A 522,114-nucleotide genomic window follows, 5' to 3' on the forward strand; every position below is an offset into this window, starting at 1 on the left:
TATTGTTATGGTTAAAATGACTGAACATTTTAGAGTTAATCAATATAATTATAGTGGCTTAACGAAAAAAAAATGTCTGATTAAAAAAAAAACTAAAAACATATAGGCTATGCTACTTGACAATAAAAAGCATTGCTTATTTAAAGTTCATGCTCCGGCGTTTCAAAAGGGGCAAACTTATAATTTGGAGATCATTTACCCCAAATAACATTTGTCAGCAGTGGTTTCTAGCCAACTGTTTACCTTCCGCGCGCCGCAGAAAGACCCTTCAGCTGCGCCTGTAGCGCGCGCGCTGCGTCACCCACCTGACCGCGAGCCATATGCAAATCTGCCCCGTCCTCGAACGCCATTGGCTCTCTCTCACTCATTTATTCCCTGTCAACGCGCATCACATGGCCGCTCTCCCACTAACTTTTCAAGCCCACTGCCTAAAGTAGCTCAAAGACAATTCTGCACTGGATGTGAAAATCACCCCGAGAGGAAGTTAGAACAAAACAAAAAGGGAGACGAGAAGCCGCAAAGTTACTCTCTGTCCTCAGTCTGGATTGTACCGATCCTGTTCCAGTGGCCTCTTTTGTTATTAAGAGGTTCTGCACGTGTGTGCCTGCCAGGGAACGGGGACGCGTGAATGTTTCTGTGTGTGAGTTGAGTTAGTTAAAGCCAGGTGAATGTATAGCATGATGATGGAAACGGACTTGCATTCCCCAGGACTCCAGACTAACACAAACACGGGCCACACGGGACCCAACGGAGGCAGCAAAGTTAACCAAGACCGCGTCAAGAGACCCATGAACGCGTTTATGGTGTGGTCTCGGGGTCAGCGCAGAAAAATGGCTCAGGAGAACCCAAAGATGCACAACTCGGAGATCAGCAAGCGCCTCGGAGCGGAGTGGAAAGTCATGTCCGAGGCGGAAAAACGACCCTTCATTGACGAGGCGAAAAGACTGCGCGCCATGCACATGAAGGAGCATCCGGATTACAAGTACCGACCCCGGAGGAAGACTAAGACGCTGCTCAAGAAGGACAAGTATTCTTTGGCCGGTGGCCTGCTCGCCGGATCCGGTGGCGGAGGCGGCGTGGGTCTAGGAATGGGTGCGGCTGGGGTCGGCCAAAGGTTGGAGAGTCCGGTGGGTCACGGCGGCGGCACCGCGGCGAGCTACGCGCACATGAACGGCTGGACCAACGGCGCGTACTCGGCCGCGGCTGCAGCCGCGATGATGCAGGAGGCTCAGCTCGCCTACAGCCAGCACCCAGGCACCGGAGCGCATCACCACCACGGCCACCACCACCATCCGCACAATCCCCAGCCTATGCACCGCTACGAAATGACGGCTCTCCAGTACAGCCCCATCTCAAACTCTCAGAGCTACATGAGCGCCTCGCCGTCAGGCTATGGGGGAATATCCTACGCGCAACACCAAAACTCCAGCGTGGCTTCATCTGGGGCCATCGGCGCGCTGGGCTCGTTGGTGAAATCAGAGCCGAGCGTAAGTCCTCCCGTTACAGCTCACTCTCGAGCCCCTTGTCCCGGAGACTTGCGAGAGATGATAAGCATGTATTTACCGGCGGCGGAGGCAGGGGACCCGTCAGTTCAGAGCAGACTTCACGCTGTACCGCAGCACTATCAAAGTTCCGCGACGAGCGTAAACGGAACCGTTCCACTGACACACATATGAACAGATTTCGTATTCAGACTCAAATAACCAAATATTTACCTCTTTTAGAGCATAACTACCTTTTTTTGTCCAGAATGTCAGTTCTTGTAATTTTTGAAGGTGATATTATTTAAATATAATACTTAAACTAAAGGGATGTTGTCTGAATAATTTATCCGAAATTACACAAAATGCGTGAGCTTTACACATTTGCGAGGGATTCATTCTTCTTTTGTGTGTGTTTGTGTGTAAGAGAGAGAAAGCGAGTGAGAGAGACTGTGTTTAAGACATGAAAAAGAGTGGGTGCTTCAGTGTAAAATATAGTCAAATGACAATGTTTTTAAAGTTTTCTACGATTTTTTCTCGATCCCACTTTAATTTGACAACACGTGAGTTACTGTATTTGATCTATTCCTTATTTGTTTGTTGTATTTTTCCTTGTACATTGTGAATATATTACAGAGAAAGATTGATACACATTTGTAAATATAATTCAGATTTGACGGATAAGAAGAAAACGTTTTTGTGTTGATGTGAGAATAATAAATTTCACTGCTTTTGCTCTGAATCTGGAAAGTTAGTTTGCTGTTTTTTTTGTTTGTTTGTTTTTTATCCCACGAGACTCACGATTAAGCAGATAGAAACAGAGTTAATGTCCCACTGTGAAAACACGAAACAAATGTTTAAAAAGGAAACATGTTGAGCAGATGATTATTTTAATTTTATAGGTGTAAATATAACTATGTATTTTAGCATGCAGTCAGAAATAAAATATAAAAATATAACCAAATACAGAAACTGAACTATCTATGTCAGATCTGCTGGAAATCCTATCAGTCGAGTTAACACTTATATATATATTGTTATTATTATTATTATCATTATAAATCACGTTTATAATTTCCCATTATTACGTTGCAAAAACATTTACGTTAGCAAATTATTTAGATTATACATTTAACGTTTTTAAAGAACATTTACAGTAATCGGGTAGAAAGCCTAATGTATAAAATATTTTATTTGATTGATGGTCTCTTTAAATGAGTTTACACTTAAGAGCTCTCCACTCAGGCTTGAAGCTCGTGGTTCTGTCTGTCTAAATGAAACTACTTCAGACCGCTGGATAATTACTGTTTATTTGATGCCACTGTTTTTGTTAAGCATGATCAGCTGCTTTAATCGCGGTAAAGCACAAGGCTATTTTACAGTAATGAATCCTTCTGTATTTTTCTCAAATTAGGAAGCCTTCCGTGACGTTGCTGTGTCTTGATGCATGATGGAGGTCAAAGTTCAAGACCTCTCAAAATAAAGAGTGTCCAATGAAAAACGACAAACAGCAAATAAAGAGCGAACAACATTATTCATTGTTCAATGGACCAACCCCTGTTTTTTTCTTCGTGAGCCCCGGATTGTGCAGACATATGCTTTAAATCCGCTCCACTTCAACTAAATCCGGCTGGGTATCCCGCGAGCCACTCATGACTATATTTACCGGATATAGAATAATTGCGTTCTAAACCCATTAATGGGATTAAAAATGTTTCTATTTCCACTTTTGATATGCAGTTTAAGCAGAATTATATTTTTTCGCCTTCTGGCTTATTATTTATTATAATTTTTTTTTTTTTTTTTTTACTAAAATAGACAACATAATTTTCTTATAATTGAATCACTGGTGGGTCATAAAGCAATGTTGCTCGTATCCTCCGTGGGGTGTCAGTGGGATTAAGATGAACGCAGAGTGCGTGGCAGAGAGTGCTTTGTGTCAGAGAGAGGGGAGGATTAAACAACCCTAAAAGCTGAACCCCCGGGTCAGCGACAAGTCTCTTTCTTATTACAATGACACCCGGAAGAGTGACGTGACGCGGGAGCTTTCTCGCAACAAGCAGGATTCAGGGAGGTCTTTGAGGTTTCTTTTTTTTTTACTTCGCTGATGACCGTGAGAATTGTCGACGAAGTTTCACGTGCATGTTTTTTTTTTCGTTTTCTTTTTTTTTAAAATCAAAAACAGGTTCGTTTAAGAACAAATAACGCAACTCGCTTATTCTATTTGCGCACTATTTGCTTGTTTTTAGCTGTTTAAGTTACGGTTAAGGCGACACATTACATACTTTTATACACATTTTCCCCTATATGCAAACAAATTGTTATCACATACAATTTATATATAATGCTATCACATTATATATACTAAACCCTATTTTCGCATCACAAGGATAGGGCAATACACAACATTGCTCTTTATAGCAACGCGGATTTGCATTCAGAAACAAAAAGAGTGAGCCCAGCATGGGCACCCGTCCAGCAGCAGACTGGCAAACCTCAACCTATTCACCTCCACCGTCTCCTGGCAGAAGAAAAAGAATACATCCGTAAATCTCACCAATAAATCTGTAACAGCCAGACAGAACTTTATCACATTTACACCACGATGTTCTAAAGTAAAATTGTCTAAATGGGCTTGTATTTTGTCATTTGTAAAACTGGCGATACTTTGCACTCACTGTCCTAAATGTTGCTAATTAGCATCAGGTTTATCATACCCCTGCATATTTTCTTGCCTCCTCAGAAAAAAAGCTGGTTGCCGTTCTGCTACGGAAGATTACAGAGACAGATTGCAGAGGACGAATGTGCGGCGCCAGATTAGCGGGGAATAGAAAAAGCAACTGGGCCAATAAATTCCTTGCGCAGGCCTTATCGTGCAATTACACGTTGACATGTTTAACAATCTCGTGTTTTTTTCCCCCTAATCCACAAACCCTCCAAGAGACACGAGACGTTATGCGCTACAGTCGTTTCAGACGTGGTTAAATGTTTACTGAATAAAACCTGAAAACTGTGCTAACACGTTCCACAAAATATCATATTTTTGGGGACCGTTTTATTTTCAACATTCTTCTCTCACGTTTAGATAACCAGAAACTAAAATGTATTATTTTTCGTCTGCTTTATCACAACATCTTCGTGTTTGTCAAAGCAATGTGCTGTTTACTATATGTGTATAGTTGCAACTTGCGATTGCTGCTTTTTAAGATAATCTTTCGTAGATCATTGAAAAATATACAACATGAGATTGTCGTGATCTAAACCTGACATCGGGGAGAAAGATGATGATGACATTAACACACTCTCGCTCAAATTTCCTTTGTTATGTAACATAGGCCTATCCCAATTTAGGCTATTAAGCCGGTCTGCATAATACTTTCGTTTGTCATGTTTGTAAAAGCTGTTTTAACCAACTCCTAAATTGGCTTTGCAGTTTGTAATGACTGAAAAATGAGCTAAATGCATAATTTATTAAGTGTGTCTTTGTTTCGGACAAATTGAACGCAAGGCGAAGGAACTCTTTAAGTACGTAATGGGTTAACGAGTGGTCCGAGGCCCTGGTTAATTTACGAACGCATTTACGTCCTATGATGCTCGTAAAGGAAACGTGCAGAAGAGATTGAGTCGGCCATACGTCTGACTAAAGTTCTGCTCTGCGCATTTGGGAAGCCCGTGCATTGGTAGTTAACGAGTTATCTCTTTCTCTCGGTCTCTTTTCCCGCATGCACACACTCTTACTTTCCCCTGTTACCAGTGTCCGCCTGTGCGGGGGCCTGCGGCGAAGTGATTGTGAGAGACTCTGTTGGAATTTGGCAGCGTGGCGGCTTTGGAACGGCGCCCCACACTGACTGTCATTCAGCGGGCCTGCGCGACTCACTGTGCCGCTGGGAAGTGTCGCTCATCCGTGCACTCATTGGCCTTACAAAGCTGATTACAAGCATCAGCGAATTCCTGAAGGCAATGAGAGGCGATGCAGGTGCACGAGAGGGTAAGTTCTGGGTTGGAAAATTCGCGGATGATGCCGAAAGTTGTGAATACCCAAAACAGCCTCACCCAGTAAGACTTTGATAAGTAGTCCATAAGAGGCGCTAAAATACTAAACATTTAGACTACGATTTCTGAAATGAACTTCTTTCTCTCTCTCTTTATTAAGAGACTTACAATAGCCTACTGGAGAAAGAGCATTGTAGCATCGACAGTCTGTTTTTGTTATATGTTATATTGAATTAGGAATATTTAGTTCAACCTCGGTTTGAAAATGCTTTGAAGTTTAAAGGGGTTTTTTTTGTATGAATATTTTTCCTGAGATTGTTGATACAAATCTCAATAAAATGCTGGAAATTTTGAAATAAATAGTTTCATAAATAAAAAATAGTCATGTTTGAAAAACGTTTGTACATGTGGTGTACATGTAGAAAAACATTTTAATATTACTTGACAACCGAAAATAAATAAATAAATATAATCAAAAGTCTTAATTATTTTGTGAAGGTCATGTATTTTTATTTTATAAGAAAATGTGGGCTACGTTTTGATCAGATCACATCGAGTAACCCAAGAAAACCTTAGGTTATTGTGACTCAAAAATATTTGACCTTGAAAAATATGTTTGGAAAGTTTGAGAAAGATAACTTTTTTAGAACTTGTTACACGTGTTTTATATAATTAGATTTAATAGGTTATATCTCTTTTTTATTATCATCTCAGTCATCCTTAGTTCAAAATATGGATTTCTCAAACCACAAGCCAAGGTCTAAATAGCCTCATGTCTTTAGTAGGCTAATTATTTTGCATCTACCCCACTTTTCAAGAGCTGACAGCAGTGTTGTACTGCTACTTATGTCCACAATTATGTGCGTGTGGGTTAAAATCTATTATGATTTTAAAACGTTTTCAGAACAGAATTAGATAAACCGAGAGCGATCACTATGTCATTGATATCTCTCGACGTCTCCACTACATCACGTTCCTTAAAAGGAGACCCGTCACCTGAGAGTTGTCACCCAACTGTCACTTGCTGTTTAACGGACAAAAGAGGTCTCCCTGACGGTCTATGGCAGCTAGTCAACCAGAACGGACTATGCAAATAGCCCGGAGAAGGCGAGAAGATGGCGAACAGTGCTCTCAATTGTTCTTTGGATTTCACCGCTTTCCGCGCGCAGCTGCATCTCTGTAGTTACCCAGGATACTATTTTGCATTCGCGAGCTGAAGCCTCAAAGGTCTCAACTAAACAGGCATCTTAAACAGTTGAGCTTAAGAAAGTGGAAAGATTAAGATATACATAAACGTGAAAAGTGCAAGAGATTAAAGCAACACGAAACTTTACAATGTCATACCGAGCAATAATCAGTAAGTGCGCGCCTGGAGCTGTCCAGGTGCTGAAATCCATCATGCTGAAAGGTGTGGCTTACAAATGTGTCAACTTTAATACATTACTAATATGCTTTTAGTCTAGCTGCAGAATATGATACAGAGTGACCAGAATATACATATTTCAAATGTCAGCTCAAACGGTGATTTAGAACAGGCAGCCCCTGTCTCAACTCTTTCCACTTGTCAGGGTCCACCTTATTTTCAACGTAAGAGCGGGCACGGGCCATTTGTGTCATTCTCTTCCACTTATATTAAATGTACCAACCTGATCTCATGAATGCGCGTTTAAATATCACGATTTTCTGTTTTTATTTGGCTTACTATGTATACTAAGAAGTGGACTCTGGCGTGCATATGATACGCAATTGGTAGGCTTAAGGGTCTAGGGTAGGTGCTTATTATATGCACGTCAAACACATGCGTATCGCATGCCAAAGTCAGTTTCTGCGTATAAATCGTGCTATAGATAGGCACATTCTTACAAAATAGCTTACTTCCATGTTGTAGAATGGAAACAATATTTTTGTTCTGAATTGAATCAATATATATATATATATATATATATATATATATATATATATATATATATATATATATATTGTTGTTGTTGTAAGGGTTAGGGCTTAAAATCAAGTAATTCTGTACACACAATATGCAATTAAAGGATGTCAGCCTTTTTCTTTGGTGCTGAACAAAGGGCAACCTGAAGTTATATTTGTAAGTTTTCCATTCACCATTTATTTATTTATTTATTTATTTATTTATAAGTGCTCACCTTTCCTACATTTTACAATTGACTGCAATTTGCTGTTGGCCAGTGGCTAAAACCTCACCTCTTCTAGCTCTTTGCTTTGGTTGGTCAAAGCTGCCAAAAAATAAAAGGCTGTAAATTAGGCCAATTTTATGATGTCTAGCGTAATTCTGTGGTGCTTCCCATGAAGTGCCAGCGGGTGAGGATACAAAAAAACAGACAGAACATTCTGTTGCCTTGTGGGGCAGTTAACCTCTTAATCATCAGATGAATGTGTAGTGCCATTTGGTGCTTTCTTGGTTGGGATGGAGTTTAGGGTGGCACACACCCCACTGTGGCCAATGGGCATTACATGAGTATTTGTGTGGGTGTAGTTGTGTGCATGTTTCTTGAATTTTTCATGGGGTTTCTACAGTATATGTAAATTCTCAGCTTGGATTTACTTAACCACATGCATGTTATTGACACGGCCAATATTGGGCAAAGTGAAATGAATCTAAACTGATGTTATAGATTCAAACCTGCAAGTTGATTAAGTTTTTGGATAAAAAACAGATTCAAGCCAAATTAGTAATATTTAGTGAATTAGTTAACTGGTTCAATCTACCAATTCATAGTATTAAACATAATTTAAGGAAAAATAAAAGAAGATGCGCTAGTTAAATCTAGATGCTGCTATAGTTCTTATCGCTAATGTTTAAGCAGTGAAAAATGTTCAAGACCTAACTAAAATGAACCAACATTCATATTGTAAAACACTCAAAACATACTGACTGAACTGATGAAATATGATGTTTTAAATGTGTTTCTTCATCTAATGGGTGAATTAAAAGTTTATGTTTTTGCATCCAATTGGTAAGCATTGCTAAAATGGTTTGTGTGGGGATTAAGCAGAACTGGAGGAGATGAGGGAAGCTTGATGACTTTTCAAGACCATCGAAAATTTTTTCAACAAAGGCAAATGGAGGAGAGAAAAAGGGAAGAGTGTTAAAAGAGTGTACATGACCTAGGAATAGTAAAAGTAAATAGCAAAAATAAATAAACAGACAGGTTGGGATTGACAGAAAATTGACAGAAGTCTCATATTCTCTCCAAGGCTGCATTTATTTAATAAAAAAATGCAGTGGAAACAGTAATATTGTGAAATATTATTACAATTTAAATGATCATTTTGAATTTGAATATATCTGGAAATTAAATAATTCCCGTGATGGCAAACCTACATTTTCAGCAGCAGTTAATCCAGTCTTTAGTGTAACATTCCATCTTTGTGGAAATCATGATACACAAGTTTGAAGTCATTAAAATGTTCATAATAATAATACTTTTATTTAGCAAGGACACAATAAATTGAATAAAAAACACAGTGAATGCATTTATAATGCTACAAAAGATTTCTATTTCAAATAAATGCTGTTCTTTTGAACTTTGTGTTCATCAAAGAATGTCACCCTTTCTACAAAAAAATATGAAGCAGTAAAAACATTTTTTAATAGTGATGATAAAACAACCTTTGTTAATATTTGAGCACCAATAATAAGTGATAACAATTGAGCACCAAATCAGCATATTAGGATGATTTCTGAAGAGTCATATGACACCGAAGACTGGATGTAAATATTTCACAATATTACTGTATAACTACATTACTGTAAATGCATCCACCCTTGAAAAGCTTAAGAAATGTCTTTCAAAACATTAAAAAATTATAGTTATTCCAAAATTGTCACCGTTATTGTATAGGCATACAAAAAATGTATGATGTAAATAACGTTCTACATGCATGGCACTGACTTTCTGACCCTCATACATAGCATTTAGAGGGATTTGCAATCATGAAGCTTTAAAGGGATGTTCAGGGCACACACACACACACACATACATACAAGTGACAGTTTATCCCTGATCTGGGGTCAAGACTCAATCTGTCTTTGATTCTTTAAACCCCAAACCTGGGGTCTTGTTTCAGACTAGTGGAACCATATCTGTGCTGCTTGACACAATGAACTTGACAGACAACCAGATTTCCCTACCAAGGGTCTGGTTAGGGTTACTCTATTCTTATTATGCTGTCTGAAAGAGAACAGGTAATGGAGTCTGATGCAAGGTGGAGGACCGCAGATTGTGCCTTTTATTCAGCTCTACCTTGATTACCTGAAACTCAGGTAATTGCGGTGGCTCTATTTCAGACGCTGTTTACCCCTTCAGAAATAATCATCTGATCAGTCTGCCCTCACCTGGGGCAGAAAGAGCACTGAGCCGGCACAACCCCACTCCCCTATCATTGTCACTGCTCCACTGACTGTTTCACCACACCAGAACTACTGCAATACTAATATACGTCCATACACCTGCCTCAGTATAACGCCAAGCTTCCGCCTCAAAACAATGATTGACATCTCTAAAATCTGCAACAATCTGCAATTTGCCAAAGACTAAGTGCTGTTACAGTATGTTTTATCTGATCAGGGGGCCGGGAGAGAGAGGGAAGGAGGGATGAGGAAAGCAAAAGAATACCCTCTTCTAGCCCATGGGGATAGCAGACCTCTTGTATTCTTGATCAGTATGCCTCTATTTGACTGGAACTATTTCCAGACCTCCTGCCTGCTTGGTTTGCCTATAGTGCAGGCCGAGCCACAATAGCGTCCCGCCGTGCTGCTCTGGCTGCCTCCATGCTTTCAGGCAGAGCAGAGCCTCGCTGCCGTGGTGATTCATTATTCTGTTGCCCCCAGTGACCGGGAGCAGGCCAAGCCCCCTCCTGCCAAACAGGCCACTAAGTGGCAAGAAATGAAATGAGTGACATTTCCTAAAAGTTCTGACCTTTGTTTTCCCATTGAGTCAGCTGCCATGTTGGAGAAAAAGTAGTGCACTCTGAAAGTAGAGTGCGCACACACGTTTTAAAGCCGTTTGTTTTGCTACTGTTTTTTTTTTTTTTAGTTAAAACACCTGTTAGCCTGGAATAATATATTGATATTTAAGGTAGTGAAGGCATAAGGAAATAAGTATTTCAAGACAAAAATTTTTTTAATGTGTCTTACAGTAAATTATTAAATAGAAATAAAATAATTATTAAAATAATATTTATGGCACTAATAGTCTTAATTTGTTTTCAGTATTTAATGTGGAATATTTAAACATTCTTTTTACTTTTTTTGAAGCCATGATTCCATAAAAAAAGAAACATTATTGGAACCTCTCCATTGAAAATAAAAGGTTATTTTTAGTGGAAAATGTTTCTTCAGATTATGAAATCTTCACAGTGAGAAAAAATATATATATTTTAAGAACTGTTCAATGAAAGGTTTTGGGGGGGAACCAAAAATGGCTCATTACTGCCAAAACTTCCTTTTGGAACCTTTTTGATTTTTTTTTTGCAGTGGTCATAGAATAACCATTTTTGGTTCCCCAAAGAACTTTTCAGTGCACAGTTCTTGAAACAACCATTTTAGAAAAATGCAGATTTTGACACGAGCTTTTGTTCTCAGAAGTCACGCGGTATTGGACCTGCGTGCGCGAGAGTCCACATTTGTCGCACATTATAAATGGCGTTGATCTCGCGTTCACCGCACCGCTGCGCGCGTCTCGAATCTAAACCACGGTCGCCACTTTAAGCTGCTGACTCCAGACCTCGATAATAACATCCTGACTGCCCACCGGAGCCCCAGAAATCAAGCTGACTACGGACGCTAGCGCTGTAACGGCTGCTCGGCGAGACCTGTCGGTCACACAGCGCTGCGCTCGGACCAGCGCTAATTGGTTGACTAATTGAACCCTGCGTGCGGCTGCCCTCCGTTCTCGGTAATCAACTTGTGTTTCAGGCGGTGGAAGATTTCTCAAACTTCGGCTATTATTTTTTATGGCCATTTCATATTCTTGACTTTTAATGTTCAGACACTAATAGGCTATTCATATTCATATTATTTAAATATCTATACTTGAAAAGACTTTTACAGCCTGTTGATTGTTCTCTGCTTGTTTATTGGTTTACTGGTCAGCTCTAATGCATCAAAATATACCTTATCACCTTCAGCAAATACATGCAAACAGCATATTTTTCAGCCAGATTTCTCAGAAACCCTCTATTATTAAAGTTAAATGTTCTTAAAATGTTAAACTCCTAATTATTTCTTAGAAAATTCTGCATGTTTTAAAGATAATGTTGTTCACAGACCCCCTGGAGAAGTTGATGGGTCCCTCTGGTTAAAAACTCTGGATCAAGACAGAAACATAAAGCCTATGATTTTCTTTAGAAGAGCTGATATGTCTTTCATGAGCTGGTATGTTCTATTTGTCACACACTGGTGCTGTGTTTGCACACTGTAGCATCAAAAATGAGATCATATTAATATCTCTATTAATTTGTTTCTTCTATACAGCAATTAGATTAGTATACAGTGTAAATGGACAGTTTAGCTTTCGCCTTCTGACTTTTAGTGATCCCACGTTTCTAAATGTTCAGAAGAGGTCTCAAGCACACAGACACATACACACACACACACACACACACACACACACAGAGAGTGCTTTTCTTAAGTGATGTAAGTAGAAAAAAAATCTGACAAAATTAAGGTCTAGATTTATTCTAACTGTAAACTATTGAGTGAGCTTTGGAAGTGCAACCTCAGAATAACACCATTTAGAGATCCAAACACACACAGTCTCGGTCTCTCTTCACTCCTCACCTGTCTCTATTTTTCTCTTTCAGCTCTTTCTTTCTCTTCTTCTTGGCTTCCCTTATTCTCTCTTCTGTGGTTTGGCATCTCTCCATAGAAGAGGATTCGGGAAGTTTGGCTGGCTGCGAAACCATTTCATATGCCTGTTTTACAGGGAAAGCAGTATTAGTCTTTGTGTGACAGACAGTCACCGTAGTCTCCGCACAAAATCCTCTGTCTACATCCGACCCTGACCTCTCTGTCACCCATGTGATTCACCAGGTGCTGTACTGCATGAGTGGAGGAATCCAACCACTGTGCTCAAACTTGAAGATGGATGTTGTAGCAAATATCATTATTTCTGTGGTTAGACATTAGCATCTTCACAATTTAATTTGTCCTGTACTGTTTGTGATAAGAAACTAACGGCATTGACTTAAGGAGAAATGGGTTTTAAATCATGTGACACTGGAAAAAAAATCAGGAATAAATATATATATTTAAATATATTAAAATAGAAATCAGTTCTTTTGATCTGTAATAACAATCCACAATATTACTGTTTTAAGTTACTTTAAGAACGTTGGTGCAGTCAAGTTGAGTGTTTAACAATCTACAAGGTCCTTTGAAAAGCACTGTTGAGAGCAAAGTACTGCTGTATTGATGTTACAAGAGCAAATTGCTTTTGGTTGCTGAAAGGATCGACATACAGTTCACCATCTTTCAAAAACTAAATTAATAAAAAACAAAACATTCTCAGCCTACTTTCTGTCTTTTTGCTCTGACCAGTGGATATGCTGAAGCAGAAGAAGGACTCTGAAGAACTTATATACACTACAGTATACTGATTGATTTTGTACTACATGCACGGTCCTCACTAACACTCAAATCAACATCTTCTCATATCAGGATTTCTGTCTATTTAAAAAATTTAATATCTGAAAAGTCCTTTTATTAGATGTGAATGTCCATTAGTCTAATAAAGAAAGCAGGGCTTAAAATTTCCCTACACTGATTTTTCACCTAAAAAAAAAAGCAGGTTTGAGACATTGATGGGTTTTTTTCTTTAGTTGTAGCAGTCAGGTACACTGAGGGAGGCTAATTACCTCTATAACAATAGGAAATAACTAAATGGACTCATAATGACTTACATTCAAAGTAAAGACAATGACCTGAACCTAATTATCCAATCTAACCATATACTGTAGAGCAAGATGAGAGATACCACAATTCAACCATCTGCCCAATCGGATCAGAGCAATCAGCTTCCTAAACCACTCGCTCATTTGGCTGAGGCACATTTCCTACAGTACCTTTTAACCTCTCCTTGCTCCCCAGGCTTGGCTTTTAGTATGACAGACAAAGTGTGTAGGGAGTATCTAATGGAATGGACCCAGCGGGGTGTAGGCTGCTTTTGGGACTGAGCCGGGGCCTAATGTCAGGTGAACAGGAATATGCAGTAAGGTAGAGATTGAACGACCTGGGTTACTCTGCTCTTAGTGAGGAAAAAACATCTGAGGAGACAAAAAAATAAATAAAATATAATTTAAAAAGTGCTACAATATCAATTTCTTAGCAACTTCTCATGCTTTTCTTCCTTTTTTTAATCTACCACCATTTTTAATCTTCATTCCTTCCTTCCATCTGCTCTGCTCTCTTTCTCTTTATTTGGGGTCAATAAGATTTCTTAATGCTTTTGAAAATAGTCTCTTATGTTCACAAAGGCTGCATGTATTTGATCAAAATGTCGTAAAAACATTAAAGGTCCCGTTCTTCGTGATCCCATGTTTTAAACTTTAGTTAGTGTGTAATGTTGTTGTTAGAGTATAAATAATATCTGTAAAATTATAAAGCTCAAAGTTCAATGCCAAGCGAGATATTTTATTTAACAGAATTCGCCGACAAAAAACGACCTGTTTGGACTATATCCCTCTAGCAGTAATGACGTCACTAGAACAGTTTTTGACTAACCTCCGCCCACTTGAATACGCAAAAAGGGGGGCGTGGTCTTGTTGCGCTCCGGCGGAGAAGAGGAAGAGTTGCGTTTGTGTTTGTCGCCATGTCGTCTAAACTGAAAGTTATTTTCATCTCGGAGTCCAATCATCTTTGTTGGGCTTCCCAGGGATGCTGTACTTGGAGATTAATGGTTACAATTTATGTTTAACTCGGTTCCCGAAAATTATAATTGACATGTAAAACTATGTGCAGCACATTTTGCTGAGGACAGCTTCCTCAATCTCAATCAGTTTAATGCCGGATTCGCACAAAGATTATTCCTGAAAGATGGAGCAGTTCCCTCTTTGTCTGGAGAAGGCGTTGTTTATGGACCACAACCGATAAGTGTATTTCATTATTGAAGTTGGTGCGTTTAACAGTTTGTGTAACTTATTACACAAAGGGCAACTCTGTTTAGCTTTGTTAACTAGATGTTAGGGCTGTGCAAAAAAATCGAATACGATTTTCCTGCGCATCTCGTCAGTAAAAACGCTCCTGTGATTATAAGTACATCTCCAGAACATGCTCCTGCTCACTTGCTTCTCAAAACTAGCCCAATCGCGTTTCCAGGAGGGAAGCCTGCGCTCAGCTGCTGTCGAATCACAACACAGGAACCGGTGGCCCAATCAGAACTCGTCACGTATTTCTGAAAGAGGGACTTTATAGAACAAGGAAGACATCAGCCTGTTTTTATTACAGTGAAAACAGCGGTATACAGATAGGTGAATTGTGTGAAAAATGTTTTTTTTACACGCGAAACATTTACATGTTATATTACACACTGTAAACACAATCAAAGCTTCAAAAAAAGCACGAAAAACGGGACCTTTAATATTGTTAAATATTATTACAGTTTAAAATAACTTATTTGTATATATTTTAAAATGTAATTATGTAATTTATTCTTGTGATATAAAGCTGAATTTTCAGCATCATTGCTCCCGTCTTGAGTGTCACATGATTCTTCAGAAATGGTTTGATTTGCTGTTTAAGAAACATTTCTTATTCTTATTATAAATAATGTGGAAAACAGTTGTACTGCATAATATTTTTGTGGGAACTCAACGGTGATGTTTTATCTATCTATCTATCTATCTATCTATCTATCTATCTATCTATCTATCTATCTATCTATCTATCTATCTATCTATCTATCTATCTATCTATCATCTTTTATGAATATTTACAGGTGAATCTCAATAAATTAGAATGTCATTGAAAAGTTCATTTATGCTGGCAGCCATATCAACCTGGAGCCCAAGACCGGTTGGCCACTGAAGCTAAGCAAGGCTGAGCCTGGTCAGTACTTGGATGGTAGACCTCCTGAGAAAACTAGGTTGCTGCTGGAAAAGGTGCTAGTGAGGCCAGAAGGGGGTGCTCACCCTGAGGTCTGTGTGGGTCCTAGCGCCCCAGTGTAGTGATGGGGACACTATACTGTCAACAAGCACCATCCTTCAGATGAGACGTTAAACCGAGGTCCTGACTCTCTGTGGTCATTAAAAATCCCAGGATGTCTTTCGAAAAGAGTAGAGGTGTGACCTTGGCTTCCCGGCTAAATTCACCCATTGGCCTCTGACTATCATGGCCTCCTAACAATCCCCATATCCGCTGATTGGCTTCATCACTCTGTCTACTCTCCACCAGTAAGCCGGTGTGTGGTGGCCGTTCTGGCGCACTATGGCTGCCATCGCATCATCCAGGTGGATGCTACCCCCCTGACAATGTAAAAGCGCTTTGAGTTCCTAGAAAAGCGCTATATAAATGTAAGGAATTATAATTATTATTATTATTTCAGTAATTCAACTCAAATTGAGAAACTCGTGTATTAAATTCAATGCACAAAGACTGAAGTAGTCTAAGTCTTTGGTTCTTTTAGTTGTGATGATTTTGGCTCACATTTAACAAAAACCCACCAATTCACTATCTCAACAAATTAGAATACTTCATAAGACCAATAAAAAAAGTCCTTCTGGAAAGTATGTTTATTTACTGTACATGTACTCAATACTTGGTAGGGGCTACTTTTCCTTTAATTACTGCCTCAATTCGGCGTGGCATGGAGGTGATCAGTTTGTGGCACTGCTGAGGTGGTGGAAGCCCAGGTTTCTTTGACAGTGGCCTTCAGCTCATCTGCATTTTTTAGTCTCTTGTTTCTCATTTTCCTCTTGACAATACTCCATAGATTCTCTATGGGGTTCAGGTCTGGTGAGTTTGCTGGCCAGTCAAGCACACCAACACCATGGTCATTTTAACCAACTTTTGGTGCTTTTGGCAGTGTGGGTAGGTGCCAAATCCTGCTGGAAAATGAAATCAGCATCTTCAAAAAGCTGGTCAGCAGAAGGAAGCATGAAGTGCTCTAAGATTTCTTGGTAAACGGGTGCAAAAACACAATGGACCAACACCAGCAGATAACTGCACCCCAAATCATCACAGACTGTGGAAACTTAACACTGAACTTCAAGCAACTTGGGCTATGAGCTTCTCCACCCTTCCTCCAGACTCTAGGACCTTGGTTTCCAAATGAAATACAAAACTTGCTATCATCTGAAAAGAGGACTTTGGACCACTAGAAACAGTACAGTTCTTCTTCTCCTTAGCCCAGGCAAGGGCATTGTCTGTGGTTCAGCAAATTCCTTGACACGTCTGTGTGTGGTGGATCTTGATGCCTTGACCCCAGCCTCAGTCCATTCCCTGTGAAGGTCACTCAAATTCTTGAATCGATTTTGCTTGACAATCCTCATAAGGCTGGTTCTCTCGGTTGGTTGTGCATCTTTTTGCATCTTGTCTTCCCCATGATTGTGTAGCCTAGTGAACCAAACTGAGAGCCCATTTTGAAGGCTCAGGAAACCTTTGCTGGTGTTTTGAGTTGATTAGCTGATTTGCATGTCACTATATTCTAATTTGTTGAGATTGTTTTTGTTAAATGTGAGCCAAAATCATCACAATTAAAAGAACCAAAGACTTAAACTACTTCAGTCTGTGTGCACTATTTAATACATGAGTTTCACAATTTGAGTTGAATTACTGAAATAAATGAACTTTTCCACGACATTCTTATTGAGATTGCACCTGTAGTTCCAAAATAAATAACACATATCTATACTTTCACTTTTGATCAATTTAATTTCAATGCTAAATAAAAGTATTAATTTATTTTCAGTTTATGAAATAATTATTTTGAATAATGTAAATTAAAATGTGATAATCATAATTTAAAAGGAAGCATTTTTTCAAGCATTTTTAAGCAATCAAGTGTAGTTCAGGCCTGTTTTCATTATACACTTTTTATTCTTTCAGATCATTATTTTCAGAACTGTCCGATCTTCCAGTTTGAAAATGAAGCTGAACATTGATTTCAAATATTGTAAAGCAATGTTTTTTTTCCTCCATGAAGTCTTTTTGTAGACTATCATAGTGCATAGCTGTTACCTGAGAAGTGCTAAATGAACTATTCCTCTTTTCAATTTTTATTCTCAGCATGACTAAAATGATCATCTAAAACTAGGAGGATGGAACCAGCCGTTCTTATTTTGTTAACAAAATGTACTTAATGGCTGTTGTGGAATCATATTTTAATAGCTGAAGTGATTGGCCTGATATTAGAAACCATTATATTACACAAATGTTTATAGAAGTGATTTTAATTTGTAATTCAGAAAGCTCCCTGATAATTCTCTGTAATCTGGAATGCAGTAACAGTGCCCCCTTTTGAGTGGAGAGGCCCTTGATCTGTAACCTCAAAATAGACCATGAGTCTGTGGGTGAGTGTGTGTGTGCTCCTATAGTTTCTCTAAGGTTTTTTTTATGAATACCAACCAGTGAGGAATGCTTGGACCAGCTCACTTTTCTTTCACTGTATAAGCTGCTACATTTAAAATCATTACAAAATGAAAATATTATTTGAAGTGAAATGCAATAAAAGTCTTCATTTACAGATCGTATCTGTTGTACAGTAAAGTGCACATTAAAATCTACTTTGCTACTTGCAAATGATTGTGTTTGGCAAACCAGCTGAGCAATCCGCGACTCCACATCGACAGGTGATACTAACAGTGGCACTAACAAATAAAAACATCACATATACCTGGGTACCTGGGGCCTGTACTATGAAGGTAGCTGAACAAACTCTGGGTTACAGGATTGGTTTTGAGTCGACAAAACCAAACCGATGCAATCAGGCTTTATTGGTACCATGACGCAGCTCATCAACTTTCTCTGTCAACTCAGGCTTTGATCCTTAAACTATGATTAATCCACGTGCGCGTGCACATAAAAGAGTGACGTCGACACTGAACAACCAATCGCGTTCGATATAGAGCGAGAACTATATATTTTTCCGCGCAGGAGCAAGAGATAATTTTTCAGAAATATGAAGCATATAGAAGTATTTTTCAAGCACGCAGTAACACTCTATCTGCTGCCGAAGCAAGAGAACAATCTTGGAGGAATATTGCTGATTGCGTTAATGCATAGGTTAAACAATTAATGTACATTTAATCATATAAAAAATGTATTAAATGCTAAAATGAAAATGTATTCGTGTTGATATATATATATATATATATATATATATATATATATATATATATATATACACATACATACATACGTACGTGTGTGTAGATGTAAAATGTGAATGTATAGGCTATTACATCCTAAGAAAGATTGATATTCATTGATTTTTAGATGCAACCCCAACTCCAAACGTTCTTGGCAGCAGATCAAGACAAAATATAAAAATATAATTCAAAGTGGTGAGTATTTACCATAACCTTTTATTCTTTTTTTGAACATGTAATCACAAACACTTATTTGCAGCAAACAGAAAAAAATGTGAAATGAGGAAAACTGGGGGAGGGCCACCTCCTCAAGATTACACTGTGGCGGAGGAGTTGGCGCTGAGCAACAATAAGGGGCGGCCGATTATGGATGGGATTGGAAGTGCTGTACAGTCTGACCCTGGTACTGGCTCCTCGAAGCAAGTGACACTGGGTATGTGTGTACAATGCATTACTAATGTTTTTTTTTTAAAGTTAAATATGGCTGACTCTGTTCTGCAGTAGAGGGAAATACAGTGTCCCTGTTGAAGCCAGCACACATGCACACAGTCTCCCACACAGAGGTCAGTATGCAGCAGACATAACACCAAACATAACCTGCTTTATAACAGTTATATTTATTAGGGTGAACCAAACGATGAAGACACTCTGTCTGTGTGTTCTGATACAGTTGCTGAGGTGAATGCACTGAGCTTTTTATTATGGAACACATTTAAATGTCATAATTAAGTGACCCCATACACAAAAGAAATATATTTGAAATCTATTTTCAGTTTATATTTTGGAATATATGCAAATATTTGAAATTGGCCCAATAAATATATTTCACACTTAACATCATATATTTTTTTATATTTCAGAATATATTTCAATGTACTTGGAATATATGACACATATTTTTGACACTTTTGGGGACCCATACAGAAAAAAATACATTGAAATATAACAAAAATACATTATGTTAAGTGTGAAATATATTTATTGGGCCAATTTCAAATATTTGCATATATTCCAAAACATTCTGAAAATATTTCAAATATATTTCTTTTGTGTATGGGACTGGCCCTTACACATCTCTTTTGTAGGATTTTTCACAACCTGCCCCAGAAACTGGAGGCCTCTACCTCAATGGGCTATAGAAGGAATGTGAACAGGGTAATGCTTTAAACCCTTGACATAAATTACAGTAAGTCCTGTGTTTGTAGAAAGACAAGCCACTTTTTGTGATTTGATCAACCTCCAGAAAACGTGTAATGATTGTTTGTGGTGGAATTGTTTTAGGTGGAAACAGACTCAGTCAGGGCCCTTTACAAAAGGAGTCTAGAACTAGACTGCACACTGAAGGAGCTGGACTGTGAGCTGAGGAGGCTTCAAATTAAAAAAATTAAATTGGAGATCAAACAGCTGGAAAAAACAGATCTCAGTATGTGAACTTTTTTTAACCAAGTAACCCTTTAGTATGAACACTATGAATGTTTATTAATGTCATTTTTCTTGCTCTCTTTCTTCCCCCCTAACCACATGATGACCAATAAAACAGTTTGAGACATATCTGCAGTGTCAGTGTGCATTTATTAAGTAAAATATTGTGTTGTGATTGCATCTCTGACAGCTGCGCCAGCTGGGTGGTCAAGTGTGATGGGGTCAATTTCATCAGGGAGAAGCTGGTTTTGTGGTGGTACTCGCTCCTTTCTGATAGTGGCTATATTATGCAGAATGGCACATGCAGCCACTATCTGTGATGCCCGCTCTGGTGACACTCTTAAATGACTAAGGCAGTTGAAACGTGCCTTTAGGATGCCAAAGGTCATCTCGATCTTGACCCTGGTTTTACTGAGGGCCACATCGAAGCGGTTTTGTGGCCCTGTCTGAGGGTCAGGATAGGGGGTTAGCAAAAACCTCTGGCATGCATAACCTCGATCTCCAACCAACAGGCCATCAAAAAGCCCTGTCATAGAACAGAAAAGGGGAAAATTGTGTAAGTTTTGCTATTAAAATTAAAACTTTAAAGTGTACTGTACCAAATTTAACCTGCCTTCCTCAAAGCGCTGACACAAAATAGACTCACGGTAAATTCATGAGTCATGCACAGAGCCAGGCCATTTGGCATCAAAACTTGTGATCATGCATTCATGATCACAAGTCATCTGCAGATGAAATGTACAGTAAATAATTGTCCTATCTGTTAGTTACTATTTATTTAAAGATTGATCTCAATGCAAAAAAAAAAAATAATTTCACATAGGCTATATAGTAGCCCTACCTGAACATTAAGGCTGTGAAAGGACTTTCTGTTCACATAATCTGCCTCATGTTCTCAGAGAGCTGTGGAGATTACAACATGTGTTCAGTCTATTGCTCCTTGAGCTATTGCTATTGACTCTAGGGAATCCTATCATAGGAATTAAAAATATATTTTAAATCATTCTTAACAGGTAGCTTCTGCATAACTTCTGTATAATAGATTTCTAAGTGTGAAATATGCTTTTTTGAAGATGAAAAAAAATGAGTGTGAAATGTTAAATTTGTTCATGTGATGTCACCCTATCAAGATATCTTACCGGCAATTTTATAAAAGCCCTCTTTTATGGACATGGTCGATAGATGTCCAGGGAACACAATGAAGCTGTTTATGTACCCCTGCAGAGCGAGGACCACCTTTCGAATGGTTCGACAGACCGTGTTTTTCCCTAGATTCTCTGCATCCCGACCGCATACAAGTATGTACCACTTGCAAAAAAACGCAACGCAATACATACCATTTGCGGTACAGTAAGAGCATGGCTTCGACGAATCACATTTGTTATGTGCGGCTCAAGAAGTTCACAAAGATAAGACATTCCTTCCGCGGAAAATCTGTATCTCTCATGCAAGTAAGTATCAGGAAAGTCAAATGGATTTTGTCTGTCCCTAAAAACTATTTCTCTACGAAGTGCTCATCTAACAATTTGCGCGGAGATGTCCACAGGATTTGGGAGAAAAGGTGAAGCCATTGCAACAGTGAACAGATGCTGGGAATTAGTTACGTCACCTATATGTTTCTTTGCTCACAGCTGATTGGTCAAACTTCAGTCTGAGATCTTGAATCCAAAACATAACCTGCCCCGGAGCAGGTTAGCAGTGCAGCGTAAGATACCATGGCAACGAACACCGATTAAAGCCGAGCTACTTTTATAGTACCTAAAACCCAGGGTTGGCGGAAACTAAGCTGAAACATAGTTGGCTAGCCACCTAATCCGGCTTCATGGTACAGGCCCCTGAGATATGTGACAAGTCACTAGCCAAAGCATCCCAGAATTCTTAGGATTTTGGGAGTCTGCCAAAAGATGTCAATCATCTGTAAACCAATCCAACATGAGAGTAGGAGGGCTCCAGGGATCATGTTCTGGTTGTTATAGGATCTATGGATCAGCACAGCACCTAGCGTCAGTGATTACTGAAGTCAAACATCAACCATCTCACGTTAACTCACCTCTGATGAAACCGATAAAACCTTTCAGGAAGGCAATAACGAGAAAATGCAACCAGGAGAGCCACTTTTTTATATAATTCCACCTGTGTTGATGGGTCTGACTAATTTAAAGTGCTGGATTGTCTTTTTGAAGTCTCACAACATTCTTCGAAACATGTCTTTGACAAACTGTAATACGCATCCAATCACAATCACAGGTTTCAATTACGACAGCAATGGAAATGTTCTGTCTGCAGGTGACCTAATTGAAATCTCTTGAGTCGATGTGTATCTGATGCGATATGATGTACCTCAGGGAGGGTACTTGAAGAGAGAAGAGTATCTCATAGATCAGAGATACCACTGATCCCGTAATAATCCCATGATAATCGAACTGTGAGACAGCACTTAATCATCCGGTTTGTAATGTGATATGGATTAGGCCATTAGCTGTCAGCATGGACACTAGACTCACACGCTTTAGGCTTTAATACAGCCATGGCTTGAGCCATTGACACAAAACTGAGCTCAGTCAAACCACCTTTCTCAACGCACTATATAGTAAGTCACTGTTAACATGCCTCTCTTAAAACATTCTCTAAATGTTAATACAGATTAGGTTAACGAAAGTACTCAAACTGGAGGTGAGATCAAATACTGCTGATTACAGTATATTAAGTACCATTTTATAGTTTGAAAGTCTTTTATGTTCACCAAGGCTGCATTTATTTGATCAGCAAATCAGTTAAAACAGTAATATTGCGAAATATTTTTTACAACTGAAAGCAAATGGTTTTCATTTTTTTTTATATAATGCGTTTTGAGAAATGTAATTTATTCCTGCGATGGCAAAGCAGAATTTTCAGTATCACTGCTGTAGTTTTCAGTGTCACATGACCCTTCAGAAATATGCTGATTTTGGTTAATCATAAATGTTATGTTAATAACAGATGTGCTGTTTTCATTTTCAAAAAGTGATACACTTTTGAGACGCATTGAATGGAAAGTTCAAAAAGAAGCATTATTCTGTAACATAAGTGGTTTTATTGTCTCTTTCGATCTGTTTAATGCACACTTGCTGCAAAAACTTGATGTTAATTTCTTTAAAACATCTTGCTGATCCTGAGCTTTTGAACGGTAGCCACAGTGAATGAGCCATACAAACAAATTCTTAAATTATTACTGTTTTCACACAATATTAATTAAAAATTTACTTAAAATGCAATTATCTATTGACACAACATAAACCATAATTTTATAAAAATTTGAATTAAAATATCATTTAATAATTTCTACCAGTTGGTGATACTCTCAAAATAGCCAAATAATGTCTGATTAATCAGCCTGGCCAACATATCAGTCCATCTTTATTAACTGATTCCATAAATGATATTTTTCTGGTATGTACTACGCATTGTCCATGAATACGCACTCCAGATATCCCTAAACAGGTTTGTGTGTGCATATCAGTGACTCCCTGAAGTAAAAGCCTTAAATTTTGACCTGTATTGTTTCTTTAATTCACTATACCTTCACACTAGCCTGAGCGTCCCTTTCTTCCTGTCTGTCACACAGCCAAAGGGCAACTTTCACCCCGGATCCAGTGACTGAGTAAAGCTTCATTATCATTAATGATCTCTGCAGCAGAGGAAGCCATGAGTTGATCCTGCACAAACAAACAAACACATTTAAACTCAATAACATACGATTCATATGTTTTTCCCCTGCACATATAGAGAAAATTTGAGAAAAAAAAAGAAATCATGGTGCAATCACAATATAATGCAAGGACACTGGTTTCCACAGATATCGTCCCATGTTTGTGGAAATCCATTCTTCTGCTCACCTTTAAACACCTGACCCACAGCTGTATTCAGTGGACTGATACAAAAGACTTCCTCAGGTTCTTCAGAATAGTTCTTATTATGAGATACAGTGAGATCAGAGAGACGTCTGTGAGAAAAGGAGAGTTTGTATCCTAATGACTTTGCACTGTGGTGATCTCTGGCAACAGAGCTCAAATACATAAATTCGACATATTGAAATAATGAATTGAGTTTGTCTTTAAAGAGCAAACCCGGTCGATAGTAGTCATCCGCACCATGGCCTGAATGGCGCTCAAGGCTACGTTCCTGCTCCAAATGAGAACAAGAAGTTGATAGGGTCAATGCGCAAACATATTTCTTTATGTATGTGGTGCGAGATATGTGTGTGTCGCTGTGAGACTATACTTCTTTTCACCTAAAGAGGAACCTCAGCCTTGTGCAATCTTCACTCTTTTGATTTGAGAGCAAGATATTCCCGAACAAAGAAAACTGTCACCCATTTTCTCTATTAGAATCCTGCAGTGAAAATGAGGCTTTGACTGAGAAGACATCCTTCAAACTAAAAACAAACGGCAGAATTTGCAAGGTTAACAGACCTGGAGAGGAAAAGAGACACTTTATACTGAAAGCCCAATTTACTTGGAATGTGTCTCTTTTTCTGAAAGGAGTGCATGCACCGGTTTGATTTCAAGGCGATGACACTAACAATAAGCTTTGGGACTGTAAACAAAAAAAAGGTCACGGCCTGAGGAATTGTAACGGAGTATTAATTTTCCCAGTAAACGGGAATATGTTCCTCTATTTCTCAAGTCAACACACACACACACACAGCATCAGATGGTCATGTGGGATGTTCAAGGAGCTCCGAGTGCTATCCTGTTTACACTTTTTTTCAGATGGGACCCCGAGCACCTGGTAATTAAAATTGCTAATCATGCACAATTACCCATCCAAGCTCCCCACTCTGAAAGTGGCCTCTCACACTCTCTCCAAGTGTGGGGTAAAGGGGAAGAATGTTAGTCATCTTTTGATTAGCGTTCTGTGGCAGGAGCACCTCTCACCACAGTTTTGTCTTGCGGAGCAGCCACCGCGAAGTCATCGACAAAAGAAAGGAGAACATCTGCTAGAGGTTGTCCAATGTTGCCAAGACCACCAGGCCAGGTGCAGATTTTACTGAGAGAGCTCGTTCCAGGGGAAAGAAGCACGTGGCGGCACCCTTGCAGGGCAAACATCCCGACGCTGTCACCTGTTTCTTTGTGCGTCACCAGCTGAGCGTGCAGGATCCACAGCTGCCTCCAGCCCAAATCCCCTTCTTGTGTTTGTTTTGTTTCCAAAACGAGTCACCTGTTTTAAGTTGGTCACCTCAGGGCCTGTTTGTTATAGAAACCATTATTTGAACACAAAACATACAAGCAAACATCACTTCTGCTCATCATTTTGTAGTTAATAAAATCAGTAAATATATTTTAATGGGGGAAATAGTAAATAAATGATCTAATTATCTGATGGGTTTCAAAGAGTTTTTGCAGTAATTTCCAGGGTGCACTTGTTAGCAGTTAACTAACATTAAGTACATAATTTTTAATTATAATTATTAATTTGGGATAAGTAATGACAGTACTTATATTTTATCTTTTTTATTTAAGCATCTATTTTACATCTGAGTTTTATGGTTACGCTTTTATGAATATATACAGTCCTGGCTAGTAACTGATTACACGTAATCTGGAATAAAAAAAGTACTTGTAATTGGATTATACAACGTTTAGAAATGCACACAATCAGATTACAGTTACTTTTTATGAATTCTATGATTAAATTTTATTCAGAAAATGCAAGTAAATAATTAATAAATTGTGTGTGTGTGTGTATGTGTATATATATATATATATATATATATATATATATATAGCATCTATTTTGCACATTTTAGTTTTGTGGTTATGCTTTTATGAATACATTTGTAATATTGCACAAAACATATTTCAAATAAATCTTTATACACACTCACCCACCCACACAGATATATGAATGCATACTTAATGTAAACATAAATGCATAGTTTAAAGACTCCTAACCTTTCATTCTGATTTCCTTTTGGGGAGGTTCAAGCTTTAATTACGGGGTCAGCAGAGCCCTTCAGAATGCATCCAGGTTAGGGGCAGTCCACGGAGTAATTAGCAAGCTAGTTGGGGAGGGCAGCGGAAAACAATCGCCCCCGCTGTTTGCTCGAGCTCGCGCCCGTTGAACCGACTTAATTGACCGTGTAATAATGTCGACCTGAGGAGGGCTTGCGTGAAAGTGCTGTCCCGGTTGCCACAAACCCCGAGGCCAGCGCCAATCTAGGCCCGTGCTGAAACACCGACGGGTCGGGGAGAAGCGAAGTGAAGGCTTCCGCCGTTAATTAGGCGCGCCCTGTTGCCATGGCCACACACGGCCCAGCAGGCCCGCTGCGCGCGTTCACGCGGAGCACCGAGGGGAGTCAAACTCAGACCGGCCGCTGATTAGGGTATTGTTCCCGTGTTTATCATCGGGGATGTTAAATACTTCGACGAATGATCGTTTTTAATGAATGAATGAATTTCAATTGGACTTTGTTTCGCTCATATTAGGCTTAAATGCGTAGCATCGAAGGTGCAGCGGCGCCCTACAGTTCTGTCAGTAATTAGAGGACTGGTTTATATGCGCACAAGAAACACAATTAGGTCAGTTAATTTGGGTGAACCAAACCGGATACAATTAGAAGACGTTGTATTTAATTTTATGTTTAATAAATATCGTTACTGTAAATGTGTCCACCTCCATCTGCTATCATGCATAAGTATGCATGATTCAAAAACACACTCCATTCAGACGTGATGTTGGCTGGATGATAAATGATTAAAAAAAAGATTACTTTAAATTGTATAAAAATAAAAAATAATTGAATTTCATTATCTGAAATGATGACATCAGTTTCAACAGCCTGTCCTCGTGTGATTGCGTTATAATAGTGGCCATCAATATTGTGAGCAATCGGTCTTTCTTTCTTTCTTTTTTTTTTCTTTGCTAAAATAAACATTTTAATAAGAAATCACAACAAACAAAGGTTTCCCGTCTTTCTGTTCATATGTAGCACACTGCATGTCTCTCAGGCTGGAGTGGTTGTCAGGAGCAGAGCGTCCTCCTCTGGCAATGAAGGAAAACATTTGACTGAAGAGAGAAACCATCTCGGTTACGTTTGTAACCACGGTTCCCTGAATAGGGAAGGAGATGCTGCGGTGACGTCACCGTATGGGAACACCTCTCGGTGTGATGAATGTCTGAAGCCCTATACCATCCCGCCAATCCTATTGGCCAAATAGCGCTTGGCATCGCCCTACGCATGAGTACGCATCATATACCTGAGTGCCGCGTGCTATTTCGCTCAGATTTCATGAACTGAAGAAATTCAGGGAACCGTGGTTACATATGTAACCAAGATGTTCCCTTTCATAGGTCACTTCGATGCTGAGGTGACGTCACCATATGTGAACCCTGTACCATAACGCCTGACGTACCTGATAGTTGGAATCCAAGGAAAGCATCTGCTCAAGCGGACAGAACCCAGGAGCCAGGAGCCATCCTCACATCCAGACTGTAAAACTTAACAATAGTGCTCGGTGAGAAACATCCTGCCGCAGCACAGACATCATATATAGAAGAACCACTGAGAAAGCTTGTGATGAAGCCACTGCTCTTTTGGAATGAGCTCCTAAGGGCGAAGCGAGTCCGCGCGCCTCATAGGCTAAAGATATAGTCTCCACCAGCCAATGGGACATGCGCTGCTTTGTGACAGCATGGCCTCTATTTTGTGTCCTAACAGACAAAGCTGGTCGGACTCACGCCATGGAGCTGTTCGATCAACATAAGTCTTCAGCACTCTGACAGGGCAAAGACTCAGATCTCCTGACCCCGCTTCTGCAGGGGGTAAAGCCTCCAAGACCACTTGTTGAAAGTGAAAAGGGTTCGAAGCGACCTTAGGGACATAGTTAGGCCTCGGTCGCAGCAATACTTTCACAGAGCCTGGTGCAAAATCCATGCACGAGGGCGAAACAGAAAAAGGCTGTAAATCCCCAACTCTCTTGAGGAAGGATAAAGCCTCAAGACAACTGTCTTTAAAGTCAGGATTTTATCCGGTATAGTTTCAAAGGGCTCAAACGGATGCCCTGATAAACCTTGCAACACAATCGATAAATCCCATGAAGGAACTCGCACAGGGCGGAAAGGCCTCAGCCGTCGCGCACCCTGTATAAAACGAGAGACCAGCGGAAGACGGCCCACTGAAGCACCATCTATATATACGTGGTTAGCTGAAACGGCTGTCACGTAAACTTTCAGAGTGGCTGGCGTTACTCCATCAGGGAAACGGTCTTGAAGGAACTCCAGTACTGAAGCCACTGGGCAGTAAACCGGATCCAATTACGAATTCCACACCAGGTCGTAAACAGTTTCCATTTGAAAGCATATTTGCGTCACACGGCTGTGTGGGCCACCATGGAGCCACCAGCAGCAGCTGCTCCACTCTGTCCAGCCGAATCCTGGATAACACCGCTGGAATTAGACAAATCGGGGGAAAAGCATACAAGCTGGTTCTGGGCCAATTGTGAGCTAACGCATCCAAGCCTAGGGGCGATGGAGGGCATAGGGAGAACCACAGCGGGCAATGCGTAGTCATGTTCGACGCGAATTAGTCCACTCTTGCTTCTCCAAATATTTGCCATAAAAGGCTCACCGTTTGGGGGTGCAACCTCCATTCCCCCTGCTCCAGAGTCTGTCTGGATAGCAAATACACTCCGAAGTTCAAACGTCCGGGGACATGAACCGCTCAGATCAACAGAAATCTGTTCTGAGACCAAAGAAGAATATTTCTTGCCAGCCTGCACAGGGGGCGAGAGCGTAATCCTCCTTGATGATTCAGATATGACACAACTGCTATGTTGTCTGACCTGAGTAGTACATGACGGCCGATCAGCAGATTCGAGAAATACTGGAGAGCTAGAAAAACCGCCAGTAATTCCAACCTGTTTATATGCCAACTGCGTTGTGTCGCCGTCCATACTCCGTGAGCTGGACACCCTTGACAAACAGCTCCCCAACCGGTCAAAGACGCGTCCGTCGTGACAGTCTCTCGGGAAGCACAAATCCCCAGCCGAACTCCAGCTAGAAGGAATTTGGTTGACATCCATTGTCTTATTGACATAACACACCTCCGTGTCACCGAAATCGTACGATGCGGAAGACAACGGGGTGAAATGTTCCGGCCTGTCGTCCACCACTGAAAAGGGCGCATATGAAGTAAGCCCAGACGGATTACAGGGGATGCCGCTGCCATTAGACCTAAAAGTCTGAGGCACAAACTCACCATCACTGTGCGACCCACTTTGAAGTGAAGCACGCATGACACGAAAGACTGAGCGCGCGGGAGAGACAGTCTTGCTGTCATCGCGCTAGAGTCCAAGTTTATTCCCAGAAGGTTATCCTATGGGAGTGTGCTTGAGTTTGCAATTGTGCTAACACCAGCCAATCGTCCAGGCAATTCAATACACGAACGCCCTGGAGCCTCAATGGGACCTGAACTGCGTCCATGCATTTCGAAAATACTCGATGAGCCGAGGCTAAGCCGAAAGAAGAACACAGTATTGATACGCTTTGCCCTCTAAAGCGAATCTGAGGAACTTCCTGTGTCTCTTGATGATCTGAATATGAAAATATGCATCCTTCAGATCGATCGTGACAAACCAACTGTTTGGTTGAATCTGAGACAGAATTTACTTTACCGCTATCTTGAGTGCAAGATTCAAACGGCGTAAATCGTCACTTTTATTATTTTACCAAAATAGCGGCTGTAAAACCTGACTCCATCTGAGAGGAGTCTACTTTTATAGCCCCTATTGGAGACTGCTATTGGAGATTTCAACGGCAAAAAGGCGGGCCTTTCTGAACTGAATGATGTCTCCGTGAAGAATTGTGCATAACATCCATAGTGAAAATGCCAGGCAAGTGCTACCCTGCGGCACCATTAAAGCAAGGAAAGCGCATCTGTAAAAGTCACTACGTTTCGTTGTGTCTAATCCTGAAGCGTATCCACGGCAGAATTAAATCCAACAAAATGAACATCGAGCCACGCCGCTAGCGTGATTACGGCAGCTGTGTGAGCCTTCATAAACAGGCCGTCTTAGTCAGCCTCTTGTGCCGTCCCTCAAACTCTGAAGGCTGGATTGTGCAGCGTGTCTGAGGGGGCGCTCAAGTGATAGCTCGATCCAATGATGCTCGAAGTGCCTTTGCTGCGAGACAGTCTGTGTTAGAGTATGGGGACTGCAGTGAGAGGGTTGGATGTGCATTAGAGGTCCAACAGCGCTCTCTAATGGAGGGCACAGTCCCTGACGAACAGGAAGAGAAGAGTATGCGTCAAAGTCGCTGCGTCTCGTTGTGTATAATCCTGAAGCGTATCCACGGCAGGATTTAATCCAACAAGATAAACATCGGGCCACGCCGCTAGCGAGAACGCGGCAGCTGTGTGAGCCGTCATAAACTGGCTGTCTTTGTCAGCCTCTTGTGCCGTCCCTCAAACTCTGAAGGCTGGATTGTGCAGAGTGTCTGAGGGGGCGCTCAAGTGATAGCTCATTCCAATGATGCTCGAGATGCCTTTGCTGCGAGACAGTCAATGTTAGAGCGTGGGGACTGCAGTGAGAGGATTGGATGTGCATTAGCAGTCCAACAGCACTCTCTAGTGGAGGGCACAGTCCCTGACGAACAGGAAGGGAAGAGTATGCGTCAAAATCGCTGTGTTTCGTTGTGTGTAATCCTGAAGCGTATCCACGGCAGGATTTAATCCAACAAGATAAACATCGGGCCACGCCGCTAGCGAGAACGCGGCAGCTGTGTGAGCCATCATAAACTGGCTGTCTTAGTCAGCCTCTTGTCCCGTCCCTCAAACTCTGAAGACTGGATTGTGCAGAGTGTCTGAGGGGGCGCTCAAGTAATAGCTCAATCCAATGATGCTCGAGATGCCTTTGCTGCGAGACAGTCAATGTTAGAGCGTGGGGATTGAGGACCAGAGGCTTTTGCCGTCCAACTCAGGTTTTGTAATGTCGGCGATATTAGCCAAGGTGGCGCTCGACCGTTAACATCCCCGTATAGAACGGTTCTCTGCTTGGGCAGTATGTTTGGTAGCACTTAGTGCCAAATCTGTTGCCCCCGCAGCTTTTTCACAGCCTCCTGTTGTAATATCTTTCTCGTTAAGAATCGCCATAAAGTGAAGTAAATTTGCAGAGATTAGACGCGACTCGACACGCCTTCGACGAGACTTAGGCTGCGGCCGAGTTCAGCGCGATCCGTTCGGCTAGAGAGTTCGGCTAGAGAGTTCGTCCACAGCGGCATCGCTGTATAACAGCAGTCCGCCATGTCATCAATGGTGGCGAAACCCGCGGTGTTCGTGACGTGCGCTGATTAAGGCTGCTTCCAGGACCTCGAAACCTCTTGGTGGAGGTCCGTGAAGAAGGGTAGCGGCTCACGGGGGGGATAGTTTATCCACCACGTGGGTAACCACATTCAACAGCTCACTGAGTGCCTCCCCGTGATAAAGCCATTATACGGCTCTTACCTTTCATTGACTCATCACGTCCGCGAAGAGGAGTTGAACACTGCTCGAAGAAAAAAACGCTGAGAACGCGAGATGGTTTCCTTAGGGCACAGATGAAAAACGAAATTTAAATTAGAAAAAAGAAATTTTAATTAAAGAAAAAACGAAATTTAAATAAAGAAAAAACGAAATTTAAATAAAGAAAAAACGAAATTTAAATTAAAGAAAAAACGAAATTTAAATAAAGAAAAAACGAAATTTAGTTAAATTAAAAAAGAGATTTAGATTAATAATAACGGGTAAAAATGCTAATACATTTTGTTTCTATTATTCTATTTTCAATGTCAAAGCAAAAAAACACAAGCTTAGACATGCACTTCGGTCCATACAAACTCCGCTGTTCTGCGCTCTAGTCAGAGAACACTCCCGTTGCTGGAACACGCGTCGGTTCTATTTCTAGCATGCACGCGTTTTCCGCGTGGCTCGAGCGCGCCTGAGACGCGTGTCTCAGTGTGCAAACTCCAACCTGTTAAATAGGAGCCGAAATAAAAACGGACATGCCACGCAGCTGAGACGCTCACAAGGGGGAATGAGAACTGTTTCGCGGGGGATCCCAGGTGTGCAAAAAAAATAAAATAATAATAATAATATTCGAATGTCAAATTTTCAAATCGAACGAATATTCGGGTCCGTTCCATATTTATTTATTTTTAAATCTAACGAGAAAAAAAAGCAAATGAGGCAAACAGGCACAGCATTTCTAACAGTAGGCACTATGAATACATACTTATCAGTCCATTCTTCATTAAAACTACGGTTCTCTGAATCAACTTTTAGCTTAAGGCTCTTTGAGAGTGCCATTTTTCCATTTAAATATATTCAGAAGGCCTTTCTTCTAGTGTTCTACACAAACTACGACCTGCATGTGACAGTGATGGACAGCTTGACAGCCTCACAAATATGAAGCATAAAATATCGCTATCGCCCCCTGGTGGCTCGCTGCAGTACAGGTAATATGTAAAAAAATAACATAAATTTGGAATTAGAATTAGTATATCAAATAATAACATATTAGGATACAATTCGAATTTTATTTTATATTACGGGTATCTGGCCCCTTGCAGTGTCTGCAGAGAAAAATTCTGGCCCTTTGACAAATATAGTTGATGACCCCTGGTATAGGGCTTCAGACATTCGTCACACCGAGAGGTGTTCCCATACGGTGACGTCAACGCAGCATCGAAGTGACCTATGAAAGGAAATGGCTGTTAGTTCAATAGTTTTACAGATCAATAACAGGTAATTATGCGTTATATAATGCAGCCTGTAGCTCATGTAGGCCTGTGTCTCTCGCGAGTGCATATTCATTCAGAACACTGTCAACACAGATTGTTATTGACAAACCCAGCAGATTTAAATACAGCCATCTGTCAAAAATAAAATCCATTTTATTAGGACTTTGAAAGAGTAAACGTTATATCATACAGAGTCTGTGTCAATTAAAAGAGCCAGAACAACCAGTTTTAGCCCATAGACTTGTTCTTTTTATTTGCAGGCCTATAATATTTCTCCAGCTTGATTTAATTTTCTATATTGGTCTTTAAAAACACCTACATGTTTTGGCCCTTTAATATGATTGATATAATAAAGCATGTTTTTCTTTTGATATTAAATCTTCTGAAGTCTGCTTATGTAAATAGTGGCTTTCAAATCAAGATGGCTTTCAACTTGATCCATCCTTGCTTTTGAAAGTGATGTCTGTAATCCTCTCATTTAATTTATTGCCATACATGCACGTCTCTCTTTTCATCAGAAGAGAACTTGTGGACACTCTTTAGAGAGACACCAAATGAATGTCTCTGATAAAGCAGTTTAAAGGTGGTTTATATAGAAAACTTTGCATAAATCAGTAGTGCATGTGCACATGTATTTTACAGTTCTTTAGATGACCAAGTCCAGTTTTACCTCCAGTATTCTAGATAGGCTGGATGTAATCATGAATGATTCATATGAAGTAGCCCATTAATGTAGAAAGATTATATGTGATAAAAGTATTTTCAATAACTTTTAGAAATCCTAAAGTTTAATGGCTCACAAGCATAAATATTTATATGAATATGAAATTTGTATAGGCCAGCAGTGGATTTGTTTTACTGGTGTTATGTGCAATATATAAATATATTTTTAAATGACTTAGAGCACCTTTAACATGATCTACCATTTCTATAGACTGCAGCGTTGTGGCCATAATTTATGTTGAGCTTTAAGAGTATAACAAGTATCAATGAGCTCATTCAGCATCTCCATCAGTGGACTTCAAAATTAACGAGAGAAATTTAGGAACGCTATCAAATGAAATTTCAGAGCAATTTGTTCTTTTATAATAAGAGGTTAAGAGGGGACCGTTTGACGACTCACTTGCCCTTTCTCTCATTTTTTCTCGCTCCTTCGCTTTGCTCTCTGCTGCATTCATTGCTCAAGGTCAGTGCTGGAGGCAACTGTGAGGTTACGACTGTGACGGCAAGGTCAAAATCTTCACTGTCGCTTGACATGCTTTCTGTCACGGAAATGTAGAGGTGAAGATGGGGCGAGTGGAATGAGCCTGCTGCATGTAACCTGACATTTTTAAATAGGTATGAAGAATATTTTCACAGTCCTTGACTTTCTTTGCATTCAAAGCATTCTTACCAATGGCCTTATTGTGTACCATATATGCTATGTACACACATACATACATACAGTATGTGTGTGTGTGCGCATATATATATATATATATACACACACACACACACACACACAGTATATGGTGTTGTCCTCAGAAGGGAGATTGTAAATCAACAGAGAAAGAGCTTTGTTTAAAATCCATTCACCAATAAATTGGATGAAAGTTTTTGCAAATTGTAAACCTTTACCAAAATTCCCTTCCAGAAGCCATGGTGGTCTCCAGTCAAATCGAACAGAAGTGTCATCACATTGTAGACATCCAACTCAAATCAAGTAAGAGGTCTTTAGCAGCACCTCAATGTGTTCTGGACTGTTGAAAGACATTTTAAATCAATAATGAACCAAACCATCTAGCGTTGCCAGAGAGAGAGAGAGGGCTCAGAAAGTTAAATGACTCATAAATAATCTTAGCAAATAACAGCAATTTCAGATCTAATAGAGCGATTTCACAAGTCGATGAGCATGGCCACACACACACACAAACACAAACACACACACATCTAAGAACACATAAATGTACACTCCATTAAACATTTTAGATGAAGACTTAGAGGATTGAAACGTCAAGATATCTCCAGCAGTGTCTGTGGGCCAATCTTTATTTATCCTGATTGATTTTAATTTAATGAAATGGTCAGTTATGCTATTTTGACACTTACCTGTTGAGTGTTGACTAGACTAAATATACAGTATCAGCATGATATACGAAAATATTATTATAACCTGGTTTTAATACTTTAAATTTCATACAATTCATATAAAGAGTATAGTCTTCTCTGCCAAAGTAAACGAAGTTAAACTACCTGAAGCCAAAGGATCAAATTTGTGTACTGCCATGTAATGCAGTGTAAATTCTTACATTTGCTTACAGTTTGTGCCAGAAAACGCAGATACTTCTACTTTTTTTCAACATCATTATGGCTTAAAGGGGGTATTTAAATATATATACATTTCTTACGTTTACTTTATAATGATAATCTGAAAAGAGCTGGTTGTTTTTAGATAATTAATTGTTGAAGCAACCGTAATGCTACACTTTGCTGCCATCTTGAGGTCATATACACGTTGTGCCATTGGGTTTTCTTCATTATTATTCCATGGTGAGCAAACACTTTAGCACCAGAAGAATTTGCCTCTTAATGTGAGGTACAAATCTAGTTGCTGTGATATTTCATCGACAATCTCTTCTGTCACAAGGAAAGAGAAAAGTCCTAAGGCTTTCAAACATTTAAATCTCTTTCTTTATTTACAAGCATGTTTACTTTTTCTTGCCGTTAATAGCTACAGAAAAAAAAAACGGGCAAAAATTCACATATCTACAGATACTTTATCAACTTTTTAAAAACTTTATACAAAAGGAGCCCAAACTGTACATGAATATTACTACATACGTATATGCTGTAAAGTGTACAGTAGTATACATATATATTGTATATATAATAAATTTATGAGCAACATCACACTTTGTGCAGATAAAACAATAAAAGCTTTAGATATTTAGTTAATCTGAATAGGCTGGCACAGATGAAGCCCCACTACAGGCAATAAAGCCTTCAGTTATAGCAGTAGACATCTAATCAGATATTTGGTCACACCTGCTTTAAAAACAGTGAGTGGATTTCCTACAGTCAGTGTGAGCAATGACCATGCATCATTTTTAAAACTAACTCAAAAATATTTAAAATCATCAAACAAAAATAACAGACTGTTAAAGCTATTTTTTTACATTTTAATCTTTACTGAAGTGGACATCTCCCATGACCTTACATTTGGTTGTTTTAGAACTGAACCGTAACATTCTTACTCTGTAACTGTAAGTAGATCTCTTCATCCTCTAGATACAAAAGTAGCAAAAAGATTTGTTTTTTTTCACAAGATATACAAAATACCTATTTCATATAGCCTTTTTAGACAGAATACAGTGTTTGCCAGTGCCTGAACGCACCCCTGAGGCAGATAGCGTTCAGTTATCAAATTATTCCTACATTACAAAAAAATTGTTCTGATTTAAAACAACAGTTTGTTAGAAACAAGAAGAAAAAACATTTGTGAAGGGACATTTGTTCTAGAACCACCTTCTTTTAGCTATGGTAGTTTGTACTTGTCATTCACGGCTATCCAATTAACGCTATGCGATTTTTGTTTAGTGCACAATAGCGGCTTTTTTCTTTGTTACATTCAGGAAGCCAGAAAGAACTGTAAAAGTGAACAAAAACAGGAAATACAGTAGAATGCAAAACAAAAATAACAGTAAAAAACATGAAATGAACTAGTTTACTCCTATTTTATTCATCTAGGCTACTTAAAAATCATAATTTGAGAATCTAAGTATAAGCACATTCTTGTTTTGTTTCAGATTTGCCAGCATTGATTAGTACTCGTTATCGTAGATTTGAATCTCTTGGACTAGACTGAAAATGTGAACCAAAATTATTAAAGTGTTTTTTATAAATGAAAATATGACTCAAATGCTTGATAAAGCTCAGTGGTTGGTCCTACGGCATCACACGGCATGCAAAGTTCAGACCTCGATAAACAATAAAATAGACAGTATTTGACAGATTTTACATTCATACAAATAAAATAATACACTTTTGGACCAGAAACAAAGTTATTCAGTCGACATGTTAGGCAATTATGTCATTCATTCATCCACTCAGCCTTTGTAAACCTTGACATCAATATACTCATCAATATATTCTATATATAGATATAATGTGTGCATGAAAAAGGACATTCTGTTTTTACTATTCTGTGACATTTCATCAACATTAACCCCCCAAAATCACCTTAAACCTTTTAACAAACTATCTATACCCATAACGCCATTTTTCAATCTGACATTCTCCGTTGCAGGCCGACTGACGGGCAATGAAAACACATGTATGTGTACGCTTCACTGAACTGAACGCATGAACATACATTGAGGTTAAAAAGCACCAGAAGGCACCTACCCACAAGAAGCTTGGATAACCATCAAAACAGTGGTCTTGATAGTCTTTGACATCACCTGCTTTCTCTCTCTGTCATGGATGATGGTTAAAATGGTGAAATGGGTGACTGGCATCATCACGAGAACTGAATGACAGGGTGAGCGAAGGACACACATGCAAGGAAAGAAGTCGAGATGAAGAGATGAGGCTCCAGGAAAGCAACCAGAATGAATGTGAGAAGAAACAAAATGAGAAAAAAAAATGCCATGGAATGTGAAGGACAGTTGAAAAAGAGTCATGCAGACAAACGGATGTAGTTTTGATGATCAAATGGCCTGATTTTTAGTTTAGTTTAGTTCCATATCTGTTCCAATGTTATAAACATAAATGCATTCACACTCAATTCAAATCAGTGTGAATTTGAATTCATTCAGTGGACATAGATAGAAATTACCGTATTTCTCAAATTTGTTTATAAGAATGCTACATTAAACAGGTAAGTTATCTGGTGTTCAGTCTGTTACAGTGTTACATCTGGAATTTAAACTGAATTGCATTCACACTCAATTCAAATCAATGTGAATTTGTAAATTCATTGACAGGACAGAGATGGAACTGAACATACTTCACAGTATTTTTATGAGAATGAGATATTAAACAGATAAGTCATCAGGTGTTCATTTAATTTATAATAGTTTTTTGGAATTTAAATTGAATTGCATTCACACTAGTGGCCAAAATAGGACGTCTGTGATGCTGACTTTGATTGGGCTTTTAGTTAAATGAGTTGTTCGTGAACAGTATCACAGGCTAATTTAATCTGACTTATGTCAGATCATAAATTAGTAATGTGGAGCAAAAAAATTATAGCAACCCAGCACAGGGCTCCAACAGTTACATTAATACAGACAAATGGCTTTGGGAACAGTCAAATAGGACATTACAATCATGAAAGTATGCCGATGAGAAAGTTAATTTTTCTACTTTTTGTTAACTGCACAAAGATTTTTATACCAACTGAACTGTTAAATTTCCTTGGTTTATCTTCAGGAACCCTGGGCTGTGTTGGTGGCACTAGACAATGTTGAATACTACTTTTATCAGCCTCCATTCTCAGCTGGTGCAATGTCAACTTAAGGCAGTGTGGTGGGGTTCTTCTAATGCCATCAAACACATTCCCTCTATTTCTGTTTGAGCATAAGGCAACTAACACACATTTAAATACTCCGTATTTCACAACCTTTGGTTCCAAACTGTGGTGTAAAAGATGGGAAATGTTTGCATTAAGGCAGAACAGTCTAGCTAAGTTGGCTAGCTTAGCCTTTAGCATTCTGTATCTGGTTCTACACTAAAAAACTAAAGGACTGATTATACATAAGGAACTACAGAATTTTAAAGCAAATCGTCAAGCAGCTATAAGAGTAACTGGTTGTCATAATGACACAAGTCAATGATTTTACAAACTTTGGAAAAGTAGAACATGAGTGAATTCCCACCTTTTTGAAAGTTAAAGGGTGAAACATAATGACAGTCCAGTTACAATTTGTCTTCTTGTAGTTGTTCTAACAAAGGCCTACTTTCACACTCGCTCGCACACACACATGCACATACACACCGAGTTCGCTCTAGTACAGTGCAGCAACAAAAATGGCCAAATTTAGCCACTTACAATGCAATCGGACAAAGACAATTGCAGCCTATGGAGTGTTCCTCGATAACAGGTTTGCACAAAAGCAACACCAGTTTGTTCTATAATAAAGAAGCACAAGAAAAGAGAAGGAGCACAGAACAAAAAAAGGGAAAGGGAGACGATAGAGAACAAAGAAAAGAAGAAGAAAAAAACAGGACTGTCAGTTTTGAGAGCATCCAAGACCATTTTAACTGTCATCCACATTTACATATAGTGGTAGGGGTTGTGTCTGAGATGGAAAGGTTTGTGCTAACTACTGCCCAGTGTAGGTTTCAAGTCACTTTTCACATGAAGGATTTACAAGGGTAGGTCAGCGAACACATAAACCCACAGTGTAAAGGGAACACACTCTCACATTTAAACGTACACACAAAGAAAACAAGGTAAATAGGTCCCAAGGCCACTAAGCACAGTACGCCACAAACGCAAATGGTGCAGCCAATTTAGATTGGCCTTCCTCCAGCTTCTAAATTAACACACAGCATCCCCAGCCCATTAGCGTATACCATAAGAACGCCTTTCAGTGCTTTTGTTTCAGATAAAGGGTAACAAGCCAAGATTGTGTCCCAATCTGGACTCTGGAATAATCGAGGGCTAATTTGATTGGATAAGTAGACTATTTCTTTCATACGGCCCCAGACTGTCATACGGACGTCTCGGGTCCCGGTGTGCTGTAGGCGTAAGCTGCCCCAGAAAATCTTGTGTTTTCTCCAATTCGGAGTAAGGAGCTGAAGGTGCAGTAGTCAGACCTGCCCCCCCAGTAGGTACACATCAGTTTATTGGGAGGGGAGGAGTCAGACCTGCGATGGGTGTGGTTCTGGTTTTCGTTGCCTTGTCTGTCGTGTTTCCGCACAGGTGGAGCATGGAGGGAGGACAGGGGGGTGAACTCGGACAGGTGGCCCTTATATAACTTATCGGCATTCTGGAGAAAACAATGAGGAAACAGTGAGAAAGAGAGTGAATTAGCAGACAGCATTGTTTACTGGCATGTAAATGCAAGCACTGGTCACATCACAAGCTAAAACAACACAAATCCAAAGCCCCAGCAAAGCAGCAATGAAAAAAACAAAATGTTGCATACAAAATCACAGATCCAATGTTTACCACATGCACAAGTCCAGTCCCAGAAGATGCTAAACTCATTGATTGAGAGACTGTTACAGGATAAACTGCTGAGATAAATTTAGCAGAATGAAACATTCACCCCAAAATCAAAAGAAACAAAGTTACATTTACGTTTAAATAAAATTTTTGGGTTGGGGAAATTTGTAATGTTTCTGAAAGAATTCTAATGGGCTCTGCAAGGTTCATATTTATTTGATAGAAATACAGTAAAAACTGTAATATTGTGAAGTATTATTAAAATTTAAAAGATCTGTTCTCTTTTTTAATATATTGTAAAATGTAATTTATTCATGTGATGCAAAGCTGAATTTTCAGCAGGCATTACATACAAATGTACTGTAAAAATGTAATAAGTACATTTTCTTTTTTTTTTTACTTTTCACTTAATTTTCTTTAATAAAGCATAAATATAGTTTCTTGTTATTGTCTTTTAAGCTTGCAGTGAAACATCAGGACAAGTTCACAAAATTTGTGAGATTCACCATTCATAAGCACATTCTAGGAATGGACATTAAAAGGTGGACACAATTATTTTTGTAATATATGACAATCTTTTCACTGATTTAGACACAATATGAAAAAAGGATTTAAGAACAGAAAAAATACCCATGCATGTCAAAGTGTTAGATGTTAAACTGTATGTCAAGCCTGCTGTGTGCATTTGTGTATGTGTCAGAAGAACCCATAGTCCCCATGTCCTTTTAGCTGCATATACTGCACACCCCAAACCACAATCCATTAACTTCATTCTGAAGCTTTCAAACCAAACCAAACCAAACCAGTCTGTACAGTAGGTTTCACACCAAACAACAGACCCACACAGGTGCACCAAAGGCATTTTTATCCAGTTCGCTTTCACTGGACAGAGCCAATTTGCAGGATTCTGGAATTCTCAGATTGATTCTAGAACTGCACACATCATCTGAGAACTCTAGAGCTCCTCTTGTGTTAAGTGTGGATTAGTTTTTTTCTGGCTTTAGTCTTCAACTTCACATTCTCGTTACCATAGAGCTGCTAGGCCTCAGTGGTGTTCTGAACGCCATCTAGCAGTGAATCATGAATGTTTGTCTCAACCCTTTCAAAGATCCTGTCAGCCCTCATTCTCTGTGAAACATCACACACACAAACAGACCCATGACTCAAATGTGGCATAACAGACCCATGTGCACAGTATTTTCTAGACTTTGTCTTGACTTTGAAGTCTCTTGCTGAAACTGAAAGTATGGCAGCAGAAAATGCATTAAACAACTTCATATGGGCAACATAAAATTCACATGTACAAACATAAACATGCACACTTCATGCATGCATGCAGACATGTAAAGTGACGTAATAAAAGGCTTAGAATGTAAAGAGAGACACCACAGGGTTCTGCAACACTTGTTATTGGCATGTGAGCCTCAATGTTCAGTAGGCCTGTCATACTCGTGACCCTGTTGTGTCCTCACTCACTGATACACACACACACACACACATGCAGAGAGAGTGTGTAGGTTCACCTCCGGCTCAGTTCAGAAACTGACACTGCTGGAGGTCTGGGAGAGCATAAAGATGGTGGACTGCTCAGCAGTGAGACACTGCCGCTTTGTCTGCCATTACCACAGGTCAAGGGTTAAACACACAGGGGAAGGGGAAGGTCAAGCATCAGAGAGGAAGAGAGAAAGAAAGATGGAAGAGGAATAAAAAAAGAAAGGGTTTAGAAAGGTGAACAACCTGTCTAATCCTCTGAGATTAATAAAGGAACTTCAGCAGCTTTCAAAGCATTCAAAGTTTCTGGAAGTGCAAGTGTTAGATTTAGCATTTTCAAGGTTCTCTTTAAGAATTATTAGTAAAACTTAACAATAATGTTTAACTCGTTTACCATGTTATCCTGATTTGTTATTGTTAACTAAAACGTAAACTGTTAAAAATAACTGAAATAAAGATGAAATTAAGATGTAAAAAGTATTCAAATCTGTCCCAAAAATTAGAAAAAAAGTTTTAAGTACTAAAATTACTAGAACTAAAACTCAAAGACAAGTGCACAAAACAAAACGACTAAAACAAACTAAAATTAAAATGTAAGCAGAAAAATAAATGGTAATTATAAATATTAATGTGTACAATAAGAGTATCTTAATAAAACTAAATTAACACTGTCAATAACATTCATTATGTTATTGACAGTGTTTATGGCATTTATTAATCTAGTTTAATGATAATTTATAAATTAACAATTTATTAATTCATGTTCATTCATAATACGTTAATATTAATTTATTCAAGATAACATTATAAAAAAAAATAGAAACATATTTGAAAAATATAGAGTTACTGTACATTAACCAAGGTAAATTCTGTATTTTTTAAATATACATTTAATGACATTTCATAACATTAGCATTCTGGAGTTTAATAGGGAAGATGAGTGAAAGGAAAAGCATCACACGGGTTAAACCAGTGGTAAGGCAGTGCACACACTCTAAATTTCCTCCTGAAATGTTTCGTAACATAGTATGATAACATACTATGTGTGCACACATAGTGAAATTCCTCAGTATTCATTGTGTCATATACTGTTTGACAAAGAGTCGACAGGTCAAATAAAAGCATTGAATGTCTCAAAGAGTCATCCAACGCAAAGCAAAATCGACAGATGAAGAGAATCGTGAACAGCATCCAGAATCCACTTACATCAAGCACACTGGGAACCAGTCCGATGCAAGTGTAAATCTGAAGACCAGTTAGTAGCAATGATCAAACTAGAGCACTACTGAGCTGCTTCACGTCAACAATTATTTGATTGAAAATAACACTAATATTTCTTTTAAATTGCTGTATTCATGCAGAAGGAATTAATCTTAGTTGGGTTAGACAACATTTTAGGTTGATTCAGAAGTTGATGAGAATTAAAACAAAGCTGCAGTCAATTAGAAAATATCCTGAAATCATAGATTTTTTTGAATTATATGTATATAATATAATTTCTTTTAAATGGCTGTCTATTACTGCAACGAAATACAGACACATTTTTATAGATATGACATGTGAGCTACTATCTTTTCATCTCTATGCATATGTAGATAGTGAGCGCTGTGCAGTCGTACCTGTATTCTCTCTGTGGTGGTGGGCCAAAGAGCTCTACACAACACTTTCTTCACCACATCAGGCAGAAGACTGACTATAATCAGCAGAATGATACTGAGCCATGCAGGACCGCTGGACAACATCTGCATGAACACATAGTACATCCTCTGATAGTTCAGGAAAGGCCTATAAAAGAACAGGAGGACAGCAGAGGAATCATGTTAGATTCAAATGTATTTGGATTAGTGAGATTAAGTGTGTAACGGGGCAGGCCGTACCAAATGATGCCTCCCCACAGGAGGGAGAAGATGACATAGAAAAGCAGTGACCCCCATATGACAAAGTGGTTGATCCACGTCCAGTAATGTGTGTCCAGGGCAAGCTAAAGCATGTAGACACAGTGAGAAACAGGAAGATACAGTTGGTGAAGTTGACACCACCAGTTGGCAACATAACACATGTGTGTTGGATGCAGTACCTTTAGTGTGACCGTGAACACCAGGACAGTGAATACCAGTGTTCCAAAGGTCCAGTTTCCAAACATCTGGAACAGAGAAATTTTGAAAAAGGCAAAAAGAGATTGACGCTAATGCATGAACAACCACTGGAATGGGTGTTAGTGCGCAGCTCACACTCTCATCAAGTTAATGCATGTTAAAAACTTATGTGCCTTTATTTGTACAATTCAGTAGCACTTGGTAGATTTGCTTGAATTACCTGGTAAAGGTATATAATATATTAATAACAAAAATAATTCTTCTGTGTTTTTTTTTTCATGATACAGAAAATACTTGACAAGAAATGCAAGAATTGTTTTATATAAAAAATAAAAAAAAAACATTTTTCTGGAAAGAATGTCCAGATTTCATTATTTTATGTAGGAATTTATATATATAAATTCATATATATATATATATATATATAATACAACATGAGCCGAAAAATTGTAGACCCTGTACAATTTAATAAAAGAACCTAATAAATTATTAATATACTGTAATTATTTATAATTTTATATATATATATATATATATATATATATATATATATATATATATATATATATATATATATATAAAATGACTGTTACCAGATATAATTCATATTTAACATTTTATATTTATATAATAAATCAATACACAAAACATATTTTAGTATCTGCATTTTTATACTAATGGTTGACTACCAATTTTAATTTGACATATGATAGCAGTTTTTCACGAAATAAAACTTGTTCATCATTGCAGAAATCAAAGAAGCATGTAAAAACCCATCAAACGTGCCTTTAAAAATCTTTTGAATCTACTGCTTGTGAATAATTTCCAAGAAATAGTAGCATTATATTATTTTAACGGTTCTGTAAATGAAAGCACTTTTGTGTCATCCTACTTTGTTTTAAAGAGTTTATTAATGATGTCTGGAGCACGGTGATGTCATGTGCATTTTAGATTTTGTCCATAAAAGCCTCATAAATAAAAAGTGAGCTTAGATTGTGCCTTAAAATGTAATAATGGATTCAGTTTTACAGATTGGCTCGATAAACCTTGGATGCTAGAAGCTTCTCTGTGTGATAGTGTTTGTATCTTTTAGGAGGATTTGTTCCCTCATTGTTTACGGTCTTGGCAAAGGGCTGAATTTAGACACAATGGATTCTCTTCTAGAACCTTCCCCTGTCTGTGGACCGGCCACACTGTTGATGGCACAATGCAAAACAACATCAACACTATAAAGAGAGCTCTTTATAAAATCACTGCATGTTTACCTTTAAAAATGAATCACAATCAAAGTCAACAAGCCACAGCAAAACACAAGCAGGTCAAAGACTTAGTGACCAGTATAATGTTGATGAGTTACCAGTTTAAAAAAACAAGGACACACAATACAGTAAATGTCAACGAGTTTGAGGAAAATGCATTAACTTACCTTAATGAGCAATCAAAATTAAGTTTAGTGTTAAAAAACACAAACATGTCAAGGGCAAATGATGTTTAAAGAAGCTGAAAGATTTTTCAAAATGTTGAATCTGATATTTCAGCAGTTTTGCAATTGTTGATTCTTCTGTTAATGATAGAGTTTTGCCACTTTCCACAAATAGAGAAAAAACAGTTTGAAGTTCTTTTATTTCTTTATTATTATTCAACAAATGGTCAGCTTAAGCATGTTAATCGCCAATATCAGGGGCTCAAACTAAATGCTACATGAGCTTTGGTAATTTTACAACTCTTTTGAATTTAAAACTATGATTTGTGTGATTTTACTATTTCTCTAGAATTTAATAAATATTAAAACTAAATAGATAAAATGTATAATGATAAAATAACAATAAAAATAAAATAATAATAATTTAGATTCAGTGTTTTTTTAAATAAAATATTTTATTATTTTTTTGTTACTTGCAATAAAGACATTATTAAATGCTATGCATTATTTGTATATATAATGCATTACAAGAAGAAAGAGAGACCCTGTGCAATGCAACAAATGTACTTAATAGATTATTAATATATTTAATCAATATATTAAAACAATTATATTAATAGAATTCATAAACTCAAAACATAGATTTTTTGTATCTTTTTAGCAGTAAATAAATAACTAACAAGTATGATCAAAATGATAACAACCCTGATATAATAATAATTTATATCAAATATAAAAACATTAGTTTATCCTTTTTTCATACAAATACTTAGCATAAAGACATTAAGGGCCAGATTTACTATCACCTTGCATCAGTGCAAACCCTCATTTGGTGTTAAAAAAACTACTGTCAGGACTTACTAAATACACGCAGTGGGAAATTAGCGGTGAAAAGGCGTGCGACCCACCTCATTGAATATCCATTTGTAGGATCTTTAAATTTATGATAGGAGAATATTTAAATGATAGCTATAGATAGAATATCACCAATGTGATACTAAGATTTGCGCTAGTCAATTCACTGGTATTTGCGGCATTATTTAACGCCCCAAAAAAAGCAGGCGGAAGTAATTGCGCTGCTATTGGTAGATTGCGCTGGTCATTATGGAAATTAGATGTTGCGTCTGTGTGCATCTTGTCATTAAATCAGCTTGCAGCCTGCAAATGGTTTTCCTCCCATCTGTGCTTTAATGAAATTTACCCTGTTTAGTAAATCTGGCCCTAAATGTTAAACGCATTAAATCTTATACATCATCTTATATACTTTTCACAAATAAAGTGAAATATTGAAAAAAAATGTTAATGAGTCACTAATGTATACCCTATATGTGGAAAAAGCCTCCAGCATCCCTTTGAATTAAAAGTTTCTGAATAGATTCTCTTCCATGCAACACGTACTGTACCAAACAAAGTGAAATGTTGAATCCTCTTGCTCATTCATTTGCCCTTGCAGTGAGTCATGAGAGGATGCATGTGTATCCTTCAGGCCGATGAGGATGAGTATGACGACAACACCCCTCCAAATTGGGGGTTTGCAAAAAACACAGTCGCAACGTGACACACGGGACGGACACAAACTCCTACTCGAACACAAGATGACAGACAGAGGAAGATGAACGGGGGGCTTGCTACTCTATACCTACAGTGGCTGGTCCTCGGTACAGGGGACACTGGGATGCCGTACGGTACTGTTTGAGAGCTATGATGGCAGTGTACGGTTAGTGTTAGTAGACACTATGTGAGTGGGAGTGGCTTTAGGGTGAGGGGAGGGGCTGAGGAGGGTACAGTAAAACTAGAACTAAAAATAGGATGAGAAACAGATAGGGACAGGCTTACCATCTGTGTGTTGGTGGCCATTAGCTGAGGAAAGGAAGAGAAGCAGAAAAGAAAAGAAAGGCAAAAGGGGGGCAGGTAAAAGGAGGAAAAGATAGAGGGAGAGATAGAGAAAGAGAGAAAGAGAAGAAAACGAAAGGGGACAGGGAGCAAGAAAGTAAAGAAAAAATTAGGATGTTATAACTGAAAGTAAATCAAACAGGTAAAAAAGCAATCCAAAAAGTTTACTATGATTTAACTTAATGGTACAGAGAAAGATGTCTGGTCTGACTGATTAACCAGCATGCTTTGTGTCGCATAAATGAATGGAGAAGCACCTGTAATGACTTCAAACATACGCAAAGGAGGTTGGATCAAGACCGCAGTTAAACCACAAGTACTGTATGTACATTACAAACCACTTTAACCACAAAATAACTCACTCAACAAGCATCGGCCCCCCAATCAATCTGTATGCGACTGCTTTATTTGACTGAGAAAAACAATGAGCTCAAGAAATAAAAACGTCTGGTTAAGTTGATCAAATAAAACACACACAGAAAAACTTGAAAAGGAATTCCTGGTTTAGACCGTGACTGCATTACCTGTCCATTGCTGGTGAAGGTTGTGTTGTCGAAAAGGAAGAAAGCACCAAAGAAGAAGACCAAGGCATCAAAAACCCCCAGAAATGTCCAGTAGATGAAGGTGGGCCATCTCAGGAGGGAATTCTTGGCAATATCTCTGTAAAAAAGAAAGATATTAAAAATTAAAAAATAAAGATAAACCACATATTGTTTGCAAAACCACACTGTAATGTAACGGTTACACTTTACAGACCTTTAACCAATGTACATTTAACATACAAGTGCATTTCAAAATCATGTTTAGGGTTCTTATCAATAATTAAACTGACTAAAACTAAACTAACTATTAAAAATATTGTTCGTTGAAATAAAGCTAAAATGAAAACTCTGTTTAGTCTCAAGCCACACTTGAGTTGGGAAGGATCATTTCAAATGACAGTGAAATTGGGGTCAAAAATAAAATAAGCATAACTTCTGCTTACATAAATATATCAGATCAGCACTTTTATTAGTGAGAATGTCCTTGATAGCTACAAGTGCCACACTGTGTCAGTAGTAAACACTATATACTGAACAAGCAATGCAGAAAAAAAAATGCAGTGTCAGGACATTTGGTGATTAAATGTAGAGCTGTTCTAACGGTATTTCTGCAAAGTGTAGTGCGTAAACTGAGTTTAGTGCAAGGGTCTGTGCAGCTATGTTTGCCAAAGGCTGATGGAACAATTATAGCAGCTTCGTATTTGGAAGCAGCATGTTCATGTGATTAAGTGAGAAAACCTGGAAGCTCACAATCAGAACGAACATTTTATTAAAGGGGAAAATATAGAGAGTTAGACTGGGCTACATCAGGCATTTCATATACAAAAATGATGCAAGGAAAATAAAAGTTTTCAAAAATCCAGATTATTTTAATTGTAATTGAATCAGCATATTAACTGGTCCTTGAATGGGCCAGTGCTGTGCTGTCACTATGACTGGCATTGGTTAAATATATATATATATATATATATATATATATATATATATATATATATGCGTTTTAATTCCTTGAAGTGGGAAAAGCAAAAAAAAATAAAAACACTTCCACTTAAGTATTTCAAAAGTGCTTTATGAATATGCTATGAAGTCTCAGGGACAACAAATCTTAGGACAAGAAATAATGAGTGTTTTGAGTCTCAGCGAACCAACAGTCGTGCAAAAACAAGGCCAAAGTGAGTATAAATAGCCAGTGTTGACAGGGATTTATCAGTAGGTCTCACAGAGGGACCCAGAAATAGAATAGTCAACAGTACCAAAATACCTCCCCATGTACACGTGATGACACGTACCACATATCATGTATCAGTCAACAATAAATCCTAAACTCAAACCTAACTCCATTCTGGCTTTCCATTTTGGGTGAATTGTTTCTCATTGTTGAAACATATGCTTTACATTTACATGTGTGCATTTAGCAGTGCATTCTGGCTATACTGTTTTTTTTTTTTTACCAGTATGTGTGTTCCCTGGGAATCGAACCCACAAACTTTTGTGCTGCTAATGCAATGATCTACCACTGAGTCACATGAACTCAATTAAGCTTTAAGTTTAAAGTATAATTATCGCATCACATTCAGAACATAGGTGTAGATAAAGGTGAAACCCAAACGCTCCTCACACCTATAGAGAGTAGGGTCCCGTTTGAGGATGTCCATGTTGATGTGCTGCTCCATCAGACTGTAGAGGAGGATGGGTAATGAGGTGAAGCTTATATTGTACAAGGTCAGATATGCCGTGTCATAGAGTGGCTGCAGAGGGACAAAAACAATTACACCAGTGTGCTATAGTTGAGTCAAATCAACCATTAGGTTCAGTTTAAGCACAGAAGAGAAATCGGTTTGTCTTTTAACTACATGCACTTTCATATTCCATCTCTTTCAAATGTAGTCTAATAGTGATAGACCTTTAAGACACTTTTAGGTACAGTGTGCGTTTACCTGCTGAGAGAAGCCACAGAAGAACTGATAGAGAAACTGAGGGAAGATGAAGCACACATTCTGTGGAGAGAAAACAGACCCTTTAGGGGGATTGCATGTGTGTGAATTGTTTGCTATAAATAGCGCTGCATTAGAATTGCATTTTCAACACGATAGTTCAGTGGTTTAGTCAAAACTCCTGGGAAAAAGTAGCACCCACACATATTAAGCAACTTTTTTTCCTGTGTTTACAACTGCAGGCAATGTTGTTTGTGTTGTGTCAGCCAGCATTCAGCTATTTTGCTTGAGATTATCTTTTTTATTTTATGTGTCTGCACATTTTGTTTGTTTGAGTATACCTTATAGAAGAAGTACTGGACCAGCTCAGCGATCCTGATGTAGTAGTAGTGTCCGTGTACCAGCAGCATCTTCTTCAGATGTTTGAATTTGGTAATTGCATAGTCGCTGTTACGGGCCGCCTGACGCCCCTCTTTACCCATGATCCCTAGCGGCAGATTAACCAGTCAACATGCATGCAAGAGACTGCTGATAGTTGTTAAACGGAAGCCTATCAGAGATTTACTTCCTGGAGAAAGGAAAACTTCTAAAATAATTAGTTTTTGTATGCAAGCATGAAATCACCTATGCCCACGTGAGCTTCCAGAATCATGCTGACGTCATTGGCTCCGTCCCCGATGGCCAGTGTGATGGGGCGTTCTTTTGATGTTTTTATCATCTTAACAATCTGAAAGAATGGTTTATTTTCCACAGGTCAAATCAGAACGACTGAGAGATTAGATTTTTAATCAGGGTTTTTGGCTGCACATGTGACTGAGGCGATGGGACAATATGATCCTATCTCACACGAAATGACTATTTAATTTGGCTTTTGGTACACATGAATTGCATGTGATTTTACTGTTCGTTTCACATCGATAATTGTCTTGTAATGCTGTGACTTCTCCCACTTCCTGACTTTACAGGCTCTGGCTTTCCCAGCAGCCAAAGAGAATGAGTGACAGGTTTAGAGTGCAGTAAATGACCAGAGCCTCTTTAGATTGCGCTGTGTAACTCACAAGCTGAGAGATTACAATAAGGGAATGAGGACAACCTGGCAGGTTAGCTGTTTTTGGCAACCTTTTCTGGCAGGTAGCTGTTTTTGTGTGAGTCAGGTTTTATCATCATTGTGGGGACTAAATGTACGCAAATAGACACCAAGACCTTTAGTCCCCCTTAGTCAATGGAACCCACAAGGAAAATGGCTTAAAATACAAAATATATAAGAAACATTTTTATTCAGCAAGGATGCATTTAAGTGATGCATCAAAAGTGACAGTAAAGCCTTTTCCATTGCAACAAAAATACATTAAAAATATATGCTGCTCTATTAAATAAAAAAAATAAAATAGAACTGTGATTATAAGAAATGTTTCTTGAACACCAAATCACCAAATCGCTGCTGAAATTTCAGCTTTGCCATCACAGGAATAAATAAATGAAATTTAAAACATTTAAATATATAATACAATCCAAAAAACTTTTTTTGAATGATTTTAAATTATATACTGTTTCACAATATTACTCTTTTTACTGTTTTTCAAAACAGTTCATTCAAAAACCTTACATCTTACCCCAATCAGTCGAATGTTAGTGTATACTCTTTGAGACTGAAGTGCTGTAGTACCTGTGCTTTTTGTAAGGGTGCCATGCGGCAGCAGAGAACAGCACTGCAGTTCCTGCAGATTTCCAGGAAAATCTCCTTATAGTTCCCTCCGTTGCTGGTTCCTTCCTGTGGTGGCTTCAGAACAGCTGAGAGTGTCGCCCCATCGATTATCAGACCATAGTCTTGGTAATCACCTGAGAGCCTGTGGGGATCATTGTATGTGTGAAGGTGTGTGAGCATCAATGTGTGCATGTAAATGTATTCTACTGTACCTACCCTGAGAAAGTGTCCCTGGTCATGCTGCCATGCTGTCTCAAGACAGTTCTGCTCAGATCGAACAGGACGTCATGGAGACTCTGCTCCTCTGTCCGCTTGGTTGTCAGTTCCAGGATTTGTGTATTGCGATGGAACAACTTGCTAGCATAACATGTGGCTGCTGCCGTCTCCATTTTGTCCCCTGTGAGGACCCAAACCTTCATACCAGCCTTGTGCAGGGACTCAATGGTGTCGGCTGCTTTATCCTGCAGCCTGAAACATCAAATGACAACCAAGATTATTTTAAAAGCAGTTCATGCACACAGTTAACACAATGTCGATATAATGAACCAGTTGGGGTGCCTATTTACCACCGAATCGTCACTTAACCAATGCCCAATCCAACCTTAGCAAAGGTTGACAATCACCATATTACCTTTCTTATGCAAGTTCACGGAAGTCCTGAGTGTTTGGATAGTTTTAAATGCAATTTTAAAGAAACTTACAGTTTGAAAAGTTTTTAAATCACATTCCATTCCTGTGTAATTTAATGTTTTACACAATCTTTAAAAAGTCTGAAGTTAATATGTCACACTCTGGCATAAATAGTAGCCAAAGAACAAGATCAAATATACAAAGTGACAATTACACAGTTGTTGCTTTGACAGCCCAATCGTCTCAATTGCATAGTAGAAGCAGAAAGATTTGGCATAGTATATAGCAATCCTGTGTACTTTATTCTTTGCGCAGTGCTGGAGTGAAAGTTAATGGACAGTGCTCTGCATGGCTCGGTGGCAGAGAGGTCTTCTACTGCAGTGTGATGTCGCAGCCCACTTAGCTCAGTAATTAAGCAGCCCAGCAGTCAGGATTCACAGTGCCACCGTTGCCAGATAATTAAGACTCCACCCCCCACTGCACCTCACTCACATCCCAGCCACGCAGGAAGTGACATTCTCACACAGACTCCCGGGAAGAAACCACAAGACGTTCTACTACACTACCTATTAAACATTCTAATAACATGAATCACATTTCACTTAACAACATTTTATTGAAGCCAAACAAATTCCCCAAGTTAAGGAACATCCTAGTTGTGTCATAACATTCTTTCTGACTTCCCCAACATCCTATTTGGCTTTGTATTTTAAAATCTTGGCTTAAAGTTGACAGAAAATCTGATTTTATGTTATATGCTTCCTTAAATACACTTTGCTTCTTGTGCACAATTAATCCACTGTCTTCATGATAACATGTTCTGTCTCTAAAATGGCTTTTCTTTGCAAATGATGTCACCTAGGCCAAGGGGGCGGGAAAACTAATGTAACCCAATAGACAAATAGCTATTTAAGGCATTGTATTACAATTAACAGTTAACACTAGTTTAACAGTAATTAAATGCTGAATAACTTTATTGTAACATTGATTATATCCTACAATCCACAGCAGTCTTACATTCAAGTCAGGCTATATTCTCTATAAAAATCACATTCCCAATAGATAAAAATAAAGTCTCACCCTTCTTTTTTACTTGTTGAATAACCCTTAAGGGCGCAGTGACATTTACAGAATTTTTTCGGTGAAATCCATTCATTTCTGTCACTTCATTAACACAGATTTTGCAACATGTTTAAGTTGGTCATGTGAACATACCATATTGACCAACATAAAGCTTTTTGATTTGAATCTGACTTCTGTGTGATCTGTGCATCATACATAGCTAAAAAACTGACGATGGATAATGGACCTTTTAACTAACAAAAACTTAACTACATTTATAGAAGTAAAATCTGTTGACACTGCCATTTTCGACTTGAGTGTTTCAGGGATTATTAGCTTCCTGTATATTGGACTATAACACCTCTTAAAGAATCAAACAGGCTGATGCCTACAGGGCACTGATTGCATCTAATCAACACAGCCTGACAAAATAAGTTCCCGTCCAGTAATCACTATTTGTTTGCTCTGTCATATTCATTAAGACGGCCAACATGGATTGATGTATTTATTTATAACGTTGGGTTAGATGGCGTCCATAAGTGCATAAGCCAAAACAGTAGTTTATCAAAACTGTGTCTGCCGGCCCCTGATTGATTCAAGAGGGGGTCTAATTATGTTAGCTGCTCATTATCAGGACACTGGAGCCTAACGGATGGACACTATTGATTGCCTGTGCAATTAACGTTTACTCACGCTGGTTCTGTCAGGGCCGGGGATGCTCATGTGAGCTTCAAATAGACACTGGGCCTGTAACTCTTCCATTCAGTTGTTGGGCCGATCGGAAAACATTGGCATTCAGCCAGTTAACAATCTAATATTGCTAATGCACATCCATCCTCCATTTCAGTTCAGGGAAATGCACCTTGTTTATTGAGGCAAATGTATAATGCACTTCATGGAACATAAGCTATTATTAACATGCTTATTTTTTTAGAGCAACATGCAACTTGGAAAGCAATATCGGACTAGCTCAGAAATGCAATGGACGTCATGGTTCCATATTTCAACACTATGGATTTTATGATGGCATAGTTGGCAGGAGCGAGAGGGAATGAGGCCCTTAGTACTGAATGGTAATCTACATTAAGATGAAAGACTTAAAGTGACACTACCATAAAAAAAACTGAAAAATAAACAGTGTTTCCCTGATTCTCTATAGTTACTCCTGTGTAGCCACAAACTTGTAAACTGCTGGGAATGTACTCCACAGTGGAGTCCAAATGTTTTGACTGTAATAAAACATTCAAATTAAACACTCTCTGATGTTTTAGGAACATAATCAAATCACCCTGCATAACAATACTTAAATATTTCTCTCAAGTTATTCACACATATTTTGTAATAAAATAAAATAATAACAATAAAAATAAAAATCTCTGGATAACAATAAATTTTTTTTCGATTTCCACTGTTGATCCCACTGTCTCTAGTGTACCTTTAAGTGACAGAGTAATTTGCATTTTTGAATTTGACAAAGGAATACTGAATATGAAATGGTTTGGATTCCACTCTGTTAGCTTCTTCCAAGTTGAAATCGAAAGTTTGATTCACTTCAGTACAGGAATTTTTAAACGCTTCAATCAAACCTATATGGTATTTGAAGTATTTGGTAAATGTTAATCAGGTTGACTGTGAGTCAGAAGGCAGTGATTCACCTATCTTCCACAGCCGTGGCTCCAAGCAGGATGAAATCCTTTTCAATGACATCATAAGCTTCAGCCAGTTTCTTGTCGCGATCCTGCAAAGCTAGTTTAGCTCTGTTGAGGAGATGGCACGTTTCCACATACTCCTCATGAGTCAGCTTCTTATAAGCAACACAAAGAGTCCGTAAGCCCTCCTACAGAAGAAAGATTTGAAACAAAAGTGTCAGCTTAGCCTGCCCACCTTCATTTACAAAAAGAGCCCAAATTCAACTCCAGAATTCATTCTTTTTTCTAAAAACAGCATTAATCTTGGACATAAATATAAGTTTAACTAAGAATAAACATAATATAAAGGGAAGAACAATACCTTTGCTAAGAAAAATGATAATCTTAGCATTATTTATATTTACATACCCTTGTATTTTTCCAAACCAGTGACTTACTTTATTCTGTGGTACAACAAACGGAGATATTTTAAAGAATGCTCATGCTGCTCTTTTCAATAGAATGAATCATGTGGTGACCACAGGCTGCCAAGATCCTAAAAAGTATGGAAGCTTATTTCCACCGCCACACGGAATAAAAAAAAAAAATAGGTAACTGCGACTCAAAATCTCACAATTCTTAAAAAAATAAAATAAAAACTGAATTGTGAGATAAAAAGTTGCAATTTTCACATTTCTTTTTATTCTGTGGTGGAAATAGGCTTCCATAAAATCCACATAAAAATACCCTTATGACTTCAAACATCCCATTTTACATTTTATGCACACAATGTTATTTTTATTGTGACATTTCTGTCTTATTTGATCTAATTTTGCTGTATGCAAAAGAGCAGTGTGAACATTTTGCAAAACATTTCATTTTGTGTTCCATGTAAAAAACTGACACATACTGGTTTAGAACGGCATGGGGGTGAGTAAATAACAACACAATTATCATTTGTTGGTGAGCTATCCCTTTAAAATGTAGATTCTTAAATAACAAAAATGCTCTAGTAGAAAAATTTCCATTATCACTATTAATAAAACACTACTGTCCTGCAGACAGTCTAGAAAACAAAGATTCAATTCTGTCTGTCTCTACAGAAACCATTTCACTATGGCTACCGAAATCATGAATCAGCATAGACACCAGTGCAACCAAAACCCTTTCTAAAGTGAGGTCATTCATTCCTGACCCAGATCTGTGAGTAACACAATGTGTTAGGATCCATTCCTCCTGCATGTGACCATAATTATATTATTTTTTCTGCAAATGACTCCATATATTTGTCAAGTTAAAGATCATTTTATTCATTAGATTATTAAGAGCAAAAAGTTCAAATGACTTCTGGGTGCTACAGAGACATTAAACTAAGAACTCTTATGAAAGCTAATGAGATCAGAGCTGGGCCAAAGAGTGAGAACACATAAATATAAAGACAATAGACAAATTGTCTTCACTCGGTTTCATTTTCAGTGATGTTATGTTTTAGTGATGTAGCTACGTTCCTCTTTCAGCTCTCTTTGAGGATGAGGTTCATGCTAAACAAAAGCTGCATAAGCAAACACATTTGAGAGGAGCTTTTTCCATCAAGATCTAGGAAGGTGCTTTTGTGGCTTATAAATAGCTCTGCTAAAATAAGAAAGAAGAGGAAGATGTTTCCGATTTCTGCTCACCACAGCATTTTGCTCTACTCGCGCTCTGACCTGCTCCACCTTTCCAGAAACCACCCGTGGGAAAACAGAAGAATCCGCCCCTTTACAGAACAAATAGTACTCTCCTAGAACAAACAAACATCAACACAAATAAAGTGTTAAAAGCTACAAGAAAGAAACTGCACAACCACCAGTATGTCATGCTTTCAATGCATTAATAATAGGTAAAGCAATATTTTTCTGTAATTCGTGGAATCAAACTAACCTATTTGTCTCTGAGATTTTTTTTTTCTCTGTTCCCCTCTGAAATGCATCATAATATTATAGTAAAATAGGTCACAAATATTGTTACATGTTGACTTTAAATTAGCACATTAGTTATGCTGCCAGGCTTTCAATGCATTCAAGAATATCCTAATTGCTTTTTATATTAGAAGATAAGTTATCAGTATGTAACTAAATGTATTCAGGAATCATACAGATGTCTAAATCTTGCTCTCATTTGTATGCTAGTAGCACATTGACCCACTTGCATTAACTGGTCCCTTAATTCGGGCACATATAGTGACTCAGAGACTTTCAGTATAATGTGTAACAGTCACAGTACATGTGTGTGTTTACTCAGCTATGCTTTGAGGACAAAATTATCCCCACACATTAGCTAAATCCCTTTGGGGATGTTCTCAGACGGGAAAATCATTCATAAATAAAGTGAATAATTAGGGCTGCCAATCTCTAAAATTGTAATCAGTTGATTACATGACATGCAGATTATTCAAATCAAATCACAAACAACTGCACATATCAATATTTCCAGAGATCATTCAAAAACATATTATTGTGGCAAAATAAAACAACGAACAGACATGAATGTTGATTTATTAGTCCTATATTTGTATTATTTCTATTTCATTAAACATAACTCAACATCACTAACCTCAATAAATGAATGAATGAATGTTAATTAAAATTAATTAATAAAAAAATGTAATTATCATACTGCTCAAAAGGCATGATTAACTGTAGTATTTTTTTTAGCACATTTTAAATACTTAAATAAAACAAAATTAAACGTGTTATAATGACAAAAGTTTTCTTTAGGCCAGGAATTAATTATACAGTACATAATTACACATGAATTATGTGTAATAATTATAATCAGCTTTACATGTCCTCATTTAGATTGCCAAATAAATATATATATGTTTGTGTGTGTGTGTGTGTGCCTACTTAATTTTGAGGATACATTTGTACCCAGAAGTCAGCTGAATCTAACAATGTGAAGTAAAAAATAAAAAAAAACTGTTAAATTATCGAATGTCTCCATTTAGATAAAGTAAAAATTGTGTGTGTTCATCATACCTGAGCTTGATCTTACGATAACACTCATTCTCCTCCTCACTGAATCAAAGTTCAGCACTTCCAACAGCTCAAATCTGTGAAGAATAAACACAAAAAGACAATGTTTAGAAAGTGTTTAAATTCAAAAGGTTAACAGATCTACTATTACTAACTAACTACATTTATGAACACATAAATCAGTTGAATATGTAACATTGACTGAGTCCTTTGGGATATATCTCTATCACAGACAGAGTTTTTATGTGACTGCGCTCCGTGCTGACCCTCGTGTTCTCAGCTGTAGGACAGTGTGTAGCTGCACTAATTATGGCTGGTCCCTGTCCTTCAAGGACGGACGGACACACACACACACACACACACACACACTCAATCTCACAAACAGTGGCCCTTTTACAACACTTCCTAAACAGGGAAACTTTGCTTCCCACAATATACTGTATAACGGTGTTATCTTAATAAACACACAATGACATTTATATGACAACCTGCTGAGTAAATACACAGATGATTACAGATTAGGCTGAGCAAACTGTTCCTTTGCTGAGGTTTCTTTCTCACACAGCATGTGGCAAAATACATAGCATGACAAGAAAATTAAAGCTGCAGTCACCACAGGGGGTGTAAGCAGCCCTGCTCATGGTTTGGTATGAAGCTAAATGCTTGTTTAGTGGATGAAAATACTGTAAAATGCATAAACGTTTATATATCTTGGATTCATTTTTTTTTTACTTTTACATTATTCTATTTATTTTACTATTATTTAAAATTTCATTTAAAATGATTTATGGCAATAATCTGTATTTAACATATAACGTAAGATTGTGGGTAAAACCACTTTCTCAGACTGATAGACTGTCCAGAAGCATCCAAATGCTGCTAGTTTCCTGTTGGTCATTGCGCTCATGCTGTTTTCCAGATGGCTCACCTCTCCATCTCATCCTCTCTGTTGAGGATCTCCATGTGACTGTCCTTCAGACGGAGATAGGTGAAGCCCAACCTGAACAGGTGAGAGAAAAGGAAGGCAAAATTAGTGTGCTATTGTATTGTAGAGTTACAGTGAGACGTAACAGTATGCACAGCAAATGTAGGCTTCAGGAAAAGGACAGAAAATGGTCATAAAAATGTTTGGACTGTTTAGGGTTATGCAATCACGAAGTGAGACAGTATGTCATAACCTGGAGACTAGAGTATAAATTAGTGTGGGTCCGTGTGAGTGCATGTTTGTACAGTATGCATCTTGCCTTTTCATGCCCTCCACCAGTGCAACCTCGTCTGGAGAGGAGGAGATGTAGAAGGAGGTGGATTTGCCCTGATGGATTCCTCTCTTAATGCCATCCACCGTCTCCTCCTCCTTCACCTGGACTGTGTGACAGAGGCACAATGCACGGAAAAACAGCTCCTCTCGCTCCTGATGAGACATACACATACACACGTTTGCACTGAAATACTGCACACCAAACTGCTGCTTCATTCTTAAAGCAAAAAAACTTTTTAAAACATATCTTTTAATAATAGTGTGTAATGGCATGAGGCAATTCAGGCATCACACACACACACACTATTTCCCTTTACTTAAGAGTGAGTCATCTCAGTGGAACAGAATCATTCATCTGTTTCCCCACATACCAGATGAAAGGAAGACTAGCAAAAAGAGATTAAGTGACAGAGACAGAGAGATAAAAGGAGAGAGAGAGGCTATCTGTGTCTAACTCTGAACAAAATGCAGTCAATACTCATGTATCCAGTAAATATTTGGATACATTTGATACAAGGCATTCAAAATCTCAACAACAGTGAACTCTGATATTTCACTTTATTATGCACATGCACACAATATAATTCTAACAGAAACCATTTTGAGTTTATCCAAACTGTTATTCATAAAAACCACATTCAAAAACACAACTGACAAGAGATGTGATGGGAAATTTAACAAGTTAACAAATTCAATGGTTTAGCTAATCTACTGAATTAATGTCACGTTGCTCTAAGCTCATTTATCAAAGATAAAATTAGAATCCATCCATCTTTCCACTCATTCACAGTTAAAATATTCATGCAAAAACTTGCCTTACGATAATACGGATTGATCTGTGCAATGAAACATAACTCGCCGCTCACAATAATATGTTCATTCTCTCATTTTACAGAAGTTTTTATAGCTTCCTTCCTTATCAAATGTCTATCAAGTGGTCCAAAATGTATCTGCATAATTAAGTCACACTCAACAAAAATAATGAAATGTCATGATATTAGATTTAAAAATACATAATGCACTTGTTTTGAGTAAAGATGGGGAAACTTGAAGTAATCTGACTTCATATGTTCACTAAGAATCACGTCAGGTTTATTAGATATGATTTGTTTTATTACTTTACTTATGTATCTACTGCAAAAATCGAAATATTAAATTTGTGTTTTCTATTTCAATATATTTTAAAAAGCAATTTTTTTTGCTGCTCAAGAAACATTTCTTCTTATCATTGTTGAAAACAGTTGTGCTACTAAAATTTTTTTTGAAACCATGACACATTGTACATTTATTTTATTTTGTAACAGTGTTACTTGCAAAATAAAAACACACATATATACATATACATATACATATATATATATATATATATATATATATATATATACACACACTTTAACTTCAAATACCCACTGAACTATGATTTTTCAACAGTTATGGAAACCAAGAAAAACAGAAGACAAGCTCACCTTTCCATCTACGCCTGGAGAGGAGTCGATCATATCCATTTCGGCAGCTCCAGGTAAGATCTGCCCGTTACAGATGGCATGTGGCACATAAACATGCCCATCCACACAACACTCCCTCAACTCCATGTTATTTTCTGTCAAAGTACCAGTCTTGTCTGTGAAGACATATTCTACCTGTGATGAAGAAAGAACAGAAACAGTGAACCAATCATGACCCAGGGAGCAGTTTTGGAGTGGACTCAAGGGGTTTCCTACCTGTCCAAGTTCCTCGTTGAGATCTGAGGTATTGACGAGCGGTCCCTCTCCGAGCTCCTCGTCAAACATGTCATCGTCCCACAGGATGAAGTACGAGCCAAGGAACTTCTGCATCTCCACAGTCACATACATGGACACAGGAATGATGTAGTTGAACAGAACCATGAAGGCGAGGAAGTCTGTGAATGCCCGGATTAACTGAAGGTACAAAATACAGGGGATTAAATAAGCGCTTTGATTGTGTTAATGACATGAAAGCATAAAATATATATAATGGAGGCCATAATTTGGAATAATTAAGATTTTTAATGTTTTTGAAAGAAGAAAAAAGATACAAAATTATAATAAACTGTAATAAATTATTAAAAAGGTTAAATGAAAAATTAATAAAAATAAACATCTAATAATAAAAATAAGCATTATTTTATAGCACGTACTACATGCCGTTGCCTCTCAGTCTCAGTTTTCTGGTTGTACCAGGGCTCATCTCGGTTTGGGTTGGCCTGCCAGGCATACTTCAGGACAGTATTGATCAGAGCTTTACTGATCAGAATGCAGAGGTACACGATCAGGTAGGCGTTCATAGACCTGCAGGAAAAAAAGATGAGATGATCCAAGACACACAGTATGAGCATAATCAGTTTTGGACCTAATGGCAAAGAGGCATATCATACATCAGGGTGACAAGATCTAACTGCAGGAACTTTCCCTGAGGGTCTCAGAGTTTAATATCACCCTTTATTCACAAAAAAATCTCTGAATGACATCTACAATTTTAAATAAAGTAAAAAAAAATTACATTTATTTGATTGAAAAAGTCAATGTTATCCAAAATCTGAAAGGAGATCTCTGAAAGTACACCTGCTTATTCAATAAAAACATATTTTACGTGTTTTCCTAATGGCTGCATCTATCTGTCTGACAAAATTGTTAGCAAGACACATGTGAGTGCAACTTGATACAAATTGTGACATCAAATACAGAAGCCAGCAATTTGCTTTACAAACAGCTCACTAAATGCATTACCCTGTACATGCTGACAGCAAGATAAACTGATCGAAAGCCTATCACCGTGTCTTACTTTTCAACAGCAGAGCGTTTCTGAGACTTGGACTGGTAGTTGAGGGCCATCTTGGTTTCCATGCCCGTATAGATGGCCACAGCTAGAGAAACAAGAGAGGATGAAGAGCATTTTGAGATCATAATTCCCCACTGTGACTGTCTCTGTACAGCCTCTTTGATGCTATGATAAAGTAAAAGCCATTGTTACATAACTGAGCTCTTTTTGTCCTACCGTATGGTGCCATTACGTCATAATGCCTCGGCTGGAACAAAGTTAAACATTTTGAGCGCTTGCCCTGCTCTTAGAATCCTCACGTGTATAATGTGACATTCATCTCCCTCTCTCGCCCTTTCTCTCTCTCTCTAGCAATTAAGAACTTCTTTCTGATCTCACAAGCCTCAGTGACTCATTTAATTACAGTGGGAATGAAGTGACAGAACGACTCAATCAACAACTCTCCTCTCTTGTTCTCCTGCCCTTCCTATTGCCTAAAAGAAATCCCATTAGCATTGTGCCAGATTATAGTGATGGATCTTATCATAGACATCAATACAATTAGACAGAGTGCAAACAGTGTTCCTAAGGAACACACAAACTAATACATGCAGTATATACCTTGAATCGACTGCAAATATAATTAATGTGTATGTGCACAAATGAAACATAAATATGTAGTGTTGTTTTTTAATACCATGTACGTATTCTGTGTTTTTCAGTGTGGCTCCACGTAGCAGCAGGTTCTCAGAACCCAGGGGTCTAAAATAATTAAACAGATCAAATGCAGCATTACAAACATGATTATTCAACAAAATTATGCTCACATCTTTTAACAGTGTGTATGTGTTGTACTGCAAATTCATTTGTCACATTGCAGGGCTATTTTTAATAAATAAATAAATAAATATGTAAAATATTTTTTTTTTTAATGTTAAATGGAAACGGTAAATTAAAAGAAATGGTGACCAGTTTAAACAATGAAAATATGAACTGCATATACCTTATAAAAATGAACACATAAAAGAGTCATGCTATGTATAAACTATCCTAATATAAGTTAATTAAATGTACTAAATATGAAAATAAATATTTGTGAAGTACCCTAAATAAACCTTGTTGATATTACTACTACTTACCGTATTTTCCGGACTATAAGTCGCACTTTTTTTCATAGTTTGGCTGGTCCTGCGACTTCTAGTCAGGTGCGACTTATTTATCAAAATTAATTTGACATGAACCAAGAGAAATGAACTAAGAGACATGAACCAGGAGAAAACATTACCGTCTACAACCGCGAGAGGGCGCTCTAATGCTGCTCAGTGCTCCTGTAGTGTACACTGAGCAGCATAGAGCGCCCTCTTGCGGCTGTAGACGGTAATGTTTCCACTTGGTTCTGAATAAATGCGACTTATATATGTTTTTTCCCTCATCATGACGTACTTTTGGACTGATGCGACTTATACTCAGGTGCGACTTATAGTCCGAAAAATACGGTATATTATATTATAAATTAACAAATTTTATCATCTTATTCATTTTAAATACTCTATTTATTCAGATTTATTAACATATTTGCATATGTGCAATTTACCAATATTTCAATATTTGCTGTATTTTATTATAAGAAATGCAATATTTATATTACATATAATATTAAATATTTTTTATTTATTTAATTTCAATACTGTATGCGTTCATATTCATTTCCATAATTGTACCAAATACAACATAGAATATTCTTAATTAAACTTAAGAATCAAGATTGTTCAATGAAAATGATAAAGTGTCCCCCTTGAATTCAATCGTTCACACACTGGCCCTTTAATTAAGAGTCAATTTCCTGAGTATAGATTTACCTTGCGATGGGCTCTTCTCGATCCAAATAAATATTGATGCGTCCCACAAATCTACAGAAGCAGAAGAAGCAAAGACAGAAATAATTATAGTCTGGGCTCTGTGTCAATGTGTGTGTGTGTGTGTGTGTGTGTGAGGATATTTGCGTGGGGTATCTGGAGTGTGTGGCATGCTGTTGTGCCAGTCCAACAGTAGTTCTATGCACATTCAGTGTCTGTAAGAGAAAGCGAGGGTTTGTTTATGTGTTTTCTGCTGATATATGTGTGTATCACTCACTTGTACAGGTCTGGCTGGGGTTGTTCACATTCTATAGTAGCGTGTAGTGTGTCCACCTCCTCCGCTGTGTTGAATGCCTTTGTGTCCTGAACTGCATAATAGGTCTTTGTATAGAGAGGAGAGCACGAGAGAAACCAGTTGGCATTCCAAGGTCAAAAACTCTCACACACATTTCTACCATCTCCCATCTAATATGAATTACTGCCAGTGGGCCTTATAGTGCAGTCAAAACATTTCAGTCACAATGTATAGAATTATGTTTCAAAAAAAGACCTAATGTTAGGTTTTAGGACTAATAACAGTAACATGTTTGCCTTTCTATAAAACGACCAATCACCTTATGGCTGGACTCTCCATCTAAGCTGGCTGTCGTGACGAAACATGTTCCATCTTCTCTACTGGTGGAGAGCAGTATGAGGTCACATGGAAATGTCTCATTCTCTTTAACCTGGACAATATCACCCACCTGAAAGGTCAAAGAGCAAAAAAGGGACATTTACAGTAACGGTCTGAATCAAATAACAACCTGAAGATAAGTGAGAATATTTTACATTGTGTTGTACTTTTAGGAGTAGGAAAAAGTAATGGTAAAGAGTGTAATTTTTATGCCAATGGCAACATTATAACTAACTGAAAAAATGATGTTATCCCAAACAGTCTCCAGTAACCATTATTTGGACAAAACCAGTAATCCTGGATCAAACTCAACTTTGTTGAGCAAATGTTGATATATGTGAAGACACCGAAACACACTGTGACTTTAAGAACAGGTCATCCAGTGTTCATTTCTTGGTCATTTTATCATCTAAATATACTTCTGGAGTGACCTAAATACTATTATAATTTTTTCAGTATGTTCCGTGACAGAGTGCTTGAATAAAGTGAGATATACTAAAGCTGAGTGACATCAATATCAACGAATCAACTATAGAAAATGAGTTGCCACTTACATAACAGTGGAATAATAAAAAATCATACTCATAGATCTACATAAATGAAAATTCTGTTCCTGGTTGTTGTTCCCACTGGCCTTTCTGCATGTGTTGCGTAATGGATTACAGATGCTGACCGGATTATCAGTAGGCAACGCTGTAATGTAAGTATCCAAGCACATTCTCTCTCTTTCATCACAGCTTCCAGTGCCTGTGCCTTTCAAGTTTTATATACAATTTTATATTCTATATTGATAGAGAGAGAGAGAGCAATAGTTTCAAAATTAAATAACAAAGGATTCCCACTGCATTGTGGGTAATGTGGGCACACTGTCATTCTGCTTGTTGACAGGCCAACATTCTGTTTCCAAACAGCAAGCTGGCTGTGTAAGCAGAAAGCTGGTTAGTAGAGCGAAACTTTGTTGATTTATTTCTCTGAGAATAAAAAAAAAAAAAAAAATTCAGAGTTGAATTGTGCAATTTTTTGCTTTTTTTTATTTATTTATTTATTTATTTTTACCTATCCCAGCTTAATTTGTATACATGCTAAGCCATTTACAAGTTTATTTCCCGAAAAATGCAAACACCACGGGGCTTTCAAAACACTGCCGTCCTGACCAGCCCAAACAAAGGTATGAGTTTGTTTCACCAATGGACTGTTCAGGGAAACCTGTCTGAAAACAGTCATGTTTTTTTCAAATCCATGTGGTGGCACTAACGGCACAATTCACGAATCTATATGTTGTCAGCTCCAGATTTTATACTCATTCTATGTGATTACGCACCCGTAACCTTTGACTCTGTTTGCGTACAACTTTGCCATGCTGGATGACGTGGACTGGACATTGGTTTATAGCGTTGTCCGCTTTGTGCCTGATCCAGTCCTCATAGCCCTGCAGAGAAATAGAGGGCCAAAAGAGACCAGTGAAGGAGTGACGTTACAATTATGACACATATTTTAGAGGAAAGTTAAGGGTCTTTTCTCACCTGTTTAATGGCTGTGACAGTGATGACAAAGAAAAGAGGCAGACCGCTGGTCGTAGGACTGGTAGGTGTGTCAATGATCAGCTACAGAGAGAGATGGTGAGAGGGGAAATATCACACATCATGCTGTCACAGAAAGGTCAGCTCATGCTAATAGGACAATTTCCATAAACGACACCATCACAAACCTGCACTAGAAAGATGATCAGAAAATAGAAATTGGCGATTCTTCTGAACTGCTCAAAGAGATTCTTCGGTATAAAATTCCAGAAAGTATACTGTGGAGAAAATTAGATATGTTTAAAAAAAAAAAAAAAAAAAAAAAAAAAAAAAACAGCTTTATGCTTAAAACAAGCAAAAACCAACGCTGTAAAAAAATGTAATTTAATATATATTTTCTAATGCAAATGCAGCTATTATCTTAAACAATTTTACATCTCGGGTTGTTTTGCATATTTTATTTTTTATAAAATGTTATATATTCAACTTTTTTTTTTAAATGTGTTCATCAGTAGTAATGGTGACAACAAGACCACCTGACCATGTCCTCTTGATCATGCTTTCTGTGTTTATTTTTCTATCATGACCAGATGACTGTACATCATCCCTTGCATATCGTCTTTGATTCAGATAGCTGTTTGGCCGTGAAGCACATCTGACCTTTGAGGATACAATTCTGTTGTCAGGAAATCTCTGTGGAATGTATGCTTCTGTTCCTGGTGGAGGCTCTTTCTGTCCAATATAAACTGTCCTGCTGTCCACCCAGCTCTCCTCCCCTGTACACTGAAACAAAGAGATTTTAATTGAGATTTATACATAGATATGCATGCATCATCCATCCAGTGAGACTGCTTCCTGCTGGAAAACACACTCTTTAAATCAGTATTGACACGGCTGGCTGGCCTGACTTGAGTGCACAGGTCAGATCCACCCATAGGAGAAAACAGCTGCACAAATGAGGAACCAACTTTGAGCTTCAACTATAGAGTTTTGCTCTGATGAGAAAGAGAACAGATACAGAATGTATGGGTCCTGTCATGCTTGATTTGACTTTCAAAGGCAGGGGAACATAGTTTCATAACAAAGAACAAGATAGAGAGAGAGATAGAGAGAGAGAGAGAGAGAGAGAGAGAGAGAGAGAGAGAGAGAGAGAGAGAGAGAGAGAGAGAGATATGTGTGGCTTCTAGTGTAACCTATTTTATCACCCACCTGGCAAAAATGACAAAACTGCATAATTTAAGATATTATTCATCTACATTTAATGTTACACCGAAGTTTAAAGAAAATGTTGACCCAAAAATGAAATTGCAGTCATCATTTACTCATGTTGTTCCAAACCGAGGTTTTCTTTAACTAAAACTAAAACTATTTAAAAACTAAAATTTTGTAATACAGCTGAAATAAAAAATATTATAAATATTAAATGAAAAACTTAAACTCAACATAAATTAACAACTAACTGAAGAGTTGAATCACTAAAAAAATTACTAAATAGAAATAAATAGAAACTCAAAAATAAATGAACCTAAATTGTAATATGAAAAAAATTACAAAAGCACATTAATACATTTTCTAAAAGTTCAACTAAAATGAAACCTAAAAAACATAAAAACAAAGGCTATTTCTACTAATAAATATTATATTTAAATAATATTATAAATAACACTTAACACTATTTCAAACCTGTATGATATTTTGAAAATATATAAACAACACTGGACTGTATAACAGGTCTGAAACAACATAAAGCTGATAAAAAGATGACATACAAATGAACTATCCCTTTAATACATACAATAGGGGTTAATATGAGAAATACTGTAATAGTGATGAAAGTAAGCAGCAATAATAACAATATGACTGACAGAAAATAGTACAGGAGGATGCCCACTACTACTGTCCTTTGCATTCATTTCCCATACTACGTTAAGTAAAAGCAAAAAGCGGAAAACTATGTGACAAAACCAACAGCGTGAAATATTAATCCTAGCAGGTTTGCACACATCTTAACTTCTCTCTTCATTTTTCGTTACTCATACTTCACTCAACATGTGCTACTCTGAAGCATCTGCTCTTGCTACTGCTGCTGACTTCACGCCAGCTTTAATAGGTTTGGATTATGCAAGGAAAGCTGATCTTAGATCAGGGTGAAGGGAGTCACCTAATATCGTGTCTTTACATTGCAGCACAACAAGTAACCAGTCTGCAACCGCAGCAAGTGTCAACGACCGTGACGGCAATGGCTGCAATGTGACTCCGCCTTTCTCTCTCCGTCAGGGCGGGGTGGATTAAATCTGGACGAGCCTCTTAAGCGATTACGTAAATTGAGAAATATGAGCTATTACCAACTTCAAAGAATGCCTTATCCAGCACTACATGCAACAGGACATGCATGAGGATTTCTGTCACATAAAGGACACTGAGAACATGCTGAATGTTCTTGTGTTTGGCTTTAAGCATTTAGGTTTTGGCAGGGATTTAAACACATATGAGGTCATGGTCAACTGTTGACAACATCAATTATACAAATGATATCCTTTAGCATTCTGACTGACGTCACGGTTTTACCGCAATGTCAAATTCTTCACATCACCTTGTTCATCATGGAAAATCCTAAGAGACCCACAGGAAGTCAGTCTGAAGTTTCTCTATGTGACTCATGCATCTCGATGCCTCTATGTATTTGTGTGTGTGTGTGTGACCTTGCAGAGTAAGCTCAGACACCATCCACCCTACACAAATTACTCAAAATGTCTTTCAGCTCCTCTAAAACCAACACACATTCAAAAGAAAACAAATTCAAGGATAAATCGCACAAAACACTTGCAAAAAAAAACGAAACAAAAAAAACAATCAAACAAAAAACAATATATTATGATTTTAACAGAAAAGGAAGCATAGCTAGAAAATAATTCAATTTTTTAATAGTGACATTATTTTATGAACAAATAAGCATTTTTCTTACAACAGTAATAATAAAATCTTTACTGTAATGTGAAGTGTTATATTATAATTTATATAATAATATTTAAAAGTATTTAAAGTTCATCATCTATTTCTTACTTGGTGTACTTCAAATGAAATATCACTTAAGACTTACTAGATAAAATGAACATCATTAAACTTTATTTGGAGTATTTCTTTATTGCACAATGCACATTTCTTAATATTATGCCTAAAAAGTGTTTAAATATCACAATTAATAAGGATTGTATTGTATTAGGATTGTAAAGATTAGGAATGTATTGCATTATCCCTTTATATCAGTCTTTAAATGCAAGATATATAAAGTGTACTTTTTACTAGGGTACTTGCACTGGAAATATTGGGAATAACAAAAGAAAAAAATGAAAAAATATATGGTAGTGGTCATAGTTATGGTCAAATTCAGAAAGTTTACTTAATTTTCAAGAAAAAATACAATATAAAATGAAAAAAATACAAACAAAAGGCTATATTTTTGCATTTTTAAATGCAAAACAATGTATGTCTTTAAAAAAGAATGTATTTTATTTTATTTTAATTGTAGGGTAAATGTGCCCCTGGGCTTATTTTTGATTAAATTCACCCTTAAATCTGAGGCTGCTTCACAGAATGTGCTAGAAGTGAGGTCAGAGAGAAAATTTCACTATAAACAGGCTTAAACATAAATAATTCTTCTGATTTCCTCTCACTCTGTATTTTCTCTGTGTTAGAGAGGTGGCTTTAAGCAGACGGCACTGAGCAGCTGGTCAAAGGCTCAGTGAACCCTGAGCCCCATAATCACACCTAATCCACTCACACACACACACACACACACACAATGAACGAGCCTGGTCTGTGTTCTTCCAGGCACCTGATGGGTCTGGGATGACCTATATAAACTCAACATCCACCAAACTAGCTAGCTAGCAGGCTAACACTAGCTAGCTAACACAAAAAACAAACAGTTTATTCAGGGATGAATTATGGTATATTTAATGTTAACAGTTTGCCCTTTATCTAGTGCTCATCAAGCTGGGATTTTTTTTTTAGTAAAAATTTCAGGCTACTATTACATAGAAAAAATATCATAATGTAAGTTTAGAATGCCATGAGGTCAAGTAAATGATGGCAAATGTTATTTTGGGGTGAACTATTAGCTTGAACTAAGATGGCTTGTTCTGATTAATAAGAGAAATCCGACCAAAATCACTTCTTAAGCTCCTATGACAACCAAGAACACAAGCTCATAACTGAGAAGCAAACAGTGACACAGGAATGAGAGGTGGCAGTAGTCTGGTCACTAGTCAAAGGGATTACTGTATATCGATACAAAAATACAAAAACTGATCCTAGATCAGCACTTTCCATGCCACCACAGGTCATACCGACTGAAATGTAATGCTCCTCCCCATGACGACATTTTTATCGAATAATTAGAGCAGAACGAATATTCGACTATCCGTGCACACCCCTAATAATAATATGAAAAAATTTCAATCTTATTACAGTAACGCAAAAAAATAAAATTAAAAAATGTATAGTGTACATCATATTATACGGCTTTCATTTATTTAAAAACATTTTATTATTTAAAGAATTTGCACATTTTAAAAAAATCCCAGAGTGAGTTTATCATAACAATAAGATCCATATAGTTAATGTGAGTTTGTGTAAGATAAAAAGGCAAGAAGAACTGGGTTTTCTGTAAAATATGAACTTATGACTACAACCCCTACTTTTACAACTACCAAACTGATCTCAACACACACTCTCAGAGTGCTTCAGGCCATCACTGAAGTTACATGGCTAAAAATAGCACTGCATGATTCCTGTAACTTAATGCAGTGCTGCCTGACAGACTGTCGTATGTGAAACACGATACAAACAATTAAATAGAAGACAGGAACTCAAAACACTGATGGATCTCACAAACTGACTTAGGAAATGATTTTGTAGCAAAATGTATCTATAAACAAGTTAAGTAGTTATAATCGAATAGAGGCATATTCAGCGATAACTCAAGCTGTCATCACATTACATCTAGGTCAGGGTTTTAATGACTCTTGTTTAGTGTGACATTAGGGTCACATGCCTGAGAGGAGGAAGATAAGAAGGGAAATGCAGGAACGCAGAAGCACGTGTGAGTGTGTACTTGTTTTCCATATATCAAAATTATTTTTTAATCATTCGTTTTCAAAGTTATTAATTGAACACATTATTTGATCAGGACAAGAAAAGTAATGTCATTGACCACTTATTTTCAGAAGAATACATCTTATTTTAATACAAAATCATCCCGAGCAATCTATTGTAACAAAAAATAGAATGCGATTACCATGTTAATCACAGAACAGGCTTTACTAATGAAATGTGTATGACAATCGCATTCGATTTTATGCACGGCCCTACTGAAAAGTGAAGTGGAGCCGAATCTGAATTAGGAAGGTGTACGTTCACACCTCTCTGATCTGGATCTGGTTTGTTTGAGCTCATTTTTCACCCTCGTTCTCTTGATCTTTCCGTACCAGCGTTTCCATGACCCCAGCTCAACCTGGTAATGAGTGAAACCAGTAAACCGTGGCCTACTGCCCAAGTATCTCTGTCCTATTGTTTGGTCACATAGGTGTCGGCTTCCCATCCAAAAGTCCTGTTGTTTCTGTACAACTCACAAACAAAAAAAACTGAAGAAACAAAAGGAGAACAGAGAGGGGGGGAATTCCTCCCTTAAGCAAAAATAAACAACTGCTGTTTATAAAAAGGAAATGTTCTATCAACAGAGGAAAAACATTAAGTGTTTAAGGACGTTTTCTATTTTTCAGAAATAATTGGAGCCTTGAGAGTTTTAAAAGGACAAACAGCCACTGACTTCTCCTCTAAACAAAGTCGGACAACATTTGTTTGCATTTCAAATAATCTGTTGGAGGACTGTCATTTTGCCTCCTCCTCTCTCCCTCTTCCTTTCTTACTCATTCTACATGAAGGCAACCTGTTGTCTTAACTGAAAGCCAGAAATAAACACCCACACAAAAATTGTGCCTGGTAGCCTTTTCACTCCACCCTACACACACACACACACACACACACATACACACACACACACACACACACACACAAGTACACAATCTTATACATCCACTCCACAGGGGAAAGCATGCCCTTCCAGGAAAATAGCAGCATAAAAACCTTTTTCATAGGTGTAACTGGCTGGTAAGAAGGAAGAAAAAATGTTTAACTTAGAGTTGTAAATGACTATAATTGCATGTTTAATGCTTTGCTGACTTTGAACTCAAAAGCATTTCAATGCCTACCTGACAAGATCATCAGAACCAACAAAAATCAAATACTATGCAAAGCCAGGTTAGCCTCGCAGAGACTGACTTTTGAAAATCCAGTCAATTTTGCATCTTATTTGATTTACAAACCATTTTAAAGGGATAATTCACCCCAAAATAAAGATTCTGTCATATTAATCCAAACTTGTATTACTTTTCTTTCTTTAGTGGAATACAAAAAAGAAAGATTATGTGTTTGGGATCGGTAAAATGTATTTATTAAGGGAAAAAATCCCTTATGCTCGTCATAGCTGCATTTTTTTGATCAGAAGTATAGCAAAGTCAGTAAAAATGTGAAATAAACAGTGAAATATTATTACAAATTGAAATAACTGCTTTATATTTTAATATATTTTAAAATGCTATTTATTCCTGTGATGCAATGCTGAATTTTCAGCAGCCAAATATTCTGTACTCTAAGCGGTCTGCAGTGTCACATGATCCTTTAAATATCATTCCACTTCACTCATTTGGTGCTCGAAATGACATACTGGCCTCTTAAATAAGTTGCTGACATGTAAACAGCCTATAAAGGTTTTCATTGTTTTTTTATTGTTTGGCTTACATGGCGTTAGGGGGTGTAAATATGAAATCGATATCTACTATAACAGTGTGCCCTAAAGAAGTAGCTCATTCAAAATAGACTGAATTGTCGTCCTCAGACTGAAGGAAACACAATAATTGCATAGTATACAATATATATTGGTATGTGAATGATTCATGGGGGGGGGGTCCTTCTGGAGCCAAGAACAATACTGAAGAAAAGAAGCAGAAATTGGACATCAGTGTTTAGCATGATAAAAGTGTAGACATTTCACATTCAGGATGATTTAAGGCTCTGAGAGAAGGTGGTTCAGACAGATGTTTAATTTTAAGAGTAGCAAACAGCTGGTGAATCATCTTATCTATAACAGATTAACTGTAAGGTTAAGACGCATGCTAATGCTAAGGGTACGCCACTTATAGAAACTAGTAGTCCAACAAAACCAAGCAGGCAGGAAGAGTGAGAGTGGGACAATGCTTTCTCTGTGTGAAAGTGTGAGACTGAAAGAATGACATAAAGAACACACGGCTGAAATAGCAGCACAGTTGATTGATGCTATTCTGTTTCCACAGAGAAATCACTAGGAGAATCAGAAAGATAAAAAAATAAAGAAAACAGCAGAAGAAAAAGATTTTACCAATACCAGAAGATTCTGTACAGACTGTGTGTAACCCAAAGCACATCATTGTAAACACAGAGATCTGTCATTCAAAGCATCTGCTGTGTCTTGTTTTGATGATGCAACCTGTCCTTCAAATCAGCTATTTTAAAACAAAACAGAGATTAAACTGCCCCAGCACTTCATACCAAACCTCAACCTTCAGCGTGGCTTCTTTTTTCCTGGATAAACTACAAATGATGCAAATTTGGGTCAGTATGTCTGTGCAAGTCTTAAAGGAACACTCCACTTTTTTTGAAAATAGGGCCATTTTCCAACTCCCCTAGAGTTAAACAGTTGAGTTTTACCTTTTTCTAGCCGATCTCTGGGTCTGGCATTAGCACTTTTAGCTTACCATGGTAACATACTATGTGTGCAGCAGGCGCAATGATATTACGCAGTGCCTGAAAATAGTCCCCCTGCACACATGGGAAACAAAGTTCCTTGATTATTAGGCCAGAATGAGAGTCTAATACCTAGACATACTGGCCTAGAAAATCGCAACTTTTAATTTTCCGTCGGTCTTTGTACACAATGTAACTACAGAAGATTCAAGTTTTAAATAGGACAAATATAGAAACTCTTTGGTCACTTTTGTGCAAGATGCTAACTGTCTAATCAGATTCAATGATCTATGCCAGCGGCTCCCAAACTTTTTTTCCCCACTTAAAAAAAAAACGCAACAAAGCTTTCTTTTATCGCTATATAAAGAGTCATGTTTAATCATGCGCAAATAACCAGCACGCATGACAATAAAAACATCAACAAAGTTTCAATATAATGCAACAAAGCTACGCACAAGCTTCCACTTTTAAAGGGACGAGTGACAGACACAGGCTCAGTAACAGGAAGCACGGTTATTTTCAGCCGCGTAAAAGAAAAATTGCAGCTGTAGGCTAGGCCTATTAAATGACCATGGAGCTAGCAGCAGCATCATCTCAACCCGCGGCCCGTCACGAATTCAAATGCGGCCCACCATGCTGAATACAATTAATTATTATTAATTTTTTCAGTTTTACAATTAAGTTTTTTTTACATTAATTTAAAAATGTACTGAAGAAATATAAGCTATAGCCTAATGTTTTTTATGTTAAATTGTTTTGTGTTTCATATATTATTTTCAGACATGAGCAGACCTACTCACGTAACATTATGCATTTAACCAACACATACAAGTGCCCACTTTGGCAGAATTCAATTCAAATAGTCATCAACAGCCATTAGTTCGGTAAAATTGAGCATCAGAATGGACAAATTTGTTTTTAAGGGAGAAAAAAAAGAAATGTGGAAAATGCCAGCGAATGAACACACAGAAAAAAAGAATAGTCGCTGTATCAGTAGTGAAGGAGTGTGCTGGATTTTCGGAAGACAGCATCTGTCTTCTACGTTTCCATCGAAAACTAATAAATTATAGTTTTTTATTTAAAATAAAAGTGATTACAAACGAAATGTTTACTGTTCATGTTTTTTTTTTATTGTATGGAAAAATCCCGCTTAAAAAAAACAGAACGCCATTACATTTTTCCTCTCGCGCACCCCCTGGTGGCAGCTCGCGTACCCCTGGGGGTGTGCGCACCACACTTTGGGAATCCCTGATCTATGCTAAGCTAAGATAAAAGAGCTACCACCAGATCCGGAGATCGACTGAATGGATTAGAAAACGGTAAAACTCAACTGTTTAACTCTAGGGGAGTCGTAAAATGAGCCTATTTATTAAAAAAAAGTGGAGTGTTACTTTAATAATAGAGCTGCACGGTTAATCGTTAAAAAGATCGCGATCTTGATTCAGACACCCACGCAATCTCATTTCTAAATGACAACGATTCTCTGAGTCTATTATATGTTTGACAAAGTCTTACCGCTGACACGGAGAGAGCCCTTATCATGTTTGATTAAGAAACATCTTCACAAACTGTACTCAGTATTATTTCTGTCTTACATTTTGCATCAAACATCTCAACGACTGCCTAAAATGTTCCTGGGTCAGGTTTGCTTTGTAGTAAGGTTTTTGTAAATACTTGAAATTCTCAAAAAAATCTGCCCTGTGGACACGGATTCTTCAACCTAATGAATTTACACACAATTTTAAAGTGACAGTTCACCCAAAAAATAAAACTTTATTTTCCCCTCCATTTGCTCCAAAGCTGTTTGATTTAATTTTTTTTTGTGCAACACAAAATAAGATACATTACCCTTTCAAAAGTTTGGGGTCGGTAAGATGTTCTTGAAAGGAGTCACTTATGTTCGCCAAAGTGGCAATTTATTTGATAAAAAATACAGTAAAACTAATAATTTTGTAAAATACTAGAATTTATTATTAGAATTATTACAATTTCCTCTTAGAATTTCTATTAGAAAAGACACGATGGATGTCACTTTTACCAATTTAATGCATCCTTGCATAGTAGAAGTATTAAATTCTTTCAAATAAATAAATAAATGTATCTGAACATTTGAACTTGGGCCGCCGTAGTACAATGATGCTATATGTTAGCGTGCTACCCACAAGGCTATAGATTCCCTGCCGACTGAATTTCTTTTTCAATTTATATCCTTTCAATAGGGAAAAGGATATTATTTGTCTCTTCGGTTTACAACAAAAAAGAAAAAAGTATTTAAAAATCATAAAACAAATGCAAATACTTGATGTAAAATGAATAATCCAATAAAAGCATTGAGCTGTTGCAGTGCAATACTGGTTAAAAGTTAACTGCTTAAAAGAGAGCAGTTACTGTCATTTTAATGTTTATGTGGCATGGCAACAATATTTTATGAGTGGAATAAAAGCAGACAGCAGGTATCCACAGTGCAGTTTGGTGTGGATTTTAACAACTTGATTGAACATTACATGCTACTCTGACCAGTGGAGCACACAGCAAATTATATAACCTAGAATATCTGTCAGATTAAATTACATGATCAATTAATCAGAAAGACACTACACCAACAGACAGTGTTTATCAATGCATAAAACACTATTAACATAGCATAGCATACCATATAAAAATGCAAGACATGCATTAATTGAGACTAAAAGCTTAATATTCCTCTAGCATTTACAGACAGTAAAACCAATGTAGTTCATTGCAATTAAGTATTGTTAAAGAGTATTGCCATTTGATCAGATTTTAGCTTTTAAATATGTCTGGACTGAAGAGTGCATTACAGAGTTGTCTGTGTGTGATCACATTAAACCTATTTCTAATCCTGATCTGTTTTATAAAATCAGTTATTGGATTGTACAACAAGGATATAATTGGTTTTTAGAGTGGTAAAAGCGTAGGGTTGGTTTCCAGAGGGTGCCTGGTTTGAATCCTTTAAGGACTGAACACTTAACCCCAGATTGCACCAGTAGGACTGTCACTTAGAAAGACAGCAACAATGTCTCCTAAATTAATTCTCACTGGAAAGTATTTAGATAAAGGAAAACCACAGAAAGGAAGAATCATGTGGTTTTTTCCATTGGGATCATTATTATTGTCTAAAGAATTATAAGCACATCATTTATGCCTGAATCATGGGAAACTATTATATTACTGTATGTGTGGAAAAATGACACCTTCATAGTAACACTTGTGTATTAATGTTCCTTATCTATCCAATGCATACTGCATAAGAAATACACAATACATATTTTATATAAATAGAGCTTGTGTGAGTGCTGCCCATGTGAGTGAAAAAATCCAATATATCCTTTCTTATCTTTTATTATCATTGTCTTTGCCAACTGAAAGAACCAGGAATATAGTGTTTGTATCCATCAGTCCACATTTGTACATTCTCTGCATGTAAGAGTGCACAGAGACAATCCAGATAGCTTCACCAGTTATATAAGAAAGAGACAGAGATGCTTTTAGCCTCTGTAAAGTAAAGTAAAGTAATATAAAGACAGAAGGATAGATGACATAATACATTATTTAATGATTGATATGAGTCAGTAGACTGCACTATGGCAGATGTTCCTATCCTCCTGGTCACCAGAGACAAGGGGGTCATGGAGGATATCTATGAATTTTATGGCAGAAATTTTAATTGTGGCCTATGCAGTTAAGCTGATAATTATTTTCATACTATGTCTGATAACCGATTAATGACTGATATTGAAATGTTTTACTTAAAAAAAAAAAAAAAAAAAGACTACATTAACTTAGGGGTGGGCGATATCTCGATATTGAAAATATATCAAGATATTTTTTAAACACGATATGGATTTTGACATATCGTATATATCGATATATTGTTTATATTTAATTCTGATTCCGCCACTTTGCTTGTTTGCCTTCTCTGGAGATACTTCGGTTTTAAGACGTCGGGCGAACAGCAGGCAGATGTCTACTGTAGGGCCCTATGATTTCCACGATGCAGAAAACGCGGACGGAATTGCGGAATCCAGTCATAAAAATTTACAGTTTAACATGGAATGTCATGGAATTTGTCACATTTTGAATGAATAAATCAAAAGTAGCTCATTGCACTTAAATCAAATCGCGATATGGACTAATTTCTGCAAATATTAAGCCGGAAAAGTCTATTTAAATATGAATCCTGCATGTTCTGCGTGTTTTTGTTAATGAATGGCGCAGAAGCGCATCTTCGTCTATTACACACACCGGAGCGCGCGTCTTTTGTCTAACTAAATAAAGACGTGAACACATGAGGAACATCTCCAGAACTGCTCTGAGAGTCACTTCATGAGCTTTTGACCGTTTGATTTGAGTAAAACTAGCGTCATATATCACATCATAGACTGTAGTATCACATACACAGAACTGTAATGGTAAACCAGTCAAAATAAAAGTATTTGCCAGAAATCTAAATTGTTTTTAAAGATTAACTTTAAGTGTGCTACAGTGAAATGTAAAAATGGGGACGGTAAAATACATAATAAAAAATGTAATAATAATACAAAATAACAGCATACAATTAAATGTCCAATATTATTTAATAATTATAAATAGTGCGTCCCTAGATCTAAAAGTAACATTTACATAAGATTAACAAAGGTCAAAGTCATTCGTTTACTTCTCAAAATCCATCTACAAAGTGAAGGGCTTTTCATCTGTAATTTCAGCATGAATACAGTAAACAAACAAACTCAAAATGAAAGTGAAATGCTTTCGTTGTGGTTGTGTTGATGGTGTAGGGAAGGATTCAGGTATAAGAGTATGTTCTTGAATCAGCTCTTAACCAAACCACAAAAAAACAGAGCTGCACGTATTTTATCTCACCCACTGATAAGCAAAGCGAGGATGACTGAAATACAGCCGTTCTAACACAACCCACACACATCATGGCTATTGATGCAGTGGTAGCTCTGGTAACATTTGCTAAACACTTGTGTATAATTCATGGATTGTCCACATTGTAGCTAGCGATAAGAGCTATCACGCTTGTCCAGTCAACTTGTCCTTAAGGTTAACAACATTTTACATCACAAAAGGCGTTTTAAAAATAGTTTGTTGGGGAAGGCGGACAGGCCTGTACAGGACTGAGATTAATAGGGTTGTCAACAGGCCAAACAATCAGCCCCTAGCCAAGAACCAGGGCAACAGGGAGAGAATGTGTGCGGAAAAAAACTCCAGGATGCTGTAAGATGCTATAGAAAAATGCTACCCAAATTGTTATAGCTTCTCAGTCTGTTGCTGAATTTTCTGCTTCTGATTACTCATAACACTTTTTAAATAATTTTTTTTCCTGGCAACATAATGTAGTTTTGTACAACCATTTTCTCTGACCCTTAAAATAAAAGGCTGTTTTGTGTTGATGTACCTTTAATTAAGACACTCCCACTGTATTTCTATGATTTTTCCAGTCTTTTGGATAAGCACTTTTTTTATGCAAATCAGTTTGCTAATGAATCATACACCATTTTCCAAACCAATTTGACTGATTCATTGGGTGTGGGGGTATTCATAAGTATAAATGTTTCATTAGGAAATATACAAGAAAGACTGTCAAGCCAATGTATAGAAATCTGCAAAAAACAACAACACTGGCCATCTGTGGCGATCATGCTACGCTCACTCGCTGACCGGGGTTCACGCTGTTGCTGATGGAGCTGTATCTATGGTAAACGCTACACTTGCTCTCAAATATGCTCCATCTGTTAGCTACTTCCGCCCCTGAAAGAGAGCAGAGAGGTCTGGAAGCTTCTAGACTTGAATGCCATAATGTTTTTCTCTCATCAAGCTTAATCTCAACTGTCTTTGCTAGACCCCCATTGCCATTTAAAGATTAGGACTACTTCGCTGGTCTATGCTATCTCAGGTGGGAACGCCAGGCCAATGTGCTACATGTGCACATAAAATATTTAGAGGCCTGGAGTTAGTATCCATTAGTGTAAAGTGTACCTGTCCTTGTGTATCACCATATTTTACAGTAAATGGAAAGCAGAAAATGACCCAAAAAAGTATAATTGTGTTAGTTTAAGGTACTTTGATAACAACAATTATTATTGTTGTTGTTGTTGGAAACTTGCAATAGGATAAGCAAATAAAATAAGCAAATAAATACAACAATAAATAACAATAACAAAAATTGAATTAATTATATATACAGTATATCATAATTCTAGTTGACAATGATAGTTATTATCCGGAACAAACTATTATTCGGACACAAAAATGTATAAATAAATAAATAAAATGTTGTTAGATGATGGACTGTTTAATTATTATTGGAAGAAAACTATAATTCAAAAAAATATATATATAATAATAATAATAAACAATAATAATTTTCCTTACATATTCCACTAGAAATATTTAACAAACACATTACGAGACCATACACAAGAGAATTAAAAATTGGAGCCCATGTCTATGGAAGCATATGGGTAGCAATATTCAATTTGGAATGTAATATGCAAAAGGACAATGCAATATGTAAAATGGCAATGCATTTCTATATTTACATTTACATTTTCCAATACATTTGTGCAACGTTTGGTGCAAAATGAAAATGAAAATTAAATTACATAATTTTCATTTGCCATTTCATACACTAGTTTTAATATGTAAAATGAATACTAATTTTAACGCATTATAAGTTGCAAAATTAAAATGCATGAAAATGCAATAGTAAGTGTAAAATAGCATTTGAATGATAATTTTGCCACAGTTTTTGCTTGAACATGTTACACATATAATCATTTCTGTAATACATTTTCATTTTAATTTTGCAACTTAGAAAGCATTAAAGTTAGTATTCATTTTACATATTAAAACTAGTGTATGAAATGGCAAATGAAAATTATGTATAATAATTTAATTTTCATTTTCATTTTGCACCAAATGTTGCACAAATGTATTGGAAAATGTAAATGTAAATACAGAAATGCATTGCCATTTTACATATTGCATTGTCATTTTGCATATTACATTCCAAATTGAATATTGCTACCCATATGCTTCCATACATGTCCAAGGCCATCTATTTGACACGCATTGGTCATAACCCATGATCCATCAATGGCCAAGCGTGGCAAATCACAGTGGGAGTGGGTCATCTTTGTGTCAACAGATGTTTAGAGCCCCTTACAGCAGCCAGCAGCTTAGACCAGATGTGCGGCACTCTCTTGAGTAGTCAGCAGTATAAGAACCGGTGAGAATAAACAGCTAGCGCCTTCCAGAATTATATAAGAATGATCACTTAAACACTCAAACCACCGCCCCTCTCTCGACCCCATACAATAACCAATCTTACTAGCATGTGACCAGCCTCAGGACGTGAGCCACGTGAACTCAAACTCACTCCAATCTGTCACGTTTGTATAATGTGACCAGGAGGTGTGGCTGAAACACACATATGATCACATGATGGTTGTTATTATTGTACCCAGGATCTATAGATTGATGTCATAGTACTTGCCAAAACAAATCAATAAACGTTAATGCATTGTCTGTCTGGCAATTTCATTTAAAACACAATGAAGCATAAAGCCATATAGATTTCAAGGATATGTCGAGAAATAAAATGAAAATCACTCTTGTAAATATAGATAATGTAGATTGACTTATTGTATATATCATATTGTTTTGATGACCAGAAAAAAGTTTTTCTTTCACAAATAAACTCGGGTAATAAACTAAATAAACTAAGGACAGGAGGGACCCTTTCTTGAGGAATTGAATGTATAGGATATACAGTCTCTCAGGGTGTTCACAAGCTCTCGGTGGTCCTGACAAGCACTTTTATCATTAACCTCACATTAAAACACATGTTTGCTCTTTTTTAGTGGGTCACTCTAATTAACCCACTTACCAAATGAGTCACATAGAAGCTCTGCTAAGCTTCACTTCTTTGCCGTATAATGACTTTACACACACTAATTCACACAATCACAAAGTTCTACAGCCATAGAGCCTTAAAGATCATAGTGTGTATTTTCTGTATACTGTATTCTACAACTAATGGATTCTGATGGAAAAGAGAAAACGGGAAATGAACAAAATATGACTAACTATTTTATACTTCTTTTTATGAATTTCAGTCATCCACCTGATGTCCTCTTTTCTCAACTGATCATTTAGTATTAAAAAGCAACACTCAAGTGTCCTTGTTCAATCATCTTCACTTATACAAGCTTCCTGAGAATTCAAGCAATTCCAACTAACAAATAGTCATGAATAAATGTATTTACTTATTAAATAATACATTTATGTGAGGGTGTGTTGGACCAAAAGGTTACTGTGTTTAAAGTGTAACTGAAGCACAAAGAACATACTGATGTTTTTTTTTAGATGCAAACAAGATTCAGACAAGGATCAATGTTCAGCTTATCTCCGCCAGGGATCCAGCATTCCAGCTAATTGAAAAATGGAGCCATAGGTTTGTAATTGACAGCACACTGCAGAGGAATATTTCACTCTTGCCCCCACTGTGAACCCAGAGGAAGAACAGATGAAAGGAAGGTTGAGAGAGTAAACTGGATTTGTCGATTCACTGGTTGAGAAATCTTTTCACCAGTGCATACTGAAAACTTCTACACAAATCTACACAGTTATATCTGTGAAAAATATATTCTTCAACAATTAACAGTTAAGTTCTTAACTTAACACTACATATAACACATATTTTAGAATAACACTTGTTATTACTTTGTCTTAAGTTTTGATGCAACTAATTGAGGCATTAAATCCTCATTCCAAGAAGAATATTGTAGTTTCAAACTTTAAACAAATTTCAAACTCTACATTGTCAACCCTGACACTTATTTCAAGTCACATTAATAATATTCCTTGAAATGATCTTGAAATGAAACGGAAAGAGCAACTTAGTAATTTCTGATTAAAAACAAATGATATGTCTGACAATAAAATAAATTGCTTTAAAAATCTCCTTATCAAAAGGTGTGAGTTTCATAGAATGATCCTATTGTAAACAGGACAGAGCAGTTGACTACAATACCACCACAAATCTGATTATCATTTCTTTCTGTTTATTCACATATTATGCACTCTAATGGGGTTTTCATGAACATTTGATGAATATGCTCCCTTAGGCCTCAGCATAAACACTTCCTGCATAAATATAAAATGAGCTGTTGCATAAAGTTATATTTTCACATCACTGCCTACAGTCAGGTAACACACAATTGAGCTTGCTCAGCTTCATCCCATTTAATTCCCATGCAATCAGTGATATAGCTTCAGCTTTTATCTTCCTGCAAAAATGAGTGTTATATAATCCGTCTGCCCCCTTCTCCTGTCAGTGATTTTCAGTAAACTCAGCATATGGCAGAAATCGACCATTACATAGCAGTGTTTAACATGGACTGCCGCAGAATGTTCTCATGTGTCCATATGCTGATAACAGATATATAACTTACAGAATGTAAGAATGGTCAGTGCATCGGCACCAGGCCACTGAATAAAATATAAGATGTCCAATTTAAGACTGTGTAAAAAAAAAAAAAAAAACAGTTCTGAAAGTCATAGGAAGACATTACATAAGCAGAACATGCACCTTTATAGAAGAGTAAAGGAAAAGTAAAGGAAAGCTGAGAAGACTTTAAGATATCAGTTATACACCCTCAAGCCATCTGATTCCTAAAGTCAGAGCTCTTGTATTTGAACTGTTGTATAAAACTCCTACTCGTGCTGATGGTCAGCAGTCTAGCTCGTGAGTATACCATTTTTAGCTCATAAATGTTCCAGTGGTTCTTAATGAATTTATATATGGCAATTAATATGGCAAGTTACAACATTTTAAACTGTTAACAAAAACAAAAGTTCTTGACAAAGATGCCATAGAGGAACCATTTTTGGTTCAACAAAGAATCATTCAGTCATTCACTCTTCCTTACTTTTTTTTTTTTAATCTTAAGAATCTCACATTTGTGATACAAAAAGGTTCTTCAGATGTAGAGGTTCTTTAAGGAACCATTTAGACAAAAAAGGTTCTTCTATTACATTGTGAAGCACCTTTATTTTTAAGAGCATACTATATAATAGGAGTAGTACTCCTCTAAGAGAATCACTACTGTTATTATGTAGACTTTTATACTGTTATAGTTTCCCATTATTCTCATTATACTACAGAGCCTTCGATGGAACTCACCCGTACTATGTAACACAATGAAGGGCAATTTCTACTCTCAGACTAACATTAATAAAGTGGCTTAATCCTCCATTTCACAATGAAACCACTATAAATCCTCTCAACCTGTTAGTCAGTTCGAAAAAAAAATTCTTATTTCACATGCTTTATCATCCAAAGAACCAAAGCTTGTGGGGTCTTATGAGGTCCTGGCTGTGCCTATTAATGTCTTTTCCCTGTGTGAGTTTAATGTTACACAACGTTTGATTCAGCTGTCGCTTCAACCAGCCTATTTGTTCGTCTTCAGCTCACACAGTTCAGTTAATTCTGCCTAAGAAGAGATACAGAGTGAAAGAGTTGAGACTTTCCTGTGCGAGATACAAGAGCGCTTGATTATCCACTAGAAGATGTGCAAGCAAATATCCAAGAGTGTTACCATCTCTAGCTATCTTTTAGCCTTCAAATTCCCCTTGGGAAGAAAAAATAGGTCAATAGAACAAGATTCTGCTAAGCCTTAAATGTTCAGGATACCTGTTCATACATATGAATATTTTCAACAATATAGACCTACTCCTAAAAATTAGAGTTTTTTTGCAACTATGACATAGATTAATCATTTTTGGTTCCTCAAAAGTTGAACAGCGGACAGTTCTTAAAAGAACCATTTATTTAGTATAAGGAACAATTTAATTATCTACAGAACCATTTTCACTACAAAGAACCTTTCGTCCATGGATCCAAAAAATTATTTACGGAACCACAGATGCCAAGAAAGAAACTTTATTCTCAGAAATAACTGAAATAACTAGGTAAGCTAATATGGATCTGGATCTGAAATCTTGACTCAAACATGTTTTGGCAAAATTGGCAAAATGAGCTGAGATAGTGTTGACAATAAGGAACCAGTTTATTCAGCTAACTATAAAACCCTTAAGATGTACAGCCTTTAGTGTTGTCTATGTCTAAAGTGTAAATTGGGTCAGATGGGTCCAGGATAGTAAATGTGATGATCATGACCCTGTACACATCTACCCACCAGCATTAGTAGTCAAAACAATAAATGGCCACTCAAAACAATGGATTGTGTTCATAAGGAACTGCAACATGGTATCAAATAATCCATGGAGGAATAAGACAGATGGCATCATCATATGCAACACCACCAGTTAATCATGAGTAATTCTGGAGTCTAAAACAGCACATTCTCTTGGCGTCACTGAGAGTCACAGACAGCATCGACTATTATCACTGTATTCATTAATGTGCCATGCTGGCAAATGGAGCAGCCGAAAAAAGCCAGGTGCTCTCATGAGGTTTGGTTTAATTTGCAAACTCTTTTTTTTTTTTTTTTTGATTCTTTATTTCTTAAACAATTTAGATTTATAACTTTGCAACAAAGCCCAAGATCCGCCCACATTCATAAGATACAGAGATAAGTAGAAAAAAAGGAAAATAATAATAATAATAAAAAAATAATAATAATAATAAAAAAAATAAAATAAAATAAAAATTAAAAAGAGAGAGAGAGAGAGAGGGGAATCATTGTTTAGAGGTATAACCAATACCTCTCAAGATTTCAAGAGGTCTGATAAAGTCTCAACAAGGTCCAACCAAAACTGTATTGTCCTTCTGGTGGCTCCATGCACTTTAGCTGTGGTACACTCCAAAAGAGCAATGTCCAGCAGATAGGACATCCAAGTAGACGTAGCTGGGATAGATGACTCAAACCAAAGTTTCAGGATAACTTTTTTAGCAGCAGTGAGGGCAGCAGACAAAATCCTCATCTGATTGACAGACAGTGATAACGAGGAATCATCCAACAAAAGAAAGAGCACTGGATCCTTTTGGATCTGAGTCTTTAGAAGATCAGTCAATATGTCCTGCACCGAGGACCAACACATCTCAATTCTAGAACAGTCCCAGAACATATGCATATATGTACCTTGACTTGCACTGCTGCATAGGTGACATAAGGGGTCAGGCTTTCTTTTAATTTTATATAATAAACAGGGGGTGGCATACGCCTTATAGATTAACTTATAATGAATCATTTGATGTGCTGGGTTCTTTGAGGTAGCAAAACAATTTCTCCAGACAATGTCCCAGTCAATCAGAGTGTTAAGTTCTCTCTCCCAGAAGCTCTCAATCGGAATATTTGAGTACTGTCGCACCACAAGCGATTTATAAATTATACTCACAATACATCTAGAATCCATACTAGAATCTATCAAGTTTATTATAGGATGAGGAGATAGTTTAGTCGACCAGGGTACACCATATGCTTTCAATGCAGATCTCAATCTTAAATACAAGAAAAAGGAGAATCCTGGGAGAGAGAATTCATCTTTTAGAATCTGAAATCTTGAGCCCATAATCATTGTATAGATCTTTTAAAGTGCAAATACCACATTCAACCCAGCATTTAGAAACGAACGGTTTGTTACCAGTACAAAGATTATTATTATGCCATATGGGGGTAGATTCACAGTAGAGATTTGAAACTCCCATAATCTTTTCTGCTGCTTTCCAGATTTTAATAGAATTACTTATAATTGGGCCAAACTTTTCCAGCTCTTTCTTCGATACATTAGTAAAGGATAAATCTTGTAGACGTAATGGGTAAATAATATTAGCTTCAAGGGCCCGCCATGGCACAGGGGAGTCAGCATCCATCCAAGTCCTAAGCAGCCTCATTTGGTATGCTAGATAATAGGAACAAAAATCTGGTAGGGATAAACCACCATGAGGTTTTAGCCGGTGCATAGATTTAAGTCGAATTCTAGGCCTTTTATTATTCCATAAGAATTTTGTTACTGCTGTATTAAGCTTTTTGAAATAATCAATAGGTGGTGCCTGAGGTAACACTGAAAATAAAAAACTTACCCTTGGAAGTATGTTCATCTTAATAGTGGCTATCCTACCATGCAGCGCCAAGCAGAGTGGAGACCAACAGAGAAGATTACTCGTGATCTTATCAAGGAGAGACTGATAGTTCCATTTGAAGATGCAAGATAATGAAGGAAAAACTCTAATTCCAAGATAATTAAACTGGTCACTAACAGGAATCATAATAGGTAAGGCCTGAATCTCTGATTTGGGAGCTAGATTGAGTGGCAGAAGTACTGATTTGCTCCAGTTAATTTTATAATTAAGTCTGGGAAGAAAAGCAGCGGCGTTCCCATATGAAGAATTTGTCCAGCGGCACGAGCATCATTCAGGATCGCATTCCGATCTTGATAATGTAGCAACTTGAAGATGAATGTACGAAGGGTTGTTTTTTGCCGTTCGCCACTATATATATGGTGGGCTTTTTCAATCTCCATTACTTTGCTGGCAAGGGAGGGAATCCATTTAGGGAGCTGATTTTGTATAAATCGCAGAGGGTCATCTCCTTCAAAACCCTCTTTTAGCCCTACAAGACGCATATTGGACTGGCGACTTTTATCTTCAATTCTTGCCAACTTTTCCTGAAGGTAGTCCACCGCTAGCTTAATCTCCACGGTGTCTTTTTTTGCGTTACAGAGGGCTGCCTGCATGTTGTCAAAATTATTTCTTATCCGACGAACGTCCTCTTCCAGACCTCCAAGCCTCTCCGCAATCGGGGCGAATTCTTCTTTAAACAGCTCTCTAATTAAGCTGAGGTGCATCTTTAGCTCGTCAGCAACAATGGCGCGAAGTTCCCCTCAGGAACACAATTAGGGTCTTTAACTCGCTTTTTCTCCGGGGAAGCCAGTGTTAATTGACGTTTTGCCATCCTTATTCGTTGCCCCGTTAGCAAAGTAATCAAAAACAAATCAAACGTTGGTGGTTTACTGAGAACAGATAGATTCAGGATACCGAGTCTGAGAGCAATCAAACTACACCGCCATTGCTATCGGTGGGTCACGTGACTCCAATTTGCCAACTCTTAATAAAGCAATGCTCCTGTTTCCTGTGAGCGCCTTTGAATAAATGGCCCACTGTCACAGCGTGTACTCAAATGAGGTGAATTAAAAGTAAATGTAAGGAAAGGATGGAAGCATTTTCCTTCAGACCTTCTTATCCAGCAGTATTTATAGTTTAAGTAAGTGGTGCTCCTACAAGTGCAAATATGTCTTTACAAGACTTGATTCATAATGAAAGATCTGGCAACAGTGGTTGTCTACAATAGTAAATTCACTTTCTATCTCTGCTTGTGTACCAAAATATAAATCTTATTTTCCATGCCACTTTCTAAACAGCTGCTGGTCCAGCAACTGTTTGGTTTGGTTTTATGCTCAACATAAGAAAGTAAGTCAGATAGAAAGTCATACAGGTTTGGAACAAGGGTGAGTAAATGATGACAGAAATGTTCATTTTTGGGTGAACTATACAGTAGGTAACCGCCCTTATTTTCAACTTCAACAGCAATCTTTATAATTCTATAATCTAATTTACTATGCAAATTGCAACAAGTGAGGCTCTGCGATCACTAAATAAACTTTTCCTGGCTGTAGAGAGCTCATAGGCAGCATGGCGCACAGCTAATTAGCCTGTGCTCATGAAGTAGCCCCCTCACAGGGAGTACTAATCTTGTGATCATCATGAGTCCTGGGCATGTTAATAACATGACTTCATCTGTGACTTTGATCTCATACATAATTAAACAAACCAGCAGGAGGACAGACAAACATGTTAGTCTTCATAATCCACCCAGATAGGTAATGAAATTTACAGGAACTGCCATGTTTATATGTAACACTGCTTCTAGAACAACAAATGCAGTGGGTTGGATTGGCATAGTGGTAAAAATTTAGACACTGAACTTTACACTGAAAACATAAAATAGCAATGCATCCATGCATTCATGTATAAAAAGCCTATCATCTATCTATCTGTCTATCTATTTGTCTGTCTATCTGTCCACTGTCTATCAGTCCACTGTCTTCTGTAATCGGCGGCAATAACAAGCAGCTTATCATACTATATATATTATAAATATATTTACATACATACAATAAATAAATATATAAATACAAACAAATGATACATGTGTATAGTAATTGGGTAAATCTTTAAGTTCCCTGGTTAGCCAAATGAGAAAACTTTAGCCACTGCCTTGAATTTTTAAATCACAAGACTAAAAATTGCTTTCTGACAATATAGCACTTTAAATGTCACTCTGACGTAAAGAAAGAACCTATTACTGTAGCTTACTACAGATGCAGTCCGTGAGTGTGTTGACATGTGATAGTCTTTGCATGAGTGATTGAGCACAGTTGGCCTGTTTGGCTGTGGTGTTACTGTTATCTACTTTCCTATTTTTCTTGCACCTGGCCTGCATAAAGCAGGCAGTACATCATCAGAACATGTGGAGAGTCACTTGGGAATATTGTGTTACAAAGTGTGACGTTTTGTTTCCTTTCTCATTATCGGAAGATATAGCACAGGTCTATGGGGAACTGGAAGTCACTGGGACACACTGATATTGGCCGTCCACAGGCCTGTCGCAATAATCAATATATCAACTTATCGCGCAATATATGTACATGACCTCAATAATTTTTGGTGACGCAATATATCGTCCATTATATTCACTTAAAAATGAATGTCACCTTGTTTTTTACATTCCACTTCCGCCTGTGTCTTTTGCAGCTTCTCGTACATAATGTGTAGTCGTGAGGTGCTAGCCTAGTTCAAATGTAAAAAATGCTTCTACAAAAAAAACACTGCAACGCCATGTTGTAGAGATGCTGTGTGTTTCCTTGTGAAAGCGAAGCTACTTTTGGCCTACCAAAAGAGAACACGACTAGAAATCAGTGGTAAAATTGTATTTACAACACTGTTTCGGAACAATTCAACCCACATATTCAGATGTGTGCAGCACATTTTTTGGAGGACAAGGACTGTTTCCAGTGAGAGCAACCTACAATGCTGGTGTCTGGCGCTTCTGAGTTCTGACCATAGGTGGAAATCGTGGGGGGTCGGGGGGGTCCGGACCCCCCCTATCTGAGGGTTGTCCCCCCCTAAAATATATTTTAAATATGTGTATTGTAAATAATATAATGATATATAGATAAACTAATTGTGCAAGTAGTAAAACAATACAAATGCAAACGGAGAAACAACAAAAAAAGTTTGAAACATCTCGAGTTCCCCCTGCTTTGCCTCACAATGCTTTGGTCCACTGCCTGCTCCCCTTTTACTTCACCACCACCGGCACCGACACACACATTCCGGTGTGAGAAAACATCGTGTTTCAGTAGTTGTGGAACTAGTCAAGCTTACTTTATTCACATTAAATATCGGATGACGTGATTATTTTCTCTTTAATATAGATGATGCTGAGTCATTAATAAATCATTTCCAAAAAATATTATTGTGTACCAATTTACTTTTGTCACCGATGTAGTCTGCGCTGTTAGCGATTATAACATTTACCCATGTTTTATACAGGCGTACACCTAGTTTTTTTAATAAAATCTTACACACACCCATAGTGTACGCATATACAATGCTTGTACATTAGATTAGACTAGTGCGGGTGCGCAATTATATTTTCCCGCGTTCAGTATGATTTAGTCGGTTACAGTGGCGGCTCGTCGGGTGAGGTAAGGGAGGCACAGTTTCCCCCAAATTTTAAGGTGAAAATGAGCAAGATTTAATGTAAATAAAATTTACTATTAGTTTCAGTTTATGTCTCAGAATGTGTATATTTTTGTTTGTAATTTCACAGTTGTAATACCATTACATGAAAGCTCTGCTTTTCTATTGCGGATGTGCCAAATCTGCTGATGTAATTACAACCGCTAAGTGAAAGAGAAGGGGAGGCCAGGGGAACCAATCAGCATCGAGTGTTCACTTTCAGCGCTGAGGAGTGCTGAGAAAAGTAACATCATCTATTTTAAAATCCACGAGCCATTTATTTCATTTACTATAGTTAATCTAATATAACATACTAAGAGTGCAGTTGTTCTCCAGATATTAGCATAATTAATGTGATTTTGATTTTTATACAAATTTTATCAACAAGAAGTTAATATTAAGTGCATTTTAGACACCATTTTAGCTCTATTTCACCAACGACTGATTCAAACACGAGTTTTGAGAAGTGTAGATTAACTGTTAGAGGTTGCTGTTTGTCGTTTCTCTGATCACAAATGCAGACATGGTTTTATGTTTACGCAGCGCGATATGCAACACATAAAAAGACAGTACAAGTCATTATAATCAATAATTATGCCCCCACTGGATTCAACTGGTTTTGTCTCATCGTGCCGGGTCACAGCATCACAGTGTTAAGGGTCGTACCATTTCCGTCACACACTTGGATAGCTGGCCAATCACAACACACTGGATAGCTGGCCAATCACTTTTCAGAACGATGAGCTTTGTAAAAATCAACACATTTCAGAAAGGCGGGGCATAGAGGATAAACAATAATGTACAGTATGTGGAAAATAACGTATTTTTTAACCTTAAACCACATAAACACATTGCATTACACCAAATACACAAAATAATGTTCTCTTTAGCAACGTCATATGACCCCATAAATATAAATATCCAAAATTCCTATTCCAATAAATCTCTCTGTGCCTTCCTGGCCTGGTTTTTACCACCTGGGGCCTTATGATATCAGACAGGGATGAGGTCACATGACCAGAAGTTTTGGCAGCTCCCTCCACTGAACTCTCCTGTTAATCTCATTTAGAGCATTCAATGTTTTTAGTGATGGTTCCATGGGATGAAAAGAAAAAGTGAACGAGGACTGGTGAAGGTTAGAAAGTCTTTGATAGATTAAGGTATGTATTAAAACACTCTTTAATGCTTTATGTTCATGAAACTTCCATCTGGGCATCTGTGAAAAGCCAAAGGCCCATTATATGCTAAAAATAGCTCTTTTATAGGCCAAGTTCATTTCAGCAAAAAATCATTATTGTTAATTCCAGGCTATTGGTTCAAAAATGGACCTTTAAAGATTATAAATGTAAAGTCAGCCCTAAAAATAAATTATTACTATTGTCTCAAAAAATAAATAAATAAATAAAACCCAAAAAACCAGGCCTATAGAAATGCTGTAATCAGGATTCTATAACCAAAATATTTCATTTCACAGTGATCTGGGAGTAGTTTGTCCATCCTTTACCTAAAACTGTGATCAGACAGACTGTTAAACTCATCTCAGGTCAGCAAAGAAACAAGTGCAATGTGAATTTCCATTCCCAGAAGGCAGGGACACCTGGATTTAAGCAGCTGAGCTCCTGTAAATGCTTCCATCGATCTGTGGGTAGTACACTGCTTAAACTCAACGACCCTTTAATACAAAGACAGTCTTACTCAGCAAAGAAAATGTCTGTGGAATAACTTAAACCAAACATCATTATATTTCTACATCTTTTGTTGGAGCATGCAGGATGTCTTGAGAAGCGCTGGCAGATTTCAAAACCATCCTTTCTTACCTACTCCACTCCCCCATCTTAAAGCTAAATGTAATGCCCAAAGTCCTCTTTCAAATAAATACCTGCCCATTCAATGGCATTCAGACTTCCCTATTTCTATCGAGTGTTCTTTTGACAAGCACAATTCAATTTCACAGCCATCAAAAGGCCATTATTCCAGTGGCTCTTTCCTCTGACTGTTGCATTAAGAGTGTGGTAAGCCCTCAAGAGCTACAGTACTTTATATGAAAGCAGAAGGTCTACAACAAGTTCTTATCATAAAGGGCATTTGCAGTGGCTTCGAACAGCGGTACGATTAGCCTGTCCTTATCCTGATTTACAGTAGACATCGACATGCATGAAGAAAGCTTCAAGAATCTCAGTGAACATAAAAAGAACTTTGAAAATTCATCAGCTAATATTACTACATAAATCTAATATTACTTAGGAAAATCATTAAAACCCTCCCTAGAAAAAAGGAAAAATTCCCATACTAATGAATGAACAACATTCTCTGCTTGTCGGAGCATGTTGGTTCTTCTAAGGACAGCTGAAGTGAGCCTAAACAGGGTTACACCAAAAACTCCAAACTCAAGGCTTTCTCTCACAAATATAATTGTATCTACACTATAGTTTTGGGCTGAAATGTTTAACTTTTAAGACATGTCCATGGTATATTTCACCATATATATTGTTTTGTTTTGGGCGGAATATGCTGTAGGAACTTAAAAAAAAAAATTGTGAAGTTGTGCCAGACAAAGAAAAAACTAAACAAAAGCGTGTCTGTTATGTTGTGCTAAATGCATCACTCTGTGAATCGCACTATTTTCTGCTTGAGAGAGGAGAGATAAGTTGATATTTTATATTTTTATGGAAGGTGACAATGCTGTCAAAACATTACCATGCCTTTCTGACCTTTAAGTTTTCTTAAAAGGGGTAAAAATTAAACTGTCACTCTCACACACAGCCATGTTTCTATCCTGAAGCTATGTCTACAATTACTTCCCCTCCCCTCAGTTTTTTCTTTACTGAACGCAAATCCAGTAAAAAATACACTTGGGAACAAACATCAGCATTATTACATCAGGTTTGACCACAGCACCAGTCATTAGATCATTCTACTTAGAAAAGAATCACATGGTGCTGCTGTTTGACAGACCCTGAGGGACCAGGATTCGGCTGACAGTGTGCTGTCACTTATCAGCTGCTCAGAATGGAATGCAGCAGGCCGCTCGAATGGAAAGTCTAAATAAGTTTGTGAGAACACATTTAGCTTTGTATGGGAAAATTCTTCTAGTCGTTTCCTAACACAGCTCTCAACTCTGTAAATTCAGGCGCAGACCATGAACTTCAGTTGAACTATGGTGAACATGTCAAGCGTGAGGATAATGATTATCATTTCATCACCCATATTGATTACCAGCAAATCCTTCTAGGATATGGTTCACGGGTCAGCGTCTGCTGTCTATGGGATGAATGGTGAACATGCGTATGTGCCTGCACGAGTATCCCGCAGTCCACACAAAAATTCAATTCTGCCACTATGGAAGAAAAAAAGTCATACTGGTTCGATATGAAGTGATGACAGAATGTTCATTTCCATGAACTGTTCCTTTAGCAACATCACCCTGATCTGCTGCTGTTAGCTTTATTAAACCAACGTGATCCATCATAAGAGACACATACAGTTAATATATCCACATATGGTCTGCTCAGATTTGTTGTGGGTGTTACTATCCAGCCAAAGGCACAAACAATTACATAAGCTAAGACTATTTAAGTAAAACTGATGGTTGTCTTAATGATATAGTTTTATATCTCGTTGCTTGGTCAGCGAGTTGCTGGCACTTAATGTGTTGGATGATGTGCTCTAAAGTGTTGCATTAGGTGAGATTTATCGATAAAATATGTGTTGCTTGTACCATTAAACTCCATTAATGCTAATCATGTAAACATGTTTTAAATCAATGCAATATGTTATTATGGTTGACATAACTGGCAAGCTTACTGCATAGTTTTAAAATATTATGTGAAACGAAACATTATGCAACAACAGTATGTTTACACTGTTGTCACATGTTTGCCTCGTTACAATTTTGATTTTGTGATTTATTTACAGTCATCTTAGTAGATAAAAACTTAGGTAAACATATCTTAGTTTACACTCTAAGTAAAGTTCATTAAAGGGTTTCAAAGGTGTTCCCCATGTATTTTGAATTACAAATTGCATTGTGCTATGTTTTAGGGTTAAAGTATCATAAAGTATGATCAGTACTTTATGCATTTTCTACTGTCTTTTTTTTCTTCTTACAATGCACATCGGATCAATTTATACGTTCAGAAAGATTTTCAAAAGAAAAGAGAAATCACAACAAATAATACTTCTGGTTACTTTGTGCATAGAAATTACACATACAACAGAAATAAGAATTGTATGGTAGTATGTTATTCCTATGTTATTATTACATAATCCTAACAATAGTTTTACTCCTAGACTTGACTTACACTCTTTGTAAGAAAAGTGTTTTTGGCCACTAGCTTTGTAGATGCGTGTCACACATTACATGAACACATTACTTGCACGTTCTTGCCTTTGACTACAATGAATTTGAAGTAGTGCTTATATCTCCACCTTGAAAATGCCAACTTTTCATCGGATTGCTCCTGACTCGCCATTTCTCCTGCTGCTGCGAATCTGTGTAGCTGTTGCGTGTGTGTGACTGTGTGTGTTTGGCGCCGCTGGCGCGTGTGTGTAAAAACACTGGCTCTGATTGGCTACCATGAAACACATGACTCTGCCTTAGCCAATCATAATCGCTTATCTCGTTATTAACCCACCTGCTCACTGGCTGTGTGAGCCAGGGGTGCGTTCAGATTGCATATTAAATCAATGCATAGTAGCGCACCGCATTTGACGTTCAGTAACGTTAGCGGCGTTGTAACGACGGGAAAAGTAATTCGTTAGATTACCCCGTTACTGAAAAAATAACGTCGTTACCTAACGCCGTTCTTTTAAACGCCGTTATTCCAAACAGGATGGCTGGGAATTGCGTTTTTGTGCAGTAATAAAGCACTGGAAACCTGTTCTGTAATGTTAATAATTGTAATGTAAAGACAATTTTTCTGCATTATGAAATTTAAAAATCAGTTAAAAACTGTACATTTGCTATATTCGGATTAGTATAATATGCATACAATATACTGCAGTAATGCAGTAATATTTTTTTTTCAAAATCGCAGTATTAAAGAGCTACGGTTTTTTTTATAATTTTTAATATTTCTTTCTTGATAACTGCCAAAATTCAACTAAAAACATATGTTAACTTTTTTGTGGAATAATGCATAATATTAATTAAATAGTAAGACATTACTTAATTCAATGATTGTTTAAACACGATCTCTGTCTGTGATTGGTTGATCAAAAAGAAAACCCCGCCCTAAACCACTGGTTAATAATGTTGCTATGTTTTATGTATTTTATGTATGAAGTATTTTAAGAATTTGAATACTGAAAAAACATCAACAACAACACACACCTCACCTTAAAATAAAACCTTAAATAAGAATGCGCACATTGGGATTGCAACCGATAATTTTTACATGCTTACTATGAATTCTAAAATAATCTATTCTCTCTTAAACAGGAAACATTCTTCCAGACTTCAAAGCAGACAATAGTGTCCATATTTCCAACTAATTCTAGCTGAACTAAAAATGATGAGCTTTGCATATTAAAAGAAGTTTCAGATTTCCATTTCATATTTATCATCCTGCAGTGGAAATGCCAATTCAGCAGACAGACAGACTCTGGAAGTGAGCGCTGCTACAGGTGGAAGCAAATCATTCCACTGTCACTTCCTTTGTAGCCTGAGCCAGTCAAATGCGCACAGGGACTTCTCATCTCATCTCATCTCATTCTCATCTCTTCTGACCCATCTCATTCTCCATCCTTCTCTCGCTCTATCTCTCTTCCTCTCTCGTCTACCCGGTACTCTCATTTGCCTTTCTTCTTTCACTCTGCCAACCTGCATTACCATGCATTAGATCAAAGAGCAGTGGGGTGGACTGTGCTTTTCACACACACACACACACACACACACACACATTCATGTGACTAACACACTCACTGGTCTCATGACACAGCTCTCTCTTAATGATCAGTTAGGGTGGGATAAACAAACTGCCTGTTTCCCAGCAAAACTGACATCCATTTAACTTTCACAAAAGTTTAAACCTTTCCTCAGGATAAATTCATTTCAAAGTTTGATTTTCTTGCTTTGCATTTCAAATGAAGCATTGTTCTCAAACCTGAATGATGCAAATATGATTTTGAAGGTTTAACGTGTATGGTTGCTATAATGTGTGCAGAGCTCAACAATAAAATGTTTATTTTAATAGTCACATCATTTTTTAACTGGTCAAAATATCTCTGTAAGAAATGAAAACCCATTAATATGATCAACAATTGAAATATTTGAGTTATTTATTAAAAATAAAATTAAAACCTTAATTTAATTTAGCTTGTTGACAAAGCAACATTTCTATTTTTTCATTTAGCCTACTTTATGTACTACAATAACCACAAGTAAAACTGCTATAAAAATGAATAATAACTACATAGACATATTTAATAAAAATTACAAAAACAACCACTACATTACTAACTCAGAACTCATTCAAATCTAAATTTAAATCTACAAACTAATTCAAAATGATTCTAGTATCTCAGTGATAATAAAATAACACTGAAGCGATCGATCATCAGGGCGCCCTTATTGTTGAGCCCTTTGTGTTACATGGTTTACCGTAAAACCTGAGCAAACAAAACACAAACCTACAGACAGACAGGTGAGAGGTGTTTGCGACATGACACAACCACTACTACTCACGTCATGTTTATCACACACTTTTCATCAGGTTTTCTACAGACTGTCTAGACAGCGCAAGAGATTTTGCTCATCTGTTTACATGTCAGCTTGATACAGTGACAGACTACAGAATAACAGATTCATATGGCATTAAGTGATGAGAACTGAATACTCATGCAGATTTTTCAAAGGCTTTTTCAGCTACCAACCAACAAACACAACATAAACCACTGAAATATTGTTCAAACATATTTATTATGAAAATTTTGAATTGTTTTGCATTGTTTTCTCTTGTATAATCTCCTTAACCTTACATGCCTGGCTGTTTAACCCACTAAGGAATCCTGAAGACACTATTTGATTAATTTAAGGAGCTAATCTCTTTCTCTAACCACCAACAGCTTGGACAGTTGGTTTATCATATACTCTTGCCTACTGTACACTGAATGCTAAGTGGTTTAAAAGCAGGTCTAATCTGTGTAGTAATGACATACAGTAACCTATTGACTGAACACGTCTATGAAAACGATTGGATTATATAATATAACCATGTAGAGCAACAATGTTTCTTTGTTTCTAATGGAATTTGATTTTTTTTAAATGACGCACAAAACAACATGCATTTCAGCCTTTAAGCCACTTTCAATTAAAAGAGTAGAAAATCATTTTTATACTTTTGAATGATTTTTCCTTTAGTAAACTAATAATAAAAGAAGTCAAACTAAATTATATATCACACAAAACAAATAAATAAAACATTTATTCAAAATTCAGCTGGATAAGCAAGTATGGGAGCAAACACTGTTTAGTAGTTCATGATACAGTTATATTTCCCACAAATAACAGAAAAATAGGCATGAGATCGTAGTTTTACAGTAACCTAACTAGCAAGGTTATTACTACCAGCTGATCTTGACTAAAATATTATAAATTGCCAAAAACCGTGATTTTTATACAAAAATATTAATAATGATAATACTAAATAATGTCTGATTTTATAGTAAGATAATTTATCTATGTTCTCTAACAGTTCTTAATAACCAAAACATGGTATTTGGGGATTACATGGGGTGCTTCTAATGCTTAAAATGAAGAAGAAGAAAAAAAAACTTATACTGAAGAGTGTGCAATACTAAACTATTCACATTTTTTGTATTCATTTATCCACCTGCCATCCGCGCGTGCGCATTACCTTTTAATTCATTGAGGCTTATTCCCAGTTTTGATATTTAATAACACACTCGGTGAATCTCAGTCATGAGCTCAACCGGCGTCATGATCATTAGGCATGAAAACACAACATCAGTGAGTACATTTTGAGAATCAGGTCACAGTCAGACGGAACGGAAACGCTGTGATAACTTCTTTACGAACGCCTGAGATTAGTAACAGTAGGGTTGTGTCCATATTTCTATCTCCAACGCCTTACAAACGGTCACACGATTATAAAACGTGTCATTTTAGCTTTAAAGTACAAACGTGAACCCTCCAAGCAGCGCAGCTCCTCGGAACCAGACCAACAAGTTGAGAGAGAGAGAGAGAGATCGCTGTAACGTTACTCACGTATCGAGTGATGAGCTTCCTGATGCTGCTCAAATCCATCCTGCTCCAGGTGCGCTGTCTTCGCTTTCTCCTCTGATCTTGAAGAATGGGTGCACAAGACGCTAGCTGATCACTGTATCAAGTCTCTGATCCATGACGGTCTTCTACGGCTTCTTTTTCTACAAGGCTTGACGACTGACAGTCCTACGCGACTGCTGTGGTTATGATATCTAACGTTACCGAGCAGCGCCTGTTACTGAGATGATGAAGAAGAAGGCTACTGTGTGAAATCCAAACGTTGTCATAGTGACATGTTTCAAATACAAACACATTCACCGACTGAGGAGAAAAACAAGCAGCTCTCGTTTCCCCAGGTTTTGTCTTAATATATTAAGGGACTGGCCACTTCTTCCTCGTCCAGCGTCCCTCTGGTGTTCTGCCGCTCTCGCTCTACTTCTTCTCGGTGTGTAGTAGAGCACTCCGTCGGTTAGCACCGGAACGTCACGAGCACCGTGAGCGCACGCGCACTCCTCGGCTACACCCACCCGCCCACGGGGATAGTTCAGCCCGCCCTCCGGTGTCCGTTAACTCCCCGACCCCGTCCAGTTACTGCCAATCAGTCCCCAGAAATAAACCGGTGTAAGGTGATGACATGGCCTCTTAAGACTATAAGAGATACTATTAGAACAAATAACTAACAACAACGGTAATAAAACGAACATTTACCTTCACATTTGGACATTCAGCAGACGCTTTTATGCAAAGAGACTTAGGCTACAAATGAGGACAATAGGAAAGCAATCAAAATCAACAAAAGAGAGGAAAAAAAGAAGAAAAAAAGAGCAACAGTAAGCAAGTTCTGTGACAAGTCTCTAACACAGTACACGTAGCAAGGTTTTAGTTTAGTTTAACTTTTTTTGTTAGTTATATAGCCTAATAGATAAAAAGAAAACAGATCTATAGGATAGAATAGAGGATAGAAAAAAGCTAGTGTTAGAGGAGTGTTTTTTTTATAAAAAAAGAAATCAAATAGTTGAAACAGAATTTGAATACATAAATAAGCATAATAAGTAAATTATAATTATCATACTAAATATTACCTTAGTTAACAATAAAAAAGTATCTATTGCACATATGGATTGTTATGATTTAATTATTATAATGTAATCAATATAACAATAATAAATATGATGTATGTTCTATGTTTAAATAATAAAATCAAATAATTACTGATAATATTATATAATAATGATTAATCTAACTTTTTGGGTTGTTATAATGAATTGATATAAATATTAAGAAAATATCAAATTAGTTAAATTATTGAAATTGTTAACTAATTACTGTTCATAAAAACAGTTTTTGTTATTAATACAGTCAAATATATGTCTCAGTGCAAATATTTCAGCAAACCTAATTCTACTTGACACTTTTGTAGTAGTAATAGTAATCATAATCATCATAATCATCATTAATACATAGAATAAAAAAATAAAAATGTAATAATATAACACAATTTATAGCCTAATTATTCAGATAAATTATTGTGCTTTTTTTATTCTGGTTATTTCATTTTATATATATATATATATATTCTTTCATTAATTATTTTCATTGATGGACTTGTTTATAATATTGTGCACAATTCATACACGTTTCAAAGCTGATTAGTAAGTAACCCCTTTACAGTTTTTAGTAAAAGACAATTTTTATTAATAATAGATTTAATCAATCAATTATTTTATTATTATTATTATTATTATTATTATTATTATTCAACTAATTTAATTATGCTTTGCGTAACGTTTGTCGGGAGGAACGATTTCCCGGGTCTCATATCCCAGCCGGCTGTTTTCCCGCTGCGCACCGCTGCTGTGTTTTCCATAGACAGTTGAGCGCTTTTCGGCGGGTTCCGTTAAAATGGCGCTGCTGTTGCCAGGAGCTGAACCCCAACAGACGAAGTGACAGCGGTTAAAAACACACCGTGGACCGTTCCGCAAGCACGGAAGGTACTATGTACGAGAACAATGGCGACGCTTGATCAGAAATCCCCCAACGTGCTTCTGCAGAATCTGTGCTGTAAGATTACGGGCAAGAGTGAAGGTAAACACACACATTTCATCTGCCATACAGCTGCTAAAACATGATTAGTGTTGCAGTGGTGGACTAGGCTGTGTGTTTCGATGAAAACAGACAATGTGATGTCATATGTTAATGTTTGTGACTGCTGCTGTCATGTCTCAAATAAGAGACCGATATTTCACATTACTGTTGGACAAGACATTTTAGAAACAACAGACATACCAGAATATGATCCCTGCTTTCAGTTTCCTGAAAAGGAGTTAACTTAATGTCTTATGTATGTGTAATCAGATACCAATTTCACTCTATGGATTCTGACATTAATAGCAAGTAGATCTGAGCTGAAATGTGTCTTCATCTTTTCAGCTCCAGCTCTTTAGATTGTTTATAATGTGGTATGTGTTCATGAAATCCATCTGTTGTTTGTGCATCCTCCGTCAGCTGATGTAGCTCTTCAGTTCCAGTATGCCGTGAGGGTCATCGGAAGTAATTACGCACCCACAATTGAACGGGATGAGTTTTTGGTGTCTGAGAAGATTAAAAAAGAATGTGAGTAATCTGAAACCCTGTCCTTACTTTATTCAAGTGCAATTATACATGCATGAGGCTGCTCTACAGGGCTTAACACTAAGGATTTTTATTTATATATTTAAGACTTTTTGGTGGATCAGTGTAGTAGTTCCAGTTTATACTTGGCCTGCCAATACAAATATGAGATTTGATTTGTAAAACATATTTTTTTTGTGTGTTTGTAAGAAATATGTTTAACATTAAACATTCATGTCTGTCAAAAAAAAGAAACAAATTTGCTATAATAACTGGAAATTAAGCACATTAATAACTCACTTCGGCTGAAAAAATGATGGCATATGCTGATTAGCTTCATTTTCTATTCCATGCTTCCAAAAGAAACCTTTCTCAAAGATTCAATAAAACCCCATCTAAGTAAGGCTTTTACCAGATCAGTTTTACTCATTTGACCCACAGAAACAGAAATGCCACTGTATTTAACTTTTAACTAGATCATAACCAGACTTGTTTAAAAGTTTCTAAAATTAATTTCACTATAAATTGTCGTTAATTAATTCATTGTCTCTGTAGGATGATCACAATAACCCAGTTAGTATAAGTTTGGTGCTAACATTTTATGGGGCAAAACACACTTTTTTTAATGCATTAAACACGTTTAAAATGTTTGTCATGTAACAGTCAGAGCATTGATTAGATGTGCATGTCATTTGCTGTCAGATTGTAGCAGACGTGCTATCAGCAGGCATTTCATAATCTGGACTGACAAAAATATTAATAATTTTAATAACCTCATTTGAAATGGAATATCATGTTTATTTGCTGTTTTGTTATATTTCTGACAATGTATAATTATTCCAGTGAACTACTTGTCTTTACTCTTTAGCCTAATAAACAATGCTTAAAGCTTAATTATAAACTGTAGTTTAAAATGAATTATTACATTTTTGTAAAGTTGGTAGACCTACTTTATCATTTATGTTTTCTATTTGAAGACATAAGAATTTGTCAGTTTATTTTGCCTGTTGTTGGTTTAGTTGCTGCTGCTGCTATTAAATCAATTTAATAACTAGGATATGTTTTGGGTCAAATGACAGTAATGGACATGTTTTAAAACATTTTTCCTGAGAAAATATTGTGAAAGATGCTGTATTTTTATTTATTTTATATTTTGTTAATATTGTTGTATATTGTTTGCTGACATGGCATAAAATGGTAAAAAAATAAATAGCAGTTCTATAAAAAAAAAAAACAGAAATAAAACATGTTGCATATCTGTTATCGGACATATAAGCATACAAAAAAATCGGGTTAAAAATACTGGTTAATCTGTATTACAATACTGGCCCAATAATGCTAGTGACTGTTCTATCAACAGCACCTAATCTCATTAGGCTATCCCTCAATGTTTCTGGTTTATTCAAATAAGATGCAAAAATAAAAAGGTTTTCTTTCTTTTCTTATTTATTGTAGTGCTGAAACAAAGACGGGAAGCAGATGCTGCCCTTTTCTCAGAGTTGCACAGAAAGCTTCAGACCCAGGTCTGTATTCAGCTCAGTTATGCATGATACATATAGATTAGATATAATGGACAGCACGTGATATGGTTAAATATGCTGATTGATTTGTTTCTGGTGAACAGGGTGTACTGAAACATAGATGGTCCATCTTATACCTCCTGCTAAGCCTCTGTGAGGACCCAAGGAAGCCGTCTAACCGTGTTCCTGTATGTTCCTGAGATGTTTCTCCAGTTTTTCTACAGATACTACACCATAATGTGGTAAAAATTATTTTACATTGTTGTTCTTTCCCCTTCACAGGTGTGTAGTTATGGAGCTCTGCTTGCCCAGGGTTTGCCTCGTGATGTCCACTCCACCCCGTTTTACTACGCCCGTCCCCAGAGCCTCCTGCTCAGCTACCCAGAGCGCTCAGCCACTGCCCATAACTCCAGCATGGCTACCAGTGGCATCGGCAGTATGGGAGCATTCTTGATCAATGGGCCTGGGCCGACCCCTCCATCTCTGCTCACTGGGTGAGTGACCGTGATGGACTGACTAGTGAAGGTTGTTTTCCATACAGTGGCCATGGGCTCTCAAGCTCAAAAAGGACAAAATAAGAGCCATAAAAGTCACATGTTGCACCAACTTAGGTGTCAGTAATGCCAGACAACACTGATACATTTATCATGTGATTATGTGAAAATAAACTTTAATTTTTCAGTTTTAGATTTCTTGGCTGTTGTCTGTAGGCTATGTGATAATTCTTGTAAAATAACTAAATTATTCTTCAGATTTTCCATCGATCGATCATACAAGTTTGAGCATTATTTAAAATGATGACAGAATTTTCATTTTTGAGGTGAACTATCTTCTCTTTGAACATTTTCTTTATGAATTTTTTTTTTACATTGGCACAAAAACAAAACACATTCCAATACAAATTTTTTACACTTATACAAATCCTAATTTAACAATGGATTTTAACATGGTAATGATATATGGAAAAGGAAAAAGAAGAAGAAGAAGGGGGGGGGGGTTTGCTTGCATTAGGGTTCAACTATTGCTTTCTTATTAAAATAAATAATAATAGACTTCCATGCTGCATAAAAAATTTTTGTTTTCTTTTTAAGGGAAACTATGATCTTTTCAAGTTGTAGGACATAGAATTTTTAATCACTGACAAGCAGTGGAGTGGATCTTTCTGTTTCCAGTTGAGGAAAAACAGTCTATGTGCTAAGAGTGTAATGAATCTAATTATTATATGCTGTTTTTTAGACAACTAATTGTCATGTTGAACGGCTGCATTTAAAGACTGCATTTATTTGACCAAAAATACATTAAAAACAATAATATTGTAAAATATTACAACTTTAAATGAAAACTGTTTTCTGATTTAATGTTTTGAATATAATGTGTTCCTGTGATGGAAAATCAGAATTTTCAGCAGCCATTACTCCAATCTTCAGTGATGTGATCAGAAATCATTGTAAAATTTCTGAACACAGAGAGGTTTGGCTGATGTAGCATTTTGAGGTCAATGTCTGTTTATAGGTAGTATTTTATTGCAGTCTGTTAAAAATGGTTCCATTTCTTTGTTTCTCTAGTTTATTTCAACAGATATTTACAGACTTTTCAGTAATTGTGTTTTGTCTACAGGGAAAATAATCATGTCTCATGTAAAGAGGTTTTCACTTTGTGTGCTTACTAAACATTCGCAAAAAATGTCTTTAAAAAGTGAAGCTGTTTCTATGAATAAAATAAATCTAGCAAAATTTGTTTGCATGTGCTATTGGTTTGATGTTTTGTTTTAGCACAATGTCTACACCCATCATGACTAATATTGCTCGCATTATATTCATTGAAATGCATATATGCATCACATTGAAATGCACGCTATGTTTCATAAGTGTTATTTATTTTCGATTGCTTTATTGTGCTTCATATAGTACTTTAGCCCAGCAACAGCCTATGACACATCATATGGGTTTTTTCTTCTCTCCTTCTTTTTTCTTGTTCAGTAATGCAGCTGTTGTATTTGTAGCATGTTTAATTAAACTGCTGTACACTCATCTATTAAAGCAGCTGTCTAGCACCTGCAGCACTTAAGATATTTTAAATACGGCCATGTACTCCAAGCCCTGAATAAATTGATTAATATATCCAGTTCACAGTAAATCTGTCGAACCAACGATGGGTGTACGAGTTTCAAGAAAATGGGGTTTGAGATGAAAATTCATGTAGCAAAAAGGCAATGCAAACATTTTAGTATTTTATTTAATTTTTATTTTTTTTGACCCCCTGTAGTAGAGTTTGGCTATTAAATGATGAAATGCAGAGGTTTTCAGATTAACTTGAGTGTATTTATATGAAAATTCTGCCACTTTTGTAATTTTCAGACCTGGACCCCAAGCTGTCGCTGAGTCTATGAGAGGGTCTCATCTACCATGGACTCTCCCGGTCTCCAGTTCACCTTCTGGGGCAGCTGCTGCCCCTCGTCCCCCGAGTGGACCCTCTTCCAGTCCAGCACCCAGACTCCCGCAGAGACCAAGACGGGATGGAGATGGCAGTGGTGAGTGTCTAAAGGGAATAGTCAGGATGTGTCTGGAGACAACTGGGTGATTATATTCTAAAATAAAGACAGTATTTTAAAACTACAAATAGAAATCACTGTTTAAAATATGTGCAGAACACCAGTGACGGGTGTCTGGGAGTTTTATGCTGTAGATGCCATAAATATTTCACTCTGAATACAAACTCTTGACTAGTTAATTTACATTTGATTCTTATCCTTTAGGTGAAAAGATATTCCCTCCGTAAGAGAGAACGTTTTCAGAGGTGTTAATGATGCACTCGGCCACATGGCATCTTTCTCTGTGACAGATATATATGAGTGTGACCTTTACAGCACTTTAATTAAAATTCTCCCTTTTCACTGTATTTTTCTGTCTCCTCTGGCCCAGCTGACATCGGGGAGGCTACTCTCGTCCGAGACATTCTTTATGTTTTCCAGGGAATAGATGGAAAGTTCATCAAGATGTGCAGCCCAGAAAACTGCTACAAAATTGATTCAAAGGTGATTCTTTATTAGCTGTATTTTCCTTTCATTCTGGTTTTGTCTTTCTCTTGATTTTTGTTCATTCGCTCACATGCAGACTATTTAACTATAGTAATTAGGCTGTTTATGATTGCTGTGAACCATAAAGGAACAATCAAATGACATTTTTTGAAAGGTGCTTGTCACATTTCAATATAACGGTTGGAATATAGGTATATTTGAAAAATTCTAAATGTGCACTACCGTTCAAAGTAGTGAATCCTTTTAAGAGATGCATTAAATTGATCAAAAGTGAAAGGAAAGACATTTATATGTTACAAAAGGTTTCTTTTTCAAATCAATTCTATTTCAGAAAGTTGAAATTGGTTCATTAAAGAATCCTAAAAAAATACTGCATTTCCCACTAAAATATTTAGCAGCACAACTGTTTGTAACATTGATAATAAGAAAAGAATTTCAGCATATTAATAATAATTTCTGGAGGATCGTATGACACTGAAGACTGGTGTAATGATGTTAAACATTCAGCTTTGCATCACAGGAATAAATTACATTTTAAAATATCTTAAATTAGAAAATATGTTTGATCAAATAAAAGCAGTCTTGGTGAGCTTCAGAGACTTCAAAAACGTTTTTAAACAAAAAGTATACCAACCTCAAAGTTTTCAAAAGTAGTGTACATTAGCATAAAATGATAAATAAAGAAATAATGTTGCAAGGTTATTGTATAAAAAAATATGAATGTAGTCACAAGAATATAATCAAACATTAGCTTGCTCTGTTATAGTAAAGCAGATTTATAATGAACTCTCTCTTAAATGGCACCACAAATAAAAAGCTTCTGAAAGTTTATTTAATCATAATGTACAGCCAATTGAAATCACTCAGCCATTCATAATGACTGTATTGTGAAGAAAATTAACAAAGGGCTTTTTACTAGCTTTTTATGTTCTTCATTTATTTACTCATCACTTCTGCTATGGTACAAACACTTCAGATGTCAGACTGAGATTCTGGGAAGTAATTATGAGCAGAATGTTCTAATGTTGCACTTCTTATAAAAGTACTTGTAACATGAGTTCTTATTAAACAAACTTAAGTAGGAGCACCTGTAGACAATTATGTAAGTGCATAATGGGAAAAATAGAAGCATTGATCTCAGCTGCTTCTGTCTGGCTACAACTCACGTGGCCTCTTCCTTTTTCTTTTCTTTTTTTTAAATTCCTGGCAGACGTTGACCCTGAATCAGAGTTAATCGATCAGGTGTCTTTTTTTAAGTGACACTTTTACAATGGTGCATCTATTTGTTTAAAAAAGAACAATGTGCTTCTTATGCCCAGTGAGGTATGCTGGATAAATAGACACTTTGATGGGCCAGAGCTGTTTGTGTTTGTTCTGAACGTGACGCATATATAGTAATCAAACCATTAGACCACAGATGGAGATGAATGCCTACAAAACCGAGTTTCCAGTAATCTATGGATTACTGTTTTAAGAAACTCATTTTTGGCATGTTTCCTTATAGTTCTGTGAGAATCTGTAAGAAATGAACTCTTCCTTATGGTATTCAGAGATTTGCTGTAGCTGCTTTGTCTTCGTCTCACTCTTGGGGGGAAAAGTAAAAGAACTGGTTGTCTGTTTGGTAACCGTCTGCTTTAAAGGAATCTTGGTGACCTTTACAAGTGAACACTTAACCAAAGGCTTAAATAAGCCTTTTATTAAAAGTTATTAAAGAGCTTTTGTGTTGAATGGAACAGATGTTGCTCACAGAGTCTCAAAACAAGTGAAAGTCAAGAGATTAGCTAAAGCCGTTTCTTCAAACTGATGAGATGTCTTTGCCACTGTGTCCAAAGGGCAGATTACATCCTGGCCAGTTCACAGGCAGCCTACACTAAACTCACTTTCATTTTCCACACTTTCCCACTCCTTTCCTACAGCAGATATTTCAGTTTAATTTTAAAAAAACAAACACATTCTAGTCATTTTACCTATGGTCTGTTATTATGGGATCTTAAACTCCTGCTCTGCATGTTGTGAGAGACTAAATAACTGTATGTTTTGTCTATAGGTGCCTCTATGTAAGTCTCTAAGAGACACTAGCAGCAGGCTAGCAGAGCTCGGCTGGCTCCACAATAAGATTAGAAAATATACAGATTCCCACAGCCTGGATCGAGCCTTTGGCCTAGTCGGGCAGGTAGGAAATGTGACATGAAGGGAAATGAACATATCTATCATATGTAACCCTAACCCCTAATGCAAGGTTATACTTTTTTATTTTTATTTTTTAAGAAATTATTTACTTTTATTCAGCAAAGATGCATTAAGATGATCAAAAGTAAGAGTAAAGACGACTATATTTTTACCATATATTTCTATTTTAAATAAATTGTTCTTTTGATCTCTTTTTTATCAAACAATGACAATAAACAATGTTAATAAAATGTTTTGGTAACACTTTCTATGAAGCCTGTATTTATAAAACATAAGGGTATTAAGGCATTATAATGAATGCATTATAAAAACCTTATAATATCTTATAGCAACTCATAAAGAATCATAACAACAATTATGATGCATTATAATACTTATGTATTTGTGATTATAAGTTTGAGTGTGATTATTTATAACACAATGAACACTATTTTAAACGTACTTCATTTACAGTATTATGGACTGTATCATATCTTGACATTGTTTAAGATCTGCACAGTATCTTACTACAGCTGAGAGTGGTTAGATGTTGAGTGTTATTTGAGTGTTTCCTATGCAGCTAATGTTAATGAATTGATGTGAGTTTAATACCCCAACTGAAAAAAATTCAATGTTTAATATGGTTACATTTGACTTTAACGGTCCACTTAATCAATCGACTATACGCAACTTTGCAACTACATGCCAACTAACTTTCATTAGAGTATGAGTATGCTTAAGAATGGTTGAATCTAGTATGGTAGAATTAGTCCACATACTTGCAAAGACACTTATAGCTGGTTGATCATCATATTAAAGTGTTAGCATATATTTACAGTAGCACACATACTAATACTCCAATAACCGCTAGTTGACATGTGGTTGCACAGTTACTTATCAACAGCTGTCTCAAGGGTACCATCAAAATAATCAAACTGATATTACAATAAAAATAGTTCAAAGCAAACGTGTCATATTACACATTCATCTGATCTGATATCTGATTTTATGGCTGTTTGAGAGATTTATTATTATTATTATTATTATTATTATTATTATTACTACTACTACTACTACTTATAAGTGGTCTTTGACCGCTTTAAGTAAAGTAGCATCAGAAAAATGGCAACATAAGAGATTTATAATACATTTAGAGCTGAAACAACGAATCGATTTAATCGATTAAAATCGATTATTAAAATAGTTGTCAACTAATTTAGTCATCGATTCGTTGCTAAATAATTTATTTGCCGTAAGCGGCTTATTTCGTGCATATTTCAGATCTGCGGTGACCAAAGTGTGGCAGTAATGAGCCACCGGAGGATTTACTCAGCCAGTACAACAGGAGAAGTAGCGAATAGCCAATAGCTGGCCTCGTTTTATGTCACGTGCTTCCCGAACGGCGTCTCTGCAGCATTCAGCAGGATGTGGGAGTACTTTATTTTGAGCCTTCAAAAAAGAAGATTAACCTGTAAACTCTGCACTACTGAACTGTTTAAGGGACCGTTCACATATCGCGTCTTTTGCGCGCTCATGTTCGTTATTTCCAATGTAGGCGCGCAGTATGCGCGCCCATAATGGAAGCGACGCGGTCGCGACGCACCCGTTTTTCCAGGCGCGTGCACACCGCATCGAGTTAAAAACATTTCAACTTTTCAGAATGCAGCAAGCGCACCGCGGGTCATGTGACAAGAACTAAATAATCAGCTTCATCCTTTCCCGTAACAACTTTTAAAGCTCAGCCAAGATGAAGGAACAGCTGATCATAGCTGTATATGGATTCCCATTTTGAAATAAATTTAGTAGCAGAGCTACTGCAAGCGATTTTTAGAGCTGCAAATCCATTTATCCTTTGCTGAAATTTCCGCTTCTTTCAAGGAGAGAGCACGTCATGGTTGCTTAGCAAAGGCAGACGCCTCAGGGGCGCTTCTGCACGAGCGCTTTGGAAAGGAGGAGAAAGCGGTGCGCACAGTCTATGGGTGCGCCTAGCGTTTCAGGCACGATATGTGAACGGCCCCTAAGCCTTTTATTTGTGCAGATTCTCCAGTACAATGTTGTTTGCAAATGTTTAGTTGTAAAAGCTGATAACATTGCTTTTTAACAGTTAACATTTAAAGCTTTACAAACATGTTCTGTGATCAGTTTGTCGTTTACCAGTTCATAATTCAGTCGTGCAGCCTAATTATGACTGAATGAGAGAGGTAAATGTTTAAAGATATTTGAAATGCACTTTTTTTTTCTAAGTATTCACTGCTCTTTTTCACACAGCAGGTTTTTTGTGTGTCCGTTTTTTCTGGACAACCTTCTGATGGATTTTACTTTAAATTGTGAGTTCCATTCAGGTTTCATGCCATTGGCACTTTATTTGAAGGATTGTTTACAATTTCACAGCATAAGCTATAAAGCTGTTTCCCAGTAAATAATAAAATACAACGCACTGCAATCTTATTCTGTTTTATCCTTATTCTTCGTGAAAATATGTTCTGAAAGATTCCTTAATAAGCTTTGTTCGGGATGTTAAACTACTTTAGGAGCTCTAAGGACTGCCATGGTGAAAACATTATTTGAAATCTCCTTGTGAAATTTGATAGAGTATGGGTCAGTGTTTTGATTGCAGAAGAGTTTGACAAGGGATCACTAACACATAATAAAACAACTCCAGGTATATTTGTGATGAGGATATGACAATGCAAAATTATTAAAATCTCTTAAAAATCTATGCTGAATGATAAAGACCCTTTATTAATAATTTACTTTGGGGGAAAAATGGAAAAAACTAAAATATAAGTACATAAATCGATTAATCGTAAAAATAATCGACAGATTAATCGATTATCAAAATAATCGTTAGTTGCAGCCCTAAATACATTATAACTATGAGAAATATAATCCATTCTAAAAGTGGATGCAATGTGTTCATTGTGTTATAAATCATCATACTCTTAAAAGCTATAACCACAAATAAGTATATTATTATAATAAATATTATAATATATTAAAACTGTTCTTATGAATATTCATGAGATGATACAACATATTATAAGGTTTTTTATAATGCATTATGCATTCATTATAATGCCTTAAGAATACACTTAAAATGTATTATAAATACGGGCTTCATAGAAAGTTTTACCAATGTTTTTTAACAGCAAATCAGCACATTAGAATGATTTCTGTAGAATCAGACACTGAAGACTGGAGTAATGGTGCTAAAAATTCAGCTTTGCATCACAAGAATAAATTATATATTTAAAATATGTAAAATTATAAAGTAGTTATTTTAAATTTGAATGATATTTTACAATATTACTGATTTTATTGTATTTTTAAATCAATAAATAAAAATATTTAAAAATATATATATTTTTGAACAGTTGATTGTAGTCAAGAATAATTCAGGAATTTCACACACTATAATTTCAGCCTTTTGCTTCCTGTTTTTATCTTTAGAGTTTTTGTGCTGCATTGCATCAAGAGCTGAAGGAGTACTACAGATTGTTGTCTGTACTTCATGCACAGGTGAGTCTGGGACACCACTTAATGCGCAGGGGAAAATGTGTGTTTGACCCTGAAACATTCGTTTGCTCAAGCCTGAATTTTCCGCCGCTGGTTCCTACCTGGAACAATCTGCTGGATAATAAAGTAGAGCCTTTTCCAATTTATGTACCCTGTCTTAAATAACCCTGTTGCATCAAAAGCAGCTTGTGAAAAGCACAATGAAACCACCAAGCATGAGAACCAGCACCATTTCAGCGGGAAGCGGTAACTGACGTGTATGTTTTTAGCTCCAGGTGGAAGACGATCAGGGTGTAAACATGAGTGTGGATAACAGTCTGACTCTAAAGAGACTGCTGGTGTGGACCTACGACCCCAAGGTTCGGCTGAAAACACTAGCCGCACTGGTGGACTACTGCCAAGGTTAGTGGTGGTTAGTGCTGGGCGGTAAACCGGTTCATACCGAAAACCGGTGTATATTTTCGTTACGATGTTAATTTTGAATATACCGCCATACCGGTGTATTTAATTACTCAGCGTTCGGAACGAACGTTATGCTGCACCGCGACACTGTTTCAGATGGACCCTTTACAATGTAGCACTTCTAAGCAGTGACTGCAAGGCGTGGTGAGGGTACACACAGCAGTGCTCTGGTGTTACGTTATAACGCCTGTTTCACACACACCCATGTTAACGGATTCCAGCGTTCATACTGCACAAGGTTGCGGTCTGTCAGTGCGTTCAAGGAGCATTGCGTCTGCAGCAGTGCAGCGATTTTTAACGTACTGAGTCTATTTTTGCTGTGCTGCAGGCCCTGAATTAAAGTGAAAGCGCATTGTTCGCGGGAAAAATGAATGAATGAGGGATACTGCTGAAGCTTCACGTGTTTTGGGCCTGTCTGCAGGGTTCCTAGATCATCCCTTTCTCATCCCTTCCCTTTATTATTGTTTTAATAGTCTTCACTTAATGGCATGATTTTTGTGAGAATAGATAAAAAAAGGGGAAAGAATCTATAACAACAACAAAAAAACTTCACCCATTCTTCCTGCACATATTACATTTTATATGCTACCTTATTCTTACTGTATACATACATAATACACACACAAACACTTAAAGCCAAGTATAATTATAAACGCAGGGCTCTATACACTTATATTTTTGAAGGAGCACTTACACAGCACTTAGAAATTGCATAAATAATCGTATGAGGCTAATGTATCAAATATAAAATTTGGAATACAGAAATATGAAATTATGAAAAAAATTAGAATGGTACTTTGCCACTAGGTGGCGGCATGCCACTGCGTGAGTGAGTCGGTCAGTCATTTAATCAAAGGATTCATTTGAAAACTGATGATTCATTCAGAAAAAAAGTAAGCAACTGTTTTTATGAATGGGTCAGTAAACACCGCTGTGTGTTGCTGCAGAGCACAACAACATGCTTTGTTTGGAACCATTTCCTTTGCGAAATATGTCTTTTTTTTATTATCTTGTTTATTGAATTGTTGCCCTGACACGAAAAGTCTGCCACAGACCGTGCTAACCAAACATTATAACCGCTCTGTGTGTGTGTGTGTGTGTGTGTGTGTGTGTGTGTGTCCTAAAGACTGTGCTGCGCAGATGTTAGATGTTCAAAATGTAACATTAAATCAGACACAATTTAAAACCGAAAAAGAAATATAATACTATGATTAAAAGTTACAGATACCTGAAGCTGTTGTATCTTGGCGTTCAAGTGTTGGCTGGGGGTGTTTTACTTCCTGAAGAATTTTTAAATATCCATTTTAATTTTCAAATAAATTGATCTAGTAAAATACTACATGCCAACAAACCGCCTGGCTCCTAAAGATCTCATTTCATTGGCTGGATCGTACAGACGCTCATCGATGGTTGGCTAGTTTACATGTCAGTCAGAAGCACTAGACTCAGTGGGCGGTTTTCGTCAGGTGTGAATGACAACGCGTAAATTGACAGACACTGTAGACGTGAGAGTCGAGAGATATTTATTTATTTATTACCTATATATTACCTTTCCACTGCATTTCATTGCTGTCATTAAAGAACCTGCTGAGCTCATTTCAGTAATCGTCTTGTTAACTCAGGTGAGAATGTTGACGAGCACAAGGCTGGAGATAGAATGGCAGACTTGACATGTTAAACGGAGGGTGATGCTTGAAATCATTGTTCTTCCATTGTTAACCATGGTGACCTGCAAAGAAACGCATGCAGCCATCATTGCGTTGCATAAAAATGGCTACACAGGCAAGGATATTGTGGCTACTAAGATTGCACCTAAATCAACAATTTATAGGATCATCAAGAACTTCAAGGAAAGAGGTTCAATTCTTGTAAAGAAGGCTTCAGGGTGTCCAAGAAAGTCCAGCAAGCGTCAGGATCGTCTCCTAAAGAGGATTCAGCTGCAGGATCGGAGTGCCACCAGTGCAGAGCTTGCTCAGGAATGGCATCAGGCAGGTGTGAGCGCATCTGCACGCACAGTGAGGCCAAGACTTCTGGAAGATGGCCTGGTGTCAAGAAGGGCAGCAAAGAAGCCACTTCTCTCCAAAAAAAACATCAGGGACAGATCTGATCTTCTGCAGAAAGTATGGTGAATGGACTGCTGAGGACTGGGGCAAAGTCATATTCTCCAATGAAGCCCCCGGAGAAGAAAAGGTGAGCGCTACCATCAGTCCTGTGTCATGCCAACAGTAAAGCATCCTGACACCATTCATGTGTGGGGTTGCTTCTCATCCAAGGGAGTGGGCTCACTCACAATTCTGCCCAAAAACACAGCCATGAATAAAGAATGGTACCAAAACACCCTCCAACAGCAACTTCTTCCAACAATCCTACAACAGTTTGGTGAAGAACAATGTTTTTTCCAGCACGATGGAGCACCGTGCCATAAGGCAAAAGTGATAACTAAGTGGCTCGGGGACCAGAATGTTGAAATTTTGGGTCCATGGCCTGGAAACTCCCCAGATCTTAATCCCATTGAGAATTTGTGGTCAATCCTCAAGAGGTGGGTGAACAAACAAAAACCCACTAATTCTGACAAACTCCAAGAAGTGATTATGAAAGAATGGGTTGCTATCAGTCAGGATTTGGCCCAGAAGTTGATTGAGAGCATGCCCAGTCGAATTGCAGAGGTCCTGAAAAAGAAGGGCCAACACTGCAAATACTGACTCTTTGCATAAATGTCATGTAATTGTCGATAAAAGCCTTTGAAACGTATGAAGTGCTTGTAATTATATTTCAGTCTAAAAGCAGTTTAGCAGCAAACTTTTTGAAAACTAATATTTATGTAATTCTCAAAACTTTTGGCCACGACTGTTTATCTATATAATATTATTATTATTATATAATATATATTTTTTTATTTTTTTACATGATATAAAAACAAAACAATGAACAAATGTTGTGTTTGTGGACTAAACCGACGCGGATCAGTAGCGGACTGCAAACACGTCCTGTGTGAAAGCACAATGAGTCCGTGCTGCGGACTGCATATGCACTGCAGGCAGATTATGCATATATAATATCCATTTTATGCAAGTGCTGTCGGGCTAAAATTGTCATCCAAAGGCGACAACACGAGCAATTTGCTCCAGCACCTTAGCCGCAAGCACGTCTTGGAATATCAACCAGCAGAAAATGCATTTTACACCTGATAATGCATGGAAAAAAAAAAACTATCATAAACCGGAAAACCGGTATAATAAAAAAAAAAAAAAAAAAAAGGTATATACATTTTTGGTCAAACCGCCCAGCACTAGTGGTGGTACATCTCATTGATAAGATACAATCTGCAGCACAATACATTTAAAATGTAGTCAGCATTAAAGGAGTAGTTCACTTCCAGAACAAAAATGTACAGATAATGTACTCACTAGTGGTCGACCGATATTGTTTTTTTTGACAGCTGATGCCTATATCTAGGAAAGCAGTGGGGCCTTTATAATTATTATTATTACTATTTTTTTTATATATAAGAAATTTGAAATCATTTGACAATAGATTACAGATACGTGTAAAATAAACACATACTTTAGATGACAAAGTATTTTTCACAAATAAATATTTAATAAAAATATAATTAAAAACTAAACACTGTAATCAACAGGGCACTCAGTATTCTGGGAAGTTTGTGTGCATTGGGAATCATATTTTTCAAATAAAGCAAGGGTAACACTCATTTTACATACAGCACACAGTGAAAATGACACGAATATGACAGTGGGCAAATCCATAAATAATTTTCATAATTTGAAATCACGAGTTTAAAGTTTAAAGCATTCACTTCACACGGACCGACTGTCACACAGAGAACACACGATAATGCTGGATAAAAATGCACAATTCACAAGATTTAACTGTTAAGTTTGCAAGGTTTGTGATATTAAATGTTCAATAGTCATGCAAAGATTTGTTTAAATGATATAAATGCATATTTGCTTAATGCTGACGGCAAAAGAAAAAGTATTATAATGTTTACCTTTCTATTACTAATAATATAAAAGCAATCGTTATAATACTTTTTGTATACATTAATTCCTTTGTTTAACTGTTCTATATGACTATTACACAGACTTCTATCCATATTAGACAGAACTGTTAACGACGACAGTGAACAAGAGTGAGAATGTGAGCTGTGTGTGCTCAGGCAACGTCAAAATAAAAGTCCCGCCTTAAACACATCGGTCAAGCAGAAAAATCTATCGGCTAATGCTGATATTTGAAAAATATCGGTATCGATATATCGGTCGACCACTAGTATTCACCCCCTTGTCATCGAAGATGTTCATGTCTTTCTTTCGAACAAAGCATTTCAGGAATTTTCCTATATGGTGCCCACGAGTCTTAATCAAAGGGCTCTAAAAAACAAATCCCAGCCAAAGAAGAAGTGTCTTATCTAGCGAACCAATCTGTTATTTTCTAAAAAAAAAAATTTTTTACAATTTATGTACTCTATAAACTCAAACGCTCATCTTGTCTAGCTCTGTGTGAACTTTGTTTTTTCCGGTTCATGACAGTTGAGGGTATGTCGAAAAACTACCATTTCATTGTCTCCTCCAACTTCAAAATCGTCCTACAATTATTTTTATTTTTATTTATTTTTTTATTTTTTTATTTTTTTTGCTAGACAAGACACTTCTTCCTTGTCTGGGATTGTTAAGAGCCCTTTGATGCTGCATTTAAACTGCATTTTGGACGTTTAAACTCGTGGGCACCATAGAAGTCCACTATATGGAGAAAATTCCTGAAATGTTTTGCTCAAAAACAATTTCTTTACAACTGAAGAAAGAAAGACATGAACATCTTGGATGAAGTTTTTGTTCTGGATGTGAACTACTCCTTTAATGTCAAACTCCTGATCATATTTCACAGTAATAAGGTGCATTTAGTGCAAAGATTTGATTTCAGATAACTCTCTCAGGGCGTAAAGGAGGAGAGTTGGCCTCAGCTGTACATGCTTATGAAAAGACGGGTGACCCTCACATGAGAGCATTGATCCAGCACATCCTTGGTCTGGTGTCCCACCCCATTCTTAACTTCCTGTATCGCTGGATCTACGACGGGGAGCTGGAGGATACGTACCATGAGGTCAGGACTCATGACACACTGCTTGTTTTTGCAAATTCACTCCCAGATATCCTTGTTAGAACTTTCTGTTTTTGTCCAGACTGTAATTCATTTCTTGAGCAGTTACTTTAAAGTCAGCACACTGCAAAACTATGTACTCAACAGCATGGTATGAGGGTCCATGCCAAAGTTGGTAACAGTGCCACCTATGGATCGCGAGATATGAAAAATTGCTATTTTGGCTTATAACTTTTGAACTGTTAGTCAGAAGGGGGATCATCAACACCACAGGTACCAAGTTTGAACACCACCTAGTGTTCCAGAGATATAATGACTTTTGCAAAAATGCTTATGACTTTTGAAATTTTATTTGTTACATCCTTTCATTCCCTGGGTTATGCCAATTCTGACAATGTCTTATTTGTCATTTTCTATCAGTGTATCTGTCCACCATATTGAAGTAAATGATAAACAGTTTTTTTGCTGCTACTCCTTCAAATTTTGCCCAGTTTTGTCCAAAATCTGGTCATATGATCTTTGGACCAAGCCACACAGAAATTACTGAAAAATTACTTTAATATCCAGATCCGCACTGAGTAAATCTTTATTGCTCATGGATTATACATAAAATCTTCGGCGTGTCTATATACACTTAGTGCAAATAGCCCACCTTGTTGGCTGAAGCTATTTACACTAACTCTGCCCACCAACATGTGATTCTGATAGACAACACTACAAAAGACAACTAAAAGTCGTCAGCTCCAGTGGCGCAGATGGTAAAACATGTGATGCATTCATTTTGACGCAATCGACCTGGGTTAGAATCTGTCTTTTGGCGAACTTTTTTCTCCCTTTTCAAATTTCACATAACATCAGAAAAGCATTTTTTTATTTTATATTTTTTTCAATGAAAATGAAGAATATAATAAAAAGTTGAAAATAAATATCAGGTAGGGTTACGGTAGGTGTAGGGCGGGCTTTATTGTCCCAATAAGGTGGCATCCATTAATTTAAATTTAAATTTACACTCAATAAGTTAATATTGCCTACCGAGGTGCAGATAATTGCCACTATTTGCAATAAGTAGTAAAATTTTAACATAGTGTAAATAGAATCTATAGATATTTGCACTTAGTGTACATAGCATCCATTGTCATTTACACTTATAAATAACCGCTGCCTTAATTTGCTGTCTCCATCGACTTCAAACAGCTGTAGCTCAGTCATTTTTCATCTGATTCCAGCAAATCATACATTATTTTGAATAAATAGAGAAATAAAATGTAAAAAGATTTACTCGTTTTTGAAAATTTGCTCATCGTGACTCATTTTACCAAAACAGGTCACATATATTGTTCCTTTAGTTAATTTAGTGTAGAAAACATAAAACATGCCTTTTAATATTTTTACCTTCATTTTTACACTTTTTTTTTCTTCTTCTTGTTCTTAAATTATATATTTTGTAACTACTTGGATGAGTTGTAAATACCACTTAATCAATACAAAGTTAATATATAAAAAATAAAAATAAATCTTTGTTCCACCATATAATGGAAGCCAAGCTCGGGCCAGTGTCCTCAAATTAACTCTGTTGACCTGTGCACTGTTGTGTGTCTGAGAAAACAGCTGCACTTGAGTGTGATTTAGTGTTCCAGACACAGTGAACCACAGTCTCCTACACACAGATGAGGGTGCACTAATGGGCTCGTCTCCTTCCACTGCCTCTATGGCCTTCTGTCTCTCTTTCCCTCCACTATCTCTATCACATTTACTTCTCCTTGTCCTCCACCATTACCAAATAGTGTCAATGAATCTGTCGCTACTTAGTCTATGCCCATTCAACTAAGTCTGAAATCGTCGGGCGTAGAAGAGTTATCAACTCTCCGCTTCCCCTCAACACTGGCACCAATCAGAGGCTCCTGCCTATTATCACAGGATTTAATCTCGCCCTCGCTGAAGTGTAACAGGCTTTTTCACAGTGTAAGCAGTGTTGAGGGTGGAGGTGATGGAGAGGGTTATATATTAATGTACCCATCGAAGCTGTACTCCTCCTGGGCCAAGGGTTTACGAGCTCTTTGTTTCGCTCGCCATCGTTATTCTTGGCAATAGTCATTTTAATAGTTGCCGTGATGAAAGTACTGATGAGCTCTTCTATGTTCGTTCCCTCCATCTGTGTAATTACCACAGAAGGTCATTTGTAGTGTTACAGCAATAGATGACCAGTCCATGAAAGTCATTTATTTGTCTTTGAGCTGCAGTGGTGTGTGGGTGTGTTTTGTTTTGTTTTTTTGACAGGTCATAGCATAATAAATTTCCTAAAAAAAAATCATTAAGATCTCCATCTGACTATCGAAACCTGTGTTCAGTTCTTTGTAGCCTCAGACCCAGCGGTGAAGACAGACAGACTGTGGCATGACAAGTACTCTCTGAGGAAGAGTATGATCCCCTCCTTCATCACCATGGATCAAGCCAGGAAGGTACAGCACTTACATCATGAGAGTGCATCGTGTACTTTCATTCCATAGTACATCGTGTACTTTACATTGGATTACTTTGAGTTAAAATCTGTCATGGCAATTGTAGATGTTATTGATCTATGAACAAGACCTACACTAATCAGTGGCTTCATAGTTGCTTATCAGGACCAGTCAAAAGAGTCTATAAAATGTTATCTAGAAGATTCTGATCCTTAAAAATGGCTTGGGACCTCCATCAATATAAATCTTAGGGACATATATGGAACATAAAATGAGCATACACAAAAAAAGGTGAGTGAGTAAATGAGCACGCAAATAATATTTGTTATAAAAAAATTAATACACTAAAACGCTTTTACATGTCAAATATGATCTATATTACCTTTATTATTCATGTAAAATATGCATTATTTTGAACTAGTTCGACCTCAAGCCTGTGGTCAAAATATATTTATGAGTACAGAAAATATTATAATATAACAATATTATATAATACAATAGTGTAACCAAAAAAATTATAATTTATATTATAAAAAGCACAGTAAATAATACACTTATAATACATATACAATACAATACATATACAATATGATGTATAATATTTTTTATGTGTATAAAATATACATTATTATATTTTAATATATTTCTTATATTATCCATTATAATTATACCACATTTACAAAAACACAATGTAAAAGTGTACACATGTATTTATTTTTATAAATATATTATTAGTAATAAAAGTATTATTATTATAATTCTCAGTTTGTTGCTCTCCAGGTAAAATGTGTGGAATAAATTATATAATATCACACGTATATAATATTGACCTAACCTATTATCAGCCACCCAGTACAGACTAGGAAGGATGTGTTTCGTGCAGCCAAGCAATTCTCATACTTTCTTCTGATTTGGTTGTTTAATGCAAGACAATAACTAATAGAGTCATTTTCAGACCGAAATAAGCCTATAAAGATGTGTTTTCTTCTCTTCTGTCCTTCTCCAGGTTCTACTCATTGGCAAATCCATCAACTTCCTGCATCAGGTATGCCACGACAGGACGCCGCCGGGAAAGATCATGCCTGCCTCCAAATCCACCGACTCTCCCAAAGATGGTGAGCTAGCGCTAATGCAGCCGCTTAAAATAGCTGCGTTTATGCTAGCTAATGCAATATCTGTGGCTATAATGCCAGCTAATAGTTAAATAACCTGCTGAAAGCGAGGGATGGAGAAAAAAGGAGAGAGAAGGATTGATCTGTTGTGGTGGAAAGTGCCGTTTTATGACCGCCTGTCTGTGGTGCAGTTGTCAATATCGATGCAGGCTGTATTTAACATCTTTTCTAACATGGCTAATCAATGCTCTTAGCCTCCAGCGTACATCTCTGTCCTTCAATGTGATTCCAGAAGGTTCTATATTTTCTGCTGTTTTGTCCTTCTTTCTTCCTCTGCATTGACATTGTGTTTTACTTTTTCTGGCCTTAAAGCCATATAACCTTGCAAAAACGTAATTTTTTTTGGCAATGATCTTTCATGTTTACCATAATTTTGTAATACTTTTATAACACAGTCATGGTGATTATAGTTTCTAACTTATTTTATTGTTTTTCAAATTTACTTTAAATCTAAGCTTGGTTTTAGTTGGTTTCAGGGGTTTTAATAGTTAAAGTTTATTCTTTCAGTTTTCAGTGTGTCAGTTAGGGGTGGGCGGTATACCGGTAGACACGACTAACTAGTAGAAATTTGTCAACCGGTAGAGATTTTGTACTATTTTCTCTATCGTGGTTACACACTCACATGACATTGCAGTGCTACATGGTCACAAAAACGTATTATTTGCACGCATTTTTGAGCATTGCAGTTTAAAAACAAGTCATTTAAACCACTGAAAAGCAATCGGCAGTGCAAGAGAACTCATTTTGTATTATGCACGTGCTGTCTGAGCGTATAGTGACGATGGTGCTTGTAGAGCATGGAAGAATTGAGAAGTTGTTTTTGCCACTTTATAGGCCTTGAACTTAGTTAAATACTAAGTTAAATACACACACTTGAATCTGTCAAAATGGAAGTCTTCGCAAGTATCCTCATAAACACAGTAATTTAGGTCTTGAGTGAAGGCAAACTTCACAAAAAAAATGCATGTGTAACAATATTGGATCTGGGCAGCTCTTAAAGTGACAGCAGTATTAATATTTCTGCTGTCTGTCATTCATGATAATCAAACAACAAAAGAGAGAAAATTTATCACTGCTCTTGACTAAATCACCTTTGTAACTGTTGTAAATATATATTTAATTTACACAGTAAAGAATATGCAGTGTTTTTATTACTGGGTAAAAAAAATAGATTTTTAAAATGTGGTCGATTCAAAATCGATTCTCAAAGGCCACGAATCAAATTTTTTTTTTGTCATATTTCCGCAAACATTGAACGCAAGATTAACGTTAATCTAATAACTAGTCTTCTCCACTAGATGTCACCCTCTTATTTTCCTTGTACGATGTTACCAAAGAGCGAGAGTCGAACCTCTCATTTATTAATTCAGTGCTTATAATGGCGGTTTCGGGTGCTTTGTTGACGTTGATGCCGCCTTCACATAAAAAATCAGTATGGAAGCATCGGTATGGAAGCATTTTAGATTTCGCAAGACGACGACGATAGTGTTGTGGAAAAGAACAAAGCTGTTTGCGTGATTTGTAATGCAGAGGTGAAACGTTGTAGCAATACTACAAATCAGAATTTATTCATCATGTATGAATTTCTTTGTTCTGTTGAACACAAAAGTTGACCTTCATAATATTGAAAAAAATAAAGTCATTTTGAGACCAAAAACTGTTTGGTTCCCCATATTTTTTTAAATATCATCTTTTTTTTATGTTCAGCAGAAGAAATTATTATACATGATGAATAATACATACATACAGTAAATGATGACATTTTTTTTATTTTGGGGTGGGACTTTTTTCAGCATACATTTTTCATCTTGCATCAAAATTGTTTTGTATTTAACACAATCATATGCATTTGAAAATTAGAGATGGGTTCTGTTTTAATGTACCCAAGTGTACCTAAGATAAAAGAGTTTAATATACAGGTTTGTGGCTCTTAATTTCATTTTATTAATTACCCACTTGTAAACTTATGTTCACTGTTCTTTTTTATAAATATAGTATTTGTATTAAATCTATATTGATTGAGTTGAATCGAGAATCGAGTATAGAAAATAATTTTACTGTAGTTTTTTGCCCTATTTTTTGTAGTTAGTTTCTTATGCTTATTTAATCGCTGACTGTTCATTTGTCTTCGGTGAGCTTGTTAGTTTGAGTTGAGTTTGACATTATTTAAAGCAAAAGTAACTATATTTTGACTAGGGCTGAAACGATTCCTCGAGTAACGCGAGTAACTCGATTACAAAAAATGATCGAGGCAAATTCCTCTGCCTCGAAACCTCTTTTAATTTATTTTAAATCTCACGTCAGGTTCTTTCGCAATGATTTTTTTAATGTGACACAACGCGTTTACGTCACCCACAAAGCGGAAGGAGACACAAGCGCTGCATCCGAAATCGCATACTGCAAGGAGTCAGCAGTGTTTTGATTTGAGGGCGCGGGCAAACGTAAAGAGAACATCGTGGCGTGTGTCCATTGCAAGATAGAGCTGGCATACCACAACTAGGGCCCTATGATTTCTGCGATGCAGAAAACACGGAGGTAATTGCGGAATCCAGTCATAAAAACGGAATTTACAGTTTAATGCGGAATGACATGGAATTTGCCAAATTTTGAATGAATTAATCAAAAATAGGTCATTGCACTTACATAAAATCACAATATAGACTAATATCTGTAAATATTAAGCCAGAACAGTCTATTTAAATTTGAATCCTTTATGTTCTGCTTGTCTCTTTTAATGAATGGAGCAGAAGCGCGTCTTCCTTTATTAACACACTGAAGCGCGCGTGACGCTCGCGGTGATTTCAGCGTTCTACTGTCTCACTAAATAAGACGTGAACAAATGAACAACATCTCCAGAACTGAACTGACAGTCACTTCATGAACATTTGACCATTTGATTTGAGTAAAACTAGCGTCACATCACATACACAGAACTGTAAAGGTACGCCAGCCCGTCAAAATAAAAGTCCGGTTAAAGACTATTGTTCTGCAGAATGTACATAGCCTAGTACTAAAAAAAATATTTATTTTTTTAAGATTTAATCATACAACATTTCTTCCATGTTTTATTTTTAATAGTAAATCCCCTTTGTTTACCAAAAAGTGAAGTTAATTTTCAATAATTAAAAGATAAATTAAATGAATGTTTTATTTGTTTAATGTTTAATGTGCATCTCAGAAAATGCTTTATTTAAACCCCCAACTGAATGCCACTTAAATGCACTTAATTCATCTTTGTCATTGTTCACAGTACAAGTACAGACAGAGAAACAATGGGTAATAATTAAATGTTTATTTCTGATGTATGCATTGCATTCTATCCATTTAAAAAATAAAAATATTTTTTTCTAAAAAAGGAAACTAAGTTGTTAATTTTAAGAGACCTAGGAGTCTTATTTTCTCTTGCATTATTAATATTGCACTTTAAGCAAAAACACATTTTATCCGATTAATCGATGGAATTTTTGGTAGAATACTCGATTACTAAAATATTCGATAGCTACAGCCCTAATTTTGACATTGTTACCGTGGAATAAAATTACTTTTATCGTACATAATTTCTTAAATAATAAAATTTTGGTTATTATCTCCCACCCCTACTGTCAATTAAGTGATTCTTTAACTATTGTATTCACATATAAAATTAGAAATCTTTTTTAATTTATGTATACAAAAACCACACCTAAAGGAATAATTTGCTGCTTGGTGGTTAGAAAAACAAGATGCTGAATGCATGTTAACTACAAAAAGATTTCAGTTTCACAATTTGTGTTGCTTATTTTATGTGTTAGTGTTTCAACCCCTCTTTTTAGTTTGATTTAATCCCCCCCCCCCCATTATTTGTTTATGAGTTTTGTCTTTGTTCTACTTTTGTTTATCGTAACCCTGGTCACTGCTTATTTGCATGTGAAATGTCAGCTTGCAGTAAATTTCTGGCAATGTTTGCCATAAGTATTTACCAGAATAGTTTATTTTAATTTTGTCCTTTTTTTTCTTCCTTTGCCTCACTTTTCCTCTTCACTTTTTCTTCATTTACCACTTTTCTTTCCACTTGTCGTGTTTTCTCTCTCTCTCTATCTCTCTCGTCTTAGTTTTTGCTTTTATTTAACACCCTGTGTATCTTGTTTTCAGCGGCAGTGTTGTTCACTGATCTGGAAGGGGCCTTTCAGAGTAAGATTGATGCTGCATATTTTGAGACCAGTAAGTATCTGTTGGATGTGTTGAATAAAAACTACCAGCTGCTGGAGCATCTTCAGGCCATGAGGAGATACCTGCTGCTGGGCCAGGGAGACTTCATCCGACACCTCATGGACCTCCTCAAGTAAGTTTGTGTGTGTGCTCATGGGTGATCTCTCTGTTTCAGCTTGATGTGAGACTGCTTGATTTTATTGCTGATTTATAACAGAAGCCTTTTTTTTCTTGGAGTCATCAGTCTCCCTTTATCTCTCGCTCTCTCTCAGGCCAGAGTTGGCAAGGGCTGCCACCACTCTTTACCAACACAATCTAACCGGTATCCTGGAGACTGCTGTCAGAGCAACCAATGCCCAGTTTGACAGTCCGGAGATACTGAAGAGGCTTGATGTCCGGCTACTAGAGGTATTTAGAAAAATAAAATGCAGGCTGATGGTAAATTTAAGTGCATAATTGTGCATCACTGAATGTGGATCTTATGTCCTGTTTTGTCCAGGTTTCTCCTGGAGACACTGGTTGGGATGTCTTCAGTTTGGATTATCATGTAGAGGGGCCCATTGCCACAGTAAATAAACTCTTTTGGCATAAGCCTAAAGTTAACTTTGTTTATCCAAGTTCTGTCCTTTAACTCTGAAATTGTTCATGATGTATTTTTCCTCACCAGCAGAATGACGAAGTCCACACACAGTCCTGCATGCAACATGATTTTTCTGTTCACTTAAGGTTGATCCTTACTGTTAACCCTTAACACATTTGGTTTTTTTGACCTGGGAGAGATTTAAATATTATGCAAAAACATTTTTAAAAATGCATTGTTTTTAGTGGTCTAGTCAGATGGGAGTCTAAGACTAGATCACTTGAGACTAGGATCCAGACCAAGGGCTGTCAAAGGTGTCAGTCCAAGAGCCAAGCAGTAAATTTCAGTGAGCCAAGGTGTTGGATTAACTGTAGCATTCATCTATAATGTTGAACACATATTAATGTGAAGTTATTCATCATAATTTATTTTGTTGAAAAATATCAAGTTATGACTATTTTATAAGCTTATTTTCCACCGGGTCAAAAATGACCCAGAATGCGAAAATTGTTTGCAGTTGTTGTTTTGTTGTTCTTGTTTTTGTAATGTAATCTGTGAATTATGCATACATTGTTAGGTTGGGATGCCTAAATTCACTTGTAGTTTTTAAAATGACTGATTTTAGTTTTTAGTGTTTATTTCTAATTTTAGTCTGTGAAAAAAGAAAAAGTGACATTTAAGGTAAAATACATGCAGCCGTGGTTGCCAGGACTTCGCCATAAAAATGGTAGCAATATGGTTGCAACATTTAGGTTTTACAGACTTAACTTAATTCACAGTAAAAAAAAAAATCATTTCATTTACTGATATAATGTTTACAGTTATTTCAATGAAAAACCATCAAATATGAGGTGTCATTCAGGGAATAATTCACTGTACAGTCGTGGCCAAAAGTTTTGAGAATTACATAAATATTAGTTTTCAAAAAGTTTGCTGCTAAACTGCTTTTAGATCTTTGTTTCATCTCTGTGATGTACTGAAATATAATTACAAGCACTTCATACGTTTCAAAGGCTTTTATCGACAATTACATGACATTTATGCAAAGAGTCAGTATTTGCAGTGTTGGCCCTTCTTTTTCAGGACCTCTGCAATTCGACTGGGCACGCTCTGACTGATAGCAACCCATTCTTTCATAATCACTTCTTGGAGTTTGTCAGAATTAGTGGGTTTTTGTTGTTTGTCCACCCGCCTCTTGAGGGTTGACCACAAGTTCTCAATGGGATTAAGATCTGGGGAGTTTCCAGGCCATGGACCCAAAATTTCAACATTCTGGTCCCCGAGCCACTTAGTTATCACTTTTGCCTTATGGCACGGTGCTCCATCGTGCTGAAAAATGCATTGTTCTTCACCAAACTGTTGTTGGATTGTTGGAAGAAGTTGCTGTTGGAGGGTGTTTTGGTACCATTCTTTATTCTTGGCTGTGTTTTTGGGCAGAATTGTTTTTTTTTTGGAGAGAAGTGGCTTCTTTGCTGCCCTTCTTGACACCAGGCCATCTTCCAAAAGTCTTGGCCTGGAGAGGAGAGGACGCTGGCGCTGGCTGTTCGCCGCTTCTCTGCAAATTCGCGCAAATCCGCTCTACCGTACTATTCTTATTGTAGTTACTGAAATCGCTACAGCAATTGACGGATATTTTTTTTTTTTTTTTTTTTGCACTCAGTAGCCAACTGATTGCTACGTGAAGTGTTACCTGGCACATACCTGTTACTAAGCTGAAACCGGCAAAGTCACAGTGTATTCTCCACTCTTTGGCTTCAAATCCCTGAACCAACTTCGGGTTCTGCAATCGCCTCTGCCTTCAAGCGGATGTCTGCACGTGGAATACCATCTTTGTGGATGGTCACATGTCATACCTGTGTCAGGTGTTCACCCGTGAGTGCATGAGCCACTACCTGCGAGTGTTTAACTTCCTGTGGAGGGCTAAAAGAATGGAGTACATCCTCACAGATATATGGAAGGGTCAAATGTGTAACTCCAAACTGTTGAAGAGCATGCCGGGTGAGCGCAGCATTCATTGGATTAGATGAACTTAAACTTTTGTGAGATTTAGCTTTCTATGCAGACGGATAAGATGTGTGATGTGTATTTGCACAGAGCTCTCCGGTGTGCTGCACCAATGTCACCTTCTCGCTTCCGAGATGGTTCACTTCATCCATCAGATGCAGTATTACATCACATTTGAGGTACGTCCCTCTGTATATATTGCCACCTGTTTCTCCTTCTATTATTTATCGTATTGTGTTTGTGTCACACTAGGTGTTGGAGTGCTCTTGGGATGAGCTGTGGAATAAGGTCCACCAGGCTCAGGATCTGGATCACATTATAGCAGCTCATGACGTTTTCCTGGACACCATCATTTCTCGCTGCCTGCTGGATGTGAACAACAGGGTATGATGCATTTACACAGGGTAATTGTGTACCGGTGCTGATCCCTCATGCTTGTCCTCCTGGTGTGTTTGCAGTCTCTGTTGAATCAGTTGCGCGCGGTGTTTGATCAGATCATTGAGTTCCAGAATGCTCAGGACACTCTGTACCGCTCAGCTCTAGAAGAGTTGCAACTGCGCATCCAATTCGAGGACAAGAAGAGACAGAGGGAAGAAATGGTATGTATAGACAGTAAATCAAATCAGTGCTTTTCCACACATCTAGTGTTAGTATAAAATGAATAGGTAATAATATTACAGTCATTATGTTTTCATCCTGCAGTCCAAAAAATATTTTAGCATATCTGACAGGTGAAATGATTTATCAGCTATAGATATTTTATTCATCTCCACATTAGAATTTGATTTATTTAAAATTGGTGCTGTTTATTCCTTGCATACTTGTGCCAGACAATCACAGCATCACTTTGCTTGCAGCATCATGAGATGAACTAGTCTGTCTCCAGTTCAGTATAACTGCATTATGTTAACTTTACAGCTCAAATAATGCACATCTTTAATGGAAAAATAAATGAAGTGCTTGACCAAAAATATGACCTTCATATACTTTTAAAATCTCCACAATGTCTTGGCCCATAGATATAGAAAAATATTGCTTATAGCTGAAGGAGGAATTTTTTTTAATGCATCATATGGTGTAAGATCGCTTTCAAAAAGATGTATGCACAACTTTAAACATTTATAATCGTATTTTTAAATATTTGTGCGTAAATTAACTTAAGCACGCAAAATTAAGTTTTCATACACGTGAGTCAATACAATTACATTTGTGTTTTTATGTAAGTGTGATTCTAGAAGCTATGACTGTAAACATTCATGAGTACAACTCTGATTTCTACGACTACGAATTCTTCATTATGAACACAAATTCAAGTTTGTGGGGACGAGTAAAGAACAGTTGAAATGACGTCACTGCCGGCACAGGGCAGGTAATCGAACCTTGATTCCATCTAAAGCGCATGCGTCAAAGGTGAAAGATGGCTAACAACAGACCTGAGGCTGCTAGCCCAGGCTCAGCATCACAGGTAAAGTAGATAACGTGTTTATTCAACAGTTTATACGATTTTACTATTTTTATAGCACTTTATAATTATAGAAATTTCTGCAACTCAGACGTTATTGCTTTTGCTTGCAACCTAACGGTATTTACTCGCTGTTAACTAGTGCTAGGCGATGTTAGCGTTGATGAAGTGCTCTGTGTAAAAAGTAACATTATAGTTAGTAATGTTAGAACTTGACCTGTTTCGCCGATTGACACTGCATGAACTGCAATAAACTTAACTGCTATCATATGTTTAGCAATGTCGACCAGAGGAATAATGAGTAATGAAAACTGAGCCAGACAAAGTAATTGCTTTAGCTTGCAAAATAATGATAACGTTAACTTAGCTACGCCTATTAGATTGCAAACATTCTTCAGTTGTAATGTTTTGAATGTCTATTTAGCCTAACGTTACATAACGTTACGTTATTGCTTTTGCTTGCAACCCAGCGGTATTTACTCGCTGTTAACTAGTGCTAGGCGATGTTAACGTTGATGAAGTGCTCTGTGTAAAAAGTAACGTTATAGTTAGTGATTTTAGAACTAAACTGCACTGTTATGATATGTTTAACCATGACGACCAAATCAGTAATGTTAACAACTGAGCCAGATATGATGAGATAACGTCAACCAGCAAGTCATTGTAATGTTAATGAGCATAATGGGCTAATACAAACTTTTGACTCAGTGGTTCAGTATCTGCTTTTTATTCACGACCACAGAACCTGAACGATTGAGGGTAATAAATTAACTTATTAATAAGCAATGCAACATTTGTTTAAAACCAGTCATTCAAGGTCATCAGTACATTCATGTATTCCTTTTAGCAAGGCAGAGTCAGTTGCTGGAGACCAGCTGCAGGTTCGGACGAGCTTGCTTTCTAGTCTGAATGTGGACCAAGACCCGGGCGTTGACAAGCCCTACTATGATTAATGTGTTTTGCAGGTGTTCTGTGTAATACTAAAAATACCTATGGCTATAACATTTGGCATTTAGTTATTGTCTTTCTTATTACTCAGGGCCAATTAACAGACATCTTAAGTGCAGCCCAAAACCTGGTGTTGCTATTGAGAAACAGTGCACCGGCAAATGTCATGCCAGTCAGTCAGGGCAGTACAGGAGAAGCTGCTGTTGGACAGGGAGCGCAGTCAGTGAGGCCTCAGCGCAATGACTCTGGACAGTCTGTCAAACAAGAAATGGCTCGGTAGGATACATGGGTCATTTGTCTGCATTCATTTTGTTACTGTACACCCAGTGTAGGTACTTTTAGACAAACTAGGCCCCGATTCTAATGTAAGCAAAACATAACATAATCAATAGTCATTGAGAATGTAGATATATTTTAAGTTAGGTTGTTTTGTGTTGATGGATGACAACATAAGAGAATAATAGTTTGCCATCTTATATGTTTAGGTCTTTTCCTGGATTTTTCCGAAAGGAGGCAAGAGGCAAGAAGCGTTTTGCACCATATACACCAACACAACCTGGGAAGAGCTTTTTGGTGAACTTTTTTCTTCTTGAAAAGCAACGTGAAAAAACACCAAATGGAGAAGAGGAACTGCAGCTTATACTGGCTGGCCTTGGAAAACGTTCATTAACCCTTAATGAAAACATCACACATTCAGAGGTATGTAATCATTAATTAACTGCCTTGCCTAAAGTAATATCTAAATATTAAAAACACCCATCTTACAATTCATATTAATGCTTGATGTAATAAATATTAGTATGACAAAATAAAAATCATTTTACATTTTACAGTTATAATCCTGCTTCTGTCATTTTAGTTTTCAGATTTGCTTTTGAGCACATATCCAAGACTGGCAAATATCTGTGGAGGCTGGTTGCTGCACAAGTCCACAGGTATGTAGGCATATACAGTGTATTAATGTCAATGGTTTCAAATTGTGTTTCAATGTACTCCCTAGATGAGTAATTGCTGTATATTCAGATTGGCTATATTTAGTATCTACAACTGTTAAATTTTAGGTGGGGGTGGGCAGCGGAGATTGGCTGTTATCCCTCCAGATTTAAATGGATACACTGGCCAGCAGCTAAAAGCAGTGAGCGGGAATGGAAAATATACAATGTACATTGCTCCTTTACAAGAAGAACTGGATACAATTCCTTTACCACCAGAAGCAAAGGAATTTGAGAAGATGCCCAAAGCCCAGTGTACAACCTGCAAAAAAATGGTTCCGCTTCAGATTCTTCCAGGACACATAAAGGAATGCAAGAAACAACTTGTAGATTTGTGTGATTCTGCTGAAGAAGTATGTTAAAGCTTGGTCTTTTAGGCATTATTTCAGAATTTATTGGATTGAAAAATTACATGTTTTTATTGTGTACAGCACTGAAAAGTGTTGTTATTGTGTTTCATCCACAGGAAAGCTGCAAGGAAGAACATGATGAAAGCTGCAAGGAAGAACAATGCTCAGCTGCACTTTGCTACGAGAAAAGCAAGGTAAGATACTTTTTGCTGTTATTTTTAAGTTTATTTTACAAATGCCATTTATTAGCACTCACAAATATATGTAAAAACAGCATTGTAACTTGTAATTGGTCATTTCCAAGGTATATATTCTTTGCACCAATTGAAGGTCATGATGTTATACATGTCACTTTGCTGGTGCTAGAATTTGGGCTCTACAAGTGTTGTTTAAGTTTCTTTAGCTTAGATATGTTTTCTTATATTTCAAGAGTAGTGTGATGCTTTATTCTCATGCATTATACATTAATTTGTTAGACCGCTGAGTGTCCTGTGTGCGGAAATGCATTTCATCCTGAAATCATTGAGTTCCATGCAGCCAGTTGCGGATTACGGTAATGTTGGTTTCAGTGCTAGTTTTTTATGTTGAATGTTGATTTGACAATAAATTAGATGTAAGGAGATTTCCTGCCAAATTTTTAATGTAGTTGTTTATTGTTAATTCAGGACAATCTGTTTTCTTTGTGTGCAGAACTTCAGATGATGATGGCCATGAGTCAAGTGATCCAATCAGTACCTTTCAAAGGTAAAATTGTATATTAGGGAATTATGGTGGTGAATGATGTTATCTGAACAATAAACCCTTAAAGAGATACAGCTTTTTCCTGTTGAAAGTGATGTTATGTGTGGTCATAGAGCAATCTAGTAATCCAGAAACATGGTATGTTTGTGATATTTTGCCCGTTCTGACTTGCATTGAGGCCTCACCTCACTCCTGAGAGCGTCACCAGTATAGGAGGATGTGCGAGTATTGTACCAGGCCTAACGACCACCCTGAGAAACAGTAGCAAACACCTATGAAATCATAAAAACCACATAGATTTAGTTGTGATTCAAATGTTAAATGTCTTTTTTTCAGTTCTGAGGACATCTTGAATTGGATTGGTAATCAGGTTGATGAGACAAACACATTTTCCATCTGTGTGTCACGAACTGATCTCTACAACAGAGGCATGCAACAGTGGCAACGGCAGAAGAAGACCTCACCCAAATGTAGACTTAAGGTCACATTCTTTGCCGAGGCAGGCATTGATACTGGTGCCCTTTCCAAAGAATTCCTCACAGGTACAGGTGTATGTCCATATTTGTTAAATCAGACGCATGTGTCAACAGGGGGCCTCTGGTGGTGCAATGGGCTCAAATGCTGATTGGATGAAAAAAATGAACATTGAAGAGACCTTTTGAATTTCATGTATTTGTTGTTTTCCAGAAATGCTGGTAGAAATAGAAAAAAGACTATTTGTTGAAGGTCCAGATAAGAAAGGGAAGAATCCTGTTTACTGCCTTAACAGTTTGGACTGTAACTTCTTCAGGTGTGTAATTAAGTTCTTTTTGCATGTTGTCTTTAAGCATATTAATTGCAGTACTACTTTAGTTTATATCCTGTTTCAATCGTTTAATTCTTCCATTTATTAGGACTGCAGGAGAAGTCATGGCAGCTAGTCTGGCACAAGGCGGACCTTGCCCTAACTTCCTGCGTGAATGGTGCTTCAGATATCTCTGCTCTGGTGACTCTGACAGCATTCAAGTGTCTGCCAGTGATGTCACAGATTTGGAACTGTCACAGCTAATTGTAAAGGTAAGTCCAATTTTATCACGGTCAATAATAGTATTAACTTCATTATGACATGGATTGCACAAATCTAATGAGTTGCTTGTTTGACCGTAGAGCACAATTATGCAATGAGAACAACTTTCACTTAACACCAATCGACTTTCAGATAAACAACGCCAGTGATGACAACATCAGTGACCTGATTGGTGACATTGTGACCTGCGGATACACTGGAATCGTGTCTGAGGATAAAAGGGACAGCATAATAAGGTATATTTACATTTTTGGTTTTCATTATAGAAAGGGAGTACAAGGAATAGTACAACAATTTGTGACTTGATTTGGAATTTCTTCTTGCAACGCTATGTTGTGAAACCACTTTTAAATGTCACAATTATAATTTAACAATTATATATTTTTTCCTACTGTAAACAGTTTTACTACAAATGTTGAATCTCCTGATGAAACACTTTTATATTGTCTGATAGAGCTGTTATACTTCACTCCAGCATGAGACTCACCCCGATGCTTGACCAGCTCAGAAAAGGCCTGCAGCTCTATGAACTACCAACGATCATGAAGACCCATCAAGAGCTTTGCCAACCACTGATGATAAGGTACATTTTGTCTCAACCACTCTTAGGCCAGACCTGATTTTGTGGTCAACTTAGAGAAGTCACTTTACATCTTAGGGCTTACGGTACCTTGGGAGGTTGCCGTTGGGGAATCATATGAATGGAAAAGCCAGTAGTACAACGAGCTAGCAGCCGAGGCAGTGCTGTCCTGCAGTAATTTATACAGCACAGTGGAAATGGCTAGCTATGAATTTACACACTCCAATAAATTCACAAGCCTTAACGTTTCTTTTGCAGAATCTTGATTTTAAATGTGATATTTAATATTATGACCTCTAGAATAAGTGCTTCATGAAATTTTACACACAGACAGGGCTTTTAACACCCCTTGCTCCCAACCTAAAAAGGGGCTATGCTTAACATGTTAATCTGATTTAATTGAGGAATCTTATTAACTAATTGTATTAAGTTGAAAAACAATTAAAAAGATGCTGCCTTCCTTTATTTATCCAGACTTACATTTAATCTCTTTTTTTTAAGAACAAGATGGCCCAAGCAACAACAACATTGCTCCAGAAAGTTTGACTGTTGGAAGAATCATGCAGTGGCTCACTGGACAGGGACACAAGCCCCTTCTGCCTAGTGAAAAGAAGGACTTTGTCATAAATGTGAGATTCCACCATGACTGTGACACACAGCACACTGTTTGTTTTCCTATTGTCAGCGCCTGCAGTCGTACAATAACATTTCCCTCAGTGCACCTGAAAACATTCAGTGAATTCAAAAACATTATGACATTAGCCATATGCCATGGGCAAACCTTTGACAGGGTGTAACAACTCACTCCAAGGGAAAACTAAAGTAACTGCATAAGTCAAAATAGGCATTGAATTGTTTTGTTTTATTGACATTTTATTTGACATTTTCTTGTTTCTGTGAATAACTTTATTCATGGTTACAAAACCTTTTTTTCCTGTTATAAATGGTTCACTTTAAAACCAAAATGAATGAGGAGTTAGTTTTTTACCTCACTGTTGCTCCCATGATAAAATGAAGTAATGTCACAGCAAGCCTTTTGTAACTGGCAGTCTGTTTGCAAATGTTCAACATTCCATTAAATCTTTTGTAAGGACTGCTTATATCTTAAGTGTTTCTTTGTGTCACACATAGACTTTCAATGCACTGAACCATTGATATATAAATGTCTCTGCCAAATGATTCTGATGATGCAGAGGGATTGATCATGGACTGTACAGTTTCCATACTAGCTGGAGTCAGGGGGCACTCAATTTCTGGGACTTCAACTCCATAAGGTTCTTCAGGCACACCATCAAACATCTCCCAGTCAGTTCCAAACAGCTCCATGTTCTGAAAATAGTGTTATTTTGTATGAAACAACATTTAGAAATATTTGAAAACACTGCCAAGCACACATTGACGTACAAAGGCCTAATGCAGTGACAAAAGAAAATCTATCAAATCAAGCTCAGTTATTTGTCTAATTGTGTGCTTAAGTGAAACAACACACTACTCTTACATACTTCTATATTATTATTCAATAACCTTCTTCTAGAGTTATTTACACCATTCAAAAATTTAATTTCAGCTTTTTTTATATAAGTCTAAATCGATACTTTCAGGTTGAAAACATTTTATCTGCATTTTGTAACTGCACTTTTGAGAGATTGCTTCAACAAACCTGCAAATCTTCATCTGTGTTACAAGGGTTCTGCATGTGACCCATAACCCAGAGTTGGTTAGGTGTGAGTCCACCTTCAGATCGTAACGGATGGTTGTCCCAGCCCTCTGTGAATGTGTGAAGGGCCTCTGCCAGACGCGGTAGGAACACATAATGGGCACAAAACAGATGGACAGCATCTGACAAATCCAACAGGCCATCTTCTTCTAGACTGTGAAGAACTTCATAGTACAGATGAGTGACAGAGGTCCAGACATCTCGCCATAGGCGTTCAATCCTAAATAAGAAATAACAGGCCTTACTCAACTCAAAAGTAATCATTCACATAGTCTTACTTAAAACACTTTCCAACAATGATTTAACATTCTCACTATGAATATACTGTAGATTATCATTTTAACCTTTGGTTGTGTACACTTCGCCCAGCGATGAAGCTCCCTCTTCCGGTGCCTTTAACACTGAACATGGTTTCAGCAATTGCAACATTTTCAACGCCTTCATCGCCCCTGACCCTGGAAAATGAATAGGGGAAATGCTCAGTTATAATTATCACAACAAAATATTCCATTGAACATTACTTAAAATGATCAACAAGAGCACAGAAACAGTAGCACAAGATATCACTATTTACCTAGAAGGCCAGCCAAAGTTTTCCACTGCCTTAAGGAAAAATGAAAGGGCAGTGTTTGAGCAGTTATTTGTTGCTGGTTCCAGATACAGTATCTATACAGATAAGAGTTTCATATAGTGAATCTGCAAACATTTAAATATACTCACATTGCCTACTGCACACACAATAATAACTTAGGGTAAAGTATATTACCAAATGTAATGCACCAAAAAATTTGCTAATTAAACGTGACTTTTGCTGTGCACATGGATAAATGCACAATATTAAACTGCATGTAATCAACTACTGTTGTCCTTTATTTTGATATATTTACTTTTACTTCCGGGTCATCTGACCCACCGGTCTTGTTTTTCTTAATGTCTTAATTCAGTGGAGAAACGAAAAAATGAATTTGCAAAAAAACTAAATCAGACTGTCATTTGAATTTGGTTTTGTCATTATACGTTTTGGATTTAAATAAAAATAATAATAAATAATAATAATAATAATACGGACGGAACCTTATGCAGTCTATCAACAGTGAATACATGAACACAAAAATATGCAGGAAAAGTAAATCACTATAATAAAAGTAGTAAAAAAAAAAAAAAGTGATGCACCTTTCTGGAGTAACCATCTATTGCTCCAAATATGACAATGTTGTACCTTGAAATCAAAAGGATGAGATGACAATGAGCAGTTAATGAAAAGAGCTGCATTAACTCAACACCCATAATAAATTACATAAATAAATGAATATTTTACCTTATGAGCTTATGGTTAGTGTCCACGTGCACTAATGACAAAGGCCGCTGTACGAAGTATGTCCTCCTGACGATGCAACCAAGCTGTGTCATTCTTTCCAAAATTCCTGGAGCATCAACTCTGTGCATGGACTCCTTGATGCAATTCCACTGAACTCTATGTCCATTTGCTTGGAGGCAACCTTTAACCATTCTGTATCCTGCATTTGGGATCCTGGTTTTTATGGAGATGACAGCATCATCCAGATCACTGTCAGATAAACTGCTGTATGTAAGTCTTGTGGACAACCTGAGTTCATGCATACGCCGGAAAATTGTACTTTGGCTGACACCCAGCAGGTTGGCGATACAAGACACTGGTAAGGGCATGTCAATAAGCCTGGACAGCAGCTCCTCAGAAAAACTCAATTTTGGTCGGCCGAGTCCTCCTTCTCTAATAAAAACACAGGGACTCACTTGTGAAAGAGCTGCGTGAATCATTCTTTGAAGGGATAAAAGACACTCCACAATTTCAGCTGGGATGTTTAAAATGCTAGATGCAGATGTCAGAATAAAGGCTTCCTGATTTACAACGTACTGGAAGTAGTCCCAATTAAAGTATGGTTGACTTAACGAGTCAGTGATCCTTGATTCCAGACGCTGCAGTAACTGAGTAGCCAGTGGTCCCTGTAAATGACAAAATACATATTAGATGCAATACATGGTACCGTTAACTTAGCCTTACCATTTCAACTTTATGTAACGTTAGGCTAAATAGACATTCAAAACATTACAACTGAAGAATGTTTGCAATCTAATAGGCGTAGCTAAGTTAACGTTATCATTATTTTGCAAGCTAAAGCAATTACTTTGGCTCAGTTTTCATTACTCATTATTCCTCTGGTCGACATTGCTAAACATATGATAGCAGTTAAGTTTATTGCAGTTCATGCAGTGTCAATCGGCGAAACAGGTCAAGTTCTAACATTACTAACTATAATGTTACTTTTTACACAGAGCACTTCATCAACGCTAACATCGCCTAGCACTAGTTAACAGCGAGTAAATACCGTTAGGTTGCAAGCAAAAGCAATAACGTCTGAGTTGCAGAAATTTCTATAATTATAAAGTGCTATAAAAATAGTAAAATCGTATAAACTGTTGAATAAACACGTTATCTACTTTACCTGTGATGCTGAGCCTGGGCTAGCAGCCTCAGGTCTGTTGTTAGCCATCTTTCACCTTTGACGCATGCGCTTTAGATGGAATCAAGGTTCGATTACCTGCCCTGTGCCGGCAGTGACGTCATTTCAACTGTTCTTTACTCGTCCCCACAAACTTGAATTTGTGTTCATAATGAAGAATTCGTAGTCGTAGAAATCAGAGTTGTACTAGTGAATGTTTACAGTCATAGCTTCTAGAATCACACTTACATAAAAACACAAATGTAATTGTATTGACTCACGTGTATGAAAACTTAATTTTGCGTGCCTAAGTTAATTTACGCACAAATATTTAAAAATACGATTATAAATGTTTAAAGTTGTGCATACATCTTTTTGAAAGCGATCTTACACCATAGCATCACTGTTTCCACAAAAATTTTAGTGTGAGTGAGTGAGTGAAAAAGGTGAGTGAAGTGACATTCAGCCAAGTATGGTGACCCATACTCAGAATTTGTGCTCTGCATTTAACCCATCCGAAGTGCACACACACAGAGCAGTGAACACACACACTGTGAGCACACACCCGGAGCAGTGGGCAGCCATTTATGCTGCGGCGCCCGGGGAGCAGTTGGGGGTTCGGTGCCTTGCTCAAGGGCACCTTAGTCGTGGTATTGAAGGTGGAGAGAGAACTTTACATGCACTCCCCCCACCCACAATTCCTGCCGGCCCGGGACTCGAACTCACAACCTTTCGATTGGGAGTCCGACTCTCTAACCATTAGGCCACGACTTCCCTAAAATTTTAAGCATCACAGCAGTTTTACTGATAATAATGGCACTGATAAAGATAAGAAATTAGCAGCAAATCAGCATATCAGAATGATTTCTGAAGGATCATGTGACAATAAAGACTGGAGTAATGATGCTGAAAATTCAGCTTTGCATCACAGGAATACATTACATTTTAAAATATATTAAAATAGAAAAGTTAATTTAATTGCAATAATATTTCACAATATTTTGATCAAATAAATGCAGCTTGGTGAGCTTAAGAGACCTAAAAAATAAAAAGATCTTACCAAATTAATTGCTATAACCAGAAGTTCAAAGAAAGCAAGACTTCTTATAGGCCAGAACATTTCTAATGGTTAAGTCACATGTTCAGAGGGTCCATCGCTGTAAAGGTGTCTGATTATATCCACACAAAGAGAATTATGTTCCACTCCTTTATTTGACTCTGGAAAGTGGCCATTAGCAAATTTATAGGCCAAAAACGAAAGCGGCTGCTCTTTTTATGGGGATAGTATTGGTTTTCTATTGCCATCGATTTTTTTTTTCTCTCTCTTCTTCCCTCTTGTCAGCTAAATTGCTGTAAACAAATGTGTGTTCGTGTGTGTCTTTTTTTTTGTGTTTGTTTATAGCTCTGCTTCTATGTTTCAGGGCGAGTGGGGTGTAACAGCAGAGCAGGAGGCCGAGGAGAACAGACGTGTGCAGGAGTTTAAAGACACCATACCAAAAATGTGCTCTCAGCTCAGATTACTCACACACTTCTATCAGGTACCCTACACACCCTTTCATACACTTTAATATGCTCACCCAATAAAACTTAATTTATTTTAAGCATGCATAAAAAAAGTGCTGAACCAGCAGATATCTGCGCGAGAGAACATGCTTAATGGTGTTCAGTAGGGCGTTTTATCCTGATCCAGACATTACGTCTGCTACAGTCAAACACTTAATGTGAATCTTATACAATTACAGCAGAACGTGGTGTATACCTGCCACATATCATCTCTGATAATAATGTAGAATGAACATTGATCATATTTATATGTACAATTTTCTGATTAAAGCCCATATTATCGTTAACTCTTTATTCTGGGAAGACATTTATGTTTTAGAGCTAACTGAATATTCTTGTCATATAAATGTATTCAGTATATTTGGAAAAAACGAAGACGTGAAAATACTGGAGATATTAAATGCATAATTGGAATGTGTCCAAATTTCATTATGAATCAGAACTCTGAATTCTAGAGTCCAGTTAGCTCAAGATTTTGTACAAACAAGCAGCTGAAGCTCATCTAACCCTGAGATGGTTGTTTCTGTTTAGGGCATAGTGCAGGAGTTCCTGTGGCTGCTAATGACCTGCTCTGATGAGAGTCTTCAGTTCCTCAGTTTCCGTCTGGACTTCAACGAGCATTATAAGGCCCGTGATCCGCGCCTGCGGCCCTCGCTAGGGGCCACTAGAGGGAGACGAAGCTCCAACATCTGACCTTGCAGACTTTGGGAAAGTTGATCTTAAGTGGTTGCTGTCAAGAGACTGTTTATTAATAGAGCTACTCAGAACTTTTCTGGTGCTCTGTAAGAAACTCATATAACAGGGAAACTGTTTATAGAAAATCCTATTCTAGTGTCATAACCCCAATAATTTCAGTCACACACAACCGACTGTCTAGTGGATTTACAGGCCGCAGGTCTGTTGTGGGTTTTTTGTTTGTTTTCTTCAGTTAATGTGTGAATATTAGTTTCAGTTTTGTTAAGATTTGTGTTTATGTTTACATTTTTGGTAATATTTAAGTCTATTTGTTATTTACGATTCTTGATTTTCTTCTAATGCCCTTTCTTTTTTCACTTCAAAGTGAGTTTGCTTGTCTTAAAGTCTCCTGATGTGGGAAAACAAAATGTCCATTTTCATGATTACATATATATATATATATATATATACACATATATATATATACACATATATATATATACACATATATATATATATATATATATATATATACACACATATACATACACATATATATATATACACATATATTATTTATTTTTTTATTCTACAGGCTGTGACCTTTGTATTGCGTGTAAAAAAACAGAAACATTAAATGTCAATCAGTTCTTTAATTTATATGGATGGACCTGTTAAAATGACATGCACTACAATGAACTACATGACCTCTGTAAGATCCTGTAAACTCACCTCATTTCGTACATGCAAAATCAATTACCCAAAATGCTGTGTGATCTTATCGAGCCTCAGGTTGATACTGTGAGGACAAAGTTACTATTCTGAAGTATTGGATCATTATGGACAAGATTATAGATTACTGTTGTAGTGTTTACCCCTCCCTTGTCTTTCCCATGTTCATGAAATGTATTGATGGAAGTGGTCTGGTAAAGCTGGTGAAAATGCATCTTGCCCTCCTCTCCCGCAGTGCGCACTTCTGTGGTGAAGATGAAAACTGACTGAAGAATTCCTTTTGCCCTTGGGTTCAGTGGAAAAGAAGTGTCACTGCAAGTGTTTTTATAGGTCTTTTAATGTGCTGTAGGGATTTGAGAGTGAAGCAAAGTAAAATGATTGTTCATTAAAGGGTGAAAACTCCATTAAATTGAAACTCTTTCTGCACTGTATAGCACATGTGTACAAAGCAGAATTCAAAATGAGCAAACACCCTGTCATTCTTTTCTCGAACAAATAAACCTTTTTATATAAAATAAAAATGGGGTCACTTTCCTTTTGGTTTTAAAGGCAAAGTCAAAGTGCTAGTGTAAATAAAGATGTGGTTTATAATTAAACCAGATTTTATCACTTCAAAAAGTTTTTAGATTTTAATATTGAAGATCGTTAACTATTGAACCACAGAATTGTGATATTTCACTGAAAGCTTTTGTGAGGTCGGTTCTGATTTTATTGCCTTGTAATTATAGCTACAATGAAACGTTCAGCTACACAAACTATACAGCTGAAAAGATAATTGTAATGAAAAGCTTGGTTAGTTGTAATGGATTGTAAATTTTATGTAGTATTTTGCATATATTACAGTGTGAGTGAGTGAGAACCCTATGTTATGGGGTTACAATATCCCCACAAAGATGGTAATATCTGAAGTCCTTGTGGGGACCTTTTTTGATCCCCATGAAGAAAGTTTCTAAGTCATATAGAATTAAGTTTTTGGAAACTGTAACTATTCACCAGAACACACGCACACACACACACTGAATTGTTTATGAGGACACATATATGTATAATGACATGGGTACTACACCGTAGTACAAAAGGCTTAAAAAACATACTAAATGGTTTTATGAAAATTAAAAAAACTGGCAGTGGTTTTCTGTAATGGGTTGTTGTAGGGCGATTGAAAATACAGTTTGTACAGTATAAAAACCATTACACTCCCTGTAATTCACAAATGCGCGTGTGTGTCTATATGTGTGTGACACTTATAGCCATATTTGATCAACTATCATAGATCTATCTATCATAAAAACTGCTCCATCATGTTAAAATGGTAATTTTTGGCCTGTCCCAAATTGGCCTCGTCCTTGGCATTGTCTTGACTTTTTTTTTTTTTTTCAAGAAAATTTTTATTTTCTTTTAGCCTATTAAGCTATGTACTGCACAAATTAAACAGTGCTTAATTTATACGGTTTTTATCCCTGCACTGCGTGGTCAGATATTTTTGGATTCATTTTGTATATTTTTGTAAAAATATGTAGGACTTTCCATAGCAAGATCTACTTTTCAAGCTGTAACGCAAGTTAATGTGCCCCTCTTAATGGATTTCTGAAAACTACCTTTCATGTAGTGTGTAACACCGCTCTACGTGAATGAAAACACCCAGCAAAGTTTTAAATATGAAAGTGCAGACTGTATAAAGTTATTCTCTCAAAAGAAAGAGTCGACTCTGAATCGTTTTTTAAACGAATCCCAAACTGCTTCATGTTGACTTCAATATGAAACATTAGCATATTGGCCGCCCACTTGTTTGTCTTTTCTCGTTGGTCGAGGAGCCTGAATGAAAATTCTAATTTATTTTTTGCCACTAGATGCCGCTTTTGGAGCGGTAAAAATATCTGTTTCCCCGGTAACCGCTGTAAACAAAGGAACACTTCTGCTTTATCAGGAATTACCATAGACAGTAAAAGAAATTACAGGCAAAATGAAATTAAAATGAGACCACTTGGACCAATCACCGCAGATTAGCGTCATGCAAATGAGGGTTTTGGAAAAATGTATCATTGAGCAAATTGTTTGGGAGCAAGTAAGGTAAAAAATAAAAATGCATATAATAAGACAATGAAAGTGTTTTTTGACCTTGCATTTATGTCAACCTGTTGGGGACACCCAAAACCAAAATTTGAACCTTTCATTACTCATAATAGGGGCACTTTAAAATCCGTGTGGCGCCATCTTCATGTGTAAGAGTTAAAATGAACGTTACTGGCTTTTAGTGAAAGACAATTGTTAAGCTAAATATATTATTTAGACCACATCTTATTAACGTGGATTGTTGATTAGTTGTACTTTATTAATCAATAGTGTTGCAGCTAATAGTCTTGATGCTAGTTAACGTTAGGTTATATCTTGAAGCGGAGTATTTTCTAATCGGAAACTGTTAATCTCAAGCAGTTTATATACAGAGTAAATGGCCGCGTCATAAACTGCGAATCATCTGTTGCGGTTTATTATACAATAGTGGCTTTACTTTCAGTTGTTGTTTTTTTTTTTTTTTTTTTTGGGCAAACTTACAGTTTGTTTTGACCAAATCGTTAGTCTCTACGTAACACAAAGTCATGGCATCTTGTAATTCTGCTTCTCGACCGCAAGGTGTCGCCATGTTGAACAAGCACAGAGTATCTCTGGGCTCTGCTCCTCTCGAGAACATAATACTGCAGCACTACACCCATCCATGGTACACGTATGCAGTTATTAGCTTTAACAGTAGGGAAAACATTAAGCTATTTAATATTTATGAAAACATACTCACAACATACCAGAATCAAAAATATCAGAATTTACCCCTGCACGAACCTAAATGTCCTTTCTTGACCTTGATGGTAATTTCTAAACCAGTTGCATTTATATATCAGATGTAATTTCAGTGCAGTTATTTTCTCAGACTGTGTTCTAGCTGTTAGAGAAGATAATAAATGTATATGACATATAACACACTGTTATGCATGAATGCTGATGAGTACATGCATGTTTTTAGGTCACAGACTGTTTATGTGCAGCATGCATTGCTGTCATTGGTGAGAATACAATATAGTGACCTTAACATCATTTATAACTGCATACTTGTGTTGTGTTGTGTTGTGTGTGTGTGTGTGTGTGTGTGTGTGTGCTGACTCTGCCTGACTGATGCAGAACATGAGTGTATGTGTGTCAGTGTGTTGCTGTCTCATCCTTGCTGCTTTGCTGAGGCACCCCCCCCCCCCCCTCTCTCTTTCTCTCCAGCATCTGTTGCGGCAGGCTTCCTCTCTCCCCTCAGCAGATTCCCTTTCTTCTGAGCAGCAGCACAGTGTGTCTCCGCTGCTCCTGGCTCTCTGCGTCCTGCTCATCATGATCCTGTGGGTGAAGATGGGAGAGGACTCTCTGGAAGAGCTCGTCAGACGACTTACTGTTATCATACATAAAATCGGTAGGAGGAGCTATGACTGTGTGTGTGTCTGTGAATCAGTAGTATTGGGAGAAATATATGGGAACTGTAGCTCAGGGTTGTTTGCAGCTTCTGTTTGTTTTTGCTTCAGTAAATATTTGAGAATGTGTTGTGCTGATTTTACCTCTGAATAAATTAATCGTTCCGACCCATGCAACCACAACAGCTGTTACATTTAGATCTTTATATTTAGTTGCTCAAAATTGTTGCTGTTGATGACATCACTTATAAGCCTGAAACTGAATTCCATCTGAATTAGAACTTCTTTTTTTAATTATCAGTTAACTAAACTAAAAATTTGAATTTGAAACTGGTATTTTGGAAAAGTTTTCTAATTAGAAATAAAAACTTTTAAAATACAAATTGTAATTCTAATGTTGAAATTTAAACTTCAATTAGAATTTGAAATGGGTATTTTGAATGTGATTTAATATATATATATATATATATATATATATATATATATATATATATATATATATATATATATGTAAATAGAATTTAATTCTAATTAAATAATTGTGGTAAAAATGCCACCCTCAAAATCTAATTCTATTTTGAAACTAGAATTTTAAATTCCAAATGGTATTTTGAAGGTAAATTGAAGGAGAATTTTATTTGAAATGTGAACTTCACTTAAAATTTAAATAGTTTGAATGTGATTTTTTAAATTCGAAATATAATATAATTATAGAATTTAATTTAACTTAAGAAATTCTTAAAATACCATTTTAAAATTCTAATTCTAAATTTGAAATTTGAACTTCAATTAGAATTTGAAATTGTTATTTTGAATGTGATTTAAAAAATATAAACCAGAGTCTAAAAATCAGAGTTAAAAATTCTAAATTCTAATTAAGCCTGGCCGCAAACTAGATGATTTTAATCCCGATTTGGGGGTGTGGTCCATTTCACGGCTTTTCACAAGCCATTTTTTTGTTCTAAAAATCCTCATTACATTTAACTGCTCTCGATCTGGACGGAGCGTCCCCAAACTCAACTCAACTCAACTCTTGATTGGACTGCCTCTGAGGTGATACTTTGTGGCCAGCCTAAAATGGAATTAAAGTAAATTAGAAGTTTTGAACTAGACATTGGATTTTGAATATGAATTAAATTTAAAATTAGAATTAAGAAGTTATTTTTGAATTGAACTTAGAATTTTGATCTGTAGATCCTCTTCTCTTGCTCTTTCTCACTGTGGGTAACCCTAGCTGTGTTGTTATTCTCCCTCCTCTCATTCTCTGAGGTGTTCAGTTTGTCCTATTTTCCTACATCAGAGCTGTCTGCCACTGGCAATGAGCTAAAAACACACACAAGCACAATGAAACCGCAAACAGGCAAAGTGTAGAAACATCCTTTCTTACATTAAGTCTTTCAAAAACATTATATGTCTGTAAATGGGTCATCCTTTAGTCTGGAGGTTTTGGCCTTTAGCGTTCTGGTGTATGAAGATACATGTTACTGTTTACACTGTGGTGAATTTACGCTCAACCTGCTCATTTTCCCACACTCACTTATTTGCTGAAGCATTACTAAATGAGATATCATTTCAGTAGTTTCTTCTCATATGATTTCCAGATGATCATGATTTTAAGCACAAAATCAGCACATTAAAATGATTTATGAAAGATCATGTGACACTGAAGATTGGACTAATGACAGTTAAAGTATATTTAAAATATTTGTAATATTTAACAATAATTTTTTTTATCAAATAAATGCTACCTTTGTGAACAAGAGAGACCTTAAAAGCAGTAAAAAAAATTATACTGACCTCAAACCTTTGAAAATATTGTTTATTGAGTCTAATCAGACCCAAATATTAATGTATAAATATTAGGGGTGTAAATCGGAAGGTTCATCACAATATGATACGATATCGATTCTCATACCCAGCGATACAATATTGTTGATACCTCAAACAAATTCTACAATACGATTACAATTCGATTCAATACAGGAGTATATCGATTAATATATCAATATTTTGATAATATACAGTACAGACCAAAAGTTTGGACACACCTTCTCATTCAAAGAGTTTTCTTTATTTTCATGACTATGAAAGTTGTAGAGTCACACTGAAGGCATCAAGGGCTATTTGACCAAGAAGGAGAGTGATGACCTGGCCTCCACAGTCACCGGACCTGAACCCAATCGAGATGGTTTAGGGGTGAGCTGGACCGCAGACAGAAGGCAAAAGGGCCAACAAGTGCTAAGCATCTCTCGGGGAACTCCTTCAAGACTGTTGGAAGACCATTTCAGGTGACTACCTCTTGAAGCTCATCAAGAGAATGCCAAGAGTGTGCAAAGCAGTAATCAAAGCAAAAGGTGGCTACTTTGAAGAACCTACAATATGACATATTTTCAGTTGTTTCACACTTTTTTGTTATGTATATAACTCCATATATAATTCCACATGTGTTAATTCATAGTTTTGATGCCTTCAGTGTGAATCTACAATTTTCATAGTCATGAAAATAAAGAAAACTCTTTGAATGAGAAGGTGTGTCCAAACTTTTGGTCTGTACTGTATATCTATTTTAAACAACCATCTACATTTTCATTACTGTAACTCACAAAAGCAAACAAAATATAAAACAAGAAAATTTAGATGAAATGTTAACATTCTGTACCCCAGTTGGGACATTCACAACAAAAAAAAGATAGGCCTACATATTTTTTTCCCAACGCGTTTTTTATGCTCACCTTGTGCCTTCGGCAGTCCTTATATTGAGGTCTGATACGTGAGTTTGAGCGAGAATGCACGTGTTCGCGGTAATGCATAGACGGACATGTGGACAGTGCCAAATAAGATGCCTATTTATACTACTGATATCTATATTTTATGTGTGACACCGATGCATTGTATCGTCAGACATTGTATCGACGTATCGATCCATATCGGTGAATTATCATACTCCTAATAAATATAAATTTTTATCAGCTGGAAAAAGAGCATCAGAAGACCTGTTGTGTTTTTTAATAAGAAATTTTAGCCATGTTGTGGGGACTAATTGAAAACATCTCAATTGTTCATTTATGAGAATCTATAAATTCAGAAAGGTTCATGTGAAGTTCAATGTAATGTTCCCACCATCACAGAAAAAGAACCCAGCTGGTTTGTGATGACCTTTACTGTTGAAATGTGGTTAAAATTGTAAATATGTAAGCTGTTGTTTCAGTGTCTAAAAAAAAAAAGTTATGTACAAAATGGAAGATGTTGGAACAACGCTGCAGTATCAGCACTAATGTTGATTAAATGCAGATTGGGAATATGTGTGTGAGTTTTAATGTGACCATGCTAGCAATTTTGTCCTCTATGTTGACCTGAGGCTGTGTCTCTCATGCAGTATGCTGCATTATGTGTCTTAAAAACTTCAAGCAGAACGTGCAGGTGTTTATTGGGTGTTAAAAACTCTGTCTAGGCAAAGAGCTAATGCTGGCCTACAGCTGTCTGCTCATGTTCACAATCTCTCTCTCACACACTCACACATGACATAACGTCTGCACTCATAATGTCACCTTTTGTGCAAATCTGGCTTATCGCATCTCCCAGATAGTTAGATGTGATAATAATAATAAAGACAAATCTTTGATAAATTCTCATAAATCTTTACAACTGGCCTCATAAAAACTGCAGCGATCTGACTTTTAAAGGATAGTTTCTCTAAAAATGAAAATTCTGAAATTGGACTAAATCAACCTTCAAATCTCAAGCGTTTAAAACTATATCAGGACAGGCTTTGACAGGTATGTCAACTTTATCTGTCTGGTTGTTTGATTTTTATTGTACTGTTTTACCAGTGACATTAATTTTGGAAATCTCTGAAAAAAATAATTCCCAGCTCAGGATATCCAGTAGCAGAAGAGTATGTACAATACTGATACAAATAGCAAATTTGTTATGCGTTTTATACACTTTCACCTCTGTTTAGCACAGATTATTATAATAAGAATCTAAATACCATACAGTTTCTGTGGGTTGCTGTGGTAATGAGTTCTGCGATCTTTCAAGACGAGGCTGTTTTCTTCTGTAGGGTTAGTTCCACCGAGGAAATAGGATGAGAACTAGAGGGCTAAATTACATGCTGTGAAGGCCTTTGCCCAAACCCTGGCAGGCAGTTTTTCTCTTTCTCCTCTTTTATCTGTGTTCTCTGAAGACGACAGTGCCAAGGGTGAAACAGGGAGAGACTCAGAGCAAAGAGTGAAACAGAGAGTGACTGTGTGTGAGAGAGAACGAGACAGACAGAACTTCTTTCAGATAGCGAATAACTGTGACCTGTCATATATGGTAGTTGTGAACTGTGTGTGTGTGTGTGTGTGTGTGTAAACTTCATTTGAAAATATAAGCACTGCTTGACCTTGCAAAATAATGTGTTGTATTAGCTAGGGCATTGCAAGGTCTAACCAGGACAATTAGGTCTCTGTGGAGCCATCCACATGCAAATATTTTTTTAAAGTGCATGATAAAATAGACCTAGTTAATGAAAGGGTGTATTTTATATATGGTCATTTAATTGCATACACTGTAGTTATACAATCCCACTTATAAAGAAGAATGCTAGTTGTAGTCCCATGCATGCATTATTTAGTGTGTGTATCTCTGCAGTCAGTGCTTTGGTGTGTTTGGGTGAATGTAAGTGACTGCAAGAGGTGTGCAGGTGCTCCATACTAACCTTAAGATGGCTTATCCTGCTCTTCATCATCTCCTCATCTGACTCCTCATCACACACATGCACATACATTGCTTTTTTCTATTATTGTAAAGACTTTGCATGGACTTCTATTTGAGTTTGTTTATTCCCTAACTCTGTTCCTTTATGCATTTTTATATTTCCATTCTAAATATTTAGTATGTTTTTTAATCTTTCTTAGAATTTTTTTTTTGAGCATGTTTTGTTTTAGGATATTTTATCATTTAAAAGGATATTGTAAAATTTCTCATTGAATGATTTCTAAAAAAAGGTTAAAATTAATGTAAGCTTTTGTATCTGTTTAGAGAAAGTTAGTCAGTTTGGCCCCTAAGTGGCGCACAAGAATGCTGGTGATTAGTGTCTGTGATTGTGTGTGTGTGTGTGTAATTACCAGAGCAGAAGGGGATTTGTGCTAAAACTCTCCCTCCCCTCTCCTCCACTCTTCTTTTCTCCTCTGCAAGAATACGTGTGTTTATTGCGACAGCGTGCTTGAATGCCGGGTTGTTTCCTTACAAACAGGAGGTTCGAGATGCATCTGCATGCAGCCTCTCTCTGCGAGTCGCATCTGACAGCGGAAGCCCTCTGAGACCAGGACTGGGCTGCTGTAGTCTTCCCATCATTCTCTTGGATCAGATCATCCTGGCTTGGGATTTCATTGGTTTGGTTTGGTTCAGATTGCCCTGGTGTGGTCAGGACCGGTTTTGGGCTGGTTTCGAGACATCAGGTCAAGCCGAGGCCAGACAAGACTGGTTTAGGTACATGTGGGAACCAGTTTAAATGTCTCTGCATGAGTTTCTATGGGAGAGCCAGGACGCCCCACAGCGGATCCTGTCCCGACTGACCCAGCTCCTCTACAACCTATCAGCTACAGTCTTACAGGGGGTCCCCTTCTCTCCTTTCACAACCTTCAACCGCAAGAGCTCCTGGAGGGACTGGAACGGTGAGAGACCAGAATATGTGTGTGTGTGTGTGTGTGTGGTGTAGTTGTTTTGAGATGGTTTTGCTGAGGAAACAGGATGGACATTGCTGACTGCCTCTGTTAGATTCTGAGTCATTCAATTTTAGGGTACTATGTGAGCGGTTAAAGGAATAGTTCAACCAAAAATTTAACTTCTGGCAACATTTACTTACCCTCAAGTTATCCCAAACTCATATAACTTTCCTTCTTCTGAGGAACTGCAACATTTTGAAGAATGTAGTACCAGTTGATCTTTTTCATGCAGTTTCAAAGAATAAGAAGTGAAACTTTCAAGCTTCAAAAAGGATGCAAAATATCTCCTTTTGAAGGAAAAGTATATAGAAGTATGTAGTGACATGTAGTGAGTAAATGCCCGTTCACACCAAGCCGGACAACTATAACTATAAAGATAAAGTTTTAATATGGTCATAATTCTGTGGAATTAAAATTGGAATCACTTGGTGTGGACGCTAAAATAGTTATCTTTATATCTATTGTTCTCGAGAACAGGCCTTAAATAAAGAATGGAATGGATGGAACTATTCCTTAAACATGCTGTGGCCCCAAAACGTTATCTGTTGAAATTAAATTCTTACATTTTGGGTCTTCAGATAATTTTTCAGGCCAATTTAAGTAAATGTTTGTGCATTTGTGTGTGTGTGTGGTTGAGAGGTGGTTTCCTCGAGGGATTTCTCTCACATCATTGAGATGCATGTGGGTGGCCCATTGCCCGGATCGCACTGACATACATCCTCTCTCTCTCTCTTTCTTTCTCTCTCTTAGACACTTTGTGCTAAAAGTTTTGTTTCACAGTAAACCAGTGCACCTCAGCACAGAGCTAGACTGGTATATTTAGGGAACACACATGGCATGTGAGACTGATAGACATGGGCAAGTAGCGTATCAGCTCTTAAAAAAGATATTCACACACACATAGCTCGTAACAAACTGAACAATTGCTTTGCTTTGCATAGTACACAGCAGACAAACTAGGGAATAAACGCACACAAAAACAAGGCACTGCGAGGACAGCTTGTGGCAGTATCTGTACTGGAGAGCAGATGTCAGACGTCCTGAAATGTGAGTAAATCTCTGATCTTAAGCCGCTCTGTGTCTGTTTCTCACTTGTAACAGGATGCCGCTTAAGTCAGAGTGTGTTTGTGTGTATTTGCTCTTTGATATTTGACTTTCTGTGTTTAATTTGAGACGACTCCCAGCATCCTTGTGATGTCACACTCTTTTGTTCTGAATCTGCGCTATGCAGACAAGCTATTTTGGACTTCATTATCTGTCATATGCAGACTATCTTTTTAGATGATCTCGGCCCAGCTTTGGCATGAAGTCTCTAAAGTCTTTTATTATTAGAATATGATGCGTGTATGCCGCTTCTAGCCATATTGTTCCGTGACTGCATTTTTTAATACAAGCATCACTGTTACTATCGCTCATCAGTGTTATTTTTTATCCTTTAAATACTGTTAGAGTTTTTATTCATTTTATGCATTTTCTTTTAGTTTAATATTTCCTGATTTTAGTACTTTTTTTGTTTGTTTGTTTTTTAAGTTTTTGTTTTTCTGAATTGGTGAATATAATTTGACTTAGCCTATTTTAGTCAATAAATCAAGTTATACTAAATGAAATTGAGAAATATTGCCTAGGCAACTAGCTGAAATAAAATTACTTTTTATATTTTATTTTATTTTAGTTAACATTTATTTCATTTGAAGTTTAAAAAAAAATATTTTAGGTGGTTTTAGTTTGAGTGAACTATGATAACGCTGTTGCTCATGCTTAGAGTGTGATATATTTTGAGTTGATATCTAGATTTGCTATAAATCATGGCCACGTGGAGTTCTCCAGCCTGCTGTTTGTTGTAATGGTGTCTGGTAATGGTTAACTACACCTGCAGCGGTTTACGTGAGGTCAAAGTATAATGGACAGCGGTTGGAGTGGTGAAGCGGTGCTAGATCCATTTACGTCTGTGTTTGTGTTTGCTGTGAGAAGTAAATCCTAATAATCAGAAATGGAAACAGTGTGCCGTTTCATCCGTAAACCTGGGAGGACACAAACCAGGTCCACGCAGACTCTGCAGCAAGGTAAATGTGTTCGGATAACCTTTGAGATCTTTAACTGTGCTTTGAGACTATATGCAAAAACTCCAATGTAACTCCATATGCAAACATGTTAAAAATATTATGTAAAATAACTATAACAATTAACAATATAAAATTAAATTGTAAATATGACAGTGGATCAATCTGTAAAAAAAAAAAAAACTGTGAAATATATATTTAAAAAGCAGCCTTGTTTGTCAGATTCTTACCATAAAAATACACTTGCATCATTTAAAACTTAACAAATAGGTTTTTAACTCTTCATTTCATTTCAGTGTTTTAGGAACTTAAATAATTTCAATATACAAAATTATTTAAAAAAAAAATTTTTTTTACTTTATAACATACTGACAACCACCTCAAAACGCATGTCACATAATGAATCACAAAGTTCTTCAGAAGCTCAAATTAATAGGTGCACAAAAACATGTGACACTAAAACAATGCAATAAATATTAATGTAACAACATTAGAAAAATAAATAAGATGTCTATAATATTTTAATTGTTTAATCATTTGATTTGTTCATATTTGAATAATATTAAATTAAGAGTCTTAGTGTTTCTCAGACATTATGAATTACCCTTATAATAAATTCTCAAATTATGCAAATCTTTTCAAAGTAATAATCCACATTTTTAATTATTGCGAAATGTTCTTTGTTTATTTTTATTTTACAATCGAGAACTCCATTACGTCTACTGAAAGAATGACATAAACTATTCTTCTTTTGTGCATGTATTTGAAAATCTGATGAAAATGCATGTGATAGTGCCTGAAATTACAGGTGAGATAAGAGACAGGTGTGTAATGTGCTTGTGTTCGAGTGAGCAGCTTTGTTGTGGGGCGTTACCTGCATCTCAGATGGGTGTGACTGAGAAACTGCGTCACGTTTCTGACTGCAGCTCTCACACCTGAGAGAGAAAGATACAGCATCAGAGAGCGAGAGACAGACTGTGATCATTCAGCGAGTGAATATTTACAATGCGAGGACAGACAGGATGTGACAGTAAAAGGGAGAATGACTGAGGAAGGTAAGAACAGCAGTGCAGATTGAGACCGAGTGAAGGAGATGAAATGATCCTGACGGAGGAGACTGAGACACACATCTGGCCCCTGGAGAACGAAAGGAGCTGGCTGAAGATCCCTTTAGAGGAAATGGAAAGTTTCTACAGGTTCACTGTTTGCTGTGAAGGGCTAAATTGTAAGTTCCTCTTGTGTCATGTGTTGAAAAGATGAGAAGTGTTTTGGTGGCACTTTGTTGTTTTTCCTAATACACTTGTATCAGGATGTTGTTGGCAGTGATGTATCATGGGATTATTTTCAGGGTGATAATACATCTGCAGTTTGAATACATGTTTTTAGTATCTGATTGTGTGACACTATTGCTGTCCGATTTAAAAAGCTGAATGTATTTTAAATTCCCCGCATTTCACTAAAGTAAATTAAAATTAAACAATTAAATGTAGCTTTCAATTAAAAATTAATTATTTATTTATTATGAATTTCCACACCAGTATTCCTCACCTGTTTTTTTTTTCTATGACACAACAGTAAATTTTTTATTATATTACATGTCTTACCATGATGCTCCATAATAACCAGCAATTACAATTCAGTATTATATACTGTACTGAATTTGTTTTATTTTTATATTTTGCTATGTGCTTTTGTCATTTATTATTATTTTGTTAAACATTTAGCTTTATCTTAGTGCAGTTTTAGTTTCTGTAATTTTACAACTTTAAACTTCCAGTTAGTCATCAAGGTTTTTCATCTAATATAATAAAAAATAAATAAAAAAAAATATTTTTAATAGTTTAAATTTAGTTTCAGTTAACAATAACATGGTAACCAGGGGTGGTCAGCTCCATAAAGACCAAAAACACCAAACGGCATCATAATATATTATAAATGTAGTTAATAAAATTTAAAACATTGCATTTGTAATAAGACTGTCAAACGTATGTTGTAATTAGATGCACCTGCTGGCATGTTCCTCTGTGGGTGTGGTTCTTCAGCATGGCTTCTCTCTGTATGTCTGTCTCTGTGCTGCATAACCTTTGCAGTGGGAACATCACAATAGACATCAAACAAGAAAAGACTAAGCTCTCCTCTAACACACATGCGACTGTGAAGTGGTAAGAGAACACAAGAGCATGTCTTTATTTGCCTATGGGGTTGGTGAGGTTAGCTTATAGTGTTATTATGAGAACACGGTTGATCTTAAAGTGCTTTGGTTGTTTATACTGGATGAGCTTGTCTGGTTCACAGAACCCAACCTTATGTTGATGAAACAGGCAGCCATTTTGGCTCTGAGCAGTGAGCATCCACCATGTGGCTGTAGAGATCTGGGCCCGTGTTCATAAAGATTCTAAGAATCCTCTCAGAAAACTCTTAATTTAGCTTAAAAACTTTTACGTAGGAGTCTTAGCTTAAGAGCGATTCGGGACCGATCTGAGAGCAACTCTGAGTAAGGAAAAGACAAAAACTTTCATCTTAGTGAGGAGGCAGGGTTGACCCCGTTGCTATGTATGACACAATCTTTTGAAGACTGTGATTGGTTGGTTGTCCAAGAAGGATAAAAAGAGTGATTTTAAGTATAGGGTCTATTCTAAAATTCTCACTTTGAATTTACATGGGTAATTTTTCCTATTTGACCATTCTCTCTCTCTCTCACACACACACACACACACACACACACACACACACATTATATGTGTGTATATAAATCCTCTTTTTATTTACAATGCTTTTAATTTCCTATAAGGTATTTGATTGGCTTCAGGCGCGTAGATTACGCCGGGAACCACCCCACCCCCACTTTTATCATCATGGAAAGTCGTCCCCCGCACTTTTTCAGTCAAATGTGTTCGCATAGAGGTTTTCAAGAGCTGGTGTGAATAAATAAAGATTTAAACTCAAAGAGACGGGATAGTCTGCGCATGACCTGATATTTTATTCGGACCCAGGAGAAGATGAACTTAACGTAGCGCTAAACACTCCTGCAGTGTGTGTTTCATTTATACTAGAAGCCGGAGCGCGCTCTCGCGCAGAAAGTCATAACAGGAAACTCCTAATATGGGCAACAGCGTCCAGCTATCGCTGTATGAAAACAGTTGTTTTGACAGAAGAACTGAAACCTATGGAAACACAAAGACATTAATATACGATTGCGACAATATATGGTTTTTCAAGTCATCTCCAGCAGGTGATAAATACAGTATATGAACAAAGCAGTGCTAATTGACATAGATTTATTACAGTATACAAACTATTCTGCCTTATTATGTGATAAATACGTGTTTGTAGTATATACAAAAAAATCATTATTATTTGTTATTGCCCAGCAGTTATTGATTAAGCCAATTAAAAGCTAGAAATTAGAGAATAATTTAAGTTGCCTATAATATCCACTACCAGTCAAGTCTCTTCTGTTCACAAAGCCTGCATTTATTTGATCCAAAGTACAGCAAAACAGTAAACAGAAATATTTTACTAGACTATTTAAAATAACTGTTTTCTATCTGAATATGTTTCAAAATGTAATTTGAGATTTTAAAGCCTGCTAAATAAAAATATTAATTTCTATAATTTATTTTAGACTTCCTTTTTTTTATGATATACTGTATAATGTTGCAAAGGCTTTTTATTTCACATACATGCTGATCTTTTGATCCTTCTATTCATCAAAGAATGCTGAATTTTTTTTAAATCGTTTTAAATATTGATAATCAGCAAATCAGCATATTAGAATGATTTGATTTCTTAAGGATGTGACACTAAAGACTGGAGTAATGATACTGAAAATTCAACTTTGATCACAGGAATAAATAACATTTTAAAATATATTCAGATAGAAAACAGTTATTTTAACTTAATATTCACAATATTACTGCTTTTGCTGTACTTTGGATCAAATAAATGCAGGCTTGGTGAGCAGAAGAGACTTCTTTAAAAACATTACAAATCTTACTGTTCAAAAACTGTTGACTGGTAGGCTATAGATTACAGAAATGTTCTATTGTAATGCTATATCTATCTATCTATCTATCTATCTATCTATCTATCTATCTATCTATCTATATATATATATATATATATATTTCTGTCCCCCTCACTTCTGAAAAGATGGCTACGCCCCTGATTGGCTTAGAAAGATAAACATTTTTCCACTCTTTCCAATTACAGTGATTGCTGTCCTATTTAAGTGGCAGTTTGAATGTTGGTTTTAATGTATCAAACATGGAATGTGTCGGAGATGTTAGCACGTCTCTAATAAGATCAGTCACAAACATGATCCCTGCACGATCTAATCTATTGCGCCTTATTAACTCACTGTCATCCATTGTCTGCAACACATTTCTTCTGCCTCTTCGTCTTTCTGCTTTTTCTCCTCTGCTAAAGAAACTCTTAAGCCTCTTAAAAGTCCTCGTCTGTGCTCCTAACAAGTTGGACCTTAAGACCTCTTTTAAGGGTTAAGATGCTTTCTGAATTACTTTTTTCTTTACTAGGATTTTTTCTTTAATTTTAATAGTAAACGCCCACATTTCTAAGAATTTTCTTAGAATTTAATCACTAGGAGCTACTTTTTGCATTAAGATTCTTTATGAATACGGGCCCTGCTGTTTAAGCCACTCAAATGAGCTGTATGCTTGTGCGTTAATTTGTTGTGCTGAGCACCAAAGACTGAAGTCAGGTGTCATCTCTCATGGGAGCAGAGGCAGTGCAGTAACAAACTGCCAATGAACACACTTTGTTGAGAGCTGCAGTTATACATATACAGTGTTGGGAAGGTTACTTTGGAAATGTAATAGGTTACAGATTACAAGTTACCCTATTTAAAATGTAATAGTAGTGTAACTTTTTTAATTACTTTAATAAAGTAATGTAACTAATTACTTTTGAGTACATTTTGATTACTTTTATAAATTTCTAATGAATGTTAATTTGCAACTGTTAATCATCTTCAACCATTTTACACCATGCAGGTTTAACCTTACAGTAGTGCTCAATACTGTCAGACTTTCATCATTCTTCATCACCTGAATTAAGATGATCACATTTGAACACATCCACCACACAATCAGACTTTAGTAGTGCCTTTTACTTAGAGATTGATCTGAAGTTCAATGCAGATTTAAAATCAAAAGAAACAGTTTATAGATACTGTTTTTGAAACCAAATCTTTGCATAACTACAGGCATCTAACTGCATCTAACAATGGTTTGGGGAAAAATAGTTAATAAAAAAATAAAAGCATATACATCAACTCAAATACGGTTATCTAATAAGCATGTGTCCTATTTTGTGTACTAAACTCCTGAAACATTGGTGTCTTTTTGAAACACTGCTGTCTCTTTGTATATGATATGATGATAGTTTCTCAAAATAAGTAAAAAATGCTCATGAAGTGACTGTTCTAGAGATTAATTTCCATGAGAAATGGGGAAAAAAATAGGCTGGGAAATCTCACACTCATACACCCACAACCCATTCTGTTACATGGACAACACTATTTTGTGTATGGACCTGACATGAAAAAGATTTGAATCCTTAGGTTGGGGACATGCAACATAATCAAGAGTTCTCTCCTGAACTGCCCCTTCACTTCCATTATCCAACCATCTCTCTCATGACTTTAATACTGAAGATTTTTATTTGACTTTTACCTTTTGTAAGTGCAATTTTGTTTTTTTGTTTTTGGCAAATGAATTACCACTTGTATTTATTTTTACTACAAATTCCATAATTAAACCACTGTTAGTGCCATACCATGGGCTATATAAATTTTCCTCAGGGTTGTGTTTTTGTATGCACTAGCTCCCCCTAAACCTATGATAAAATATGATGATTTGTCTGCTAACTTACTACTGTAACATTACAATAGATAATAAAGACGTCGTTTATACAGTATTTTGAGTGAGTGTGAGCAATGTGCTGCTGCTGCTTGACTAAGTAAACAAAGACAAAACTACATTAGCATATTTACAGATGAAACTGACCTGCACCTGAAACCCTGAACAGAAGTGTCGCTTCTCTGCTCCAGCTTTGTGCTTACACAGTTCACTCCGGTCTCTCTCTCTCGCATTGATTACTCGGAGTCTGATCCAAACCGTTCGGCGGAGGCGCGGAGAGCGCGCGAGCCCAACCATTGCCAGTCACGACTAACCGATTCATGATTTATTAGAAATTTAATTATCGAATCGCGGATTCGGAAATAATCGCTTTAGTATATTCGGCCTGCAATTATACAATAACAATATAAAAGTAGAAGTCCAAATCGTCTGTCAGGCCACCGGGAATAGTCCCGGTTCTCCTGATGTCCAGTCAGCGCCTGATTTCCACAGACACGCAGAACGTGCAGGATTCATATTCAGTCTTTTTGCGGCTTAATATTCACAGACATCAGTCCATATCGGGTTTTGATTCAAGTGTACTGACCTACTTTTGATTTATTCGTCCAAAGTGTGGCATATTGCTTCCGCGTTTGGCTGAATTCCATTTTTTATGACTGGATTCTACGAATGTGTTTTCCGCGTCTCGGAGATTATGGGCCATATGTCTTAGTGCAATTTGGGAAAGAAATAAGCTGTATGTGGATGTGTGTAAATATTCAAATGTAATCCTCTTTGTAATCGTTACAATTTTCATAAGTAACTGTAATTTAATTACTATTTTTTTCTTAGTAACTGTAACTGATTACTGTTACATTTATTTTGTAATTAAATTACGTAACGCCGTTACATGTAACTAGTTACTCCCCAACACTGTACATATACAAGGCCATACTGTTAAAAAAACCCTGAGTGAATCATGTAAGAGTAGATTTTGTATATGTATATTGCATCAGCCTTCTCCTCATATTTGTTTGCTCGGAGTAAACGTCTGCTCTCACTGCTTTTATATACTCAGTAATACTTTGTATAGAAATTGCCCATGTTGTAGTGTAGGTTTACTCTAGCAAATCTCTTATTGCAAGGGTTTTACTATTTGCAGAGACCTGCACTGACAGTCCAAAAGCAGACTTAACTATGAGCATTAGAGGTATTGACTATTAAGAGCATTAAGAGGATTTTCTATTTTTGAATATTGAAATTAACTTAAAAACACTCTTTGTATAAAAGATTGTCAAATATTTTGAATTATATATGAGAACATGTATACATTAAAATGTATAGAAATTGTGGCATATGCTGAATGGCAAGTTTTTGATTTCTGCAGGAATCTATTCTTGCAGATTCTCCATTATCTCCTCACATCATAATTTTTCATTGACTTTATGAGCGTCTCCCCCTTTGGCTTCATTGTCAGTGTATGTTAGAGCCACTGGCCTCCATGTCCTCATTATGGTTGCTACTCTTGCTGAGTTTGTCCTTGTTTTGGCAGCCCCTGCAGTAGTGTGTGTTTGCTGCGGGGGAAATCTCTTGTTTTGTGGATTATTTTTGGAGATGCAAATATTAGAGGCATAAATGTAATTTTAGAGGAAATCTTCAGGGGATGTTTCCTCTCGCTATTGTTGTATTGCATGGTGATTTTATGCGGAGCTGCACGTGGTCGATGAACCAACATTTTTCCACAATCAGCTGCCATGATTATTTCTTCATTTGCACTTCGTTTTTGGTTTTCTAGTAAATTAATTATATTATTTTTGTGTCTATTGTGGTTTCTCTTATCATGTGTAGTTTAAACAAAGTAGTTGATATTCTCTCTCATCTGAATAGCTTTGAGTATTTTTGCACTTGTTTACACACAAAAAAATGAATAATTTGCCATGGAGCTTTGACTTCCGTTCTCGTGTATGGATTTAGGGCAGTTATAAATTTAAAAAAAAAAAAAAACCTTTGTAGTACTTCAATGCTGATCGATCTGTATATCTATATTTCCTTTGCTGTTATTTTTTTCTTTCTGTTCAGCCGTCCAGTCTTAAACTATAACCCCCTGCAAAAATATTGATAATTGTATGGTGATTTTTACCCATTTCTCTCCTGTGATGTCTTATTCTTTATGAGATTTTTAATGCAGAGACTGTTTGGAACAGCATGAGAGTAAGTAAATAATGTAACGTAAGAAATGTAATGTCTGCATGACACTGAATTGTCCTTAATGGAACTTAATTTTGTTCATCAGGAATTGATCGATTCATTGGATCGTCATTGTTTGCTAACTGAAATCTCATGTGAGTGATATTTAGATTTTGAAAAAAAAAGACACTCTTTCACTTTTAAATAAATATATGTATATTTGTGTGTGTTTGATAGACATTTTTTTGTCTGATTGTATTTTTCCAGTGTGTGGACAATTTCAGCTACTTTTTTGTTCTACACACCTGAGAATTAATTGGCATGCGCTTCTTGTTTGATGAAAAAAAAATGAAATGTTGCAAAATTCCATTGAAAAATAATTCCACTTCCCTATGCTGCCAGTAGTAAGCGTGGATAATTAAGAGTGGGGTAAAGCTGAGGCCTAAATAGCCTGTGATTCTGTTACAGTGCACGTTCTGATTTAATCTGGATGATAAAGGGGGTGTGGGACATGAACGTCCCTCGAGAACAGCTAAGCGTTACTGCTGTCCAGACGGCCATCATCCCCCCGCAGGCCAGAGGACGTGACGACTGGCAACACTGATGTAGGTTAATGATGGGACATTCTCCCACTGGCATGACCGAATTTCTGGAGCTGGAAAGAATCAAGGAAAATGAAAGTAAAATGTAGACTCAAAAAGTTGGTAAACAGTTTAGTGTGTTATTCAAAGGAAATGCCTGATCCTATGACAGTATTTCATTGCTTTTCTCCTCATCTTTGGGATTTTACTTTAATTATAAAGAGGAAGTTTCCCTCCTCTCCTTGTACCTTCAGCGCCCGCAGAGGAAGTTTTTGCATCCTTGTTGTTGTTTGTTGTTTTGTAATAAACCAGACATGCTGTCATAGTAATATCCTGTGGATATATTCATGTCTCTGTGTGTTCCTGGGACTACTTTGCAGGTGCCTGTCTGAAAACTTCCTTTTGTCTCAAGCTTTTTTCCTGTTTCATTATGAAGAGCAACCATGAAAATAACTGGTTTATGAGGACTGTTCACACCATTTATGCATAAAATTCTTTGAATGAATGTGTATTCTTTTTCATTTGCTATGCACATTTTATTTACTTGCAGTCCCTAAACTAACATCTTAATGATGTGTATTTCTGCAAACAGGCACATGAGTCCAATGGTTATTTGTGATTTGCAATTCATTTGTCTCATGAATCTGATCTTTGATGTATTTTTGGAGGACTGAGGGTTTAATTGGTTGCTGTGTGATCTGTGTGATTTGCTGCTGTGACCAAACCCATGCAAATACCCACCAGTGACTGCATCAGACTGATCACATGACTACCCAGTGTTTGTGTTTGTGTGTGCGTGTGTGTGTGTGAGACATTCACCATCCGCCACATTCACATCATTTGAAAAGGATGATTTGATGGGTCATATTATCATTGTTTTGAGCTGACATGAGTTGCACAATCATTCTCAAGTGATCTGAAAATCCCCGCTTTCTGGTAAATTTGTGTTCATATGCTCACTTTAGCAGTTGGTTCTCTCGAATCTGCTGACTGACTGTATTCACGGTTCTTTCCTTGAAACAGATGATGAAATACAAAACAACACAGGTTGTTTAAAAATGTAATGCTTCAGATTCAGGTTGTGTTGAGAAAACTGGCTGTGCATGGATCTGGGGGGAAAAAAAATGTACAGTACAAGAATTACAGGAAAACATCTATTATGAAAGACAATTTCCTCCTAAGATACAAAGAATCATGTGCTTTCCTAAAAGCGTCTCTCAGTAAAAATTCATCCTTGTGACTCCAAATGAGCACAAGACTTTGCTTGAAATGACACAATATAATATTGTCTATTAAAACACCAATGAAAATGCAGGCTTTATTGTATAATCTGAATGCATGTCAAACAAACATTGTTTTCAATACAGCAGCAAAAATCATCTTTAGGTTTTTTATTTTATTTTATTTTTTTCATACAAAATGACCGAACAAGCCCTTGAAACTGTTAGTAACTGTTGAAACTGACCTATAGTTCAAACTATTTAAATGAACATTTAAAGATCAACATGTTTATATTGACAAGAACTTCAAATGTGAGTTCACTTTTCTGCACTGAATTTTCATGTTATGTTTCTAATTTATATTTACAGATATTAGCAGGGGCTTGAGCCCCCCAAAGCACCCCCATACACACATGCCTGATAATATTAAATAATTATTATAATATATAAAAAAGATATATTTTTATAATTATAATAAAGGTAAAATGAACCAAATTTTACAATATGGATAATAACCCATTTAATCCCACATTTTTCCCAGACATGAAAATATCCAAATGATGTGTCATTAGTAACCCTTTGAAATAATCAATATTTTTTATTTTTTTTATTATTTTGGAAAAGTGTGTGAAGAAATGTTTTATGTTCGGTCACAGTTGTGACCAGTGGGATAATGTGTGTACTGAAATAACATATTTCTGCAGTCATAAAAATGGTTAGATATCTAGATAGCTATTTTAAATTGTTAAAATAATAATAATAATTCAAAATGTTTACTTTTATTTGTAAAACATAACTTTTTTTATATTAATGGTTTAGAGTATTACAACATGATTATTGTACATTTTTTGTAACATTTGAATTTTTAATTTAGTGCAATATTTTGTCACTGAAACATTTTATTGTCATTTTCACTAGCAACTGCAATTAGATTTATATTGTATATCTAAGTTCACTGTTATCCCACTGATCACTATTGTCACCATCAGCATGTTTACTCATTCTATGACCACACTCAACAAAACGAAATATATGTGAATGCATATATTTATACTAGACACCCTAAAGATCACGTGTACCAAACATCTTTGTCATATATTTATGTTAAGACACTTTAGCCTTTAGTATTGGAGCTTTGATGCAGCCATTATCTTCTCAAGGTGCAAACAGGAAGTAAATTGCTCTGGTCATGTGACAATTTGCTCTAATCAGGGTGAAACTGCACATATTTAATTGAGACCATTTATGTTTTTTTCATATTAGCAGGAAGTACACTAACACATCAGTCAGTAAGGTTTTTAGAGCTTTATAAATAAAAAAAACTTTTTTTTACAGTCACTACTGTGACCGATGGGATTAAACGGGATAATATTGTTAGCATGTCATCATGCTGATAATGTCACTTAGCTTGAAATACTTAAAACCAGTTCACAGTATAAGGTGATTTTTGAATTTATTTTTACATTTACTGTAAAGTCATGAGTTTCAAAGGAATTCAGCATTTTTAAAATATATACTACTATGTAGATATCTGAGGCTGTATTTGTTTTGCTGTGGATGTTTATTAAAGGGGCTGGTCACCTCTACAAGAGAAAATATGATGTTAGTTATTCCATCAAACGCTTCACTTATCCTGTTATGATCACTGGATTGGTTGGATACACAGTATGTTTCATAATTTACACACAATCCTGTTACTGTTGCATATGAAGTATCAGGGAAGCCTGCACGAAACAGGATCGACCGAAGTTACAGAAACACACTCCTGCTTTTCTCATTACAGCTGCTGCAGTGCTGTAGTATTATGAAAGACGGCCACATGTATCCTGTCCCTCTAGACTCTACATTTATCTGAATCAATAGGCCTGGAGTCTATTTTTACTCTCCTCTACCGGTATATGTTCAGCAGACCGTACATATGAAATCAGCTTTACAGTTTTATCACTGTTCAGTTTGAACTGGTTGTCCATTATTTCTCATAAGGAATGAGTCCCGCTGCTAATAAAGCAAGCATAGAGCTTGACTTCAGAAATTGCAGTTATAGCAAATATAACTGATTATACTCCAGTTCATTAAGTTGATCGCTTGTACAGATTGATATCATCTTATTTTGAGATTTTGATTCTAGCCCAGCATGGAAAAGGCCTTTTAGAAATGCAGATCACAAGGATAGCAATTCATTAAGTTAAATATATCCTACATAGAATGAACAATTTTACATAATTACATAGTTACAATTTTGACTACACTGATGCTACTTGGGCTATGAAGTTTACAGAATGAAGTTTAATAAAATAATGGTTTATACTTGGTTATTTAACCGCATGTATGTTATGTAACGGTGTACATTAAGAGCTGTTAAACAGTTGAGCCAAGAGGATCTAGCTCAGTGGCATAGTGTTACTGATCATCAAGCACAGAAAGGGGCATTGTGTTTGTCTTTATAAAAGTGAAGCCCTGTCTCTCTTAAATAATCTGTAGTGTGTGAGTGTCTCAGACGAGCATGGAGTGGGTATTTATAGCCGGACACAAGATCTAAGAGAAGAGAGCCAGGGGATTTCCAGCGAGGGTGTCTAGAACTTAACCTGCATTTTAAAGTCCTCCTGTTGTATGTGGCCTTCAGGCTGCGAGAGAGCCTTGAGCTGAGGATTGTGTATCACAAAAGTCACAATGAACATATAATTTCCCAGACAGCACCAGCCCAGATATACCTTTCTGTAAACTTACCTGTGCTATTGTCTCAAAATAGTGTGTAGTGCATTAAAATGCTTGACAATTGTATTATTTTGTAAGTAACCATGGTGCTCTAAGAATGGAGTACTCACACACACAAAAAAAAAATTAAATTGGAGAATATATTTAGACACTTTAGTTATCTAACTTTGGCAGTCTTTGCTGCTGTTCTATTATTTTATAAGCATAAAAAGGCCATTTTGATGTGTCTAAATCTGTTTTGTTTCCATTGATATCTCTCTCTCTCTCTCTCTCTCTCTCTCTCAAGCTGAAGCTTTTTGAGTTACATCAAAGGCTTTGCAGAACTATAGTTATATAGAGCTGTTTAATTCACAGCAGTAGACTCTCTCTCTGTGCAGACTCCAGCCACAAACAGGTGGTGTGTGTGTGTGTGTGTGTGTGTGTGTGTGTGTGTCTTTTTCCCAGGCTCTTTGTGAATACAGACGTACAGCGCCTTTCACTCTGCTCTTATGGATTGCTTGAACTGGGTGTGTGTGGCATCCATGCAGCTCTGTATGACTTTACACAGTGCAGGGTAAAAAATATAATAAAATATATATCTGTTACATTTACTAACAAGTACTTCAAAAGCATTTCTTAATCTTGTAATTAATTTCAATATGTACTCACACATTATTAAGAGCAAAAGTTGTTACTTTTGATATTATTCAATGGGTGTGAGCTGACAAGAACTATCAATAAACCATTATCTTTTACAACCCGAATTCCGGAAAAGTTGGGACGTTTTTTAAATTTTAATAAAATGAAAACTAAAGGAATTTCAAATCACATGAGCCAATATTTTATTCACAATAGAACATAGATAACGTAGCAAATGTTTAAACTGAGAAATTTTACACTTTTATCCACTTAATTAGCTCATTTAAAATTTAATGTCTGCTTCAGGTCTCAAAAAAGTTGGCACGGGGGCAACAAATGGCTAAAAAAGCAAGCAGTTTTGAAAAGATTCAGCTGGGAGAACATCTAGTGATTAATTAAGTTAATTGATATCAGGTCTGTAACATGATTAACTATAAAAGCTTTGTCTTAGAGAAGCAGAGTCTCTCAGAAGTAAAGATGGGCAGAGGCTCTCCAATCTGTGAAAGACTGCGTAAAAAAAATTGTGGAAAACTTTAAAAACAATGTTCCTCAACGTCAAATTGCAAAGGCTTTGCAAATCTCATCATCTACAGTGCATAACATCATCAAAAGATTCAGAGAAACTGGAGAAATCTCTGTGCGTAAGGGACAAGGCCGGAGACCTTTATTGGATGCCCGTGGTCTTCGGGCTCTCAGACGACACTGCATCACTCATCGGCATGATTGTGTCAATGACATTACTAAATGGGCCCAGGAATACTTTCAGAAACCACTGTCGGTAAACACAATCCGCCGTGGCATCAGCAGATGCCAACTAAAGCTCTATCATGCAAAAAGGAAGTCATATGTGAACATGGTCCAGAAGCGCCGTCGTGTCCTGTGGGCCAAGGCTCATTTAAAATGGACTATTTCAAAGTGGAATAGTGTTTTATGTTCAGACGAGTCCAAATTTGACATTCTTGTTGGAAATCACGAACGCCGTGTCCTCCGGGCTAAAGAGGAGGGAGACCTTCCAGCATGTTATCAGCGTTCAGTTCAAAAGCCAGCATCTCTGATGGTATGGGGGTGCATAAGTGCATACGGTATGGGCAGCTTGCATGTTTTGGAAGGCTCTGTGAATGCTGAAAGGTATATAAAGGTTTTAGAGCAACATATGCTTCCCTCCAAACAACGTCTATTTCAGGGAAGGCCTTGTTTATTTCAGCAGGACAATGCAAAACCACATACTACAGCTATAACAACAGCATGGCTTCGTCGTAGAAGAGTCCGGGTGCTAACCTGGCCTGCCTGCAGTCCAGATCTTTCACCTATAGAGAACATTTGGCGCATCATTAAACGAAAAATACGTCAAAGACGACCACAAACTCTTCAGCAGCTGGAAATCTATATAAGGCAAGAATGGGACCAAATTCCAACAGCAAAACTCCAGCAACTTTTTTTGAAAAGAAAAGGAGATGCTATACCATGGTAAACATGCCCCGTCCCAACTATTTTGAGACCTGTAGCCGAAATCAAAATTGAAATGAGCTCATTTTGTGCATAAAATTGTAAACTTTCTCAGTTTAAACATTTGCTATGTTATCTATGTTCTTTTGTGAATAAAATATTGGCTCATGTGATTTGAAAGTCTTTTAGTTTTCATTTTATTAAAATTTTAAAAACGTCCCGACTTTTCCGGAATTCGGGTTGTATTAATTAAAGATGAAAAAGATCCATAAATACTGTAACAACTTTAATGCTCAGTGTTAGTTTATGTTGGTGCATTAACTAATGCTAACCAATAGTTTATTATTGTAAAGTGTTAGTAAAAATGTTGTTATTAAAATGTTTCATGTTAAATTGTATCAATGACCATACACTGTCACTTTTTAATGTAATTTAGTTTTTCTGCACATTTGCTAAATTTTAAAATAACAATAGGGAACATTAAAAAAAGTTGTAAAAAAAATAGTACCAAAGTAATTTTTTACGATGTCTTTATAATTTTTTTGTCATATTGATGAAATTCAATTTTTTTTAAAAACTAAAAAGAGCTATTAAAAGCTGTGAATTTCAAGATGAAAATTTTTGGAATAATTAGAACAATGAATATTAATGTCAGAATTTTGTTGCATTATTATTTTTGTATTTATTTAATTTAACTATTTGTCTTATTGGCATGGAAGGCCAAACCTATGCATTTGTATTTTCACAGTATAGTGTCAAACGAAGTGCAATAACAACAGTGCAAAATGAATAAAATATAAAAAACTAATTACAATAAAACAATTTAAAAAAATACATCACACCATTAAAGCAGTTATTAAAAGGGAAAAAGTACAGCTAACTAAATATCCCAATTATTGTAATAATGAACATATTTTATGTGCGGTATAGTATAATAGATTTGAGTATCATGATAGATGGAGTAATGTAGTTTATGTGCTCCACCTCTCAGTCCGGCCCCAGTATTTTGATTGGCTGTCTATTATTAATCCACAGGGCCCTGGCAGAGTGACAAACAGAGAAAACTGCTGTCATCCCCCCCATCCCTCTCTCTCTCTCTCAAACCTGTTACAGGCAGGACGATTAGAGAGTGTGTGCGTATGTCAGAGCTTATCCACTCACTCACGCACACACACAGGTCACACTACAGAATTGCATTCTGGTTTGTTAAAGCGGCTGCCCCAGGGCTTTTCCTCCCTTTAACTCCACCGTCTGTTCCTTGCACCTTTATGTATGTGTGTGTGTGTGGCAGAGTAACCTGATGCCGGTAGAGTTTGTGTGTGTTGGAGATGAGGATATGTGAAGTGCGCTGACGGACAGTTATGCGTGGCAGTTTACGTAAGTCCTGCAGGAGGATGAAGCCCCAGAGATAGAGGCACCTGAAACAGGAGGGTGGCCGGGAAAGGTGCACTCTGAGCAGGATGGAGCTCAACCGAGTGTCCTTGCTCTGCCAGGACATTACCAGACTATGGCTGCAACTGAAAATGGTGACAGGTAGGAGACTAAAGTAGTCTTTATAGATTAATAAACTCATGAAATTAACTTCACATCAATTCTCAGAAAGTAGGGTTCTTTATTGACATTGGTGGTTCCAAGAAGAACCTTTAACATCCATGGAACCTTTCCATTCCACAAAGTTCTTCATAATGGAAAAAGCTTCTTTAGGTTTTTATGTTCTTCACACTAAAAATATATTTTTTAAAGAACTGCTCTTTGAAAGGAAGCCCAAAATGGGGGTTCTATGGAAGAAGGGCACTTAATTTTTAAAAGTGTAGGAAATTTTTTTTTAACCTTTTGGGTTTAAACATCTCTGTTCTGATTATGCTTTATATGTGGATTTCAGCTTTTTAAATGATATGCTTTTGTGGTCTTGATATTTAAATTAAGGAGTAGATTTCCATTCATCATACTTTTCTTATTGTAAAAGTGTGTACTTCTCTTTCATACAGTGCTGTGATCTGAAATCTGTGTTTGGTTACATGTTAAACTTTCCCACAGTTCATTGATTTTCAAGTTCAAATGCGACCCTGAATTTGAATGTAAACTCCCCCCTCCTTTTTTGCACTGTCTGATCGTGAGAAGCGTATTGTTTGTTGGTCAACGGTTTGTAACAGTTTCACCCATGCTCATATGGGCCACTTTTGGCACCAGTCTGGTTTTATGCCAACTTCCCGAAACCAGTTGGGCTGACACCAAGGTGTTGTTTCACATTGAAGCTTTTCTTCAAGCCTGTCAATATGCGCAGTGATCGAAGTTCTGTCTTAGCTGTGAAAGCTCATCATGGACACAAAGTTTCACTGTGTATGCAAGTAACAGCACATCAGAAGATATTTGCTTATTAAATCTAGACAGGCGTGCTGTAACTATGACCTCGGGCTATACTGCAGAAGGCACTGTTAGTTGAATGGAAAATGTTAGGTGCTGAATCAGATGCTGAAATATGAGCTCTATTTAGCTGAGTTTTTCTTTTCTATTGCTGAAAGAACTGAAAGCAGCTTTAATAAGGGTCAAACTACAACAGATACTGTATACCTGAGTGCTGCAAAGTGTAGGCTACTTACTTTACTATTTGAAGAGTGGCATCCAAGAACACACTTTCTTTCTGCTGTTAAGAGTAAGTGGGGTGTCTTTCTATAATACCTGATCTGTGTGTGTGTGTATAGTGTGTATAATGATTTGATGTATGATAAGTGTGTTCTTTTATTATTTTCTTAAACTATATTTTGAAATTTTTCTGGATGAAATTTGAATGGTGCTTGCCCAAGCAAAAGTTGCTGTCACAATGTCAGGCTGTTGTGAATCGAAGCCAGAGCATTCCTATGCAGTTGCTATGGTGAGAGGTTTTTAGCATGTTGTTCTGCAGTTGCTAGGGTGTTCTGGCTGGTTTCCCAAATCAAAAGAGCTCACCCTGGTACCTAGATATGGCATGGGTCCTTCTTCCTAATTTAATTTTTTAAGTAACAGCTCACCTCTTTTAATAAGATACAATATGAGACATCATTACAAAATTGGTGTAGGACTGGTTACACCATTTTTATAACTGTTAGTGTTTGAAAATATTATAAATGTAATTTATTCCTGTGAGGCAAAGCTGAAATTTCAGCATCATTACTCCAGTCTTCAGTGTCACATGATCCTTCAGAAATCATTTTGATATGCTGCTTAAGAAGCATTTATCATCAATGTTGAAAACCGTTTTTGTGCTTAGGATTTTGGTGAAATTCTTTAATGGATAGGTCAGTCAAAAGAACAGCATTTTTTTTATCCATGTAAGTCTTTACTGTCACTTGATTAAATTGAATGTATCCTTTCTAAATATTAATAACAACTTTTGTAGTGTATTTGCAGTAGGGTTAACTATGAGCAGCTCTAATAGTTTTGCTTGCAAACACTTCTAAAATGTGTGACATTTTTGCAGTGTTTTGCCGTGTTATATTTTTTTCTCACTCTTCTGGTTGACTTCACAGGGTTTGTCATAACAATTTTACTCACTATGATTATTTAGTAACCATCTGTCTATAAATGTCTGGTGTGGTTTTTGTCTTGTGTGTCCAACTACTGTGGTTTTGCTGGGCACCAAGTCCAGAAACTTTTTACTCTTCAATATCACCGCTGAGAGCGAAAATAGAAGATTGTAAAGTCATACCCCTTAATCAGTTACAAACAGAATTTATACAATTCAAAGGCTCTGATCAGCATGTTTTTAAAGACTGTTTTAAAGAAAGTCTCTGAACTTTAGTGGCCTCGTTTTATTTTTGTTCCGTTTCAGACCACAATGATCTGATATACATTCAATTAAACTGTTAAAAAGATGGGCACGGAATGTAGAGAATTTGACCCAATTGTTGCCCATTTGTTGCTGTTGTAGGGGGCTGTGTGTGCGTGTGTGTGTGTGTGTGTGTGTTTCTCATTTGTATTCTTCCAGCCTAACAGATGGAGACTCTGTGAAGTGCAGATAAGATATCAAATGTTAGTGCATGAACACACACCCTAGTTTATTCTGATGCACACTGACCTTTTAGTTAGCAGTTGGTGTGATTGTATAATTGATATGGCACTGTTCACATTTGTCCATATAGCTGGAGCCAGACCACATGTCTGAATACATCACACACACACACACACACGGTTACAGTGCCCTCATGACAATCAACCATGTGCATTGTTAATAAGCCATTTGGGACTTTAAGTTGTTTGTGTGTGTTGTGAGTGTGTAAATAATGAGCAGGTGCATAGTTTTGTGTAATGAAGATCAGAGAAGCAATCCACGTGTATATGTGTAATGGTGTGTAATGTTGTGGCTTAATGGTATTGTGTTATGTGGAACTGCTTTATAGCTAAATTGAATGTTTTGTAACTCGTTAACTTTGCAACACTGTTATCCTGTTATTGAACTAATTTAAATAACATTGAGATAAATAATGAATATTCATCCCTAGAGTTGCTTTATAGTTGAAATTAGTCATTTTATAACTGATGAATTTTGCAATTTTCCTGTTTATTTCTGTGAAGCTGATTTGCTACAGAACAATCTATTTTGAATAAAGCACCATTTTGATAATGTGACTTTATGGTTAAGGATCTGAGCGTTGCAAATACAGATCGTTGTTTGATCCCAAAATCAAATGTTTGTTTGGACAAAAAGAACACTGATTCCTGGTTTTGCATTGATTATTTTTTTGTCAATTTTTAATAAAACGAGGGTCTGTAAATAACAGAATTTTCATTTTTGGTCCAACTATCCTTTTATAATTTGGTCTATTGTATGACTTGAAGACAAATGCAAAAGTAATATGGATAATGGATGAAGTGACTTACAGCATGTGGCTTAGTTCTGTGTTTTAAACTGTTGTTCTGGAACATTAATTGTATATTAGCCTTGTTTAATGAATTATATGAGCTTCTTTTTGTTAAGAGTGCATAAAGGATGTAGTTATTATGGAAATCACAATGAGATATGGGTGTGATTCCTGTGTAAAGAAAGATGTCATGCTTACAGTATGTAGCAGTAATGGTTTATATTGCACTCCTGTGCGTTTTAAGCTGGACTGGTTCTTTGTAGTTCAGACAGGCTCGGACTTGATACAGACGAAGAGGTCTTTGACAAAAACTGCAGCATGCATTTAACTTGTGCTGCTTGCACAGACACGAAGAACAAAGAGGATGTTTTCCTTGCATGTTAACATTGAGTGTGTATGTGTCTGTGCATTGGTATGTATCTTATTTTTCCATCTGAGCTGTTAGTGCAGTGCTGAGGTTTTAAGCCACTGTATCCAACACTCTCCTGTAAATAATGCAAAGAGTGGACACAACCGCAGAGACACGGAAAACATGTTGTCCTTGTTCTCCTGCATCAGGAAAAACAGTTCCAAGAGAGGTGAGATCTTCTTGGATATAGAGGATAAAATCACAAAATTACTTCTTTATTTAGTTGTTTTTGTTGTAGGCTGTTTTGGCTTGTGGACAAGAACATTCTGATCTTTTAAAATCTGTAATTCTCAGAGTAGGAAGAGTCCTGGTTGTTCTAAACATCTTCCATTATGGATAATGGAGGCTACATGCTTCTGTGACCCCTCATTGCAGCAGAAGTTTTTCTGAACTCTTCTCCAGATGTGTGGTTTGATGCAATCCTGACTTTACGGGCATATTTTTTTTTTACCTCAGGGATTGGTTTATGCTCCTTATATGAATATTCAGCTGTTAGACCTTTTGTTAAGACGTCTGCTTTTCCAAATCATACCCATTCGATTGAATTTGCAACAGGTTAGCTTCAATAAAATGTACAAGCAATATGAATGCCCCTGAGCTAAATTTCAACTTCAACAGATAATGGTATGAATACTTATGCAATGGAATCATTTGAGTTTTTTTTTTAATCTTTTATAAATTTGCAAAGATGTTAAAAACCTGTTATTTGCTTTTGTCATTATGGTGTATGGAGTGTAGACTGATGGGAAAACAAATAATTTAAAGCAGTTTAACATAAGGCTACAACATAACAAAAAGAATTCTTTGGCAAGGCTGTGTGTGTCTGTGTGTGTGTGTGTGTGTGTGTACACACACACACATACACACACACATATATCTGTACATGCATGCATGTGTACAAATCTGGGTAGTAATATAGTAACAAATTACAATTAATCTGGTTTACATAATCAAGTCCAAAAATTAAGTACTTGTAATTAGATTAAATTACATTTTAAAATACTCGTAATCCGAATACAATTTTTATTGATTACATGATTACATATTGATTCTCCTTTTTTTTTTTTTTTACTTTTAAGTTTTCCTTTCTGAAATGGCCTACCACTTAAAATATATGGCAGTGGCTATTTGCACGAAATTCAAATAGCAATAAATGCTATTTACACTGTGTAAATAGCAATTAGATGTTATTTACACTAAAATAGCAGTATTTTTAAGTGCAAATATCTATAGTTTCTATTTACACTTAAAATAACAGGATTTTCTGCTATTTGTGTTACTTAATTTAAATAGTGGCAATTATCTGCACCTCAGTATTGTAATACATTATAAAACAGTATGCAATAATAATGTATTGTGTAAAATTATAATTTTTATTCATTATTAAATGGATGCCACTTTATTGGGACAATAAAGCGCTCCCTTCACCCACTGTAACCCTTCCCGATACTTTATAACTTCATTTTTATTGAAAATAAATGCCTTTCCGATGTGATATGAGATTTGTAAAGGCAGTAAAAAAGGTTTGACAAAAGATTGTTTTGAACCCAGGTTTATCGCATCAAAAAGACTGTGATATACGCTTTATCATCTACACCCCTGGTCTTTTAGTGTTGACTACCCCAATCAGTTTTGTGGACATTCACACAAAGACCAGTCATTAGTCAGGCGGGGACACACAGCATTTGACCACTGGATTTACAAAAATCATTTCAGGTTTGAGAAGTGTTTCAACATTGCATCAACTACTGATGAACACATTCATTTTTATTTGAATTATTTAACCATATACTACAATTCTTGTCATGTAATTTGAAATCAGTAATTGACTACAATTAGTAAGTAATCTACCCAGCTCTGCATGTGTGTGTAATTGCTGCTTACTTGCTAGTTTTAAAACTGTAAAATCTGTAAGGCATTTGATTTTGTTCTTTACTGTGAATATTTTCACAGATGAAGGGGTTTCTGGCATTGCTCTGTATCCGTGTCATGTGCCCTGTAGCCGTGACTACATTCACAATGTAACAGCCTCTCATACCTAATTGCTTAAATGCATAATAGTGTTTGGAATACAATCCAATTTGGAACACAGAAGAACTTGTCATGGAGTGCCTGGACCTAAAATCCCTCGACCTGTTTTTTTAAGTCATTCTATTTTTATCATTTAACTCCTATCAAATGGTATCTTTGTGATGTTGAATAACTGTAGAATGAACACTTTTATAGCCTGAAGCAACAAATGATGAATATATGAGATTAACTTTATTAGTATAATTATACTTTACCTGAATGTCTATAATGCTTGTTCTAAATAACAAAGAAAAGCGAAGCATTGCTGTGTTTGTTGGTCACAACTTCTCTTCAGCATAACTGGCAATCTTTCAGTGCCAGAAACTTCTCTTAACCTCAAAAGCTCAGTTTTTACCTGGGCTGTGGCAGCTCTCTCTGAAGTCACGCGACACTCTTACTGAAGGTCACTGAGATCAGAAATCCTACAGTGATCTTAATCTGAATGTGGTCTGCGATCAGCTTTTACCAGCTCACTGTCTGTGTAACCAGGGTAGATAAAGGATTAACAGCTCTCGCTTTATCTGCAAGCATCTGTCTTTACTAATCATGGCCGTGGCATGGTGTTGGGAACGGTGAAAACAGGTGCTCGTCTGTGATCAGTGACGTTGGCAGTGGAGCGGTGGGAAAGGAAGAGGACTGTTTTGATCGGTTGATCAGTAGAGCTGAACTTTTGGGGGCTGAACTTTGAACGTCATGGTAGTGTGCTTATATTGGCCAACAAATGAAGGGTCTGAGGAATGATGAACCTTTATTTAAAATAGCATTCACAATGTCATTGAACTTTACAGAAACTTAATAACAGGGTGAGCAGCCAGAGTGTTTTTCTGTGATGTTGTAATGGGTCTTACGTCACTGTCCTTCTGATTTCAAGGAGGCCTTATCTTCTCCTGAAGGCTTCTCCACTGTACTCCATAGCTTTCAAAGAAGGGCATTTCCTGTGTGAAGAGATTAGATTAACAGATCACTTTGTCAGATGTGCTGTTTCTTACAGACAATATAATATATCACATTATAATCAAAAGAAACATGTAATAGAAATCACAGTAAAGATGAGCGTGTTGATGGGTAGAGTGCATCACAGTGTCAGATGTGAGTAAAAATGGGTTTTGGGAAGTAAATAAAACGTGTTACTTTCATTTGGAATTGCTATGTTAGATTTAAGATGAATTATAGTAACATTGAATAATTGAGTGAAAAATTGATGCTTTAAATAATTAGTTATGTTTTTATAATATGTTATTTTAATTCATTTTATGTTTTGATACCATGATGATATTTTTTCAAAATCATTTTTGTCATGTTTTGTTTTATTCTGTTTGTTTTGAGTTTATTTGCTTTTTAGTTATTATTTTATTTCATTTGTTTTGCTTGATATTGTTTGTTGTAATTGCATTGGTTTTGTTTTGTTCATTTTAGTTTTATTTGCTTTTGTTTTGGTTTTGTTCGTTGTTTGTTCTGCTTGTTTTGTTTCATGTTTCATTTATTTTGTTGTGTTGCTTTAGTTGCTTTTGGTTTGGTCTTTGTTTTTAGTTTGCTTTTGATTGTTTGTTTTATTTGGTTTTTGCTTGGTTTTTGTTTTTAGTTTGTTTAAGTTCTTTTATTTCTTTTTTCATTTCATTTCATCTGTTTTGATTTTGAATTGAATTGAATTACAGGCATGGCGTGGCAGCAAAAGCTATCCTAACCTGCATGTTTTCGACCTAGATGGTCTTTTGCACAGATGAATGTGGTCTTCTGGAAGGATGTCATCAGTATTCGTCTTGAATTTACTTTCTAACATTTGTACAGTACAAACCTACAGTCCAATGAGTTTCAATAAAAGCCTCTGCAGCAAAACTAATGGAAAAAGAAATTAATTACGAAATCCTTAAGCCCACTCACAGTACTGTGAGTTGAATGTTTATCTGTGACCTACTTAAATACTCAGCTCTTGCCGAGTTCAAGAACTGTAATTCAGATTCCTTAAGGTCTCAAGCATCTAAGTAACAGCAGCAAAGACAGATAAAAGTGTGTATGGCTGTTTCCAACTGTTGTCCAGTGACTTTATCCTTGCTGATTGGCACTGTGCCAGAGATTTGTCATGGTTGATCATGTTTTCTTGGTTTGTTTCGGATTCATCTGTTCACAGCGGGCTGATTTCACCTTTATTCAGACCAACATGTTCAGATTCTGACCTAACATGAGAACATATCTAAAAGTCATACAGTCTGACTCTGAGCGTGAGAGACATGTGCTGCAGTGACTCAAAAGCGGCTGAAGACTCACAAAAGCTGCTTACAATAATCCAACATCTCCGGATGCACTGAGAAAATACTCTCTCTTCCTCTTTTCAGTGTTTTTAACTTCCCGTCTCTGTCCAACCATCCATTCAACTTCTCTTCCATCTTTAAATGCATTAAAAGATGCATCCAGCTGCTTTTCTCAGACTCTAATCAGAAATCTAATCATTCCTATGTGTCATCACTGTGTGTCAATGAAGTTGTGTGTTATAACCATAATCATTAACATGAGAAACAACCATTTTTTCCTTATTTATGGTAAAATGTTTACTAATTAAATCTGTTTCTCACACAGATGAGATTATGCAGCAGGAGAGCAGTCTTCTGTGTGCTGCAGACATCAGCACAGACCTCAGGAAACAATTTGCCTTCCTGTCAGGTGAGTCTCCTCCACAATCAGTACCAATAAAGACTGTGTGCTCACTATGAGAGATTCTGAAAGCTTCATCAAAACGATCATCATTAAATAAGTTTACATGTACAACAAAACATTGATTACTAAAAAAAAAAACATTAGCACGTCGTTATCACATTTACCTAAAGAACACAATTTTAGGCATTTACATGACTTTGCCGTTTAAAATGTTGGGGTCTGTAAGTTTTTTTTTTTTCCTGTGTTGGAAAGAAGTCTCATATCTTTACTAAGGTTGCATTTATCTGAACAATAAACACAGTAAAAAAAATAGTGATGTTGTGTAATATTATTACAATTCAAAACACTTGGTTTCTAATTTAATATATTTTAAAATCTAATTTATTCCTGTGATGCAAAGCTGAAATTTTTAGCCTCATTGCTGCAGTTTTCAGTTTTCAGTTTTCACATGATTCTTTCAGAAATCAGTCTATTATACTGATCTGCTGCTTAATATCAATCTTGAAAACAGTTGTGCTGCTTTGTTTTTGTGGAAACTGTGCTGCTTTTGGTCAATTTAATGCATCCTTGCAGAATAAATGTATTCATTTAAAATCATACTAACCCTAAATTTTTGATAAACCGTTTGCATGTTCCATGTTAAAATGTATTCACTTCCTGTAGTTCCACGTTATTAACATAACTGTAACATGTGCATGTAAAAACCCAGTGCTGACATTCTCATTCACTCGGATGTTTATAGTGCAAATGTGTCAAGGAAGTGAACACGTCACTTAATCACTGATCTAATGAGCTATATTTAGTGTTTTGACAGCATCATGAGTATGATTTGTCCTGTTTCACATGTGCCATGTGAGTCATAAAGGATGTTTTCTTTCACAGAGTCAACAGCAGATTAATTTAGAATGTGCACAGATTCCACATAAACACACAGTCACATAACACTCCAGAAACTCTCTCCAGTCTCCGTAAATAACCCAGTAAGGGCTCGGCTCAGGTTGCCCATGATGACACCTGACTGCAGGAAGCCTCTTAATTATTTAGTTTTGCCATGATGATGTGCTTGACAAAGTTCAGAGCTGATGTGCTTTGCGAGGATATTTGATTGACAGTTAGGCTGTGTGTGAGGTCTATAGAAGAGTTTTATAGTGAATAAGAGGATTAGATCGGCATTCAGGTTTTCTATAAAAAAAACAACTCATGCCTTCATTGCATTAGAGTCTGAACTCTGAACTCATGCATTATACATCCCATGAAACATTTACAACAAAACTGCTAGAAGAGTGAACAGCCAAGCTGCATCATTGAAGAAACAAGGATATTCCAATAAAAAGAAAAAAAAGATCAGTGTTTATTGCACTTCTGGTTTCTGTTAACTGATGACCTTGTGACTTCAGAAACGGCTTCTTATTCCCAAATTTGTATGACAGCCATTTTATTGTGCTGTCTGAATTTTTAGTGGACAATTTGTTTCCCTCTATTGTGTGCACATTCTAAAGCATTTATAGAGTATAGCTGATGCACTTATTGCAATATGGAAAGCTGCAATTACTTTCCAAATAGCTCCCTCATTTTTGTTAACTTCATCCCAGTATAGAGCATTCACTATATAATGCCACATGAATAATTGAGCGATTGCTTATGCATTGTGTGTGTGTGTGTGTGTGTGTGTCCATGTCCATGTAGCATATGCACTGATTTTATATGTGTTTATGTTGCTATGTTGAATATGTTTCTCTGGTCAAATGCCTCAGTTCTCCACCTAGATTTAATGACAGACCTCCACTGCTAGACGCTCCTTCTGTTTTTTCCCTGTTTTCATTTCCTTTTAGCTCTTTTCATCTCATTTTCTTTTCTGGTCCTACTTCTTCCCTCCCAGACGGTTGCAGAGGCCTGTGTCTGATATTATCATTATCATACAGGGTGTGTGTGTGTGGGTGTGTATCTGATGGAAACACCGGAAACTAAAGTCACCCAGTTTGTGAGATTGGGATGAAAGCCCTTTCTGTTAATTTTGTCCATGGTCTAGATTTCTTAGGTCTGTATTTGTGTTCTGATGGTACTTTTTCCTACTACATTCTGTTCTATTTCCAGTCTATTAATTTAGTTTCTGCACTATCCTTCTGTATTTAACATTGTTCTGCTTCATTCTACTATTCTTCTGCTCTTTTCACTGTTCAACTCTAAATTACTCCATTATTCTGTATTCTACTACATTTTGCTACATACAGCTGTTCTACCCATATACTGCTATTCTACTCTATTCAGCTCTAGTGTACTCTATTTTGCTATTTTGTTATATTCCATTCTAACTGTATTTTCTGTTCTGTTTACACTCCATTGTGCTCTGTTTTTCTGTTCTTCTCTTATACTACATTCTTCTCTGTTTAACTCTAATATAGTCATATTCTACCCTTTTATGCTAAATTCTACTGTAATGTACTAAATTGGACTATATTCTAATTTATTTCAATCAATCATTTTTTTTTTTTTTTTATGGTGTGTCTGTTTGTTGATGATGATGATGAATGACTCTTCGTCTTCGTCTGGCTTCCATGTTGTAGTATAATGTTGTGGAGTGACCCTTTCTCTCTCACCTGGTCCAGATGGACTGGAGCTCTTTGGGTTTGCTCTACTGATGGTTACAAATGCAACAGCAGTGTCCTTTTCACCTCGTGTGTGTGTGCACACCTGTGTGTCTGTGTGTGACAGTCGTAGAGGTGTTAATGTGTGTGAGCTCTGCAGTGGATCCATCCTGCTCTATTAATCACAGTGTTGTAGCATCCAAATACACACACATGGTCACATGACCTCTGTCACTGCACCAAACATGTCCTCCTTCCTCTTTCCCTTTGTCTTTCTCTTTCTCACTCGCACATAGACCATATCTATAGCTCCAGTAATGATTAATATGATGTTTCTCTATTTTCGAATGGCCTCATCTGTATTTGCAAGGCAAAGCTCAATGACAGAAAAGAGGAGATTTGAAGGTTTTGTCTTCATGCTGTTGCATTGTGCCCTTGACAATGCTTCATGTCCTTGATTCATCTATGCAGTTCATAACAGATACAATCATTCTTCTGTTAAAGTACGCAGTCGCTATCTTTCTCTGTGTAAGCTGTACATGGGAAGCTGTAGAAGTGCCCCCTTGTGGGTAGAAGACTTTTTACATGCAGAAGTGCTGCTGGATTATTATATTTCCTGAACAGTCTGACTGTAAAATTATTGCAGCTTCAAGGTCACTGGTTATAGACATTTCTCCCTCTGAATAAGCAGCACAATGCTGCATCTTAAACTGAATCGCTAACAGCTGCCTTTTCCACATCTGCAATTCCAGGTGGCCGAGGACAGAATGGCAGCCCCATCATTATATTCCCAGAGTACCCGGCATTTGGTGAGCTGGAGGAACAGGAGTTTCACAACGTGCTGACATACCTGACTAGCGTTCCCAGGTGAGAAAACAGGAGGTGGAAGGATCAGTCATTACCAGCACTTAAAAAAAAAAAAAAGAGGCATTTGAAAATGTTTTTCTCCCAGACCAGGAAAAGTGCTTATTTATTGGCTGGTGCTTACAAAGTAGATCTACATGCAAACTGGTGTGATAACATCAGTCTGTCCATTGATGCTGTTATTGGAAACGCGTGTACTTCAATCTATTAATTCCCAAAAAATGCATCCTGACTAGTGCTGACAAATGATTAATCAGTAATCATGATTTTCAGTATATATACTGTACGTGTGTGTATTTATATACACATAATAAATAAACACACACATATTATGTAAACAAAAACTTTTATTTTGGATGCAATTAATTGTTTGACAGCACTAATCCTGACATATAAATACACTCCCATCTCTGTAACATGATTTAAAATCCAGCATTGATGAATGACTGGAAATGTCAGGAAAGTTTATTGGTCAAAAAATGTGTTAACACTTAATAAAGCCTATCTGAATCTATTTTTGTTTAACAAAAGAAAACATTGTATGTATTTGATTTATGATGACATTATCTTTATTTAGACACATCACTACACTGTTGATGGTAAACTACAGTTAGATGAGTGCCAGTAGAGGAAACTCTAATCCTTTCCCATTGCAACACATCAGGCTGTTATGACTGCCTGCTTGTGTGTGAGTAGCTGTGTCTCATTTAGAAGGCTGCGCCCTCCGAAGGTTGCATTCAAAGGCTGCATACATCATCGAGGTTGTCTCATTTCAGAAAAGCAAGTAGCACACTCCGAATGCGACCTTCGAATGCTACCTTTTTCACAGGAATTCGAAGGATACATGAGGTGTATCCTTCGCTGCTACAGATAACCCACAATTCTTTGCGTCGCCATAAATAACCGTTGTTTATTTGAAAAAATGGCGGCGGCAGATCTACACACAAGCAGAGATGTGGTGTTTAAATGTAAGTATTTTAAAGTTCTTAATTTTTTACAAATTGAATTACAGGTGTGGTCAACATGATTACAAGTGTTTAGCTCCTCAAACATTGAATAAAATAAAACAAGTAAAAACTTTTTTTTTTCAAATTACTTTCCAAATGTAGAAATTATTTTCATAATATTTTTTTCTTTAACAAGTGTGAGAGCGCAACGACGCTATGTGTTGGCATAGCAACGTGATACTTCCTGTTTCCTTTTCCTTCCATCCTACGAAGGCCGTCTCGTTCAATCCCAGGGTTAAGGACACTCCTTATACGCATCCTAGAGAGGATTCGACCTCCAGAGGATGCGACCTCCGGAGGACGTGGCCTTCTAAATGAGACACAGCTAGTGTGTGTATGACTGCTACCTCATTAATATTCATCATACATATTAAATTAGAATGTGTAATTATGTACATGATTAACAAGGTGATCCTAATGCCCCTTGTTTTACATATGCATTCTTAGTTCGTGAGTAATTTGAATATATGATTTTCTCAGGCAAGTACATTATTATTGACCTGAAAATGCCTTCATATCCATAAGTAACCTAGAGATGTTTTTCTGTTAATCCCTGTGAAAGTTCACTGGTGCATTGGTATTTAACAGCCCTTGTTAATATTCTAATGAAAGCATGATTCTGGTCCTTTGCTTTTCGTCTCTCTCTCTCTCTCTCTCTCTCGCTCTCGCTCTGTCGCTCTCTCTCACTCTCTCTCGCTCTCTCTCTCGCTCTCTCCACCTCTTGGTTCCCCATTATTCCCATGAGAAACACAGAGAGAGGGGGTGATTGAGTAATTAGATGGATTTCTTCATGCTGAAAATGGCAGATAGGGTTTTAATTTAGTTCTGATTTGGTAAATGAATGGAGTTCAGGAGCGAATGTCATGAAACCCCCTTAAGAATGTGTCCTTGTCATATTTTAACACAAAAGAAATAGTAATAGGAGAATCACTACTATACTACTTTGCTTAAAACCATAAAGATTCTTGTAGTTCTTGTAGATAAAATTAAATTTAGCTGCAAAGTTCTAATTCTTATAATGAAAACTAATTCTGTAAAAAAAAAAAAAAAAAAAATTTGATACTGTCTGGACACCTAAAAATATTAAATAATAATAATAACAATTAAATAATTAATTGATTCCTAAATGAATATATTAATGCACAAATAGATTTTGAGTGAAATATGACCTCAATATGTATTTGTACATTTTGAAATTATTATTCAAAGATTCATATGTAAGCAAGACATGGTCCTGAATTTGTTCTGTGGTTTCTGATAAAACATGTAATGTAATATTATAACATTTAACATATTATACTATATTATAAAGTATTATATTTATACATATTATAAAATATTTGCAATTTACAGTCAACCCCAATGTTTTTTTTACATTGAAAATGCAAATGTGCTATATTAAATAAATCTTCATCTCAGTGTTTAAAGCATTCAGCTATATAGTATATGAAAATGTGTGTGTATATATATATATATATATATATATATATATATATATATATATATATATATATATATATATATATATAATATTACTTTGCAGTCTTAACACAATGTACAACCCGAATTCCGGAAAAGTTGGGACGTTTTTTAAATTTTAATAAAATGAAAACTAAAAGACTTTCAAATCACATGAGCCAATATTTTATTCACAATAGAACATAGATAACATAGCAAATGTTTAAACTGAGAAAGTTTACAATTTTATGCACAAAATGAGCTCATTTCAATTTTGATTTCTGCTACAGGTCTCAAAATAGTTGGGACGGGGCATGTTTACCATGGTGTAGCATCTCCTGTTTTGTTGTTGGAATTTGGTCCCATTCTTGCCTTATATAGATTTCCAGCTGCTGAAGAGTTCGTGGTCGTCTTTGACGTATTTTTCGTTTAATGATGCGCCAAATGTTCTCTATAGGTGAAAGATCTGGACTGCAGGCAGGCCAGGTTAGCACCCGGACTCTTCTACGACGAAGCCATGCTGTTGTTATAGCTGCAGTATGTGGTTTTGCATTGTCCTGCTGAAATAAACAAGGCCTTCCCTGAAATAGACGTTGTTTGGAGGGAAGCATATGTTGCTCTAAAACCTTTATATACCTTTCAGCATTCACAGAGCCTTCCAAAACATGCAAGCTGCCCATACCGTATGCACTTATGCACCCCCATACCATCAGAGATGCTGGCTTTTGAACTGAATGCTGATAACATGCTGGAAGGTCTCCCTCCTCTTTAGCCCGGAGGACACGGCGTCCGTGATTTCCAACAAGAATGTCAAATTTGGACTCGTCTGACCATAAAACACTATTCCACTTTGAAATAGTCCATTTTAAATGAGCCTTGGCCCACAGGACACGACGGCGCTTCTGGACCATGTTCACATATGACTTCCTTTTTGCATGATAGAGCTTTAGTTGGCATCTGCTGATGGCACGGCGGATTGTGTTTACCGACAGTGGTTTCCGGAAGTATTCCTGGGCCCATTTAGTAATGTCATTGACACAATCATGCCGATGAGTGATGCAGTGTCGTCTGAGAGCCCGAAGACCACGGGCATCCAAAAAAGGTCTCCGGCCTTGTCCCTTACGCACAGAGATTTCTCCAGTTTCTCTGAATCTTTTGATGATGTTATGCACTGTAGATGATGAGATTTGCAAAGCCTTTGCAATTTGACATTGAGGAACATTGTTTTTAAAGTTTTCCACAATTTTTTTACGCAGTCTTTCACAGATTGGAGAGCCTCTGCCCATCTTTACTTCTGAAAGACTCTGCTTCTCTAAGACAAAGCTTTTATAGCTAATCATGTTACAGACCTGATATCAATTAACTTAATTAATCACTAGATGTTCTCCCAGCTGAATCTTTTCAAAACTGCTTGCTTTTTTAGCCATTTGTTGCCCCCGTGCCAACTTTTTTGAGACCTGTAGCAGGCATTAAATTTTAAATGAGCTAATTAAGTGGATAAAAGTGTAAAATTTCTCAGTTTAAACATTTGCTACGTTATCTATGTTCTATTGTGAATAAAATATTGGCTCATGTGATTTGAAATTCCTTTAGTTTTCATTTTATTAAAATTTAAAAAACGTCCCAACTTTTCCGGAATTCGGCTTGTACTAACAACACAGAACAATAATTAAAAACATTATAAGGCTAAGCACCAGTATGACCATAAATCATGTGTAGTGAACACCCGATGGTTCTCAAACCCCCAGCAGCCTTTGAGTGGAAGGATATAATTGCAGTGATGATTGCAATCAGATTTTTGATCTTTATTACAGATGAACTTTCAAGGTCATTAGTCGGTGTGTCAGTGCAGATCTGTACTGGGACTTTGTCAGCTGATAAGACCCCTGCATCTCTCTCATTTGCTTCCTCCTCCTGCCCTCCACTGTGAAAGGAGCGGAGAACAAATGTTCCTGAGAAAAACAGCCGGGGGCTGAGAGGGGGGACTAGGAGGTGGGATTGAGGGGAGAGAAAAGGGATGGGAGTGTGAAATTTGGTGGAAAAGGCGGGAGCCAGAAAAAGAAACACAATCTGTGTCACTGTAATGGTGGCAGATTTGATACACAAGTATCTGCAGTGCCAGTTTTCTTGTGGGAGGAGCTTTCATTATCAATCAGCACGTATCTCCCGCCCACATTCCATATTAGCAATTCAAGTGCTTGGCTATCCATCAGCTCTCTCCTAAGCTCTGATTGGTTGAGAGGGAGCACCTGATGCTGCACGATTGGTCGCTGTAGACGGGGAGGCAAAATGTAGCTGCTCTCCCGGTCTGTGCCTACGGTGGCACTCATTCAAATGGAACCATAAACAGAGGAGCTGTAAGCAAAGGTGTACTGAAGTGAAGAAAGAAATGGAGGGGAAGCCATCCGTGTACACTGAAATCTGCTGAAGGACACCTGGAATATCAGCGTTAGGGTGGATTCTGCACATTCATGCTGTTTGTTTTTTAATATCAGGAGTGTGTAACTGGATTTTTCTGTTGCCTCGGTCATCATAAAACAGCTTGATACTGCTGGTGCAGAGAGCTGCCATTCTGTATGGTGATGGACATAGCAACCAGCTCAGCATCTCTGCGCTACGTTACCACGATTGCATTCTGGGCTAGTGCATTTCAACATACGGCTGTGGGTTTTAATTTGCATTTGGACATGGTATGCATTCATCTTGTTTGCCAGGGGGCAAATGCAGATGTGTACGTGTGGATAATGTAATGATTTGCAATGCACCGAATGCTAGTTACTTTGTCAGTCTGATGTTGGTTGGTTAGTACAGAACTGTTTAATGATGACTTTAGGGTATGTGACATCTGCAGTATCTCAGTGTTTATGATTTGTGTGTGTGTGTGTGTGTGTGTGTGTGTGTGCGCGCGTGCTTGCTGCCATAGTGATGGTGTTGGTGTCTCTCCTATTTTCAGTCTCAGCTCGACGGGGGTCGGCTTCATCCTGGTCATTGACCGGCGGCAAGACAGATGGGCATCAGTGAAGGGGACGCTGCTGCGGATCGCGGTGAGCCCTCAGTGTGTGTGTGTGTGTGTTTGAAAGAGAGCGAGAGAAGAAAATTCTTAGAAAATGATTCAATGTGTATATTGTTTTGAACCTGTTTGAAATAAGTGTATATTATACAGAACAAAAAAACTTCATTCTTTGTTTGTTTTTCTATACAATGAAAGTCAAGGGGGTCCAGTGTTGTTTGGCTACCAGTTGGCAATTAATGGGGGAAAAAGTGCTTCAGATATCTTGTTTTGTGTTGCACAGAAGTCATATTCTTAAGATAAAGATAAAGGATCTTTATTGGCATATATGGTGTGTGTGTGTGTGTGTGTGTGTGTGTGTGTGTGTGTGTGTGTGTGTGTGTGTGTGTGTGTCAGAACAAAAATAGTGTGTGCATGTGCTTACCCCAAAAAATGAAAATTGTCATTATTAACTATCCTTGATGTACTGCTTATTATGTGGAACAAAAACTTAAAGTATCTCTGTGCTTTGTTGGTTTTCAGTGGGGTCCAATGTTGTTTGGCTCCCAGTTGACTATTTATGGAATGAAATGTGCTTCAAATATCTGGTTTTGTGATGCATAGAAGAAAGCAAGTCATATACAATTCATCATCTTTATTGGCATCCATGCTTTCACAAAGAACATTTACATTCATGGAATCTTTCCATTACACTAAATGTTCTTAATAGTGGAAAATATTCTTTTGAGAACTGTTCACTAAACGATTCTTTGGAGACCCAAAAATGATTCTTCTATGGCATTGCTGTGAGAAAACCTTTTGGAACCTTGGTTTTGTTTTTGGAAAGACGTAAGAGTAGGTAAATGATATCAGAATCTTCATTTTGGGGTGAACTTTCCCTTTAAGAGAACATTTTAAGATGAAATCTCTTTATGTATCTGAATGAATGAAGAAATGTTTGCGTGTGCATCTGTGTGTTTGTTTTTTTCTGTGCATGCTGTAAGAAGAATAGGAGCTGACAGGCAGGTGCCTTTGGCTATATGAGTGGATTAGTCCGAATTTCTGCATTGTTCCAAGTCGGTGGGCATCTAAAACAAGGCTCTCAGTTCTTTTCATAGAAACCCTTAATATTTAATCCACTACAGAGACGTCTAGTGAACCACAGCACGTCCACATGAGTATGAACCCAGCACACTGAAAGCACAAATGTTGTTGAAGTTATGTTTTATGGACAATAGCAGCAACGACAGCTGTAATCTTTGTCCGTTCTTGTCTTCAGCTTGTTTTGAGTGTGGCTTGTAGTGATCATCAGTGCATTTCTGCTTGTGGTAAACTCTTCAGACTGTCAACAAGTGTGGTGGCCGCAGGGGGTTTGTTAAAGCTGTGAGTGTGTATGATAGTCAGTAGGGGAGAGGTCACTGGGCTAATCAGATTAAACACTGTTTAATTAGGTCAGCACTCAAAAACGCCACTGGACTCAAACCAGTGATCAAGATGATGGCTAACTTGTGCTTCACTGCTTTACCAAATAAGGACAAAAAAATAAAAAAAATAATTGAGTTTTTGATCATTTTCACATTTTGTCACACTGAGCAAAACGAGTACTGATTTTGGTCTTAACTGTGTAGTTGTCTTCGCTTAGCAGAAATGATAAAAGGAACAGACTTTTGTATTTTCATTATTGTTAGTGTCATTATTGGCACTATTTATTAACTTTTATTGTGTTTAATACAGCAGTTGGAGACAGTTGATGCCCAAAATGTGCACAAATTTAGTGTGTGCTGTGTTGAGGATTGTAGGCTTTGAGGACTTCGAGGTGGACATAAGATGATATTTAATGGCTCTTTCCCTGATAATCTGTCATTTCATACTGCACTTTCATAGTGTAAGTTTCACTAGTATAAATGCTTTAAATTGGGGGTGAAAAGTTGTTACTGTGACTTTTGATCAATTTAATGCATCCTTGTTGGATTAAAGTATTAATTTCTTTAAGTGTTTCTAAAGTGTTACCGACACCAGTCGTTTTATTTTTTAATAAACTTAACGTTAAATAAAATTGTGTTCATATGAAACTTAGTTTTGTTTGGTAAACACAGCCCACTAAACTGGTAACTTGGGTTGCAGCAGTTGGACTGCTTGTTTATTGTCCCATGTAATAACTGCTTTTATCTGTGCATGACAGTTAGAAATATGAGATCTGGTCTAATGTAAAGTGGCTTTAGGGACTAAATGAATTATTCACTTAATTCAGGTCACTCTTACATTAGTGTCCATTTAATAGTGTAATAATTACTGTAAGTATTAAGTAATAGTAATGAGTAACATGCACTTTATATTTAATTATGTCATTGAATAGTCTGTAGATGCTCACTTTAATATGATGACTGTATGTTAAAGTGCTCTAACACATGTCAGCCCACTATTGTGACAAGCAAACCCTTTCTGAATGACAGACTTTGGTGTTTTAGTGACATCAGATCTGTTACATAGTGTACATGATTCTGTTGTATAGACTGTTTTACTCTGCTGTTTGTGTGTTGATGATGGAGAGGTTTATTCTGCTACCCCACAAACCTACTTTAGTTTAGAAAAATGACACACGCCAGGATTTTCTTGCACCTGAAGAAGAGAGTGGAATTTTTCTTTTTGTAGCCATAATGAGATGGAGGTTTGACAGTAATGAAATAACAGGGTTATCATTCTTCCTTTGCCTCGTGTCCTTCTCGCTTCCTCTTCATTTTACTTTCAACCTTCCAGCCAACTGCATTTCATATTACCATAACGTTTGCAGGGAAACAGTAAGAGTACAGCATGGCAAGAATATCCACAAAAAAGATCTAGATTTGAGGAATTATGTGACACTGAAGACTGGAGTACTGAAAATTCAGATTTGCATCACAGTAGTAAATTATATTTTAAATAGAAAAAATAGAAAACTGTTATTTTAAATTGTAATAATATTTCTCAGTGTTACTGCTTTATTGTATTACGGATCAAATACATGCAGCCTTGGAAACCTTTCAAAAACATTAAAAAAAACATAAAATAAATCTTACAAACTTTTGAGCTGTAATGTAGATCAATAGTCAGTTGTTATTGTAAATCATGTGACCAGAAAAAAAACTTTTCCCTGCTGTACCTTATTGTTTTCTGTGGAGACAATAGTATCTCTCTCACTCTGCTCACACACACACACACACACACACACTGGCACACACAAGCATGTAATCTACTCCTTTCTTTCTCTATCCTCCATCACAGCACATATGGCTGATTGGTAATGGTTATCAGCAGTGCAGCTGGTGTGGAACGGCTGGAGGAGATTTTCCTACACGTGTCTGAAATCAAAACAAAAATACAAAGTCCCATTAACATACACATTAACCATGTGTGCTGTGGTCTTTATAGGTCATGTAAAAAAAAAAAGAAAAAAAAAGTTGCTTCACAAATTTAAGATTAATATCTCATGGAGGAAATGTTGATTTCTGTGTGTGCTTGTGCTCTGTGTTAGATTGGTTAATGATGTCTTTAATGTATTTCATTTAGGGCATAATTACAAGTGTGTTAATCAGTTTCTACATTTCTGTTTAACATGGACATCTCTTGTGCACACACTCATTATTGTTTTTGTTATTAGAAATGGTACTATTAATTGATTTGCATTTAGATTTGTGCGTTCTACAATATGCACCAGTGAACAAAGAAGTCTGACGGAACTAGTCTCCGCCTGGCCCAATCTAATTCACTTTAGGAAATTTTAATGTGTGCTAATGCATGCTAATGTATGATAATTGGGCACAGATAAACATCTTCCCCAATGTAGCTAAATCGAAATATTGCACTATCCTTGTAATATTTGCAATGGATGACCAGTGATCCTCCCCCCACACACATACAAATAAATATTTATCTTTTTTGCATATTAGTCCATGTGAGTATCTCATGATCATTGTCATACACTTCTTAAAACTCACATTTTATGTATTTTTTATTTTATTATTATTAAATGTAAATGTGATTTGGTTTTATTAAGAGGCATATCTACAGCATAAATGATCTAATTATTGTTTCCACAATGATTCATAAATAAATCGAGACACTAAACAACTGACGAGCAAACAGAACACGTTTAATATGCTCCTCCCTCTCATTTCATCTCGCCCTTCAGCCTGCAGACCAGCTGTGTTTAAATGTCTTTTATTATGGTGCCGTTATTTTTACTGCCGCTAAATATTTCCTTTATTTGACCTGAAAGCATTGATGGCTATCTCCCTTCTGCTTTCTGAGACGTCTCAAGGGAGGTTGTTAAGAGGCTCTTATGTTGAAAGACAGGATAGTGTCTGCCCAATGACATCTGCTGTGAAATGATAGAAAGCATCCATAGTTTTTGATGTGTCCTTCTAGACTTTATGGTGAAAATGTGTATATATGGATCAGTTTTTATGGACACTCAGAAGCATCTAAAAATAAAGGTTCCAAGAGGAGGTTTTGGCAGCACCAACCCATAAAAGAACCTTTTTTGGTTCCTCAAAGAACCTTTTAGTGATTAAAGAACTGTTTTATTCCACCTGTGTTTTCCCTTGGCGCTCACTCACTCAGTGATCAGTGTCTGGGACACACCTCATTGGGTTCCTCAGGTTCATCCACAGTTATTAAGAGTGAAGCGTGCTGATGAGGAGGCATTTCACCTGTGACTCTGAGCTGTACATAACAGTGATGTTCACACAGGGCATGAGGTAGTCCTGAGGTGACAAATGAAAGGTGAAAGGTCACCAAGATGAGCATCAGGGACACTGGGATTCAAATCCCTTGCTTTTTATTGGAAATAATACGCCTTGATGAGTTAGCGTTGTGTTTCTCTGCTGTGTGGCTCATTTTACTATCAAATTTAACCCCAAAATTATTTTAATTGTGTGTATTGAATTAGAAAATACATTGAGTGTATGGACTGGAGATGTGTGTGTGTGTGTGTGTGTGTGTGTGTGTTAATTGAATTCATCGTGCCACGTGTCTGATTAGTCTGTGGTATATCAGTGCCGTGGCAGCTGTTCCCTTGAGACACAGTTTCTCTACCTCCTTACACACACGCACAGATACACACACATATATTTACAATTTTTAAATATAACATCAAATGAGTCTACATTTGAATGTATTACAATATACATTTGTTTTACATTTATATTTTAAATATTTTAAATGAATAGAAATTATAATTGATATATTGGCAGCGGCTATTATTATAAGTGTAAATAACGATAGATGCTATTTACACTATATAAAAGCATATTTTCATAGTGATAGATGTATTTTCGGCTATTTATACTACTTAATGCAATACTACTTAATTTAAATAGTTGCAATTATCTGCACCTCAGTATTGTAATACATTATAAAACAGTATGCAATAATAATAATGTATTGAGTGTAAATTATAATTTTAACTCCTATTAAATGGATGCCACCTTACTGGGACAAGAAAGCCCTCCCTCGCTTTTAGATTTTTCCTTCATTTTTATTGAAAGTAAATGCCTTTCCGATGTGATATGAGATTTGTAAATGGAGGAAAAATGTTTGGCAAAAGGCAGTTTTGAACCTGGGTTGGTCGCATCAAAAAAAACAGAACTGTTTTAATTATATAAAATATATATAAAAAAATATATTTTTAAAAGCATAATAAATCATAATTGATAAATTAAATACAATTTGCAATCATAAAATATTTATCAATATTTTTTTTGTTGTTCTTTTGTGCCATTATGAGCCATCAGCATGCTCTCTAGATATTACCCTCATTATGAGCTACAAAAAAAAATAATGTTTTGCATTCTGTGGGCAGACAAACCCACTGCAGTCTTTATACACACACACACACACACACACACATAATAAAGGCGTGAGTAAGCGAGAATGGGGGAAGGGAGGATGACCACATTCACTGCAACATCAACGTCATCGTATTAATGAGCAGGACAGATTTCTGTGTAAATGTTTTTCATGAGTGCATCATATTGGGGAAAACATAGGGTGTGTGTCTGCATTGTCTATATCAATGAGTACAATTCATTTCTGAACTAAAGGAGACCACTGGTATGTTATCTTATAATTGTAGTCTTTATGAGAGACCCAAGGCAATCGTGTAATACAATCACAGCCACACAGCGTTTTACTAAAGCTTCCTAAAAGAGGAGCTTGTTGGTCACATCTTCTTGAATGAGCTTTAATGGAGGACTCAATAATGGGGCGTGTTTCTCTGACTTCCTGTTGTGTGCGGAGACGACCCCTGCGACTCTTCGGTTATTGCCTGCTTGTTGGGGACAAGCATGGCCAATCTGCATCAGAGGAACGGGATATTGTCATGGTAATATAAAGGCAGAATTCAATTTGAGGAGTCCCCTTTGTCAAACATGAGTGTGTCTTTATGGACGTTATTTATGGAGAATCTTTTGCTCATTGGGATTTGACAGTTGCTTTGGACATTGAATGCAAAGAATACAAAGATATAATATTTTTACACGTGTGGAGAGTTATGTGGCAAATATTTTAAATTTCAGGTCTGAGGTTAATTAATCATATCTCTTAATGTATGTGTGTTGAGGTCCACTCTGCAACCAAATGTCCAATTGGCATGCTAATTATTCTTGTTAGCCCTTGAATCTCACTTTTCCCTAATTGTTAAATGCAAATGATAACAAACAACAGCACAGTCCAAGAAAAAAAGGGGGACTGTGATCCCAGATCTGGAGGCATTTCAGCATGGCAGACTGTGAGATCAGCTCACTGGAGGATTATCTCATGTTGGCAGATTCTGTAAGGACATGATTTCGATTCTCGGGACGGCTCAAGTGTTTGTGACAAATCTCAGCACTGTAAATCTGTGGTCAGAGTGACTGGGCAGCTGGCTGTATTTGGATGCAGTGACGATGCACTTGAAACATAAATTGAATGAAATTCAATTTAAATGAATGTTAATGCATCACATACTTGGCCTTGGATTAAAAGCACTGTTTTTGCTACACTGGCTTGTTGAGGAGAACTGTGTTATTAATGTATATAATTTATGGTATAATCATTTATTTTTGTGTATGTTTGTTTTTGACAGCGCCTCTAAATGTATGTTGGTAACACTTTTTATTTTAAGGTTTCCTTGTTACATGTACTTACTATTATAATGCAATAAAGCATGCATAATTACATGCAAGTAACCCTAAGCCAAACCCTAATAGTACCATAATATAACATAGTTGAATACTTAAGACTAAATGTATAATTACACTGTAACAGGGAACCATTAAAATAAACTGTATCAAATTTTCTTTAAAGAAATTAATACTTTTATTCAGCAAGGATACATTAATTTGAAAAGACATTAATAATTACAAAATGATATTCAAATAAATTATATAATAAATTCAATTGTTTGTTGGTTTAAACCATTTTTCAACATTAATAATAAAAAGTCGAATCAACATTTGTTTCTATAGCACGTTTAAAAACAACACAGATGATGAATAAATGACATTTTAAAATATAGTTGAATAAAAAAAAATTTAAATTGTAGTAATATTTCACAATATTATACTTTCTACTGTATTTTTGATCAAATAAATGAAGCCTTGCTGAGCAAAAAAAATAAATAAACATTTTCAAAAATATTAAAGATTTGACTGAATAACCCTGACTTAAATGTGTTTCACCGGTCATTATTAATGAATAGATGAATATTAATGCAGCATCAATGGTTTTTAAATCAGCTCTCGGTGTCACATTGTGTTTCTGCTTCACTGCTCACTGACCAGCACACCGTCAGTCACGCTGAGACCGAGCTACTGCTGGCTCTTCTGCTGTCAGGAGAACATCACTGCTCCGTATTGATCTGCAGACATATTTCTGATTTGACGCTGTACCCCAGTAGGGAGGCATTTTAATGAAGAGACTGTAAACATAAGAAGTCCACGAGAGTGTGTGTGTGTGTGTGTGTATGTGTGTGTGTGTGTGTGTGTGTATGTATGTGTGTGTGTGTGTCCATGCATTCACTTGAGAAAGAAAGAGAGCTCGGGGAGGCATATGTGAGACCATTGTTAGCCTTTCTAGTCTCTCAAGGAACGGAGTTGTCATGGCAACTGAATATAGATGCTGTGTGTGGATGCAGACAGGGAGAGGGAGGCTGTACCAGTCAAATGCGGTGGCTCACTAACATACGTTAGGTGTTAACCCTATAAAGCCTGCTGCATCATATTTGATACACACATTTTTAAGGCCTCTAAATTATGAAAATGATCACAAATTTCAGGAAAACCTGTTGTGGACAATCTACTACATGCATTCTGTCTTCTGATTGATAGTTTCTAGAAAGTAAAATACCTTTTATTATAAATCTAAAAACATCCTCTTTCAGGTTGTGGTATATGTGTCTTTTTTGCTGTGAAATGTTTTTGGCCTGCTGGATGTGAGCACTTTAATTGTGATCTTTGTGAAATGTTTAAAAAAAGTTATAAAGGAAATATAAGAGTAACTTCCAAATAGTTTGTAATTTTTCAAAATAAACGCTTGCTGGACTGAAGCAACTCTTGTTTATTTGATTATACATCATACATCATTTTTTGAAAAATCATGTCAAAATGTGAGTATGCTACTGTATATGACACATCAGGTTTTTGAGGTACATTTATCTCAGTCTTTCAGTCATCATTGTACTGCATTGTATGTTTCCCCTCTCAATAAAAAACATGATGAAAAATATATTTGATCATAAAACTAACCATTTAAACAACATCTTATCTTACGGAGACAAATTATTGGGAGATATAGAGCGACAACTGATATTTATATATTATGTAAGTATTATGCAAGTAATTTTATGTAAGTAGCCTGCTATACTGTTTTAAAGATCTCATTGATTTACATTACAAGCTATCAGAATTTCATCTCACTTTTTGGACATATAAACAACAACATCTGCAACGAATTTCATATTTTGGTATAATTTTCTGCATAAAACTGGTGTTTTTCCTCCAAGTATGAGTTCCATATTCTCAGTATATCATGCTAAATGAGCCATAAAAGCCTTATTTTTATTATTATATCGTATCGTATCATATCATATCATATCGCATTGTATTGTATTCCATTTCACTTTCCTTTTTCCTTTTTCCTTTTTCCTTTTTCTTTCCCCCTTTCCTCCCCTTATTCAAGAAGCAGGGTTAGATTTAATTTGGCTTGACTGTTGGATGTTTTTCTTAGTGTTCTGTGTTTGTGTGTTTTGTAGGGCTCTTTCCCAGGCAACCTGCAGCTGGTGCTGGTACTGAGACCCACAGCACTCTTGCAGCGGACAATCTCAGACATCTTTTTTAAGTTAAACAAAGATGAGTTTAAAATGAAGGTGCCGGTAAGCACACACACAAGGCATGTGGTTAATGAAGAGCGTAATGAGATGTATAATACACTCACATAAGTGAAGTGCTCTACATTATGTACTGTGTGTGTAGGTGATCATGCTCAGCTCTGTGACTGAGCTCCACAGTTACATCGACCGCACACAGCTCACTCAGGAACTGGGCGGCACACAGGAGTACTGCCATGAGAAATGGATTTCACACCGCACTGTGAGTACACTCCTGTTTTTAATCCTGGTAATGATGGGTGGACCAAAGAAATGAAAAGTGTGCACAGGATTGGTTTGATGTATAAAGCACGCAGCGAATGAATAAACGTGCTGAGATACTGAGTGATATATGGTTACTATTTGAAATTAATGCAGCCCAAGTCTAGGCTTAGGATTAGGTTTAGTGTCAATACCCAGTAATTATAATAAATTATATACAAATTGTACAGACCAGAAGTTTGGTGTTATTTAGACTTTGTTTCTTAATGTTTTTGAAAGGTCACCAAGTTTGCATTAAAAAAAATACAGTAATGTTGTGAGATATTAAATTTTTAATCAGTTTTAAAATGTAATTTGTTCGTGTGACGCAGCGCTGAATTTTCAGCATCATTAGTTCAGTCTTCCGTGTCACATGATCCTTCAGAAATCATTCTTGTATGCTATATTGCCTCTCAGGAAACATTTATTATTATAAAGTGTTGAAAACAGTTGTGCTGCTCAATATTTTTTGTGGAAACCATGATAAAAAGAATTTCAGGATTCTTTGAACAAAGTTCAAACAGGTTTTATTTGAAAAGTATTTTGTAACATTATAAAAAACATTTGGTAACACTTTCAAACAAGGTTCCAAACAAGATGAATAAATACAGTAATACATTTATTGTTCATTGTTTGGTTAAGTGAATTAATACATTAACTAATGGAACCTTATTCTAAAGTGTTACCAATCATTTTAAAAGGTGTTAATTGATCTAATTAACAAATGTACATTTTTGCTGTATTCATTACTTTCAAATATTATTGACCCCAAACTTTTGAAAGGTAGTGCAAATATGGCTTCACTTCATTAAATATATTTTGAATGGATCATAGTTAAAAGGCATAGTTAAAATTGTCCCACGTTTTGTCCGATTCATCACTCACAGAATCGAAGGAGAAGTTGCATTATGGGACATACTTATATGCATATGCAGTATGCCACTGGTGAATTCTGTTCATTTTTAAAATGTAGTTATTTAGTAAAAGTGGAAATGTTAATAACACTATATTCATACTGCAATCTTAATATAGTATGATAGAATGCTATAACATATAAATGCCAAACATATCTTAAATGCTTCATCATTATAATGTGGTATTAAACAAGCAAGCCTTCCAGGAAGATGATAGTCTTCACCTCAAGCAAATGAATTGCCATTTTTCTCGTTCCATTTGTGGACTTGCTTTCAAGTAATCAGTAATTGATTTGTATTGATCTGTGGCTGCTGTGTTTTAAGTACAGCACACTTGTTAGCAGTGCATGTGGATGTTTTTTATTTGTTGCACACTCAGTCATTAGTGTGATTGTGTCATTGGTGTGGTGTCTCTTGGTTTATGTTGTGCCTGTAGGCCATTGAAGGTTTTGCTCTGATGGTGAAGAAAACGGCACAGACTCTCCAGTCTTTTGGGACTGAGCTGGCGGAGACAGAGCTGCCCAATGATGTTGAGGCCACGTCCAACCTTCTAACCCTCCACACGGATAAGAAGGACAAAATGAAGGTCAGGGAACCATGTAAAACTTCATTTCAGCATACTAGACAATAATTTACTAGATTGTACATTATCCTGCTAAAATACAACTACTTCGCAATTAAGTATATAAATGGACATCAAATACTGATTTTAATTATTTAAATTATTATAACTATTATTTATTTTTACCATGCTGAATGAATTTTCAGCAGCCATTAATCTTAAGTGTCACATGATCCTTCAGAAATAAGTTAATGCACAATTATAAAAAATTGTTCTTATTTTCAGTTATGAAAAGTATTTGCTGTTTAATACTATTTGTGAAAACCATAATTTTGTTTCAGAATCTTTGAAAAATAAAAAAGGTCTAAAGAGCAACTTTTTTTTATTAGAAATATTTCTTAACATTATAAATCTCTGTATTGTCACTTTTAATCAACTGAATTTAAAGGAGTGAAATAGGTTTTAAAATAAGAGAAAATCTTTTAAATTGTAATATTTTACAGTATTACTGTTTTCCCTGTAAAAAAATTGCAATTATATACAATACAAAAAAATGCAAAATAATTATATACAATAAAGATACATTTTACACCATTTAGATGATAAAAAAATATATAATGTACTGTTCCAGTATAGTGCCTAGTCCTTAATAAGGGGTCCAGCAAGATCATAAATAATTTCACATGGATTATTCACATGGCTGTAAGCTATAAACAAACCTAAAGTTTACATAAATAATTCATCTTCATCATTCACACTGAATCGCATGTTTATTTAATGTCACTGTGTGTGTGTGTGTGTGTGTGTGTGTGTGTGTGTGTGTGTGTGTGTGTGTGTGTGTGTGTGTGTGTGTGTGTGTGTTTGCGCATGCAGGAGGACTTGAGGATCGCTCTCTGTCAGGGATCACGTTTGCTGGAGAGCATCAATGAGCCGCTGTTGAAAGATCCAGATTACACCATGAACCAGGATGAACTGGAGAACCTGGCTACTGTTCAGAGGTGTGTGTGTGTGTGTGTGTAAGACTATCTCATCTACCGTGCTGGAATGCAAAAATGAGAGACCAGAAGGTTACAGTGCATCAGCAGACTGTTGCGTGTCCTTGTTTGGTTTCTGCCCTTTATTAAGCTGTTCGAGGCAGCTGTGTTTTTGCATGCACAACAAGAGGACTCACCTGGTCAAGCTTATACAGCAAATCTACACACACACAAACACACACACACACACACACACACACACACACACATATAAAGAGCATTAACCAACAAGAACATATTGAAATCCAGTTCTACTCGCATGACCTTTCAGTGAAGCAACGTTCTGGGGTCTGGATACGTGCCTGTGTGTTAATGTCCACAGGCGCCTGCTGTCAGCCTTTATTATGAAGATGCAGCTATATTTGTTTTAAGGTTTTTATTTATGGGTACGGTCAAACATACAGCATGAGATTTCAGAGCTGTAACAGCAAGGCAGGATTTTTACTTCAGAAGCCATCTTTCATTTCAGATGACAAAATAAGACATTTGTACTTCATTTGTGATATGTCATACAGTTTGCAAGCTTCCACTGTATAATAAAGAGCAGCTTGGACATTCTTCTTAACTTCTCTTTTTTTGTGTTCCACAGAAGAAAGTAGATGAGTTGGGTGAAGTATTCTTTCACTCAAGAAGTGTTTTCATCTCTGTTTCTAGGTTGCTTGGTCAGTTAGATGAGACTGAAACAGCATTTGATGATTTTTGGGATAAACACCAAACCAAGCTAGAGCAATGTCTACAACTGCGGCATTTTGAGCAGAACTTCAGGGAGGTGAGACCCCGACTGGTGCATCTTAAATATCTGCTAAATATGTTTTCAGTAGTGATGCATTGATAAACCAGTGTTATATTAGTATTATTCATGTACATTTATAGATTTTATTAATATGCTGAATTGGCTTTATATTTTAATTTATCATTTTAAAGGCAGTTCAGGTTTTAGTGATTTTGAAATGTGCTTTTTTTGTCTTATTAGTTTTTTTATATTAATGTATAATTTATATTTCTGTTTTAGTAATTTTAGTACTTTCACTTAAACTTTTATTTTATGTCAGTTACTGTAGCTGCCAAGATACCTTCAAATTTTTTTTACATTAATTAATGGTTAAAAGTAAATTAAAAATCATTTGTATTTTTTAATGCTTTTACTTGTAGTTAACAATATTGGATAAACAGATTATTATAAAAGTATTAAAATTATACATTTTAATTATTCAATTAAATACCTATACAATTCAGAATAGTAAAAAAAATAGTTTTCATGTTCTATTTAAAACCAGTTGTAATTTTAAATTATCATTTGTTTTCCTCTGTGCTGTAGGTCAGAGCTCATTTAGACATGGTGTATGACAGACTATCAGGCTTCTCAGAGGTCGGAATTAGTCCTGCCCATGTTGAACATATCTTGAAAGAGCTGACCAATCATGAAGCGAGAGCATGTGTAAGTATTAACTTGATGCCATATGATTTTATGGTTTGAATTACATTTGAACATTTATCATTCAGATACAAAATGAAATGATAAAGAATAGTACTGCTGAAAGCCCATCAATACTTACCTCTAGAAGGGATCCAGTGTACATCCAGCAAACATTCATTTGCCCTTATAATGTTCTAGCGTGAGCAGATATAGGCATATGGTCTTATAAAGCATGTAAATATCACACACCGTAATTAAATTGCTGAGCACAGCAGTGTGAGGCCCTTACAGAAATCACCCTTATGTCCTCATTCTGCGGGGAAAAGGGGGGAGCTTTACCCAATGTGATAAATTACCCATCACCATGCTGGAGTCATTCTGCTGACACCAGACTGTGGGAATTCTGGGTGGCAAACTTGAATTTTTTAAGTAAATTTTTCATATACAGTATATAAGATTAACCCATATATATATATGTGGGTCAGTAAGATGTTTTAATGTCTTACAAAGAAGTCTCTTAAGTTCCCCAATATGGCATTTATTTGAGCAGAAATACAGTACAAAAAAAGTAAATACTAAATAAGTACCACTATGAAATGTTAGAAAATTAAATGAATAGTTTTTAATATATTTTAATGTGATTTATCCAGCAAATCTGAATTTTTCAATCAGTATCAAGTCTTCAATGTCACCATTCTACACAAATCGGTTTAATTTGCTGATTTGATACTTAAGGAACATTATTAGCATCAATGTTCAAAACAGTTGAGTTGCTTCATAATTGTGGAAATCATGATACAATTGTTTCCAGTATTTATTTGAAATGGAACAGCATTTATTTGAAATAAAAAGGATTAACATTATAACTATACTGTCAATATAAATTGTATTTACTGTAATTTTTTTATCAATTGAATGTATCCTTGGTAAATAAAAGTTCCTAAAACGTTCTTTAAAACTTTTTGAAGTGTGCATAATAGTACTGAATGATTAAATATTTCCCTTTCTCTCTGTGTGTAGGAGGTGATGGACCGAGCGCTGACTCTAGCATGTGATGCTGACCAGCTGATTGAAGCATCTCATTACGCTGTGGACTCCATCCTTCCCAAATGCTCTGAGCTGCGGGCTGTGTGCGAGGAGATCAGCAGCATCCTCAAGGCCAAGAAAGCCTATCTGCTCAAAGCCATGGAGCTACACCAGTGTCTAGAGAAGGTACAGTAGGCCCAGCCATTGATTACTTCATCAGCACTGTTCAGGAGCCCTCAAAAATGCTCAACCAAAGACACTTTCTTTCCTGTGTTGACATTTTTCTGAAGTTGCAGGATGTATCATCAAATGGATTGGTAACACTTTAGTATAGGACCAATTCTAACTGTTAACTAGTTACTTATTAGCATGTCTTTATTAACAAATTGGCTGTTTATTAATACTTTAAAGCACATATTCTGCAAGACCATATTCTACATGTCTAATCCTACCCAAAACCTAAACTCAAGAACTACCTTACTAACAACTAATAAGCAGCAAATTAAGAGTTTATTGAAGCAAAAGTCATAGTTAATAATTTGTTAATAGCGAGAATTGCACCATAAATTAAGTATTTTATACAGACTTAAGTTTAGGTCACGGTCTATATTTAGAATTTAGGAGAAGGCTTTGCCAAGTTTTAGGGATAAAACTAAATTACAATTACTTTCAAAGCAGTTGTGGCCTAATGGTTAGATAGTCAGACTTATAAACCAGAGGTTCGAGTCTCAGGTCCAGCAGGGATTGTAGGTGGGGGGGGGGGGGGTAAATAACCAGCGCGCTCTTCCACCTTCAATACCACGACTGAGGTGAGACCCTAGAGCAAGGACTCGGACTGTTATGCATGAGCTGCATGCATGCTTTTTGCGTTACATGTTTTATTTGTGGGGTGTGTGCGCAGCATCTGCATAACGATGCTCAGAGCAGGCTGTACGGGTGGTAAATATACAGCCCTCAGACAGAACAGGCAGGTTGTTGATGAGTGACGGGGCAGAATAAGGGTGGAGCAAAGTGTGGATGCGCGGTCCTTGAAGCACGTTAAACTCAGTTTGGTTTATATTTTGCTTAGCCTATAATTTTAAATGACAGATGTCATATTTATTTTACTCTGCGCCACTATTCCTACTGTGTTAACAGAAAAACGTCCAACAAATGTAGCATTTTGAAAAATGAATAAAAAATATTTTAAAAATGTTTCTCTATGCAACACATTTTTCCCTATTGTGTGAAACGAATTGTATCCTGACAAGACGAATAAAAATAAGAAATAAAATTTTTGTACAACATTTTTATTTTCTTTGATACTTTTTTTTCCTACTGTTGCATAAAATATTAAACTAATTTTGTGTCTTAAGATAATTCACATAAATTAATGTCAAAGTCAATAAATTCAAAATAGCTTATCTCGCTTTCTTTCAGAAGCGGAAATTGAAATGTGAGATTCTGGAAACGAGATCTAAATTTAACGGAAATGGTTGGGTCGAGGAGAAAATTATTCTAAGCAGAGAGTGGGTGAACAAAGAGTGAATACATAGTGCAAGCGAGTGTGTGCGGAATATAACCTTGCGGGAGTAGGACTAAAAAATAAAAATCCATGCAGACCTATATGTCACATCCTTTGCTTTCCAGGCGTGGACTAAAAGCCATCTTTATTGATGATCATTGACTCTTTTTCTTTTTCTTCCAGGCCACTAAATGGTGTGATGATGGGATCTACCTGCTGGCATCTCAGCCTGTGGATAAGTGTCAGTCACAGGATGGGGCGGAGTCAGCACTGCAGGAGATTGAGAATTTCCTGGAAAAACCCGACCAGCACAAGCTGACAGATTTGAGTGGAATTTGGAGGGACTATGAGTCGGTGCTCACAAAAGACTTTAGGGTAAAATACTGAAAAAACATTAAAAAACAGAGCTGACATGCTGAGCCATGATATGTTTATAGATTTTTATTTATACACATATATTTACTGTTCATATGCATGGAGTTTTTGGTCATTTAAAGGGGTCATGAACTGCCTTTTTTTATTGTTTTGTACTGTTCCGTTTCCGTCATTCACTGTGACATTGTCGAGTGTACAACACTAGGGTTTGCACTTGGGAGCCCGAACACCTCTGCTGACATCTTTGAGAAAAGGCCACTTGTTCACTCGCTCACTCGTTCTGTTTTTTCTGATACGAATGCAGCGTCTCTTATGGAGAAGTTGCAATCTTTCATCTATCATTTCCTCATTGTTGAATCTAAGGCACGGTCAGCGGTCTCTCCCTACTCATACACAGATAAGTGTTGTCTAGAAGAGCTAATTTCCTCTAAAAGAGCAATTTCTCTGAAACAGTTACACGGTGTAATTGTGTGTTCATCATGCCTTTCCATCCCTGTGTTTCTGACATGAGTGCTGTATTCAGTGTTCAGGGCCATGCTCACACTGAAGCAGCACTTGTGGTTGGTTCGTGCCCCACTTATGATTCACTTCCCATGTTGTGCTCATGGCTCGGGTTCTTCACCAAAATACCCTGAGTCACCACGGCTGATTCGGCTCTGGTCCTAACTCCAGGTATGGGGCCACAGGTAGAGAGAGCGATTGTGGTGCATCTTTGCCCTCCCATCCAAGGCCTGTAAGTTTTCTTCGTCCCTGGTGGTGAAGGCTTATGCGGCCTCTGGACAAGCTGTGTCCGCCCTACATGCTATGGTCATCCTGTAGGTCTACCAGGTAAAGGCGTTGAAAGAACTGCACCGTTGGTCCTAACCCAGAGGTATTGCAGGAACTGTGCTCAGCTACTGACTATACCATCTGGGCTACGAAGGTCACGGCGCAGGCTCTGGATAGGGTGATGTCCACACTAGTAGTGCAGGAACGCCACCTGTCGCTCAACCTGGCTAAGTTGTGGGAAGCCAAGAAATTACGCTTTTCTTGAAGCCCCCATTTCACAGGTTGGTCTCTTTGGTAAGACCGAGGAAGGATTTTTCCAGCATTTCTCAATGGTAAAGAAGCAGACGGAGGCCATCAAACACATCCTCTGGGACTGGGAGTGTGAAGGCTCATTCTACCAGGGGCATGGTTGTATCAGCAGCCCTGGTGAATAGGGCCTCTCTAGCAGATATCTGTGGAGTTGCAGGTTGGGCCACACCTAATACATTTGTTAGATTATATAATCTACGAATGGAATCAGTTTCTACTAGTGTTCTGAATGTCAGTTCTTGACTCAGGAGACTGGCAGGATGTAGGGCTTGCTACCAGCGCTAATACCCCCAGGGTGGTTATGTGCTTATTCAGTCCAGTTTACATGAAATCTGGACTGCCCTTCCGTCACATAAGCACTTATCGAAGTTTGGTGGAGGAACTCGCTATTAGAGCCCATTAGGTGGTACGTTCAAGTATTGTGTTAGTGCTACACATGTAGAAGCTCCTCTTGTGGCTGCATGTGTGTATTCTCCACTGAGTTGCCCCTGAGGCTCAGTGTTCCCCTAGACAGACATTCAGTTTGTTAACAGGTTCTGGGTTTTGATAGTTCTAGCCCACCTCAGAATCTTCCTTGTGTGATACTTTCTTTGTAAGTCCATAAATGGATTCTCACATGTTACCTTCCCATCAGGTAGAATGTGATCTCTGCAGTGCCTTTCCCCAATAGGGGAATAGTCACTGTCCCTACGTTCACTACCAAGACTTTTCCGCTGTTATATTATGGTAAGTATTACTATGGGAAAATGCTACGGCTGAGGGGACCTCTGCCTCAATGGTGGCTCTCCTGGATGTTGGAGAGTGAGGTCTTAAGTCTTAGACATGGAAGGTTATGAGGAGGAGAGATGCATTTGGTTGTGACACGCTGGCTTGTCAACATCTGTGCTCCCTTGGACTCGTGACAGAGTTCAGCAGTTGTGGCATTTAGTATAGTATACGACACCACGTCGAAGTGAACAACAGAAAGGGAACATCTCGATTGTGTGCTAACCCTCGTTCCCTGTTGGAGGGAATGGAGACATTGTGTCCTTCATGAATCAATTCTGAGTAGATTACCCTAACTAACCCCTAGTGTCATACACTCGACACAACGTCTCCGTTCCCTCCATCAGGGAACAAGGGTTACCATATGTAACCAAGACGGTCTCTGAGGTCACTTACAATGTTATCTTCAAATAAAGTTTATAATTTGATTTCTGCATAAACTTGCAGCTGTTGGCGGGGCTTAACAGGCAGTGATGTAGAAGCAGGCTTTGATCATGGCTTCAATATAAGCTGTTTTTATATTTATGAGGAAGTTTTGAGTTCTGAAAATTAAATCATTGTTTTTATAGCACAATGACCGCTTATCAAAAGATCAAGGGAATTTTGAAGTGTTATTGAGAATGTGAAAATCTTATATAATGTCTTCTGTGGTTTTAGTTTGTTAATGTTTAATGAATGCCTTCTCTGTGCTCTAACAGGATCAGGTGGACAAAGTGTTTCAGAAGCAGCTGTCCATACAGGAAATGTTTGAGAAGAGAAGGGTCAGTCTGAAGAAGTTAGCAGCCAAACAGACACGACCCGTGCAGCCCGTCGCCCCACGTCCTGAAGCCATCATCAAATCACCCATTTGTTCTGAAGGTTAACCACCTAAATGTGACTTTTTATGTGTTGTGTTGGGAGTCTGGATTAGTGGTGATTCTACTGAATACAAACATTTTGTGTCAAGTTTATTCATCTCAAATGTTCACATTTGCATATGTTTATACACATGTTAAGGACTATTGTGTTCTCCGCTTGAATATCTAAATATCTAAAGTATTCAGTAGTTTAATTCTGAATTAACTCCTAATAAAATGAATATCACATGACATGTGCGTTTTATGCAGAGGCAAACACATTAATACAGAGGTTTTCTAAGGAGCAGTTTAGCAGTGGCTTCTCTCCTCTGCAGTGCAGTAGTGTCTGCGTCCTCTCAATGTCGTCCCCTAACCCCCTTCACACTCATACACACACTGGCCATAAGCTACTTATGGTCACTCATGCACAACATGCATGGCGGACCCTTTCACTTACTGTACTCTCCTGCCTTCTAGTGTTCACAATGGACATGACACAAAAAATATATATATATTTTTATAAGTTTATTAATATAAGTGTGCTTTTATCCCAGATCATAGGGAGAAGACGATAGACGGTGATATCATCAATGGAAACTGCAGAAAAGTAGGTTTCTCATCACTAAACAGTGCTTTATTGAATGTATAAGCAATAATATTTATATGACTGCTCTGATATTGATAATTAATGCAACATTGGTTACATTGTACCCTCAACATATGCATTTCTTTTCACTTAAGCTTGTTAACTGATCATAACATGATGAAGGAAATTTTATTCTATTATATGGGTCTCATGATCGGAGAGTGTGGAAATTAAAAACTCTTAACTCATAAACTTGTAACATTTTTAAGTGGAGAGAATGTTTTTTTTTTAATTGTTTTATTTTAATTTTACAGATTATCTTCATATTGACAACCTTAGTGGTTATTATTTAAACAGTTCTCAGTTAATTTGGGTGAATTTTGAATAATTTTCTGCCAAACCAACTTCTCTATGATATTTGTGATTTATTAAAATGACAGAATTAATCTAAACACATTTTGAAGACACTAATGCAGGGTTGTTTATATTTGCAGGGAGAGATAAACTTACAGAATGATGGCAGCAGACACCCGTCTGTCTCTGATGAAGAGGAGAACTTTGCTGTGCTTAGACGGTCAGTCGGGAGCTTATTACAAATGGAGGAAAATCAGCTCTAATTGTGTCTCTCTATATGGATTATGTGTTTAATATCTGTCCATTACAGGCATGTGATGAACGAGCTGTTGGAGACGGAGCGAGCGTATGTTGAGGAGCTGCTGTGTGTGCTGGAGGTCAGTTGCACTGATATTTTCAACCTCTAGAGGTCAGATTAGTTCTGATTTTTTAATACATTAGACTTGACAGATTAATTTGTGTTTAGGGTTATGGGGCAGAAATGGACAATCCTGCTATGGCTCACCTCATCCCCAATACGCTGCTTCACAAGAAAGACGTCCTCTTTGGGAATATGCCTGAGATATACCAGTTCCACAAGAAGTGAGTGAACCATCAGTGTCTGTTTTATCTTCCGCTCTTGTGGTTTTATAAAGATAAAGCACTTCTTATTCTCTCTGTTCGCTCTCTGTATATTTCAGAACTTTTCTTCGTGAACTAGAGGCGTACACAGACTATCCTGAGCTTGTGGGCCGGTGTTTCTTGGAGAGAGTGAGTTGGAAGTTACATCCTGTGCTGTTCTGATTGAATACATTATTGAATAGATTATGCAAACCTAATTTTCATGTTTCTTAGATGACGGATCTGCAGATCTATGAGAAGTACTGTCAGAACAAGCCTCGCTCCGAGTCTCTATGGAGACAGTGCTCTGACTGTGCTTTCTTCCAGGTCATCTTACTTTACAAAGACACTAAAGATGCTGTTAGACATTAAGGCTATACATTGCACATAAGCACATATATCTTTCTGTAATTTAAATGGGTCATATTATAGAGAACCGCATGTAATATATTAGGAATACAGCATATATGATCCGATAAACATTACTGTTCAAAAGTTTGGATTCGGCATAATTGAATTTTTTTTTGTGCACTGTACGTGTGTTTATGAAAAAAGTCTCTTTACTCACTAAGGCTGCATTTATTTGGTCTAAAATAGAGTTTAAACAGTAATTTTGGAAATACTGTATTATTACCATTTAAAACAACTTTTTTTTCTATTTTAATATATTTAAAAATTTATTTTTTTTATGTGATGCAAAGCTGAAATTACAGTATCATTTACTCCAGTCTTCAGGGTCATATGTTCCTTCAGAAATCATTCTAATATGCTGATTTGGTGCTTAAAATCTTGAAATAGGTTGTTGTTTTACAATAGTTTTTGTAAAAATTGAAATGTATTTACTTGAACTTTTACGTCACTTTTGATCATTTTAATTTGTTAAATTAACACATTAATTTATTTTTTTAAATGTTTTACCGAAACCAAGGTTCTGAACATTATTATTATTATTAATTATAAATAAAAGAAAAACAATTATTAGAAATTTATTAGAAAAACAAGTATTATTTAATAAATATTAACAATAAAAATGAATTTAATTAAATTTAGAATTTAAGAAATATTAATTATAATAGTTAAATAATAGTTTAATAATATTTAAATAATAATAATAATAATAATCATTATTATAATAAGAAACAAAATCATAGTAAAAAAATTTAAATGAATAAATAGAGAATTTGTGTGTATTGTTTTCAGGAGTGTCAAAAGAAACTGGAACATAAGCTTGGTTTGGACTCGTACCTGCTCAAACCAGTGCAGAGAATAACCAAATACCAGCTCTTACTGAAGGTAAACTAGACCCAGAGTACATATGCAGATATAAAACTCATGTTTGCACCTCTCACTGATGTAAGCTCTGTGTTCATGTGTGTTTCTGTCAGGAACTGCTGAAGTACAGTAAAGGCTGTGAGGGTGAGGATGACCTGCAGGAGGCGCTCTCATCTATTCTGGGCATCTTGAAAGCTGTTAATGACTCCATGCACCTTATCGCCATCACTGGATATGAAGTAAGGATGTCATTTACACACATTGTGAAATGTTATGTTCACTTAAAGGTTTCCAATAATGTAAGTAGCGTTTGGAGTAGCTGTTGACCTCTGACCTGTGCTTCCAGGGCAACCTCAGTGATCTGGGGCGTCTGATGATGCAGGGGTCGTTCAGCGTGTGGACGGAGCATAAGAAGGGTCACGCGAAGGTGAAAGACCTGGCTCGCTTCAAGCCCATGCAGAGACACCTGTTCCTGCATGAGAAAGCTCTGCTCTTCTGTAAGAAACGAGAGGAGAACGGAGAGGGTTATGAGAAAGCACCTTCATACAGCTTCAAACACTCGCTCAGTGTAAGCACCAAATATTAAAAGTAGTTCCTTTTCATTTCTTACTTCTCAGACATGGAAATTGCTCCACTTCTTTAAGTCGATGTGGTGGAGTGCTTAAAAATGCAGGCTGGTAACTAAAAATGTAATCCCCCAAATCACTTTGTAATCCTAAATCAGTTTCTTTATCAAAACCGTTCTATTACAAATATTAACAAGGAATAATTGATCATTTTTAGTGTAGTATAACCAAGAAAAATGTAAATGAAATCTGAATGTTTAATTTGTGTTTTCTCTTGAGTAAATTCCATTCCATTCCAGGTAAATACCGTATTTTTCGGACTGTAAGTCGCACCTGAGTATAAGTCGCATCAGTTCAAAAATACGTCATGACGAGGAAAAAACATATACAAGTCGCATTTATTTAGAACCAAGAACCAAGAGAAAACATTACCATCAGTGTACCAACAGCCGCGAGAGGGCGCTCTATGTTTTCAGTGTAGACTACAGGAGCACTGAGCCGTATAGAGCGCCCTCTGGCGGCTGTAGACGGTAATGTTTTCTCTTAGTTCATTTCTCTCGGTTCATGTCAAATTAATTTTGATAAGTCGCACCTGACTAGAAGTCGCAGGACCAGCCAAACTATGAAAAAAAGTGCGACTTATAGTACAGAAAATACAGTAGATATATTTTTGCATGTAAATAAATGACAGGGAATATCAGGTTCCTGTTTGAGTCAGATTATTTTTATTCATATTTTCCTCTGACAGATGACTGCTGTAGGTATTACTGAAAATGCAAAAGGAGACAACAAAAAGTTTGAGGTCTGGTGTAATTCTCGAGAGGAGGTGTTCATTGTACAGGTAAACTTCAAAATTGTGCTTATTAAAAATATCCTATATTTAAATGGCATTGAATGTTCATAACTTAAAGCAACACTCTCTGATCCTGTCACTTACCTTTCTGATCATTTTATTGGTTATCTTCAGGCGCCGACACCAGAGATCAAAACGTCATGGGTGAACGAGATCCGGAAGGTTCTAACGGGGCAGCTTAAGGCCTGCAGAGGTGAAATAAATTGATTTTGTTTCTTTATTGAGTGAAAGTGTTACTCTGATTTAGCAAGGATGCATTAAATTGATCAGTAGTAACAATAAATGCATTTATAATGTTAAAAAAAAAATCTGTTTTTATAAATGCTGTTCTTAATCAAAGAATCCTTTTTGATAGTATCATGGTATACCCCCCCCCCCCCCCCCCCCCCAAATAAAAAGCTTCACAGCTGTTTTCAACATTGATTATAATACAAAATTGTTGTTGAGCAAAAAAAAAAAGAGAGAGAGAAAACGGTATATGTGACACTGGAGCACAAAACCAGTCTTAAGTAGCACGGGTATATTTGTAGCAATATCAAAAAATACATGTATGGGTCAAATTTCTTTTTTTTTTCTTTTATGCCAAAAATCATTAGGATATTAGGTAAAGATCATGTTCCATGAAGATATTTTGTACATTTCCTTCTGTAAATATATTAAAACGTAATTTTTTATTATTAATATGCATTGCTAAGAATTCATTTGGACAACTTTTAGGTTGAGGTGATTTTCTCAATATTTCGATTTTATTGCACCCTCAGATTCCAGATCTTCAAATGGTTGTATCTTGGCCAAATATTGTCGGATCCTAACAAACAAATTTGTTCAGCCTTCAGAAGATGTATAAATCTCAAATTCTTAAAATTGACCCTTATGACTGGTTTTGTGGCCCAGGGTCTCATATTAGAATGACTTATGAAGGATAACTTGACACTGAAAACTGGAGTAATGTTGGTAATTCAGCTTTGCAATACAGTTTTGCCATCTAAGGGAAAAAAATCCAAATATATTAAAAAAAAATAAAACTTGCAGCCTTGCAAGACGCTTTCAAAAACAACAACAACAAAAAAGATCCCTCTCAATCCTTTGAACAGTAGTGCATATAAAAAGACCCCTTCACCTCATCAGTCTTATTGTGTGTTATCTCAGAAGCACGCCAGCAGAAGAGCTCAGATCAGATCTCACAGTTAACTCCCACCAACACCAGCCTAACCCTAAGCCCCTTCAAGACCACCCCAAAGACCCTCAAGAAAGGAGAAGAGAAGAGAACTGAACCCACAGCAGCAGATCCCAGTACAGCCGTCTTACTTAAAAATAATGACAAGGTCAAAGGTCAGTCAGCCCTGCTCAACATACACATATATGGTCTCACTACACACTCGATGGTCAAAACATTTTCGAAAGCCATCTTTCCGATATTACACAGGTAATATAAGACATCAGTCAGTCTAACGTGTCCCACAGTTCAGAATGCTGCGATCTTTCCTCTTGCTGCTTAGACTGTGAATTTCTGTGATGTTCTTTGTAACCCCTGTGTTTCTTTTTCTTGACTAAACCTGTAACGTCCTTCATTATTTCCCCTTCCTCTCTGATCTTTCTCTCTGTCTCTGTGGAGAATAGACGAGACTGTCACCAGTCCCAACACTGAGAGAGCTGCAGTGGCTAAAAAGCGTTTTACACTGCAGGGCTTCAGTAACCTCAAGAGTCAAAAAGGTACAACAGGACTCCCAGCTTTATACAAGAATAATGTGTCATACTTTTAAAACAGTGCATACTGATGAAACACTTCTATAAAAGAAAGCTTAACACAGCTTTAACAGTTGAAATGTTTAGTTAAAAATATTTGGTTAACACAAATTTCAGTGGCATTGGATAAATTGGGAATATTTAATTTGGAATTTTCACTAATATTTGGCTTGCAGAACCGATAGTGCCCTCTGGTGGCAAAAGCCTAACACTACCCATGGTCTCTGTCTGCCCTCCAGGTATACTGTAGTCTCAGAAAACACTAGACAGTCTCTAGTGTAGATCAGAAAATCTAGATTAGCAGCAGTTTAACATCATAGTGTAATCTTGGTAGTATTACAATTTAGATCAATCACCACTTAAGAGCTATTCACTGTGCCTTAACCAGATATGATATAACTTGTTTCCAGAAACAATAATGTGTCGACACCGAAACTGAAAATGCTGGCCATTTATTTACCTACTTGCTTACTCCCATAACCACGCATTTCTTTAATATATGGTTATAAGAGTGGGATTTTGGATCAGGTCAGTTTCTGAAAACTATTACCATGTTTTATGGCATTGCTGGTAGTCAAGGCACAGTGTAACACAGTGACACTTTTTTCTTTCTAATATTTAAGAATCTTTCCTTTAACCCTGTTATAGACTTTCTCTTTCTTCTTTCCTGATTTTTTTGTCCTCTTATCCCTTTCTTTCTCGCTCCTTGCTATGGCTGCAGGATCATCCCCCCCTAGTCCTGACCACAAAACTAAAAGACATGAGATTAAGAGTGATCCTACACCGTTTGGCTTCAGAGGTACACTGTCCCCTGAAAACTCCCTCCGACATCAGCCGTGACCAGTGTTCCGAAATATTCATTTTATCATATTATGTGGTTGCCGAGTTTTATTTCACCTCCATATATTATGTTTCGCCATCTTTCATATATCAGCTTAAAGTAATCAAAACAATATTAGGTGTTAAAGGGTAGTTCACCCAAAAATATGATCATTCTGTAATTGTGTATTCATCTTAGGTTGTCCCAAACCTGAGAGGAGTTTGTTTTTTTCTGCTGAACACAAAAGAAGATATTTGAAGAATGTTGATAATCTCTTTTGTGTTCCACAGAAAAAAAGAAAGTCATACAGGTTTAGCACAACATGAAGGTGAATAAATGATGATATAGAATTTTCATTTTTGGGTGGACTGTCCTTTTAAGCATTTACAATCCGAACAAAATGACTTGTGCTGTACACCCAACCAAAAACTGTAGAGTGGTTGGTAAATCGGTGGAGTCTTTGAAATCTTATCAGCTGCCTCTTCCTTAGACGCAGGTCCGCACATCACTCTTACCCGAGTGAGATGGCTGAGCACTTCTAGTCTGTTGCAGACTAAAAGGAGAGGTAACTAGATGCCTGGTGTGGGAATGAACTTTGTCTTTATTGCTCTCTCACAGAGAACTTCCAAACAGACTGGCAAACACTAACCACAGGGTTTGATATTATTGCACTGTAATTGGTGGTTTGCAGAATAAATCACGGCGCTAAAATGGCATCTCTTTGACAGAAGTGCTCAATAAATAACTGTTGTCGATCTGAAATGCTCTTTACTGTTGGAGAATGTGAAACCAGCCCAGTTCATATCTTATAATTGCTACAGCAGAGAGAATGATCAGATAATCTCTTAAAGGAATAGTTCACAAAACAAAATCAATCATCTTTATTTACTCACACTCGTGTTGTTCCAAACCTGTATGACTTACTTTCTTCTGTGGAACACAAAAGGAGATATTTCCCACAATTTACTGGTTGCTGTTTTCCATGCATTTGCAATAGAATGGAGACTAGAGGATTTTCCTTCAAAAAAGAAGTAAAACACCATAAAGTATCACAGGAGTGTTGTTATTGACTGACTGTTATGAGGTTTTAACTTGAGGATCATTGCAATCAGATCCTGATTCAGTGAAATGAACTTGAGTCATGAATGAATCAGACTGGTTCAGTCGCTTTATTTGAATAGATCCAACTCAAAAGAACGATTAATTTACAAATTGGACTAATAACTGTAATATTTCTCTAAAATTTTCAGTGAATATGAAGTTTCGACCTGTTAACTCATGATAAACTCTTTAAGAGATTTTTGCATTTACGTTATACTTTTTCACCCCTTTTGAAATTTGAAAGCTTTGGTTCCCGTTTGTAGTAACTTCCACAAAACAAAAAGTCATATGGGTTTGGAACAACATGAGGGCGAGTAAATAACGACAGAATTTTCATTTCCTTTAAATACAGTATTTTTACAGTCAATTCATGTTGATACCTTAAATCTGTACATTTACAAATCAAAATCTGTCAAATTGTGCAAGAATTCCTACTTGCACTTCCCTTCGTGTGGAAACACTTGCGTTTAACGCTGCATGAGCGTCTGGTTTGGGTTCCTGTCTGCTGGTTTGCGGTGCTAGTTCTGGATTCACTTTTAAGATTCTGAAACCACAGATCCCTTTCTACCAAACACTCTTCCAGGCTCCATAATTATCCACTGATTCAGACCTAAAAAGGTTTATGGATCTCTCCGTAAACATGTTTTGTATGATTTGAGAATGTGTCATATTCACAAAGTGTCATCAAAATCATGGCTGTCTGAACATAAAACACAAACAGCTCATCCTGTTATATCAGTGCCTGGAGCAGTTCCTCTTTTCAAATAGATATGAGAGAAAGAGACACTGGATTTGGTTCAAAACTTAGTGTGTTGCCTACATAGGCATCATGTGCACACTCCCAATGCAAAGTCTCAATAAAAAAATCTTAGATGGTGATTTGGGTAGAAAGTAAGGTTGTCTAAACTGTAAAAAATACTATTTCACTCTTTCTGCTACAAAGTTTTACATTTATTTCAGTGTTACTTCCTATTTCTTTCCATTTAATTTCAAAATCTACTAGCAATTTCTGAGCGAAAATTGTAGTGTTAGCTTAGCAACATGTTAACGCCAGACTCTTTTGAAATCCAAGAATTTTCCTTCAGAAACTTAATATTGAGCATGCTGCCTTAGAAGATAGATGACTTTGTAGGCTGTAGACAGCAAAATAGCTCACTAAGTTTTGAAACGGAGCCGGTCTCTTCTTCACCTTTCCATCTTTGTGGAGCACCACTTCTTTCTCTCTTTCATTGTCACTCCATGAGCCAAATGTCACAATTGTGTTTCACTCATCCTCTCTTCCACAAGGCTTCTCCAAGGCATCGCTGTCTGTGGATGCATCTGAGGAGAACGATGGTTACTCGAGTGCCGAGGATCCCATGAACTCTGATCCTGAGGATGAGGGAGGGAAAAAGCTGGTGAGTCATTGTGACTCAGCGACACGTTTTCGTGAGTCTCATCCATGTTTGTTTGCAGATATCTTTAGTTTGGCCGCTGATGATGTTTGTGTGTGCACGCAGTCTCCAGGCAGGTACGTGGTAGTTGCTGACCATGACAAAAATGGACCACAGGAGCTGACGGTCAAGAGCGGAGACTCAGTTCAGCTGGTGAGAGAGGGAGACGATGGACGCTGGTAAGATTCACACATTCAGGTGTATGGAAATACTATGACAATTCTGTCATTGTTTACTCATCCTGATGTTACACATTGCAAACCACTATGACTCACAAGCTGATCATTCTTTTGTGCTTTTCAATGAATCAACAATTATCTAAATCTAAACATTATGACTGTCCTGAATCAGTGTTTTGGTGTTATTTATATACTATAGATTTAATTATTATTTTGAATTTGATTTATTTCTATATTTTTTCCTTTTTTTTCTTTCTTTTTTATATTACTATAACTAAACTTCAGTTTTTCTGTAACATCATTAGTTATTGAAGGCAAATAAAAATCTTGATTCATGGTTTTTTTTAGCATTTAGCTTATATTGGTAGATTATTTTATTATATTAATTTGAAGTCATCTTGTGGCCCCCTTAAACTTTTTTTTTTGTTGGTGGTGTTGTTTTTTTGCCCACAGTTATTTTGATATATAGATCCAATTTGGCATTTTGAGTGTTTTATCCTTTTGTGAATGACGAGTAAATTTCACTCGTACATTATTGTCTGGGCTTATTTTTTTGTTTGTCTTCATAAGAATCACATAATGTTTTCTGTAAGCAGAGGCTGGTGTGACATCAATGTGTTTGTGCTGATTCAGGTTTGTACGTAATCTGCGTTCCAATAAAGAGGGCTGGGTTCCTGCTGCAAACCTGCTGACTCTCATCGGAGAATCCAAATCTTCTCAATCCCTCTCCAGCTCAGGTAACACTACTTCCCGCTTTTCTTTCACCACACTACAAATCCCTATCATGAAATCTTCATTTTACGAATGAGTGTTTTCCCACAGAAGGCAGTGGGTCTGGAAACCTCAGCACATCCTCCAGCTGCAGCGAAACCTACACAAGCTTCTCAGACATCAAACCCTGAAGCTGCTGCTCCACCGCCTTGTGGCAGCTCAGACACAGTGCACTTTCTACTGAAGCTCCTCGAGTCTCTGTACTGTATTTAACCTCGTCACCCGAGAAAGGAATTGACCTCTGCGGTCCATATACGCTATTCAAGATATTTTATATTGAGTGTCACACTTTCTCAACCTTCTCTCCTTCATAAGAGAGAGAAAAAAGATCATTCAGTGTCTGCTGTTCCCCCGTGGAAATTCTTCGTCACTTTGAAAGTATCAGCGTGATGCTGTTTGTTTCACGTCTGCATGCGTTTCCTCAAAGATTAAAAAAGAAAAGGGCTCTTGGTCGAGTCTGCATTAACATCAGAGCAGCCTGCGGTTTTAAAAGTCTTTAAATATACATAACAAGGACTCTCATTGGATTTTAATGTATGACCACATGAGCTTCCACTGGTTTTATTGATCTTGCGTTGAGAATATCAGTGTCTTTTTGAAATGTCTGACTTTGTTGGCGTCTAAAGCTCCTGTCTGATTTGCTGTAGCAGCAAGACAATGAAATTGTTTTATATGATAAAGATTCTTGAGGTTATGCCTGCTGAAAAGTCCTGTTATTCACTGTATGTATTAATCTTAAACAGCTGTATTTAAATTATTTCCTGTAAAAGATTTGTACAGATATTAACTTTTATCTCATGTTTTCCATTTAAACAGTGTGTATATATATATGTAAATATACGCACACACACACACACACACACACATTGTATATTATGACCACTATTGTTGTGTGTCAATGAAATGTATGTCATTGTATTTTGTTGTATGTGTCCCTTTACTGTTCTGCACCATTCATGTACAATTATTGCAATTTTTCAAATGTACCAATTGTGTTCACATTTCATGTCATTTATTTTGTCACCACAGATTGATTTGGTTTCTTTCAAAATATCATGTCTGGAAAGTGATAATTGGCATGTTGTAACTATCATTCAGCTTTTGTAAGACTCATTTTAATGCTGAACAAGTATTTCTCACAGCTTAAAGTTCATGAATATCTGTATTCTTCAAATCAGCTGATTCAATCAAGCCATAATGACGACCGCAGCCTTACTGTGCTTAAATGTTCATGTTCCCATGTTGTCTTTTTAACATGTTCAGTGATACAAAAATCATTGTTCATTTCTATTTAAATTTTATGTGGCACATTGCTGCATGTTAGTTTTGCCTCTCAATCTTTTCATGTATCAGACGCGTATCTGTGTACATGTGTAAATATGTATCTAAGAGGATGTATGAGATGAATGAATTTAAAGTGCTTAGGCTTAAATAAACTTCACTGAAACATTCTGTCCTCTTTTGTCTGCTCAGGGAATGTCTACTTTTTTTTCATTTCTGCTTTAAAGATGACCTTTGAATTAAATGTGGTAAATTTGATCTTGCATGCATCAGCCCTTTTCATTGTGCACCACAAAAAAACCTTAATAGTTTAATCATTTTTCTGGTTTATACATTTTTCATTACATGTGTTGATGATAAAGACAATTAGGGAAACTTTTGTGTTAAAATTTCATTTTGATTATATATAGAGAGGGAGAGAGAAAAAAATTATGGGATGATATTAAAACTATACAAGAAACAAAACCATAGTGCTGTCAAATGATTAATCGTGATTAATCGCATCCAAAATAAGTATTTGTTTACATAATGTGTGTGCGGTTTGTTTTTATGTATATATAAATACACACACGCGCATGCTTATATATTTATATATATATATATATAGCTTATTGGAAAAATGTATGTTCATATATATATATATATACATGGAAATATTTTCAAAATATATACTGTATATGTGTGTATATGCATAATAAATGTACACAGCACACACATATATTATGTAAACAAAAACTACTATTTTGGGTGCAATTATTCACAATAATTTTTTTGACAGTACTACAAAACTATTTTCCTTAATTTACTATTTTATCACATTTTTATTAACTATGTTAATGAAAGATAAATGGGGAAACTTTTATGGCAGAATTTAATTCAAACTTGATTTATAAATATTATAAAAAATAGATCCTAATGGTAGTGGTGACACAACAGAGATAGACTACAGTACAACAACCTTATAGCTAAATTTAGTAAAACAATCCAAAAAAAAGTAATATCAACCACTGTTTTGCCAACAAACACTGCAATAAGGAAACATTTCTTTTTTAAATGACAAAAAATTATACAAGACGAACTGAAAATTTGAGCATAGGCTATATTTATACTGTACTCCAAGAAATATATACTGTGTATTTTAAAAAACAAAGCAGTAGGCTATATATTTTCGCCAGTTTAAGCAGATGTCGTGCAACAGAACATCCACTGATCGGTGACTCAGTCTCAGCGCCTCCGCGACACACTGCGCACTTCGGCTCTGACAGCGGCGCTCAGTCGTTCAGGCAGGTATGTGACGCGACACTTTAAACGTCGTGATTCAAAATCATGAGTCATGCACTTATTTTAGCCTGCATCTCTTCATAATACAGTCTGAACACAACCACATCCGGGTAACACGACGCCCCTCCGCCTCGCTTCAGTGAGGGAGGAAGCGCCAGTCTGCATCTGACCTGAGATCAGCTCGCGCAGCACAGACCGACCCGCCACCGACGGACACGGGACCGATCCCAGATCATCAACCTTCAACCGCGGAGAGACACCCGACAGCGAGTTTGTGCTACAAGTCCATCATGTCTCTTTCAGATATACGCGTTTGAGTCAGTCAGTGTTTAATTCGCTTATGTACACATTCCGCTGACGTTCAGCCCAGCGCGCGAGCCCACACACACACACACACACACACACAAAGAGTCCGCTGCTCGCTAACACACACAGAGCCACAGCAGCCGCGGAAGACAATTACATCGCAGCACTGTAAGTATTCAGCATTTCACACTTTACTGAAACGTTTGGTGGATTTCAAAGCTCAGATTTCTCAACATTGAGCTGCGTGTCTTTTATTTTGGTGTCGCACGCCACGAGAATAAGCTAAACGTACGCCCAGTTTTCCGCATGTCGGGCTTGTGTTTGGTAATTGGGCGGATAGGCTGAGTGTTTGAGTCGCAAGCGTCTGAACTGTTTCATTGTTCCGTTCTGCGTCGTTCTGTTCGCGTGCTACATTGAGAGCGGCTCGCGCGCTGTCACGCTGTAATTCTGCAGTTCTGCTGCTGCTGCTGTTTTGTGTTGAATTAAGTGAACAGGCCTGAAACAGATCACACCACAGATCACACCACTGCAAGGCCCCTTCTCTCAGTTCAACACAAACAGACGACATGCGGATCATGCACCGGAGGGCCTGTTCACTCTATTCAACATGCATTTCAGCACGATTCTACACAACACCAACTCTGTTAGATGGTTCCCTATAGGCCTGATAGAACCTCTGTCACACAAATCTGACGTTATAATGTATTACATAATTTACTGATTACATGTTTATTAAGAAATATGAAATTAATTGTAATTGGTAGAGCATTGCGCTATTAAGCGCAAGGTTGGGGGTTCGATTCCCGGGAACCCATGATAGGTGAAAATTGATAGCCTGAATGCACTGTAAGTTGCTTTGGATAAAAGCATCTGCTAAATCCATACATTTAATTTTAATTTTAAGTAGCATGGGTATATTTGTAGCAATAGTCAAAAATACAATGCATGGGTCAAAATTGTAAAAAAAATATGATGCCAAAAATCATCCAGATATTAAGTAAAGGTCATGTTCCATGGAGATATTCTGTACATTTACTACCATAAATGTCAAAACATATTTTTTAATTTGTAGTATGCATTGATATAGACTTAATTTAGACCAATTTAAAGGCGATTTTCCTCAATATTATTATTTTTTATTTTTTTTGCAATAGTTCAAGATTGCAATATTTTCAAATAGTTGCAATATTCTCACCCAAATATCGCCCTCCCCTAACATACCATACATCAATGGAAAGCTTATTTATTTTTTAGAAATTGACCCTTATGACTTTGTGGTTTTGTGGTCCAGGTTCACACACACACACATATATATATATATATATATATATACATTTATATATATATATATATATATATATATATATATATATATATATATCCATGAAGGGACGCACAGATCTCTGCAGACTAGACAATGGCATGCTGAATGCCATTTAGGTATCGGGATGAAATCCTTGGACCCATTGTCAGACCCTACACTGGGTCTTGGGTTCCTCCTTGGGCACAACAGTCCCCAGCCTCATGTGGCGAGAGCATGCAGTCAGTTCCTGGAGGATGAAGTAATTGATAGCACTGAATGGCCCCCACGCTCGCCTGACCTAAATCCAATAGAACACCTCTTGGACATTGTTTCGGTCCATCCGATGCCGCCAGGTTGCACCTCTGACTGTCCAGGAGCTCAGTGATGCCCTGGTCCAGATCTGGGAAGAAATACCCCAGGACATATATAATATTAGTACGGTAGTAGTGTATATTAAGCATTGACCTTAGAATTAGTTTTCAATCATTCAACTGTCAACAAATATTTTTATTAAAAAGCACAACCCTATTTTCGTCAATCAAATTCTAATCGTCTGACAGCTTAATTTTGACTAAATTTGCATCCCTGTTGTTAGTCCTTCTGCCACATTTGTTATACTCTACATTATTATACATGGCTGTTTTCTGTGTACTGTTTTAATTACCAGTAATATCACTGCCTTTGTGTTGTATAGTAATTGTCTTGACAAATAGATAAATGATTGGGTATTGTTTGGAGTAATTCTCACTGGTTTCTTACAGTTGTCTCTCTGTTGAATGAATTATGTGGTCTACGTGCTACAAAGGGAATTCTTCCATGTTGAAGGTGATATTTACAGATAGTAAACACAGGTGGAGCTTCTTTTTTTCTTTGTCTCGAGAACTATTTGAAATTCCTAACAATGTCACACAGCAAATAGAAGACCTGTTCACTCACTGCTAAATAAATGTGGTCATGTGACATTCCTCAGAAGCGGGCCTTTTGATGGTTAAGATGATATTGTGATAGTAAGCGGGTGAGGTGAGGGTGGCATTTGATGCAGTTATGACTTATGACTTTGCCATGACTGAGGGGGGGTCAGGTCTTGATTTTATTGCTGGCAGTGTTTGCATAGTGAATTAAAACACATCTAGATTGCAGAGTGGACCAAGTCTAGTATGATCAGTCAATTCAAAACGTTTTAGAATAGTTTCTCAAAAGCACTCTTTATCAAACTAGATAGGCTATGCTTTATGTAGTCATTAATTATTTGTAAGGTGGTTATATTGTTAAATATGTCAGACACAGCACCACACACACACACACACAAAAGGCTGGAACAAATGAATGAGTTGTTTCAAGTGGAAGTAAAAACTAAAAATCTTGAAATTGCATAATTTAAGCCACTTGCAGCCTGTGGTGAAATTTAAGATCATTACTGTCCTTAATTATTATTGATGATATGTAATTAGTTTTAATCAGTGTTGTTATTAAGTAAACTTCAAACTATTACACATTGTTTTCATTATTTGAAATAAAGCGTGAAATAAAATATAAATATAAATGATGACAAATGATGACTTGACAGTTAACGGAAGTAAAAACATTTTAAGTTAAATTTCTGTAATTACTACAACTAAAACTGAAATAAAGCTATAAAATGGAACAGAATAGAATATAAATATTTAGAGAAAAAAGAACTGAATAAAATAAAGGTACAATAAAATTACTAAAACTTCAAAATTTAAAATGAAAGCTGAAAAATAAGTTCAATATATTATTATAATAATAGGCCAATATAAGTAATACTAAAATAACAACCAGTTTTAATGGTACATTTCTGCTATTGCTTAGGACAAAATTACTTGTTCTTTGTGACTAGAACACATTTTTAGAAAGATATTCAGTTAATAAAATAAATTCATAAGTAGGCAGTAGGCATTTATTTGTCTAATTTCAAGTATTTAAACACTTTATTTTAAAAGGTTTTTAAGATTACTAGAAACTTATATTAAGTCACTTGTGTATTTGTGCTGTGTTTGATTCAATTAATATTTCCCAGTAAAATATTTCAAACAATTGCCTACTTTAAACTGTAGAAGATTTTGTCTTTTGTTTAAAACTTTGCTGTCAGAATTGAAGAGGGCAGTCAGAACCAGAGACCTGTGTCCTTCTCTTTTCTTGTTTCATTTTCATTTTATTTACTCCAGGTTCTAAAGCAAGAAGTCTACAGCTGCAACCATGCCACTGTTTGGTAAATCTCACAAGAACCCCACAGAAATTGTGAAGACCCTGAAGGACAACCTCTCAATCCTGGTCAAGCAGGACAAGAAGACAGAGAAGGTACGAGTTTGAGAGCAGTCCCTGTGGGTTTTATGATTGAATTAAACCTCAAGATAATTATTTTAGGTAACAGTGCAAACTCAGCAGAAAAAAAAGTGTGCTGAGCACTATTGGTGAGGAGTTATGCCCATCTTGCAGGCAGGTTCAGATATAGCTTTTTAAAGGATGCAGCAGATTGCTGCAATCTGGCATACTTTAGAGGACTGTACAGCATCACTCTTACGTTAATAAGCTTAATTTGCCACTAATGAGGCGTGTTTACACAGAAAAAATTAACAAGAGTTTAGCTCAGGGCCGTTCCAGTGCATTTAGCGCTTGCTTAAGATGGATTACAGGTGTTTTTACACTGAAATACATTGTGCAAATGTTGCACAAAAGTTTAATGAAATTGTCCCTCTGTTTAACTTGGTCCGCCGGTCAGATTTTTTCTCCCTTATTTTTCCACTCTCATCCCAGGATTTTATTCCATTTCATTCTGATCCCAGTCTTAATCCCAGTTGTTACAAAAAACCCTGAGATGATTGCACAATGAATTCGACTATTGAGTGATGATGCTCAAGTTTCCTAAGTCTCTCTACAGCTTTACCCTAAGACACGTTATAGCTCTTTTTTACAACAACAACGGCATTGTCCTCTGAATCTGCCTTCTTTCCACTGCTGATATTTCCAGTGTTTTTGCATTTTTCATTTGCTTTTTCAGAGACGTAGGCCAGGCAAAAGGCAAATAAGTGTTTTAAACCAGTGCAGCAGATCAGATGATTGACATGATTCAACTTATCCTACAATAAACTGTGCTTAATGTAGATATGCATTTTAAAATAAGTAAGATGGTAATTGCGCTTCACCACAATTTTTGAGTGTTATCTTAAATCCAGTCAACTTTTTATATATATATATATATATATATATATATATATAATCTGCTGTTAAGGGTAGAGATATGTCTGAGAGTGACCTTGGGCAGTTCTATGAACAGTGCACACCAGACTAACGGAGACATGCAGTCTGAAATTGATCTATTGATATATTTATAGTTATTTATTTATTTTTCAGTTTTGTATTTTATATTTAGTTAATGTTTGTTTTATTTCAAGTAAATAATTTGTAATGCTTTGAGTTAACTATAACCCTGGTGGAAGAAAGGGTAGTTAAAGTAACTTTTTTTAGTTTTAGCTCACTTTAAATCTCATTGTCAATAAGTGGCTCAATTTACTGAATAGGAACCCCATTTTCAGCACATCCTTACTAGACCCAAGTGAGCAAGACTTGGGGTTTCTGGAAGTGCTCATGTCTGTGCTGAGAGTACAAAGATGTCGGAGAGGTGGGAATATCACTTCACCGCCCTACCTCATGCTCATTTTCATCTGCCCGCTAAGGCTCTTTTCAGCAGCCCAGTGTTAAAGTCAAGCATTAGAAGTGCCTGGGACTCTTCCAGCTTGAGGGAAATCCATATGCTTCACGATACTGTCACACTGTCAAACCGAGCTGCTTCAGCAGCTGATAAATAGCTAATCATGTTATTTGTATAATGAGCTTACTTGTGAAATTACCCAAAATCCTTTTAGCTGTTCAGAGCAATATGCAGCATTGATGCCATATGCTCTAAACACACCTGTGAAAATGTATCGGGTTATCACCATGTTTTAAAGCGATTAAAGTGATTTCTGTGTGTTTGTCAGGCTTCAGAGGAGGTGTCGAAATGTTTAGTGGCGATGAAGGAGATCCTGTACGGCACTAATGACAAGGAGCCACACACAGAAACGGTGGCCCAACTGGCCCAAGAGCTCTACAACAGCGGCCTGCTCATCTCACTGGTGGAAAACCTGCAGGTCATCGATTTTGAGGTGAGGATACTGCTAGTTCTCTTTTATCTTTTTTTTAATAATTGTAATAATTAGTATAATTGAATTGTCTATGGTGTGTTCACAGGGTAAAAAGGACGTTTGTCAGATCTTCAACAACATCCTGCGCAGGCAGATCGGGACCCGCAGCCCAACGGTGGAATATTTCTGCTCTCATCAGGAAGTTCTTTTCATCTTACTCAAAGGGTGAGAGATGATAGGTATTTCTGAAATGCAGCACGCAAGCATGTTACTTTGAAAAGCTTTGAAATGTCTACGGCAATGTTTCCATTCCATCAGTAAGCATCTGTTCATTTTAGCAAGTTTAGATCTAAAATCAAGATCAGAAGGCCAAACGTAGAATAGGTCTGTTAAGTTTCTGTTAAGCAATAATGTGAACTTGACATTTCTGTTTTGGTGCTGTGGCAGGTATGAGACTCCTCAGGTGGCATTGAATTGTGGGATTATGCTGCGTGAGTGCATCCGGCATGAACCTCTCGCCAAAATCGTCCTCCACTCTGAACACTTTAAAGATTTTTTCAGCTATGTGGAGATGTCCACGTTTGACATTGCCTCTGACGCGTTTGCCACCTTCAAGGCAAGTGCTATATATATTTTTTTTTACATTAAAACGTTAATTGTTACATAAATGATTTGTTAAATGTTACTCATTGAACTTTTTTTTTTTTTTACAGGACCTGCTCACAAGACACAAGGTTCTGGTGGCGGAATTTTTAGAACAGAACTATGACGCGGTAATATATCAGTTTTTTGGGTTGTTAATTTTGATCATAGAATATAGGAAAACTAATGTTTTTAAATTGCTGTCCTTGATCTTCCAGGTTTTTGATAACTATGAGAAACTGCTTCACTCTGAGAACTACGTGACCAAGAGACAGTCGTTGAAGGTGTGTGTTGTGACATTGATTTTTGTCTTCTCTAGCCTGTCTTGTCATTTATCATCACGTGTTTGTGTGTTATGTGACAGCTGCTGGGTGAACTGCTCCTGGACAGACACAACTTCACAGTCATGACTCGGTACATCAGTAAACCAGAGAACCTGAAGCTCATGATGAACCTCCTGAGAGACAAGAGCCCCAACATTCAGTTTGAGGCTTTCCATGTCTTCAAGGTGCACAAACATGCTGGCTTTTTTTCTACAATGTCGGTTGCACCACGCTCTTCCATCACTTAATCTTTTTATGTTTGTGCGTCAATCTGTTAAATTACTTAGTATAGGAGATCAAGATCCGCACTTACCAAACACAACAGAGCTGAAAAGTGTTTTTCCCATCAATGATGAATGTAAAACAAAATTAAAAAATATTTTTTTTTTTCACTTGCGTGACAAATGTCTCACTGTCAACTCCAAAATGAGGGGAAAACACCATAAAATGATCAAAATTATGGTTTATATGAGACATGCATTATGTCCAAAACTTCTAAAGGTCATGGTAGTTCGGTGTGAGGAACAAATTGAATATAAGAGAAGAATCTACAGGTGCGGGTCATATAATTAGAATATCATCAAAAGTTGATTTATTTCACTAATTCCATTCAAATAGTGTAACTTGTATATTATATTTATTCATTACAAACAGACTGATATATTTCAAATGTTTATTTCTTTTAATGTTGATGATTATAACTGACAACTAAGGAAAATCCCAAGTTCAGTATCTCAGAAAATTAGAATATTGTGAAAAGGTTCAATATTGAAGACACCTGGTGCCACAGTCTAATCAGCTAATTAACTTAAAACATCTGCAAAGGCCTTTAAATGGTCTCAGTCTAGTTCAGTAGGCTACACAATCATGGCGAAGACTGCTGACTTGACAGTTGTCCAAAAGACGACCATGGACACCTTGCACAAGGATGGCAAGACACAAAAGGTCATTGCAAAAGAGGCTGGCTGTTCACAGAGCTCTGTGTCCAAGCACATTAATAGAGAGGCGAAGGAAAGGAAAAGATGTGGTAGAAAAAAAGTGTACAAGCGATAGGGATAACCGCACCCTGGAGAGGATTGTGAAACAAAACCCATTCAAAAATGTGGGGGAGATTCACAAAGAGTGGACTGCAGCTGGAGTTAGTGCTTCAAGAACCACTACACACAGACGTATGCAAGACATGGGTTTCAGCTGTCGCATTCCAAACTCGCCAGACCTTAACCCCATAGAAAATCTATGGGGTATTGGGAAAAGGAAGATGCGATATGCCAAACCCAAGAATGCAGAAGAGCTGAAGGCCACTATCAGAGCAACCTGGGCTCTCATAACACCTGAGCAATGTCACAGACTGATCGACTCCATGCCACGCCGCACTGCTGCAGTAATTCAGGCAAAAGGAGCCCCAACTAAGTATTGAGTGCTGTACATGCTCATACTTTTCATGTTCATACTTTTCAGTTGGCCAAAATTTCTAAAAATCCTTTCTTTGTATTGGTCTTCAGTAATATTCAAATTTTCTGAGATACTGAATTTGGGATTTTCCTTAGTTGTCAGTTATAATCATCAAAATTAAAAGAAATAAACATTTGAAATAATATATCAGTCTGTGTGTAATGAATGAATGTAATATACAAGTTTCACGTTTTGAATGGAGATGACTATATTTTGATGTTATTCTAATTATATGACCAGCACCTGTACATTTTTATGAGTTTAACTTTATTGAAACTTATTTTGAACTTTAATCTTTTTTTTCTTAATCATAATTTGTTTTTTGTTTCTGTGCATTTCTTCAGGTGTTTGTGGCCAATCCAAATAAAACGCAGCCCATCGTAGACATTCTATTGAAGAACCAAACGAAACTCATCGACTTCCTTAGCAACTTTCAGAAGGACCGCACCGACGACGAGCAGTTTAACGACGAAAAGACGTACCTCGTCAAACAAATACGAGACCTAAAGAAGCCAGCCTCCTAAATTCTAGCTGTTACAGTATTAGAAAAAAAGAGAAAAAACACAAAAAATATATTAACAATAATAATTATATTTAAAATCTTGAACAACTTGTGTTTTCTTAGTTCTGAGGCTTACAAAAGCAGGTTCCTGATCGTTGATGTTCTCTGTTCTTATTTGCTTTTCTTTTTCCTTCTTTCATGTTTTATTGCAATCTCTTGTGCCATGATAGGATGTTTTAAAAGTAGGAATCAGCCAGTTTGAGCTATGGGAAGAACCGTCTAAGAACATCAAGACACCGTGCAGATGAGGAAGCACAGGTAAACTTTCATTTTCCATTTCCGGATGTTTTTCACGAGTCTGGACACTACGTTCTCCATGACACCAACAGCACCACAACACGGCAGTTTCGCTATGCTAGAAGAGATTGTGTTATTTGGATATTGCTGGAAAAGAGGGGAAATCCCCAAAAGATTAATTATGAGCTGTTGATTTTCTCTTGATGACTTGTAACTGCACTAATCTTCGTTCTTGCATTCTTCCTTTGTTAACTTTTCATGGCTTTTCTCTGGCATCAGCATCCGCTTTTATTTCATTCGCCCCGAACACTACAAACCTGATGATTTCCTCCCTGTCCTCTTTATTCTGTTTGTGTTTTATAAGAAATATGTCGAAGGATGAATTCATTTATCAGTATTTTAATTATTGTTTATCTGAGCTGAACCAGAAACAGCATCTGTGGGTCTTCTTTATGTACATTTTGAGTTGCTGCCAGGCCGTTTCTCTGATCAGAAAGCATTGCTTTTTTTGTTCTATATTTTTTTATTTGATGTTTACCTATGTTTAAAAGACAAACGCTGATTTTACTATTAAGGTGGTTGCCGTTTTAGAAGAATCTTGAAAAAATCAACTTTGGCACTAAGTGAACCGGTGTATATTCCAACTCGTAGATTTCCTGTAGCTCAGTAAGGTATAGCTATAGTGCTGTGGTATTACTATTGTATGCTCTATATTATAGTAACCCTAGTGCTATAGTATTTCTTAACTTTAGTACATCATACTAAAGTACTTCTTATACTGTATTGCAGCTGTAGTATAATATTCATTTCTATACTATAGTATACCTTACTTACTGTAGTGTGTATTTCGTGCTATAACCCATGATTCATCTGTCTTTGATTTTGACAGAAGTAGATTGTTGCATAGCTGAAAAACAAGCTGAATTGAGGACACAAACAGGTGCCTTTTGTTCTTGAGTTGTTAATTTACCATTTTGCTCTTTTTTTTTTTTTTTGAGAAAAATGTTTGGAAGGGGGAGCTTAATTTCTTTTTATTATTTTTAATATGTTCTCATTGAGCATATTTAGCTTGATTAAGCAATGAACCTCTTTAACTCACTATATTTGAGTTATGCTGTTGAAGAACATTCATTAAATTTCATTCTTTTTTCCTCTGCAGTTGAGTGATTGTTTTATTACGATCGCCTTTAGGTTTACGGGATGAAATATGCTTTGGTGGTTAAGACCCATCACTCAGTGTGAAACAAATTAATTTGTACTCTAAAGCAACTATTTTCAAATTATTTGCATGAAGCCAAATTTATTAAATATATTTGTCAGCAGTTACATTGAAGATGCCAAAATATGTTCAAAAATTGAATTCTTCCTTCTACACATACAGGTTCAGTTTCCATCTGAAATGCTAACAGCACCGTTTCAATAAAGACCAACTGAAGCATTAGCAACATTGACTCCTTTTTTTGTTTTGTTTTAAAGGAAAAAGGACATCGGGTACTGTATATATATATTGCACTGTAAATGTCACTGTAAGAACATAGTAATATATTGTGTGAACACATGATGGACAGTTCTGCTATATTCCATCTAATTATTCATGCAGCTTTTAAGAAAGTCAGACTCAATGTTTGAATGTTTAGTATATAGTTGAGTACTCAATATTTTAATATATTTTAGAAATTTCCTTTGCCATACCATGGACCTTTAAATCCAATTATTATATAAAAATGAGCAACTGAATGAAAAATGGAGAAAACATGGTGAGCAGACACAGGACCTTACATTTTATCCTTTCACTTATACATTTGAACCTAAAATGTATTATAAAAGTATAATAAATACACTAAAATCTGAACTACAACACTAATTAAACAATTCACTAAAGAACAAAAAATAGCTGCTTTTTCCTCGTCCAGTTAGTGTCAAACTTTGATAATGGTGGGAGTTTTAGTTCTTTTTAAATAGAGACAAACTTGCTGTGGGCAGCGCAGCTTGTTCTGACATGTCTAGCAGATGATTTCTGCTGCCACTGGGAAATAAAAAACTTTTATATGTATTATAGTTTTATCTTTTATCATAAATTTAAAGCAAAAGAAAAAATTAAAATACATCAATACAACAGTGATGTGGTATTTTTCCAAGTTCATCATTTATAATGATTTACTTTGTCCTCCTTACAATGAACTTCTGGACGCTGTTGGGTTTGTTAAACCTGAGGTAGGAGTTGTCATGTTTGACTTTGTTGCTCTCCAGGTCTGTGGTGTAGATCTGCTTTATTCGAGCGCAGCCGATCAGAGGGACACACTCGGCACATGGCCGTTTGGTCACAAACATCATTGTTTTGTCCTCTTCTTTTATCTCTGTGCTCCTGCAGATTGGATGGAAACAAACGGAGGAAGCGGGAAGCAGAATGAATTAATTTACATGAACAATCGAGCTGTCTGATATTCAGTTCTTCACAAATACATTCGGTGCATATAAAACATTTAATCCGCTCACGCTGGAGATGAGCTCAGTTGTTGTCAACTGTTCTTCTGACAGCTCTGCTCCTTCCCATGAGTCTCACCTGAATGTGAGTGCGTTCTGCTCCGCATGAAGGATGTATCTGTACTTCCTATTCTGTCTCTCCTATTGCTTGTGATCCATCTGAGGATACTCTGCATACTCTGAGCCCACTGGATAGACATTGTACCCACAGCCCACTAGGTAAAGCCGACCTGTGCCATCACACTGCAACTAGAGGTAGTTTAAAACAGAAGATAATACATAAAAAGACAGCGCACACACACAAAATAGGAAAAAATTTGAACTGCACCTCAATTTAACTTTGCACCCTTACATTATCCTCCAGGAAATGATATCATTTTGGCAGGAAAACAACAACAGCATTAGCAATGGAATAGTTGGGCTGTCTCATTTTATGACATTACATACTGTTAGATAAAGTACTCATAATGATGTTATAAGATTTGAAAATATGATTAACTCTTTCCCTACCACTGATAGAATGTGCCGTTATTTACTAGACGCTTCCCCACCATTGAGAGTTTTCCGAGTTTTCACTGTTATACGGTAGGAGGAGCTATGACGCATCTGAAAGAGCACTGATCGAGGGGCCTGAAATGTTTGTGAAAATGGTCAAAGATGGCAACCAATTAAAAACAATTACGATGACAGTGAAAGAGTTAAAAAATGAACTGAATATTGTAGAAACTTAATTTACTGTAAAGTTGCTTTGCAACAATTTGTATCATAAAAAGCACTATACAAATAAACTTGAATTGAAACTTGAAAAATACTACTAACCATCAATTCCTTGCTGAGCATTGACAAACATTAGCATTTATTACCAATCGGTTGGTAATTGTGTTGCTATTTTGTCATATTTAAATATGTTTCAAAGTTTCCGTTTATATCACAAATTACAAAAGTAGAGATCAAATTAACAAAGTAGGGATCACATTCCATCAGTCTGGGTCCATGTTTGACCACAGCCACCTGTCCTGCATGTAACTGCACACTGGAGCAATGCAGACCCACAGCCCTGCGCTCATGGACCACCACAAGACCACTGTCTCCAGCCTGGATCCAAATATAATACCTCTGATTATTTATACATCCATACAGCTGAGTCATAGGATGTAGCAGCCCTTCCAGTTCATACACGCTACAAACTCATTAGCATCTTCAGAGCACAAGAGGAGCTCTGTCATGTGGGAAACTTTTCTAATAATAATTCTGCTGTAGACTAATGTTTTTTTGTTTGTTTGTTTTTGTCCCCCACAGGAATAAATACAAATCAGGAGATTTAACATGGGAAGATACTATTTGTAACACATTTTTGTTAATAATATATCTTCATCTGCATTTTAAATGGCTTTTAATGTAAACTCTGTCCTTGAAACCCACACAATTGTTTTAGAAGAAATACAGATATGCCTACTGCGTCAGTCTCTCACTGCTGTGGTGCTTGCTTTGGGAAAAGTTCCATCCATAGACTCAACAATGTGAAGAGGTTGGCTTTGGACAGTCGAGGTCCATGACCTGAAACAGACAGACTAGTGACAAAAAAAAAAAATCATTTTTATTGTTATGAGATAATCAAACAATAGAGATATAATCGATTAGACCATGGTGTTCAATGTGTTACATTTTAAATTTAGCTCATTTGCAAAAAATTTTGTTTCCATCATTTTTACACAATAATTACATAACACATTCATTATGATTATTTTATTGCTGTATTATAATGATTACTGTTTTTATAATATTAATATTTGCAGCTAGTAGTAGTTATTATATTTATGTCCACTTGTTATTCTGCGTTTTTTTCTTTCTACGTTATCTGAAGTTTTTTCCCACTATTTTAATTTTAGTATAACATTATAATACCATTAATATTTTTACTTTTATAATTTAAAGAAGAAACCACGTGACGTGAGGCTTAATACAAACCACTAGAAGTTTTTCAGTTTAGCTTATTTTCATAAACAAATACGACATGCAGTTGCTTCAAACAATGGTATAAACATCATGTATATTGATAATCGTAATTAATAATGATTAATGATTTTTTTCATAATCTTGCAGCCCTCTTATGAAATCAGATTGCTCTTTGCTGACATAGAGATTAAATGAGAATATATATGAAATGCATGTAAATAATAATAATAATAACCTGCTAGTATATAATTTAACGACCAAAACATCACACTGTAAAGTTGAGCTGTCCTGGGGTCTGGTTACCATAAGCAGACACTGACAGACTCACCTTGTACTTTGGCATCCGTCTGTCATTCACTAAACAGCCCCAAACAACAACATTCGCGCAGACGTCATCTGGGGGCGGGGCGTCTGTTCCTAAAGGCTCGCCTGCTTCGATTCCCCAGAAATCTGATTACAGCATACAGGCGAAAAGCATGCGGAGACCCAAACAAACCACACCCGGAACTGCCCGATGGACATTTTACATTCAGTAGCATTAACAGACCACTGATCTCGTCTAGCAGCTTACAACATACTGGATCATGGATGCAGGGATTTCCTCTCATGTAGTCACAGGAGCATCGGTGATGTTTGGAGACTTGGGTCTGGCTCACAAAAGCTTTCAGATCTGACAGACCAGTTAAATTCTTCCACTAATCTACTTCACTGATGACATAGCAGTGGCACACTGAGTCACTGTACATTCCATTCTATCAAAAATATTTGTTTAAGAAGATTACATGAATGTTTAATGATTTCACAATGTTTACACACCAGCTAATGGGTGTAGCTGAAAGAGCCAAACCTGTCAGTTAGGTGGGTCATTTCTGGACATTTACTCAAATCATAGAATGACTTCATAATCACTGCTGTCTTCTTTATCCGAAACAAGGTTTTAACAATTCCAATAATTAACGTTTGTTTCATTTAAAGAGAAATTGAGTAGCGTTTATAAGACTTGATGCTAATGCTCAAAGGAATAATTTATCAAATGATTAAATAATAATGTAAAACATTTCATTGAAAAAATACACAGTGCAACAAAGAAAAGCTTTATTTATCTTTATAATATCTTGTTTTTTTTTTTACCTTACAAGACACACTGTGGCACACATAATGTGCACAGATTAATTTACAAAGCTAATGCAAAAACTGTACAGTATATACACATGTGAAAAACAAATACAGTTGGTTAATATGTAACAAAAAAAAAAAACTTACCATAGGCATTAGTATTACTAAATCTAAGTGTTTCACACCTATTAAAAAGGTGCAACTGTAAAAATTCATATACACTCTCTAGTGATCTTATATGAGCAGCTCCTGCACAGGAAACAACTAGTGCAACTATAATACTCTTTATATTTGAGCAAACTTAAACATCAGACTGGTTAACTGCAACAGCAGATCCTGAACTAAGGAATAACAGACAGTGGTCTTCCTAATTTGTTAAAAGCAAAAAAAAGGGCTAAATTTTAAGCCTCAAATCAAGCAAAAAAAAAAAAACTTAAACATCATATAGTAGAAATTATTTTGGTCAATAAGATTTAGAAAACAATAACTGAACAACATAAAGGGCCACATCAATATGGTTTGCTGACTGTATCTGATATAATGCACATTTACAGATCCCAGCCAATACAATAAAATAAAAAAGAGCAACTTGTAATGCACAGCATCACTGCAAGAACAGAAATATCTAAATAGTGACCTCTATTCAATATTACCCATGCAATAAATGGTAAGGGACACACAAAAAGATACAATTAGTCTCTTTGTCTGCTTTTCAGTGGTGCATGTTTAAGTAATACAGGCCCAAACGCACTTCTATTTTATTGCAACACTCTTCCCATCTGCAGCACAATAATTTGTTATTAGCACTAAGCAATATGTCTAGAACATGAATGGGAGTGTCCCAGCTGGCTGACTATCTCCGGCAACAGATGAGTATGAAATGGTCGTGCATGAGACAGACATTGACCCTTCTTTATCAATGTTATCTATTATGAAATAGTTCCTCTCCTGCTCAACAGGGGGCACTGTGTGTTAATGACTGTCTGGTGTCACAGCGCCCACTAGCTGTGAGGAGGACTGGCTGCTGTAACAGATGTGTTCCTTGACTAATACACTGAGCGGAGCGCGGAGTCAGTTTTTGAAGGCTCCACAGTGGCTGGCTCTGCAGATAAACTCCTTCAGCATGTTGCCGTCGATCTGCCAGAACGCAGTTGTCTGTGTGACCTCAGTCAAGTGGTTCACACAGAATTTAAAACAGAACTCCTCTAGATCCTTCACATGGAAGAAAGCATGAACGTGCATTTATGAGTGACTGAACAAGTGAGCAAGAGCAATCAATATTATCATCTATGATTAACATTACAAGCTTACAGTTTTGAGTTTCTGTATTTCCTTTCAAAACTATTTTTATTAGTTGATTAATTGCAAAGAGCAAACAAACAAAATGAGACTGAAAGGAGCTAACGGGTAAACAGGTGTCTGCTTAAGTGCTCTGGTAAGCCAGGCCTCCAGGGTGGTTTAGTGTTACCTCGGCATCATATCTGATGGCAGCAGACAGCAGAGAGAAAGCGTTCTCCACCGTGATTCCTCTCTTTATGATATGCTGGCACAACTTCTTCAGCCTGTTTTCACAGTATGAGGTTGCCAGATCCAGTAAACCTGTGAGAGATATCCAAATCTAATCCATACCCATTTTTTTGATGGGTACAACAAAAATGTTCTGAGCATTGGGAATTTTCTTTTGTTTTATAACATGCTTTGTAATGGCTAACTTAAAGGGGGTCATATGATGCGATTTCAAGTTTTCCTTTCTCTTTGGAGTGTTACAAGCTGTTCGTGAATAGATACGATCCCTAAAGTTGCAATGACTAAAGTCTCAAAATCAAAGAGATAGTATTTATCTTCTTAACCTTTATTTAAACAGAAAAGTCACATTGAGAAACCTCTTTTACAAGCAAGAGTCAAGACCTAGTCAAGACAGGGTTAATAAAAGTTAAGACTCATCCACGCCCTCCTAAAACCCCTCATTTAAAGACGCCCCAAAATGTCTACATCACTGTGTGGGTAGATTTGCATAACACCGCCCAAATGTTCAAACAAAGAAAGAAGGGGTGACTTTGATTCTTGCTGTCATGGAGATGCTTTGTTTTGTTGTGATAGCGAAACTACTTTGTTTAGTCGTCCAAAAGAGGACACAACTAGAAATCAGTGGTTAAGTTGTATTTACAACCAATCAGAGCACACCTCGCTTTTCAGAACGATGAGCTTTCTAAAAAATCAATGACTTTCAGAAAGACGGGGCACAGAGGAACAACAATGTGCAGTATGTGGAAAATAAAGTGTTCTTTTTTTACTTAAACCACAAACACATTGCATTACACCAAATACACAAAATAATGTTATTTTTTTAGCAACATCATATGACCCCTTTAATGTTTACAGTTCCCAATGTTTTTTTGGTGTTCAAGATTACAACACATACAAATAACAAACACAGACGCATACAATTCTAAATTTGGTTATTATTGTAAATAATAACAATAATAGTAACAACAAATCACCAGTATTGATGTTCTATTATTGATGTTAGAGTAAATAATTATATCACTGCAAATAATAACAACAATAATAACTCATTATTGGTGTATTGTCGTTGTTGTAATAAAAATTACTGTTAATAATAATTAATAATTTTCAATGTATTATTGACAACCATTATTGATGGATTGTTATTACTGTTTTTATTGTAAATAATAACAATTCCATTGTTACTAATAACAACAACAACAACTAATCTATACTGCTGTATCATCATTGTTGTTGCTGTTAAAAATAATGTTACAGTAAATAATTATAATAAATAACCATTAATGGTGTTTTGTTATTATTGTTGATAATGCAAACAATAAATATTCTATTGTTAATAATAACTACAACAAATGATTACTAATGTATTACTTTTATTATTATTGCTGTTGTAAATAAAAATTATCATATTATTGTAAATAATAGTAATAATAATAATTTATAGATTATTGTTATTATTTATAAGAATAATATGAATAAATAAAATGTTACTTTATATATTATTTTATAGACATGTAGTCCAAAAAAAACATACTAATGGAAAATTTACTGCAACCTGGTAAAATAAAATGGACAAAAATCACATAGGAGTCCATTATAAATGTAGGTAAGAGTAGTTTTTTTCTACTTGGTAAATATTTGGTCCATTTTAAATGGTTTCTTATACTCATTATCTATAAATTTGCTGGAATATTTTTCTGTAAAACCAAGTCTCAAAATGAACCCACCAATGGCGTCTTCAGGAGGAAGATCCACACTGTCGGTGTAGAGGAACTCCAGAAAAGAGCGGTACACCGGGTACGAAAACTGGTCGATCTCAATTACTTCCTTCATATCCTCATTCCAGTGTGACTGAAACATTGATCTGAAGTGCTCACACCTGAAAAGAGGAGAGGAGAAATTAGTAATTGGCAGTAACCAACTGAGCATTAAGCACTTTAATGCTCAAATTATTAATGATGAAACCAGAGGGAGGTCATCACCTGATTTTCAGAACAGCTTTATGGACATGGATGTACTTCCCGTCAACGCTGAATTTGACATCTGAGGTCTCAGGATTGTCAAACTCTTTTTTAAGAGACTGGGCCACAGTCAGGAAGTCATCATGCTCTGATGAAAAATACAGCACAGTTATGCAAGACCAGTGACTGCATCAGTTTCTGCAGAGTTTATTTCTGTTTAATGCACATTAAATAACAGCAGTAATACAGCAACTGCATTAAAATTGCAACAAAAGAGCAGCAAAAGAAAGCTCAAAACACCAGCACAAACTCACCCATGGAAAGCAGCCGCCACATCACAGATGGCGTGGCGAAGCAGGCGAAGACGTCGTCTGTGCTGCTGAAGTGTGTGAGGTGTGGCAACACAATGGGCTGGCCGCGGCACTGCCCCCACATGTACACCTGACCGCTCTGGGTCTTCGCTGCAGAGGTGTGTGTGGAGTGACAGGCGGCGATCTCCACGATCCTGGTGGAGGCAGAGTCAAAATATCAAGAAGACATGGAGGAGGAGCAGGGACATGAGGAAGGATGCATGCAGGAGGAGAGGGCACAAACGGGAAAGGAACAAGAGAAGGAGAGGGATACATACTGTAAGTCAGATCCTTATGTAAATATTATTTTTCCATTAGAGATTACATTAGAGAGTTGTTGTTGTTTTTGTTTGTTTGATTTTTCTTCAGTTTTTATGCATTTCCTCAAATGTAAACCAATCTAATAATAGCAGCGATAACTGTAGAGACCTATAGAGTTAGTAGAAGTGAGGTACTACCCAAAACAGGAAGACTTACAGGAAGCTCCCACTGGACCAACAGGAAATCTCCCTGGGTTGCAACAATTCACTAATAATGGAACTGACAAAATGCAAACAGCAACATCATGCATTCCTTAATTTGAGCCACCAAAGTAGACTGGATCATTTCAAGTTGTCGAACAAAGGCTGTTTGATTTTCTATATTTATATCTATTTTCTAGTGCGGCATCTTGTTTGCAAAGAATCAGTGAGAGAAAAAATAACAAAATAACACAAAATGAAAGAAGAGATATGTCGATTACAAATCTGATAAAGTATCGACAAGTACAAAAAGTAATGATAAAAAATTACTATTTTCCTCAAGATTTTGATTGGTATTTTTTGCGCTTAAGGGTATCACATTGTTAGCTTGATTTTAAAAGATTTCAAATTTGATTTCAGAGTTTGCATTAGTATGCTGAAGGTTAGAACACTATACAATATAAAAAGGCAGTTCACTGGCTTTTGGAACAGTGTTATTTATATACTTTTGTAGAAAATTAATATTTTGAATTAGCTTTTTTTATGTTCAGTTTTTTAAGCTTCAGTAATATTGTGATGTGCTTTTGACATTTTTATTAGTTTATTTATATTTAGTTTTATTTTAATTTCAGTTTTACTCATTTTAATACTTCAAATTAAACTTATTTTATTTCAGTTATTTGCCATCAGCTTCATTGCAATTAATGAATTTTTTAAATACTTTTAGTTAACAAAACAACTGTTTTAGTACAAAGTCAGTGAGTGAATGAGTAGGCAAGTAATAAAAAAGGAAAAGACATATTCTAACCCCCCCTTACCTTTCTTTCTCAGTCATGACCTGTACAGGGCTGAGCTGGTTGCTCTTGTTGCCGGTGCCCAGCTGGCCGTAAGTGTTGGCCCCCCATGCGTACAGTAGACCCTCATCGGTCAGTGCTAGAGAATGAGCGTAACCTGACGCAATCTGTGAGACAGTGACATGTTTTACAATTTTTCCACCGACTTTAATTTGTTTTGTTCAATCTGCATGGTCACATGGGCAGTTTGGAAAAACAAACTCCTTGTTAACTCTTTGTCAAATCTTGTTGCTTTTTTTATATATATATATACACTACTGTTCAAAGATTTGGGGTAAGTACAATTTTTTTGGGGGGGTAAGTACAAGGCTCTTATGCTCACAAAGACTGCATTCATTTACAATACAGCAGAAACAGTACTATTGTTAAATAATATTACAAATGAAAATCATATTCCGGTCACATGGTCCCTTGGAGATCATTCTAATATGCTGATTTGGTGTTCAATAAACATTTCTTGTTATTATCTGTGTTAAAGACAGTTGTGCTGCATAATAGTTTCCAGGATTCTTTGATAAATAGTTAAATTGAAGAACAGCATTCATTTTAAAATTACAAGCTTTTACATAAAATTACAAATGTCCTGGCACTTTGGATCAAATTGCTTTTGAACTGATGCTAAATAGAAGTATTCATTTCTTTCAAATCTTACTGACCTCAAACTTTTGAATGGCAGTGTATATTAGTATGCTACATGTACAGCTAACAATCTATCTGAGAACATGGCAGATCTTGTATTTCGTACCTGCAGCACACAGAGGCCTTGTAGTGCAATCAAACGACACGGCGTCAGCTGGTTCCCATTGTTGCCTAACCCTAGCTGGCCGTTTCCATTGTAACCCCAGCCATAAACCTGAAACATACACACATTTCACCACTAACAAACATGCAACACAGCTACAGTGAGAAATACAGCAAGATGACTTGCATGCTAAACAGTCAATAGTCAACAACACATAGCACTTTTCAAATGCACGTTGCATATTTCCATAAACGGGAAATGATTTGTTTCATCCCTTACCTCGCCATTATCTGCCACAGCCATAGATGAAGTCTGTCCACAAGCTATACTGACCATCACTTTATTCTGCAGACAGTTGGACACCTTGCGAGGGGTTGGCTGGTTGGCGGTGGACCCTGAACCCACCTGACCACAGTTGTTATAGCCCCATGCAAACACCTAGGGGGACATACAATTAGCTACTAAGTTAATTAGCAGGAACGTTAGGATAAAAATAGGAATTTATCAAAACAACTGACTGGATGTCTGCGAATGTTTTTTATGTGAGCTATGAAAATACACTTGCACTACACAGCTAGAACATTTAACAAAGCTCAATCAGACAAAGACAAACACAGAGTGTTACACCCGAGCTGATCTTGCTAGTCACAGAGAACAAAAGCCCTCACAGCTTAGCAAAAAAAGGTCACATGCTCCTTATTACAGTGAGCATGATGAGGCTAAGCAGCTAACTATACTTGCTAAACAGACAAGGATAGAGAGGAGGGTTTTGTCAAAGCAAAATCCACCTAATACCCTTTAAAATGTAACCTACATATTTAACCTACTACTGGAGTGTTTCTATAGAGACTAATAAAAGGGAAACTGTTATATGCAAAAGAAATAGAAAGGACTTTGCTTGGATTATGGGATTAGCATGTGACACGGAGCAATGTTAACATAGAAACTATATACTGAAACTGTATGATTAGTCAATGCCATCTCAATATTTTGACCCAAATTAATGGACATATCTGTGCATCAATAGGTTTTTTTAACCAAAAGGCAGTGTTTTAAATGAACCTAAATGTGAGAAACACAGCTAAATCAGTCTTTGGTCCACTAAAGCCTAAAAGTACATCGCTGAGAAATGCTTCTTTAAAAGAGAGATCATAGGATAAATAAAGTTTAATAGGGTTTCTGTGTGTTCCCTTTTTGTCTTTCTTATTGTAAAGCAAAACATTCACCAACAATGGCATTGCTAGTCTAGCAGCTGAAGATCACATTAAATCACATATTGTTTCTTTTACCTATGATCTTTCAGCGCCTTTTATATATTCTGCGGTTTTAAATACATTTGAACCAGTTTATATCTCTTTTGGATTGATACTGTAGACCGGATTATTTCTAAATGTAATAATAAAATGTGACATATTAATGCAATGCAACTGTTGTACTGTTGTACTGTTGAGAGAAAACTAATCAATATTAGGTTAAATGTGCAATCTCTTATGTATGGAAGCCCATTTCCATCACATATGAAAAAATATATATATTAGCATTTACCAGAGCATGAATTGGTATATGAAGTCAATAATTATTACAAACATTTACGAGATACTAACTCATGCTTATGAGATAACAGGTCAAACTGATGGGATAAAAAAATCTAAATTATGAGATAATTTGACATGACATAAAATGCCACAAAACAAAGCATTTACTGTGGTTGATTTTTTTTCTTATGTGGTAAAAATGGTCTCTATACTCAATTAAGTGTGATGAAAAACAGTTCCCAAGCCTCACCTCACCCTCATGGGTCAGAGCCAAAGAGTGGTGAGAACCACAGGCCACCTCAGTCACCTTCTTGTTCTGCAGGTTAGTAGTCACCAGAATAGGAGACACACCTTGATTGGTTGTCCCATTGCCCAACTGACTGTATCCATTATGCCCCCATGCATACAACTCCCCCTCTGGAAGAAGAAAAAGAGCTGTGGTGAAGCCACAAAATACTTTCAATTTACATAGAATATAGAGATTTAAGCTTGTAGAGTACTTACCTTCTGTAGCCAGTAGAACATGAGGACCACTGCCATAGCTCAAACTGACCAGCTTCTTCCCAGTCAGACAGTCCAGTTTTTTAGGAACAATTGTGCTCTGACTGTCTCCAGTGCCCAGACAATTACTGCAGTTCAGACCCAAAACATACACCTGTGCCAGGACATCCAGATTATTTTTAAAATGAAGGTACAGAAGCCCTTCGTGCAAACTGCAAGATACAAACTACTAAAACAGGTCATGTAACAGGTCAGGTCACCACCAAGAGCCACACAAGACCAAGCAGATACTTGATTTTCAGATACTATACGCTTCTTGATCCGCTTACTTCGTCATCGTGGGTGATGTAGATGGCCTCATTCGCAGATGCTCCAAAGATGCATGCCTGTCGTATGGAGGCGAGCTCCTGTGCACTCAAAAGGGTGAAGAGAGGCCACTTACTCACATCCACCATGGCAACACTCCTTTGTAGGATCAGGGGATGGGGTTTGGAGACGAGAAGATAACTGCTGTGTGTGCCTTTGAAACAGGACACATACACGACTACGATTTTAAAATGTGTTAAAGAGAGATCTCATGCTAAATACATCAAAAAACAGTAATATTCTAAAATAAGGTTATACTTTATTTTGATAGCCTACTTTAGACATTCTACTAACTATGCAACTACATGTCAACTGATTCTCATTAATTTGTGACTACATGCCTACTAACTCTCAGAGTAGACTGTTAGGTTAGGTTTAGGGTTACTAGAACAAGTTGACATATACTTGCAAAGTTTATTATAATCAATATGTTGTATGTTGTGGAGCCATCAAAATAAAGTGTTAGAAGATATTAAGCAGACAGTCTACTAATACACTAATGACTGCTAGTTGACATGTAGTTGCAAAGTTACTTACTGTTAGTGGAATGTCTTAAGTGGACCATCAAAACAAAGTGTTAGCTAAAATAAAATATTAATTTTTATTTTATTTACATTTTAATATATAATGTATTCCTGTGATGACAATGCTGAATTTCCAGCATCATTACTCCAGTCTTCAGTGTCACATGATTCTTCAGAAATCATTCTGATATGCTGATTTGCTTCTCAGCTCAATTATTATTTCAAGATCAAGCTGGGATTAACTGCCCTAACTAGGGTGACAGGTGACCACTGCACTTAGTTTGATATTATACCCTATGATACCACAGCTCACAATAATTTACACAACACACTTGCATCATATACAAAAATGTTTTTTTTTTTTTTTTGGAACAGCACTGAACTTATGGATCTTAAAGCCTATTTGTGTTATTTTATCACTGAAACACTTCGGTGCAATTCTTTATAAAGGAACAACAGCTAAAGCTCACTAGTTACATCTTGTATTGTCTCTGTATCACTTTTACAGCTGATCAGGGACCAGTCACGACCGTGTAGCAAAATCCAAAGTAAAACCAAAGAGTAAACAGAAGCACTGTCTGCTAGTGTGTTATGTGCATGCGAAAGAAATCGCTAAATCAGCAGGGTTAGTTTAAACGTTCTTCTTGCAGGCTCGCGTTACTGTGTGTACAGGCAAAGCTCAGTTAGCCTGACAGCTACTGCAACGCTGCATTAGGGTACGAGATAGACTCAGAATACAGAAACAACGGTTTTCATCAAGACAACGCCATAAAACCTACCTAGTGACTACAAGAGTTTGAGACCATGCAGTTAGCGAGTTATCCAGTCCCTTTAGGAGCCTGTAGCGCCAGCAGTATGACCACGGAAACGCGTTCACGCAAGAGAGAAAGCCAACTCACTCGTTTCCTGATCACTGTTGCTACGGCTCCATGATTGACTGCTCAACTGTCCAATCAAAGGCTGCTTGTACGTCGCTCCTACTTCATGGATTGGTTTTGCGGTACTTGAAAAAATGAGAACGTTAATATAACGTAAAAAAATATTATTATTATTATTGTATTATTATTATTATTATTATTATTGTATTATTATTATTATTATTGTATTATTATTATTATTATTATTAAACTTTATTTTAAGTGGGTTTAACTACTATGTACTTGTGTAAAAAAAAAGGCAAGTAAATTGTAGGCCTACTTATTGTGTTCATGTTGAATTGCAAGACACTTTTGTTGCTACTGAACTGGGATATGGTTAAGGTTAGGCCAAGACTAGTAGTTAGGGTTGGTTTAGATTAGGATAAAAAATGGGTTAAGGGACGATTATGTAATTACAGATGTAACTACAGAAATTAATTACATGAGTAACTAGGCTACATGCCTGATAAAAAAAACTCGGTTCGTGTGCAGCTATAGAACGGCCAGTTAAGCAACACTCTTTCTTATCTCAGGGAACCGAGGTTAAGTGAGTAACCGGATCATTCCCTATCGAAAGGTAACACCCATTGCGTCGTCTGATGACAACTGCTCAGAGAAGTTATACAGTAATCCCGTGCTATAAGCAAATGCAGAACTCAGCCTGCTCCGCGAGCTCAGCCCAGGAGCACTCAGCGAGGGCTCCATAAGCCTGAGCCACAAAGAGACTTGCCCCACCCAATGATTGGAGTAAACATTAGGCAGATAAGACCCACACCTTGGGCACGTCCAAATTATAGAATCTAATAAAGGTAGATGGCGATGACCAGCCAGCGGCTGCACAAATCTCCCCAATGGAGATTCCACTGGACCAGGCCCAAGAGGAGGCCATTCTTCTGGTGGAATAGTTGAAAACTTGTTCGCATGCGTTCCAGGGAGGGCTAAAAGTGAAATGACCTGGGCTCTAAACGGAGTTGAGAGCACTTTCCATACATAACAGATGTTGGATCCAAACTCAAGACGGAAAGCACTGACAGACATGGCTTGCAGGTCCCTTACTCGCTTGACTGACGCCAGGGCCAAAAGCATAGCAGTTTTGAGTGTCATCATAGTGCATCTGAGAAACTTAATGACCAAGTTGTTCCTGCCAATTGTCCGGCCAGCCTCGAATGATTCACTGCTATGACTGCCACATAGAATTTAAGCATGGAAGGGATGTGCCGCTTATCCAGCAGCTCCTGCAAAAAGGTTAGTATGTGTGAAAGTGAAAAAAGTGAAAGTGACGTGAAATACAGCCAAGTATGGTGACCCATACTCGGAATTTGTGCTCTGCTTTTAACCCATCCAAAGTGCACACACACACAGCAGTGAACACACACACCCAGAGCAGAGGGCAGCCATTTGCGCCGCCCGGGGAGCAGTGGGAGGTTAGGTGCCTTGCTCAAGGGCACCTCAGTCGTGGTATTGAAGGTGGAGAGAGTGCTGTAAATTCACTCCCCCCACCTACAATTCCTGCCAGCCCGAGACTCGAACTTGCAACCCTTGGATTGCAAGTCCAAGACTCTAAACGTTAGGCCATGACTGCCCCTCAGGACACGTCACATGATACCGGATGTGGGACACGTCACATGATACCGGATCCTGGTTCCGTGCTGAACACCAGTCACTGAAGACTGATCACTTGAGGGCATAGAGGTGCCTTGTAGATAGAGCTCTAGTCTCTAAAATGGTATTCGTGACCCTCGCTGGGAGGGAAGGTAATCGGAGGGGAAGGGAATAAGAAGGGATCGGAGGAAAGGCATACAGACAGGTTTTGTGCCAATCTTGGGCCAGAGCATTCCACTGTCTTGAAAAATAGGTTGGGCAGTGATAGTTGTTTTCGGAGGTGAAAAGGTCGACCTCTTGCACTGCCAAAAATGCCCATATCATCTAAACCATCTGAGGATGTAGCCTCCATTCCCCTGGAGCTACATTGTCCCTTGACAACATATCTGCTCCCTGGCTCAGTCTGCCTGGCACATGAACCACTCGTAGTGAGAAGAGTCCTCACTATGCCCAAAGCAGGAGACATTGAGTCATTCTGTGAAGGGGATTTGACCTGAGGCCAGGACATGGTGCCTCTTTAAGGCTGGCAAGAAGGTTTTCAGGACCAGCAAACAGTTATCATTTTGGGGCAGTTGATATGTAGGCATCACTCATGGGTTGTCCAGGAGCCGATTGCTATGGAGGTAGTTAAAAAAGTCGATTCCTATAAGTCTCAGAAGGGAAAGAGCCACGTCTACACACTTCAGAAAAGTGCAAGGGGCCAGGGACAGTCTAAACAGAGGGACCTAGTACTGATAGGCCACTTCCTCAATGCAAATCTCCAGAACAGTCTCTGACAGGGAGCTATTTGGATGCGAAAGTAAGCATCTTTCAGATCCACAGACAGAAATTCAGGAAAACTCTTTTTGGCTCAGGAATTGCTCTTACTACCCGTATAGCAGCAGGGGAAGGCTTCTTGCTTCTTCCGTTGCCGGGGCTCTTCACAGCAGTGAGCTTCAGGCTGAGCTTCTTCCAGTGGAGTCAGTGAAGAGATGGTCTCATCGCTGAAGGAATAGATTCTAATGTGATGGCGCTCTATCTCCGAAAGGTTGGATCCGCCTCTTCTGCTGGGCTCGAGCGCAATTGGTTTGTGCAGCTGCCTACTCACATAAATGACGTTAGGAACAATTCAAATTCAAATAGTCATCAGCAGCCATTACTTTGGTAAAATTGAGCATAAGAATGGACAAATTTGTTAATAAGGGAGAGAAATGAAATGCGGAAAGTTCCAGCGAAGGAACACAGACAATCAAGAATATTTGCAGTGTCAGCAGTTAAGGTAGGAGAGTGCTGGACTATCGACATCAACTTTCGATTTGCCCTGCCGCCCACTTGAAGATTTTCAGGCAAAAGGAAACACCCATACTAGGCAGCAATGTGTGCAAAAGTGTTACCGTCGCTTCATATAACCAAGATTGCACGTCTGATGGCAGATGGAGTATTCTGATGACAAGTTTTCATACCTTTTATGGACCTTGACACTGTAATTTACTTGGCAGTCTATGGGACAGTCTCAAGCCTCCAGGTTGTCATCCAAAATATCTTAAATTGTGTTCCGAAGACGAACGGAGCTTTTACAGGTTTTGAACGACATGGGCATAAGTGATTAATGACAAAAAAATTATTTTATGGTGGAGTATCCCTTTAAGTCACTCTTCCGTGCGTGTCTTTAGAGTGCAACTTACAATCGCAAAATACAATATGAATTCCTTTCGAGCCGAATTTCACAAAATTGGGCAGCTCCCGACAGCATCAGGTGTTTTATTAATGGTGAGCAGAGTGATTTATTTCAGTGAATGCAATCAATTATAACTCATAATATTTAGGCCAAAGAGTATATACTCTTTGTTTAGGCTATAATATTATAAATCTGGTTGGTTTGTACTGTGACGTAACAGGCAAACGATATACGTGCGGCACGTGAGACTTGCATTTGGACCATTGGGGCTCATTAAACTTAGCAGTAAACATTCAAATATATTTAAATTTTTATTTTCATATCTTATACACATTACATATTGCCAAGTCATAGCGACAGGATCGTTTGCATTATTTACAGTTCAGTTCAGTTTCTGGGATGATGGGATCCCGGAACAGGTTGGCCCACATACAAAGTTGCCAAACCTGTTTACAAATGTGGATAAACTAGTCGAGCTGACACACCACGATCAGTCTTGAGCTATAGTTTCAGATACACATAGCCATTCACAAAGCGTCGCTTCTGCTTTGCATACGATTTCGAAAAAAGAACTCAAGTCGCTGAGTGAAATCAAGGATTCTGCCAGATGCCAGTCCAAACCTGCCGAGATACAAACAAGAGTCCGTGAGTTCAATCAGAAACGCCTCTATCCCATCAGGATGGGTGCCTTCAAGTCTAAACAGTTTAAAAAGACTCCCCAGGTTCTCCTTATGGGCTTGGATTCGGCTGGGAAATCTACTTTGCTCTACAGACAGCAGCGTGGTGTGGTGATGGAGACCTCGCCTACTGTGGGCTTCAATGTTGCGACTGTACAGCTGGACAAGAAGACCTCACTCTCCGTGTGGGACATTGGGGGACAAGGAACCATGAGGCCCAATTGGAAATACTACCTAGAGGAATGTAAGGTCCTGGTTTTCGTGGTGGACAGCAGTGATCGCTCAAGGATGGGAGAAGCTCAGAAAGCCCTGAAGAAGATTCTGACTGATGAGCATTTGAAAGGAGTTCCCCTGATGGTGCTGGCGAACAAAAAAGATCTGCCAAACTCTCTGACTATTAGAGATGTGTCTATATTGCTGGAGCTGGACAGCTGCACAGATCGGGAGTGGGAGATCCAAGCTTGCAGCGCCTTGAAGGGACTTGGTCTCCAACAAGCCTTTCTCTCTATAGCTAAACTAATGCAAAAAGCATAAGTAAGATACTATCTAGGTAACTAGACAATACATTGAATGCAGTTATAACTTGACGGTCTCCTTTTATCGAAGCGTAAACTTAATAACAAGCAAAATGAAGGATTGATCATGGTACTATCATACAAGAATGTTGGAAAATAATTGACTGATTGAACTACTGCACTTGTTGATTGTTGTTATATGTGCTGTAAATATCATGTTTATGTTTTATTTGTCTTCATGTGCTGCACTTCTAGCATGGGCACTGTAATTGCTGCAAACATCTTTTACTTTGTAAATGAATGCCATGTTTCTGTGTGAAGGTTAATTTGGCAACCAAAGTGACTTTGATGAGAATCCTGTGATGCATACATTTTTGATATTGGAAACTTTATTAAAGAAAATTCATGGAAATCAGATGCTTTTAAATGCAATTTCAGTTACTTTACAATTAGGTTCAGTTTGTCAACTTTAATTAACTACATTAGCTAACACGAACTAACGTTTAAAACATTTACATCAATGTTAATGACACTTTGACAAAGTCAGGTTATTCATATAGATCATGTAGGCTATTGGAGTTTAAAAATAAGTTATAAAATTTAGGGAGAAAATATTGCATTATCACAAATGAGTAAATTCATGAAATTAGCTGATTTTAAAATGAATAGGTAACACTTCACATGTTTTATTATTAACTACTTTAGTTAACTTTTAATGGAAATGTCTAAAACAGTTATTTTTATTAGCAAACATGGATTAATAAATACTCTTAACAAATGTATTGCTCATTGTTAGTTAATGCATGCAATAACTATTATTAATTAATTTGACCTTATTGTAAAGTGTTACCCTTTTATATTATTTACACATGAAGCTGTAGTGAAATTACAATGCCTAAATTGTGCAATAAATTAATCTTTGACATTGCGATGATAAAGTTATACCTTAAAAACCTTGATCAGACCTGCATATGTAAGGGACTATGACCAAAATATATCAGGCTAGCCTGTTATGCTGTCATAACTTGGAAAGAAAATAGCCAACTCAATAGCACAGTCTGTGTAAAAAGAAGCATGATTCTTCATTATTTTAAGGATAAGCAAACAGATGTGATGAAACATGAATTGAACTAATTCATGCTTTCTATCAGACTGGATAAGGTAGTTTGGTAAGAGAGATTAGTGAGAAACTGGTCCTAGATCAGTGTATAAAAGCTAAATAAGGATTCACTGTTTAGGTGTCATAGGGCAGGAATGCAGATAGTATGTTGCTATGAGTCAGTATTTGGTGTGAACTTCCTTTGTGTCTTTACCACTGCATTTATGCAAAGATACGCCTTAACAACTGTTCCTCTAATATTCTGTGTACACAATAAATGTGTATAATACATCAACTGCAGTACCTCCTCTCCAAATCTTATTCTGTTCACATTGAAAAGGTAATTATAACACTGATAATTATATGGTTGATTACTAGCGACCAGACTTCCTCTGATTTTATCTATTCTTCTTCTTTGAATACTGATGAATTCTTCTTAAATCCCTCCATGACTGCCAGAGGAGGAGTCCAGGCACCACCACCCAGATCCCATTGAAGAACACCAGGTAGATCCACAGGTACAGCCAGTTGCTGGTGTTCAGGTTAGGGCTTCCCATTAGCCAGTCTGGACAGAAGGTCATCCAACCCCCATACAACTCACAAACACAGAGTGAGATCTGAACAAAGTGCCTGGTTCAGAAAAAAAAGTGAGACATTCACACAAACGTATAAAACGGCGTTAAAGGTCAAGAGCCCCTTAATAATCACTTTAATAGCAGATTGTGGGATGGAGTTTGAATGGGAAATTAAAGCTTGATTGAGTTTGGCAAAAGTGGACATAATCTGAAATGGACTGTATTTACATTAGAACAGATCTTTCTTCAGTTATTTTGAAATCTGCTGTTTGATTCACCTGTAGTGTTTGTCTTTGACAATGGCGTAGGCTAGAAGCAGGGCCAAAGAACCATCTAAAACCACTGTAAGAAGCTCCAGAGATACTATTGTTGGGTCTGAGTACAACCAGCGCTCATCTGCCTTGCCATATTCTTTCCCTGTTGAGGATTTTAATATTAAATATTAAATGTACTGCATTGAAGATACACATACATTGCTTGAGAAGACAGATCCCACTCTTTTTGGAGCAAAAAAAGCATAAATAATGCTAATTTATTTCTAGCCTGAACTACTCCTTTATTATTATTGTTTTTTTTATTATATTGAATACTCAAAAGTTCAGTGAATGGACCTTGAACTTTTTACACCATACCAACAAACACCACTAGATGTCGTCCTACTCTCAGTCTTCTTTCTTTTAACCAAATCATTTCATTAATGCAAAAAATCACTTTACATTTGACTGTGTTAGTTGTAACACCGTATACTCACATAGCTCTGCCAATAGACCTTCAGAAGTGGCCACATTTCCAACAAGCGACATGTAGACGAAGGGTCCCTCCTGCGCGGTCAAGCAGCCAGAGGTGAGCAGACAGTTACAAACAGGTAAAAAGTGAATGTTCCTGCATGCACCTTTGTACCTACCAGAGTAAAATGAACAATTGCGTCGTAAAACAACCACACGAGGACCCACCGATCAACAGCTGAACATTTACTTCCCCATTTTTGCGCAAAAACAAACCCAACAGCAAACTGAACCACACACGCCAGTAGAGAATAAACCGTTACTTTAGTGAAAAGTGCAGGTTCTTCGCCTTCAGCCATTATTTAGTGCACGTTTGAAGAAGTTCTTCTCTCTCTCTCTCTCTCTCTCTCAATGGTTGAATGACAGCTCCAGGCCCCGCCCATCGTTCTAAAGGTGGCGCTTTGCAGCCATAGGCTCGCGCAGAACTCTCTCCACTTCATCCGACCACGTCACAGAGTAGAGTACGTTTTGGCGGCTATTTGTTTTAAAGTCCGCGTGAACAGTAAGTTGCTGCCGACTTTATTAAAGTGAGGTATTTCCAGAGATGGTCCTCACTGCAGAACACAAGAGCGTGGTTGGATCCAGATCGAACTTCTCCCACCTTACACCTTACCTAAACCTACCAGTCTCCACCCCATAGATGTGATTCATCCACGCCCCCTGGATCTTGTGTTCTGCCGTGAGGGGCTACTGCAGGGTTAGGCAACGTCATTCCTGGAGTGACGATGTCCTGCAGGGTTTAGATCCAACCATGAAAAAAAAAACCTCACTTGTCTGTAGCCTTAGTTATCCTGAATATCTTGATTAGCTTGTTCAGGTGTGTTTGATTAGGGTTAGAGCCACATTCTGCAGGACAGTGGCACTCCAGGGTTAAAGATTACCAAAACAAACTTTTTTTTCAGCAGATTAATTTGCACTTGAATTAATTGTTCACATCAAGACTAGCAATGTGCCCTAGTAAATAGTAAATTTTGATTTCAGGCAGACTTTAAATTTAAAGGGCTAGTCCAGCCAAAAATGAAAATTCTGTCATTAATTACTCACCACCCCTCATGTCCTTCCAAACCCTTAAGACCTTCATTTATTTTCATAACACAAATAAAGATATTTTTGATGAACTCCGAGAGCTCTCTGACCCAGCATAGACAGCAATGCAACTGAAATGTTCCCAGGCCCAGAATTGTAGTAAGGACATCAGTAAAACATGTGGCATCAGTGGCTCAACTTCAATTTTGCAAAGCTACGAGACAACTTCTTGTGCATTGAAAACAAAAATAACAATTTATTCAACAATTCTTCTGCCCGAGCTACCTTCTTCTGCCATTTTGGAGTTCAACAACACATACATGTGCTTTCTCCTGAACGTAAACATGCTTATTACAATGATTATGTTCAGGGGAAAGCACAAGGATGCGTCGTGGTACTCCAGCTCTCAAATTTGTGTTCCGAAGATGAACGAAGGTCTTACAGGTTTGGAACGACATGAGGGTGAGTAGCTAATGACAGAATTATATTTTTGGCTGAACTAACCCTTCACAGTACTGTTTTAAGATTTTCTGCCTTCATTTAATAGGGTAAGTATATACTATGCCATAATATATGTAGGCATCACAGAACTAATAGTCAAATGTACAAATATTCAATTTTAAGATTATAAATGACATTTTGTTCTTCGATATGAATTGCTCTTTAAAACCACCTTTTTCTAAAAAATTTTGGAGAAAGCTCATCCCTCATGCACGTAAACTCTCGTGGTAATTGTAGTCCTTATGTAGCACATTGGCTGACTGGTGTGGTTCTGATTTAGCCTAGCACCAACCAGACTTCTGAATAGAAAAAGGTCAATTAAATGCCAGAACAGGAAAAAGAAGTAAAGGCAACAGGTCAAAGAGAAGAGACACCAAAGCATTAGAAGGTCAATTATAAGAAAGCAATAAAAAGGATGGCTAACAGCAAGTTTATTTTGGTTAGGTTCATTGATACATAAAGCACGTCCTTTGGGAGTGATGAGTGAAAGATGTGTTGCCATAGAAAGGTGGAGGTGAGAAAGGGGGAGTGGATAGGTTGAGAATTGTGGGTAATTGTGATCCACATGAAAAGAATGAGAAGGGAGCAAAATGGAAGTTAAGGGGATCAATTACAAGTCAGCCAGCAGACTAGAGAAGAATTTAAGTAGATAAACTCTACTCCAGTGAACGTCTCATTGTAAAGTCCAGAGATAGGCAGACATAACACCCAAAAGACCCCATATTAGAAGCAGCTCCAATGCAACGTGGTAGGCATTATGAACCTTTTTTTAGTTACTTTGAAATGAAAAACAAAAGGCACAATGAATTTCAACTCATTCTTTATCTTTAATATGCACAAGAGTTGAAAAAAAAAATACTGATGAGCCACCTTAAAGAGAAATTCAGTTCTAAAATTTATAAAAACATACAAACAATCAGAGGCCAAAATGCGATCTGTCGCTTTTTAGATAGTTTTTTTCTTTAGCAAGTAAAAATCTTGCAACAAGCAATAAGCTTGTATCCATTTCTGATACAAGACAAAACTTCTTTAAAGTGGCTCGTTTTCTAGTTGCCTAGATAAGTTCATGAATTTCAAACCAGTTTTTTCTTTTTGTTCAACAACTATGGCTAATTCAAAAATGATCAGGGCTGCCTTCAGCTTTCTTACTGTCTTTTTCAGCAGTTTGCGGCCCAAACATAACTACTTTAGTTCAAATGCAGTTTTGTCCCCCATACATCCCTTTACAAGTTAATGCACAGGGGAAAAAAGAAGAAAAAAACATCCAGTCATAACAGTAAGAAAGCCCATTTTCCAAATAATGGCAATAATTTGCCATTACAAAATGAAAGTTACACCAAAAATGAACAAAGAAAAAAATAAAATAATTACCCCTATTGGCTGTAAATCAATAATCACAATGTTATTATTGTTCTGTAGCGTCCCAACAATGTCTAGTGGACCTAAGTGTGGTAGCTTCGCATTATATACCTAAACAAGAAATATACTTTCATTTTAGTTGGTACAATTAGGTTTTGTAGCAAGTGAAATTAGATTAAAAACCAACTTAAAAAAAAAAAAAAAAAGAACCACAATGTCATGGATCTTCTTTCCCCATTGCTTGTATAGTCAAAATTAAGCGAACATCGCTCTACACTTACATTAAGCAATAAAACGGGAAAACTTAAAGTGTGCGTGTAAGACTGGAAAAACTGCAAAAGCGGAAGCTTCGCTGATCAAAACAAAAAAAGAATTCACTATCCAATCACTGTTGCAAAGTTTCTTGTGGTTTTGACTACCAAGTGATGAAATGCACTGATTTAGTGAAAATATCCTCCAAACGGTTACAACTGGGATTATCCCGATGAACTTATTACTATGCTTACAGACAAGAAGTAGAGAAGATGAATCCAGAAAATAAGAAGCGCTGCCAGAGCACCCTTTTTAAGCAGAAAGACCTGTTAAGGTTATCTCAAAAGAACTTCCAAAGGCTGGGGCGGTCCTTTAAAAGTCCTGGCCAAATTGACAAATCATATAGGATCCTCCTTTGACATGCCCGACAGTCCCACTGCAAACCAAAAAAAGATCGGCACAATGAATGTCCACTACACTATCGCTGAGGAACTTCGAAAATGAGGGCGCTTGAATGCCTTAAATGAAATTTTCTTCAAGTTTGTGTGATGATCTGACGTGATTCTTTTTCCTTCATTATCTTCAGTGTTTTGTAAATATCCATAATTTGAGGATGAAGAAAAAGCAAAAATTGGTTGCGATAGTTAAAGTTTTGTTTGCACACCACATATTTAGAGTCACTCCCTTCCCACATTTGAATAATATTCCATGGAATAACCCATTGCAGGCTAGTTCACAGATTTCGGATGAATGAGGGAGGGGGTCCAAATGGCTTAACACAGTCGAGGCTGGACGTATCGTGTTGGGTGTCTGGCTGAGACTCTAAGATCATTACCAGAAATGCAACATTTTGAGGGAAGGGATTTCTTGGAAACAAAAGAAAATCCCTGCCTTTATATTTCAGGAATAACTCTTTCTTTCATCTTCCTTGGCTGATATGATGGCTGGTACAACAACAGAAGTTTCTATAATTGTTCATGCTCACCTATGTGTGTGAGTGAGTGAAAAAGAGCAAAATATATATCCTTGTTTTTTTTTTTGTCTTGTTTTGTTTTTTGGCAACTGCAGTATAATGATTCTTGTTCTTTTTTTTTCTTCAACGTCTTGAGATTGTTGAGATCCATCTGTATTTTGAGTGGCGTTGAGACTCAGATCCTTCAGTGCTAGTTTCTTCTGTTTGAGTGAGTGTCATTTCGGAGCATGGTGATTGGTTGGTTTTTCTGGTTAGTGAGTGGTTGGTAGATGATGGGTCAGTAGGTGGCAGGGGTTGAGGAGCAGCTGGGAAACCCACCATTCCTAAGTTCAAAGCTCTGGTTGTCTAAAACTTGAACTCCTTGGTTTGTAGGTTGGAGGTTGGATCAAAGTTAAATGTGCCTCCCTGGGTGGCCTCAGGAATCAGGCTAGGGTCCTCATCAATCTAGAAACAGAACCAGACATTACTAACCAGACATCTACTTATAATTCAAATCTATACAGAACCACCAACAAATGGGGCTTTCACACCACGTAATTATAGGAAATAGCCAGCATGGTGGTTCCTAGCGAATCAATTTCCCCCTTGGGCCATTTTTCTGGTTGCATTCGCAGTGGCAGCAGGAACTCTGAATTTCCAACTCACATTTACAAACAAAAACAACCGGTAAATGGAGAACGCCATGATCAGAATTGTTTTTGTTTTGTGTTGTGGGATTCGTGATAATGACGAATGTAAGCACACAATTTACGCTTGAAAGAGCACAAAAATCTGACTAAATCTCCTATGACAACTTGCGTTGTACAAATCATTGAGGCTACTCTGAAGTAAAATGATTTTATTTCCCCCAAACTTCGCCAGTACTTCTAGGGAATTATGAAATGGTTCCTTGGGTGTGAAAGCCCCAATAATGTCCACAAGCAACAACACATTAGTGCATCAAGTACTCTACAGAGAAACATGCCAAGAACCAAGAGATCGTGACTCACATCGTCTCCTGAAAAGTACTGATCGATGATCTCAAATGCAAGTTTATAGATGTCCTCATTTTCATGCTGCTGTAGGTTCTCGATTTTTTCCAATCCTGAAATACAGAAGCAAGATTATTACTGCTAATCTTTTTTATTATTCTAGAAAACAAGTTGTGAAATGTGAATGTGCATTTGTGATCATTTTGACCTAATCTACAGATCTAAATATGAAGGACTACCCATTTCTATACTTAATGCATTACCTCCACACTCTTCAATGATCTCAGCAATTGTGCTGGCTTCCTCCCCAGCCATGATGAGGATGTTTTTCAGTCCATCGAGAACCACCTGGACCACCTGAGAGTCTTTCACTGACAGCAGGTTGCAGAAGGGTGGGATCACGTTTTGCTGCACTAAGTACTCCACCTGCCAATTACATCAAGGTAACCAATGAACAAGCTTGAAAAGAAAAGTAGCTCGGAATCAGAGATTCATATGGAATGGTTCATACCTGATCCTTTCTTCCACTTATTGTCAAGTTGCTAATGGCCCATGCTGCCTCCTTCTGTGTTCCAAAATCACCCTGTTTAGAAAAACACATTAAAGATCAAGCACTGTTTATTGGAGCATCTTATACGGAAAAGTCGTTAGCAACTTCCGGTTCATGCAGACTTTAAATACCTATGATATTCCAATCACCAGGCATTGCTTGAATTTAATAGAATTTCAACTTGAAAATTTAAAGCAATATTTAAATAAGATTAATAACATATATAAAAAAATAAAAACACAACATAGGAGCATGTTCAATATCGGTCTCAAGACTTTGGACATCATATTATATATACTGTGACAAGTACTGCAAATCAGTAATTAAAAGCTATAATGAATGCTAAAATGAAAGCGGAAAAAAATGGAAAAGTGGATGTACAGGAGGCTACACAGGTAACATCTTACCTTGGCAAGCTGGTGAATGATCATGGGTATGAGCCCAGCATCTATTACAGCCTGTACCTGCTGCTGGTTACCTGCTGTTATATTGGACAGGAACCACACTGCCTCCTGCAGGGAACAACAGACACATCACAGATGAGTGAGATTTCTGGGGTCATTTAGGAAATTTGACAAGTAAATGTTTGGGTTTCATCAACTTGTCTGTCTCACCTTGTTGATCTTCTCTTTGGGGTGTGTGAGCAGGTTGGGAAAGTGAGAAAGGACATCACAGTTGAGCACCACCTGAGTCTGCTCATCCGTCCCTGTTACAATGTTCCCCACCGCTCTCAGCGCCGCAGTCTGAGCAGAAGATACACAAACACTTACAGAAAATGACTTTGTGTTGTTTTTAATGTATAGAAATGGTATTATTTTTTTACCTGAACTTTGACCTCTTGGTGGCTGAGCAGTGGAACAAGGAAGGGGACGACACCTGAGTCTATTACCATCTGAATCTGCTCGTTACCTCCATCTGTCAGATAGGACAGAGCCCACACTGTGTCTACCAGAATCTAGAGGAAGGAGGAAATCTTAGTGTTTAAAATGTGAACACAGACTCAGTTTCTAGAATTCATTACACAGCTCTCCGACTGTGTTGTAACACTGAGTGGTTAAATAGAATTTTTAGAGGATATAATTCAAAGAAAATAAATAAAAATAAAAATAATATTTTATGTTAATGCTTAAAGGTAAAGGCAATAGAATACCCTTTTTTGTGCAATAACAACTAAAGAATAATGTGAATCAGCCTAAATCCAAATTTACCACACTATGTAATTAAGCGCAAACACAAAATGTTTATATCTTGTACTTACATTTATATCTGTATGATATATGAGTACACAAAGGGCAGGAAGAATCTGTGAGCGAAAAAGAGAATTTTAGAAATGAATATTTTAGTTTAAACCACCAGACAGAGAATAAGCAAACAGCACGTAAACATGAAATCAGCTGTAGGACAACAGAATATTCATTAGGCCTGCCATCTATGAAACAGTTGTTACACACACACACACACACACACACACACACACACACACACACACACACACACCAACGCAGAGTGAGAACACAGTCTCATGATTTCTTAGCAGCAGGAGGTACAATATGTTTCTTTCACCTCAAAGCTACACCTCCACATTACAGATGAGACAAGACAAGAAGAATGAGAGAAAATATTGGCATGTCGATTACACACCATAACATCTGCACAGACTGGACAGATACTATGTTTAAAAGGAGAGACACTTCAGATTATTGAGAGATCGTGTCTAAAGAAAAAATATTTCTTGACACAGAATATCTTGCACACTCTCAGATATTGTGACATAGTGGCGGCTCGGCAGGGGAGCCACAGCTTCCCCACATTTTTTAGGTGACTAAAAGCAACCAAAAAGCAATTTCAAAGTAGTTAAGGATATAATAAAAATAATTATTATCGGTAGGGATCCCCAGACCAATACAATTAGTGTGCCTCCTCTATTTTAAAACCTATGAGCCGCCACTGTCCTTAAAAGTGATATTTTACTGGATTAAATGCCAGTTTATAAAGTCCTTCATAAATATACACATACAAATCTCTCAAAACAGCCAGACCAAGCATTATTTTTAGGTTACTAAAAAATCCCTTAGGTTGTTCTATATATTAATATTTAACTGTACAATTCATAGATTAATTTTAGTACACGCACATACAACAACACACACACACACGCTCACCTCTTGCACTGTTTCCATTGGTGGGGGTGGGTCTTTGTTTCGGCACAGGTTGACAATGACCCAGGTAACGTTTCTCAAGAAGGTTATGGGGATGGAAGGATTAATAAACGACAAGAGAGGTTTGACCACGCCGAGTGAGATAACGTAATCTCGACACTGAGGCCCATCACCTGCACAGAGCCCATAAAACAAACATGTGGGTTAGGTTCTGATGATCCTCCCAGCTATGGAACAGCATTTTGGGGACAAATGTAAAGTTTACATTTTAAAGACAAATTCTTAAAGAAGAAAATCAAATGTAGTGGTTACAGTCGAGAATATGGTAATGACTATTTGTGCCAAAAGCAAAAAAAAAAAAGACCTATTCACATCGAGAGCGAAACAAAAACAGAATATACTCCAGTACTATAGGTGTAATGCAAGTACAGCAAACAGCTTGCAATGTGTAAATGCAACCAATATGCATGTAGCTGCTGCTCAAGGCATGACAGTTCATGTTACTGCTAAGCGAGTTTTTGTTTTTTTGAAAACAGGTCAGACTTACCCCCTCACTGGTTTCAATTTAAATTCTTGTTCTCATTTTTCTCACTTTAAGTTACAAAATTCAGAGACTGTAACAGTGTGGGGACATTTCACAGTTACTCACCAATGATGTTTCCCAGTGCCCACACAGCCTGCTCACACACATTCTGATGAGGAGAGTGGAGAAGTCTCAAAAACAATGGGACAGCATCTACACAGACAGAGAGAGAGAGAGAGAGAGAATGAGAGGAGAACATACAGCGATCAGCTTTACACAGGATGGATGGATGACGTCAAAACATGCTGATCCAAAAGAGCAAAGCCCGTCCAAACAACGTACTGGATTTGACCACTGCCTGAGTCTGCGCAGACGTCCCTGATGCAATGTTGGTCAAAGCCCAGGCAGCTTCAAACTGCAATGAAGGACTGATGAAGAAAGAGAGAGACGAGCAAGTTTAGATGTTTTTGAGCTGGTGGGTAAACAACACTTTGCTTCAGACCGCTCTGAATTTAGAGTGACCTTCTGTGATGCTCTGAATTGGGCTCTGCAGGACTTTGCCACAGGATTCTGTGTTTGTAGCCAGAACTGACCTTTAAAAGCATTTTTTTTATTAAAGTACACAAGTACAGTAAGAGTTCTTGGCTGATTTCGAATCAGACATGAGCAAAAGTAATGAGTCATACACAGAGTGTATCCACACCTGTTTTCCAATGCATTATAATTACTTATCCATTAATTTATGAAAAGGATTAAAGTTTTAACATTATATAGATGTTTAATTGCATAGTTATGCATTAAAAAAAGATGCTGCTTGTGTTTAACACACACACACCCTTGTGACAATGTTTTTGAAAGAAGTCTCTTTTGCTCTCCAATGCTACATTTATTTGATCAAAATACTGCAAAACATTACAATTATGTAACATTATTATAATTTAAAATATCAGATTTTTGTACTATTATTATACTTTTGAAATATATTTTATTCCTGTGATGTCAAAGCTTTTAGCATATTTCTAATATTCTGAACCAGAAACATTTCCTATTATTATCAACGTTGAAAAGTGTTGATATTATAATGCTTAATACTTTTGTTGAAACAACAAAATCATGTATTGTAACCCTTTACATTTTGATCAATATAATGCATCTGTATAGAATTAATTTCTTTCAAAAATTAAATAAATCTTACTGAGCCCAAATTTTTGAATGGTAGTGCATGAAGGATCACAGTCCACTCTGACCGTCTCACCTGAGGAACTCTGTCCATCTAACATGCACCCCTCTCTCGTCTCTTACCGTTTTCCCTCATACACTCTATACCAGATGACATTCCTACACAACCAGCACAATTAAAATGATCCATTAATTAAGTTTAGAATAATTTCACTCAGTGCCATGTAGTCACTCACTTGTCATCCCTCTCCAGGCATTTGACTAAGATTGGAAGGATTCCACATTTTATCAAGTCGTCTATGGGGGGATTTCTGTCACTTGAGAGTAATTTTCTGTAAGGACAGAAACGAGAAAAACATCTTTCAGCACTCCAAATACATGCCAGCAGTGTTAATGCAATTTATTTCAAAGAGACCAATCCAGCTAAAAATATTTAATTAGATTTAATTACAAGCATAATTAAAAGAGTATGCCAATTTTCTGTTTTGTGTTCGGCTTTTCACATTCAGCTGATTAACTATTTCAGCGCCATCTAAAATATTAACATCAAAATGTAACATTTATTAATGACATTCAGTAAGGAATGAAATTAGTGCAGGTCTTAAACTTTGCTTCTTTAAATTCATATTTACTGATAAATCATGTACATAAACACCAGGAATGTGTATTAAGAAATTATAAGTTGTTTTAAGGTTATGAAAGATGTCTTTACAAGGCATTGTGTAACATGCAAATCCTTTCATATACATAACATTTTACCTGGCTGCTTGCACTGCACTGAGCTGCACCACTGCATTGTCACTGGTGGCATTCTGTAATGAAAAAAATGAGAAATGGAGGATGAGAGGAGGAAGGGGGCAGCTCACACCCACACACACTTTGTGAAGTGTAGAGCTGATGTGTGCAATGACCGTCTGAATCAGTTATTTATCAAAGTCTTACCACCACCATTTAACATCAACACATGCTAGAATCTTACCTGTAAGATGGCATCAAGCGTTACATTTTGCTGAAGAGAAAATGGAGAGGAAAGTTTAGACGAACTATATAAATGAAAATGGAAGATATGGAGCGAGATGAAATGAGAAGAAAGCCTCTTACCCCTTTAAAATCAGAGTCCACATCAGAGTCTTCCTGACTCTCTTCCTGTGGAACATTTCGTTTCTTCAGGAGATGCTCGTCTCTTTTGTTCTGTATGGGTTGAGAAATCAAATAAATGCCAGGTTCTCTGTGATAACTTGTTGCACTTAATAAATGCATCATGAGATCATGCAAATCTAAACAAAATACAAACAATGCATTTGAGGAAATCAGAAAACACCATTTCATGTGTTGATTTGTCATGTAGGCCTATATTTAACAAAAGTGTATTTATTTTTAATGACCATAAAATCAAACAGGCTGCTTTTTCTGCTGTATCTTCAAGACATCAGACCTTTTCCTCAATACAGTGGATCAGAATTAAATTATTTTAACTTTTTTTTTTTTATACAAACATCAGCCGCTCATTTTTAACACCAAGAAGAAACTGCAGAGAGGAAGGTGCTACACACAGCCAGACATCTTCAAATATGTTGACAACTTATTGTGGACAGTTATGGGCTAATATTTAACTTTTTAGTTGGATTTCAAAATCTAACATTTTTAGTCACTCTAGCAGTCTAAATAACTGGTTTTTAATCACAGAGGAAATATTTCATGTTTTACTCAATCTTCTATTTTCTCATGATATTGCCTCTTAATGGAATATTTTGCTGCTGATGTCAATGTAATAGAATTCAACAGCACAATTACAAACCCTTGAAAAAGGCAACTGACGAAATGGAACACAAAGTAACTTCTGGTTCTACGCAGTGTGAGAAAAATAATGTTAGTGAGCGGTCTGTGACTCCAGTGTTGGAGCAAACAGGAATGCAAAGAGGAATGTCTCGCTCACAACATACGCACACAGAGCAGTACAGCAGAATTCTGTCCAATTCCTCCGGGGTGACAGTGTAACTGCCTAATATGGACAGGACTTGCTGTGTCACCCAATCCAGCAACAAATGAATCAACAACATCAAGGCTGTAGGACTAAACTTCTGCTCCACATCAACTCTGGCTTAGTAGATCAACAACAGGGGATTTCTACCCACTCAGACGCAACACAAAGCATTCTGGTATCCATTTGTACTAATGGACTTTGTCAGAGGCTCCAGGCAACTTTGCTTCTGGTGATGAAATGCTACATTCTCAAGTAGGCATCTGTTGAAGTTTTTTAATAGATGTAGAAACCCACAAAAGCACAAATAGTTCTAGAGTGGTTCTGAGTTCCTTGCCAACAGGAAGAGAGATATGTGTGACATGGGAAGCCCCTCATGACAACCCTTCTTCTTGGGATGCAGCAAGCCAGGGGCCCCGTGACCATGGATGGCGTGACCCAAATACTGCAAGAGCAAACAGATCTCCAACAGAAACAGCTCACCGGCCAAGAGAACAAAGCCATGAGAAGGCTTCAGCAGAAAGACATTACGTTGTTGTTTTACAAATCACATAATTATTTCTATTTCTATTGTATAGTCAACTAGTCAATCTGTTTAATTAGTTTGAAATAAACACTTTCCACATACCAAATGCATTTCGATATTTGTTTACATGCAATCACCACCTGCTTAAGTCTACTGTAATGCATGAAGAGACCCCAGAGAGCTCCCTGGCCAGGTCATATTTAAACTACAGATGCTCCTCTATTGCAGCGGTGTATCCACACAATCGCATCATCTCACCCACAACAACACTGCAACTGCAAGTCAATTCTCAGAGTGATGTCAAGAGATTATCGCAAGGTGAGTCAGTTAGCAGGACTGCAAGTCACATCTTAAAAATTATACTGGGTGAATGATATTAACTGGTTGGTCGAATATGTACTGAAGAGTTCACTGGTAATATAAATGTACAAACTACATTGCAAAAACACTTTATTTAGGCATTATTAGGCTAGTTCAAGAGAACTGAAACAGTAAAAAAAATCAATATTTTTGTTGATAAATCAGAGATGGAACTAGTACATCTGAGTCATTTTGATTAATACATTTAAAAATGATGCATCGGTGACAGTTCACAGATCATTTCATAACATTTCAGAGCAAATACATAAATAACGCTAGTAAATATTGCCAAAAAAAGAAGACACATATCAAGATGTAATTGTTTTAGCTTTACAGCCCAGCCCTAAATGACACTGAAACTATTCAGCACTATTAAGGCAGTAAACACAAATCTCAAGTACGCACTGAATCACCACAATAAACAGCTTAATGTTGTCGCTGAGAGTGCACACAGTTATTTAAAAATGAAAAAAAGGGGGGGTTGAGAATCCAATGTTCTATGTCTAGTTTATTTCACCCAGCATTCTCTGATGAGTCACATGTATTGTATCAGAATGCAATGTTAAGCTGCACAGTGTAGCTTTAATACCTCCATCTGGAGGAAACCTGCAAATGAACAGTGAATATGCATATACACCTGTAACTATGACAGACCTCACATTTAGTGTGAACTTACCTTTCTCAGTTCTACCGTCACTTCATTGCGATGTCTTCGCATCGTCTGAAAAAGGAAAAAATAAATAGATGAGCTACCTACAGTACAACATATGGGTGGTTGCCAGATTAATACTTTGGTTTAGCTGTTTGCTCAAATCCACAAGTGATTCGTTCACACACTGTTATATTGAATGGGCTGTAACGACAACCCAAACAAAATGCAACATTAATGGCAACTAAATTCTGGCCACCCCAACAGAACAAAGAGGCAACCATCTGTGGTAACCACGGTGACAGCAAAACCCAGCTGTCACTCACTCCTCCATTCAGACAATCACATTTTGTGGACATTCTATTAGAACTGCTGCTCAAAGCCCAATAGAACACACATCTGCACCAAACATGTCTGGAGCAACGAACACATCAAATCCACCCATTTTCCTTCAAAACTGTGATATAGCTACATCCAACTGTAACTATATCACTTTTTCAATATAGGTTATCGAAAAAGAAAAAAAAGGTAGAGACTAGATTTTAAAGGGCACTGATTATGCACAATTTACTTTTACATGTTGTTTGAACACCAGTGTGTATACACAACAACCCTATAATGATAAAAATACACCTGTCCCTTATTTTTATCCCCAAAAATCTTCATGATGCCACATTTTACAAGCCCCACCCACAACTGTTGACAAACACTGCCGTATTAGCAGAGACCCCGCCCTGAGTGAGCCACACACAATCCGCCATGTTTATCTTCACACTAGAGCATTTAAAAGCAGCACTCAAGAAAGAAATTTATTTTTTAAAAGCTATAGATGTTTCAGTCAAGAGTGATTTTGTTTTTTATTTTATTTATTGGGTCATATTATCAGCATAGACAGTAGAATAGGTATTGTATTTAACGCTGCTGTCACTTAATACACAGATCTACTATAAACGTGATTTCTTTCCCAGCTGTTTAACTTCACAGATATAACCGACTATATGTTTGTAACTTATGTATGTTTTTAACATAAACTAAAAGTTTGTGCAATAAGACATAAAAGAGAACTTAGTTTAGTACTCCCAAAAGCACTGACAGCCGCTTTCTGTTTAATGGGTTAGTTCACCCAAAAATGCAAATTAGCCCATAAATTACTCAGTTATATAAAAATTTGTCTTTGATCTTTTAAGCTGTTTAATGCCACTCAGCAGATGTTGCAGTGCATCAGTTCAAAAGAAGTTAAATAAAAAGTGCCCACCCATAATAAATAAATAAAAGTGTCTCACACGGCTCCGGGGTCTGAACAAAGTCCTCCTGTAGCGAATCGATGCGTTTTGTAAGAAAAATATCCATATTCAAAACTGTATATGTAGCATGTGCCAACAGTTGTGAACAGAAAAAGCTTTAGGCTGATAACGTATGAGGTCGACGTTGTGCAATGCACTGGTGAGTCTTGAACACCCGCTGAGTGCCAATTAACAGCTTGAAAAATCAAAGAATTTTTTATATAACTCCAACTGGATTTATCTGAAAGAAGACAGTCATACACATCTAGGATGACTTGAGGGTGAGTAATTGCAAGATTCATGTATTTTAAAGAAACAAACAGTAGTAACTAAATGATTGAAGTACTCCCTACATACATTAGAAGTCTATTTTCACTGGAAGACCCAGTAATCACAAATATGATTAATCATTACAAAATCTAACTCATAAAACAAAATGAAATATGCATGGACATGCATATAACATGCATTTAGGTGAATTTTCATTTTATGCTGACTTTATTGCAAAAGATGGACAGACCATCCATCACAAGTAGTTCCACACTATTATTTAAAAAATATTATTATTTTTATAGCTTCAAAAGGACATAGAAGGAAAAAGAAAAAGATCATCAGCCAACAATGTAGAGACTGCATTTGCTGTGTGGTGGGATGGATCGGATTTGATCTTGTGACTGGGCATCCTAGTTCATGTTACAGCAAACCCATGCTGTGCCTTATGCAATCCAAAAGCCATGGTGGGGGGAAACCAAGATGATGTTAAAGCGAAACCAACAAACAAGAAAGGGAAACAGAAAAGGTTTATTTCCTTATGATGTATTAAATATATAAGGACGTCAGAGTATGATCAGATATGCAAAGAGAGAGATTAATTTTATTTTAATTTAATTATGCACTGTCACAGAAACAAGAATGAGATGCATTCTAACATAACTGTGGCATTAAACTCAGTTAGTGAGGGCTTTTTTAAAATATTGCACACATACTGGCCATTCAGATTACTTGTTAAAGTGCAATGAAATTCCTTATGTCTGCAGACGACCTTATATCTGCGTCTGTTTGTGAATGGAGACTTTGTAACGGCCAAAACTATGTATTTTGCATGCATCACATTATAGTGCGGTGTGCATGAAAATAATAACAAGGCAGCAGAGCGAACTTATCCATAGTGGTTCTCAAAAATAGTCCTAAGTCACACCACATAGTGTGTGTTATAAGTTAAGTGATCAGTCTTTAAGAAAAGGACTACGTGAGAACCACTATGGATGATAAGTTCGCTCTGCCGTCTTGATATTATTTTGTCTTTACTTTATTTTTAACGCCATGAAAGAGTTAATCTCTCATGAATGAGAAGAGCGCGTTGCCGTGTACCAGCCATTAAATGTGTGGGACACCAGTTCCTCGTTTTCTATCTCCTTCATTTCATGGATTTAACAAGTTATCTGAGTCAAAGTGTTACAACTTCTTCAGTGACTACAGGCTCTACTCCTCATAAGCGCACACACTGTGTGTGTGTGTGTGTGTGTAACGTGCTGCTGAATTGAAATAGCTGGGCATTTTTAGAGCCACCTTATAAAAGGCTGCCTAATAAAAAAAAAATATAATAATAGTTATTATTATTACTATTTAATACATTAATAGGAGAATGAGCCTAATATCGTCTTGACTATTGACAGATAGATTTGCTTACGTCGGTATCTCTGATTATCTTTGATACACGATACTATCATCTATCAGCACAACCCTACTAGGTCACATCTCGGCCCATTTCAGGAAACAAAATAAAATCAAGAAATTCTCAGCACAAAGTAGATTCCAGGAGTTTCAACATGAATGGTATTTTAGCGGCACATGCAATATGTGTGAGTCACAGCAGAATGACAGGAGGGCAGAGCTGAGAGGAAGCACTTCAGGAGTCAGCGGAGCAGTGCATCGCCGGTGACATGACAGCTTGGCACTCTAGAGACCAGCATAATTACACAGTATGTGTGCATGTGCTTGTCTGGTTGCCAGCGTGGTCTGAAGACATGCTGTCTCACTGCTGTTAGGTCCACGACATACTAATAAATAGACTGGCCGCATAATAACCACAAACATCAGGCTTGACTCATTTTTAGACCATGCAGCTTGCAACAACAAGTCTGTGTTCAAATCCAAAACACATACTGATAAAATGTTTATCTTGAATGCAACTGTAAGTTGCTTTAAGATAAATGTGTAAATATTATAGAAATACCTGCTGATTTAGCTAAAGCATCTGGAAAATGCAAAACAGCAGGATGTAGGCTTCCTGAGGGAAGGACTTCAAGTAATTCAGTTAGGCTGGGTTGACAATCTTTATTTTAATGATCTCAATATTCAGTCTTTAATCCCAAGATTAATCTTTACTCTAGGCTGTTCAATGTTGATGCATGAACAAAACTTTTATTTGTAACACACCTGCAAATGTTATCCCAGTAAGCGTTATGTTTGTTAGTTTTGATAAGAAAAAAAGTCTCAGCTTTCAAATTCTGTCACTTTCAATCACAAAAATCACCAAATGATGTAGCGGTGGATGATCATCTCTTTTCCTCTTTACTATTAGCTGTAGCATGAAATAAACATGAATAAACATCAGAAGGCATGTTGAAACAGAACAACTTACATGTCATTTCAACTGTGTAAATGGAGTAGAAACAATTACATCACTAAATATAAAAATTGCCTTATGTGCAACTCAAATATTTGCATACAACAAGTGTTAATTATTTATAATAATTAAAAAAAATAAGTCATTGAATTTAATAGTTTGGACTCTTTTTGCAAATGTAAAACTTTAATATCACAATAATGTACCAACTGACACGGTACTGTATAGTTTACATCTTTAATTGAGAGATTTTTTCCTTACAATAAATTGACATGTACTGCATCGAAAATATATCCGAATGAATTAACAATGAATTTTTGAAGTTTGAATCCAGAGCTCATGAATGCAAATCAAATTGTGAAATCTGTCAACACTCAGCCCTTATAATCCAAACACAAAGGTTTTTTGAATGTTGCAAATTTGAACATGAACTCTTTGATTTTTGTATAAAGAGAATGTGTGACATGTCAGACTAATCAAACGTCTTCTTTGTTTCTTTTTCCACAGCCACTTAGCAAATACAAAAACACAGAAGTACTTGTTACTCTCTTGGTTAGCCACATTTACATCCTCGTTATGGGCTAAATCCAGCAGCCACGAATCAAAGTATCCACAGTTCCACAATCCATTACTGGCCATATCAAATAGGTCAGCTGAGCCACTGTGCATGAGGCCTTCGCTCTTATAGGAACACAAGATGAGAAATCTGAATCTGGTTTGCAAATTCCGGGAATAAATGCAAAAGTGCAACAGCTTTGCCGGCCTCCAAAGCTGTGTGTGTCTTATGGCTGAGTCACACCAGCACCCTACAGTACAGTCAATTCACACCGTTAATCTTGAAGGAGGTCTCTGGGGTTAGTCGCATGAGCCCACAGCAGATGATGATAATCATGTCTAGTATCTATCAACAGGGTATGAGAGTAAATGAGTTCATTATAAATGTGATCGCAGCACTTTAATTTTTATAATACTCATTTGAAAGTGACTTTAAACGCTCACTACAGTGGTCCTTGGTTTAGAAGTGGTTTTTGATGAGATAGCTGCTATGTTTCAACTTAACTGCCAACGTTTGGTTATGGAAATTAATTCAATTTTATGCGAATAGTCTTTTTCACAATACATGTTTTTTTTTCAAAGTAGCAAGAGAAAATCATGATGTTTAATATTTTAATGCCTTATAGTCAAACATGGCAGATTAGAAAAGGGCAATAATACATGATTTGTGTGATATAAACAATCAAGCAGTTGATATGTATGCAGTTAAAGTTGGATGTACTAGCCTATATATCCAACTTAATATATAAAGCTGGCTGTTAATATAGTTAAATATTCAGTTGATATTTGCTATACATTTCGTTTTACGTGAGTGTACTTCATGTTTCCAGATAAAATTGGATTATTTCACTTTATCCGAGTATGTACGTGGATAAATCTGGATATAATATTTTTCCAACTTCATATAGTTGGAAAATAATATAGAGATTTGCTATATAGTATATATTGCTTTCATGAGTGTACTGTGTTTATGTGGAAAAGGTTTAATATATACTTATAGCAGTTGTAGGTTGGAGTAATTATTATTATTTTTTGAATGATGAAACTGGTGGATTATAAATGTGTTGTAGTCACAAGCCTATTTTGTGATGTCTGTTAGTGATGAATATAAATGACCTGGTTTAAAATTTCAATGTCACATCACCCACCCCTGAGAAGTTAACCGAAAGGCATGTCATAAAACTTAAAGATAACAGTATAAAAATTACATTATATCTTTAGTCACCTAGTGTTCAAGTCAACACTGGCAAAAAAAAACTCCAGAGCTGCATTATATAATCTACCATCTTACAGCACAACCTGGCGTGCTAGTATTTCTAGGTCGCCTTGTTACACCCTACACTGGGGTATGCAGTCTGGAGGTCTCCCTTCCAGTTTGTAGGCAATAAAATCTTGTTTATTTAGCTCTGCTGTATCTACAGCTGATGCCTAGTTGCTAACTGCCACACCAAAGAGCAATCTGACTGCAGAGGAAAAGATGTGAAGCAGCTGTCTTTTCACAATGATATCTTTATTAAAACACCACACACAGCTCTGATCAATGAACACATCCACTAAAATAAACTACAACAGTCTTGTCAACCTGGCGTGACTAAACGAGCATTAAAGAGGTCAGATGTTGAGGTATGACTGGCCATTAGTTCAGTTCTGGAGAGATTGCTAAAGCCGGTGTTAACACACCTGTCTCTGTCGCATATATCTGGTTCGCAAGTTATTAATCTAATTATGTGATAATATTTAGGGTGTTTATCTTCTATACATGAATGTTAAAAGTCTGGGTACGGAAAAACACGAATAAACGGGCTGTTGGGCGATTAATCTGCCGCCTGTTAACCAGTTAGCCGTTAGCACACATGCTAACACGATAAATCTGCGTGCTTTGGCTGTAAATTAACTTCTGAACCACTAACTCAGCCCCGTCTTCATGTCAATCGACTAAATAATGGGCTATACCAACACAAACCCATATATAACCAGCGATGAGCTAGGCAAATGTGTTTAAAGAGGCCTCTATCTAGGCCGCGCCCGCTCCGCATGATGCTGGATCCACAAACAGCAGCTCCGATCCGACAGTATAAAACCAGAACCACAGAGACTCAGGAGGAGGAAACTGAACTAAAATAAAACCCAGAGTCCAGGGTCTCTGGTGGACTTACCTCCACATCTCGCCCCTTGTTTTTAAAGCTCTTAATACGATGGTTTTCCAAGCCGGCGTTCTCGGCCATGGCTCTGTGTGTATGTGTGTGTCTGTAGTCCCGAGTCGACCGACGGGTGGAGCGGGGGGTGAAGCGCTGTCCGATTCGTCATTGAATCGTTCTTCCGAGTCGGATCTTTTAATGAACCAAGTCACGACTCACTGAACCTTAAAGGGTCATATGATGCGATTTCATGTTTTCCTTTCTCTCTGGAGTGTTACAAGCTGTTAGTGAATAGATACGATCCCTAATATTGCAAAGACTAAAGTCTTAAAACCAAAGAGATATTCTTTATCAAAGTTAAGACTCGTCCAAGCCCTCCTAAAACAACTGTTTAAACACCCCCCCCCCACATGTCTACGTCACCACGTGGGAAGATTTGCATAACACCGCCCAAATGTTCAAACAAAGAAAGAAGGTGTGACTGTATTGTTGCTGCCACCGCTGCCCCATGTTGTAAAGATGCTGTGTATTTCGTTGCGAAAGCAACAGGGGTAGCTGCAGCCTGGAGCAATGGGCATGCCGAAAGGTTTCTCATTGGTGAAAGGAGTTTTACTGTGTTGGCCAATCAGCGGTAAATATACATATACATTTACAAGAGAAGGTGGCAGCGATAAGACGTGAGGTAATTATTCATCATATGTTTATCTATACTTTATATACAAATATTTATATTAAGATACGTTTGTTACAATACGTACAGTACCTTTGCGTTATATCTTGCAGCTTTAGTAATTAATTTATTGTAGTTGATAGATGAGTGCCAGTAAACTTTTTTGTGATTCCATTCTTTTAGAAACCATGCACAGGAAGCATATGTACTTTTGGTACTCAGTGAAGAGTCAGCATCACAGTTGTATTACAATATAACGGAGAACGGTCTGGCTGCAGACTTGCACTTTCAGACTCTTGCACTTCCACTAGTGACAACACGTGCAGTCTTTTTTTAATTTTATATTTTATTCTACTGTGAGGAAGACATACAGAGTGGAGCTCAGCAGGAGTGATGGCTGTAGATACTGTGGCCATGGAAAGAAGGGGGTCTTCACAGCTTTCTATTCAGATAAAGAGTTTGCTGGGTTCGGTTCTATGGACTGCTACTACAGAATGAATGAATGAATTAGTGGTTTATCTATCTATCTATCTATTTTTATTTTGAATTGGTGACTGAAACTGAAAGCTAAATAAACGTTTTAGTGGATAAAGCTGTATCTGTTTGCTTAATTGGTTAATGTCACTTGAAATAAGGTTACTGAGGGGGGAAAATGTCAAAATTGCGAGATATAAACTCGCAATTCCGAGAAAAAAAGTCAGAATTGCGAGATTACATCTGAAAAGAGAATAAGAAGTGTAATTACCGCAATTACCTTATTTATTTTATACGTTTTATTAAGTTGCGGAAATGGGCTTCCATATAGCCTAGGAAATGTTTAGGCTATTTCCTGATTGTATGTTTTATCAACATACATACGAACGTTTTATTATTTTTATTTTAATTGAGTGTTTTATGAAAACCCACAAAAATCAGCCAAGTGAATTTTAGTTTTGATTATTGTATATGGAAATCATACTTCTAAATCACTTTATACACTTTTGCACTAAATCAAACATGCAACAAATTGAACGGGATACGTGAAATTGCTGATTAGGCTAATACATTTCTGGATAAAAAACGGTGATAACACATGCATTTACGTATTGGTTTATTTTAACCTTTTTATACAGGTAATTATGCCATTTAGTTTTAAGAAATTACTGGATCGTTTTTTGGACTGGTTCATCTTGGGAAAGGTCCGAATCGCGGAAATGAGTCGGACTTCCCAGCGCTATCATGATAAAAGGTGTATTCTGCAGTGAAACATTATTGGAGTAGAGGTGTTTCATTGGACCATAGACTGTAAAAAAAGATGGACGACTCGCCTTCGCTCTCTTCCATTGGTCAAAACTGAAGCCGCCAGTGTCCCGATATGGCGCTGACATCTTGGACTTGCGCCTGCGCAGATAGCGATCTAGGGACCAGTTCTGCGCAGTAGCTATGCGCAGTAGCAAGCAGGAAGTAAAGCCTTAAAGCCGCGAAATCAACGGCCCCGCCCCTGTGCCCCGACCTCACTCTCCCTCGCAGAATGCACATACCGTAATCTGCACTGTTTTGGAAGTGGAGTCCTGCTCCTGTGAACTCTGTCTGCTCCGTTCCACTCCAATCTCATTAAAATAAGGTAAATACAAGTACCCTACTAACCAGACATTTAAATAGGTCATATTTTTAAAAAAGTAAAACATGAATAAACTGTAAAAACACGAGTACTCGTGTTACTACAATTAAACTATTATAAACAATCAATCTCAATCTAGCGGACAGCTAAATCAACTTCATATTTAGCTCATGAAGTCTGTTTTAGCCAGGTTAGCATCCTATAATTTATTGTTAACATGCATGCAATATGTTAGCAACTAGTTTATTAATGCAACTCACTTCTGCTTTTTCATACAGAAGCAATATTCTCGGCTCAGAGAGCTGTCAATCACAGCTGTCAATCACGACGTCACACCACCGTTTTTAGAGCATTAAATAACTATCTAAAAGAAAAAAAACTATCTATCTTAGTTGGTCTCGCGTCCCATTGAATAACATGGGTAGGCGGGGTTTATGACCTATACTAGGACCACTCACCAGGGGGCGATCGAGACGTTTTGGCTTCACTTTTCAGGGCTTGTGCGGCACGCTTGCATTGGACCCGTTCTGTAGATTTGCGTCATTGTGCGTAGACTACAGATTGCGCAAGTTTGCTCAGCTGACAGGATACATACGCCACTAACTTACGTAAAGATACGTCACGGCGCAGTGCGCTCTAAAGAGCTCGTGAGATGACATTCGTTAAGTAGAAAAGGATACACATTTTAATAACAACAGGAACATGTTTTAGTCTTAAATTATAATTAGGTAAAAACAAGGTCTTTATGAACAAATAACAAAACCAAATATGTATTACTAAAGAAGACACAAATATGACTTGTCAGATTAGAACATTCAAAAATAACATCACATATTCAATACTCATTGATTTATTAAAAACAGTTTTGTGATCATTTGCAATATTTCATAATTAGAGAACACAATCAGATGTTTTTCAGGTCAAATTATTAAATATTTAAGGTAAATAACCTCTACACTTATTCTATTGTATCGCTTGCGTTTAATATATTAGTTACACTTAACTGCAGTAAGACATAATGTGTATACAACCAAAAAATACAACCAAATATAAACTCCATGAAATTTAAATATATGTATTTGTGTAGAGCTTGTATAAATCCAAGTCATCATGATGAATAAGGTGTGTGCAGGTGCAGCTCATACATCAGACAGACAACAATGAAATCAAAGAGCTTTGACAGTATTTTGAATCAGTATCAGCATCACTTTGTTCTCTTGAAATGAATAAAGTATAAAGTCATGATGGTCAGTAATATGTGTCTCCATTATTACCCGTTTTTGTCTTCAAACCAGCCTTTAAACAAAAATTAATGTTCACAACTGCACCCGTTTAATACTGTACATCAGTAAATGCAAATTAAAAAGTGTAAATTAAAGATGTATGTTCTGAATAAAACTTTTGAGATCGGGGCCTAGATCATTAATGCACAGATGATATAACAGAAAGACATAGGATGACTTTTTAAACGGAGTAGAAATGGCCAGATATGTGTCAGTGTTACACAAGTCTAAATCACAGATGACTTAATTTCAACTCCTTTCAGTAGGCTGAGTAGCATAATCATCAAGAGTTCAGTTGTCACCATAGCACTTCAATTTCTGGCCGTGGAGTACATTTCTTTAGTGTATATACAGCACAACATGAACTTTAGAAGATCTGCTGCTCAAACATGATCTTTTGGTAGCCTTGCGGAGGAGGATGGTAGAAGTCACTGAACTGGCAATCCAATATTGCACTATCGTCAACTGCGAGGGACAAGACGAAGGCATACAAGCCCAGATGTGTAATTAAACAATACATTGTATGTAAACATGCAAGAATTATAGTTTTTTTTTTTCTTGAAATATTAATTTTTAGGTAATTCTTAAGCAACTCCATTCGTGAAATCATTTAAGAAAATAATGTCTGTTTGAAGACTTTATATGATAATCTAACTCGACCCTTTTAAACAAACACAATAATTTTCCTGCCATGTAATTAATCAAAAATTAAACTTTTTTTATAGTAGAATAAGACAGAGATATTAAAACTGTGCAACACTGGAAACAAAGAACAGTTTGAAAAAAGGCAGTTTTATAATTGTGTTACTAAGTAATTCTTGCCTCAACTGTACTGGCAACCAAAGATGTTAGTGGTTAGTAATAGTTATTTTTATTAATTTTTTTTATAATACTCCAAATACTTACCATAAACTACAGGATAAACAGTTCCTCTAATGCCTGATGCTGGACAGTTCATATTCTTCCCATTAAGGTACAAATTCAGCTCCACGTGATCATATGCAACACCCTACACACACACACACACACACACACACACACACACAAAAAGAGCGAAAACAGAAAATTACAAACATAAAGCTAGTACACTGAAAATGAACCACTGCTTTCAAGAAAACTATCATATAGCTCCTATTAGCATATTTATTAGTGCTAAGAAGTTTCCATCTTACAGATAACCAAGTAAACGCAGTATGAAATTACAGCCAGGTGGTACACCAAAAATAAAGTTCACAACAAAACCCCAGTATTTAATGAGTCTGCAGTAATACAGTTAAGACCCCTTGTTATCATAGCCGGGAAATCCCACATGGAATCCTCTCAGTCCAAAATGGAATGCTTCTCCCTTTACCAAACACAGACAAATAGATTTATTTACCATCAAATCCCATATTAATTCAATGCCACTAAGACTCACCACAATGTCTCCTTCCTGCGGTAAGCTGTTTGCAGGTAACCGGTTCTTCTCTTCATTGTTGTGGTACACAGTGCCATCTTGCCGGAGCACAAGGCTGTGTGGGTCTCTACCCATAGGGATCTGATTCAGATTTGCTTTCTGTGTTGCCACTCCTACTCCCCAGACACCTGCAAAGGCCAAAGTTCACAGCAGTCCCACCTAATGATGACTAAAACAAATTATTGACTAATTTGACTAACTTACACGTAAAGGCTTGCACACATCACGTCTTACCTGTGGACTGAATCTTGAACTCAAAGTAGCTCTTGTTTTGATGGAGAGGGGCGTTTGCGATGCAACCACCAGTTCCACATATGCGTCTTCCACTCTTCACAATGACAACATCAGTACCTGAAATAATATAGGGAACTAAACCATTTAACACATACTTAATTAACTGCATAACAGAGACCAAAATATTTTACTACCGTTTTTTAGTTCTGCTTCATGCCGTTCTTAAATTGCGCTCTTCTTTTTCTTTAATCCTACATCATGCTATACATTTTTTGTAATTTTACTATTGTTTAATAAGCAACCTTCCCTCATCCCATTGAATTATAATCAAGTCATTACAGATGTCAAGTTAAAATAACTGTAAATACATTTGTTGATCCAAGTCTGACTGCAGTTAAATGACCATAACTTTATTGTATGGCGACAAAGGCACTTCTTTTTGAAGGGCAGCTCTGTTTATCATATCTCTACTCTTTTGTGTGAATATGTGTCTGAAATGTCAGATCGCACCACTTACCCATGTGATGAGTGTCCAGCTGAACCGTGGGCATTTCCTTCAGTGTTACGTGGCCTCTGTTATTGTCTCCACAACATCCAAAACAACATGAAACCAAAGCCGCCATCACGGTGTTTCTTTCACAATAATAACATTAATAATATATGATGCGGTTACGTTCTGTATAGTTGCTATACGATGTTATTTGTGCTACAAATCATCGGAGGTTGTTTTCATTCTATCTACATGCTAAGCTAACAGGATATGACGTGAAGGTTTTATCCCCCCCCACCCCACATATTATTTCCAGCATAGCTCAATGGCGATCTCTAGTGACCAAAAGACGGGCTGCCTTTTAAAGGGATAATGGCCAAAAATGAAAATCCCGTTTTACTGACTTACTTTCTTCCGTGAAACACAATGCAGAATGTTAGGGGTTGACAAGCATCACACACCATTCACCTTCACTGCATCTTTTACACACTAAAGTGAATGGTAACAAGACTGTGACTTACTGTTGTGTTACTTATGTTGAAGAAAGTCATACGAGTTTGGAATAAGAATGAATAAATTATGACGAATGATCACTTAAAGGTAAAGTTCATCCAAAAATAAAAATTCTGTCATCATTTACTCACCTTCAAGTTGTTCCAAACCTGTATGAATTTATTTCAGCTGTTAAACACAAAAGAATATATTTTGAATAACATGTGTAACCAAAAAGTTGACGGTAGCCATTGACTTCCATAGTATGGGAGAAAAACACTCTGGAAGTCGATGGCTACCGTCAACTTTTTTTGGTTACCAACATTCTTCAAAATATCTTCTTATGTGTTCAGCAGCAGAAATAAACTCCTTTAGGTTTGTGTGTAAAAGATGACAGAATTTTTACTTCAGGGTGAACTATCCCTTTAAATTCATAAAACTGACAACCGAATTATTTCCACATTAATAATGTCACTTAATCGGCTGGAAATTTTGGCCTTGTTGTCTTTGGGAGACAACAGCAACTTGTCATCTTTTATATTGTACAATAGGAAGAAAGTTTGATACAAAAGACTACTGGATTTAACTTTATAGCATTATGTGTACAAGTTTGGATATGTGGCGCGATCGTGCAGAATGAGCGAGGATCGATGTGACCTTAAAAGTGTTTAACCTGCTCTGTGCCACTCACTCAGTTACAGCTGTGGAGGTTTGCATAGCAACAACTGCGCCGCTCAACGTAAGGGGGCATCTATATCTGACCAACCTCTTTCAAAAACGAAAATATATATTTACTTCTGTTAATATATATATTTTTGCCATCATATCAAAGACAAGTTAAAATAAACATTCTGTAAGTCGCCTGTTTGTTACTTGTAAATACGTAACTTCAATATTAACTTTTGTTTGCCGTTTTTGTAGTTCGCTGGTGTTGAAATCTGCACAGCAACAAGCGCCATGATTGCGTTTTCTGAGTCCCCTAGTAACTGGCGCGCGCGGTTTCTGTCCAATAAAAGAGCGCGTGATGTGTTCGCACTTACGCGGTGGAACTGTTTTACCCAACATCCCTACTTTTCATAGGATTATTTAATTATTGTTGAAAAAAAAAACGTTATTTTTGACTGACATCACCTTCTTGTCCTTTTGGGGTAACTAGTAAGCAGATGTCGAGGTAAATGGACCAAGAGAAGGTAAAGTAGGCAGTGTTTCATCCTGGTCTTCATGTCGACCTTTTTTTGTTTTCTGATTTAGCTTAATAATTCGTATATATTCGTTATCTTGTAACGGTGAGACTTACGTACTACTTTTTTTACAGGATAAGTTATAGACTTATACTAACTTCACCGGATTCGCCATGTTATGATTTTGAGATGCAGGTGATATGTGAGGTGATGTTATATAGCGAGGTCTGTTTGCTCTCGCAGTATGGAATAAACAAGTTTAGAAACAGCGATGAGATGGTGATCATGAGCGCATGTATATGCTTGCCTTTAGCCCTTTGAATGATAACAAAGCCGGTATTTTCAGAACTGCCCAATCAGATTTTACAAGAAACCTGCGCGTTGCTCAGCTGTGACACGCCAAATGATGCTTCTGTGGAAATTGCTGGCTATAATCTCGTCTTACCTGCCAAGAACAAGCGTATTCAGAAAGAAAGAAAAAAAGTTATGCAGCCCTTTTGAGTGCACTGTGAATTTTCGCTTCAGAAAGTGTTCAGTGCGATCTCATAAGTACAGTATTTAGGCTCAGTTCAGCCCAGGGAAAGAATAACCTCAGTGACATGAGAAGGGCGTGACGTAAGAGCTACAGAAAGTGACGTGGTTTCTGCACTATTTTCTCTCGGTTTTTTATCAGTTAGCTACTGCGTCTGTTATGCATGTCGTTCGATAATATCATTGATTTCATACGTATCTGCTTTTTATTACGTAATACAGTGTACAATAGAGGAGGATATGACATCAAAGGACTCATAATGTGTCGAGTAGGGCACCTCGTTTCGACTGTAGTTAAAACGAATCCCTTTACATTCAGATTCTGTGGAAGACAACAAATCCAGCAATAGCCTACCAGTGGTACCAAACCCAATTACACCAAAGTTTCTCGATATAATATATATATTACATAATCGTTAAGTGACCAATCAAAATGACACAAAATATTTATTTTTATAGATGTACGTTTTATGTATGTTTTACCTAGAACAGTAAGGTTTAAAGTGCATAGGTCCACACCAATATTTTTATTCTTTGTACACCTTTTATTTCATCCTACCACTGAAAATCTAAATCGTGTTTTTATATGATGCATCTTTTATACAGTCAATAACCATTCATGACAATCGGTGCTCTTTTTCTGAGCATTTTTATGAATTATTACGTGTAGTCCGAGTACATAAATACTAATACTATGATGTCTGTTTTAACTTTCTACAGACAGATATTCACTGTGAAAATATCAAGTGGCTATTGAGTGAATGCTCAATTTAAGTGAGCTGAAGCTCAGTTGCACATACACGTGTATTTTGTTATTCTGAGGTTCAGTTCAACCATATTTACTGTCATGTTCATTTTTGGGGAGCAGGAACAACTGCCATCATACATGTGAGGTCAAGGACCTGCCTTTCGTCATGCAAGATAATCAGGTTTTCTCTTAAATTATTATTTTAAGGCAAGACAATCTGCTTTTACCGAACTACCCCAAAATACGACACGCCGCCTTTATATCCTTCCTTCATGAGTTCTGTCATCTAAATTAAGATTCAGGTACATTCAAACAAGCGCATCTTGGTGTGGCTAGATACTGGAATTCATAGTCACTTCTAAACGAAGTCCATTAAATTTGAGGTAAAATGTAGGTTAGTCCCTGTGATTTTTGGGCATTCATATCCCTTGATTGAGGTAACAGGGTCAATTTAAGTGTGTCGGGTTGAAGTACCCTTAAAGATATAGATTCGGATTTGTATAACGTATGTTCAACTTTCATTTGCTTATTTGATAAATTTTTGTACAATTGATCCAGACGAACGCAAACTTTTCTTAATATTGGCCTGAACACGATTTTGAAGACTGGTTTCCTCAGTATCCCCCGAGGAGAAAACCGAGCGTTTCAAAAGAGTAAATAGACTTGATATTAACGACCCTTGCAGAGGGAAAGAAACGTGAGAATCAAAACAAACAGCGCAAAGTACCAAAAGGGCCGGATCTACGAAGTGATTCTGTCAACAGCCCTCCCCTAAATCTGAACTTAAAAGAAACGGGGAGCGAGCTGAAAACCTCAAACCATTTAGTTTCCCAGAAGATGGCGATGCTGCGTAATTCATGTTAAAATAAAGCTGGAAGGTGATGTGATGATGCTTAACACTGTAATAAGACACAATTTATAACACTTTTCTGTTTTTTTTTTTTAATAACGATGTGCTTCGTCCATAATAGGAAACAGGAACTGCACATTATAGTCTAGATATTTTTATTAGAACTTGGTGTGAGAAATGTGGCTGATTTATGTATTTGACATAAACTGCAGAATTGGCGCGCAACGCGACTCTGCAGAATTAATTTGCCTTGATGCAATCGTTGAGATTTTAATGTTTTCTAAATTTTATTTCCCTTTATTGCATTTTTCCATGTACATTAATTGTATCAACGAGCTCCAAGCACTTTCAGAGAAGCATCCGACTCATTTAAACTGACATTACATAAACAATTATACAGCTTATTTGATGTTTGATCAAATTCCATTTCATCTGTTCTCAGAATAAAAGCGTTCAGAAATCCGGCATGTGCACAGTATGTTATTAGTCAGTCGTTAATCTTCTTGTGCTTTCCTGATGAGTGATCCGGAGGCAGACGGTAAACGGCCCGCCTAACTCCAGCAGCACGGTCAATACTGGAGGATTCGCTAGTGCTTTGACTCCAATATTTACGTGCTGCTACAGCCAGGCAGCCAGTCAGTCACACGGCCAAGTTCAGGAGGCTCGCCGGTACATGTAGTCAAGCTGCTGCTGCTGTCTTATCACTCGTTTGAATGGAAAGTGCGCGTCTGTCCTGTCGTTCTTGCCGCAGCACAGTACGGCCTGCACCCCCGTTATAACTCACAAACCATTCTGTGCTGCTACAGTACCGACAGGCCCCGCGCCGAGCGCACGCGCGTCCACACCGCCGCACAGACACCCTCCGCGTTTCGCAACCTGAAAACACAGGATAAATAAAAAGACAACGAGTTATAAGTGTCAGTATGACTGCATGCTGTAATGAAATGATGTCATATTGACTTAGAGGACAAAAAATAAAAAGGCTTGCTCAGAACATTAAAATCTAAAATCAAGAATAGAGATAAAATACCAAGCGGTAGTTCTGATTATAACGTGCGACTTCCTGAGGCTTTGTGAACTTTTTTTCTCTCACCGTTTGGTTTTGCTATGCAAATGCAGCAGGACATGGATTACTAACATAATCATGTATGAAAACAAGTTAAAGTTTTCTATTCTAGAAAAGTGCATCTATTTAGGAGTAGAGGTAAAGATAATTCTTTTGTTTTAAATGGGAACCAGAATGAAAAAAAATGGTAGCTTCCAATATCTAGTTTCAAGGTCAAATGCATTGCTTTCCATTTTTTAAACTCTGTTAAATCATGAAAAACAAGTTAACGAATGCAAAAATTTAGTGAGCATCTCTGTTTTTAAAGATATAAAATGTTTATTTTCAGAAATGTTATATAAATGTTACATTGCTGCTCCTTACACTATTTAACTATAACTTTTTTTTTTTTAACAGCACGTTTCTATTCTACAGTGGATTTTTCTGGAGAAGTACACAATGCTCAAAATCTATTTGTATACTCTTAACTCTCAGGTCAGTTGTGGTAATTTGGTACCTGTTCTGAGAAAAACATGATATATTCACACCGTACTTACTCAACCTGCCTGCCTCTCACTGATGAAATTACCGTTACCAGGTAAGTGTGCACAGTGATTAAAAAGTTCACTGTATCCAAACCTTCATTTAGAGAGAATTGACAAAAGCGGATAACTTCAGAAAACCAGCAACTGTTAAAACATATGAACCGAGTGCATTCTGAGTGTATTTATGCAAGCTGTCTAATTTAATTATATTTTTCTAAAATAATTTTCATATTCAATATACGATTTGTAAGTAGATTCATACATGTAATTCAAATCAGTCAAGTTGTGAATTTTTGAAGAACCATATGAGTAAGCTGAAGCTGAAGCTTTCCAAACTATCCGAAACTATCTTTGAAATTACTCTCATAGGGGAGTGTAAGAAATAATTTACATGACGCATGCAAAGTGCAAAATAATGGTGCTAATAATAACTATTTCAGGCATGACTAACTGTCAATATTTATCCTGCTCTTTTTCTGATGTTAGTTGTTTTCGTAAACCCCCAGGTTTCTGCTCGATTCAGTAAACGCACATGTGCTATTGTACCTGGTGATCCAATACTAACAATAAACTTCTGGTGTAACACAAGCAAGAGGACAGTGAAGCATCTGCTGTCTATAAGGGTAAAATTACAGGTTGTGAAAAGAGCCCCATGGACTTCTGGGAGAAAAAAAATAGTGCTCCCTGACAAAAGCCTGTAACCTCCCACATTATAATATTTACTTATGTTGTTTGCTTTGTCTGTATGCCTTTCACTTTCTTGTTTTCTCTTTGTTAGGCACTTCATGAGGATATAGGACTTTTTTTCCCTATATACTGCCAGTATTTTATGCATTTCAGAAAATAATTCCACTAAACCATGCTTCTTATAACCAGTATTTAAAATGGTTGAACCAGTGTTGTACAGTTAGTTGACTATGTCACAGCTCAGTGTCATGTGTGTGCTCTACATTCCTTTCCTGGAGAAAACAAAAATAAAGGATATTTATGAAGCACAAATTCTGACTGTTATGTTTCTTAACACATAATTACAGGTACAAAAACAAAAGTATACCATCCACATAGAATGCAGTTTTTTTTATTATTATTATTGGACAGGTTTAATTATCATTTGCTTTTACATTATGCAAAATATTTAAATGAATACTGCATAATCTTGTTTGAAGATGAATTCTTATGTGTCATGGTGTGTGACTGTCTGTGTGTGTGTGTGTGTGTGTGTGTGTGTGTAGAAAAGGAAACCCATCCCCAACAAATAACACCTGAACTGTACCAAACAGAGGTTTCCTAAAAATTACAAAATGTGTGATTTAAAAATATAAAGATCAATTACTTTTAAATATAAAAAAATATTATATTAAGTAGTTTGAAAACAACAACACACTTGTCCATACAAAAGACTAAAAAATTAAATAAAACCAAAACACAAAGTAAGTTTTAATTATACCTACAATATAAATGTAATTCTAAGTAGTAGTACTAATACTTAATTTTAAGGGCATACTTTGAAAAAACTATCTTTTACAGGAAAGCAATGTTACAAAAAAAGATGAGTCATCATTTCAGCCTAATTACCCAGCAACATCAAACTAAAAATTAATTTACACCAACAAATAATTTTAAAATCATTATTCATTTTTGAAACTGTAACTTACTATTAAGTACTATGCTAATAGCAAATTCATAAAGGCAAATAACCCAGTGATGATTTTCATTAAAAGTATTGTCTTAGTATTTTCTAAATCACAGTGACTGAATATTATATGATAATAAAACCTAGATGGGAAGATGAATTCAACAACATAAAAGCTCATCAGAATAATTACGTTATTTATATATTCAAGTTATATACATTAAATGTTACACTGCAGTGTACACGTGTACCTAAATAAAGTTTATTTGCTAACCAAACTGACACTCTCCGGTGAGGTGAAGGGGTTAGTCTGATTAGTGTATTTTTACGAGACTGCAGCTAGATGTGTTGTTCCCTGTAACTTCGTATGCCAGAAGTTAGCAGAGAAACATTCACTTCCTACCACAGAAAGGGGAAGCTGCTCCTATAATTTAACTTGCTTTTACAAGAGTAACAAGCAAAGGGGGCACGAGAGCACACAAGTGTGTGTAAAAGCACATTTATACACACCAGATCTGCCCAATGGGACAAAATGAAACAATGCTGGAACTGAAAACAAATCTGACATTTTTAATCCCACTCTACACACTATCCACAACTATTTTTGATCTTTGTGCACAATTGGTGTACTCTTGGAAACATATAGACTTGATGTACTAGAAAATGTAATATTTAATGCAACATCATTCATAATTACATAAACACTGTAAATAATATTTGTACTGGAAACTGGAAACTTGGAGCTACACTGTAAATCCAAACGGGGATGCTATATTTATGAATTTATCAATTTACATTTAAATACACAATTTATAAGACGTTACTATTTTATTATTTGGTCATTTTTAAAAAGGCACTGTATTTCATATTTTTAATTAGCACCACTGTATTTTTTTATTACGTTCATTTGTATTTCTTTAAAAAGTGTGCTTACATGCTTCAGATTAATATATTGCCTTTGTACATAAAACATCACAGTAAAAACACAATATACACGTTATTTCATATTGTATGAACTACCATCGCAAAAAAACACATCAAGCACTTTAACTGCGAGGAAGGGGGGTTGCACGGGCCTAATACCTTGACAACAGCACCAGTCCCCATAACAAGTGCATTTGCCTTGGTAACGTCAGATAGGGGCAGCCCCTGGCAGCACAAGTTTGGCTTCAGAGAGCTCGACTGGTGCTGTGTTCCTCTTTGCAGATAGCTTTGTAATTGACACTCAGATCGAGATTTTCATTTCTGTGTTTCGCATCTAAATGATCATTTACAAAAGGACACGCACAGATACACACCCACCAAGAATCGAGTCCTCTGATCTTGCTGGGCAAACAAACATGCACACAAGCAAAACTGAGGCCTAGGTTAGGCCCGAAAATCATGTTTCATACTGATCGTTTTACTACTAGCAAGTGAAGTTATGAAATCAAAAGCCCCCGCCTCAAATGTTACTGACATTCAGGTTTCATGATAATAACACAGCCAAGTGACTCTTCTTATTTTCACTTCAAGCTGCTACTACTTGAATCAACATCAACCAACTACATTGAATCCTAGAGGCCCTTCTTTAACTTTGTGGCAAGAGGCATGCTGAAATGAGCAAACACAAAGAGGGGGGGGAAACACAACAGAAAACTCACACTCATTCTGGGACCAGTTCTGCTATCGCATTTACTTCAAAAAGTCACTATACAATGTTTACAATTATGTTTAAAGCAAAGAGAAACTGATATAAAAATGAACTAGAACAGTACAGGCCTGTTATATTATCTACAGGAGCTGCTGCTACCAAAAACCATGAAAATGGGATCCCTTTGAAGTCAATATGGCACTTAAAAACCAAAGTATTAGACAATGTGAAACTCCACAAAAACCTATCAGAATCTACAGGAATAATAAAACTGGTGATAGCGCCTTTCTTATACAGTATACTAAATTATATTTGAGGTGTAGAACATGGGGCATCATTTTATAGCTAAGGTTTAAAAAACTAAGGGAAATATTTACCTCCATTTGAGTGGAAGTCAGCAGACAAAGCTGTTCCACATTTTTATATACATATTTTTTTTTCAAAGCATCAAAATTAAGAGGAACAAATAATGATTATTAGAATAAAATCATAAAGATAATTCCCAAGCCCTGCACCTACAGAGTTTTTCATATAGTGTGGGATGGGTTCTGAGTCAAATGCAATATTACATAACCATTAACATAAGGCAAAAATGGCATTAAACATTGGGCATATGACAGGGACCAAAGAATCAGTGGTCTGTGATGTACATGACACACACTACAACTATAAAACATATATATTTGAGGAATTCTATCTGTATTTGGGCCAAGAGGTTACAACTGTGTTATAATTGTAAAAAAGACACTTGCAATACACATCATGAGCTAGTACAAGTCATTATGAACTATCATAATTGTGACTAATATGTCACGGCCACAGAGACACGAGAGTACAAGTTAACGCTCACTAAGATCAAAGGTTAGAGAGAAATTTGGCGAGTTTCTTCTTTGTAGCAAATTTGTTGCAACTGGGTGAAAATAATTTGCAGCTGGACCTTGAAAGGGCTGATGAGCGTTTTACAAAATATAACGCTGTAAATAAAAAGTAACAACTAGCTCTTAATAAAATGACTTATAATATCAAATAAAATCTCTAGCCTTGGGGAATTTTTTTTACTAGTGAAGGCAAAATTCAAATTCAAATCAGGATTTCAAAGGTGCTAAAGAGATTGTGTGGAATGTTTTTCTTTTTTTCTTTTGAGAAATCACCTCTAATTATTGAATACCTTATTATCTAATGTCTGTAAATTTTCTAATTAAATATGAGATGGTGCCAAACTCTGTTCCGCTTGTAAAAATAAAACGAAACACACTACTATTTTAAATTGAGTGGCTGTCTGAGAATGTGCATTAATTTAGGTAATGTTGGCATGCTTTTGTCATTATCCATCGCACTTTAACTCACATCAGCCAACGTCTTGAGTGGATCCTATCAAAGAAACACAAGCCATGGATAATAATGCTGTAACCTTTAGTCCTAACCTAAAGACAAACTCAATGTAAAGTGGTTTAAGTGGGTCATTGTCATAAAGTCCAGCTCATTTACAATAGACCAGTGAGGGATCACCTCATGACCACAATTACACAGTGACATGAAATTATAAATACACTCATGCACACACACACAGGGGGGAAAAATACATTTTTAATCCTCACACGACAAGCTACAAATGTGGCAATGAAATATCTGTGCGAAATGTGTAAGTTATGTTTTTTTTTTTTATTATTCATAAATTACTCATATTTATTTGTTTGTCTAAGATGTGAATGAAGAGACTGGGTGGATTCATACAGGCTCAGTATTCAGTTGTGAAAGAATAGTTGTTGTTGTGGCTGGACAAGCAGTAACTGAGGCATGTCGCCATGACAATATCTGTTTTATACATTCCTGATAATCTTTTTCTAGCTGACTGGAAGCCGCATTACACTGTTAAAATATTACTATCACTTTATATTAGAAGATTATGTTCGACTGTCATTTTTAGGTTCATTTTTTATAAATTAACGTTTTGAGTGAATGTGTGTGTACAGTGTGTTGAATACATGAGCAGCCAACTTTACTTAGTAACTATTAACTGGTTTTACACTGCAAAAACATATTATAATGATAAAGTTTTGACACAGTAATCATAATTATATAATTATGTGCAGATACTAACAGATATAAGGAATTCTAATGATTTCTGCCCACTATTTTTATTTAATATACATACACACACACACACACACATATATATATATATGTTTGTGCTAGGTGATCGAGCCCTTATACTAATGTAAATGTAATGACTAAGCCTACATTAAAACATTGATATATTAACATTGCTTTACATAAAAAATTATAGCTAACTGCTTAAATGATCAATGTTTCTTTTTAAAACTTTTCAGAACTATTAATTCTTTTCAATAATTAATGTAAATTGCATTGCAACGAGTGAAGAAAAATCCACTCGAAAGACATTCAAGGCAACAATGTTGTCCTTCTGACACAATGTAGAGATAACCAAAAAAATATCAACTCGGACTTTCACTATATTATTACACTTTTGACAAAAGTGTCTATAGCTGTTCGGTTAAAAAACAGCTTCAGAAAGCAGTCTGTGGAACAATAAGGCCAATAGTGTTTTTTGATCAAGGCCTGTGTGATTTCAAAAATGCATTCAAAATAAATCTCTTGTATACTTTAAGTCAAATTTGTTAGTATAATGACTTGTTTGCCTATGCCATAACTGTATCACGAATGATCAATATCATAAAGCATGCAGGAAAAAAGTCAAGAGCATAATTTTGGCTAATTTGAATCTCCAGGTGCGGCACGCCCTCCATGAGACACCCAATACACACACAGACCGAATGTGAGGAGAGGAACACACACCTCAGCAATTTTGCAACTGACATAGGCTTTTTCTCAACAGGCCTGCATTTTCAATTCCACCCCCACAGTAGTTCAAGGCTTACTTTTCCATCCAGTTGAGTACAAAAACCGCACTAAAAGTTACTTATTGTTTCAAAAATGGAAACATGGCCTCTGACACTCATCAGAGAAGCTGAAAAAAAATGTAAGTGGTTCCACTGAAAACTAATAATAAAGGTAACAAGTAATTGACTTAAAAATCCAGATATATATTGAAGGTCAGGACAAAATAAAGGCTGGTCTTTATTTTGAGAATAATACAAGGAAAACTCGTGCTTAAATTCACAGAGTTGCATTACAAGGTGTAACTGCCCTGCTTGCATTCATAATGCTGAACTCCAATTTACATTTCCAAAAAAAAAAAGCTAAAAAGCAATAATGATCTCCCTTTCTCCTGCAGACCAGATGCGTCCTCTGCCCTCCCTGCTCTAGATGCACAAACCCCACTCAATTTTACTATTTTTCCAACTTACAAATACACTTGATGTCTTTTTTTTCATATCCAAGTAGTAACGCAAGTCAGCACAAGACTACCTCATCTTGTACATTTTTAACAAGCCACATAAACACCATAGTTGTCCATTCAATCTAGTTATTACATTGTGACGTCTCAATCAAGAGCTTCACATTATAACGGCGTCAGGTCACAATAATAATAAATAAATAAATAACTTTTTTTAAATCAGCATAGGCTTCCGTGCTTGGACTTATAAAATGGCGCAAAGTATATAAGGTTACCCTAAAAAACAACACGCTTCAACACAGTTTCACGACAATGTGGTCTTCTAAAAAATATATATATAAATAACAAAGTCACCTTTTTTATGTCACGCTCGATGAATAAACAGTTTCAAACATCTTACCGGTTAAAAAGGCTGATGTGTCCTCTCTAATCTAGGTTCAGAGTGTGATTCGTCACAGACTCGGACTGAACTGCGTGTATCTGCGCAGCGGCTCGTCCGTTACTCCCGCTCAAAAAGCGACGTCAAAAAACACCAAAATAACACAATCTTCTCCACCGCCGAACTGAATCCCAATCCTAAGACCCTCTGGTATTTTCCAGAATTTTTCTATATTTTTCCCATCATCGAGCGTTATTTTTATATATTATTTTTTTAAATCGCAGGTTTTCCACATAGTACGCAGCTGAGCGATAGCCCCCTTTTCTCCTTCGACTTCACAATCGGCTCGTATTGGTCACTTCTGTGCTCGTCGACACTAGATCGCAGGCGATTTTACTCTCTAAACGCGGTACGATCGTGCCGTTTGTCCCGCATACAAATAATAAGTGTTATTTTTTTTAAGACGAAGCGTCGCGCGCGCTGTCCCTCTGTGCGCGCGCGTTCAGTGTTGATGTTATCGCCGCTCACTCGAAAATGGCGCCTAAAGTGACTCTCCTCATTCAAATCTGTAAGAGCCGCCCCCAGCTCGCGTGTGCATGCCGGGAACATGGACTTTGAGAGCTGTTTTGAAGGTGGGAGATAGATAGATTTTACTGTAAGGGACATTTTCTATCATCACTGTCAAAGCAAAGCAAAACATTCTTTTATTATGTGAAACTGCACTTTTAAAGACGTGCATATGTGTTTAGAGGGGAAGAATCCTGTGCATCAGCCAACTGAGGAGAAGCACCCAAATCGAGACAGATAAGGACATAAGAAGCCTCGAAAAATAAAAAGTAGCCCTTGGCTATCTGATGCTTGTCATTTAAGCTATTTCATCGAGTACTTCCCTGCTAGCTCCCTATAGAGAAACTTATGTAAGGTGTTCTTCTGTATACGCCCTATGCAAACTGATAGTTCAGTCTCAGTGGTGTTGTTAAATATCCATTCTGCTCAGAAAGAGAGGGAGATATGACCTGGTTTTTCCTCGGCAACTGCTTTGTGACACACTTGAAAGCCCAAATCTTAATGCTGCCCACTTATCCACACACAGATACTCTGTAGTAGAAGATACCAGCAGAAGAGTTACCCCATTTCTTGTAGTTTGGGTGATTTATTACTAACTAACATTCGAATGCAGCAGTATCAAGGCTCTAATAAGATGAATGAATATACATTAAACCTATGGCACCTTGCTGCTAATAGCTAGATGTGTACTACTGATAATCTTAGCTACATGTTTTATCTGAAGTTTCACAAAAGCTTGTTTAATGATCTGAATCCACATTTTACAGAGATGTCCAAATCTACCTTATCGTGGACCTCAACTGTGTTATTGCTAGATTGCATATAAATATTACTGGGCTGTGTAATAGCTATATTAAAAGATGTTACGCTAATACAGCATGAATTACAGTCAAATACATGAAGCATGACGCTTTTGGAAGTATATATGAATAGCCAAATGCACAATTTTAAAGTTCATTAAACTGTAAGATACATAGAGCTTTTTTCACTTGGAAAACATACCAGCAATAAATACAGCCATATATTTAAGGCACGTTTTATACAGCAAGCTAAATCATTACTGACTAATTTCACATTTCTGTCATAGGTTGTGTATCACCTCATAATGCAAGTGTGACAAACAAGAGGTTGCTACAGAACTTTAACACACACTCCATTCATAGCTTGAATTGCTGAATCAAACTTTCTGCCTTCATATTTCACCCTAAACAACTCCTGAAATAGACATACTGCAGGGCTGCAAATTACATTCAATACACTCAATGAAAAAATACAGAATGTTTATTTGATTAACTTGTTATTTGAGTTTCCTGTTGGTGTGAGAAGCATATATCTGTCTTCTCTTTAAACAGATGTGTGGTTCTGTTTTGCAATTTGCAATTTGATGGAGTCGAAGAGGACACCACTGTAAAAAAAAAAAAAAAAAGCTGAAATTTGCTGAGTCAGCAAACAAGGTTGTGGCAGACTACAATGGCTGGATCACTGAAAGTAGAAATTTTGTGTTTTATTGTATCCAGTATCTGATTATTCTGACTCTTGCATTACATTAAAACCCCTGACCCATTGGCTTACTCATTTATATGTAATATTTATGATAAATTTGAAAGAAATTAGTCACAAGTCAAGCTACATAATGCAGAAAAAAATACAGAAAGGAAAACAAGCCTTTCCGTTTATTCGAATTCATGATTCTAACATTTAAGTAACTTGCTATGTTCTAATGAGGAAATATACATTTGCTTTGCACACAGTGCACTCTGTGCACACTCCACCTTTCAAACCTTTTTTTTTTTTTTTTTTTTAGGTCAGGGTGTGAAAATAGGGGCAGTTGTAAGGGGTGAACTTGAGTTTGTGTGTTTATGAAAAGCTTTTGTTCTCTCATTGAAGGGTCTCGGACCCCAACCCCACCCCAGAGCTGTCTGAAGCAGCTGCACCCCTGTGATCTCTTTAGTATGAGGGAGGGGATGGGAGCATGTGAGGGGACAGCCCCCACTTTTACAGAGGCCAGAGCACACTTAAGTAACAACATCCATCAAAAGCCAATAGATGCCTGCAAGTCAAGTCTGAGAATACAACAGCCACCTTTGACCCCTGTTAAGTGGGCCGGCCTAACAAGGCACAGCCACTGACTCATGCTGGTTTGTTTGGTTTAACTTTATTTATTAGTGACCCAAAGCAGGAGAGATCATTAAGTGAATGGTCTCTGATCTCATGGCTTTACAATACAAAAAAATACAAAAAACGCAAAAAAACGTTTTTTCACGCAAACACACTTTATCTGAAATTTAGTTTCTGGCTTTATAGCCATTACATTTTGCACCAATCATAATAGATAAATGAATGCTATTTATATATACCATGCAATGGGGTGAAATGGCAATACAATTTCAGAAAACTTCACAACATGTATTAATTATGACCTACGAATGATATTCATTCAATGATTATATGTAGGAATTTCATGTCATAGTGAACTGTCTTGACTTTGTAGCAAGTCATTACATGGTATTTCATCAAGCCTGTCTAATTTATGGCATACCACTATCTATCATTATGGGATTTTATGAAAAGCACCAGCCAAAAAACAACACGTTTTGACAGAGATAATGCACAATCCAATACAAACGCCCTCTTTGGATAGCTAAAGTCATAATATATGAGTTCATTACTTCTTTTAAGCTGACTTGGGTCATGGTAACGTTTGAATGTTGTGAGTTTGGTCCACACAATACATCCACGCCGTTATTACAAGCCATTTACAAGCACCCCGAAACATTTTCATACGGCCAGCACAGAAACCGTTCAAAATGTTAAGCATTACTCTGCTTGTGGCATTGAAAAAAGGGAGGCGACTGTGTAGCGACAGACAGATACAAAGACAACAGAAAGAGCAGCCGCTTCAGCGGTACGAACTCAAATCTAACCGGAAGTCCCGCCCCCCAGCAGCTTTAACTTCGATGATGTAACCCCTGTCCAAATTTAGAATGTTGTTGATGCCTCAGAAGTTTCTCCTCTGGCTGAGAGCGCTGTCGATCATTCTACGTCACGGCTATCCTGTTATTATTGTAAACATTCTACCCGTTCTTTTACTGTCGTCCTCCACCTCTGAAATTCTCCCCCGGTCCTTTGTTCGCAAAGTATCGGATCGGCATTGACAGCAATAGCGCAGGCACCGCTTGGTCGCGGAAATAAAACGCGCCTGTTCATACTCAGCAGTGAGAATGAGCAACATGTGAGAATATATTGCTTTTGAGACACGACATATCCTCGTATAATTTTGGAGCGGCGGAATGGAAGCGTAATGCAGCTTTAGTGTAGATGAACATAATAAAGCCTTTTTTGTGCTCGATGATGGATACGCACTCGAGCCGCTCTAATCAACCTTTACGATTGTACGAAATTAATTAATCGTGGAAAGTGTCATTGACGTTAGGCGACTTCTAGGCTACTTCAATTTCCCCCGCGCGAGCTAGAGCGCATCCATCGCCTTTTGTCGAAACACAAATAAACATTCATTCAAAAACTAGCCCCTTTCTTTACAGACCTAATGATAACTGTGTGACTGTGGCTGTTTACCGCCTCCGCTGAAACACAGCCTATGTGAATTTTAGATAAGCGCGATAATGCATCGTAAACAACACGGCAACTTTCGTCCCCAAACATTTAAATCGCACAGCCAATACTGGAAACGCGCTGTGAATGGCAACTAAACAACAAAGCTTCGCCCCGTCACATTTCCTCTTGTGAAGCAGGGGAGCGCGAACGGAGCTGGAGAGACTGGATATGGAAAATAAAAGGCTGGTTTATGATACTTACTGGAATAACCTGGGAAAGTGCAAATCCGTTTTACGTGTACGTCGAGCAAACGAAACGCTGGGAAAGATATTCCGGGAGAATGCCGGACCTATCAGTATGTCACTAAAGCCCTTCTCTATCTCTATTTATTGCAATTACGCCAAGCTTCAAGGAAGTTGTCCTTTTGTTCCAGCATTTATACATTGCGTCAATGTTGCGAAAAGAGGAGGCGGAGCGGTGGCACTTGGAGTAGCCTACGAGAGAGAGAGAGAGAGAGAGAGAGAGAGAGAGAGAGAGAGAGAGAGAGAGAGAAGAAGCGAGCACACGACCTTATGTACACAAAACCCAGACCCTCCACCCTATAACAAAATCGACGGGATCAGATGAGATCACGTGTCCCCCTCACTGTACAGCTCAAGCCATACGGGGCAGGTTGTGCGCTCGCTCGTGTAGGAAGCGCGAGGAGCCAGGCAAGTCTTCCTCCACGCGCTGCAACGACAAGCTCGAGCAGATCACACAGTGACAGCGAGAACGGATATCTTTCTTAAGTGCGTCTCTGTGTATATGCATATATGTGTTTGTATGAATATTTTTGCAGTAGGCCTATATTTATTCATGTTTCGTCAAAGTAAGTAATTTTGTCATGCCTATAGAGATTTTTGAATGTTTAATCAGGACTGTCATTGCACGCTGGCGATCCAGTTGTAAACCACAAAGTTCAGGCGGAACGCCTGTATCCACAAAGATATTAAAAGAGTTTTCTTTTATATAAGTACATCCAACATACATGAATGCATACAGAAGCTATAGTTTGCAGTGAACTGTATTATACTTTATCTAGTGATGTATGTGTGTCCTCCTGAATCAACCGGACCATTGCTCCAGTTACAACAGAGTTGCATCACGGAGTTTTGCTTGTCGCTTTCCTGCTTCGCTCCACGGCTAATAAAGATTCCGGTTGATACTCAATTAGATAACCAATTGTGATATGAAATTAAGCTTAACAAAGTCAGCCGCTTGGTTCAATTTATATATTAGCTTCTTGAAATCCGTACTTAAAAGTGTTGGCTCATATTGAACACAGACAAATTTCCGCATGACAGTTTAATTATCAAGAGGTGTTGATATTCAAACAAAGCCTTTTACTGATGAGACAAATGGATTTTACAAAAACATTTAGTCAGATTTTAGTAAAACTATTTTAAAGGTGATAAAAAATATATATATCCAAGGGACCATCAGCCTTGACAGTGCACTGGGGCCTGTTGAGTTTACTGGAGATGACCTTGGCCCAAACTTGACCCATCAGGTCTTTAGATGATGTTTAGTTTATTATGTTTATTTTATTTTGATGATAACAAAGTTTTTACGCTGCGAGGTAATTTCACAGTTTTTTATTTTTTATAGCGAGCATGTTGGTCATGTTAAATGTCCTGTTAATGTTTTAATACTGCAGTGCAAAATTAAATGTCTGCCATTTAATAAAGACTGTTCTTTGATCAATTACAGGATTCTGCTCTTGTGAAACAGGGCCACAGACGAACTTTTCTCCACACGGACCCAAAAGTTCATCTGTGAACACCCGCGGAACAAACGTGCTCCTTTATAGGCCTATGCAGATCATCTGTGGTGGTCTATGACAATGTGTTTTTTGGTAAAGACTTAAAAAGAATAAATTACTCGCGACCTCTCTTTGTATTAGCCTATGAAATGTAACTGACGAGAACTAAAGGATCTCTCTATATTTGCATTTGCTTCACAACAGGTTCGAGGATCCCTGGAATCGTCATGTGTTCTAATAGAACAGCAGGGTTATTTAAATTTCACTGCAGCAGGTTAAAGAAATAGAAAACTAAATATGATTTGCAATCATCAAGTAGAATGTTTAAAAGTAGGCTATAATTTAAATATATTCTTACAGATGTTTATAAGTAACCTGTAATTTAAAAAGTTTAACATAGGTTTAACATATGAACTAATAGCATATGTGATAATTTTTCTCCATGTTTTGGAATAAATGACAATGCTGAATATATGTTTCTAGGGCAGTAAACTGACAACTACGACACAGGACGGATTACCTAAATGCGCATTAATGCAAAAATCAATTCTTTAAAAAGGACAACTATCGATGTAGGCTCCACAGATTCAGAACTGCTCCAAAATACACCAAAATGTTAATGTAAATTTCATTCAAAGAACTGGACAGTCATCTAGCCTATAAGAAACCCACGGATCCGTGTGAACAATTCCAACATTAGCCTAATCTCTGTGAAGAAGAGCATTTTTCTTGCCATAATTGAACGAATAGATGTGTATTCGTTTGCTAAAGGACATTGTGACGTCTGTATTTCTATCATTTCTTTGATACACAAGGACCAGTTTTAACCACTACTATAACAGCAGGGGATTAAAACAATAGCATGTTTTTTAAGAGAATGTTTTTCTTCTGACAAAATGAATGGATTTTTTCTCTCTCTCTTTTCTTTTTTTTTTGGAATCTGTTTAAAAATTAATAAGCCCATGTTCACTATAAGTTATAATTTGACGTAAGCGATTAATAAGAAATGAATTGTAGCCGCTATAATAAACAGTCTGTCAACTTTATCAGTGTTACAGGGAATTGTATTAAAGATAATGCCATTAATATATATATATATATATATATATATATATATATATATATATATATATATATATATATATATATATATATATATATACACTACTTTGTTGTGCCTGTCTCTTATTTGACGCGGATTCATGGAGAAAATGTTAGCCACGTATAAGCGAAGTAAACGTGTAGTAAAGTTGTGGATGTCTGATCTGAGCGCAATCTAAAGATATAAAGCTTGTTTGTATCCGTGTTCGTTGTATATTCGCCTAACTTTATCTCCTCGGCGATTCAGAGAGACTCAGCATAACCGCAATTATTATAAAACAGTGTCAATACTCCTAGATAATGAGATATACTTCACGCTCTCTCTGTGTTATGTGAAATCCGTGTGATATTCTACGCGGTTTTACGTTGTTATATTCGTTATGAACACGGAAATTACTTAAAGCAGAGGCATCCAGAATCATTTACATTCAGAGCCAAAAATAAAATAACAATTAAATAATTTCTGGCATTCACGGACCAGCGTAATTATATGTTAAAGATATCCTCAGATCGACTTATAGTTGATTTATAGGAAGGGCATTAAAACTTATACAGACGTGACTTGAAATGAAAAAGCAGAGATGATACAAATCTTTCTTTTTAAACGCTTGTTAAAATGCAAGACAATAAAATGACAAAAAGCTTGAAACATTGACTGTTTTGTGTCCACAGTGTTATAATAGCTTTGTGATGCGCATGACTGAACGATTAAAAAACGTTAAGATACAAATCTTAATCCAGGTTTATTAATTCAGTGTGGATCGTTTATCCAAAGTGACTTCTGCTTTGAAGCTGGATGGATGGAACTGTGATTGCTGCACTAGACCTTATCTGTGTTTAGGTCATTTTTCATCCTAGTAAACTTCAAACTATAATTAAAGCACAGGCTTGACATACCTTTTCAATGTGATGATCTAATCCAGAAAGTTTTGCACCACTCTCTCTCTTCAGTGTCTTACACCTGTCACAGAAGAAGTGAGGCTGTCCCTCACCCACATATTGTCTATCTATATCCTCATATCCTTCCCTCATGCTCCCTGTTTCTCCTCTCTGGGTTCATCCTGGGTGTGCCTGTGTTCATGAAAGTCTGGGCAAACTGATCTAGGATCAGATTCCTCCTCACTTTACAATGATAGCACCCAAGCCTATTTATAAAGAGTTGCTGGCCTCTTCGATTACATACCCCTCTGCCACTTCTCACAGTTCCCCTCTGTATCCAGGCTCCCTCGACTGCCCTGTAAAACCAAACAAGAAAATGGCCACAGAGGGGAATTCAGAAGGGTGTGTGAGTGTGTGTGTGTACTAAATACTATGCCCCAAAATATATTCTGACTCAATTGGCAGAAATACTGCTGACTTTTATTTTTAGACATAAATGTATGATAAATAACAAAGAAAAAAGTGGAAAATTTCAATGGTGATCAACTCTCTGAAAATTGACTGACTGCTGTAGTTAATAACCTGCTATTTATTGTCCTTAATTGATTTTAATTCTTGATTTAACTAGTATCCTGGCTTCTGTTCGGCAGGCGGGTCACGAGAGCTGTCATTGGGTCTTGTGTATTTCTGTCTGTAGGAGATGATAGGCCCATGAAGATATTAATGAGTTTTTGAAATGCCATTTTCGGAGTATTTTAACAAGTATAACCACTGCAATTCCAAATCAGCCTGCCGTTTTCTGGGCCTGAAGTAAATCAGACATTAATGGTGAGAGAATTAAATTAATAATAATGAACAAACTGTAAAATGTTACTAGGGTAACTTTGAAATGATCAGACCTTATAATAAATAGTCTAAAAAAATAAAAAATATCTGTCTAATTAATTTTTTTTACAGTGTAGTACATAACCTCTGGAAAAAAAAAAAAGATATAAAGAGGCGGAGAGTCAGAAATGCTCTTCCATCTATAGCGTCTGTGACAACAAGTGTTTATGGAGAAAGATTGTGTGTTATCTAATGTCTGCTAACACAAATGATGCAAACAAAATTTGTAACAATAAAAAGGTACATATAATCAGAAAAGTCAACTGTGAGAGATTTTGGTTATTTAATAAATCAGCGACTATCAAAGACATAATAAACTTGCACTTCTATACATTCAATATTGGAAGAAGCACATGTTCCTGGATCAACATCCTTACAAGACTTTTCTTGTATCAACCCTTCTCTGTGATGTCAGAGGTAAGTCCACCCAGGAACAACAGGTCCCGTGTCCAGTGCCCTGTTTCTGGAGGATGAAAACAGTTGTGAATTGTGTGTACTGACCTGACCAAGTTAAAACCAAACTCACAGCAGTCCTGTTTAAATCATACAGACACACATGCTGTCTGTAACCTCCCTGCCCAGCTGCTGTCTGACTGCATGACAAAGCTTCCAAGCAAAAGAGAGTGAATACCAGAGACTTATTCTCCTCATATATTGCTTGCCACTCCTCCTCTGATCCACTCGTCCATCGGATCCACAGACTGTCATGCACATGTTGTGCGAGTGTATGTGTGCACGTGTCCATGTGCATAGCACCAGAGTTTATGTGCAGGTATGTTTGTTTGTAGCGCAGAGGCTTGTGTGTGCGTGTCTGGTACAGATCAGGGCATGCTCTGCTGGCATCCCAGTCATTTGCACTTGCTGGTTAAGCTTGCCAACCACACCACGCTTCACCCTGTGAACATGTTTTCAACCCCGACATGATGGCACTCACTAGCTGCAGACACTCCACTGGCAGAGCCACTGAACTGGACAGAAGTGCATAGGTGGCGGTGAAAAATGAAATATGAATTATGAATGAATTTAGAGTCTCTTTGTACATGCCAGCTCTAACTAAGCTTGTGCTTGGAATAGCACATCAGTACGTGTAATATATGATTATATGAATTACGAAACAGAAATGGCCACTTAGCAGCAGGGTTATAATCGTTAACTTTAAACTAAAATCCATGACTTGAAATAAAATAAACATTAACTGAAATTAAATAGAATATAAAGAAATTTTTATGTTTAGAAATTTTATTTCAGCTAATGCCAAGACAACAATGAAAAAAAATTCTTTAAAAGAAAATTTTTACTAAATAAACTAAAACTATACAGAGTAATATAGACTAAAAAACTATATAACAATAAAAAAAGTAAATATCTAAAAACAAAAAGTAAAAAAAAGTATAATTAAAAATATTAACAAAAACTATACATATGTGCATTTGTGTCTGTGTGTGTGTGTGTGTGTATACATATATATATATATATATATATATATATATATATATATATATATATATATATATATACCAGCTCAAAAAAAAAAGGTTCTGTCAATTATTTACTCACAGTCATGTTGTTCCAAACCCATGATGTTATTGTCCATGGGAGACAAAAGGTTAAATTTGTTTAATCGCTGCACACATAATCATTTTGTTTTATTGTGCCTTTTTTTGTACTCATATCTTGAATTTGAGGAAAATTTATGTTTAGTTTGTTTGCATTTTTCCCCAAACCACAGTTAATTTCCAACCCTGATCTGAAATCATATTACAGCTGTAAAGAACATACTGAAATGTATCTGCTATCTTACTCAGATATGAAATATGGTGCCAATGAAACCAATGAAATGTAATCATTTTGTACAGCATTCAGGTTGGAACAACATGAAGGTGAGATTAATCACAAATCTTTAATTTTTTTAAGCATTCCTTTAAGATTTCACATTTGTTCCCCTTTCAGTATTACATTTTTTGTTACATACTTGTATATAAGTATGTATTTGTATGATTTTATGCAATAGTATAAGCATATGTCTTTAGTCTTGCACATTTTGTGTATGCATGCCTCCAAGGGGAGAGAGAATATTAGTGTGCAAGCATGTGTTTTTGTTCTCGCTCATGTATATGAGCTCACATATTTATGACTGTGTTCCTGTGTGTTTGTGTAAGACCGTGCGAGCATGCATGCTTTCAAAAGAGAGGTGGATGTGTGAGTGTGTGAGAGAGGATCACACTACCAGATGGCCACAGGGTGAGATGATGATGCTTCCATAAGGTCACTGGTGCCGTTCTGTTAGAGCAGTCATTCAGTTCAGACTGAATCACCCTCCACCAGCCTGCAACACACTCTAGTACACAACAAAAGAGAGAGAGATAATTATAGTGGCAGACTTTAGAGTATGTCTGTTTGCTGTTACAGCAAAACAACCACTGTATTGGAATAAGGTCAAAGGTCACATATTCTATAACCTGTGTCTTTACTATAGAGCTCTGTGTGTTAGTTATGACTACAGTACAACTGCAGTTTCCCGAACAACGACATAACTCACTGATTAGCAACTGTAGTATGATGCTTTGTTGTGGAAACTAAATCCCTTCATTTATTCACAAGTGCACTCTTCAAAAATGGTGCTTATTGAGGACGCGCTAAAATTTATCAATTCAAATGTATATATATTTTAATTGAATTGAAAATATAGATTGTACTGCAGGTTAGCTTGCTAATTGTGCCCAAAAGCATAATTTATTTAAAGGGTTAGTTCACCCAAAAATTTAAATAAACCTGTGCTCTACTCACCCTTGAAGAATCCTAGGTGCATTTGACTTTTTTCTTTCAGACGAATCCAATCTGAGTTATATTAAAAATTGTCTTGGCCCCTCCAAGCCTTTCAATGGGGGTAAGCCGGTGTCGGCTGTCAACAGTTCAGAAGATGTGAAATAAAGTGCATGCATCTGTAATAAAACGTCTCTCACACGGCTCCAGGGGGTGAGTAAAAGCCTCCCTCTTGCAGCGAATCCATGCATTTTTGTAAGAAAATATTCCATATTTCATGCGGTTTCAAACCTTTCTTATGTGGAACATAAAAGAAGGTATTTTCAAATAGAATACCCTTAAAGGGACTTTGGTATTTTGAAGACTATTGCCAACAAAGCTGTTTTGGTTAACAATGACTTTCATTATATGAACAAACAATGCTGAGATGTTTCTCAAATTATCTTCTTTTATGTGCCATATAGTTTATGTTAGGCTGTTGGAGCCTAAATGTTTATGTGTAATATATATATTGTATTATTATTAAAATATTTCTAAAGCTACAAATTGTAATGTCTACACTCGATAATTTATTTTGTGATTAATTGTGATTAATTAGATTAATAAATCGAAAAATGTAATTAATTAGATTAAAATAATCGAATTAATATATATATAGATAATATATAAAATGTATATAAAATATACAAAATATTCACACTGCACAGTAAAAACAGCAACACACAAGAAACAAGAATCATGATTTATTTAAGAGTACAAGAGTCCAAACAACATCTGACCCCACTGAAATTCATTGTGTGGAAAATAAAACACTTTTCATACATGTCATACATGTTTGAAATGACACAAGGGTGACTAAATGATGGCATACTTTGCATTTCTTGGTCAACTTTCCCTATCAGTTTTAAGAAGGTGTGTTATAAAATACACCTTATGCTTAAATTTATCTTGATGACAAATTTCTATATGTGTCTTTCTTTCAGAATTGGCCTGCAATTCCTGTTGCTGCATGCAACAGCTGAGAACAGCAGCATAAATACAGTCAGCAGAGAGTGTCAGAGATAGAGCTGTGCTTTTCATACCCACTGTGAGACCAGCGTTGATTAGGATCTCCTGATCAGGAAGGACAGTCAGATGCAGGTCAAGGCTAATCGAGGGTCAGCATTTGTGGATCCAGAACCACAGGACTGATGCTTACAGCAGCCCACAGCACAGCCATGTGGAGGACAGTGGGTAAAATCATTGAGACCACCTCTGACAAATACAAAGCTGACTCTAGAATCTATCTATCTATCTAGTAACTTTGTCATGTCAAAATGGGTAGGGCAGTAACATTGTTGATGTCTTGTGACTGAACTATTGAGATCTCATTCGCTTTCACTGAACATGCCTATCTAACCTTTATTTTTTATTCTTTATATTTTCTTACAGAAGCATAGATAAGTGGAGATTATTTTTCGTGGTGCATATGCCATAAATGCTATTGAATCAGTTGTACTGAACCCAGATTATTCCTTTAATGAAACAATTGTATGAAACTTTCTCTTTTTTTCCAGGCTTTGTCAATGCGCTGTCAAACCAGTATGATCCTGAGGAACTTTTCCAGTTTCGCTTTATTGTCTCATTGTGTGACCATCACTCGGTTTGTATAAAGTCCACAACTGCTCTGTGCTGTCAGTCATAGGTGTAGAGGAGTGAGGGTGAGCTTGCATGTGTATGTGGAGAATGAGACTTGTGCACGGGGAGGAGGCCAAGCATGGATCCACGATGGACCAGAACCAACATTAGGGATTAAAGTGGAAGAAGAGAGAGAAACACACACAGAGAGAGAGAGAGAGGTGTGGATGATCCGCTGAGTCTGAGAGTAGGAGGGGGGCGATCGCGCCCTCTAGCTCTCTCCAGCCTGCAGCCTGAAGGCACTGCTTTGTGTTTGGTGGACACAGGCGTAAATGTCCCTTTGTACTCACCCAGCACTTCAGATACACACTCTTCTGCTGGTCACACGCACACCCTGTTGCCTTTCCTCCCACATGCATCTAACACATCAAAACATGAGGAGAGAGCAGACAGCGTGAACTGGCAGATATGCTAAATCAAGGGACTGCTGCTGGTTCAAATCCCGATCGAAAGCAAACATAGAGATAAGCTGTGGCTGATGCTGATGCAGTCAATAGCAAGTTTATGAGTGAAAAACTACAGAAGCAGAAGAACTGACAGTTGAACTATTGCAAGATGTACATTAATGACTCTTGTAACCTGACTGTAAATTACATTTCGGCGATCAAAGTAATGCATCGACATGACGGTTTCACTGTAAACCGTGACATGGACTGTGCACTGTGTACGTGTATTTTTGAAAAAGCTCTTCATCCAAATGTACTGCACCCATGAGTCACAATCAATAATGACTCACACACACACACACACACACACACACACACACACACACACACACACACACACACACACACACACACACACACACACACACACACACACAATTGAGATGCTTTCCTATTCTTTTCTGTTTCTAAGAAAGTTCCAATGCAAGATTTTCCACAAATTTCCATTTGACAAAACATCAGTGGAAGTACATTATAGGTGATATTATGCTACATTACTGATTCATCCAAACTGATGTGAAAATACGAAATATTTAGCAGGAGCTTTTTTGCACTTGCATGTACCACACATATCATATTTTCTGACTTACCATCAGGAATGATTCACACCAAGTTCAAATGTGAACTAATAATACACTAAATAACTAAAGCATAATAATAATAATAATAATAATAATAAGTATTATTATTTTTATTATTATACATAATTATATTTTAGCAATTGTAATACGTAAGAATATATTATATTAAATTATCATGAATATACATATACTAAACACACATTCAGACTAAACTCATCTTTATGTTAATATTTCAAAAGTTTTACATGTAATATTAAAATTCTAAAATATAAAGTATTTTTACCTGCACTGTATTTTTATTTATTAATTTTTTTACATGTAATGTAGTCATGTCTGCATTTATCGTAAATGTTCTCTATTTTGTATGCATAAGCACATCTGGGTTTTGGTCTTATGTAATCCTGTCTCATTACTGCTGTTTCTGTGTGCAGCATTTGACTTACGGTATATGATGTTTCAGAGCAGTTAACAAGAGCTTTATTGATGAGCTCTGTGTTTGGGTCTGTTGCCCCTCATGTGATCTTATTCAGCTCTTGGCTCTAATTTAACACATTGAGCACATTCTCTCGTTCTCTCTATCATTATATGTGCAGAAAGCAGCCGGACATTTCGAAACAAAATTACAGGTTTCTGAGAGTTTGTACCATAGCGCAGCCAGGCCAGGTCCCCTTTCTTTTATGAGGAACATTTAGCATTTCAAGCAAAAGGTCCATAATGGCATGCAGAACTTATCCTTGTCCAATCAAAAGGTCCATTTTTACATTTGTGACATGTAAAGTGTAATTTTGTGAGCACAGTGAGCACAAAAGAAATGTGTTCACTCAAACTTTCTGATCAATTTTAAGTGATGCATTCTTGATTTTCTGCAACCCCAAACAGGGATGGCTGGCCTGAAGTTAGGTGACACAATCACTTAAAAGCAGCACAAACAGAGCTTGGTGACTCCATTGCTATAGAGACCATCGTCATAGCAGGTCTCTGTGGAAGTGCCCTTGATGATCTGGTTCTGCAAGTGCATTCTGAGGAACAGGTTTGAAAGCATGATCCCTGTGCTGATATTGAGACATGCTACTCATTATGTCAAATTTATGAGCGATTGATCATGGAAAAGAAAACAAATATGGTACACAGAAAACTAGACATCAGAAATGCCCTCTGCAAGGTCAGGTTTGTTGACATGTCTTTGAAGGCTGGGCTTTTGTAAGAAAAAGACTAGCTGAAATCGCTTACGGCATCTTTAAATTTAATGTATCAACAGCATACACCTCATTAAACCCTAAATCCTACAAACAGAAGCTCTGGTTGTAAATTCTAAAAGTAACTAACTATTCTATATCAATATTTTCGTGGTAAGCAACTCATTCAACTATATTTTAGACTGTACTCTGAAAATGTATATTTCTAAACTTGGAGCAAAATGTTCAGTTTTCATAAAGGGGTAATGAACTGTTCCCTTGAACTTTTGAGGTCATTGTAAAAACACCCTGTAACTTTCCGAATGCACATCTTTCTCATTAGTCTAAAAACAGCTTATATTGAAACCAGTATGCCAAAACAACAACAACAGCTTGTGGAATGTGCCGCTTTACGATGCAATAGTATGGATAAGCACCGCCTCTGCAGGAGATGATCAACGCCTGCTTCTACATCACTGCCTGTTTAGCCCCGCCCACCGATTCATGCACATAGTGTAAATAATGAGAAATGCAAACAAGGACTATGTAAAAACCAAATAATAAAGATGGGTCAGAAAACAACACGACACTGTGCAGTAGAAAATAAACAGTGTTTGAATTGCCTTCCTTCTGATCCCAACGTTAGGAAAGAGTGGATGAACTTTATTTTTAATGAAGTTCCAGACCACATCAGTAAGAACATTGTTCATTTCATTTCATCGCAGATTCTTTTACAAACAAGGCACAACTTGATGCAGGATTTTCAGAAAGACTAAACCAACAAACAATGCTGTCCCCAAAATATTGTATCCGACAGTAATATCGCAACACACAAGTGTGAGTAACTATTATTATTATGTGGTCACTTTTGCTTTGTCTGTTGTTACAGATCGTTTGATATGTATTGAGTTATTTTTGCATTTTTGACCTAAACCAGAGCATTGTCCATCTATGAGGAATGTATGTTGTCAAAGTTATCCAATAGTGGGTGTTTATTTCCGAGTCTACAATCTGCCGTTCAAACAGAGCGTTCTGATGAGGAGTCAAAAACAGAACAGAAAATAGCTTATTAGTTCTAAATTATGATTTTTTATTAATGCAAAAATGTTATAAGTGGACCTCAGAGAACATTATACAATAATAAAAAAGGCAGTTCATGACCCCTTTAATGTGCACAATCAACAGAAAGCAAAACTGATAATACCATACGTACTTTTTTCTGTAAATTTAGCAAGTAACCTTACCTTATTTTAACATCTTCATGAGCTCTTGTCTTTCATGCAACTGTATGCTAAGCGTGAGCACCGATGTTCTGTATCCCCACATTACAAGCTAGGAGAGAGAAAGAAAAAGAATGAAAAAAATAAAGCTATTGGTAATCAAGCAGACAAAAGAGCACAAAATGAGCACACACGAATCAACACAATCAATAAACATGACACAGAAAACCCACTGAATTCCATATCTATATGACATACAAAAAAATACTGACTATATTCATTGATCTATGTCTGCATGCACACATGCAGAGTCAGAGGTATCTCTATTGTTTTGTTTGCTACAACAATAAATATGCACATTTGCTAAGGCAGAATTAACTCTTTCTCATATTTAGGGTATGAACAAAAACCTAGGTGTGTAACTCGCATTAAATCCTTTGTCAGACGCATTTCTAATTACGTTGAATTTTTGTCTGAAACAATCCTATAGACTTGGACTTGTCTGGACACATGCGACCACCCTGATACACTTGAACCAAATGCCCTCGCAGCCACTCAGAATGCTTTAGTCATGGTTATGGCTTTTGTGCCGGCAAGCTCTACACACATTGCCTTCCGAAAATTGAGGCATGAAACATACATGTCATTAACAAAGAAAGTCCATGTGCAAGAACTTGAGTGCTTCAGAAACTGCTGAGCGCTAAACCACATGTTGCATATAAAAGCCAAGAGTAAATGAACGGAGTGTCCGTGTGTGTAGACGGAGGGGAACCAGGGTTAGGGCACAACTTGCCATGTTTGTATCGATCGTGCTGCAGCCAGAATGTATCTACAAGCAGATACCCTTAGGCTCTACAAGAGACGGACGGACGGACAGAGAGACAGAGACGAAGTGTTGGAGGGAGGGGGCTGCTGTTCGTGGTGGGGGATTGTGGGAACAAAAGGCTCCTGGAGTTTTACTCCTGCTCCTTCTGAAAGAGCATGTAAATAGGGAGAAAGAGATTGAGGACGAGAGACCAAGAGAAAGAGAAAGAGAAAGAGAGAGAGACTGCTGGCTCTCCTGGCTCTGCTCCAGAGGATGATGTCATGCTGTATGACTTCACCGTGCAGTGTCATCACTGCACCCCCTCCCACTCCCTCCTTCCTTGCATCCCTTTCTCTTTCTCTCTCCACACACCCTAACAGAGAAGGTGCTGCTTCACTCATAAAGAGAGTAAACGAGAGGAAGAGAGAAAGTGGGATGGATGAACCAGACAAAGACGACAACAATGGAAGCAAAACTAGTGCTCCCCAGTGCAAAAGTCGCTGCCACCGTGTTAAGAGCGTTGTGGATGTTTCCAGAGCATTGCTATGAGGTTACAAAGGGGTTTTGAGTGTTTTCTAATATGTTGGTAAGCGTTTGCTAACATGTTATGGGTGGACTGCCATGTTCCGACTACTGTCTGTCTCTCAGTCCGTCTGTTCTTTATTGCACCTGTTTTCGTCTATATATTGCAAGTCAGTGGAGTCCAAAACAAAAACATATAATAAAGAAGACAAATTTTTTTCAAAACATCTTTAAAACAACATGAGGCAGAGAAAAACACAAAAGAAAATATTTTTCAAAATATCTCAACTGTTTTTGGCTATACAATTAAAGTCAGTTGGGGTCCAAAACAACATTGGACTCTATCAACCTTTGTTGTATGGACATAAAAAAAAAACAATACAAACAACCAAACAAAAATGGTTTTAAAAATATATTTGGAACAACATAAGGGTGAGTAAATGACAACATAAGAGAAAGTAACACAGAAAATAAAACATTCTTCAAATTATCTCATCTGTTTTATCTATATAATGAAAGTCAGTGAGGTCCAAAACAATAATAATAATAAAAAACAATAGTAATAAAACAATCTTTAAAAAAAAAAAAGGAAAAAAAAACATCTTTAGGAAAACAACAGATTGAGTGAAACACAAAATAAGATATTTTGAAGTCTGTATTTATTTATATAATGTAAGTCAGTGGGGTCCAAAAGCACATTAGACTCTGCTAGAATTGCATTTTATGAACATTTAAAAACTAACAGACATTTTTAAAATATCTTTTTTAATGTCTTTGTTTTTGAATGTTTTTGTTTATATTATGGAAGTCAGAGGGGTCCAAAACAACACTGGACTCTTCATCTCTTGACTTTCATTTTATGGTCATGAAAAAGGAAACTTTTATATATTTATATATATATATTTCTTTGAATAGAATCTTAAAATATAGATTTTTTTTGTGTGTGTGAACTGTCTTTAAGGACTTTAAAAGAGCCCTAACCCTAGGTTTCAGACACAATTAGGTATCAAGCACCATTTATGATAAGATATAAGGCCAGTATGGCAGGTAAATTAAAGAGGACAGGAAAGTGGGAAGACACTGAGAGGCACTGGACATTAGGAGAAAGAGAGACAGCGAGAAGGATACATAGATATTGAGATAGTGATGGGGAGGGGGTGGGTTAGTTTAATTACATTTCTCAGTGCCACTCTTCTGCCATACGGGCTAACAGTCAACACACACACACACACACACACACAAACACACACACACACACACACACACACACACAGCAAGACAGGGAGGCGTGGTACAGTCTCTCGCTAACCATTTCCTCAGTTCAGCACAAAGAGATAGCAAGAAACACACTCATGAAACATGACATAATGTAGACATTGAAGTATGTCAGTCATGACAATGAAAAACCTTGGAACATGCAATGATACAGACCAATTTATTTTCAAGTTTAATGGATATTATTATCATTCTCATTACTATAATTGCATGCACAGGTTAAGTCAGCTTTAATCACCTTTTTGGTAATTTCATGAATTAACTGACCACGACACTGCTTGCACATAGTTTATTTCGCAGTTTGATATGAAAGGATACGCACAAAGGAAGCGCGCATAAAGTGAAGTGGAGCGCGTCTGAAACGTCTCCTGTTCCGTTATTCTGCGACTGAATAAATTCACTTCTTGTCATGAGAAAAAGTGACAGAAGCAGCAGTTGTGAGTGGGTGGCCATCCCCGCCCCTACGTAAAATATTTTGAATACGTTAAACTGAAAAAAAATTATCGCCTTCGTTAACGAGCAAATTTTGACACTACTATATTTATACATTAACATATACATATATATATAAATTTTCAACACACGGTTGTTGGTCCATGACTACCGCGGTGGTAAAAATCAGCCACCGTCACAGCCCTAGAGGTCATTTTCAGCTATTGAAGAACGCCGTAAAATTCATAAAATGAGAGCGGTTTTAGCTTTATAACGGATCGAGGAGATCAGGATGTCTATGCAGTGTTGAATTTGTTTTTCATTTTTTTCAGCGTGTATGTTGTTTGACATTGCAGCGTGCTGATGAGTATCGCTCTTCGGTTAATAAAGAGGCAAGTCATTTTCAAGTCTGTTTATCACATTGATGTCTGTCAAGCTGTAGTGCAACTTAATTTTTGTGTTTTGTTCTCTATAGGCAGCAAAAACCTGGGATCTGCATTGACCCTCACAAGTCTGTAGAGTGTTTTTACCGTTTAATGAATTAAATTGTAATAAAAGTTTTTAAATGGACTTCTGAGAGTTGTCATAATTTACGTGACATCTAATAATCAGTAATATAACTGTAGGATTTTTTTTTACAAGCCTTTATATTTTATTATTTTTTAAGCATGTAACAGATTGTAGTTAGTTATATGTTGTGTATATATCTGTATATGTGAATATAAAAACTACCGTAATCAATTATACTGCATAGTAACTTTACAGTATTTTAAAATACAGTGCAAAAACATGAACTGTAATTAATTTTAAAGTAGAAATATTCTGTAAGTTATTATACAGTATGTTGTGAACTACTGTAGTCAGATTTACAGTAATATTACTGTGGAATAAAATACTGAAGCTTGCTGGCTATTTGTTGCCAGTAAGTTACTGTTGATTTTACGTTAAATTTTTTACAGTGTTTAAATAAACACATTTTGTTTAATAATTTTCAACATATTTTTTTTTAAATGTAGCTAAAATAAATTATTTGCAACTACCCTAAAAGCTGTGTAGGAAAGAGTAGTGTTTCATTCTACTTAATGCTTTTCTTTTGTGTTTGTGTGTGTTAAGAAAGCAAAACAGTCAGCTATAGGAGTAAATCATAACAGAATTGTCCTTTTTAACTTCCCTCATTAAATCAGTACACTGGGTACCAAGCAATAAAAACTAGAGGTTTTTTGTCCTCCTCAGTGTGACACTGAGACACTGTGGACAACAGCTGATCCATGACGGAGATTGAAGGAGTTTGAGATCAGTCTTGTGGCTCCTCCTCAAGTGTATAAGGTGAAGATTCAAATAAACACAGCTGATTGTAGATCAGCACAGAAGGCATGCTTGACCTGGTCCATTGGGATGGCACTAACTCTCTCCAGATTGGGCCAAGCAGGGGAGCAGGAGGTTTTGGACTGACGGGGGGAATAGGGAAAAAGAGAGGGAGACACACAGAGAGAGTGAGAGATACAGTGAGCGGAAGAAAGCGAGATGCATTGCTGCCAGGACTCCTGATTCTACAGCATCTGTCACCCTGAGTCAAAAGAACCAATGTAAAATCTGTTATCAAAAAATGAATGAAAGCTGCTCTGAAAATGTACATGCTATCTATCTATCTATCTATCTATCTATCTATCTATCTATCTATCTGTCTGTCTGTCTGTCTGTCTGTCTGTCTGTCTGTCTGTCTGTCTGTCTGTCTGTCTGTCTGTCTGTCTGTCTGTCTGTCTGTCTGTCTGTCTGTCTGTCTATCTATCTGTCTGTCTGTCTGTCTGTCTGTCTGTCTGTCTGTCTGTCTGTCTGTCTATCTATCTATCTATCTATCTATCTATCTATCTATCTATCTATCTATCTATCTATCTATCTATCTATCTATCTATCTATCTAATTGTCTGTCTGTCTGTCTGTCTATCTATCTACCTATATATATACAGTACAGACCAAAAGTTTGGAAACATTACTATTTTTAATGTTTTTGAAAGAAGTTTCTTCTGCTCATCAAGCCTGCATTTATTTGATCAAAAATACAGAAAAAAATGTAATATTGTGAAATATTATTACAATTTAAAATAATTGTTTTTAAATGTATTATACTTTAAATTATCATTTATTTCTGTGATGCAAAGCTGAATTTTTAGGATCATTATCACATGATCCTTTAGAAATCATTCTAATATGATGATTCATTAAAAAGTTGGAAATAGTTCTGCTATTTTTTCAGAACATGTGATACTTTTTTATTATACTTTGATGAATAAAAAGTAAAAAAAAAAAAAAAAGAAGCTTTGTTTTTAAAATATAAATATTTTGCAATAACAATATACACTACTGGTCAGTAATTTGGGGTCAGTAATTTTTTTTTCTTTCTTTTTTTTTTTTAAATAAAATCAATACTTTTATTCAGCAAGGATGTGTTAAATTGATAAAAAGTGATAGTAAAGAAAATTTATTATTAGAAAATATATTCTTAGAATTTTTTTTTATTTTGAATAAATGCAGTTCTTTTTAACCTTTTATTCATCAAATATATTAGACAGCAGAACTGTTCCCAACACTCATAATAAATCAGAATATTAGAATGATTTCTAAATGATCATGTGACAGACTGATGTTACATGTGACACTGAAGGCTGGAGTAATGATGCTGAAAATTCAGCTTTGAAACACAGGAATAAATGATTTTTTTTTGGTATATTCAAATAGAAAACTATTATTTTAAGTTGTAATAATATTTCACAATATTACAGTTTTTTCTGTATTTTTGATCAAATAAATGCAGGCTTGATGAGCAGAAGAAACGTCTTTCAAAAACATTAAAAATAGTAATGTTTCCAAACTTTTGGTCTGTACTGTATATATATATATATATATATATATATATATATACTGTATATATATATATATATCATATATATATATATATATTATACATGTATGCATATGTATGTATGTGTATATATATATATACATATGCATACATGTATATAATAATTATTGATTTTTATTTATTTGATTATTTTGTTTAGTTTTGTTCATCTTACAAACATAAATCCAAGCACAAGACTTTGTTGTTTCAACGGATGGAAACCAACTTGTAACTTGGGCTTCCACTTCCACACCAAATATCCACATCTAAATACCAGGTTGGTCATTTGAAACGTCATGAAAGTTTCCACTATCCACTAATTCTCGAAAAGCATGTTGTCTGAAAACCAGGAAAACCATGCTAGACTTTCCTAAACAGTATCTGAACTTCTCTCTCAGTCTCCACAACTCCTGCACATGGTTCAAATGAACGACTCCACACGCCTGTTAGTGATTAGATTGGGCCAACGTGTAAAACCTCACTATCTAAAAAGCTCTAATTGCACGGACCATTAACGGCGTGCTAATTACACAGAATTCCTGCAGGGAGGAGGAGAGGGGGAGAGAGAGGGAAGGAAAACGGAGTGAGGAGGAGAACGTTATCCAGACCGCTTTGAAGTTCAGTAACTAAAGCAGCTAGTAAACTAAAGCTTTTATCATTAATATGTGGTGCTCCGAAAACATTTAAGCTCTTCAAGGTATAAATGACTCTGACCACAGAGTTACGGTCAAGGCTTTGAAGAGTTCAGGGAACTTCTGCTGGAATGCTTTGGTCTCGCCTGTGGCTGGAAATGCCCAAATGAGACGTCTGTGGAAATATAATAAAGGATGGACTATAGATTTTTACTTTTTTTTTTTTACTATAATTTCTTTGAAAAATCCCCCTTTTCATTCTCAGTTTTGTCATAGTAGCTCACGAATAGTTAATTCAGACAAACACAAATACAAACTTAAGTTTAGCTAGCTAACTAAACAGACATAAAGAATACTGTACTGTTTATTACAGAATATTTTATTATTATTATTTAAAGGAATTTTTACTACTATTTAGCAATCATGCCTCAAACTGATCAAAAGTAATAGTGAAGACATTTATAATGTTAAAATATAAATACATTTCGAACAAATGCTCTATATATGATGCTTTTGTGCTTTCTATTTGTCAAAACGATTACATTTTAAATAGAAAACGATTATTAAGTGGCAGCAAAGACACTGATAACGTAAAAAAAAAAAAAAAAACGATTTAAATTTCAAACAAATGCTGTTCTTTTGAGCTTTCTATTAATCAAAGAATCCAGGAAAAGTGTATCACCGATTCAGGAGACGTTTCAGACAAATAAATTGTAGGATCATGTCACACTAGACTACAAATTCAGCTTTGCCATCATAGGAATAAAATACATTTTTAAATATATTTAAGTGAAATAGTAAAAAAGTAATAATATTTCACAATATTAGAGTTTTTACTGTATTTTTGTTCAATTAAAGCAGACATGGTTAACACAGAAGAATCCCTTCAAAAACATCTACAATTCCTACCAAACCCAGACTTTTAAACACTAGTGTCTATTGTTTTTAAATGGAACTAATTATAATTATTTATAAAATAATGATATACTCATATTTAATTGCACACAATTATAAATTAAACACATGTGATTATACTTAGTACATGTATACTTTACATACATACATCACAAAAACATCTCTTAATGAGATCTTTATAAACTAAAGTGCTAATCCATACAAAAGCTCTAATAGGAAAATGTTTGCACTTCTTAACAAGGAACGATAAGAAAAAAAGTGAGACAGATGGAAGCAGGGATAGCGCTCACACAGGCCTCTTATTCCCTAAAAAGATACAGTATTTTCTCTCTGTGTCTGAACAAAGGCAGTCATTCTTCGCTATGCTAAAATCATGGTGACAGTGTTCCCCAACCGAGCTCATCTCGTTTGCAAGTGGCTATAGTTAGAGGCCTGAGTTTGACCTCTGACCTCTCCATTCATTGTGAGGCCAGCGAACCTTGTGTCAATCAAACACAAAGCGTTTTCTTGCACTCTGTCCCACAATAGTTCTTAAAGGGAGGCCCGTGTCTGTCAGATGAACTGGATTGATTCATTTGTCTGCTGAACAGAGCTTGACTACAACAGCTTTTAGTCTCATTGATGCAGTTAATGCATATCGTGTACGTTTGACGAAAGCTTGACACTGGCCAGCTTGATCCTGAGCTTGACATGGGACATGGAAACTTGCTGAAAAGCCCAGCAAGAATGACATCACTCTGAAGAGTGTGCATGTGTGAAAGTGTGTGTGACTTAAACTGATTCCTACCAGATCCCAGAGGGCTGTGAAAAACAGACTAAATGTGATTCAGCTTCACTTATGGCCTTTAGCTGATCAACTTAAAGAGACAGTCCTCTCAAAAATGAAAATCCTGTTATCATTTACTCACCATCATGTTGTTCCAAACCTGCATGAGTTTCTTTTTTTCCTGTTGAGCATGAAATAAGTTTTTCTGAAGAATGTGAGAAACTAAACAGTATTTTTCTACCATACTATGGAAATCAGTGGTTTTCAATAACATGCAGGTAAATGGTGACAGCATTTTCATTTTTGGGTGAACTATCCCTTTAATATCTTAAACACTTTATTTTGACGATCCCCCAACAGACATTCTACTGACTAAATGCAACTTTGTAAGTACATGTCAACTTAATCTTCTTACAGTCTACTAATAACCCAATGAGAATCAGTTGATGTGTAGTTGCAAAGTCAGCAGGATGTCTAAAAGGACAGTCAAAACAAAGGATAACCTGAAAAATATCATGGTTTGAGAACTCGAGAAATTGATTTAAGTAAATCTGTTCACTCAAATGTTTGTTTAAATGAACCAGTTCAACAATTCGCTGATTCATTTGATTCCCCACATTTTTGCAGGTATATATAATGAGCATTTTTAATATTGAACCTACACAACAAGTAAAGACCACACCTGCTTGACAACTGAAGATGATTCCTTTGCATTCTATACAAATCTGTCCAAAGAGATTTCATAAAGTGGTACGGATATCACTGGCCATGGAATAACTATTTTAGACTACATTGTAAGAAAACAAATCTGTAGAGAAAAGGTACTGGCAATTTTTATCTGTTAAGTTTATGGCCTGTTCCTTTAACCCTGAAAATCAAAACAATTTGTAATTTAAAACATGGGTAAAACATTATAAACAGTACATTGTGCTCTATTTTTACAAGCTGCGCCCCAAATGATGCACTATACACTATGCACACTATGTACTATGCACTTGTATTTTGTCATTCAGTGGTAATGTCTGTATGGCACAAATGTACAGTTTTAGGACAGTAGAAATCATACAGGCTTTGACATGCAATCAAACAGAAACGGTGAACACGATTACACAAAGAGTTCTGAACCTCGAACATTATGAGGAAGGTTATTCCAGAGTTTAGGAGCCAAATGTGATAAAGCTCTACCTCCTTTAAGTGAAGATTGCTATTCTAGGTACTACCAAGTCCTGAGTTTTGTAACTTTAAGGAGCAAGATGGATTGTAGTCTGACAGAGGACTGGTTAAGTACGCATGAGCAAAACCATTTAGGGGCTTACAAGTAAGCAGCAATATTTTCTTACTGATATGGAATTTAATGGTTAGCGAGTGTAGAGATTATAAAATTGGGGTAATATGATAATATTTTCTTGACCTGGTAAGGACCGCTGCATTTTGTACTTACTGTAGCTTCTTTATACAGGACAACCACCTAGTAGTGCATTAATATAGTCCTATAGGAGAGGGCCTAAGACAGATCCTTGTGGCACTCCATATTCTACTGCCTAATGCATAATCTGGATATTTAAAGTTCACTTTTTCTTTTTGAAATTTTTAGTGTGAATGCACCACTTGCACGATTTATACCACTAAACATCACAGAATAATGCATAAGTATGTCAACTGCAATGCACCTACAGACCTTACAGAGTGTATGAGTGTATGATGAGGTTTTAACTCGACAAGCTACATACAGTGTATAAACACTGACTACGATAAAATTTAATATTTTACAGTGCAAGATAGGAGCAAATAAAAATGTACAATATTTGGTAACAAAGTACTAACTTGCACCTTCGTATTTGTTTTTCAAGGCAACTGGTTCAGCTTTCTGGTGCCTGAAATGCTAGTGATCTTTCTTTGTTTGCATTTCGAGCACTGCTGTGAGATTTAGAATCAGAATTAGATTCCTAATTGGTGACCACGAAAAACAATCTGAACCTGACAATGCATGTGCTGACTATGAACTTTGATGAATCAAACGAACTGCAGCCGAACTGGAGCGTTTTTCTTTTCTCCTGCGTTTACAGTAGTCAGCTCTGTCAGAGCAGTGTTTCTCTCTCTCTCTCTCTCTCTGAGCAGGAGTTAATTAGAGAACAGTTGTGAGTTGCGTTCACACAGCCCAGCCCCACGGGCGTCTGGTAAATGACAGGGCTCCGTTTGCACACTCTTTCAAAACCCAGCGGTGTGGCTGTAACCCCCCCAAACTTACACCAATTATGACAAAATCTGCCACTCCCTCCATTGCCCTCCTCCATCTTCTGTTTATGCTTTCGGCTGGGGCAATTTTTCACTGGTCTCGGGTCAGGATTTGAGCGTTGTTCAGTGGTTGCTGTATGACACAATGCAAATGCAAAGATCTAGCTAAGCAGTAAAAGACTTGTTTGTGACATGCTTTGTTGTGGTTGAATATTGATCCAGTCCTAAGGCTGATCTTAAACATGATCTCTAATTTAAAATCAGCCTTTGTTATAAAACCTTTCTTTTTTTAAAGACAAGGGCTGTATTATGAAAATTCCCTTCAAAGAAAAGAGAGAAAAAGATCTGCACTCTCTCCTAAAACACCAACCAGCTCCTCTGTCCTTTTCTCCCCTTCACGACATCCAGTACACCCATCTGGAGCCCCAAGGGTTTCTGGGATGGAGCGTGTCCAGGAGAAGAGAGTGGGGGTGGAGAGCTGGGCCTCCAAATTAGTGGTGATTGCAATCGTTAGCGTTGCTTGTTTGTTTGTGTTTGAATCCACTATGGTTAACAGTGGAAGAAATGAAGTGTGGTAAATGAGAGAGGGGGAAAAAAGTATATTCAAGATTGTTCTTACCTACTGTTGCAGTCATAGTTTGTTTGTTATGACTGGAAGGGACAGAATATGTGACTCAGTTATTCATATGTCATGTTCACAAACAAAAGCTCATTTGGAGATATTTGTACCTGAAGTGAATACTGTGCATTAACACAGAAAACTGTAATTTAAAATGTAAACTGAATTTATGAAAAAAAAATCTTCATGAAGACTATTGATTTATTAAGAATGTATAATTAATTAACTGTAAAAATAAGTTATTACTAAAGTTCAACACAATATAAAGTCTGAGTGTCAAAAGTTAGACAGACAGAGGTCGGTAAGATTTATTTAAAGAATGTAATGCTTTTATTCAGTAAAGAGATTAAAAGGTTAAAGAAGTGTATAATGTTACAAATGATTTTCCATGATGTCAAGAATTTTCTTTTCGTCAAAGAAAGAAAAAAAGAAAGAAAGAAAGAACCACAATTTACACAAAAATATTAAGCAATACAACTGTGTTCAACATTGATAATAATAAGAAATATTTCTTTAGGACCAAATAAGCACATTAATTGATTTCTGAAGGACCATGTGACACTGAAGACTGTAGTAATGATGCTGAAAATTCAGCTTTGCATTACAGGAATAAATTACATTTTAAAATATATTTTTTCATAATATATATATATTTGAATAGTATTTCACGATATTAAGTTTTACTGTATTTTGATCAAATAAATGCATGCTTGATGAGCATTAGAGACTTTAAAAAACATTTAAAAACCTTACCATCTTTTGTACAGTAGTAGATATTGTTACGTTTATGGACTGTCTGTTTCCTTATTTGGTCTTTTCCTGTTCTTGTTTTGGTTAATTGATTATTCCCCACCTGTCTCCAGTTCCCTCATTTCCTTCTGTGTTTAAATACCTGGTCTGTTCAGTTCTCCCTTGTCCGTGATTGAATGTGAATGTGTACTTAACCTATTGTCTATGTTAATGCTGTTATTTGTTATATTGTGAAGTTAATGTAATATAGTATATTGTCTGTTATTCTCCTTCGGGATCTTCATGGACAATCAGCACCGCCGAAGAGGATATCTCCAGCCCCACTCCCGACCCAGAGACCAGCCAGCCACCATCAAGCCGCACGGGGCCAGAGCCCACCGCAGCCGCAGAGCCCGAGCCAATCACCGACAGGATGCAGGACCTCGAGAACGCAACTGACCAGGTGTGTGAGCTGGCAACACCGTGCATCGTGGGAGTCTTAGTGGAGATCGAGGGCGTGGAGGAACGCCCTGCCCACACTTCCGCGACTGAGGGTGAGCTGTTTTCGATCTCGGGAAAGGATATGGAGCAACTTATGGATCTTATGGACTGGTCTATGGAGGTAATCCCTGAATTTTCTGTTTCTCCGCTGGTTCCGTCCAGCCCTGTTCCCCCTGTGTACCCTCTCAGTCTCCCACTCCCACCTCCTCCAGTCAGTTCCTCTGCTCCATTTCCGCTGGTTCTGCCAAGCCCTGAATTTTCTTTTTCTCCGCTGGTTCCACCCAGCCCTGAATTCTCTGTTTCTCCGCTGGTTCCGCCCAGCCCTGAGTTTTCTGTTCCTCCGCTGGTTCCGCCCAGCCCTGAGTTTTCTGTTCCTCCGCTGGTTCCGCCCAGCCCTGAGTTTTCTGTTCCTCCGCTGGTTCCGCCCAGCCCTGAGTTTTCTGTTCCTCCGCTGGTTCCGCCCAGCCCTGAGTTTTCTGTTTCTCCGCTGGTTCCGCCCAGCTCTGAACTTCCTGTGTCTCCGCTGGTTCCGCCCAGCTCTGAACTTCCTGTGTCTCCGCTGGTTCCGGCCAGCTCTGAATTTCCTTTTTCTCCACTGGTTCCACCCAGCTCTGAACTTCCTGTGTCTTCGCTGGTTCCGCCCAGCTCTGAACTTCCTGTTCCTCCACTGGTTCCACCCAGCTCTGAATTCCCTGTGTCTCCTGTGTTCCCTCCCAGCCTCCCTCTCCCACCTCCTCCTAGACCTGCCAGTCCCTCTGCTCCACTTCCGCTGGTTCCGTCCAGCCCTGATCCTCCTGTGTTTCCTCCCATCCTTCCTCTCTCTCCTCCTCCTAGACCAGCCAGTTCCTTGACGTCATCTCTGCTGGTGCCAGTCAGTCCCGCAGCTCACCCTCAGTCCGCGCCATCTGTGCGCGATGGTTCGCCGCTGGACTGCCAGTCTCCAGCTCCGCCTTGGCATGTTAAGGCCCTGTCTCCGCCTCCAGCCTCCGAGCCCTGGACTCCTCCTCGGTCCTTCGACCCAGCGGCTCCGCCTTGGCTCTTAGCTCTCTTGTCTCCACCGTGGCCTGACATCCCACCTGCTCCACCAGGCTCCCTCGTCCCTCCGGCTCCACCTTGGTCAGTCGTCGACCATCCGCCTGTTTCTCCGCTGGTTCCGCCCAGCTCTGAACTTCCTGTGTCTCCGCTGGTTCCGCCCAGCTCTGAACTTCCTGTGTCTCCGCTGGTTCCGCCCAGCTCTGAACTTCCTGTGTCTCCGCTGGTTCCGCCCAGCTCTGAACTTCCTGTGTCTCCGCTGGTTCCGCCCAGCTCTGAACTTCCTGTTTCTCCACTGGTTCCACCCAGCTCTGAACTTCCTGTGTCTCCGCTGGTTCACCCAGCTCTGAATTCCCTGTGTCTCCTGTGTTCCCTCCCAGCCTCCCTCTCCCACCTCCTCCTAGACCTGCCAGTCCCTCTGCTCCACTTCCGCTGGTTCCGTCCAGCCCTGATCCTCCTGTATTTCCTCCCATCTTTCCTCTCTCTCCTCCTCCTAGACCAGCCAGTTCCTTGACGTCATCTCTGCTGGTGCCAGTCAGTCCCGCAGCTCACCCTCAGTCCGCGCCATCTGGGCGCGATGGTTCGCCGCTGGACTGCCAGTCTCCAGCTCCGCCTTGGCGTGTTAAGGCCCTGTCTCCGCCTCCAGCCTCCGAGCCCTGGACTCCTTCTCGGTCCTTCGACCCAGCGGCTCCGCCTTGGCTCTTAGCTCCCTTGTCTCCACCGTGGCCTGACATCCCACCTGCTCCACCAGGCTCCCTTGTCCCTCCGGCTCCACCTTGGTCAGTCGTCGACCATCCGCCGCCTCGGAACTCCATTCCTCTGGTTTCACCTCGTCACTCCATCCCTCCGGCTCTGTCAAGCTCCTCCTTCCCTCTGGTTCCACCTCCATCCTCAGTCACTCCGGCTCCACAGCGGTCTTCCAGGACCCCGCCTCCGCCTTGGTCGCCTGAGCCTTCTGCTCCACCTAGGCCCTCCGGATCCTCAACGTCACCCTGGCTCTGCGGCTGCGCTGCTCCATCTTGGGCTCCTCACCCACCGGTGCAGTCTCCTCCTGTCGGCCCTCTGGTGTCGTCAGCCCCTTCTCCACCATGGCTCCTCCCGCCGTCGACTCCACTGTGGATCTCCATCCTGCCTGGTCTCTGGAGGACCATCTGGCTCCTCCCTGGCTCCTTCCACCATCCACTCCGCCCTGGTTCCTACCTCCATGCTCCCTCTTCACCTGCTCCTTGCCTGCTCCTTGCCCGCCTCCAGAACCCCCACCCTCCCTCCGCTGGTATTCCTCTTGCGGTGCGAGGACGCACCGTTCCGGGAGGGGGCGAACTGTTACGTTTATGGACTGTCTGTTTCCTTATTTGGTCTTTTTCCTGTTCTTGTTTGGTTACTTGATTATTCCCCACCTGTCTCCAGTTCCCTCATTTCCTTCTGTGTGTTTAAATACCTGGTCTGTTCAGTTCTCCCTTGTCCGTGATTGAATGTGAATGTGTACTTAACCTATTGTCTATGTTAATGCTGTTATTTGTTATATTGTGAAGTTAATGTAATATAGTATATTGTCTGTTATTCTCCTTCGTTTTCTAGTAAACTCCTCATTTTGATCACCATCCTCCTCAAGCTCTTTAGTCTTGAGTAAAAGTAAACATATTTCTTTAATTTAATTTTTGATTATATTTTATTATAATTTTGTTTTAGAATTATAGTTTTTATTTAAACTCGCATCATACATCATATAGACCATTTTTATTTATATAATAGACCTAGTATTATGTACTGTATAGATAAAATGTTTTGTTATATATGTGATGGAGTATGGATTTTATACTATACAGTCATAGTCCTTAAACAGTTATTTTGCTATAAAGTTTTATTTTACATATAGGATCCCTACTAGGCATACTTGTATTCTACCAACAAAGCAACAAAAACAAGTTTTGCCATAGGAAGCAGCAGTCAGTGTTTAAAAATTCTGCTGCTTTATGACTTAGCAGGGAGTTTGCCCTGCACATCCCTTAATCCACAAATGAACAAGTCATGTTCATTCCATTCAGTGAACTCCCCTTACAGTCGGAGAAACTCGATGAGTCATGGCAAGGGATTCCCTATACCCCTCTTCTCTGGGCAGGAAGAATGGAGTGTTTTTAGGAAGGAATGCTGATTGGGGCCCTTGGTGAGGGGGTGTGCTAATGCATTTGTAACACTGTGGCCTCATGTTTGTGGCGCGCATCGCACTGTGCAGCCAGGAAATCATCAGAACAATTTGACAAAGAATGTCTAGTATTTTAGACTTATCATCTGTGAGGTATTTCAGCCAATCTGAACCACATGGTTGACCCTCTATTACAGCTGCACTTTAAACAGTCACCACGTCGCATTTCCAGTAAGGCTTAGTCGCTTTTCAGGTGTCACAGCAATAAATTCATGTTCATTTGAAGTGGACCCTTAAAGTGTAAAACCTTTGCTTAAATACAAAGTGTACATAGAAGGACATAAACTGTGCAGTTGTCTACTCAGTAGTCATTTCGCATACACTTTACACACAGTACACTTATTAAAGGAGCAACCTGGAGTTTACTGCCCCGCTCATGGGCACAATGATAACACCTTACGGATCGCAGAGTTCAAACATACAACCAGCCCAGATCTAATACCACTACTCCAAGACACCTTCACTAAATACCAGCCTACCCAAGCCATTACGTTCATTGGCATTTCTAAAATGTTCTGGCCATCTAAAAGTATCTGAAATAGTCATAGTGAACACATCAAGCTGTGATTGTAATGAGAATGACTGAGTCTTTTTGTTTGATTAAGATCAGGCCAGGATGACTGAACGAACCAACATGAATCAACATTGTTTTAGTTAAGTTCTTTCTGATTTTTCTTTATCGACTGCCACATCCGTTAACTACTGTGTGACTCTTAATGAAACTACACTGAAAATATAAAATGCTATCTTTCTCATATCATCAGTTTTGAGACTTTTCTGGTTAATAACAACATATCAAATTAAGGCTAGTTTTAGATTTTAATTTAAAGGGGTCATATGATGCTTTTTTAAATATATGTGATGCTAGCAATGGAGGACAGGAGGCAAATGCAAGTAAATAGAGTTTATTGAAACCAGGTGTGATGAATGAATGCTGGAGAGTGACGCAGGGACCACGACGGCAGCACAGACAGGTGAGTTGGTGACTTGAGTGCGTTGGTAGAGATGACGGTGGTGGTAGATCTGTGAGAGGCGGTGATAATCCGTGAGTGGCTGTGATAATCCAGAGATGACCGAAACAGGAAACCGTGCAAGGACAGGAACACAGGAGAACGAACAGACATCTACACAGAGGACCTCAAACAACGATCTGACAAACGGGAGACGAAAGACAGGGCGTTAAATAGGCAGATGAACCAATCAACATGACGTAACATGAATACAGCTGGAGACGGTGCATTCACGAACCGTGACAGTACCCCTCCTCCTAAAGACGCCTCCTGGCGTCCCCAGAATCTCTTACCTGTCGATTGTAATCATCGATAAGGGAGTGATCCAGGATGTCCCTAGCAGGTACCCAACTTCTCTCCTCCGGACCGTAACCCTCCCAGTCCACCAAGTACTGAAATCCGCGTCCCCTCCTTCTAGAGTCCAGTATGAGATTAACCAAATAGGTGGTCATCTACAAGATGCGGCGGGGGAGGGACCGGGGTAGGCGGATTAATGGGAGAATGAAATACGGGCTTAATCTTGGACACATGAAAGGCGGGATGAATTCTCCTGTACGTAGGAGGGAGTTTAAGGCGAACTGCCACCGGACTAATGATCTTGGTGACAGTAAACGGGCCAATAAATTTGGGAGCCAATTTATTAGATACGAAACAGAGAGGAATATTCTTGGTAGAAAGCCACACTTTTTGACCCACGACGTATACGGGAGGCAAATAATAAAATCTAGAGCGATGTGGGACCAGGGTCTCGAAGGGACCGGCAGCGGTTGGAGTAACCCATCCGGGAGCTGATTGGAAGTCTTACCAGTGGCACAAACCGAGCAAGCCAAAACAAAACTGTGAATGTCGCCAGCCATAAGTGGCCACCAGAATCGTTGCTTGACTAAAAATCTAGTACGGTTAACCCCTGGATGGCAAGCTACATTCGAGCAATGTCCCCACTGGATAACGTTGGACCTTAATCCCTCCGGCACAAATAAACGGTTCGGTGGGCACCCGGGCGGAGGCGTTACCCCTTCTAAGGCCGTTCTGACCTTCGATTCGATCTCCCATGTGAGAGTGGAGACCACTAATGTCTCAGGAAAAATACACTCGGGAGTAGACGGGCGTTCGGAATGGTCAAAAATACGTGACAAGGAATCGGGTTTGATATTCTTGGAACCCGGGCGGTACGAAATAGTAAAGTCAAAACGTCCGAAAAAAAGTGCCCATCGAGCCTGCCTTGAGTTCAACCTTTTGGCGGTGCTAATGTACTCTAAATTCTTGTGGTCAGTCCATACTATAAAAGGAACCCCCGATCCTTCTAACCAGTGTCGCCGTTCCTCCAATGCCATCTTAACTGCCAACAATTCTCGGTTACCAATATCGTAATTTCGTTCTGCCGGAGATAAACGATATGAAAAATACACGCAAGGGTGGACCTTGTCGTCTAAGGGAGAACGTTGAGATAACACCGCTTCTACCCCCACCTCTGACGCATCGACCTCCACCACGAACTGACGTGTAGGGTCAGGGGTAACCAGAATAGGGGCAGCAATGAAACGGCTCTTTAGTTTAGCAAACACAGCCTCAGCTGTGTCTGACCACCTGAACGCAGTCCTGGCGGAGGTCAAGGCGGTCAGAGGTGCGGCTAGTTGGCTGAAGTTGCGAATGAAACGCCGGTAGAAGTTAGCGAACCCCAGAAACCTCTGTAGGGCCTTATGGGAATCTGGGCTTGTCCATTCTACCACAGCCTTAACCTTCTCGGGATCCATGCGTATTCCCTCAGTCGACACGATATACCCCAAAAATGGAATTGACTGTGCATGAAACTCGCATTTCTCTGCCTTGACAAAAAGCCCATTCTCTAGCAACCTCTGAAACACTCGTCGGACGTGCTGCACATGTTCCTGGAGAGAGGAAGAAAAAATCTATATGTCGTCCAGGTAGACATAAATGAACTGATCGATCATATCTCGCAGCACGTCGTTGACGAGTGCCTGGAAGACCGCTGGGGAGTTGGAGAGCCCAAAGGGCATCACCAAATATTCAAAGTGCCCTTTGGGGGTGTTAAAAGCGGTCTTCCATTCATCCCCCTCCCTGATCCGAACCAAATGATATGCATTGCGTAAGTCCAGTTTTGTGAAAATTGACGCTCCCTGCAACCTCTCGAAGGCTGAAGACATCAACGGCAAAGGATAAGTATTCTTTACCGTGATGTTGTTCAGTCCCCGGTAATCAATGCAAGGTCGCAGTGATCCGTCCTTCTTTTCCACAAAAAAGAACCCCGCCCCCGCAGGAGAAGAGGAAGGGTGGATGAATTTAGAAGCTAGAGAATCAGAAATATATTTCTCCATAGCCTCCCTCTCTGGAACAGAAAGTGAATAGAGTTTGCCCTTAGGCGGAGACTTACCTGATAGTAAATCTATGGCACAGTCGTAAGGACGATGCTGAGGAAGAGAAGCAGCCCGAGACTTACTGAACACTTCCTTCAGATGGAAGTACTCAGCGGGCACGTTAGACAAATCCACCGTCTCCTCCTGTAACACAGACACAGACACAGACGGACAGGCAGACACTAAACAAGACTCATAACACTTTTTACACCAAGACAAAATGGAATTAGAGGGCCAGTCAATACTAGGGTTATGGAGGAAGAGCCATGGGTGCCCGAGGACAATGGGTGCCAGGGGAGAGTCAAGGATGTGAAAGGAGATGGTCTCGGAGTGATTGCCAGATGTGATGAGTGTGATGTCTTCAGTAATGTATGAGATGGTAGGGAGTTGCTGTCCAGTGAGGGCGTGAACCGTGATGTGGTTCGGAAGGGGTCTGAGGGGAATGTGGAGTTTGTGAGCTAATGTGCTATCCATGAAGTTACCTTCTGCCCCAGAGTCCAGTAGTGCTTGACAGTGGTGTGTCTGTGCTGACCACCGCAGCCTTACCAGGAGGAGCGTAGATGATGATGATGATGAGGTCTTCTCGGCGGAGATCCCACCCGATAGTAGCCTCATACGTACTACCGGGCCTGGCCTTTTACCGGACAGGCATGAGCTTGATGTCCGGCTCCCCCGCAGTAAAGGCATAGGCCTAGGGACCTCCGCCTCTCCTTCTCCTCCCGGGAAAGCCGAGCTCGCCCTACCTGCATGGGCTCGTGATCGTAGACGGGGCTGGCCACGTCCCCGCCGCTGAATCGCACGTCTGCCGGTCCCCTGGATGGGGTGCTGAGTAGACCCCTCCTCTCCATCCGTGTCAGACGTGCATCGACCCGTAGCGCCAGCTCAATAAGCCCATTGAGGGACGGGGGAAGATCCAGGGCGTAGATCTCCCTCTGGATGCGGTCAACCAGCCCATGCAGGAACATGTCCCACTGCGCCTCCTCGTTCCAATGGCACTCCACCGCCAGGGTCCGGAACTCGATCGAATAGTCCGAGACGGATCTCTCGTGCTGGCGTAACTCCGCCAGCTTCCTGGCCGCCTCCCGTCCTGCAGTGGCCCGATCAAAGACCCGCCTCATCTCGGCGGAGAGCGCCTGAAACGAGGCGCAGCATGGGTCCTGGTTCTCCCACACCCCTGTTCCCCACAATGCCGCCCTCCCAGAAAGCAGGGTTAACACAAAGGCCATCTTGGCCCTCTCATTGGCGAAGGTTCTGGGCTGGAGGGAAAAGTGCATATCACAGCGGTTTAGAAAGGCTCTGCAAAAGTTGGGCTCACCCGAGTACGTCTCTGGAATCGGGAGGCGTGGTTCCGGCTGGGAGGGGGTCTCAGATGGTGCTGGTGGAACAGGCGGTGTGAGTGGCGCAGTGGGAGCTCGTAGTAGCTGGAACTGTTGGGTGAGCTCGGACACCTGCGTCACCAAAGCCTGAACCGCACGACCAGTGTCGTTAAGATTCCTCTCCTGGGAGTCCATCCTCTGAACACTGGCGCTGAGGAAATCTTCGAGGGAGGAAGGTTGATTACTCGCTGCCTCCATGTTGGTCAGATCGTTCTGTGACGCTAGCAATGGAGGACAGGAGGCAAATGCAAGTAAATAGACTTTATTGAAAGGAGGTGTGATGAATGAATGCTGGAGAGTGACGCAGGGACCACGACGGCAGCACAGACAGGTGAGTTGGTGACTTGAGTGCGTTGGTAGAGATGACGGTGGTGGTAGATCTGTGAGAGGCGGTGATAATCCGTGAGTGGCTGTGATAATCCAGAGATGACCGAAACAGGAAACCGAGCAAGGACAGGAACACAGGAGAACGAACAGACATCTACACAGAGGACCTCAAACAACGATCTGACAAACGGGAGACGAAAGACAGGGCGTTAAATAGGTGGTTGGAATGAGTTGCACCTGCCGCACATGAACCAATCAACATGACGTAACATGAATACAGCTGGAGACGGTGGATTCACGAACCGTGACAATATAATTGTTTTGTATATTTGGTGTAACAGAAAATGTTGACATGCCTCAATGTTCAAGAAACACATTATTTTTCAAATACTGTACATTATTGTAGGTTCTCTATGCCCCGCCTCTCTCAAATGCAAAATTTTCTACAAAGTCCCTCCTTCCGACAAGAGTAGTCTGCTCTGATTGGCCAACTGACCCAGTGCATTGTGATTGGCCGAACCCTGCAAACACTCGTCGGAAATGTAAAACCCCTTTCCATAATCATGATCTCCAGCTTTAAAAATAAAAGTAACGATAGTTAATAATTTCCTTAGTTTTACCATCAGTTCAAGGCCGAATGGGGAACAGAGTGGAGTGACAGACACAGTAATGAAGGTCGTATGTGTTTGCAGTACACAAGCCATGGACGGTTAAGACAGCTGACTCCACTGTGTGACCATCTCTCTCTCTCTCTCTCTCTGACACACAAGCGCAAGCACGCACAGACGACACACAAAACTCCGCATTTAAAAACAAATCATACTTAAAGTAGCTGATTCAGAAGCGCCAGATTGTCATAGCAAAGTCAGAATTACCTCCTCTCCTAGGTTCATAAAACATTTGTTGTAAGTTATCAAAGATTCCTAAATGCATTACTTTCAGAAGGTCAAATAAAGTGCTTTTGCTTTCGCCTAGAAACACACAGCATCACCCTGACATGGCTGCTTCAACAATAACTGCGGTTACTGAAACCACGCCGCCTTTCTTTGCTTGAACATTTGGGTCGCATTATGCAAATATTTCCACATAGTGATGTAGACATGTGGGGCGTGTTTGAACGAGTCGTTTTGGGGGGCGTGGTAGTCTTAACTTTTATAAAGAATATCTCTTTGGATTTGAGACTTTAGTCTTTGCAACTTTACAGAACTTCATGCACCAAGAGCTTGTAACACTCCTAAGAGAAAGACAAAAAAATGTAATCGTGTCATATGATCACTTTAATGTATTTTAGAATTGCTAAACAATGTAACAGCTTATCCATTTTTAATACATTTAAATTGGATTGATATAATGCACTGCTATACACCACAGTTCACAAGTTTGGATTAAGTGAGATTTCTTATTTTTCACAATTCAAAATAATTGCCTTTTCATAGATTTTAAAATGTAAGCCTAATTTATTCCTCTAAAGCAAAGCTGAAGTTTCAGCATCATTACTCACTCATTACTCATTTTCAGTGTCACATAATGCTTCAGAAATCATTCTAATATGCTGATTTGCTGCTCAAAAACATTTCTTATAATTATCATCAATGCTGAAAACAACTGTGCTGCTTAATGTTTGTGGAAACCGTGACAAATCTTTGTTTACTCTCACTTTTGCTCAATGTAACATATCATTGCTGAATGAAAGTATTAACTTACCCAAAGTATGGTAGTATACATCAATATGTTACTAAAGGAAAATATTTTCTCTAGAGAGGACGTTAAGCAGAGATATTGTGAATCTGACTTGGCACATGTTAGAGTCTTTGAGACTTGACATTATAGCATTCACTTCTGACTTGGACTGCAGATTGGAGATGAGTCACGTCTTTACAGACTTCACAGTTATAGCTGCTCTTCTGGACGGATGCAGCAGGTAGCAATTTCCATTTGATGTGTGTAAACGAAACGAAGAACAACAACAGTCAAAAGCAGTCAGAGCCTACAATATCACTCCATCCAATTCTCACATCATCTACTGAACACCAAGTTAATCATAGACAATACTCCAGTCAACTTAAGTCTAGACCAGTATTTCTTTCATTCATTCATTCAAAAAAAAAAACCTTGATTATACAATGTGGGATGTAGTAAGAACTAGATGTCAAGTCTGAGCTACATTTGTGAGAAGAGTCTACGTTTAATGTGGATTTTTTTTCATAATGAAACTTCTGAGTCATTCCACAGTATCCACACTGTAATTATGACTTTTTATAAAATCAATTAATTATGCATGCTTTAATAATTAATACTTAATGAAAGCATTAAAATAAAATCCTGAAAAATGATTTCACAGGGCCTTAATATATATATATATATATATATATATATATATATATATATATATTATTTTTTAACTTAATAAATCGCTGCTGAATATTGTAATTTTCATGATTTCCATTAATTACACATGCTTTCTGAATAAAATGTAATTTAACCATAAAAAAAAAAAAAAAACGAATCCAGAAAAATTAAAACGGATAAAACTGAACAAAAAACTGAATTTAGGAAAAAATAAAACAGATTTTGTATGGCCCTACAAATTGTCTTCCATCACTATTTGATAATTGAGACTGACTTGCATCCATGTACACACACACACACCTCTACATCTTATATGTGAAGATGTTGTCCATTATGAGTTGAAGTCTCAACTGGCTTCCTACCATCTCTAACTCTAATTACTGTTTTTCTACATCTCGCTTGTCTATTGTTACTGTTTTTTTCTCTTTCTCTCTTTCACCACTGCAATTATGAGTGCTAGCAAACAGACTCAAATGCCCCACGGGAGACGCAGAGAGGACCACGCACGGCAAAAATTAGAGAGCAGAGAGACTCTGATGCTGTCATTAAACAGAGCTATCAACGCAAATCATTTCAAGAGTGCTGTTTGTTTCTTTTATCCAACTCTGAAAATGGTGTGTTAATAGTCTTTTAAGTCTTAAAGTCAGGATGTGCAAAACTTTTTTTGATCGTAAGTTGTGTAAAAAAAAAAAAAGCTTGAAAGGCAAAAAATTGCCTTTTCTCGGCTTATATGATAAATACAGAGGCAATGCGTAAAGAAATAACTGAGCAAAGTATAATGTGATTAAGGATACAGAAATGAGGCTGAGAAAGTGATAAAACTGAGATTTAAAACAAATTATTATAAGTTTAATGAAAAAGTTATTAATATACTACAACCCGAATTCCGGAAAAGTTGGGACGTTTTTTAAATTTTAATAAAATGAAAACTAAAGGAATTTCAAATCACATGAGCCAATATTTTATTCACAATAGAACATAGATAACGTAGCAAATGTTTAAACTGAGAAATTTTACACTTTTATCCACTTAATTAGCTAATTTAAAATTTAATGCGTGCTACAGGTCTCAAAAAAGTTGGCACGGGGGCAACAAATGGCTAAAAAAGCAAGCAGTTTTGAAAAGATTCAGCTGGGAGAACATCTAGTGATTAATTAAGTTAATTGATATCAGGTCTGTTACATGATTAGCTATAAAAGCTTTGTCTTAGAGAAGCAGAGTCTCTCAGAAGTAAAGATGGGCAGAGGCTCTCCAATCTGTGAAAGACTGCGTAAAAAAATTGTGGAAAACTTTAAAAACAATGTTCCTCAACGTCAAATTGCAAAGGCTTTGCAAATCTCATCATCTACAGTGCATAACATCATCAAAAGATTCAGAGAAACTGGAGAAATCTCTGTGCGTAAGGGACAAGGCCGGAGACCTTTATTGGATGCCCGTGGTCTTCGGGCTCTCAGACGACACTGCATCACTCATCGGCATGATTGTGTCAATGACATTACTAAATGGGCCCAGGAATACTTTCAGAAACCACTGTCGGTAAACACAATCCGCCGTGCCATCAGCAGATGCCAACTAAAGCTCTATCATGCAAAAAGGAAGCCATATGTGAACATGGTCCAGAAGCGCCGTCGTGTCCTGTGGGCCAAGGCTCATTTAAAATGGACTATTTCAAAGTGGAATAGTGTTTTATGGTCAGACGAGTCCAAATTTGACATTCTTGTTGGAAATCACGGACGCCGTGTCCTCCGGGCTAAAGAGGAGGGAGACCTTCCAGCATGTTATCAGCGTTCAGTTCAAAAGCCAGCATCTCTGATGGTATGGGGGTGCATAAGTGCATACGGTATGGGCAGCTTGCATGTTTTGGAAGGCTCTGTGAATGCTGAAAGGTATATAAAGGTTTTAGAGCAACATAAGCTTCCTTCCAAACAACGTCTATTTCAGGGAAGGCCTTGTTTATTTCAGCAGGACAATGCAAAACCACATACTGCAGCTATAACAACAGCATGGCTTCGTCGTAGAAGAGTCCGGGTGCTAACCTGGCCTGCCTGCAGTCCAGATCTTTCACCTATAGAGAACATTTGGCGCATCATTAAACGAAAAATACGTCAAAGACGACCACGAACTCTTCAGCAGCTAGAAATCTATATAAGGCAAGAATGGGACCAAATTCCAACAGCAAAACTCCAGCAACTCATAGCCTCAATGCCCAGATGTCTTCAAACTGTTTTGAAAAGAAAAGGAGATGCTACACCATGGTAAACATGCCCTGTCCCAACTATTTTGAGACCTGTAGCAGAAATCAAAATTGAAATGAGCTCATTTTGTGCATAAAATTTTAAACTTTCTCAGTTTAAACATTTGCTATGTTATCTATGTTCTATTGTGAATAAAATATTGGCTCATGTGATTTGAAAGTCTTTTAGTTTTCATTTTATTAAAATTTAAAAAACGTCCCAACTTTTCCGGAATTCGGGTTGTAGTTATACATGTAGAAATATATATGTATTAAGTTTCATAACGTGCATTAATGATCTCTTAAGCACTGAACAATATCATTGCATTTTACTGAATAAAACTGTGTGGTGCTTGTCTGTGCAGCGATGATGTGGGTGGTTGCTAGGGCATTGTAATGTGGTTGCTAAGGTGATCAGAGTATTTTTTTTGCCCGTTGCTATGTGGTTACTAAGTGGTTGCTTACCGGCCCAAGTAAAAAAAAAAAGAAATCCACCCCCAAGTCTCTGTGATATTTCAGTATCAAGATATGGCTCAGATTCCTCATTCAATGTCTATGGGATTTTCTTTTGTCTGTTTTATAAAAAAAAAAAAAAGGAATATAAACTACATGACTTAGGGAAGTCATTTAGGGAAGTCGTGGCCTAATGGTTAGAGAGTCGGACTCCCAATCGAAAGGTTGTGAGTTCGAGTCCTGGGCCGGCAGGAATTGTGGGTGGGGGGAGTGCATGTACAGTTCTCTCTCCACCCTCAATACCACGACTTAGGTGCCCTTGAGCAAGGCATCGAACCCCCAACTGCTCCCCGGGCGCTGCAGCATAAATGGCTGCCCACTGCTCCGGGTGTGTGCTCACAGTGTGTGTGTGTGTGTTCACTGCTCTGTGTGTGTGCATTTTGGATGGGTTAAATGCAGAGCACAAATTCTGAGTATGGGTCACCATACTTGGCTGAATGTCACTTCACTTATGACTTTTTCCCCATTTCCCCTGATTAACAGTCTGAAGTTGTTGACACTTGCTGCCAAAAGTCAGAGCCAGTCTGCAGATTTGAGTTGCCAGATTCAATAGAAAATCACGTAGTGTATGATGGTCACAGACTCTGACACAGACATGTTTGATATTTTCAGCCGATTTTAGAACGCGCATTGTTGTCCTAGCAACAAGACGCACGTTTCTTTGTGAGTTTGTTGGGATCGGAACAACAAAAGTCTGGTAGTGTGTGATCTCAGTCATGAAGTGCATGATGGCCAGTTCATCCTCTGTGAGTATTTACAAAGTCAGTAAGTGTATTTATTATGCTGCTCAGTGTATTTGTGTAATGTCCGTTTACCGTTTTTTATGCTCTTATCTCTTATGCTCACCAAGACTGCATTTTTTTTAATTAATAATATAGAAAAGCAGTAATATTATCAAACATTATTGTAATTTTAAAATAACCGTTTTTTTTATTTTAATACATGTTAATAAGAAATGTTTCTTGAGCAGTAAATCAGCATATTAGAATGATTTCTGACACTGAAGACTGGTGTAAAGATGCTGAAAATTCAGCTTTGCATCACAGTAATAAATTACATCTTTTAAAATATTTTTATTAAGCTTCAGACTTATAGTGTATTAAAATGTTAGACTTCATGGTCACTTTATTTTAAGGTCCATTTATCGCTATAACAAACCATTAACTATGACATTTGCCTCAATAAACTCTTAATTTGCTGCTTAATAATAAAAAGGGATGTTGTGATTTCATTTAACATCAACTATCACTTTTAATATAGTTTACTATATTTAAGAGAAAGCAAACTCTATCCTACAACATAACTGAACACATCTGCATCAGCACAATCCAAGCTCTACACCGTATGAAAAGAAGGGCCACATCTGGACCTTACACTGACCTGCTGCCTAACTGGATCCGGCTGTCTTAACAGAGTTTAGAAACCAGCAGTCAGGGATAATGGAATTGCAGTTGTGGTTTCCAAAATGTGGGGAGTCCCCCTTGCTTTTCCAGGCCTGACTAAGAGCTTTCTCCGTGGGCCGAGGAACAGGACTCAGCCCTCGTCTGCCAGAGCACTGGATGTCTAACATGGTCCTGTAACCTTACAGACTCCAGTCTCTGATTCACAGCTGTGCTAAATGGAAACGTGATGAAATTAGTTTATCACTCAAATATGCAGACATGAAACGGCTCTATATTCTACTGTTATGTCTCTCTCTGTGATGTCTTAACTCTGCGTTAATGACTAATCGTCTAAATACTCCACACAGGAACCACCTTACAAACTCCTGTATCTCCCATTTCCTACACGACATAAAACATAATTTCCTTAATAACATTCCACTGAGGTCATCCCAAACAATGCAACCGGCCAGGCATCATCCTCTTGTGAAACCGGTCCAGTGAAACTATGCCAAATATTTCCAGACTAGCACACGAGACATTCTTCCCGTTAGTCCTACACAGAGGTTCCCACCTCACCTTTGCAGGGGTGGAGTGATGTCATCACACACTCTGAGAACTTGTGCGAGGGATGTTTGTTTCACAGACATTATGGTTTCCAGACCATGATAAATAAAGCAGTAAGAATGAGATGAGGACTAGACTCACCAATAAGAGATGTCACTTTATGACTTCCTATTTCCTTCCTCACTCTCTCTCTCTCACAAAAAAAAAAAAAATATATATATATATATATATATATATATATATAGGTTTTTAAAACAAAACTTGTATGCTCTCCCAGACTCCATTTTTTTTGTTCAAATATACAGATAAAACAGTAATATTATTCCTGTAGAATAATTATTATTACAGTTTGTTTTAATATATTTATGTAATTTATTAATGTGATGCGAAGCTGAATTTTCAGCATCTTTACACCAGTCTTCAGTGTCACATGATCCTTTCAGAAATCATTCTAATATGCTGATTTACTGCTCAAGAAACATTTCTTTTTAAAATATATTAAAATAAAAATGTTGTTCTTCTAAATTGCAAAAACATTTGACCATATTACCGTTATCCTAAATAAATGCAGCCTATAGATGAGCCTTAGTGATGTCTTTCTGGTAGTGTATCTGAAAATTAACTGGTAATGTATTGAAAAAAAAATTATGTAGATCATTTATACATAGATTTATATATATGTATTTTGAAATCTCTTCCATTGCTCATATGGAAAACAAAAAAAGATATATTTAAATATGTGTCAGGTGACAGATTATAGACAGAGAGACAAACATATAGACAGATAGATACTATTTTTTTAGGTGTTTTTATCACCTGGAAGGAAAAAATAGTAAATTTGATCGTGCAAAACAAAAACAGTACATTTCTCTATAAGAAGCTGAATAACTGGAGGTATCATTTGAGTCTGTAGCACAAAAAGTGTGGGACGAATGACACACCAAATATTAATACTTAGGGTTATTAAGGCTTTGTTTCAAATCCCCAAACCAAGTATGCTTGCTCTGGTATGAATGATGGTACTTTGACTGACACTATGGCTACCACTGTAAATTTTCTTTTTCTTTTTGTTCCTTTCTTCCAACTCGCTCCCGTGAACAAGCGATGACGTCACCCTGGAACGGGCCCCATTGTGATAAAATTGATTGTCTCAACGCCTTGCTCTTAATACACTGAATGAGCCACTCAGGGGGATTGAAAAGACACATCTAAATCACCATGATCCATATGTGGGACTGACACAACTGCGGCAACCCCGCAGCAGACAAGTGTAAGACAGGGAACCTCTGCCCACCACTGCCAAACATGATCTCACAAAGGAGGACAGGACCCCGACTGGCTGGCTGGTATAACTAAAAACTTCATGATTTCATCAGACTCGCAGTACCAATGACTCCATTATGTGCGTCTGCATTAGATATGCAAACTCTATATTTATGACCAACGTTCATGCCCATAATTGACATGCCCTAATCTGTGAGCAGATGCGGAACAGAACAATAGCACAGGGGACTGTCAAAATAACCCCCACATTGCCGACCAGAGGAGGATGATGTCATCATCACTACACACCTCTGAATACAAAGCGCAGCCACACATGCACAAACAATACCCCGCACACTGTCAATGGACTGTTAAACAGAAATGTACTAATCCAATTTATTCATTTCATGTGCATGTGAGTGTTTGCATGCTTGTTGTCTCGTTGTCTTTTTTGGTCATACTGTAGACTAAACATACAGCATGTCCAACTCCCACAGGAGTAGTTACGAGGACTCGGAATCTGTTTAGAGCCCAGAGCCTCTCAAGTGTTGCTGGGAAAAACAAAAAAAGAAGGACAGCAATGGAGAGGATTTGAAATATTTGAAAATCCAAATTGTATATTAAACAAACTACATTTCAAATGAAGCACATTTACCAGCGTTAATGTAAAACACAATACATAAAAATGGAAATATAGGGGAAAGCAGGATCATTTTAATGCTTGATAAATGTAAAATTTTTATGCACAATACACTCACCACAACCATATCTGGTATATGCATGTGTAAATCATCCTTTTTTAGAATAATAGAGTAACAGGTTTGTTTTTTGTTTTGCTAGGAAAACAAAAAAGAATGAGAACGACATAAAGTAACTGAAATATTAGAATATCCACCTAATATTTCAGATAAATACTTTAAAACATTTCAATTGAAGTACATTTACCAGCTTTACTTATGAATGTAATATTACAGAGGACAATACTTAAAATATATTTTATGATATATATTATTTATATTTACTTACATGATATTATATTTTATATTATATTATTATTATATTTATGATTTTGGTTTCTTCCATTGTCCTCAATGATTTAGCAGATAAGTCATCTGCTAAATTATTAAATGTAAATGTAATATTTAAACTTTTACGAAATTATAATGACACAATTTTAAAGGAGACCACTATGCTCCTTTTTACAATATGTAATATAAGTCAGGTGTCCCCAGAATGTGTCTGTGAAGTTTTGGCATAAAATACCCCACAAATAATTTATTCTATCATTCTGAAAATGCCTATTTTGAGTGCAAGCTGAAATTCGCTGTCTCTTTAAATGCAAATGAGCAATGCTCCCCACACCCTTTTACAGAATAGGATTGTGCCTTTACAACTCCTACCTCAGATATTCTGCTCAAAAACATCTGGTTTGGTTTTGATTATCATGTTTATCTTGCTGAAATCACCATATTAGTTTAAACTTCTGATATACGGTTTTCTGCGCGCACACATCTGAAGCTTGCACACAGAAAGCGGCTGTCACAATATGTGAGTACTAAACTCTTTCATGTATTATTGCACTTAAACTATCAAATACACTCAAGTTTATGTTAAAAGCATACAAGTCACAAAAACAATTGGTTACGTCTGTAAACAGCTGGGAAAGAAATCGCATGTTTATATTAGATCTGTGTGGCAGCACAGATTTTTTCACAATCTTGTAAAGAAAGGCTTACCTCATTTTTGGGGTTGGTAGATGCAACGGGGACCCGATTATAGCACTTAATCATGAAAATCGGACTTTTTCCGTGTTTGTCACCTTTAAAATAATTCATTTATTATTGCATTCTGTGACAAACTACATTCTGGGAAACATGCCCTTTTGTATTCCACACAAGAAAGAAAGTCAAAAACATTTGAAACAACGAAAGGGTGAGTCAATGATAACAGAATTTTTAGTTCTTGGATGAACTATCCCTTTAAATGAAACAGTGTGTGTTTTATCTAAGTAAAGAAAGGGTAAACACAGAAACCCTCCCGGGAATCATTTTCTACTTTGGTCATTACGTGATTGTCTGGTCTAAAATTCTCCACCACTAATGTGCCTTAACCACTTTAGTTAGTCTAAACCAGGAATTAACTTCGGTGTCTGGGAAGCAAGCACAATACATGCCCCTATGAAACAAATGCTACTTGATTTGGTAAGACAGCATAAATATGCATTAAATATGCAAGACTGTAGAAAGTAATACTGTGGGGGCGCTGTAATAGATCTGGGGTGGTAACTGAAAGATTGTAGGTTCAAACCCCCATGAAGGACAATCCACAGTAATGCCCTTGAGTAAGACTTTACTATACACTCAAGAAATGTTAACTCAAAGCACAACAATCTCACTGAAAACATATTTGTATATCCATGCGTAATTCCCTTTTTCAATATGTATTATTTTACAATTATTTGAGAAAGTCGAGTAAAAATATCTTATGCGAAGTTTTATGGACAAGTTTATTTTTGCAATTTCCTGCGTATGATTTGGTAGCAATATTACAATAACAAATCTGTAAAGGTCGTGTATAAATGTAAGTCTCCTCTCAGTGGAAATTAAATATATAAATTTACATTCCAGAGCTATCTCAGTTACAGAAATCAGAATCTGCCTTTGTCATCCACTAGAGAAATTATATCTGACTTGATTAAGTAATACATATATTTGTCTCGGGCCCAAATGTTTGAGGAAAACTCTAAATGTGTCAATTATCATTACTGTTCCAGACTACCTTACAAAAAAGCAAGATGCAATCTAGTGCAATTACATACAGCTTGAAAATACTAATCTTCTAAAAAATAATTTCAGAATGCATCCTGTCCACTAAACTGCAGGCCATAACGCTATGATCTATTAGATACAGTATGTATTTAAGGTTATAGTTATGTGTTGTGTGTATGTGGCTGTGTGTGTGAGTGTGAGTGTGTTCTTGGCTGCTTAAGTCAGCATACATTAGAGCAAAAGACTCAGAATAAGCACAGTGACATCACTGCATGTGGCTTGAGCCCAAGAAACACCTCAATGGTTATGTGTGTTTGGTTTTCATGTTTTTGTGTGTGCGAGTAACTTTGTGTGTGTGTGTGTGTGTGCATGCAAAAAAAGAGCACAAGACAGGAAGAAAGATAACTAGACAATAAATCAAATCATTTAGTTATACAATGTTCTGATGAAAAGATACATTTTTAATTTATTACCTTAACTGCTTCATTTGATTTATGCCATTTATACTGGGAGTGTTTGTTGTCTTTTCACTACTGTTGATTTAAGCTTGTTGTCTACAAGTCCAAATATCCTTGAAAACTATTATGATAGAAAGATTAAATGAATAACTCAGCCAAAAAAGAAAAGTATTTAATTATTTACTCAGCCACACGTTTTTTGAACATTTATGATTTTATTTAAAAAAGAAAAAAAAATTGGAATATGTTTCATATATAAAAAAAAGTTGATAAAAATAAAAAAAATAAAAAAAGTGTCAAAAATGTTGCCAATAATTTAGTGTTACTTGCCATTTCTTGTAATTAATTGTGAAATTTACTAGCAATTGTTGCTTTTATGTATATTTCTCTCCTGATTCAGATGATGTGGCTTTACTGGAGAAATCCATACAATGGATTGAGTACTCTTATTTCAGCTGGAAGCAATGGTTTGAAGTCAAAAATATCTTGATGGATTCGCTGTTTTCTTTTCTTTTTTTTTTTTTTTTTTTTTACAAAAACACATTTCATTCATTTCATACGATATTAATTGATGGACACGAGTCATGTGGATTACTTTAATGTTTTTATCAGCTGTTTGGATTCTCATTCTGATGTCACCCATTCACTGCAGAGAATCCATTGGTGGGCAGCTAATGTAATATCACCAAATCTGTTCTGATGACAAAACAGACTCATCTACATCTTGGATGGCCTAAGAACAAATAAATCTTCAGCAAAGTTGGTGAACTGTTCCTTTAAAGCTTCATTAAAGTTGAAATACTCATGCTAGCTCTCAATTTGTGTACAAACATAAACAGTGTCAAAATGGATAAGGGAGCATTTTGTGGAAAAACAACAGATATGTCATTCATTTCCATCTAAACTTACACTGGATTTACGACATGCAAAATGAAAAATAATCTTCATTTTAATAGCTACTAAACACTCACCAGTGCAAACAATGCCATGCTCCAGGGCCTACAGAACATAAAACAGGTCCCATGAAGTGCCCATGCCTCATCCACTGTAATGTAAGCCATGAAGTTTGATTGAACACGGGCCCGAACCGATCCCTCACACACTTCATCTATCAATGGGCCTCACTGAGAACTCATGTCTCGGGGGAGCGAGCCAGTTCATCTCGTGGAGCCATCTCTATTGACCTCCACTGTCGCTGTAAAACAAACAGCCATCTGTAAAAAGCTTCCTGACAAAATATTTACTGTGAATGACAAATTAGCAGGGGGTGTTTTTGGCTGGCAAAAGGAAAGTATATGCACAGTTAACTACCATTAAGTGGGGTTGACAAAACTGAAATAAAAGCTTTCTGGATGTCTATGAATTGAAACTGATGTAAAATGGGAAATAAAAGGATATGTGGCAACCTCATTTGTCACCATTTTTATAGCTTATTTAAAGAAAAAAATACATAAAATACATATAGCATATTATGGACTATATGAATTTTTGACTTTTAGACCATGTTTTAGTTTAGGCCATCTAATTTTCTAGTGTTTTCTTTAAACGTAACAAAATTCACTAGTAGATATGCATTTAAAACCATTGCATTAAAACAAAACTGACCAAAAATATTGATGACTCATCCTGCACTACAATCATCTTTGTCCAATCCAATGCTCTAGAATGTGAAAGCCCCTCCCCCTTATACCATTTTAAACCCAATTTAATAAGAAAAGTAACTATTTTAGTAGCGATTTCATATAAATGATTCCTGCCGAAACATGATTTCTCGAAAAATAAAGCATAAAAGTCCCCTTCTAACCCAAGCATTAAGCCTAGCTCTCAGTGTGACTTGAGATTCATACGAATTAGCCGTCATTTACAAATACTTTGTACTTAAGACAAGAAAAGACAAATAAAGATCGACTTGATATATGCAAATTACTCACCCAACCTCAAAACCTGTTAGAAATTGCTTTATGTTTGAAGGCTGATGACAGGCCATTTCCTTCCCTGTTTGGTAGTTTGACAAGTAGCCGGTAAAAGTGGCCGGCAAAAAAAAACAAAAAACGATGCACATTGAAAACATACACCAGTGTGCAGCTTCGGCGTTGACTGGAGAATGGCTGACTGGGTGTGATGTGATCTGTATGAGGTAATGGCGGGAAGAGGTAGTGAGGTAGTTTTTATGACCCTGGCTCGTGCCTCCCCTGCCTCCAGCTGACACTATCGCAGTCTAATGAGAATAAATGTGATTCCAGCCCCGAGATGTCCGGCAGCCTGCACCTTCTTGCGTGCGTCTGTCGCTGATAGTTTCTCGAGGAGGAGTGTGTGTTTAGGGAGTGGAGCGTACGCTGTTGATCAAATGACCGCCAGTAAATCAAATCATTATGATGTCCCCCAAGAGAAAAAAACAGGCTTCCATTCCATTTTTTTTTTTTACAAAGACGTCTCCTTCTCTCGACTGTCCCCTTGAAGAGACAAGTAATGAAAGGAAAGGAGAGTGGATGGGGGTTAACAGTTGTCCGCACGGATACATGACCCTGAGGCTCTGTTGTAAATGATTTGCACTGGCCAGCGAGAGCAAAAATTCTGCCTGACTTCACCCGTTCGGTAACGTGCCAAAGTCACCCAGAGATGATGACATCATAAAGGATGATGTAATCCAAGAATTCCAGACTAGCCCTCGTGCCTATTTTCAGAATCAGAAAACTTTCCCAAACGAGTAGCCCTAGGGTGAAAAAAAAATATCCCTAATCCCCCAATTAGAACTGAAAATTTAATTTAGATGCCAAAAGCGGTTGCTTTGCCAGTGAGAGAAAGCAATGAAAATCTTAATGGAAACCACATAATAGGTTTATGCTATTATAAACTGGGCTACAACCTGGAGCTTAGCAACCATTATAGCGTTATATAACTTTTGAAAAATATAGCATTACGCATTGGAAATTATTGTTTATAATTTTTAGTCTACTGAATGCAAATTGTATTTGAACTTTGGAAGCATGCATGGTGTACATAAAATGTATTAGCAACCTATAGTTATAAAGTAAATACCATTCGACTCCATTTGTTGTTTCTGTCTGTCATTAGAATCGTTCTCTTCAACTGGCATACCATTTTACATCCCTGCATAGTTATGTATATTCTATAATATTGTATTAATTGCACGTAACATATTATATATTATTGTGCTTTTTAAATTTAAATTGAGATAACAAATAACTATGATTTTTGGAGCAACACAACAAGTCAAATTCTTTTAAGTGCAATTTAAATGGACAGTAATTCTAAATGTAGATTTCTGAACAGTTTTCAAATACCCATGCATCCACATTTCAAATCATTTTTCAAAACAGTTTTATACAACTTTGGAAGGGATTGTTCACTGTTGTTGCTTTGACTTTGTGGACAAAAACATTCTTCAAAGTAACTTCTTTTGTGTTTTAAAGAAAAAAAAGTCATACAGGTTTGGAATGATATGAGGGTGAATAAAATGTTGACCAATTTTTCATTTTTTGGGTGAAGTAGGCCTACTCCTTGAATATGTTAGCTGCACAATTAAATTACAAACTAATGAGTAACCATAGCTGTCTTGAATGCAAAAGTCCCTAAAAACTGAAACAAAGCTGACTGTTAAAGTGTAAATGTGGGTGTGTTTTTTGTGGGTGTAAAGGAAGCTCTCACTCACCTCTGTCCTGAGGCTTACCCTCCCACTCACCCACCTCAGTAAGCATGACCCTAATTCAAACCATGTGCCTCCAAATTGAAAACATGGATTCAAAATGGAGTATTTGCTTTTTCACTGACTAATGTCTCCCAGGAGACACCTTCAGCCGGTCCGATTGTGTCAGAAAGAGGGGCAAGGGGCAATGTTGAGTGTTCATAAGCCTTCAGTTAAATGCTCTTGCATGAGCTTAATTGAACACAGCACTGCACATACATGGAGTGTGTTAGAATCCGATCCAGGACCATTTCTGACGTGAAGGCTTAATTTCAGAGCAGTCACCTGAATGCTGGTGTCCGCAATATAAACTGTGAGATAAATTATTTTCGGACATTTGTTGAGCCTGCGGGGGTCTGGTGTGTGTGTGTATGAGACAAGCAGGGAGTGATTTGAGTTATAACACCCAAACCCAAAGAAAATAATCCAAAAAGAGGATTGCTGTAACCTGATTTGCTTTCTTTACACAGCAATGGTTGAAAGAGGTGGGAAAGGAAAGTCATGGGTTTAAAAGCAGAACTTTGAACAGCATATGATAAATTTTACATTAGTAAGATTGGTATTTCAACAGGTCTTTCATTACTTGTATTAAGACAATGACTGCCAATAAAGATTGGTTTCTTACTCTGTTGGTACAAAAGTTGTCACTGGGCTGGTACGTTTTCAAAAGGTACTATTGTACAATTTAGGTATTAATATGTACTTTCAAGGGGTGCCAATGACAGCTTTTGTACCTTTTTCCTGAGAGTGTAATGGCATCTAATGTTGCCTTAAAACCTTTAACATTCATGGAAACTTTCCATTCCACAAAAGGTTCTTTATAGAGGAAAAGGTTTCTTTTAATTTCGAAAATGTTCTTCACACCATAGAAAAAGGTGATCTCTGAAAGGTTCTTTGGGGAACCAAAATGTTTCTTCTATTAATTATGAAATGGTTCTTCCTATTTTAAAGAGTAAAAGCCATTCGGCAAACAAAAATCCATGCAAAATTATCTGAACCTTTTTTCTTTTTTTTTTCTTGAATTAGATCCCTGGAAACTTTTCAAACCCTTCACAGGTGCTGAGCTTAAATTTAGTCTGTGGTTCAAAACAAGAGTTTACAGTCATAGCCTCTGGATTGTGGTCAGATTAGCCAGACAGTGATACATCTTGTAACCAGAATGAGGTTTATTGATGATGAACCCAGTTCTGAAGGCTCAATTTAAAGCAAGATACATGAACAATCAGAAATAAAGAGATTCGGTGAAGGTTAATTGACTTGTGAGAAACTGATTGAAAGCTTGATTTGATACCTCAAATTCACATTCCCAAGGTGATGCCATGGCAGCCATAGAATGACCTCAGCACTGCATTACATCATATTGTCAAGCAGAGAAAAGGGTTCTTCCCTACGCTTGACTCAGGCTGATAATGAATCTCAATTGTGCAACTATGACTATGTGTCACTCTTTTTTGCATTGGCACTGCTTTTATAATGCAAATATGAAACCAATCACACACACACACACACACACACACAAGAAAAACGGTTGTTAATGTGTGACCCTGCACAGATGGAGTCAAGTCGGGGGCAAATAACTCTGAAAGCAGTTAAGACCCGATTTCATCCTAATCCCAACTGAAAAAAAAAGAGATCAGAGTTCAGAATATCTGTTAAAAAAGCTATTAACCCTTAAATTAAATTCAATTTAAATTTCAAAAACTGGCTCATATTCAAAACCGGGAGTTTTGAACCTTTACCTCCCATTCAAACTGTCAGCCAATTTGGGGATCCTCAGTATTTAAAAAATCACGAGCATTAAGTTACATTATAGAATCATTACTTAGGAAGTTATAGATTTGTTAATAGTTAGAAATGTCATGAGAAAAAGAGAAAGAGAAAGTTCTCTGTATTTTACAACAGTTGAAAACTCAGGCTTTAGACTTTAGTCATTTTAATGGTTCCTTAAAACAACAACAAAAAAAGTACTGTAGCCACAAATCCCTCATTAAAACATTTAAAGAAGTGTTGTGATGACCCTCTGTGAGTACAAGCGCAATAGTGGCCATCAGTTTCCTGTTTTCTCATAATGACTGACTTACTCACAAAAGAGTCAGAGGCCATTCTGATGGGAAATGAGCCATAGTAATGGAAAAGTTACTATCACAAGTTTCAGATAAAAATACAATGTGCTTTGGAATGAAGGTACAACTTAAATCCACAATGCAAGTATTATGTTCTTTTAAAAAAAAAGTCTGACATCAAAAGAGAACCTTTTTAGCTTACACTAAGACCTTTTATATAGTTCTCAGCATCTATAATCTCTAGAACCCGGAAACAAAAATATATTTAAGAACCATATAGTCAACTCAAACCAGTATAGGTTTTAAATTTAGTCTATATCATTCAGTAAGGACTAGCTACTGTAGTTAGTTTCCAAAATTGCTTTGAGGTTACTTTTCTGAAATTGGTAAACTTAAACATATTTGTCTGATAATCTTTTTTTGAGGGGGGGGGGGGGGGGGGTGTACGTGGGTACACACACACACACATATACTGTGTGTGTGTATATATATGTGTGTGTATATATATGTATATATATATATATATATATATATATATATATATATATATATATATATTACTATGATGACATGATCTATTAGAATTTACATGTAATAGATATGGAAATCGTAGGCCAAAGCGTACTTTATAGAAAAATGGAGAGGAACCAGAGAAGAACCATTGATGTTAATAGAACACAGAGACTGATGGTTATTATGTTAATAGAATTGCTTAAGGGATCAAACTTACGGCATCTGTTTCGCAAACATGATTTTATGTGACACTTACTGTGAAACACAGCTAAAAAATTAGATTAGAAATTGAACATTATAGGGTCTCCTAAACGGTCCTATTCAGCTTCGATGAAAACGTCAAGCAGGGTCTGTTCTAAGTAAAAGACACTGTACAATTATTAACAGATGCTAAAGTATTAATACTTAGAATCAACAAGAGGAATCTACAATTAAAGTATGTCTTTACAACACCTGAGGAAGAATTAAGTACAATAAATATCAGTAAGACTGAAGATTCAAAGTTAGTTAAGTACTAAATATAAGGGAGACACCACTTTCTTAAAAAAATAATAATAATATTCATCACACACATCACACATCTCAAACCCACCAAACACACTAGTCACGAAGATTCTCGTGGCTTCATTCAAGCCCAGTTCATTTCAGCTGGAGGCCGTGATCGTGAGGTCCCACCACACCCTTCACAGCTTATTTCAAGATTCTCAGAACTAAAAATAACTCTATTAATTCTGTTTCTTTAGTAGAGGGAGCATCTGGAAGGCTGAACGTGGGCACCCGGGTTTGATAAGATCACTCACGGATGCGTCACCCTCCCTCTGATTGGATAATGAATCATACATTGAGAGTGAAGCGTGCGGGAAAGCCCCGCAGTGAAACACAGTGGAGGTTCTATTCAGTGTGAGATTGAGCCCCGGAGATAGACGTCCAGGGGCCAGGGCCACCACACACACACACACACACACACACACACACACACACACACACACACACACACACACACACACACACAAACAAACACACAAACACACAAACACACAAACACACCCACAAACACACACACCCACAAACACACACACACACACACAAACACACACACACAAACACACACACACACACACATTTCCAGTCAGTCCCCACACTCTCATGACCACCCCAGAGTCCTCATCTGGCTCTGCATCAGAGGAAAAAAATAAAGAGCGGAGAGATGAATAGAAAGAAAAAGATGAGAGAATGACATGACCCCATAGGAATATACACATCGTGTCTGCTGTATGACAGGCCATGAGAAAACAGAGGGGAAAGTGGAAAGAAAAAAAATGTAGATAAAGAATTTAAGATGATGCAGGAGAGCAGGGCAAGATGGAAATGTCACAATGGCTGCTAACTCTAAGGATTTAAATCCATTCCAATGGTTTTATGCTAGTTTAAAAACACCTATGTCTTAAATTTGGATTAATTTATAAATGATGAAAAATCATTCAGCCTATTTGTTGTACACTCTCAGAAAAAAAGTTACAAAAGCTGCCAGGGCTGGTACAAAAAGTACAAAATTGGAGCATTTAGGTACTAATATACACCCTATATAGATAAATAAGGTACAAAGGTGTACCTTTTGAAAAGGTACTGCCCCAGCGACAGCTTTTATACCTTTTTTTTTCTACCTGAAAGAAAGTGTAGTGTAGCTGCTAATGAATATAAACATATAATGATATATATTTTAAACCAGTTAAAAGGCTAGAATTTGAAAAATTAAAAGTGTAGTAATTTCAGTAATAATGCAAGATTTTATTTCTTTTTTTTCATTGTTGATATTTAATAAATTGTTCACATTTTTAAAAAAGCCATATACTGTTTATATACTACCTACCTTCCAAATGTTCGGGGCCTGTAAGATGTGTGAGTGTGTTGGAAAGACATAATGCTCAGCAAGACTCCATTTATCTGATCAGAAATACAGTAAAACAGTTCTATTCTGAAATATTATTACAATTTAACTGTTTCCATTTTAATATTTCCTGCTGAATTTTCAGCATCATTACCCCAGTCTTCAGTGTCACATGATCCTTCAGAAATCATGATTTAATGCTCAAGAAACATTTCTCATCATGTTGAAAACAGTTGTGCTACTTAATATTTTTTGGGAACTAATAAATTTATGAGGAACAGAACGTTTAAAACAACAGTGTTGATTTCAAATAGAAAACTAAATCTTGTAGTTTTTTATAGAACTTTTTTTTAACCAAGTAGTCTACTGATAAACAGTACTATATGTCCAAAGGTTTTAGGTCTGTAAGTTTATTTTAATATTTTGCATCATTCATTTTTTACATTGTTGATATAGCATCAATTGTTTAAATATTTTTCTTTTTGAAAAAATAAAATAAAATAAAAATAATGATATGCAATTTAATGGCAGCTTTCCATTGGGACAAATTGCCCTTTTTTTGTGGGAAACAATGGTAGAAAAGTTTAATAGGTTGCTAAAATAGATTTAGCCTTTAATAGATTTAGCCTAAGACTTTAATATATGTGCCTATACAGAATTTTTTTCTTCTTTTTTTAAATAAACCCACTCTCAGATATATTCACAAGATTAAAAAGTGTGACAATAGCCTTAGTTTCACCTATAGATAATTTTGGGGTTTGTTTAAAAAAAAAAAAAACATGTAAACATTTTGCAGATTTGAAAGAAAAAAAAAAACAGAAGAGAAGAGGTAAATGGGTGAAAAAAGTGGATGCACTCTTTTGATGTTGTGGAAAAGTCCAAATGTAAGGCAATCAAGCACAAGTCAGGAGACATACATTTAAGAATTAAATACTGACATCATCTGAAAAAAAAAAAAAACAGTGTGGGCAAAAGAGAGACAAAGACAGGCAGATACGGACCCCCAACAATGACTGGCCTTTTCCTCTGGTCTTCTTCTCACACAACACTCATCCTTTTACTCATCTGTCTGGGTCTGCTCTTGCCATGTCCCAGGAAGTGACATAATACCCCAGCCATCCATCCTGCTAGACACTGTCTGCATTCGCAGCGCTGGCTTCTCATTGGCCTGTCAGGAGCCCACAGTGGTCCAACCCAGACCTCCACGAGCCTGGGGTTACTGAGTTCAGTCAGTCTTGTGGAAGTAGATGCTAAACAACAGCAAACAACAACGTCATAAAGCTCCAGCTTCAGGACACAAAATGTCAAACACACTCAATTTGTGAAGGGCCGCAAGAAAGAATCAAGGTGCAGTTACAAATGATGCAACTTATCTATAATGTTCCAGAGGGAAAAATACTGTGAAAAGAAACTAAATACTTTTGACATGTAACTAGTTTGCAGTGGTAGCCTATCTTAATTTGCTAAAAGCTGTTTATTTACAAACACTGCTCTGCAGTTTAAGTGGTTAGACACTTTTTTTCTTTTTTTTTTAAATAGCAGGAAAACCCTACAGGGGTTTCCAACATTTAAGGATATTACAAGGTAAAATGAGAGGTTTGAAGTTTTAACTGACTCAGCTGTTTCTGATTCAGTTTTAAATGGTCATCAACACTTCCTCCGTTGGACGGTAAATCTTAAATCTGGAAAACATTTGCTAGTGTTATTACTGGAGTAAAATGGTCTTCGCAGCTTCACACATAATCAGTCAATTTAATATAAGAATCAGATGACACGTGATGCCGTCTAATGATTCCTCCATTCCAGTGATTTTGTGTCAGTTGTGTTCTGTGACGTCACTGAACACATAACATGAGTGCATGGTGCCCTCTACTGATCAGACTTGATATAGCAGTCTCAGAAAGACTTTATTCTCTTATGTCCAAACCGGTTTTTTTTTTTTAACTGGGATTACTGATACATTAAATTATTTAACCAGAATATAAGAAGTGCATCTTTTCCAATAAAACAATAGTTACTAACTAATGGCGGAAAGGATTCGTTTTTTCTTAAATTTAATGTGTTTTATGATTGTTATAATACATTAATAATTATTTGAAATGCTTTAATATACTTCACATACTTAAAATAAGTCACCCTGTCCTAGATTTTTTACAGGTTTACCAGCTTGTCCTTTCTAAATGTACATTACATAATAAAATAGTTCTTCTATTACAAGTAATAGGAGACTGCTTAGAAATGTTTGCTTTTAATTTGACTTCTTTTTAACTATTCTAGAACACAAAGCTTCCAAATACTTATAGTCTTATATTTCATCCTTTAAAACCTAACCGCTTTCTTTTTGTGAAACATTTAGCTTTTTCTGTTTTTAAAATAAACACCACTTTACTTGATATTTTGTTATTTTAATGTGTTCAAATACATACATACATTTACACGTTTGACATAATTCTCCAGTAGTTTTTTGGGCCAGAGCATCACTGTTCATTCACATTAGACCCCAAAAAACACTTGAATTATCTTCAGGGAGTGGAGCAATAAATGTTTCTGTTAGTAAAAAGCTGGTTTTGTGCACCATCTAGTGTCAAGAAAGGATTCTACAAATGCTACAGTATCAGTGGCAAACACAGCAAAAGTGTATATTAATTTCAGAATGCTCAAACCAACAATAAAAGAGTCATAGCTTAAATTCATAATCGGTTATTCTGGGTCAACTGTGTTTGTTCTAACACTGAAAATGATTCCATTTGGAACATAGTTACACTGCAATGTCATAACGTTGGAATACACATAAACAAATGCATATTTTCTCACACCCTACCCTGCCCAATACACTCCTTAACTCTTCCATTTCAGCAGGTGACAAAGGCCTATCCTGAGGTGTGACAGCCATCCAACCAGCTGAGCTGAGAGTGAATCCATCACCATCAGCTGTTAGACTTGTTTTACCCGTAAGTCAGCTGAGCACAGATGCATGATACTGGTTTGTGTCGAGAGAATGTTGTCCTTAGGCTTTATACTGACTCAGGCAGAACAATACATATGAAGCCAACTCTATAGGCAGCTTTCATGGCAAAACAGTCAACACCTTCGATCAGAATATGAAGCATCATCATACTTATCAAAAATTACAGATTATTCACAGATAGTTCATGGCTCAAAAAAAGGTAGTGCCTCAATTCATATCTGCTCCTGAGGTAGTTCCTTAGAATACACAAAGTGATACTGATCTTCAGATTTCTGGGAAGGAGTTAAAAAGCTCCCTCAGTCTGTGAGTGGTCTCCGTGGATGAGAGGTTGTTTGACTCTCGCACATATACCAGTAGGTTACCCACAATGAGCCGAAGACAGTCCCCAAGTTCCCTCAAGTCTCTGTTTGAGCGCGAACCGCCTTCTGCAATAGCCATTCTCAAGCATATGTTCTTCAAGTCAACACTGTCCTGAAAGAGAGGAAACAAATGGGAATAATAAAAAAGAAAGAAAGAGAGCTTATAAATACAATCACAAGCAAACAAGGGCAAGTAAGTTTGGCATCCACATGCAGAACTGGTCAGATGTTGACGGAATATTTATAAATTGTAATAAGTGACCCTTGACCACAAAACCATGCAGCCATTTGCAGCATGGGTATATTTGTAGCAATTGATTGTATGGGTCAAAATGATCGATTTTTCCTTTATGCCAAAAATCATCAGGATATTATAATTCATAAGTGAAGATCATGTTCCATGAAGGTATTTTGTACATTTCCTACGACAAATATAAAAAAAACTTGCATAGTATGCATTGCTAAGAACTTTATTCAGACAACTTTAAAGGGGATTTTCTCAATATATTTTTTTTATTATTATTTATTCAACTTTCAGATGATGTGTAAATCTCAATTTAAACCCTTACGATTGGTTTTGTGGTTCAGGGCCACATTTATTAGTGTCATTTTGTGTGTACATGGCTATAGATGGCTGAATTAAACTGGTTAGTAAGCAGACAGCACGCGCGGGAACGCGTGTTTACAAAGTATCCCATGAATCACCTGCAGAGCAGGAATCTAGACAAAAGACTGGCTACTTTGAAGCTAAAACAGAAAACATTTTCCCTTTGACATTATCTGATTTCCACACTCCCATCTGAGTTATTCAATGGTTTAAACAACGTTTAGTATTAAACTAAAATGTTTTTTTTTATTCAATTACAAACCCAACATGATTTGGTATGTCGTGACACTGTGAGTCGATGCAACACAAACATTACAGTCTAGCCTCTTATCAAAAGCATCTTACCTTATGCTTGAGCAAACTCCTTCCGTAAGAGATGTCTTTTATGAAATCTTCCTCTACAGAGATGAGTTGCGCGAGTATCTCGAGCAGACGCGCGAGGCAGCTCTCTCTCGCTCTCTCCGCGATAGTCTTCAGTCTGCGGGGCTGCTTCACCAAATCACCGGGACACGGACCCTCGCCATCTCGATTGCCGGTCGTCGCGTGAGCTCGTAGGTCATTTAGGATGTTTAAGGCATCGATCTGATGTGTTAAAGAGGAGAGCCCCATATCTGGCACCTGATCGGCAGCCTTGAGCAGAGTCACTGTTGACAGATGAAGAGATACAACGTGACAAATGACCGGTTTTAAATGCTTTTGCTGTAGCATACAGTTTCAGTGCTTCAGCGACTTCCTCATTGTTTGTGTGTGGATGAGCGCTGGCTTACACATGCAAATGTTACCTGATAGTCCTGCCCTATATTAAGATGCTCAGAAAAAGCGGTTAACTGAACTGAAGGTACAGTGTTTCACACCAACTGAGGCGTGAACTCAATAACCAGAAACAATTAGCATTTTAAACCCTTAATTTGTCCCAGTAAAATCAGGCTGGTTTAAGAGTAGTTTTTTCTCTTCCCAACAGCACATTTGGTGAATGTATTAATGTCATGGTTCTTGATACTATTATTTGGTGGATTTTTTTTTTTGCTATTCTGCAAAAACAAAATAACAGAACAATGGGGAAAAAAGAAAAAAAAACAGATGACCTCATGCAACCGATGTCACATTGGTTGCATGATTCCCGAGAAGAGGTCACAGCTGACTCTGTTTTTAACAGGCAGAGCTGACATTTCGCAACACAAATACTCGAATCTGAGATTTTAACAGAAATGAAAGTACTCAACAGCATTTCTTTGATGGAAAATGTCAAAAGGTCTCACAAATACACTGTAAAAAGGACATTGACATGTCATTTTAAAGGTAAAAACGCTACAGTACAAACCTGTTAAATGGTTAACAGTAATTTCCTGTAAAATTTACAGGGAATAACCGTAAACCGACGTTCCCAGAATTCTCTGCATTGCATTTCAAATTTTGTTTGAATTTGATGTTTTTTTTTCTTATCTGTTATCTTTATTAGGGTTGTATGTTATAATGTTGTCAAATTAATGTTTATTGCTTATTTCAGTTTAATGAGTCTCACCATGATGGTGTTTAGTGTTTGTGTGAATGACACTGTGCACCTTCTATGTCTTATTATTTAAAAACTGCTTCTAGTTTCAGTACTTCAATAAGTTGGTATATTAACATCATATCAGTTAAATTTACACACACGATGGGTTTCCATGTTTTATGGGGACATTCTATAGGTATAAGGGTTTTTATACTGCACAAATCACCCTACTCCTTACAGGAAACTGTGTGCATTTTTAGATTTCACAAAAACTTCATTCTGTATGATTTAAAAGCTTGTTTCCTCATGGGGGCCACAAAATGTAACGTGTTTGGATACACACACACACACAAACACAAAATGTAACGTGTTTGGACACACACACACACACACACACACACACACACACACACACACACACACACACACACACGTCATCAAAAAGTTAGTCTTTCTGGAAAAATTCAGGCATTTAAGAATAAGCCCACAGATCAAGTTTTGTAAGAAGTAAATACAAAACATTTGATTGTTGGTTATTAGTTTATATACTTAGAACCCAAAAAGTGGATCTTTTTTTTTTCTCAGTTCTATTCATTAGAAGGTGTTATCAGTTAATACATCTTTCATTATATTCATATATAAAATGCCCATCCCTACAGACAACCTGGTTATTCATTGAATGAAATGAAACAACTCCGATTTCAGTCAGACATTGAATGCTTTAATTGATCTGAAATAAGATACAAAAAAAGTTGTGGTTTTAACACACTACATTTTTAGTTCTACTCGACCTCCGTTCACATACAGCTTTTTTTGAGGAGGGATTTGAAAGCAAGTCAGAAACACTCTCAATAATATTTAGCATCTGTTCCAAAGCCCACCACTTAGTCTGTGCTCTAAGAACTCAATCTTGTCATTTCTATACTACAGTATACAGTAGCAACATTTATAATAAGATCATAACAGCATCAGAGAACTAGAACTGATCTTGGCTCGGAGTCCTACCCTGTCTGTAGTGGTCTTATCTACAATCACAGATCCCAGGTCACCCATACACATTACATGGATTATTTTTCTTTCACAGTATCATCTCATGAAAAAAAAAAAATTGCTGTTGGAATCACTGCTTTTTGTGAAATTAACAAATTCAGTCTCTTAGAAATAACTTGTTAAAATAAAAATACATTAACTAAATATTCCCTTCAAACCAGGTTTTGGTAAAAAGTAAACATTGTGCAGTAATATTTTAGTTGAATGAACTTTGGTCTTTGACCTAAATTACAAACCTCACACCTGCTAGACTCATGTCACGCAGATCTCCCAAATCCACGTCGCTGCTTCTGAAGCTCTTTCACACGAACTCTATCTGTGATCTACACATGATTTGGGGGTCAGCAAACCTGCACAATATGAGAGAATCACAACCACACTGGACTTTCCAAGCGCACAGCAAACAAAGCTGCACTGATCTGTTCCGTTAAGGATTGCACGATTAGTTTCCTGTTTTGCCATGAAAAAGTACCAAGTTGCACATTGAAAACAATGGGTGACAGAAAGAGAGACTGATTTAAATGAAGTGCAAAGTTGCTGCGAATTCAGATGGATTTGAGTCAAGAAGAAACTTCTAGAGTTTATTTACAAACCATTAGTGTCATTAGTTCACACTTAAGTTTTACACTCTTTCTTTATTGATAAAACTCATCGTTTTCTTCTTGGGTCATTCAGCTACTCTCACTCTTCTTCCCCTGGTATTTAGTTACACATGGCTAGAGAGATCGGGCAACTGAATCTTTTTTTGCCTTAAATTTTTTGACAAAACTGCTCGCTAACTAAAGAGATGCTCTAGGTGAACTACATTGGTAGAAAACATTTAGCGCTTATTCAGCATAGCCAGTAACACAATGGTGATGCAGTGGGTTAAGACACCATTGTGAAAAGGTTGCAAAAATGGGAGTACAGGAGTTACAGTAGACATGCTTTTCCTTGCTCAGTCCATATCTATTACCATCAAGTTGGTCACATTGAACTGTTTTCACCAGTCACTCCACTCCAGCTGCAACAGACCAATGATCTACAACAGTTCATTTGTTGGGCAGGGGCTGTGTCGTGACCATCATTGCTGATTGGCTGGGCTGTTTGTCTTCCTCAAACGCTGCACGCTCCGCTGACCCTTGACATGAAATCCTGATCGCAGTGACTGTGTGGTTTGGGTGAAGATCCAAAGAGGATCGCTGTGAAGAAACAACTACTGAAATTGCAGATGCAGTGAAGGAAGTGTTACAAAACACTTAATGGAGGACTTTGACAAAAAAAAGTGGGCTTGTATGGGGGGAAAAGGGCGGGTCTTATCAAAGGGTGGGGCTAAACAGGAGGGACTAGTCACTGATTGGGTGATTGGTATCAGCGGTTGATCTCTCTGGTTCATCTCATCTTTCACTGCCGGAGAAGACGAGCGTTTCGTCATTGATCCACAACTGATGAGTGTTTCTTCTCCTCTATTTCCCATTTAGTTGGTTCATAAAAATGATCACAATGTTTATATACTAGCGTATTAATTAAATCTAGAATTATATCCCTATATACCTCCCAATGCTGATATTTTAATATTTCATTTGTTTTTTTTTTTTTGTAAAAAGAAGGGTAACTGCACACAGGGCAGCTTTGAGCCTGAGGCTGGACTGCAGGGTGAGCGATACAGTGGCCACACGGTGTTGAAACTTTAAAAATGTTTAGTTCTCCTTCTTGGCCTCTATGTTGCCGTAGCTGGATCCTGTCTTCTTCACTTCGGTTACACCGATGAGCCGGCGAACTGCTACAGAAGCTGCAGAGAGAGAAACAGTGACAGGGAAGTCACATCAGTGGCTGGATAATGATATACAACTCATGACATCTAAACAATTGTGCAGGAATTTATCAAATCTGAAAATTTATAGTTTTAATTGTATGCTCTTTTGAATAGGGTATATTCAACTCTTGCACTTAACAAATGCAGTTTACTTTCATGTTTCGCCACACATTAAATAGTAAAGCTATTTACTGGTTAAAGGTATTTCTTTAAATAGTAAATAGCTTTTAGTTTGTGCCATAGTCAAACATGGCAAAATCATCCAATCAATGAATTGTAGGGAGAGAAGGTAGATATATATAATAATAATCCTACAATCATCAAAACAACTAATAACACACTGATGAATCTGAATTATTGCTAGACAGAAGCAAACAATATTTATAATTTAGTAGAAAGGGACAATTTAGATAGTTTATTGTTATTTATTGAAGTATTACTTCAAACTAGTGGTGCAAGTTAATCTTGGTAACAACAACAAAAATCATGGTTTCAGCCAGCAGTTTTCAGAGTGCTAAAACTATTGCCCAAAAACATCACTTAGCGCTTCTTTAATGGCATGTTCTGTTTTATGCATACAACATAGATAAGTGGATGCACTTTACCATGAACAAAAATGATGCTAAAGCAATATGTAAAATTTGTTTGCACTTTATCACCTGAGAATATTACACTCTGAACAGCAGACAGAGTTCGATTACCCAAACTTTATTTTCATTATTATTATTTTTTTTTAGTTTCAGCTCATTTCGAAAAAAAAAAAAAATGTAATTTTAAATTTTAAAATGTACACAACCACGCAGATCTCTACACTAACTGATATGGAAAAATAACCCTTGTAATCTATAATTCACTGAGTCTTTATGAATAAGCTACAAAATCCACTACAAGAGCACATGAATAAAACAACGACTGACCGACAACGAGGAAGATCATAAAACCAATGATGAGGAGGGGAGAACCGCTGACAAAGACATCCCAGGCAAAGTTAATAAGTGGAGAAAGCAGGAGAGTAGCCCAAAACAGGAAGTTCAGCAGTGTCCAAAGTCGACGTTTGGGTTTGATGGTGGGACCAGGGTAACAGCCTTCTTTCTCATAGTGTTCTTGTAACGCATCCTTGAAAGACAGAGACGTGAGATGAATTGCAGCACACATCATTGCAATGAATCAGTCGTAAAATAAAACAATAACAACTGAACTAAAAAAACTCAGTTCAAATAAAGCCTGAGCTTCATACCTTCTCTTGGTAGAGCTTGTGTAACCAGATAGCACACTCCTTCTCATCATCAGGAATCTCCTCCACAGGAAAGCGCCTGCGGACACAACAGTGAGGTCAGAGAAGCATGACACACTCCAGTAGAGGGCGCTGTCACCGCGTGCAGCACACAGCAGAAGAGGTACAGATCCTCTTCGTTACAACCTTAATCCAAATATTTAAGGAGATTTCAAGTCAGCAATAAGACACAAAACACTCAAAAGCTTGTGACTGAGAACTTGGACACTCACACTCATTTATCATAATATATCCTTAAATTCAAATCTCGCATCAGATTTTGGAATTAAAGCAGAATCAGGAAGACTTCAGCTCCGTGACTCACCTGATGCTCATGTCTGCTTTGTATTTTTTGCCGCTAACGATGCCCAGCAGGGTCGGGTTCTGCTTGTCTTTGAAGTTCAGCGTGACATCATACACCGCTTTCACTGTTCAAACAGAACAAATACATTTTGATGTTACGGAATTAAATGTTTGAATGTTGCAAAAATACAGCGTATAGAACTTGGTAGATGGATAGTTCACTCAAAAACGAAACTTCTGTCTTTCTTTTACTCATACTGATGTCATTCAGCCTCGCGCTTTTGTTTATGCAACGGAAGTCAATTGCTACTCAAGCTACCGAGATTCTTCAGAACATCTGTATTTATTTTCCAAAGAAGAAAGTCATACGGGTTTAACTTCATGAGGGTGAGTTAATATTGACAGAACTTTCATTTTTTGGTGAACTATCCTCACACATAGCCATCATATAAATTCAAAATACTGTAAATAAAGTGTCATGGAGAGTCGCATGGACCAGTTTTGCAGATCTTTTGAACCTTTCTGAAGCTTGAAACTCCCTATTCACTATAACTGAATGGAGAAAAGTGACCAATATATTCTTGAAAATATTTTCTAATGTGTTCCAAAGAAGAAATCAAGTGAAATAATGAAAATTTGTTTTTGGTTGAACTCCTAAAGTAAATAATGTTTCTAATCTAAATACAGATTCAGAGCACCAGATATCATTCATGTCAGGATAAGAGGGGAAGAAGCTCAACAGAGTTTGAATTTAGCATAATTGGCATGGAAATCAGATGATGGATAGCATGATTCATTCATGATGGCCCATCTGCAGTCAAATCAAGTTCATGAGTCCATTTCAGTCACCTCTTTAGAGGAAAGAACCATCCTGACACAAGCAATCTGTAAGTGATGTCTTTTAAAACTAACTACTGCACCGCAGAACACAATCACAATACTAGATATGCATCACAATTGTAATAAGCATCATGTTGTGACATGCATAGTGTTATTATAGTGTTACATCATATTGTTTCATCGACCAACAATGGCTTGTTTTATTTACACAAGATTTAAAAGTTTGAGGGAAGTCAAATTATATTTTTATAATGTTTTTCAGCATCTAATTGATCAAAAGTGATAGTAAAGAATAAGATTGGTACAAAGAATAAGTTTAAATAAGCTGGAAAATAAACGATCACAAAAACAGCAACATAAGTGTTTTTAAAACCTGATAATATTAAGAAATGTTTCTTAAGAAGCAAAGGATCACGTGACACTGAAGAGTAAAGATGCATCGCCATATCAAAAATAAATCCGCATTTAAATGACAACATATTAATATTGAAAATAACTATTTTAAATTGTAATATTTCACTATGTTACTGTTTTATTATAATTTTGATAAAATAAATGCTGTCTTGGTAATCATTTGTTTAATGATCTTAAATCTTCTGAATGGTAGTTTATACCTAAAATATAGTCTAAACTCACAGCCTATATTTAGACCGCAGGTGACAGACGGAGAGTCTCTCGACCACTGAGGTGGTAAATGTGTGGGGATTTTCTTATGGCAACGTGTCAAGAGTATTCTGGGAACATGCTAATTCTAGGAAGAACATTAGTTATCACCATAACCACTAACAGCATCATGTTGCGGATAACTGCTCTTTGTCTAGGGTCTCTGATAAGTGGACACTTGGACATTATTATTAGACACCAGGCTGGTGGAAATCCAAAAAAGCATAATGAATAAGGAAGTTTAAGTGTTTGGACATATTCTGTTTGGACCACTGGTATTTTCTATTTTCAGGAAGCAACGTTTGTCTCTCGTTACAGGATAACACACAGCAGCTCTTGTGACGGTGATGGAGTGTGTGGAAACGTTTTTCTGACCTGTTCCCTTCAGGCATTGCATTGTAGTGGTGAATCCTTTGGTGCGGGGCAGCAGGTGGTACTTCAGTTTCGGAAGGCCCTTGCTCTCAGCCACCTGCATGCTTATCTGATGTTTATTTTCCGTAAATCTCGTTCCTTCACAGTACAGAAGGAACTGGCAAACAGATACACACACACACACCAGAGGATTGTATTTTCCAGGTCAGTGTTAAACACAGTAATCCTATCACTTCGTAATCTCTGCCTCTTTTTTGCCAATGGAAACTTCCAATCAGAGCGCGTTTTAGGTGATCTTACTACAATAGAAAACATTTATCCCAAATGCACATAAAGGAAAAAGACTACTGGTTAACCAAAATCTGCCTGTTAGGAACTGAATAGTTCTGAACCATTACAGAACATTTGCATGGGTTTAGAGATTTACAAGGTGGATTTGAGGATGTGGTTAGCCCTACAATTCATCAAATACTCAGTACATATCACCATGCTAAACAAAAAAGGCTCAGGTCATTCCTAAAGCTCTGCTTGATTATCAAGTCATTAGATCATCCTAATCACTCAGTGTACTCACCCACATGCATTCTGGGTAATCTCGGAGACGGTTCAGCCCACTAAAGACAGTCTCTCTGTCCTCCTCCCACTTTCGCTTGCAGAAAACAATTTCCAGGAAGTACCACGTCCAGCCGATCAGAGGAACTTTCAGCAGTTCGTGTTTAGCCAGAACCTTAGAACTCTGGATGAGAAAAATCAAAATGAAGGAAGGATAGAAAATGCAAAAAGGGATTCAGAGAGAAGAGAGGATATAGAATAATTCAAATCATCAAAAACAAATAAAGCCAACATCAGAACTTATCCAAGAGAGGAAAGACAAATAGATCTCTTGGGACTGATCCTCATGGTTACTAAGATTATTAAATACAAAACAAATATGGGTGGTGAGTTTTTGTTATTGTTAACTATAACTACTGAAAAATATTTTATTTTATTTAAATAAAATAAACAAAAAACTAAACAAAATGTAGAAATGTTACCTTGAAAACTAAGTGTAAAAATTTGTTATTTAATTGAAATTAAGTTATTTATTGGAAAAACAAATAAATTAAACACGTTGAATTACTTAAACTATTAAATAGAAATATTATTTAAAAAATAAAATTACAAAAGTTCATAAATTTACTACAACTAAAATTTGAATAAAAAAGAAATAAAAATAAAGCTAATTCAAAATTTTAATTAATAGATACATTTTTTTAATATATAAATAATTAAAATAAATAACACTGCACAATGCATAAACTGACCAATACAGGTGGCTATAAAAGAGATATGTGATATTGTATATAACAGAATTATGCTCTTTCATGAATGGAATTTCACTGATGCACTGCAGCACCCAATACTATTTTCACTTATGTGCATACAAGTACTTTTTAAGTTTTATTTACTGAAAAGTACTGATTTGAAACATCTCCATATAACTGAATAGCATAATTTCACCCAGTATCCATGTGAGACATGATTTTTGTTCTTCAGAAGAATATCTTAGCCACTTTCTAATATCCAAATCAAAGTGTCATGTGCAGAATGCTTTTTGCATCATGTGCACAATTTTCTCTTAAGGAAGCTACTAGAGATCGACCGATATGGGTTTTTCTATAGCCGATGCCGATGTTTAGAGGTCAGGGTCAGCCGATGGCCGATATGTGCTGCCGATTGTTAGGGCCGATATCTTGAAGTTTTCCCCTTCATTTGCATGCAAAAATGTCACACTAATAATAAGTGGATGCACAACATTTCTAAACTTATCATCATTTATTGAGCACTGACTTGAACCATCTCTCGAATCTTAATTTTGTGCACTGCATGGTATTAAAATAAAAAATGTATCCAAAGTTAACCAAACAAAATCAATAAACTGACCAAGTATTAAATATATAAAACAGGTAATATATATATATATATATATATATATATATATTTACATAAAAGTTTTAGAGCATTTATCAAGTAGAATTTTTCAAGTTTGTTGGAACATAAATGTAAACTTAAATATACATTTAAATAAATACAATTTTAAAAATAAAAATCTGAAAAATATTTTAAAAAAAATATATATATATAAAAAATAAATAACAGTAATGCTGCAAACACACTAGCAACCAGCAACATTTGTGTTTGCTATAAATGACACAGAACATCTAAAGTGCATTCTAATTTCAAACTTACATCGCAGTCTGTTCATTATTAAAATAAAGTACAGTCAACCAAACATTTAAAAGGTTACACTGGTCAGTTTAAATAGACCGTAGTATACCGGTCCACTCTGCTGTTATGCCAAGGTTTTTGCTCATGTGAAGAGGATCTTTATCGTCTAGTTTACATTAAATAAATAAAAAATATTATAGTTTAACATTCAGATACATTGCGAATATGGAAACATTTGGATATGTGCAGAACAAGACGTGAGCAATAATCTCCAAATACATCTAGTCAATCCTGCGCTCGCTCGTCCTCGTAGGCAGTGTTGGGAAGGTTACTTTGGAAATGTAATAGGTTACAGATTACAAGTTACCCTATTTAAAATGTAATAGTAGTGTAACTTTTTTAATTACTTTAATAAAGTAATGTAACTAATTACTTTTGAGTACATTTTGATTACTTTTATAAATTTCTAATGAATGTTAATTTGCAACTGTTAATCATCTTCAACCATTTTACACCATGCAGGTTTAACCTTAAAGTAGTGCTCAATACTGTCAGACTTTCACCATCCTTCATCACCTGAATTAAGATGATCACATTTGAACACATCCACCACACAATCAGACTTTAGTACTGCCTTTTACTTAGAGATTGATCTGAAGTTCAAAGCAGATTTAAAATCAAAAGAAATAGTTTATAGATACTGTTTTTGAAACCAAATCTTTGCATAACTACAGGCATCTAACTGCATCTAACAATGGTTTGGGGAAAAATAGTTAATAAAAAAATAAAAGCATATACATCAACTCAAATACGGTTATCTAATAAGCATGTGTCCTATTTTGTGTACTAAACTCCTGAAACATTGGTGTCTTTTTGAAACACTGCTGTCTCTTTGTATATGATATGATGATAGTTTCTCAAAATAAGTAAAAAATGCTCATGAAGTGACTGTTCTAGAGATTAATTTCCATGAGGGGTGGACTGGGAAAAAAAATAGGCTGGGAAATCTCACACTCATACACCCACAACCCATTCTGAAACATGGACAACCCTATTTTTTCTTTTGGACCCGACATGAAAAAGATTTGAATCCTTAGGTTGGGGACATGCAACGTAATTAAGAGTTCTCTCCTGAACTGCACCTTCACTTCCATTATCCATCCATCTCTCTCATGACTTTAATACTGAAGATTTTTATTTGACTTTTACCATGTTTTGTAAGTGCAATTTTGTTTTTTTGTTAAATGAATTACCACTTGTATTTGTTTTTACTACAAATTCCATAGTTAAACCACGGTTAGTGCCATATACCATAGGCTACATTAATTTTCCTCAGGGTTGTGTTTTTGTATCCACTAGCTCCCCCTAAACCTATGATAAAATATGATGATTTGTCTGCTAACTTACTACTGTAACATTACAATAGATAATAAAGACGTCGTTTATACAGTATTTTGAGTGATTGCGAGAAATGTGCTGCTGCTGCTTGACTAAGTAAACAAAGACAAAACTACATTAGCATATTTACAGATGAAACTTACCTGCACCTGAAACCCTGAACAGAAGTGTCGCTTCTCTGCTCCAGCTTTGCGCTTACACAGTTCACTCCGGTCTCTCTCTCGCATTGATTACTCGGAGTCTGATCCAAACCGTTCGGCGGAGGCGCTGAGAGCGCGCGAGGCGCGAGCCCAACCATTGCCAGTCACGACTAACCGATTCATGATTTATTAGAGATTTAATTATCGAATGGCGGATTCGGAAATAATCGCTTTAGTATATTCGGCTTGCAATTATACAATAACAATATTAAAGTAGAAGGCCAAATCGTCTGCCAGGCCACCGGGAATAGTCCCGGTTCTCCCAATGTCCAGTCAGCGCCTGATTTCCACAGACATGCAGAACGTACAGGATTCATATTCAGTCTTTTTGCGGCTTAATATTCACAGACATCAGTCCATATCGGGTTTTGATTCAAGTGTACTGACCTACTTTTGATTTATTCGTCCAAAATGTGGCATATTGCGTCCGCGTTATAGGCTGAATTCCATTTTTATGACTGGATTCTACGAATGTGTTTTCCGCGTCTAGGAGATTATGGGCCAAATGTCTTAGTGCAATTTGGGAAAGAAATAAGCTGTATGTGGATGTGTGTAAATATTCAAATGTAATCCTCTTTGTAATCGTTACAATTTTCATAAGTAACTGTAATTTAATTACTCATTTTTTCTTAGTAACTGTAACTGATTACTGTTACATTTATTTTGTAATTAAATTACGTAACGCCGTTACATGTAACTAGTTACTCCCCAATACTGCTCGTAGGCTATGGATCGGATCATTTTTCGGATCAGCAAAAAAAAAAAAGGCCAAGACAAATAAACATACGTTTTGTCTTTTTTTATTAACATTAAATTATTAAATTAAAATATATGAAATCAACTTAAAGTGCACATAATATCTTCTTTTTAACATAATAGCCCGACTTCTCATCTTCCAGTGTGCTGTGATGAAGTGAGCAGTTATCATCACGGAGCTCTCCGTCCCCCTGGACGTCCACCCTTCTGTCGTGAGCGCAACAGAGGATGCTCGGGATAGTTCATCCACAACTGTTTTCTTCTCCTGTTCATAAAGATCTGGCACAATATTTTCACTCTAACCTCTTTCCTCATCATTATATCTGACAGGGAATCCAAAATGAACCGGCCGTTCAAGCTCCTCTGTTCCTCTGCTCGCCATGACCACTGAGTGCGGACTGAACATGCGCAACTTTTTTTTTTTCATAAATCAATCCGCGGGTCACGTGTGTGCCGAACCGATGATATTGATCCGAACGGATCACGGATCAATGATGATCCGTTGCACCACTACTATAGTGTGTCATTTGAAAACATTTCAGATGCGTTTTAAAATACAACAACGAGCACCACGAAACCATTTAAAGAGGCGCATTCAGCGGTCTCCTTGACGGGAAACAGTCAACAAAGTAAAATGATCTCCAACGTATGGCGCGCTCTTTTCATTTTATCAAATGATCATAATCACATCTATTCATTTTACAGTCCTGCTACTAGAATTTTATTCAGACTAAAACCCCTTTAATTCGGGTGAGAAAGCTTTTTTTCCAAGTGGCTTTTGCACATAATAATAATACCGCTGCAGACGCAGTTTGCAGCATTAAAGTAATTAATTGATCATTAATTTAAACGACGATCGATCATGGAAATTATCGAATATTGACATCCCTAAATACAAATGAGTTGGATGGAAAACTGGTTATTGTCTGCATCAAACCATGCTTCCAAACAAATGTGATTCACCGTTCTAGGCAGCTCCAGGACAGCTGTCTCTCCGAGCGCGGTGCTGTCTGTGAGCGGGGCGGAGTAACGTCAGAGACAGTTTACTTTGGTAACGTCACGCTGCAGTGTTTGCTAGAGCTGTCAACTTCTCCACCCCATTTACAGAGTGAAATTCTCTGACTACCTTTATCTCCCAGGACTGTTGTTGAATCTTCCAAAAGTTTTGGCTTGGGGTGCTTCACATGCTGCTGCAGCAGCACTTTCCACCGCACCAATAACACGGGGCTGCCCGCCGACGTGCCTGACTTTAAATCGGCGCTACTAAACACGGATATCGGCCGATGCCGATATATAAAAAAACAACAAATATCGGCCCGATATATCGGTCGACCTCTAGAAGCTACATCAAAGAAGCTAGTCACATTTATCAGCTTCCATTTTAGTTTGGATGATTTTAATGTACTCATGTTTTTGAGACAAAACTGTCACACCTCAAAGCTCAAAACACCATCCTTCACGGCTTCTCTACGGCGGCTTCACGGCTTGTCAGGACTCACCCCCAGTACGCCATATCTCTCACACATTGTCCAGCCACACAGGAAGTCGATCTCATAGTTATGGTTGAGGATGATGATGACGTGCTCTTTGCCGAACTTATCCACCGTGGCCTGATCGGTGTACAGCGTGCACTCTGTGCTGGACCACCATTCTAACAGCATCACCAGCTCTGTTAAAAAAGCAGTAGAAAAGTGTGTCAGGCAGGTATTATGCCACCACATGCGTTAGGGTGATCTATATCGTGACAAGTGCTATGCATGGTTGACTCGATTGCTTCTGTTTATTTAAAGCATCTGCTAAATGAATAAATGTAAATGTAAAGGCAAATAAATTTGAATTGGATGCTGTAAATTGCTTAACACAGAAAAAAGTTGATTGTCATACTCAACACATCATACTCTCATTTTCTAATATGGGCTGGCAATTTTTTTGGCAATTAAAAAAAGTTTAAAACACTCAGAGTGGTTTTACTTTCTAGCAATAATAATTATATAACATTTTCTTATTAAACAAAAATAAATACAGCGTAATAGAAACCGCATGACAGAAAAAGAGGAAAGTTTAAAAACTTTTCAGGTCAGTTTTATGTTAGATAATAGTTGCTCACTTGATCCGACACCAAAAAGCATTAAATCTGTATGCATTATGCATATCTAACATGCAAGACTAGTCTGTGCATGTGACGTTTAGAACCATGTCTCATAAATTTTGCATTACAACAATAACGGCTTCTTGAAGGCAAATAAATTAATTAATTAATTAATAAATAAATAAATATTATATATAATGCAATAATAGTTACCTATCTTTGGAATAAATTCACTTAAAAGTAAACATTCTCATTAACAAGGTAAACAAAATGTACTTGCTATAGAAGTCTATAAAAGCATATTCAGAAACAGTGAGGTGAGAACAAACAAACGACTCACGGCTCCATAGCGAGTAGGAGAGTCTGGTGTTGATCTTGCGGTACAGCTGTTTGTTGATGGGCCACAGCACACAGGTACACAGCTGGATGAAGTTGATGATGAGGCCGCTCACCACGAACACAAAGCCAATCAAGAGCTGCAGGACGAACAGGCTCTTCAGCCACGCCACCACACCCATGACTGAGAGCCCCTTCCACACACACACACACACACACACACACACACACACACTGCTAGAGGACAAGAGAGACAGAAGAGATGCAAAATTAAAACTTACTCATATAATTGAGCAGCAGCCTACAGGCTTTTTTTATTATTATGTTTATTTACATTACACTAGGGGTCTTCAAACTTTTTAAGGCCGAAGAGCCCATGGGGGGCAGAAAGACCTCCTGTTACATAATGTATAAAACTTAGTGGGTAACTTTTTTTTTTTACAGAAATTACATGGACTGATCAGACAACTATTAAAAAAATTATATATAATAGTGCTCTAACTTGATTGGACAATACGATTTTGCATATAACACCATTAAAACTAGTGATAAAAACGGACATCCATCCATCCATCCATCCATCCATACTATTGCTATTATAGACATTCAAAGCAAAAATATGCAACCAAATTATTTAGTTGACAAAGCAAAAAAAAAAAAAAAAACCCCGCTGGTCATTGTGTCAGTTATGCGAAATATATTCACATATATAACACAACATAGAGCTTGATTTCACTTTATGAATATCTGCAAATCAGTGTTGACTGACATTATTAGTAGCATTTGCATTATGTAATTATGGACTTGTGCAATTATGGAATTTGTAACAGTCAATCCTGTTGGCCTCTGATATTCATGTTTAAATGTTCCAACATATCATTTCAGTCATCAAACTAAATATCATGAATGTTTAACTCACCACAGCGGGTTCGTCTACAACCCTCTTTTACACGGCCCTTCACTTAGAACCACCGACCTGAGAGAAAAAGAGACAGAGCGCATTTAGAGAATTCATGACGTCACCAGCAACACATTTAGTCCGGTTTATTTTTACTGCCACATCTTGTTCCAACACACAAAAATCCACTGTAAAGTAGCCAAGGGTTAGACCACATGCACCAGCACTGCACACACGTACAGCTGCACTGCACACACACCGTGCACTGCACACACACCCTTTCACCCAGTTGGAGGAACACCAAACACCTCCTCCAATTTCCCTTTCTTACTTGCATGCATTAACTGCCTCAATTTCACAACCCCCCCCAACAGTAATTCTCTCTCCATTATTATTTGGCAACACCTCAACATGACTTGTCATGCACAAAAATCCTACTCTGAAAGACACAGTATCACACAAACACTCTCATTGGATCTGAAGGTCTCTCGTTTGAAAGCTTATCAGGCTTTAATCTCCCAGCACTGCTTAATCCGATAACAAGACAACAACTGCAAGTGAAAAACTGGAGTAATACTCTAACAAAATGAGCGCTTCAGCAAATTTATTTGCTAAATAATCTTTTAAAGCACCACTAAGCCAAATGCAAAGAGAGGACTGAAGCTCAATGCTTCCTTGCAGTTAAATCTGATACTCAGTAGGAAGTTGCCAAACTACTGCAACTGGCCACCTGGTAACCTGCAGGAGGCCTGTCTGACCCCATCAATACTATCATTTTTCTCAGTTATTATGCAGTGCAGTGTGTTCTGTTTTTGTGTGTGTAAAATCACTGCTGTGAGTGGGGAGCTAACACAAGTTTATGGTGGATTAGGAGAGTCTTAAGATCTCATTTGAATGACGCCTTACAATGCTAACCAGTGAGTTTGAACTCAATCTGAAGATGTAAAAACAAGCATCAGATGACAGAAGCAAAACCATCTTATATTATCAACTGAAACCCTGGAAAAGTGGTTATTTATTTATAACCTACCTCTGCCTTGATGCACATACTCTACGATGCATGATAAACCAAATTAACTGCAAATACTTTCACATTGATCTCTCACCAACAAAAAATGAAACTGACCACACTAAATTCCCTAGACTGACCCCACAATTTCTTCAGAAAATGTAATAATCCGACTATTCTAACTACCATAATACTTCTAAGCTCTCAGATAGTCAATGATTCCTGTGAATTAGCATTTATCACAAGAGCAAATCTGCCAAATGTGCTGCCTTTTTAAATAAACACCAAACAATCGTGTTACAACATGGGGGCAGCTAGAAACCAGCGAGTAAAAGTTTAAACCGACAAAGCTTCAGCTCCTCTACCAACACATCGGCCAAGACAAACAGAACACAAACATCACTAACCTTAGATGAAGACCCATAGGCAGTGTAATAAGTTAACTGTGACTTTGGAGTGGACAGAGACCGAGCAAAGGAAGAACAATGAGAGAGGGAGGGAAAGGAAAGAGTTGAACTCTGTACTCCTATCTACCACCGCACAAACTGAAGTAAACTTTGGAACTTTACCAAAGTGTATGTGTGTGTGTGTGTGTGTGTGTGTGTGTGTGAGAGAGAGAGAGAGAGATCAAGGGAATGGCAGAGTGCTCTGAATGCAAAAACCACCAATGAAAGGTTGGTGTGCTGCACTAGGTGTGTGAGCGGGAGTGTGTACGCACATTCTGAGGGGTCGCCTGATCAATTTGTTGGAGAAGAGTATAAGAAATATGAGCAAAAGTAGACTTCACTATATGATACACTTCACACATTTCGCTTTCTCCACCAAACTTTATGTGACCCTGGACCACAAAACCAGTCTCAAGTGTCAATTTTTCGAAACTGAGATGTATACATCATCTGAAAGCTGATGTTATATTTGGCCAAGATACAAGTATTTGAAATTTATGATCTAAATTATTTAAAATCTAAATTATGATGGTGCAAAAAAAATCTAAATACTGAGAAAATCGCATTTAAAATTCTTAGCAATGCATATTAATAATCAAAAATAATGTTTTGATATATTTACAGCAGGAAATTTACAAAATATTTTCATGGAACACGAAAACAATCTTTACTTAATATCCTAATGATTTTTGGCATAAAAGAAAAATTGATAATTTTTACCCATACAATGTTTTTTTGGCTATTGCTAAAAATATACCCCAGCGACTTAAGGTTTTGTGCTCCAGGGTCACATATGGAGTACAGACCACTAGTGGTCCACCAATATATAGCCAATGTTGATATTTCAGCTCTTTTTAAATGATTGGCTTCTGTAGATAAGTTTTCCTGTTTGCCCGATGTGTTTGTGGGAGTGGGACTTTAATTGTGACAGCGCTGAGAATGTCAGCACCCGAGCACACAAAACTCCCATTCACTGTATTTATTAGTTTATTGCCTCGGTTTAAATTCATGAATTGTTATACAGAACTGATGAACAAGAAAAGTAAATCATGTACTAGGGATGTAACAATGCACCCTGAGCCAGTTGAAAACTGGTGAAAATTTGATGATTCAAATTGGTTGAGATGTTAAACGAATTTTGATACAACTGGGGGTAGGAGTTTATATAGAAGAGTTAAAATGGTATTAAATGATAGGAGTTTATATGAATGTATCTTTAAGGAGAACGGACGATCTTTAGAAGAGTTTAGATGGTATTTTCTCTTCACCTTGCCTCTGTATAATGCATATTAAAGTGGTGTTCATAACTGCGGTGCTGCTTTGTTTAAAGTTGCAACCAAGGAGATGCTATATTGCCGCTGTTCAATAAGCGCTACCTGCTGTCAGAGAGTGAATTTGTGTTCTCATTCAGCTCATCTGCTGATTTTGTTTTGTGCAGATTAGTTTTGAAACTATATTCAGGGGCTCCATGGTTTCTGAGCATCACTGAATCTGCTTTTAAGTACTTAATGATTGCCATTGGTGTGCAAACAGACTTTCAACCAGCGCAACAAAAAATGCTTCTAAAGACAATCACCTATTGCAGCTTTATTATGGTTAATGGGTGTGAACTAGGGCTGTAGCTATCGAATATTTTAGTAATCGAGTATTCTACCAAAAATTCCATCGATTTATAGAGTAATCGGATAAAATGTGTTTTTGCTTAATTATATTGATGCGATATTGATGTGCGCATGCGCAGTAACCCCGAGTAGGAAAATCTGACGGGTAGGATAAAATGTCAGGACACTGGACTTTTATTTTGACGGGTTGACGTACCTTTACAGTTCCGTGTACGTGATGTGCTAGTTTTACTTAAATCAAATGGTCAAATGCTCATGAAGTGACTGTCAGAGCAGTTCTGGAGATGTTGTTCATGTGTTCACGTCCAGAATCTTGCCTGGCGTGCTGCTGCTGCTGTAGGTGACATAGAGGGAGGCCGCCGACAGACCAGGCTCTTGTCTTCACGACAACAATTTCAACTTTTTTTTTTTACACACCTACACCTTCATGTTAAGCATAAATATAAAGCCTACTGATAAAGGACACCATCAACAGTATTGACGGCAAAATAGACTATGTTTGCAGGTGCAATATTTGAAAATCGATAATTATTTATTAATTTTTTTAATTACATTTATATCTGTATGTCAATCTATAGACTTTCAAACATCAAAATGTCATGAATTAATATGTATTTGTGTACAAAATGCCTGAGACGCGTATCTCACGGAGGCAGTCTCCAAGCTCTAACCTGTTAACATGGGAGCCGAATTAAAAACGGACACGCCACGCAGCTGAGACGCTTACGCCACGCATCCAGTGTCACCGCGCTGATAAAGGAAGCCTCGCTTCTGCTCCATTCATTAACACAGACACGCAGAACATGCAGGATTCATATTTAAATAGACTGTTCAGGCTTAATATTTACAGATATTAGTCCATATCATGATTTGATTTTAGTGCAATGACCTATTTTTGATTAATTTATTCAAAATTTGGCAAATTCCGTGCCATTCCACATTAAACTGTAAATTCCGTTTATATGACTGGATTCTGCGATTCCCTCCGCGTTTTCTGCATCGCCAAAATCATAGGGTCCTAGTTGTGGTATGCCAGCTCTATCTTGCAATGGACACACGCCACGTTCTCTTTACGTTTGCCCGCGCCCTCAAATCAAAACACTGGTGACTCCTTGCAGTATGCAATTGGCGCTTGTGTCTCCTTCCGCTTTGTGGGTGACGTAAACGCGTTTACGAACCTGACGTGAAATTTAAAATAAATTAAAAGAGGCTTCGAGGCAGAGGAATTTGCCTCGATCATTTTTTGTAATCGAGTTACTCGAGGAATCATTTCAGCCCTAGTGTGAACCACATTTTCTACTAAATGAGAGACAAAATACTAGGGATGCACCGGTTGAACTGCCATAAATCGGAACCGACCGGTTTTTGCTTAAAATACGTGATCGGCAATCGGCCGGTTTTTGGTCTTTTTTCGGCCAATTTTTCCGGAAGTGCGCCCGCGTACACATACTACATTGTAATCATTCGCTATCACAAAATTTGTGTGGAAGTATTTCGAAATATAATATTAATATTTAGGAATTAGATTATAAACATCCATTTCAATGCGAGTGCAGTGCACTTCCAAAGAGAGCCTGCCCATACACACTTCTAATTGGCTGTGATATTTGATTGATTATTTTGTGTGTTTAGTGTGGACACCCAAATTGCTTGTCACTTGAATCTTGTCACGATGCGAGTAGTTAGGACACAGTGTTAGGCAAGTATCTTATTTGAACTTGTGTCACATAAAAATAAATAATTGCGAAAGAACCTGACGTGAAATTTAAAATAAATTAAAAGAGGCTTCGAGGCAGAGGAATTTGCCTCGATCATTTTTTGTAATCGAGTTACTCGAGGAATCATTTCAGCCCTAGTGTGAACCACATTTTCTACTAAATGAGAGACAAAATACTAGGGATGCACCGGTTGACCTGCCATAAATCGGAACCGACCGGTTTTTGCTTAAAATACGCGATCGGCAATCGGCCGGTTTTTGGTCTTTTGTCAGCCGATTTTTCCGAAAGTGCGCCCGCGTACACATACTACATTGTAATCATTCGCTATCACATAATTTGTGTGGAAGTATTTCGAAATCTGTGCGCAGGCCACGGGCAGCCGTTCAGCACTGGAAATGCAGAACTTCATATCTGAGGCACAGATAGCAGGAAGCGATCAGCAGTTGGTGTACTGGCACACAAATAAGAGCCCCTTTCCTGCGCGCACTAAAGCTGCATGAGCATACCTGTCCCTGAACACGAGTAGACCGTGAAGAGGTGTTCAGCTCAACTTCTCACGTGTTGGATGAGAAACGAAATGGAATAAACTGTGACAAAACTGATTTTTAAAATTTTTTTTGTAAATTAGAACTTGCATACACATTTGAAAAGCCAGAAGTAAACATCAGTTCTGCATTAGGATGATTATTTTTATTTTACCTTAAAATTACATAGACTTAATTAGATTTAAAAATCACCTGCTGTAGCACACTGAAAAAAAGTGTTTCATTCATCCAATTAAAACATTTTAGGGTAATGATTCACATCTATATTTTTTTTTACTTGAGACAATAAGTTATTTATTTTTCATTGGCTCAAGTAAAAAAATTATATAGATGTGAATCATTACCCTAATTCTTTTTTTTTTTTTAAATTGGACGAATGAAACACTTCGCATCTTTGTTTTATTCGCATCAACATTATTTGATTTTTAACATTTTGGAATAATGTATTTATATAGCATACTTTTATTTAGTCTCACTGGTAAAGACCTTTTTTTTAATTTAAAACCAAATTTAAAAACTAAAACAAATACTGAACGCTGATTAGGAAACGAATGTGTGTTGATTGTGTTGTTTGGACTGTAGAACTATGCAGTTATTGCCTTTAATTTCACATGGTTACAGTTAATCTTTTCATTTAAGGCCAGTTCTATGTAGTTTCAACCCAATTCAAAAGCAAAAACTAAATGCTGATGTCTGTGCCATCTTTGTTTTTATTGAATGTAGGCTACTTACTGTGCAGTTACTGCTGTTAATTTCAGATGGTTACGGTTATTGTTTTCAATAGCCAAAAGCCAGTTTGGCCTATTAAATACCAAATAAACATCTTGTTTATGCACACTTTCCTTCTTTCTTGTTTGTTGCTTAAAGATAAAAAAAAATCGGAAATCAGTATCGGAATTGGCCAGTTTGCTTGTAAAAAATCGGTATTGGAATCGGCCATGAAAAATCATGATCATGCATCCCTACAAAATACTGCAGTAGATTGACTTAGAATGCCCTACTTTACAGTCATGATGAGTGAATATTGTAGAAAAAGGAAGTGAAGTGACATTTGGCTGAGTATGTGACACCATACTTGGCCAAACTACACTTCACTTTCTTCACATCACTTTCTTTCTGAATTTAACCCATCCAAGTGCACACACACACACAGAGCCATGGACAGCCAATGTTGCAGCACCCAGGGAGCAGTTTGGGGTTTGTTGCCTTGCTCAAGGGTCTTACATCAGTCATGGTATTGAAGGTGGAGAGACCGACAATCCCTGCCGGACCTGAGACTCAAAGCCAGACTCAAAGATGATTAATCCAATATGTCAAAAAATTCCTAGATACATGTAAGTTTATATCTGTTTAACTTGTTCCTCATTCACTTTTTAGTAGCATGACAACTACACTGATAGGGTGGGGGGGATTAGAGATGGAGGGATCATCCAGCTTAGGAGTTAACAGCTGTCTGGCCTGCATCATCAGACAGCCTGGGGCCATCTTTTTCCAAGATGGACAAAATGGATCTATAAAAAAGGCAAAAAAAAGCTTCAAATTTAGAGGATGCAAAAAAAAAAAAAAACAAAGAAAAAGAAAAAAAAAAAGAAAGAAACCACAGTGTAACCATACTTCAAAAAATACACAAAAGAGGAAGTTAAGTTTTGCGTCAGACAGTAACACTTCCACAGCAGATCAATTTTCAGATAGATTTCAGTTAACAATTTGGTATCAGCTCGTTTGACTCTCTGTGAAGCTTTAAAGCGAAGAATATACAGGCAAAAAAAAAAAACCTGAGACACTGTGTGGCCTTTCAGTCTTTATAGAGACAACTGTGCAACAGATGGTCACCATAGTGCCCTAAACACCCACAAACATGACAGGCATGCAAATAACTACAAATGAAGGTCTTACACCGTGTCCTAACTACACGCAACGCCGCGATAAAAGGTATCTTTTCCATGTCAATCAGAGGTTTTGTCCTAGCTAGCTGCAATGGTGACGTGCACAATTTTAAATTTAGAAACTGTTTCTATTTCCGCGACGTCTCGGCAGGAAAAACAACATACAAACTATATGACAGTAATATGCAGGTACTGATTATGTGCGTTATTCAATGTTAACATGTCTAATGTGAATTTGAATATAATTTTTTGACCATTATAGCCTGCGAACCAACAAGTGTACTCCATGGCTAAGATGGTATCAGTCACTCAGTATGTACATTTAATGAGGTTAAAAAGGTTTAATATTTAGGAATTAGATTATAAACATCCATTTCAATGCGAGTGCAGTGGACTTCCAAAGAGAGCCTGCCCATACACACTTCTAATTGGCTGTGATATTTGATTGATTATTTTGTGTGTTTAGTGTGGACACCCAAATTGCTTGTCGCTTGAATCTTGTCCCGATGCGAGTAGTTAGGACACAGTGTTAGGCAAGTATCTTATTTGAACTTTGCCTGTGTCAAATCCAATAACCTTTTACATAAGCAGCAGGCAGCCTAATCAATCCACTGATGCACTTTAGCCAGACTCACCAGTAGGCGTAGTAGGCCACTGCCATGACCACTAACGCCCCACAGATTCCTGTGAAGATCATCACAGCCCCCTGGTTCAGCATCTCCACTTCTGCTGATAGGCCTTCAAAGCAGAACAATTATGAAATTAGCCTCCTTTGGTTTCGTTTAAAAATGGACAGGCGGTTCTGTTCTTGACAAGCTTGGAGACAGATGAAAAGAAAGTGCAGAAAGTACTCCTGAAAATACTTGGCAAAGTAAGCCTTTTAAAAAGTTGAAAGAGGTGAACAAGGTCTCGCTTTGGCTACAGCCACATGCTAATGCTAATCCCACAGAAGGAGAGCACTTTTATGATGATGCAAGCAGAAACAAAACTAGATCCCATAAAGACAGCAGCACTCAAAACCACACATCAGTGGACGTAACAAAGGACAGTCTTCCAATGCTGAACTCCAACTAGATGCTGGTACCATCTGCTATCCCAAATTCCAAGCACAGTTTGAAGTTATCGAATCCTTAGCAAGATGCAGCAGTCTTGCAGCACAACGTGGATGTAGCGGCAACCTTCTGTTAAGCCAGAGAGAGCAGTTCTCAGCATCCTGTGTTCCCTCCTCTTCTCTAATCTCCTCGGGATTAGATTACCAATGATTAGCACTCTGAAGCAGCACCCTGGATAAGTCACATTGCATTTACTTCAACTAACTTCAAGCGATTGAGCTAAGTGGGACAGGACAGTGGTGACTTCCTTTAGCCACCAGGAGGAGCCTCTAGGGTCAAGCCCACTCTCTGGCATTTAAATGATCTTGTACAAGGAGGCATGATATGTTTCGATAGTGATTCTGGAGGCCTGTGGGTGCTGTAGCATGCTGGACAAGCTTGCCTTGCTGTAGATCTGTGAACTTGTTTTTGGCATCCAAGGTCAACAAGGCCCCAAGTCCAGTTTAGATGAGGTGTTGACGAAGAAAGATCTGGCAGGTCATGGCCCAAAGCCATGAATGCACAACTGTATTACTGGCATAAACAGAGAACACAAAGTGCCAAAGGCCTATGTCACACAACAGCGCTTCCTTTTTTATTTGTTGTGCTTCTGTTGCTCACTTCATCTCATTTCTTCTGGCTTCTTTCAACTCAGTGTTCATCTGTCTTTGATTATACTATGCTGGGTCCCTGTATACCTATATTAAACTCAGATTCCTCAATTCTTCCAATTTCAGAAATGTCAGCATAACTTCTACCAGGAATTTATGTGCAATGGTGGCAGTTCCTCAAAAGAAATACCAGTAAATACCTTAGGTGCTCCTCGATCCATACTTGGGGGGAAAAAAGGACAAAGAATAATCACCTTTCTGATGTGATGATCACCTGGGAAATATGAGGACAGAAAGGAGCAAAAGTGCCATACTAACTTGCATCTTACATTAAATGCTGAAAGTAAGAAAGATTAATGAAGGTCTTGACTTTTTTGGGGGTCAGCAATGAATCAAAATGTTAAACTAGGGATAATTACAGTTAGTCATAAGTTTACATGATGTGAGATGATCTTTTTGTTGCTGTACTGTATCAATGGGAAAACCCTTGTAGAGAGTCCATATATTCTTGAATGTGCAATGTCTTGTATACAGCTGTTCTTACAGCTGGGGGAAGTTGTGGCCTAGTGGTTAGAGAGCTTGACTCCTAACCCTAGGGTTGTTGGTTCGAGTCTCGGGCCAGCAATACCACGACTGAGGTGCCCTTGAGCAAGGCACTGAACCCCCAACTGCTCCTCGGGTGCCGCAGCATAAATGGCTGCCCACTGCGGGTGTGTGTTTACAGTGTGTGTGTGTGAGTGTGTTCACTGCTCTGTGTGTGCACTTTGGATGGGTTAAATGCAGAGCACGAATTCTGAGTATAGGTCACCATATTTGGCTGTATGTCACGTCAGGTCACTTCTAATGTGCCCTCTTCAACACTTTGTAAAGCCATCTCCTGATAAGGCCTAAAAAAAAAAAAGTTTGGTTCCGATTGGTTGTCAGTTGAGGTCATTGGTCGGTAGGGATTTTTTTTTTTTTTATTATTTATTTATTTTTTTCTCCAGTGGCAGTTTTACACACACACACACACACACACGCGCGCGCGCGCGCGCTGATTTTAAATGTGTGTACCGGTACTTTTACGACAGTGATTCTGTATTCCCGTTTAAAGTCTGTTGTTGCCATAGACACGCAAAACGCACACACACACACACAAAAAGCCTTCGCGGGAGTTTGACAGGCGATCTCATAGTAGATTAACATGGAGGATTTGAACTTGAAAAACGGAGTGTACAGACATCTTTTTGTAGTCAAACAACATTCTTTGTTATGTTCATTTATGTGGTTTATTTGATTTTGATGCTATAAATTAACTAGAAGCAAGAGACGATCAGTTAGTTTTAACTGATGATCTAACTTACAGCGATCTGTTCGACACATTCAAGAGCCACAAAACGGTATTTATTGTTTACATTTCTTTAAAAAATGACCACATTTGAAAGGTGAAATAACCAAATGAGACTTTGTTTCATATTAAAAGTAAGCTGGTAATGTTAATGTCCTGTCTGTCAGCATGTTGTCAGTGCCCTCTCTGTTCCGCGATATATTGTTTACTCCCCCCTCCCCCCGTGTTTCTCTTTATGTTACGATTTCCAAACCTTAAGTTATAGCTCACTTTAGGAATTGACAGTTAAAGGGTTTTGATGCAATACTTAATGGTTTTTAACGGATTACTTAAGTGTAAAACAGCATTTAAAGGAAACTGTAATTTAATTAACGATGTGTGAAAGACCGTTCTTCCCCAGTCTCATAAAATAAATTTGGGTCGCACATAAATTGACAGGGTCGGTCGGAAACCGGAACCAAACAAATTTTTTTTTTAGGCCTAAGGTGTGTAAAACCTATACATTATGAGCCATGGCAACCAAAGCAGTTTACTGCAGCTGAGGTCAAGATGTCTAAATCTATAATCAAATCAGTATCTTACACATACAAACAAACAAACACTTCTAAGAATTCTTTAAACAACCATTTAAACAAAGACATTATCATTACAAATTTCATCCATCGAAAATGTTCTTTCATCTCTGCATTTCCTTAAACTTTAGGATAAATATTATTCTGTACATATATTTACATCCTTTGAACAGCACTTTTTTTCTTTGCAAGAGCTCCCCTTAGATACTGACTAATAAATACATCATGGAAAATGTCAGTTATCTTTGATACTGTGTCTCAGAAAATACTACATACTTCAAGTGTCAACCAAAATGTATACAAAAGATGAACATTAACAACAGACAGAACTTTTGAAGTCAGAACTGCTTTGGTTAAGTCGAGCTTTGACAAAGGACTCAGTGGTCAATAATTCTCAGTGGGCCAGTGCACAGTGTATTTTCAGTCCTAGTACACCAGGGGTCTCACACAAAGGCTAATCCTTGTAGAAGTACAAAACATATGCCAAACAGCACCCACACATTGACATTTATAAACATACAAGCAAACCTGTTACCGGACCATGCATATGCTCACTTTGGTAACCAATTTTCCAGCTACAGAGCCCAACTACTGTACTGAAAAAAATGCTGCAAAGAGAAATTTCAATGAATTCCAAAGCCATGCTAGGAGGGGACATTTATTTCTATATAAGTTTCCATCCTTTCCCCAAAATACAGTGTCTGCATTCTTTGGGAAGTCATCCATTGATTGGCTTAAAATTTATAGTTAACATATATAATAAATATGGTATACATAGAGTTAGCAACAGCAACAGCCCTGTAGAACTATGCAGTGTTTAATAAACCGCTGTTTGACTAAATTCTTCTGATGTGAAATTCAGTGCAGTCTTGTATCGTGATACGTACGTATCGTATCGTGGGATCTGTATTGTGATACATATTGTAACTTTGCTGGTGATACACCCGCCTAGTGATTCAAACCTTGAAACCATCAAGACTTTTATCCGAGACTACATCCAGACATTTGTCAACGACCAAGGCAATGCAAGTATAGTCAACTAAACACTTTTCATAGCTCAACTCCATTTCTCTAATGGCTTCATTCATTCGGTCTCACTTGCCCTTCCCCCATGTATGAGTGATTATATGTTTGTCTGTTTAGATAAGTAAATAAAACTTTTGGTGCACAAATTACATAAGCGATTATATCACCGTTTTGTGAATAATGTTCCTTTTACAATCCGATCTAGCTACATGCTCTAATGCAGTGGTTCCCAAACTTTTTTGTAGAGAAAAATATTTTTAGGCGAGATATGCCTAGTCATATTTTCTTGTCTTTTCACCACTCTAGACGGAACAAAGTAAACACTGCAAATCCAAAGGTCCTTTGTGTCAAAGTGCTGGAGATTTGACGTGTCGCACCGCACCACAGCAGAGAACATCACTAGATTCTACTTATTTTTGTCACATTGCGCCGCTCTCATTTGGTGTAGACACATTGTTTTGGTATATTCATCATCTGCTTTACTTAGCTGGCACTGACAGTATTTTCACAAACTTTTAAATTACATAGGCTACTTAGAGCAGAATCATGCATCGTTCATTTATATTTCTACATGGCTCCCTGCAATACAACTCTGAGTCTTCAAAAGTGTCATCTAGTGGTCTGTTATTGATACAACCATAACTACTACAACTGATAACGGAGCGCTCAAGTGGTTACTGCGAGTCATGTTGAGGTAATTAAAATGTCAAATGAATATTTTGCATTCAATTATTTACTTATCAGGCAAGTGGCCTAAGCGGGAAAATTACGCAGTGTAGTCTTTATCACCCTGCAGAGTTTCTCTTGCAAAATAATCTGCTGACTGTACACTATCCCTCAGCCTTGCCGAGACCCCCTTGTCATGGCTCTGCTTCCCAGTTTGGGAACCACTGCTCTAATGCATTTAATACTGTAAGAAGTTTATTTTCTGTAGCCATGAAAATATTATTTCTTAGAGTTGATATGAAATTACACTGAACGTTCTCTGGATGAACTGATTAGTAGATGACAATATTAATTATGTTACAGTTACTACTGGCAGCTGATATAAATAAATTACAATTAATTATTTATATACATTTCCCTTATAAGCCAGAGTTGAAACCGTCTTTAAATGTTAAATGGCTAAAACCCTACTTAGAAAATTAAATGCGAAAATAAAACAAATTTTAATGCTTTATTTATCAGGGATAACCAAAAGAATTCATTCAATTGTGTTTGCTCATTTTAATTACAAAGGCTTTACCAATAAAGTAATGTGATGAATTAACAACGGTGGCCAATTTGGGTATCCACGTAAATCTTTTATTCATACAAGTTTCAGGTGACGGTGACGAACCAGGCCGCTCACACGAATCACCGATCTCGAGAAATAGAGATGACATCTCTTGCTCACAGATAGTAGAAGAAAAGTGCAGACACAAAACTTGTGTTTGGATTCAGTACTGTACAATCCCAATTTCACTGTACTGCACAACATTACTGGTTTTCCTTCCCTCCCAGCCTCAACTCACAGCACTTTAACAACCTCAGCCTTTCCAACATTGTGGTCAATGCAGCAGCAATTTAACAACATTTGGATGAAACCCCAGATCTGTTCAACTGGGTTGCTTGCTGTGGTGAGGAGATTTCCAATTCTGTTACTTTTCCTGATATAGACATAGTATTGCAAATAATCTTACAAATGAAGTAAAACTGGCAATTAGACACTACTTCCCTCATATCTCTAAATCACACAAAACTGAATAACCAGAAACAGGCAAGCGGCCATCAAAACGACAACAACATCCTGCGGCCTGCAAGTCATTATGGTGTATGTCAGTCAAGCCGTTTTTACAAAACAGAAGATAAATGCCCTGTATGCTGTCCAAATGAAGCAGGGAGCCGTTAAGAGGATAATGTCAAGGTGTCACTGCTAAAAATCTCTGACCCACATTCTAATCGTGAAAAACGAAGTTGCCCAACAACAATGTGACTACATACCCCCAATCGAGATGGATTGCTGTTATCTAACTCAGGTGCAAAGTAATAGTGTTAGGTTTAATTAAGAAGCTGTATCAGGTTAAAGGTAATGTTAGAAAGGTTCTGTCTAACGCAGAGCAGTGTCATGTATACACTGTGTGACATAAGAATCAAGAATTTATATCTTTATTTAAAAATCCTCCCAATGGCATACAATTATACATTACTCCGGCACAACAAAAAGTACAAAAGTTTGAAAAGAACTACACATTTATAATAAACCTTATTTACATGCTTTTTCTAAATAAACCTGGTCAAAATAACTGATTCAATAACATATTTTATTCTGAGCCAATCCATTATTGCTCTAATGAAGGAGGATTACAAAATATTGTGCATGTGCCATATGGCTGGCAAAGAATGACAGGTTTGGATTAAGACCAAAGTATAGAAGAATGGCACTTAATAAAACAAAGTTCAAAGCAATGAAACAATTTTCTGTTGCTTTTGCAACCCATTAATTGACTGGCCAAAACAATATATTGAAATTAAAATACAAAAAAAGAGGCAGGCCTACAATTTTATTCATTCATTAATGTAGATCCAAATTCATGAAGTGAGTTTGAATCAGACCTAATGAATGTCTTGATGTGCAATTCAGTGAACTCATATGTGCTTTTGATACACTAAAACCAAGCCAGTTCATAATGCTGTTCATACATTACTACATGATTATAGCCCTGGTTTCCTGTTCACTAACAGTTAATGAAGATCACTGACAAAAGCCTAAAATCAGAAGTAAATCAGCGCTCATCCTTCTGAGTGACAACTGCGATGTTTGAATTGTCATAGAAATTATCTGGGATAAGTTCAATGCGTCGCAGCAGTTCGAAAGATATTTAGCTTGTTAACTTTGCAGATCTGTCTGCGATCTAAGTCCTGTAATGTGAAATGTGTTTTGAACGGAAGTGACAAATGTTTGCAGTGTGAAAAACAAAAAACAGCTACCCAATGACTTTGAAAGTTGTGTAGTATAAGCAGAATAATACTCAAGGTACAGTCATATGAAGAATCACTGAACAACGGTTAATAAGTGAAATCCACTCTTTTCAATAAGAATCCACGCAACATGTTCAAGTTTGTCAAAAAAAAAAATATTGCCATGTGGACAAACAGAAAACTTCTTGGCTTAAAAATATGACCTGTGCTCCATACATCACTCCACTATCTGCAATAGAAAATGGACCCGATCTGTCTGCAAGATTTTGCAGATATGTGGTCGCACCTTTATTTGTTTGGAATGAATCAGATTACACTGGTAGCGCTCTTTGTTTTTGATTGACTAAAAAGAAATTAGATAGAAGAAAGACAACTCTAGTTTTGCTGTAAATTCAAATACACTGGCTGAATATGGATGGAATAGCATACTACTCTTAATATTCCTGCAGTAGCCTGTGGCAAAAAAATAAAGGCTGCATGACATGACAGTGTCTGAATTTGGAAGAGCGTTTTAGTAATCAGTACCATAAATCAAGCTTGGAAACATTTAACGGAACGTCGCAGAATTCCAGGTAGCCTACTGTAAATGTAACCTGTTATTCTGAATTAAAATAATAACAGCCTTTCAAAAAAGTCAGAAAATGTAAATAAGCACTATAGTAGGAAAAATTGTACATGTTAAAGACCCAAATGCGGTAACACATATGAGCTGGAATTATATAAAAACATGACTAATGTCAATTATAGTGCATAAGTAAAACCCACTCATCAACTACAGTGAAGACAAGAGCCCAGCGCTGCATCTGAACTCTAGTAACCCCGATAATCGCACGACAATGACGTGCACGCGGGTCGAGACTGACACACGGTAACCGAGTCATAAACACCACTCATCTTCAGCGGTGCTAAAGCCATATGCAAACGACTGCTGAGTGAACACGATGTATATCAGCTCATGCAAATGGAGGAAAATACCTATCTTAAACAGGTGCTCCGTGCGCTGTCAAACTGCCTTGCATTGGTTACTAAGCAGTGGGCTTTGTGAAGTGCCCTAAACACGCTGTCTATAAACCGGCCCCTGCAGTACAGGGAAAACCTCGAGCGCGTGCACAGCACCAAAAATTCATTCAGTACAAATGCAAAATAATAAAATATACGGAGAAAACACAGGGTTATGCAATGAACGCATGTTACCGCTTGTCAACGTTAATAACAGCATTATTAATAATAATCGGGTTAAGAGTACAGTCATCGTCTAGAGCGCGCGGCGGCACGTTGTATGCGCGTGTATTAACGTTACCTGCTTAAATGTCATCAGTGGATCTGCGTGGAGGATTCGTGCTTTTCCGCTTAATGCGATGCAATATGACAGTGCTGTCGGAAACTGGTACCTAAGCCTCTGGGTTGCTGCTCAGATGTGTCGTTATCCATCCACGCACAACACATTGCATCTAGTCGTAGGACTTCCTGTCCCTCTTCGACGGGAAACAATGGCGTTTTGTAGTTCCACCGCTCTCAGGCTGCTGTGAGACGCTGACCTCGTCAATAAAGTCAATCTGGAGAATTAAACAGACTTACATTTTTTTGACTATCAGTTAGTCTTCTTTAAAATCAAGTTTACCTCAAAGATAGTGCAGAAGTTGCATTTATACCATGGACGAAAAAAAGGTAGGCCAGATTTACTGCACAAAGACTAAATATGCAAATGCACAGGGATCATGTTATAAAAATATTAATAGCTAGGTGTGAAATTATCAGTCTAGATAAGGATTAATTGATTAAATAATTAAATATGTACACTGTCATGACTTTGACAAAGTTTAGAGTTGCAGAAACCATATTGGTGGTGGCTCAGAGCAGGCAAGATTTCTGGCTTTAGAGCTGTATTATGTTTTGAGCTGGCACAAAGCAGCCTTAGCTTGACTATGCAAAGACACCTTTGACGTTTGAAGCTGAACTACCAAAGAAGTGTCAAAGCTCCAATATTTTAGTATGGCTTTTTTGCTCCATTGTCTTTACACAGAATTTTGAGCGAGCCGAGCAGCCTAAACCTGACACATAAGTGACATTAAAAATGATAAAAAACATTCGTTTTTCTTAGCCTAAGAAACAAACATACAACATTTAATATAATACTTTGTTTTTATTTATTGCATTATAACATACATACATTATAAATGTGGATTTGTACACTACAATCTTTATTGTTACTGTTATATATAAAATATTCCGAATATGAAAACAAAGCACTAAAAACTTTACCAAACATTTTTTTTTTATTGTTTTTTTCTGACCCCATTCAGAACAGAAAACCAAAGAAAGAACACAAAACAAACCAAAACTATTTCTGATACCAACCATGTCAACAGAGAGGGAATCAAAATGAATTGTGAAGCACTGACATGTCACTATTAGAACTGTTAAGAGAGACATATTTACAGAGAAGTAGAATGATGCCTCGAGTTGTTGCCCTGGCAACATGCCCATTATGATGTCACTGGAATTCATATTTGGCGTTCTGTGAGAAGGACGCATTTTCAAGTGTATTTTTCTCATGTACTCTTGTCATAGAATCTTCTATTGAACAGTACTGTTGTGGACAAGAGTACATTACAGCAAGCACAGTGGTTTTAAACACTCATTTTACACACAAAATAACGACTCACACTGAGAGACCAAGACACATGGACTAATTTCTGTCAGATTCCATCGTTTTTGAAAGATGTTGCATCCTCAGAAACTATCCCGACTCACACCTCAGTCTACTATGTGAAAATGAAATGTAACAAAAATGAAATATATAAAACCTACTCAATCCATGAGTTATGGAAGTCGCAACTAACGTGGAGACTAGCTGGATATTTTGAGCACTAGTAGGCCTGAAATGCTTTTGTATATGTTGTAAGGCATTAAATGCCTTGTAATGGAAGGCAGCTAGTTATACAAAACTCTGTGAACTACAGATGACGACATATACATTTATGACAAATAGGTCCAAGTGTTTAAATCGCATCATATGGAGTCAGGACATCAGATTAAAAAAAGAACGGCATTAAGGGACCTAGTATACTAAAGATCGCTTCGTTTATGGCCTAAATAGTGGAATATTTTTTCTCAGATGATAGAAGCTCTATCCACTAGAAGGAGCTCAGCATCATTTGGTCAACTTTGATCCACAGTCTTACAATAGACAGCACATAATTTCCACAGACCGATTTACACTTAACAAATATAATGTATACAGAACAAACAAAAATGTAGTTCATGCCAAATGTTCTTGACCACACTTCCTCATGGAATTCACTAGACATCACTGCGAAAAATAATATTTGGTGACCGACTAACAGAGAAGAGACATCTTCCTTTACTTTTTTCTGACAGGGTTTCTTATATCACGACACACTTCTTGTTTAATTAAAAGTAAACACAAGTGTGCTTTCAGTGATAGCACGTTGTTGATATATTTAAAGCAACTGTATGTAGTTATGTTTATTTTCTAACTTTGGAGCCCCCTACAGTTAAGTTAGTAGAATTCACCGTCGTAAATATACGTGCATTTGTTGCTACCATAAAGAATTTCATACCCGCTCACAAATTTACACACTCCCAGAACAGATGTTTGAGTGTTTAAAAGAAACCAAAGCCATTCACCTTAGTAAAATTCAGTATACAATACAATTTGGCCTATTTTGAAACTCATTTCAAGGTGAAATCCTACATACTGCTGTTTTAAATATAGTTAACATGCATATTTTGCTGTTAACCATAAGATTAACGGTTCACCAAGGCATCTCCATGAAGAAGCAGCTATTTTGCCCTAAACTAAACCTGCACATTAAGCAAATGGTACCAGTACAGTTCATTCAGAGACAGTGATGTCATGATCATCTGTATACCAGCTCACTGTCTTTATTCATAAAGGCTAGACTTGGCTTTTCTTATTTTACTTCCCTCCCCCATTTATCGCTTCACACCCTCATATTCCTTCAGAGAACACAAATACTCACACACTCACAGTAGAACCATCCATTAGTCATTCACACATACACATATGTAATGTACAAGTACACATAAGAAGTTAGATAACAGCTCGGTAACTAATGAAAAGCTGAAGCACAAGCCCTGATTAGTCCTGCACATGGCCATCTTTTTTTTTTTCTAAAGAAAATAAGATGAAAATGTAGAAGTGGATGAAGAGGCGTGAATCTCATGAAAGAACATGCCTCGGTCATACAACCCGAATTCCGGAAAAGTTGGGACGTTTTTTAAGTTTTAATAAAATGAAAACTAAAAGACTTTCAAATCACATGAGCCAATATTTTATTCACAATAGAACATAGATAACATAGCAAATGTTTAAACTGAGAAAGTTTACAATTTTATGCACAAAATGAGCTCATTTCAATTTTGATTTCTGCTACAGGTCTCAAAATAGTTGGGACGGGGCATGTTTACCATGGTGTAGCATCTCCTTTTCTTTTCAAAACAGTTTGAAGACGTCTGGGCATTGAGGCTATGAGTTGCTGGAGTTTTGCTGTTGGAATTTGGTCCCATTCTTGCCTTATATAGATTTCCAGGTGCTGAAGAGTTCGTGGTCGTCTTTGACGTATTTTTCGTTTAATGATGCGCCAAATGTTCTCTATAGGTGAAAGATCTGGACTGCAGGCAGGCCAGGTTAGCACCCGGACTCTTCTACGACGAAGCCATGCTGTTGTTATAGCTGCAGTATGTGGTTTTGCATTGTCCTGCTGAAATAAACAAGGCCTTCCCTGAAATAGACGTTGTTTGGAGGGAAGCATATGTTGCTCTGAAACCTTTATATACCTTTCAGCATTCACAGAACCTTCCAAAACATGCAAGCTGCCCATACCGTATGCACTTATGCACCCCCATACTATCAGAGATGCTGGCTTTTGAACTGAACGCTGATAACATGCTGGAAGGTCTCCCTCCTCTTTAGCCCGGAGGACACGGCGTCCGTGATTTCCAACAAGAATGTCAAATTTGGACTCGTCTGACCATAAAACACTATTCCACTTTGAAATAGTCCATTTTAAATGAGCCTTGGCCCACAGGAAACGACGGCGCTTCTGGACCATGTTCACATATGACTTCCTTTTTGCATGATAGAGCTTTAGTTGGCATCTGCTGATGGCACGGCGGATTGTGTTTACCGACAGTGGTTTCTGGAAGTATTCCTGGGCCCATTTAGTAATGTCATTGACACAATCATGCCGATGAGTGATGCAGTGTCGTCTGAGAGCCCGAAGACCACGGGCATCCAATAAAGGTCTCCGGCCTTGTCCCTTACGCACAGAGATTTCTCCAGTTTCTCTGAATCTTTTGATGATGTTATGCACTGTAGATGATGAGATTTGCAAAGCCTTTGCAATTTGACGTTGAGGAACATTGTTTTTAAAGTTTTCCACAATTTTTTTACGCAGTCTTTCACAGATTGGAGAGCCTCTGCCCATCTTTACTTCTGAGAGACTCTGCTTCTCTAAGACAAAGCTTTTATAGCTAATCATGTTACAGACCTGATATCAATTAACTAGATGTTCTCCCAGCTGAATCTTTTCAAAATTGCTTGCTTTTTTAGCCATTTGTTGCCCCCGTGCCAACTTTTTTGAGACCTGTAGCAGGCATTAAATTTTAAATGAGCTAATTAAGTGGATAAAAGTGTAAAATTTCTCAGTTTAAACATTTGCTACGTTATCTATGTTCTATTGTGAATAAAATATTGGCTCATGTGATTTGAAATTCCTTTAGTTTTCATTTTATTAAAATTTAAAAAACGTCCCAACTTTTCCGGAATTCGGGTTGTATTTCAACCCAAAATAATTAACATTTTCTTTAATAAACTGCTGATTTTTACAATCATTACATTAAATAAAAAGTTACACTCACTTTAAGAGTCAGAGTTATGAAAGTCTTAACTAAGGTGAAGAATAACTGGATTTTCTGCGCACTTGTAGGCCTTAATGCAGTCTAAGTGTAACTATTTTTTACAGTTTATAAATTCTAAAACTATTTTCATGACGATTAATATATCATTTTGGTAATGCAAAAATATGATTAATAATTATAATATTTTATAAAATACTTATACACCTTGCTTTTGTTGTACTTTTTTTTTTTAACAATTCATGCTGATTTAGATGTAACTAATTATCATATTACAATAAAATGTGCATAATTGGCACCAAAAAACAATATAAAAAAAGATAATGGGCCTAAAATAGGCTTTGTTTCAAGCAAAATGCTTTTTTTTTTTTTTTTTTGGTCTTTCTTGTTCGTTCTCATTTCTTCTTTTGATTTTGGGGTTTAATGTGACATGGATATGTTTTCGTGAGATTCACTCAGAATGATCAGAGGATGAAACGATGGATAAAAGAAATGTGTTTGTGAAGAGCATTAGTTAAGTGTAAAACAGAAGTCAAAAATAATACTTGAGAAATCCATATCTATCTGCGGAGTGTCATGGAGAATGGCGTATATAAACAGACGTTGCCTGAATCAATCTCCTTATGAACTGAACAAAGGAGAACAAGTTTGATGAAATATATAACTCAACTGCTTTTTATTATCTTCCACAGCTTTGTAACCAGAAGGCACCATGTTCTCTGACATGGTGAGAGAGAAGCAGGTGCAGGTCCCAGACAGCACACATACACTGCTACTGTTAATCAAGGCATTTTAAGAAGTTCCCTCAGTACTTCAGACTTCATTAAAGTCTTTTCCTTTTAAGATATGAAAATACCATCAAATAAAAAGTTAAAACTACTTTTAAAGTTTCTTCTGCTTGTAAAAACAAGTAGATTATCAATGCAAATACAATCAGTTCAAAGCAAATGAGATGATAATGTTAGTTACACTGACAAACAAACATGAAGTGAAATGCTCGAACTTCCGCATTTATAAATGCTCAATGCAAAGTGAAATCAATGGAACGAGAATCATACACACGTGAGCAAGGCCAAAAATGATTACAGTCTATCTCACCAAAATCATCAACAAGTCACAAAATACAGCAGCGCATCTCTTCAATAATATGTAGTCCCAAAAAATAAACAATAAAACACATTTTAGACACAAGTTGGACTCTCACACAAATGAGTGCTTTGGGTCTGTAATACACTTTTAGCAACTTGTTCATTTTTGAAGTTGGCTACAACATATCTTTTCCAGATACAGGTATCTTATCAAGAACCACAGAGAGCAAATCTTTCTGGGTAAATCTCACCCAAACTAAAAAAGTCAAAGCCAAAGTAAACTCCCAAATCTAAAGATAAAAACAGAGAATTAGATTTTGCGTAAAGAAAATTATTTTGAATGAAGAAAATCACATTTTATCACTGAAAAAAAATGGCGACAAAAAAATAAAAATTATATATATATGTATATGTAAATATAAAGGAAAGGATACACAAACCCGATTCCAAAAATTTGGGACACTGTACAAATTGTGAATAAAAACAGAATGCAATGATGTGGAAGTTTCAAATGTAAATATTTTATTCAGAATACAACACAGATCACATATCAAAAGTTTAAATTGAGAAAATGTATAATTTTAAGGGAAAAGTTGATTTTAAATCTCATGGCATCAACACATCTCAAAAAAGTTGGGACAGGGCCATGTTTACTACTGTGTGGCATCCACTCTTCTTTTTATTACAGTCTGCAAACGTCTGGGGACTGAGGAGACAAGTTGCTCAAGTTTAGGAATAGGAATGTTGTCCCTTTCTTGTCTAATACAGGCTTCTAGTTGCTCAACTGTCTTAGGTCTTCTTTATTGCATCTTCCTCTTTATGATGCACCAAAATTTTCTATGGGTGAAAGATCTGGACTGCATCCTTCTTCTACGCAGCCATGATGTTGTTATTGATGCAGTATGTGGTCTGGCATTGTCATGTTGGAAAATGCAAGGTCTTCCCTGAAAGAGACGACATCTGGATGGGAGCATATGTTGTTCTAGAACTTGGATATACCATTTAGCATTTTTGGTGCCTTTCCAGATGTGTAAGCTGCCCATACCACACACACTCATGCAACCCCATACCATCAGAGATGCAGGCTTCTGAACTGAGCGCTGATAACAACTTGGGTTGTCCTTATCCCCTTTAGTCCGGATGACATGGCATCTCAGTTTTCCAAAAAGAACTTCAAATTTTGATTCGTCTGACCACAGAACAGTTTTCCACTTTGCCACAGTCCATTTTAAATGAGCCTTGGCCCAGAGAAAACGCCTGCGCTTCTGGATCATGTTTAGATATGGCTTCTTTTTGGACCTAGAGAGTTTTAGCCGGCAGCGGTGAATGGCACGGTGGATTGTGTTCACCGACAATGTTTTCTGGAGGTATTCCTGAGCCCATGTTGTGATTTCCATTACAGTAGCATTACTGTATGTGATGCAGTGCAGTCTAAGGGCCCGAAGATCACAGGCATCCAGTATGGTTTTTCGGCCTTGACCCTTACGCACAGAGATTATTCCAGATGCTCTGAATCTTTGGATGATATTGTGCACTTTAGATGATGATAACTTCAAACACTTTGCAAATTTTCTCTGAGAAACTCCTTTCTGATATTGCTACACTATTTTTCACCGGAGCATTGGGGGAATTGGTGATCCTCTGCCCATCTTGACTTCTGAGAGACACTGCCACTCTGAGAGGCTCTTTTTATTTAAAAAGTTGCAAATTGGTCCTCCAGCTGTTCCTTATGTACATTTAATTTTTCCCGCCTCTTATTGCAACCTGTCCCAACGTTTTTGGAATGTGTAGCTCTCATGAAATCCAAAATGAGCCAATAATTGGCATGACATTTCAAAATGTCTCACTTTGAACATTTGATATGTCATCTATATTCTATTGTGAATAAAATGTAAGTTTATGAGATTTGTAAATTATTCCATTCCTTTTTTTACTCACAATTTGTACAGTGTCCCAACTTTTTTGGAATCGGGTTTGTACATATATAATAGGGCATCCAAAATAAAAGTTTGTATATGTGCAATTAATTGATCTGACAGCACTAATATATAATTAAAATTAAATATACTTTTATAAATGTATATACAATAAAAAAAAAGATATAAAGTTGATAATTTTTCCCATTGCAGAGAGCAACAGAGAACTGGGGAAAAGAATACAGTAATAAAAAAATACCCTAATACACAAAATCTTAATGGTCCTAATAATATCCTTCTTTTTCCTTTATGCAATAAAAATCTTATTTTGATCTTTTGATTCAGGACGAAATATGACTCGGGCATTTCTTGACAGTTTTTGTGAGACTCAGCCATCTAGGTTTTGTTTTCTGTGTTTGTTGCTGAACTGCTCTGACTCAAAATCATAGAGCATAGAAAGCATCACACCTATATTCATTTAATTTTTTTGTTTGTTTTTACATTTTGTTCCTCACAAGATCAATGGCAGTTTAGTTCCATAACTGACCTGGTCTGGAAATGTCAGTGACTGGGGCTTTATGTGCAGGACGAACCGGAGTTCTTGAGCAGCTTTGAGAGAAAGAGAGAGACAGAGATGGTGAAGATGCACAAAATCGAGAAAATGAGAGGCTGATCAACTCTCCCACTCTCCTATTGGTTACTCTCTCTCTCTGAGCGCAATGGCTCTCTTCCTCTCACTTGTTTGGCTGTACCCTGTTGAATCTCTTGAAATGGAACTGTTGTGCTCTGGCTGAGATTCTAAGGCAATGTCACATTACATATCAAAATGTACAACATCTATACATTGTGCAGTTGTGAGCGGAGGGTGAGATGTGTGGATGAGATGTGGTGGCTCTATATAACAGTGGCCTCCATGACTACGGCTGGATCCTCTATGTCAGCTTTACTCTGGATCATCCGTAACTCCAGCTGGGCCGGGCTGGGTCTTCTGCCAGGACCTGCAATCTCTGAAAACACACAAGAGAGGGATGACTCCGTGATCATTCAATTACACTACTGCTTAAAGGGGGGCTACAATGGTGTTTCGTGTATTCAGTTTTTCACAGTGTTAAAGAGATGGATTCTCATTCTAAACATGGCCAAAGTTTTAAAAAATAATATGGATGAATGACAAAGCATTTCTGTGCTGAAAATCTTACTTCCAGGTTGGTACAAGTTTCGGCTGTTTTTTTTCGATTGTGGATTTAATGCCGTAGACGAGAATTATATGAGCATTTCTCCCGGAAAAGCGCGCCCACGCACACATTGACCAGAGGAGAGCGAGACCACGCACATCAACGCGCTTCCTCGGGAGATCGTCGGCAGCGATCCATAGGATTTGTTCGAGAATGTCTCCAAATAAATTTGTTTTTGGATGTGAGGGAAAGTTTACCGTGTTCAGCTTCCCCAAGAACCCAGCGTTACGTGAACAGTGGATGCAGTTTGTTTTTCCGGGGCAGTGACGGAGTGTATCGAGTGCGTGTGTGTGTTCTGGTCATTTGAGTGACGAATGTTTTATAAACAAAGCCCAAGTCGACGCTGGATTTGCACATCGTTTGCTATTAAAACATGGAGCAGTCCCTGTGATAAAAGACCCCATTCATGTAAGTACAACTGCATCAGATTTCTGTCTTTTGATGGAAATCAGCACATAAGTGAATATATGTTAATGGCAGTGATGCCAGTAACGCGTTACATAGTAACGCGTTACTCTAATCTGACCACTTTTTCAGTAACGAGTAATCTAACGCGTTACTATTTCCAAACCAGTAATCAGATTAAAGTTACTTAACCAAGCAGTGTGCGTTACTATTTTTGTCATTTTCCTTAATAAAAATATATATCTTCTTGCATCTCGGGGAGTGAAGTCACGTATGCGACAAGTCACGTTTTCAGCATGCATGAGGTTCACGTCACGTGTAGGTATCACGCAGCGACACAAACGTAAACAATGGAGGGTGGCGAGAGATGCGCATTTTCTAGATGGAAATACAGTCACTATTTTGAGTTTGTGTCAGCTAAAGATGACAACATTAAGGTCCGTTGTACACTCTGTGCTGGCGGCGACAAAGTGCTATCTAGCTACAGAAACACTATGTCGAATTTGAAAAAACATTTGGAGTCGCAGCACTGCACCGTCAAACTTATAGAGCAAGTCACACCAGGTGATGCGAAGCAGAGCGCAGGAGGTCCCCGACCACCCAAACAACAAAAGCTGGACTTCGGTGCAAAACCCGTAAGTGGGGGAGAGTTGAAGAAGTTAGTCGGGCAGTTTGTTGTGGAGGAAATGCTGCCATTAAATACGGTTGACTCGCCCTCGTTTCGTGCCATAATAAACAAGATCCCTATTACTGCCAATGCCGCGCTGCCTCACAGAACAGCTTTTTCTTCTTACATGGAGGAGGAGTATGCAGTGATGGAGAGAAATCTGAAGGCCGCGCTGAATGAGGTCGACTTTGTGTCAACAACCGCGGATATTTGGACTGCTAACAACAGAAGTTATATGGGAGTAACGCTCCACTGGATCAGTAGATCCACATTAGAGCGCAACAAGGCTGCATTGGCATGTAGGAGAATTCGCGGCAGACACACGTATGATGTTATTGGTGCAGAAATCGAAAACATTCACTCTTCGTATGGATTACTACACAAAGTCGTTGACTGATAATGGATCAAACTTTGTCAAGGCGTTTAATGTTTATCAGCCTGTCACAGAGTCCGATGATGAGACGGAGGAGGGAGAGTCCACCCCCACAAATGATGATGTCACTTTTTTAGATATGTCAGAAATCCTCTCAGCTGAAGATGAAAGTGAATGCCAGCTGTCTCTTCCCCCACACCACAGGTGTGCTTCACACGCCATCAACCTAATTTCCACAAATGATGTAGATAAATATTTAACTTCCAATGCAGAGAGCAAGGCTGTGTATAGGAGCAGCACAGCAAAATGCTCAGCTCTTTGGACCAAATCAAGTAGATCTACCCTTGCATCAGAAACAGTGGAGGAAGTCAGCAAAAGAAAGCTCCTGGTACCAACATCCACAAGGTGGAATTCATTTTTTGATGCTGTAAAGAGAGTTGCAGAAATCCCCATGTGTGAGCTGAATACTCTGTGCACCAAGCTGGGAATTAAGTGCTTCAAAGAGAAAGAGTACCAGTTTCTGCATGAGTACTGCACCGCCATGAAGCCTCTGACTGCAGCACTTGATATTTTACAAGGTGACTGTCCTTATGGGACTTTACTGCCCACACTTGAAGTTCTGATGCAGAAGACCCTGGATGTGAAAGATGCCCTATCCAGTATGACTGCAGGCCTTCCAGATGCCATAGTGCAGGTATGTTCCCCTCTTTTAAACTAGTTAAAATTTCTCGTATCACACTAGTCATGAACATGGAACAGAATGTACATTATCATTGCAAAAGAAGATAAAATAAAATAAAAAATACAAATGTCAGTAAGTAACCTAAAACAAAAGTAAATCCATAATATTGATCCCACATTAGGCATGATTTGTAATTAATTCAATGACATAATAAATAGTAGGCCTTGTATGCATTAACATATCAATTATATTTTTCAGGCTATCCAGACTCGTTTTGGCGGTGTGCTGGACGACAAAGATGCCCTTCTCGCAGCAGTCAGTTGTCCAAAATTCAAACTCAGATGGCTGAGAGATGCAGGTAGGAGAGAGCGAGTAAAAGAGCTTCTGACAGCAGAGTGCCGCCGTACAACTGCTCTTGCAGCACAGAGCCCTGCTAGTGTGCCCACCACATCTGCCAGCCAAGGTGAGATGGACTTTTTCACTTTTGAGGCAGAGCCAGAGGAGACCTATTCTGCAGAAAATGAAGTCATGGACTACCTGAGGTCAGCATATGACCTTCAGATTCTGCATCAGTTTTCAAACATAAAGAACATTTTCTTGAAGTATAACACTCCAACCCCATCAAGTGCTCCTGTGGAGCGGCTTTTCAGTCTGGGAGGTTTGGTGCTCACTCCTAGAAGAAATAGACTTTCTGACAAAAGGTTTGAGAAGCTTCTGTTAATGAGGTACAACCACTGGTTTACTCGCCCCACTCCATTGTTTCACTCATAACATGGGATTACACCATAAGATTAGGCCAAAGTAACAAAAGTAAAAAAAAACATGATATAAGCTTACATGTGGTGTTATACACTTGTTTTGTTTTGTAAAACCACTCATTGCTGCTCTAATGCTGTGAATAACAGGTTCAATGTTGATGAAACATGTTAAAAAGATGTCAAGAAATTTGATAGTCTTTTTCTTTATTTTATATTAAAAACAACTATTTATGTTAAGTGAAGTCAAGAAAGACTATTTTATTTTTTATTAAAACAAGTATTTATGTTAAGTGAAGTCAAGAAAGACTATTTTATTTTTTATTAAAACAAGTATTTATGTTAAGTCAAGAAAGACTGCATTTATTTTTTGTAAAAACATGCATTTTTTCAGGAAATAGTTTTTAAGTTCAACTTTAATTGTCAGGAGATAGATTGTTGATGTTACTGTTAAAAATACACTTCCAATAAAGTGAGTGTTGGCAAAACCGGTAGTCATTTTTATGTTGTCGGCAGCTGCTGAATGTAACTAATAAAGTAACTTAGTTACTTTTAAAATCAAGTAATCTGTAAAGTAACTAAGTTACTTTTTCAAAGTAACTGTGGCAACACTGGTTAATGGAAACAACACAGAATATCAGTATTGTAGCTCCGCCCACGGACGCCTCCAGGAGCTCGGCTTTTTCCGGAGAGAATCGGAAAGCTGTATTTTTCTTTTATAAATATGATAAAACGAAAGACTTTTTGGATATATGAAGGATGCAGTACTACTCCATAGGTACTCAAGATTAACATGAGATTAGGTAAAACTTTAAAGTTTGGGGTCGGTAAGATCTTTTAATGTTTTGAAAGTATTCACGCCAAAACATGCATTAATTTTATCAGAAATACAGTAAAATATGTAACATTGTGAAATATTATTACAACTTAAAATGACTGTTTTCTATTTTTCTATTTTTTTTTTAATGTAATTTATTCCTGTGATGCTAAACTGAATTTGCAGCATCATTACTCGGGCTTCAGTGTCACATTATCTTTCAGAAATCATGATAATATGATTATTTACTGCTTAAGAAACTTGTGAGTGTTCAATGCTGAAAATAGTGCTTAATATTTTTGTGAAAACAAATAAAAATCTTACTGACCCCACATTTTTGAACAATAGCGTTTATACATAAACAGTGATAGTGATGCATGAATTACATGCTTAGTCTTTAGAATGAAAAATAAAGAAGTGAAGTCTGCACACTGAAAACTACTGCTCCAGAGGAATTTAATCAAGCAACATTTCGACCTTCAGGTCTTCATCAGGCACTGATCACGTGCCTGATGAAGACCTGAAGGTTGAAATGTTGCTGTCTATATCATTCAGTCTTGCACCTGCGTCCTATTTGGATGTTTGGGATGTGCACACCTTTTTTGTATTTTTAGTCTTTACAATGGCCATAACTGTAAACCAATGTAAGTGAACAAATATTCTATGATTGAGATTTTATCATTTTAATTAGTAAAAACAATTTAATCTAATAATTTATAAAATATAATATAATAAGTCATTTCTCGCTAATTTTTGAATGTTTAATGGATTTTGTTACTTCATACTGATGCAAGATACCTGAAAAACATTATTATTATTGTTCTTAGTTTTATTTTTGACTCAAAATATTACTTGGAAAAAAAAAAGTTTACTGAAAAGCATAGTTCACCCAAAAATGAATTTTCTGTCAGTATTTCCTCACCTTCTTTCTTCTGTTGAACATAAAAGAAGGTATTTTAAAGGAAGTGGGTAACCAAACAGCTGATGGATTGGTTGCCCACATTCTTTAAAATATCTTCTTTTATGTTCAACAGAAGATCAACTTGAGCCAAATGAGGACAGAATTTTTAATGACAGTGTTTGCAGACCTCATGCCACATTTTTTCTTTTTTTAAGTTTATATTGTTTAATCTTTTAAATAAAAGTATGTTTAGTATTATATTAGTTTTTGAAATTGTATTGACAACCCTACAACATGCATATCAAATACACATCTTTTGGCTGTTGTTTTACCATGGGCATAAGATATAGTCCTCCGAATGACATGGTGCATAACAGAGAAGGTCTTCTCACAAGCCGTCTGCGAAGAACAGAATAACAGGGAGAAAGAGACTTGATCAGCATTTTCTTACTACGCTGCATGATCACTGGGATGTGTTTCTGGCACAATGATTTAATATATGCTGTTACCTTCAGGTCTGTTGGGTAATGGTGAGTCCAGGCCAACAGCATAGCAGCAAACAGATCCCCGGTCCCCACAAACACCGCATCCACCTTCGGCACCTCTATTCGGATCCGCTGGGTCTTCCTTGTACCGTCAGGCATCACTGCACAAACGTGCTTATTTTATTCATCATTCTCTTTACAAGAACTTATCATAAGCCGCGTTTCCACCGCAGGAACTTTACCCAGGAACTAGGGACTTTGGGCTGGTACTCGGTGTGTTTCCACCGCAGGAACCAGGATCTAAATAAAGTTCTGGGTAAAAAAATGCTCCTCAGAAAGTCCCTGCTGGCGAGGTGGTACTTTTCAAAGTTCTGGAACTTTAGGGGGCGCTAAACATCCTGATTGGTCGAGTTCATGCAGCATTGGTTGAGTTCAACCACCATTTATTCGGATCATTTTCAAAATATTACTGTTATTGTGTCTTGTCTATTTGCCTAATCTTCCTGGTACTTTAGACCGCGGTGGAAACACAGAAAGCTTCAGGTCTGGGGAGAAAAAAGTTCCTGGTACAAATGTTCTGGTTAATTTTGGTAGAAACGCGGCAATACATGTACCAGCCCTAATCTTTACCCACCAGGCTACACAATCCCATAGATATAAAAACACTAACATAAAAATATCTGAACTCATATGCATTCAAACAGCTCTTATGATTGCAAATTTTGTCATTGGTCAAATCTGCACACAGTGATATTATCTTCCACTGTTCAGTAGTTGACGAGTTTTTAGATTCATGACAAAGCAATTTTGAGCTGCACAGGAAGCGCACACACTTACAAATGCGCTGACTGCCAAAAGACACCAGGAATCTGTCTCCGAGACGAGCGGGCAGATCAGAGCTGGTGATGACCACGGTGTCTGGACCCATCTTATGCAGCAGGTCCATCACCTGAACACACACACACACACAGTCTGAGACCTCGACTGGGTGCAAGTAACATGTGAACAGCAATGTGCCTTGTTTCAAAAGTTTCAAAAAAATACAGACAACAGTCTTCAAAGGGGTTCACAAAAAAGGGTGCAATTATAACAATAATAAAAATGATATTCACATTACAATAACAATAATGTTAGTAGATAAAATAATAAAAAGAAGTATGATTTTAAACTACTACTACTATTAATTATCTTTTAGTAGATTATTAGATAATATTAAGATTTTAATTTATTTTCTATTATAAAAAATATATACAAAAATATTTTTATTGTTCTTATATTCCTTATTATCAATAATAATAACAATAACAATTATAATTATTATTATTATTTACATTAATATATATTATATTATAATAATATAGTAGATAATATATGTATATATAAGATAATACAATTTTTGACAATAATAATTTAATTATACCATATTGACCCATATATACTATAGTGACCCTTCATCTTTGAGAATTCAGGGCATTGAAATTATTAAATAATCAATACGTGGAGGTGATATTTTAAAACAGTTATTGCGACGTGAAACCTTTTGGATATGGAGTTTCAAAGCAATGGACTATCCAGGATTAAATGAGGAGATAGATTATAGACCTTTTCTGTGATTTTGTAATATTGTTCTTTACTGTGACTACTCTTTTCATATATATTGTAAATGTATATGTGTATACATTTGTATGCATGAATGTGTATGCATGTGTATGCATGAATATATGCATGCTACCTGTTGCTTGTGTTTTTGCTTACATTGTGACCAACAGCTTTATTGCTGAGAATCATGTGAGAGGCGTGATCTAGTAATATATGAATGAATGTATATGCATGCTATCTGTTGCTTCTGTTTATTATTGTGACCAGCAGCTTCGGTGTTGAGAATCATGTAAGAGGCGTGCCCTAGTAATATATGCATGAATGTATATGCATGCTATCTGTTGCTTCTTTGTTTATTATTGTGACCAACAGCTTCAGTGTTGAGAATCATGTAAGAGGCGTGCCCTAGTAATATATGCATGAATGTATATGCATGCTATCTGTTGCTTCTTTGTTTATTATTGTGACCAACAGCTTCAGTGTTGAGAACCATGTGAGAGGCGTGCCCTAGTAATATATGCATGAATGTATATGCATGCTATCTGTTGCTTCTTTGTTTATTATTGTGACCAACAGCTTCAGTGTTGAGAACCATGTGAGAGGCGTGCCCTAGTAATATATGCATGAATGTATATGCATGCTATCTGTTGCTTCTTTGTTTATTATTGTGACCAACAGCTTCAGTGTTGAGAACCATGTGAGAGGCATGCCCTAGCAATGTATGCATGAATGTATATGCATGCTATCTGTTGCCTGTGTTTCTGTTTATTATTGTGACTAATAGCTTTAGTGCTGAGAACCGTGTGAGAGGCGTGTCCTAGTAATTACCTGCAGACCTTCAATACTGATTGTCAGCACCTGTGTGTTTGCTTCTACCTGTGTGTCTTTGTCATTATAAGATCAGTTTTTTATCTGCTTCACTATGCCCTGAAGAAGGCCCCATGCCGCTACGCGTGGGCATTTTAAAGTTGTCCATTTAGGACATGTCAATAAATACATTTTAATTATGGAGTGCCTCGGCTATCAGAGATTTCTTTTCTCTACACTGCCTCTTAAGATGTTCTACCTTGGACTGAAGAGCACCCAAATCACACTTAAAATGGATTGAGCACCCCATTCATCTTGAATCTAAACTATAATAATTTAATATTATATAATAATGATGATACAGTAATAAACAATATATAATAAAATAACAATTAAGACAATAATCATTTATATTCCAATACTAATAAAAACATTATTTATTACTTAATAATAATAATACAACTACTATTTATAATAACTGTTTATTTTTATTACTCTATTGATAATAACATTTATTATTAATGATAATAATAGTAATCATTTGAAATATTAAAAAAATTATTTTATTACTAATTTAATATTAGATAATAATAACATTAATAATAATAATAATATATAGTATAATAAAATATATAATAAGGTAATACTAAAAATAAAATGACTTTTTAAATAATAATATTAATAAAAATTGGAAATGTATCATTTGCAGCTAGTGCATATAATTTATATTGATGTTTATGTCTGCTTCCCATTTTTAAGGCTATTATGAGGGCCATGATTTCTCATGTATGTATTTGAACTCACCTCAACAGCATCTTTCTCCGTGCTGATATTCTTCCCTGTCAACAACCTGGAACAAAGAACATGGACTGAGAAGCGTTGCTGGCACAACAGTGTGATGTGAGCAGCTGCTTTATTCATGGGTAAATCCACAGCTGACCACCAGAGGGAACTACAATCAGTCTTCTGTCAGCAATCTTACTGAAGCAGGTGAGGGGCTAGAGGTTTGACATTTGCACTACACAAACATCCAATCACTAAATAACACACACAAAGCTGTTTTCTACTCACTCGGCCTCAAACTGGTTGGGCGTGATGATATCGGCCACAGGCACCACTTTATTCTTGTACACCGGATGGAGATTCTGAGGAACATACTGCGAGAGGTAAAGAGTACTATGAGAAATAAAAGTCACATTTCCAAATTCTGGTTCCTGTATAATGAACAGAATGGGACAGAAGATAAAACAAAAGCACACAAGTACACTTACCATTGAACCATGGTCACCCAAGACAGGGTCACAAACTGAGAGAAACGGTAAAACAAGTTATACTTTAATGTACAAGATTAATGTACACTAGCGTTCAAAAGTTTGGAATCACGAAGACAAAGTTTTTAATGTTTTTAAAAGAAGTCTCTTATGCTCGCAAAGGCTGCATTTATCTGATCAAAGAAAACAGCAATATCAAGAAATCTAACAATTTTAAATATCTATTCGAATATATTTTTTATTCCTGTGATGTCAAAGCTGTATTTCCAGCATCATTACTCCAGTCTTCAGTGTCACATGATCCTTCAGAAATCAATCTAATATACTGACTTGATGCTTAAGAAACATTTCCCATTATCAATGCTGAAAACAGTTGTGCTGCTTCATTTTCGTTCTGATTCTTTGATCAACGGTAACGTTCAAAATACCAGCATTAAATTGAAATAGAAATTATACATTTTTGTAACATTGTAAATGTCTTTGCTGTCACTTTTGTTCAACATAACGCATCCTGGCTGAATAAAAGACTAAAAGAATAAAAAATGACCCCAAACTTGTTAACAGTAAACATGCTTGTAAAAACCATTCATAATGTAGAAAATCTATAGGTTACAACTTTTATGTTAAGATAGGATGAAAGAGGCTGAAAAACACTCACCGTATACAAGGTTAGGATTGGCTCTCTTCAGCTCTTGAACAATGTCGACCACCATCTCCAGAAACGATTTGTCTCTATTGTAACCTGCAGTAATGAAAAGAGCAGAGCTGAGATATACTGATCACCCAGCACAAAAAGTGAGAATTTTGCTACTGTTAAAGTGGATGCAATTTTGGAACTCAAACACATCAACGCATGCACTGAATCAAATAAAGGGACATAAATTCCCAAATTTATTTGGGCTGGGACAGCTCTGAAACTTCCAGGGCTCAAACGTTTGGGGTCTATTATTTGATCAAAAATACAGTAAAAACTATTTTATCATTTGAAATAACTGTTCTCCATTTTAACATCATTGATGAATATAACGATCAAAATAACTGCATTCATTTATTCTTTTGTTACATTATAAACTCTCACTTTAAATCAATTGAATGCATTCTTCCTAAACAAAAGCATTGATTTCTAAAAAAGACAGACAACACAACACAAAACTACTGGATGCACAAGACACAAATCAACTAGACTATTACATTTTCTGGAGTCAATGCAATTTGACTCCTGTGAGAGCTTCTTCAATGACTGGCACTTTTTATACACCAGGTTGATTTCGTAATAAATCAAATTTGAACATTCTGAGATGTCTTTATTTATTTTATATCTTTATATATACAGATTTATTACTTTACTCTTGTTCCAGACCTTAAATGACATGAAAGCTATGACAATCTATCATAACATTAAGTTGACACAAAAACGCTGTTTCAACATATAATAACAAGAAATATTTCTTGAACATTAAGTCAGCATATCAGAATGATTTCTGAAGGATCATGTGACACTGAAGACTGGAGTAATGATGCTGGAAATTCAGCTTTGACATCACAGGAATACATTTACATTTACTAGGGGTCCCACACAGGGCCCATGTACAAACATCATTCCATGTTTTCATCCCTCAGCTTAAAAAAGCATGCAAATACGATCCACAACAGCGTGCACTGACAGTCAAAGAACTGACCTGTAAGTACATAGTCGTAGTGGTTGACGTTGTTGAGTTTGATCCCTTCATACAGGACTTGAAGCTCATCTGCAGTCAAGACCTGTCCCTTCCAGTGAGAGTACCCTGAATCAAGACAGATCACACGTCAAATACACAGAAATCAGATTCCAAATCCAGTGTTGATGCAGAGCGACCGCTGACGAAGATCTCGTTTGGTCACATGACACTTCCTACACCTGCTCTCATGGACAGAAGTGCCTCTGTTTCGTCAGACACCAGTGCTGTTGCTGCAGGAGCTGTGATGTCACAGTTCAAGTGAGTCACCGAGCTTGTCACATGTTATGTTTCGTGTTGCTAAGAAACAGGACAAAAGGAAGCCTGAGGGGCTGGATGAAAAGACGCATCATTGTAGCTTTGATGTGCATGTGTGTGTGTGTTTTGGGGAGAAGATGACTGCGAAAGGGAATCTGTGATGAGACGGGGTGTTTGTCGTCATCATTTCCTGCTGCTGCAACTCTGTAACCACAAACCTCTTCACCCACACGTATAATACAGATACTCTATTACACAGCAAATCACCACCAGAAGCTGCTGTGTGATCAGGTACATGCTGTTTCTACCCATATGACTTGGCAGCACACATAGATGTTGTGAACAGAGATGAGGGTCTGAACATCACAATCTGTAAATATATTCCCAAAGTCAAACTATGAAGTCCTAGAGATTGGAGATCACCTTGAAGTCACATCAACAGGCAGAAAGTACTTTTAGACGCTGATTACCAAAAAATGTTAACAGAATAATGATGATTATTACTTATCATGACTAACACATTTATGATGATGTTTCAGAAACTCAGTTAAATATTTGTACATTAGCTAGATGACCAATTAACAGCTCAATGGATACTGTTACCTCTATAAACTAGGGGTAGGGCTGGGTGATATATCACATGCAATTGTCACGGCATTTTATCAGTAAAGCCGGTTCCCTGATCAGCGATAAATCCCTATCACCTGCTTTCAAATGGAGCGGCATTTAATAGACAGAGCCGTAATACACTGACAAGCTACGCAATATTGCGTTCAATATCGAAGGCGATTCATCTTGGATAATGAACGTGATATTGCGTAGCTTGTCAGTGATCTACAGCTCTGTCTATTAAATGCCGCTCCATTTGAAAGCAGGTGATATGGATTTATCGCTGATCAGGGAACCGGCTTTACTGACAAGATGCGCATGATCATATCATTCGATATATTGTCCAGCCCTAGTTAGGGGTCAGTAAGTTTTAAAAAAAAAAAATGTAAGAAAATGTTATTTTTCTAAAAAAGTGTGTATTAAATTGATCAAGAGTTTTACGTTGTTGCAAAAAAAAATTACATTTAAAATAAATCGTTTTCAATTTCAAATGCTTACTTGTTTTTTTTAAACTATGGTTTCCAGACAATAAAATAAATTAAGATATTTGGAATAAATTGCATCTTAAAATATAAATCAAACAAAAAGCAGTTATTTTGTATTATAATAATACCGTAGTTCACAACATTTTTGTATTTTTAATTGCATAAATTAAGTCTTGGTAAGCATAAGATACAGCAGAATCTTACAGACTGCAAACTTTTGAACTGTATTTTGTGGCCAATAACCAATAAATGGCTGATGTAATAAATCTATAAACATTTTATTAAAAGTAAATTACACCACTAAAAATTAAAAGCGAATTCTGCTATCACAATATTCTAGTGAGCAGCAGAAAATGAACAAATATTCCATTTGAAAAGATTAAATGAGAAAAAGGCTCATAATAATAGAGCAGGGAAATACCCAATATCATCCAATAATGATCAAACTGGCAACATCAAATAACCAATACGGTGTCAAAATATTGCATTCCTACCAAAATGTAAATTTTATAAAAAGGTAAATTAAACATTTTTGATTTAGAAATGGAATCATAATACTGCTTCTGGCCTAAGACGACTCAGATGCAGAATTATAATCCGACTCTCTTCAGTTTAAAATTAACATCACAGACACTGAGACGAGCCTGAAACATCTGGAAAAAGTCTAGAGTAGTTTCTCAACTCCAGAAGTACCCAGTAGTACCCAAGAAATAAGCCATCAAAGGACATGACAACAAACACAGCACTACTTTATTTAGCCTAATTTTCCAGATGATTTGTTCCTGCAAACTGCCCATCCATTCACTCTAAACCAGTTATGCATGATTTAAATTAGCCATGTGCTGAAACCACAGTGCTGCTGGGACAGCTAAAGGCTCGTTATACAAACAAACTCAGGCATAATGTTGTGCACAGGCCTAAACCACATACCTACATAACTACAACAAAATCCCGATGAGAATCTCTCCACAGTGTATCACTCAGACCCCTGGTACTAAGTTAGCTGCTGGTTTGGTCTGTGTCCCTCCATCTATAGCCTTAAATGCTTTAAAAAACAAAAAAAAACAACTCAAGTGGCTAAAGACAACGTTGCAGCCCTGAGGAGAAGAAAGCATCCAAGCAAAGAGGGAGGACAGTCACAGGGCAACAGCCTACAGCGGGTTGTGCCACGTGTTATTTAGACCACTGATCCGAGGCCAGTTAGGCTAATTCTACTTTCGTGCTTTGAAACGGGATGTGCTATAAGAAGCTGGTCCACAAAAATTGTGTTTAGGAAGTTTAGGGTCACTAGAGGGAACTTTTCTAGTACTATATCTTTTTTGTTCTCTCACAGGGACTGGAATCTGGAATCTGAGGGTGCAAAAAAAATCTAAATACTGAGAAAATCGCCTTTGAAATTGTCCAAATTAAGTTCTTAGCAATGCATATTACTCATCTAAAATTAAGTTTTGATATATTTATTGTAGGAAATTTACAAAATATCTTAATGGAACATGATCTTTACTTAATATCATAATGATTTTTGGCATAAAAGAAAAATCGATAATTTTGAACCATACAAAGTTTTTTTGGCTATTGCTAAATATATATCCCAGTAACTTAAGACTGGTTTTGTGCTCCAGGGTCACATTTATCTTACAAAAACACATGGATTCGCTACAGGATGCCTTTATTCACCCCCAGAGCCGTGTGAGGGATGTTTTATTACAGATGGACGCACTTTTATTTCACGTCTTCTGAACAGTTGACATCCAACACTGGCTTACCCCCATTGAAAGACTTGGAGGAGCCAGGACAATTTTTAGTATAACTCAGATTGGATTTGTCTAAAAGAAGAAAGTCACATACACCTAGGATGCTTTGAGGGTGAGTAAAACACAGTGATCAGTGCTTGGTCTGTTTGGACAGCTCACTAACGGCACTTTTCTATTCGCACACAGCTCAAAATGAACTGCCACATCAAGTGAATGCAGTATGCATTAAGCACTTCAATGAAGCATCCGTTTCTGTCCTCTTGACAGTAAGACAGGTCAACATAGTTGAAGAAGAGGTCAAGGGGCACGAAATATACTGCAAGAATATGAAAATGCATTTGGGTGCTCGGCACAAGTGATATCCAATAACTGATTAAATCTTTAAAAAACCATCTGAATAAAAATGACTCAAACCCTTATATAAAAATACTGCGACTGGCTGAAATGTTTAGAAACCGTAGGACATTTCTGCAAATATTACCAATTTGTTCATCTGGTGAGCATTTTTAATAAAGTCATTATAAAACTATTTGTTATAATTATAATTATTATTATATGATTATTATATGAAAATAATAACTTGAACACATTATCTTACAATTATAAAATCTGCAATGATTTATTTTGTCAGTTTTGTCAGTGACTGTTTGTGCATATGTTTTATTTCCGTATTATTAGACACTTCCTAATAAAAAAAAAGAACTCCAATTATTCCATTTAACACATTTTTAAAAAAAGATTCCATCTTGCCCTAATTATGACATCACACAGTAACAAATTCTACTCATCAGCGCATGTGACATCATGATAACAAATATGCTTCCACAACATTTTAAATACTTATACCTTTACATTTAATATTTGGCAGATTTTACAAATGAGGAAAAGACAAACAGACTTCAAGACACTTTATCCAAAGTGAACCACATAATTACTCATATCTAAAATGACCCTGTTTCACAGTAACAAGCTGTTTTCCAAACATCAGCCGAATATGTGTGTCAGCCTACCTGTGTGGTTGGAGAACTGAACAGAGTTGATCGAGTCCACCTCAAACCCCAAGACCTGAAACACACGCACACACACACACAAATATTTCAAACATGAAAAGAAGCTCATTCAGAGAGTAACACAGTTGCATTAAAAGACTCACACAGCCCTGTGATAGTCAAAATAAGAATACATAATATACTTACACAGAACCATATAGTAGGGGTGTTTTTAAGGTAGAGCGATGATGCAAATGAGTCATAGTATCTTGAAAGTTAATGCTTTCATAATATTGATCTACTGGGGTTCAATTATGTCAAGGGGGAACATATTTGAAAGGAAAATAAAGGATAATTTCATATACTATTTGCAGCAGCGCTATTAGTAGCATGTGGGGTCTGTGGGACACAGATCAACATTCATCTGGTTATTATTGATAACTAACAGCTTTTCTATCTGCTAAGTTCAATTCATAGTTCATAGTATAAATACAATATAAATAATAGTGACTATGTATGCTTTTAAAATAAATAGCTTCCTAAATTATTATACTAATAACACAAGTATAGTTGGTATCAAGTTGCTCAAAAGATGATGCATTGTATTTTTATTATATATACAAAATACAATATATATATAGAGAGAGAGAGATCCTGGAGCACAAAACCAGTCATAAGTAGCATGGGTATATTTGTAGCAATAGCCAACAATACAGTCGTGACCAAAAGTTTTGAGAATTACATAAATATTGGAAATTGGAAAAGTTGCTGCTTAAGTTTTTATAATAGCAGTTTGCATGTACTCCAGAATGTTATGAAGAGTGATCGGATGAATTGCATAGTCCTTCTTTGCCATGAAAATGAACTTAATCCCAAAAAAACCTTTCCACTGCATTTTATAGCTGTCATTAAAGGACCTGCTGAGATCATTTCAGTAATCGTCTTGTTAACTCAGGTGAGAATGTTGACGAGCACAAGGCTGGAGATCATTATGTCAGGCTAATTGGGTTAGAATGGCAGACTTGACATGTTAAAAGGAGGGTGATGCTTGAAATCATTGTTCTTCCACTGTTAACCATGGTGACCTGCAAAGAAACACGTGCAGCCATCATTGCGTTGCATAAAAATGGCTTCACAGGCAAGGATATTGTGGCTACTAAGATTGCACCTAAATCAACAATTTATAGGATCATCAAGAACTTCAAGGAAAGAGGTTCAATTCTTGTAAAGAAGGCTTCAGGGCGTCCAAGAAAGTCCAGCAAGTGCCAGGATCGTCTCCTAAAGAGGATTCAGCAGCGGGATCGGAGTGCCACCAGTGCAGAGCTTGCTCAGGAATGGCAGCAGGCAGATGTGAGCGCATCTGCACGCACAGTGAGGCCAAGACTTTTGGAAGATGGCCTGGTGTCAAGAAGGGCAGCAAAGAAGCCACTTCTCTCCAAAAAAAAAACATCAGGGACAGATTGATCTTCTGCAGAAAGTATAGTGAATGGACTGCTGAGGACTGGGGCAAAGTCATATTCTCCGATGAAGCCCCTTTCTGATTGTTTGGGGAATCTGGAAAAAGGCTTGTCCGGAGAAGAAAAGGTGAGCGCTACCATCAGTCCTGTGTCATGCCAACAGTAAAGCATCCTGACACCATTCATGTGTGGGGTTGCTTCTCATCCAAGGGAGTGGGCTCACTCACAATTCTGCCCAAAAACACAGCCATGAATAAAGAATGGTACCAAAACACCCTCCAACAGCAACTTCTTCCAACAATCCAACAACAGTTTGGTGAAGAACTATGCATTTTCCAGCACGATGGAGCACCGTGCCATAAGGCAAAAGTGATAACTAAGTGGCTTGGGGACCAGAATGTTGAAATTTTGGGTCCATGGCCTGGAAACTCCCCAGATCCCATTGAGAACTTGTGGTCAATCCTCAAGAGGCGGGTGGACAAACAAAAACCCAATAATTCTGACAAACTCCAAGAAGTGATTATGAAAGAATGGGTTGCTATCAGTCAGGATTTGGCCCAGAAGTTGATTGAGAGCATGCCCAGTCGAATTGCAGGTCCTGAAAAAGAAGGGCCAACACTGCAAATACTGACTCTTTGCATAAATGTTATATAATTGTCGATAAAAGCCTTTGAAACGTATGAAGTGCTTGTAATTATATTTCAGTACATCACAGAAACAACTGAAAGATCTAAAAGCAGTTTAGCAGCAAACTTTTTGAAAACTAATATTTATGTAATTCTCAAAACTTTTGGCCACGACTGTACACTGCATGGAGCAAAATTATAATTTTTTCTTTTATTCTAAAAATTATTAGGATATTAAGTAAAGATCATGTTCCATGAAGATATTTGATACATTTCCTACTGTAAATATATTAGGGCCAGTGTTAAAGTTCCCATAATCACTGTGTGTTCTACTGAATTTTCAATGGTGTTGTCTTGGTCGTCCTTCACTCCTGTCAGCCTACAGGAGGTGAAAACCTTAATAGGAAATATGAAACCGTCTTCAAGCCCTGCTGATATTGTCCCAACACCTCTATTGTTGAAAATGTTTGATATTGTTGGCCCCTGTATGGTAAAAATAATTAACCTGTCACTTGCATCTGGCTCAGTCCCCAACTACTTCAAACACGCTGTGGTAAACCCGATCCTTAAAAAGCCGAATCTTGACCCCTCAGAACCTCATAACTATAGGCCCATATCAAAACTTCCATTTATTTCAAAAATTTTGGAAAAAGTGGTGGCAAGCCAGCTGACCTCCTTTATGGAGCAGCACAACTTGTTTGATATTTTTCAATCTGGTTTTAGAAAATTGCACTCCACTGAAACAGCTCTTATTAAAGTCTCTAGTGATGTGATGATGGCAGCGGACACTGGCCGCTACACTGTACTTGTACTTCTCGATTTGACTTCCGCTTTTGACACGGTAGATCACAGTATACTGATCAAACGGCTTCACAATGAGATGGGACTATCTGGATCTGTCCTCCAGTGGTTCTCTTCCTATATTCATGACAGAACCTTTAATGTCGCTATAAACAATGTACAGTCAGATGTGACCAATTTGACCTGCGGAGTGGCACAAGGGTCAGTTTTGGGCCCTATTTTGTTTTTACTGTACATTTTGCCACTTGGTCATATTATGGGTTGTTTTAAGGATGTTTCATATCATCTCTATGCCGACGATGTCCAGTTGTACTGTTCTTTCAATGATGCTGAGTTCCATCGTTTATCACTGTTTTTAGAGTGTGTGTCCTCCATTAAAGACTGGCTGGCCTCTAACTTTCTGCAGATAAATGCAAGTAAAACTGAAACACTGATCTTTGCTCCAGACCACAAGATCCCGCTGATCAAACAGCACCTTGGCTCTCTTGGCTCTTCTGTTAAATCCAGTCTCAGAAACCTGGGGGTTGTGTTTGACCAGGCCATGTCTTTGGAGATACACTCAAAACAGCTTGTCCGAAACTGCTTTTATCACCTTAGGAATATCTCTAAAATACGCAAAATGTTGTCAAAGAAGGATCTGGAAATTATTATTCATGCTTTTATATCAACTAGACTTGATTATTGCAACTCTGTTTTTACCTTCTTGAATAAGTCAGCCTTGAACAAACTGCAAATGGTTCAAAATTCTGCTGCTAGACTTCTAACTGGTGCCCCCAGAAGGTCTCATATCACTCCCGTTTTATTAGCTCTCCATTGGCTCCCTGTAAAATTCAGGATTGATTTTAAGATTTTAGTGTTGACTTATAGGGCATTAAACAGTCAGGCCCCACAATACATCAAGGACCTTTTGACCCCGTACTCCTCAAGCCGCACTCTTCGGTCCTCTGGCCAGAACCTGCTTATGGTCCCAAAAACTCGCTATAAGACCCGAGGGGACCTGTCTTTTCAGTCTGTTGCCCCCAGACTGTGGAATGCCCTGCCTCTGTCTCTGCGTCTGGCAGACTCTGTTGTCTCTTTTAAAAAAGATTTGAAGACTTGTTTATTTAAGAAAGCTTTTGGTTGATGGGTTTTTTCAGTAGTGTTACTTTGATTTGACTTATGTATATACATTTTTATTGTTTTGTTCTACTTTTCTTGTGTACAGCACTTTGTGATTTTATCTGTGAAAAGCGCTTTAGAAATAAACTTTACTTACTACTTACTTACTATATAAAACCTAACATTTTTATTAAAAATATGCAAGGCTAAGAACTTCATTTGGACAACTTTAAAGACAATTTTCTCAATCTCAACCAAATATTGTCCTATCCTAACTAATCTAAAAAAAAAATGCACTCTTATGACTGGTTTTGTGGTTCAGGGTCATGCACACATACATTCAGATATACATACACATACAGATTATATATACACACTAACCAGCCACTTTATTAGGCTCACCTGTTCAATTGCTTGTAAACACAAATTGCAAGTCAGCCAATCACATAGCAGCAACTCAATGAATTTAGGCATCTAGATGTGATGCTGAAGACGACTTGCTGAAGTTCAAACCGAGTATCAGGATGGGGAAGAAAGGGATTTAAGTGACTTTGAACGTGGGACGGTTGTTGGTGCCAGACGGGCTGGTCTGAGTATTTCAAAAACTGCTGATCTACTGGGATTTTCACGCACAACCATCTCTAGGGTTTACAGAAAATGGTTTGAAAAAGAGAAAATATCCAGTGAGTGGCAGTTGTGTGGACGAAAATTGGACAATAGAAGATTGGAAAAAGGTTTCCTGGTCTGATGAGTCTCGATTTCTGCTGCGACATTCAAATGGTAGAGTCAGAATTCGGTGTAAAGAACATGAAAGCATGGTCCATCCTGCCTTGTCTCAAAGGTTCAGGCTGCTGGTGGTGGTGTAATGCTGTGGGGGATATTTTCTTGGCACACTTTGGTCCCCTCAGTACCAACTGAGCGTCGTTTAAATGCTGCAGCCTACCTGAGTATTGTTGCTGACCATGTCCATCTCTTTATGACTACAGTGTACCCATTTTCTAATGGCTACTTCCAGCAGGATAATGCACCATGTCACAAAGCTCAAATCATCTCAGACTTGTTTCTTGAACATGACAATGAGTTCACTTTACTAAAAATGGCCTCCACAGTCACCAGATCTCAATCCAATAGAGCAGTTTTGGGATGTGGAGGAATGGGAGATTCGCATTATATTGTGATGCCGATAAATCTGCAGCAACTGCTTGATGCTAACATGTTAATATGGACCAAAATCTCTGGGGAATGTTTCCAACACCTTGTTGAATCTCTGCCACGAAGAATTAAGGCAGTTCTGAAGGCAAAAGTGGTCCAACCCGGTACTTGCAAGGTGTACCTAATAAACTGGTCAGTGAGTGTGTGTGTGCTCTTGTTTTTGTGACATATCAGGACACAAGTCTGTATAATAACATGGGTATGACACAGGTATTACAAGGAGAGGAAAGTTTCCTGTGAGGGTTAGGTGTAGGGTTGGTGTAGAGCCATAGAATATACAGTTTGTACAGTATAAAAACCATTACGCCTATGGGATGTCCCCACTTTTCACAAAAACAAACGTGTGTGTGTGTGTGTATAATATATATAAAAAACACAGTTGTGTTCAAAATAATAGCAGTGTGTTTTAAAAAAGTGAGTAAAGCTCAAAATCCTTAGAATAACTTTTATTTCTATACACACAAATGCATTGGGAACACTGCACGTTCAATTCTAGATCAAAGCATGGAGAAAAATGTATCAAATTTGTCATTACAGAAAGTGAAGAAAAAGGAATGTTAGGCTGTTCAAAAAATAGCAGTGTCTGCATGTTTCTTTACAAAGTCAAACATTTACTATATAAACAGAAAAATGCTTAGAAGATTTAGCTGTCTTGTGAATCGAACTAATATTTAGTTGTGTAGCCACGGTTTCTGAGAACTGCTTCACATCTGTGTTGCATGGAGTCGACCAACTTCTGGCACCTGTGAACAGGTATTCCAGCCCAGGACGATTGCACTACAGACCACAATTCCTCTGCATTTCTTGGTTTTGCCTTAGAAACTGCTTTTTTGATGTCCCCCCACAGGTTTTCTATTGGATTAAGGTCCAGAGATTGGGCAGGCCACTCCATAACGTTAATCCTGTTGGTCTGGAACCAAGATGCTGCTTGCTCACTGGTGTGTTTGGGGTCATTGTCTTGTTGAAACACCCATTTCAAGGACATTTCCTCCTTAGCATAAGGCAACATGACCTCTTTAATTATTTTAATGTAATCAAACTGATCCATGATCCCTGGAATGCGATAAATAGGCCCAACACCGTAGTATGAGAAACATCCCCATATCATAATGCTTGCCCCACCATGCTTCACTGTCTTCACTGTGTACTGGGGCTTGAATTCAGTGTTTGGGGGTCATCTGACAAACTGTCTGCGGCCCCTAGACCCCAAAAGAACAATCTTGCTTTCATCAGTACACAAAATATTGCACCATTTCTCTTTAGGCCAATCAGTGTGTTCTTTGGCATATTGTAACCTCTTCAGCACGTGTCTTTTTTTAACAATGGGACTTTGCGCGGACTTCTTGCTGATAGCTTGGCTTCACAGGAGTCTTCTGATTGTCACAGTACTCACAGGTAACTTTAGACTTTCTTTGATCACCCTGGAGCTGATTGTTGGCTGACTCTTTGCCATCTAGGCTATTCTTCGATCCATTTGCATGGTAATTTTCAGTTTTCTTCCATGTCTTTCTGGCTTTGGTTGCCATTTTAAAGCATTTGATATCATTTTAGCTAAGCACCCTATCATTTTTTGCACTTCTTTATATTTTTTAATCAACTTTTTAATCAAAGCTCACTGTTCTTCTGAACAGTGTCTGGAACGACCCATTTTACTCATATTTTCAGACAGAAATGCACAGTACAATATTTGCTACCTTCGTCTTTAAATAAGCACCACTTGTTTGACCCCAGTTTTTCCACAGACTGATGAATTATTTCCACACTGCTATTATTTTGAACATGCCCTTTTCAATTAATGATTCAATTGCACAGAATTAGCATTACTTCTATTACTCTACTCATCTTCTAGTAAAATATTTGCCATGTAGAAATATAATTTCTATTAAAAACAATGATTGATCTGGTTAGTGATGTTGGACTGCTATTATGTTGAACTCAACTGTATTAGTCATAAAAGTGAAAGCTTTGTCACAGGAACATACTGAAAGATTTCTGAGGGGAAATGAAAGCTTAACTTCATTTACTGTTAGTAGTAGCACTATTAATGGCATTTGCATCATGTACAGATTTGGGTTTGAAGACCTTTCCAAAACATGAGGGTTAATCTAGCACTCTCGGTCACTGAAACAAGCTGACTCAGAAGTTTCGAAATGAAACATTAAAACGCAGGATGCGCGAGCGTGGGTTTTAGACACGGCTGGGAGAGCCTTGGAAAGAAAAATGTCACGATTTCGCTGGAACAGAATCGAGTGTCCCGGCTGTGACGTCAGCGCCGGCAGCGCGAGCGTGCAGAAGAGGAGCTCGAGTCACAAGAAAAGCCGCTTTCTTATGCCACGATGACAGCTGGAGACATTCAGAACCTAATGAGCCCGGTTTAATGATTTGAACGCGGCGCGATCCCTCATGCCAAATTATCTTTCAGAAAACGACATTCAGCGATATCCTAATAATTTTTTCCTGTGATGATGAACGGCACTTAATCACATTTACCGTGCCGGTGTTTTGACAGCACGAGCCTCTTAAACATAGCTTTAAGTTTTAGTGACAATCAAGTCACTATTAATAGGAGCATATTTTAAATTCATTCTCGTATATCACTGCAAAAGGCCATGTTCTGAGAATGCAATACTCTAGATTTCGCATAAGGAAGTTTACTACATAAATATCTCAAATTGCACAAGAACAGCATGCAAGGGAATGTTTACCATGTGACCTTTCATTTCTCCAGCACCACACGCGGTCATGCACCACAACATAACAATTATCACGAGTGTATCGAGCCGCTCCAGCCGTCGCGATCCTCGGATGAACGGTGCTCACCTGTAATGGAAAGGATGCGGATTTATTTCCCACGTATCCTCTCACGACGTGACTCTGAATCGACAGAACTCGGCACTCCATGTCGCGCTCAGTTAAAGTTGGTTCAGACGCTCCAGAGTGTCACTCGATTGAGGGGCAGCGGCGAACCGGAGACGTGCTTGTCTTTCCTATTTAAATCCAGATTCGGATCCGTGATGGCAAGTTCTCTAGTCAGACAGAGAAATGAAGGACATTCACACTGGAGACGCTCATTGGCGGCGAGCGCAACTACTCAGGCATCCTGAGGGGGCACCTAAAATCCAATGACATCACGACTACGCTCGTGGTCTATATCATAGACAGTAAAAGAAAGGTCTATATTTATCATGCATTGAGAAAATCAACGTGAATCCGTAATTTAAACCAAAGTGAACGCTCAATAAATCCAGACTGCGTTGGGAATTATGAGTAACTTACAAGGAAATGCTGGATTTATGTTGAGGATAAATGTATGCATTTATTGTCTTTCGCGTATTTTGGAGAAACGACGCAGTTTGTGCAACTCTTTAAGAAATGGCATGTAAAACAGCGATGGACTAGAGCAAGAAACCTAAATCTGAAATGTTGCGGAAGTGGGGTCCTTCTACACAAAGACGCGCTCTCTAGGATCCGCCAATCATTAGTGCGGTCAGCGGTGACGTCAGGCCTCGAATGGGTGATGTTTGACGTCACCGGCCGCCGTCGGCAACCTGAGATGACAATCCGCCTCTTTCTGAATTTTAATTCTGTCTATCCATGGAAAATTAATTCTGTAGTGTCCCTTGAACAAACAAACAATAAATAAATAAAATGTCTCAGTAATGCGTCCCCTAAATTACATTAAATCTGTGATGATTTACATATGACACCCTAAAGCCTATTATATTTGACAGGCTAAGTGTTTTGTTATCTGAAATATAATTCATACTATTTTTTTTTTTCAGTAAAAAGCCTTTTAGTAGCCTATAATTGTAAAAATGTCCACCTTCAGCTCGTGGTGTTGTACATGTCTTTTTGCTGTAAAATTGTTCAAAGATAAATTTAGTAAATTTAAAAAAGAATAAAATAATTTTACATTGTTATTAATATTTCAAGATGACAACTTAGGTTAAGGCTACTTGATTATTTATTTCAGTATCAGATGTCAAAATCAGATTTTTGTGTAACGTTCAGTAGTATTTCTCAGTTATGTACTGTGTTATGTTTTTCCTCTGACAATTACTACAGAGCTTTGATCATAATACTAAGCCTATTAATATCTTAAGACATATTATTGGGAGATATAGAGTGACAACTCATATGCATGAAGATCTCCATTTACATAAGCTATCAGAATTTCATTTGGCCATATAAATAACAACATCTGCAATAAATGGCATATTCTTGTTCAGTTTGGGCCTCTGAATAAAACTGGTGTTTTTCCTCCTTGAATATGAGTTCCATATTCTCATATCATACTACATTAGTCATTAAAAGACAACAAAAATGCATTTTTATTTTTCGTCTAAAGGTTCAATAATCAGTTCCATTTCAAATCAATTCAATCTTTTTGACTATTATTTCATATATCAGGCTTTAGAGGCTTAATACATATTCTATTGAATATTTACGTTATAAAGAAAACCATCCTAATGCCCTATGTACTTTATTGTCCACTGAAGCTAAAATATTCTGACTCGTATGCAAAGCCTCAGGTCCAGACTATTTTAGGACAGGTGGGCTGGCAGCTTCAGTCTTTAGTTCATCTTTTTTATCTTTGAATTGTTGCCTACCTCACCGTGAATCTAAACGCATGAGTTCAGAGCAGTTTGTCTGGCCTCAGTGAAAGGTGAGATTCCGAGGTGCTACAAAGAATGATCGAACATATTTCTGAAATAAAGCAAACTCTGAGGGACTAGCACTAATCTCACTCCTTAAAGTAACAATTTCTTATTTTTTAGAGTGAAAAACACCATTTATCAGCCACATTTCCTTTTGAGTAATAGTCCTTAAAACAGATTTTGTGTCTGTGGATATTTTTGTGTTGGCCTACAGTTTGCACCAGCGTAACTAAGTATAGAAACACACTCCCACATAATTTGGACTACAATATGTATTTGTAAAATAATTTGAATAAGTGATCAGAAACATTTCAAGGCTGATCGAACTGTTTCTCATACAAAAATAATGAATTTGAAGGCGTCACATTTATTATTTATGAATAGGACGAATCCTAATATACATGTCAATTATTTTCATGATGAGAGATGAATAATTTAGCCTATATTTTATAACAGACCACTGGTCAATGTGTTGTTCATGGCTGAAAATTTATGATCTGCATTTAATTGTGCTTCCACTGGAGGCAATAGTTAGTTTTTGAGTGGTCACGGTGTTGTTTCTGTCAGTCTATGCTCAGTCAAACGCATCTCAGAATGTCCAGTAGTCGTGACTGCGCGCGAGAGAGGGAGGACCGGATTATAACCGCGCAAAAATCGGTCCCTTTATCACACAAACATGTGAATCATCGCTGCAACAGATCCCACTTCACCCGTTACACTCGATGAGACCGACCGTTGACTCATGAACAGCTGCCTTAATAAAAGCCCGAGCAACGTTGCGTCATGGAACGCCAGATTCTTTAGCGTCATCTGCTGGTGAGAACGCGACGGTTCCAGAATCAATGGAAGTTCTGATGCATCTCAGAAACACATCGATCGACACTCACGGCGTAAGAGAGACACCAGGACACCAGATACAGCTCTCAGATCATGCTGGAAAACTAACAAGGGTTCTCGGTTAGACTGATGCAATGACACTCGTTAACTGTCACCCACATAATGAACAACCTGAATAAATCCAATGATTTGTAGATTAATGGCATCTCATTTAATCATTTGTCATTTGATGACCAAAAGAAAAGAAAAATACAATTTAAATCATCAAGCTTCCAAACATTTATTGATGTGTATTCATTTGAGATAAAGAGGTTTCTTCAAACCTATAGGTTTCTTGTAACAATAAAATGGCTTTCTGCTTTACACTGAACAATGGTTTTTATTTGGTGGATATTTATTACTGCTTATTTTACTATGTTATACATTAATACATTATAACAAACATTTTTTTTTTGTCTTCAAAAATTTCAGTTCTAACAAGATTGTTTTTCTTTTATTACAATCTACAAACATGTAAATTAGTTTTACTTTTACTTATTTCATTTATTTAGTTTTGTTTTGCATCTGTATAGAAAATGTACAATAGTATTGCTTTTAAAATATTTATCTGAACATATAGATGATTTTACTTTGCTTTGAATTGTGTTTTAATGTTTTTTGTTTAATATAAATTAAAACACATTGAGAAACTCTTTGATATGAACAAAATTGTGTAGAAAATGAACAAATTTGTGAGTTTTTCCCCATTCTCTGATCACCTAGATATATTTTACTTTAAGCAGACACAAAATAAATAAATACATTTTCAAAAATATGTTTATCATATTTATCATGTTTTTAATAAAACATTTTTTTTATTAATTATATGAATTATCTATCAACTCCAGTGTCCTTAATGAATATCATCTTGGGTATTTTTCTTTCCTTGTTTTATTTTATTTTTTTAAAGAATTTCAGTCTTTTACTTTTTTCTTTACTAGTCCACCCAAGTTTTTTTTTTTTACTTTACACCCTATACAAATATCAAAACTAATTTTCAGAAGCTAAACATTTATGTTCACAATAAAAGTTGTTCTTGAAATTGGTTTGAATCTATATCAACCACAAGGTCCTTGATGAATATAATCATGGGCCCTGGAGGTTCAGTTAGGGAACAGCCTAAAGACTGATGACCTTTTGGTGCTTGGCACTCCTAGCCTGACCTTTGAGTGTAACCAGACCTCAAAAGCTGAGTCTGTCCAGCATTACCTGATCCACAGCTGTAGTGATACGACAAAACACTGCTGCACACCTGCTCAGGTGTCACTCAGGAGTGGCAGAGAGAGAGAGAGAAGAATAAGAGATGAAGTCACGCAGAAGGACAGATCTGTAGCGCTCTAGTTAGTCATCTTCAAATTATCCCCTTCATTTCTCAACTTCTCCAAAGCTAATTTCACAGGCGGTTATTTGGATTTGGACTAGCTGAGAAATAATTCATTCTTCAATCTTTCTAACAAGGATTAAACCAACTGAAGGCCTTGGAATCCCAGTATCACTTTTTCACTTCCTAAGTGGATCGGTGTCCCTGTCATCCAAGATGAAGTGAAGATGAGAGGACGAGAGCAGAGTCATGGCTTCTTCACAGACAGCAGGAGAGACGGAGCGACCTGTTTCACAGGGAGGAAGCCGACAGGAGAGGGTAAGAGAGCATGAGCAGCAGTGTTTCATCTCACTGTGTTTGCAGGTGTCCTTGTGTCTAACACATTTTAAAATATATCAAGTTTTGACAAAGCGAGTCTATCACAGCAACTCTCACACATCCTCTGCTTACACGCTTTCCATGTGCTCGCTTTTTTGTCATCAAACAATGAATACACTTGCATGTACAACTTTTTTAATCACCAAAAACATCATTATTTTTCTTTCTATCTATCTATCTATCTATCTATCTATCTATCTATCTATCTATCTATCTATCTATCTATATATATATATTTAAATACAATTCATGTGATGGCAAAGATTAATTTCATTTCTTCAGTCTTCAGTGATCACATTATTGAAAACAGTTGTGTTGCTTAATATTTTTATAGAAATCGCTGATACAGTACTATTAAAAGATTTGGGGTAAGAAAAAAATTGCCTGCTTTTATTCAAAAAGGATGCATTGCAATTAATTAATTTATAATGTTACAAAATATTTTATTTCAAATAAACACTGTTCTTTTGAGTTTTGTGTTTATCAAAGAATAAGTAGAGCCATTTTCATATAGTGATAATACAATTAATATTTTTTTTAAAAGATAAAAGATCTAAAAGATCACTGAAGACTGGAGGAATGGTGCTGAAAATTCAGCTTTGTCATCACATTAATAAATTAAAATGTAAAACGTATTTAAATAAAAAGCCTGTTATTTCCATTCTAATATTACTGTTTCACCGTATTTTTTTATCAAATAAATTCACCCTCGGTGAACATAGATGACTTCTTTCAAAATAATAATAATATAAAAACTAAATTACTTCCAAAGGTTTGACTGTTTGTGCATTCCTTGGGATAATTAAAGTGTCTCATATTTGTCATTGTTCTCGCACGTTCTCAGGATGCGGTGGAGGAGGGCACTGAATCTGGTGCTCTGGAGTTAGTCTCCATCACAGAAGAGGACCTTCCTGTAGTCGAGACGCCCACCACATTCAATGTGAGTTCCTTCAGCAGTCATAACAGCCATTCCAGTCACTTCTACGACCCAGACACGCAGGACCCTCACGTCCCTGTTGAGCTGCCCGCCGTGGTGTCCGCTCCACTGCCTGTGTATAAAGCCCATAACCTTCAGATCCCACCCAGCCCAGGTGTGCCCGTCATCAAGGTCCAGCCCTTCTTGCACGGTAAGCAGGCTTCTCGCTTTCTTGGTGTGTCACAGTGTGTAGGTACAATCTACAATGGCTTCAGCGTGTGCTTTACATGGCCAGTTACACAGGGGTTAGAGGACAGACACTTAAGGTGCTAACAGTGATCTAATCAGTCTTCCTCCGCTGGCTGCTCTGGCCTTTAGCAGACTGATTTGATTTAGCCATCTCTCTCTCTCTCTCTCTCAGGAGAAAGACTGTCAGACTTGAAGTCTTTGTGTTGGCCGTATGTGCCTCGCAGATTGCTGGCTCTGCTCATCATCTTGGGATTGCTAATTGTCTTGATTCTGGTGCTAGGAATAGGTTTGGGAGGTGAGTCTGTGTATTTGTTTGTTTGTTTGTAATATGGGAACAAAACTGTCCCCCAGAGGTTATTTAACCAAACCTGCCTTTAGGGACACAGAAATAGATTAAATAAATTAAAAGTTAAAATAAATAGGAAAAATAGTATTAGCTTAGTAATAGACAAGAGAAGTCGAAAGCAATTCACATTAGATGTGTGTGTGAAGGTACGTAAGTGTCCTCCTTTTTAAATGAAACTCATCCTGAGCAGTGGGAACTGTAAATGTTTAATGAGCTCCACCCTGCTCTATGACGACAGCTCACTGCTAACTTCCTTTGTGTGTGTGTGTGTGTGTGTCACCATCATGCATTCAACCTCTTGTTCTCCAGTGGGTCTGAAGAGTTGCTCAGGAAAGTTCCGCTGTTTGTCGTCGGTTCAGTGTATCAGCAGAAATGCTGTGTGTGATGGAGTCGAGGACTGTGGAGATGGAGAAGACGAGCTCAGCTGTGGTGGGTTGATCCTATCCTTCTCTTCTTGACCTTCAAATCAACATAGAACATATATATTGACTCTATTTATTGTTTCAGTACACATTTCTGTTGATCCATACGCTAAATTATTCCAAAGAAAAAATTATATACAACCAACTTTGACACCAATTTTGTCCCCATGAGCAAATCTTTCACAAGCCGACCCTAAGCTCTCAGTGTCTCTCTCAGTGCGAGTGAGTGGCAGGAGCTCTGTGCTGCAGGTGTTCAGTAGGGGCTCATGGAGGACTGTGTGCTCTGAAGGCTGGGATTCTCACCTGGGCTCTGTAGCCTGCAGACAACTGGGATACAACAGGTACATGATACAATGTTAAACAATTTGCATGGCATTTTTGGTGTGCAAATGAGCACAAATGTAGTGTAATTTTCAAAGGGTTCTGCTATTTACAGTATCAGCCGTCAGTGGGACAGCTCTCAGTAACTTCAGATCCTTGGTCTGCAATTTTTCTCTTCATCTCCACTGACAAACATCGGAGCTGAAATTATCATCTTGTATGTCTGCTATTTAAGGAAATGTAATTTGACTAATGATTGCTCTTTTGTTGTCTGATTGTAGCTACGTGAGCACTACTGATATTCCCGTCTCCTCCATTGAGGCAGTGTTTCAGAATAATCTAGTGGCTCTTAATATCAACCAAACAGGCCTTCAAGACAACTTCAAGATCCAAAACTCTTCACACCTCAGGTAAACCTTCTTTTGGGGCAGTCGTGGGCTAATGGTTAGAGACTTGTAACCCAAAGGTTGCGGGTCGAGTCTCGGTTCTGGCAGGGATTGTAGGTGGGGGGAGTGAATGACCAGTGCTCAATACCACGACAATTAAAGTCTTGTGAAGTGACAAGCTGTGTGTTTGTATATAAAAAATCCACCAAGATTTAATTTTAACTTCTTTAACTAGCTTCCAACCAAAATACGTCTCCTTTACCCATAATAGTGTTTTCTCCAGTGGAAAAGTCATCTTGTCTGAATCAGAAATGAAATATGCACAGACCATGTATGATTTACAAGTGAAAACAGTCTAAAACAGTTCTAAACAAATATGTCTGTGGATGTTAATGTGAGAGGACAGCGGGGGATAGACCTTTACACTGGATTTAGTGTTATGGATTATGGACGTATTTTGGTCATAAAGTTAAAATGCCTTAAAATGCATTTGTTTCTTATAAACAGGTTTTTGCTTGACCAGCCCTTAATTAATAGACTGGAATTATTGTGATGTTTTTATCAGCTGTTTTAATGACTCTAATTCTGGCGGCACCCATTCACTGCAAAGGATTTGTTGATTAGCAAGTGATGTAAAGCTAAATTTCTCTAAACCTGTTCCAATGAAGAAACAAACTCTTCTACATCTTGAATAGCCTGAGGTTGAGCAAATGTTTTTTTGAAAAAACATTATTTTTGATTAGCTATTCCTTTAAGTGATTTGAATCAGAACCATCCAGCCAGTGTCAGAGTCATTACTAAGGACCCAAATGACTCCCTTACTGAACTGAGTCATTTTCCTTTCATGTCCAATTCAAAATAATGTTTTAATTAACATGAATGTAATTTAAAAAAATAATCAACTGCTATTGACAGCACTTGTGTCTTAGCTTAAAAATGAGCATTACGATCACTCTTTTTCTCAGATCTGAATCAAATTGACTCAAGCCTGAGGAAGAGTTATTCAGGCCAAAGTCTGTCAAATAAGATCAGTCCAGTGACTGACACACTGCATGGCAGATTGTTCAATACTGACTCCAAACAATCTGAAGTACTTCTGTAGATCTACTGATGTTCACAAATGTCTTTAGTTCCTGATAAAGCCTCAAAGTCTCAAAGCTGCAAGATCTCTAACCTTCAGATGTATGTATGAACACCTGAACGGCCTTTTTTGGCAGCTGAGAAGAGGTTTTGAGCAGATTCTGTCTTAAAGAAAGCCATCTTGGAAAAAGCTAATCAATCATGTCAGTGTGGAGTACACTGAAATGAAATGAGACAGAGTTGATTTGCTTTTTTAATACAAAGGTAAATGGAAGCATAGAAATGAATGAAAGCACAGTTAACTGTGTGTAGTTCAGATAGAGAGAAAGGTATTGATAGCACTAAAAGTGTATTTTCTATTATTCCAGAAAAACTCAGTGTACTTCTGGTGTAGTAACTGCTGTCAAGTGTATAGGTGAGTGTTTGATGATATTGTTTTGACTTCTTCGTTTTTTCTCTCTCTCTTCTCCAAGGCTGCATTTATTTGATCAAAAATACAGTGAACATGAATAAATTCTTTTGCAATTTTATAATAGAATTTTATCTATTTTCCTGTAACGCAAAACGTAATTTTGGTGACATTTGGACTCAGATCCAGTTTGTGTGTTGCGGTGTAGAGTGTGGCTCCAGGCCAGCCGTCCGCAGTCGTATTGTGGGAGGGAACGTGTCGAGGTCTGGGCTGGTCCCGTGGCAGGTCAGCCTGCATTACCAGAACCAGCATCTGTGTGGAGGATCAGTCATCAGTGAGCGCTGGATTCTGACTGCGGCACACTGTGTGTACGGGTGAGTATCATGTCATCCTTGCTGCAGAAAACAGGTCCAAGCTGGTTCTGTGCTGGTCCAGACTGGTTTAAGGTGATCGGGTGTTGGTATAGACTGGTTTGTACTACTTCTGTGCTGGTCCAGATGGGTTTATATTGGTCTGGTGCTGGTTCAGATTGGTTTATAATGGGTCTGTGATGGTCGAGACTGGTTAATGATGGTCTGGTGCTGGTCCAGACTGGTTTACAATGGTCTGGTACTGGTCAAGACTATTATATGCTAGTCAGATGCTTGTCCAGACTGGTTAATAAAGGTCTGGTTCTGGTCCAGACTGTTTTATGCTAGCTGGATGCTAGTCCAGACTGGTTTATAAAGGTCTGGTTCTCGTCCAGACTGGTTTATGCTGGTTCTGTGCTGGTCCAGACTGGTTTATGCTGGTCCAGATTGTTTTATGCTAGTTCGATGGTAGTCCAGACTGGTCTATATTGGTTCTTTGATGGTCCAGACTGGTTTATAATGTTCTGACACTGGTCCAGATTGTTTTATGCTAGTTAGATGCTGGTCCAGACTGGTTTATGTTGGTTCTGTGCTGGCCCAGACTGGTTTATGTTGATTTGATGCTGGTTCAGACTGGTTTATACTAGTTCTGCAGTAGGACTGATGGTGATCAGGGCTAGTTTATACTGATTTTGTGTCCACTCAGTCAGGTTTATGTTGGTCCAGATTGGTTTACACTTATTCAATACTGGTTTAGACTCATGCTGGTTCTTTAATGGCCCAGACTCATTTATCCTGATCTGATAACAGTCCAAATTGGTTTATACTGGTTCTGTGCTGGTCCAGACTAGTTTATGTTGATCTGATATTGATCCAGCTAAGTTTATACCAGCTCTGGGCTCGTCCAGATTCGTTTATTATGGTCCAGTAATTTGTGATTATTTAAAGGTTTGCTCAGCCAGTGTTATGGGCCGTGTATGCTGGGATAACAGACCAGCCATTGGGTGGAACTGGAGGTCTCTCTGTGGAGAAAATCATCTACCATGCCAACTACAGGCCAGGAGGACTCAGCTACAACATAGCTCTAATAAAGCTTAAACTACCTCTGTCTTTCAATGGTAAGATTTTGCTTCTTGTCACGGGCTGAAATATTTGTATAAACAGACATTTAAATGGGAGTATAATCATAGCTTTACTACAATACATCTCCCTTTTCTCCCTTTCCAGATCAAGTAGTACCCATCTGTTTGCCCAGTTATGGCGAGAGCTTTGAGGATGGACAGATGTGTTTGATCTCAGGCTGGGGAGCCACAGTGGATGGTGGTGAGTATAATAGAGAAAAAGTTGAATGGCTGGTATTTATTGTGTAAACGCTTGTATTAAACAAGTTTAAAAGCTTTTAGAGACATGTAGAATATATTGCTTTTAACTGAGTGTATTTTTAAGTCAGTTCTTCAGAACACATGTGTGTGTCGTGCAGGAGAGGCCAGTTTGTCCCTACATACCGCTCAGGTCCCATTACTGTCCAGCAGAGACTGCCGCAGACGGGGTTTGAACTCCTGGAACATCTGTGCAGGATTCTCAGAGGGTGGTGCTGGAACATGTCAGGTACTGCATCTGAGTGTCATCACAATAAACTACAATAGCTGTTATTAAAGCAAGCACTCTGAAATGTATATGCACCTTAGTTGAACGCCTAGTCTTCTGTCTGTAGGGGGACAGCGGAGGGCCGCTGGCCTGTCAGGGTTCCGGGTGGACATTGGTGGGGGCAGCCAGCTGGGCTGAGAGCTGTGGACAAGCAAACAAACCAGGAATTTACACCAGCATAAATGAAGCTCTCACATGGATTCAGCAACAAATGGAGGTATATATATATATATATATATATATATATATATATATATATATATGCAAGTATTAACAAAATCCAATTATTAAGATTATTAATATTATTATTGATTTCCTATTTTCTTATTTGTTAGATCCTACACAAATGTTTAAATCTGTGCAAATAAAAAGTATATATATAAAAATAAAATGTTCTTAAAAAAATAATAAAACATTTAAATAATTAAATAATTATTTAAAAAGTAAATAAATAACTAAAAATGACAGAAGTGTTATTCCAGATAGAAGAGACAAGAGATTTTTCAAGTACATTTTTTTTTCTTCTGCCAAATCCAAACCATATTTTAACAATGACCAGACCAACTAGTCATAGTTAACTAGGCCTCTGAGTAATTAAAGGAGCGTTGGCGGAGTGATATTCAGTTACAGGATGAAGAGACTTTATTCTCATTGGCTAGTTAACACTCTGATTTATATTTCATTAACTGTGTTTGTGCTGATGAATAACTGACACAGTTCCTGCTCCTCAGGGTCTCTTTGACCTTTGAAAAGGTTTTTGGGACACTGGAGTCATCTATAGCAGCATGTGTTGTAAAAACACTGCATCTTCTCGACTATTCTGCATTCCATTGAACTGCAGACCCGACACAGAATTTGATATTAGCACAAGCTTTACATTTAGTTTTCATTTCATCAAAGACATTCAATATAAATTTTTCACAATCCTATATTTACTCACATTAATATAACATTCTGCATTCAAAATGTAACCGACTGATAAATCGACTGATAATGGTTTTTGAATACCTACCTGTGTGCCTCAGCGGCTTTTCCTTCTGAAAATACAAATAATCGTTTTTTTTGTTTGTTTTGTTTTTAATCAGAAAGAAGAGGATCAGCAGAACTGAGCATCTCACAGTGGATGAGCTTCTATTTCAATGCATAACATCCAACATCGTAAAGGAGAATATATCTAATATACGATTCATTCTTAAGTTTTCACTCTATAATTTCGGATACAATTCACAATTCAAAACAGTACTCTTTCTCAATAAATTAACTTAGGGTTATAGGTCACTGAAGATCAAATGTGTTCCAAATGTTTATTTTTTTCTTAGGTATTTGGATTACAGAAATGTTATAGATATGGAATATAGATAGTCTTCATTAATAATTTTTGAAATCAGGACCCACTCAATTAAAAAAAGTGAACATTGCAAAAATGTTAATTTAAGGGACATTAAGGCTAAATTAAACTTTATGTAATGTGGAGAGAGCAAATTAAAAAACGGTATACAAAATATACGATTGAGATTATACTATGCATTCTCATAAGATATGATATTTCTTAAGAAAATTGTTAGGAAAAAAGTACAATTATCAATGGATGTATACACACACATATATATACACACACACATACATTATATATATGAAAATCAGTTAAAATGCTATTTAAGTAGTAATTTACATATATTTGTTAACTGTATCTATTTATTGTACATTATTCAATTGTTTATTTGTGCTCAATTATTTATCATTCATTTATCCAAGCATATTTTTGTATGTAAGGCCAAATGTATCTGAGCTTAACATGTGATGCATTTATTATCTAGTTAGCATATTAAAATGATCATCTTAAGTCTCTGTTTTGCTCCTCTGAATCTCTGTATTCTTGCTTTCACCTCCTTTGTGTTTGGTATTTAATATACAAAAAGTGTTCCAGAAAATAATAAATGCGAAACCAAAGAATCCAGAGAAAAAGACCAACAATAATACTAAATAAAAGCCAGCGTTGTCCACTTTCCATGAACTACATTGCAATTTTACCCCGAGTCAAATGATTTATCTGTTTACACACCAGACTGAGTGAAGGTTACACTAAAAATACTCTCTGGGTTCTGATAGGAATGCAGCTCATGATCTCTGATGTCTTACTACAGGATGCACAAATACAGTCACACACACAACAAAGTGTCCTTCAGGTACAGTGCTCTTTATTACAAAACCAAGAGTGTGAAAGGCAAATCTGTGTTTGTGTGTGTGTGTGTAAGAGAGAAGCGATTATAGATGCAAAGAGAAAAGTGCAGCGTTTAAACCTCCCCATGCTTAAGTTAACAGAGTTTCTCTTTTCGGGTTGGTCATCTGACCGATGGCATCACAAGACCACTGCTGCAAATGAAAAGCCGCTCAGTACAGACAGCCTACAGCACATACTGAACACATTAAATAAGCACTAAACAGGATATATGAGCTCAATCAAGTGACAGCCGAAAATGGAAGAATTTCAATCAAAATATATATTATATTGTCTTATTTGTAAACGAAATATACCATCAACAGCTCAACTGTACCAATCTCATTGGGTTTACACTGTCAGATCTGTATTTCTATTGTGAGCATACGTTATGTTTCAAAAAATAATATTGTATGTTTCTTTACAATAATAAATGAAAACACATGCAACAAACTGTTAAATATTGAAAACATTTGTTTTGTCCACTTTTTAAAAAAAACATGTTTTCCTGCAAAAACTTGTCTATGAACTGAAAAAAACTATGAACTGTCCATAATAACGCAGAATAATAATAAAAACAAATCTGTTATAAATGTTTGAGCTGAAGGGGTTTAACGTCAATGATGAGTCCCTTTGCCAAAAAATAGCTATACATAAATACAAAGACTAGTTGATGTCCTTCTCTGTTTCACTTTGAGTTTTTGCAATATAATCATTAAAAAAGCACATTTTCTTCTCGTACAACAATTACAGGCATTGATTTTCACAAACATTATCACAACCTTGCAATTATTTCATTATTGGACACTGTATCCATGCCGATTGCACAGGAAGTGACATCAGATATGTATGGAAGCTTAGGCTATTTTTCATTTTATTCCACCGAGGAATTATAAAAGGAAATTGTGACTCTTTAGCCTTATAATTCTAACTTTAACTTACAACTTTTCTCTCAAAATTAGTTTATATCTCAGACTTCAATTCAGACATTTCTTCTCACAATTCTGCTCTTTTTCCTCAGACTTGCGAGAAGAAAGTCTGAATTAAAAGTCCGAATTGTGAGATATAAACTATTTGTAATTTATAAAATAATTGAATATAGATATAGACTCAAAATTGCAAAAAAAAAAAAAACTGAATTGAGAGATATAAAATTAGAACTTCGATATATAAACTCAGAATTGCGAGAAAAAAAAATCTGAATTGCGAGATGTAAACTCAGATTTGCGAGATATAAATCACAACAGAGAGATATAACTTTAGAACTGCAATATATAAATTCAGAATTGCAAGAAAAAAACTCTGATTTTTGAGATATATAAAAGAAAAAATGTGAGATATAATTGTGACATAAGCTCAAAATTCCGAGAAAAAAGTCAGAATCGTGACTCAGATCTGAGAGACAATAACTCGGAATTGGTAAGTATAAACTCAGAATTGCGAGAAAAAATACAGAATTGTGAAAAAAAATAATTATAATCATAATTGCGAGATATAAACTTGCAAATGCAGAATATAAATGGCCAATTCTGAGGAAAAAAAATCTGAATTTCAAGATATAAATTAAAAATTACAAGAAAAAAATTCTGAATCGTCAGATATAAACTCAGAATTGCAAGATATAAATTGCAAAGTGTGAGAAAAAAATCTGAATTGTCAGATATGAACTTAGAATTACGAAATAAAAATTGCAGTGTGAGAAAAAAAATCTGAATTGCGAGATATAAATTTAGAATTACAAGAAAAAATCTGAATTGTCAGATATAAACTCAGAATTGCAAGATGTAAACTTGCAAATGCAAATTATAAACAGAAAAGTCTGAGGGAAAAAAAATCTTAATTACAAGAAAAAAATCTGAATTGCAAGATAAATTTAGAAAAGAAAACATTTGAATTGTAAGATATAAACTCTAGATTTATGACATATAAACTCACAATCCTTTGAAAAATAGTCTGAATCAGAATATAAAAAATGTAAGTTAAAAAAGTCGCAATAACCTTTTAAATTTTGTTTTATTTTGTAGCAGAAATAAGCTTCCATAAATATGAGAGCGTCTCACATTGTGGCATTAGAAATGTAAAAACATAAGGCTTCAGAGTCTATGCCTTCAGCGGATAGTCATTATTTGTACTTTGTACTAAGTAGTTACCACAATCCCTTCAAAACAGGGTGAGCACGTTAAAAGTGTTTGTTTTTGTCTTTTTCATACATAAATACTCCTTACAAAACATAGCAAACCAGAGCAAAACAAACAAATTGGCACCGGTCACTTGTGACAGTGTACTATAAAAATAGTTCCTTCTTTTTCCTGGTGCCTGATTAAAGCAAACACAGGCATACCAAGAGACCAAATCCCAGACCGAGAGGATAAGTACAACTGAATCATCCAGCATCAACATATTTCTTTTTTACTTTCCTTCCTTTTAGCTCTTTCAAAATGTGCTTTGAACACTTTCTTTAAAGTTTACAGTATCATACAAAAAGTGCACTCGGCTAACTGATGCGTGCGTTCTGCCGAGAGAGAGACTTGTGCTTGTGTCTTCAGTTTGACCTGTGTGTTTGGGTTGTTTCGGTGTGTGTGTGGCTTTAAGCCCTTTCTCTGTGCTTCAGACGAGCTGTTTGACAGCTTGAGGACGTTCTGTGACCTTCAACATGTCAGCCAAGGTGTTTGTGTTTTCTTGTGTTTCTTCAAATGTCTCTCTCTATACTGTGTGTGTGTGTCGTTCAGTCCTACTACAGCGAGTCACTGGTCTCCAGGCCCAGCCTGGTCATGTCGGAGTGGGAAGGATCATTGTCCTCGTCCTCGTCCTCTTCATCCTCCTCCTCCTCGCTGTGACCTCCCATCATGACCTGCTGCATGGCCAGCGTAGCTCCATCTGATGAGAGCGTCTGGAGGCCGTCCTCACCCACACCGACTGTTACCATAGTACCTGAGTATGACAAACACAACGCTTCGAATCTTGAGAAAACTGATAAACATAGGCAATTCAATTACAACACTTAATCATTATTTTTGCAAATAACATGAGTTATTAATAGTGCTGTTAAACGATTAATCGCATCCATTCATATAAAATTAATATAAACATATACATGTAAATTAATGTATATATTTTCAAAATATATACTGCATTTGAGTGTATTTATATGTACATAATAAATATACACATATACTATGTAAACAAAAACTTTAATTTTGGATGCGATTAGTCTCGGTTATTAATCATCAATTATTAACACATTAAAGGTACAATTTGTAAGATATTTGCAGTAAAATATCAAAAATATATATATTTTAAGTGTTATATATTTTGTTCAGCTGGTTTCTAACAATATCTCTAATGTTTTCAACTACTTGTAAATCATGAGAAAAGTCCCATTCTAAACAGTGACACGGGGCAGTGCAGTCGCATGTCAATGACGTTAGTTACCCTTTGTTACTGCCTTTACTGACGTAGAAACCACATGACAACAGTGTCGTGGACAAATGCGGAAGTAGTGTCTAGCATCCAGCAAACCACTAGCTTGCTTCAAGCAGTTCCTTATTTACTTCTTGCACGTTTTATGGTGGATTGTGTTACTTATTTATGGAACATAATAACTGTTTACCGTCTGCCGCTGGTTCTGTCGACAAGGACAGCTCCCGTAAACGTAAGAGTACGGGCCAACCAAACGACCCAAGAAGAGGGCATACACGCCAAACGTGGAGCATCGCGTCTCTAGATCCGCGCAATAGTGTTGCACGGTGCACCGATACTTCAAAAGTATCGCTATTCTCGGAAATTAAAAACGTCACGATTCCTAAATTTATTAGTATCGATACTTCAAAGAATGACTGCATTCCAGATTTGTAAGAGACGTATTTCATGTTGGTGTGTGCAACGCACGCTTCCAGTGTCTCCCTATGGACGTCTGTGTTTTTTCTCCTCACGCACGCAGCAAAAAAGCACTACAGCGATTTGTTTGGTAAGACAGTTCATATATAATATTCACATTAATTGGAGATTAAACATGGAGTTATGTTCTGTATGCTAAATATGAGCGTATCTGCACAGCTCCTATAACTGCGCTTTGTATCTGCTGACTGCTGATCGAGATTTACATGCTTGGCTCACTGACCCTGTAAACTCATTCATTTCATTCACGAACGAGATGTATCAGTTCATTCGACTCGTTCACGAATGAGAAGATCACTCGATCTCGTTCAGTGCAAGAAATATGAGTCTAGTAGCAACGTATCTTCCGTGATGTCCCCGATGTGCGGGTCGGGGTGGGTAAAGAAATGTTACTTTATTTGCGGGCTGGGGCGGGCCAAATAATCACATAAAAGCAGGACCCGCGGGTTGGAAAAAAACCCGACCCGCGCATCACTAGGCTGCATGTGCGAGCACAAATGATACTGTGGCCGCCGGTCCACGACTGGTAGAAAAAGATGACGCTCATTAAAGCTCACTGGCTGAGTTTTCTCCTCTGAAAGAAAAAAGGTTGCACAACTGACAGAATAAGTTACAATATCTGAGATATTGCTGATAATTTTTTTTTGTTGTTGTTTTTTATTTGAATGCCATTGCTTAAATTGATATTATTTATCTTTTGACATTTAATCTTCTGACTTCAGAAACATAATCGCTAATATAATTGCTGTTCATATTTTTATTCCAAGTTCAGAATCAAGATAAATTTATTACTCTTATGTTTCTTATGATAACTGAGATAATGCTGCTAAATTTATTCTTTCTTTACCTTGAATGTCATTGCTCTATTTAATTTTTTTATATTTTCATTTTTCATTTTTTGTTCAAATGTTTATTATATCTGCTGTTCATATGTTCATTTATTAGTGTGTTATATGATTAGAATGTTGTCCCGGTTTTAAAGTAAAGCACAGCAATGATAGTTGAGAGTGTATTTTCCCTTTTCAGGAAAAGTATCGAAAAAGTATCGAATTCGCAATTCTTGACTAGGTATCGGTATCGAAACAATAATTTTGGTATCGTGACAACACTACCGCGCAAGGACACGTCTGATCCATAGTCTGATCGCGTCTTTGCATTGACTTTGTATGTAATCTACTCGTGCAAATCGTTGAACTCGCGTTTGCTATGTATGCCCAATTATTGTGTTTGAATGTACACGAGTGTATATATTTGTTGAACAAGTGGTAATCGTTTTCATATCATCTGACTAAACAGTAATCAATTAATTTGATAATTTACTGTCAAACTATATTTGCTGTATTGTTGGGTAGAAGACAACAAATCCCATCATTCCACGCTCCTTCTTAGCGTCATCAAACCACGCGATTGTTATTGTTTTGGTAGTGTGCCCTCTAGTGGCATTGATCCATACACACTGTATCAGTAAATATTTATATATGTATTATATTCAATTAAAATGTTTTTACCTAAAGAAACATTACAAATTCAATTATTATTCAGTTGAATTAAGAAATTATTCTTCCATAAATGTCGTAACATATTTATGTATTCAATTATAAATTAATTAACCAGATAACAAAATAAGAACTAAAATGATTTTTAAACAAGAATTGTTAAATTAAGATACAAAATTATTATTACATACAAATAATTACAAAAATAAAAAAATTATGCATCCATAATTTATTTTCATATTTTATGTTATATATATTTTTTTCTGCATATTTCTACATGGTGGTCACACCACATGACAAAATTGTTTTGTTAAAATATTATTTTACTACTTCTAATATTATTTTGGTTATTTTTAATAAGAAGTCATTCTGTGTCTAAATTGCTTTTCAATGTATTTTGTCAAGCATTACATTATCAGAGCAACCATACAGCAGTGTGCTATAAACCAGTCAGAACACCACAGAAACCACACAGCAATCCCCTGGCAATCATCCTATCAAAAACTAAACTCATGGGCCGTACCGTCTTCCATGGTGACCTGTTGCTGGGACACAGAGGAGGCGAGGGAGTTGGGCCAGAAGCGTTGTAGGGGGCGCGTTTGGGGGGTCTTCTTTTTGCTCTTGGGTGTGTCCGAGGAGCTGGCGTCCAGCATGGGCTGAAGAATCCGTCGGCGTGCATTAATAAACCTGCAGACATCGAGTCAGTCAGAGGTGATCCAGACGACTACACTGACCTGCATACAGTATGAATCAACTTCTGAAAACTCACCAGTTGTTAACCTGCAGCAGGGTGAGGTTGGTCTGCAGGGCGATCTGTTTCTTCTCATCTTCTGTAGGGTAAGGGTGCTGGCAGGGGACAGAAATAATTCTCTCTATAGGTTAGTGTCTCTATAGGTTAACTTTGTCTTTCTCCGCTTCATTTGAACAATGTGTCTCTGTGGGCCGATTGTCTGAACAGACGCCTGACAGAAAACCTCCAGCGATCAGCGCTCTCTCCATACACTTAGTCACATGAGCAGAAGCTATTTGTGAGAGTGAGTGCTTCTGGAGCCAGTCATCAACACATAACAGCTCACTTAATTCATCTATACATTTCTGTTTTCATTTCTTAATTCATCTAGACATCAATTCATTTTTCTCAGAGTAGCTCTGTGGTCTGATAAGAAATAGTTTTTCATTTTATTTCAGCACTACAACTTAAATCATTTTCAATTAAATTAAGATATGTAATAAAGATTATTCAATTAAAATACTTAAAATATTTACAAAGAACAAAAATTTTACAGTTAAAAAAATCTTGATCTTTTTGGCATCATAGGAAAGTTTTGTTTAATATGGACTGCTGGTTAAAAGTTTAGGGTCAGTATTTAAAAAAAAAAAAAAAAAAAAAAAAAAATATATATATATATATATATATATATATATATATATATATACACACACACACACACACACACACATATACATATATATACACACTTAACCAAAAGTGAAATTAAAAGCTTTTATGTTTTTTGATATTCTTAACTTAATTCTTCAAAGGATCCTGAAAAATTTTTTTTTTTACGATAATGACATGTTTCTTGAGCAGCAAATCAGCATTTCATGTGACACTGAAGACTGGAGTAATGATGCTGGAAATTTAGCTTTGCATCACAGAAATAAATGAACTTTTACAATATATTCAAACGGAAAACCTGTGTTTTCATTTGTAATAACATTTCACAATTTTACAGTTTTTACTTTATTTTCTTTTAAACACATATCACCTTAGAGTGCATAAGAGCCTTATTTCAAAAACAAAAAAATCTTAGCAAACAAAACTTAAATGCTAATATACATCCATTATATACCTACTTTGATTTTTTATTATTATTTGCCATTATAATCATTAATAATAAAATAGAATAATTATTATTACTGATAACAGCAGACCAATCATATTATGACTTTACCATAAAATATTCCTATTATATATTACTTTTACTACCCCAATCCAGTTCCACTGTCAACTTATATCCAGCACATTTGAGATATTGGCTGTACTGTATTTTTCTCTGAAGTCAACATGAAATGCAGTTTTTAACCCATTTATTTTTATTTTTTTTAAATGAGTGGCTGAGGTTAAAAGAATAAGAGAACTCTTTGTGATCAAACACTCTTTCAGTTAACACTATTAAACAGTGAAGGACAGAAAACACTTACACCGATGTGCTGGAAGAGCCAGGAACGCATGACATTGGTGGCGTGTTTGGGAAGGATCCCTCTCTTGGCCTTAGACGAATTGTCCTCCTGACAGAAAAAGTTTAGATCCTGGTTCAACTGCAGCTGAAGCTGTGGGAAATAAAGGCATGGCTGTCAGGAGCGTGTGTGTGTGTGTGTGTGTGTGTTTGCTAATGCATAACAGATTATGAAGATGTGCTGCTGAATATGAACAGAGCGTGTTTGTTGGCGGCGTCTCACCTGTGAGTTCTGGATGCGTATTGTTCCAGGTGACAGCGTCTGTGTGACCACCTGCCCCTGTGGAGTAACAACTGTAACAGGCTGATACACCGTCCCACCTGGGTTTAAACAAACAAACACAGAGTCAATATACGATGAAATGAGAGAACGAGGAAGAAAACCGAATCAGAAAGCAGGAGGAAAACACTCAACAAACCTGTGACCACCTGTGTGGGGTTTACGGCTGTGACAGTAACGTTGCCTTGCTGTAAAGCCGACGCTGGCACCACAATACCTTGAGGACTCATGGCTCCAGAGAACGAGCTCGGCGGCTGTGAGGAGAACGTGTGCAGAGCGGTTATTTCCTGAGCGGAGCTAATGGAGACAGAGTGTTTTCGAGTGTACCTGTGTGTGTGTTGGGGAGTAGGGACTTCCTGGCTCTCCGCTGAGCAGCGTCTCGCTGTTCATCTTGGTCTTGAGGCAGGCGATGTAGCGGCTGCAGAAATCTTTACACAGGTCATTCACCTTCTCCAGCTCCAGCAGGTGAATCCGTAACACCTGGATGGCCTTCACCATCTGAAAGCACAGTACAGTCATCAACTGAACTTACTGAACTGTTACAGGCCGGCACGGGCATTAAAATGAATCCAGCCCACTGTATGCTGTATCCACTTCCTCACCAATCATGCAGATTTAGATGGATGCTCAAATGCATGTGTTACAATTTTAATATTTATTATTATAATGTTTTAGATCCTCATGTTTGGTAGCTGATTAGGCTGATTAGGCCATTGAGTATAAATACTGAAGTTATGGCTAATACATTAAGGGTAATGAGAGCTAATAACTAAAACTAGCTGTTTTAGATGCTATACAGTGAACTGAAACATGGCTACAATTTAAAGCATAAAAATAGAAGTTAATTTTGAAATTTTCTAAAGATTACATTAAAGTGTTATTTAATTATTGGTGTTTTTAAAGTGGGTGTTAGAAAAAATAGCATGCACAGTTATAAATCCATATCAACTGATGCTGTTTCAATTCTATATCATGCATTACTGAATGCACACTGCTGATCAAGTTTGGGGTCAGAATTTTTTATTTTTTTTTAAATTAAGAGTTATATTCAGCAATAGATAATTTATAATGTTACGGCTGGTACATTTACAAAAGATTCCTTCATCAAGTAAATTGTGTTTAATTAAATTACATACATTATTACTTATTAGGTTAATATATTAGAATAAATTATTAACAAAGAACAATGTTCTAAATTCTTTGTGTTTTATTTACACTACTATACAAAAGGCTGGGATCAGGAAAATGGTTTTATTTCTGCGACAAATGAATAATTTCAGAAAGGATACATTAAATTGACCAGACTCTTTGTCAAAAGTATTTCTGTTTTTAAATAAATGCTGTAATTCCATTCATCAAAGAATTCCAGAAAACAAGTGTCATGCATACAAAAATATTAAGCAGCGACTGTTTTGAACACTGATAATAATAAACGTTTCTTGAGCAGCGATTCAGCATATCAAAATGATTTCTGAAGAATCGTGAGACACCGGAGACTGCAAATCTCAACACATATTCAACTAGAAATTTTTTTTATTTACATTGTGTTATTCTATCAAAAATGCAGCATTGATCAGCATGATTTTATACATTTAAAAAAAAAAAAAAGTTAACACTAGTGTAAACACCAATAACCTAGATTCATACCAGATTGTCCAAATCGGGGTCCTCACTGAAGAAAGCCTTGCCTTCTTTCTCCTGGTTTCGCACGAAGTTCTCGATATCCACATCGAAGCTGGCCGAGGTCACGCACTCCGAGCTCTGAGTCGATTGCTCGCATTTCTCAAAGAGCAGCGCCAGCAGGGGGAACAAGGGGTGTCTGACAGTCAACAAACACATCATTTACACACCAAACCACAAACACACAGTTAACCACAATTCTTCAAAAACAAGACAAAAGAAAAGAAGCTACCTGTAAATGGCTGTCTTGTAGACCTCCATAGGAGTCTGTGGCTCAGACGGTGCTGAGCTGCTCTCCTCTTCCTCCAAACTCTCCTCCGCTTGTCCCGCCGTCTGCTCTCCCATTTGCATCTGCACGGGACAGAGAGGCAGAGAATGAAGATGTATGAGGTATGTGGAAGTGAGCAGTGTCAGCTGGCATGTCTGCGGGCCGCTCTGAGAAACACAGCTCTCTGTCACAGACCCTGAGGGCTGACATGGGGTTTCAAAGCACCATTTCACACAAAGGGGCTTCTCTCTCAGTCCTTAGACTACTCCATCTTCTTCTGTCAGATTTAGAAAGCTTTCACAGATTTAACAGTGGTTTTTCACATTAGTTTCAGACTATTTAGCAGAAAAACAGTGTGAATACAGAAATACCAGCACATTGAGGTGACTTAACATGCAAGATATGCAGATGTCTTGTGTAATAATCTATTTGGACATTAAAATATATACAGCAAGCTAAAAACCCACAGTTCTTTTGGTTTCTTTTCTCATTCATACAGTTTTTTCTTTGTACTTTATAGTTGGCACAGGCCCACATGATTGAGTGCATGTGACGGAGCGCAACAATAGTGTTGATTGAAAAGGGGGAAATGTTAAAAATATTTCACGACTGCTGGAAAATCTCGGGTTAGTCTCGAGTCTCTCTATCTCTCCATCCGATGCCGCAGAGATCAAACTTCCCAGAATTCACAAGACATGAATCTCAGATTGGGAGATGTCATACTTGCATGCTTATAAAGCATTTATTGAATTTATAGTACAATATAAAGATGACAGATTGTTGCTTTTTTTAAAAGGGCAATTAAACACACTTTTATATCTTTGGCAACACAAACCTGCTCAGCCTCTTGGTAACCCTCCATGGACACCGATGGGGATGTCATCATAGTTACTGTTGCTGTGGACAACACTTGAGCATCCTATAAAGCTGATCTTCAGCTCCACTGAACTGACAGTCACAAAAAAGACAAAGATTTATGTTAAAAACTGCAAAAAGAATAAACACACACACACACACACACACACACTTACTATGTATATGCATATTTATTTATTTATTTCTGCTCATTTCATAACTTCATTACTAACTCTTTACTCTTCTCTTTTTACTATTACCTTAAAATGTTTAACTTATTGTTATTATTATCATTAACCGTATTTTTCCAGTGCACAAAGACAAATTCCTTCTCCATGTATACCCACAGTACTTGGCAATACAGCTGATTCTGATGCTGTAATGTATAAGGGCCATATAGAAGTTTATTTACATGCAAATATAGGTCAGGTCAATTAATCAATATTTATTTTTTGTATTTGAACGTTACAACCAACCGTGCACGATTATGAAAATGACTGAATAAGTAACATTTTGTTGTCATTTTTTTTATTTATTTATTATTAAATCATCACAGTAAATAGTTTGTAAAATAACATTTTACATTTCATTTCAAACAATCATACACACACACACACACACACACACACATACACACATATATATATATATATATATATATATATATATATATATATATAAAAGAAAATATATATATATATATATAAATAAATATATATATATAAATATATATATTAATATATATATATATATATATCAACATTATACATGTAATGAATCACCTTGCTCTACAAACACCTGTATCGTTTAAAAACGCAAATCAGTTTCTATTGTATTTTCTTCTGCATGCGCTGCCGTGAATCAAAACTTTGTACTTTACATGCAAGTGAGAAAACGACGCATAAAGTATTGTTTGATTTGATGTATTAACATTCATTTGCTTCAAAACTGAACTTATTCGCTAAACGTGATGCAGTGCTCTCTGCAAACCCGAATATAAATAGTAACATCGCCGTGATGTAATCTGTACTGCAACATGACTTCAGTGAGCTTTGAATGGGCTTGGAACAACTGCAAATATCGATTTGCTTGTCAACCACTATATTCCCGTAATGTGGTTTTATATCTCCGTCATGGTTTATTTCTTTCTTCAGCCCCAGATGACTGTATCTCATCCTCTCTATTACTGTAGGCGCCATGTTTGTAGACGGAGTCCCTGTTCAAACCCATTGCTTAATTGTTCAGATCTATACAGCGTTTTATTGAAACGTTAGACACCCATGAGAACCGCGGGGGAAATTAATATACAATTAAACTGCATAACCTTCGTCACATTGCAAAAACACAAACCGCCTTGACTTTTCGCTCACTTATTAAAAACATCGTTTTTATTAAAAACTCTGTCTCTTTAAATATAATAAAAAGCCTGCCCATAATCGCCTATCAATCAATCTAAGGGACATCGGGCTCTCCCTCCCCACTAGTGCCGCCGCCATTCGCACTTCTACAAAAGATCATAAAAAAAGAGCTGGGCCTTGACTGCGAGTCGAGCCAGAAAATCTCCCGAAACCGCCGTCCAAACATCCGATTTCAGCCCAAAACCGTCCAGACCGCGCGCCTCCCACGGAAGCGCCGAGTGCTTCTTCAGCGCGCGGCCCAGATCGCTTGATTGATAGGGAGTCGGAAAAGAAGATTTTGAGTGACAGCTTACCTTCGTGCCAATCTTCGTCACAATGACAAGCGGCTGCAGCAATCGGGACCCGCTGCTCTTGCATGTCGTCACAGCGTAACGGCACGCAGGCAACTTTGCTCATGAATATTTATGAGGTGGGAGGAGACATTCCAGCATAGAGGAAAAGCGCTCGCCCCCTGAGACTTCTGTCTGTAGGGGCAATGTTGCATGCATATTATTACAAAAGAGAGTTTGCACGGTACTCGGTTGATTTTTAAACGGTCATTCAGAGCGTTAAATAAAAGAAAATAAATAAAGCAGTGTGAAAATATTAAAGTTCCAACTACTTTATTTTTTTTGCTTTCCCTTTCTTGTTTTTTTTTTTGTAACAACAAATAATTCAGCTATTTATAAACTGACGTACTTTAATGGCATGCTTCTGAGAGCTTTTCATTTTGAGCTGCTTTCATCCATTTCAGGCTCTTAAAAAAAATAAGTTAATCTGAACTTTTATAATCATTCTAAATGCGCAACAAAAATGGGGTGACTCAAACAGAGCAAAGGCAAAAATATATAAACCCACCAGAGAACTTAAATTCTGGGAATTCAGTTAAGTCTCCGCCCCCATAGAGTCTCTGGAGTTTGTTTAGCTCTTCACTGAAAGCTTTCTCATATTCTGGTCCAGCATCTACAGGGCCACCAGAGGCTCTATGGACAACACAGAGGGTTATTAAACATATATGAGAAGTTTGATATATATTGGAGTGCATGGCATGTTGTAATGTTATTTGATTTATGTAGTATATACAGTACTGGCTCTTTGTGGAATATTCCCTTATCTTCTCGAGAAAGAGTTTCTGTATTGGATCCAGCTGTGCTGCAGATGTGAGAGAAATCCGTTAGTTGTTACACATAAATATGCAATTCTGAAATGTCAATATCAGCCAGAATGCTTTCACTATGTGCTTTGATAATAATATTCAGATTAGAATTCTACTGCACTGCATGTGTAAAAAAAAATATATATATATATATATATTATTTTTATATACATATTTAGGCCTACCTTCCAATTAATTTGAACATCACAGTAAAAGTATTTGCATTATGAAAAGCAAAAAAGAAAAAAAAACGATCCATAATAAAGGATGTCAAGAGACAGACATCAGTCCACCCTCTTGTGGTAAAGATCAGAAAGCTTTTGAACTTTAAAAATGAGTAAAACTAAAGTCCTTTTAGGGTTAGGACTAACATGACACGAAACAAACCATAAATAAAAATGAAAGATTTATACATGAGTCTGTTGCACTATAAAAACGAATGCAAAGTAATTATGCAAGTAAATGTATATCAACAGTGAATTATGCATTTCTGAAAATTGCATAGAGCTTGTGAATTTTAACTTTATGATATGACATTTGCAACATCTTGGAGTAATGTCCCACAAATAATTGTAAACAGAAAATAGGTAGGGTGCATAAACAACAACAAAATATTCCTATTTTTTTTTATAAGATTTATGCAGGTATTGAATGCAGGAAGCGTGAAACGTACCCTCAGTTAACTCTTCAGTTGTCTCTTCCTCTAGAACCTCGGTTTGCACTAGAACTGTGTCCGTTAGATTGATAGATCTTTGAGCATCGCCAAACATTTCTGACATACTGTAGCATCTACAGCTTTACCAAGAGAGGCTGATGTGGTCTCAACAACAGGAAGATATGTAGATGATTGAGGTAAAGAGATGATGCTAGAGACTTGAATGGCTTCTTCATGACAAACTTCTCCAAGGGTTGGAACTTCACCTGAGGCAACAGCCACAGCTTCAGCACTGGAAATATCTAGTATGGAGTTAGCTGTGCCATCTGTAAAGACACACGTGCATGAGTGATGCTCACTTGGCCAGAAGATGGTTTGTCTGATTTGACTTTTGAAGACCAAGTGGGAGCTAGAAAGTCTTGAAATTGAGTGGATTGAGGCTGTGAGGAGTTTACCAAATGACCGTTCTTATGTGCAGATGAAACTTCAGGAGATGTCATCCCTTTGGAAGTCAAAGTGCAATAAAAATCAAAATAACTTCTACTATATCTGATAGGCTTCTTTACATTATTGGCTTTGGTGCAGAGAGGTGTCAGTGGGGGAACGTTCTTTTGAATCCAACTATCCAGCCAAAGGAACTGAATTAAAGATCCACAAAGTTATTTTAATTAAATTCACACCTAATACTACGATTAGCTGACATCTGAACAAGACATTTGTAAAGAAATGGACAAAGCTCTACTTATTCTTGTAATAAGAGGGTCATTTCCGCACTTTTCCATTAATCTGAGACTTTTGGATTACAATTAGGCATTTTTTTAACATTATCGCAAACATCCCAAAGAATGATGGAAGAGTAAACATTTACTTATGGACAGGGAGGTTTACTCTCAATAAAATCAAGATGCAACATTTGTACACAATATTCGTGACAATATATAAGGCTTTGCGTTAATAAAGTGTTTTTAGCCTTACTGTTGCTCTCTTTCGACTCATCTACCGTGTTTTTTTCATAGACACCGCTTGTTTACAAATCAGAACTTACTGTTCAATGGTCGTTAAAATTGGATTCAAAGGTGCTCATTTAAAAACGCATATATAGCTAGACGAAAAAAACAGGACTACTGTGCAATAAGGAAAAAAACATGCACAAGGATAATTCATTTTTTTAATTGTTCAGTGAAGTTTAAAGACTGTTGTGTAATCTTACTGACACGCCTCCTGAGAGAGAAATTTTAATCGGTGCAAATCGAGATTTTACTATCTTTCTCTGCCTTTGAGAAAACGGAAGCTCAAACGGTTTGATCTGGAATCTCCTCTTTGTGACGTTGTAAAGAGAAATGTTACCTCCCCTTTCTCTGCTTTGCCCGCCCAAATATTTACATATAATTCAGTCGCAATGTCAGGACAGGCGTTACAAACAGACTTTTATGATATGGATTCGACAGCACCGCCACAAACAGTGAGTAACAGTGTTCATTAATGCCTGATCTGTGATCAGTGATTTCTGATGTGTAGCTAATTATTCAAGTTCACACAGACTTTCTTTCTAAATCGTTTAATACTGTTTATGCATCAGTGAATCAAGCCAGTGACTAAACGATCAACTTCACGTTGTTTCTCTTAGTAGCATGAAACAAATCTGTTATTTAAATTGTGATTTAACTACAGAGAGCGATTAAAGAACGCTCCCTTTTTTCGGAGCTCTCACACATCGTGAGTATATCTGCACTCTTGCCTAAACTGCCGTTACAATGAATGACGCTGTTATGCTGCACAACGGAGCTCTTACTGTATTCATGTGGTGTATTCATGTGTTTGCTGTTAGTTGTGGTGAAAGCATTTTGTGAGAGAAAACGTGTTGCAATAATGACGAGATCACTGCATCCACGCGATAAACAGACTCTGTCTACTCAATGCTCATCACTGCAGCCTTTCATGTGATGGGAAAAGATCGAAAAAATAATTATATAATCAACAAATCCACGATTCGTTCATCTCGACAGCTGTAGTATTTGAGAGGGTTCCACATGTAATACGCATTTCAAATGCAAAGATGTCAGCCAATCACAACAGTTGTCGTTTACTCTGAGCCTCACAGCAGACACGCCCCTTCAAACAGAGCATTCAAGCCAGAGGGCAAATATCAGGATATAAAAATGCTTTTTATTTCTAAATTTTAAATGTAAAAATCATACTAACAATATAAGTACACCTAAGGAAACATTAAAAAGCATTTAAAGAAAAGGAAATAAGCCATGTCATGGGACCTTTAATTAACTGACGAAATGGCTTGCAAAAAAAAAAAAAAATTGCATTACATCTTGGTCCAATTGAGTTTTATTTTCAACATTAAGACAACACCACTGCTTCTACATTGATAACAATACGCTGTCATCAACATATTTACTTCTCAGTTTGTAATATATTATACTCCATTCAAAGTTTTAAACATAGACACATATATTACTGTTCAATGGGGCTTTGCTCATAAAAAAAATAATGAAGGTATGGGCAAAACTTCTGGCCTGAAATGTACAGTGTGCGTGATGAGAAATGAGGGAAGGAGAGAAAGAAAAGAGGGGATAAAAGAGAGGAAAAAAGAAAAGATGTGTGACCACGACCCCTTGCATTGTCTGGAATATTCTTTTAGATGAGGTTTGGGGAAAGTGAACCAGTAGAAAGCATTAAAAGCACTAAGAATCACTCTTTCTCATATATACACACATAGAAAAACCAAGTGGAATAACTTGCTGGCCCAACAATAGCTGTTTTCCTTGATCACTCTGGCGTCTCACTAGCACAGCAGTGGAATATTAATGTGTGTTTTGCATCTAGACAGGAAAACACACAAATTCAACATATTTCATAATCTGTAAAAACAGTGCACTCTTTCTAAGACATATCTGAAGACGTTTGCAGCAAATATGGGTGAAGATTGATCCCTTTTGCTCACTGGTTCATTGTTTCAGCATCATTTCTACACGCAATTCCAAACCTTTAACACTACGAACCATTTTGCCATTTTTCTGCAAATAAACAACAAAAAAGCAAATAAGAACACGGCTACAAAACATGAACTGACATCTCTTATTTTTACAAATATGACATAACCACAGCGTTGATCGCTAATGCCTAACAGCAACACAAGAATAAAAAAAAGTAACATACATAAATCAAAAACAAACTGAACTTATTAGTAATGCGGTATCAATTTTAAATAAAGTACATCAGGGAACTGAAGAACATAGATTTTTGTGGGGCCTTTTAGGGACATTTGATAAATGTGATTATTTATTGATTTATTTTATTGTAGTTTCTGCTAGGAAATGCTTCTGATCACCTTTAAAAAGCTGCTATGATATTTCAGTTGGCCTCTAAGATGTGTCCCGTTCTCAATAGCATAAAAATAAATAAAAGCTACAAAACAAAATAAAATGCTGAAAAACACAATTCATTGTTTATATTATACTAGTCTTTCCATGGAGCATTTGTGGCCGTATCTTTTCAAGACTTGCTGAAAATTTCCCTGAATATGCTCACGTTTAATGAACCCTCAAAAACAACATCAAGAACAAAAAAACATCTAGACTACATTCATTCAGTTGTTGAACGATCCCCAAACAACTTTCAGTTAAAACTGAACAGAAATAAATGAGTCGGTTGAAACTAGAGAGGCTTGCCAGCAAAACCTGGTTTTAGTTTTTAGTGTTATTGACTGAAATTATAGAATAAAATGTTGAAAAGCCAGTAGTAAGACTACTAGGATGAATCTCACAAAAACATCTAAAAATGTGAAATATTTCAGGACCATTCTATTTTATGATTCTCATTACTGTAATAGAACAGTTTTTTTTAAATTACAACGGTTTTTCATAAGTAAACCTGCATAAATTAAAAGCAGTACAACAAATATTACCAGCATGTATAAATACGCAATAATTTAAATAATATATCAGCATTAGTTTTTTCACATTACAGTTATGAGAATTCTATATATTTTTTGAATAATGCAAATAAGGTTTCATGAGATTCACCCCCAATGACGGATTTCACTGGAACGGCACTTCATTTGGAACGTGTCATCATTCTAGAATGAAAAGAATATTGTTTCAAATGGCACAACTGTTCCTGGGTCATTAGAGTGTTAAATACAACTACTGTATGTTTGACTCTTTAAGACTTACACAGCATCCTGAGACATCCTTCACATCGTTAGGGAACTGAAAGATTCCCTCTACAGTACATCCTTCATTTTCTCTCACACACTTGTCTTGAAAAGCTATCAAGGACAATAAAAATCCAGTCGGGATCACTGATTTAGACGGTTACAGCATTTTGCAGACTCACAAAGGCTTGTGCAAATACACACTTTCACACTCTGGGATTCATGATGCTGGGTGGAATGAGACTGTCACATTAGGCTGGTGGGCTTTCACCACGGAGGAGTAGTGGATATGGGGGGGGTCAAAAGGTCAGGCAAGACAACGTGGGTCAGGGTTCATCAAAGAGCTGAAGGTCCAGTCGCACCACAATCTCTCCTGTAGGGACTTCGTGTAGAAGCAGACGCTTGGTGATGGGCCCCTTAGAGCCCTGGTCCTTCTTGATGTCGGCCAGCCGAATCTCCGTCCTGCCCAAGAAATCTACAAAGACCAAGAGAGAGAAAGAAAAACTTGATGTGGTTACGATTATAAACTACCTTTCAACAATTTGGAGCCGGATTTTTAAAGGTTTAGGAAAAAAGTCTCTTATGCTTATCAAGGCTGCATTTTTTTTTAATCAAAATACAGTATAAACAACAGTTATAATCTGAAATGTTTTTACAAATTTAAAATAACAGTTTCCATTATCAGTCTTAAAATCTAATTTATTATTGTAATGGCAAAGCTGATTGGCTAGCAGCCATTATTTGAAATATATTTTTTGTATGTACACACACACACACACACACACACAAAAAGTTTATTTGCAAAAACCGATAACTCTTTTTTTTTTACATTTTCAAAAATCATGTTTTTTATTGTAATCATGTATTTATTGTGTTTTATTGTTAGTTAGCTGTACTTTTTAGTTATTGTTACTTAACCCAATTGCAGTTTCATTGAGATTTATTGGAATTCACAAAAAAAAAAAAAAAAAAAAAAAAAAAACTATCTTGTTAAAAACGTAGTTGTCCATTTTTGCAAATAAACTCTTCATATATACTCTTCACATATATACTGCATTAAGATTTTTAATGTTCTTAAAGATTTTCTGTTTGAATATACTTTAAAATATAATTTATTCCCTTAATGCAATATAAATCTTTTGTAACAATATACACTACCATCTTTTCACCATAATTTAAAAATACTGTTTGGAAGAAATTAATAGTTTTGTACAGCAAGGTTGTGTCAAATCGATAAAAAGTGATAGTAAAGACTTACATTGTTAGAAAAGATTTATATTTTTTGAATAAATGCTGTTCTTTTTATCTTACTCTTCAAAGAATCCCTCCAAAAAAGTATCACATTTTCCAAAAAACTAAACTAAACTAAAAAATTAACAGCATAACTGATTTCAACATTTATACTAAATGATAATAAATCAGTATATTAGAAAGACTTCTGAAACATCACGTGACACTGAAGACTGAAGTAAAGATGGTGAAAATTCAGCTTTGCCATCACAGAAATAAATCCTATCTAAAAGTATATTAAAATCACTATTTACATTATTTTTATGATATAAATGCAATGCAGCCTTGTTAAGCAGATTAATTTTTTTTTATGTAAAGGTTCTAAATCTTACTGATCCCACACAGCAGCAAATATACATTCTGATACGTTTGATTAAATGTGAGAGCATACTGTACATACAGTACCCGAGTAAGTGAATGAGTATACTGACCGTCCGGGGAGAACTGATCCCTCTCGAACACAGTGATGCACAGCACATCCTGCTCCAGGTCTTTGATGAAGAACTGGCAGTTTGAGTTCCACTTCGGGTTCAGAGTGTCCTGCAGCGTCTTTGTGACGTGACACTGAGAGCCCATCGTCACCTCACAGTACGGGTTACTCTTCCCTGCACACAAACACACACACAATGGCCATTTATGACATGATCGATAAAATACTAAAATGCTTCTAACCTCATAAGCAGTATTCAGTCTTTACCATTTGAGCGGCAGGGCTTCAGCTCAATGCCTTCAACAATGTTCACCATCAGCCGCCCGATACCAGTGGCCCTCTGAGACCTCACTGCAAACATAACAGAAACACAAAACCAGTGCTTAGCAAACACTCAGAGCATTCACAGCTTTATTAAATCAGCGAGGGCTTTGTAAGGAAAGACGCGAGACAAACCTAAGTAGGCTTTCTCTCTCTTCTTCTTCTCCGTTTCAATGAAAAGCTCAGAAGCCGCTTTGATCTTCTGCACCCAAGCTGTCCTGCAGGATTGTCAAGATTATTATGAGCGTGTGTATTGTAGGTATCGATTGAAATAATACGCAAGAAATTGGAAAATACCGTTCATTGATGCTCTCAGCCCGAATAGTGTAGACTCTGTCAATGTGAGATATGTGGAATATGGGTTCATCTCCAGAAGGATCAGTGGGCAGCTTCACCAGCACCTCATTGAGAAAGATGGGCTGCAGAGGTCAGCGAGTCAGGTTAAAGGTCAAAAAATGAGTATTATATTAAAGGTCAAAAACGGATTGCAAAGAAACACGATTTCTAAGAATGTCTCACCGTTTTGTACATGCGATACTGCAGGTGGGATTTCGAACTGAAGACTTTGTCCATTCCAGACGAGCCCAGAGGTTTGATGATCTGCGTGAGGAGCAGGAAATCGTTAAACAGGAAGCCGTAAAGCTCCTTGTTGCTTTTGGCTTTGTAGAGTTTTCCACTGTGCAGGAACTTCCGAGGGCCCAGACAGTTTGTAACCGAGTTGAACACAAGTTGCTGTAAAAAGGGAGGAAATAAACTTTAGGTAACACTTCATTTTAAGGATCACTATTCTCACTATTAACGGTTTGCTAATTAGCATGCATATTACTAGCATATCGGCTCTTTATTAGTACTTATAAAAGCACATATTAATGCCTTATACTGTATGAGCATATTTTAGATTCCTTAATCCTACCCATACCCAAACTTAACAACTACCTTAATAACTATTAACAAGCAGCAAATTAGGAGTTTATTGAGGGAAAACTCAGTACAGAACAACCTTTATTGCAGAGGTTTAATCTATATTGTCATGAGAAAACAACTTGACAAATACACAGTATTGTTCAAAAGTCTGAGGTTCAGTCAAATTTTTATTTCTTTTTTTTTTTTTTTTTAAGAAAGAATGTTCATTGTTCAGAAGTGACAAAAGATTTTGATTCAAAACGAATGCTTTTCTTTTAAACATTCTATTCATCAAAGAATTCTTAAAAATGCTTCCACAGAAATGTTATTAGGCATATAACGGTTTTCAACAGTGATGATTTCTGAAAGATCATGTGACACTGAAGACTGCAGGAATGATGCTGAAAATTCAGATTTGCATCAAAGGAATGAATTACATTTGTACATTTCTATATTCTAATAGAAAATAGTTACATAGTTACATTGTAATAACATTCCACAATATTACTGTTTTTACTGTATTTTTGATTAAATAAATGCAGCTTTAGTAAGCAAAAGAGACCTTAAAATCATTCGAACTTCAAAGTTTTGAATGAATCTGTAGTTTAATGACAAATATTGCACCACACTTTCCTAGGTTTTTATGTTTTTTTTCTTGGTGCATATGAAAATGGTTTCTTAAAAGCTAATTAAATAGAATCCAGTGAAAACAAGTCTGTGGACTGTTTATGCACCAGGATTGTGTTATAGTACCTCTGACAGCCCCTCACACTGCACATGTGCCTGGATCCACTCCAGCCGGTCCGAGTTTTCTTTCTCTCGCACGCCTTCGTTGACCTGCGAGCACAGCTCTTCAGCCTTCTCCAGAGCCAGCCGCAGGTGACTGTGGTCCGGGTGGCTTTCTGGAGTGTTCTCTAAAATCTGTGCATGGATGGAGAAGAAACAAGAGACGATGGGTCCAGATACAAAAAGCCAAAAGGAAGTAAGTACAGATGGTGATGAATACATTGCTCCTTTATTTGCTTTTTAGCACATAGAGTTTAGTTTTCAGTGTGTCACTGGATCTTAATACAGTGGTTAGGAAATAGTTGATTATCAGCTTACGTTTTTAATGATGAGGGGGTATCGGGTGACTCTCTGCATGGGTTTGAGGAGGAAGCTGGATAGGGGCATTCCCTTACAGCGAGGGTCCATCGCCAACCGCTATGAAACATGCAAACATACATTAAGATTCTTCAAACATCAATCAATCAATTTCTTTAGCCCTTTATTCAATGCAGATTATACAATACAGATGATGAATTAACAACCAATTAGCATTATGGCTTTTCTTCAAACAATAAAAAATTGTTGTGAAAACTATTTAAAATGAATTGTTATTACAATTAAAATTTGTTACAATACCACACCAAAAACAGAACTGGGATATTTTAATAAAAAGCTTAACTAAGGCATAGTCTCACCTTAACGAACTCTTTGAATTCAGGCACCTCATCTGTTTTCTGCTGAATGAGGGTGGCGCCGTTGAGCTGACAGCTGCAGAAGCGGATGTACGGCTGCATGTGAGGAAGCTGAGCCGTCAGGATGTCACCAATCATCTTCACCGGCATGCGCTCACCCGACATCTTCTTCCTCACCCGCAACGCCCTGGAGACAGTCAGAGAGGCATTCTGGGTAAGCCACATAATGCTCATTATGTGGAGTTCCATCTGATCTATTCTTATAGTTGTCTTAACATCACTTTCATGAAGCTGTGAAAATTAAATGAGCTGGCATGCTGCATTACTTTAATACATACTGATGCCCTGCATTCTCATTAACAGCTTTAAAGAAGTTTCTATCGTAGAATAAATACAACTGGAGCTTAAACTGATGATGATGGAGTCAGGATTTCAATCAGAAGATGGCATACTTGAGCAGTTTAATGTTGCACATGATCAGCTCTTTCCAGTTGACAAAGATCATGGCTACCTCCTTCTCCGTCAACAATTCTGACTCCAGCAAAGGCTTCTGGAACGTCTGAAAACAAATATATATATATAATTGCTATTACAGCTAATATTCATTGGGTGAATATAATACAATATACAATATTTTGTCACCAAATATGGATTATATTAATGCATCACTGGCATCTTTTGAGTTTTACCTCAGTGACTAGCTGCAGGTCATTGACATAGTTCTCTTCTGTAACAATAAGTTCATGTATGTAACCCTGCCTCTTCCGTTCCACTGGGGTCAGCATGTCGAGCAGGTGGAGGTCGGCACACCCTGTGAAACACACAGACGTCATGCAGTCACATCTCATGCTTACATTAATACATTACAAAATGATTAATAAATCATTAGTACATTAATTCAGTTGTAATTCAAGCAGACAAAAATCAAGCACTTATAACAAACTTGTATTACTTTAATAAGAATAATACTGTAAATTAAAAGCTGAGTGTATTTTCTCTTTTTATTAAGCAAGCACTAAATCATGATTATTGCAAAACAAAGGGCCTGATATGAAGCGTATTACACTTATCAAATAAATATCTGGACATGCAACATTGATTTGCGTTGAACTTACTTTATTATGTGAGAAGAAAGAGATGACGGGGTGATTCGAGGCATAACTGGCAGTTATTGTAGGAACACACTTCACCATACAAAAATATTCGACCGCAGAATGCTGCGATTGCCCAATCAGAATCAATTCTTCCAGACAGCTGTCTAACTAAATGTTCATTTGCTTCTATAGAATATGCATGCAGGCATCTTTATTTATTGAATTATTATTGTGCATTCAAAAACATTATGCATGTGATATTGACACAGTTGCTTCATCTGGTAGCAGATTAAAAATAAATAAATAAAGCCAGTCTGCAGTTTCCATGAAGTTTTTTTAATGGTTACACATTTGTTATAAAGGTGGTATGACACTTTGTTTAAAGCTAGGAATTGTTGTATATTGTTGAGTTTTTAACTGTACATTCATTTTATTTGGATAAAATGCTTTAATAGTCAAGTACAACGGTTAATGTTTTGGACATTTTGGTGAGATATTCAGAACAAATGCATTGTAATACAGAGTACTGAATGGGAAGGAAGCAGTCGTGCTTCTGAGGATGAGTATGTTCACTTAAAATAAAAACAAAACCAAAAACTTTGCAAGAGACTGATCATGGACATGATGGACAGTCCATCCAGCCGATAATAAAGCAGCAATCTCAAATAATTTTACACTGTGGAATCAATGAAGAACCACACAGACATCATTTCATGTCTTGTTTCTCAGCATTAAAATTACAACACTGTTATGAGGCAGAAAATTATAATAATAAAAAAAAAACTTTTTCTGTGTTGCCAGTACAATACTGTAGGAGTACAAATTAATGCCATGCTTTGTTTGCTTTCTAACAAGCAGGGAAAAAAACAAAACAATGGATGATCTAAAAGCCCGTAAAACTAAGTCTCTTGTTCTTATATTTAAGAGAAAATTCCAGTCTTTCATGTTTCACTTGTAGATGCCTATTTATACATAAGCATTTGTGGTTAAAAGGGTATTAAGCTTATATTCAATACATTAATGTTTTCCTTAATGCTGTTTAGGGTTTAATTCAAAGCATGACAACTCAATTTAAAAAAACTGGGACTTTCTAAATGCTCCTATTCACTACTTGTACTTTCATATTTTTGTTTTCCAGTAAAGGACGGTGTACATACTGCAGTGGATTTCTTTTAACACTATGCATAACTTTTGATCATTATAAAAATAGTGAGCCGTTATATCAAGAACACCTCGAAATCTAGTGTTCTCAAAAGTCAACAGCATTTAAAAAATAACTGCAAATTCAATCAACATGACAGAATGATGACAGCAAACGATTGAGAATACAAAACAAAAGCATTCATCCATCTATATGGGAAATTAACCCTCTGAAAAACCAACCATGTAAGGAAACCCTTCAAGAGGACATCACTTCCAGCAATATTTTTTTACATGTATGCACTCTCTCTATCACTGTACCATTATCCTTAAGTGACAGTTGTGCAGTTTCTTTCTGGTTAGCAAAGCCAATTCTCAACCCCATCACACAAACACAATGAAACAAACGATCTAAAACAAAACAAAAACAACAACAACAAACAAACAAGAGACTAGCAAGCACGCAAACACAAATCAATTCATCCACTGTTTTGGTATGAACGTGTAAGAAACAATGACAGAGAGAGGCATGTGACTGGACCGGATGAACTGAGGCGCCCTTTCCTGTCCATCAGATTGACTGACAGCACCTGTGTGTACTGGAAGGGGTTGTTCTGAATGACACACAATAGTATTCTACATGAAGTCCACATATCCGACCATTTGAGGACACTTGACATGGTATATACTTGTTTTCGAGATCACTTGACTTGTTTTAGACACACTTTGGCATCTGAAAGGTATGACATCTTGATATTTCAATTGGTCGGATATGCTGAACACATCGCTATGTCTCAATTCCACATATTAGAGCTTTGATGAGTTTGCAATGACACTAGTAAGCACGTCAGTTATGACACGTTTGATGCTGCACCTCGTTACGTCATGACTCATGAATAGTGGGTCATTTTGTGGTGCCATGGTCCAACGAGAAACCCAGGGGCGGGGCTTGGAGGAGCGAAAGCGTGCATTAGTCGGATGAAGCGGTGGAACTTAACACTGAATGGAATCACATTTTGATTGGTTGCTTCATAACAGCTTTTTTACCTACAACCTTTTTGGGCGAGATCACAGAAAGCCACAAAAGGACCCACTATCCAGCACTTTTTTCGTTTTTTTGATTAGTGTTTAAATTCAAATGTACAAATTCAGTGTGAATGATTAATTTCATGAATTTGTCAAAGGAAAAAGGAAAGAGATCCTTCCAATATTAGGCATTCTTGTTTATTTAATTGCTTTAATGCAGAGGATGCTGGCTGGCAATTATGCCCAAGAGTCTATGGTTCTGAATATTGAGGTTAACGACTGCTCTCTGTCGTATTCATCTCTTCTGGCCACAAAGCCAGCTGTGTGTGTGTGGGGGGGGGGGGGGGGGGGGCAGTCACATGATCAATGTTCCATCTCCCATCATCCCGCTGGGCACGGTTTAAGGGATAGTGGGTCGCTTTGAGGACTTTCAAGGCTGAGTGGGATATGGGCAACATAAGAGTCCTAGAAAGAGGAAAACACAGCACATAAGCCAAAAAAAGGGGGGAGGGGGGGTCTAAATAAAAAAAGGAAATTAAAGAAAAACCACAATGTGCAAAATCTTTACGAGCTAGGAGAACTAAATGAACTCTGCAAGACACTTCACAGGACGCCACAATGACAAAGACACCAGCATGCAGGCAGAGAGAGAAAGAGAGATGAGTCTACTTGATGCTCTTCAACATGAGGTGAGATGTTGAGTGGACACAGGAAGAGGAGGGGCTTCAGTGTGGACATTGGACGCTCTATTTTCTCACCACATTGTGAGGACATAAAACTATTTTTGAGAAGGTCCTCAAAGATTTGAAAGAAATGACTGTGTTGGCACAGTCCATTAAACTGGATGTTATTGGTGACGCTTCAAGCCAATTGTCTCTCAGAATTTATTTGTTATCTCTAATTTCTTCGAGCAGGATAGAGAGAGGATCAGTGTGAGTGCTTGTATAAGATACAGGAAAACGTTCTGGACTCACATTGTTGGCTGGGGTCTGTGTCGGTGGTCAGCTTAACGTAGTTTGATGGGAAAAGACCAATGGATCCATTCAGCTCTCCCTTCCACCAATCAGGATCCTCTCTGCTCAAAACATTAATGATTTGGCCCTTCCCGAAAGGCAGCTCATCATCGTTCTGAGCTGTGTAATCATACATGCCAATCACCTGGCACACTGGAGGGGAAACAAACTGTAGTTCATCTTCACATATATTCCAACTATTGACAAATTAATTTCTCTGAAATCTCTATTTCAATATTTATTCTTGAATATATTATATAATACATTTATTCCTGATTACTGGAGTATTTGCTTAGCTATACAGAAGATCGCCTTTATTTATCAACCATCAGGACATGCAAATACTGTGAAAAACAGCTGATGGTGGTGTGCAGGCAGCACTATACAAGTAACCTAGCCTGTACTAAATGACAAGAGGCAACATGCTCAAACTTGACATACTTAAATGCTTAAACGTGTTAATTATAAAAAGAGCAAAGTACAAAAGACAACATTTCATCTGTGCCAAGAGAAACCAGTTTCTCGCACAATTAGTTACATGTACCTGGATTGGGTGTTGGCAGCTTGGGTGGGTTGGGCTCTGTGGGTGTGGTCTTACTGGTGCTGGGGCTCAATAGTTTTACATAATTAGCTGGAAACCAGCCAATCTGACGCTTCTTTCCTCTTGCCTGGAGAAAGCAACAGCAGTGGGCCATTAAAACGAAAATGATGTAAAAACTTTGCATACAATCTAATTTAGGAAGAACAACATCTCATTGGCATCTCCATATTATATCGTTTCACAAGTACTGATGTCAAATTAAATTAAGTAAATCTGAGCACAAATAAGCAGATGTACCATTACAAAGCACCAAATATTTTTTGCTTCTATAACTAAAGTTACTATTAAATGTTTAAGGTTTGTGTTATATTGGTAGAAAGTGTTGGTGTATTTAATAGCATCTGTGTTATTCAGACCTGAAGTTCTCCTTCCCACCATCCTCCTGGGTTTTTCTTGCGAATAAGAATGAGCTGGCCTGGTGCTAATGTGAGCTGCTCTGCCCCGGTGGCCGTGTACGGAGCGATCACTTGGGCAATCTCTGAACCGAGATGAAAAACACAGGTAAAAGCAGAAAAAACTAGAGTAAAGAGCCATTGGCTGATAAAATACTGTTATGGTGTAATCATGAAGGATAAAAAACTGCTGCTTTACAACTAATACTCTCTCAAACATCAACTAAGCCAACATTAAAGTCACATGGTACAAGATTTATGAGAGAGTTATAGCATGAGGACATCAGCACCCACCTGGTTTCTTCCCTAAACTTCCTGTTTTTCCAGCAGATCCCAAACCCTAGAAAACAAGTGTAAAGAATGATATATTGTTATGATTTTTATGGTTGAAAATGTTCCTTATTTGACTACATTTACATTACATTTACATTTATTCATTTAGCAGACGCTTTTATCCAAAGCGACTTACAGATGAGGACAGTGGAAGCAATCAAAAACAACAAAAAGAGCAATGATATATAAGTGCTATAACAAGTCTCAGTTAGGTTAACACAGTACACGTAGCATGGGATTTTAAATAATATAATATAAAGAAAACAGATAGAATAAAAAAAAGAATAGAGCAAGCTAGTGTTAGAGGTCTTTACACACAAACACACACACACACACACACACATACAATTGCATAATTAATGAAAAGAAAATAGAATACAAAAAGATTAGAAAGGTAGTTAGATTTTTTTTAAAGAATAGAATCAGAATAGTGAGTGTTAAAGTTAGAGGGTCAAATAAAGATGTGTTTTAAGCCGATTCTTGAAGATGGCTAAGGACTCTCGGATTGAGTTGGGGAGGTCATTCCACCAGGAGGGAACATTTAATTTAAAAGTCCGTAAAAGTGACTTTGTGCTTCTTTGGGATGGCACAATCAAGCGACGTTCACTTGCAGAATGCAAGCTTCTAGAGGGCACATAAGTCTGAAGTAACAAAATTAGGTAAATGGGTGCAGAGCCAGTGGTAGTTTTGTAGGCAAACATCAATGCCTTGAATTTTATACGAGCAGCTATTGGAAGCCAGTGCAAATTGATAAACAGAGGTGTGACATGTATTCTTTTTGGCTCATTAAAAATTAATCTTGCTGCCGCGTTCTGAATTAATTGTAAAGGTTTGATAGAATTGGCTGGAAGACCCGCCAAGAGGGCATTGCAATAGTCCAGCCTGGACAGAACAAGAGCTTGAACAAGGAGTTGTGCAGCATGTTCCGAAAGAAAGGGCTTGATCTTCTTGATGTTAAATAAAGCAAATCTGCAGGATCGGACAGTTTCAGCAATGTGGTCTGAGAAAGTCAGCTGATCATCAATCATAACTCTAAGGCTTCTAGCTGTTTTTGAAGGAGTTATGGTTGATGTGCCTAACTTGATGGTGAAATTGTGATGAAACGATGGGTTTGCTGGAATCACAAGCAGTTCTGTCTTGGCAAGGTTGAGTTGAAGGTGATGGTCCATCATCCAGGAAGAAATGTCTGCTAGACAAGCTGAGACTACAATAAAAAAAAAAATTCATGCAAATTGTATCAAAAGTACCTCGGATTCCTTAGGCTTGACATAATTTGAGGGGAAGACTCCAGTCTTCCCACCCACAGTCCCAGTCCACCAATCTCCTTCTTTCTTTATGACCGTGATGACATCACCTTGCTGGAAGGTCAAGTCACCCTGCTCACTGCTTTCATATGTATACATGGCCACATACTCTGTGATTAGACAAAAATCATACAAAGACTTTCAGATACAAAATGACTAAGGAGAGAGGGAGAAACGCATGATCTATCGAGCTGTCGCTGGTTATCTGACCTTCGCCGAGATCTGTGGGTTTGTTTGGAGATGGGCTGGGTCTCTTAACACTGGGAGGGCTGTCTGAAGAGCCAGACTCAATACTGAAACAGAGGAATGGCACTCAAAACTCAAAATCACAGTCTGGATGAAACGCCTAACTGGATGTTCAACATCACTTTTTGTAATGAAACTGGTATTAAATTAAAAGGGGTCATAATTGTTTATGACGTTACACTAAAATAGTGATAAACATTTATTACAATATAAATATAATGCTATAAATGCATGCTATTTTGCACAGATGCATTGACAAAAAAAAACTAAATGAACATTTTAATATGTTAACATCCAACAAAAATCACCAATATTAGCCAAGAATGAGTATGGTAATGATATATCGCCAAGATACACACCTCATAGATTTCCGGACGGGCCCAGAGATGAGTTTGACGTAAGATTTGGGGAACCATCCTCTCTGTCCTTGTACCTCCCCAAACCACCACATATCCTGCTGCTCCAGGACAGTGATCACGTCATTCTTGTTAAAGTTTAGGTGATTGTCTTTCTTGGCTCTCCATGGATACAAAGCCTGTGCCTGAAGACCCTCCACCTTTTCACCCTGGAAACAAGACACAGCAAAAATGAAACTAATAAAAGAACAGCAGTAATGCACTCACATAATGCATAAATTATGAATTATTCAATGTAAGTAGTTAGGAAAATATAAGAACTCTAATTCAAAAAATTCCTTAATATGGACAGGGCAGTTTTTTAGAGAGTAAATGTACCTGGCCGAGCACAGGTGATGGCGAGGAGCCGGAAAGCGTGGCTGGGGTGAAAGCAGAGCGCTGTCTGATCTGCCCTCCACTGGGCACTGACAGGGACGGCTGAGAGGGCTGGGTCGGCCATGCATCCCATCCATCACTGTCCTGCTTCTCCACTGCAGAATTAGTTGGCCATCTGAATTAAAATCACAAAAGCACAGATTCTAAATGGATGCAGATAAACCTGATCTGGAAAAAAAAAAAAAATCTGCAAATGTCTTTGCTAGTAAATTTTCTTTTTAATTGGACAAGTTACTTACGTAGTGCTGAAATCTGCCCAGTTACTGGTTGTTGAGGAAGAGGAGGAGGCGGGGCCTGGAAGGGCAGGGGCTGAGGAGGGCGGGGCTATCGATGCAGACTCTGTGGAGACTGACTGCAAGGGTGCGGCTGTGGTTATTGAAGCAGATGACACATGGGAACCCAATTTAGGGGCAGAACTAGAAGCAGCGCTAGCTCTCAAACTAAGAGGAACTTCAGATTCTGGAATCTTCTCCGCATAATTGGCAGGGAACCAGCCAGTCTTCCCTTTTATCTCTCCTCCTAACCATCCAGGTTCACCTGTCTGAGACTCATCCACCTGACAGAACAGAAACACAAGAAAAAGAAAATGAGAGACATAAAAACAGGATGTGACAAAACAATAACAACAAATAATTTGTTGATAAAGAATCCCAGGGAACCACAGCATCTTAATAAACACCACAAAAACATGAACTGGAATATACAGAACACTGTGACTGTATGTGATGAAACAAAGGACTCATTTAATTGATTTAATACAGGAAATGGATTCAATGTTCATGGCATCATCTCTGAGTGATCTAATGGCAAACGCAGCAAAGCATCTGAAATCTTGCAAAAGACTCAACATCAGACACAGACATGTAGCCGCATATTACGATCTCTGTAAAAGGTTCTGTTTCAACTCAGTGACAGTTGAACAAAACAGAGATCAAAGAAAAACTCGAAATGAATAAAAGTGCACATGGAGCAGAATCCACGACTTACCCACTCTCCCTTCACCTTCAGGCAGAGAGTGCAAAGGGAGCATAGAGGCAGGGTCAGAGGTCAGTAAATGCACACATATAGGCTTTACTCTCTCACACAAAGCAAAGACAAACGCACATTCTCTGGCAAGCACACATCAGAACCATGGCCGTTTAACTTGGTGCAGTTAAATTTCAAACAAATAACATGTTAAAATTATTAAAGAATTTAATACACCCACCCTGGCACAGACCGAGACTTTTATAATGTCTAATGATGCTTTTCTCATTTAACACAATAATGACTTTATCTGTGGAGGAAATTTCTCAACCAGAATTGATGTGTGATTCATTTGCGGTTTATTAGATGAATTAAATCAGCACATCATGTAATTAACCTACTTTAAAACTTTAATGGCAGCCTAATCAAGATAAAGCACACTGTAGGGCTGAAACTATTCTTTAGTTTAACAGTAAACAGAGTAATTATATGCAAAATGCAAAAAAAAAAAAAAAATTTTTATATATATATATATATATATATATATATAAATAAAATTCACTAATTGTGGATTCCTATTGCTTAATATCTTCAATATACACTACAATTCAAAAGTGAAGGTTGGTAAGATTTTTTAATTTATAGTAATTTACACACACCAAGACTGCATTTATGCGATTAAACTACAGTAAAAATGTTGTCAATGTTGTCAAGTATTATCACATTTTACATGAACCATTTTCTATTTTAATATGTATTTTTTTTGTAATTTATTTATGTCATGGCAAAGCTAAATTTCAGCATCATTACTCCAGTCTTCAGTGTCACGTGATCCTTCAGAAATAATTTTTATATGCCGATTTGCTGCTCAAGAATGTTAAAAATCGCTTACCATCACTATATCTCCAGGATGGATGGTGATTTCATCATGACTGCGGGCATCAAAGGGATACAGGGCTCTATAGTAGACCACCTTTACATTCTCCTGATTAAAGCCAGACACTGGAATCTTCTCTATATCAGGAACCAAAACAAGTGCTGAGTTATGCCATTTAGGGCGAACTTAACATGTCTCAGTATGAATAAATAACCAAAAAGCAGCTGCAAAACAGTATGCTCTTGCCTGTCTGGTTCAACAACCATCTTTGTCTCACCTGCCATAGACCAGGGGGACTGATTCTGTAGTTTTCCTGATTGTGGATGCTGTGTGAAGAGTTTGGAGAGGTTATCCTGCACTTCGGCTCTGCTGTGGTTCTCCTCTTCTCTCACTTGGCTTATCCAAGCCTGGGTCGCAGGAGGAGTGGGAGCTTTACCCAGCCCATCATCTCTCCATGCAGGAGACACACCATCTTCTGTCCCTGACAACCTGAGGGGAAAGTGAGGGACAAATAGAATGCCTGTTAAAAAAAGTCAAATAATTTGATTTTTTCTTTCCCTGCAAAGATTAGCCATGGAAGGATGTAAAATACCTAGACTCTTGTAATTCTGTGGACTTCCTGTCATTCGACGGCTGGGGGATGTCAGCCTCTAGCTCCTTTTGTTTCTTCCTCTGTTGTTTGTTGTGGATTTCTCTCAGCTCCTGCAATGCATGATAGGATATTGGAGGACAGGTAAGGGGGAGTTATAGGGGGCAAGGGGGCTCTGTTTGCGCTCTCTCTCACACTCAGACATGTTCACAGCTGTGCCCTGCAAGTGCTGTCTGGACAAGTCTCATAGTCTCCATTTATTTCTATACAGGAATCATATTTCTGACTATAGCTTATATATGGTCATCTTAAAATATTGAAAAGATTCAATCGTCTTTGCCAGACAATTTGATACTCTCTGCTATCTCTAAACGTTTTCATTTTGAAAAGAGAAAATGTAAAAACAGTACACAGCATACACACTTTATGTGCTTGACTGTATGATTCATGTAACCATGTCCATGAAGGGCTGGCAAATTATTCACTAATGAAACAACTGACTGACAACAAACTCAATGCATTTACATTTCAATACTGTATGTGTAAATCGTACACTTGCATGATACATGGTGCAAACTGCATAGCAACAGTATTCATGATGGCAGGCTGCAATGCCTGCTGGGTAATGTCACATGAACCACAGAAGTCTCAAGAGAGTAAACTACAGACTGTTTTAGCAGACCAATGTAATGCCAGGCCATTTCACCAATAAGAGAGCTTCGGGAAACACCATAAGGATATGGCAAAGGAGTCATATGGTATTTCTTTGTTAGATATTAAACTGAAAGATCTGTTGATAGAATATACTTATTACTGAAGAGTATGCTTCTCTTATTAAAGGGATATTTCTGTTCAATGTTGAATGCCACAAGCATAATTGACACATTGAATTATACAATCAAGAAAGATCACTGCAAGCGGTTTGGTAACAGACAGGCTATAGAAAGACAGAGTTAGCCATTCAATTAAAAAAACACACATATACACACCAAACCAATGTAAAAGGGTGTGAGCATTTAGATTTCATGAACCAGACATGCACTTTTTAATTCATTTGTAAATCTACACATTGAAAACATAAGGTTTGCTTCTGTTTGCAACTTCCATTTATTTCTTCTTTCTTTTTAAATGTAATTTTTGCCGGGAAAGCCTGTATAGAATTTACTTGACCACAAGAAGATCAATGTAACTAAACGACATATTAAAATTATAAAAAAATTACAATAATGTGAACTATTAAGAACTATTAAGATTATATCCACTGCCTACATGTTCGTCAATCTCTGAATAATGTTTGAATTCCAAAATCAATTGTTCAGGATCCAACAAACCAACTAATCATATAAATGCTAAAATTCCAGCCAATCGAACGAAAGACAGATCACTGCAGTACAATGCGGGTCAAAATGGTGTCAAGGAATTTAAAGCTAGCTACTCTATTTAAAAACTGAAAGTCCAGAAACTGCTCAAAATAAATGTTCTCATTAAAAGTGACTAGAATGTAAATACAAAATGATGCAAAAAAAAAAATTCTGTAATGGCTGCTAAGAGATTTCAAAGGATAAAGAAAAAAAACATTTATTGTCCAGGTTCATGCATAAGATTGTGGAATTAAAAGGATAGTTAACCCAAAAATAAAACATTCTGTCAGTAATTACTCTTGTGACCCCTAAGTAATGTTGTCAAAAGTACCGACTTTGGTACTGAAATTTTTATAACGTCCATCTCCAGCTAGCATTTGAGAGGTGTTGAGCCAATTCTTAAACACTGCTGATTGGCCACTGTGTTCACACGATCAACATATATGACTGTGATTGTCTACAATGATCATCGCTTCACTCATCACCAAGCACTCACATAAAAACACACGGGAGTGTTTGAAAGCCTGCACATCGACGTATTCACTGACAGACGTGGCTTTCAAACACTTTGTGTGCTTCTGTGTGAGCGCTCAGTGAAGAGCATTCAAATTTAGTAGGAAATTGACTTTTTAAAATTTCAGTACTGACTGGTACCAAAGTAAGTACTTTTGACAACACTATCCATAAGACAATTATGTTAATTTGTGGGTGAACCTTTAATTGACGCATGTCTTGGGGTGAAAAAGCAGCACGATCAACCTTGCGCATAAATATGATGATCTGCCTCAGATCAGTGCACAAAAAGGCTTAGCTTTCTATTGATACCTGAAGGTTTAGAATAGCTACAGTGATGCCTTTGATGGGCTTCTCAAATGGTGCTTTTCCATTACGTGGTTCGACTCTGCTTGGCATGGCTCAGTGCAGCATGGCACGGCTCGGTTTGCGTTTACACTGCAGTTTAGTACCGCTTTAGAGTGGACAGGATTATTATATGCGGTTATAGTTGCGCCGCCTCTACTGCCAGGAATCCTGAAAAACTTTTTCATTCTGCGTCGCCCCATCAAGCTCTCGCTGGATCCGCTTCTCTGCTATCAACGAGAGAAATGTCTGTACTTCCTCAACAGAAAACATGAAACAACAATTTTTTGGTTGTTAAAAAAGGTGCGCTCGTTTAAAACAGTTGCGTTCCATCCTTTACTAGCTGTGCTGATGTAAATCTAGTGGTTCTGTTGTGCCTCGTGTTGCAAGTTCAGTAACTCAGGTAGTGACGATTCTCTCCAGCCAATCAGTGATCAGCAGAGTTTACATCACGAGGTGGTACTGAAAAAAGTACCATGTACTGTACCCAGTGGAAAAACCCCAAAACTGATCCGTACCGAATTGTACCGTGCCGTACCATGCAGTGGAAAAGGGAGCTGGAGGAGGTGCAGTGAGACACACGAGCAGGGGACGTGGTGTAGGGTGAAATTAAAGGTCAGGGGGGAGAGGGAGGGATGACCTGGAAGTAGAAGTGTATATGCTTCAAACAGGCCAGCAGTGCTGCAAGACAGTCCAACAGCACCTCGTCCACAGAGCCCCCTGACTGCAAGAGACACAGAGCCACCCATATGGTGACGGGACAAAGGTCACACCACCATCATCGTTATCATCATCGTGTTTGCACTCAGTTCTGATGTGTACTCAGCTCTACACAATGCAGAGCCTCTTAGGTTTAGAGCGAGAAACAAATGGACCTGACATGACATCCGAACCAAGGAAGGCAGTGAAGCCTTTGCGCTGTTAATTAGTTCAAGCTACAGGCTTGAAAGAAAATTAAATCTCCAACATTACTTCAGGAATATTATTCATCAGAGCTCAACAATAAATATGCACCCAAGTCACAGGGTCAGTAAGAGACACTTAAATTCTCCTGTCATCATGACAACTAGTACACATCTTGTTTTCCAGTTCCAAGGTTTCCACTTGACAAAATAATTTCCAGAATTTTGATTATACTTAATTATAATTATATATCATTTTGAATATAATAACCCTTATTAAAGCTTCTAAATTCCGTCAAAAGCAGCGTGTCATTTTTCTTTTGTTGTTTCATTAACAATAATATCACAGACAGCAGCAGGTATATTAGGCTGCTGTAACTTTAAGACCTAATGCACATACCCATGTGATGATACACATCCGATTTTCTACCAACTATTGATGTTCACTTAACTGACATGAATACTTTGCAAGACGGGCATTTTGACATCACTTTGTGTGTATTTGACCATTCAAGCATGTGACAGATTTCTGCATGCATGATTTTAAGTATGTGTCAGTCAGTGCATAAGTACCGCAAGTAAGTATACTTCGTGATTTAATGCGTTTAACTTTTTTTTTTTTTTACATGTTTATCATACCAATATGTCTATAAATAAGTAGTACTGTGATTATATTGCAGAATCACTAAAAAAAAACAAAGGAAATGGTTTTCCAATGGATCAGTGTCCCAGCAATAAACAACACATTTCTAAATACATTTATGCAGTATTTTGAATCAGTTTAAAACAAAAATCAACTTATTTTATTTATAAATTATTATTATTAAGTGTTTTGTAGTAGGGATGTCCAGATCCGATCACATGATTGGAAATCGGGCCCGATCGCATGGTTTTAGACTCAATCGGAATCGGACCTTACCTCCCGATCAGGACTCGGATATATATATATATTCAAACTCAAAGAGACTGGATAGTCTGCGCATGACCTGATATGTCATTCGGACCCAGAATACAGCGAGATGAACATCACGGAGTGCTAAACTCTCATGCAGTGTGTGTTTCATTCATACTAGAAGCCGGAGCGCGCTCTCGCGCTGATATCAGCGAAATATATCAGGAAATCAATGATATCAGGAAACTCCTAATATGGACAAAAACGTCCAGCTATCGCTGTGGTTTTCACAGGAAAACAGAAACTTATGCAAACACGAAGACATTAATATACGATCACGACAATAAATTGTTTTTTTAAGTCATCTCCAGCAGGTGATAAATAAAGTATATGAACAATGCAGTGCTAATTGACATTTATTACAGTATAGAAACTATTCTGCCTTATTACGTGATAAACAGTGTTTGTAGTATATAAACAAATCATTATTATTTGTTATTGTCCAGCATTTATAGATTTCTAAGCCAATTAAAAGCTAGAAAATAAGAGAAAAATGAAAGTTGCCTATACTACCAGTCAGAAGTTTTTGAACAGTAAGCTTGTTAATGTTTTTTTTTAAAAGAAGTCTCTTCTGTTCACCAAGCCTGCATTTATTTGATCCAAAGTACAGCAAAAGAGTAAAATGTTTGAAATATTTTCAATAGCGCATTTAAAATAGCTGTTTTATATTTGAATATATTTCAAAATGTAATTTATTGAACATCCTGGATCTAGTTTTCGCTCTTCTTTATTCTTTTTTTTAATGTATTATAGAAGTATCGGATCGGGACTCGGTATCGGCAGATACTGAAAATCAAATGATTTGGATTCGAGGGCAAAAAAACCCTGATCGGGACATCCCTATTTTGTAGTATTTTAATTTAAGTCATTCTTAATAAAAATTTAACAACAGCAAGTAAATAATCTGAGCAGATAAAAAATGTTTAAAGTAGAGCCCTGTTGATGCCTTAGTAAAGGGAAGTAATCAAGACAAGACACAACTGGAAGTGTGCTACTCTAAGTCCCCTTATACAGGGAAACAGAGAGCACAGTGCTGTGAGTAGAGGGTAGTTTGGTGGTAGTTTTCTGGGGGTTAACAGCATTATCAGGTTGTCTACCTGTCGCCCCCTCTGCTCTTCAATAAGTAGCTCCGATTGCAGGTTCTCCATCCTAGCTGCGTGGGTCTGATAGAACAGGCCCAAGGACTGTACCACCACGAAGGGTAAAGCGGGGTGAAGCATGGTCAAGTCAGAACAAAGAGGGCCAGCCAAACCGTATAAACATGGTGAAGGGAAGGGATGAGAGGGAGTCGGCCAGGATGAACGGAGGATGAAGAGGATGAAGGGCAGGGTGATAGAGTGAGCAGCAGGCAGAAACAGTGAGAGAGGAACAAGAGATTGTGTGATGCTGTGAAAATGCTTCTACTTTATCACACACTCGATTTATCTTATTCTGAAGGTAGATTAAAACAAAATTAAGAGTGTTGTGTTGGTTTTATTAAATACACTGGGTGAAAGCTCAATGAGGTCTCAAAATGCATTCTCTCTTACTTCCTCTTTCACAGGGTCCAAAATGAACATTTTTCCCCAACTGTCAATGGTGAGTGATTTGAGCAAATTTACTGGCCACGAAACAGCTTTATTTGATAAACTGCTTGCTGTAAGTATTTAGATGATATTTAAAATTTGTATTTTTTATTTAAATAGAAGTTTATTTGAATCCCTTGCATCACAATTACAGAAAATTCATTTCTATGATGTATTGTCGTAGTTCTAACAAACTGGTGAGCTATTCAATTTTATTTATCCACTTAAGGCAATTTTTACTTACATTTTGCACAAATGTTAATTTTGCACCCTGTACTCTCACAATGCAAAACATAAAGTACAAAAATGCTAAGTATAACTAAAATAACACTACTGAAGACCAAATTATCTGTCTGTTTGTGTAAGTGTCTTTAGGTCTTTCAGGGCTTCAGTACCTTCAGTTGTGTGTTGAAGGAGTCTATCTCCAATAGTTTGGAACGTGTCTCCTTCTCCACAGCTTCCAGCTGTTCTCTCAGCTGCTGTTTGGTGGATTCCTTCATTTCAATGGCCCTCTGAAGACTGGACAGAGAGTCTCCTACAAAGCAGAAATAATCAGCCCACTATTAAAGAGAATTCCTGAGAGATTAACTAATCTGCAGAACACTTCATTTTTCGCTTCTCTACTCCAATAAAAACAAAAAGAGGCTTTTATCATCAATGCTTAGTTCACCAATCCGATTATATAAGTTCTTGACTATTTTCTTTCCTCTGCGACCTAAGGTGTTGTTTTCACGTTAATTTTGGAGATTTATCTTTAATTAGGTAACAACATAAGCTTAACTGTATAATAAACTAAACTGTATAATTTACACTATTGTCACTTTGGATAATGAATACTTCACAAACACACAATAGCACTAGTGTTTGTTGCTTTAGACGATGCAAACATATCCAAAAGCAATTTACTCAGAGAAAGACATGAAAGACAGAAATGATGCAAAATATACTTACGTTAGGCTGAATTTGCTGGTGAACATCAAAGTTCAGAGTCTGGAATACACTTTCATTCCAGCCAAATTCCAACATCAAATGGACTCTGGTTTGCACCAAAATGTCTAGCGTGATAATATCTAATCAGATCTTTAAAGCAGTGTTGAGGAAAATGTTCTTACTGTGCAGACTGTTCTGCTGAACCTGCTTCAGCTGGTCATTCAGACACTGTTTGTCAGGAATCAATCGACTCAACCACTGCTGAGACTCCTGATGGAGACAAAAGAGTGAGAGAAAACGCATGAAATATTCTGCTTACTTTCAACAGAGAGCAACACCCCAAACTAGAGAGTAGAGATTAATTCAAATGATACCGATGCTGATGATGCCTTTTTTTAGAGGCGAGTGAGAAGAAAGAAGAGAGAAATGAGGATGGAGACAAGGGTAGGAGTGCACACCTGCAACTGCTGTTGTAGGCTGGTGATCTCAGCAATGCGGAGCTCTCGTGTCTTATTGGTGCTCTCGATCTCGTGCCTCTGAGCCGATAGACGGAAACGAATGTCCTGCAGTTTACCCTCCAACTGTGACTTCTTATCGTTCTAGAGAAGAGCCAAAGAGAACAACAGATGTCAAACTATTAAACTCAGAATCAGATTAACTTTGGTTTAATATGCATATGGGACCACTCCAACAGATTACAGTTCTGTTTGGTGCTGCTTTAAAATTAGTCTTTTTAAACGGCCTTATTAAAGGGGTACCCAAAAATGAAAATACGTGCAGAGGAAAGTAAGTGCATGAAAAAAAATGTCCACACTGGCGAAGTCACGTAGATAGTTAACGGCTGGTCTATGGTAATACGGTACATCCGGCAGGACATCTAAATGCTTGCATATCATTCATCCACCACAAATATAGTTTATCATCTGAAATTTGTAAGTAACTGCAATGTTACATGGCTGATCAATCTAATGTTAACCTAGAGAAATCCTGTTGGTGTGTCTGTGCGGAGTGTGGAAACTGAACAGTAGCGCTCACTGCAGGACAGATGGAGGAGCCGGTGCACTCACTTGATCTTAAAATCCACTACTGTGGAGATGACGAGAAAGCACTTGTTTATCAGTGAATTATTCAAATGTTAATGCAGCTTCCTAACTGTTTTTCCCTGACATTCATTATCATAGCCTTGCGGTGCGCTGTGGTTTATTAGGCTTTGTATGTAATTAAAGGATTATTATAATGATTTAAATGGTTTATTAATAAACATGCGATTAATTTTGCTAATGCTCAAAATGAATGACTAGTAGTCGACCAGAAAAATCCTTAGTCGAGGGCAACCCTACTTTTTTCATTTATTCATTTTTTGTATTTTATTGCACTATTATCTATTAACATATGTAGATTTCAATTACAATACTTATTTTAAGGCTGTTTTGTCACAATGACAATTTTTTAATACACTGAGCCAGAAATCTTTACTTCAGTAGCACTGACACACATCAAACTATTCCCCTCTATATTCTGAAGGTGTTTGTTCATGTATCGTTCACCTGATCTTATTCCTAAAAACATGGATGTATTTTCTGATTTATGTACTGGTGATAAAAATAGATTCCAAAATTCCCTCTGTTAAAACCTGTAATGTATGCAAATTAGTGCATATTTAATAAGAAAAACTTAATACAAAGAAATGTGTTCATTTTTTTAATCCACGGAGGAAGTATGGTCAACATTTTAACCCTATTCACTGTCTTGACTTAAAACATTAAAGTGTATGGAAATGCATGTACCAGAGCATCCAGTTCAAACTCGAGTGTTTTCTTGCGTGCTTTGAGCAGGACGATGTTCTCCTGCTCTCGGTTTCTCTGGGTGAGCAGCTCCTGTCTGCGTGTTCTCTCCCACTCTAACTGCCGCTGCCGCTCCAGCTCCCGCTTAGCAGCCTTCACACACAACACACACTCGAGGTTACAGATGATGCTGATAGTGTTTAACATGCACTGAACTCTTTTTAGAATGTTTGAACTCACCTCTCTTCTCTCGATCTCCTTGCGTCTCTCCTCCTCCCTCTGTCGCTCCAGCTCTCTCTGTCTCTCCAGTTGTTTGTCCAGCTCCTGCTGTCTGCGTCTCTCCTGCTCCAGTCGTTCTCTTTCCTTCCTCTCTTGCTCCTCTTTCTCCAGCGCCGCCAGTCGCTCCTGCTCTTTTCTCTGCTGCTCCAACAGCGCCTGTCGACGCTTCTCCAGCTCCAGGTTTCCACGCTCAAAGTTCTCTCGTTTCTTATCCTCGAATGTGACTGAGGGGAAATACAGAAACAATTTTAAGACAGATTTTTACATTTAAAACAAAGTAGTAACCTTTGGCACTCTTTTACAACTAGCATGTGTTAATGGTGATACATTTGACCACATTCAAAGCCACATGTAAAAACACAAACAGTGTATTCAGATCACTGTCAGAACAGGTTCTGACCACAATCAATAAAAAAATGTTAATGCATTTTGTTAACTACGCAAAAAATATGAAAAAGGTTGCTCTACACAAAAAAAATAAACTGTCATTTTGAAAGGCTGGGCTGTAAAATTTCTATCATGCCCTACTTTTATGTCATCTTGTGATCTGGCCAAATAAAAGAACAGTATCTCATGAATTATTTCAGTGAACAACAATTGCAATTTCTCATTTTGTCTCCCCACACCTTCACTCATATCTCTCTCGGGATGCTTTATTTTGATAGGGGAGCATTAAAACTTCTTTTAACCATTTAATACAAAAATATATTGTATTATGTACAATGGGCATGTATATGAAGTTAAAAGAAACCAGAAACCTGGTATTCTATAAGCCAAAATGAGGGAAAGCACTTTGAATTAGCCATGAATGTTTTTAAAAATCAGTAAATTGCAGAACATTTACAATTAATGTTGCCTAATATGCAAGTAGTGGTTTTCATTTTATATTGGTAAGTGGTATCAGATCGCACAATGAATTTCACTGCAAGATGTAAATGCAAGTTAAAGAGCTAAATCCAGTCAAAGACTGTCCAGATAGAAAATGCATTAATGCCAGGTGCAATGTAGGCCTATAGATAGGGGTGGGAGAAAAAAAATCGATTCTCCTATGCATTGTGATTCTCTCTTCAATGATTCTGATTCGATTATGAACATTTCACTAGAAATGCGCTAGAGATGCAGCGGGCTTCATTGCACATCATTTGTGCTGTGAGACACATGCACATTGCTTGACAATCTGTGCTTCCACCCGCCGTGTTTTACTTTAGATATGCTTTCATTTCTGCCGTTTGGAATGCAGTACTATTAGATGCACGAAGCTCGCGTACTGACAGACTTTCAGGTGCGCTTTGTTTTTGTTGTGGCTGTGGTTAAATGCACTTGTATTTTCGAATACTTTTATATTAAATTGATGTACACACAGTCAGTTATGTTTTCAGAGCAGGAAAACAACATCTGATATCGAAACAGATCTGTGAGTGAATGCAGCCTGTTAAAGCTGCCACCGTCTATGAGCTCATCAGTAATAATCAAACGGCAATAAGCTGAGGAAAAAAGAAAAATCCTCATCTATTGCCTGTACACTTTCGGACACTTTAAATAAGTAATTGTTTAAAAAAAGAAAGTTAATTTTGAACCAAATAAATTTGATATAAAATTTATAAGAAAATGTAGCCATGTGCAGTAATAATGAAAACAGAGAATGTGAGGCATCGTGATATTGAGTTGATAATGATAATCCTAATTAAATTGAATTGTGAAACAAGTGAAGATTCACACTCCTGTTTTTAATAAGGCAGTACTGACATACAGAGAGTACAACTTTAAAACAAAAAGCATATAACTGCAATTTTGTTTAAGATGTAAAGTTGTAAATATGTATTTGCACAGCAGAAGAATTAACTGGGGAAATAATGTAGATCAAGAATCATTTTGGAATGGATCGTGAGTCCCAGAATCAGAATTGGATTGGATCATGAAGTGCCTGAAGATTCCCACCCCTAATAGATGTACAGGTTGTATGACAACATTGTGATGCATCGTTAACCGTAATCGAATCAAATCATGGGGCTCTGAATCATAATCGAATCGTGAGATAATAGATTCCCACCCCTACCTATAGACCACAAATATTTTATCAGTGAGTAAGCAGAGTTTCCTTTATGAAACTAATTAGCATTTACTCTTGTTCTCACCTGGAAGTTTTTTCTCTATCTCTTTTTCTTCCTCCTCAGGCTCATCCTGAGACCGTGGATCGATCGAGTGCATACTGGTCACAGACACTCCACTACCAGAACGCACTCTCCTAAACAAACAGAAAAGAATTATGTCCTATTTCCATTGTTAGAATAAAAGTTCTCTTAAGTCTAACTTTTAACTAACTTGCTAGACTATTCTAAGACATGAAAGCTGATAAAATACAGTTGTGGGCCATCAGTGGGGTCGCTCACCTGAATGTCGGAGGTATGAGGTCAGGGGGAAGGAATGGGGGAAGAGGCAGACTGGACATTGCCATGTCAATTAAGTGCATGGCCAGAATAAACTCTTCTGCAGTCAACTTTCCGTCCTGGTCTATATCTGACAGGTTCCTATACAGATAAACAGTGGATGTTATATGGAGTCAAAACAGCTATTTATCTTGCCTTTCCACATGACACCAGATCACCCAAGAACGATGTTAACATCAAGTGTAAACAGGACCATAGGCTATATAAAACCCCAAGAACAGCATGTTAAAAGAAATCAAAACACAAGTCGGATGTACTTAGTACAATAACCAGATACCAATCCTCATGTTTACACTGATACAAATCTCTGAACTCTAAAATTTGTTTTAAATGTGAGACAGAGACACAATACGAAAAATAATGTGTTGGATTCGCACCAGATGGTGGCCAGCTGGGCCTGCGGTAGACTGGACTGCATTAGAATAGTTCTGGCTTGTGGACCTGAAGCAGAAAAGAAAGAGAAAGAGAAGGAGAAGTGAAAGAAAGAGTTGACTTTGTCGAGTCAGCAACCTCTGCTTCCTCTAAGCTGTACTGAGTAACCACTGTCACTTTGAGCACCACAAATGCATTCAATTAAAAACTAGATTATTACAAAGAAAATATGAATGGTGTGAAAATAGTATTAAATAAAATCTGAAAATACAAAACTAATAATAACCTTGTTAAAATCTACAGGTGTGCAGCAATTAAATTTGATATATAAATTAGCTGAACAACGAAACAAAATACAAAGTATCAAGTGTCATGCTTTGTGTGACGGACACCGTACCTGTGAGATAACCACTCATCATTTTATCATGGCTGTTGAAGAGTTGGCGGTATTTGAGCCGAGAAGACTGAGGCACGGCCCAGTCAATGGGTGGAGGAGCAGCTGGAGCACTAAAGAGACAATGTGTGTGTTAAAGTGGCTACATCATGCTCATTTACATGTTCAATATTTTATTTATGGGTAGAGTATCGTTTGAATTTTATCGATTCCAATAAAACAAAAAAATCCTATATATATATATATATATATATATATATATATATATATATATATATATATATATATATATATAAATAAATAAAGGTCAAACATTTAGATGTCTTTTTACAAAGCATTCTGAATAACATGAGCAAAAAGCAGCAGCCAACAGAACACTTAGGCCTACAAGAGGAACTTTTACCTACTTTAACAAAAATACCACAGCAAAAACAGCTAGAAAAATCTACATTTCAAATATTAAAGTATTAAGGACAAGTAAACAGTCAGAAATAAAAAAAAGAATAAACAAATCAATTTGCAATAGCATAAATAAATACACCTGCACCAAATTTCAGGTACAGAAACTGCATTTAAAGTTTAAAAACACTGCATAGTTTTGTTCATAAATAAAAATAAATAATTAAAGATATTCAGTCAAGATCAGTGAATGATTTTTTTGTGTTCTTTGATTAACATTAATGACAGGCAGCGTGTCTATTAGGCTGCTGTCTCTTTAACACCAAATGCACGCAGATCTAAAAATACTGTACACGTGCGTTTTCTTTCACATCTGTTTACATTCAAAGTTCTTTCCATTCCTGCACTTAAATCGTTTTAAATCACATCACAATGTGAACAAGTACATTAACATAATCTACAGTTACAAAAAACTACAAAAAACATTTGTTTCTCAATTGGTACATTGGTTCAGCACCTCTTTTTAGCTGAAACACTCTGTTTTAGTTCCTTTTTGACGTAAAAAAAAAAAATAGAAAAGCATTTCAGGCAAGTGTTTTCTGCAGATTGCTTAAATGCACAAACAGCTATATTACACGCTACAGGAAAGATAAATTCATAATATGTGCTTTTAACATCAATAAACATTTCTATGATTACAGTGTTAGTGTGTGTGTACCTGGGTGCCTCAACTGACTGGCCCTTCTGTAGCTTGATACTGGAACGATTGAACGAAGGGGTTTTGTTGAGCGCAGCAGCTGAGAGACAGAGACAAACACCCATAAATTATCCTGCCAAAGTAAACAAACTGTATAAGCTGGTCTAGGCAGTGTGAGTGTTTGTTTACATTACCTGGATGCGAGAATCCACTCATGGGTTGTATCATAGGGGGGGCTCCGTTAGCAAGGGATGGTACAGCTGGGGTCATTGATGCTACCAGAGGTGGAGACACACCTACTCCTGGCACTCCTGGAGGCAGAGGGGGCAGGGGCATGGGCGGCACTGCTGGCAAGCCTGGCATTGCCCCCATACTGGGCATCCCTGATGAAGGAAATAAATTAAATATTTCATTTAATTACTAAATAATAATGAATGCAATTTTGTATGTAAATAAATAGTTGGAAGGCATGCTTGATGCATTGCTAATTTAATGTAACTGTAACTTAACATTCTATAAGGTACTCTAAATCTCTGAGGGAACTGACTGAACCACAATCGTAACAATCAAGTCCTGAACAAGACAAGAATGCTCTTCTGTAGATCTAGAATAAAGCATTTAATATACAATCTTTTCTAATATAGTCCTGGTCTAAAAACCCTACCGTCTAGTCCAGTGGTTCTCAACCCGCGGGCCGCATGTGGCCTGTCACAAATTCAAATGCGGCCCGCCATATGCTGAATAAAAAAAATAAAATAATTAAAAAAAACTTTCAGTTTTACAATTAATTTTATATTTTACATTAATTTAAAAAATTAGGCTACTAATGAAATATAAGCTATATCCTAATGTTTTTATGTGAAATTATTTTGTTTTTCATATATTATTTTCAGACATGAGCACTCACATAACATTACGCATTTAACAAACACATACAAGCGCCCACTTTGACAGAATTCAATTCAAATACTCATCAACGGCCATTAGTTAAGGTAAAATTGAGCATCAGAATGGACAAATTTGTTTTTAAGGGAGAAAAAAAGAAATAAGAAAAATGGTAGCGAATGAACACGTACAAACAAGAATAGTCGCAGTATCAGTAGTGAAGGAGAAGTGCTGGATTTTCGGTTTGCCCCGCAACTCACTTGAAGTTCAGGCAAATAACACCATATAAAAATCGTCATCGTAGAGTGTGTGCCGAGGCTCTGAGCAGACAACCGCGCGGACAGGTGCGCATGGTCAGTAGGCTTCAAAAGCACAATTGCACATGTGCAGGCAGTGTGAAGAAGCTCATTGCTACTCGAACCTGTGCCATCCGTCAATAAATGAATATAAAGACAGCGATGTGCAATAATTCTGGGCAATTGTTTGTTAACATGTTTGTTGCAGAGCGAACCATCAGCCTGCGCATTCAGAAGTATAAACTGAAGTCTGCGTCCGTGCTGGCCGTGTCTGCGTCCGGATTGCTCATGCGGAAAGTATAACACAGTCTTTACAATCGCAACTTCTTTGTGCTGTTACTCCTTTCGAGCTGAATCTCACATAATTGGTTAGCTCCCGACAGCATCAGGTGCTTTATTTATGGGGAGTAGGATTATTTATTTATTTCAATGAATGTAATAGATTAGATATCATAATATAAAGGCTATAATATTATAAATCAGGTTGGTTTGTGTTGGTGACGTAATATGTAAATTATATGCGTGCGGCCCGCGAGACTTGCACTGGACCATAGTGCGGCCCGCTGGAAAGAAAAGGTTGAGAACCACTGGTCTAGTCTAAATCAGTGGCTCTCAACATTTCTACTTTTCAGGAAATATTTTAGCTAATAAGAGGGGCTTTGAATAATTGTGCTGGACAATGGTGGGGCATTATGGACTTGGGGTGATGTGTTACATGTCATTCAAGCCATCAGCCAGTCTTACCAAAAGGCAGCTGTGGGGGAATGGAGAGGGGTGGCTGCTTCATGGAGGGGGGCAGTGAAGGAGGGAGGGGGTGACCCTGCAGCTTCAATTTAATCAGCTTCATTGCGATGGAAAATTCATGCATATCCATCTTCCCATCGTTGTTCATGTCGGCCAGGGCCCTGCAAAACATGAATAGAGTAACTTGTTCAGTGACAGACAACATCTTAAATGTTATCTTATGTAAATGTTTACTGAATTATTTTAGTGTCATGCGTCTTACCCTAACAGTGTTTGTGTGTGTGTGTGTGTGTGTGTCCCTGTGGTCCATCTACCAATAATGGCCAAGCCTTATGGACAGTACACTTCTGATTCATAAAGGGGTTTTCTATTGTACCTGTATTGTTATGGTGGTTATCAGTACAAGTTACAAGGTAAAAAGCAGATTTTGGCAGTAAACTGGTATATTAACATTAAGGAAATATATGATTATAAATTCATCTACCAATACTGGAAACACTGTCATAAGCATTTCATGCAATGAATTTCTGACAACAGCTGCAAATGTTTTACTGTAAATGCAATGGAATTTTTTTTACAATGTACAGTATGCGTTACAGGAATTGTGTACCATATCTGGGCGAGGATGGGGGCAGGTAAACCTGACTGCAGAAAGAAATTCCTTGCCTGGTCACCTAAAGAGAGAGAGAAAGGGAAAACAATTAATATGAACATCAAATAAATATATAAATAAACACACTGTATGATATAAACAAACAAAATAGAATGGTTTTGTCCCCACAACTTAAAATGAATGTTGTCTTCAAATAATTTTATGACATTAAGATGATGTAATTGTTTTAGGATGTTAATAAAACATTGATAACATAATTAAGAGTTATGTAACCCTATTTACATCGTCTTGTCATTAAACATGCAGAGGGTTTATTGACCGCACTTGAGTGACATTGGCCTCTGGGGCGAGTGATCTGCCGGCTACAGCTTGAGCAAGAAAGGAAAGCTGAGTCAGTGTGCTCATATGTTATCTAACCTATCAAACCATTTCCTGCTTTTATGACAGCTTATAGGTCTACTGCTAAACAAGCATGTAAAGCAGCCAGCTACAGTTTTCTTTCTTTCTTTTTTCTTTTTACACTGCCTATAATAGTTTATTATACGATAATCTCATACCAGTGTAAACTAAGAATGCCACAGCAGGTCAAATAACCTAAACCATTCCTTTTTCAACCTATCAACCAATTGTGAGTTGGTGTCTCTGCCATGTTAAAAGCAAAGTGATGTAGCACACGTAATGACCTTTTCATCTTCCTCTAAACACTTTTCCTCTCGATAACGGTTTTCTTCCTCTGCGCGCACACACAGAACGCCTTTATACCCTCAGAGCCAAAGACAGACTCCCTCCCCATGCCTGCCTGACTGTGGGCCACTCACTGCTTCAGCCGCCCTTCCGTCAACACAAAGAGCCTCTTTCAGATCCACTGGTCAACAGGAAACCCACAAGTACCATCTCTTCAGTAGATGTCCAAAGTCCAGCTGGGACAAGCTGGTTTCGGTCCTGTGATTTTGATTAGCTCTTTGGAGGTTAATTTCACATCTATGATTGCAGTATGAGACCATAATATGCGTTTCGTGTACTTTGAACATTTCATTCAATGTAATGTATGAAAAGTTCCAGAATCTTTTTCAGACTGGCAAAATGTCTCCAAAGAGAGTCCAGGGAGAAAGACGGCTTACTATACCAGGATCAAACATGTCAAAGCTTCAACTAGAGATTAGAAACAAACAACATCAGCAAAAGATGACAGAGAATCGACCTTTTCTAGACAAGTCATATGCCACACCCTGATCGGTTTCCTTCTCTGTAGTTTTCTCAGTGATTCTGTTAACATCACACACAGTCAACTCACAACAGAAACGTTCACTAAATGATTCCAGCGATTCAGAATTTGAACTCTAAAACATCTGCATTGCGCAAACCTTTACACAAGCTTTAGATGTTTGCTCTTCTGACTGCTGAAAACGTGGGACGGTTTTACTGTGTGCCAGAGTTCATCTGTTTCGGTGGAAGAGGTGCTGAGACTTACATTAACACTTCTTATAGTACTTTAAGACAGATGTGAATCTGATCGGAGATAATCCAAGCAGTCATCCACCCATTTACAGGCAGAAAACAGGAAATGGTATGGTTTAAAGGGTTAGTTCACCCAAAGAGCAAAATTATGTCATTAATAACTTACCCTCATGTTGTTCCAAACCCATAAGACCTCTGTTTATCTTTGGAATACAGTTTAAGATATTTTAGATTTAGTCCGAGAGCTCTCAGTCTCTATTGTTCGTTATCTGGCTCGGCTCGGTGTTCATCTTGAGTTCTCTCTTCACAGCAGTTCAGTCAGTGTACTGTTTGAGTAAATGAATTACTCCGGGATATTGGTTTGTTTGAACTCAGAGGGAGTGTCAGTCACATTAAAAAAGTTAACAGCTTAAGTAATTTGTGGATTAATGCTTATTGGAGACGCAAACCGTTTAAAACGATTCAGTTCGATTTGGTGAACTGGTTCAAAAAGATCCGGTTACATCGAATGATTCGTTCGCGAACCGGATATCAAAAACTGCTTTGTTTTGAACTGTCTTACAACAGACCTGGAAGAGAAGACAATGCTGAATAAAGTCGTTGTTTTTGCTATTTTTGGACCAAAATGTATTTTCGATGCTTCAAAATATTCTAACTGACTCTCTGATGTCACATGGATTACTTTGATGATGTTTTTCTTACCTTTCTGGACATGGACAGTATACCGTTCACACAGCTTTAATGGAGGGACTGAGAGCTCTCGGACTAAATCTAAAATATCTTAAACTGTGTTCCAAAGATAAACGTCTTACGGGTTTGGGACAACATGAGGGTAAGTTATTAATGACATAGCTTTGCTATTTGGGTGAACTAACCCTTTAAATAAACTGCCAAGAAGAATATCCATGGCATTTTTTTTAGCATGGGGGATGCGTTTAAAAAATAGGATGGTGAGAAAGAGGCGGTTGCTTTTGTTTTTCAGTTTTCACTTCATTTGCTCCGTATCTCTGTGTATCCAACAGAGAAATAATAGGCATAACATGTCTGCCTACCAGAGATGTATGACTGACAGCACTGCGGGAGGTCATTTTCAGTTGCACAGAATTCAAGGGATTTGTTCTTGCATTCCAGACAACATCAAACTCCAAAGGGTTTTAGCAAACGTCAGCACTAATGAGCATTCTGCACTTTTCTCACAGCAAGAAAACCAGAGGTGATTACCTGTGATGAAGCCAGCAGGTGTGGGGGCCAAACTGTGGAACTGCTGGTCATGTTTGGCTCTCTCGTCCACAGATATTACCCATGTATCTGACCCTCCTACAGAGAGAGAGAGAGAGAGAAGATATCAGACAAACAGAAGAATAACGCTTTAAAGTGTCTAACCTGCTAACATTTTATCAAAAGGACAAACACATCTACTGGTAAATCAACTCTTACAGACGTTTGACTGCATAAAAACATCACTGAGAAATATGCACCACAGTCATACTGACTGAATTCAATATTAAATTCAAAGCAATCACAGACTAAATGTTAACTTGTAGGAGGAACATATATTTACTCATGTGAAAAACATGGTAATTGTATTACACTTATAATGCACTAGGTTAGTCCTCTTATTATGGATAATTATCAATTATTTTCTATCAGTTGTTAAAGTTTTAGATAATACCACAATAAAAATCTTGTATTCCAAAATGCAAAGCAACTTTTAAATCTGACTGTATATAAATATGCCACGTTAAATTAAAATGGAAAACAGAACATAAGCTTGCAAACGGCTGAATAAAAAAAAGTGACAGCAGTTCTGTGAGGGCATTTGTCTTCTATCCATTGATCCTTTTAGACATTCACTGACTCACTTGAATTCATTCTCTCTGCCTCTCTCTCTCTCTCTCTCTCTCAAACACACAGTACTCCATACACATCCACTCAGCCTCCATCACACAAACACACACACGTTAGTCAGTCAGTGAAAGAATCAACTCACCTCCGAAGGGCGTGGGAAACTGAGCCATTGTTCAGTCCGTCAGCTGCCGTCCAGCCACAAACTCCTGCAAAACAACACAAAGAAACCATGAGCTTTCATTCTTACACTCGTACACTCACTCAACCTCTGACAAAACAACATAACTGACTTGTTCATCATCCTGAAACACAAGATCACTCTCGTCAGGGACAAAGAGGAAGAGACATTTGAGAGAATCACTTCTGACCTTCAGAAAACTTCCTGTGAGAGGAAGGACAAAACAAGAGTCCCTGCAAATAGACTCCCACTTTCTCACTTAAACACACACACACAAAACTGACTCGAGTAAGAGATAGGGATTTTGACTAATTATTCACCTGCTGAGAACTCATCTTGATGTTTTTCTTACTTGTGTTTAGCTTTAATATTTTATATAGCAAAGCTTTAGAGTTGGCCTTAATTGGAAATTGCGATCACCTTTTTCTTCTCTATTGTGACGTATGTCTGAGAAACGGTTTCTTGATTGAGAAAAAAAATGTAGGGCAGGACTTGACTTTGTCAATTGGGAATTGTTTGGAGCATTGTAATTTGCTAATTGCTGTGATCTCATGTGATTGACAGGTTATTGGAGGAGAGGGATTATTGCTCAGACCTTTGAGAAGGGATGTCATTGCAAAAGTGAGAGGAATTAATGTTTTTGTTAAAAGATTATGAGGCCACATGCATGCTTTAGATTTTATTGTGAACAATTTATCCAAACGCTTAAACCTGATTCTCCAGAATAACTGCATGGTAAACGTTAAAACTGTGTAACCCACGCAACCCACCAACTAGTATATGTCTATGTCCCTAAACTGAGTTTGTTGTAGTCCTTTACAGTAAGCCTGAAAGTAACCTCAGTAATACACTTGGACACTGAAGGCCTCAGTCTGGGACTAGTTATCTCCCAGCTGTGTAAACGCCCTGCGAGAATTCTCTCACACACACACACACACACACACACACAAAAACTCCAGCAGAGACACCCGGGGCACCTTGGCCAAAGTATTTTAATCACTGCCAGAATTTTCCCTCTCTCGCTCTCTGTATTTCCCCCACTCTTCCTCCACCCTTTTCTTCCTTTCCATTCCTGGATAATGGAATTCATTGCTCTGTCTCTGCATGGTCCAATCACAACACAAACTGAAAGATTTTTTACAAATAAAACTCAAATAAATTTGCTAATCCAGTAACTGGGAAAATATGTTGTAGTTATACTGTATGTAGTACATTAAATCCTTTATACTGATCAGAGCATTTATTTTCTAAATCAATATCAGGGTTTTTCCTGGGTCAAAATTGGTCTTCGGTGGTGGCTGACCGACATGGTCATCCACACACAGCAAAGAGTACCCTAGTACCCACATGATCCGAAAGTCCAATATTGATAATAAATGTTAAAATTTAAAACAAATACAAAGAAACAGTTTTTTTATCCTATTCATGAAAAAACGATCACTGTCATCTTTTCTTGCCCTCTTTGCAAAAAAAGCTGTGATTTTTCCACGACTGGCTTTCATAGTTAAGAAAGATAAAATCCTTTTTTGATAGACCTGATAATTATTTTAGTATAATCATATCAATTAAAAACGTAACGTTAAAAGGTGTAATAGTGTATTTTCTTACCATATAAATTTTAATAAAATTAGCAGCTAGCTAGCAACAGATCTAGTTTCATCTCACTCCAGTCTAACTTTAAACTAAATTATTTTATAGGTAATTTACTACACATTGTCATAGGCCTATACATACTGTGAATTATCAAGGCTAAATTTTACTTAACACTCTTGCTAAATGGGGTAAGCACACTTACTTTCTCATTTCAGATGTGTATGTTCTTCTAAGAAGTAATGATTTGTTATACAACGATTCAGACACTGACGGGCAGACCAATTGCTTAAACCATTCATTATACTGAATCGGCTCAAAGGAGTCATTAATTCACAAATCAGACTTTAGCGGATGTGTTGTGTGGGAATCCTGGCTGTTAGGACATTGTGAAAGAATTGTCCACACACACACACACACACACCTCATAACTGTATAGATTTTTTTATTTTTTTTATATGGTGCTGAATAATTTTTGGTCCCAATTTTATTATTATTATTATTATTATTATTATTATTAATCAATTTCACTAGTGGTCCACTGTATGAAGAATTTTTGGTATAATATGTCGCAGTTCACTTTATTTTGCTATACTCACCTGTATAAATGTATTATACTGTCCTGCACCTACTAGTAAAAAAATATATTAAAAAGTATATCTGGTGTCTGAATAATTGCTGGTTTGACTGTGCATTAATTCTTGTTAAAACTACAAAGTAATTCAGTCAAGAGCAGTGTGTGATTTTCTTTTTTTCATTTTCTTGGATTAACATTACAGCAGCTATAAAGCTAAATTAGGCGCGGTCACTTTAAGAGACAATGAATCCATCCAATATAATAATTGTCAAATCAAATTTATTTCTAAACTTTTTACTTTCACTTAAAGACATAACCGACAGTTTTTTTCGAACATACTTTCCAAGTCGGTATGAATTTGACGGTATTTGTATTTGACGGTACAAGAGCAAAATAAGGCAAATTCTGTGTTCAAAGCGTTTTGAGACGCCTCTCTCTGCATGAGCTCTGAACACCAGAACACCTCAGTGCTGAATTGGGCTCTTTCACATCCTTTTCTGTTTGTTTAAACTGCGATTTGTAGTTGTTCGTTCAGGTGCAGGAGGAAGTTCGAGGAGAACTTCACAAAGGAGAGCTCGGTTCAGTGTTGCTGTCCGCTATACGCGGTCTCTCTCCGCGTGCGCAACGAACACAGCGCGCGAGTAACCGCTTCTCAGTTCAGCTTTTCCGCGTCTTGTGTTTGAATGCTTTAAACTCTTTTTAATGTTTAAATCGACAAGTGGCAAGGTTTAACAACACGTGAAAATGGTAAGCTTTTATGACCAAAAGCTGCAGTGGCCTGTCAACTGTCTTGAGCGTCTTTTTAGGCTGGCCTCAGCCAGACGGTTGAGATCGCCAGGGGCACCCCCTCAGCCATGTGCCCCTATAATAGTCACCAACTTTCACCCCACTAGCGACGACCCTGGGATCAGCTGATTTTGATGTGAGGGAGAGAGCAAAGACAGAACTGAAGACGGAGAGTGCCCGTCACGTCACTCCGTCAGTAGCCTGCTTCACTCACAAAACCCAATTACAGATCAAATAAGGCTTTGGCGGGACAAAAAATCGTTTTGGCAGCCGCCAAAAAACTTTCAATGTAGGAAAAACCCTGAATATATAATTTATATATTTTTTTATGGAATATTGCAGTGTTTTCTTTATAAATGATTTATCTGTGCTATCATTATTATTTAAAATGTGTCTTTGTATTCTTTACATAAAAAGAACATCCCTTTTTCTTCTGTGACTCTGATGACGTGTGTACCATGAGATCACAGCAAAATTGGTAAATGAAAATGATTAAAAAAATCCAACCAATGATGAACACAACCATTCCATCCTAAATTGTTTTCACTAAGATATGTCACAATAGGGAAGGAAAAGACAATTACATATTTCATTTAGCTAGGCAAGAAATGAAAATATGATATTAAAGGTGTGAGATGATACTGGTAGTACAGCAACTGAATTATGGAAAAATAGTAGATTACAACATATTGGAAATAAAATATAATGAAAACATATGATTTTAATGTCTGTTCTTCTGAAGGGCTGGCAGAGAGCAGTGCAGAAACTGAAGGTGTGAGGAAATCATGATATTTCACACTCACATTGCATCACTCTGACCACCCGATCACAATGCCCCGCCTGCAGACTCAGAAAAATGCTTCGTTTGGCACTTCATACATCTGACATCAGAATGTGAAGCAGTTTCATGATCAACAGAACTTTTAGAGTTGGCACTAAAACACACTAATATACAAAATATTTTTGGATTGGTTTCTTCTTTAAATTATAAAAAAGTAAAAATATGAATGGTATTTTAATGTTATAGTAAAACTAAAATAATGGGAAAAACACTCACGATAACATGTAGAAAGAAATAACGCATCTTAAGTGCACAGAGCGATTAATTGCCACTTTGAACGATTACGTAATAGTGGAATCCATAATTGTAATTGCAATTCGAAATTCGATTAATTGTGCAACCTTAATCTTAAGCATCATAAGCTATGTCATTTGTGGAGCAATTTCTATACCGTGCAACTTTCTTTGTTTTACTGTGAACATACTATTTGCAGAAATCCATTATGTCTGAATAGCACTGGCTCCAGGGTGTGTTTGTACTGTCTGAGGTCTAATCTGAAGCAGTGGGGTATTTCTCAAGATGGAGGACTAAGCTCTTCATAGAGAGCTTGACTCAATACTGAAAACATCCAGTTCCCCTGATTACTCACACGCTCTCTCTCACTGGAAGAGCACAGTGTCAAACACTGCAACGCTAGTGACACTGTCACACAGAAGAACCGGCCCTCGTCACAGCCCTGCTAATGACCATATGTGTGTGTGTGGGTGTGTGTGTGTGTGTGTCTTGAGCATCTGACCTACTTTTTCCTGTCACCCTTTTTCTGATTCTAATCAAGCTTTTCCTTGGGACAATGCTCTCAAACACAGCCGTTCTGAATGAAAGACCAGGAAAGGGAAATGTTCTGCAGAAAACACTAGAAACACAAACAAACAAACACTTTCGGAAGATCTGCACGTCTTAGACTAGGGTTGTGCCGATAGTGTATCGTGTATCGACGATAGTCAGAGATATCGACATAAGCAGATTTCTCTGTCGATAGTCAAGACGATATTAGGCTCATTCTCCTATTAATATTTATTAGATTATAATAGCTAATAATAACTTATTATTTTTATTAGGCAGCCTATTATAATTCAGCTATCAAACTGCCCAGCTATTTCACTTCAGCATTGCATCTCAAACACACACACACCACGTGCGCGTGCAAAAGAGGATTAGAGCCTGTAACTTAATCACTGAAGAAGTTATAATGCTTTGACTTGAATTACTTGTTAAATCCATGAAATGAAAGAGATCGAAAACGAGGAGTTGGTGTCCCACACATTTAATGGCTGGTACATGGCAATGCGCTCTTCTCATTCATGAGAGATTAACTCTTTCATGGCGTTACAAATAAAGTAAAGACAAAATAATATCAAGATGGCAGAGCGAACTTATCCATAGTGGTTCTCACATAGTCCTTCTCTTAAAGACAGATCGCTTAACTGATAACACACACTGTGTGGTGGTGACGTAGAAGGACTATGTGAGAACCACTATGGATAAGTTCGCTCTGCTGCCTTGTTATTATTTTCATACACACCGCACTATAATGTGATGCATGCAAAATACATAGTTTTGGCCGTTACAAAGTCTCCATTCACAAACAGACGCAGATATAAGGTCGTCTGCAGACATAAGGAATTTCATTGCACTTTAACAAGTAATCTGAATGGCCAGTATGTGTGCAATATTTTAAACAAGCCCTCACTAAATGAGTTTAATGCCACAGTTATGTTAGAATGCATCTCAGTCTTGTTTTTGTGGTGTTGTGTCGGTCTCATCATGAGGCGAGCGGTCTGGAGTGCTGTATGACTGATGCAGCAGTTCAATTCAACTTTACTCCAAATATATCAACTTACCGGTTTTGAATACTTTAACGCGTTCGTTTAGGTCCAATATTAGTGTTAAACTGTTGGACTTTAAATGAAATTTTCTATTGATTTTCACTGTTGACTGACTTTGGAGAACATTTAGACTAATAACTTCCTTGCGCAGATGTGGCAGATTTGTCACAGGACGCGCGATATGACAGTGCGTCCGACTATATATGAACTAGCTGTTTTAAATTCATTATTTTTATATTTAACATATTTATTCAGCTAAAAATTTTTCGGAAGGCCACTATCACTTCTCCAATGACACGTTTTGTCTGAGTCAGCATTTCTTTCGGAAATATGAAAGCACTGCGGACACACTAAATATGAAGCTAGAGCAGAAATGTCAAATTTGAGGCAGGTCATTGCTGAGGAACTTCCACAAACTGATTTAACTTATTCTGCAATCACAACTGGTTTAACTTTTCACCTGAAAAAACTCAATACCAGGACATCTATGACTTTTTTGAAGGCTCCGGTCCCTCAATCTAAGTTTTTATTGCCTGACAGACCAAATGTGTTAGTTTGAACACCAAGACAACTTTCAGTGGAAATGTAGCAGTTTATATCTATATCTAGACTAGGGGTGTGAGCCACAACTAATTTAATTGTTTAAATGGAAATTTTGTTACTGACTCTTTTAACTTGTCTGTTTTCTTCTATGTCAAAATGATAGTCTATCTCACCTTGCTCCACACTGAGAAAACAAATGCCTGCAAGCTCTGAGGCCAAATGATTTTGTTTTCTGCTCCAGATATACACTTTTAAAAAATAACATCATTTTTAAAATGTACCATTAACATGGCAGTAATTTGTAACGTATTCTCTATACACGGCAGTGCTAGTGTAAAATGTCATAAAAATATAAGGCAAAACATAAACGTGGAAAAAATGTAAATGACTTGTATTTCCAATTTTGACAAGAAGCAGCAGAATCAACTCACACATCCCCAATCTAGGAAATAATTTGAAATATTATTAATAATCTCAAATATTACTAAAACAAACATGTTTTTGAATGATATCAATACTTATGATAAATATCTGGAGTGTGTTGATACATTTTTCAATTCTTTATGAATTCATCAATTAATATCAGAATTAGAAGCAAGATTACTCTACCTTACTCGCTGAACCCCATGAAGACACTATAAAAACATGTACAAACATAGACACACTCAAATACATCCAGCTGTGGATTCATTAGTCAGGTGTCATGAGAGCCAAGGGCCAAACTAGAGAGTGTGCGTATTAACAGTGTTAACATCATACTTAAACTCCTGTCTGCATTCCTTTCAAAAAAGCTTGGGGTTCTACGTGAACAACTCAGCCAAACGCACCCACACACGTTTGCATTCCTCACAAAAGCACAACAGTCTTTCCTGGACCACGTTTGGCTGCGATTGCAGAACATAAGCAGAAAGTAAACAGTGTATTTGAACTTCTACCCACAGGTCACTTTCAATGCACAAGCAGTCATTTGAGCCTGAACGGTGGCAGAATTAATACAATTTCAACCCCCTTAACATCAATACCTGATACGGTACTAGAAATAACAGCAATTTAAGAAGAGCAGCATACACACAAACCACTGCAAAGAGTCGTACAGCATTCCAATGATATTCAGAGATGCTTATGGTTCCACTGACCCCCCCCCCCCCCCCAACTGTTCCATTCACCACTCAACAAAACAGACATTCTGCAGGCTACCCAAATGTAATGCAGTCCAGACACATGCAGAGCAATGAATCTAGCTTAAAATGAAATGTAACCCTGAGCTTTCATCATCACTGATAGAAAATCATCCTCACTGATCTTTTAAAACATGCTGAAGCTGTTTCACATTGCTAGGGTAGTAAAGATTCAGTATCACAACTTGCTTGCCTAAACAGACACAAAAACTCAGTCCAAAATCAGATTTCGGCTCATTTGTTCAGTTGCATCTTGAAGCATTTAAGAAAGGCCATAAACACAGAAGCAGAAGAGCTTTCTCTGCAGCTGAGGTCGCTGTAACAGTGAGAGCAGATAGTACATCTTCAATGGATTTTACCGGTTTTGTCTGAGCAGAATATGAGCCTGGAAAAGAATGAATCACCCATTAGACTAAATATAATATAATATAACAGCTTCCAGAAGAGAGCATGTATCGTTATACTTCTGTCCAATATTATAAGAAGGTTATAGTCACTGGTCTGTCAAAAATGCCACACACACAGACACCACATAGCTAGATTAAAGATTCATGTATAACCAATACAGTGTAGATAAGATGCTAAATAATACTTAACTTTAATAACTAATCTGCAAAAATATTGATAGAAAACGGAGTTTACAACAATAACAAATTATGAATTAAAATTAGGGCTGGACAATATATCGAACGATATGATCATGCACAGCAAAAATATGTTGTGAGATTTGTCACCATGGGTGTTAAAACAACATTAACGAAAGTGTTTATTATTCAAACACTGCGTTAGTGTATCATTTAACACTCAAGGTGTTGAGAAATTATCACTCTTAAGAATACAAATATAACACTTTATGGTGTTTAATCACACAACACGTTTACACTTATTTATTTCCCTGCACCAAAATGTCTTCACATTCAGTGTTTTCAATACATGTAAAGAACATACTTTACAATAGTGTTGTCATGATACCAAAATTATTGTTTCGATACCGATACTTAGTCAAGAATTGCGATTTCGATACTTTTTCGATACTTTTCCTGAAAAGAGAAAATACACTCTCAAATATCATTGATGTGCTTTATTTTAAAACCGGGACAACATTCTAATCATATAACACACTAAAAAAATGAACATATGAACAGCAGATAAATTAAACATTTGAACAAAATATGAAATATCAATATACAATTTCTTTACCCACCCCGACCCGCACATCGGGGACATCACGGAAGATGTTGCTACTAGACTCATATTTCTTGGTCACTGAAGTCCCTCCCTCCACAGCAGCGCGCAAGCATGGCGCTATTAGCAGCGCATGCGCAGCTCGTGAACAGCTCTGTGAACGGTTTCATCCCGTCAAAGAGTTACTCAAGATGTGACAGAGCTTGTGATTTGTTGAATGTAGTGAACGAATCTGCCCTTCACTGAACAAGATCGAGTGATCTTCTCGTTCGTAAATGAAATGAATGAGTATACAGGGTCAGTGAGCCAAGCATGTAAATCTCGATCAGCAATCAGCAGATACAAAGCGCAGTTATAGGAGCTGTGCAGATATGCTCGTTTTCATATTTAGCATACAAAACATAACTCCACGTTTAATCCCCGATTAATGTGAATATTATATATGATGACCAAACAATTAAAATGTTAATTATGCAAGAAAACCTCGTGCTTTGTTCACCTGAACAACTTATTTAAACTATTTAATGCGATTATGCACACAGTTTAGTAAAGCCAAATCAGTTTAGTAAAGCCACTAATGCAGCCATCTCGCTGTAGTGCTTTTTGCTGCTTGTGTATGGAGAAAAAACACAGACGTCGGGAGGCACTGGAAGCATGCGTTGCACACACCAACGTGAAATACGTCTCTTACAAATCTGGAACGCAGTCATTCTTTGAAGTATCGATACTAATAAATTTAGGAATCGTGACGTTTTTCATTTCCGAGAATCGCGATACTTAGAAGTATCGGTGCACTGTGCAACACTACTTTACAACAATCAAAACAATTTCAAAGCAAATCAGTGCAAAGGCACAAAAAATTATTTTGTCCATATGTATTCTCAATTTAATCAGGGAAGCTCTGATTTGGGGATTTAAACTCGTTTTCTGGCAACCGCTCTCATTCGGCATGTTCATTTGAGAAAGTATGCTTGAATTTGAAATATTCAATAATCCCGATATTTTTAAATTTTACATCATCGTCAAAATTATTCAGATATTATCACTAATATTCGATATATCGCCCAGCCCTAGCCTCTAAGTCTAAGCGAACGCCTATGTGCCTGTATTGAACATGATTACGCATCACTCCAGTAAAGTTACTGTAAGCCAATTTGACATTACAGAGTTTACACAAAACTTTTCAGTTTCCTTCTAATTCAAAGTAATTCCACACCTTGCTCGTCGTTCGTGTGGTCATTTTTGAGTTCGCTATAACTGACCGAGGTAAAAATGTAGTTTCCGCCCAGAAACGCTTAAAAAAAAAACTATTATTATTTACTAGACCCGCACATCCCCAATTATTTCACCTTAATTGTGCATTTCAAAAATCATCGTCCCTGCTCTACATGCATGTAGGCCTATACACAAGCTATAAACTCAAAGTTTAAATCCAGCAGCAAAGCAAATACACTTAAATACCACCATTCACAATTTGTTTAGCAAAAAGCAGACAGGAATGACTGAAATTATTCAGGCCTACTGAAGCAGACCACTGGGCTGAGAGACTGAGGGTCCCTCGCTCTTCATGTTAACCTAATTATCTAGACAAAAAGCTGCTTCTGAGCCAACGATCGTACAAAGAGAAACAAATTTCAAAGTGAGCAGCAAAAGGGCAGCGCGCATATCAGCGATGAACAAAAAAAGAGCAGACCCACACACACACATAGCTGGCCTATCATCCATCCTGCTGAGACCGCACGGTGCGCAGTGGATTGCGGATCTCTTTTATCTCACACCCCAGACTAAATCTTTGCTGTACACCTATGGGGGATGGGGAATAGAAAATGGTGAATCTATGGATGAAAGAGAGAAAATGGTCAGATAAACTTGGTTGCCAAAAAACTGCCTCTAATGACTCATGAACTGAACAGCCTAACAATAAGCTCCTCTTGAGCCTGCACTTAAAACAGAGGCTTTCAAATGCTCAATTATCCTCATCTAAACCAGGCTGAGAGTGCCACAACATTTACATGAACATCACTTTCAGATTAAAGGCCATTTTCTGATTAAATTTTCATTTGAAAAAGACATTTACATGCTCAACAGCCATCGGAATATTCCTGTATAAATGTAATTAAGAACAAACTGAAGGAGCAACCCAACTGCACTTTTCCATTTATACACATGCGAATGTGGAAGACCGGAAACAAGCTTTCGCTGTGTTTCAAAGGTCAAGTCTAGTGAAAGAATTCATATCACATGAATAAGTGTGACTAAAAGAAGATCGATATGTCAAAGTGTGATCATCCGTTCATACTCTGTAAGGTTGGAAATAATGAAGGCGCTCTTTACATTTTATGCTGAATTCCAGTCATTTTAAAACGCTAATCTCACCAACCCCTTAATTCTCACTCATCTGCAAGTTATGTAAAATAACAGTAAATATTTGTAAAACTACTAGTAAAATAAAATATCACTCACTATCTGATATTACTCAGATTTACAGTGGTTTAACTATAGGCAAATATAAATTGACTTGATTCATTGATGGTGGGTTTTCTGAAGGTTGCCATAAAAATGACTTCAAGGTTTCTAGAAACCAGAGTATCTGATTAATTAATAAATGTGTTTATACTATTAAAATCACAATATGACCAACTTATGATTAATGTTTCAATAATATTGTATATTTAACCAGTAAATTACAGAAACACATCTTCAATAATCAGGCTAATGATGATATTTAGATCAATGAGTTCATTCAGATGCCTACATCTTGGAATATGTTTGTAGATCCTAGCAACTTAAGATCCTGTATCAGTATTGTGAAATCACATTTTAAGAGTATTTCTCAGGATGGCGGCCAAAGCAGGTTGTACACTTTAGTCTTGTGATCAAGGAGTGCCTCTATAAACCAGGACCGAACCTGGTTTACAACCAGACTGACCTGGACCAAATGGCTCCAGCTGCATTGGTCATAAGATCTTGTAAACCACCCCCCAAATCAGACAGTGTTAATATGATAGTGGCTTTAAGACAAAGCACCCTGAACCTTTTAATCACCTTCCTTCAGACATAATCATGGGATAATAACCTCTGCTTCTACAGGCCAGCATGAACACACATGTGTACTGACTGCGCTGGAAAAGTAACAGTAAAAAACTAAAATATGTGGAGATGAGGCCTGCAGCCATGTGTGGAGATGAGCTGAAGAAGCTGGTTAAAAATGCCCCCCATCGGGGTATCTTCATCTGCACTAAAATCACACAGTTGGCTATCTCACTATTACTACACCCTACACACAACACACATTACCTTAGCCCTCTCGAGGTCCAGAGAGTCCACTAGATCGGTGAGCTTTACCTCAGAAATCCAGTTTTTACCCTGCTGTCAGTTAATAATACAGCAGCAACCGTTAGCCGTGTGCTAACTAACGTTACTCCAGTAAATCAGAGCTGAGCTTTAGCTGGAATCTCTGCATGGAAGGAGAGCTTACAGAGGCCTCCTTTCATCAATAAACGACTAGAGGAGGGTATTATTACAGTTACCGAGCCGAAGAGACCGTTGAAGTGACCGTTGCCTTGCGCTAAACAGCATAACGTTACTGGTAACGTAAATTCGCACGAAGCGCGCGCCCTGAAATGCAGCGGCCGCGGTCACTGTCAAAAGGACAATCGGCCCGAGACACACAACCCTTCTTACCTCATCATTCAGTTTCCATTATATCTCCTGAACTGTGTGAGGGAAGACGCTAGAGGAACATGGAATGACAGGAGGAGGACGCTTCTGTCCTTTTTTTTAACGTGCGAGATCAATTCCAGGCTTAATTCGTTGCTTCTTCTGGCTCCTCGTTTCTTTCCTTGCAGCTTCGCTTGTAGTGAAGTCAAAAGGGGGAAAATGTAACGTGCCCACGTCACTCAGGCATGCGCGTCTGCGCGTTTACTGCAGACAGGGGGCGCAATGCGGCCCAAACAAAGACTATAAAAACATGGGCCAAACCAGTAGAAACTCCGTAGTGTTTTAATATTCAATGTGCTGACAACTATTTAGACTGTTTGTAGATTTAGATGCGTCTATATTAATGGAATGGAAATAATGATAAAAAATCACAATAGATACAATCAAGTAGAAAGCATATTTTCAGTAGGTTTATTTATAATATTTATACGGTTGTTAAAGTAAGTTACTTATCTCTTAATCAGCACACTCTGCTCTTAAAATCAGTTAATTCTCGGCTAATTACGAATCAGTCCGTGTTTCAAGTGAGAGTCGACTGGAGAATGGCTTTGACATATACAACAGATGGATTTTAAAACCCCCCTATTATGAGTGATGAAAGGTTCATATTTTGGTTTTGGGTGTCCCCCAAAACAGGTTGACATGCATGCAAGGTCAAATAAACACGTTCATTTCCTTTTAATATGCATTTATTTTTTACCTTTATTTTTGCTCAACGACTCGATTCGCTCAAAGGTTCATTTTCCCAAACCCCTCCTTTGCATTACAATAATCTTTGGGGATGGGTTCAATTGGTATTGGTCTCATTTCCATTGCCTGTAATGCGTTATAAAGCAGCGTTTGTGAGTACAGTGATGCTTTTTGTTCTGCATTACCGGGCTAACCGCTATTTTAGCCACTCAAGATACTAATATTTCATGTTGACGTCAATACTCAGATCACTGCGATGGATTCGTTTAAAAACGACTCGTTTAAATGATTCAGAGTCGACTCTTTCTTTTGAGAGACAATAACTTTATACAGTGTGCACTTTCAGATTTAAAACTTTGCAGAATGTTTTCATTCACGTGTATTTGTGTTTCACACTACATGAAAGGTAATAATAATAATAAAAATCCATGATGGGGCACTTTAAAAGAACAATTCGTTTACGATTCAGGCATTGCAGAAAGCTGAGCCCATCGACTTCTCAGGACTTTACTGCTGCTGTTTTTTTACATTTCATTGATTTATTTCATTATTTGTTGATTAAAATGAACTGATATTATTTCGTTTACTTCGGACTCTATATATTCACCGTGGACGTATATTTAGTGGAAATAAATAAGTGGTTATCTAACCTAATCCCTCACATCGGATTGTGCTGTGAGATGATCTCGCTTCCCTTCTATGTGTTTCTATTTCTTCTCCACCTACGTCACACAGGAGGAAGGAGTCACGTGCAGGAAATGAACGAAACACTACCGCAGTCGTCTCTGTGTTGTTAGATTCTAAAATACTCCTGCATGCAAAAATATTAAATATCATAACATAAGAAGATATTAAAACACCGATCTTGATGCTTTAAACAGAGAATCGCGATAGGGATATTGCAAAGTAAAACAAGTTGCTCAGTTGGTATGCAATCGCATTCTGCATAATTTGGATCTTATATTCTTTATCTTGCACAGTTCAAGTACAAACACACACAAAATGTGGTGAATTTCTTTAGAGAGTGTTCTGTTATTGCATATTATTACAATAGTATTAATACAGTATTCAGTTCAGCTTGTTCCTGTTGCTTGTGTTAATCTTTCATCTGATTACAGAACAGCTAGAATTGCCATGAAGGGACTTTACTGCAAACCAGGAGAACAGGGTGTTGTAAAGTTTGTCTCACTGGAGACGGTGAGAGTGCATGATCATGCTTTTGCATATTCTGTTGCATGCATTTACATATCCACAGTTTCCTGGAGAAATCTGTAGTAAGCAATTCGTACTAATTGCATGATGTCCGTTGTTTCCTTTCACAGAATGTACCCACTAACATTGGCAACCATGAGGTCAAAGTTCAAGTGAAAAGCTGTGCACTAAGTCCAGTTGATTTTAAGGTAATTTAACAGTCAACAAGATCTTGAACAACATCTGGGGATTTGATGTGAATGACCTGCAGAAAAGCAACTGGATATATATTAGCAAATCTCAAAGCATGTGTCTCATATGGACATTTTTAGGCAAAGATTACCCTCATTTCACTTTTATTCTGAATATTTGCATTCATGATCTATTTTTCAGCTGTATGAGGACATCAAGCTTGAGAAAGAACATGTCCCAGTCGGAAGGGAGATTGCTGGGGTTGTTCTTCAAGGTTTACATCACTTCTTGTATATTTGACACCATTACCATTTACTATCTAATCAAATAAATTTGACTGAGAAATCTGATGTGATCATTTTCCAGTTGGACCCAAAGTGACCTTTTTCCAGCCAGATGATGAGGTTGTTGGTAAGAACTTTATTAGATGCTCATTTTTATCAGAGTCTGCTTTATGTGTATAATCAAATAAACATTTGCATGTCTTCTTAGGGATTCTTCCTCTGGAGGCTGAGCAGTCTGGCCTTTGTTCTGTTGTGGTTACGGATGAATATAATTTAGGTATTGCACACATTACATTATAGACATTAGTCCTACCTAGTTCCTTAAAGATGCACCACCTTTTGTATTTCCCATATGCTTCTGTTTTAATTACAGTTCAGAAGCCTGAGAAAGTGAGCTGGTTTGAAGCTGCAGCAGTAATTAAAGACGGTCTCAGGGCTTACACTGCTCTCCACACACTGGCTCGGATGGCTGTGGGTCAGACTGTACTGGTGCTGGATGGGGCAGGTGTAGGTATCTGTGCAGAGGTCAAAAGGGCAACGCCTTCTTGATGCTTGCCTCCTATTTGTATATACACTACTGTTCAGAATGTTTTTTTTTTTTTATGGTCACCAAGGCTGCATTATTTTTTATTAAAAAAATTATTACAGAAATATTGTGGCTTTTATATATATTTTTTCTTTTAAAAGAACTATTTGGGATTTTAATATGCATTTAAAATGTTGTTTATTCCTGTGATGGCAAAGCAGAATTTTCACTCTAGTCTTCAGTGTCACATGATCCTTCAGAAATCATTCTAATGTGCTGATTTGCTGCTCAAGAAACATTTCTGATGATTATACATTTTGAAAACAGTTGTGCAGCTTAATATTTTTGTGGATGTGGATTTTTGTGGATTGTATTTTGTGGTGATGCTATTTTCAGAATGGAAAGACGGTAACATAATATTTGCTGTCACTTTTAACTGTCACTCACGTTTCTGAAGATAGACTTGAATGTGCATGATACAAACCTAAATTTTTATAATTCATGACTGAAAACATTTTGTAACATGATATTGATGTACCATTTACATGGTAATGCAATGTCTGATTTTAAAATGGGTTTTAAAGGATCAATTTTACGATTTTAAGTTTTCAGTCGATATATAATTTCTGATGATTTCTAAAATGTGATAGAGAAAAAGGCAACAAAGAAGTCTTTTTTTTTTAAACAAAGGTCAAAACTCCAGTTAAAATTTAGATTTTTGAGGGTGCACTCTTGTCATAAATTAATCTATTACTTTTCCTACATAATTTTTAACAAAAAACATTGGTAAATTATATATATTTGGGAGTCTTAGACCCTTCCAATGATATATAGTTTGTCAAGATTAGATTAGATTTGCTTGTAATATAGTAAGGTAAACCTAGGCGTCCCGTATTCGGGACGGGGTGACAGTTAAGAGGTTAATGCATCCTAGCTGTATAAAAGTATTTAGTTCTTTTAAAAATAAAAACTGAGTGACTCCAAAAGTTTGAACAGTAGAATATATTTGTTGAATCTGGTCAGTTTTGTCATTCTGATATTTTGAAATGGCATTTTTTTGTTATTATTTAGTTTTTTTCTCACATCAGAATCAACATGGTACTACGAGCATTATTTGGTTCCCTTTTTTAAAATCTCAAATTATTATCATTAGCTTCTTGTTTTGTGTGCATGCAGCCCTTTGGAGTTCTGGCCATTCAGCTCGCCCACTATCACGGTGTGAAAGTCCTGGCTACAGCTTTGTCTCCGGAGGACCAGAAGTTTTTGGAAGAGCTACGTCCGAGTGTGGGTGAGTGCTGAAGTGAAGCATTGTGGAGAGGAATGACAGTGAAGACATTTTCCTCATGAAGTGTCAGTTTAGGATAAAGTTCAATCTTGGATTGACTAAGCCCTTCACTGGCAGTGTAGATTTATCAAACACTTGGCATGAGTTGTTCTGAAAATCCTTGATAAACGCCAAACAAACTGAAATGCCAAATGCCAACAAACTGAAATGCCAAATGAAGCAACTCCCTTTTAATCTTCAGTTCTTATCTCTTGTAAAGTTTACCTCTCATATTTACGGTACGCAATGTGGATTTCTTGCCTGAGCTTATGAAAAGCGTCACACTGGTATGATTTTATGTACAAGTGGAACGTCTAAAATCTATTCAAGTCTAATCCAATGTAGAAATCTAAGTTTTGATTGTTGCCAAGGGCATTTTCTCATATTTCAAAGTTGTGTTGTAATACTGGCAGTTCGAAGTTTTCAAAGTGCTTTGGAAATCAAAACTGATTTTATTTGTCGTAGATTTCTGTCTTTCTTTAAACTCACTCATATTGATAGGGGTGGTGCTAGCGCAGTGGATAAGACACATGTCTTTGGTGTGAGAGACCCGGGTTCGAATCCACTGTGAGACACCAATGTGTCCCTGAGCAAGACACTTTAACCCCTAGTTGCTCCAGAGGTGTGCGACCTCTGACATATGTGGCAATTGTAAGTCGCTTTGGATAAAAAGCGTCAGCTAAGTGAATAAATGTAAATGTAAATGTAAATTGATTGCCAAACTTTTTCTGATAGTGCCTTTCTCATCTTTCCACTTCTCCCTTGAGCATCTTCTTGTGCTATTTCATCCTTTGCTATTTGACTTTCTTTTTCATCTTGTTTCTTCCTTGTGCCTCTTGCACTTGCTAAAGGTGTGCAGGAATCACTTTTGGGTAAGTTATTTATGGCAGCAGTCTCTTCTAGAAGTATTCATTCAGGCTAACATATTCACATAAGCCTCTTTGAGAATAGTCATTCTGTATATTCACTCTCAGCTCGATAGGCTTAATCAATGTTGTTAAGATTTATTGTAAGCATTGTGTCTCTTCCTTCAGCTCGAGTAATCAGAGTGTGGGACTCAAAGGAGGATTTAGTGGACTCGTGTCTTGAAGAAACTGGAGGTCTTGGAGTGGACATCATCATTGATTCAGGAGGTTTACCATCACTTTATATGACATTTGTAACCATTTCAACAAAGACGTCTCTATATGTGCTTTTAATTAATTATATTAATACTGATCTTCTGTCCATTAAGCAGTTGTTGCAATATCAATTTATTATCTAATGGTGTTGGTAATATTTTTAATGCTTTTGAACGAAGTTTCTTATGTTCACAGATGCTGCATTTATTTAATCAAACTACAGTAAAAACAGTAATATTGTGAAAAAATTTTTACATTTTGTTTTATTTTAATGCTTTAAAATGCCATTTATTCTTGTGATGGCAAAGCTGAAATTTCAGCAACCTCTATTCCATTCTTTACTGTCACATGATGCTTTAGAAATTATTTAAATATGCTGAAGAAACTGCTCATTTATTATGTTGAAAAAAGTTATTTTTGTGGAAACATCATACAAATATGATACAAAGAGAAGCACTCATTTGAATTTGAGTGTTTTGTAACAATGACATAAAAGCACAGACCTTGCCTTTACTTGCTGAAGAAATTTCTTTTTTTTTCATTTTTAAAAATTTTATTGACCCCAAATGTTTAACTGGCATACATGTTCATTTTCAATCAGCAGTCTCTGATTTTTTTTGTAAACAGTGAGACTCTATGATGAGGAGCCAGAAACACAGAGGCAGTGCCCACATAAACATGACCTCTTGACCCTTCTTTCAGTTGGAGGTCATTGGGTCACCACAGAACACTTACAGGTTGGAAATATTCAAACAATCTCTTCTGTATACCTAAACATTCAGCATTTTCTTTTTTGTCCTCATTATATCTATCAAATATTGGCTAGCAGAATCGATCTTTACACATACATTTAATGACATCATTTTTATCCTCTTTTTTTTTCCAAGCTGGACCCTCCTGACAGCCACATTCTCTTCCTGAAAGCAGCATCTCTCTCGTTCCTTAACGACGAGGTGTGGACAACGTCCCGTGCCAAGCAGGGCAGATATCTTCGTATCTTTTACTATAAACTACATTAGTCTTGAACCAAACACCAGCTTTGTTTATCAGCTCAGACTGGTTTAATTTATATTTATGTATTAAGCAGATGATGTTTTTATCTAAAGTGTCTTATACAGAAGACACATTTTGTTTTGTATGTTACTTGCCATGAAGGCAAGTCTCAACACAGACCCATCAAAATGACTCTGGCCCTAATTCTTAACACAAAACACTGCTTAACTCTCCAGTGGAATGCAGAAAAGAGATCTGACTAGATGGTATCAGAGGCATTTTTTGTGAAGCGCTATATGTTGCAACGAGGTCACTGGGTTCCTGAGTGTGCATATGGCTAGTCCATGACAGTTTGATGTATTTGAGACCTCAGGGTTTTCTCCCAGTGTCTTCAGGCTACTGGAACGACCTTGTCAACAACATAAAGGACACATGGTTTCCTGTTTGTAACTGGGTTATTTGCCTTTAGTCTGCTCTCTCTCTCAGATATCCTGAAAGATGTGATGGATAAACTCTGCACAGGGACTTTCAGGTGAGAATGAGGAATAAACAGACTGTGTGTATGAGAGTCTGCACAAAACAAGTAAGAACTGAATGAATGTGGGCCGTGTTTATAATACAGATAAAGTGTGAAAGGCTGTTGAATTTGAGTGTCGTCTCTGCACAGGCCCCAATTGGAGGACCCTGTGCCTTTATATGAAGCTACGGTTTCCATGGAAATGGTACAGAGAAAGCAAACGAGGAAAAGAATAGCTGTCAAGCTTTGAAGAGGACTCAAAACGTGTTTTCTGTAATTCTGCAAATTGGGTTGTTGTTATAAAGCTCATGTTTTTGTCAGTTGAACTTTTAATGGATTGTTTGTATTTAAAAACATTCTTTAAATGGAAATCAGGTCATTCCAAAAAACATGTATCTCAAAGCAAATAGTATTTACATGATACAAATGTGTGTGTGTGTGTGTATATAAACTTGAAATTATTAACATAAAAACATTTTTTCTTGGGAACTTTGGCCTAGTTATGATATGCTGTTTATGTGATTTTCCCTTGTCAAGCATTCCCAATGGATTATTAACAGTACCATCTGATCACATTTCTTTTGCCTATTAAAATGGCCAGATCTGTATAAAAAAAGACTGAATAATGCTGACCTAGAATTGGGCATCATTGTTCAGAGGTATACAGTTGATTATCAGTAGTCTCCTGCCAGAAACACAGCATGTAGGTCATTTGCTTTCAATAGAAGATTTGTGTTTGTTAAGGTCTCATTGTCCTAAATGTCCCATCATCTTCCTGTCCACCATATGCCCCTAACTGTCAATCTAGGAGACAAACAATGATTGAAGCTTAGAAATCCCATACTGTGGAGCATTATATAGGGATATTTCACCTCTCTTCATTTATTCACCCACAAGTCGTTCCCAATCTGTATGGTGTTATTTCAGGGAACACAAAAGGAGATGTCGCTAACAAGTTCACGCTGATCATTTCCATGCAGTGAAAAGTGAACATCAAACAACCGTTTTAATTTATATTTTACATTTATTTTAGCTTGAGCTTTATTAATCAATGTGCTTTGGACAGTTTTAATTTATTTTCATTTGTAGTCATTTTAGAACTTCAACTATTTTTTTTGTTAGTTGGCCATTGCAGCATTTCTAATAACAACACTGATAGAAAAGAGCAGCATGGACATTCTTCAAAATGTCTCCTTTTGTGTTCCACAGAAGAAAAAGTAATAAGGGTGAGTAAATGACAGAATGTTCAGTTCTGAGTGAAGTATTCTTTGAAGTATTTTTGACTCCCTGCAGTTTTGGAGGTGATTCGGTTCAGAGCTGTAGCATATCTGCTTGCTCTTGGCTTGTGTTTGAATCTTGGCAGTGACAGCATGAGGCTTCTTTCTCAGTGTTTTCCAAATGCCCTACTGTTTCCACAGTGACTATTGTCCCCAGAGGTTCTGAAGAACCACTCGTGTGTGTTCCAGAATCCTCTGCTCCTCTTGTCTCAGGCTCTCCACCACACACAGTTGTTGAAGGCAAGGCAGGTTCGCACCCTGTTTGAGCTCTGATAGCTGTACAAATGAAAAGACTCAGACTGTAAGTGGTTTTGTATCTTTAATTAGACACAGGCAGCATTAAGAATGAATAGATTTAATTAGACTTACACTCTCTAATGCCTTGACATTGTCATCGTTGAGGTTATTGCAAAGCTTTAGGGCAGAGTGAATGCACCACTGTTCTCTATCCCAGCTCACCGCTGCCCCCAATAGGACACTCTTCCAACAAGAACTACAGACAACAAGTTTTAAACTGTTTTAAACTGGCATAAAATTAACTATATGCAAGTAAAAGCAAAAATATGATATTGTATTTTGCATTATCATGCAGTCAAATTCCACGCATGCAAATAATGTGTTTGGGATGTTAACTTCTCACTATTGCTCAGGTTTCAAGGACAGCAGTCTCAGTGCAGTCATCAGTCGCCAGGAAGGGCCATCCATCCCAAACGTTAAGTTTCTGTTGAAGAGTGAAAGCATATGGAACATGATTTTTGTTGTGAATTTAAGTCAGTTTAAAATGACCTCTTATAATGAACTGCAACATTACACACAATTTTATCAACAGCGTGCAATATTTTATATTACTTGCCTTAAAAAATCGTTGTCCCTTAGGTAAAGTAGTTTTTGTGTTAGCTGTTTGTCTTTTTCATCTAGACATAATTGTAGAGTTCCTACAATAACAACAAACAGTGGTCAATGCAGTTCAATAGTATTTAATATTTGCATGTAGAATATTTAAATATCTTTATGTATTTTCCCTACCTAAATCAACATATACTACACTGTGGGGGTTACCAGAGGCAACAAAGCCATATTCCAGAAGTAGTCTGTTATTATCATGAGGGCCGTAATTGATTAGTGCTTGCTGGAACTTCTTACAGCCTTGAACACTTTTAACTTCATAACAGCGAGTTTGTTTGTTAAAGCCAGCTTCAACCTGCACAAGGAAATTTGTAGTGTTTATTTATAATTATGCAATTTTATTGTTTTGTAAGAAAGTACACTACCACTCAAAAGTCTGTTTTTGTTGTTTTTTGGAAAGAAAATAATACTTCTATTCAGCAAGGATGCATTAAATTGATCAAAAGTAACAGTAAAGAAATGTTTTATGTTACAAAAATGCTGTTCTTTTAAACTTTACAATCATCCAAGAATGTATCATGATTTAAACCAAAAATATTAAACATCACAACTTTTTCCAATATTGATAATAATAAGAATTTGTTTGTTTTTTTAACAGCAAATATGCATATTGGAATGATTTCTGATGGATCATGTGACACTGAAGACTAGAGTAAAGATTATGAAAATTCAGCTTTGCATCACAGGAATAAATTAACTTTTAAATTATATTCATATAGAAATCTGTCGTTTTCAATTGCAATAATATTTCACAATATCACTGATTTTACTGTATTTTTTTATAAATAAATGCAGCGTTGGTGAGCATAAGAGATTTAAAAAATCAAACATTAATCTACAGACCTTGAACTTTTGAACAGTAGTGTATTTTGTTAGGTGCTCTTACTTGTACATTAGGACAGTGGTTCAACAGGTCCAGGTATGGTGCAAGCGCATATATATCCTTCTCTCTGGAGAGATATTCACTCTGATCATGCTCCATGTACACCGTACGTGTATTAATGCTACACCAAGCCCACCGCAGTGCATCCTGGGTAAACAGCTCCTCAGTGGGCTGGCTGAAGAGTGGCTGGAGGGAGCGGAAAAACATCAGTGAAGAACAGTAGAGTTCCTGAAACTGTTCTTTCTGCTCTGTGGCTTTCTTCTGGAGACTCCTCGGCAAAAGGTCAATGATGTTATCAGAGAAGTACACAGGGCATGTGTAGGTCTTCGGGAGGATATTAATGTAGGGACTCCACTCTGACGCATCTCCACGATGTCTCTCAGCAATCAAGAAACAACAAAGAGCAAGAAGAGGAGATACAGGAGGATGCCATCTACAAGTAAAAAACCTCATGGTCCATTTAAAAAATCTAATAGCACAACACATTATGTATACATACATGCATACATATATATAGAGAGAGAGAAAGAGAGAGAGAGATTGGTTTAGTTTTTAAATATAATGTAATACAATATAACAATCAGTCCAAATACCTTTTTATATAGTCACCCATGTAACTCTTGAGAACCGTCTCGGTTGTCAGTAAGCATTTCTCAGGCAAGGAAATCACACTGTTTTTGGCCTGCAAAGGTAACAAATAATAAACATATTTTCAATGTGGTTTCAGATTTTGGATTTACAGTATGCACATATGCAAGCACGCACGCACGCACACACACACACACACACACACACACATACATATGCCCACACAAGCTCATACAAATAATTACCTTGATAGTTTGATTTGTCATAAGCCCCCTTCCAGTATCTAAGGAGGAAAAATAGTTAGTAACTACTATGTGTTAAAAAGTATTATTCAAGCTCCCTACCATTGAAACGATCTGCTTGCCTTGGAAGTCGACAGGGATGAGAGACTGTGAGGTGAATCCTTTTTCTTTTAGCCATCTCCTCAAAAGAACAAACTGGGCTTCGTGAGTCAGAGTAACTACAGAATTAAAACACGGATAAAACATAAATTAAAACTTCATAAACGATACAACAAAGTTACAGTAGTAGTAGTAATAGTAGTAATAGCAGCCCTTTATTGTCACTAGTCACAATTATCAGCGAAATTAGCCATCAACCTGTCCATACATACACAACATACATGACAGGGAATTGAGGAAGAAATACAACATAACATTAGGGAAGGGAAGTGAGGAGAAAAAACAACAACACCCAGACTACGCTCCTTTTGGGAGTACAGTATGGGAACCGACTAAACACCTCGGCAACAAAAGCACATACAGTGTATCAGCATAGAAACTGAATAGCTACCTTTGTATACATTCGTGTGTTTTTTCCGTCTTTTTTCCCTCGCTCTTCTCCCAGCGCGGCAGCCAGGTTTATTCATCGTAAAGTTTCCATACAAAGGCGCTACCTAAAGCTTATATCGGGTGTAATGTGGTTCTATACCGCAGTTAGAAACAAAATACACATCCACATGGTCAAAAACACAGCCGGGTCACGTGCTTCATCCGTCGTTACGTCACTGTCTTCGAACCAATCACAGTACGTACAGAGATATTTTTTGCAAAGAAAAAAAAAAGGATTTACAGCTTATACCTGTTGCTATATCAGCACGCAGAACCTAATGCACATGATATAGATATCAAACATCAATGCTTTATGCAAGGCTATTCCTCGGCGCGCGCGCAGTAAGAAGCGACGCACATCAAAAACAAAAGTGAATTGATCACTTGATCACCGCGGAGTAGAACAGGTACGAGTTTTCTTTTAATTATGCATACGTTTCACAAACGCATTTAATCGCGTTATTTTTTTATTAATAAGGCTGCTGTTATGTTACGGAAAATGTCTTATTGTCAGTTTCTTCCCCATTGCAGACACTTGCAGCTATGAGCAGCAGTAAAGTAGCTCTGGTCACTGGTGGAAATAAAGGCATCGGGTTCGCAATCGCGCGGGCCATGTGCAAGGAATTCGCCGGAGACGTGTACCTGACAGCTCGGGATGACGGTCGAGGAACTACTGCTGTGAACAGTCTGAGGAAGGAAGGACTAGCACCGCTCTTTCACCGGCTGGACATCACCGACCCCGACAGCGTCCGCTCCGCGCGGGACTTCTTCACGGAGAAGTACGGCGGCCTCGACGTGCTCGTCAACAACGCTGGCATCGCCTTCAAAAGTAAGAGGTTTATTCAGAAATCAACAATCTGAACCTGTTCATTACCACTGAAGTGAAATTACTGAACCCACACATAGAAGCTGATAAAATGCTCATTTTAAAAGAAAATGTTAAACGGCACTTTAGAGGCTTTTGCACCTGAACTCTGTGTACACAAATAAATATTAAATATATAATATATATAATTTAAAAACGGCGAATGTAGTTTAAATCCAATGCATAGAAGGCAGATTGGTAGCATCTGGTGGGAGAAATAACAAAATTCAATCATATAGCCTACTGTCTTCTGTGTAATAAAAAGATTAAGAATGTTTTATTTCTTCATGGCAGTGGCAGACACGACCCCCTTTGGGATCCAAGCAGATGTGACATTGAAGACTAATTTCTTTGCTACTAGAGACATGTGCAATGTGTTCCTGCCCATTATCAAGCCTGGAGGTAAGTCATGTCAGTTAAACCTGCTCGTCTGGTGATTCGTGTCATCTCTTTTCTTCTCTCAAACACTCGTATCTCTCTCTTTCTAGGTCGACTGGTGAATGTCTCCAGTGGAATGGGCTCGGTGGCTTTAAGCCGCTGCAGTCCTGAACTCCAGGCCCGTTTCCGAAGCGATGACATCACAGAGGAAGAGCTAGTTGGGTTGATGGAGCGATTCGTCCGTGAAGCTCAGGAAGGGGTTCACGCAGAGCGAGGTTGGCCTAACACTGCATACGGAGTCTCCAAAACTGGCCTCACCACCCTGACTAGAATCCTGGCCCGAAATCTGACAAAAGAGAGGCCTGGAGATGAGATCCTCTGCAATGCCTGCTGTCCAGGATGGGTCAGGACCGACATGGCTGGACCAAATGCAACCAAGTCACCAGATGAGGGCGCCATCACTCCAGTGTTCTTGGCATTACTGCCTGCAGGGGCTAAAGAGCCCCATGGGCAGTTTGTTTCAGAGAAGAAAGTGCAGCCGTGGTGAGAGCTAGAAAGAGGAGCCGTGTGTGTTTGTGTTGCAAAGCTGGAGTCAAGTTCAGACACACCAGAGTGAACCATCAAGGTTTAGACAGGTTATTTCTAGAAAGTTTTGGGCTGAATTCAGACTGAACCCTTGACAGAAGACTTCGGGTATTCTAAAAGTTACAATGGGCATTTTTGTAAATGTTACACAAAAAGCTTTAAAATTTGATCAAAGTTTTGGTGAATTGACAAATTGAATATCAGCTAACTACCAAAAATTATGTGGTCTTAAAGGAATAGTTCACCAAAAAAAGTGGAATATTGAAGACATGTACTCAACCTGAGGTCATCCAGGTTGTAGGTGAGTTTGTTTCTTCATTGATACAGATTTGGAGTAATTTAGCATTGCATTACTTGCTCACCAATGAATCCTCTGTAGTGAATGGGTGCCGTTATGATGAGAGTCCAATAGCTTTATGTTTGTTACAAACATGTAGCTTTTCAAGATTCATCAATAATTGATGGACTAGAGTCATGTGCATTACTTGAGGATTATTGTGATGTTTTATCAACTATTTGGACTCTCATTCTGATGGCACCCATTCGCTATAGAGGATTCATTTGTGAGCAAGTGATGTAATGATAAATTTCTCCAAATCAGTTCTGATGAAGATACAAACTCACTGCCTGAAGGTGAGTACATCTTTAGCAAAGTTTCATAATTCAGTGAACTATCCTTTTAAGATTGAGACTTATAGTTTAGAAATCCTAAATAAATATTTGAAGATGCAAAATGCACAAATACAAACGTTTAATCTAAATTCATAATTAATTTTGCTCAGTTGATTGTAACTGTCATCTTGTCGGGTTGAAACCGAAAACTGTTGTACATATAAATAATACTGTTATAAATGTAATTAATCTGGAAAAGAAAACTGAATTACAAAAATAAAATTCCATGATATTTCTCACCTAGTTGTGTTGCTTCTTCTTGAAATGCATTTGATGAATATTTCTGCAGAGTTTGGAAGAGGCAAATGAATATCCAGCATTCTCGTCATGTCTGCAGTACAGTATATACACTGATATTTAAAGTACCTGCTTAAATAAAAGCTTCATTTCCAAGAAGTAAATAAAGATGTTTCAGGTTACGCATTCGTACCAGCATTTATTGCTCAGAAAAATATGTGAGGAACCCCCTTTAGAAGTCAGTTTTTTTTTTGGATTCAAAAAGGTGAAAGAATGCAACGGGTTTAATCTTGTAATTTTTTAAACAATGTTATATTTAAAATGTTTGCATTTTTATTGTAATTTGAAATATTTTGTAAACTAAACATTTTTAAAATCATTACTTATTCATTTTTACCTCAAAAATATCCATAGATTAAACTACATACAAATATACTGAAATAATGAAATTTATAGAAATATATTTTATGAGTAGAAATTATTTTGACTCAGAAATTGCTAGTAAATTTCACTAATAATTACAAAGAAATGACATGAATTAAACATGAAATTATGAAGTACAAAGAAAAATGTAGAGTAATCTTTATACTTTTTTTTGTTTTGTTTTTTACAACTGAAAAATCAGTGTAGAAATCGCAAGATTCATGTTAAATAATTAGCAAAATGCGTGCAATGACATTACTTTTAAATGATATTTCTTCCATTCAGCATCCCATTTTCTTCATGCAGATCAGTCCAAAATGTCCTCATGCTGATTCCACGAGTCACACCTTGCCATTCAGAGCCATAGCTGAGCTGATTTGTCAATTTATTTGATAAAACATGTTTAGACAACAAGTTGAAATTTTGGGTTTCTCATTCTGGTGTTGGCGTAGTTCGAAAAAGTTCATTAGATATTCCAGTCAGATGAAATATTGTGTTGCAGATAATGCTTATGACCCAGATGTTCATGCTGGATAGATCTGGATAGACTGGACACGCATCAGAGGACTCGACTGCCTCTCGTTTATGGATAACAGGGAGGGTTTGACCAGAGCCAGACAACATAAGATGCTCAGGTACAAAGCCTTACAGCCTGTCCATTCGCTTAAGCTAATTTATTATTCATTTTTAGTAGCTACAGCAAGTAAAAAGGGTTTGAAATGGACTTGTAATTACTGGTTGCTATAAATGCAAGAGAATTAAGAACTCTTAATCAGTTAATTCAAGGGATTCACAGTGGTCTTATGTCATTAGCACTAAAAGCCTATAACATTAAACCAACACTGAAGTGCTGGGGCCCACTGCCAGAATAATTAAGGACAGCTAATTGGCTTCTTGTAATCACTATACTTATCATGCTCTGAATGAATGCAGCTGCTTTTTAGTGTAAACTTTCGACCAGGTTAAGTAATCTCTTAATGAAAGTATATGATCAGATGTGTGATATAGTGCTGTGGATGTACCGTTCAGACGTTTAGGGTTGGTACAATATTTTCAAAGTTTTGAAATAAATCTCTTGTGCACTCTAAGGCTGCATTTATGTGATCAAAATGTATACAAATATTATTACAGTTAAAAATAATTGTATTCATATTAAAAGATTATGAAATGTAATTTATTTCTTAGATGCCAAAGCATTCATTACTCAAGTCTTTCTGGTCGCATGATCCTTCAGAAATTATTTAAATGTGCTGATTTGCTGCTCAAAAAATATTTCTAATTATTATCGAAAACAGTTTTCTTTGATAAAAAGAAAGTTTAAAACTGTATTTATTTGAAATATATATATATATATATATATATATATATATATATATATATATATATATATATATATATATATATATACATACATATATAATCAATTTAATGCATCTTTGCTGAAAAGTAAGAAAATATTTACTTTTGACAAATAACCCAAACGTTTGAATGCTAGTATATGTAATGCATGTTAACAAATTTTCCTGATGTTTTAAAGCTTTGATTTTAGTGAGAAGAAAGCAGTGAAATTTCACATTCCAGTTGGTGTGTACGGCAATGGGTTTAAATGAGGGTCCATGCGTCTGGGAAAAGAGGCCATTGTTTCATGAAGACCAAAGACACCATGAGTGTGGGACTCCTGCCTCAGTCTTGACTGATTTATTTATTTATTTTTGTATTTAATACTTTTATTCATTATATTGATCAAAAGTGACATCAAAGGCATTTTTAGTGTTACAGAATATTTCTCTTTCAAATAGTTGCAGTTACCTTTTTTACTTTTTTGAGTAGCAAATCAGCACATTAGAATGATTTCTGAAGGCTCATGTGACACTGAAGACTGGATGCTGATTCTGCTGAAAATTCATCTTCACCATCACAGGAATAAATTACATTATATATTAAAATGGGAAATGGTTACTTTAAATTGCAATAATATCTCAATAGTACTGTTTTTGCTGTATTTTGGATTAAATTACTGCAGCCTTGTTGAGCTATAAAAAGCATTTTTCTGCCATGAATAAAAATAAAATGAAATAAAAATGCAACTTTGTTTCTTATAATTATTACATTTTCTCCTGCAATACTGAGAGTGTGGCTCACAATTCATACTTTGTTTCTTGCAATTCTGAGAAAAAAGTCAGAATTGTGAGAAATAAACTAAAAGGTTTATAGATATACACTGCAATTCTGAGAAGAAAAGTCTGAATGTGTGTGTGTGTGTGTGTGTGTGTGTGTGTGTTTGGAAAAAAAGTCAACATTGTGAGATATAAAGTCACAATTACCCATTTAACTGTTTGTAAAATTCCATAACGAAAACAAAAAACAAACATGTTTGGTAGATGTGAACTCAAAAAAAGTTTTTTTTCTTGCCATGGCAAAAACGTTGAGCATGAGAGACTTTTTTTAAAAGCATTAAAAAACTCTTACTGACCCCAAACTTTTAAACAGTAGCTAGTGTGTAAATTGTGTGTTTTTCAGGACCACAAATGGCGAGACTGAGTTCGACTTTGACACAGATATGTATGACATTCTGATCAAGGCGAACATCAGTGACAAGTGCAACATTACCCCGAAAGTGAATTCAGGTGAGCAAGAGTGTGGTATGGAAATATATATGACATGCAATCATTAGTAGAAATATACATTATCATTTCTTTGTTTTTCTTAAAAGAGGCAAATATGGATACAACACCAAAAGCAAAAATCATTTTGGGATAATGATGTACCATAAGAACAGACTGATAAAGCCATATGTGAAAGTGAGCTGCAAATGTAAGGCAACCAGAAATGATTGCATGTTTCTTCTGCCTTCTTTACCCATAAATTCAGTACTAAAAGCCATGGTTTGTTATTATAACAGGCCGAAAGAAAAGGTGTGGGTGTTATTGGTGTTATAGAGTGCAATTTCCTTCAGCCCACTCACAACAAACAGGACTTTGATGACACCGATAAATACAGGTGTGCTCAACAAATGCTGTTTATCACTCTGCTGGTATTTACCCCAAATCATGCCCTTGGGTTACTTTGATGGAAAGGCATTATTTTGTACAGGAAGATCATGCACAACCTCAGCATAAAGCTGGAGAAGTATTGGAATGAAATCCGCTACAAGCGAAAGAAAGAGGACCCAAAGTGCACCGTAGGAATAGAGGATGTGTTGTGAGTATTGCTGTCAATAACCTGTCAGTAACCAAAAAAAACACAGGGTTTAAAAGACATTTCTAGCTAATTAAAAGGAATAGTTGACTCAAAAATAAAAAATCTGTCATTATTTGTTCACCCTTATGTTGTTCCAATCCCCAAAAGTGTTGGGGATAAAACATTACAAGTAACGCGAATTACATAATCAGATTACTTTTTCAAGTTATTAGTAAAGTAATGCATTACATTTAAATTTAAAAGAAAATATATTTTCAAATAAGTGACAAATGTTTTTCTTTTTATTTACTGACACCTCTCCTGTCCCCTTGTTGATAGAAATTGGGAGTTACATGCAGGGGCCCTTCAGGCCAAGGCTTATTATTTCACTTTTTGTGTGTAAGGGCTTTATAATTTCAAAATTATAACTTTGTTTTTTTTTGTTATAAAAAACAAAAACAAAAAAACAAATAAGCAAACCCAGCCCAGGTGACAAAAAGTAAAGCAAAAGTAACATAATGCACTTTCCATAAAAAGTAAGTATGTAAAGCAATTAGTTACTTTTTAGGGAGTATATCACAATATTGTAATGCGTTACTTTTAAAAGTCATTTTCCACTGAGTGACTGTCTCTGTGTTTTGTTTTGTAATGCCTAACTTCTTGCTGGCTTTCTCAACATACGTATTACTGTCACCTTACTCTAAACTCTACACAGAAGCTGCTTGGTTGAGGAAGAACTAGAAAATAAAGAGGAAGTTGTACCCTAAACCCTTTAAACGCCAGTAAGTTATACCGTCACTGTTATTGATTGTTTCATGATGTTATTAAGAATACCAGAACCATTATGATATTCGTCACATTCAGTATTTATTCAGAAGAAATACAAAGAGTCTCCTTGAGGAGAACGCTCCAGATGTAACATACTCAACTAGAGAACCAAATAGTAAATACTAATGAATCAACATTTGTAAAAGCCATTGTAAATTGATTATTTACCAAAAAGCAAGACCAGAATCTTGTGTTCTCCTTTCAGAGCACACAGACTCAAGAGCGACCAGAATTAACAACCACTCACGCACCCAGACATCCACCAGGCTCTCTTATTTCTGGTAAAGATGCAATGCCACTCTAAATTTACTAAAGTAGCTTTGACTCACTTTACTGCACGGTTTCAGAGGCTCTGATGTGACTTTTGGTTGTGTTAATGAAATGCCTCATTAGAGACCCCTGAAACTTTTCATGAGAGTCAGTGTGTGTCTAGTATTTTCCTCAGTCGTTTTGGAGAATCAGCACTGTCACATTTAGAAAAATACTAAATGTGAGCATGTGACTGTGTTTTTTGCATTTGGGTTAAGTGTGTGAAAAATATACTTCAAATTCAATACAAAATTAGATGTCAATTAGATTCGTTAAAGATTTTCAAATACGTCTCTTGTGCTCACTAAGGTTACATTTATTTGATCAAAAAATAGTTCAATAAATAACTTCAGTGCCACATGATCCTTGAGAACTCAAATATTCTAATTTGGTGCTCGAGATACAGTATTTTAATCAGTTGCTTAATATTTTAGTGGAAACTGTGATACTTTTTTTTGGATTCTAGGATGAAGTTCAAAAGAACAGCATTAAGTCTTTTGTAACATTATATATGTCTATACTGTCACTTTTGATCAATTTAATGTATATTTTATTAAATGAAATTAATAATAAAATTAATAAATAAAATGATTTTCAAAAAATAAATAATACAATTAAATAAAAATACAAATCTTACTGACCCCAAATGTTTGAATGGTGAAACTTTTAAAATCTCACACTTCATTCAAGCCTTAAAGGGATAGTCCACCCCAAAATTTAAATTCTGTCATCATTTACTCATCCACATGAGAGGACTCACTCATAAAATAAGAAATCTTTCTTCCCTATACAAAAGAAGATATTTTAAGAATGTTTCTACTGTTTTTGTCCCTACAGTAAAAGTTCACAAGATTAAACCCCACCGCCTTTCATTTTATGAACCAAAAAATTATTATTATTTTTTTTAAATATACACACATTCTTACACAGAGTTACACAGTGCATAATTTAATACATTATTTTGGAATGAAATTAGAGAATTTTCATTTTGTGGTGAAACATTCCTTTAGGTATTCATTTCGTGTTGCACTAACATAGAATTTGAAAGATTTTTATTTATTTATTTTATTATTCATTTATTTTAGATGAGAAGTCTCCATTGCCCCTCATTAACCTGACTGCTGTCTCCAACTCCCTAAGAAGGTAGGAATAATATAACAGGTGTTTGTTCATTTGTATTTCTACAAAAACGTGTTTTATACAACATTTATTAAGGTTTGTATTATTTCACTATTTCTAGAGCAAAACAGAAGTTTTCGGCCATAGAAACACAGATGGAGGTGACACCATCCTTTCCTGTCCCCTCTTTCACCCCACCACAAGAACGCTCCTCTCAAACACACTGGCCTGCTTTGAATGAGAAGAGAAAGCCTCTCACTCTATCCGACACACTCGTGAGCAAAGCCGAGTGCAGCATGATGGAAGGTCTTGAGTCGCATCAGGGGCCCGCCGCTGCAGAAGAGACATGTGAAAGAGATGCATCATCTGGGACAGGGAGGGAATACAGCTCAGCTGTGGAGCACATAATTGAATTGCCCCTGAAAAATGAGAAGAAAGGGGTGGTGCATCACCAAGGTCATGCTGATGATGAAGAAGAGCAGGAGGAAGAGGAAAGTAACTTGGGAGAGGTGCAACAGTGACAGGATGAGCTAATGGAGCTGATGAACAAGATGGCATATATTATTCGAGTTACTTTTCATTATTCAAAAAGAATGCAAATGGGTAAAAAAAGATAGATTTGTTATAGTGTAATTCATATGCTAGCCTACTTTTATATTTTCAATTTTCTGTACGTTTAAGTAATTTTGTTTATGGGCTTTTACCATTTTTTATTTGTTTAAATACTTCTATTTACAGTAGATTTAATTGTAGATTTATTTTATTTTTTATGGTGTGAACACAAAGAGCAAATTTAATTATTTGCGGGAGTAGATTAGCTACATACAAAGTGAATGCAATGACGCGAATCGAATTGGACATCATGATCGCCACAAACATGCGATTTTCGCCACAAACGTTTCTTCTGCACAAGTTAAAAATTTCATTGCAAGCAGGAAAGTCTTTTTTTTTGACGATTTGTCACGCAAGCCAATCAGCAAAAAGCTTATTGATGCAACTGTTTTTACACGTCCAGTTTTATCATCAAATGGAGGAGAGCAATATTCACATGAGTGACACAATGCGAATATTCTCTGTTGCATTTGCTGTAAACACCTAAAACTAAAGCTACTAAAATAGTTTTTGTTAACTGAAGTACTTCAACCTAAATATGTTGTTTCATTTAGTTGCCATTTTTTAAGTTGAACTTTTTCATTTAATATTTATATTTTATTTTATGCTTGACTTCAGTTAGCAAAAAATATTTCAGTAGCTTTAGTTCTCTTACGAGAGTTCTCTCGTACTGCGTCTTAGCTAAGACGCTACGGGAAAAGTCTCTTTTCCAGAAATACTGAAGCAAAAAATTATCCTTAATTTTGAATTTTTGTAAAGCGCATTTGCAGCAGTACACAGCCATAGGCGAGACGGCTCGCTCGCTCATTGGCTGCTCTGCAGCAAATGCACAGCCTATCGAGCGCAGGCTGATGCAATATCAGACCAATTAGGACGCTTCGCGCCCATCACGCCACTTCTCGCCGAAACGGGTGTGGCCCAACCCTATAAAAGGAGCTCGAAAAGGCTGACTCACCTGATTTTTCATCTCTTCAGTGAAGCTCACGCATCGCTGGATCACAGAGGAAGCAAGCGCCGTCTGAGAAGCATATCAGCGGGACGAGCCATTCTGAAGCTGCTGGCCTCGTCGCCTTCCACTGCCGTTCCTGCTGTGCTGTCCAGCGCCTATATCCTTTATATCCTTGTGTGAGTTCGCCCTGCGACGCACACTCATAAAAGAGCTGCGTCTTTTTAAAGATGCCCTCGTGAGGCTCGTGCAGAGCCCCGCTCAGCGAAGGAGATCATCACGTCATCTGCGTCTCCTGCCTGGGTGAGGACCATGCAGCGCTCGCGCTCGCTGACGGCGGCTGCCCTCATTGCGAGTTAATGCCTATGGTGACTCTGAGGACTTGCCTGGCGTTCTTCTCGAAGCCTGCATAATCCGCTGCGCCACAGCGCCGTAAGAAGCGCCGCTCGCAGCGTCTACCGGAATGGTAGCTTTCTCCCGGACGAGCGTTTTTCTCCCAGCTCAAAGCACGCCCCCTTTCTTCCTGAGCTTCACGAAGAAGTGGCGAAAGCTTGGAACGCTCCATTCTCGGCGAGAGTTCGTTCATCTGTTTCACCAGCATTCTCCACACTGGACGATGCTAAAAACAGAGGCTACCTGTCACTTCCGCCGGTGGAACAGGCTATAGCAGCGCACCTTTGCCCGCCCTCTGCTGGACGGCGGACTAAGGCGGCGTTGCCATCCAAAGCCTGCCGCATGACGTCATCGCTGCTCACACGGATCTTCTCTGCTGCTGGGCAGGCTGCGTCTGCGCTGCCTACCATGGCCACGCTGCAGATTTTCCAGGGCGATCTCCTCCGCAAGCTGGATGAGATGGGGCCTGAAGCGATCTGTCTCGCGGATCTGAGGAGTGCTTCGGATCTCTCCCTCCGCGCTACTAAGTCCGCTGCACAGGCCATGGGATGGGTTATGGCTTCCGCTACGGTGGCTGAGAGGCATTTGTGGCTGACGCTTTCTGACATCAAGGAGTCTGAGCGCGCTGCGTTCCTTGACGAGCCGCTGACTCCTGCTGGCCTCTTCGGATCTGTCAGCAAGTTTGTGGAGAGATTCGCCGAGGACCAGAAAGCGTCGCAGGCGTTCAAGCACTTCTTGCCGAAGCGCTCCGGTTCTGCAGCTAGCCGCACTAGACCGGCCCCACAGAGCTCTCAGCCACGCCCACCGCCTCCAATTGCGTCATCGCGACAGCGTCAGCAACGCAGCTCGGGACCCTGTTCTCGCTCTTCCAGACGTCGCCCCGCGCCGCGGGAGCCGCAGCAGAGGATTGCGGTGAAGCCAGAAGCCCCGAAAACATCCTAGCACTGCTAGGAAAGCGCCGGTGTATGAGTTCCGCTGCGGCCGAGCTCTCACCCAAGCGCGCCGCTGTTGCAGTTCCAAGAATTGTGACTGTCTCAGCGTCTTCTGCAATGCGCAAGCCTGCACGAGTGCCCGCTTGCCTGCACACAAAAGCCGTTATCACGGCTGCCCAGATATTTCCCGAAAAGAGTGTTATTTCTGGTGTTCCGGCCACGGCCGATGGTGCTATAAATGTAGTGACGATGCCCACTGCTCAGTGCCCATCTCCACATATAAGCACAGCCCTTCACACAGGGCTCGCGCCCATAAAAACGACTCAGGTCGATCGCGCGCACTGCATAGTGAACGTGCCCACTCCTTAGTGCCCACAATCACTATGTCACACGCGTCATGTGGTTTCTGTAAAAACGAAACCCGTGCACGTTCGTCCGGCCACGCCCGATGGTGCTATAAATGTAGTGACGATGCCCACTCCTCAGTGCCCATCTCCGCATGTAAGCACAGCCCTGCACACAGGGCTCGCGCCTATAAGATCGACTCAGATCGGTCACGCGCACCACATAGTAAACGTGCCCACTCCTCAGTGCCCACAAACACTATGTCACACACGGCGCGTGGTTTCTGTAAAAACAAAACCCGTGCGCGTACGCTCTGCCCAGGCAGGCTGCGAGTCAAAAGCAGTAAATGTGCACATTTGCAGCCCAGTTACTCGCAGACATCACGAGTCCTATGGGACCCGCTCAGCCCTCCCTCGATCGGTTAAGCGCCGGGACGGGGTCGAGGAGGAGCGATCTGCCCGCTGTCATCAGCGCGCTCCCCGCCTCAAGTGCCACAGGCGTGACGCCCATGTTACAGCACACCGAAGCGCCGCCGTTGCCCAGGCAACAGAGCGCACTTCGCATCCAGCCCTTAGCCATTCATGCAGATGCATGGTCAGCGCTTACAGGGGTTTCGGATTGGGTGCTAGGCATTATAAAGAGCGTTACATAAATCGCCAGGGCGGTCTCGGGTCCCGAAACCTGTACAGGCTGACGGAACGCCTCCTGGTTTGGGCTCAGTGCAACTTGCGCTCGCTGAGGGCAGTTCATGTGGCTGGGCTACAGAATCTGGGTCCAGACAGGCTGTCCAGAAACAACATTCCCACGGGAGAATGGTCTCTACACCCGCAAACAGTCCGGCTGTTGTGGGGGAGATTTGGCAGGGCGGAGGTGGACCTCTTCGCGTCCCACGAAAATGCTCACTGCCCCGCGTTCTTTTCCAAGAACGAAAGCGCGCTGTCATGGAGATGGCCATGCTGCACGTTTTATGCTTTCCCTCCCGTCTCCCTCCTTCCGCAGGTGATAGAGCGGGTGAGAGAAACGAGATGTTCAATACTGCTTGTAGCACCTTTTTGGAAGAAGCAACCATGGTTCCCAGATTTGATGTGGTTAGCAGACATCGCCCCGTGGCCAGTGCCATGGAGGAGGGACCTCCTCTCGCAGGCCAGGGGCTCGATTTGGCACCCTCAACCGGAGTTGTGGTCCCTCCATGTGTGGGCGCTCAACGGTTACCCGCTGATCTCTCAGTGGGAGTGCTAAATACCATCACTCAGGCTAGGGCTCCGTCGACGCGACGGCTGAATGCCTTGAAGTGGTCGGTGTTCTCCAGCTGGTGTACCTGTCGGGGATGTTCACCCCTTAGTTGTGAGGTGATGGAGGTTCTCTCCTTCCTACAAGAGCTGTTGGATAAGGGCAGAGCCCCATCCACGCTCAAAGTTTATGTGGCGGCCATCGCAGCGTTTTCTGAAACAGCGCTGGGTCAGTCAATAGGAAGGAACGATTTGGTCATCCGCTTCCTTAGAGGAGCTAGGAGGCTGAATCCTCCCAGACCTCCGTCAGTCCCTATATGGGACCTCGCAACAGTTTTGGAGGCCATGAAGGGTCCCCCTTTTGAGCCTATCCAATCAATTAGCCTCCAGCATCTGTCGTTCAAGACGGTATTCTTGTTGGCTCTCGCTTCAGTGAAGCGTGTGGGTGACCTGCACGCGCTCTCGGTGAGCCAGTCGTGCTTGAAGTTTGGGCCTAATGACTTGAGGGTCATACTCAAACCTAGGCACGGTTATGTGCCAAAGTCCCTCAACACGCCGTTTCGGGCTCAGGTTATTGCCCTGTCTGCCCTGTCGGTGTCAGGAGAGGATGGAGACTCGAGTCTTCTTTGCCCTGTTAGGGTTTTAAGAGCTTATGTGTCTCGCTCCGCTGTCTTTCGACAGACTGAGCAGCTGTTTGTCTCGTTCAGTGGACGTTCCAAGGGGATGGCTGTTTCGAGACAGACTCTATCCAGATGGATAGTTGACGCCATAACGTTAGCTTACGCTTTTTAAGGGCCTTCAGTGCCCACTGGGTGTCAGAGCACACTCCACAATAGGCGTCGCCTCGTCGTGGGCGTGGTCTACTGGGATCTCCTTGCAGGATATATGTATGGCGGCAGGTTGGGCCTTGCCGTCTACATTTATCAGGTTTTATAACCTTGCAAGTGAGGCTGCTGTCGGTATAACCGAATCAGGGCCCTGATGGGAATTCTGAGTTCGTGAGCGTTATGCGCTGCCGACTGTTATATGGGCGGTATTACGTAAGACCCGCATTGCCACATTGGTCAGGCCTTGCCTCGACTGTGTGATGATTGTATTGCCGCATCTATGGGTGCTGCTAGATATGGGACGGAGGGCTTCCCCCCTCTCCTGTCCTGGGCTCTCTGTGAGTCCTTCGGGTCACTGTGCACTGTAAATCCTGGGCGTTGCTTCAGGTTTATGGGTGTGTGATCCCTGCGCACACGGCGTTTTACATGGGGTTCCCGTAGCGTCCTAGCTAAGACGCAGTACACGACGCAGTACGAGAGAACTCTCGTAAGAGAACGTACTCGGTTACTAACGTAACCTCGGTTCTCTCTAGAAGAGGGAACGAGTACTGCGTTCTCTGCCGTGCGTACGATTTACTCTGGTTCGCTTCAGCGATGAAATAAATCAGGTGAGTCAGCCTTTTCGAGCTCCTTTTATAGGGTTGGGCCACACCCGTTTCGGCGAGAAGTGCCGTGATGGGCGCGAAGCGTCCTAATTGGTCTGATATTGCATCAGCCTGCGCTCGATAGGCTGTGCATTTGCTGCAGAGCAGCCAATGAGCGAGCGACCCGTCTCGCCTATGGCTGTGTACTGCTGCAAATGCGCTTTACAAAAATTCAAAATTAAGGATAATTTTTTGCTTCAGTATTTCGTGAAAAGAGACTTTTCCCGTAGCGCCTTAGCTAAGACGCAGTACTCATTCCCTCTTCTAGAGAGAACCGAGGTTACGTTAGTAACCGAGTACGTTTTAGGTGTTAATAGCAATATTGTTTAGGGTTGGATATGTTGATGTTTGGCCATTAAGCAACTATTTAAGCATGTTTGTATAAAAAGCATTAAATTGTGTCTGTGCTGCTGTGTCTAGCTGGAGAGTGTAGAAGAAGAGAAGAACATGCTTTCTGCATTCTGTCATCAGCTGAAGAGTCAACTGTCAGAGCTCTGGGAACACAGCCAAAAGAAACCAAATGTATGACAAAATATGTAACTTGGAAATTCTGTCTCTCTTCAATCAGGTACATTGAAGCTGTATTTGCATGTCTAGAAAATAGCACAACCAATTGAACTGACCTGCTCCATGAAAAAAGACTTAATCTGTTCACATTAAGGTACTAGATGTTCATTTATCAAAGATTTAATTATGTTCTTTTCCACTATGACCTCTATATACTGTATGCTTTCTTGCTCCTTACACACGTATCAGTTGTCTTATTTCTGATCTCAACACATACCCATCTACCACTTAAACTGTCACTCTCACTATTAATCAAATCTCATTTTAAAGACATCCTCCGCTAAATACATAATAAAGGTACACTGTGAACTCAGCAGTGACCTATCGACTTACATCCATTTGCGCTGAAAGTAAAATCTATAGATGTGACCTAATCATTAGAAGGCCTATTTTATTTTTACCATCACAGTCAGTTCTTCTGCCAGGGCTAACTTAATAAATGAATAAATACCCCCATGCATTAAAGGTCATAAGTTGATGACCTTTCTCACTCAGTCCCAGAAATGTGTACTGATCTTTCCAGTGCCATACAGAATGACCATCAGCGTTTATTGTAAACTGATGTTTGCAACTGTAGGGTCAGTAAGATTTTTTTTTTTTTTGAAAGAAATTAATATTTTTAATCTTCAAGGTTTCATTAAACATTAAAAATCACAGTAAATACAATACGGTATGATGTATATTTCACATAAACACTTTTCTTTTGAACTTTTTATTTATTGTCCTGAAAATCAGTGTTTCCACAAAAATATTAAGTAGCACTACTGTTTTCAATACTGATAATCATAAGAAATGTTTCTTGAGCACCAAATCAGCATATATCAGAATGATTTCTGAAGGAAGCTTAATGTGACACTGAAGACTGCAGTAATGATGAAAATTCAGCTTAATAAATTACATTTTAAAACGCATTAAAATGGTTATTATAAATTGAAATTATATTTTACAATATTACTATAGTTTTGATCAAACAAATGCTGCCTTGGTGTGCAAGTCTCACCAACCTCAAACTTTTGATCAGTAGTGTAGATTTTCTTTCCTTCCTGAATCGTAATACAATGCCCTAGGCAGGCATAACTGTCCCGGCAGATGCCAATTCTGCAGACTACTTACCTACCAGCTGATGGAGAGGCCGAATTTCATGCAACAACTGTCTGTGTTATAAATGGACGACTGTTGGGAAGCTTACGTGATTGTCTTATTGCAACCAGGCTCATTAAATGCCTAAGGTTACCAAAATATCACACTGGCCCTGCCAGAGTTAGATGTAATCTCTTGGAGGGCAGTGTGATGGCTGTGTCATGCCCTGGTTAATACTGTGATTTGAAGTAGTTCACCTAAAAGTTGTAATTTCTTCCTTTCTTCCTTCTAGGTAAGAATAGAATCTAGGGTTGTCAAGCTCTAAAATGACAAATAAGAACCTAAAAGTTGGTCATTTAAGTAATCCATACGACTCATGCATTATATTGTGAAGCCAAACAACAAAACAAGCCAAGATTAAAGCCATTATTCACTGAAAATCCTGCTATAGCTCACCTTGAGAGTTCATGTGAGACTCAGTAATGTCTAGTTTGATAATCAGTTTTTTTTTTCTGAGTTGGATCATTTGTGTGAATTGTTTGATCCATTTCACAAAGCCAGCATGACTCGGTTTTATAGTGCTTGAGTCTTTTACAGTGATTTTCGAAGCTTAAAAGCTCCAGGCTGAGCTTGTATCTAGTACACAGTTTTCGTTATCTGTCAAAATCCTTTTCCTTCTGGGTGTCGCAGTCTTGTCAGGTCAAGAGGTCCAGGCCTGTGCCAGATTAGATGTTGTGTTATTCAGTCTCTTCTACCAAGATCTCTGCATGGACCATCAAAACAAACTGGTAAGGAGTAAAATATTACACTGAAGTTTGTACATTTTTAAAAGTATGGGGAAAAAGACAGTTGATGACTTAAAACAAAAAGTCCTTAACTATATATGGTTCTTCAGTAGGCTGTATGATTCTTTTGAAACATTACAATTTAAAAGTGACATTATTACAGTAGTTTTGCTGTCAACATATTGGTTTCAAGGTTCCAATGATGATTTAAGGAGCTAGGAAGTAAAACGTTCTTTTGAATCTAATTAGAACCTTCATGTAGTGTCTTATCTGAACCAATCTGGAATGTTCTGTCATTCAAAACACTTCTCACTTTTGTTTTCTGCAGAATCTTAATGGAGGCAAATATGAAATGGTCTTGAAAAGTGACCCAGCCCTTATCCTGAAGTCGCCAGATTGTCACAACAGGACATTTTTTCTTCTGCAAAATTAGAAAGGTCAGTTTCTTACAAATTCAGTGTTTTGTATTAAGTAGTATCCTGAGGGTTATGTGATTCTTTTCGATCTTTACTCCCTCTGAATATTGCATGTTGATTTATGGCCCACACACCGAGCCAGATCCATGTCTCAAAATGGATTTTAATGGAGTCGCATTAGTGGAGTTATTCAAGATTAAGGCTTATCAGCCAGCTCAAATTTACCCTGCACTTCACATCAATCCATCTCAACGTGTACTAGGCCTGTGAGAATGGTATATAAGGAGGTGTTGAGAACACACAGACAGTGTTCTGTTTCATGGTTTTCTTGTCGTCATCTCTTTTCTGGAAAACTATCCATAAAGCTGGCATTTAGCTTAATTTTATTCAAGATAATTGAACACAGTTTAGCTGTCTTAACACAATGATTCATTCAAGTGTGCCCTTCAGAAAGATAGCAAGTAAATCAGTCCCTGAGGAAGCAAGATTGTATTGACTCTGTATCTGGTAATATGCTGTTTTGTGCTCTTGTTAGTTAAAAATAGACACTCAAATACTTCCCCATAAGTAAAGAACAGCTGTAATCATTTAAAATGTGGAAAATAGTAATAGTAAAGAGGGTCATTTTGTCAACAACGGTAGCGTGTGAGTAAATTGTGGCCTAAAATCGATGTTGCTGATCTACCCTAATGCATGTCCTCAAAAAGTCCACAAGGGGACACTCAGTCATCAGTACAGCTATCACAGTTTTATCGATTATATATTTCAGCTGATAAAGCAAAATGCAGAAGAAAATGCATGCTCTGTCTGGATAATGCAAGAAAACATCAATTATTTACATTATGGTCTCATCTGTTGCTATTATTAATACCAAAGCAACAGAAAACAACAGATCCACAAGAATCAGTGTGCTGTTATTAAATGATTTATTTATAAGAGACTATATGATGACAGTGAGCATCTCCTTTAGGACAGTGTTGATTCTTTCCAAATCCGAGCATCATTTTCCACCTCCTTAAGATAAAGTGATTACACTTCTGTAGCCTTCATATAATGTTTAAAGAACACAAATGTTGCATTAGGGAACGTTTTTGTGCCCTTTCTGGTCCGCTTAAGCACAAACAGCATCACTAGGGAGTGAGAACATGATTTAATTTTTGCTGTATGGTCACGTCACAGCTCTGAAGTTACAATGAGGACAAAACTGGCCACATACTTGCCTCCCGTCTCATATCTGGCTCAGTGTTTCTGAACTGCTCATGTCTCAACTTGAAAAACCAGTTAAGGAACAGAGAGAGAGAGTGACTGACAGGTCGGGGCTAGTTGTCACAATAGAATGTCCCATTAACAGCCTTAATATATAATATAATATGTATTGCTTCTTTGCTTCACAGAAATACATTTAATGTAAAAAATATATTAAAATATAAAGCAATTATTTGAAACTATTTGTGTTTTAGCATGAAATTGCACTTTTTTCCCTATATACTAAGATAAATCCCATCTGACAACTTCTCTGTGTACCAAGTCTCCCATATCTGACACCACAAGTCAAGGTGGTATACTATAAACTAGAAACCTTGTCCTCTGGGGCTGTATTAAAGAAGCATGTTAAGTGTAAAATCCTTAATCTTAATCTTAATTAATCTTAATCTTAGCTGTTCAGTTACTATGGTGATTTGATTTAGAACTTGTCAGATCTTAATTTAGGATAGGAAGTATCTCTAATACGGCCCCTGATCTACAGTAATTCTGTGACGGCAGTCCAGAACGAGAGCCGGTATTGCTTCATCCAGGCAAATTCAACTACCTTAATAGATAGAAATTTTGTGATGGTAAAAGTTGCTCTTTGATTTCTGTCAAAAGAAGGTCAAGCTGCTCCAATATGGGCACTAAGGATCATTATATCATCTAATATCTAAGATACAATGAGTTGGAAATGGCTCTTTGAAATATCTAGTAGTCATTTTTCCCCTTGAAGTGTTTAACCTGGGATTTGAGGATGAGTGCAGGAAGCACTAAAGCAAAAATCAACTGCACTTAATTAGTATTTTTGTCTAAACATCATTAAACAATCCAGTTTTTGATGAGTTATATTTTGTAAAATGTTGAGATAAAGCTTAATGTTCCTGTGGCTCAAGTAGTAGAGCATTGCGTTAGCAGCACAAGGTTGTGGGTTTGATTCTGAGGGAATACATGCTAGGTAAAAACTGTTAGCCTGAATGCACTGTAAGTCGCTTTGGATAAAAGCTTCTGCTAAAAGCATAAATTTAATTTAAAGCTTGTACTTTTCTTACACCATTTGCAATTTTTTCGTTCTTGTTTTTAGTGCTGGGCAATGATTAATCATGATAAATCATTAATTACTGCTTTGCACACTCTTGGCATTCTCTTGATGAGCTTCAAGAGGTAGTCACCTGAAATGGTCTTCCAACAGTCTTGAAGGAGTTCCCCGAGAGATGCTTAGCACTTGTTGGCCCTTTTGCCTTCTGTCTGCGGTCCAGCTCACCCCTAAACCATCTCGATTGGGTTCAGGTCCGGTGACTGTGGAGGCCAGCTCATCTGGCGCAGCTCCCCATCACTCTCCTTCTTGGTCAAATAGCCCTTGATGCCTTCAGTGTGAATCTACAATTTTCATAGTCATGAAAATAAAGAAAACTCTTTGAATGAGAAGGTGTGTCCAAACTTTTGGTCTGTACTGTATATATATATATATATATGAATATATGAACTTAACATTTTGCTTAAAAATATACATGCATGTGTGTTTAATTATATATTCATAATAAATATGCACAGTGTACACACACATATTATGTACACAAAAATGTTCAATTTGGAAGTGATTATTTGCGATTAATCGTTGCCCAGCACTGCTTGTTTTAAATTTCACTCAATTTGGATTATATTTATGCTTAAAACAAGTAAAAAATTGGCAGCTTAATTCAAGATACTTCGGATAAAATCTTTTTTTATCCGTGTTTACATATTTTCATGGAAAATAAGACAAAAAATATTTAGTTTTTTGTTTTGTAAGGAGACAAAGAATAGTGAATAAGCCACTCAGTATCTGAACTATTTTAGATTATACTTCAACATTATTGAATATTCTTGTCTTGTAATTCCTTGAAGCAGTGCACATTCTTTCCAAGGCCCCTATGATATGTGTAGACATATGCCATGGCATTGGCCTCCTTGACTTCAGTGCTGGACGTGGTGTCCCAGCATTCAGAATGAAACAGCGTGTTATCATAGCGAGCAGGAGAATGCCTGCTTGTGCATCTGCCATCCCATGTGTGTCCCGCACCCAGAGCCGTCCTGCGTCTCCTGCATTTCCCCTTCAGGCTGTGGAGTTCTGCTGATGGCATGTTAGCGATCATCCCGGCCAGCATGAGGTCTCACAGCGATGTCTGGACACTGTCCAAATGTGCAGTGGCCTGTAATGCAGTGGAATGTGATTGGATACAATTGCCTCGATTGTCTAAATGACAGCTAGAAACTGCCTCATTTTGAGCTTACTCTGTCCAGTAAATCAGATTTGCCCTGAACACTGTTGACTGGCCCATTTGCTATCGTTTATTACAGATTAATGCTAAGATTAACATAATGTTGTTGTTTTTGTGGGTGTTAGTGTGACGTTAAATTAAGAGAAATGACATAGTGTTGACTTCTTTTAAAGAAACACAAACTTTTGAACATTAGTGAAGCTGAAGAGGTTTTAATGTGAAATTAAAAGCAAATTTAAGTGTTTGATTGACTGAAGCAATACAGCTCAATTTGGATTGACTCGAGATCAGTTTTGGTGCAGAATCATCTTAAAGTGTAGCGAAACAGATTCAAGAGCAGTGCTGCTATACGAAGTCTCGATGGGATAGGATTTTGGCTCAAAACCAAAAAGGAAGTTTGCATTTCATAAACAACTTTAATTGCTTTGACGATATTGCCGTTTTACGACAGCTGAGGTTGTTGAAATCGTAAACACACTCATTACAAACCTCCAAGGTTTCTTTTAATAGCCTGGTCCTTTATGATAATCTACAGTGTATTTTTCTACATACCAGCCTATAAATCTACCACCATTCATTGATGCTGGGAATACTATCATAGGGGTGATAGGATTACTTTCAACTATTGTTTTGACGTTACACCGGCATAGAGAAAGTTTTCACACATTTACAGCTATTTATTAAGTAACGACTACCAATAAATATATGTAATGGGACATTTTCAACACTACATGCACAGGAAGGTAAATGTGAGAATGAGACCCTTCCCCCCGCGGCCCAGAATAGTTCAGCTCAATCACAGGCAGCTCAATTCTCAATGGAAGTCCATCCTGTGGCTCCGCCCCCGTCTTCCACACCAGCAACCAGCCCGTTTAAATATTAACTCTTCACTTGCAGCTCACAGTCTGTGTCCTGAACCAAAGACAGATGTCTTGCTGTGGAGTACAATTGTTATGTCTTGATCCACAGACATCAGTAAAAAGGATGCTTTTGGATTTCCTCCTGATGTACTTTTGTGTAATAATGCATTAGAAAGGTGCTTTTAACTCATATGAGATGAAGAATCCAATATTAGTAGTCTGTTAATGAAATCATATGGCCTGTATCATTATCTCAGTAACTCCCTTCCCCTTCATTCATTTGTTTTAGGTGAACTTTTAATACAAAGGTGCGATGGTAAAGAGTGCGGTTAAATTGCATGGAAGGCTGTTGGTGTCTTTGTGTCCATCTGCTTACAATTGTGTCTGATTGACACATCTGTCTACTTCCCAGCTATTACCCCTCCTCTTCCATGCTTATTTTCCTTCTTTCATTTCTCTTCACTCTTTCACGTCCTCTAGTAGAGGGATTCCCGACCAGGGCTAAGTGTGCCCAGGGGATATTTAAGTAGATTTCAGGGGGTAACATTTTCATTTTGCTTTGTTAAAGGGACAGTTCACCCCAAAATGACAATTGCCATAATTTAAACCTGTATGACTTTTACTTATGTGGAACAAAAAAGACATTTGAAGAATGTTGGCAAGCAAATAACATTGGAGACATAAAGTTTGGAATTATGTGATGGTAATGATGGCAGATTTGTTTATCTTCATCTCTTTTAACTTGCTCAACAGAAAAATAGTAAATTAACAATTTGTAATCATGATTTCTTTTTAAGGAAATATTTTGTGTATGAGATTTAATGTAGGTAATCTTATGTTCTGTATATAACACTTGAACCTCTTTCACACTGCATGTTGTTCCAGGAAAATTGCTGGATTGCCTTCTGTGCGAACGCAAACACTCCCAGGATTGATTCCGGAATCGATCCCAGGTTGGGGACCTAAACCTCTTTCACACTGGGATTCCAGATAATACACTGGTAATGCAATTGTTACCAGATTGTTAGATCTTGGTTCATTCACACTGCCAGTGATTTCCCGGAATCTGTGCATGCGTTCACACACAACCCGTAAAGGTAATGTACGAGTCGAAAATGTAAGGCATGTTAACTTTCGCTTAAGCTGGCGAATGATCTCAGCTTAAGCGCAGATAGTGAGGAGCTAATTGATCTCTGATTATAGTTTGGACATATTTTTTTCATCGCGAACATTGATCTGCCTTCAAAAAACCTGGTAAAAGAGTTGCACGATAACGTGTGTCATCACTACGACACACCCTTTACGGCATTGGTTCTGGCGTTTGTTCCCACAGAGCTTGTTCCGGGACTGAATCCAGCAATGTAACTAGGTCCCCGACCCAGGATCGATCCCAGAATCAATCCCAGGACGTGTTTGCATTCACACAGAAGGCAATCCAGCAATGTTCCGGCAATTTTCCGTTACCAACATGCAGTGTAATAGGGGCTCTATTAACATTATTGCCTGGTTCATTCCCAGAATGAGCTCTGTGTGAACAAAAGCCAGGTCCAATGCCATAAAGGATGTAAAGTCATAGTGATAACGCATGTTAACGGGCAACTCTTTTACCATTTTTCTTTTACCATTTTTTTACCAAAAATATGTGCCAACTGTAATGAGGCAGAGACAATTTAGCTCCTCACTATCTGCGCTGAAGCTGAAATTGTTTGTTGCGCAGCAAGTGAAAATAAACATGCCTAGCGTTTTCGAATCCTGATGTCATGTGTCATTACGGGACCTTTACTGGTTGTGTGTGAACGCTCACACAGATTCTGGGAAATCACTGGCAGTGTG

The 522,114-nt window shown here is 37.3% G+C and overlaps 21 protein-coding genes, 4 long non-coding RNA genes and 2 pseudogenes across 51 annotated transcripts; 11 read left to right on the forward strand and 16 right to left on the reverse strand.

The window, feature by feature from the left end:
• The first annotated feature begins 398 nt into the window (after positions 1-398).
• Positions 399-2,235, forward strand: sox1b (SRY-box transcription factor 1b). Its single transcript, XM_059554541.1, has one exon. The coding sequence runs from the start codon at positions 669-671 to the stop codon at positions 1,674-1,676; it is 1,008 nt and encodes a 335-aa protein (XP_059410524.1). The 5' UTR covers positions 399-668; the 3' UTR covers positions 1,677-2,235.
• Positions 2,236-20,386: 18,151 nt separating this feature from the next.
• On the reverse strand, positions 20,387-21,805 carry LOC132144241 (putative nuclease HARBI1; annotated as a pseudogene).
• Positions 21,806-23,617: 1,812 nt separating this feature from the next.
• Positions 23,618-26,442, reverse strand: LOC132143913 (uncharacterized). The gene is made up of 3 exons (XR_009434296.1): positions 26,168-26,442; positions 25,151-25,459; positions 23,618-23,929 (listed from the first exon to the last, which is right to left on the reverse strand). It is a non-coding gene; the product is annotated as an uncharacterized LOC132143913 (long non-coding RNA).
• A 6,495-nt stretch (positions 26,443-32,937) lies between these two features.
• LOC132143916 (uncharacterized) lies at positions 32,938-37,862 on the forward strand. The gene is made up of 4 exons (XR_009434297.1): positions 32,938-32,991; positions 34,174-34,325; positions 34,621-34,689; positions 37,273-37,862. It is a non-coding gene; the product is annotated as an uncharacterized LOC132143916 (long non-coding RNA).
• atp11a (ATPase phospholipid transporting 11A) lies at positions 35,635-99,147 on the reverse strand. 7 transcript variants are annotated; one of them, XM_059554544.1, is made up of 32 exons: positions 98,511-99,147; positions 66,304-66,426; positions 65,832-65,921; positions 65,647-65,727; positions 65,445-65,552; positions 64,065-64,193; positions 63,728-63,831; positions 63,454-63,504; positions 62,292-62,356; positions 61,619-61,700; positions 60,975-61,125; positions 60,538-60,735; positions 60,283-60,456; positions 58,803-58,969; positions 58,487-58,558; positions 57,562-57,635; positions 56,221-56,324; positions 54,572-54,753; positions 51,441-51,692; positions 51,186-51,366; positions 50,144-50,246; positions 49,861-50,006; positions 49,523-49,582; positions 49,206-49,333; positions 47,568-47,703; positions 46,987-47,010; positions 43,709-43,774; positions 43,509-43,612; positions 43,251-43,416; positions 39,840-39,961; positions 39,019-39,098; positions 35,635-37,494 (listed from the first exon to the last, which is right to left on the reverse strand). In XM_059554544.1, exons 1-31 carry the CDS (start codon positions 98,547-98,549, stop codon positions 39,047-39,049), a joined length of 3,534 nt encoding a protein of 1,177 aa, XP_059410527.1. In that variant the 5' UTR covers positions 98,550-99,147; the 3' UTR covers positions 35,635-37,494; positions 39,019-39,046. The 7 variants fall into 7 exon arrangements, with proteins under 7 accessions (XP_059410527.1, XP_059410525.1, XP_059410526.1 ...); XM_059554545.1 differs by lacking the exons at positions 35,635-37,494; positions 39,019-39,098 and adding an exon at positions 41,169-41,268 and having other exon boundaries at positions 39,757-39,961; XM_059554546.1 differs by lacking the exons at positions 35,635-37,494; positions 39,019-39,098 and adding an exon at positions 41,664-41,753 and having other exon boundaries at positions 39,757-39,961.
• Positions 99,148-100,330: 1,183 nt separating this feature from the next.
• LOC132143918 (gamma-tubulin complex component 3 homolog) lies at positions 100,331-140,340 on the forward strand. Of its 2 annotated transcripts, XR_009434298.1 has the most exons (23): positions 100,331-100,592; positions 101,013-101,120; positions 102,573-102,640; positions 102,742-102,825; positions 102,920-103,131; positions 104,995-105,167; positions 105,559-105,671; positions 107,722-107,847; positions 111,294-111,362; positions 111,629-111,761; positions 116,776-116,942; positions 119,288-119,398; positions 120,405-120,513; positions 124,702-124,891; positions 125,031-125,166; positions 125,258-125,326; positions 127,201-127,336; positions 127,433-127,521; positions 127,595-127,726; positions 127,801-127,941; positions 139,100-139,216; positions 139,773-140,095; positions 140,137-140,340. XR_009434298.1 is itself a non-coding variant. In XM_059554552.1 (22 exons), exons 1-22 carry the CDS (start codon positions 100,517-100,519, stop codon positions 139,932-139,934), a joined length of 2,721 nt encoding a protein of 906 aa, XP_059410535.1. In that variant the 5' UTR covers positions 100,331-100,516; the 3' UTR covers positions 139,935-140,123. The 2 variants fall into 2 exon arrangements, 1 of the variants encoding a protein (XP_059410535.1); XM_059554552.1 differs by lacking the exon at positions 140,137-140,340 and having other exon boundaries at positions 139,773-140,123.
• LOC132143249 (uncharacterized) lies at positions 128,608-133,824 on the forward strand. The gene is made up of 14 exons (XM_059553376.1): positions 128,608-128,807; positions 129,844-130,028; positions 130,238-130,451; positions 130,612-130,687; positions 130,814-131,097; positions 131,211-131,288; positions 131,571-131,647; positions 131,785-131,838; positions 132,172-132,377; positions 132,523-132,625; positions 132,729-132,891; positions 133,034-133,137; positions 133,356-133,484; positions 133,812-133,824. Exons 1-14 carry the CDS (start codon positions 128,760-128,762, stop codon positions 133,822-133,824), a joined length of 1,734 nt encoding a protein of 577 aa, XP_059409359.1. The 5' UTR covers positions 128,608-128,759.
• Positions 134,562-138,073, reverse strand: LOC132143917 (uncharacterized). Of its 2 annotated transcripts, none has more exons than XM_059554549.1 (7): positions 137,682-138,073; positions 136,517-137,181; positions 136,372-136,417; positions 135,773-135,864; positions 135,543-135,653; positions 135,142-135,418; positions 134,562-134,810 (listed from the first exon to the last, which is right to left on the reverse strand). In XM_059554549.1, the coding sequence occupies exons 1-7, from the start codon at positions 137,727-137,729 to the stop codon at positions 134,586-134,588; spliced, it is 1,464 nt and encodes a 487-aa protein (XP_059410532.1). In that variant the 5' UTR covers positions 137,730-138,073; the 3' UTR covers positions 134,562-134,585. The 2 variants fall into 2 exon arrangements, with proteins under 2 accessions (XP_059410532.1, XP_059410534.1); XM_059554551.1 differs by having other exon boundaries at positions 134,563-134,810; positions 135,773-135,801; positions 137,682-138,072.
• Positions 140,341-149,517: 9,177 nt separating the features above from the next.
• Positions 149,518-215,487, forward strand: mcf2la (mcf.2 cell line derived transforming sequence-like a). Of its 12 annotated transcripts, none has more exons than XM_059554554.1 (33): positions 149,518-149,751; positions 176,379-176,462; positions 179,794-179,908; positions 185,324-185,414; positions 194,628-194,747; positions 194,848-194,964; positions 196,353-196,502; positions 197,352-197,476; positions 198,167-198,281; positions 198,831-198,950; positions 199,950-200,141; positions 201,643-201,834; positions 204,375-204,534; positions 205,067-205,119; positions 205,593-205,672; positions 205,763-205,829; positions 205,919-206,034; positions 206,133-206,202; positions 206,287-206,379; positions 207,253-207,345; positions 207,438-207,563; positions 207,671-207,892; positions 208,639-208,731; positions 208,858-208,936; positions 209,893-210,075; positions 210,364-210,456; positions 210,666-210,728; positions 211,211-211,288; positions 211,800-211,874; positions 213,698-213,807; positions 213,910-214,022; positions 214,656-214,759; positions 214,848-215,487. In XM_059554554.1, the coding sequence occupies exons 1-33, from the start codon at positions 149,589-149,591 to the stop codon at positions 214,922-214,924; spliced, it is 3,732 nt and encodes a 1,243-aa protein (XP_059410537.1). In that variant the 5' UTR covers positions 149,518-149,588; the 3' UTR covers positions 214,925-215,487. The 12 variants fall into 12 exon arrangements, with proteins under 12 accessions (XP_059410537.1, XP_059410536.1, XP_059410540.1 ...); XM_059554553.1 differs by having other exon boundaries at positions 149,520-149,751; positions 214,845-215,487; XM_059554559.1 differs by lacking the exon at positions 149,518-149,751 and adding an exon at positions 151,736-151,865 and having other exon boundaries at positions 214,845-215,487.
• A 1,790-nt stretch (positions 215,488-217,277) lies between these two features.
• cab39l (calcium binding protein 39-like) lies at positions 217,278-227,770 on the forward strand. Its single transcript, XM_059554566.1, has 10 exons — positions 217,278-217,361; positions 217,445-217,829; positions 221,154-221,286; positions 222,966-223,130; positions 223,216-223,334; positions 223,557-223,725; positions 223,823-223,882; positions 223,970-224,035; positions 224,116-224,259; positions 225,871-227,770. Exons 3-10 carry the CDS (start codon positions 221,185-221,187, stop codon positions 226,048-226,050), a joined length of 1,005 nt encoding a protein of 334 aa, XP_059410549.1. The 5' UTR covers positions 217,278-217,361; positions 217,445-217,829; positions 221,154-221,184; the 3' UTR covers positions 226,051-227,770.
• Positions 227,771-228,269: 499 nt separating this feature from the next.
• Positions 228,270-232,037, reverse strand: LOC132144242 (cytidine and dCMP deaminase domain-containing protein 1-like; annotated as a pseudogene).
• On the reverse strand, positions 231,847-241,638 carry rcbtb1 (regulator of chromosome condensation (RCC1) and BTB (POZ) domain containing protein 1). 3 transcript variants are annotated; one of them, XM_059554569.1, is made up of 13 exons: positions 241,482-241,638; positions 240,716-240,759; positions 240,142-240,277; positions 239,816-239,966; positions 239,562-239,728; positions 238,056-238,214; positions 237,780-237,887; positions 236,999-237,141; positions 235,684-235,874; positions 235,391-235,517; positions 235,136-235,287; positions 233,350-233,480; positions 231,847-233,093 (listed from the first exon to the last, which is right to left on the reverse strand). In XM_059554569.1, the coding sequence occupies exons 3-13, from the start codon at positions 240,265-240,267 to the stop codon at positions 232,953-232,955; spliced, it is 1,596 nt and encodes a 531-aa protein (XP_059410552.1). In that variant the 5' UTR covers positions 240,268-240,277; positions 240,716-240,759; positions 241,482-241,638; the 3' UTR covers positions 231,847-232,952. The 3 variants fall into 3 exon arrangements, with proteins under 3 accessions (XP_059410552.1, XP_059410551.1, XP_059410550.1); XM_059554568.1 differs by lacking the exon at positions 240,716-240,759; XM_059554567.1 differs by lacking the exon at positions 240,716-240,759 and having other exon boundaries at positions 240,142-240,332.
• A 3,767-nt stretch (positions 241,639-245,405) lies between these two features.
• On the forward strand, positions 245,406-246,435 carry LOC132143925 (ADP-ribosylation factor-like protein 14). The gene has a single exon (XM_059554571.1). It carries the CDS (start codon positions 245,559-245,561, stop codon positions 246,087-246,089), a length of 531 nt encoding a protein of 176 aa, XP_059410554.1. The 5' UTR covers positions 245,406-245,558; the 3' UTR covers positions 246,090-246,435.
• Positions 246,436-247,127: 692 nt separating this feature from the next.
• Positions 247,128-248,883, reverse strand: ebpl (EBP like). The gene is made up of 4 exons (XM_059554570.1): positions 248,649-248,883; positions 248,496-248,565; positions 248,023-248,161; positions 247,128-247,799 (listed from the first exon to the last, which is right to left on the reverse strand). The coding sequence occupies exons 1-4, from the start codon at positions 248,826-248,828 to the stop codon at positions 247,568-247,570; spliced, it is 621 nt and encodes a 206-aa protein (XP_059410553.1). The 5' UTR covers positions 248,829-248,883; the 3' UTR covers positions 247,128-247,567.
• A 1,587-nt stretch (positions 248,884-250,470) lies between these two features.
• On the reverse strand, positions 250,471-268,309 carry LOC132143926 (importin subunit alpha-4). The gene is made up of 17 exons (XM_059554572.1): positions 268,162-268,309; positions 261,566-261,610; positions 259,124-259,213; positions 259,002-259,031; positions 258,782-258,834; positions 258,259-258,354; positions 257,186-257,271; positions 256,970-257,056; positions 256,324-256,493; positions 255,420-255,464; positions 254,985-255,116; positions 254,776-254,904; positions 254,569-254,673; positions 254,123-254,194; positions 253,875-254,037; positions 253,630-253,724; positions 250,471-253,084 (listed from the first exon to the last, which is right to left on the reverse strand). The coding sequence occupies exons 1-17, from the start codon at positions 268,228-268,230 to the stop codon at positions 252,986-252,988; spliced, it is 1,566 nt and encodes a 521-aa protein (XP_059410555.1). The 5' UTR covers positions 268,231-268,309; the 3' UTR covers positions 250,471-252,985.
• A 2,938-nt stretch (positions 268,310-271,247) lies between these two features.
• LOC132143927 (SPRY domain-containing protein 7-like) lies at positions 271,248-274,178 on the reverse strand. The gene is made up of 5 exons (XM_059554574.1): positions 273,904-274,178; positions 273,387-273,503; positions 273,114-273,280; positions 272,603-272,705; positions 271,248-272,161 (listed from the first exon to the last, which is right to left on the reverse strand). The coding sequence occupies exons 1-5, from the start codon at positions 274,007-274,009 to the stop codon at positions 272,064-272,066; spliced, it is 591 nt and encodes a 196-aa protein (XP_059410557.1). The 5' UTR covers positions 274,010-274,178; the 3' UTR covers positions 271,248-272,063.
• Positions 274,179-290,880: 16,702 nt separating this feature from the next.
• On the forward strand, positions 290,881-292,951 carry LOC132143155 (uncharacterized). Its single transcript, XR_009434202.1, has 2 exons — positions 290,881-291,142; positions 292,104-292,951. It is a non-coding gene; the product is annotated as an uncharacterized LOC132143155 (long non-coding RNA).
• A 32,251-nt stretch (positions 292,952-325,202) lies between these two features.
• LOC132143157 (uncharacterized) lies at positions 325,203-337,630 on the reverse strand. 3 transcript variants are annotated; one of them, XR_009434204.1, is made up of 3 exons: positions 337,000-337,608; positions 336,040-336,263; positions 325,203-325,439 (listed from the first exon to the last, which is right to left on the reverse strand). It is a non-coding gene; the product is annotated as an uncharacterized LOC132143157 (long non-coding RNA). The 3 variants fall into 3 exon arrangements; XR_009434205.1 differs by lacking the exon at positions 325,203-325,439 and adding an exon at positions 335,581-335,759; XR_009434203.1 differs by lacking the exon at positions 325,203-325,439 and having other exon boundaries at positions 336,002-336,263; positions 337,000-337,630.
• An 8,003-nt stretch (positions 337,631-345,633) lies between these two features.
• On the reverse strand, positions 345,634-348,016 carry LOC132143158 (leukemia-associated protein 7-like). Its single transcript, XM_059553303.1, has 2 exons — positions 347,518-348,016; positions 345,634-346,677 (listed from the first exon to the last, which is right to left on the reverse strand). Exons 1-2 carry the CDS (start codon positions 347,878-347,880, stop codon positions 346,471-346,473), a joined length of 570 nt encoding a protein of 189 aa, XP_059409286.1. The 5' UTR covers positions 347,881-348,016; the 3' UTR covers positions 345,634-346,470.
• A 1,347-nt stretch (positions 348,017-349,363) lies between these two features.
• LOC132143928 (1-acyl-sn-glycerol-3-phosphate acyltransferase gamma-like) lies at positions 349,364-362,186 on the reverse strand. The gene is made up of 8 exons (XM_059554575.1): positions 361,952-362,186; positions 361,022-361,191; positions 355,535-355,696; positions 354,964-355,117; positions 353,108-353,210; positions 352,747-352,822; positions 352,427-352,625; positions 349,364-351,485 (listed from the first exon to the last, which is right to left on the reverse strand). The coding sequence occupies exons 1-8, from the start codon at positions 362,127-362,129 to the stop codon at positions 351,394-351,396; spliced, it is 1,134 nt and encodes a 377-aa protein (XP_059410558.1). The 5' UTR covers positions 362,130-362,186; the 3' UTR covers positions 349,364-351,393.
• Positions 362,187-362,861: 675 nt separating this feature from the next.
• LOC132143929 (pyridoxal kinase-like) lies at positions 362,862-410,712 on the reverse strand. Of its 2 annotated transcripts, XR_009434299.1 has the most exons (13): positions 410,389-410,712; positions 402,396-402,450; positions 398,244-398,348; positions 397,223-397,306; positions 396,565-396,599; positions 396,365-396,450; positions 396,098-396,143; positions 393,725-393,836; positions 392,912-393,048; positions 392,735-392,801; positions 387,115-387,574; positions 378,960-379,215; positions 362,862-362,923 (listed from the first exon to the last, which is right to left on the reverse strand). XR_009434299.1 is itself a non-coding variant. In XM_059554576.1 (11 exons), the coding sequence occupies exons 1-11, from the start codon at positions 410,467-410,469 to the stop codon at positions 387,462-387,464; spliced, it is 921 nt and encodes a 306-aa protein (XP_059410559.1). In that variant the 5' UTR covers positions 410,470-410,712; the 3' UTR covers positions 386,614-387,461. The 2 variants fall into 2 exon arrangements, 1 of the variants encoding a protein (XP_059410559.1); XM_059554576.1 differs by lacking the exons at positions 362,862-362,923; positions 378,960-379,215 and having other exon boundaries at positions 386,614-387,574.
• Positions 410,713-414,143: 3,431 nt separating this feature from the next.
• Positions 414,144-422,505, forward strand: LOC132143159 (transmembrane protease serine 3-like). Its single transcript, XM_059553304.1, has 13 exons — positions 414,144-414,741; positions 415,646-415,928; positions 416,139-416,261; positions 416,622-416,741; positions 416,952-417,075; positions 417,337-417,465; positions 418,890-418,936; positions 419,139-419,304; positions 420,229-420,398; positions 420,508-420,603; positions 420,761-420,888; positions 420,995-421,144; positions 422,013-422,505. The coding sequence occupies exons 1-13, from the start codon at positions 414,673-414,675 to the stop codon at positions 422,034-422,036; spliced, it is 1,629 nt and encodes a 542-aa protein (XP_059409287.1). The 5' UTR covers positions 414,144-414,672; the 3' UTR covers positions 422,037-422,505.
• Positions 422,506-425,139: 2,634 nt separating this feature from the next.
• On the reverse strand, positions 425,140-435,658 carry LOC132143930 (homeobox protein PKNOX1-like). Its single transcript, XM_059554577.1, has 11 exons — positions 435,573-435,658; positions 433,842-433,954; positions 432,971-433,089; positions 432,706-432,877; positions 431,386-431,556; positions 431,198-431,312; positions 431,002-431,099; positions 430,744-430,872; positions 429,308-429,384; positions 429,062-429,225; positions 425,140-426,076 (listed from the first exon to the last, which is right to left on the reverse strand). The coding sequence occupies exons 2-11, from the start codon at positions 433,890-433,892 to the stop codon at positions 425,880-425,882; spliced, it is 1,293 nt and encodes a 430-aa protein (XP_059410560.1). The 5' UTR covers positions 433,893-433,954; positions 435,573-435,658; the 3' UTR covers positions 425,140-425,879.
• Positions 435,659-439,391: 3,733 nt separating this feature from the next.
• LOC132143931 (intersectin-1-like) lies at positions 439,392-487,380 on the reverse strand. Of its 2 annotated transcripts, XM_059554578.1 has the most exons (39): positions 487,186-487,380; positions 474,940-475,003; positions 474,171-474,266; positions 471,489-471,552; positions 470,879-471,039; positions 469,148-469,336; positions 468,975-469,053; positions 467,861-467,970; positions 467,469-467,532; positions 467,035-467,172; positions 466,780-466,889; positions 464,606-464,868; positions 464,369-464,518; positions 463,040-463,180; positions 462,764-462,851; positions 462,047-462,186; positions 456,017-456,126; positions 455,702-455,913; positions 455,440-455,561; positions 453,821-454,137; positions 453,525-453,696; positions 453,150-453,355; positions 452,755-452,837; positions 452,488-452,654; positions 451,202-451,247; positions 450,872-450,993; positions 450,459-450,582; positions 449,876-450,067; positions 446,331-446,452; positions 446,094-446,200; positions 445,645-445,828; positions 445,286-445,384; positions 444,935-445,102; positions 443,798-444,010; positions 443,576-443,697; positions 443,414-443,496; positions 443,225-443,308; positions 442,959-443,132; positions 439,392-441,712 (listed from the first exon to the last, which is right to left on the reverse strand). In XM_059554578.1, the coding sequence occupies exons 2-39, from the start codon at positions 474,965-474,967 to the stop codon at positions 441,564-441,566; spliced, it is 5,199 nt and encodes a 1,732-aa protein (XP_059410561.1). In that variant the 5' UTR covers positions 474,968-475,003; positions 487,186-487,380; the 3' UTR covers positions 439,392-441,563. The 2 variants fall into 2 exon arrangements, with proteins under 2 accessions (XP_059410561.1, XP_059410562.1); XM_059554579.1 differs by lacking the exons at positions 439,392-441,712; positions 442,959-443,132; positions 443,225-443,308; ... (6 more) ...; positions 446,094-446,200; positions 446,331-446,452 and adding an exon at positions 447,902-449,366 and having other exon boundaries at positions 487,186-487,379.
• A 1,277-nt stretch (positions 487,381-488,657) lies between these two features.
• On the forward strand, positions 488,658-494,835 carry LOC132143932 (quinone oxidoreductase-like protein 1). Its single transcript, XM_059554580.1, has 13 exons — positions 488,658-488,826; positions 489,035-489,108; positions 489,234-489,311; positions 489,496-489,568; positions 489,661-489,705; positions 489,787-489,855; positions 489,952-490,085; positions 491,281-491,392; positions 492,463-492,561; positions 493,177-493,286; positions 493,437-493,542; positions 494,029-494,074; positions 494,210-494,835. The coding sequence occupies exons 2-13, from the start codon at positions 489,046-489,048 to the stop codon at positions 494,307-494,309; spliced, it is 1,035 nt and encodes a 344-aa protein (XP_059410563.1). The 5' UTR covers positions 488,658-488,826; positions 489,035-489,045; the 3' UTR covers positions 494,310-494,835.
• A 235-nt stretch (positions 494,836-495,070) lies between these two features.
• Positions 495,071-498,740, reverse strand: LOC132143933 (SET domain-containing protein 4-like). Its single transcript, XM_059554582.1, has 10 exons — positions 498,506-498,740; positions 498,078-498,173; positions 497,959-497,996; positions 497,719-497,807; positions 497,129-497,558; positions 496,363-496,537; positions 496,190-496,271; positions 495,977-496,057; positions 495,706-495,829; positions 495,071-495,612 (listed from the first exon to the last, which is right to left on the reverse strand). Exons 1-10 carry the CDS (start codon positions 498,579-498,581, stop codon positions 495,481-495,483), a joined length of 1,323 nt encoding a protein of 440 aa, XP_059410565.1. The 5' UTR covers positions 498,582-498,740; the 3' UTR covers positions 495,071-495,480.
• Positions 498,741-498,801: 61 nt separating this feature from the next.
• Positions 498,802-501,282, forward strand: LOC132143934 (carbonyl reductase [NADPH] 1-like). 2 transcript variants are annotated; one of them, XM_059554583.1, is made up of 4 exons: positions 498,802-498,950; positions 499,075-499,372; positions 499,703-499,810; positions 499,897-501,282. In XM_059554583.1, the coding sequence occupies exons 2-4, from the start codon at positions 499,087-499,089 to the stop codon at positions 500,331-500,333; spliced, it is 831 nt and encodes a 276-aa protein (XP_059410566.1). In that variant the 5' UTR covers positions 498,802-498,950; positions 499,075-499,086; the 3' UTR covers positions 500,334-501,282. The 2 variants fall into 2 exon arrangements, with proteins under 2 accessions (XP_059410566.1, XP_059410567.1); XM_059554584.1 differs by having other exon boundaries at positions 498,834-498,950; positions 499,058-499,372.
• The last annotated feature ends 20,832 nt before the right edge of the window (positions 501,283-522,114 follow it).

The sequence above is a fragment of the Carassius carassius genome, chromosome 7, assembly GCF_963082965.1.
Source record: "Carassius carassius chromosome 7, fCarCar2.1, whole genome shotgun sequence".
In the NCBI taxonomy this organism is placed as follows: domain Eukaryota; kingdom Metazoa; phylum Chordata; class Actinopteri; order Cypriniformes; family Cyprinidae; genus Carassius; species Carassius carassius.

Bases quoted from the DNA above. Each gene is read 5' to 3' on its own strand.
- sox1b (XM_059554541.1), top strand. From the start codon at position 669: ATGTATAGCATGATGATGGAAACGGACTTGCATTCCCCAGGACTCCAG.
- atp11a (XM_059554542.1), bottom strand. From the start codon at position 98,549: ATGGATTTGAGCAGCATCAGGAAGCTCATCACTCGATAC. The intron at 58,559-58,802 runs GCAAGATGCATA...TCACCTGTTCAG, and splicing joins CTGGTGGAGGGCATGAAAAG to GTTGGGCTTCACCTATCTCC. The intron at 49,334-49,522 runs GTAAACGCACAC...GTCCCTCTGCAG, and splicing joins TCTGTGGCTTCTCTCAGCAG to CCACTCTATGACACGGCATA.
- LOC132143918 (XM_059554552.1), top strand. From the start codon at position 100,517: ATGGCGACGCTTGATCAGAAATCCCCCAACGTGCTTCTGCAGAATCTG. The intron at 105,168-105,558 runs GTGAGTGTCTAA...CCTCTGGCCCAG, and splicing joins ACGGGATGGAGATGGCAGTG to CTGACATCGGGGAGGCTACT. The intron at 119,399-120,404 runs GTACAGCACTTA...GTCCTTCTCCAG, and splicing joins CCATGGATCAAGCCAGGAAG to GTTCTACTCATTGGCAAATC.
- LOC132143249 (XM_059553376.1), top strand. From the start codon at position 128,760: ATGGCTAACAACAGACCTGAGGCTGCTAGCCCAGGCTCAGCATCACAG. The intron at 130,452-130,611 runs GTATGTAATCAT...CTGTCATTTTAG, and splicing joins AAAACATCACACATTCAGAG to TTTTCAGATTTGCTTTTGAG. The intron at 133,138-133,355 runs GTATATTTACAT...ATTGTCTGATAG, and splicing joins AAAAGGGACAGCATAATAAG to AGCTGTTATACTTCACTCCA.
- LOC132143917 (XM_059554549.1), bottom strand. From the start codon at position 137,729: ATGGCTAACAACAGACCTGAGGCTGCTAGCCCAGGCTCAGCATCACAG. The intron at 136,418-136,516 runs GTAAAATATTCA...TTTGATTTCAAG, and splicing joins ACTAACCATAAGCTCATAAG to GTACAACATTGTCATATTTG. The intron at 135,865-136,371 runs GTGCATCACTTT...TTATCTGTATAG, and splicing joins TAGATGGTTACTCCAGAAAG to ATACTGTATCTGGAACCAGC.
- mcf2la (XM_059554553.1), top strand. From the start codon at position 149,589: ATGTCTCTGCATGAGTTTCTATGGGAGAGCCAGGACGCCCCACAGCGG. The intron at 206,203-206,286 runs GTGAGTTGGAAG...CATGTTTCTTAG, and splicing joins GCCGGTGTTTCTTGGAGAGA to ATGACGGATCTGCAGATCTA. The intron at 211,875-213,697 runs GTAACTAGATGC...CTCTTCCACAAG, and splicing joins GTTGCAGACTAAAAGGAGAG to GCTTCTCCAAGGCATCGCTG.
- cab39l (XM_059554566.1), top strand. From the start codon at position 221,185: ATGCCACTGTTTGGTAAATCTCACAAGAACCCCACAGAAATTGTGAAG. The intron at 223,335-223,556 runs GTGAGAGATGAT...GTGCTGTGGCAG, and splicing joins CTTTTCATCTTACTCAAAGG to GTATGAGACTCCTCAGGTGG. The intron at 224,260-225,870 runs GTGCACAAACAT...GCATTTCTTCAG, and splicing joins AGGCTTTCCATGTCTTCAAG to GTGTTTGTGGCCAATCCAAA.
- rcbtb1 (XM_059554568.1), bottom strand. From the start codon at position 240,267: ATGGTGGATGTGAGTAAGTGGCCTCTCTTCACCCTTTTGAGTGCACAG. The intron at 239,967-240,141 runs GTAAGCGGATCA...GTCCTGGCACAG, and splicing joins ACATCACCCACGATGACGAA to GTGTATGTTTTGGGTCTGAA. The intron at 233,481-235,135 runs GTGGGTTCATTT...TATCTCTCACAG, and splicing joins TCCTCCTGAAGACGCCATTG to GTTTACTGGATCTGGCAACC.
- LOC132143925 (XM_059554571.1), top strand. From the start codon at position 245,559: ATGGGTGCCTTCAAGTCTAAACAGTTTAAAAAGACTCCCCAGGTTCTC.
- ebpl (XM_059554570.1), bottom strand. From the start codon at position 248,828: ATGGCTGAAGGCGAAGAACCTGCACTTTTCACTAAAGTAACGGTTTAT. The intron at 248,566-248,648 runs GTAGGTACAAAG...TTGACCGCGCAG, and splicing joins CAATTGTTCATTTTACTCTG to GAGGGACCCTTCGTCTACAT. The intron at 247,800-248,022 runs GTGAATCAAACA...TTTCTGAACCAG, and splicing joins GTCAAAGACAAACACTACAG to GCACTTTGTTCAGATCTCAC.
- LOC132143926 (XM_059554572.1), bottom strand. From the start codon at position 268,230: ATGGCCGAGAACGCCGGCTTGGAAAACCATCGTATTAAGAGCTTTAAA. The intron at 261,611-268,161 runs GTAAGTCCACCA...TTCCTTTTTCAG, and splicing joins ACAAGGGGCGAGATGTGGAG to ACGATGCGAAGACATCGCAA. The intron at 254,674-254,775 runs GTGAGACAGACA...TGTTCCCTGCAG, and splicing joins CCAAAGAGAAGATCAACAAG to GAGGCAGTGTGGTTCCTGTC.
- LOC132143927 (XM_059554574.1), bottom strand. From the start codon at position 274,009: ATGGCGGCTTTGGTTTCATGTTGTTTTGGATGTTGTGGAGACAATAAC. The intron at 273,504-273,903 runs GTAAGTGGTGCG...ATATTATTTCAG, and splicing joins GCTGGACACTCATCACATGG to GTACTGATGTTGTCATTGTG. The intron at 272,706-273,113 runs GTGAGTCTTAGT...GTGTGTGTGTAG, and splicing joins CGCAGGAAGGAGACATTGTG to GGTGTTGCATATGATCACGT.
- LOC132143158 (XM_059553303.1), bottom strand. From the start codon at position 347,880: ATGCTACAGCAAAAGCATTTAAAACCGGTCATTTGTCACGTTGTATCT. The intron at 346,678-347,517 runs GTAAGATGCTTT...CCTCTCTTTCAG, and splicing joins GGAGTTTGCTCAAGCATAAG to GACAGTGTTGACTTGAAGAA.
- LOC132143928 (XM_059554575.1), bottom strand. From the start codon at position 362,129: ATGGGTGTGGTGGCGTGGCTGAAGAGCCTGTTCGTCCTGCAGCTCTTG. The intron at 355,118-355,534 runs GTGAGTACACTG...TCTGTTTGCCAG, and splicing joins ATTACCCAGAATGCATGTGG to TTCCTTCTGTACTGTGAAGG. The intron at 353,211-354,963 runs GTCAGAAAAACG...CTGTTTGAACAG, and splicing joins GCAATGCCTGAAGGGAACAG to TGAAAGCGGTGTATGATGTC.
- LOC132143929 (XM_059554576.1), bottom strand. From the start codon at position 410,469: ATGGAGTGCCGAGTTCTGTCGATTCAGAGTCACGTCGTGAGAGGATAC. The intron at 396,600-397,222 runs GTGAGTGTTTTT...CGTTTCTCTCAG, and splicing joins CAATCCTAACCTTGTATACG to TTTGTGACCCTGTCTTGGGT. The intron at 392,802-392,911 runs GTAACAGCATAT...TGTTCTTCGCAG, and splicing joins ATTACCCAACAGACCTGAAG to ACGGCTTGTGAGAAGACCTT.
- LOC132143159 (XM_059553304.1), top strand. From the start codon at position 414,673: ATGGCTTCTTCACAGACAGCAGGAGAGACGGAGCGACCTGTTTCACAG. The intron at 417,466-418,889 runs GTAAACCTTCTT...CTATTATTCCAG, and splicing joins CAAAACTCTTCACACCTCAG to AAAAACTCAGTGTACTTCTG. The intron at 420,399-420,507 runs GTAAGATTTTGC...CTCCCTTTCCAG, and splicing joins ACTACCTCTGTCTTTCAATG to ATCAAGTAGTACCCATCTGT.
- LOC132143930 (XM_059554577.1), bottom strand. From the start codon at position 433,892: ATGATGACATCCCCATCGGTGTCCATGGAGGGTTACCAAGAGGCTGAG. The intron at 431,313-431,385 runs GTACACTCGAAA...TTCTCCTCACAG, and splicing joins ACTCCCCAACACACACACAG to CCGCCGAGCTCGTTCTCTGG. The intron at 431,100-431,197 runs GTTTGTTGAGTG...GTTTAAACCCAG, and splicing joins CCCCACACAGGTGGTCACAG to GTGGGACGGTGTATCAGCCT.
- LOC132143931 (XM_059554578.1), bottom strand. From the start codon at position 474,967: ATGGCTCAGTTTCCCACGCCCTTCGGAG. The intron at 467,533-467,860 runs GTACGGTGTCCG...TTTCTGCTTCAG, and splicing joins GATGAGTGGTTATCTCACAG to GTCCACAAGCCAGAACTATT. The intron at 443,309-443,413 runs GTTTGTCTCGCG...TTATGTTTGCAG, and splicing joins GAGAGAGAAAGCCTACTTAG to TGAGGTCTCAGAGGGCCACT.
- LOC132143932 (XM_059554580.1), top strand. From the start codon at position 489,046: ATGAAGGGACTTTACTGCAAACCAGGAGAACAGGGTGTTGTAAAGTTT. The intron at 489,569-489,660 runs GTTTACATCACT...ATCATTTTCCAG, and splicing joins TGCTGGGGTTGTTCTTCAAG to TTGGACCCAAAGTGACCTTT. The intron at 493,543-494,028 runs GTATCTTTTACT...TCTCTCTCTCAG, and splicing joins CAAGCAGGGCAGATATCTTC to ATATCCTGAAAGATGTGATG.
- LOC132143933 (XM_059554582.1), bottom strand. From the start codon at position 498,581: ATGAATAAACCTGGCTGCCGCGCTGGGAGAAGAGCGAGGGAAAAAAGA. The intron at 497,808-497,958 runs GTAATTATTTGT...TTACCTTTGCAG, and splicing joins TGACAAATCAAACTATCAAG to GCCAAAAACAGTGTGATTTC. The intron at 497,559-497,718 runs GTATTTGGACTG...TTTTACTTGTAG, and splicing joins ATGGGTGACTATATAAAAAG to ATGGCATCCTCCTGTATCTC.
- LOC132143934 (XM_059554583.1), top strand. From the start codon at position 499,087: ATGAGCAGCAGTAAAGTAGCTCTGGTCACTGGTGGAAATAAAGGCATC. The intron at 499,373-499,702 runs GTAAGAGGTTTA...TCTTCATGGCAG, and splicing joins CGCTGGCATCGCCTTCAAAA to TGGCAGACACGACCCCCTTT. The intron at 499,811-499,896 runs GTAAGTCATGTC...CTCTCTTTCTAG, and splicing joins GCCCATTATCAAGCCTGGAG to GTCGACTGGTGAATGTCTCC.